Below are 576,716 nucleotides of genomic sequence, written 5' to 3' on the forward strand. Positions count from 1 at the left end.
ATACATTTGAGCTCCAGAGGGGTCTGGGAGGGATGGCAGCCATTGAAAGATGGAAGAAGATGTCGATAACAGCACTAAGGTGAAGTGAGGTAGCCTGAGCTCAGTTTTCAGTTACTGGTGACACTGAAAAGCTGCTAATAAGCTAAAGGGAGGGAGAAAACAGGGATAACGAGAAAGGAGGAAGATGAGAGCCAGTGTGCACCATAATGCCATTTAGGAACTTGGTGCTGGAATAGAGGGGCTCTGTTTTGTTAGCCTCTGCTAACTGAGAACTGAGCTCAGGCTGCCTCACTTCACCTTAGTGTTGTAATCTACATCTTCTTCCATCTTTTCATGGCTGCCATCCCTCCCAGACCCCTCTGGAGCTCAAATGTATTCCTGTAGGTCTTTGACGTGTTTACACTTATCGCCTATCAATTTATTCTGTTTCCTCTTCCTGTATCATATCTAGGTATCAGCACATCATGACCTTCCTGTCTTCCCGAGTCCCACTTTTATCTTGGGAGACCCCACCCACATACGCGGTGAAGACAATGATTATGACTCTCACCCTCCTCAAGTTCAGCATCATTGCTTCTATTTCCTCTTTCTCCAAGCCCACATGCATGCCCAGATTACCTCTCTATCCAAGCTCTCAAGTCCTCCAGTGCATGCTGCCTTTATGTTTTCCCTTCTGGTTCCCCTGTTCCTTCACTCCACCATCTGCAATCTCATCACGATTGTTCTGTACGTAATCAAGGCCAGAGTCTGGGCCTCAGCAAGGAGATGCTCATTTCTAGAGAGTCTCCCTGCCACCACTGACTTCCTGTGTTCAGCTTCTTCCACTTGCCCTGGGTTTTCCCTCACTCAGTTTTGTGGGGCTCTAAAGCTGTCTGTCTTCAGAAAAGATGTTTATTTCCTAGGTTCAGGGTCTTATGGAACTTTGGATCTTGAGTACGGAAATAAAAAGAGGACAAACATACTCTGGTAACTGAAGTTTTCAAACAGAACAGTGTTGTCATGGAACAGAACATAGGGATGGAAGAATAACAGTGATACTACTTCCTAGTGCATGAATAGGTTTCTTACCATCCCCTGAGGTTTCTATCCTGTTGTCTCTGTCCTGTCTACTGGTTTTAGGAGTAGCATTCTTTCCTTTGACTAGATGGAAAACTTCAGCAACCACGCTTACAATGTGACCGCTATCCATCTAGTTTAGAAGGAGGAGCTGTCATGAAAGCACAGAGTTCTGGTGTCCTAGGCTTATGCTTTGGTACCATTTTGTTGGTATTAAACACCCAAGTGTATTCCAAGGGAGGAAAATGACTAGTTAGTAAGGTATGAATGAAAACCTAAGGTTCCATGACCCAGAAAACTCTGCCCTTGGGAATCATGTGCAAGGGACATCATGATTTTCTCCTGCTCATGAACCAGCCTAAAGTTTAAGCAAGGGCACGATTAGCAAAATACCAGCTCTAATTTTAGAAGGGATAAGACGGGGAACAGGCAGGGATGTGAAGTTTAATCAAAGTGCTATCATTTCAAGATGTTAATGAGCCAGTTATCAGGCCCCTGGCAGGTCTGGCACATCTGACCTCATTATCTGGGGAGGCACACGGTGTTGGAGCCGGGCTTCTGGTCACCAGACAGGTGATCCCGAGCCATGCCTGCTGAAAGCCTGTTGGAAACAGAATTCCAGGATTCAAGCTGAGCCAAGAAACCCTCTACACACTCTAAATAGCATGCGATAATGACTTCTATCAGTCCAGAACAGCACCTGCTTTTTCTCTGGCCATTATGTTTGTGTGTCCAGAGGCTGTAGTAAGTGTATCATTATACAGTAGACATGATATTTATCCTGCCTTTGCTCTAAAAAGTTTATTTTGTTAAGAATTTCATAGCCGGGCGATGGTGGTGCACGCCTTTAATCCCAGCACTCGGGAGGCAGAGGTAGGCGGATCTCTGTGAGTTCGAGACCAGCCTGGTCTACAAAAGCTAGTTCCAGGACAGGCTCCAAAGCCACAGAGAAACCCTGTCTCGAAAAACCAAAAAAAAAAAAAAAAGAATTTCATATACAAGTTTATATCATTTCCACCCCTCCAACTCCTCTTATGCTCTCCCCTGCTCCCCATTAAATCTATGAATATATATATATATATATATATATATATATATATATTAACACAGACTACTGTTTTGCTTATTTATGTAGTGTTGTCCATGTGTGCACGTGTTTAGGACTGACCACTTGGCATTGGATAACCTATCAGTTGTCAGTATTCAACTCTGGTGTAAAGAGATTCCTCCTCTTCAGAAGTATTGATTGCCTGATTGCCTGTAGCTCTTCACCTATGGGTTGGATATCAAAAGGTTCTAGGTGATTCTACTCTCTCTGATTTCTGAGTTGTCCCTGGCCTTTGGGAAGCTCAGTCTTTTCCTCAGAATGGCTTCAGTGAGGGTAGGCGGTATTTCGTGGACAAGGAGAGTCAATGGAGACCCGAGAGACCAGAATGCAAGTGTGGTACAGGCTCTTAGTACAGTGCTCCCTCTTGTGGCTGTCTGCTTGGCATTGCCACACCCTTAATATAGAAGACCACAATTTTGGGAGTGTATCTGCCACTTAGTAGAAAGGTATACATTTCTAAGAATTCTTGAAGATACTCATAGATCTGATTTTAGAAACAAGCATCATTCTTTTCGAACAAAGCACTGGTAATTAGAGAGGCCTGTGACATTAAGAGCACCTCCTTTCAAACTTTGATCAAGTCAAGCAATTTCATCTTCAAGTAGGATAATTATTCAAAGGTCTCCAATTACCATTGCCCTTCTCTGTTTAAGAATGTCATTGTTAGTAATGTGGAAATCTTTCCCCAAGTTAGACCTTCCTTCTGTAAGCACAAAGACATGCCGGAAACATTTGCTTCAGCTCTGTGTTTTCTTTGGCTAGCACCCTTCACCAATCTGAGATTTTTAAACAACCACAAGTCATTATTTATCTGTCTAGGAGTCTGGGCCACTATAGGCCATTAAAAGGAAGACCCTGTCGCATGCTTCACACAGTAAGTGTTCAGGCGGTTCAGTGGCCACTACAGGTGCTGGGTCTGGTAGACTCCGGGAGTGGACTGCAAACTGAATTAAAAGATCTCTTTCAGGAAATTCACAAAAGCTGCTGTGATAGGGATTTTATAGAAGAGGTCTCCCAGTGGCTGCTGCCAAGACCACCATTGGCACCAGAACGTGGAACACCAAACGATTGGCATTAAACATGATCTCTGGACAGCTACCCTTGGTGCTGGCCCTGTGGGATCCCAGCAACTGCTGCTGGGCAAAGTTTGACTCAGCTATCCCCTGTTAACACAACAGAGCCCAGTGACTCCACAAGAAAGCTCCATGAAGAAAAAGAGCTGGGAATCCATAAGAGAAGAGCAAGATAGGTAAGTTCAGCATGGAGTACAGTCTGGGCCAGCAGCAGGAAGACAATACTGTGGCTTGGTGAAGAGACCCAGCAGCACCTGGGAGTGATGTCATTGTCTTCCCAGGTCAGTGCAGTATCCCAGTCCTGTCCCTCCTTTCCCCCTCCTTTACAGTTCTATACATTTTCCTTTTCATTTCCCTCTTTGACTGTGATGTTTCCTTTAACACCACATCTTCCAAAACCCCGAGCCTGGCCCAATTTATGATATTTTAATATATCACTTTACTTCCCTCTTTTTAGCCTATTATTAACCAAGATTTGGAAATCTCCTCCTCGTAGTTTCCTTTGCTTCTTATTCCCACCCTTACATACGCTGTTCTCCTCCCCTCCCATCTACCAACAGAAGTAGACTGCAGACAGAACGGTGCCTGGAATACCAGTCTAACAGGAGAAAACACAGGCATAACTTCATTATAACCCAGTCTCTATGAACACCGTGAACACCTCCACTAAAGGAAGACAGGCTACCCAAATGAAAAGAACAACAATGAAAATCTTTTTTTTCTTCCGTAAGCATTTATTAATGTAAAATAGGAGACCAGGCATCTTACAGCTCACTTACAGATTTTTTCTTCATGAAGTATTGGTTCATGTAAAGAGAAATCAAATTAAAACTAGAAGTAAGAGAAACTAATCCTTGTAAAATGATGGTATCATTTGGGAAGATTTAGGTTATGAGAATTTACATCCATACACAGTTCCAATTCCAATACTCTGCTTTATGTGGAAGATTACAGCTGTGAATTCTTTTTTTTTCTTTTTTTTTATTGCAAAAAGAAGAAAAAAAAACATAAACAAAAAACAAGTTTCCACCTCCTCCCAGCCTCCCATTTCCCTTCCCCTCCTCCCACAATTCTCCCCCTCCTCCCACCCTTCTCCCCCTCCTCCCACCCTTCTCCCCCTCCCCCCACTCCTCTCCCCCTCCCTCTCCAGTCCACAGAGCAGTCCTGGTTCCCTGCCCTGTGTTAAGTCCTAGGTCCTCCCCCCTCCGTCCATATCTAGGAAGGTGAACATCCAAACTGGCTAGGCTCCCACAAAGCCAGCACATTAAGTAGGATCAAAACCCCCTGCCATTGTCCTTGGTGTCTCATCAGCCCACATTGTTCGACATGTTCAGAGAGTCCGGTTTTATCCCATGCTTTTTCGGTCACAGTCCAGCTCGCCTTGGTGAGCTCCCCGTAGATCAGCTCCACTGTCTCAGTGGGTGGATGCACGCCTCGTGGTCCCGAATTCTTTGCTCATGTTCTCCCTCCTTCTGCTCCTCTTTGGGACCTTGGGAGCTCAGTCCAGTGCTCCTGTGTGGGTCTCTGTCTCTATCTCTATCCATCAACAGATGAAGATTCTATGATGATATGCAAGATATTCGTCAGTATTGCTCTAGGATAGGGTCATTTCAGGTTCCCAATCCTCAGCTGCCCAAGGAACTAACTGGGAACCTCATCTTGGGCACTAGGGAGCCCCTCTAGGGTCAAGTCTCTTGCCCACCCTAAAGTGGCTCCCTTAACTAACACGCAAATTAATAAGATCAGAAATGAAAAGGGGGACATAACCACAGACACAGAGGAAATTCAGAGAGTCATTAGATATTACTACAAAAGCCTGTATGCCACAAAACTGGAAAATGTAAAAGAAATGGACGCTTTTTTAGATAAATACCATTTACCAAAACTAAACCAGGACCAGGTGAACAATCTAAACAGACCTGTAAGTCGCGAAGAATTAGAAGCTGTTATCAAAAACCTCCCTACCAAAAAAAGCCCAGGACCAGATGGTTTCAATGCAGAATTCTACCAGAACTTCCAAGAAGACCTAATACCTATACTCCTTAATGTATTTCACAATATAGAAACAGAAGGGTCATTACCAAATTCCTTTTATGAAGCCACAATTACTCTGATACCAAAACCACTCAAAGACTCAACCAGGAAAGAGAACTACAGGCCAATCTCACTCATGAATATCGACGCAAAAATCCTCAACAAAATACTGGCAAATCGAATCCAAGAACACATCCGAAAAATTATCCATTATGATCAAGTAGGCTTCATTCCTCAGATGCAGGGCTGGTTCAACATACGAAAATCTATCAATGTAATCCAGCATATAAATAAACTGAAAGAAAAAAACCATATGATCGTTTCATTAGATGCTGAAAAAGCATTTGACAAAATTCAACATCCATTTATGTTAAAAGTCTTGGAGAGATTAGGGATACAAGGGTCATACCTAAATATAATAAAAGCTATATACAGCAAGCCGACAGCTAACATCAAATTAAACGGAGAGAAACTCAAAGCCATCCCACTTAACTCAGGAACACGGCAAGGCTGTCCACTCTCGCCATACCTCTTCAATATAGTGCTTGAAGTTCTAGCAATAGCAATAAGACAACATAATGGGATCAAGGGGATTCGAATTGGAAAGGAAGAAGTTAAACTTTCGTTATTTGCAGATGATATGATAGTGTACATAAGTGACCCCCAAAACTCCACCAAAGAACTTATACAGCTGATAAACAGCTTTAGTAATGTGGCAGGATACAAGATCAACTCCAAAAAATCAGTCGCCCTCTTATACACAAAGGATATGGAAGCAGAGAGGGAAATCAGAGAAGCTTCACCATTCACGATAGCCACAAACAGCATAAAATATCTTGGGGTAAATCTAACCAAGGAAGTGAAAGATCTTTTTGACAAGAACTTTAAGGCATTGAAGAAAGAAATTGAAGAGGATACCAAAAAATGGATGGACCTCCCTTGCTCTTGGATTGGGAGGATCAACATAGTAAAAATGGCAATTCTACCAAAGGCAATCTATAGATTCAATGCAATCCCCATCAAGATCCCATCAAAATTCTTCACAGATCTGGAGAAGACAATAATCAACTTTATATGGAAAAACAAAAAACCCAGGATAGCCAAAACAATCCTATACAATAAAGGATCTTCTGGAGGCATTACCATCCCTGACTTCAAACTCTATTACAGAGCTACAGTAATGAAAACAGTGTGGTACTGGCATAAAAACAGAGAAGTCGACCAATGGAATCGTATAGAAGATCCGGATTTTATCCCACAAACCTATGAACACCTCATTTTCGATAAAGGAGCTAAAAGTATACAATGGAAGAAAGAAAGCATCTTCAACAAATGGTGCTGGCACAACTGGATGTCAACCTGTAGAAGAATGAAAATAGACCCATATCTCTCACCGTGCACAAAACTCAAGTCCAAATGGATTAAAGAACAATGAAAATCTTAACCAACATTTTAACCCTAAATGGGCAGATCTTAGTGCAAAACCACAAGTAACATGAAAACCCAAGACTACTTGTCTCTATCAAAAATTACTAATTTCATAGTTATGACCCCCATGAGAATGACTCTCTCTCTCTCTCTCTCTCTCTCTCTCTCTCTATATATATATATATATATATATATATATATATATATATATATAATACATACCCATATTTAAAAACTTCAGAGAGAACATGAACACTTAAGAGAACACAAGCAAACAGCTCAATGAAATAGGGAGGTCAATTCAGGAAATGAAATTAGAATTCAATAACGATATAGAAGTACTAATGAAAACTGAACTGGAATAAGGTAGGAGTGAGAAACACAATCGGTCAAGTAAAAAGCTGGGTGGAAAATTTCATCGCTGGAATGGATTAGGAGGAAGACATCAAATACCAGGTTACTGATGCCTTTTGTGTATGTGGACTGCCAGCTTTCCTCTGTGGAAATCCTATTTTCATCATTCTGAAGTGGGAGCCCATCCTCTGTTCTTTCGGTTCAAAGCCCCAAGTGGTTTTTGCTTTTTAGGCTGTTCTGGCAAATGCTGTCATTAGGCCCTGGCCATCCCTTTTTTCGTAGCTCTTTAGGAGTGCGAGTTAGAGTCAGCTCTTTTCCAAGTCAAACTGAAGCTGAACCCACATTTAAATAAGACTCCCGGGGATCCACAGACACATTATTCTCGAAGCAGCTTTGTTTGGGGCTATTTTAATGTTTTAAAAATGGAATATGAAATGCTCACACAGATTTTCCGTTCACCTGTCAAATACTTTTGGTGATGCATAAGCCCAACTTTTGGTTAGCATTCAATAATAAGTAAACAAGCACATAACTTCTGTAGCCTGAAAAGTCTCACACAGCAAAGAAGCGAGGTGGTAGGACCTAGGACAGTGATCCTAAAATTCAGGCATTTTGGAATGACCTCAGGGACAGGCTTATAAACTCTTAAATGCCAAGACTACATTCCAGTCACACTAAATTAGAATTCTGAGAATGAGACCTAGCACCAATACTTATTAACAGCACCCTACCCCCAAATCCCATCATCACCCCCCAACACTCCATCCCCGAAACTAGATGATGCCAATGGAATTTGATTGCATAGATGGGTCAAAGAGAACAGATCAGTAAGGTTGTTGGAGGTCCTTCTGTATTTGTGTTGCTTTCATTGGTTATTAAAGAAACTGCCTTGATAGGGCGGAACTTGGGTAGGCGGGGAAGACAGAACAGAATGCTGGAAAAAAGGACAGTGTGACAAGACGCCATGGTTCTCCTGCCCGAGACAGATGCTGGTTAGACTCATGCAGATAAGCCACAGTCAAGTGGCAATACACATTAATGGAGATGGGTTAAACTAATATGTGAGAATTAGCCAATAAGAGACTAGAGATAATGGGCCAGACAGTTCTTTAATTAATACAATTTCTGTGTGGTTATTTTGGGTGTAAGCTAGCTGAGCGGCGGGACGCAGCCCGTTACCTCCTTACTACATATGGTGGAGAATTAGCCAAGAGTTGCAGGTGAGTGGACAGAAAAGATGACCGCGGGAGGTGGCTCTGTAGGTAAAAGCACCTGCCGTGCCTTGGCAGAACCCATGTAAAGGTGGGGGAAAACAACCAAGTGCTGAAAAAGTGTCCTTCAACCCACGCTGCCCTACACTAATAATCATCAGGAGCAGCAGAAGCATTGCCACATTAGCCAGGTTTCTGCTCCTTTAGCAAAATAGCCGTGAGACGGCGCTTACAAAAACAGCGCGGCTCAGTTTGGGAGCTTCTGGTTCGTGTTCATTTGGTTCTGTTGCTTTTAGGCAGGTGTCAGTCACACACAAGCGGGAGTATACAGCAGGGAAAATCACTCACTTCTTGACTTGGAAACAGAAGAAAGGAGATCAGAGAGTCCACAATCCCCTTCAAAGGCAGCTCCCACCGTCCTAGTACCTCCCGCAGTCCAGCTTCTCTCTGCCATCATCTCACGGTAGCACCATCCTGGGGCCACGCCTTTAAAAGGGCTTTTAGGGGAAAATCCAAGCTCTTAATTTTAGCAATTATTTTTAAAGTTGCATTAAACTCTATGCCAACAGGCCTCTAAAAGTTTTATCCTGGCCTCCACCTAGGATGTTGTTGTCTGGATCCTATGCTCTCTTGGCAATGGGGGTTTTATTGCTTTGTTTATCTTTAGTTTGTGGTGCATATGATCAAGTTTAAAGGCTGTGCCTGCAGAGTGGAGCTTGCTCCACCACTCAGTAGCAGCCCCAACCGGTGCTTCATTTCTTGTTGCTAGTAATTTCTCGTGTTAATGAGCAACAGTTCCAAGTTTAGATTTTGTTATTACTGTTGTTGGAATCTATACAGGTAAAGACTAAGGTGAATGTTTCCTCATGCATTTAATGTGTAAACTGTCTGTCATGTCCTTAGTACTTTTTCCACTGTGGGAAGTCACTGGCCAATTTGGGTCATCAACAGACTCTCATCCTATCCCCATTCCGACAGCTCCCAGATAGATTGGTCATGTATTCCATAGGGATAGGCTCCAGATTGGTCATGAATTCCATAGGGATAGGCTCTCTTTCCCCCAGCAATTGGTTGTCATAGATACCTGATATTAAACTCCATCTGTTGTCTCTTTTGCACAGATAGAACATTATTGCTGAATATATTTAAAAAGTAACTCCTCAGAAAAAGCAATTAGTAACAAAATGAGTCGGCATGGATTTTGTTTCAAGACTCAAATCAAATTGTGAATTTCTTTCAATAGAATCATTGCCAATTTTTGTGTTTGTCAGGAGTATTTCAGTCCCTACTTAGTGGCAAGTGTTTGTTGTTAATCATATTGTTTTGTTACAGAAATTCAAGAGTCTTTGTTTCAGTGGTGTTGATCTTTCTTTTATGCTCCCCTCCCTCCTCCCCCCCCCCCCCCCGCCCCTGTGTCCCTTGCCCATTTCCCTCTTGGGTTGTTTGTCTCCTGGTTTATCAGGACTATTATGGTGAGAATATTATACGAACTTTCCTTTGTTCTATTTCAATTTTGTTTAATGGTATTTTTGTTTCTTTTGAGACAGGGCTCCCTATGCTGTCCAGGCTGCCTTGAGCTTGCTTATACAGTCCAGACCATTCTTGTAGAAATCCCCCGCCTCAGCTTCTCTAGTGCTGCGGTTTGTATGACCACCGCATCCACCTGTTTCCAGGTTTTCTTTTACATTACGTTGTTAAAATTTTTTGCACTTCAAATTTCCAAACAGTGACTTATGTCTATCTTTTTCCTTTCAGTTAAGTTTTATTTGTAAAGGTCTTTATTGACCAGGGGCAGTGAAAATAGTCATCCCTTTTCCTGTTATTTGCTTTTGCTTTTACTTTTCAGACTTAGAACAGTGCTCCTGCAGTGACAGGTTTTACAGTCCTTTTCCCATCTGCCTTCTCTGTATACGGTTAAGGCAGTGCTCCTGTGCCTTCTACAGTAGCAACCGTGGGCTTGGAGGCAGCCCTGCAGGTGTATAAGTGTTTCCTGTTTACTGCTAAGGAAAAGCACTTGCCTGCTTTACTAAAATCTTTAATGAATTCAAATAGTTTTATTGATTTTTCTCAGATTGAGTAATTATCTCCTCACACAATTTATAAGCAATCGGGATGTCATATCCTTATATTAAATCATTTTGTTACTTAGTTCAGTTCCTTTTTTTCTTTGTGTGGACCCAGGTCTATAAAACATGTCAAAATAGCCATCTAGACAAGGATGCTCATCTCTGCTTTTTAAATCCATGCCTCTGATGCTTTACAGGTATATATATTGTTGTCCATTGATTTATTTATTTTGTGATCTTAAGGTAGTAATTCTATTTCTTGTTACCTTTTTTTAAAACACAAAACAGGCATAGACATTAGTATTTAACTATTCAATTTAGAATGCATAAGAGAAATTAAAACTATATTTTCTCATATTTCACTAACGTATACAATGCATTAGTAGATTTCTTAAGCATTTGTATTTTAATATATAAACAATTAAATTTTAAATACATTTTGAGTTTATTTTTCTGTGATTTATCCTTATACATGAAAAATTTACGTATATTATTTTTCATATTCAAAATCGAGATCAATTCCAGTAGTTCACTATGTGTGAACTAGTCTACTAGCTTTGTGATGTAGTAGATGACCATCATTTCATCTGTATCAGATGGTGTGGAAACTCGTGATGCTGTGATAATCTGAAAGGCGTTCATTGGAACTTAAACATCGCGTGGAAGCTTCAAAGAGGTAGTCCTCGAGAGCATCGTTCCTCATGCCTTCTCATTGGTCAGTTCAGCCTTTCTGTGTCTTGACACAACATTGACAATTTACCCTTTCCAAGAGATATCTTGCCTCATCATGATCCTGAAATGGTTAGGATGAGACTCTGCCTGGTGAGCTTCTAGAACTGCAAAATCCCACACTGGTGCAGGCTGTATTGCCAGTGTTCTCATCCTGCGTTTTTCTTCCTTTTAGAAGAAAAAGGAAAACATTTATTTATACTTCTATATTTTGTTGCTAAAAATGAGCCATATTTATTTACCAACTACCTTATAATGTTTAGGATTCCACAGTTTCGAATCAACTCTTGTTTCATCTTTATCTTTTTACGCTAGCAGAATTACCTCCTGCCATCACTCATAACTGTAGAATTTCTCAGGATATTTTGGCATGTGAATGTCTTACAATAGATATCGATATAAAGGATATCCTGGTAAATTTCCCTTTTGGAGCAGTCTAAATGTGATTTGATTCAGGAGACTTGACTTCTGTATTACCAAGGCAATGGCATGATTGTTTTCACTTGTTCATGAATAATTTTCACAAAGAGAAATATATAATTTTTACAGCCTGTTTTCCTGTATTCCAGGAGGCCTTACATTTTCTTTCTTATAAACCTTATGTACACACTATTAATTTATTTAATACATTTGTTGTTTTCATCATTTTTGTTATTATATAAACAAAACTTACCCCTAAGACATCTCTTGGTTTTCTTGTCACACTGTTAATGTATTAATTCTGTACCTGGCTATGTTATTCAATTCTCTTACTATTAACAAGGTTATTCTTTTCTTGGATTTGTGGGATGGATTACAATTAGGTTATAAGGAAATGATGATTCTTTCTAGAATTTGAATTTTTTCTGTAATTTAAAATGTTTTTGAAACACAATTTCATTTTGGCTGGCTGGCCTCAAAGTCACTCTGTAGATCAGACTCACCTGGAATGCACCTGCCTGCTTCTACCTCCTCAGCTCTGGAACCAAAGGTGTGCATTGCCATGCCTGGCTTTCTCCTTTCTCTTCTCTAGTATTGTTTGTATTTGACCTGTTTTCCTGGGACCTCAACACCCACAGTGATGTGGAGCAGGAATGGAGCACTGATGAACCTTCTTATTCCTGATACTATGAGAATTCTTCTAGTGTTGCCCTGCTTAGCCTATAGAGGGCTCGTGGATTAAGGCAGCTTATGTTTTTAATTTACGAGTATTTTCATGGGGCGCGCAAAGGAGACTCAGTTATAGTTAATTCACAGCAGTTTAGTCTACAGACCTGATGAATGTAAATACATAGACTGCTTTCCTCCTGATATATAGGCTGGTTTGATTTCAGAGTACGGTTTTTAAAAACTTTTTTTTTTTTTTTTGGCATGAGGAAAAGGGATAATGTAAGTACAGGCATATTTCACAAAATACAAACCATTTGGCCAAGGAAGAAGGTTTCTGCTATATCTAGTATAAAGTCTCATGTGATGTCACCAAGATGAACTGCGATGCTAGCTGAGAAAGGCCTCTTCCATTTCTAAGCGGCTGATTTAACAGTGCCGTCCAGCCCATATCCACGCTGGCTCTCATATCTGCCTTGAACAGATGATTGTTACTGACAGAGGCATTTATTTGAATTTAGAGCTCATGCTCCAGTCGTTAGTCAATCCATACCAGCCAATTCCCTACTCTCTTCATCCCCATAAGCCGGTAAAGCAGAAGACATCCTTCCTAGTGTTGGGGCAACACCTGTCGTATTTTAGTTGACCATGGTGTTCTGAATAATCAGATAGTCTATATATAGGAATCCTATTTCCTTCCCATTTCCCTTATGTAGGAGTGAGAATCTAGACTGCAGCCTTCCTTGGATTAGGGATCTGCAATGCACTCACCCTCCCAAGCCTTCTTTTTAAAGGGAGTGAGAGTGAAATCGCTTCCTAGTGAGAGGGAACAGGTTGCAGGAGCGTTGTACCCTGTTCCTCCTGCTCAGGACTGTCCACTGGTCCTGGCTGCTTACGACCAAGTTCCATTTCCTTGGGTTTAAACAGATTCTGAAAAAGATACCCAGTAACCTTGAGATTTCTTGAGGGCTCAGAGAGTAACCACTGACTCCACATTGCAACCAAGAATTGAACCCACAGCTTGTTATAAAAACAAAAAGACCTCAAATTACTCAGCCCATCAAAAGCACAGAAGGGCTGCTAGATGTACACTTGCTACCGCCTAGCCCACTGCCCCTTGCAGTAAAGAAAGAAACTTTTCTGTTAAACACTCACACACACACACACACTTACACATACACACATGCACACACACTTGCACACACACACACACACATACACACATGCACACAAACCAACTTAAATTTTAGACCCTGAACATTATCTGTATAGTATAGTATCCAAATAAGTTTTTTTTAAAAAAAAAAAGGAAAAAGGGAAAAAGAATAAAAAGAGAAAAGTTAGCAAATTCTACCTTTGTTGGGGCACAGGCTACTGTATAGTTTCATACGGTGTCAAACATTAGATTTAGTTGACTGTTTGCAGTCGTGAAATCTGCCTTTTGTTTTGGCACCAAGGCAACACAGTCCACAACTCAGGGAGCTCTGCAGATCCTAATGTGCTTTTGTATCTCGGCCAGGGTGAGTTTTATAAATGAGAATAAACACCAGTCATCTGCTTAGAATTCCCTAATGTAAACCTCCCGACCCTGTGGGTTCCTGCAGCCTCCTATCTGGGATGTCCAGGGCAGTGGCTGGGGCTAAATATGTGGATTGTGTTTATGGTGCAGTACATGGTTTCCAAAATGCAATCCTCGGAGTATCTACCTCCCTTTGGCTAGGAGCCGTCCTTTATCTTCTTAAAGAGACACCCCAAAGTATTTTTCAGCTCATCTAATGACATTTTGATGTGACAGCCAAGAGCTGATCAACCAGGACCAGAATTCCAAAGGGCCTCCCAAGGGTTGGAAGATAAACATCTTCTGTTGGTAGAATCTGTTACATAAAATGTTAACTTTAAATAGTAATTATAACTAAGCCAAATAGTTTCTAGCCCCAGAGAGAACAGTATGTGTATCGAGAAGACTGTATGGGCCAGTTGGGGGAAAGGTATGTGGTTCGACTTCTCCCTAATAAGGAAGTATTCGGGTCGTTTTGGTGAGGTAAAGAGTGGTTCAGAAGCCACATGAGGTGATATGGCCAAGCTGATGGGTGAGTTAGGGGCAGAAGTCACTGACATGAAACCAGAGCCTGCCTTTTTTTCCCTCCCTGCCCCTGCAGTCTCTGCACCATGGTAGTGGTGTCGGGAGCTGTTCTGTTTGTGGCATAGGGATCCATCTGCATGTCCGTTGACCTCGGAAATTAAGAGTGACTTCTGTGCTCTGTTCTTGTAACTAAGAATTTGAACGTTATACCTTCAGGCTTCCTCTGACTTAAGAGACCCATTTTTGTAGGGGAAAAAAAAAAACCCTTCTGCTTTCATTATTTTTTTTTAATGACCACAAATGGCACGTTAAATTCTCTAAGTCATTTGGGTTCTCAGATTTCTGCTGTAAGTGAACGGCTTCATAATTTTCTGAACGTGAGGACAAGGGAAGGATGGCCACTTACTACCAGGGATGGTGCCTATTTAAGAGATGGCTAGCGTTTTTCTCTTCTTGTTCAGTTAAATGACATCTCTAGCCTTTTATTTCACCCGCCAATTGCAAATGATCAGAAAATGACTCTGTGAACTTTCGACAAGAAACACAACAGTTTAAGTGCATCTGACTCGGAAGCGCTCCAATTCCTATGAAGTAGCCTTTAAACCATTTAATCAAATCATAGCCTCACCAGCCGCGGCCCCAGCCAGCGTGGTGCCTGTGCATCTGCTGCACCGAGACTATTTTACATTCTGTAAAGGCAAGTGTCCTTGCTGAGCATTCGGAAGATAGTGGCTGAGTTGTGCAGCCTTCCTTCCTTCCACCATCGATTCTTGCCCCGCCCCCTGCCACAAAGCCCTGCTGGTGAAGAGATAGCCACCCTCCTCGAGGTCATCAGGGTCACTCTGTCTCCCTGACTGACGGATATCACTAAGTCACCCCTTTGTCTTCACGTCTTCAGCGTACACAGACTCCATTTCCGCTCAATTTTCCATTTTACTCTTCCCTTTGATGTCTGAAGGTTGCTATTTACCTTCGGAGTTCCTGGATAAGCAGCGCCTCTTGCCTCTGAGGCTCTTGAAGCACCTGCCAAAGATGTAAACAATCCCCAGGACCTGTAAGTTCTGCCTAGCAGAGATGAGTTCACGTCTGCAAGCTCATCTTGTGTGTCAGAATGTTGGCTCAGTCTTGTAATATGTATTCATCTCTATTTATCGCATGCTCCATTGAGCTATGAGGCGCTAGGAAACAGAAGCTTCCTCAGCCTTGAATCTATATCATAGGTATTGAATAAATGTTTGAATGGTTATTGGAGAAGGGAATGTCACTTCTTACTGTTCATAAGATAGAGGATAGAGGCCTCATTCTCTGACACTAACTGATGGCAATCTGACAAAAGCATTCACTCACTTGCTCGTGCCTCTGAACACCAAGCTGTCTTAACCGTCTGGTTCACCTTTTCCCTTGCTTTGGCCTCAGGTTATGTCATTCTAGCTCTGTTCTACTGTTTTGGTTAATCATGGCTGTCAACTTGATTGAACCTGGACGTAACTAACAGAGATGTTCTCTGAGTGGATACGTGCAGGTATTTCCTGGAGAGATTAACCGAGGGGGAAGACCCTCCTCTAGGGTGGCCATCATCTGGTGCCCAAGTATAAGAAGGTTTGCGGGGGGGGGGGGGGACCAGACATCTGTTGGTTTTAGTCTTTGTGAGTACATCCATCTTGTTGCTGCCACTGAAAGCTGACTGGACTGCCACTCTCCAGAAACCTTCCAGGCCTTCAGCACCAGCCTTGTGTCCTCCTGAGCAGTTCCTGGGGTTCTCAGCCTCTGCAGAGTGCAGAGAGCAATTGTCAGACTCCCCAGTATGCGTTGTGTAAGTTGATCTTATAAACCCAGTGACTGTCCGCGAACTGGCTTGTGGAAGATTTCTCCACAATCAGAAATAAAATTAACCATTGTATTCCAGATGAGAGTTCAGGTCCAGAGAGGCCCCTGGCCTGTCAGCATTCACTCATGTGCTATCTGGCCTACTTATCAAACTTCCACGTGGTGAATTCTAACTTCCTATTTTGACCTCCATAGCAGTTTTCAATGTGGGACTGATTGCATGGGGCAATTTTTGATTAGAATATGGATCTTATAGGTCTATAAGAAATCAGGCTGAGCAAGCCATGGTGCACAAGCCAGTAGGTAATACTGCTTCATGGCGTCTGCACCAGCTCCTGCCTCCAGGTCCTTGCCCTGCTTAAGTTCTTACCCTCCCTGCGTTTGATATAAATTGTTACATGGAACAAGGAGTGAAATAAACCTTTTCCTCCCCAAGCTGACTTGGTCATGGTGTTTCAGCCTAGCAATGGTAACCCTAACTAAGACAAATATGTGCCAGGATAGTGAGGGTATTTCTGTGAAAGTCCTAACCATGTTTTGGGGTGGATTGTAGAAGTCTTTGGAACTTTGGCTAGAAAAGTCATCTTTGATGATGGATATCTGACCTGTGAAGTTTCAGAAGGAAGAAAGGACTCTACTGGGCCATTTGAGTGAAGAACCTGTGGTGTCTGGTCAGCTGGAGCTAGAAAACTGGATGTGATTAACAAGAGACCAAAGCCGCTAACATTAGACCTGTGCTTTGCTGTTGGGACTGAAGAATCAGCTGTCAGTGAAAAGAGACCTGTGCCATTAGGGTGAAGTCTTCTGAGAAGGGTTTCCTCAGCCAGCACACAGAAGCTGTCTTGTCCCAGAAGCAGGCAAGGTTGTTCCTTCTATTGGCAGCCAAATCTGGTATTGTAAGAGTCATCCAGGTGGTATTGGCTTTGCGGGCATGGAGGGATTATGACGAGAAGCTGAGGGTTGACACCGTGAGGCAGGGCTAGAGTCCCTGAAGAGAGCCCAAGAGAAGCTACTGGTGAAAGCACAACCCAGTTGCCGAAGAAGACCCCAACACACCAGCAAAGCATAGGTCTCACTTTAGTGCTTCTGGTCTCTTGTTAATCACATCCAATTCTCCAGCCCCAGCTGACCTGCCACCACACATTCGTCACACAAATGGCCCAGTAGAGTTTTTATTTCCCTCTGAAACTTCACAAGCACACCAGCAGCAGAGGAGTGGAGTCAGACCAAGCCTAGGAGGAAAGCTCTGTGTGTTGCAGAGGGTGGAGCCAGAGAAGGGACCCAAGCTCTTTGGAGGGAGAGTGTGAGTGCATCCCAGACCTTGGGCATCGAGTTATTTATATTGGAGTTTAATTTTGCTTTGCTTTGGTTGTGACTGCATCCTGGTTCATCTCTCTTGAAGTAAGAAGATGTTTAATTTATTTTTGATTTTTATAGAAGCCCACAGTTGAGAGACTTTGAATCTTAGTAGACTTTGAATTTTTTAAAGAGACCAGATATTATAAAGAGACTGAATTTTTAAGTCTCTGAATTTTTAAAGGTTGTGGGGATTGTAAAATATTTTATATTGTGTTATCTTTATGAAAGTGTGTTCTTGGGGATGAACAAAAGAGGAAAGGTTGTGGTTTAACGGTGATGTGCTTGTGTTAAAGCTGAAAAGATCAGTGGTGCTGGCTGGCTTTATTTCATCTTAGCATGGGCTAGAGTCATCGCCTCTCCATGGCCTCTGCATCAGCTCCTGCCTCTAGGTTCCTGCCCTTTTCTGAGCTCCTATTCTGGCTTCCTTCAATGACGAACAGTCATGTATAGCTAAAAGAACCTTTTCCTTCCCACGTTGTGTGGGTCACAATTTTTCATCACTCACAGCTAGTAGTAACTCTAACTTGGGCAGTTTCCAAAATACGTATCTATCAGTCAGGACAAAGGCAAGAAAATAGAAACAAGTAAAGAGTCGGAAGCCACTAAGTTACTTTTCACTCAATTAAAGTTTGTGGTAGTTATGGCTGTCACTAGAGTGGCAATAAGATGCTTCTTCCTGTGACCATTCATTCAAGTTGGCATGGGGTTCTGCCCTGTTCAAAACACAGCTTGCAGCCTCGCCATTGGAGTGATGTCTAACTTAGGAAGCGGAAGAGAGGAAAAACAACAAACAAACAAGAGCAAAGCATTGCCGCAGCGTGCAGATCTGTTCAAGGGTTTTTAGGGTTATGGCAATCAGTAGAGTGACCAGTGGGACCTAATGTTCCTTAAATTATAGGACAGTTAGTATAGAAAACCTCGACACTCAGGAAAACTCAAAGTCTTGGGCAGACTAGGACAACAGGTCACGTCCACAGATGTGGCATATCTCACATCTACTAGTTATCCATCACACAGTCACAAGAGACTATAAGAAATTCTGAGAAATATGGTCCACATATTGTCATACAAATCGTATTGGTAAATTGTTATGTGCTGTTTGTATTTGTTGAGAGCTGAGTGAGCACAACTCAGGCGCCCCCCCCCCCCAGCCTCAGGTATGTTTATCTCACATGTCTTCTGAGGCCCTTTAGACTCTCCTATCTTGCCCGTCTTAAAATGTAATTATATGCTGTGAATATAAACACAGCAATACAGTCAGGGTGACAAGAGGCCCACAAATCCACAGTTATCTACGAGGATGGCTGTACTTCAGCCACACAAGATCCTGAAGAGTTTCTTTTCTGAATGTTGTTGGATTTTCCTACTTTCCTATGCCCAGCTTCATTTCTCTTGCCTAATTTAACTCACTGCCTTTCCTAGGTTGCTAGAATAGATACATGGCTTATGTTCTGTCTCCTGTATTACTCTCTCTAATCAGATCTGATATTTTAGCCAGTGACCGGTGGTATAAATCTGGCATATTTTACTGTGCCCGTTTAAATCTCTGAGCATATTCCCACAGCACATTTGGAAAGTCATCTGCCAACATGTATGTTCTCTTTTTATTGCACGGAACTATCTTTAGAAAGCAGCAACTGCATTTTGACAAACACCTTGTATTAGGCAGGGTGCTCTATCGCAACTAACTGATGCTCTGTGTGTGTGTGTGTGTGTGTGTGCGCGTGCGCACGCATGGGTATGTGCATGTGCGTGTGAGTGTGTGTGTAATGAAGGGATTCCCTAGCTTGGCTTACACATTAAAGGATAGCTCTTCCATTAGTGGTCATTTGTACACTGGAAAAGGTGAAACCCAGATTCTCAACCTAGAAGACGGGAAATCCCAGCAGTCCCAGCCTTGACAGCCTAGCCCCTTGAAAAGCGTGACGGAGAATTCATGGAGACAGTTCCAAGAAGCTGGAGTTTGGTGTGAGCAGGCAGCAGCAGCAAAAGATGCACACACTCCAGAAGGGGCTTACAGGCACTGCAAGTTGCTTTCCAGTATGCTCTGACTTCCGGTTTTATCTAAGCTACCAGCTTACTAGAAGTCGCTGGCCACATACAGGGCAGGCCATCCCTTTATTAGTTACTGGCCCATGTGTCACTCCTCTCAGGAAGTCAACCCACCTTTCCCCTGTAACTTGTGTTTCACCTGTCTGAGACATCTCTCAATACGGACAAGTTGACAGCCAAGACCATTAGATCCCCCTTGTTCCTGAACATGAGTGTGTGAGCCACTTTGTCGATGCAGTAACAGCAAATCAGGGTAAAACACCTCCGGGCCATGGCTTTTAAGAAAGAAGTATGGTTTGCACACTGACATCTCACGCATTCTCCTTGGGAACAGATGGGGCTCTTCAAGAAGGAAGAAACCCAAGCTCTTGAGTTTCCTTGAGGTAGAGAGCTGCCCATGAATCAGGCAAGGGAGCTTCAAACTGTTGTATGATCTGAGAGTGAGTTTCTCTTGCGTTTGGGTCAATATCTATGCTGTGGCCTAACTGTTCAAGCAGTTTTGCTATCTTTAGGCTAGAATGTACCACAGATGATGAAGTCCCGTGGGGTCCTCAGCCTCATGCGTGTCTTTGTCCACAGGCTCCAGAGCTGTCCTGCAATGACTTCACACCCTTCCCTCACTATGCAGCAAAGAGCTTAACCTCTTGTGTCTCCATTTTACCTTTAGTAAAGGGATATAATCTTTGTCAAGAGTTATGAAAGTCTGAAGCTTCAGTCTACTAGTGAGATTGCTTGCCCAATTCACAGGTGCAGAACGAAGCCAGGAGGCTCCTGGTTCATACAAGAGAGCATCAGACAGTGTCAACTTCCAGCTTTCCTCGGCTCTTCTAGTCCTCCAGCATCTCCAGGGTGAAGCAGCCAGGTACATCCTGTGGACAGTGAGTTTTGCATCACCGCTGGTAAACTCTGAGGTCAGGCTTTCTATCTTCTTTCACGTGGGCTATGAGCAAATACACATAAACTTTGCTCCATCAGGAAACATTATTTTTCCAATAGGCAGAAAACAAGTTTGCCCTCTGCTCAAGAAAAGGCAGAATCTTTGTAAAGGTTGCTTATAATCCCAACGTCCTTGAGAAAAGAACCTGGAATGTGCAGAAATTTAAGATGACTGTGGAGAGATGTCTCCCAACAACGTTGCCTATGGCGTTGGATTGCTGTGAGGACAAACCTGTCACATTTCGTGGTGACTTACAATAGTGTCTGGCATGTAAACTTCAAGAAATGAACCATTGTCCCTATACAATCTGTCTTAGTTAGGGTTTCTATTGCTGTGATACTACATCATGACCAAAAGGCACGTTGGGCAGGAAAGTGTTTATTTGGTTTGCACTTCAATATCCCTGTTCATCATCAAAGTCTCAGGGTAAGAACTCAAACAGAACAGGAATCTGGAGTCAGGAATTAATGCAGAGGCCATGAAAGGGTGCTGCTTACTGGCTTGCTCCCCATGACTTGCTTAGCCTTTCTTATAGAACCCAGAACCACTAGTCCAGGGATGGCCTCACTCACAGTGGTCTGGGCCCTTCTCCATTTATTACTAGTTAAGAAAATGCTCTGTAGGTTGGCCCACAGCCTGAACTTATGAGGCATTTTCTCAGTTAAGATTTTCCCTCTTAGATACCCATCATTTGTGTCATGTTGACATAAATCTAGCCAGCACAACCAAACCCTTGTCAACTTGACACACAAACACTTTGCTGTTAAGTCACAATCTTTCTTTTGTTGTTCATTCCCAAGATCTCACATTAAAAACACATATAACTTTAAAGGTCCCACAGTCTTTGCAAAATCAAACACACTAAAATTTCAGTCTCTTTAAAATATACAATCTCTTTAAACACCCAAAATCTCTTTTGAAAGTTCAAAGTCTTTCATCTGTGGGTTTATGTAAAAATTAAAATTAAATTAAATACATTCTCACTTCAAGAGGGAAAAACTGGCACACAACCACCATGTGAACTAAGCAAAACCGAACTCCAAACAGTGTAAATACAGAATGTTCAATGTCTGGGATCTACTTATGATCTTCTGGGCTCCTTCAAATAACTCCCCAGATTTCAACTCTGCTGTCTCTTTTTAATCGCTGCTACTTCTTATCTCCAACTAGCCAGCCTCAATTGTTCCAGTAATGCAAAGTTTCCACTTCACTTGCATCAGTCTCCTGACTCTTTGGCCCAGCTGACCAGAAAGACAGAATCTTATTTCAAAATAGCAAATGTCCCTGATACCATCTTTAAACTTCCCTGAAACAAGCCATGACTCCATCCTCTCCTCCGCTCTCAACATTCTCACCTTCCAAGTTCCAACAAAACATTTTGATGTGGGAGTCCCCTCTGTGTGCTGTGATAACCATTAATGAATAAAGAAACTGCTTTGTACCTATAGCAAGGCAGATCTTAGGTAGGCAGGGAAAGGTAGGATGAATGCTAGGAGAAAGAAGGGCAGAGTCAGAGAGAAGCCATGGAGCCCCCAGAGTCAGACATGCCGAAACTTTAGCTGGTAAACCACAGCCACGTGGTGATACACAGATTAATAGAAATGGGTTAAATTCATATGTAAGAGTTAGTCAATAAGAAGCTAGAGCTAATGGGCCAAGCAGTGATTTAAATAATATAGTTTCTGTGTATTATTTTGGGGATAAGCTAGCCAGGTGGCTGGGAACCAGCAAGTGACCTCCTGGCTTCGTTCTGCACCTGTGAATTGGGCAAGCAATCTCACTAGTAGACTGAAGCTTCAGACTTTCATAACTCTTGACAAAGATTATATCCCTTTACTAAATCACTAACTAAGAAAATGCTCTACAGGCTGACTCACATCCAGATCTTATGAAGGCATTTTCTAAACTGAGGTTTTCTTCTTTCATGACTATAGTTTGTGTCAAGTAGACATAAATCTAGCCCCTACATAGTCCAGCTCCCGCCTCCTTCTTTATGTTAGCCTTGCTAGATTACTTTCATCTCCTCAAATTTCATGTCTTTTGCCTCTGGTTCTCCAAACTGATCAGTGTCTAGAAGGCTTGGCCCTCTCTCATACTTATCTTGTTCCGGGTTCTCTACTTTTGGTCCTAACCCATGAACCTGAGTACTCCTGCTATGTGGTACCCATCGTTCACCTACTCTACTTCCTTCTTTGACAAGACTTGGCGCCCCCTAGTGGTGACATTTGTTAAAGTGCCTCCAGGGATCCTGAAATGTGAGCTCTGGGAGTGTAGATAACACGTGAGGTCATGGGTGGCCATTCTGGTTATCTCAAGGGACAGCTCGCCTCTAGTGACCAATGCAGCAGGTGTCTGCAGATTCATTTACTTGATCCCAACTCTAACGGTGTCCACATTTCATGTGCATCTTTTAAACATTTCAAAGCACAGAAAGACAGTCCGAACACTGCTTGAATCAAGAGAGGTCAGTGGGTTAATCAGCTAAGGTCTGTGGATGAAATTACACAGGATAGGGGTGGCTAATGACTAATCCTGATATAGGGACATCGAATTGAAGGCTACTGCCATGGATTGTCTCCTGAGAATAAGCCCAACCTGCACTTTATTCAGACTCCAGGCTCATCAACCTCTTTCTTTCCACATATATCTCTAGAACTATTTTACTAGTAAGTTATATCCTGTCTTTGAACCCATCCTTCTCTGCTCTGATTTGGGACTCTGCACCTCACATCTGCTCCAGGGGGGGGGGGGCAAGCACTGGAGAAAGCCCACAGGAAAGGGCGTGGGAAGGAACTTGCTCCATCTTGCAGCTTTCTGCCTTTGTCTGATTACTCCCATCCCTTCTTTGCTCAGCGCTTCATTCCCGTAGTAGCATTTGAATCAGATTCTGGTCTTTTCAATGCCCACAGGAAAGGTGTTTTCTCATGCGCTTGGACACCAGCCCCAGAAGTGGACAGGCGATGCCTGTGTCGGAGTGTGGAGACACCCGATGCCAGGGTCTCTTCCTCTGAATGCAAAGCCAGTACACTACTGTTCCTGCATCCTGCTACTCAAAGCCAGAGCATTGCTTGAGTCTAGCTTTCACCAGGCCTCAGGCAGTAGATGTTAGAACATTCCCACGCCTTTGGCCTTCCCAGTTAACTTGATAATAATACTTGTCTCTGGGAATCACCGCTGTGCTTTCTACCCCTTTATATAGGGGCAGAAATAAGGCTGTTATAAGGGACTTTTTTTTTTCTCTCCTGAAATGTAAGTCTTACTTTTGCTTGAAGTGCTCTGGCAGATATCCATGCTCAGAGCTGTGCTATTCTTATTAGCTCAGGGTAGAGATGACCAAAATGTTCAAGAGTTGAATAAATGAAATGTGGTATAGCTACAGAGCAGGATATTAGTTAATCTTGAAAAGGAACAAAAATCTAGTCCATACTGCAGCACAGAAGAACTCAGAGACCATTGTACCAACCACGTCATGGTGGGTGTGAGAATGGGGAGTTACTGCTGAATGAACAATTACTCTTTGGCGTGATGGAAACTTTGGCAATTCGCTGTGGTTGTTCCATAATATGAATATGGGGAACGTAATGTAATGGTGCACCTAACATGGGGAACATAGTGACTTGATACACATCTCACCTCTTGATGGAGAGATAGCTCAGTGATGAGAGATAGCACATACTCTTCTTGCAGAGCACCTGAGTTCGGTTCCCGGCATCCACACCAGGCAGTTCATAACTACCTATAACTCAAGTTCTGGAAGGATCTGATGCCGCTGGTCTCTAAAGGCATCTGTGCTAATGCAACCCTCCTACCACACACATATACACATGACACATACCCATATTTGAAAAAAAATCTAGAGTTTGGTGTGGATATTCTTCTCCTCCTCTTTTTTCTCTCCTCCTTTGTATTTTTTTGAGACAGGATCCCACTGTCTAGCACAGTCTAAACCTTGAGCTTGTGACCTTCTGGCTGGAATTACAGGCATGTATGCACCACTGTGCCTGGCTAACATGGTTGTTTTCTTTTTTAAATCAATTTCTGATTTGTGATGGTCATCCATATGGCATTTCTCTCTCTCTCTCTCTCTCTCTCTCTCTCTCTCTCTCTCTCTCTCTTTTTGGTTTTTCTAGACAGGGTTTCTCTGTGGCTTTGGAGCCTGTCCTAGAACTAGCTTGGCATTTCTCTTTTTATTCCACTGATAAAATCCAGAAATTAAGGGCTAAAACATGCCACTACTGTACAATCAGGACATAAAAGAAGAATTCAGGTGGAATATGTCTGAAACACTACTCTGTTTTAGAGGACTCACTCGTCTTTACATTGTAGTAATAAGAGCGGCGGGCTATGTTCCTGGCACCCGGCCACCTGCACGGCTAGCTTTATACCCGAAATAATTACATGGAAACTGTATTCTTTTAAACACTGCCTGGCCCATTAGTTCCAGCCTCTTATTGGCTAGCTCTTACATATTGATCTAACCCATTTTTAATACTCTGTGTAGCACCACGAGCTGGCTTACCAGGAAAGATCTTAACCTGCGTCTGTCTGGAGTGGGAGAATCATGGCAACTCCCCAACTCAGCTTTTTTCTCCCAGCATTCTGTTCTGTTTACTCCGCCTATCTAAATTCTACCCTATCAGAGCCAAGCAGTTTTCTTTATTAATTAACCAATAAAAACAACAGATAAATACAAGACCCACCTCCGTCATTACACGGAAGATTTGGGATGACAGATTATCCCAACAATCATGATTGGTGAAGGGTAATTGGGGCAAAAGTACATTCTTAAAAGTCCAGAAATTCCCCCACCCCGTTATGATTAGTTCTCTTCCCAATGCACTAGTTCAGTGACGGAATCTTCAGGGACAGAAAGGCTGTCTTCACTCTGTTTCCCTTGAGGCATGAGCACTGGTCAGATATTTGGCCTAAGAGTAAAACAACATGAACAAATATGAGGTCTGCTTGCTACTGTCCTTTCCTTGGTGAGGCGTATGACAGTATGGCAGCTCGCTATCAGGTGGCTCTGAGTAATCTTTCTTATAGCTCTTTCTAATCTCCGTTTCCCCAGCTCACAGAAAACTCATTTTCTCAGTCAAGTTCAATACTAAGATAATTGAATTGACTGTGTAATCTTTAATTAAAACCATCTTCATAGAGTTCACTTATAAATGTTATGGTTTAAATAGTGACAGAGTGAGGTGGTACTTTTAAATGACTATTGTAGTTAATATTGCCCTAAAGAAAACATGTGTCTAGGTCATTTGAAAAGGAAAATACAGTCACAAACCACGGGGTAGGGTGGAGAGAAGGAGAGAGAGAGAATATTTCTCATTTGACTGCTAAGGCAGAAGTTAATCAATAGCTAATCAGTAAGTGAGTTCTGAGGATATTACTTTCTGAGTCTTTCAGGCCTAGACTCCTAGTGACTCAGGACACACGGAGTGACAAGAACAGCACAAAGGAAGCCAAAAGCACCTTCAGCCTCACATTCCCAGCCTTCCTCCAGGCTCTGCTAAGGATGTCATAGCCGTTGGTGGACAACTTGTAACTACGAAGTCTCGCATGACTGACAGGGAAGGGGTAGGCAAGCAGCTCACAGGGGACTGACGACTTAGCATGTGCAAAGTCTTGGGTTTACTGCTCAGCATCTCAGAAAGCAAACAAAAGATGACAGAGCAGAAGAGCTAATTCCTTGTCTTCTAGCCTTCTAGACTCAGCAGCAGGTACGAGAGCCCATCCAGTATGGGAAGGTATAAGGAGGAAGCAGGGTAGGGCTGAGGTAGTTTGACCAAGCAGTGTCTATAATGTCTGGATGGACAGGGGTCTTGGACCTGGAGCCAAAATTCAGATGCCCATTGGCTGGTGGCAAAATCCTGGGAAGTCCCATGACTTTCTTGTGTCTTTCTTTCTCTTTGCACAAAAGGGATAACAAATACATGCTTCAGGTGACTATCCAGTTACTTACCTAAGAACAGTGTCTATTTAATACTAAGATTTGGTGGTTTTGACAGGTTTAATATACTCTTCTATAAGTTCATACTTTCAGGGACTAATGCTGAAGATGGGCATACATTGTCTCACAGAAAAATGGAAAAGAGGAAAGCTGGGGTGTCTGAGGGAAGGAACAAAATATTCTACCTTGGAATGTGGCTAGTAACAGTCATTTAACATGCCAGGATCCAGCCCATCTGCAGACTCTAATTTCCCGTTTTAAGCCCTTAAGGAAACTGCTCTGATGCTAAGCTATGGGTAGAGTAGGTGAGGGTAGATGTTGTGGCTTAAGACAGATATTTGTACTGTGCCTGTGGAAGCATTGAAATAGCACAGGGTAGACAGGGGTTACATGATGTTACATAACAAACTTACCTGGTGAGAGGCAATGCATGCATGTCTACTCACCCCAGAAAGGGAGGGTAGGCCTTCTTGCTTTAATTAAACCTTTAACATGGGGGCTTGCCTGTTGGGGTTTCTGTCCTACCCAGTTCCCACATTTGTAAAGTGGGAACTTTACAAGGAAAATCACACAGAGAGGTCTACATAAGTTATAAACTGATTGGCCCATTAGCTCAGGACTGCAGAAAGAGCTTCCTTCTTCCCAGAATACTCCTGTTCTCATTGCCCCGCCTCTACTTCCTGTCTGGTTGTCCCGCCTATACTTATGACTTATATTATGACTTAATTTAACCCATTATTCTTATCTATGTTAGCCACATGGCTCAGTACATTTTTCAGCAGGGCAGGTTATATCCTGCTTCTTCCGTGTCTGGACAGGACTGCAGAAAGAGCTTCCTTCTTCCCAGAATACTCCTGTTCTCATTGCCCTGCCTCTACTTCCTGTCTGGTTGTCCTGCCTATACTTCCTGCCTGGCTACTAGCCAATCAGCATTTATTTAAAACATAATTGACAGAATGCAAAATTGTCCCGCACCATAAACCTTTCTGGAAATACCTCCATAGACATACCCAATGTGTGCTTGTTTGGGAATTCTCAGTCTATTCAAACTGTTCAAGCTGGCTCTCACTACAGGGTCTTCATCTTTATGGAAATCCTCCTTTGAATTCCACCACCCTCCTTCAGCTTTCAGCATGTCTTTCCATGCCTTCGGGAAGCATTTTGTCTTCTATAGCCCCTTGTAAACCTTCTTTCACCAGGTCTGCAGCCTTCTTCTGTTCCATACAATACCCTGCTTGGAATGCTATCTCTATTTCATCTGCGAACTCCAGCCTCTATCAAAATGTATCTGGTTGCAGCCCATATTCTCAGCTAGACAGTTTAAGAAACAGTGCATTGAGGTCTAGGCATGTGCTGTTCATGGAACAGTCATCTAGGATGTACATTTTTTTTGTACTTATGCGTACTAACTCAAAATGAAGTGAACAACAGTGCATTAAAATGCTTTTCTCTTGGGATATCTGTCTTTTATTCGTATTTAACACAAAGGAACAATAGGGAGTTTAGTTATTAGAAATGATCTATATGTATTTGAATTTGCAACTTTGGGAAACCCAAGTCATATACATATGAGCAATTGCAAAGTATAATGTCCACATATATATTCTAGGAATTTGATTCAAGAAACAGAACAAATACTAGATGGATATTTTATTGTTCTAGTTCTAGTTGGATAAAAAGGTATTATAAAGATCAGAAATTATTTATGAAGCCTCAGACTTAGGGCTACTGAATATTATTGTATATTAACAGAATGGTTAGATTTTTGTGATAAATTTATATAACATAAAATTTTAATAATAACTATGCAATTTTATAAGTTTTTGATATAATTTACATATACAATATAATTTTGTTCATTTTCAAGTTCATAATTTAGTAGCATTAAATAAAATAATACCATGATATTTACTACCCATGACTTAATTTCTGTAAAGCTATATGCTTGAATATATTACAATTGGGTACATCATCTCCTTGGAGCATTTATCTACTGGGTGAGACAAAGAGATGTGATATAATAGCTCTAGTATTTTAAGCCAGCTGACTTTATTTCAATTCTTCTTCTCCCTTGGCAGTCCTTTCCATCTTCACTGTGTTGCTATAATGGTCAAAATAGTTTAAAGAAATAGAAATAATCAATTTATCAAGGGTGAAATAAACAGAAATTTGTTAAAGACGATAAATAAAAAGAAGCCACATGCTGGATTAGCACAAAAGAAACCATTCTAAGAACTTTATAAGCATGTTAGAGAAGGGCTTCCAATATTGTTTTGATTCTGTAAGAGCAAGGAAATAAGGGCAAGGAAATAAGAGCTGTTACCAGATTCTCAGTACTGTGACCATGGCATAAAAACAAAAACATATTATCAATAGCACAGCCTTTTGTGATATTAAAATGAATATAAAAGTTGTCCTGTGGTTGGTAATTGAGTGGATACTGTGTGCTCTAGCGAGCATCCGTCTATACAATCAGTTCAGTAGTGTATCTTTACACAGCATCTTATTAACAACCTTCAACACAAACTACCTGTATTGTCTAAAAGTTGAGTTCAGTAAAAGTAATATGTTTTATGTGCTCAGTAAGCTGCTAACTCTTTCTAAACCAGAAAAAGATGGGAGGGTCTTGAGTGAACTAAATCTTAATCTCCATAGATAGTTTAAGATAGCCAGGAAGACCTGCCACAACCTTGTGTTGAACACTTGCATCAAAACAACTATCTATAAGTAGTATGTGTCAGTGTGCACAGCTATGTGTGATAGCATGTTGGCATGATGGGAGTACCACTTGTATGGATGAAGACAAACTTCCTCTGTAGAAGTTCTGGTCAGATAAATGGAAAGCACAGTGTTGTGAAATATCTTCCACTTCAATGTTGGTATTAAGCAAAAGTTAAAGGAGAACTAGATCACATGATTTTTTTTAAGGATGTTCTTTACCCAATCTATCACGAAGCAATTTTTTCCAACCCTTCATCTCAACATAACCGACATTATGGTTTAGGTTCTATTTTAAACCAGCAAAAATAACCAGTGTATTTGTGGAATGAAGATTAGTTAACCCATTTGTCATGAGTTTGAATGCTGTTTATGTTTGAGTGTGAGGAAATCTTTCACAGTGAGAGTACCATGTGATAGGAACCTATGGAGAAGTTGTGAGTTGGGAAAGCTTGTCATTCCTTTGTACATACCTTAGCTAAGTGTCCATTCATCCATTCACTCATTCAGTCAGTCAGTCTTACATGAGGCACAGATGCTTTTTTAGCATGTTTAATGGTAGTATATTAGTCACTACAGCTAGTGACCACATCTTGCCACTGCTCAGTCAATAGCTAGGAAAGTATTTCCCTGTATCATCAGCTCCTTCCTGTGTAGCTGTGATGGTTAATCTTTATTGTCCACTTGACATCATTTGGGATATCCCAGAAGCCACACCTCTGTGCATATCTGTGAAGGTGATATCAGAGGGTTATCTCAGGAAAGAATGTACTGACACCCTGAATGTACTGACAGCAGCCCAGGGGCTGGGGTTTTGAGGTGAACCAAAGGGGAAAAGGGGGAAAAGAGAGCTGCAAACCGGCATTCCTCTCCTTTCTCTCTCTCTCTCTCTCTCTCTCTCTCTCTCTCTCTCTCTCTCTTTCTCTTTACTTCCTAATTGTAGACACATTGTGACCAGCTGCCAGGCCTTCCCTATGATGACTAACTATAACCCCTCAATTGTGAGCCAAACCAAACTCATCCTTAAGAAGCTTTTGTACAGCTCAATAAAAATCAATAAAACAAATTTAAAAATAAAACAAAAAAGAAGCTTTTGTCATAGAAACACAGAAATTAGGTAATAAAAAACTGTCTTTACCTTGAGGCTTGTGGTTTTATGAACCCAATTCTTGAGTCTTTTTTTTTTTTGACTTCTGAGGTAACCAGTATTTTTTCTAATAATATACTTAATTTTATTTTGTTATTATGTGTGTGGATATGCACATTATGGGTGTGTAGCGTTTTTATGCCACGATACACATGTAGACAACAGAGGACAATTTTACAGAGTTGATATTGTTTCCTTTCACCTTCATGTGGGTTCTGAAGATTCGACTTGGTTCACCAGGCTTGCTCATCAAACACCTCTTTGTTCTGGACCCTCTTTATAGACATTTTTCTTTTCATTTTTGTCTTTTTCCTTTTCAGTAATTCATTCTCTCTCTCTCTCTCTCTCTCTCTCTCTCTCTCTCTCTCTCTCTCATCATTAGAATCATGATGATATGGCCCATAATGGATTATTACTTCTGAAATGAAAAGTTGGAGAAAAAGTCACTTTATGTATGCTCAGTTTTCTCTTAGAAAATGATATGGAGGTCAGTGATGGTGCAGGGTTTATCATGAAATCAGACATCCCTATTGTGCCTAACCACAACACCCTGGACAAAAAAGTTAGATGGAATGTTTAGTTGGCTATTAGATCATTAATTTAGAGAACTTAATAAAATTAGGTAGCTTCTACTCTGAAGCTAGCTTGAGAGTTCTCTCTCTGTAGAGCTCATTGAAATGAAGCAAATAATCAAGAATCAGAGTTTATATTAAAAAATGTCCTTGAGAGCCTCTGGCAGAGAAACTCTTTTCCAGAATACTATGGTATTGACTTCACACCTAGTAAAGAGGATAATCTTTGAGTAGGGACAAGATATTAATAATTATATCTAGATTATTGACTTTAAACTGTATTGCTAGAAGATTTAGCCTTCTAAATTGAGCTTGGATCTGAGCTAATAAGTACTTACTGATTTGCAAATATGGCTTTTGGCTGCATCATTCAAATCTAGGGCTCCATATTTACTTGTGTTGCCTCTAGGTTGGTATATGCCTCCTCTCTTGTTTTTATGAAGACTTTGTCACTGGGCTTAGGCTTTTCCCAGGTAAGCCAGAAGAAGGACCTGATTTTGAGATCCTTTACTTTTTTTTTTTAAATACTGTTTTCAAAGGACATCACATTCACAAGTTCCAGGTGGATACATCTTAGAGAATCCACTGCTCACCCACTGCAGTGTCATTTGGTTTAGGTGGAACCTGGTGTCTACTGGCTCACATGCTGACTGAGCGCTGACAGAACTAGCTGTTGTAAGGGGAGGCTGCTTGTTTGTTTCTCAGCCACCCGGCAGCTCAGACCTGAACTAATCACACAGAAACTATATTATTTAAATCACTGCTTGGCCTATTAGCTCTAACTTCTTATTGGAGAACTCTTACTTATAATTTAGCCTCATTTCTATTAATCTGTGTATCGCCATGTGGCTGTGGCTTACCGGCTAAATTTCCGGCATCTGTCTCCGTCAGGGCTACATGGCTTCTCTCTTAATTCTACCTCCTTTCTCCCAGCATTCAGTTTAGTTTTCCTTGCCTACTTAAGTTCTGCCCTATCAACAGGTCAAGGCAGTTTCTTTATTAACCAATGGTATTCACAGCATACAGAGGGGAATCCCACATCAGTTAGCTGGTTGCTTGGATTGAATTTCATAGCCTGGAAGCACCCTCTTTTTTGTTCCAGTTTTAAATGTCTAGTTCAAAAGAAACCCCATTCCCCAAATTCCAAAAGATAGATAGGAAAATGACTATCTGTAGTGCCTATTAGCATAGCAGCATATGTTTTCCAGGCTCATCCATTTCACAGGTACTTGTTGCATATGTGAAAATCCATGTAGCATCAGAGCACTTTTAACCTCCTCCCCTACTGTAAACTTCCCCAGCTCATGGGCTCCCACCAGCCAGCTACTCATTTTCCTTATAACCCTGCTATTTTGGCTATGCTCTCTCAGTGCCCTGTTCCCTCAGTGTGTGTGTGTGTGTGTGTGTGTGTGTGTGTGTGTGTGTGATCTGTCTGTCTGTCTCCTCTTCCTTCTCCACTCTCCCGTGATCTCCCTCTCTCTATCTTCCCCACACACTCTGTGTACTTGTTTCTCTAATGGCCACATTTAGACTTCTGGCCATGTTCAATCAATTTTCTCTCTCTGCTCTGGACTCTTTCCGATGCCTCTAGCTATTTTCTCATATTTACAATAAAAACTTCCCCCTTAACTATACTATGGAGCAGCAGCCATGTCATCAGTTTATATAATTATTTGTGGCTGAATTATTAGTAAGTTTTCAGTTTTCATTCAACAGTAATATACAGCAAGCCAACACCAAACATCAAACAAAATGGAGAGAAACTCCCAGCGATCCCACTGAAATCAGGAACAAGACAAGGTTGTCCACTCTTTCCATAGCTATTCAATATAGTTCTTGAGGTCCTAGCTAGAGTAATAAGACACCAAAAGGAGACCAAGGGGATACAAATTGGAAAAGAAGTCAAACTCTTACTGTTTGATGATGATATGATAGTTTACATAAGCAACCCCAAAAATTCTACCAAGGAACTTTTACAATTAATAAACACTTTCAGTAATGTAGCAGGATACAAGACTAACTCAAAAAAATCTGTAGCCCTCCTTTACACTGATGATAAATGGTCTGAGAAAGAAATCAGAGAAACATCAACTTTTACAATGCCAACAAATAACATAAAATATCTCAGAATAACTCTAACCAAGCAATGTTGTGGAAGACTTGTATAACAAGAATTTTAAATCTTTGAAGAAAGAAATTGAAGACACCAGAAAATGTAAAGATTTCACATGCTCTTGGGTAGGTAGAAATAACATAGTAAAAATGACAATCTTACCAAAAGCAATCTACAGATTCAATGCAATGTCCATCAAAATCCCAGCAAAATTCTTCACAGACTTTGAAAGAATGGTACTCAATTTCATATGGAAAAGCAAAAGATCCAGGATAGCCAAAACAATTCTGTACAATAAAAGAACTTCTAGAGGCATCACAATCCCTGACTTCAAACTTTACTACAGAGCTACAGTACTGAAAACAGTTTGGTATTGGCATAAAAACAGACAGGAAGACCAATGGAACCGAACTGAAGACCTGGATATTAATCCACACACCTACAAACACCTGATTTTTGACAAAGAAGCAAAAAATATAAAATGGAAAAAAGAAAGCATATTTAACAAATGATGCTGGCATAACTAGATATCAACAAGTAGAAGAATGAAAATAGAACCTTATCTATCACCATGAACAAAACTCAAGTCCAAACGGATCAAAGACCTCAGCATAAAGCCAGCTACACTGAACCTCATAGAAGGAAAGTGGGAAGTACACTTGAATGCAGTGGCACAGGGAACCACTTCCTAAATATAACCCCAGCAGCATAGACACTGAGAGAAACAATTAATAAATGGGACCTCCTGAAACTGAAAAGCAAAGGACATGGTCAACAAGGCAAAATTGGCAGCCTACAGAATGGGAAAAGATCTTCACAAACCCCACATCAGACAGAGGTCTGATCTTCAAAGTATATAAAGAATTCAAGAAATTGGTCATCAAAAGAACAAATAATCCAATAAAAAAAGGAGTACGGACCTAAACAGAGAATTCCCATCAGAGGAATCTAAAATGGCTGAAAGACAGTTAAGGAAATGCTCAATATCCTCAGCCATCAGAGAAGTGCAAATTAAAACAACTCTGAGATTCCATCTTACACCTGTAAGAATGATCAATATCAAAAATACTGATGACAGCTTATGCTGGAGAGGTTGTGGGGAAAAGGGAACACTCCTGCATTGCTGGTGGGAGTGCAAGCTTATACAGCCCCTTTGGATGACAGTGTGGTGATCTCTCAGAAAATTAGGAAACAACCTTCCTCAAGACCCAGAAATACCACTTTTGGGTATATACCCAAAGGATATTCAATTGTACCACAAGTGCATGTGCTCAACTATGTTCATAACAGCATTGTTTGTCATATCCAGAACCTGGAAACAGCCTAAATGCCCCTCAACTGAAAATGGATAAGGAAAATGTAATACATTTACACAATGAACTACTGCACAGCAGAAAAAAATAATAATATCTTGAAATTTGCAGGCAAATGGATGGATCTAGAAAACATCATATTGAGTGAGGTAACCCAGACCCAGAAAGACAATTATCATATGTACTCACTCATAATTGTTTTTTAAACATAAAGCAAAGACAACCAGTTTACAAATCACAATCCCAGAGAACATAGGCAACAATGAGGACTCTAAGAGAGACATACATGGATCTAATCTACATGGGAAGTAGAAAAAGATAAAATCTCCAGAGTAAATTGAGAGCATGGGAACCATGGGAAAGGGCTGAAGGGGAGGGGAGAAGCCAGGTGGGAAGCAGAGAAAAATGTAGAGCTCAATAAAATCAAGGAAAAAAAAGAAAGAAATACATATAGATGCAGAGACACACATTTGCATACAGAGAAATTCTATAAAAACACAACACTGGAAACTATAATATATACTCAAAAACCCTAAAAAAGTAATGCCAGGAAACGCATTATGAGACAAGGAACCTCTAATTTACCATTGAGTTTGTTTTATGTTAACCTTTTACTGCTGGGCATGGTGTCTATCCTTAAGGGTGGATTGTGTATATCCAGTGAGACAATGGGAGAACACCAATATTTCCTTTGCAAGTGATCATTGGAGATAGCTTCTAAGTTATGGATGGAGATTGTGTTCATTTCCACTCTCACTGGAGCCCATGTGACCCACGTAGCAACTGTGCATGCTGCCATAGTATGTGTGCATTCGTGTGTGTCAGCCCTGATGTGTTTAGGTGTCTTAGTCAGGGTCTTTATTGCTGTGACAAAACATCGTGACCAAAGCAGCTTGGGAAGGGAAGGGTTTATTTGGTTAACACTTCACAGCACTGTTCATCATCAAAGAAGTCGGGACAGGAACTCAAACAGCACAGGAACCCAAAGGCAGGAGCTGATGCAGAGGCTGTGGAGGGTTGCTTGCTGGCTTGCTTCCCATGGTTTTCTGAGCTTACTTTCTTATAGAACACAGGACCATAAGCCCAGGGATGGCTCCACCCACCATGGGCTAGACTCTTTCCCACCAATCATTAATTAAGAAAATACCCTACAAGCTTGCCTATAGTTTGATCTTATGGAGGCATTTTCTCAATTGATGATCTCTCCTCTCATCATGATGGCTCTAGCTGTGTCAAGATAACATAACACTAGCCAGGACAGAAGGCCTTGTTTCCTTGGTGTCTTCTGTAACATGAGGGTGTGCTTTGTTGGGGTTTCTGTCCTGCCTAGTTCCCGCAACTGTTTAGCCCCAAAGAAAATCACACAGCAGTCTCCATAAGATTATAAACCAATTGGCCCATTAGCTCGGGCTTTTTATTAGCTCTTGTAGCTTATATTAACCCATTATCCTTATCTATGTTAGGCACCTGGCTCAGTACCTTTTTCAGCGGGGCAGATCACTTCCTGCTTCTTCAGTGGTCTGGGCAGGACTGGGAGGAATGGGCTTCCTTCTTCCCAGAATTCTCCTGTTCTCATTGCACCACCTCCACTTTTTGCCTATACTTTTTGTCAGGCTACCGACCAATCAGTGTTTATTTAAAACATAATTGACAGATATAGAATTGTTCTCCCATACCAGTCCTCCATCTCCTCTGGCTCTTATAATTTTTCGGGTCCTCTTCTTCAGGGTTTCCTGAATACTGAGGGGATGGATTTGATGGAGACATTCCATTTAGGACTGAGTGTTCCAAGGTCTTTTATTCTCTGCACATTGTCCCGCTGTGGGTCCTGTATTTGTTCTTATCTGCTGCAGGAGGAAGCTCCTCTGATGGTGGCTGAGCAAGACACTGATCTATGAGTGCAACTTGCTTGGTTCAGATCTTAAGGAAAGTGAGTGGCTGCTGTAGACTTTCCATTAGAGAGCCAGGGGAAGATGGAGACCAGGACGATGGTATGGTCAGAGCAGTGATTTAGATGCTGAGTAGAGAATGGTTCAGAAGGAGGCTGAGTGTTCAGGTGAAAGACATAGTGAGCCAAATCAGAATCAAGGAGTGCAGCTTGAGGAAATGGGAACAAACTTGGTGACATCTGTGGAGGTAAATATACCTTGCCTGGTTGTAGAATGAAGAAACAAACATCACTATCCATTTAAAGTCCCTGGCATGTTTGACTAGAAAGTCTGAAAAAGACTCCATCCAAACACTTTCCTGAATAAAAATATTTATTAAGTATTTATTTTTATAATTGCTGTTGGGATGTTACTGAAATAGAAGTTGCCTTTTCTGACCCCATGTAAATAGAACTTGAAATAAAAATGAGATTCCCAGCACAGGATCTATATTTATGGGCAGAGCTTTCTAACTGACACAGCTGTTTATCTTCCTGCCTAGGGGCAGAGGCTGGGAAAAGCTCAATGTCAGAGCCACAGAAAACAGTGTGCTCATTTCCCCCCCTGCTTTGGGATCATTTATGTTGCGATGGGAGTTCTGCACCATGCTGGCAGTATCTTGGCATTAATGATGGCTTCCCACGTGGAGTCTGGGAATCAGTTCTGGGGTCTGAGCCAGTGAAAAACCTCAGCACTGCATGAAGCAGAGGTTCAGACTTGTAGTCCCAGGGCTCAGGAAGCTGAGGCAGCAGGACCATGAGGCTAGGGCCAAGGAGGACTACATAATGAGACTTTGCTAAAAAGAACAAACAAGTCCAAAGCAAAAACAACATGAGGTGGGGGGAAGGAGAGAAACTGGTTAAAGGCACAGACAGCTTTTGGTGGTTGAATGCTGTATTTGAATATGAAGTATATGTGTTGGCACTTGGATTCTTTATTCACAAGTAGGGAGAATGTTGACCTAGGATTTAGGATGCCAGTAGAACCCTTGCTACAATCTCTGACATATTCTGCGGTGTGTGTCTTCTCATTTCATCTGCAAGATAACATTGTCAATCTGACAATCTGTAATCTTTGCCATATGAGGAGCCCATGTTCAGGAATGTTAGTAACTTCCCCCATGTAGAGAGATGGGTTGTCTGCCTGTGTGCCTAACCGGTTATGACCCTGAATCCTAAAGACGGGAATGCTAGTGCCTAAAGGTTGCTTGTCCCTACCATCCTCTCAGGCTCAGTTAATCCTGTTGACTATGGGGATGACCACTGTTACGTCGGGCAGGTGTCTGCCGAGAATCTCTTTGCACATGCTGCTCACTCTGTTTATGGTCTCTTCTGTATTTTGTCTGTCTGATCTTTTCCCCTCACGCTGCTAAGTCAAAGTATACACTTCCCATGTCAGGTTCCATCACCACCCTCTACCTTCCCATTTCATTCCTTCCAAAAACCAAGTGTATTTTAGGGGTTAGAGAGATGGCTCAGCAGTTCCGAGCACCAGCTGCTCTTCCAAAGGACCTGGGTTTGGTTCCCAGCACCCAGACAGTGGCTCACAACTGTCTCTAATTCTAGTTCTAGGGAATCAGCGCCTTTTTCAGGGCTCCACCTGCACCAGTCACACACACACACAGTCCACGGACATACCTGCAAGCAAAACACACATGCACATACAATGTTTTTCAAAAATTATTAAAATTTTAAAAATTATGTGCCAAAGAATATGTGTGGAGGTCAGAAGACAACTTTTGGGAATTGATTCTATCTTTTCCCCATGTGGGTCCTGGGGATCAAATAGGTTGCCAGGTTTGGCTGGCAAGCACCTTTGCCCACTGAGCCATCTTGTTGGCTCATCACCGATTTTTTTCATAGTACTATTTCTATGAAGTTTCTTTTGTTATTTTTAATCTTACTCCACTAGAGCATAAAGCCTTGTCTCCATCCCAAGGATATTTCAGTTATTGATCAGTGCTTGGTATACAGTAGTTGATCAGCAATTGATTGTGGAATGAAATCTTACTTCTTCACAGGGGTCCTCTTTCGTTGTCAAGTCTAAGGCAGCTACTTTTCCACAGATCACAGTTGGCTATCAGCAGCTTTCATTTTCCTCATCTTTGTTCTCCGTTTGGGGGAGGGATCTGTGGGTGTGATTTGATCTACACTTTGGACTTAACCCTCCTTTATTTGCCAGTGGGGAGACGGGGCAGCCAATGGGTTGTAGAGGGAGATTTGTAGACTTGATGAGGTTTTAAGCTCACCTTGATTGTCCACAGAGCGGTACAGGAAGGTGCTGCAGTTGGTTGCTGAGGTCACAGTGCTGGGAAATCAAGGTAATTGTTGGAAAAGGCAGGCCGAACACTAGCTTGGGAGGCAGGGGAGTGGCCAGAGTGAGGAATAACTCTAAAGAGAAAAAATCGTGTGCTTTTATTTCTAGAGACTCACCTGTCAGGCCTTCAGTTCCTGCTGCTGATTCAAATATTTGCACTCTACGTTATCCCCTAAAGGCTGCTGAATGACAGATTTTAATAGAAATTATGAAAAGTCTTTGATCTGTTTAGTATCCCCAAGCCAAGGTCATTTACATATTGTGTGTCTTCCTAGCTCAATGGTCCTCAACCTGTGGGTTGCAAATCCTTTGGGGGTCGAAGGACCCTTTCGCAGGAGTCACATATCCGATATCCTGCAGACCAGATATTTACATCGGGAAATATTCATAACAGCAGCTAAACTACAGCTATGAAGTGGCAACTAAATAATTTCATGGTTGGGGATCACCACCACACAAGGAACTTGTTAAAGGGTCACTACATTAGGAAGGTTGAGAAGCACGGTACTAGCTGGTGTGAATCGCAAAGTCTATATAAGATTTCCTGCCCCCAATATCTCCCTTAAGTCCTAGGCTACTGCCTGGAATCCATTGTATGGACTGTAGGAATGAAGAAGAAATTGTAGGAACTGAGCCTTAATACTTAACTGTCTCATTTGAAAGCCTCAGCCAGTCCCCTAAGTTTGAATTCCATCTATTAAACTCATTTTATTGTGGACCAGCCACGTGTCAGGAACTATTATAGATCCCAGTACTGAAGACCCAAGAATGAGGAGGACACAGTCCCTGCGGACACATTGTCGTGTAAGGCAGCTTTATCCACCCGTTCACAAAAATAAAGATTGTTTAAATGTGAGAGAGTGTCACGAACAAACTAGAACAGGATAATAGACGAGTGTCAATATGTTAAGGACAAAGAAGGACGTCCATCTGTGGATTCAGTACACGGCATGACCTGTGCGCGCACCCCAGGCTGATGGCTCCGAGGGCCGTGAGCAGGAACGGGCTCGGGTGTCAGTGAAGAGTTAATGAGGAGAAAAGGAGACAAATGCAGCTGCTGAGGAAGGCAGGACCCAGGTCTGGTGGGGCTCGAGAGCCATGGCGAGGCATGTGAATTTTATCCTAATACTGAAAAGGGACACCGCGGGCTTTGTTTAGTGAAATGACAGGGTGTAATTTACGTTTTTTCAAAGATCGCTCTGTAGAGAGTGGCAAGGACAGGGGCAGCTGTGGAGAGTGTGTAGGAGGCAGTTGAGGATGGAGGGGAAGGTGGCATAAAAAGCAGGCAGAAGCATCTGCGGTCAGAGTCAGGATCAGAACCAGTCATCTTCTGGAGGAGAGAATGTGGAGGCCGAGGCAAAGAACGTGTCCAGGGCAAATCTCGAGCATTTGGCCCAAGTCGCCGGGTCTATCGTGGTGCTAGGAAGTGAGACGGGGAGGACTGGAAGGAAGGCAGGGTTTGGGGGGTCGTGAGTTACATTTTGGATGTGTTTATTTGAGAAACTTGTTAGATGTTCAGGTCTGACACACTGAACAGGTGGAGAGATTTATGCTGGCGACTCCTAAGTGTGAGGCACCGACATGAAGCTGGTGTGTGAGTTAGCAGGAATGGGTGTGGACACAATAGAGAGATGAACCGAGGACAGAGACGTGAATTAGCTCTATCGTTTCGTCATGGAAGCAAAAGAAGAATCCACCATGGATATAAAAAGGGGTGCCATGGCAGGACAACGGGAGAAAGGTGTTCTCTAAGCTTCAGAAGAGTTCAAACAAAGAGGGGTGTTCATCTGTGCCACAGGCTCCAGAGAAGGTAAGAAGAGAGAGGGACAGAAATAATCACAGAGAGCGTCAGAAACAACACAAGAGGTGTATTAGAGGAGCTGCAGGCAGGCATGGAGCCCCTAGGAGAACTGGGGGACACAGCACCAGGCCTCACCTTTCTATCTGTTAGCAGAGCAAGTTGATATGTCTCTTGACTGACGACCCACTGTTTCTGTCAATTCTTCATAGAGAAGAATTTGCCTGTTACCCCTTTCTTTATCAGTGATGAGCCGTAAATGCATAGGTTTCTTATGTTGGCTGGTTTAATAGGACTAATTTTCTACTTGGACATAGTTAAGTATGTGCTCTTCCTACATTAAAAGCAGCAACAGAACAAATCAAAACCCAAAATATGTCCTCAAAGGTTTTGTTAACATAACCACTTTTTAAAAGTTTCCATGAGACATTTTGTGCTGCTGTGAACTTAAATGTCTTTGAAGATGGACACACCGGATTTGGGTCCTGGCCTCCTCACTGCCTGCATGTGTAACTTTGACCATTTTGTGAAACTCACTGATGCTTCCACTAACTCTTCAATAAAACGACTCTCACTGTAAGACTCCTCTTGTGCTTTGAGGGTTAAATGATACAGTTTGTCTAATAGTCAGACCAACGGTGTGCACAGAGACTAAAGGATGCTAACTCTAGCTGCAACTACACAGTTGCCAAGAATCTTAAAGATTCTATTAGCTGATGCTGGTGACATGGCTCAGCCAGTAAAGTGCTTGCCACTGAAGCCAGAAAACCTGGAGTTCAGCCCCGAGAATCCATATAAAGGTGGAAGGAGAGAACTGAATCTACCGCGATGTCCTCTGAGTTCCACACACAGCCGGTGGCAAAAATGCCCCTCCCTAAGCATCATAAAAACACAACTGGAGCTTAGAAGTGTGCTTAGTCTGGGGGATCTCCTGGCCAAGGACAGTTCTGAGACCCTTCACACTCTGCATTGGGTCAGTAGAGCCAAGGGAGTTTCCTTTCTGCAGGTTCCTCCAGAGAGAGTCGGCCCAGGACAAAACAGTATCCTGTGTTTTCCCTTTCTTTCTTCACTGATTGGTTGGTTACTACCTTCTCCCTAAGTATCTCTTATCCTACAGGCTTAGAAGCAGCCCCAACCCCTTTACTGGGAAGCTCTGCATCCAGCTTGTAGATGCTGGTGTCTGGCTGAGGAATGCATGGTTCTGGATGATTCTGTTATCTGTAGAATGTTGCCATTGGCGCTATAGATTCGGGTTCTGAAGGCTAACCAGTTCCCCTGCTAGTTAAAAGCTCAGGTCTCTAGCTTTCGCATTTTTTTGTCTATGCTTACATTACAATGAGAAGTGGATTTAATTGGTGTTTAGAAATTAGGATTAATTTTTTAAAACTTTTTATCGATTCTTTGTGGATTTCACATCTTGCAACCTGATCCCACTCACCTCCCTGCCCCCTTGCTTCTTCCCTCTGCCTTTGCAACCTCCCCACAAAGCAAAACTTAAAAGTTATAAAATAAAAAACAAAAACAACAAACAAAAAATATTCTCGAGGAACTGGTAGTATGGGGCAGTGAGTCTACAGTATACCCTTTAGTGCACACATCCTTACTTGTGAATGTGCATTGCAATGAGCCATTGGGCATGAGAAGGGAAGAACTGGCCCTGCCCCTCAGCAAGTGCCACAAAACAGTAGAATTGGCCGTGGTGGAGTGACACCTTACAGGCCCAAGTGTGTAAAGTGGAGAACTGTCTGTGCTCCTTGCTATCTGCTGCACTGGGTGAGCTAGCCAGGGCAGTACTGGAGACTTCACCCCGGTGGTGGAGGTGAGGAAAAGCTGGCATGCTGACCTACCCAACTGCCACCCAGACCCAGAACTAGGACTACAATGTAGCACACCCCAACACCCACCTCATCTGGGAATTGCTAGCGTGTGTGATCAGATCAGACCTGCAGATCCAAAGGTGCAGGATCTCCATGGCACAGGGCAACACTAGGTTGTCCAGGAGGAGTCCCAGTGAGGGCCCAGCACCGATGGTATGGCAGAAGTTAGCATTATTAACCGAAGTGCCATCATTCTTCCCCTACGACTGCTAAATTTCCCACATTAAGTTGCCTGCTATCCTTGACAATCTTCCCTTTTAATTAAAAAGGAGCCTCATAGGCAAAATCTTGAGAACATAAAGCTGTTATGTGATCCACTCAACCATTTGTATGCATGTGTGACCTATTTAGCTTTTAAAATCCCATTTAATGCCAAAAACTACATTAGAAAATTCAAACAGAAGCTCACAGGGAGCCCCATAATAAGACTGGTTTGATTATGGGAGTGATTAGGCCATTTCCTCTCTCTCTAGTAATTTCATTTAGAACAGTAGTCCCTTGAAGAACAAGTAGATGTTTTTATTGCTTTTCTAGTTTGCCGGGAAACTGGCGCGCGGCCAACCATCTGTAAAACTGCAATTATTACTGTTACTTAAAATTTATTGAACCTCTTCAGGTACCATGGGAGTAGTTTCTGCCTGCAGAGACATGATCCAGGGAGGCAAGAAGAGACAACCCACCCCTTTCACAAACTAGGTATTATCACCCCATGCTACAGTCTGAAGCTTGAAGTCCTAGATTTAGTATTTGTGTGTGCTATTTGGAAAATGTTAAGTGAAGAGGAGTTCGAGTCCATTATCTATTTTTTTTTTTTTTGCCTCTGGGAATTGACCTTTTTCCCTATGGAGCATGAGTTTATTTCCACACACACACTCATTCATCATTCCACACTTCTCGAAGTGTATGGGTGTGTCAGTCTCTGCTGTAATTTGCTTCTGAATAAGGCCAGCAAAGCATCCTTCTTTAAGCTCACACTAGAACAGCAGAACAGCAGTGATGCTATTGGTGTTGTTGCCCCTGAGATGCTACTCCTGACTATAGATACCTGAATAGTCAAATGGGAGCCCAGACTAGAGGTGCTCTCCAGGATCCCACTAGAGAAAACAGGGTTTGCTTTCAGAATCAATAGTAAGGGTTATCTATAATGGTAGTAAAATCTTTTACCATTGTTTTGGATCCCTATTCACAGAAATGAAATGGTCGTTGATCTCTTGAACTTCCAGCAGCCATGCTTACTCACAGGAGACCTACACAAGAGTGGGAACACTAAAGAGGACTCAGGAAACTCAGAAATAGCTTACCCCGGTGAGCAGGTGGGCAGCTTTGTCCTCTTTTTCTGACTCAGTGCTATCTAGTGGCAGGAAGACGTGGCTATATGCTGCGCTGCCAGCTTGCAGAGGTAGGGATGAACCAGCTTGTCTTAAAGACAGTGTGACTATATTCACAGATTGATTGCCACAGACCAGATCTACCCTTGTTATCTATGTATAGCAATCAATGTCTGCCTTCGTATTGAAAGGGTTAGTGGATGATATAATGAATCATGTGCTCAACCTACTTAATACGTTTTTGTAGATCATACATCTGTAGGTGAGACTTTTAACTTGCACTGTCAGCTTGAGGCAGTGAGTTCAGGATGGTTGCTTTTCAGTATGTAAAATAGTATTTGTCTTTCCTGTCGTGAAATGATCCTTTAGTTTGTGGGACTGCCCCAGCTCTATTGCTAACACTCAATGAACAAGCTCATTTTCATGCTTTTACAGACTTTTTTCTTGTCCACCCCAGCCTTTTGTCCATCAAGGTGGATGGTGCTAATATTGATTGTAGTCTGTTCCATGAGACCGGCTCCCTCTGATCATAATTGGCCTTGTTAATCATTATGCTATCATGTTTGGAGGGGACTTGAGTGAAACTCCGTGTCGGTCGTCTTGAGTCTCAGTGCTGGCCACCTGGAAGTGCCAGCGCTTTCCAGCTGCAATAGATTTTTTTTTTTTAAATCCTTCATAGATGGACCCTAGAAAACCCTTTGGTTGTAGAAACGAGAAAAAGGGAAGGATATCACAAACAAAAAGAAGGAAGACGTGTGATTGGTATGCACAATTAAGAAGGTATGATATAAATACAAAGCACTATTTGAAAGGGAAAGAATCCTGTTGTTTCTTACCTCAACTCCGAGCCTAAAGGTCTTTAAATATTAATATTTGTTTTCCTAGGAGCAGGAACTTGAGTGGACAGGTTGATTTTTTGCAATTCCAGGAATGAGAAATTTATCAGAGAAAAAAGGCAACATTTTTTAATAGAATTGCTTATGTTTATGCTTTGCATTTATGGTTTTGAAAGTAGATTCTAGTCAAATAAGATGGATAAATGGCTTCTACATGCCAGGTGTTTTGCTGGGCACTGAGCAGATTAGCTGGATCTGTGTTAGACTTTTATATCACATTTTATAGCTCATTTTCTTGTGAGGCATAAAGACAATCTAATCAATGACAGCTGGCCTGTGAATTTTAGTGTTACTTTGCTTGTTTATTTTGTTTTCCTTCTCTTGAATGGCTATGAAATTCTGATGCTGCCTTGTTTTGCTATTGCAGGAGCACCCAAGTAGGTAGGAAATTAGGTTCTTTCTCTTATAAAAATGACAACTGATTGGGCATAGAACACAACACACACATTAATTGTCGATGGTGATTTGGATCCAGTCTTTTGAAACTGCTGGACATTGGGACACAGGACTGGGCTGAAGTTCAACTTTGTTTCATTGTTGATCAAGGAACTTCCTAAATAAAATGAAATAGTTGTCAAAGAAAGCTCTACAAGGAAAGGTATTTTTGAAGCAAATTCTTTATTGTGCTAACTACCTGTTGCTAGCCTTCACTTTGCAAGGTGTTTTACAAAGCACTTGGTGCAGGGTTGTCCCTCTTTGCTGAAAAAAAAATCAGTCTATAAATACTTTGAATCTACAGCCATCCTGGTTTATCTATTTTTGAAGGTCTGGTTGTGAACGTAAGTGTACAAACAGGACAAATGCATAGACTCTTTGCTCTGGACTGGAAGGCTGAAAGCAGTTAGCTGGGGAGAAGTGGTGTTGGTTCTCTCTAAGTTCTGAGCAGGAATCGTGGCACTCTCTGCTTCATGACTGTCCTGGTCTGGAAGAATACTCATGGTTAGGTCTGCTGCTGTGCCCAGGGCAGTGCCCAGAACTTTCCTCTTTATAAGAAACCATTTCTCAGGAATAGCTTTCCATTATCCTGAATGAGTTTCACATGTGGACTTGGAAATTGTATCTCAACAACCTTTTTTTATTTTAGCATCCTAAGGCAAATTACAAATGTATTTAATTCGACTTCTTGAAACTATGGTTCAGAGACTATGACATACCTAATTTGGAGCTATTTTCTCTCTGGTTTCTATTTTGACGTGTGCTGGGTTCGCTGCTGTTGTTGCTATTTTGAACATCTCAAGGGAGCTGCTGTCATGGTTGTCATAGTGCAGACAAACACACAAGAGATCCAGAAGCATGGTGCTTTCAGAAAGCATTTATTTTATTTGAAAACATTGTACAGGTGTTACACTGCCACAGCCAGTCCATGGGGGAGCATGCAAATAGAAAATGTGGATTGCTTGTTCAGCTTCCCAGTGTAAAGTTCTTTTTCCTTTTTGTTCATATTTTGGTTCATATTTTCCCTTGTAGTGTCAGGATTCGTGTGCTTCATGATGTGGTGTGAAGATAAGACTCCTACCCATGGGGTAAACTCTGTACTGATAACTAGCTGGGGAGTACTAAATAGTTACAAATCAAAAAGAAATCCCAAACAAACAATACTACAAGCTCGTCCAAAGGTTAATAGCACAAGTTAGCAATACCTAAACTAAACATTGAAACGTTTTGATGGGACACAGTGGTGCAAAGTTATCCATTGCTTGGTCTACCTGGATATGTATTTGAAGCTGTGGGGAGATCCGACCAAGGCAAGCTCTGCCCCCAGTCAAGTTTCCAGTGAGGAAGTGAATGCCACCGCTCATCTCGGGCAAGGTTGAAGAGAGCTGTGGTTTGTCCCTCGTCAACAATCATACAAAGGACTGTTCTCATTTATCGAAGAGAGAAGAGTGGTGGATTAGGACGATGAATTTCTTCCTGGTTGTCTACTGAGGTTACAGAATCCCAGAAACTAAAACGGCTACAGTTAATGTTACCCTATTCCCACTTCCCACCCCACTCTCAAACCACCAATGTTTTCATACTGAAAACATGGTTCTTTGAAACCTTTTGTCTTTTTTCCCTTAAGAATCAGTTCGGATCTTGGACAGCCAAAGTTAACAGCTTTATAAATGGATTTAAACAACCATGGGTGAAGTAACCCAGTGGCGTGAATGTCTGATCACAAGGACATCCAATGACAAAAAGTACACAGTGAATTCATCTTGATAGTCACACTTGGTTTCTGTACACTGGAGTCAATAAAAACATCCTAAAAATGGTCCAAACGGCAACCTTCAGCCATCAATTAATTGCAAACCTTTTCAAACTTTAAAAATGTTCCTAGCCCGCTGAATGGACTTGGAAACAATTTCAGCCACTTGTTTCTCATAAGAGTTTACCGAGTGTCTACAAATTAGAGCCATAAAAATGAATCAAAGAGACAAAGACATTTGGCTTAAAATAAATACTAAAAATGCAACAAATCAAGTAAATTATGCAAAACAAAGGAATGTAAACACAAAAATAGAAGCACAGTCTTTAGAGGTCTTCGGATCTGAATGGACAAAGTATTCAGAGAAAGGTATTTAATTGGTTTAAACGGCAGCAGAGAGAAGATGCTGGCAAAGTTGTAGGATGTGATGTGTAACTTTAGCCCAAGCCTTTCTCCCGATGCCTACCCCATCCCAGTAAAAAAAAAAAAAAAATTGTTTCCATGGGGTAATCTGACATGAAATGTACATATCAGAAAACAACTTTTCTTCCTTTCTCCAAGGTCAGGACTAAACAATACTTTAAAAGAAAAGCTATATGGTTCAATGAAAAACATTTTTTTTAAAACTGAGTTACAGTTCTCAAGTGCATTGATTACTTTGTATATGTGTTGTTCTTATGAGATTTATCAAAGGGGACCATGATGACTCTTCACAGAAGTCGGATAAAACAGCTTGGGAGCTTCTGCCTGTGATGTTCAGGCCTTGTTCAGGCCTTACTTTGTATTCTATTCTTACTTTATGAGATTCCCCCCCCACTAGGTTTTTATTATTTTTTGCTTGATTGATTAAAATATATTGACTTGAATTGTCTCAAATTTCATGAACATTTATAAAAGCCCATAACTCCATCAAGGATCCTCCTGAACTGGAGTCAGCCAGGCTACAGAGTGAGCGCTTCCACACTGACACATGGAACCTATTCTGAATTATAGAGGTTGATGGTGGTTCTCAATGTCCTGTGGTGGGGTCAGGAGAGATATTCTTGAGACAACAGAGCTGATTAGACTAGCGATGTGTCAAACTTTATTGGGATGCTGTTGCATCATCTGTGTATGACTGCTTATCCATATACTCTGCTATGAGAGGGGTATCAAATGTGACCAAAATGCCAGACTTTTCAATGGTAACATCTTTACCACTAGTAAGGGACCAGAACATGAAATAGAAACAAGGATTGTTCCTTGCTCTAAGAGGTGGCATAAGCAGTGATGCCCCACAATAAAGATAATGTCTGTCCATGTTGACATACTGCCAGAAAGGTACTATGTAACTAAGAGGGCAGAGGCCATGGCTTTCCCAGTACTTTGGTTAATTTCCATGACATCATTAAGAAAAAAAATTAAAACAGAAACCAATGTTTGAGGAGAGAGATACACGGAAGGCCAGAAGAAATTTTAAAACATCCACCCCCTAAACATCAATGGTTTTATTTAGAGGGTTTCCTGTAAGCCACAAAAATGGGAGAATTTTTACCCTGTAGTCACAGGGCTTGATCAGATGAATCTCCTGGCAGAAAAGAAAGCCAATGGCCTGGAGTAAGCAGAAAATGAAATATAAAAAGGCTAAAATGTTTGTTTAATATCTATTCCTAGAATAGAGAATTACATGGTCAGTTTCCCCTCCCCACAAAGGTCATAGCACAAAATCCTTATTGAGCAGGCAATCCAACAGATGACAGAGGAAACCATTAGCCACAAGGTCACCAGGATGAGGGAACTTCTGAGGGGGTAGAGATTCTGTGGCATGCATCACTCATATAGTCTGTGCAAAAACAAAACAAAAGGTATGATTCTTAAAAAGTGGCTTGCCATAGAAAAGAGGGATGTAGGCTGATTACGCGAGGGTCTGGCAAGAATTCCCATCAGGAATACAAAACCTCCTTCTGAAAGTCGGTGTAATAACAGTAACAACGATAATAAAAATCATAGTAACAATAATACTTGCTCTTGATTCAAAAAATTTCACAGTAATTAATGCAAGGGTGGGGGCTGGGTCAGGATACACACTATCAAAGCCTCTTTCTGAGCCAGGTGGATTGAAGACTGTGTCCCCAGTGGTCATTCGCTGGTTTCCTTTTACAAAAGGAAGATTAGCTACCTTGCAGTCCACCTGTGAAACTGCACCTACTAAATACCTTTCTCTATGTACAATACAGAGATGATGAGCGAACACGTGGCCTCTTACTTGTCCTCAGTGGGCAGGGCAGGCCTCACCCTAGGCCACACGTACGTGGGGCTCTTCTTCTGTCTCCTGGCCCAGGCTGGTATAGGTGACTGAAGGCTCCACCTGAGCCGTGCTGGGTAAGTCCACAACAGGTCCCGAAGGGTTACGGAACTGCTTGTACACTCGGGGGTCCTGGGCTATGTACGTGGAGGTGGAGGAGTAGAGCACTAGCCCGATGAGGATGGTGAAGAAGGACAGGAGGTAAAGTCCTGAAAACTAAAGCAGAACAGAAAGGTGACTGAGTAGCAAAACTTAGCCACTGACGGGTTAATGACGTCTGGGCGGGGAGAAGCAACCTCCTGCAGGAACCGGCAACTTGATGAGGTCCTTTTGATGGAAAGCGAAAGCCCTCCTAAACTGGCTTTGTCTTATTGATTCCCTTTGTCTCTTCCTAGGTGCTGTGGCTAATGAGAGGAGCATTTAGCTAATTGTCCCTGAAATGCCCATCTGAGAACCTGAATTGCTTGGGAAGGGTAGTTAAGCACAAATTAGGATATATCAAATTCAAAGCAAAAATTCTCCAATATCACTCTGTAAAGGCTCTGTTGTCTGTGGCCTCATTAAACCCAGAAGAGATATAGGTATTTCATTTCAGGGCATAATGAAGCTACAAGCGGGGAAGCCCTCACTGACAGCTGTGGCAGGGCACTCCGTTTCACCGTTATCCAAGGCAGACTTGATTTCACTCCCCTGTACGACCTGTTATTGACTTCAGTAACTATCACTGCAAAATTAGATTATCCTTGAACAGAGAGAAACAGTAAAATGTGGCATCCCTGCCCTACTCATCAAAAAGCAAACCAAATAGGCCTGTATGGACTATGTTCTTTCTCAACAATTTTCTTGATACTTTAGAGGGTTTTTCATTTTAACTTTGTTTGTTTTGTTGCTTTGGGGTGTGTGAGAGTGTGTGTGTGTGTGTGTGTGTGTGTGTGTGCATGCATGAATGCATGCATGTGTCTGTGTGTGTCTCTGTGTGTGTGTGTGTTGGAAGAGTGGTTGGTAAAGGTTTATAATGTCAAGAATACTTTTGAAAAATTATGACCTTGGACCTTCATGAGGAGCTTCATTGGGAAGTTTATCAGAGGAGAATAAGGTCAAAGGGCGAGTGTTGCCAGGTTTCTTGTTTCGCTCTGTTACCCCCGTTCACTTTTACCCTTTATTCAGTCATTCACTCACCCCTTCATGATTTCTTACAATAGTTCCTGTGCCTGAAACATGCAGTTGTGTACTAGGGAAATAGAAATTGAAAAACAAAAATCCCCACAAAAGCCTGGCTCTTTCCCAACAAGAATGTACTAGTCCCTGAAGAAACAGAAGTATAGAGAGCACAAAGCAACACAATACAACTAGGAGATGCCAGACCTCACTTCAGTCAGTTGCCATCAACCATGTCTTGGCCACTGTGGTGGTTTGAATGAGAATGGCCACCATAGGCTCTTGTATTTGAATACCCGAGTTTGGGAAGGATTAGGAGGTGTGGGCTTCTTGGAGGAAGTGTGTCACTTCAATCAGGACCATTTCCAGTTAGCTCTCTCTGCTTCGTGGTTGTTGTCTAAGGTGTGGGAGTTCCCAGCTACAGCTTCAGAGCCACGCCCGCCTGCCTGATGCCATGCTTTCTGCCATCATGATCATGGACTCGTTCCTTACAATGGTAAGTCCCAAATAAATGCTTTCTCTTTTACATTGCCTTGATCATGGTGTCTTATCACATCAATGGAAAAGTAACTAAGGCACCATATTCTCCATCCATTACAGAAGAGGTCTATTTTAGGTTTAACGTGTTTACTTTTTATACTCATACTCTAGAATTAGCAACTAGTAAACAGACAAAGATGCAGTGAAGCTACAAGTGCAGAGGATAGGAAGGTGCTCCAGGGAGTTGGGAGAAGCTACATGGTGATTATAAGCCAGCTAAAAGGATGCTGCTTCAGCAATAGAAGAGACAATTTTGACGATGATATACAGAAAAAAAATTGCCCCAGTGGCTAAACGTCTTTCAGAGTGTGCTTTCTTTCCACCCTTCTCTTTCTGCAGGGCCAAGGAGGCTAAGACTAAAGGCTAGTTTCTGATTTTCTTTCTACAGCACTCCTCACTCTGTTCCCCAGTCCCCTCATTTTTTCACATTCAGGCCAGATGGTAACACTTTGGAATGGGGATTTATATACTAAACTCAACTTGGAGCAGATCCACTTAATTAACTTGAAATAATTAATTAGGGTTTCCTTAATGAAAATAAATGGGCCTTGTTCTTTGAGTCACAGTTTTGGTTTTTTTTTTTTTTTTTTTTTGGAGTCAGGGAAAGATGAGTATCACAGCGCTAGTCCTCATGACCTCAGAAAGCCTGCTCATCTCTGCACTCACCTCCTGAACCCTAGGTCCAAGAATCTCATCCTCCAGCTGGCCCTTAGTGCATCGAAAGGCTTTGTTTCTAACATTATCATCATTTTGAATATTTTATGAATGACTTTTGCTACTCTGCTCATGTATTTTTGTTTCATAGCCTTAGATAACTATTGCCATTGCTGTACATGAAAATAGGGAGACCAGCAATGGGACTTTGTGGTTACTGGTACCTTCTAGCCCTCAAACCAGATTTAAGTCTTAGCTCTACTCCTTACTAGCTGTAAGTCTTGACAAATTTCTTGTACTTTTCAGTTTCATGCTTCCGCATCAATCAATGCCTGTAACTCTAAAAATCGTATTAAACAGGTAAAACAGTTGGGATAGCCACCTTGCCACAGACACACGATTCATATTGGTGTTGTTGCCACTGGTGTAGCTGTATCATTTATAAGGATCAGGTGTCTCCTGGATGTAAAATGATAAGACCGAGCCATAAATCTAAAGCAGGGCCTAGCTTCTGAATGACAGCACATAGTGTATTTCCAGTTCACTTCCATCCAATCCATACAGAACTCACTCTATTTTTTTTTCAAAAGATGGATAGGATGGAACTCCATATAACAGGATCATGGTGGAAGTCGTCCAAGAGGTTTTATTAATAGATGGTAGAGTTTTCATTTCCCCGTAAGGGAACAGCCAGGCAAGCATTGGGATTAATCAGGATAAATACTGGATGTCACAAATAGTGACAGAAATGTTTAACATATTTTTTTACAAGGCAAGATGTGTCATTCCCTCCTGTCTTTTTAGCCTCATAGAAAAAGAATAAGAATTTGGATATAGGTATGTAATGGGCTAACCTATAGCTCTGGACAGCACATTTATGGAACATTTACTTCAAGAACCTAATCAGGCAAACAAAGCTTCCCTGTGGTTTAGAGTGCCTAACTTACTGACTGCAACCTGTATATACTTTCTGCTCCACAAGCAAACAGCAAACTTTCTCGGACCCTGAGAGGCTAAGAGTATTCCACACTACGAACAGGCACATATCAGGCAGAGGCTTGTTTCCATTGAGAAAGGGCTGCCGGAGGGTACTCTGTGGTCATCTCCTTAGCCAGTGGAGGCCTTTAGATCATCCTGTATGTTGTGTGATAGGACAGACGGCCAGTATTTTATCTGTCAAGTCACTTAAAGAGGCCAAGGACAAGGCCTGTGTCAGCACTGGTGTCCCCAAAGGCTGTTTCTGTCTTGATGGCTCTTTGTTTTTGAAAAGGTCTGGAAAACTCTGGGTGTGGTGAGAATATCTCTGTATTGTTCAATGCAAGTCCTCGTGATGGAATAGCCAGCATGGCTAGTTCTGAGCCTCTTCAGCTGGGCATTAAACTCAGATTCTAGAGAGCAACCATATGATTGTATTTAGTTAATGTTCCAATCAGAACATTGCTAAAGGCAGACCAAATTTCCACTTTAGTTTTGGCATCAGACGTGTGTAAGTTGAATTTTAATAAACCTACAAATTCGATAGCCTTCAACCTACATAAATATAAAGATTTTAAAATTCCAGAGTACATTGATAAATATAGCAGGGTTTCTGAAGGAAGTTGGTAAGTTATCAGTTTCCACCATGAAATTCTGCAAATGAGAAGAGTTGGGATAATTAAAGAAAGTTTGTATTCTAAAAAAGAGGGAGGGAGAAGGGGAGCGAAGAGAGGTAGGAGGGAGAAATTGAGAATGAGAAATGGGAAGAAAAGGGTGATAAGAAAATTGTAAAGAAAGAACAAATGAAAAGATGATGATACAGAAAATAGCCCACAGCTTCCTAGGTGAAAGAGAAGACGAAACCATGGTCACAGGTAAGCCTGGTGATTATAGGCAACCCTGAGGACAAGACTCACCCACCATCCTAACCACAGGAAAGTCACGGTTATTGCCAGTCTTTAACCAGTGTCCTTTGGTTTAAATTCCACTGACAGTGACTTTTGAGGTTTAGCAGCGCAGTACTATAAAGAAATCTGTTCCATCTCTCCTGTATCTCAAAGGGCTGTTGTCAGTTACCCTCCTGAGGAGGGGACCTGCTGTTTGAAATTACTTTGGGGCTTGAAAAAAAAAGTGACAACCTCAAGTCACGTAGTTAGGGTCTACCCTGCAGCCATGTCTGGAAGGTTTACAGCAGTTCTGGGAGGCTGTTGTATAGGAGAGCAGCCTGATAGAGATTCCCAAAAGAAGATGAAGCGGCAGGGAACTGGGACTCTGAAGGGTACACTGACAGCGGCCTCACTCTCTAAGGGTGAACTCTTAGAGGGGACATAGCCCTACCAAGCATAGGTTACTATGGTGACTAAGGGCTGTGAACTGTGTCGTCTTGGAAACTGCCTCCCTGACACAGGTGATTTGTGGCTGAGTGGGACCTAGAACTCTAAGCCCAGATCCAGCAGACTGTTCCTCTCTTAGAGAGTTTGTTGCTGAGCAGGATTTGAAAGCACTGAGACCAGCAGGTGGAGAGTTGGTTTTCCTCAGCGTTCTTCCTTCAAGGAGGAACTCGGTGTTCTGTTTTCTCATCTCTCTGATGTACTTTAACTTGGATATTTGACAGCCCTGAGTGTCCAGCCCCCCAGGGTGTGGGTGCGGGAAGACACTGCAAGTCACAGAGCTCACTAAGATCCGCAGTAGCTCCTCAAACATCAGAAAGTGTCTAAATGAATGACTCCGACAACTAAGTTTTAGCAGCCCAGTTTCAGCTCACATACTGCATCAATTTACAGAGTGGGAACAGACAGGGGACACTCTCTCCCTCAGACTGGCAGATTCCAGTATTTGAGGATACAAACATAAGCACCTCAAATTATAAGAACACTTTTTCTTCTTACTATCATTTTTAGTATTTTTGAATTTAATCTTTAAAAATACTATGCTTAAATGTTTTGTCCTCGTCCCACTCTTACTAAATTCCATCTATGCAGTTTTTCATTTTGTATGTTGATAGTTTACAATTTCTTGATCCTTTCTCTTTCTCTTCCTTGTGTTCCTTCCTATTCATCTATTTCTCTTTCTTTATTTGAACTTGTTTTATTTTTATTTGTATGACACACTTATTATTATTATTATCTTTTTAATTTTTAACTTCTTACTTTTAGGTTATTTTTGTCACTTTCTATTCTAATATTCTGGGTGGTTTATTAGCTTTCTTCGATTTATTTTTATGGGGGCTAGAGAAACAGCTCAGTGGTTAAGAGCACTTGCTCTTGCAGAGGATCTGGGTTCAGTTCCCAGCCCGTACATGGTGGCTGATCCAGTTCCAGGGGACGTGACAGTCTCTTCTGACCTCTTCATGCACCAGACACATATGGGTTGCACAAACATACATGTGAGAAACACATTCATAAATGTAAATAAGATAAACCATTAAAAAGAAATTATTTTTGCTACATTTACCGAAAAATATACACATAATCTACTTTGTGGTATTGCTGTTACAAGAGTTTATTAGCTCCTCACTGAGCAGTGCTGGGTGGTGGGGCCTCAGGAGAAAGCTGCTCTCTGGGAAAATCCACATACAAATCCAGATAAGACACAAGACACAATAGGCACAGATGTTATGACATGGAACACAAGAACGGTGAGAAAGCCAGGCCACAATAGACTCCAAACTTCATCATCTGTAATAACTGTATGCAAATGGATTAATATCATCACAATGCTGAGCATAAAACTTAAGAGTCTGCTTTTAAAGATGGCCGGACAAGGAATCAAGAAGATGAATGAAGGAAATAAGCCAATCAAAAACCGAGATGAAGGATTCAGAAATTTGAACAAGGAATTCCAAGTGAAAATTGAGATTCAAGGGAAAATGAAAAGTTTTGAAATAAGAAGTTCAATAGATCAAGCAAACTAGTGAAAAGCATCATGAATAGACGGGGCCAGGTAGGGGAACAATAACAGGCATAGAAAACAAGAGGACCTGCAATCATATAGCAACAAAGAAAAAGATCCTGACAACAATATTTAAATATTCAAGACCTGATAAAGAGACCAAACCTGCAAATCTGTGAGGCAGAAAAAGGAAGCTAAGGTGCAAAGAAGCATGGATAACACATCCTAAAAACCTGAAGCCGAAGCGACAGGGAGTGAAAGAGACAACCAAGCGTGAGAGACGCTCAGAGCCCCGAATACACAAGACTAGAATATTGTCTTCCCCAGTGCCGTTGCGGTTAACGCGGTAAGAACACAGAAGAAAGAACACTGGAGGTTACAAGAGAGGAGTGTCAGGTTATTTATAAAGAAAATCTAAGTGACAATGAACCACGCAGGCAGAGAGCATAGACTGATATAACTTAAATTCTAAAAGTAAATGCTATTTCTCTTAACCATACCTTAGACCATGAAGCAAATCTTAGTAAAATAAAATAATTATCTTACATTATCTTATATTGGAATCAACCTAACAATCAACAGTAGGAGAAATTACAGATAAAGCAGACATGTGGAAGTTTGAATACACACACATATTACACACACACACACACACACACACACACACACACACAAACACGGGGAGGGGGAGAGAGAGGCAAATACTGGCAAAGGTTTGTATTTTGGGGAAAAGAACTCTCATTCATCGTCAGTGGGGATATAACTTAGTACAGTCTCTATGAAAATAAATGCAGAGAACTCTTATGAAATCAAAACTAGAATTACTGCATGGCCTAGCTATATATTCATCTCTGTATTTCACACCTATGGAATATTATTCAGCCTTAAAATAACAGAAAAGTCATGTAATTTCCAGAAAAATGGGTAGAATTGGAGGTTTTCATGTTAAGACAATAAGCTGGACTCAGATAAACAGTACACATTTTCTATTGTATTAGGAATTCAGACCTTAAAAAGATGCAGAAGTAGAAGGGGAGCAATTGGGAAGATGAGGTGGTCTAGTGAGATGGGGGAAAGAGAGAGTAGTGAAATGTGTAGTATAATATACGTTGTGTGTGTGTGTGTGTGTGTGTGTGTGTGTGTGTGTGAAAATGTCATAATGAGTCAGGCATGGTTGTGCCCTCCTTCAATCCCAGAATCAGGAAGCAGAGGCAGAGGTACAGTCCCAGCCAGCCTGTCTAAGTTGTGAGTTCTCAGACAGCCAGGACTACATAGTGAGACCCTGCCTGAAACAAAACAACAAAATCCCTACATCAAATCCCAAATAAAGCATAGTGAAATACACTGCTGTATACATTCTACACTGATTACATTCAACAGACAGCACATCCCTGGCAAGATATGAGGAAGGGGGAAATTGCTTCAGGGGCAGCTGTGCTTCCGATGCTTGTCTAGAAAATCAGCAGAGGTCCCCAGAGCAGAACATGGGCAGTGCTCAGAGGGGAATAAAGTGTAAGAGACTGCTTTAGAATCCGCATTTCCTAAGTGCATGACAGCTTTCATATTCAAGATGATTATTACTCATGAGGAAAGAAGGGGGATTGGAAAATAATACTGAGGTCCCTTGGGAAAAGGGAGAAGATGGAAGCAAGACTTAAGAGTAGAGCACTGGATACATATGAGGAACCACAGAAGAGCAGGAAGAGGAGGAGGATGACAAGGAAGGGGCAGGGCTGGGGATATAGCTCACTTGCTCCGTGCTTGTCTAGGGTGCTTGAAGCCCTGGGTTCAAAAGCTAGAAATGCATAAGGGATGTGGTGAGAAACACTTCTAACCAAAGTCTGCTTTGGATACACAGTGAGTATGAAGCCAGGCTAGGATACAGCCTGTTCGTCCCAGCAGCCCAGAACCAAAATAATCCCAGAGAAACTGTATTAATTAAATCACTGCTTGGCCCATTAGCTCTAGCTTCTTATTGGCTAACTCTTACATATTAATTTAATCCATTTCTATTAATCTGTGCATCACCACAAGGTCGTGGCCTACCAGCAAAGTTTGAGCACATCTGTCTCCAGTGGCGGCTCCATGGTGTCTCTAACTCTGCCTTCCTTCTCCCATGCTATAGGCCAAGCCAGTTCTGTATTCATTAACCAATAAAAGCAACACATAGAAAGAAGGACTTCCTACATTACAGGCATCCTGTTTTAACTGATTCAGATGATGAAGGCACAAGAGAGATTTACATCTCACATAGAGATCAAAGAAGCACAGAATTTAATGTACTTGGAATGAGGGAGACAAATCAGGTTACAATTTTAAAGAAGGAAAAGGTATTTAAAATTTCTTAATAGCTAAGAGGGAAGGAGACAGTAGGACTGGATAAAAACATTATTTGCCTTTCTTTTATCCAAATTAAACCAACATATCTTTGATCTACGTTCTCCCTCTCTCTCTCTCTCTCTCTCTCTCTCTCTCTCTCTCTCTCTCTCTCTCACACACACACACACACACACACGCACACGCACACACACACACACACACACACACACACACACCTGGTATCCCTACTGCAGATCTGATGAGATCTGCCTGCCTTTGAGAGGAGAGTATCCTGCCTCAGTGCTGCTTCCAGTCTCTAGGTACTCCCCAGGCTGTCTACAGAAAAGCAGAAGGAGGGACTCCCAAGCATCTTAAACCATGGCTCAAGGATAATGTTAAAGTTCAAATGGCAGGCTGCCCTTTTGAAGTTCTGGTTGATCTGAGCATGCTGTCCGAGGAAGCATGCCTATCAAACCATGTAAAAAGACTGTGCAAAAATGAAATCAGTGATATTTATTAATCTTAGGTATGCCCTTTGGTGCCTTTACCTATGTGGTGGATATGTGAGTACAATAATGAAATACTTTCTAGTGGCTGCCCAGTTCACTCTTTTAAAAGGATGCTCATATCCCCATATTTTTTAACATCTAAGAGGGTAACATTTGGGAACCTGCTTGCTTAACAGATGCTTCAGAAAGCAGCACTACCATGAATAAGAAGAACAATAAATGCCACAGACCGGCCAATCCCAAGGAGATGCACTATGTCAGTGTGAATTCAAAAACTTCTGATAAGCATTTCCATTTAGATAAGATGACCTGCTAAATTGTTTGCTTCTACCTCCCAACCAAAGTTTCCCCTCCTTCCCCTCCATCCAATTCCTCCCTTCCACTTCCCTTCTACCACCCCTGCCCCCATCCACTCATCCTCCACTATTTCTCTTCAGGTAGGAACAGGCCTCCATGAATATCAGTCAAGGTATATCAAGTTTCAGTGAGACTAGGCTCCTCCTCTTCTTTAAAGGCTGGATGAGACAATCCAGTAGGAGGGATGGGTTTTAGAAGCAGGTATCAGAGTCAGAGACAGCCCTGCTCTCAGGGTTAGGGGTCTCCTAAGAAGACCACATTACACAACTGTAACTTATATGCAGATTGCCGAGGCCAGTCCTTTGCAAGTTCCCTGGTATGAGCCCAGGTTAGTTGCTTCTGTAGGTTTTCTTGTGGCGTCCTTGACACTACTGGGTCCTACAATCCTTCTCCCCCCTCTTCTGCAGCATCCCCCGAGATCCCCCTAATGTTGGGCTGTGGGTCTCTGCATCTGTATCTATCAGTTACTGAATGAAGCCTCTCGGGTGACAGTTAGGCTAGACTTCCAATGCAGGTATTGGGATACCAACACAGCCACAAATCCTTCAACCTACAATTTGTCCTGCTTACAAGGTGTGCTGGGGTACCAACAAGCAATGGGCTCAGATGAAGACCAGTACCCTGAGAGGAAGTTCACCCCTGAGGGCCAAAACCCAGAGGTGGGATATCCCAGAGACCTAGGATAGAACCAAGTATGACTGGAGAAACACAGTCAATGCAATGATTCCTGATGATATTCTGCTATTCTCATGTGTTGACTTGCTCACTTTAACAGGCAGTTACAAAAAGAATTTGAGAAGAGGCTGTGACGGGGAGGGATGCCAGGGAAGGAGTTGAAATTGGAAGAAGGAAAATTGGAAATAAAATAAACATAGTATATCCATGTATGAAATTCTTAAAAAAATGGTTCATGAATCATGAAAACATAGATTTCCCATTAGCCTAGATGGGGAGGAGCTCATTCTGTTCCACCCCTAGATGAGTAGCTATTGGAAGACAATGACCATAGGGGAGAAAGAATATGTTTTCTTGGGTATATGACCACTGGTTGGTTGGCATGCTTCAAAAGATAATATCACATACATTTTCTATGCACATATGGGCATATATATAATATACATATAAATATATAATTAGATATAAAAAATAAAAGGAAGATAAGATCAAGTTGAGAGGGGGGTTGAGGTGACTAAAGGAAATTAGAGGAAGGGATGTAGGAAGTTGGTGTGACCAAAATACATTGGACAGAAGAAAAAAATTCTCAAACAGTAAATACAAATATTATTTTAAAAGACGTCCCTGGTCTGGCAGCATCTTCTATGACTAAGATGGCAGACAGAAGTAAATCTTCACCAGTGTTTGAATATATTGTGTTCTTTTTTATGGGCACATGTCTAATTTTGAAGAACTAGTAGTTGAAATGGTTTTCAATATATTTATATAAAGTTATTTAAGAAGAAAGTTGAGGGCAGCAGTGAGATGGCTTAGTGTAGGAGCTTGCTACTACCTGTGAAGACCCATGTCTAATCTCTGGAACCCACATGGTGGAAGAGAGAACTGATTCCTGAAAGTTGTCCTCTGCTCTCAGGACAGGTGCTGTGGCATGTGCACCCCCCAAAATAAGTTAATGTAAGAATTTTAAAGCAGAGGATGATAGCTAATTTGGTCTTGAGTATCAGAGTCGAATAAAGACATTTCAAGGACTAAGACAAAATGCCAATGAAAACTGTGACTCATTAGTTGGATGTGATGGTGTTCTAGTGATGGCCACCTCAAGGGGAGTCTTTGTCAGTTGAGCCCCTACTTTACACAGAGATTTTAGGAGGACACCTTGTAACAGTGTTCACTTGAAAGGGAAATAGTCAACCTACTGTATGTCCTGGGGTTGAGGGGGAAGTTGGCTCAATAACAGGAGTCACTCTGCAGTCTTGTGTTTCTCAGTGGCCCCAGGGGGCCACACATTTAGCCTCAAGGGACAGTTGTTGGGTACAGAGCCGTGAGAGACTGGTGGCCGGTTCTGGGAGTGCTCAGAGCTATGACCTTCTTGTGATCCTCTGAGGGAAGGCTCTGCCTGCACTTGACCTCTACACACTGGTCCGTGCCAATTGCTAGTCGAGCCAAGGAGGCCAGACAGGCCTGGCTCCAGAGACACACTAACACAAACACACTGATGTGGGACTGCCTAGTCTTGTCTGTGAACTAAACTAACACAACCATTTTTGTTATTATTCAGCCTATTAAAAATATTAAAGTTGGACTTCTGGGTTTACTAAATGAAAATAAATGATCTGACAAGAGACAAGCATTTTGTCAAGTACTTTACAACTGCCCAAGTGGCAGCCTATTGCTGTCTCAGCTTACTTCCCCTCTTTCCTTTCTCTCACTTTTTGTGGGAAAAACAAAAGAACCGACTCTTGCTCCTTCAATGTTGCAACAACTTCTTTCTTCTATAAATACCTTGAAAGATACCAAATGAGGACACTGTACACCCTCTTCTGACAGGCGCCAAAATCAGTTGTTTCTAGACACAATGAACACTTCCCCCTAATGCCTTCAAGCATTCTTTTTCTGGATAATTCAAAACTCAAATTCCTGCTAATATTATCAGCTTAGAAACGAAAAGACCAAGTACGTACGTTAGAATGTCAAACGGCTTGTCTATTCAAATTGGAAAACGAAGGTGTTATTATGATTTACTATTCAGAAAGTTATTTATTCTCTGGGAATCAACTGTATTGTTGGAGTGCAGCGACCACGGGTTCCTAGTCTGTCTCCATGCCTAACATCGTCACCCACAGTAAGTCTTTGTCAGGACCGCAGCTCCCATTTGGTTTATGAGGCCTTCTGTTTGGTTTGCAAAACCAATTCATTTGGTATTAGAGTTTGTGCAGCCAGTCCCTATAAAGTTGCTTTACAGGCAAATATCCTCCCCTGTGGATAATTTCACACATGAGTGCTGCAATAGAGAGCTAAAAATGGATTTCTGCCATTATCTTTTATATGACGAACAGACATTTCCACTTGGCCTGAGGAATTGATAGAAAGCCTTGCTCATGGAGATTTCCATTTCCTAGAGTTCGTTAAAAAAGACTGTAGTAGTCAAGGGGTTTACTCTGTGAGAACGTGTCATTACAGGCTCAGTTTCAACCAAGGGAACTCGATGGCTCATTTGCATCACCATCCCGTGAGCCCTTCTTATTATCATGATAGAGTCAAGATGGGATCACATGTATTTGAGAGATGCACTGAGCAGGGGCCATCATACCACTGGAGTTCTTGTGTCATAACACATCTCTTTCCCTCAGCCCAACGAAAGATGTACCTTGCAAGGGCTGGGATAATTTAGGAGGGGACTAAATGTGGAAACTGATAAAGGCTATTTTGTTCATATGTGTGTTGTAGGTCATGCATCCCAAAGATCAACTGTCCCATTTCAGTGCAATCAAGGGATCGACACAGAAGTACCACTACTTACTACTGGACCAGGTGATACACAGGCATAAGATTTAGTTCCAGGAGAAACAATCTAAATGTTCCTCAGCTGAAGAATGGATAAGGAAAATGTGGTACATTTACACAGTGGAGAACTACACACAAAAAAAAGACATCTTGAAATTTGCAGGCAAATGGATGGATCTAGAAAACATCATATTGAGTGAGGTAACCCAGACCCAGAAAGACAAATATCATATGTAATCACTCTTAAGTGGCTTTTAGACATAAAGCAAGAACAAACCAGCCTACAATTCACAATCCCAGAGAATTCAAACAACAATGAGGACCCTAAGAGAGACATACATAGATCTAATCTACATGGGAAGTAGAAAGAGACAAGATCTCCTGAGTAAATTGGGAGCATGAGAACTTTGGGAGAAGGTGGAAGAGGAGGGGAGAGGAAGGGAGGGGAGCAGAGAAACATATAGCTCAATTAAATCAATTAAAAAAATATTTAATTCCAGGAGAAGCAAGCTCTGCTCAGGAAGTAGAACAATGATTACATTGAACTAGAAATTGAGATTGTCACATTGCCACTTTGGACTCCTCCTGCTTTTGAGTCAACAGGAAAAGAAGGAAGTTGTCTAGCCCAGAGATTAATCCTGATTGCTGTGAGAAACCTGAACAGAAAGGTAAGGAGGCGTTCTTCTGGGATACAGATCACTGCGGATGCCTCCTTCATCATGTGATTAAAGACAATGAAAAAACTGCAGCAATCCTATCTAGGCAAAACTCCAGTCACTCAGAACCTTCCGGAACGATAGTTTGAGTCATGTGGAAGTTAAAGATGATGACTTACAAAGGAACAACGCAGGCACAGAAGCTGGAGAGGAACAGATTCTCAAGCAGAACCATAGGACAGTGCATAGCTCCCTTAAACCAGTTTAGATTCCTGGCATCCAAACTGTGAGAGAATACATTTCTGCTGCTTTAAACCACCGTATTTGTGGTGGTCTAGTCCAGTGACTGTATGAAATGAAGAGGGTTGGTAATTAGTCATTCACTCAATTACTGAGTGTTAACTATTACCTAAGACCCCAAATGCTTCCTACCTACCCATCTGTTCAATGAACACAGCTGAACTCAATAAACACAATGCTTGGACTATGGTGATAAGCAGAGTGGATCACGGAGTATTTATATTTTACTCCAAATGCAATGAGAAAGAAGGATCACTAGATGCTTAGCAGAAAAGCATAGTCTAATTTGTAGTTGAAAGGGATCACTCTGGCTGTTGGTGGAAGATGAACAATAGAAAGGTTGAACTGGGAGGAGGGTATATGGTCTAGATGAGGGGTGTCTTTGCGACTCATGGTGGTAGGAGAAGAAGAAAATCCATCTTAGAGGAAGGCAGATGAAATATGGAAAATGAAAATGAGACAAGTTAATACTGAATCTCAGTTAGCAAAGAAGACTGTTTATAGGAAATACAATTCTGTGTCTGAGCATGTGCGTGCATACAGTCACACATGAGGGCCAGAGGAAAACTTTAGCTGTCATTATGTAGGAGCTATTCCCATTTATTTATTTGTTTGTTTGTTTGAGACGGGGTCTCTCACTGTCCTAGAACCCATCAAGTAGGCTAGGCTGGCGGGCCAATGAGTTCTGTCTCTCCCTGTCTCCCTGCCAATGCTAAGATTACAAGGGCATATCAGCACTTCTGGCCTTTATGACATAGGTTCTTTGAATTGAACTCAGGTCTTCCTGCTTAAAAAGTAAGAACATTACTGATGGAGCTACCTATGTAGACCAAGTGTGATTCTTTAGAGCATTTGCACAGTGTATTTATTCTCATATATATTCTCATATATGTATATATATATATATATACACACACACACACATATATATTCTCCTATATGTTATCTCTTTAATCATTGAGGATTTATATTTGTCTTCTATATTGCTAATCTAAGCTATGTGTTATTCAGGGTATAATTCCTACTAATAATTTCCCCTTAAAGTTCTTTCATTATTGAATTCATCTCTTTCCAGTAGACTGAAAATGTCCTAGGAAAATGGCATTCAGAAGAGTACAACAAAGGTTTCAAGGTTAGCCATGCAAACCTTAGCAAACAAAACTGCAGTCAACTTCTCCCAAAATATTCCTTGCATACATCTCATTTAGTTGGGGGAAGGAAAGTCCTTTGGAGGAGCACAGATTAACATAAGCATCCTGATGCTGAGGGAATGGGACACACTGCCAGGTTTAGCAGTGACATAGAACTTGGTGCCTGCAGACCCCAACCCTTGGCTGGAGTCTGTTCTTATTCATCTTCTCGACATTAGCTGCTTAGTGAACTGTACTACAACGTCATTTTTCTTTATTCTCCATGCTTAAGTCTGTAGGCTCATACACGCTGCTGTTGAAGCACGGGAGGACTCAGCTTTCATTTAACATCTCTATGTATGAATTATTGATGAGCATGGAAGCTGTTCTCTCTCAACTTAAAGAAATGAGCAATGATGTAGAGGTGTGATGATGGCTGAAGGAACAGAACTCTCGACAAAGTGACATATACATAGCTTCCTCCAGTCACACTGCGATTCTTTATTCCTCCTCTTTCCTGTGTTTGCTAATAGCAAGAAGGATAGAAGAATGAAATAATTTATGAGTAGAGGAAATTTGATGTGGAGCTGTCAAGGAACAAATTATAATATGGTCTTAACAAAAATTTTATTTCTAAATGGCAGTTTGTTTTCTGAAACATAGATGCTACCTACTAAACAATCCTCAATATCTATTTTAAAATTCAGAATATAGGTATGTGCATGGTCTGGGCATCAGTTCTGGGTGCAGAAGTTTGGTTATTTCAATAGAATTTTATATGTCATAACTACTGAATTACATAGAAATGTATAATTTTTGAAATTTCTTGAGTACCGCCATAATGTAAAACACCGAATATTACATTTAAAATTAAACTTTGAAACAATTACAAAATAGAATTAGTTAATTTTTTAGACTAAAGTTCAAATGGAATTTTGTGTTCCTCTACTACTAGTATTATATATTTTTCTCCAATAGTCTGTAAATATCTTCTAAATTTAACATCCATGAACCAATATATACATAACCATTTCTCTGATCCTCTCTCTCTCTCTCTCTCTCTCTCTCTCTCTCTCTCTCTCTCTTTCTCTCATTTTTGAAGAGATGGGAATGACAAAGTATCATAAAAGACATGTAATGGAGAAAGGACATTTATTGTCAAATTAACAATGCGAATAGTTCTCTCCTTTTCTAGACAAGCTAGTGTGTGCATATGATTATTGCCTGATATTACAGCTCCTGGGTTGCACCAGAAGTATGACAGCAGTTTGGAATGCTCTCCCAGTCTCTCCTTTTTCTGGTTGCACCAACAGCTCACTATTTGGCATAAGATATGACTTTAGTGTTTTTTTCTTCCTGTCTTAGTTCAGGGTGGCTGGCTCATACTGGTTTTCCCTCAATCCTTTACATAAAATAAAACTCAAAATTGACTTAGTTGAAGTCATCCTACTTCATCCTTAGATGCCACCAAGAGCTCCACTACAGGACAGTCACTCTATGTTCTCCGAAATGGGCGAAAATAACTCCAATTAGTGTAGGAAAAGGTCTGCACATAAAAATGTGGCATTTTATGCATTTTTCTTTTTTTTAAATTTTAGAGATGTTATTAAGAACACATTTTTCAAGGGAAATACTTAGGTCCTGATGCTAAAGGCATGTACCATTTCATTTACTCCCCCAAAGCATCCTTTAAAATGAGTATTATCAACAGCCCATTTTTCCAATGGATAAGTGAACACTAAGAGAAATAACTCTGCTCAAGGCTGTTACAACAGCACCAAATCACAAAGTTTTCTCTTTGCTTCTGCATTTTGAAATGGAATCTCCCCATGTAACTGCACTGCTCTCAACCCCTGCACTCTTCCTTCTCCCCCTGCTTCCCAAGTACTGGGCTTGCAGACACCTGTCGCCATAGAGACTCTTACCCAGAGGTCTTTGCTCTAATGCAGAAAAGTCTGTGATCTGGATGGGAAACCTTGTCTTTCACTGACTAAACTGACATTTAGCATTTATGAAAACATTAATGAAAGTCACGTGCTACATCTTCCTCAACAATATTTGAGATGTTTCACCAGTATAATGGTGATATGTTCATATCACGGAGCTCCTCAAATATTGCTGCTTCTCATTACCGCTTTGAAATTACAACCATTATTGGGCCTCTCTCTAGATCTTGTGGTTCATATATTACTATACTATCACATTTAAAAATATTTTGGCTATCTTCAAAAAAAACAATGTGTATATATATGTATGTGTATAGAGAGCTGTTGCCTATAAACAAACAAACAAATAAATAAATAAAGGCAGTATTTTGATAGCTTTAATAAGTTGGTTTTGTAGACCTATTCATCTTATTTATGAATCTTCAAAGCATTGTGAAGAGCAGTCTTTGGGCATCATTAGAATGCCAGATGGATCCACTGTGGGAAATAGAAGATTCCCAGTAGGTCATAGAGCTGGAACTTACTACTAGGCTCAGGCTTGTGTTTGCCATTCTGGCTGAGCTTGCTCTTTGTTCATGTTTTGGTGGACAGCCTTGCAGATGTATGCAGATGGACACAGACATATGCTTGCTTGCACATCTACATGGGTAAGGCTGCAAAACGAAGTTGCTTCTGAGTAAAGAGTTCAGAAGGAAGCAGGACCATATAATTCATCCGTGCTTCAGTGAAAAGCCAACCAAAAAAATCGAAAGCAACTGAACAAGGACAGGAATAAAACTGAATACCATATACCTGGACAAGAAGTAGTTAATGGAGATCTAGAGGATTCCAGCATGAGACATCACTGTTGCAAAGCTAGGATTCACTGTGGAAAGTGCTCAGGGAAGGAAGTGCTGGCTCGCTTTGGTACTTGCAGGTCTCTCCATTGTGAAGGGACTTGATGGAGTAGCAATTATGCAAACTGAGGGGACGTGAAGGAGCATCTCCCAAAAGGGAAACACTTCAGCACCTTTCTCTGTGTCTTGGGACGGCATGTGGTCTCAGAGGCTTCATTCACTGGGCTCTGAGGGAAACTGGGATGGCAGCTCAAGAGACAAAGGGGTTATCCTCTAAAAATGAGGCAGGCCATAAGTCATAGCTTTGTTTTAGACTTTATGTTGGAGCCAGTCTTTGTTATCTTAGTATAAACGATGCTATGGTTTCTGTGAACTTGTCTCACTAATATTCTAGGCCATGGGGGATAAATCTTTACAGGTTTGCTGTGCAAGTCAGGCATCTCAGTATAAGGGAGACATCTCAGTATAGGGCCAGACATGCACTGTGATGATGAACACACCCACTGCATCCTCTCAGGAGACAACCAGGGCTGTTTATTCTCTGCTGTGCCCAATGCAAACGCAAGCTTTTCCTTTGAGTCAATCTATGGCATCTCTAACTTGGCCATTTTCCCTCACAGTTTGTTATTGTGCTGCAAGTTTCAAATGTCTTTGTGACATGGAGCTTATAATAGACTTACGTAGAAGGAGTTTTGACCTCTCTCTGTCATTCTGGGAATGCTTTACAATTTGTACCCAAGTTTTCTATTCCTTCAAGAATATTTGGCAAATGGAAATGAATTTTTTTTTACTAAATCTATTTTCTTTTCCTCTTACATAAATGGGTTGACTACATTTTCAACCTTGCTGTGGCTATGTGATTGAGTTCTGACCAATAGAATGGGAAGGAGGTTAAAGACACTTGGTATTCGTTGCCTGACAGGTCACCAGTATGTCTCACGAAGACACCCACTGAAGGTCTAGCTCGGATATCAATAAACTTCTTATACCTAGTAAATATTTTTATTTTATCTTATTACTTTGTGTATATGGGTGTTTTGTCTGCAAACATGTTTCTTCACCACATGTATGCAATGTCCCCAGAAGCCAGAAGAAGGCAATGGATCCCCTGGGGCTGGAGTCACAGACAGTTAGGAGCTGCCCTGTGGATGCTGGGAATTAAATCTGGATCCTCTGGAAGAGCAGTTAGTGCTCTTGACTTCTGAGCCATTTTCCAGTCCCTACCTAGGAAATAAAATCAACATGGCCATTGCACACAAAGCAACGTGGTTCACGTATGAAGAGGCCATGTCTGTGCCTTAGTAGAACTTTCTTTATAAGAGCAGGAGTGTGACGTACAAGTCACTTTTGATCCTTGCCCTAGAGGGTGGCAGATAATAAATGAAACCTGGGCACCTGAGTGTTGAAATAATAAGCAGCGGGCTACGTTCCTGGCACCCGGCCGCCCACACGGCTAGCTTTACACCCGAAATAATTACACGGAAACTGTATTCTTTTAAACACTGCCTGGCCCATTAGTTCCAGCCTCTTATTGGCTAGCTCTTACATATTGACCTAATCCATTTCTAATAATTTGTGTAGCCCATGAGGTGGCTTATCAGGGAAGATCTTAACCTCTGGCTGTGTCGGGAGTGAGAATCATGGCGACTGCCTGACTCAGCTTCTTTCTCCCAGCATTCTGTTCTGTTTACTCTACCCACCTAAGGGTTGGCCTATCAAATGGGCCTAGGCAGTTTCTTTATTAATAATAAATCACTCCCACATCACCTGAGAGCCTGTATGGGAGCAGTCAACAGCACTCACCCCAACTCATCGCAGAAGGAAGAGTCTCAGAACACGATAAGCTGAGGCCTAGTGGGCACAGGGAAGCCAAGTTAAAATGTTGGATCATTCTATGTGGTGATTGATGCCTTTGGCCTAGGAAATGAATTAATGAATTTCTTTAATTCTCTACATACCTGACACAGTCGTAATGTACCTAAGACAGTCATTAAAAGCTAAGAATTAACTTTTAAATCTCATGCTCTCAATTTATGTCTGAACATGATGAACTTAAAATCCCCTACTTTTTACTCTCCCTCCCTCTCCGAGAGAGAAGGGAGAAGGGGAGGGTTGGGGAGAGCTTGGGGGAGTGAGATGGTTGAGATGGAAGACGGATGGATATGGGAGCAGGGAAGAAGATATCTTAATTAAGGGAGCCATTTTGGGGTTGGCAAGAGACTTGGCGCTAGAGGGGTTCCCAGGTGTTCACGGGGATGTCCCTAGCTAGGACCCTGGGCAGTGGTGGAGAGGGTGCCTGAACTGGCCTTGTCCCATAGTCAGACTGGTGACTATCTTGAATAGAACCTTCGTCCAGCGACAGATGGAGATAGAGACAGAGACCCACATGGGAGCACTGGACTGAGCTCCCAAGGTCCAGTTGAAGAGCAGAAGGAGGGAGAATATGAGTAAGGAAGTCAGGACCATGAGGGGTTGGTCCATCCACTGAGACAGTATGCCTGATCTAATGGGAGCTCACCAAAGCAAGCTGGACTGGGACTGAGCGAGCATGGGATCAAACTGGACCCTCTGAATGTGGCTGACAATTGAGGCAGACTGAGGAGCCAATGATTTGTCTCTACTGCATGTACTGGCTTTTTGGGATCCTATTCTATTTGGATGCACACCTTCCTAGACCTGGATGGAGGGGGGAGGACCTTGGACTTCCCACAGGGCAGGGTACCCTGCTCTCCCTTAGGACTGGAGGGGGAGGGGGGAGGATGAGTGAGGGAGCCGGAGGGAAATGGGAGGAGGGGAGGGAGTGGAAATCTTGAATGGTATTATTTATAAAGCAATAAAAAAGTAAAAAAGTGGCAAGGTTGTTCATTTAAAAAAAACAAAATGAAACAGAATGGAATGCATATGAGAGAGGGTATTTTTATACATATAATGTGTATAACTGCCCTGATGTTTACCAGTTGCCATGGGAAGAATCTGTGTGCCCTGACTTCTAAAGACAGGCACATTACTGAAATCGCTCATTGCCACAGAGGATCAACAGGACTACACAGCTCAGGATTTTGACCTACGTCTAATGAAAGATTCCACTCTTAATGAAAGGGTCCCACTGCAAACTATCTGGCATGGGCACTTAGACGCCAAAGGCATTTGAAATTGCTGGCCAATTCAAGTTTCTGGGGTTTGGAATCTCATCTTTTGCATCCATCTGCCTGGTGATTTTTAGTGCTTCTGTCAACTTTGTTTGCAAATAAGGTGGCGAATCACAAAGCAACAACTGCACATAGCGGGCCCAGGATAAATATTTATGGGATGAAGTTATTTTAAATTTAACACATGATAATACATCATTAAAATGAATCACGCCCGCATTATTAAATTTCACGTGCCAGATTTCTTACGATGACAGTGAAACTGGAAGGGAAGGTGACATGTGGGCTGTGACACCAGTGATAGGGGAGAGAATCAGGGCATCACAGAGCTCCAGTTCTGACCTTGAGGGATCTAACCTCGGGTGTTAGCATAAGTGGTCATTGAGACTCTTTTTCTGATTTCTTTATAACTCCTGGAGATAATAGGATATGTCATCTCATACAAGGTTTAGACAGAAATATTCTGCATGGTTCCTAATGCAAAGAAATGAAATTCTGTGGCACGGACATTCATCACTTTACACCAAACAGCTGAGGTCACTTTCTTGGATACATTTTTTAGTGACTATTTGGACGGTAAAAGCATTTGATGCAAGAATAAAGTTTTATAGAGACCTTATGATCGTAAGATACTGCTCTTCAAGTAGGGTGCCGTAGCTCCCTGATGCTCTGGTGACCTAAGTGGAGTGTTCTGTGGGGACCAGAAGAGAGTTCACGGTGTTAACTTTTCCCCATCGTTTTCTAGATTGTGTTATCCAAACTATGACGTCAGTTCCTCCTTAAGAAATGCCTCTAAATGTTAATCATTGTAGCGGTTCTGTGGCACAGTGAAAAAGCCATGAAATGGTTATAGCAGATATGTGGAAGTTAGTCCCTGGTTTAAATGCCAGACAGGAAGAAATATTCCCCGCATCCAATATTGGCCACTATTTTACTGAAGGATGTTCCACACATTTCATTTTATTTTAGCAACCTTCAAGTGCTGTTTGTGTTTCTGGATTACTCATAAAAATCTATTGCACCAAAGAAAATATGCAAAAAGCACAGTTGAAATGTCTGTTGGAATATGTCTATGCTTTTGTTGTTGGTTTTGGGTTTTGAAGACAGGGTTTCTTTGTGTAGCTCTGGCTGTCCCGGAATTAGCTCTGTAGTCCAGGTTGGGCTCAAACTCATAGAGATCCCCTGTGTCTGTTTCTGGAATGCTGGGATTAAAGGCTCATGCTACTATTGCCTAGCTTATAGTTTTATGAGTGAGAGGTCACATTTGGCTTTTCAAACATGAGATGAGTTAGCAAGAACTCAGAGCAAATTTTTAAGAGTTGCATCTAGTTATACAATTTTAAAATCAATAGTACAAGACAATAGAATGAGACGGGGATTGCTAAGCCTGAGTTATACGTTTAATCTTCGAAGCCTATGGTCTCCAGTCACTGCTGAGCAGCAATTTCTTCCAACTTACTCTTCTGAGATCTACATATGGCGAATCTCATCCTCTTGAAATCTAGAGACGATAAGTATCCACCACAAAGAATTTAAAGAGTAAATGCAAACCACACTTTACATCCAAAATCCTCTGACTTTGGCCACATCTTAACGTTCAGCTATTCAATTCCTTTTGCACACAGAGGACATGAAAGGAGTTCTTGAACTCCACTTTATTTTCTCCCCACATGAATTACTGATTTCATTATTAAAACCACATATTATCAGGACATTGGGATGCCTTTGAGAAATTCTACCACCAGAGTACAGGCGACTGAGGGAGAATGGTCATTGTCCAGACATGGTTTCTGGACAGGGCATCATCACGCCCCAGCTGGCCTGACCTGCAGCCAGGGCATTCTGGTTATCTCCTGTGACTATTAATAGTCCCCCTGTGTAGCCAGAACATTGTGTTCCTCAATGATGAGATCTTTGAATAACATGTTACTTAACCTGTCAAAAAGGGCTCTGCCGATGGCATTAAATTAAGGATTTGGTGATGGGGAGATTATCATGGGTTATTGGGTAAGCTTACTATAATCCAATGGTCCCTAATATATTGGAAAGCAGGACTAATAAGTTTTGAAGGTACTATATCCTGACTTGGAAGATGGAGGAAGGGGCCAGAAGACAAGGGAAATATAGTAAGTCTTTAAAAGCTGGATAGGAAGTGGGGTTCTCCCCCAAAGCCTCCCAGAAGCAACAGAGTGACCAAAATGTGACTATTACTGAGCGATCTGACTTCCCGAACTACATGTTAAGCCCCCGGTCAGCCACTGGGGTTGTGGGACGTTATCAAAGCAGCAAGTCTCCATTTGTAAATCTAATCTTTATACAAAACACACAAAGTCTGTAAGATGACACTCTGACCTTGAAAAGCCAAGACTATCAAACTGAAAAGTTTCTATGCTAGTCTCTCCTTGGATTTGGTTTTAGGGGCTCCTGAAGCTGAGTAAGGCTCTTTCCTCAGCCTTTCCATAGGTCGCTGCAGATTTACTATTCTGGATTCAATATCGCTGTCAGAAAATAAAGAACAGAAGCTCAGAGCCACTTTCCAAAGTCATAAACGTGGAGATTGCATGAGCCCCATTCTATCCAGATAGTCTCATTTAGAATCAAGACACTTGCTTTCCAGGACGAGGGCTGTATTGTCCAGTCAGCACTAAGACAGAGATGCTTCTGCCAGCTAAAGGGAGGGAGAAAGAATGGATTTCTCCCCCTGGGAGTACAGAGTAAGGAAGAGCGAATAATGAATGCTGGGCAGGAGAGCCTCATTTAGTCATTTAATTCTGTGTGGGTAAGCAACATTTTTGAGAAAGTCGCCTTTCCACTCAACTTACAGTTGCTCATAACCATACCAGAAGGAGGCATAAACACATCACGGTAAAGCTAGAGGAAAAACTGGAACTGCAGGCTGCAGTAAAACCTAGAGATCCCGGCCACTGTTCTAGTCTCCAGCACTGAAGCAGGAGGCCCTCTACATTCCTGCACTCACATCCTTGTCCTGTCTCCCGCAGTGACAAAAATCTTCCGCAATTTCACATTCGGAATGATGACTTCCTGACAGAGCGACTAGTTAGCAGTAATTTTTTTATTGGCGCCACTTGGTCCTAGCTCTTTGCTTGTATGTCTGAACCAGGGGTTTAACTACAGGCGAATAGTAGAGGGCACTGCCAGGTTCTCACACATTCGATGCATAGAATTCCCGGATCAGGGAAACTGGAGATTGTACGGCAGGATCCTGAAGACTCTTCACATAAAGCCATAGTTGAGAATGACCAGCTTGCACCTACTCTTCATAGTTACAACATCCTCACCTGAACATTGCTTCCTTAGTTGTGGCTGTCAACTATTCCTCTAGAGCAAAAAGAAGAAAGCAATTTGAAGCTACTAGGAGGAGCCTCGGGGAAGGAACCCATAGAATATAGAAAGCATTCAGAGAAGACTCAGCAGCTCAGCACAATAGTGGGATTCCTTGATTTCTTCCACAATTAAATAACAATAGACACATTTGATGTCATCAAAAGTATATTTAGAAAACTTTTGTTCTTCAGATGCTATGTGGAAAAAAGCGAACAAACGACAACCACCAAAAGGGGGAAGCATTTGCAAGCCGTCTACCTGATATGAGTCTCGTGTCCAGAGTACGCCAGGAACTATTGACTTTCAATAATGAAAACAGAAATAATGCAAGATGTACAAGAAGGTCATGGAATCTGGCTCCATTGGTAAAGTGCTTGATGCCCTTGCATGCATGAAGGCCTGGGTTCAATACCTGGCACCTGCTGTGATGGCACACACATGTAATCCCAGCTTGTGGGAGATAGACACAGGAGGGTCAGAAGGTTAAAGTTACCTTCAACTACACGGTAACTTCGTGGTCAGTCTGGGGTACACAGCAACATATTTCAAGGTAGATAAACTGATAGACACACAGAGACAGACAGATGAAATACAAATAAACAAGAGACTTAAATACATATTTTTCTAAAATAGATGTATAAAAATATAACCAGCTTTTTCTTCCAATGTCTCCATAGAACTTATAAATTAATACTTTATTGCCACGACTTTTTTCAATTTTATAAAATTTACTAATGTTTTTACTTTGAATTTAAGTTGCTCAAATTCAGAAAGCACTGGACTCATGGAGAAGCTGACTATTTAGCTAAAGCTTCCTAAATATATTCCCAGATTCTGATTTTGAGGTTTTAGTGGGTGGCTGATGAATCTGCATTTTATTCTTTCAAGAACATCATGTTGAAGCTGGGCGATGGTGGCGCACGCCTTTAATCCCAGCACTCGGGAGGCAGAGGCAGGCGGATCTCTGGGATTTCGAGACCAGACTGGTCTATAGAGCTAGTTCCAGGACAGGCTCCAAAGCCACAGAGAAACCCTGTCTCGAAAAAAACAAACAAACAAACAAACAAAAAAAAAGAACATCATGTTGAGGGATGCTGGTAGCTGGATTGGCTCTGGACTGTCTAAAACATGACCTTGGCCCTCACTCATAGCAATGACTTTAATCACCCTTCCTAAAGAGATGATGAGATTCTTCCTGTTTAGGAGCCAATGAAGTTGTTAACTAATAATTAGAGTTTCAATTACAAGGTTAACTGATAAAAACTGAGTTCATGCTAAGGAGTGGACCAGATCAGGATACTTTAAGGGAGAAAGCTAGTCTCTCTGCCATAGTGATGAGACCATGGCCAAGGGGTCCCCAAGACTCTAGAAAATAATTGAGGTTTTGAGGGAGCCTGGTCCTCCCAGCACTGTATCAGGGGCAACCTGAGTGGAAGACAATTTTACCCCTATGAGGACTTGGGTGAGCTCAGGACACAGAAATTGCAGGATTTGGACAAAATGAGTTAAAAAAACAAATATGGCCCAGCTTTGGGAAGCTTCTTTCAGCTGTCAGTTTGATGCTATATGGGGCAAAAGACCCAATGCAAAGTAAAGACTCACAGAAAACTAAGGAGATGTTAGCCAAAGAAAGAAAGCTTCCTGTTAGAAAATGAGTAGACTCTGCACACTAGCGCCCAGCGAGGTGACTAAAGTAATGGTAATGCTTGCTTGAAATCTGAAGAAGACAGTCTTAATGAGAGAGAGAAGGGGCGAGAGAGAGGGAGTGAGAGGGGGAAGGAAGGGAGGGGGGAGGGAGGAAGGGAGAGAGGGAGAGAAAGAGAAAGAGAGGGAGAGAGCGGGGGAGAGAGAGAGCAACGGTTGTGTAAATTAGTTTGATTGTGGTAAGACTTTCACAAAATATGTGTCCTGAAGTATCTTGTTCTATGTTGTGAAGAGACACCATGCCCACGGCAACTCTTATAAAGGAAAACATTTAACTGGGGTGACTTACAGTTTCAGAGGTTCAGTCCATTGTTGTGGTGGAATGTGGGTGTCATGCACTCAGACATAGTGCTGGGGAAGTAGCTGAGAAATCTACATCTTGACTCACAGAAAATAGGAAGTGAATAGTTACACTGGGTTTAGCTTTAGCATAGAAGCCCACCCCTATGGTGACATACTTCTTTCAACAAGGCCACACCGACTCCAACAAAGCCATAACTCCTAATAGCGCCACTGCCTTTGGGGGCCATTTTCTTTCAAACCCCACCACATATGCTTTAAATAAATACAATTTGAATTTGTCGTTTACATTTGGGGAAAACCATAGCATATAGGAGACTACTTGATTGCATGGTCTTTTGGATGTCTCTGGCCCTCTCATCGACTGGCCTGGTCTGTGTTCTCCTCTCTGTTTTGAGTAGGACTTTAGCCTCTTTCTACAATAATTCTCATTATTCACTTCAGCTTTGCCTCTTGTCTCCAGAACCAGCACTTCCTAGTTTATCATTTCTCTAAGAACCCCGCCCCCCCTCAAGCCAAGCCCAGTGTCACATGGTTGAAGGAGCTTTGTCTGCTCACATGACCCTACACCCTCTGTACTTGTGATACCCTCTGATGCACTTGACTAGCAGCGTCTAGGGGCTTCCTTTGCCGCCTTTTCTCCTTTCCCATGTCCTGCTTTGGATATTTGTGACTGGCCATTCTACACTTGGTCATACTGTGTCAAATCCCCATCAATCCTTATCTTCTAGAATTAATGAATAAATACAAAGTGGGCCTCTTCACACGTGCAGATGTGTGTAGGGTCTTTGCTGTGCTTTGAATGAGAACTGTCCCCCAGAGGCATATGTATTTGAAGACTCGGCCCCCAGTTGGTGCTTTATGAAACCATGAGGAGGTAGCACCTTGTTGGAGAAAGTATATTACTGGGATGGGTTTTGAGGGTTTGCTAAACTGGTCCCATTTTCTGTTTCTCTCTGTGTCTTTTGTGTGTGATGGAATGAGATCATTGTGCTTCCTGAATGGCAAGCCAGCCTCATGTTCCTGCTGCCAGGCCTGCCCTCACATGAATGGACTGGTTTCCCTCTGAACTGTGAGCCAAAACAAACCTTTTATTTCCCCAAAGTTACTTTTTATCAGCTTGTTTTCTGACAGCAGAAATGTGACCAATACAATCTCGCCTTTGAAGAGACGGCCATCTTTGTGTGTGTGTGTGTGGGGGGGGGGGATTTCTTCTTTTTCCCAGGGTTGATACCTTGACTGAAATGCTTGACACAAATCTTTTCTTTCTTCTACCAAACTCCAGTATTTTAGTCATGATACTTTTTTGAGGGAACACAACAGCCTCTTCCATTCATGTTTGCTATAGAACATCTGCCACTCAGAGAACTGTGGGGATTGTGCCACTTCCCCAAAGAGCTTCAGCAAAATCTCTTTTGTAGCTGCAGCTTGGGAATTGAATATAAAATACAAACTTTCTAATCTTAGGTTGGAAAGCATAGCTTCTATGCTGAGTTGTTCCCCATTATTAAAGAGCTATTGCTTACCTTTTGTTGTCTTATTGTCCTCAGTCACTGGTCGGTCTCTCAGGACAAAATGCTGCCTTTATTTTGAGTTAAAATAAGCATATCCAAATCATGAGATCTCCACCCAGAGGTGAAGTCCCACTCTCCACATGCAATCAGAACCCCACACACCAAATCTCAGGCCATATCCGCCATTACTTGATATCCTTATAACTGTCATTGTCACAAAGAGGTTACCATACCTTGTAGTGGAAGAGAAAGAGTCCACAGAACAGGCTGTACAGATCTGCTGTGAGCAGAGAAAGGTTGACGGAGGTGGCGCTCGTTTTCTTTATGACGACTGGCATAAAGCTGTAGAGACCAAACATGCAGGCACTAAAGCCAACATAGAGAAGTCCTGGGGAGCAAAGAGAAGACAGTGTCAGGGTCTCTGCAAGGCACCTTTAGCATCAGGGGTTGGAGAATAAGGGATGGAGTACTGTGTCCATGACTGACTGTAGGTAGCTTTTTTGCTTTTACTACACCGTGTGGTGTTTAATATTGGCTGGTATATAGATAAAACACAAAATGGGACCTTAAAATTTGTATTTGCAAAATGCATGCTCTTCTTCTTCTTCACATGTAGCTGACACCATGCTCTTTCCAGAAAAGCTTTGTGTGGTAATATGCAGAAGCTTCCAACGTCTACCCCAATTCACTACAGCTAGTGTCAGTTTTAGACTACTCCCACCTCGCCCGTGTGTGTGTGTGTGTGTGTGTGTGTGTGTGTGTGTGTATGTATGTGCTCACACGCTCGTGTGCATGCACCTGCCTGAGGAGGTCAGAAGAAAGCATAAGACTCCCTAAAGCTAGAGTTGAAGCCCATTGTGAGTCTCCCCAGTATGGGTGAAGAGAACCAAACTTAGGTCCCCTACAAAAACAGCAAAGTTGTCTTTGCTGCTGAGACATCTCTCATGCCTTGTTCATGTATTTCAAAACATTTTTAACCTCTTAGGTTTTATTTGCAAAACATGAATGAAATATACTATGTACTGCTCTCAATAGTAAACTCCAGTTACTGAAATTAGAGATCCGAACTTGGACTCCCAAGCTGAAGTCTTAAACTATGTCTTTGGGCAGACAATGGGATTGTTTTGAATATATGAAATCTTTTCATTTCTTTTGAATGAATGAATTCTGCTCCTCTCCACCTCCAAAGGAATTCAGTGTCATCTTTCTGCCAACTTTTCTAGGCTTCCATGGACTCCAGACACACCACTGTTAATACGAATTCTGTGAATATAAGGCTTCAATTGTGTATAGCAGGGTTCTATAGGTAATTGTAGGCTCCATCATTTTCCCAACATTGAGGTGATACATATACATAAAAGTAATGCTTGTTTCTTTGTTTGTTCTCTGAAAGAATAAGACATGATACAATTCTATGGTTCTCTGAGAATTATAAGTAATTTCTCCAATGGAATCTCAGATTAAAGGTGGCTGGTGTACAATGTGAACACTTTGCTTCCTTTGAATCCTGGGAGTGCAGGGGAACTTGGGCACAACCAGATGCCCAGTTCCTGTGATTAAGATTGGTGATTCCTCCATTGTTTTACTCCTAGGAAAGATCCTAAAGGGTGCAGAGTTTATTCTAGCTTTGTGATCCTAAAGAAAGCAACATGCTACATCCAGTACATATAAAAATCATTGTGACCATTAAGCAAACAGTACAACAGCCCCATCTAGTGTGGTGGACATGCCCTCCACACCAAGAGGAATAAGATCCCTACTTCTGGGTTCAGTAATCTAGGAGACCGTACTGCTTGTATACTTTCTGCCGAAGTACTAGTGGGCGGTGTGTGACTCTGCATCAGAAAACTTAATTCCATGAAATAGTCCATTTCCTTTGAGTTTCGTTATTTATAGATTATTTTCCTTTAACCAGCTTACAAAAATACAACAAATACTGGACAATCTGTGACTAATACATAAAATGACTGAGAATTAATTCAGTATTCCTTAAGAATCTGCTATTAACAGACTAGAAACAAGTTCTATCCTTAAATTATTCTACTGAAGATAATCAAATTTGGGTAGAAGATAGTCCAGACACACCAGAGCCTTTTCCTCCCTCCCTCCCTCCCTCCCTCCCTCCCTCCCTCCCTCCCTCCCTCTCTTCTTCCCTCCGTCCCACCCTCCTTTCCCCCTTCCCTTCCTTCCTGTCTATGTGTCTTGGGTATCATTGATTTAGCTCATAGGCTGACTGTGTTAACAAGTTCTAGAATCCTGGTAAAACATATATGGCCAGTGACTTGTGGGTTCTGATGCTTTGCATCCACTCTCTTTTTCCACTAACTCTCCTCTGCGAATCTAGCATGCCATGGATCCTCTGATTTGGGCTAGGAATCAATCAAAATGGGGGACAGACAAGAAGCTTAGCACTCCTCACAGTTATAGAATGAAAAAATTGACCAGGGTTTGTCTCAGCTAAGTCTGCTCTGCCAAGGTGGCCTTTACTTTGGATGTGAGAACTAGGAGGAGATTAAAGGAGACAGAGATGTCTACCTGAAAAGATTCTCAAGGAGGGTAAAGTTATGGTTTATTCTAGGGTCTTCCAGAGGCCAGAATGACTGAATCATAATAACGAGGTAGAGCAATTAGGGAGGCTGTAAACTATGCAGAACTTCGTGTGTCTTCGAAAGAGATTTCTAATTGCAAGAGGGATCTCCTGAGCAGTTTGCACCAGTGATGAAACACAATCGGATCTGCATTTTTAAAAGATGACTTTTGCTACTCTTTGTAGGAGGAACGGAATGGGACAGCATGGGAAGAGAGTTGCAAGGACAGAGGCATCTGTGTCCAGCAGCAAAGGCCCGTGGCTCACTTAAGGAGCAAAGGGGAAGTAGCTGGGTCTGTGAATACTGAGCCAACATGTTGATGGCTTGAAGGTAAAGAGTGAGGGAGGGGAAAGGAGAGCATCAAGGAAATGACTGACTCTGTACTGTAGCAAAGGGGTGAACTGTGGTGCCATTTACTTAGATGAAGAGCAATGAGAGGATGGGTTTGGAAGAGAGACAACGCTTGAATGTGTTGGTTTAGGCAATTACTTCCCATTCGTATGGATCTGTCTAGTCAAGCGCTGGATGTGTCGTGGCAGGCTCAGAGAAGAGGCAGGACTTTAAAAGCCACAATTGCTGACTGACGTAGAGTAGGAGCACACCTATAAAACAAACCATCCCCTAGGAATCTTGGCCAACTCAGGATGGTCCCAGGTTAAACATTCTCTGTGGATTTTGTAAAGCTGTTGAAGTCAGGTGTGGGTAAAATACAACATCATAGCTGACTGTTTCTGCTAAGCCAGCAAGGGCTTTTGCATGTGGATACCCTCTTTGGTGAGTCGAGCACAGCCAGTCAGATGAACACACAATTAGACAGAGGAGGGATGAAGGACTGCCACATCTTGCCCATCTCCTGTTCTGAGGTAGACATTAGGTAGTTAATGGACATCAGCAGTTCATCTCAAGGCTCAATTTGCTGTCCAAGGAGAGTTTCCAATCAATATACATGCTCAAACAAGTGAACTAATTTTGTCTAGCGAATACATAATGATCGCAGCAAGTGCACTTATAGACAGAGCATGTATATAACCATTTCTTATTTGAAAGGCATTTTCTCACAGAGTTTAGGGTGTGGTTTCTCTTGTCTTCATGCGCTGAAGAGACTTAAGGTAGAGACACTGAATATAACACTACTAGATAATCCTGATGGGGTCTTTACTATGTGTCTTGGGTGGTGTACGCATTAGCCAACCTAAAAAGCAATGCAATAGAATTTCTGTCTATACTGTAGATGGGAAATGGACTTATTGATTATGTTGCTGAAGAAACCCAGCCCAAACCAGACTGAGCAGAGGAAATTTAAGGAAACACCTACTATAAACACCTTTGAATGGGTGACAGGGAAGCTGGGATGGAGAGGCAACTAAAGAGTAGAAATAGCTATAAATTATACCCCATAATGTAGAGAAACAAAGGCAGAAGTTGTACTAACTAGGGGAGTACCACAGAGGAAGACCACAATGGATTCAGCTGTTTCTGGAGACCTGACCACAAAGAGTATGGAATAAGGAAAAACACCACTTTCTTTTTTCATCTCATCTTCCTCTATTTCCTCTCACTGACCAAACCTGCCCAGCCTGGGAAGGATCATTCGTATGTGCAGATCAGGGGGTGGAGAAGATATTGCTCTGTAAGAAACAGGCCAAGGGCCTCTTCCTCAGCTTTCATGGGCAGTCTGAGTTCTGGGTACATGCCACTAATGTCCTTTGCTGAGTTGTTCTGAAGATAAAGGGAGAAGGGACAGCCTGTGGACATATTACTATTTCATTTTGCATATGTGTATACATATGTGTGCATAGTGTTTGTCTGTTTGTGCTACATGTATTCTATCTCCATCTCCTTTTCCTTTTCATCTGTCTTCTGTTTGTATAGATTAGACAAGACATTTTTATTAATAAAAGCAAGATAATGATTTCTCAGAATATATGTATTATGTCAAACATATCAAAAGCATTGGCTATGTGGATCTGCTAAGACAATAAGGCAAAGCAAATTTATTCTATCACAGGAAACTCAAAACTTGGTCAAGTCAACTCAGAAATGCAGGCATAAATTTTAACCTAGTACATACATTCTGTTGTGTGCCTCTGTGTACAAATCTCTCTCTCTCTCCCTCTCTCTCTCTCTCTCTCTCTCTCTCTCTCTCTCTCTCTCTCTCTGTGTGTATCGAAGATTAATATCAAGTATCTTCTCAATCACTCTCCAATTGATTTTTTGAGACAGGAAGTCTTGAGAAACTCAGAGCTGCCCAGTTTAAGTAGGCTATATGGGCAGTAAGGCCCCAGGATCCTCTGTCTCCCCAGTGTTGAGATTACAGACACACTCCACCATGACTGGCTTTCCCCCTGCGTTCTGGGGATCTGACTTCAGGTCCTCATACTTTTCAGCCGTCTTTTTGCCTACTGAGCCATCTCCCACAGCATCCTCAATGCTTGCTGAAGGAACCTTCGGAAGTTTCCTGCTGGGTGACCACATGAGCCCATTGCCAGGTGGGGTAACAAACCAGTCCTCAGCTATCACATCAGAAGTGAAAAGGTACCTCCATGGAAGCAAACCCATTTCTCTTGACTCCCAGAGCATCCTTTCTTCCACATCTGACTTCACATCAGTTTGCATTTGCTCATACGCTCATGAACACAAAACTGCACATGAGTTAAAGGGAATATTTAAGTTGTTTACCAGAGTTCTGGCTGTGAGCCTAACGCTCCTGCTCTGGGGGAGGACAGTTTGACTGTATTAAGTCCTATGTTTTACTCGAGTTTACTGATTAGATAATCACAAGCAATCTTTCTGCTCAGTAGAGTAACACAAAGGGATAAAAACAATGATAACCATTATTGTCTTGCTTTTAATCTCTCTATCTTGAAATTAGTCCACACACTGTATAAAAACAATGATCCATTAAAAATAATCTTCATATCCAGAAAATAAAAAATCACTTATCTTTCTGCTTACACCATAGGGAAAAAATGCTCTCTGCATTGATAACCTAGGAGTTGCCCCAGAGATTCTGTGAGGTATATAAGAGTTGTAGGTAGAGGGAGAGACCTCACTGATAAATGAGGATAGTCTTGGATTCTGAGCCTCCCATCCTCCCATGTGTTACTGGGAACTGATCTTAGGTCCTTGAGACCTAAGGCAAGGCCCTACCCATCACCTATTATATTCCAGCCATGCTAGGATTCTGTTCTCTTAATCAGAGTGATAGGTGCCCTTCTCCAGGACATAGCCATGAAGGGCAAGGCTCTTGATTCACTCATGGCTGACCTCCTGAAGTATGTGGGGAGTGGGGATATAGGAGGATGCTGAACTTCCTCAGCGTCTCTCAGATCCTTTGGTCCATGAATTTCAATGGCTGCTTTGCCATTTCTCAGTTGCTCAGAAGACAGCGCAACATCATCTCAAGCCTCTGCTCTTGTCTCTACTGTTTCCCTTTGGGTCTGATGATTACAACAGAGACCCATCTTTTCCACTGCCATTCACTCACCTGCTCATTTAGTGACCATTGGTTTCCTGAGTGTCACATGCCTACCGCTAAGCTAGACAACCAGACCCTGTCCTGTAGCCCATCAGAGTAAGCCAACAGGAATAAAGGCGACTGTGGTATAAAATAACCAATTCAAGCAAACAAGTGCTTCAGAAAGGGGGGAAATGAATACTCGATCCTATATCGAGGCCATGTTGGCTTCATTTCCTACCAGGAGTTAATTTAATGGCCCTGTGATATGTACCTTTTACACCATCTTTATCATCTTGAGCTGCAGGGGCCTGACATCTTAATGGCAATATGAGCGCTCAGGCTAACACTACCTTGTGACGGCGCATTTAACTAACACTGAATTATAACTGAGTCTCGGCGGACATGCACAGGACATCTACATAATTAGAGGACAAATTCCTTTTGATTACTGCCATTACCATCAATATCGAATTAATTTATCCTCACAGACCACTGTGGGTGAAGCGCTGTGAAGGATGAGCCGCGGTTAAGAGGCCTGGCTTTAAAAGTCACAGAGGCACACGCGTCTGGTCCCTGCAGCTGGTTTCGTTGCCAGCTGCCCGCTTCGCTTCCCTCTCTCTCCTCTCTATTGATTTTCATTTAATCATAACGTTCCCTATCCGTACTTGAGAAACAAACCAGTGGAGGATTCTGAAACACACATGGTTAGCCCTTGTTTGGAGGCGTGGAGCTAACTAACCTAGTAGGTCATACAGACATCTGTCACTCGGTCAGCCACCAGGGGGCATAGTACTGGTAGTAAGCCAGTTCTGGAGGCTTGTAAACTGGGGGTGGATAAAGTGGTCCAGGGATCTACCTGTCACTGGTGTCTTTCTCAGTGGAAGGAAAATATACTGGAGATGTCACGTATACCAAAGCCATCGATACTGGAGGTGGGGGACAGCACCTGTATCCCCGCCCCCCAACTCTGATTGATATTTACACTGCACACATATTTCAAGAACTACCCTACCTGGCCTAAACCAGGGATTCTCAACCTTCCTAATGCCAAAACCCTTTAATAAAGTTTCACATGTTGTAGCGACCCCAAACATAAACTTATTTTGTTGCTACTTCATAACTGTAATTTTGCTACTGTTATGAATTGTAATGTGAATATTTGACATAGGACTCCCCCAAAGGGGCCTTGACCCAAAGGCTAAGAACCTCTGGCCTAAACTCAAGCCATGCTCACTGCTGGTATCTGTTGCTTCAAGACAGACTGTATGAGTGAATTAAGGGGCATTTCTTCCTAGGGCTTGCAGAATGGTTATCCAGTTATCCATGAGAGTATCACCATAGATCTGAAAGCCTTACCCTATTTTTTTTTTTTAGAAGAAAATGAGTTTAGAAAGAGGCAGAATAGAAGATGCCCTGGATGTCCGTGGAGCAGTCAAATGCCTGTCCAGTAATTCCAAGGCCCGTTAGAGATCATTTAACAATTTCTTTAGTATAAGTGCTTCCTTCTGAAAAGGTTTGGGGAAACCGGGAATGCCCATTATGCAACTTCTTTTCAAGACTTTTTGCTGAGTTCAGTTTCCCCCTTCCCCAAAGTGCTGGTTTTTAATGTTCACATCGATTCTGTATTTCTTGGCTGGAGCAAATTGCTCTCATTTCTGTGCCACGACTGCCTTGGGCTTTTCTTTTCTGCTTGGTCTTTAACCTAATAACACACTTTTGTGTCTCCCATAAAACACCTTGACAGTGTTAACTGGCAGAAGCTCAGGCAGGGAACTAGGTGATTCAGGAAATCCAGCCTCTTATTGTGTGAAGGGCTTCCCAACACGGCAAGGTGATTTTATTTTCTTTGGTCCCCCGTCGTTCTAAATCCCTTCCTTGTCTGCCTCATCCATCCCTTCTCACACAACTTTTCAAATGCATTTCTCAGATTTAATAATAAAACCATAATTTTAAATGAGTCGATCCCTACCTATTTGCCAATCCCAGGGCACCTTTAGCAACTCCTTGTGTTCCATGATGGCTCTGCAGAGACAAAGGAAATGAGCAAGATGATCACACACATGGTTTCTTTTGTCTGTCATGTACCATATCTACATAAATATTAGTGCGGCCAATTGAACTTCAAAATTAAATTGGCCTCTGCAGTGGCAGCCTGTGGTCTCCCCTGAAAAGTCTTGCGAGGTGTGACCAGCAGAAATGAGGGTCTGGGGGAGTTGAAACCACACTGTCCTCAAGCAAACAGGCTTCTAGGATTTAGATTCTTTTTGTTCATGAGCTTTTTGGTGAGGTAAATGGCAAGGCTCAGACAACTCTATGCTTAGAGGCTTAATCATTTTGCCCACTGAGCATCCAATAGAACAGTGATTCTCAGAGTTACATGCATCCCATAACCATCTGGAGGGTGTTCATCCACTGTGTCTGAAACTTCCTCCCGAGACCTTCAATTCAGGTGACCTTGGAGGGGCCAGCCAGGTGCTTTGCAGATGAGTAGTTCTCGGGTGCCAGCAGCGTAGCAGCGTTGCTGGTCCAAGGACTGAACTGGAGCAGGAGGGGAGGGTGGCCCCACTTGGACCACTCTTCTAGCAAGGGTTTGGGTTCAGTGCACCTCAGCTTATCTAATTCACCTACCAAAGCTCCATTAGCAATGACAGACTGTAACCAAGCAATAGAGCTGCAGTTCTCTGTTCATATATTTTGGATGCAAGAATACTAATAATAATGCATAAAATGAGCCATCTATAAAATGTCAGCCATCAGTAGTTTACTTAATAATCCTTTTTTTTTCACCTCACAAAGATCAATCAGTAAATTTGGGAGCTTTAAAATGCCATCACAGTTTCTAAATAACCCCCAAATAAACCCACGCTTTTCCCATTTCTATGTGCCCCCTGGAGAGTTTGCATTATTTCAGGACACTTAGATTTTGAGGAATGTGCTGGAAACGTCCCATATGTACAGTATTTCAGGTGATGCCAAAGTATTTTCCTCAAGTAATTTCTGACAACAAATCCATACCATTGCAGAAAGTTTTGTTTTGTAGAATGAAATTTCATGGAATATCAGCTGAAACTAGACGGCTTTTCATGTGAGTTGAAATGTGTGCTCTTTACTGGTAGGAAATGATGCTTAATTTACAACAAATTCTCAGGAACTAGATAATGCATTAAGGAGTGACTTGTGCTTCAGTTTTGGTATTATTGACAAAGTGGTGCATTTGACTTTTTGGCATTTAGTAAATCTCAATGTTCTATCCCTATCTTTTTAAGGAAAAGAAAATGCTAGATTCTGATTCATGAATTTGAAATTCTTGCAAACTCATTGGCAATAAAAATGCCTATAAAAGGGGAATTTTAATATTTTTAAATGTTTTTCATTTTATTTTATGTATATGGGTGTTTTGCCAGCATGTATGTCTCTGCACCACACACATGCCTGGTATCTAAGGAGACCAGAAGAGGATACACTGAGACTGGAGTTAACGGATGGTTGTGAGCCTTCAAATGGATGCTGAGAATCAAGCCTGAGTCTCCTGGAAGAGATGCCAGTGCTTTTAACTGCTGAGCCAGCTCTCACATAAAAGGCAGTTTTAAAGTAGACACTTCCTAGCAGCTGTCACTAAAAAACAAAACCTATCCTTTTTGATGACATTTGGGCTTTGCTTATACTGTCTCTATGAATTATAACCCACTCCTTGCTAAAATGTATACTTCTCGTTCTTCAAAATCATCTTCAAAATATGTTAAATGTTTTATAATAATTTCTAATGCACTTACTTAGTTTGGAAATAGTAAGGATATAGTTTGTAGACTGAATAAAATCTTTGTGCAGGAGATTGATGATTGCTTTTCTGCCTTGGGTTTTACACTCTGAAGGCAAAAACTGTAAAAATAAAACCCACTCGTTATAGCCTTTATGCGTTCTGTTGTTTTTACTCACAATTGAATTCCACTGAAAAATGCACCAAAGAGACCAATCATTCCCAGGAACTCCACTCTGCTCAGGGTTCGGATGATGGATTCTTCCCAGACGTTAGAGATGCCGTACAGCGTGGCTCCTCCCAAGACCAGGAGGTCCCCTACCAGCTTATTTTCCCCTAGGAAACAAAGAAAGCAGATGGAGTCTCAGAAAAATCTTAACAAGAATCTGGAGCCAGAAAACTGTGTTTCTCTTGTCTGTTTTCTTCCAACACTTTTATAAGAAGCCCAGTAACTTCTAACTGAAATCAAGTAAAGGTTTTAAAAATATGCTTTCTAGACATGCTGAGATATAAAAAGCTACCTAGATATCTTAGTGGAACTGGAAGTTTTCCCAAAGAATGAAGTTTTTCTCAGTTCAGTTCTCTCCAGAGCGCATACCTCTGTCTAAGGATGTGTCTGCACATACGTGCTAATACGCACATGTATTATTTTTGTTTAAGGGCATTTTCCAACTGTTTGAGGGATCTGTCATAAACCCAATGAAGTCACTTTCTACCCGCTTCAACGGATAGAGAGGAGGTATAACAGCAGTCAATCCTATTTTTTTTATACCATTGATGAGCTGTGTACACACTTAGACAAGGAGAATGACAGGATTCATGAAACTTCAACTTCTCTGACACAGCTTCGCATATAATTCACATAATATTAATATTTTCTCTTTTTCAAACAAAAACCACAGTTTTTTCAAACTCAGTTTGGACTGGTTGTCATTTATGTCCAATTTTTAATTGATTTTTATTGAGCTATACATTTTTTCTCTGCTCCCCTCTCTGCTTCTCCCCTCCCCCTTTCAACCCTCTCTCAAGGTCCCCATGCTTCCAATATACTCAGAGATTTTGTCTTTTTCTGCTTCCCATGTAGATTAGATCTATGTATGTCTCTCTTAGGGTCTTCATTGTTGTCTAAGTTCTCTGGGATTGTGATTTGTGGGCTGGTTTTCTTTATTTAATAAATTCCTTACTCTATAATTGAGCGAACTCTTCCCACTTCAGGTAGTGTGGATGGAAGCCATGGAAAGAGAGAATAAAAACCAACAGTAGGAGCAACCTCCCTGATGGAGTCTCTCTACTGGCTTCTGGTTTAGGGTATCAGGTGCCACACAGCTGTCAGCTCGGCAGACACACAGAGGTGAAGAATGGGAAGGTTGTCCACTATGACGGCACTAAGGAAGAGAAAAACCTCTGAAATCTTTGAATTCTGAGACTCTCTGAACAACCCTAAAACTGTGGAAGAAAGCAGCCACTATCTTTGGAGAGCGTGGAACATTCTCTAGGTACTGGATTCACATGAACCAAAGCAGGGCTTCCACGGACTTCTGTATTTGGTTACCTCAGGCTATAATCTCTCTGCAAATGGCATCACCCTTTCTTAAGCAACTTCCCTCTCCTGGGCGGGGCTGGGGGGAGAGCGGAAGAGACCCTAAAAGACAACAGCTTGCTGGAGTTACTCTCAAGGCAATGAAGCGATGTGATTCTGGAAGGGCGATGAGACTTCCTTGAGTCCACGAGGAGCTACCATTGCTATTCAGCAGATGAGCAGAAAACGTAAAGGAGGCCCTAGTGAGGAAATCAAACCTGGGGGAAGGAGCCCTGGGTACCTCTGTTCGAGAAATGAAGGTTGTCTTTATCGAGAAATCTTCAGCAACTGATTCATTTTTAAGTGTCAGCTACTGAAGCATGAAAATCTTTGAATGTGACATAGTCAATACCCCAAATTCTAAAGCACATTCTAAAGTCACTCTTCATTCAGGAAATATTTCAGACTCTTGTAATGACATGAAGTCACTGTTATGAATACCAATTATTGTTGTACTAGTTAAATATAGAAGGGCTTCTGAATAGAACTCTTAGTTAATACAATTAATTTTATATGAATGGATTCCTGAAAATGAAGTCATAGTGAACTATCCAAATAAGAAATAGAGGAACATCAGTCTATCTTTTAAAAGTCCTAAAAAGTGGACACTGGTTTTTGGTGAGTAGTCTTGTAGAGTTATTTATCTTTTAAGATTTATTTTGATTCATGTGCACACACGGTTGTCGTATCTCCAGTAGCTGGCATTACAAGCAGTTGTAAGATGCCAGATGTGAGTGCTGGAAATGAGATCAGGTCCTCTAGAAGGGCAACAAGTACTCTTAGCTGCAGAGTCCCTCGAACCCATTCTTTGCCATTCCAGGCTAGTCTGTAGGCTGACCTCCTAAAGGAAATGTAGTTATCAGTATCTTCATTTATTCGGTGATAAATTTTGGTAATAATATAATTCAAACACAACTTCAAGTTCATAAATATTTTCAAAGTTACCACTGACAAAATATTACACAGCATTTATTATTATAATTCTATTTATTAGTTTTAAAGTTACTTTAAAGTGGATATATGTGCGTATAGCGTGGGCTACAGTTTGGACTTAGATGCCCCTGAAAGCCCACCTGTGAAGGCTTGGTTCCCAGTACATGGTACTCTTGACAAGAAGTGGAACTATTATGAGGTAGTAGGATGACAAAAGAAGTTGTCTTTTGGAGGATGGTCCTAAAGAGGACATTGACACCCAGTCTGTCCTCTCATTCTCTCTCTGTTCCTTGCATGCCATGAATGAAACAGCCCCTTTCTGCTATACCCCTCCACCATGATGTGCTATGCTACACTTTTCTAAATTCCCACAGTGTCAAAATTAACTATCTGACCGAAAATATCTTGACCCCTCATATGGCAATGTTTTGAATTGTCATAGCTTTCAATTCGGGTAGAGCTGGGTAAACCACACCTGTCATGAACTACAGGGTCTTCCTTTATGTTATTTTCTCTTTTTATTGTTGTAAGAATAAAATAGTACACAAAATGTTTAGCATACCGTGTCACACGGCTTGTTCATAAATGATGTTTCTAAAGGGCTAATCTTCATTTTGTTTGAATAGTTCTCTGTCTGCATGGGTGGGATACTTCTCACTCTATATTGCTCAGGGATTCTAGTCAACCTTTCATAATTGTTTTTCAAGAATTAGTTTTCCGGCCAGGTAGTTTCCGGCGTGATGGTGCACGCCCTTAATCGCAGCACTCGGGAGGCAGAGGCAAAGGCATAGATGGTCTTTCAGAGAGACCTGTGACGCAGATGGGAAGCTAAATGGTGAAAAGAGAGTTTTCATATTAGGTCTACTGCTATTATTGACCAACTTGGAAAAGAACTCTACTTTTGAAGACCTTAATGGTATACGAAGTTCGTATGGTGGGTGACTAGCCATGCCCGTGACAGGCACACCATGGGTGTCAAAGTGAGGCCTCTCATAGCAGGAGCTTGGGCGCCTTCCTTGACCCCTGTCTGCAGTAGGCAAATAAGATGGGTGTGTTTCACCAGCACCACTCGTTCTGGGCTTGGACCTATTTTTTACATGCAGTTCCTGATATCATCTGAGAAGGTTCCTTCACCCAGACTCAAATCCAGGAGGAGTTCCTGGTGTGCAGAAGAGGAAACATGCCAACAAAGAATATTAAAACAATTAACGATAATGAGGCCAAAGTAATTGTGAGTGGGCTAAAATCACCATGTTTGGGGATAGAACTGTTGAAATCTTAAGCTAAGAGGAAACAAGACTTAAGCAATATAATAAAAAAAAAAGTCAGACATTCTCTTTTCCTTGGAAAGCTCTTGATGTGATTGTCAGAATTTATGTGAGTTGAACGATTCATTAAAGTTCTTGTGAGTATCCAAAATATTACAGAAAAGCCTGGTGATCTTGGCTGATTAATGCAATTGAGCCCACTGTACTATAAAGACAGAAATAAGAGGGACAATTTTAGCAATAACGCAGACAAATTTTAAACTTATATTGATTTCAAAAGCAATGTGATTTTTAAAAAATAGCTTATATAATAGTTGAGATTTCTGCAAAATGGAATGCTTTATTGAGATAGAGTACGTGTATCCAAAGAGCTCTTGGATTTCATATTTGCACTGGGCTGAAGGCCTTGGTCTATTTGCTTGGGCACCATTTCAGCAGCACAAAGGATGCTCTGCAGTCATCAGATGTAATTCTGGTTAAACAGGTGCTTTGTATGTCACAAAAGCTAACGCTGTGAGCCTCAAGCGGGTCCACTGGGACTGTTGCAGCATGTTTGAGCCATGTCTTCATTTCAGTTACAACAGCAAGTGACCACTTAACGAAAGGCTCTCAAAATGGATTTGTAGTCTTTTTCTTAACTTGTAATGTTTTCCTACCACTTCAGAGCCAGAAAACATTAGTGTATGCCATCTAATAAATCAGTTCAAAGTTCACTTGCTCTTGGAGTCTAAAATACTTGGAGTTACCGGAACAGCTGGCTTGGTTGTCTATGGAATAACATGACTGGAATGAGTGGCTAGGGTCAACAGCCAAATTTCTTCTAAATAAAGGCATATACTTCTGTTTCATCTGTGTTTAAACAGTGCCAAGAAAGCTTAGAAACTGTAGCCAAACTGTGACATTATATCACACAGAATGCTATCTACGGAGTTCTGAAAAGATTCCTATCAAGACCACTCACTGTCTACGAAGCACTCCATCAGACCGCCTGTAAGCTATCTCCCAATGGTCTACGGAACAAGGGTTCACAAGGGAGAACTGGGGAGACAATGGGTTTATATTTCTAAGCCATCTGCTGAGGTAGGGATTTCTAACCTTCCAGTTGCAGGTCCAGGAGAATGAGAATGTTCCCTGTTTATTCTCGTTTGTAGCTTTAGTTGTTAGCAATGTGGAGGGAAGAAAACCTGCCTTAAAGGCGGGGAGCCCAGGAGTCTAGCCTCTCCCATCTCAGCGCTGTAATCTTGGATAACTTGTTTGGCTCCTCCAGAACCTGATGTTCACTTAGGTCAAATATAAAGGAGGTTGAAGAAGGTCCTTAACTTTTGTTACAAACTTCTCTGATGCAATGTATGTGACATCGTCCCAGAAATTTCGTACAGCCTTGTCTCATAAAGCAAACTGCCCCAATTTGAATACTCATTTCCCTATCTAACATTTTCAAAGAAAGGACGGTTGCAAGAGCTTTCAAGGTAAGCACTTTCTATTCCACTTCTGGTGACAGCAAAGGGACAGGGAGGAGGCTGTGCCGTTCTTTTCTCTTCTAAAACTCTTTCTGTAGCACAAAGATTTGAAATCTATTGACAAAGGCCTTCCAGAAACTACTGGGATCAGGGTTCCCCCAGAATATTCACAAGAATCTGATGACTTAATCACAAAACTCTGTCTGAGAAGTCTTTAAGCAAGCTGTGATCAATATAACAGCTTGTCCCTTCAAAATAAACCCATAAAAATCAATGTAAGAGATGGTATTTCCATCCTCTAGAAACGACACATTCTTCTCTGGTCTTCAGATTGTAAATACCCATTCTCTGGCTTGTAAACCAACCATCATCCAGTAGGTAGGAAGTTAAGTGTTTCTCGGACCAGACAGAGCTGGGGCTGGGTGGGGAGGAATGGGAAAGGCTTTGTAACTAAGTTTCTGATTGACTTGTCAACACTACCTTTAACTAGCCGTTCTAAGCCAACAGCTCTGACATTCAAAACTTCCTTCACAGAGACGGTGACATCATTTTTAAAAACTAGGTGAACATCTCTGAATTTTATATCCTACATTCATCCAGGATATATGTATCAAGGACCTTATATTAGCTACTATTTTAGGAGCGGGGCAAAAACATGAACAACATGAACTCTGCCACAGAACAACCCAGTTCCTAGGAGTCCTATCCCTTGACATTCCTGGTATCCCTGGGGTCCTCCTTGCAGATATGAGTGACCTGGTGACCACCCCAAGACTCACCTGCTCCCTGATGCCTTCCCACGAGCACGTCAGCTCCCACCATGCAGCCCATCCCCAGGATGCAGACCACGATGCCGATGAAATGCACAGCCTTGTACCGGATCAGCAGGAAGAACCAGGAGAGCAAAATCACCACCGGGATCACAAAACAGTCCAGGAGCTATTGGGAGCATTAAAGGAAAGAACAGCAAAGGGTTCAGGGATGCTAGGACAAAAAAAAAAAAAAGCCCCACTCTGTCGGAAAGTCCTTCGCTGAACAGCCTTCGTTAGAGGCAGAGCAGAAGCAGTGAAAGCTCCCTCAGCCCTAGACACAAGATAGCTTTGTGTCTCACTTAACCACAGACATCCTCCTGAGACTCGAGGAAGGGGAAGACGACAAATGAATTAGCCTGGATGGGGGTGAAAGCTTCCCTGCCCACTCTGTGTCGTTTCGCTGCCCATTTTCTTCAGAGCCCTGAAAATGCTCCTAGGAACACCTGGGCTATGGGGAGGCTACCTTGAGCCATTTGACATGGTTCCACCACTTCAGGAGTAGCTATGGGAATGAAAGGTGTGGTCAAAGAGTTTTTTTTTTTCAAATTCATAGAACCTAGAAAATGTGTACTTACTTTTTTCAGGCAATTATTGGCCTTCTAATACTGAAAAGTCTTTAATAGTTGTTGTTTCATTTTTAATATCACCATACATATTGGCCTGACAAATAGTGTGGCCTGAGTCCCTGAGAGCTGGTGCAACTGACCTTGGTAAGGTAGAGAGAGAACACGGGGACATGAAGGGAATGAGAAGAGTCCCGTGCAGGGAATCGGAGCCCTTGCTCTATGGCACTGGACTGTCCAGTACTCAGGAGGCCTCTAGTTCTTACTAGAAAGGCAACAACCCCTTCAAACCTCCTTGGTTATCAGCACAAGGCTCAGAGTTAATGCAGAGGGAAGCATCTTGTAGTTGGGCACAATGCATCATATCTGCAATCCAAGTACTGGGGAAACTGAGGCAAGCAAATCATGAGTATGGGGCCAACCTGAGCTAGAGTGTGCCCTTGTCTGTAAAAACAGAAGAAAGGACTGAAGATATAGCTCAAGTGGTATATTGCCTGTCCAGCAGGCACAAAGCCCTGGGTTCAAGCCACAGCACAGCATGAAACAGGACCATGGTCGTGTGTGCTTCTGAATCCAGAGGAAGAAGTCATGCTTGGATACATACTGTATTGGAGGCCAGCCTGGACTACATGAGGTCTTGCCTCAACAATACCAAAATCGGCTTAATAAAAGTATATGTAAAAACTGAAGTACAGGCCGGGCAGTGGTGGCACATGCCTTTAATCCCGGCACTCGGGAGGCAGAGGCAGGCGGATCTCTGGGGGTTCGAGGCCAGCCTGGTCTACAAGAGCTAGTTCCGGGATGGGCACCAAAGCTACAGAGAAACCCTGTCTCGAAAAACTAAAAAAAAAAAAAAAAAAGAAAAAACTGAAGTACAACAACATATTTTAAAATATGACTCCCCCAAAGGCTGTTTATAAACCTTCAAATGCTTTAGGCTCCCTGGGCTTGGATCTGTCCCTATCACTTTGATAAATCTACTGAAAGTCATCGCCCAATGTTGGGTACCTCCACTAGGCAAACCAATATCCCACAGAACTTATGTGTTCCGAATCAAAGGTTTGTGATTTACCATGCTGCTTGTACAAATCCTTGCTAGAATCCTAAGCATTGGCTTTGATCCTGCAGCTGCCAGCACAAGGAGGGGATCCCTAATACTCCTCCATTCGCACTGCCTACCTCTCAATGATCACTACAATCTGATCTGTCTTTTCCATCTTGTAAATGTCTGGATTCCATATTCATGCCACCCTCTGCCACTCGTACTATCAAGACTGAACCAGCGTCCTCTCCTACTGGGACAGAGCCCTTCCTGCTAGCCCCAGAGCCTTCACTCCTGGAGGCTCCCCCCTTCTGAAATGCTTTGCTCTAATTCTTGAACTTCCTGTCTCGCTTATTTTTTTTAGCATGTATTTTATATGCTACCTCCTCAAGAAAGCCTCTCAGATCTGAAGATGAAGTCGGGTCCCACTTGACAGCTTCCTTGCACCTTTTTCTCCTTCGTAGCTCCCATTGCAACCCTACTTAGTCAATATATTTTTGGCACAATGTCGAGCTTATTCACTTGCCTGTTTTTAGCATGCAGAATGCTGCCAGGCTCATGAGAAGTACCCAATAATAGCTACTGAACAAGAACGTAGATTTCTGATGATCTGGAGCGTCGAAATCCAGCCTCTGAGATCAGTAAGGTCTGGGAAAGGTTTGGGTATTCACATGGTATCTCTGAATGTCAACCTAGTCAACTGGGAGCATAAACAGCGCTAAGACTCCTTGCTCCCCCCAAAGATGTGTGTGATGTGAACAAACTCTCATGCATCTCTATGGATTGGGCTTCTTTCTTGCCAGATGACCAAGGTACTCAGAGTATTCAGTCACCTTCAGGGTTGCTGAAAGATGACGGAGTCACAGTGAGAAAGTACCATGTGCATGTCACACCAGGAAGTATTGTGAGGACAGAGGTCTAGTCTCAGGGGCACAGTACCCCTGGAGGGCTCTACAGAAGCCACAGCAGCTGGTGGGATTGCTTTTCAGCAGCCCAGAGTGGATCCCTTGCACAGTTAAATTAACAATGTAAGTTAATGATCTGTCTGATGTGGTTATATGCGCTATGTTCGATTTTACAACTGGCTTCAGATGCCATGTAATGAAATTTTAGTTTGCCAGTGAAAATTATTCTCTACACATAACACAGCCGTTGTTTCATTTTACAAATTAAAACTTATTGGATTAAGTTGAAATATTTCATTACATGCCATACAGTTGGGATTGCATCTGACTGGCAAGAATCTTTCTGCAGAGCTAACGGCTTCCCTTCCTCGATCATTGAGGCCAGACCAGCAGCAGCACATCATCCAGCCTTTGAAAAGCGCTTTTTGGTCTCTCAGCATCACTGGAAACACTAGAGCTCTTGGTGAGCCCTGGGCCTGTTGCTTTTTGGTTTGGGAATGAAAACCCTTGCTTGTAAGCATTAGCTGGTCCCAAGGAAGGAGAGTGTTTAGAAAGAAGAAAAGGGAAACAAGCATGTTATCAAGCCAGGGCTCATAAAATGCTTGTTCAAGAGAAATTTGGTGCTCAGTATGGAGTAGGGCTTGGTAAATGATGCTTGAATAGTAGGCACATCCCTGACTTCCGGAAGGAACATTAGAGATAATTCAGGCCATTACTGGCATTTGGAGTCCGGTGTCAATTCTTCATTTGGCGAGACTGTCTCTTCTCTCTGAAGAAAGCCAGTACTACTGGCCTCACCCTTAAAGCAGGCCTACAGCTCTACCAATGAACGCCCCTGCGTGGTATCATCTCCCCAGTGCAGAATCTCCAAGATTCATTGAAAGTCCTGCACTCACAAGTCCCAAGAGAGTGATACGCAGAAGGCCATACAATTTCTGGTCTCCACAGTGGCAATGACTAATGACACTTTTGAACAGTATTTCAGTGGCAATCAATGACAACCACATTGAGTTGCTACTACTGAGGTCTCAACATGGTGTCTATCACTACGGGGGAGAAGCTCTTTGGCAGCTGGTATTAGTAAATCAGTTATTAGCTTTTAGTGACCTCCCTCCCTCCCTCTTTCTTTCTTTCTTTCTTTCTGGCCTCCAACTTAACTTCTTATCAAAGACTGCTCAGATCATAAAAGAGAGAGACAATTTACTGGCTGTCCACTACAGAGAATGTTAAACAAGAAAATGTGAGCAAACTCACCTTCAGTTCTATGACTAAACAGTTTATAAGAATTAAATCTCAAAAGGAATGTTTTTCATATCCCTTACATATCTTAGAGAGATTTGGGTTCCTTGTAATTATTGCTCACCCTGAAAGCTTGGAGAGGCAGGTAACAAGATCAAACTTGCTTTTGCTTAAACTGAGCCAGATTTAAACCAAAGTCCTCAAAGGATTAAAGATGCATGCTTCTTCCCTTGGTTTCTAAGACCAATAAGTGTTCCATAATTTTTAAATATAAAAAGCATGGTCTAGAGGAAAATAATTTTAAATTGTCAGCAACTATGACCAAACAGAAAGAGGGAAGGTTTCTTTAACCAAAACAATTATTTTAACAAGAAATGCAAAACTAAGAGTCCAGCAGGGAAACAGATCTTCCCTGTCGAACATTCAACATGATGGGCTTCTCTTCATGCTGAACTGGTTCTCATGGCCTCGGTCATAACTGGAGGGTTTTAGAGATACTAAACGTAGCCCCCTGGCGGGGCAGAGGAGATTAGCTTTAAGCCCATTTCTCAATGGAAGATTAAAATCCCAGTACCAAAAGATAAATAACCATTATTTTACGACCACATCATACTCTGAAACATCTCAAAGAATACAGGATCTGGGCATGATGGCAAAAGTCTATATTAGAGCACTTGGGAGACAGACGCAGAGGCATCATGAGTTCCAGGCTAGTCTTGACACAGAGGAAGACCTAGCTCAGAAAACAAAACAACCCAAACAAAGGGGGAAAAATGTAAATACTATGAAAATCGGCCATTGCTCTTGGATTTACATACAGCTTCCCCTCTTAAGGATTTAAACTAATTCACTCCCCTTAAAGTCTCATTCCAGAGGGATTTGGAACCTCTTACCTGACTTTGTTGATGGACAGCAGTAGGATGATTCTTACAAGCCATGATGACAGCACTGGGGATGTTTTTGCACCTACAGCTTTCACATTTACTGAGGGTTTCCTGGTTCTCACTTACAATTTGGAAAGAGCCCTTTAAAGGAGAAATGGCTGGCCTCAATTTTTTTTTTTTTTAAGTAAGGAAACCGGTTCCAAAAGTAGAGCCAATTAGTGTTAGAATTGGGCCTAAAATACTAGTTTCTAGACCCTGAGGTCAGAATTCAAACGCAACTTACAGAAGTTAGAGGTCTGTGTTGACGATGTTTTGATGATGACAGATTGTTTGTGCGTGTGTGTGTGTGTGGTATGGTGGTGTGTGTGTGTGTGTGTGTGTGTGTGTGGTGTGTTGCAGCAGAATTTATACCTTTCCTCTCTTTTTCATTTCCACCAATTTCTGACTTTCTTGCCACTGCATTCTTGCCTGTAGTCTTTAATCATACTTGGTTATATAGCCATGCACCGCCCCAACACAGATACACACCTCTCTCTGTGTCTCTGTCTCTCTCTGTCTCTCTGTCTCTCTCTGTCTCTCTGTCTCTCTCTCTCTCTCTCTCTCACACACACACACACACACACACACACACACAGCATCCATCTCTTCCTGTTGGCATCTACTCAGGTTTTTCTCTCTGTTTATGCTACCTCTACTTGCCTGTGTTTCATAGACCACCTCCTCATGGTCTACTTCAGATTCCTACATTTCTGAGAGTAGATGCTACATGGATGAGAGTTGATGGAGGAAGGTCATTGGTTAATTAAATAAGAAACTGCTTGCCCTGATAGGTTAGAACATAGGTAGGTGGAGTAAACAGAACAGAATGCTGGGAGGAAGAGGAAGTGAGCTCAGAGACACCATGCTCACCTCTCCCGGGCAGACTCACGCGATGAAGCAAGCCGCCAGGTCAGACATGCTGAATCTTTTCCGGTAAGACTGGTGCTACACAGTTTATTAGAAATGGGTTGATCGGGATATCAGAATTAGCCAGTAAGGGCTAGAGCTAATGGGCCAAGCAGTGTTTAAAAGAATACAGTGTCCGTATAATTATTTCGGGGCATAAACTAGCAGGCGGCCGGGGTGCTGGGGAAGCAGCCCCGCCGCTCCTACTACTACAGAGAGTGGGGACCCGGCTTCTCCTACAATCATACGAGATATTTAAGGCCCTTGCCAGGTAAATGCTAGAACACTGCAGACCCAGAGTGGTAGTGTAGGAAGAGCCAAAAGAAGCAGGAGAGCAAGTCTGATACTCTAGTGGTGCTTTGGCCGTATTCCTGTAGAATCAGAGTGCCAGCTGGTCCGTCAGCCTGGTGAGCTCTAAGAGGAAAGTCCTAGCTGCCCAAGAGATCCCTGAGCTCTATCCTTCCTCTGCTTCCAAGGTTCTTCCTGTTACGTGTCCTCCAGCACCACAGTTCCATTGCATTCCTGGGCAAGCCCACTGCACAGCCATAGGTAGCCTCCCCACGTACCCATGCACACATGGATCCAAAATCCTCACTCTTGTCTGCGGCTCTGATACTGTGTACATTTTCTTTTCATTTTTCTAACTAAGAGAGTTCTTGTTTTCTCCAATATTTGTTTATGTAGAGTGAGGTCTATTGTAGGATTCCCTGGAAACACACCAGCCATGCCAGCCAGAGAAGCAGGTAGGGAAACTGAAGATCCTCACCTCTCCCCACTTTCCTCCAAATCTAAATCCCCGGTTCTATAACAGACTATCTGCTGTGGTCTCTCCTCACTTTCTGTCCCATTTCTAGGGCACTAAGCAGACCTTTGTGGAAACCCTGCTTTCCATTCTCCTGTAGGCCCTCCCAGCCCCCACTCCAGCCCATACCTATTTTTAAGTATTAGCTTCTTATTCTTAGACACACATTTACCAAATGACCACACCAATCAGAATTCCAGAAGAATTCCCTACCTGGTAACACACAGCCACCACATTCTCCTAAAAACCAGAAAGGACATCAGAAACTAAGGAATAAAACACCACCCAACAACAGATATCAACATCTAGAATTGCAATCTTTCCAAACCTAGATGCCTAGATGTCAAAATAAAAACACAATCAATAACTGCCAGGACAATATATCTCCACTAAAGCCCAGAAACTATGCCAGTAGGCTCTGAGAATGGCAACACAGCTGAGCAACTAACCTAAAATAGCCTTTATGAATATCATAGTGGTCCTTAAAGAGGAAATAAACAGATTCCTTAAAGAAATCTATGAAAACACAAAGAGTGAAAGGAAATGAACAAAACAGTTCAAGACCTGAAAATGGAAATAGAATCAATAAAAAAACACAAACTGACGGAAATCTGGAAATGAAAATTTTAGGAAGTTGAGCCACAACCTCAGAGGCAATCCTCATTTGCAGGATGTAAGAGATAAAAAGAGAATCTTAGACATTGGAGACTTAATAAAAAAAAAAATGGATACCTCAATCAAAGAAAAATGTTAAATCAAAAAAGAAAAAGACAACATAAAATCCAGGACACTATTAAAATACCAAATCCAAGAACAATAGGATTAGACAAAGGAGAATAAACTCAGGATAAACTCTCTTCATTAAAATCATAGAAGAAAATTTCCTTAGCCTAAAGAAGAAGATGTTAATCAAGGTACAAGAAGCATACAGAACGCAAAACAGACTGGACCAGAAAAAAATCCCATCAGCACATAATAATCAAAACACTAAAGGCAGAGAAAAAAGAAAGAATGAATATTAAAATCTGCAAGGGAAAAAGATAAAGTAACATAAAGATAGGCCAAATTAAAACAATGCCGAAATCAATCCTAAATAATCAAAAAGCTGTTGGAGTTATCACTCTACCTGACCTCAAACTGTACTATAGAGCTATGGTAATAGAAACAGGATGGTATTGGCACAACACAGCCATATCGATCAATTGGAATTGAATTGAAGATACAGACATAAATCTAAACTGTATTACAGAGCTATGGTAATAGAAACAGGATGGTATTGGCACAGCCCAGCCACATTGATCAATTGGAATTGAATTGAAGATACAGCACACCTTTGGACACCTGATTTTTGATAAAGAAACCAGAAATACATACTGGAAAAAAGACACCATCTTTGACAAATGTTGCTGGCCAGACTGGACAACAGCCTGTAGAAGAATCCCCTTAGATCTATCCTTATCACACTGCACAAAACTCAACTCCAAACAGGTCAAAGACCTCAACATAAAACCAGATTTATTGGATCTGATAGAAGGGAAAGTGAGAAATTCCCTTGAACTCATTGGTGCAGGAAGAGACTTTCCGAACAGGACACCATTAGCATAGACACAAATATCAACAATCAATAAATAAATAGTATGAATAAATGAAACAGAAAAGCTTCCATAGGCAAAAGACAATGTCATTCAGACAGAGCAGATGCCTATAGAATGCAGAAAATTTTTTTTTTACCAACTACACATGGGATAGAGAGCTAATATCCAAAATATACAACAAACTTGAAAAACTAGATATTACAAAAAAAAACACAACTAACCAAATTTAAAGATGGGGTATAGATCTAAATAGAAAATTCTCAAGAGGAAACACAAATGGCTGAGAAATACTTAAAAGAAACCTTCAGCATCTACAGTCATCAGGGAAATACAAATCAAAACTACTTTGGGATTACGCCAGTCAGAACAGTCAAAATCCATAAAACAAGTGACAAATTTGGGCAAAGACGTGGAGTAAGGGGAACACTCACCTATTGTTGGTGGAAGTGCAAACTCACAGGGACTTTAGGATAAACATTGTGATGGTTTCTCAGGAAGATGGGAATCTACTTATCTCATAATCCTGCTATATCCCTCTTGGACATGTAACTAAAGGATGTTTCACCCTATTACAGAGTCACTTGCTCAGCCATGTTCATTGCTGCCCTATTCTTAATAGTCAGAAACTGGAAACAGCCTAGATTCCCCAAGAGAAGAACTGATAGAGGAAATGTGGTACACTTACGCAATGCAATGTTACTCAACTGTTAAAATAATGACCTTCACAGGTAAATGAATGGGTCTAGGAAAAAAAAACTGGAGTAAGGTAACCTAGACCCAGAAAAACAAATATAATGTATACTCACTTATATGTGGATATTAGCTGTTGTTGAGTCAATGATAACCAAGCTACAATCCATAGAGCCACAGAAGTTATATACGGAGTCAGGGACTGGGGAGGGGGAGCAGATAGATCTCCACAGAGAAATAAAAGAGAATAGATAGTTCTGAATGAAATGGGTGACTGGAGGGGGAGGGTCAAGTGGGAAGAAGAAAGAAAAGCAGTTAGAGGATATGGACTAGAGGATATGGGGAGAGAATTAGGGGGCACTTGAGGGTAGTATGGAAACCTAATGCAGTAGAAGCTTTCTCAAATATACAAAAACTGTTGAGGTACAATCACCAAATAATGGAGGTGACAAAGCCCCAACTGAACACCTCATCACCAAATGAAGCTTCTAATACCAGGTGCAGGTTGCATTTAATTGAGCTGTCAGTCAAAGGGGTCCCAAGGGAACCCCCAAATAACCCATGTTGTTGACAGAACTATAGTATAGGTTGTTCTCCCTATGCTGACAGCAAGGCTCCAGTGCTGAAGACAACACCTACACATCTCTTTGAACATGGAGAAGCCAAGCTGTTGCCTACATAGAGCCTTCTCCCTTGTGGTTTAGCGTCTTGGTTACAGGAAGGTAGTCTGCTTGCTACTAAAAGAGAAGTGTGAACACCAGCCCATTCACAAAGCTGCTTGATCTGCAATGGTGTCCTGCTGCCAAGATAGGCCCATGCAAGGGTAACACAAAGTTTGTGGGAGTAAACCACCAATATGTGATTTGACTTAATGACTGTTTCACGTGATGGAACCCATACTCTGACACTGTTACTGCTTGGTGGACATGGATCTGAGATTAGACATCCCAGACACTTAGGATAAAACCAAATACTACTGTTCTAAAACACAAAACAAACAAACAAACAAACAAAAAATAGCAATAAAATGACTCCTAATGACACTCTGCTATACTCAAATTTAGTTTCCTCCAAGGGAGTCTCACTGGGAAAACAAACTATTCTTTTTTTTTTTTTCTCAGCACGGTCACTGTGAGGCTTTATTTCCATGATTCATGAGAAACACTTAGCACAGCCGATAACATGCGATAGACCTGCACATTATGCTAATCATGAAGAAAAATCACACCTGATTTCTCTCCAGACTAAGAAACCCTTAATTGTCTTCTTCCAGGTGTTGCCATAGTGCTGTGGTGTAAATACACTCATGGATTAAGAAAGCCCTGTGGGAATGCAGACAGCCATCCCAATAGTAACATCTAAGAACATATTTGCTCCTCTGGCAGCCACATCACAAGAAATTCACATAATTCTGTCAAGACAGATCCTTCCAGGCTTCATGTCCTCGAAGTCACCCTCGGACATTTCCACAGAGCCTAGTCTCTCTCGTTCCCAGCTGGTTTGGAAGACCAATTTCCAGCAAGAAAAGTGGTAATTCTTTTATTCACAGTCAAGTTTACCTTGGTGCCACCCACACCTTTGCCTTCCAATTATTTTTTTATGTTTTTTTTTAAATTTATTTATTTATTAAGGATTTCTGCCTCCTCCCTGCCACCGCCTCCCATTTCCCTCCCCCTCCCCCGAACAAGTCCCTCTCCCTCCTCAGCCTTAAGAGCAAACAGGGTTCCCTGACCTGTGGGAAGTCCAAGGACCGCCCACCTCCATCCAGGTTTAGTAAGGTGAGCATCCAAACTGCCTAGGCTCCTCCAAAGCCAGTACATGCAGTAGGATCAAAAACCCATTGCCATTGTTCTTGAGTTCTCAGTAGTCCTCATTGTCCGCTATGTTCAGCAAGTCCGGTTTTATTCCAGTTTTTTTCAGACCCAGGCCACCTGGCCTTGGTGAGTTCCTGATAGAACATCCCCATTGTCTCAGTGTGTGGGTGTACCCCTCGCGGTCCTGAGTTCCTTGCTCGTGCTCCCTCTCCTTCTGCTCCTGATTTGGACCTTGAGATTTCTGTCCGGTGCTCCAATGTGGGTCTCTGTCTCTGTCTCCTTTCATCGCCTGATGAAGGTTAATATTCAGGAGGATGCCTATATGTTTGTCTTTGGATTCACCTTCTTATTTAGCTTCTCTGAGCGAATTATAAGCTCAATGTCCTTTATTTATGGCTAGAAACCAAATATGAGTGAGCACATCCCATGTTCCTCTTTTTGGGTCTGGCTTACCTCACTCAGGATAGTGTTTTCTATTTCCATCCACTAGTACGCAAAATTCAAGAAGTCCTTCTTTTTTACAGCTGAGTAATACTCTAATATGTATATATTCCATACTTTCTTCATCCATTCTTCCATTGAAGGGCATCTAGGTTGTTTCCAGGTTCTGGCTATTACAAACAATGCTGCTATGAACATAGTTGAGCATATACTTTTGTTGTATGATAGGGCCTCTCTTGGGTATATACCCAAGAGTGGTATTGCTGGGTCCAGGGGTAGGTTGGTCCCAAATTTCCTGAGAAACTGCCACACTGCTTTCCAGAGTAGTTGCACAAGTTTGCATTCCCATCAGCAATGGATGAGTGTACCCCTTTCTCCACAACTTCTCCAACAAATGCTATCATTGGTGTTTTTTATTTTAGCCATTCTGACGGGTGTTAGATGGTATCTTAAAGTTGTCTTGATTTGCATTTCCCTGTTCGCTAAGGAAGTTGAGCATGACCTTAAGTGTCTTTTGGCCATTTGAAGTTCTTCTATTGAGAATTTTCTGTTCAGCTCAGTGCCCCATTTTATAATTGGGTTGATTTGCCTTTTGCGGTCTAGTTTCTTGAGTTCTTTATATATTTTGGAGATCAGACCTTTGTCTGTTGCAGGGTTGGTGAAGATCTTCTCCCAGTCAGTGGGTTGCCTTTTTGTCTTAGTGACAGTGTCCTTTGCTTTACAGAAGCTTCTCAGTCTCAGGAGGTCCCATTTATTCAATGAGGCCCTTAATGTCTGTGCTGCTGGGGTTATACGTAGGAAGTGGTCTTCTGTGCCCATGTGTTGTAGAGTACTTCCCACTTTCTCTTCTAACAGGTTCAGTGTGTTCGGACTGATATTGAGGTCTTTAATCCATTTGGATTTGAGTTTTGTGCATGGTGATAGATATGGATCTATTTTCATTCTTCTACAGATTGACGTCCAGTTTTGCCAACACAATTTGTTGAAGATGCTCTTTTTTTTTCCATTGTATACTTTTAGCTCCTTTATCAAAAATGAGGTGTTCATAGGTTTGTGGGTTAAAGTCAGGGTCTTCTATTCGATTCCATTGGTCGACTTCTCTGTTTTTATGCCAATACCACACTGTTTTCAATACTGTAGCTCTGTAATAGAGTTTGAAGTCAGGGATGGTAATGCCTCCAGAAGATCCTTTATTGTATAATATTGTTTTGGCTATCCTGGGTTTTTTGTTTTTCCATATAAAGTTGATTATTGTCTTCTCCAGATCTGTGATGAATTTTGATGGGATTTTGGTGGGGATTGCATTGAATCTATAGATTGCTTTTGGTAGAATTGCCATTTTTACTATGTTGATCCTCCCAATCCAAGAGCAAGGGAGGTCCTTCCATTTTCTGGTGTCCTCTTCAATTTCTTTCTTCAAAGACTTAAAGTTCTTGTCAAATAGATCTTTCACTTCCTTGGTCAGAGTTACCCCAAGATATTTTATGCTATTTGTGGCTATCATGAAAGGTGATGCTTCTCTGATTTCCCTCTCTGCTTTCTTATCCTTAGTGTATAGGAAGGCAACTGATTTTTTGGAGTTGATCTTGTATCCTGCCACATTACTAAAGCTGTTTATCAGCTGTAGGAGTTCTTTGGTAGAGTTTTTGGGGTCGCTTATGTATATTATCATATCATCTGCAAATAACGAAAGCTTAACTTCTTCCTTTCCAATACTAATCCCCTTGATCCCCTTATGTTGTCTTATTGCTATTGCTAGAACTTCAAGCACTATATTGAAGAGGTATGGAGAGAGTGGACATCCTTGTCGTGTTCCTGATTTTAGTGGGATGGCTTTGAGTTTTTCTCTGGTTAATTTAATGTTAGCTGTCGGCTTGCTGTAAATAGCTTTTATTATATTTAGGAATGACCCTTGTATCCCTAATCTCTCCAAGACCTTTATCATAAAGGGGTAAAGCAAACTATTCTTAAGAGTAGACTGCATGTCCAGCAATAGATGGCCAATAGAAACTGAACTCAATGGCATCTTTGGAGGTTTCTTTTCTCATAATATGTCTGGGCTCCCCCCTTCTTTATTCTACCTTGTATTTTAGTTTTATTTTTGCTTTTATTTTACTTTGTTTGTATTTTTATTCTCTCTTTTTATACTATATGTCCTTTGTGTATATATTGTGGTTTCCAGTTTAGTGTTTTTATGGCATTTTGGGTGTGTAATAGGGATTTACCTTGCACCTCTGGGTGGCAACCAAGTGTAATAGTGATAACCTATAATACAACATTTTATTTTTATAAGAATGAGTAACTTTGACTAGAAACATGAAGAAAGGCTACAAAGATTCATTTCTTAAATTTAGGAAATAGTTTTTTTCTAAAGAGATCAAATTTAAATTCAACCCATTTCAAAGAATTACTTTAATCATTAAAAATGATCAGCTAACACTATATCTAGTATGTTACTGTATTTTGTACTGTCTGTCATGGATGCTTTGAAAATGGATGAAGATGATCAGAAAATCTGAGAAAATAAGCTGGGGAGCTTTCCCTGCAACATAGCGGACAATGAGGAATACTGAGAATTCAAGAACAATTGCAGTGGGTTTTTGATCCTACTGCACGTACTGGCTTTGTGGGAGCCTAGGCAGTTTGAATGCTCACCTTAGGAGACCTGGATAGAGGTGGGCAGTCCTTGGGCTTCCCACAGGTCAGGGAACCCTGATTGCTCTTCGAGCAGATGAGGGGGGGGGACTTGATCGGGGGAGGGGGAGGGAAATGGGAAGCGGTTGTGGGGACGAGGCAGAAATCCTTAATAAATAAATAAATTTAAAAAAAAAAAGAACAGACATTTGAGGAAATCTTCTACTCCTAAAGGCTTGGCATGGCTTATTCTTCAACCTCGTGGCATTTCCATTCTGGTGAAATGTACATTCAGGAACTGTGTTTTGTGTCTAAAATGCTACCAGTACAATTCTCTTTTTTGCTGTTCAATGCCTGTGGTCTCAATCACTGATTTCTTTGTTCTAGGACCTAGTCTTGAAAGAATAATAATTTGATCCCATTGGAATTGCCATTTTCTAAGTCATATTGATTGGATATTGTCAGTCACCTAAAAGATCTAAGCCAGCAAATGGAGATCAGGCCACCAACAGTAACATTAGTCTAAGCTGGAGAAGGCAGTATTGCCTCCCATCTCCCACTACAACTTAACTTCTTGGAAGTTTGCATACAGATATCTTGCAAGACATTCATCAGTTCCCAGACCCTATCAGGACTCCTTCAATCAAGGGACCATCTTAACCGGTGCCTAGAGTCAGCAGCAATAAAGCACACTGAAGATTGTATTCCTTCCCTTTTTGTTTTAAAGCCTTGGAATCCCCAATGGTGGTAAAGTCCCCTATTAGCTTGGTGATGTGGATTTTAGAGGTGGCATGGGGCTGAGCAGGCATGGAATGGAGAGAGACAGCTCTGGCAACCTTTGGAAGGGATTGGAATCCAGCTTTCATGGTGGTAATAAGGTGAGAAGAACACCATCTTCACACTCCTTCTGCATTGCGCTCGATTCAGGAAATATACATGTCCACAGAACAGCCAGTTTCTTTATCAAGGACCATATTTTATAATACTAGGCATAAAGGTCTCCAGGAGAAGAAAATCAGAATCTGTAAGAATAAAATGTTAACAATGATAACCTTTGAATGTGAAGATATGACTGAATCTTTATAGTCCCATGGCTCAAATCCCCTGTGGTTTCTAAATTTCCTCTGAGCATATGACACTCTCAAAATATAGAAAGCAGAATGCAATGAAAGCGTAAGACTCTCTCTGTCTCAGGGGGAGCTGAGAGTTTATAGAAAGAAAACAAAACAAGACCTAAGGGCTCCTGTTTTAGCAGAGATTAATTAGGTGACCTCATCCCTCTGTCAAATCCTCTCTCTGCTGGAAAGAGACTCCTCCAGCAGCCTTCTGCTCCTCATTAGCGCTCCCCTCCGGCTAGTCACAGGGCAGGGGCTCCCCTCACCTGCCCGGCTGTCAGATGCTCCACCTGAGGCAGCCGTGGGTGATTCCAGGGAAAACAGTAACTCTGCATGCTTCCCTCCCTGCTTCTAATTGGTCATTCTCCCTGGTTTCTGAAAGTGACATGCAATTTAAATTCCTCTCCAGTGGGTACAACAGGAGCATCAGCAGGGACGAGTCTTTAAACAGGCAGACTGCAGAAACACAGAGCTGATGAAGTTCCCTTCCATCTGACAGTCCTGATGAAGAAGAGACTGTGATTTGGAAAGTGCATATTCACATAGTACCGACAACCATTTGCATTCTCTGGCCTGAATAGTTATTCCTCCTGCAGACATTTGAAAAGGCAGCCAGGAGTTCATCAGGAGGCAACAGCACAAAATCACTGGCCGCTGTTACACAGTTACACCAGACTTTTGTCTCACCAGGCTCCTATATTCAAACCATTCTCTCCCAATCCCCATACCTTAGGCCTTAATGTTTGTATTTTATTGTCTTTAAATACTTGTGCTGCTGAAGCCCTGCTCCTACAACATTGCCAACAAGAGATAGAAACAACTGAGAGGTGCTTGCCACAGATGGCCGCTTTCCAGGCAATGTCCCTTCAGTGATGTGGCGAAGTTCTCACACTACTTTCCCTTTTGGTTATCAATGGGACAAACAAACATGTCAATTGCCCATCACCTGAGGTCCCTTATTCAAGTGTCCTGTTTAGACACTTTTGCTTTACGTTTTGGGTTTCAGTTGGTGAGGGAACCTGGGGTGGGGGGAAGGGACACTGCCAGGCACAGAAAATCTGGGACAAGAGCCTAGAAATCTAGGTGACCAGAGGAGAAAGATAATTAGACACAGGGCTTTTAGTCTTCTTGCAGAACACTTGCCCGCGGCAGAAGAGAGCCTTCCCGGAGGACTCAGCTCCACATTTCTTCTGGTTGAGCATCTCAGGACCAGCAAAAAGCTCTGATTACCAGCAAACAGAGTTCACAGGGAAAAGCCCAGAACTCCTGTTCCCTGGGCACTCGGAGACTGGTGCCATGACTGGTCGCTAGCTCCCCATTTTACAGATGAAGAATAGATCACAGATGCTCCAGCTGCCTCACACACTCTCTCTTGTTCTCACAAAACAGGCCATGCCTCCCCACAGCCCCACCTCTCTCTTCAGGTGCATAGTGGCAAAGAACAGCCAAACTCCCGTGGCCCTGCAGTATCCTCCAGCAAATTCCAGCAAGTCCAGGCTCCTCTTGACCACACCCACAGCAACTGTGAGTCATAACTTTATTTTCTTACTTATTGCCTTCCTTCTTCTGTGACTCCTAGCATGGAGGCTAGGTCACAAGATATGGAAAGCCCACATGAATGCGTAAGACCAAGTAATCCCCAAATCCCCTTTGCCCGTCAGGACCAGAGACACTCTTTCCTCAAGACCCCAGCATTGCTGTCTATGGAACAACGCTGTAACTCTATTAATAAATCTCTTTGAAGACAAATTACTTCCGTACTGTGCATTGAATTTATATCTTCTACAATTAATCTCACAATCACATAGTAACCAGCCTGTCAGAGGTTCCCACCTGCCATTTCCTTATACAAATGGAAGGGTTTTTGGTTTGTTTGCTTGCTTTTAAATCAAGCTCCAGGAAGAGGCGCAGTTGTATGTATTCAGCCCTAAAAAAGGTTATTGAGTTCGTCTGAAGAGCAGTCTGGAGGGCTTTCTCTCCCATGGAAAGGGGGCAACAAAGTTGACAGTCATCACTGGTTGAGAGGTTTTTTTTTTTTTTTTTTTTGCATTTTTATCTTTGAAGTGTGGGGCATAAGATAATGCCACAAGAAGCAGAATGATTCCAATGGTGTTTCTGCCCGAGTGTATTTCTGAGGAAGTCTTGCTTTAAGTAAGTCGGGCCCTAACTTGTGTGTTTTTTCTTATTTATAGAATTCATGAACATGAGAACATTAGCGATAACATTAAAGCAAGTACACATTTCAAAGCACATATTGAAGGAAATGAAAGTTTTCTGATAAAATATTAATTCTGCATTAATTTTGCATCACTTTTGATGCCTTGCAGCATTAAAACTGCACAGCAGGGAGAACCACTTTCCAAGGCTGGGGGAGAGCATCTTGTACTTTGGGGGTTTCTATTTCTGGCATCCCTATCTAGGTGTTGGGTTTTTTTTTAAGACAAAATATGGTTTCCCCTTTCTCATACTAGCCATTTGTTCATTCAGCAGATGATTACAGAAGGCCTTCCATGTGCACACAAGCTTGCTTTCCCTCTCTGTGGACTTTCCAGGCACCGAGGGTCAGCCTGTCATACTCTGGAACACTCGGTCCCTCCCTCCTGGCCCTGGAGCCTGACTCTAGCTGATGTTCTCTGTCCCCCTGGTCTCTCCCCCTTCCCACTGGGGAGCTTTCTTGAATAACTGGTTCATCTTGGCCTTATCCATCCCTTTTCTCCTTCCCTTCCTGCCTCTCTCCTTCTCTCCTTCTCTTCCTTTCTCCTTATATAACAAGCTGGAAGTAGCCAAGGTCCTTGAATGGCTCCTACCTCTACATCCTAGTGCTAGGATTACAGGCGTACCCAGTTTTATGCTGTACTGAGGATCAAACCAGGACTTGCTGCAGGTTAGGCTAGCCCTCTACCAACTGAGCTACATCCCCAGCCCCCAGACTTAATCCTTTTTACTTCTTCTAATTTTTAATTGTTTGATAGTCTTACACAGTTGTATAACAAATTTTGTCATTTTCACCCCTCATCCCCTCCTACACCCTTCCCTGTCATCCACTGTTACCCTTCTCACTTCTTCCCAATGAACCCTGTCTTTTCCATCTTTGTTGTTCTTCTTCATTGTGTGTGACCACTGAGCTTAATTAGATTTACTTGTTCAAGCTGGATAGGAAGTCACTTAATGGAACACGGACAACGGATCTATGGTTGTAGCACTGAAGAATGTGACACCATTCCTAAAGGTGTGTTATTGCAAAGGGTCTGTCTGGAAGTGGCGACGACTCATGGGCTCCTTCTTTTTTATCCATAATGCAATGCTGGTAGCCCCAGTCTTGTCTTATGCAGGTAGACACTACTGGAATGAGTTCACGATGCAATGGCTACATCATGTCCAGGTGAAATCTCTTCATTGGATATTTTATCTCCCCTTCCTCAGCTCTTACATTCTTGCCAATCCTTATTTAATGATGTCCCTGAACCTTGGAGGGGTTGTTAGAGTTGTCCCAACTGGGACCAAGCATGCCACCATCACTTATTCTGAATACTTTGGCCAGTTATACATTAACCAACGGCTGTTGCAGTAAGAAGCATCTCAGATGAAGTCTAAAGGCGAATCTTTGGAGGGCAGTTTGGTCAAACAATAATGGTAAGTTCTCTTCTAGAACCTGTGACTTCTCCAGTCTGTGGGCAGTTAGCCACTGGTCTTAGTATTAACGGGAGATTGCTGTGTAGGTCGTTTATCCTTCCCTCTTCACAGGCAGACTGTGAACATTGATCTGAAGTCACAGTTTCTGGTGTTTGGTCTCATCCATTCCTCTAGCAGTCCCTCAGGGACAGGTCCCTTCATCACAGCCATCAAAGTAGAATTGCATGGCTGCCCTGGACTCTTACTCTAACAACCCAACAGCACTCTTTCCTTGAGTTCTTTCTTCTCTTGCTTTATCTGACTTTTCTCACAGCTACCCATCCTACCATCTTCTCCTTTCTTCTGTGTTTGGTGAAGACATCAGTTTTTCTTTTATTTCCCTTGAGACAGGGTTTCACTGTGTAGCTCTGGCTGTCCTGGAACTCATTCTGTAGACCAGGCTGACCTTGAACTCACAGAGATCCTCTTATCTCTGCCTCCAAAGTGCTAGGATCAAAGATGTGTACCACCACCACCTGGCCACATATTGTAATTTTGGTCCATCTTTATGGGTGTCTGTAGATTCACTCCTTGGCACTTATTTCTATACTCTTTCAGACTTCCAGCGTCAATTTCAGTCATTGTCTCCATGTTTCTAACATCCTCTCACTGCAATCTGTTTCTCCTTCCCTCAAGCCAGCAATATTGCTTGAAGAATACACTCCATGTTTTAACCCAGCAGATGCATGTTACCCCTCATCTTATCTTACTCAGAGCAGCATCTAACATTCCTTCCTTCTTGGTGCTCTTAACCAGGCTTTCTTTGTTCCCTGCCCTCAATTCACTCCTTTGGTCATCTTTTAGGGAATGCTTGCTGAGGGACTCTTTATCCAGTCATCTCCCAGTGTCTTCTCATTACACTATGTTTACACTGAGGGATTCCACCCACTGTGCTACCTGGAAAGCAACTGTACGTTGATGATCTGCAGATTTCTTCAATCTTGGGTCTGGATTCTGCTGCTGGATCCATCCTATCAGACCTATTGCTGATCTGGTGTGAATGGGCCAAACCCCTGTAGCTCAGCTACCTCCAACCCAAACCTATGCCATTGTCTACAGATTGTTTCTCTCTCTCTCTGTGATTCTTTTCTTGGTAAATGGAACTAGTAGAACTCAAATATGCAGGTGGCATTTAGGACTTTTGTCCTGAAGTACGTCCTCAACTAACCTTCAATGTTCTTATTTTCTGGTTCCCTCATTGGGAACCTCAGACTACTTCCTCCTAGGGTTTGTCATGCTCTAGGGTTCGGTTTTAAGTTTTCTTTTCTTTTCTAGTCTTATTCCATTATGCTGTTGTCAGATCATGACCTTCAGAGCCATCTGTTTAAGAATAGCATTCACTCTCATAATTCCAGACCTCTCAGCTGAATTTAGTAGACATACATTCAACCATCCTGACCAAGCTTGCTGGAAGCTTAAATACAGAGCCAGAGCAGAATTCTTATTCTGTGATGTATCTTCTTTACCTGTTTTTCTTTTCTTTTTTTTTTCTTTTCCAATTTCATCTTATAACACTAACGCTCACCTGGAGATGTGGGCCAAAAACTAAGGCATCATTCTTCACCCTTTTATTTTTCTTTCCAGGTCTTTCCAACACTCATTTACATGTTCATAAAACCCTGTTGGATTTGTGTCCTGTCACCTCTAGCTACCTCCAGTTAGTTCCAAGCTTAGAGTCATCATCTTCCTTTAGTAGGGCTGCTAACTGCCCCAATGTGTGCACTCTTACCCTCTCCTGGCGACTTTTCAACAGCAGCAATGGTTCACTAACAATTGAGAGCAAATCTATTCACCTTCCCTTGGCTTGCAGAGCCTCCTATTGCCTGCCCCTAATGTCCTCTCTGTTTATTCTCCTGCCACTGGCCACTTCCCTGATTAAATATGCCATGCTCCAGATCTCCACCATTCTCTTCTCTTGACTTAGACCTTTCTTTCCTGACCTTTGCATATTTTACTCTGTCATATTCTGGCAGGGCGGGGGGAGGAGGGAGGAGAAATTTTTTAAAAAGTATACTTTTAAAAGGAGGCTTCAGGAGATCAGAATAATCTTATCCAGGCTCTGTCTCCAGTACTCATGGAAAGATGTATCATATATTTGATAAATATCAGCTGGATGAATGTATGGGCAAAGCTTAGAGTATGAATTGAGCTTTCTTCACTCACACAGAAGTTTGGTCTTGCCTTTTTAGCCACTTAAATGTCTTCAGAATCGCTTTTGTTTCATCCTGTTCCTCCTTTTATTTCAAACCATAAAAGTGATCTTGTAAAGTGAAAACCACATTCGTTTATCCTTTACGCTTAGAAACCATGAATACAATGCAAACTCCCTGATGTGCCTTATAAATTTCTTCATGATTTGTCCCTAGCCATTTCCACATATTCTGTTTCCTCTTTCAGAGACTCCATGGTGTGTCAGTTATACACGACAATATGTTGCAGAGTTTCTTTTGTACATTATGTTCATAACTGGTAACACTAAATTATGTACTTAAAAATTGACAAAAGGATAGAACCTTGTTGGAGTACATTACTGGCTGGTTAGAGGTCAAGTCTGCCATAGCCTGGCAGCTTTCTCTAGGCTCAGAAACATGGAAAAGTCCCTCCCTTTCCAGAAAGTCTTCTTGCTGTCTACCTGCCTTATCTGGAGAATATCTGGGTCTTCAGGACTGATCTTATCTAAACCAGACACCTGTCTCTAAACTAGATGCCTGATTCATCTTTGACTTGAACTTTGGCACAGATTTGAAGCACAATTAATAAAAACTCAGAGAGAAAAATTGGGGTTCAACCTGAAGATCCAAACAGCAAAGCAGCCAGCCATTGGCTCTTACCTTGACCTCAGTCTGAAATGACAATTCTGCCTCCAGGGATCTCAGAATGAGACTGTGACTAAGAGCTGTCTCCTCCCATTTTATAATCCTCTCGAGAGCAGGGATTAAAGGTGTGCACCATTGGGATTAAAGGCATGTACACTGTCAGGTTTCTATGGCAGCTAGTGGGACTACTGGGATTAAAGGTGAGTGCTACCACTGCCCGGTAAGTAAGGCTGACCAGTGGGGTTGTTTTACTCTCTGATCTTCAGGTAAGTTTTATTTATTAAAATACAAATGAAACACCACTACACATATTCTAGAAGACAAGTGCCAGGAGCTCTGCTATTGGACCCCACTGCCACATACTGCCTTGTGACAGGAACATGCCACATAATGTGAATTAAGGTTTGTCCCCAGGTTCCCCAAGGCTACATATTCCTTATTCTCTGAAATAAAGTTGAGCTGATTCACCAGAATCAGTCTCCTGGAGGTCTCCCTCCATCCATGTTCTTGGGTTATATACAAAGCTTTCTGTTGCCCCTTTTGGCTCTTTCTCCTCTCGGACTAATGGCTGATAAACCAACAGGGAAAGAGGAACCCTACAGGATACGTGTTAGGTGTTCTTACACAAAACATCACAACTCATGTTGAAGGGTGTTTAGTTCTTTAACATGCCACAGTCTTTCTGGCCTCGTTTATTTATACAAGTTCTTTCCTTACCTGGAACCCTCACGTTTCTTTTCCACCTTTTTCATTGTGTTCTCACACTGAAATTTCAAATTCACTCTAGTCCATACTTCCTCGAGGAATCCCTGTTTAAGTTCCCAAGTCTAGATTAAGTGCCTTGAAGCGAAATCTCACATATCTTTAGAATATATACTTATGCTAAAATACAATTACCTCCCTTAAAGGCAGGAGTTTCTCTTTGGTTTTGTTTTATTTTGTTGCTTTTTTTTGGTGGTGGGGGGGGATAGGGTTTCTTTGTGTAGCTTTGGAGACTGTCCTTGAACTAGCTCTGTAGACCAGGTTAGCCTTGAACTCACGTAGATCTGCCTACCTCTGCCTCTTGAATGCTGGGATTAGAGGTATGTGCCACCACTGCCCAGCAAGGACGAGCATTTCTATCTTGTACTCAGGCCTTTCATTTTTTTGAAAGAGATTTATTTTTGTTGTATGTGCGTATGAGTTTTGCCTACATGTGTGTATGTGCACCATGCACATGCCTGGTGTCCACCTAGCCAGAAAAGAATGTTGGATTCCTCAAAACTTAAGCTAAGGAGATATTATGTGGACTCTGGGAACTGAACCAGGGTCCTCTGAAAGAATAGCGGGTGTTCTTAACCCTTGAGCCATCTCTCCAGACCCTTTGGTACCTAACAACAAAAATCGTGCTTGGCACAGTATGACCCCACAGGTATTTTGCTAATTTGCTTAATAATACTTATGGAATATGAACCACAGGCCAGACACTGCCCTTAGAGATCCAGTATCAATATAATACAGCTCCCTACCCTTATGTGTTTTCCCATGTAGGAAAAGACAGACAAGAATATATGTAGTATGTCAAAGGTGACATCTTTGGAGAAAAAGGATACAGAAGAGAAGGTGAAGGAGTGGAATAAACTCCATTTTGAGAAAGAACTTTACTTTAGACAGGACCTAACTAGGGGGTGAATGCAGTCTAGCAAAGCCATATACATTCCCAAGAAACTGTGCCTGTCATGGTCAAAGTGACCCACCAGGGTACCCAAACAACATCTGTGTATATCTGCTTGCTTCAAATGTCCTTGTAGGTACCTGATTAACCATTGTCTTGACTGTTCTGAAATTCCCCTATGCCTCAACCAACAAATTCAAGAGTTGTATACTTTCACCCAATCCTAAAGTGCCAAAGCTTGGGCCACCCTGATTGCAGCTTTCCCCTTTAAGAACCTGTTATCCTGAGAGCGTGGGGCCATTCTCCCCTACCTGCTACTGCAGTGTGTTGGAAGTAGCACTTGTATGGGTCCTGGGAAGCTTGGCAGATAGTAGCTATTAAATGAACAGCTAACAAAGGGAGCAATGATTGAGTTCTTTGTTTCTGTTATCAAAGAAACCAGGATGGCAGGGAGCAGTCTACTGAGTTGACTTAAACCACGAAGCATTAAAGGTAAGGTCTCTGTGGAAGCCCTGGTTCCTGTCATTGTTCTTAGTCCCAGATGTTGCCACAACTTGCAATCTTCTCACAGAGCTCCTAACAGCTGGCCCAGAAGATGCCCAGTCACACACTGACTTGACATTCAATAGTTCTTTAGTTAGAAAATGCCCAAAGGATAAGGAGGAAAGGAAGGACAGAGACAAAGATAACGCCTGCCACCATGGCAGACATTGGTGTTTCTGTGAATTCTCATTGTATGACACTCTAACTTTCAAGTTGTTTCAAGTCTATACATTTGGGGCTGGAGAGTTGGCTTGGAGGTGAAAAGCAGGAGCTGTTCTTCCAGATGACCCAGGTTCAGTTCCCAGCACCCACATGACAGCTAACAACTGTCGGTATCTCCTGTCCCAAGAACTCTGGCACCCTCACATAGACATACTTGAACACAAAATAAAAATAAATAAATTTTTTAAAAAGATTATACATTTCATGCATAAAGCAGGTCATAAATTTTTAGAGGCTCTTGAACAAATGCATGTCCTCAAATATATTGTTGAAGGAAACAGGCTACAGAGGTCTTCTTCTTCTCCTCCTTCTTCTTCCTTCACAAGAATGAAATGATTCATTATAGGCCAATGTTGGGTAGTGATCAACTCACAATGAATGCTCTGTAGATGGAAGCAATCAAGACTTGAAAGAATCGGATACGTATCTGTTGGGCAGACAGTCCTGAGGAAATTAATATCTTTTCAACTACAAAGAAGGAACAGTTTTTGCATAGGATTTCTTTCTCAAAAAGGCACAGAGAGCTCACAAGTGCATCCATGGAAGGGCCTACAAAGGTTAGAATTTGCTGAAATGGTTTGTGTTGCCAACTTGATAGCATCTAAAGTCACTTGTGAGAAGTCTCTGAGCCAGAAATTCCCAATGTGAGGGTCACAACCCATTTGAATGAACCTTCCACAGGGGTCACCTAAGACCATTGGAAAACACAGATATTTACATCACGATTTATAACAGTAGCAAAATTATTGTTGTGAAGTAACAATGAAAATGATTTTTTGTTTGGGGCTCACCACAACATGCAGAATTGTATTAAAGGGTTGAGAACTACTGCTCTAGACATATCTGTGAGTAATTATGTTGAATGGGTTCACTAAGAAGGGACTGACTCATCATAAGGGGGGAGCTTGGGCTTGGGTCCTTAAGCAAATGGGAAGGAGCACATACTGAACACAGACATTCATATCGGTTTCCTGACTGTAGACACAATATGAGGAACTTCTTCAAGCTCCTGCCAACTTAGCTTCCCGGCCATGAGGGCACATACTCCTGGACCATATGAACAAAGAAATCCATCCTTCTTTAAGATGCTTTTGTCAAGGTGTTTTACCACAGCAACAGAAAAAGTAACTAAGATATTTGCCTTGGGCTGGTATCTTAGCTCACTCCGTTGCTACTATAAAACACCATGGACTGGGTGCCTCTAACAATACAGACTTTCCCACAATTATGGAGGCTGCAAAATAAAGACATCTTCAGACTTGATATTTGGTCGCCTCCTAGCTCATAGATGGTGTGTGTGTGTGTGTGTGTGTGTGTGTGTGTGTGTGTGTGTGGTGTATTATTCTCACATGTTGGAAAGGCTTCAGAAAGCCAGTAGGGTATATTTCATTCCACTGTTAAGAATTCTACATAACTTAATCACATTCCAAAGAACCAATCTCTACACATCATAATTTCAGGGTCAGGATTTCATTGTGGAAATGGAAAGTGGAGACAAACACGCAGTAGTAGACAAGAAAAGGTTAAAAATCATCTCCAATTATTTGGGTATTTTTATTAATACTACAATAAATTACCACAAAGTTATTGCCTTGGACAAGTACAGCTTCCTCTTTTTAGTCCTGAGATCAGAGGTAGAGAAGGCATCCTGTGGACTCTAGTAGGGGCTTCTCCTTCTCAGTTCCTAGAGTTTGTCTCCATTCCTGGGCTTGTTATCGCTTATTCCCTCCCCAAAGGCAGAAGTGTAGAATTTTTGAATCTTTCTGATGCTCTGACGTCAGCTTCCGTTGCCTTATTTGCTCCCCTGGCTCCCTCTCTGTCTTCCAAGGATATTTGCAATTACATTGGGGTCACTCAGATAATTCAGGATAATCTCACGATTTCAATATCATTAGTTTAATCACAACTCTGAATCTATTTTGCCATTTAACGTAACACATTTGCATGTTGTGGAGATTAAACCAGCATTTTTGAAAGGACATTATTCTGCCTACACTCCGGCTATGTTCGTGCATAATGAGAGGTGTATTGAAAATAATGAGAAATTTCCTTTAAGGGAAAGAGAAAATTGCCAATTCTGGAGGAGGCTGTGCAGGTGTTTACAGACCTAATCTCCTGTAATGCACTGGAATTCATCCATCTGAGCATGGTTGTCACTCACAACAGTCAGTCTGGAAGGTCATGGCTGTATTTTAATGTAGTGCTCTTCCTCAAACCGTGCAACTTCTGACCTTGCCTTCGGAATGTTCATCAATGGAAGCAATTGCTCATTCTTTGAAGGAGGCTTATTTAGAAAAATACAAAATGTTGGATTAAGCTATGTAATACTCTCTGGGTCTATGGGGGTGGTGGATAAAGAAACCTACATGCCTTCAAATTGTCAAAGAAAGAGATCTCAGAGGAGAAATTCTGAAAGCATTTGAAGAGTGGCCACCAGAACATTGTATCAGGTTGAGAAAATGAGTATTTTACAGAATAATAGTGCTGTGATTGTACAAACTTTGCTTTATTAATCACTTTGTATTTCTATAAAGTAAAACATGGTTAGCACTTCAAGAACATGTCTTTAAGCAAAAGTAAAGAGAATTCTTATATGGGAAGTGGTTTCTAATGAAATCACTGGGGAACTGCTTATTTCTTATTTTATTGGAAGCCATGTATTATAAACTAGCTCTTTAAAGTTCATCGTCTCTTCATTGTATATTGCCTAAGTAGAGCTTCATAAATAACCCCAAACTAGATCATTGGCTTCAAAAGTCCTTAATCACTGTATTTGACAGAACAGTCTTTAATATTTTTTTCTTTATCTTATCAGTTAATATAGTGTTTCAAGAACCCAAAATGAATTATGAGAAATTATCAGGTTGTTTTTAGAATTTTTCTCAGAGAAAGGCAGGGAGGATGGTTTGGAATAAAACAGTTCTAACCTTCTACCAAGTGATTTGTCCTTTACAGACATCATTGAAATAACAAATGAACACATTCTGCCTATGAGTCTATGAGTACACTTTGATTGGCAAGATCTCAGAATGGAACTAACTCAACACTCTGAATTTATTTCCTACAAATCAGAGATTTTAGCTGAGTCCTCCAATTGCCTTCCAGAGCACAGTTTAAAATTTTATTTACTGGGCAATTAAGTGACTTTAGTGTTGAATACCATCCCCCCACTTTCTCTCTCCCCCAACTCTTTTCCTCTTGCCTCTCTTTCCTCCCATATAATTATATCCCAGAGCTGCTCACTAAGCTTATATATACTTACTTACTTAAGTGAATGAAACACTGGCTTAAAGGGTCCATTTTGTGCCTCTGTCCACTCATAATTTTCCAGTTCTGTTCTGTAGGTGGCAGTCATGTCTGGAAGGAGAATGTAAATGTAGTCCATGGTTCCAGGCTGATCTGCCTAAGGAGGCCTTGGAGAATTCCAAGCCTGAACTTTCTTGGTCTTTCTGTTTGTCTGGTTTTCCCTTCCCAGCAAACATTCCAAGCTAGTTGATTTGGCCTCTTGCTTTGAGGATTTAAATGGAGAACCGTGTTTGTGGTATTATTCTGGTTTAGAGAAGTGTCTTGCTTGCCACACACTCTACACAAGACACACATCTCAGGAAGCAAGTATGAGCTGTGTCCACAGTACAAAATAAATCCCCACTTCTAAAATTACCCCAATGCATTTTCTGGTGTGTACAAAAATCTAATTATTGACAAAATGTGTTTGAAAACATTGTTTCAGGACAATGACTACTGCAGCCAAGCAGTTCCCTTGTACTCCTGAAAAGGTCTTGATTTTGCATGACGAGCACTGGTATTCCAGAGTCCATGGGTTTAGAGACTGGTACTAAAAAATGTAAGACTTCAAGCAGGATATTGTCACATGTGCCCAGACAATTCCCCATGATTTCTTCACTTTACAAACCAGAATATATTGGAAGGATTTTGTTCGTATAAAAACCATTTTATTCACCTTCAGGAGATCCCGTTCCGTCCGACCCCCATTGGCTGGCAAATGGTTTCATTTATCACGGCAAAACAAGTTGGAGGTGGGTTGGCTAACCTCCTTCTGGACTTCACGTAGGTCTTTCTCTTCGATGGCTTTTTGCTTAGCTGTGTAAGTCATTACTTTCCTTAAAATTTCTGTCCCAGTGTAGAAAAGAGAATGGGAGTATTTGGAAAACACATGCCCCCTTAAATTTGGTGGAAGAAAAGAACACAGGAAGTAGAAATAATTTAAACAAAAGGAGCTGATGTATATTATGCAACGACTGGCAGTTCCAACCATAAGAATTTCAAAGTATTCTAAGACTAACGGAAGTCCTGCGTAGGTGCTATAAGAAAGTGCGCATGCAAGAAGGGCAAGGAACTTCGGTACAGAGGGAGGCAGAGACTGCCTTAGAAACTTGTGGCAGGATAATAAACAATAAAATATATTATTGGTGGTTGCATTATTTTATCCTTGGGGCTAGTGGAGAAACACTAAATAAAATATTATACTCGCATGCTTGATCACATCAGGGGAAGGATTTAGATTCTCAATTATAAGTAGGACAACAGTGAGAGGGAGGGAGGAGAAGCGGGAGAGGTGGAGAGGATATGCACATACGGGCATTTCCCTTATTTATAAGCCGCCTATGTGCATCAGTGGAGCTGGAAATCAGCATTGGCCTGCTTCATTGTCAGGTTATTGTCAATAAATCCTACTCAAATGCCACCCCTGGAGTCCTCCCTGTCACGCACAGAGTCAGTCACTCCTTTTTTATTCCAGGCCGTTTTGTGGATAGCTCTTTTATACCAACTCATCATGCTTCATATTGTTTTCCAGTAAAATATAGACACATTGAAAAAAGTTAAAGCATGCACTGTTGAACCATGCACCCCTAAAACGGAATCATAGGGAAAATGTGACGGGATTCTTTACAGAAAAGAGAGGATACTGATTAACTTTGAAAACACAAAATGTGTCCTTTTTTGGCCTTCTTTATCAGTGAAAGATGTAGAAAGTCAGATTCGCAGAGACAGATTCTAAACCTATACTTTTCTCTTCAACAAAGATTGCCACTTCCTCCCTCTAGAGATAGGAGGCCTGGTGTTCCTAGAAGTGGAAGGATGGAAGAGAAAGAATCCCCCTCCCGAGAAGGGTAAGTCATGTATTTGTCTTTCTCACCTATGACTCCAAGGGTGTTAGTTCTCAAACGTGGGGACAAACAGCTAACTGAGGTGCCTATGAACAAATCAAAGCTGATGCCAGCTACCAGGCTATCCTAGCATCCTTCAGTTCCTACTTCTTGTTAGCATAGGGTCTCTCTTGCTAGCATACGTTGCTCTCTACCCTGAACTTTTCCAGGCCAGTGACTGGAGTGGGTTGCCCTTCCCCTAGTTGCTTTTCTCTATATAATCCAGCCATGTAGGCTACACTAGTTCTTTTTGGCCCTTTTATCTCGTGGCCTCTTGGCCCCAGGCACTTTTCTTGGGTGCTCCTCTCTAGCTCTCCCTACCCCTGTCTTCATGACTTGGTTTAGTCTGCCAGCCATGTTCAGCCTGGGCTCTTCCTTCTGCCTGCTTTCTCCCTTATATCTACAATAAAAAAAAAAAAAACATCTCCATACTTTATGAGTAGCCATGTCCTCCTCCTTTCATTTCATTTCTTTTATTCAAACGGCAAGCAAAGGAAGCTGAGACCTACATGTCCAGTGTTGCTGTTTCATTTACTGAAGTCTCAGAGTGGGGGGAAAGAATGTTAGATGGTTTGGGAGAAAATAGAAAGTAAAGCTGTTAAGTCTCAAACCCGCTACAAATGTCCAAGATGCCTATTTAACATATCAAAGCAGACCAGGCTGCCAGGTTCTCCCAGCATCCCTAAGTCCCTACCTATTACAGAGTATGGCTGGCAAACCCCGCCCCCTACCCTGAACTCTCCATTCCATGTTGCAAACCTGGGACAAACAGCTGAGCTACCTATTTGACACAAGTGTCATTTTCCTTTAACTTGGTGTCATACCCAGAGGAGGACACCATAGAAAACAACTGGAGGGGAGTCTAGTTGGCAGGCACTGTAATTCCCAGCGTCATATATGTATGGTGGGAAACCATGGACCAGGCTGGAGAGATCATTTCAGGGAGCAGCAGAGGCCAGCTGTGGTGGTTTGAATAGGAATGGGCCCCATAAGATCACATAAGGATGCACTGTGGGACCATGCACCCCTAAAACTGAGTCATAGGGAAAATGCGAAGAGACCCTTTACAGAAAAGAAAGGGTACTGAATAACTTTGAAAACACAAAACTTGCCCTTTTTTGGCCTTCTTTATCAGCGGAAGATATAGGAAGTCAGATTCATGGAGACAGGAAAGATACTTTGACTGCTTGGTCTCTAGGGAGTGGCACTATTAGGAGGTGTGCCTTGATGGGGAAGGTGTAGCCTTGTTGGAAGAAGTGTACCACTAGGGCATGGCCTTCGGGCTTTCAAATACTCAAGCCAAGCCCAGTATGTCTTATGCTGCCTGTCAATCAAGTTAGGGAATTCTCCAGTTCTTCTCCAGCACCGTGTCTGCCTGTGTGCTCCCATGCTTCCCACCACGATTATAATGGATTAAATCTCTGAAATGTAAGCCACCCCGATTAAATGTTCTCCCTTATAAGAGTTGCCACAGTCATGGCGTCACTTCACAGCAAAGAAACCCTAAGAAAACAGCAGAACCTGAATAGAGCAAAATCCCTTCACCCAGTGCCACAACCACTAGAGACCCACAAACCATCTCAGCCATGAATATGCAGGGTGCAGATATGAAAGGCTGAACTGCCCAAAGAGAGTTTTGAACTTGGGAGCAGATTGGTGGATTGTACTTTGACCCAGTCTTTTCTCTCCAGACACTGCTAGTTGACCTGGTAGCGAATATTTGGCAGAAGATTTGCTATCAACAAATCAATAACAGAATATAATGAAGGGGCAGTTAATCTGAACATATAAGTGTAGTGCATGAATCTATATATATGCTATGCTTGCCACATGTGAACATCTAGACATGTAGAAATTGTAAAACTTACCTGTATATCCAGAGAGCTTAGTTGAACAGCTAAAATATGGCTAACACCTTACAAATGTATTCAAAAGAAGTGGCTGGACTTAGTGATGCTAAAACCAAGAGGGGACATTCAGGCTGCCTTACTCAAGGGCTGGAAATGCATCCTTTCATAGCCAACTCACTGAACTGTCTAATACATTTTAGCATCTATCCTGGACATTTTACCATCTATGAATAAAGCCAAAAGAAATAAATCTGCACTTATTCAAGCACCAGGAATGTATCAGTGCTTTCTGTGGACCAGATGCGTGCATCCTACCTTCAAAGGCCTTACGTACTCAATTAGAAGAGGAAATTAAAAGGGCTAGGTTAGGCACAGGGCACACCAAGACCAAGTTCTCAGCACAAGGAGATTTGTTTGACAAAATGGAAAAAAGGGCAGAGAATAAGAAACAAAGATGGGAAAGAGAGGATGAGAAAGAAGGGAAAAGGATATTTGCCCCTGAGGGACACAGGACTGCCTCTTGATAAAGAGGAGACAGGCATGGCCCTTAGCCAAATGACAATTCATAAGGGAAAAGGGGAACCCCATGTTAGGATAAAGTGTATAATTTTAATTGGACATGTTAATTAGGGAAGCCAAAGGGGACTTTTGATTGCTGTTCTTCAATACTTTGATAGCTGGACCTTGGTAGTCAGCCACAGGAGGAAGAAATGGCTAAATAAAAGAATCGACCTTGGTGGCTAGCTTTAGGAATGTAATCTAATGGTTAGCAAGGCAGAGGGAATAGGAGAAGAGGAAGGCCTGATAGAGCCATGTTTGCCATGCTTGTGCCTAGAAGAGCCCTTCAGGGCTATGTAAATAAACAACTACCATTAAAAGCGGAAAGAGAATACTGCGATAAGAAAAGAAGATGGAGGGATGAACAAAGAATCCAGGCTGGATTAAAGGCATGGCAGTTCGGCAGTTCCACAGTCAAGGGGGAAGGAGGGAGAACGGTGGGTGTTCCTGGTACCTCCAGAGGCTCTCTCGGTTGCTGTCACCTCCATCTGGACCATTAGCCCAGCAGCCCTAGTCAACAACTATGAGCTTTCTCCTACAGCTTGGATTGAATAGTTCTGTTGACAATTCTGAGGCAGATCTGCTGCAAGCCCAGTGACAGAGCTGCTGGGAAATGAGGCTGCTGTGTGCTCTTCAGATGGGTGGGGTTGAGAGCAATTAAGGGACCCAGGCAGGTACCCAGACTGAGGAACCATATGTTGACGTTGCTGTTCCTTCTAACACAGGACTAGGACTGCTCACAGAAGAAACCTGAAAAATCCAGAACATCGTTCTCCCTTTGGGGGTAAGAAATGTTTCTATTCTTAAAAGCTTTGCCTTACATAGATTGACAACGTCTCTTGAGTAATTACTAAATTTCCACACAGCTGAAGTAGGGACCGGTAGAGACATCAAGGTTAACCAAGAGGTCATAGCATTAGAAGCTGACTTTGTAATCATAAACCAGAGTCCACAGGTCTGGATTCTAATGTATGTCGTTGTGCTTACTCTGGGCTCATCCGCAAAGATAGACATTCAAGTTAGCTCCAGGCAAAACGTTAGTGAGTGATGTGCCTTTTTCTCATGTACAAGGCGGGGAGCATTTTCCTCCTGTGTACCCACGGAGCTGTGCGAGCCCTCTGATCACCTCACTGACTGTCTTGAATTCTTTGTTGCTGTTACTGTCTGTTATCTCATGACAGGACTCATGTCTGATTAGTAGCTGTATCCTCTAGGTCAAAGCTGGGGCTTTTGTAATCAGCGAAGGAATATCTATCCCCGCGGCTTCAGCGTCAGCCTGCCGAGAAGGTACAAACCCGCTGGTCTCTCCCTGTGTCGGATGCTCTCTAATTCACTGTTTACTGGAAAGTCAGAAAGTGTGGTCCCTGAAAGCCCCAGGGCTGAGGAAAGGGATGCGGTACACTGTGGTTCTCATATGCTTTCCGTAGCTTGCGGGATTAGTGTCAGGGTTGGCACCACACTGCACTCCGGGGAGCTGCCGTTTGTTCTGCCATGCTCATCTCAGGAAGGAAAACAATCAGAGCTGAAGGCATCCCCCCGTTTTTTATCCTCAAATAAAGAGAGAAGCTGTGCAATACGCACTGTGGGAAGAAGGGCGTCGGTGTCAGAGATCCAGGGCTCTGGGCAAAGGCACTGGAAATGACTCTGATTTGGGTTTATTTTAATTACCAAGCTCTCAGGTTTGAAGAGACCTGTTCTTGCACTCGGGTTTAATCGGCTTGCTTTTCAGTACTATATGGCTGAGAAAGAGGAATAATCTTTGGGCAAGAAGTCATAAAGCTGGTATTTCTACTGAAATGGTTCATATAGCACAGCCATAAAAATAGCATAGCTGTTAAATGTACCCAAATGTCATTGCTAATCTGTCTCAGAGTCACAGCTACAACCTATTCATTCTTTGGAAGTCCAGAGATAAAAACCCACAAATGTGTCTTTAGAATGAAAATCCTTATAAATCCAGCATGAGGGTCTTAGTAGTTACTATTTCTCCACTTACTTTCTGTTAAAGAAAGCAGTGGGGTTTCTTCCCTTCAGTGTTCTCTTTTATTATAAATTTCCCACATAGAAGGCCTTTTCCCCCCCAGAACACTGTTACTGTTTCTTTATTTTTCAATTATATTAGCAAAGTTTTAAAATTCTTTCCTGAATGTTGCACATGATTGGTCACTAGAGAAATACAAATTAATAGTGCAATAAAATACTACTCTATACCTTTTAAAGTTTAAAAAAAGGTACCAGCAATTGCTGAGGCAAATAGAAGCTAGATTTCTCTTTGATTACTGGTGGGAATATGTGTTGGTACAGCCAGCCCTCTGGAAACTAGTTTAATGTGTTCTGATCTAAAGACGCTTTGAGCATATGGGCTAGCAATGGCAGATTCAAGCATTTATCTTAGAGGAGTGAATATTTCAATAGTGCAAAGAAGACTCGGGGATATTTATCATAGCTTTTGTTACTCAGTTTTACAGCTGAAAACAACACAAATTTCCTTGAGTTCAACAAAATGGTATTTTCATACCATAGACCACAAATCTACCACGTGAAAGAGGAAGAAACTTTTAGTGTTGTGCATGTGATATGGTATGGATTGATTACTGCTACTATTTAGATGGATTGAAGGACAACGTGCTGATTGGAAAAAATCTCAACAGATCAAGTGCTGTGTGGTTCCATTTAATATACTATGTTCCCGCAGAGAAAACGTACAGAAGAAGAACACATTTGTGATTACTGGCTGATGGGGTAGGACTAGCTAGGATCAGTGTGATCTCTGACGGGTAGACATGGGGAATGCTTTAGTCTTTATGAAACTGATCTGTGTTCTGATGTGGTTGTGATTACATGAATCTGTGCCTAAGAGCCTTCTGTTTCTGTTTCCATTTCTCTCTGTCCCCCACTGTCACAGTGTGTGTGTGTGTGTGTGTGTGTGTGTGTCTGCCTGTCTGTCTGTCTGTCTCTGTCTCTCTCTATCACACACACAGTTAAGGTAAAACACACAAAAATACAATAATGTCTGTAGTCTAGATAATAATATTATAACTCAGTCAATATCCTGTTTTTGACATTATGTTAAGTCATTGAAAATGTCACTATCAGGAAAGCTGTTATGCAGTGTTCAAAGGCTGCTATGCTTCTGAAATTTCCTTCATGTTTATAATCATTTAAGAATATACTTGTCTTCTGGGGCTCCACATATCAATTGTGACATTTAACCATGAGCTTTGTGGATAAACAGAAAGGGATCTAGGAAGGAGTCACTCTTCCTATCTCTTCATTCTACGCAGGTTTTGAAGAGGATGAGAAAACCAGAGCATCCCTGGCAATCACTAATGAAGACTCATCACCCAGTAGGCTTGGGTTGAATCTTATTATTCATCTGTTCAAAAGCCTCCAGGGCTCTCTGTTACCTACAAGAGGAAGTTGCCATCCTCCTTCTCTCATTGAAGATCCACAACATAGTCCAGACTTAACTTTTACTTTGTCATTCTCCATTTCTTGTGAAAATCTACACCACAACTAAAGTCATCTTTGAACATCAAAAAATGTCACACATTAGTGTCAACCTAACACATTTGATGGCTTCCTCTGGGGCCAGCCTGAAGAACGGAACCTTTGGCCCGGCCACTAATCCCCATCTCTTCCTCCGGCTGGCTCCTAAAACTGTTCTTTTCCTTTCTTGTCTGACCACAGAAGCCTTGTCCTCCTACCATATGGCCTTGAATTTGACACACTCTTTGTTGGGCCCTACTCCCTTCCAGTTCATATGCTACATTTACATCTCAGTTCCATTGCCGATTTTCAGAAAAAATAAAATCTTCCCCCATTCATTTCAGTAGGGACATTTTCACAAACGTTCCAACTGAACCATGTTAATCTTTCCTGGAATACAAATATTTTATTATAATCATATTTTTAGTGGTTTGATGAAATGCTGCCTTTCTTGAGAATATGGATCTCATATACATAATAAATATTAAGAACACACACACATATATTAAGAAAAGCTAGTATAGATTTATTACAGAAAAGTGAGAACTCCCAAGAGTAGTATGAGCTCCAAGGGAGGAATAGCTACAAATTGTATGTTCTTTCACGTGTTTGAATCATCTAATACAATGCTTCAAACCCAGAAGAATTCAGAAATTATGTTTGATGTAACTGTATGAATAGAATAGGAATAATTGCTTTTCAGATATTGCTCCTGGGTTTTCAGCCCCAGGCTTCTACCCAGCTATTGATTTCTTGTACAGAGTCATAGCCATGTTCCATTCTTAAACACTTTATCCATTCTCATAGACCCCGCCCCCAGCCCAGGGATAGACATATTGTCTCCTTTCCAATAGCCATCCTCCCTGCCATCTTCAGACACAGTAGCACTCGGACATCTGCTCACTGACCGTGCTCAGCGTTACTCTCAGCACACCGCAGCTCTTCTCCCTTTTACCAGCCACAAACTCCTGGAAGGCAGGACACACTCATATCTCCCTCCATCATCTGCAATGGCTGCCACATATTTCAGGGGCTTAGTAATTCTCTTATTGATTACCACGACTAACACATATAGTGTATACTCAGTTGATATTTACAGAAACATCATTATTGGTCTTCATTATTACCCTCACCAATTCACAATGAGCAAACAGAATTAAATTAGTAAGAGTCAGCACAGCCCTGGTTCCTGAAGCAAATGTCTTCTGTCCTGACCATATTTTTTTTATTATTTAATATGTTTATTTGCAGTGAGTGGAAAAATGACTGTAGAACTATCAAACTCAACTTGTTTTTTTATGTTCCCTTTTTCCTTGCCCAGTAAATTCTAACAAAGGCCATTTGATTTTCACTGGAATTTTTGTTTTCCTCCTAGATTATTTGAAAAAACTATTTCCTAGAGTGCAATATTAATTAGTGTGCTGCTAAGCTAACTTGAGAAAGGTAACTGGGTATCTAGGTGCATTAGTGATGGTGAAGAATCACGTCAATTGTTTTGTTTGTGTGTTTGTTTTTAATCAACTTCACATAAACACAGGCAATCTGGGAAGAGGCACCGCCAATGGAGAAAATTCTTCCAAAAGATTGACCTGTGAGCAATCCTGTAGGGACATTTTCTTGATTAATAACAACTATGGAGGGCCCAGCCCACTGTGGGCAGTACAACCTCTGAGTAGGCGCTAAGGGTTGTATAAGAAAGCAGGCTGAGCAAGTCATGGGGGAGCAAGACAGTAAGCAGCACCCTTCCATGACCTCTGCTTCAGCCCTGCCTCTAGGATCCTGCTTAAGTCTCTGCCACTGTTTCCCTCAGTGACAGACAGTGATTGAGACCTGTAAGCCAAATAAATTATATCCTCTCCAGATTTTGGATCAAGTAACTTTCCCACCTAGCAACAGAAAACAAATCAAAATAGTGTATCACAAAAGTTGACCTAGATCTCTGAGGTCCAGTGAAGCAGTGTTGGGGATTAATTGTTACTGTTTCTGGACAAAGAAAAACTTTTTTTTAAAAATGAGAAAAAATGTAAATCTTAAAAAAACTAATAATTGGCTGTGACTTTTGAAGGTTAAACACAAAAAGAAAAGGAAAAAAGAAGCATCAAGTGTAATTTCCTAAAGAAACACCTCCTTATTTTCTCTATACCATTTATAAACTTTGATTCTGGTTCATGGTCATGGTTCAGTCAAAAAGCCAGTGTTCCACTATTTCTGTGTGTCTATACCTTCATAGATATTCCAGTGGTCTCTAAATTTAGTAAGGGAACTTTTGGGAATTCCTGTGCCACTGAATGCTAGAGATTGGTGCAATTTAATTAACCTCCTTAAAAATATTGATTATCCAGTATGGGTTGGATTTCTTCCAGGAACTAGAGCATCAAAGGTATAAAAGAAATTGTGTTTGCAGTTAAAGATCTTGAGTTTAGCGAATTAAATGGAGATACATACATGAAGTTATTTTTAGGAGAGAGACTGTGAAAATGGAGCATGAGCAGTGTACCATGGGAGCATAGGAGCCAGAGGAATCCTTCCCATTGTGGGACTTATAGAACGGAGGTAGGCACTAAGTTAGGTACAAGAACACTGCAGCTGCTCCTCCTGCACCCATCTGTCTCACAAATGTGTAACAGAGAATAACTGGGTGAGATTGATCCAGTCCCAACTTGGATGGAGTGCTATCCAACTAAAACTGTTAGTAGCAGTAGCATTAAGAAGCATTTGTCTGTCTATTTGCCACATCTAAGTCAATTAGTTCTCAATATTCCAATATTCTCCTAGCTACTTGTATTATCCAATCAGAGTAGATGTCTAGACTTTTATTCATTGGTTATGGGTAAAGGTTTCCTTTTTGTTTTTGTTTTTGTGTGTGTGTTTCACTGGTCATGATTAAAGAAGTATGTGGCTCTGACTGATACTGGCAGAGATCTACCTTATGACCATGACCAGGTTCTGCATAGGATAAGCCAGAAGGCACAGAAGAGGGGAGAGATAAAAAGATCTTCAGCACTGATGACATCATTAAGACATTTGACTGACTATGCTGAAGAGTTCTCTTTCTCTAGGTACTCTAATTATAAGATCCAATACATTTCTATACCATTAAAGATGGTTTTCATTGCACTTTCAATTACTATATGATTTGAAAACATCCTGAATCTGGAAAGAATTTTACAGTGAGATAGATATTAATAGCTAGAAGATGGAGGGATAAATATATTTCAAATAATACAAAAGGCTTGACCAAAGGTATTTAAAAACTGCTGTGTGTGTGTGTGTGTGTGTGTTGGTGTGTTGGGTAAGGTGTGTTCAAAGAAGGTTTTTTATATGAAGCAACTGCAGTAGAAGACAGCCTACTCTTATATCTTATTTCTAATTGAAAAAGACTAGACAAAAAAAGACGTTGTTCCTAACTGAAAAAGGCAAAGAAAAGCAGTACTCAGGGAAGAGTTGAGTGTTGTTTATCCAGTGACAACATGTACTGAATACCCAATGTCACATTTGCAGAGAACATCGCCAATGAATTTTTATCTCCATTATTAAAATAAAAATAGTTTTTATTGAAAACAAAGAAAAGATTTTTAAAATGGAATTCATAATAAAGCAGCCATTTCCTAAGGCCTATATCATTTATATACACTATGTATATGCCCATTGTTAGTACTGCTAGTGTAGAACTAAAGGGTTTTCCATTTTAAAGCCACAATGATCACGTTAAAGGAAAGACGGGTGCTTATTTATTCTCTAGTTAGAGCTTTCAACTTGCCTTTTTGAAATTTGGTGATATTTGTTAAAAATCAGTGCCAATGTAAATGGGAAATCTTATAACCATATTTTTATTAGATGTATATATTTATAAATGCAAATGTATGCATGATTTCTAACTTATTCTAACAAGTCACAATTCCTTTTTTGAAGGCAGCCTAAAATCTTTTTTTTTTTTTTTTTTTTTTTAGTTTTTCGAGACAGGGTTTTTCTGTAGCTTTGGAGCCTGTCCTGGCACTAGCTCTTGTAGACCAGGCTGGCCTCAAACTCACAGAGATCCGCCTGCCTCTGCCTCCCGAGTGCTGGGATTAAAGGCGTGCGCCACCACCGCCCGGCGGCAGCCTAAAATCTTACAAAGAACTTAGGATGTGAGCGCATCCAGACATATTTTAACCAAAATAAATAGTATATATTGTGCATGGAGCATTTTGGAAAGTATTTTTCATTCTGCAGAGGGAATGGCAAGAAGGAAAATGTGAAAGTAGGAAATTCAATTTCCAGATGCATGAGCACCTGGATAAAAGAAGGTTCCCAAGAAAGCAAAGATGCCATAGAGATAATTTTATCAAGGACAGCACTAAAGAATGGGTACATGACCTTTGGGTCTTCTCCATCTGGAGATTAACTTGTCCCTTCCAATGTCAGTCTAAAAGCCACAGGATTCTAAAGGCGAAATGAAGAGGGATTGTTCAAGTTCTCTCTATGGGTTCACTTCTTGCTTCAGTGTGCATTGCCACTGGAATTCAGCCTACAAATGCTCCCAGAACACAAGCTGTGTGTGGAAATCGGCTTGGGCCAGATATATCAGTCAGTACAATTCTTGCTTCGAAACCACGAGGTCCTGAGTTTGATCTCCACATGTAAAAATCAGGGTTGAAAAGGGTGACATATTAGTTTATAATCCCAGTGGCTGGAGATTCCCAGTGGCAGAGACAGGGAGATTCCTTGAGCTTGCTACGCAGTCAGCGTAACTTGCCAGGCAAGTCCAGGGCAAAGAGAGAACAGTAAGTGATGCCTGAGAAACGACACCCAAGGTTGTCACCAGACCTCTGCATTACATGCACACATGCATGTGTTTACGTGTATGTAAGAAGAATAAACATGTGGACATGCTCCTGGAAAATGTTGACTACTTTTATTTTAAGCTGTCTACTATTGCTTGTATATTTGTGTCTTCCAAAACTCATGTAGATGCTAAATCGCTATGGCAAGAGTACATAAAGATCAAGAGCTATTAAGAGGAGATTAGGCTACTGGCATGCTCCAGTCTCTGGTGAGATCAGAATCATTATCCAATGGGGTTTGACCCACCTCTGACGGTTGTCCTTGTTTTTGCTCTTTAATACTGAATTTCCCTGCCTCCAGCACAGAAATCCAATAATTGTACACATTATAAACTATCCACTCTTCAGCATTCTATCATAACCACAAAAGTGGACCAAGAAATCTTCTTTGAAATTCACATGGAATTAGGAATGCGATCAAATAAAATGAAATAAGGTTTAACTCACTTCTCACCCAGTCTGTGTTGTACATATTTACTTAGGTACTTTGTGTATTTATTTATGTACTCAAGTCATTGTAACTCCAAGACAAATTAAAATGATGACCAGAATCAAATCTCAGCTCGTGCTCATCAGTGAACAACGTTTTGTGTTTTTCTTAGAATTTTAGGATAGCTGTGAAACCAATAATATTTCTGCACAAGGAAAAATGAAGGTGAAACAAATAGAATCAAACTACTTTGAGTAGTAAGAAAAATGAGTAACAATAATAAAAATAGATTAAGCTGGTATTTGTGTTTGTGTTAGCTGTGTATGAGTACATCTGTGTGAGAGGATGGAGAGAGACAGACAGACAGACATACAGATAGACACATATACAGTAGCTTTCTTCATAATAAAACATTTTAAGAATTTTATTTTTATTCCTTCAGGGAGAAACCATATTCTTTCAGAGTTCATAAGCAATGCATTTTCTACAAAGCTAAAAGAAAAGATTGCTAAGTAGCTTGTTTACTTAATCAAAGTCTATTAACATTCCAAAAAAGTTAAGTTGTGATGAAATCAGATTTATTTTTATACTTATTAATAATTCTCCTGCTGACACAAGATTAGTTGGCAGCATTCAAATCCATGAATTACTTTTTGCATTGTAAATGATTATTTTGGTATATTTAGAACAAAGAGGAACAGGCTGTCCTGATTTAGGAAAAATTAATGACATAAATGAAGTTCAATTTTAGTTTTTAAAGTATCTACCTTAAGACCCAATTATACCACTCTTAGTCGTATACCCAAAGGATGCTTCATCCTACCATGAGGACTCTTGCTCAACTATGTTCCTTGTGATTTTATTCATAATGGACAGAAGCTGGAAAAAAAAACAGATGTTCCTCAACTAAAGAATGGGTAAAGAAAATGTGGTACATTGAGTATTACTCAACTGTTTTTTAAATTTACTTATTATTGATTATGTATACAATATTCTGTACTGCATGTATGCCTGCCCACCAGAAGAGGGCACCAGATCTCATAGATGGTTTTGAGCCACCGTGTGGTTGCCGGGAATTGAACTCAGGACCTCTGAAAGAGGAGCCAGTGCTCTTAACCTCTGAGCCATCTTAACCTTCAGCCCCTATTCAACTGTTTAAAGGGAAAGTGATATCATGAAACTTGCAGGCCAATGAATGAGATTCGAAAAAAATAAACTCGAGTGAGGTAACCCAGACCCAGAAAAACAAGCATATGTTTTCACTTATAAGAGGATATTAGCTACAATCCACAGACCCAGGAAGATTAGGTAAAGGGGAGGGTTCCAGGGAGAAAGCATGAATTTCCCTGGGAAGGGGCAATAGAGTAGATTTTGCAGGTGGACTGGGGACAGGTGAGGATGAGAACAGGAGACATCAGGTGTGGGGGGAGATGGAGGAAGAAAGGGCAGCGAGAGACCATTGGAACTGGGGAGCACTTGCGAGATAGTGTGGAAACCTAGTGCAATAGAAGTTTTCTTGATTCTATGAGGATGACCCTAACAAGGACTTTTAGTAATGGAAGATAGAGTCTGAACTGGCTATTTACAGGCAGGTTAAGGCTTCAATGCTGGGATTGGGTTACACACTGGTTGAATTTTTGGCTGAGATGGTACTACTAAGATCCCTAAACAACCCAGGCTGATGCAAGGACAGAAGGTTGCTCTCTGAAAATTTACAATGGGCCCCACTGCCAAAAACAACATCCACATAGCTCATTGAATAATGTAGAGGCATCAAGCTGGTGCTCGCTTGAAACTTTCACCCCTACATTCTAGTCTCTTTGGCAGGAGAAGGTACTCTGCAGGCTACAGAAAGTGAAACCTGGACACCAATCCAACCACAAAATCCTCTAGCTATAATCTGTCCTGCCTACAAGATGTGCTGGGGCAGTAGTGGCATAGAACTTTGGGAATGGCCAATTGAGGACTATAACAAGAGAAGGAGCCAATGGCCCTGGATGGCCAGGAACAGGAGACTGGATAGTCCAGAAACCTAGAAGAGAACCAAATATGACTGGAAAAAATCAATGAAGGGATTCCTAATAATATTCTTCTGTACTTATAGATGAGTGCCTTGTCCAGTCATCATCACACAGGTTTCCTCCTGCACCAAATGAGAGCAGATGCAGAGTCCCACAGCCAGACATTATGCAGAGTCTATAATTAGAGTTCTCCATCGGGTTCCTTCCCTTGGAGTTAAGGGAATCCTTCTGAAGAGTGGTAAGAAAGACTTGGAGCCAGAGGAGTTGAAGACACTAGGGGAATATGCCCAACCGAATCAATGAAGCAGGGCTCACATGGGCTCACAGAGACGGAAGAAGCAAGCACAGGGCCTGCATCGATCTGCGAAAGGTCCTATCTGTGTGTTATGGCTGTTAGCTTGGTGTTTATGAGGGACTCCTACAATGAGAAGGCTGTATCTCTGGTTCTTTTGCCTACTCTTGAGACTTTTTCCCTCCTATTGGGTTGCTTTGTCCAACCATGATATGAGGACTTTTGCTTTGTCTTAGTATGTCTTGTTTTGTGCTGCTTGGCTGTAATCTCTCAGGGATCTGCTCTCTTTTGAAGGGGAAATAGAAGAGGGAGTGGATCTGGGAAGAGAAAAGTAGTGGGGAAGCTAGAAGGAGTGGAAGGAGTGAAAACTGTGGTTGGGAATGTATTGTATGACAGAAGAATTTATTTTCAACTAAAAAAATATATTCAAATTAAAAAGTAAAATAGAAAATAAAACCTCATGTAGTATATATATTTCCAACAAATTAAACTCAACGTGCACTGTGTCTGGAGAGTTGCAAGGAGAGAAACCATCTTACCTGGACACTGGTCAGGGTCGTGTACTGGTAAGCCTTGACCACCAGGTAATTAGCTTCCAGGTCTATGAGTCCCAGGATCATGTACTTCCACCATCTTCGTCGTAAAATTGCCAAGAGGTTTTCTTCTCCTGTGGTAAAAAGTAAAAAAAAAAAAAAAATAGGGCTTAAGTTCTTGACATATTACATATTTAGAATTCTAACATGCTGTTGTATTATATACCCATATGTGCATTTTTATCAGAAATTTACCCAATATTTAGTGGCTTAATCTATCAAAGACTCACATACTTTACTTAGGAAATTGTCTTCATGGTCACTTTTGGGTCTTCAAATTAGTTTCTACACCAGGGTGAGACTGGGTAGGTCATTGCTCACTATGGCATATTGACTCTCTCTCTTTCTCTGTGTGTGTGTGTGTGTGTGTGTGTGTGTGTGTGTGTGTGTGAAAGAATAGCTGTGCCATGAGAAAAGTGAAAGGAAAAATGTTCAAGAAAGGGTACATTGCACAAAAAACTCAGGACATTACAAATAATGCTGCTATGAACATAGTTGAGCACACGTCCTTATGGTATGCTTGAGGATCCTTTGAATATACACCCAAAAGTGGTATTGCTGGGTCTTGAGGTAGGTTGCTTCCTAATTTTCAGCCCCTCTGTCCGAATTTGGGTTGGTGAAGATCTTTTCCCATTCTGTAGGCTGCCATTTTTCTTGTTGACCATGTTCTTTGCTTTACAGAAACTTTTCAGCTTTTGGAGGTCCCATTTATTAATTATTGCTCTCAGTGTCTGTGCTACTGGGGTTATATTTAGGAAATGGTCTCCTGTGCCAATGCATTCAAGTGTACTTCCCACTTTCTCTTCTGTGAGGTTTAGTGTGGTTGGTTTTATGTTGAGGTCTTTGATTCATTGGACTTGAGTTTTGTGCATGGCAATAGATATGGATCTATTTTTATTCTTCTACATGTTGATATCCAGTTATGCCAGCACCATTTGCTGAATATGTTTTTTTCCCAGTTTGTATCTTTTGCTTCTTAATCAAAAATCAGGTGTCTGTAGGTGTGTTGATTGATATCCAGGTCTCCAATTAACTTCTATTGGTCATCCTGTCTATTTTTATGCCAATACCAGACTGTTTTCAGTACTATATCTCTGTAGTAGAGTTTGAAGTCAGGGATTGTTATGTCTCCACAAGTTTCTTTATTGTACAGGATTGTTTGGGCTACCCTTTGTTTTTGTGCTTTTTCATATGAGGTTGAGTATTGCCAGAACCTGGAAACAACCAAAATGCCCTTCAATCAAAGAATGGATAAAGAAAATGTGGTACATTTATACAATGGAGTACTACACAGCAGATAAAATAATAACATCTGAAATTTGCAGGCAAGTGAATGGATCTAGAAAACATCATATTGATTGGGGTAACCTAGACCCAGAAAGACAAATATTTTATATACTCACTTACAAGTGGCTTTTAGACATAAAGCGAAGAAAAACAAGCCTATAGTCCACAACCCTAGAGAACCTAGACGACAACGGACCCTGAGAGAGACAATCATGGATCTAATCTACATGGAAAGTAGGAAAAGACACGATCTCCTGAGTAAATTGGAAGTATGAGGATCATGGGGGAGGGCAGAAAGAGAAAGGGGAGTGTGAAAGAGGAGTGGAGAAAAATAGGTAGCTCAATAAAAACAATAAAAAAAGGAAAAAAGGGGAAACTGTAATCAGAATATGTTGTATAATAAAAGTCTATTTTTAATAAAAGAGAACTTTATTAAAAACACAAAACTCAGACCATCCTAAATTTCAAGACTGTGTTAGAACAGACCAAAAGAAAAGCATCTCATTAGAAGCAGTTTGTATGTGTAGTAAGACTTTAAGATGGCATCCAAAAGATTCTTCTGTTTGAATGCCCACATCTAATCTAGATCTGTGTAAAGGATGTGTAGAGAGAAAGCTTCAGGTTGGAAAAAAAAAATCACCACCTGACCCTTCTCTCAGTGCTGCCAACAATTTCATCACCTTGTATGACATTCATAGAACCTGGACAGACTTTAGATATCTTCAATCTTATTGTCATATGTATTTCAAGCTGAAATAAATATTATTTCTAAAAATGACCCAATGATAATTACATACAAATATTTGTGGCCAGCTTGTGAAGTCTTCACAGACAACAATGAATATTTAGACATTCTGATTGAATAGTGATGTATATATATGACTCAGTATTGTTTGATAAATTATTCCAATACATAGATATTTAAAACAAAGTATGTTTATTGTGTTCTAGTTTCAAAGAATCTGGGTGCAGCTTAACTGAATGATTATGATTCAAGACTTTGTTCCCCCACCCACACAACCCCCAGCAACCAGGTAGTAGCAACCTCTCTCACCAAATATCCCCCACCCCAGCCTCTGAACCACAACGGGCCCCAACCGTACCTGGACCAACAGGTGAGTGTCTGAGATTCCAGCTGGAGAGCCCTGCTCTTTAAACCCTAACTCCCATTCCTCCCACAACCATGGCAACACCAGCGATCAGGTAGCAGCACTCTCTCTTGCCAACCATCCTCCACCTCTCGACCAAGGACCACAGACCCCACTGGCCCCAACTGTACCTGGAGGAACAGCACCAATGACAACTGAGGCCACAGGCCCCAAATACATCAGGAGGAAGAGTGACCACCTGAACTACAGGCTCCACCCATACTGATTGGAGAAAAAGATGGGTAGATGGCCATGTAAGAATGCATCCAACGACATAAAGAACAATATGGTGCCACCAGAAACTAGTGGTTCTCCATCAGTAAGACTTGAACAGTCCAACATAGAAAGAAAACAGAAGAAAATGACCTTAAAAACAACTTTCTGAAGACAATGAAGGCTCTTAAAGAAGAAATGAAAAATTCCCGTAATGAAACAGAGGAAAGATTTAAGAGTTCAGTAAGTTCCAGGCAGACTGCCAGCCAGGGACTCAGTCTCATCTGAAGGATTGATGAGGAGGGGGTCTCTGGCTGTTGGAAGCTCTTTGACCGTTACCAGAGGAGACTGAAAGTGGAACCAGCCCAAGAGAGGAAAGTGTGTCATAGCCAACAAAGCTGAAAGGAGTTGGAGATCTGAAGAGCACTTTGACACGGGACATGGAAACACAGAGTTTGAATTTGTCCTGCTGGCTTTTGGTCTTGCTTTGATTCAGTATTTCTTCACTATGCTCCCTTCCCTTCATTTTGGAATAGTAACGTATATCCTGTGCCACTGTGTGTTGGGAGCATGTAATTTGTTTAGTATTTTTATGGGGGTTATAGTAAAGAAATTGCCTTGAGTCTCAGAAGAGACATTGAACTTTGAAACAGTCTTAGATTATGGGGACTTTTGAAGTTGAACTAAACGCACTTGGCATTATGATAGAACTGCAAACCTAGAGGGGCTGAGGATGAGATGTGGTGGTTTTAATGAGATGGACATGCCAGCTGATGAGCTATGAGGGAAGGATTAGGGGATGTGGTTTTGTTAGGGGAGGTGAGTCATATTTCTCTTTCTTTCTGCTGTTGCAAGTGGGTTAGGATGTAAAGCTCTCGGGTGCTACTTCAGCAACATGCTGCCTACATGATGCCACACTCCCTGTCATGACAATAATGGATGAAACCTCTGTTAGAGTTATTCTTGGCCGTCAACTTGACTATGTCTGGAATTAACTAAAACCTGAATGGGCGAGCATAACTATGAGGCATTTTTCATTATTAAATCATTTGAAGTGGAGAGACCTAATCTGGATTTTTGAGGTGGGAAAATAAACATTTAGTCCAGTTCTTTTGAGGTAGGAAGATCCATCTTAAATCTGGACCAAACCTTCTGCCACCAGCCTATATAAAGGAATGAAGGAAACTTGCTCTCCTTACCAGCTTGCTCTCACCCTCCCTGCCAAGTGCAACTATAAAGTCATGGGTCACTGTCACTGGCATTAAAGCCTACTTCTTTGGGATTCCAGCATTTACTGAAGACCTGCTAAGATATCCAGCCTTATGGACTGAAAAACTACTGGACTCTTGGATCTCCCATTCAAAGGCAGCCAGTGTTAGATTAGTTAAACCACAGACTATAAGCCATTCTAATAAAAAAATCTAAAACTAAAAGCAATCCTCCAATCAATACTTTCTTTTATAGGAGTCGCCTTGGTCATGGTGACTCTTCAGAGCAATAGAAACCCCAAATAAGTACTGTTCCCTAGTGTCCCAAAAAAGTACCAGTATACACCTCTTTTTTTAAAAAAAATTATTTTTATCAAGCTATATATTTTCTCCGCTCCCTCTCATTTCTCTTCCCCCTTCTACCCTCTCCCCTCCCATTCTACCTTCTCCCATGATCCCCATGCTCCCAATTTACTCAGGAGATCTTGTCTTTTCCTACTTCCCATGTAAGATTAGATCCATGTATGTCTCTCTTAGGATCCTCTTTGTTTTCTAGGTTCTCTGGGATTGTGAATTATAGGATGTTTTATCTTTATGTCTAAAAGCCACTTATGAGTGAGTAGATATGATATTTTTCTTTCTGGGTCCGGGTTACCTCACTCAATATGATGTTTTCTACATTTATCCATTTGCCTGCAAATTTCAAGATGTCATTATTTTTTTCTGCTGTGTAATACTCCATTGTGTAAATATATATATATATCATGTTTCCCTTATCCATTATTTGGTCAGGGGCATTTAGGTTGTTTCCTGGTTCTGGCTATTACAAACAATGCTTCTATGAACATAGGTGAGCACATGCCCTTGTGGTATGCTTGAGAATTTTTTGGGTATATACCCAAAAGTGGTATTGCTGGGTCTTGATGAAGGTTGCTTCCTAATTTTCTGAGTAATCATCATACTGATATCCAAATGGGCTGTACCAGCTTGCAATTCCACCAGCAATGCAGGAGTATTCCCTTTATCCCACATCCTCTCCAACACAATTTATCAGTGATTTTGACCTTAGCCCTTCTTACAGGTGTAGGATGGAATCTTGGCTGTTTTGATTTGCATTTCTCTGATGGCTAAGGATGTTGAGCATTTCCTTTAAGTGTCTTTCAGCCATTTTAGATTCATGTGTTGAGAGTTCTTTGTTTAGGTCTATACCCCATTTTTCATTGGATTATTTGTTCTTTTGATGACCAATTTCCTGAGTTCTTTGTATATTTTGGAAATCATTCCTCTGTCCAATGTGGGGTTGGTTAAGATCTTTTCCCATTCTGTAGGTTGCCATTTTGTCCTGCTTACTGTGTCCTTTGCTTTACAGAAGCTTCTCAGTTTCATATGATATGATAGTTTACATAAGTAACAATAAAAATTGTATCAAGGAATTTCTACAACTCAAAAACACCTTAAGTAATGTAGCCAGATACAAGATTATCTAAAAAAAAATCAGTAGCCCTCCTTTACACAGATGATAAATGGGCTGAGAAAGAAATCAGAGAAATATCACCCTTCATAATAGCCATAAATAACATAAAATATCTTGGAGTAACTTTAATCAAACAAGTGGAAAACCTGTATGACAAGAACTTTAAATCCTTGAAGAAAGAAATTGAAGAAGACACCAGAAAACGGAAAGATTTCCCATGCTCTTGGGTAGATCCAATTAACATAGTAAAATAGCAATCTTACCAAAAGCAATCTACAGATTTAATATAATACCCAACAAAATTCTTCACAAATCTCTAAAGAACAATACTAAACTTCATATGAAAAGGCAACAAAGAAACAAACAGGATAGCCAAAACAATCCCGTGCAATAAAAGAACTTCCGGAGGCATCACATTACCTGATTTCAAACTCTGCTACAGAGTTACAGCCTGGTATTGGCATAAAACCAGACAGGAGGGCCAGTGGAACTGATTCAAAGATCTGGATATCAATCCATATATCAATAAACACTTAATTTTTGACAAAGAAGCAAAAAATATAAAAGGAAATAAAGCATATTCAACAAATGGTGCTGGAATAACTGGATATCAACATGTCAAAGAATGAAAATAGATCCATATCCATCATCATGCACAAAACTCAAGTCGAAATGGATCAAAGATCTCAATATAAAACCAACCACACTGAAACTCACAGAAGAGAAAGTGATAAGTACACTTGAACGCATTGGCACAGGAGACCACTTCCTAAATGTAACTTCAGCAGCACAGACACTGAGAGAAACATCTAAAACACGGGACCTCCTGAGACATCATACACTTCTCACAGGACTGCTGCCGCTCTTACTTCTGCTCCTTGGGTTTGGACTCTGTGATGTGCTCTGTGAGGAAACGTACTTCTGCCACTTGCATTGCTTATCTGTTTCTTACCTTTATTACAAGTTATTCACAATTAGAACAAACTGGCATTGTCTTGGTCTTTAACTCCAGGATCCAAAAGTCCACGACAAGTAGTCAGTAAATAATATATAAATAAAGTTTATATTTAGTCATCTCAGAAAGGTGAAATAACACTGGAATTGAGTTAGTTCAAATACATCCACTACATTCTGGCTCCTACCACGGAGAGAGCTTTCTAGTTGAAACTATGACACTGACAAAGCTAATTTGTTGAGTATTTGACACATAATACATAAGATAGAGGCCATAAAATTGTTAATGGTGTATTTAACCTCAAAGCAGCCATTCTAAAGTCACAGGTCATTGTCCCTGCTATTTTACATGATGAAGGATTGCCAAATCAGAGTCTACAAGCCACATCTCAACACACATTGCTGGAATACTAGGTTATAGCGATGTGACTTGGCTCACTAACCAAGAACATACCCAAAATCATCATTATATGGGCTCAGACAAAGGATAGGTTGCCTTGCTGGTCTGCTGATAACAACTTCAAGGAAATACACACCATGGAATATTTCCACGGTGTTTCATTTGATGACTCTGTAAACACTCAAAAAACATGATTAGCAGAATTATTCAGGATGAATACTACTTCTTATCCAGGAAGGAGACTATTTTGTTTAAAAAGGAGTACCTGACTCACACTGCAGTACAGTAGATAATTAAAGCTTTAAAGTAATGACAATATATTTTTGGAATCCCTGTGCTAAAGGTCCCTCTGAAACTCATGAAAGAGAGAAATCCATGAGAATATAATACCCTTATAGTTGATGAATGTGAATGCTTTGAAATTACCTCTAGATTTTATTTTTATTAACTGTAAAGGGTAATAAAACCTATGAACAATGAATAGAATCTTTGGGATTGCAGTTTGGTATTTAAATATAGTCTATTTTTCTAATGTTTCACTATCTGTATGGTTAGATACAAATAAAAACACTGGATAAGAAAGTATTAATGTACTCTCCATCTTGGTTTAACAAATGTTAACATTTTGTGATGTTTGCTTCAGGTCTTTTTTGAGAAATTATTGTAGAAGAAATTGAAATCCACCTTCTACCCCTGCCATATTCTATTTGTGAACAATGATTGTATGGGACTTTCCTGAACACTGCCAAGATTCTGGATATTTTAAGAAGGTTCCCCACATCAAATTTTAAAACTAATGCCGGATGGGAGGGTAGTCTTGAAAACACTACAGCTTTCTAATTGTTTGATTAGTTTAAATTTAGGAAGTTAGCTGAAGAGGAGATGGTGTCAAGGCTGTGCTTGTAAGCCTTTTCAGTAGTAGCTTGTCTTCCAACAGAATGAAATATTATCCACCCCTATGCAAAATCTTGAATGCATACGAGATGCATTCCCCATATAACAAGGTCCTGTAAACCCCCAGACTTGGAAATCAGGAGCAGAAGGAGAGAGAGCACGAGCAAGGAACTCAGGACCATGAGGGGTGCACCCACACACTGAGACAATGGGGATGTTCTACTGGGAACTCACCAAGACCAGCTGGCCTGGGTCTGGAAAAGCCTGGGATAAAACCGGACTCTCTGAACATAACGGACAATGAGGACTACTGAGAACTCAAGAACAATGGCACTGGGTTTCTGATCCTACTGCACGTACTGGCTTTGTGGGAGCCTAGGCAGTTTGGATGCTCAACTTACTAGACCTGGATGGAGGTGGGGGGTTCCTTGGACTTCCCACAGGACAGGGAACCCTGATTGCTTTTCGGGCTGAGGGGGGGGGGGATTTAATTAGGGGAGGGGGAGGGAAATGGGAGGCGGTGGCTGGGAAGAGACAGAAATCTTTAATAAATAAATAAATTAATTAAAAAAATAAATAAATAAAAGTACACATTCACACACACACACACACACACACACACACACACACACCTCCTTGTGAAACAATAAAAGTGTTTCTCTGTAGAAAAAGTGTCAAAATTCTGTGGTTATCCCTCAAGTTGCTGTCATCGTGAAGACACCACTTCCAGTCTGAACTTTGCTCACTAGCGAACATCTTTAATGGTAGGTCTGCCGGGGAAAAGTGGGTGGTAGATGCTTTGATTTGAAATTATGGAGAGCAATCATAATGAAACTCTGTATTAATATAAATCTCTCGATTTTCCCGGGGCAAGCCTGCTGAGAGGAAAATGTATTTGTCCTCTTTAATGACAAGACTATTTCCCTTTACTTCATCCCATTTCGTGAAAAGTGCCCCGATTTGCCTTCTGGAACTATCCTGTAATTGACTCCGATGCCTCACGACATTAGGCAGATGAATCTGTCAGTTTTGTGAATTTAGTTTTGAACAAAGAGCTATGTAGCAGCTAACGACACATGATGTAAGGGGAAGAGGCCAAAGCAGGCTTGCCTCTGGATGCCTGCCACTTGCTGAGGAGATCCAAAAGACAACATGACAGAAGGTGCCAGCCTGAGCTCTTGAGGGCTGACCTTGAGCTCTGACACGAGAGCAGCTGTCATGGCGGACACATAAGTTAGGCCTAACATGGGAAATTAAAAGGCTAAAGTAGCAGTGGGCCAGATGCCTAGGAAATCAGGAAGCTGGCTGGCATGCTCTCAGTACCCAGCCTCTTATCTCCAATCTCACATGCCAAGTAGATACCCAGCAAGGCTACTTTTGTTAACTGTCATTTGTTTTCCACTGACTACGACTGTCAGGTAGTCTGTCAGCAGCACCGCACTTCTTGCTTCTATTTGCCTGACACTTTAAAGTCTAGGTTAAAAGCTTGGAGTCAGAGACCTCTGTGAAAACACGGGCTGCCACTTACCAGGCAGAGTCACCTTGAAACACGGTGCTCATTTATAAAACGAAGCAAAAACCACTTACTTGAAAATGTTTCCTAAAGGATTAAGTGGGAAATGCACATAGAGCCAGCTTTGAGTTAATACTGGGGAGGTGATAGCTTTGTTATTAACAGTGCCGTGAGGAAAATATTTTCAGATCAGAAAATTGGATTTAGAAGAAGTTGGGTATTTTTTTCCAAGGTCTGTTCTGATATTTTTTTTATTATAAAGTATTTACTACTCTAGAAATGGTACATTGTCTACATGGAAAATTTAATAAAAACAAGTCAGAAGTGTTTCATATTATTTTTTCCTGAAATTAACTTCAGATAAAAGAAAAGGCATTTTTTGAGCAATGTAATAATAGAGTATCCTCTCTCTCTCTCTCTCTCTCTCTCTCTCTCTCTCTCTCGTATTTCCAACTGAAAATATTGAAGAGTGTATTTATAGAACTCAATTTTCCCCATTATATCAACCTATTGTCAGTAAATATCATAGCATCCAGATTAACATCTTCAAATACAGTTTTCACTAAAAGAAACAATGACCTTTGGAGAAATGGCTGAATATAGACATGGGTGAGGAAATGTAATACATGAGCCGAGTCTAGAATATCTTGTCACACAGAGGAAAAGGGAGCATTCTAAATCTAGAGTTTTATCAAAAGGATTCTGGGGCCAACTGGAAGAAGCTTTCCAGTGGAAATAACCAGATTGGCAAAAATGCATGAAATTTGATAAATTCATGAGTTTTGATGAATTAAAAAAACACCAGAAACCACTGCAAGCTCCACCTGAGAGATACAGAAAGCACCAACAAAAATAAGACCTGGTTGTTATTGGGAAAAGTTGGTTAAATCAAGTCAGGATTCTGAAAATTGGGAGACAGAGTAAAACAATCAAATCCTATCCCCTCTTTTCTCCAGAATTATGTGTGACTCCACCAAGGAGTAACTAAACAGTGGGTGAGAAATTGTGTTATAATTTATTTTTAAAAAATGGTGCAAAGAGAAGTCATGCCATGCAACAGGGCTCATATGACTGGTTTATTGGAAGAGAAAGGAGAAGGGACAAAAAAGGGAACAGAGAAAGGGGTACAGAACGGGGCAGAGAGGGGGAGCAGAGAGAGAGGGGTCGGGGTCAAGGGTGGTGGAAGAGAGAGAGACAGAGATAAACAGACTGGGAGTAGGCAAGGCCCACCTTTTATAAGGGAACGAACCAAATGTGCACAGGGGATGCTCTTAATGGCTGCAATTGAGGCTGTATCCTGTCAGGACCCCAAGGGCGGGCCAAACAAATGCCTGAAAAATAACAGATTGTCTTTATGATAATATCCTACCTTACTCATAACAAATGAGTAAAAAGTAAGATGGGTAGAATGTCATAGTTTGGTATTTCCTTTATGAGAAAGTGGGGATAAGCCTTGGCCTTAGCAGTTGAGAGAAACAACCAGACTCTGTGTGTCTTGTTTTTTGACAAGAACAAAACACCACCTACACCCTGCTGTACACGTCTTTAAATTTGAACAACTATCTGCACTGAGGCACCACTTCAGGAGACAGGGTTAGAGAAACATGTTAAAGCACACAAAGAAGATCCAATCGGCAAAATCCAGACATTTCCTAGCCTTTCTTTTTTTTTTAATTTATTTATTTATTAAGGATTTCTGCCTCCTCCCTGCCACCGCCTCCCATTTCCCTCCCCCTCCCCCGATCAAGTCCCCCTCCCTCATCTGCTCGAAGAGCAATCAGGGTTCCCTGACCTGTGGGAAGCCCAAGGACCGCCCACCTCCTTCCAGGTCTAGTTAGGTGAGCATCCAAACTGCCTAGGCTCCCCCAAAGCCAGTACATAGCCTTTCTACTTTATGTTTGCATATTAACTGAAAGCATGTTAGAAATTTAGGGTACTGCTGGGTGGTGGTGACACACACCCTTAATCCCAGCACTTGGGTGGCAGAAGAAGGTGGATCTCTGTAAGTTTGAGGCCAGCCTGGTCTACAGAGTGAGTTCCAGGACAGCTAGGGCTACAAAAAGAAACCCTGCCTCAAAAAAAAACATAGATGATAGATAGATAGACAAACAGATAGAGATAGATAATAGATAGATAGATAGATAGATAGATAGATAGATAGACAGACAGATAAATCAAAATGGAATACAGAGTCCCATTCCCACCCAAACCAATTGATTGAAATATGTGTCTTTCTCAAATCAGCATGGGGATCTGTTTATAAGACTATGTGAAAGGAACTGAAGAGCTGGGCAGTGGTGACGAACACCTTTAATCCCAGCACTCGGGAGGCAGAGGCAGGCGGATCTCTATGAGTTCCAGATCAGCCTGATCTACAAGAGCTAGTTCCAGGACAGGCTCCATAGCTACAGAGAAACCCTGTCTCAAAAAAACCTAAATAAATAAAAAAAAGAAAAGAAAAGAAATTGGCCATATTGGGCAAAAGTTTTTCTGCAAAAGCACTGCATTAAAATAAAAGAGATAGGTAGAAAGAATCTAAGGAAACTATCTACCACCTGAAATATGTGGTCATTGTTTGCATCCTAACACAAATAACTTAAAATATATATATTTGTGAGACAACAGAAAGTTTGAACTCTCACAGGCTGTTTGGAAACTGTTGGTATTTCAGTGTGACTGTGGCATTACTGTACTGTTGTTCTGACATGAGCATCTTTCAGAAAGACACACTGAAACAGTTACAGATGCAGAGCATGCAGCCTGAAACTGCACTCATCAGTTTTGTGCTGAGAGTAAGGATAAGGTTAGCTTAGTCATCGGTTGAATTTGTTACAGTTGAAATATTGCTGACGATGTTCTATAGAATATTCTCTCTCCCTTTCAACTATTGTAAATTTTTATAATAAGCAAGTTGCAGAAGAAAGAAGAGACTGCCATTCCCAAGAGAAGCTTCTGCCAACAGCGGAGAACTGGACGGAATATGAATATCAACAGTGACTTTGCTTTGGTTTTTGTAGACCTCACTCCTTATTGTGGCCTTGAATTATGGGAGGCACTACACATTTCTAACAGCTAGAAAATGCAGAGCTGTCCATGCCCTTGTTTTAGTCTTGGAGGTCAGGAGGAAAATTTGACAACTCCTCTGGCACAGGTCTTGACAAGCTCTTAATAGCTAAGAACCTCGTGTTCCTTTCCTACCCCCTGTCTTTTGTGGTGGTGGCGTGCCCTTGTGCTGATGGGAAGTAGTGTCTTGTCCTTGCTGCCTGCTTTACAGCGTCTGTCTACAGTGACCGCAGAAGCCCTTGTAGGGAATTCTTTGTGCCGTGCAGTTTCTATAGTAGCTACCAGAGATCCAGCATCCTGCCCTCCCAGTGGCTGGCTCTGCTATCTTAAGGCAGGATACTGGAAAGATAGAAGCAGCTGAACAAGGTGGCATCTAGCTTGGTGAGAAGATATTCATGGTTCAAAATGTGACTGTCTATAATGAAAGAGGAAAGGATAGCAAGAAATAAGCTTGTAGCCCAAGAAAAGCCTCCTACAGCAAACATGTTGTTTATCTATCACAGGGAACAGCACAATGATGTTACAAGCCCTAATCATACACACAGACATTTAACAATGATGAAATATTATGGAAGTGAGAACAAAAAGAAGTAAGACATTTTAAACTTTTATAATATTAGGGATTCCATTGTCTATAAAATTACATAAATATTTGCATATTTTGTGATTATATCATAATTTTGTCACATTCTCCCCCAGCTTAGTCTAGACTGCTCCTTAAACTAAAGGGCTTTTGAAAGTGTCTATTTCTGGGCTCCATCTCAGACAGGTCTGGGCTGGGACTCAAGAATCTGTAGTATTTTTGAAAGCCTCTTAGAGATTATGATGCTACTTGTATTTGATTACATTTTGGCAGTCTGGTTTTAGCTAATAAACAATCTGGACATGTTTCTCTCTCAGACATTTCCTCTGGAGTGTGCTAATTGCTGGCTGGTTATTGGAAGCTACTAACAAGGTAACTTTTGGTATAGGAATCTGTGCGGTCCCTGTTCTAAGGTTGTCGGAGTCCTCAAGGTATGTGACTGAGGCTATTCACAAAGTCATTATGGGAATCTTTTCTTCAATCCCTGAATTTTTGGAGAAATTTCCTCCAAACTTGGATCATAGATGTTTTTTATAAAGTCTTATAGTCCTTATGTATTGGTCTATTGATTTGGAGACCTACTCATACCCTTTCTTAAACTGTAAAAATATTTTGGTATATGACTTCTGTGAGGAATAGTTGTGAAATTAGTGAAGAGACACCAATAACAAACTCTGATTTATGATCCCTTCCTGTTGCACACTTATAGAAAAACATTATTATTGTTTACTTAACAAACATTTACTGACTCTATTACAAACAAGTTGTCAGATATAAACCACATAGGCAAACCTCATTGAAGCCAAAATCTCTATATCTGTTAGCTTCTACTATATTTTTACATATAGCAATTGAGGGGTATTTTTATCCTCCCCCAATCTGTTCATTTATTTATTATTTATCACTGTGGCACAGATTCTGCATGTGTGTGTTGTCAGGATTCTGCATGTGTGTACTGTCAATGTCTACCTGTTGAAACTTGATAATGAGCCGTGCTAGATTTCAGAGAAGAGCATGCCTTTTGAAAGGTCCCTTTTACATTATGAGGATGTTTTTAATTCTAAAATAAAGCCCAACAAATAAAATCACTTACAATCCATACTAATTGCCATTCTAAAAGCATGAGATTCTTTTCTCAGGTATGTATCTATTGATAACATAAAAATATCTAGAAATTGAAACGTAAGTATCTTTGGAGGTTAATTGTACCTGATATGTTACAGATGGCTGGTAAATTAACAATATCCAAGGACTGCTAATAGCTCACCAGTACAGTTCCTAGACTCAGGTTTAGTGTGGACAAGCACTGGTATGAGATGCACTTTTGGGAATCTAAATAGACTCAAATGTGTCCTCTCATTCATCAGCTTTTAAAATGATATTACATTTGTCCATGTATTTCTTTGTACATAAAAATAGATTGGGAGCTTACATGCCTTTAGATTCCCAATTAGTAGTCAGGGCATGAAGAAAGGGAGTCTCACAGGCTAAATTTGGGATTCTTAATATGCAGAAGGGAGACAGTTCACATTATTCTCCATAGCACTTCCACCATCCTTTTGTGGTCTCTTCACTTCTCTCTTGCGTCTAATTCAAAGACCCAGCTTGAATTTTATACTCAAACACCCACACTTATCAAACCCAGGCTGTTTTTAGATATGACTTCAATGAAAAGAATAGATTGGGTTTTGTTTGTTTGTTTGAAGAGTATGGCTGGAAAGTTATAGGCATTCATCTAGCTGAGAAATGACACCTAGCTGTGACATTGCAAACTCCTTAGTAATACACTTGACCTGGATATATTTAGTGACATCATGACATTCAGAGGGCTTCATTCCTCTTGCCTGGTGTACATGCCTACAAACACATTTGATAGTCCCTTCATTCTTCTTGCTTATGGTGACTTAACCATGGTCTGGTGTAACGAGTCTAGATCCCTCCCCAAAACACCTTCTACCTCAAAATAAAGATTGGACCATCTACCCAGTCTGTGGCTCTGCCATCTGTACCATGTCATCTGCCCTTGAATCTCTAACTTAAGCAGAGAAAAATTAGACTTCCCTTTTGATGGATCCATGATGCCGTATGTGGCTGGCATTGGCAAGTAAACTGATAGATAAATAATATATTGAGAAGGTTACATTTCCAGGAAAGGAAAATACTAAAATGACCCTGTAGCATTCATTAGAGTTTAAATTAAGGCTTGTGGGGATGTCATTGCTATATTTTTAAACCTGAGGTCGGAGGAGAAAGAAACAGAAGGGCACAGTGTCAGCCAGGGGTGATTCAAGGGTTGAGTGTCGATGAGGAATGATATTTTTTCAACATTATTGTTTTCTCTATGATAACAAATACATCATATAAAAGCTATCATTTGTGCGTTAAGGGTACACTTCAGTGACATTAAGTATATTTGCACTGCTGTTCAAGCATCACCACCATTGAGCTCCAGAACTTTTCGTCATTTTATCCTAAAGCTTAGTACCTATTGAACAACAGCCCGTTCTACCACCTTCAGCCACAGGACTCAACGAATCTGACTATTCTAGGCACCTAACCTGAGTGGAAGCAAACATTATCTGTTCTCTTGTATCTGACTCATTTAATTTTTCATGTTTCCAGGTTCATTATGCTGTTCGTGATGTATCAGAATTCCATTCATTTTTAAAGGTGATATTCCACTCTATGCATGTGCTACATTCTGGTTATATATTCACCCACTGATAGACACTTGGGCTGTTTCCACCTTTGGGTATTATGAATAATGCTACTTATTCAATTGTCTCTTTGAAAGCCTATTTTCACTGTCTTATAAGGTATACATAAGAATAAAAATTGAGGTGATAGTGGGTGGAGATATGGCATGACTGTTGAGATTGCTTGTTATCTTTCCAGAAGCCCTGAGTCAGTTTCTAACACCACATTTGATATCTTACAAGTGTCTCTAATTCCAACTCCAGGGAACTCTGCACATACATGGCACACACACACACACACACACACACACACACACACACACACACACAATAAATAGTCATGTAAAGAATGGAGCTCATGGGAGATCTTTTCCCAGTTGGCTTGGCTCTTCTTTGGCTTCTCATTGGCTTTTTCAAATGGCCAGAGCACTGGATAGTACATGAAAAGTCTATCTGAGTCACTTCGGAATCTGACTCAAAGCCACCGTGTGTGAAAAAGTTAGATATGGGAGCAGATCTTACCTAGTCTTATGTTAGTACTTTATCAGAAACCTGAAGACCTGCTCTTTGGGGGATAAACTGAGTTCTGCAATATGCCCACTGTGAGTATTAGATGTGGTGCATCACTATAAGTGCTGCTGCTTTGCATTCTGAGTTTTTGGATTCTTCAATTAAAGCGGTACCTGAAATAAATATCTTCCTGACAGTTAATACATGCCATCAATTTTTATGATGTGAGCTTGCCTCTAAATAAATCATCATTGAATATTCTGACAACTCAGTTCAGGCATTTATTTCCTGAATAGCCTTGCTCTTTAGACTTAGATGAATGTAAAAGTTCTCTGTTAATTTCCCTCCAAACTCCAGTGAAAAGCCGACAAAGCATCATACTTTTACGGAAAAAGAGCTATGGTGTGAAAGACGCTTGACGCTTGCTCTCACCTGTCAAATGAACTTCACTCTTAAGTGACAACCAAATTTTTTTGCTGGGGGAGTGATGGATCACTTCCTTTCTTCACATTCAGAAGCGGCTGTATTCACTTGATTAAGGAAATGAAACGCTGCCTCTGTCCATGGTAGCTGCCAAATATATTTAGATATGAGCAGCTGAAATCTCACAGTCATCAGATAGAAACATGCCTACTAGGGTAAACAGGTCACTCTGTGCTAACAGAAGTATTAGCTGCATCACACAGTTGTGTGTGCTAGCGACACAACTCAAGATGACTCACCTCCCTCAGTCTGTAATGTCTCCATTTCGGTCATTTCCCCTTATAGGAGAAGCTTATTAACAGGCCTCCTATTGTGACAGGAATTCACAGGAAAAAACTCATGACTTGTACCTTTATGGCTCACCATTGTCTTGTGTCTGTTGCCTAGCAACAAGACCACCTTATCTTACAGGCATTTTTTTTATGTGTACCTTAAACCACTTCTTAGGCTTTGTTTTATTTTTAAAAACTTTCAGAAATTCTTTTACCCATGTTCAATTATATTTTTCTCTCTCTTTAGATATAGGAAGGAAATGAATATGACTTTCAGCTCCTTTGTGCTTCATCTGTCTACCTCAGTGCCTCGCAGAGTCCTGCCAAACAAAGAAACCCTCAGATAGCAGAACATGTCCGACAGCAAAGAACACTGTGGTCGCCAGCTTCTTTCTGCGATATAGGAGCTCGTACCATGAAGTCCACTTTGCTCATATTAAGGATATGCATGACTGAACCAGGAGTCAGACTAGGATTTTTACCCCTTCCTGATATGGAGGAGAAGGTTTCTAGAGAAAGGGCTCAAGCCATGTAGTTTTGATGAAAGATACAGAAGTAATGCCTGATGCTTATCATGCTTTTTAAGAGATCAGAAATGAAAGGCTAAAGCTTACTTATAAAATGGGCCAAGTGTGTCTTTGATTCTCTATGCTCCGGCTCCCCTCTCTGTTTTTGTCATTCCCCCATCCCCCAGTTTGCTGCCCTTTTTGTCTCCTTGTAATTGCTTGGCTGTTTTGGACCTGATTTCCTCCGAAAAGAAACCATGAAGAGGAGAAAGGTGCTAAGTGCAGTCAAAGGCCCGATGCAAACCGAGAGAATAAATGCAGTAAGTTCTAGACTGTCCTCTGAGGGAGGGGCTGGCAAAGCCCTGGCCTTGCCTCCACTTTCACCTCCAGTATTAGTTAGCTGGGTCCACTGCACATTCAAAGCCCTGTTAATGATCCAGAGGTTGCAAGCACATGCAGTGCATCCAACAGTCAGTCCAGAGCCTCGGTTAATCCACACACATCAAATACGTTTCTATGTGTGTATAAGATTGTGCAGGTCTTTTTGAAAAATCCCTTAGCAATAGTCTTGAAATTCTGCTCATTTGATCTCAATCCCACATTATTTCCCTTCCTTTTACTGACAAACTTGGCTTTTCTCTACAAATAAAGCAAAGTAGACTTTTTGTTGTTGTTGCTTTTATTTGTGGGTTTTTTTTTTTTTGAGTCATGGTTTCTCTGTGTAATCGTCCTGGCTGTCCTGGAACTTGCTTTGTAGACCAGGTTAGCATCAAACTCACTAAGATGTGCCTGCCTCTGCCTCCAAGGGTGGGATTATAGGCATGTGCCACCACCACCATCCAGTGCAAACTTTATTTTAAATTATGTCCCTTCTTTTAAGACTGGCCTACTCTTCCTTCTCTAATCGAAACAGAGATGTGGTCCTTCAGCATCTCAGAGGCAGCATTCAGCGGCCTTCGTCACTTTCCATTCCTGCTGTAGCCATCTGCAATCTTCTGCATATTCCCTGCTATAGCCACTAAGAGTTGCTGGTGGCATCTGCAATGGAGACACCCTGAGTAATAATGGTGAATCTCCAGCTCATGCTAAGTAGAATTCCCCACTTCACTTGTGAGTGATTATAAAGGTACTCAGCTTCAGTGAGTACTCAACCAATAACAATATATACCAGGTGAAACATTTGCTTTGTCCTATGTATTACTTTTTGTAATAACCACATCAACCCCCGCCAAAACAAAAGACTAACATAGGAGACCTTTTTAAAATGATTTTATATCATAAGCTTATTAATATTTCTGCAATGTTACATGCTCAGACTCACAAATACTTTTCCCCAATGGGAACTTTCATGTCCTGAAATTACAAGGTCTTGGTGAGTAGAAGAGTCATGTAATATAATTTTTGTCCCTTCCTATGGTGCCAGATACAGTATCATACACATAAGAGCAAGTGAGGCAATCAAGGAAGAATGAATGGATAAATCAAGCATCTTGCAAGATAGGTTGTAGCAAAATTGAAAAGAACGCTTTGATTTTGAAAAAGGTGAAAAATACAGGGCTAGTTGGCTGTGTCAGTGCTTCACCAACAGAGCCTTGGTCATTTAAATTTTTCCAAAGTCATTTGAAAGAGCAAAGTGAAATTTCAAAACTTCTATGTGAAGTTCAAGTCTTCACTTTCCTTCACTTCCAGTATTTTCTTCCACTCTCATAAGCTATGAGAAGAAACTTTCGAATTGGCTCTCAAGCCATTTTTGTCTTATACATATTTACACACAAATATGTTTATTATGCCTCTCCACATATAGTGTGTTTTGGTAAGGGTTTTATGAAGTTTATAGTGTTGCTACCATGCTCTAGATATACATCACTTTGTAATTTGGGTCCTTTCCACTCACCATTGTTTGTGAGTTATCTATGTTATATGCAAATAAATTTGGCTCATTTTAAAACATATGCAGCATGGCATGATACATTTTCGTTATCTATTCTTCCCATCCCCAAATGCACAGGTTATTTTCATTCTTCTATCATAAACAATACCACAATAAATATGTCTTGTGGCTTGCGTAAAACTTGCCAGTATACAAACTTATTGGCTTATAGAGTATTTACATTTTTCATATTCCTAGCTACAACCAAACAACTCCCTAAAGTGCCTGTACAAATTTACAGTTTACCAGTGGCAGAGAAATTCCCTTCTCTCCATTCTTGCAAGCACACACTAAACACATTCTCTAAAGAGGGTAGTCTATTATCCGTTTGGTGTTTGATGACTAAGGCAATCAAATCCAACAATCCTAAAATAAATGCTAGTATGCTGCTAATAATTAGAATACGCTGTCACTGTTGATTCTGGTTCTCTGATATTAATATTGAAGAGTGGATTCTAATTAAGAGTTACAGAAAAGACTTCGAGTTGAGAAGCAATCACTTTAGCAGGACAGGAATGGATTGTTATGCATTGCTGAGTTTAAAACAGTGCCCAGATACATTCCAACTTGCTTTAACTTGTTCCAGCAGGTTTATAATAAGTGTGATAGAATATTCTGCCTTTAAGCCATCTTTTTCAATATTTTTGGTTTTAACTTTTTATAGACAAAATCTAGGTTAGATATGCATTGCTTCCTAATGAGAATGGTGTTCAAATATTAGGAGGTTTCCCAAAATTAATTTGTATCTATAACTCTAAGAAAATGAGATACACTGTTGTCCTAAATGATTTTGAACAAGGACACCAAGAGAATGTGCTAACTCTATGATGATTTCAACATGAAGCCTTTCACAATTGGAATCAACATTTAAGTTGGTTGTAATTTTGAAAGAAAACTGCTGAGGGGTAAGAAGTTAGGTTTGATGAAATTCAGAGAGCCTGGTTTAGGGAACACCAATGTAGCAAACATAAGCTATTGATAGCTTTTTATGGTAGTTCACAACCATAACCCAGCACCCAAGAGTCAGAGGCTGAAGGGTGGAGAGTTTAAGTTCAAATCCTGGAAGGTCAAGGTCAGTTGGGATGTTCTGGGCAAAGAAACTTAAGGAGATTCGAGCTGGTGACAGAGACCCCACTCTCTCTTTAGCCTTCCTATACATTGTCTTATGGAACCTCTTTCCTTTCCTATATAAGCTCCTCATGCCCCCAAATTCCCCCCCAAAAGAACTTTAAAGTTGACAGCCCCTCTTTTCAACATGACGATCCTTGAATAAACCTGAATCCTTTGTACCAGCCCTCACTCCTTAATATTGGCTTTTGAGTGCTTAGCAGCCCCAGACATTATTCCAGTAATAGTTAGCTCTAAATTTAATTATAAGGAATAATAATCACCCAGAGAGGCAATAACTAAACTGCCAACTTTTCCTAGCCCATCAAACTCCTCCAGGCAGAGGAGCTCCTGCAAATGGGCACGCATTTGCATAATTAAGCTCCCTTTGTTCTTCCTCTTGCTTCAGTTAAGCATTTTGGGGAACCACCTTCACTGTCTCTGCAGACCACTAAGGTGATGCGCGATGATTTTCCCACCATCACTGTCTCTGCAGACCACCAAGGTGATGCGTGATGGTTTTCCCTCCATCGCCATCTCTCAAGACCACTAAAGTTATAGGTGACAGTTTTTATTTGAAACAGCAACAGTGCAGATCAAACCTGGTGAAGGTAGAATCAGAAATGGACTCTCTTTCTTTTGGTCAAGTACATTGTCTTGGAAGGAGTAAGAGAGAGGAGTCTTGGGAAATAAACGTTGAGTAGTTAAGATTTTATTTGTGAAAAGTGGACAAGACTTTGCTAGATTCCCGCTGCCCTTCAGACACACAGATCCTCAGAGACTTAAAGTGACTGTGCTACCATAATGGGCAGGGGTCAACATTCTAAAACTACTATAAAACATGTGAAATATTATTTTTTTTAAAGTGGGAAAAACAGATTTAGGTTCTAAGAGTCGACAGACTTAGTTTTTTACATTTTAGACATTCACACATTGCCCAATTATAGAGAAGAACTTCACTGCATCTTTTAAAATATTTAGCTTTGGAGGAGGGAGTGTATTTGTTTTGGTTTTGAAGTAGGGTTTTGGTAAATAGTTTAGGCTAGTCTGGAACTTGATATCTTCCTGCTTTGGCCTTCTGAATGCTGGGGTTGTGGGCATGGACCACCACAGGCAGGAACAGTTGCTTTAAAAGATACCTTGAGAAAGACAATGTAAAAATGTCTGTAATGAAATATGAAGTGTACAAAAAGCAGGTGTGAACACCATAAATACAACATCAAAATATTATCAGAGGTGTTTGTGGTTTGATGGCAGCACAAGGGGTAATTTTATATTTAATTGCATGCATTTTCTGATACTTTTCTAATAAGCATGGATTATTTTATAATTAGATGGCACTTTTGGGTATATTTAAAAATCTGTATGCTCCAAGCAAAAAAAAAAAAAAAAGGGGGGGGGTACTTTAAAATAAATTTTTCCTCACAGAAATTTGAGGAATTTCTCTTCACATTTTAAAAGATTTACAAAGAAACCTGAGAATGATTTAACTCATAATACCAAGCAAATGTCTTGGTCAAAGGAAATTGCAGAGTTATTTGTCATGATTTTACGAGCATTGTCACACTCTATGGTTGGTTCTCATTTCATTAGCAGGTATTCCTGAATTAGAAAGATAAAAAATGATTTCCCAGGGTTACCTATGACTGGAAAATAAAGAACCAGAGATCTCACGACAGCAGAGGGCACTGACAGAGCATTGGCGGGAGCGAGTTCAGAAACGAAAGCCAGTTCTACATGGAGGGAATGGATGGAGGGAACCACCGTATCAGAGGGTGGAGTGTATGACGTGGCGGGGGGGGGGAGGATTGGGAGAGATCAAATGTTTCCTTTCATGTGTCTAGTTTCTTTTTCTAAGGAACACATTGTCCCTCTGCAGCAGCCACATGTTCCCTCCTAGGGAAGAGCCATAACCCCAATCCTCAAAAGGAAGGGGTTGCTTTATTTTATGTATTATATCAGATCAGATCATATAATATTATATTATAGTATAGTATATTGTGTATTATTTTAAACTTTGTCTAAATGGTATACAATGTAATTACTGTGCCTGAGGCTGGTCTTGAATTTATAATCCTTCAGCTGCAGTATCCTGAGTTCTAGGACAAGAGATGTCAGCCTGGCTCTGTTATCTGTCTGTATTTCTTTCTTTGATTCTTTCCTTTTTTGACACAAGTCCTTATGTACCCCCAGATTCTCCTTAAATTCACTATATAGTCGAGAATAACTTTGAACTTCTGATCCTGCTGCCTTCCCTTTATGAGTTGTTGTAATTTAAGAAACACCACAAAGAGAAGGCACGCCATGCAACAAGGCTCACACAGGAGTTTTATTGGAAGAGGAGAGAGAAGGGGGCAGAGAGGTGGACAGAGACCAGTCCCTGGGGACAAGAGTGGTGGAAGAAAAAGAGATATGGGGAAAGAAAAAAAGAGAGGGAGAGAGAGAAAAAAGAGAAAGAGGGAAAGAGGGAGAGAAAGAGACAGGAGGTAGGCAGGCCTGCCTTTTAAAGGGGAAGGTAGTGAATCTGCACAGAAGGAGCTCTTAGTGGCTGCAGCTGAGCATGTAACCTATCAAGACCCCAAGGTCAGCCCAGTAGAGATGTCTGAATACTATAACTATTGGGATTACCACACCAGTTTTATGGGTGTTGGATCCAGGGCTTTATATATGAAAGGCAAACACTCTACCAGCTAGGCATGTTTGTGCACACAAGTGAGCAAACCTGTGTGTGCGCACGTGCATGAAGAAAATATTGGATGTCTTAACTTTGTCACATTATTATTATGAGACAGAGTCCTTCACTGAACTTGGAACTCACCGATTGGTCAAACTGGCCCTGTTGTGCCCAGCTGTTTACATGAGTGCTACGAATCCAAACTCAGGTTCTTATCCTAGATCAGCAAGCATCTAACCCACTGAGTATTGCCCCAGTCATAGATAAAACATCTAAAGAGTAACAGTATTGTTCCTAACAATAAGAAATAGTTTAGCATTCATCATCACCAGGAGAAGTGTCAGAGTCTTGAATGAATATATATATGCTCATTTTAGTAGATAGCACGCAACGGTTTTCCCAAATGTAATACTAACCTATATTCTCACCAGTAGAGCATCAGTATGAGAGGGTTAGCTAGAGCCACCACCATACTTTGGAAAACTTCTCTGTTTTGGTTGAATTGTGGCAATCCCTGTGACTACAGCAATTTGTGTTCCAGAACTAAAGTTACTTTTTCTGTAGGTTCTTAGTTTTCTTGCCCTGTTGACCTCAAGTAATAGTGCCAGGAAAGATGACTGTCCATCACTTAAAGGTTTTTAATTGGCTACTCCCTGATTAACCTAGCAACAGACAGCCATGAGCCAGAAAAGGAAACTTGTCAATCTCCCTCTCAAACCCTTTCTCTGAAACCTATAAGAGTCCCAATCCACATGGGCCTGAGCTTTCCTCAGGGACCCCGCTGTGCTGTTGTCTGGCTGTGGTATTGACAACTCTTCTAATAGATATATTATAGAAAAGAACATTCTGTCTCCATGTCCTCTTGAGCCCCAAAGATGAAACTTTTTACCTGTCACCCACATCCTCAACAGTGTATAATCCCCCCTTTCTCTCTTTTTCAGTCTCTCTCACTCCTCCCCCCTTCCACCGGCCCCATTTTTCCATGTTGACTTAGCTAGCTCCAACCTGACAGTGATCCTCCCTCAATTTCCCAAGAGCTGGTATTACAAGCATATGCCACTACATCTGGCAACACATATTTCTGTCATTTATATTTTGGTCGTTCTGTCAAAGATCTACTTATTTTACATGTGGAAATCTATGTGGATGTACATTTCTATGGATGGATATATGTGTGCAATCCATTTATTGTTGTGGTAGTGAGATCTGAACCCAGGGCTGAAAACACACTTGGCAAGCACCTACCCAGCTCTTTAAAAGAAATTCTTTGTAATCGTTGAGACAGGACTTCACTAAGCTATCCCGGATGGCCATGAAATTACTCTGCAGCTCAGACAGAGCTTGAACTTGTGGTTCTCCCTGCCTCCGTCCCAGGACAGCTGGGATTAGAGGTTTCCATGCCTAGCTTATTGCCCTTTTAACTTGTGATTTTCTACTGGACAATGGAATAGCTATTCAGACACCTGATGTGAAAAGTCCATTCAAGACTTCTGCCCATTTTGGGAAGAGATAAAGTTTTTCTTAGAAGTTACAAAAAGTCTTGGAAGAGTCTTCATTATTCAAAGCCTCTTTCTCCCTGGCTGTCTCGGGATGAACCCTGAGTGATTCCCTCCTTCACCAGCTAATCCATTCCTACCGGACAGCATTGCACATAGCTTCAGCTTACCATTCTTTAAGTACGCTCCAGGCAGTAGCTGTCTACTGATTGAAAATTATTTCTAGTAGAATCTAATTTTTTCTATGTGGATACTGACTTTCATGTTATACTACTTTCATGCCCATTTACAAATTTCTGCCAACATTCTATATCAACTCAAAATATGAGAGGCATTGAGTCTCTTTAGAGCTAGTTATGGTATTTTATTGGTTCCTTCATTAATTAATGAAATATATAAAATCTTTGATGTCCGCTCTTTAAAATTCTACAGGAGTCAGGATTTGATACACAGATTTCATAAATAAATTATGATAACTATGTAACAAAAGGTTATGCAGCTTTAAAAATTCCTACAAAGGAAACTATATGGACAGAATGTTTTATAGAGCTAAGTACCCAACATCTCTTTGCTTTGTAGGGACATGTAAATATAAACACAGAGAGCATAGGCTCCCGTCTTAATTTAATTAACATTACTCTTGCTGTAATATAACACCAGGACTACAGCAATATGGCGAGGAAGGGGTTTAGTTTATCTGTACTTCCAGGTAACCATTGGTCATCCAGGAAAGCCAAGGCAGGAGGTCATCCAGGAAAGCCAAAGCAAGAAGTCAAGGCAGGAACCAGGAGGCACGAACTGAGGCAGAAGCCATGGAGGAGCTCTGCCAAGGACTTGCTTTTGCTCAACCCACTTTCTTATAGAACTCAGGACCACCAACCTAAGGGTATCCTCACCCACAGTGGGATAGGCCCTCGACATCTATCTCTAGTTAAGAAAATGCCCCATAGGCTTTCCTGCCTACAGCCTGATCATATGGAGGTATCTTTTAAATTAAGGTTCCCTACTCTGAGATGACTTTGGCCTATATCAAATTAACATAAAACTAGTCAGGGCAGTTCCCAAAGAACATTGGATGGCCCAGCCCTCTTTGCCTCTTTGACAGCTCCGGGCTAAGAAAAAATTGGCTGGAACAGCTCACGCCTTGTGTCCCCCCTCCTAAAGCAAGGTATACTACGATGCTGTAATGGCTACATTTGGAATCAACTAAAACCCAAGCTTCTTGGAACTGATGTGTGGGATATTCTTAATCAAATTATGTGAAACAGGAAGAGCCACCCTAAATCTGGGCCATGCCTTCTGAGGGCAGCCCACATAAAAGGACATAGAAGAAGGAAGCTTTGCTCTTGGCCTGCTTACCCTCATTCTCACTGGCAAGTTCATCTTTCCTTTTGTGGCCAGAATTAAATCCAGATTCTGCAGGATTCCAATGTAGACATAAACCCAGTAGATCTCTAGGAATCCTCCAGGATTCCAGCACTACACTGGGACCACAGAGACATCCACCCTTGGGGACCAAACAACTGCTGGATTTTCAGCCTTTCTCCTGTGAGACTGTCATGGTTGGACTACCTGGACCACAATCAGTAAGTTACTCTAACAAATCCCATGTACGTGTATTAAATTATATGTATATGTACACACACATATGTTATATTATGTTCCTTTGGGAACCCTGGCTAACACAAATGTTTTGTCTTAGCATTAGGAATGTTCCATATCCTTGGAGATCTCATAATAGGCATCCCTCATGAGACCTAAAATACTTCAAGTGTCCCTCAGGTTTGTCACAAGTGGGACATTGCAGTGAAGACTACTCTGATACTGGGCAGCTTTCTCATGCCTTGGGTACCAGTTTTTATGGGCTTAAGCTTCTACAGCTTTGATGACGGACTATGAGAGTGTTCAGTCTTATCAGCCATGTAGTCTGGCAGCTAAGTTTGTGCAAAACTTCCTGCCAGATCCAAGAAACTTAGTAATAATTGACATGGTGTTTAGAGTCACCTCTAGAATGGATAACGCTGGAAAATGTTCCCATCTTGTGGGCTGATACCAGAGAATGAGAAAGAAAGAGAGGGAGAAAGGGAAGAGGGGAAAGAGGGAGGGAGAGAGAAGAGGTAGAGACAGAGAGAAGGGGGAGGGGGAAAGAAAGGGGAGAGTGACAGTGATGAGGGAGAGGGGGAAGAACATAAACAAGTTTCCTTGTGTTTCTATTTCAGTGTTACGAGGGACTGTCTCTGGGAATGAAAGTAAGTGTAAATTCTCTACACTTCAATGTACTTTCTCATTTTTCTAAAATAGAGTTACTAAGAAAATCATTGAAAGCAATAATATTGTCTTGTACTAATACGTTGGCATATTTTGAAAACACAATCCCTTGTGTGGAAGTCATGTCTCGAGAGCCTCCATCTCTGTTTTTTGGCCCCTCATGAATAACAAGTCATTAGGGTTTCAGCTTAAAGAAAAAAAATTACTTCTGGTCAATTTACCAGCTCATGAGATCTGAACAAAGTCATGTCTCTGTGCATTAAGTAAAGAGATATAAAAAGAAACTAGAGTATTTTTGAACACTGTTATAATCCTTCAGTTCAAAATCTGAGTTTTTTTCTAATCTAGCATATTCTAAAAACAAACCAAACATGTGTGTCTTTACAGATTGCTTGATTGAAGCTCAAGATGAGCTAAGTGTTTACAGGAGAAGATTAAACTGTCACTGCTTTCCTACAGATGGGATGCCTGCAAGGCAATAGAATATTCCAGAGGAAAGCTCTCTAGAGAGACACTGTCTATGTTGTAAGAATTGCTCATAATAGAAGAAACCTGCCTTCTCTCTGTAAAATTTCATCGCTGCAAACAACAGATCTCTGCGCACCAAAAGTCCTCCATTAAAGCAACATTTGTCTGTGTGGGTATGTTTCTTAGTGGGGTGCCTTCACAAAGCCACTGCCAGGCAAGCCTAGCTCTCCCAGTGCAGAACCAGCTGTTTCAGACTCCATCAGATAGGAAGTAGGATCTTTTTCTGTGTTCTTCCCTCTGAAGGCAGAAACTTAAAGTCTTAAAAAAAAATTCAACCCTAAATTGTTACATGGGTAATTGGAAGGGCCGAGTATGGTTTGGGTAAAGGCCCCTCTACTCACCCAACCCCCAAGGAACAGGAGATAAATTCCAACATATAAGTTCTACATTCCCTGAGTCCTCTTTCCCTCTGGGAATGTTATCCTGGAGTCAGATTTTGCGTATAACTCATTGTTTGATGTACTAATAGTGTAAGCTTACTCACACTAATAATCATAGTGAGTAATAGAGTGAATACTTATGAGTTATTATTTATAGGCAATTACATTGGTATAGATTCATGTATATTAATACAAAGTTAAATTATATTGAATATTGTATGTGTACATGCTTCTACCTCTGCTTAAAACATTTTTATATGTTTACCATATTGCAATGTACATTTCTACCTCTGATCAAGATACTTATACATTGTTTATATTTTGAGGGCATTGTCCTCATTTATTGCACAGTTGTTTATTGTCTTAGTCTTTAAGCTATATAGGTATTAAGAATTATAGATAGTCATCTATGTTTGTCATACTTAGTTATGACTAAGTATATATATTAGTTAGACTAATCAAGTTCTTTAGATACACAGAGATTATTTTCTGCATAGATAGATAATCTTCAACCACTTCAAAGAGCTATAAAAAATGGCATTTAAATAACTTAGGGTTCTATTGAAGTGAGACACGATTGCTCCTGGCAGCAGCGATCTATTTCCGAGAGAATATTGACCACTGAAGATGATTTTACCATTTGTATCTTCTTGCAGTTACAGTTCACATATACAGGAAAGGTCAGAGAACCATCTTGATTGATTTGGAGATAAAAAGAGTGAAGGAATGCTAGAAGGAAGGAAAGAGGAAGGAAGAGAGAAAAATGGAAAAGACTGAAAGAGAAAGAAGTTGAAAAGAAAAGCAAAGCCATGAGCAGTGAAGAAGTGAGGATGGGTTTAACCGAGTCAGTTACCAGGCAAAATAACCATATACATAGCACTTTCCCTTATTGTATATGGGTAAGAAATACAAGATTTTTCTGTGCCAGGCCCCAAACTTGGGGCCTCAGACATGACAGCTTAATTGCTCTGCCAGTGATCTACATGAACCCTGAGCCTCAACATGATGCTTTGGTATATAGTGAGCACTTAATGATCAAGCATATTAATATAAACATCATTTCACAATCTCTTTTTCCTTTTCAGTGTGGTAAGAATACCTAAAATCTAAGTCACTTAACAAATTTCCAGTGTATATTATTTTTAAAAATATAGCCCTCCACCTCTTCATTTGTCCTGTGTGGCACTGAGAGCAGAAGTATGTAACACAGTCTGCCCTTTTGTCCAATCAACTTTACTTGTAAATATTCATGGCAATGAGTGTTGGAGAGAGAGGAAAGATGGAGGATCAAAGAAGGTGTTTTTGTTTTGCCTTTTTATTGCTGTTTTTGTTCTTTTGGGCTTTTTGCCTTCCTTTTTGTTTTTGTTTGCTTGGTTTGGTGTGATTTTTTAAAAATACTGAATGCTGAGAGAAAGGAAGTAAAGTCAAAGAGATGCTATAGAGCCACCACCAGAGACAGACATGCTGAAACTTTGCTGGTAAGCCACTGCCACCTGTTGATACAGAGATTAATGGAGATGGGTTAAACTAATATGTAACAGTTAGCCAATAAGAATGGGGAAAGCAGTGATTTAATTAATACAGTTTCCATGTGGTTATTTTGGGAGTCTGGGCAGCAGGGAAATGAACAAGTGGCCTCCTTAATACAAATTGGTGCCCACTTAATTTAAATCCACTTAAAAGCCTGAGAGAGCTTGGGAAGTTATTCTAGACAGAGAAGAATAGAGTTATGCATGGCTTCTTGGTAGCAGCACTTTCTCAGGTGAACTCTGCTTGCTAGAGGCAAGCGCTCTCATTTAAGAAAGGCTTCCTGAATCAGCTTTAGCTGCAAAACCTTGCAGTTCTTTTAAGAGGTCATGCCAGGAAACACTTAAATGGTGTTGATGAAAAGAGAGCTATATACTTTTTGGTGGCAGTGGTAGGATTATAGGCAGGGTGACCAGGCAGAAAGTAAAGGCATGGCAATGAGAATTATGGGAAGAGGAAATCTCAGTCTGCAGTTGTCATCCAGACACAGAGGAAGCCAGACACAGTAAGCAAGATGTGACTGCCTCGCCAAAAATGGTACCAAGCCATGTAACTAACACAGACAAGAATAACGGGTAATATAAGATATAAGAAATAGTTAATAAGAAGCCTGAGCTAATAGGCCAATCAGTTTATGACTAATATAGACCTCTGTGCATTTCTTTGGGACTAAATAACTGCAGGACCTGGTGGGACAAAAACCTCTGACAACAGGGTGTTGCTGCTGGGGTGCAGGGATGCTATGGGTGACTTTGAGGTAAGTAGAATTGGGGTACATAATGTGAAATTCCCAAAGATTCGATAAAGAAATTCTGTTAAATATTAAAATCAAAAGCCTACACTCCTCATACATTAGCTCTCAAGACTTTTCCATCATAGTGGAGGACCATCGATGGCCTAAATTAGCTTTGACTTTCTCTCTGGCTTGTTAATTTCTGAATTACTTTTTAAATTTTAATTTAAAAATCTTTTTGAGGGTTTCATACTTGAATACCATATTTATATCATTTCCACCCTTCTTTCTCCAACCTCCTATGCCTCTTAGAATTCCCACTACTCCTCAAATTCATGATATCTTCTTTAATTATTTTTACATATGCATATATAAATGAATATAGCCTTCTGAGTTTCTTTAGTATTGTTCATGTGTATGGGTGTGTGTGAGAGTCTCTTTAGTGCTGTTCCTGTGTGTGTTTGGGGATGACCACTTGGGTCTTGATAATCTATCAGGAAGCTCATCCCCAAAGAAGACCAACTGTCCCTCCTTCCAAAGAGACAATTACCTGTAGCTCTTTATTTAGGATTGAGTTTTGTGAGATTTTCCACAATCATATTAATTACTGTTGTCACTGTGCAGGTCTTGTTTAGGCAGCCATAATTTTGAAAGTTCGTGGTACAGTTTCCCAGTAATATATGGAAAGCACAATCTTTAACAGAAGTCCTGGTCCTCTTGCTCTTACAATCTTTCTGTGTCTTTGCCCTTAATGTTCTCCAAGCCTTACTACAGGGGCTGTACTGTAGCTGTACCAACTGGGGCTGGGCACCCTGGTCACTTGTTCTCTGTGTTTTGATCAGTTGTGGATTTCTCTAATGATCTCTTATTGCTACAAAATGAAGCTTCTTTATGAGGGGTAAAAAGTACATTTAACCTGTGGGTACAAGAATAAATATTCAGATTTCAGTTAGATATTATACTGATTCAGGAACATGGCAGTACTGGGATCTCCTATAGGGTCCATGATTTCACCAGCCATGGGTAGTTGGCTAAGTTTCTAGGATGAGGCATGAATCACCTCCTATTGAGTTGGCCTTGAGTCCAACTAAACTAATGTTGGTTATCACCAAGCTGCAGAAACCACTACTGCACCTTTAGAATATCTTTCTGTAATGATCGCTTTTATTTGTAATGTCACAGCCTGGTAGACTTACAGATTATTTTTCTCCCTTCGTAGCTTTCATAGCACCTTCCAGGACAATGAAACTTAGTCCCCATGGAAGTGATTTAATTTCTTCATGTCCTGTGTCCAAAACTTGTGACATCTTCAGCAATAAGCAACTCTCAGAGGCAACCAAGGGCAACAGCATAGCTGATACGATTTGGGAGTTTCTTCAACTCCCCTGACAATACAGAGGGAGGTTTTTCACATCTGGCACAGAGGTGCTTTTATTTATTTATTTATTTTATTAAATTTATAGTTCTTGAGAAAAAACATTATCACCCCAGGGAGCATGTGTTGTGTGTGTATGTGTTTGCATACATACTTGTATATTATATATACATTTTAAGTAACATAATATAACACCTCCTTCTGGCTTTTTCAAACATCACTAGTGTTATTTATCACTCCTCTCTCCCTCTCCTTCTATGTTGTCATCCCATCCCTGTTCTTAGTTAAATTCCCTTACCCTGTTTTCCCATTTCCCCCTCATGTACCCATTTCCTAGTAGCCTCCTTTCTAGAGTTCCTTCTCTTCACCACTTCCACCATGATCACTTGTGTGAACTAAAGTTTCTTGAAAATCCTACTCCATGTTGAAGATCTGTATGATTGGTGGGTTGAAGCTTCTGCAGTTGTAAAATACTGGAAGTATGAACAATTGACTGAGAGCTGAAATTCTGAGTTTCCTTCAGTTCCCTTAAAATCCATCTATCACTGACCTCTGGATCTGACCTACAGTCCCTTGATTACCAAGCAAAGTGTCTGAGTCTTCACCAATGTATCTGATAAATGCATTGATTCATGAGTTTCTGTGTCCCCAGTCAGTGGTCAAATTTTGTGCTTCAGGACAAATGATCTCATATCCCCTTTGGAATGAGATGTGTGTGGCATAAACAGTTTGAGGATGAAATATCCTCCACAGGCTCATGGGTGCCAGCTGCACAAATTATTTCTGGGGTAAAACAAACTTTAGGAGAAGTAATCTAGCTGGGTAAAGTATGTATGTCTTTGTTGATTACATGCAGTCCTTAGCCTCTTTCCCTCTCTGCTCTCTGCCTACAATGAAGTGAACTGCCCTACTTTAAAGTTCTGCTGTCATGATGTTTTCCCTTACCATGGGCTCAGGATCAGCAGACTCAAGGATGATGGACCAAAATTACTGCAACCATGAGCAGAGATAGCTCTTCCTGCTTTTAAATGGTCTCATTGTGTTATTTGATCACATCAATGAGAAAACTGATCACAATTTTTCCCCTCAGTTTATTTTAAATTTCAGCATCATAAACCAACATAAATATCTTACAGTGATAACTGAAAGCACATTCTCATGCCAGCAGTAAGTGATTTTCTTACAATAATAAGATTATATATCATGATCAGCCCAGGCTAATAGTAAACCAGCCAATGAGATGACCAAGCTGTCTGTGTAAACCCCATTGAACTTTGCCTTTATTCCTTTTCAGTATAAATTTCTGTGATGTGGGATTCCCCTCTGTATGCTGAGAAAACCCTTGGTGAATAAAGAAACTGGCTTGCATGATAGGGTAGAACAGAGGTAGTCATGGAAAACTAACCTGAATGCTGGGAGAAAGAAGAGTGGAGTCAAGGGATAAACCATGTAGCCCTACCAGAGACAGACGCTGGAACTTTAGCCGGTAAGCCACAGCCACGTGGAGATACACAGATTAATAGAAACGGGTTAAATAAGAAGCTAAAGCTAATGGGCCAAGCAGTGGTTTAAATAATATAGTTTCTGTGTGGTTATTTTGGGGCTGAGCAGCCAGGAACCAACAAGTGGCCTTCCTCCAACACTGCTGGTAACTTAGTTCTGTCTTTCCCATACAGCTGTATTCAAAACAAACTCTTTTTCTACTTAATCACCAATTTATAATTTTTCTTCATTTTAATTTTTGAGGCTAATGACTGACACTGCTGTGTTGGACACTACCCTCCTGGATGGGTCTCTGGATGGTACTGCCATAATAGGCCTATATAAAGATAACTGTGCACTCTTTGTTCTACCTCTTCCCATTCCTTGTACCCCTTTCTACTTTGTGTTGCTGTTTTACATTTTCCTTCTTCCTCCTTTTAAAAAGACTCCACTTACAAGTGTCATCAGGTAGTATTTTCCAGACTTTGACTTATGAATAATATCCATTTTGTAAGTATTGATAATGTCAGGTTATAATACATACCCAAATTAATCAAACCAATACTGGCCCAGAAACATATATAAACACAATGAAACAGAACTGGGAGCCAAGAAGTAACCCAAGTATATATGGTCAAGTAATACTGACAAGGGTGCCCAAGAGACACAATGAGAAAAATTCTGTTCTATTAATGATGTTGGAAAACCTGAATATATACAAAAGAATAAGATTAGACCCTTTATCCCCCACACAAAATCAATTCCAGTGGATTAAAGAAATAAATATAAGACAGACACTGACAAACTCGTAGAAGAGGATAGAAAGGCAAAGTCCCTTAGCCTTTGGAATGAGTTTTCAGATAACAACAACAGGTGTAGGAAGGTAACTAAAATCCTACACGTTGGACAAGTGTGCCAAACTGTATACCAAAAGAAAAAAATCAGCAAAATTGATTATAAGAAAGCATTTGTGTACCATATAAAGGGTAAATATCCAAAATAAATGTGGACCTCACTCTATTCAGTAGCAAAATAATGATTAAAAACTGAGACAAGTTCCTGAACACGTATTTCAACCATAAAAATGAAAAATTACCCTAGTGGGTGAACGAAAAGGCGTTTGGCATTGCCAGTCACCAGGGACGTGCACATCAGAGCCGAAGAGATCAGTTCATAGCTGGAATAGCTCCTTAGGTTAGAAAGCTGCCACCCAAATAAAACAACACAAGCAGCAACCACTCCTAGAAATGCTGAGGAAAAGCACAGCTGTTGAAAGCAATGTTAACCGGTAACACTTTTAGGGTGGTTCCTCAACAAATTAAGAAGAAGCAAAAACACCTACCAAACCACCCACCAATGTTTCTTCACCTTCGTCGACAAGGAAGGAAATGATCTCTTCATACATGTACACGTGCACTCTGTTCCTCATTGCGTCAGTCACAACACGCAAGAGCTAGAAGTAACCTGTGTCCAGCACTAATGAATGGATAAATAACTACCCCCTAGAGTGAGGGGGGAGGGAGGTATTTATATGATGTGGGAGTGTCATATATCAATCTGTTGATTTCATTGGTTAAGCAATAAAGAAACTGCTTGGCCCTGATAGGTTAAAACATAGATGGGAGGAGTAAACAGAACAGAATACTGGGAGGAAGAGGAAGTGAGCTCAAAGAGAGACGCCATGCTCCCCTCTCCCGGGCGGACTCGAGAGCTCTGCTCTCTGAGGCACATGCGATGAAGTTCAGACCCAGCATGGACATAGGCTAGAATCTTTCCCGGTAAGACTGATGCTACACAGATTATTAGAAATGGGCTAGTCCAGGTGTGAGAGTTAACCGAGAAGAGGTTAGATATAATGGGTCAAGCAGTGTTTAAAAGAATACAATTTGGGTGTTGTTATTTCGGGGCATAAGCTAGCCAGGCGGCTGGGGTGCTGGGGACACAGCCCCGCCGCTCCTATTACTACATTTATAGATGTGTTATTTAATTTTTTTAAAAAAGTTTTTCATATTCCATGGAGCTACCAATGTTTCCACATTTTAAGGGACTTCAAGAAGAGGTGTAGTTTTTTTATTCTGTCATATTTGCGGAGCAGGGGGTAGATTTCAGCAAAAGAATGATTTGAAAGACAGCAGAAACATGATGCTATAAAAAGCTTTTTTGGAGGGGGGCAGAAAATGTCAATCTTAGAATAGAGCTGAACATTTTGTAGGGGTCTGTGAGTTGGGGAGTCCCGTCAGATTTGAGTGTTCCTGGGGCATTACTCAAGAGAACGGCACAATGAAGCAATCAGAATGAGCAGTGAGTTCTTTGGAGAGAGCTGACTGAGTGCTCCATGACTTGACCCAATGTGAATTAAACACACTGTGTAGTGTTCACAGAGGAGCCAGCCAATAGGAACTCAAGCTGTTATTCTTGAAGCTCTTGTGTCTGGCATCTGCGAGGAACAGTGAGTGGCCTAACTCTCTTCCCATGCGAGGAGCAGACCCATGATTCATAAACGAGAAGTCAGAAGAGCTTCCCCCTTGCCTGTAACCAAAGCTATTTTTAACTCCCAGTCAAGAAAATCCTGCTTTCTGGCTCAGGCACCTTTTACATTAATATGCTTCCTAAAATTGAAATGACTCATTAAAATCTGTACTCTGAGGGGGCTGGTGGCTTGGTTCGCACATTTCTAAGAGAGGCGGTTCATCTGGAAACTTCTGGAAAACTCTCTTCAGCCTCCCACACCCTGGATAACTAGAGGAAACCTAACTACTGAGCTGTCAAGAAAAAAACCCAAACAGAGTGAGGTGTAAATTTTGTTATCGTCAGAGAAAGCAAGTTCTGACCTGAGAGTAATTGGGAAGAGCAGAAAAAGCAGGAAAAATCAACTGTGTTTGTAATTTCTTTTCCACACACAGAGCAGAAGACTGCTTTCATGATGTGATCACAATTTCAAGCCCCCTACCCCAACCCACTTTTAGGGTATATTGGGGAAGAGGGCAGGACATTTTTGTCAGCCTCCTCAAGGATGCTAATGGGGAAAGGAGTGGAAAGGAAACCTGGCTCTCAACACTGAGGACTTCCTTTAACAGAAAGGCAATCCCAGCTTATGCTTTTCAGTGGAGGGGAAGAGCAGAGAGAGGTAAGATTTGCACGCTGGCCTTGTGCAGGGGGTGGTGACATGTACTGTCTCATTTCACAGTCTGACTCAGACAGGAAGCATGGGGAGCGAACAATCTTGACCTGTGCACCCCTGAAGAAAAGAAGATCTTTTCAGAAGGCTGCTGGTTGAGATGGAATGTGACATAGTAAGGGGCAGGAATGACGGGATTGATGCCGGAAATGGGTAGTCTCTGGGAATGACTGGTGATAGAAGTCTCTGCCCACTCAGACCTAAGAATACATAGTCCATGCCCTGGTAAGCAGGTTTGGTTTGAGCTCTCTGGAAAACCTATTATATAGCTTTAGAAGTTCACCAGTCAGGAAGAATCAAGCCTCTGTTTGGGTGATGCAAACAGATCTGAGCTCATCACATATCCAGGGAATGGATTACTTGATTTAGACAGTCACATGCTGCACAGCTTAATGTTGGTTTTGTTTGTTTGTTTTGGTGTGTGCATGTGTGTGTCTCCCCAGACAGAGACCCATGCCTACTGCTTATGGTCAAGAATTTAGTTTTCCTGCTACAACTTCCATGATGCTAGGACCACAGGTAGGTACCCGTGTTAACTTCATCTTGCTCACTGTTAAGTTTCTGGAAATGAGCTTGATACCTAACAAACCAAAGCAGTCAAGTAAACAAATCCTTTTGAATCAACGTCATGAGCAGCGAACCAATGCATATTTATTATTTGAAACGTGGGCAGATTCATTCCCAGTAAATTTGCCCAAAATTAAATACTTGTTTTATCTAAGAAACAGTTCCTTTTTTTTTCTTTTTTCTTTTTTTTTTTTTTTTTTTGGTTTTTCGAGACAGCGTTTCTCTGTGGCTTTGGAGCCTGTCCTGGAACTAGCTCTGTAGACCAGGCTGGTCTCGAACTCACAGAGATCCGCCTGCCTCTGCCTCCCGAGTGCTGGGATTAAAGGCGTGCACCACCATCGCCCGGTTTAACAGTTTCTTTTTTAATGTGGAGATTGGAAAGTGAGTGGGGAAGACAGTGATTTACATGGCAAAGGAGGAATAAATAATTTTTAAACGCAGATGTGACACTATGAAGGATAAGGGAACCTAAAGCAAATTCCACAGTGGTATCTATGCTAAGGTGAGCTCTGAAAAATAATTGGGAGTTGAACAAGACAGGCTCTGCCCTGCTTGATTCTACTCATAAAGAACACACAGTGCCCCTTCTGTGCCACACTCTGTGCTAGGTGGGGTACAAGGAACTCAGGTTTTTCCCCTCTCTTGGTGCTGACATCCTGAAAGGGGTGGTTGGCATTAAACAGGCCACAGAGGAAACTCCAGATCCAGCAGGGCACTTATTGTGACATGTGTGTACACACACACACATATGTGATGAATATATGGATAGAAGAGGAAACTGTAGACATGGCTCCACAGAGAAGTTGAGTAGGTCATGTGCATATGTCCCTGACTAGAGGCCACCAAGAATAAAACTTGTATGACTCAATCATACATGTTGCAAGGATATGCCAGAATAAAGTCTTTATGAAGATAAATCTATTGTGTGTGGTGGGGGATAGGATTCAACAAAGAGTTGCGTGAAAATGAAGTACCATTTTTTGGAAGGATAATTTGAATCTATTCACGCGAGACGATTGTGGTGGTTTGAATAAGAATGACCCCCATTGGCTCCTAGGTTTGAACACATGGTCATTGGGAGTGGCACTACTTGGAAGGGATTAGGACAAGTTGCTTGTAGAGGGAGTTGTGACCTTATTGGAAGTTTGTCATTGGGTGTTGGCTTTGCGGTTTTTAATGCTCAGACTAGGCCTGGTGTCTGTCTGTCTCTCTCATTCCGCTGCCTGCTGAAATGTGGAAGTCTCAGCTACCTGTCTGGCATCATGTTTGCCTATGTGCCATTCTGCTTCCCACCGTGATGATAATGGACTAAACCTCTGAATGTAAGCCACCCGCAATTAAATGCTTTCTTCTTATAAGAGTTCCTGTGGTCATGGTATCTCTTCACAGCAATAGAACACTGACTAAAACAACAATGCATATCAAATTTTTATAAGTGTGTTAGAAACACTTTAGACACAGGAGCTTAGGCAGACCAGTATTCACAGATGTATGTGCCTTCCAGACAAATAACACACAGAGGCTGAGCCAATGGAAGAATGCAAGTGACACCTAAGAGTCAGACCCGGCTCATGGTCTGGGTTACTGTTGTTCGTCTCACAGATCCACTATTTCAAGTCTGGTTTTCAAGAAACTCTGGAAATCTATATTTTGAACTGAAAATGCCCTCATTTTAAAAGTGCTTCCAACTAATCAGGATTTATATAAACATTGTACAGGTCAAATACAACGATATCTATAGTTCAGAAATGGCTTGAAGACTGCCAGTTTCCCACATCCATGCTAAAATATCATATGTATATATAATATTTTATATATAATATAGGAGACTATGTATATTATATTGGAGGATATATATATATATATATATATATATATATATATATATATATAGTTAGTTAGTTAGTTAGTTAGTCAGTCCCAGCCACTTAGTCCCAAAATAATCATACAGAAACTGTATTAATTAAATCACTGTTTGGTCCATTAGTCTAGCTTCTTATTGGCTAACTCTTACATATTAATTTAATCCATTTCTATTAATCTGTATATTACCACGTGGCTGTGGCTTACTGGGTAAAAAGTTCCCAGCGTCTGTCTCTGGTGGGGCTACATGGCTTCTGTCTGATTCCGCTTCCTTTCTCCCAGCATTCAGTTTAGTTTTTACCATCTACCTCTATTCCCTGTGCAGGCCCAAGACAGTTTCTTTATTAACCAATGGTATTCACAGTGTACAGAGGGGAATCCCACATCATATATATTATTTATTGACAAAATGGATAATCATAGAATCTGAAGCTATAAGGAATGAATGCCTCTCACAGGAAACAGCAGCAGTATTAAAATTGCTGTATGGGAAAGGGCACTAGGTACATTGTTTGGTTTTCCTGATCATTTTGTGGCTAGTGACTCTTTTGAGACTTTCTCCTTCTTCTCTATTTCCCCTCTGCTTACTCTTAATTCAAGCTTGTGCCAGCTTTGTTTTAGAGTCTCGGGAACTCAGGCAAGGCCAGTAGCAAAGGAGCCCACTAATCTTTCTGGCTTTTATTTTCCCCAAGCCTGAGACTATAGAAGTCATTTGCAGAAGTAAAGGAAGAAGTATTTTCCAGTGTAGGCATTCCAAGAGAGCCGAGGGACAAAATCGCACTTACTCCCGCCCCAGCCAAGAGAGAATTACTACCAAGGCATGGTAACCCAGGCCCATGCTCCTAACTAATCCAAAGCCAAAAACAAGGCCTTCTGGACAGTTTACTAAGAACCTACAGCAGAATAAAATGCAAAAAGCTAGCTGGAAATGTAACTGAATGATAGAGTGCTTGCTTAGCATGTGTGAGGCCCAAAGTTCAAGCCCACACTGCCAAAGGTAAAAAAGTGTGATTCTGGGGAGCGTGCACCCTGGCTCTGTACCTCTTGTTAATGTTGGAGCTATGGCATCCAAGCAGAGGGCTCTGAAGGCAGCTTTCCAAAGTATATCTGTACCCCAAACATGGCATCAGACAGGACGCTGGGTAGTCTCCTGACTACTAGAGCTTGTGACCATGACCGTAAAACCTTTGCCTCATCCCCGACAAAGTAAGAGTTCTTGGAAGATAGGCAGAAAACAAGAACCCAACATATGACTAAGGTGACGTTTTTCTCTAAGCAGCAGCTAACGTTACAAATGGAATCAGAGTTAATGTAAAGAATCCTGTCTCTTCCTCCACTTGTAGCTTGAAATTGAAACCTGCCATGGTTTTTACTCAGAGTCCCCATGTTTTCATACAAAGTTCTTACAGAATCCTTCCTTTTAACACATATATGTACAGCTGTAAAAGGAGACTGCACATTCATTTCCCAGCCTCCCTGACTCGAATAATCACACAGAAACTATATTAAGTACAACACTGTTTGGCCTATTAGCTCAGACTTCTTCTTAACTAACTCTTGCATCTTAAATTAATCCATTTCTATTAATCTGTGTATCACCACAAGGGTGTAGCCTACTGGTAAGTTTCCAGCTATATGACATTTCTCTCTGACTCCATCTACTCTCTATATATATGTTCAAATTTTCTGCCTGACTTTACTTTGCTAAGTCATTGGCTGAAACAGCTTTATTTCTCAACCAATAAAAGCAACACATATACAGGACATCCCACATTGTATGGCATATGTTTCCCCCACATGTCTATAACCTAATCTTGAAATATTCCAACTATGTTTCTTTGTGGTACTTCTCTGTAGACATTTAGGTGAATGCTTGGCAGGGAGAAGCAGGAGAGAGAAGCTGGGACTTCTTTGGCCATGTCATAGACTCTGAGTACTGGGCTAAACCTAGAATGTTTCTCTCCTTCAGTGATTAGAGAGACTCTACTAAGGCCCAGGGATTAGATACCCTGGTACAAGATTTCTGGGAGTCCCCCTTTCTGCATGGTGGAGCCACCTCATTGTCTAGAGACAGCTGAGAACCTCTCCATAATTCCTTCTAGATATGTGCACAGCACAACAGCTGGGCGTGTGTGACCATCATACGCAGTCCTCACTAATATTATGCTACAACTTGTGTTCTCTGACCTGTTGTTTTGTTTTGCTTTGTTTTTTGAATACCAGACTCAAAAAAGAGCTAGAAATACATAAATCACAAGGATTGGTCCTTGGGGTGAGCTGTGTATTGGTACACTAGTAATCCAACAGAAATGTTTGTGGAAAAGATCCTGTTCTGTAGGTAGAGATGGAGAGAAATTTACTGCTGATTCCGACAGACAATGAATTTGAAGGAGAGTCAAAGATTAGCAAGTATTGCGTTATAAGGAGGAAACCAAAATCCAAACCAAAACAAAGAAAATTATGGCAGGAAGAATGCTGGGTTTGTGGAAATTTGCAACCACATCTGCTAATATTAAATTAACTTCAGCCACAGACACTAAGCCTATCTAGATAGCATCTCTAGCCGGGCCATCTCTTCTGTAATGAACCAGTTATGCATTCAGAACCACAGAGCTTACTAGGGAGATACATGCTTTAAATTCCAAGTATATCTTTTGAAAAAAAAAGGAATTTTTTGTTTTTTATTTTTGTTGTTGTTGTTCTTTATGACCACTGTTGAACAGTAATTGACAATGTCTAATGCTGTCATTTCATGAGTTCTCTTCAAGTTTACTCTGAGATCCTGTATGTGTCTTAAGAGTATTTTCCTACAAATCAAAACAACTCTGAGATTCCATATTACACCTGTAAGAATGGCCAAGATCAAGAACACTGATGACAACTTATGCTGGAGAGGATATGGGATAAAGGGAACACTCTTGCATTGCTGGTGGGAATGCAAGCTGGTACAGCCCCTTTGGATATCAATATGGCAATTTCTCAGAAAAAAAAAAACCAACCTTCCTTAAGACTCAGCAATACCATTTTGGGTATATATCGTAGCACAATGACATGTGCTCAACTATGTTCATAGTAGCACTGTTTGTCATAGACAGAACCTGGAAACAACCTAAATGCCCCCGCCTACCAAAGAATGGATAAGGAAAATGTGGTACATTTACGCAATGGAATACTACACAACAGAAAAAAATGACATCTTGAAATTTGTAGGCAAATGGATGGATCTAGAAAACATCATATTGAGTGAGGTAACCCGGATCCAGAAAGACAATTATTATATCATATGTACTCACTCATACGTGGTTTTAAACATAAAGCAAAGAAAACCAGACTACAAATCACAATCCTAGAGAACCTAGACAACAATGAGGACCCTAACAGATATATACATGGATCTAACCTACATGGGAAGTAGAAAAAGTCAAGATCTCCAGAGTAAATTGGGAGCGTGGGGACCATGGGAGAGGGTTGAAGGGGAGGCGAGAGGCAGGGAGGGGAGCAGAGAAAAATGTAGAGCTCAATTAAAATCTATTTTAAAAAGAGTATTTCCCTGTTGTTGACGATGACTTTCAACCATGGAGGCAGAATTCACCTCTAACTTTAGTTCTGGACTGGCATTTCAGCTTAAACCGTGACAGTGAAAGACAAATATGCCATCCAATTATGGGTCTCCCATGATGGATTTCAAGCAAGCCACCCAATCACAGGTCTTCTGTGATGGATTTCAAGCATGCCACCCAGCTACAAATCTTCCATGGTGGATTTCAAAATCACTGAGGAAACTTCAGAAAATTAAGGTCTCCATGACGAATAAAATCTCAAGATGTCTGAAGCCATCGTGGCCAATCGCAGCAATCTGCATCACACAATGTTTTTATTTTAAAAACACATTTTGAAAAATGCATTTGAAATTTAGAACCAGGCCAGATCAAAGAGAAATTGCTCGAAGGTGAGCATTTCCAAGACATAATCGAGGGCATGTAACATGAAACATAAAGCCGCGAGCATGGAAATCACTGTGGCTCCTTAAGTTCTACTATAATGGCCTTTCATTGTTAAGTTAGTCAGAAAAACTATCATCAAAGTTATTTTACAATATGTGTCTTTGATAAGTTTACAAAAGTCTATGAATGCTTTTGTGCATAGTGAATACAGCATATATAAGGACAATAATATCAGTTTTAAACAATGAATAATATAGAACACTCACGTGCTTTTGTCTATTGAGCAGCTTTGAATTGTTTTTCATCCTTGGGCTTCTTGATGCCTTCCTTGCATTTATATCATAGTCTACTAAATTTTTAAAGCCCAAAGGATGAATAACAAAGGAGTAATGAAGCAAATGTACAGAAAATTTAATTTAAAAAAAGATATAATAAAAAGCATCACTCCAGTCAAAAGTTATTTCCTTAAAAGTTAAAATGCGCAAGGTCATTTTGCAGTATATTTTGATCAACTAGTCATTGAATCTCACCCTAAATATGTACCATTTAGGTGTACCAATTTTTATTTTAGGCATTTTGGATCTAGTTGGCGAGGTCCCTACAGGCAACTAGGTTAACTAAACTTTTAGTTAGTAATACCTTTACTAGGTAATGATTTAGTTGTAAATATTTGTCAAATGGACTTGTAGAAGCTGGCTTTTGTTTAAAAATTTTCAAGTGTCTTTTCCCTACTCTTTTATTTTCAATTATTTTTCTAAAACATATTTCTATTATTGAGCATACATTTATAATATGTATACATCTATAATCTTAAAAAGTCATTCTGGTCAGGTGGTGGTGGTGTGCTCCCTTTGTTCTGGCACTTGGGAGGCAGAGGCAGGTTGATCTCTGTGCATTCGAGACCTATCTCGTCTACTGAGAGAGAGTTCCAGGAGAGCTAGCATTACACAGAGAAACCTGTCTCAAAAAGCAAAACAAAACAAAAAAAAGACAAAGTTTGTTCTGGGCCGGTGAGGTGGCTCAGTGTGTGAATGCACTTGCATTAAATCTGTATTTGGTTCCCAGGTCCCATAAGAGGGAAGGAGAGCACATGTTCCTGCAACACGTTGTCTGACTACCACATGCAGGCTATGGCATGTGTGTAGCCACACACACACCTACATACACACCCACACACCCACATACACCACACCAGACAAATGTGTTTTTAAATAAAGATTTCCTCTGATGGTGCTCTAATGGGAAAGGGTTACGGATTTATGTTACTTGTGATTTCTGATCCATCTCTACTTGTGATGTCATTTCAGGCTTCTCAGATTCATGCACCATTTCTTCCATGCTGTACACTTTGCTGTCTTTTGAATTTATTGAATATTCCTCCTATTTTTCATGTCCTTCTCTCTAATACTATTTTCTTTTTTAAAAAATACTTATATTTTTAAACTACCGAAGCCAATTAGTGCTGCCCATATGACATGGGTGTGGACATGCACTGGGGCCCTTATGCATTCTATTTTTATTCTTTCAGTAGGATCTTAAGAAATACAATGTTCTAATGTCTAAAGTTAGTTTTTCTTCTATTCTAAATCAATACAAGAAACTTGGAACATTTTATTTTCAACCACACTGTTTTCTGATTTATGTGCTATTGTTGTCTCTCTCTCTCTCTCTCCCTTCCTTCCTTTCTCTCTTTTTTTCTTCAAACTAAAACCTCCGAAGAAAGTATTTTTCTGCTTTACACAATTAATATTTTTTATAGCATTGCCTTCTCTTTGGGTCATATTCTTTGCTTAGCTTTCTTCTTCCATTGTAGATCTTACTAGGCCCATTTTTTATCTTTTTGATGCATGGGCTTTGAATTTCTGAGTCCTCCAGTAGCAAACTCTGTTCTAATTTGTCAGGAACTATCCAAAGTGTACCTTCTTTTCAAAACTCACATGTAACAGCAAGTTTTTTGTGCTTACTATGTTAGCTCTGAACATTACCACTCTTCATCAAATTCTTCATCAAATTTTACTCTTGGCATGTAGTCGTCCTCTTCTTCCATCTTGCTGTCTTAGATTTGGTGGTCTGCAGGTGGTCTACCATGCATCTAGACTTAGTTTTACTTTTGTTTTCGGGCTTGTTATTCACTGGACTTTTAGAATTGAGGGATTTGAGTATTTTGTTAATTCTGGAAAATGTGTTCCCATCTCTTTAATCTCTTTCTAGAAACATATTTATGCTGCATAGTCTCATCTACCATGTCTATAAACAGCTACTTCATATTTTTGCCATTACTTTATTGTGAGGCAAACTTTAAAGTATTTGTGAGAAATCACCTTGTTTACTAATGTTCTCTTCTGTGAACACTGCTGTTTAACCACTGATGGCTAGCTAACTTCAGCCATTGCTTTCCATTTCTAGGGATGGTCATTGTTTTCTGTTTAGTTTTTCCTTGGACCTGCCTGATAAATGTTTGATGGCCTCTTCCTTTGTCATATGAGAACCCTTTTTTTATTCTGTTTTTGCTCAACATTTTTACTTTAAATCTCCCATATGACAGTTCCAATATCCGTAATCTTTTTCAGATCTGCTTCAGTGACTTATTATTATGCAGGGTTTTACTCATGGTGCTTCCACACTTGGTTTACCATTAAAAACAAAAGCTAAGCAGCTCAATTCCTAATTCTCACAGCTGGTCTATAGGGATTCTTTGATATCTAAGTTTAGCGTACACCCTCCAGCAGATATATAATGGTTTATGCCAAATACCCAGGGAAACTGCAGTTTCCAGCTTCAGGAATTTTAGCTCGTGGTTTTTAATTCACATAAATAATGCATTTACTAGCTCCAAATATGCACACATGCAAGTTTATGGTCAGAAACTCACAGAGGAGAATTCTTTCTATTGATTGATTCTAGTCAGATCAAATGGGTACATACTCCTTTAGGACAACATTTATTCTTGTTTATTACTAGGGGATAGGGTTGTTTCCCTCTGGAGTTCTATATTTACTATAGTGGCTGATTCTATGTGACTAACTTGTGCTCTAGGCCTTTACTTCTGAATAAACAACGTTAATGACTATTAAAACCCAAGTTCTAGACCATGGTGAGCAGTCAGCTGCCATGTACCTCAAGGTAAAAGACAAGTATGAGCAGCCAGCCACCACTGATTAACATCATGTACCAGGTAGGAGGGCTCTATTGAACAAGGTTTCTCAGAACACTTATCATATAGTATATCTATAAAAATGACAAAAATCTTAGAATACTCTGATTGTTAGTTTAATGCCCCAATATGACTAGGCTTAGAGATGCCAATAGCTGATAAAATAGTTTCATAGTGTGTCAGGAAGGGTACTTCTAGAAGAAAGTAGGATTTTAAATTAGAAGCTGAGTAATGAGGATGGCTCTCACAATGTGAGAGGGCGCCGTCCCATCAAGTGAGAGATCATAGGATACAGAAGCAGATAAGACACCTCTTTCTCCTAGAGTAAGTATAGTCATCCTCTTTTGCCTCCTGCTTCTGGCTCTTGGACCTTCAGACTCTGGGACTTATACCAAAAATTCCCTTTATGCTGTTTTCTGGCTTTGCACCATTGGTTTTTCTGGTTTGGCAGCTTGCAGATGCTGAAGGAGCTTCACAGTCCTCAGAGTTGTGAGTCAATTTCTCATTCTAAACACAGACTTTCTTAGCGACTCAGTTTTCTCTGGGGAGTGTTGACAAATACAGAAGGAAGACATTGGCTCTGGACCACAAAATTTTAATCTACCTCTGGTTATAGGAAGAGGTATATAAAGATAGAACTCAGAAAATAATTAGACCGATCTTCACAAGAGAGATGAATCAATTTATTCATGTCCGCTCTACACGCAAAAATCTTCATTAATTTTGCTTAAGTATGGACACAGCCTTTTGGTTATGGCCTTTGTGGAAATACCCCTGTAAAGAGAATGTTCCAAACGGCTTTGCTGTTACCTAAGCTGGGTTGTGAGAGAATGAGCTGCAAAACCTCCGTGGCTGAATCTGATTATCTATCTATCAGGAACCTGGATATTTAGTGTACAAATCTGCTCTCAGATGGACTAAAGTAACCTGGGGAAAGATAAGAGAGTTATCATTGAGATAAATCTCCTATCTGTCCAGAGACCATCTGGATTTCTTTGCAGATATTGTCAGTCTCCTCTGGTTGACTCTGGCTAAGAGCAGAGTTTCTCCTCACATTCAGTGAGTGGAACAAACTCCCCCATATCCAAGTTGAATGGGTAAAACGTGTCTGTGTTCTCTTCATATAAGGTCTCTTAAACTACTTACAATTCACATCTCATTAAAAGTAAAGGGTAGCTAAAAAGGTATCATTAGAAAGACAAACTATGGTAAAATTTGCTTGGAATGTTAAACATAACATTTACCAAAAACAAGTGCTTAAATAGGATGGTCAGTTGAACTGTATCCAAATTAAAAAGCTATGAGAACTTTCTAAAAACAGCTATCAGAACACGGGATCTCTCACAGATGGGCTAGTAGCTGTGCCCTAAACACAAGGTACTCTAACAGGAGAGATAGGTGGAGGAAGACATGAGAACAACCATTTTAGGGAGAAAACTGGGGCAAAAAAATGTTGTCGCCTTCAGGGAGTGGCCCAAATCTGCAGTTGCCGAGACAGAAAATGTCAATATGTTGTAATGTAGATTTCCCCAGGAATATGGACCAAAGATACTTGGAGTGTGGGTGAGAGGCTAACTAACTAGCTGTGGTTTTGGCTTCTAGTAGACAGATGAGTTGGAAGATTGGGAAATCTGCTGAAGCAGAACATCAAAATCCTTACAGAACTGAGCAAATACTTCAGCATCCTCCTCACCCCAATACTGTGAAAAAGGGATGTCTAACTTGTGAGACAGAAAACAAAGAAGAATGAGAGATGCCTTAAAATCTGGCCCTTGACTTAAGCATTTCCACCCCACCAGAGACTAATGATTGTACATACTGCTTCCTCACACAGAAACCAGGAAAACCACTCCTATGTAGGAGCTATTCAGAGTTCATGCGAGAATCCAAACTGACTTGGAAACTATAGTAGCAAATATTTAAGATCTCTATCTAGAACAACAAAGCTACAATGTAGTAATAAGGGGGTGGCGGCGGGGCTGCGTCCCCAACACCCCAGCCGCCTGCTCAGCTAGCTTATGCCCAAAATAACAACACACAAACTGTATTCATTTAAACACTGCTTGGCCCATTCTCTTCTAGGCTAATTCTCACATATTAATTTAGCCCATTTCTAATCATCTGTGTATGGCACCCCAAGGTGCGCTTACCAGGAAGATTCTAGCCTAGTCCATCCTGGGTCGGAGCTTCATCCCGGGAGCGGGGCATGGCATCTCTCTCAGGCGTCTGCTCCCGAGAGGAGAGCTGTGGAATCTGACCCCACTTCCTGTTCCTCCCAGCGTTCTGTTCTGTTTACTCCTCCCACCTATCCTCTAACCAATAAAATGGGCCAAGGCAGTTCCTTTATTAGCCAATGACCTTCCTCCATCACTACAATGGAGAAGAGTCTTCCTCAATTACAAATATTTATTATAACAATAAGACTAAGACATCTCTGTGATTTGTATTGACCTGTTAAGGAATAATGAGAAGAGGATAGTGGACAACAAAAAGGAGGCTGTCTGGCTTTTCAATGAAAATAAACAAAACAAAAAGACAGATCTGAGAGATTATTTTTTGAGATAGAACCTTGCTGTGTTGCCCAGGCGATGCTTGAACTTGTGGGTTCAAGCAATCCTCTTGCTTCAGCTTCTCCACTACCTGGTGAACACAGTCACATAACAATGGGCCTTATACAAGAGAAAAACTATTGAAGAACCTCAACCCATCCTTTTTTCCAAGGCTGTTCAGGATGAAACATCTAAGTGCTCTGTGCATCAGGGAGAGATTGCTGAAATGTAGCTAGGGTGCATAGGTTGGATGATCTAGTTTGCTTTTTTGATCATCCCATTGAAGAAGAAATTCCAAATATATCATGCCAGAGGTGACTAAAGTCTAGGGAGGCTTGCTCAGAGCCGAAGAAGTTCTATTGATTATTATATATTTAGCAGTATCTCATTTAGAGTCTTTAGAGTGTGTGAAGAGATGAAAGAGAGTCTGGAGGTGTGTAAAATAGCTATGATAGGCATAGGAGAATAGAAACCTTCGGGACAGATTTAAAGTCTGCAGTGGCCCTTAAAGAGGAAAAGATTTTGGTGATCTAAGAGGACATACAGTGACTTTGAGGGAAATGAAAGGTTACTAGGAAGAAATGAATTTAGAACACCAAGGAGGCCATTGTGGTCAGGTATGGTTTAGAAAATTAAAAGACAGAGAGTTAGTTGCTTGTGGAAAATTCTTTCCTGCATTCAGAATACAAGAATGTGTAAGGCATCAATTACCTTTTCATCTGGGAGTAATTAGGTACAGTTCTCGAGAGTGAAAACAGAATCATCACGTGCAAGTCTCAACTTTATAGCTAACGGTGTGTTTGGAAAGAGGAGAGAAGTGATCCTGTTCCTGCTCTAAAGAGCAGAGAGCAGACCCATCTTAAAGGGAAGCAGTCCCGGGAAGATGTTGAAAGGATGCTACTTGGAACAGACAGGAGGTGACTTCTGAGGAACTCGGCTTGGTTAGCTTAACAAAGAAAATGCACATATAAATTGTCTTCAAATAGTTTAATAACTTCCTCATAAAAACATTTTACTGTGTCACAGGGCTCAAATAAATATGAGCTAACGGGAACCATAATTTGATCCATTATAAGGAAAAAGTACAATGAGCAGAGCTAGCCCTGAAGGAAAGCCTTTCTACATATAGGGTCAAAATACTAAAACCTACTCTGAGATTCTGGCCCAGGTATTGTAGAAGAGAGACTCTTCATTTAAAATACACAACTCTTAACATCCTCACCAGTAACTTTTTAAAGTGTTTTCAATTTAAACTAGAACAATATTCCCCTTTTCTCCTCTGGCTCTGTTTACAATTCTATTATCAAATTTGGAATGAGAGCATGACTTCAATTGATGTGTTATTTTCTTTTTCTCGTTGTTGTAACAAAATGGCTGAAAAGCAGCAGCTTAAGGGAGGAAGGGGCTGTGTTGGTCTACAGTTCAAGAGCACACAGTCCATCATCATTGTGGTAGGGAAGGCAAGGTGGCAGGAGCAGGAGGCAGCGGGTCACATCACATCCACACAGGAGGCAGAGAGAGGACTCTTGGTGGCCACCATACTTCCTCCTCTTTGCAGAACCCCAGGTCATGAGGATGATTCCACCCATCATTTGGATGGGACTCTCGCCTTAACCACCCTAATCTGTGTGAGCTGTCACAGACATAGCTGGTGGCTTTCTTAATAAGTCCAGATTGTTTAACTGGCCACCAGTATTCACCAACATAGATGCTTTCTCAAGAGGAGATGAAACATTTGTTCACACTTCCTCCTTGACCTTCCCACATGACTTCTCATTCTGGGCCACAAAATTGCTGCTCTGAGCACACTACTTTTAAAGAACACCAGCCATGTTTGCTGGCATCCGACACATTATCTGTCCACAATCACAGTGATGTTTGTGAGGGAGAGGCTGATTGATAGAACTGAATTTGCAGAGTCATGGCTGGTGGCATAGTAGATTACAGCCCATTTAGAGATGGCAGGAAACCACATAAGACTTGGTGATTTCCTTTAGAATGCAAAGAACTATCATCTTGCCATTGTGGCATATTGATTAGAATACTTTGCTCTTCCAGGTGGCTATTTTTGAGTGAGGGAAAAAAATGATTGGATTTCTTACTGCCATTGCCTGTAAGTATTTTCTGTAACTAAGAAGTGTAGGCAAGTAACCTGAATGTTTTAATAAGCTTACTTTATAGTAAAAACGAATTGTCAAAATCAAATGTTGAAAGGCAAACATCTCTCTAGAATCAATCTGACCACGTCTAGACCCTTGCTTCACTCCTTCCTGCTAGTCTGTTCTAACATTATGATTCTAGTCTTCTTTTTTCTTAAAGGGACTTCCACAGTTGACAGACGTATGGCAGTTTTTATTTAATTCTCACCCTTTAGCCGCTTTTATTGCTTTCTTTTTCCATTGTTTCTGGTAAGAAGTATGTCGTCTCTCTTTATAATGATCTTTTTTCTTTTCTCTCAAGACTTTATTTGGTTAACCATGAGGTGACCAGGTATGATTTTTAAGCTTGCATTTCTCCTGGTTGGGTATGAACAAGCTTCTTAGGTCCATGTGACACTTTACAATAAATTTGAAAGTTCTCTTCTCCCATCTCTTCAAACATTTACTTTGCCCCCTGGTCTCCTTTTCTTTGAGTAGGACCAGTTGCATGCATGCTGGATCATTCCATGTCACCAGGCTCACACTGGAACATCCACTCTGCTGTGCTCTACAGTACTCTTATCTCATGGTTGGATACTGTGTGCTCATCTTTGAGTTCATAGTCGTTCCTCCACACAGTCATATACACCTCATTTCTTCTGCTGTGTTTTTTTCGAGATTATAATTTGATTACATTTCTTGCTTCCCTGTCCGTTCTCCAAGCCTTCCATATATCTCTCCCCACTCTCCCTCAAACTAACTCTCTCTCTCTCCTCTCTCTCTCTCTCTCTCTCTCTCTCTCTCTCTCTCTCTCTCTATCTCTCTCTCTCATTCGTCCCTCCCATTGATAAAGTGCCTCCATTTTTCATGAATGCTAGAATTCTCTTCTAAAACTGAGGTATGATACCTTTCTGACAATTCTAACATCTATGATACCTCCAAGTCAGTTTCTGAAGTTTCTGCTCTCTCTTGACCATAAGTTATGCTTTCTTATTTATTTATATATCTAGTCATTTTCTCTTTTATCTGGATATTTTATATTTTAAAAAGCTGTAGAAACAGGTATGCCCCTCTTCTTGTAATGAATGTCTTGAATGGGAACTGAATCAATATGTTCACTGAAAATGGGATTTCTTGCCATTTCAGTTTGACTTAGCTCCTCATTATTTTCATGGTTTTTTTTGTTTGCTTACTTGTTTGCTCTCCTAAGATATATTTTTATGTTTTGGGTGTGTGCATGCACGTGTGTGTGTGTGTGTGTGTGTGTGTGTGTGTGTATGCAAACTGTGAGCAGGGTCCCTCAAAGGCCAGAAGTGGCTATGCGATGGGAGCTGAAATTATAGGTGGTTGTGAACCAACCAGTGTGGGAGTTGGGAACTAAACGCCAAGTCCTCTGGAAGACCAGGAAGCACTCTTAACCACTGAGCCATCTTTCCAACCTGTTCTCAAGCCCCTGAAAGCACAATCAACAATTGTCTTTCTTCAGGCACAGAGTCTAAGCACTGCTAAAGTTTTGGAGATCTCTTTGCATTTTGCATCCCTATTTCTGAATTATTAATAGTAGCCTCTCCAGTTCAGCTGACTGTTGTCTCTGTTGCTAGAGAATTCTCCTTGCTCTTCAGTTTGTACCATGTTCCCTGTACCCATGGATATCTCTATCGCTGATTCTTCTGCAGTGGGTGTTTTGGCTTTTATAGTTTTGCACAAATAAGTTTCCTTTCACCCTTAGTTATCTTGCGTTGGGGCAGGGGGGGTGGTGCTATGGTTTTGTAGCTCAGCAGGCATGTTTTTGCTGTTAGACCACAGTGATGTTTGGGTCTTGGTGTATTAAACAGAAGCCACTAGGTCATTTTGAACAGTTAATTAACCTCTCTGGGCCTTAGTTTCTCCAACTGTACAAAAGCACAATATTATCATGGGGTAAAAGATGGTATAAGATGATATGTAAGCATTTCTTTCTGCTTTTGCCTCTGAACGCGCCTTTCAGGAGTCCACAGGGTGGGTGTAAACTCACACTAACTGTGCGTATTTCCTTCTCACCTCTTAAGTCCAGGTTCAACTGTGTGAACCAACATTTTTCCTGTTCCTCCAAAAGTCCTGCTTATTGTAGAATATACCAGATTTCTTCAGATACTTGGCTTAACTAAGATAATGCCCAACTCTAAAATATCATAGACTATCAAAGGCCATTACTCCTTATCATCATAAAAATATGTTTTAATAGAATCATCAGTTATAAATTCATAGAAGGTCACACAAAATGAGAAATACAGGCTAATAAATAATTTTATTTGACAGACTTTTCCATTTATTGAGTCAGGAAATTTGAATCACAGAAAGAAGGTGACTTGCTTAAGACGGGAACATAAACTGGAGACTGTTCTTGGCTGCTATTTTACTCTCGATCTCCTCCACAGTTCTCATCTAAGCTGTGGAAACAGGTATGCCCCTCTTCTTGTAATGAATGTCTTGGAAACTGTCTTTATGGCACGGCATTAGTTTTTGAAGATATGAGAGCAAGTATACCCAACTGGTCAGCATTTTTGGATTCACTGTAATAAAGGCACCCAATGAATGCAGAGATCATAGGCAAGTGGCTTGGTGTTGCAAAGACAGGCAGCATTTGACTGGAGGGGGGGCATAACTTTGGCTGATATTGACTGTTCCTGTGCCTTCCCACTCATTGTTCCCATACAACAATGGCGAGCTTCCTGTCTTGAATTCAAAATCCAAAATGCTACAGAGTGCCCAATGGTCCTCCCTCCTATTTTGCTTTCTAGGCTCTTTTTTTTTTTTGAATGAAGATTATGATGAAGCCCTCGCTCTACCGATTCAAGTGCTTAGGTTTACATGAGACCCTGAAGGATTATTACTGATGTCATTTATGTGATTACAGGCTGTGTTTACAGCAATAAAAAAAAAGCTAGGCTTGGGTAGTATTAAATGGCCCTACTAATTACACCACTATAAAAGGCTTATGGATGATATAAATTTCAGTGTTATTATGCAATTCTGTTGTCTGGCATTCTTCCAACGAAAGGTATCACAGGGCTCATTTGTTTTTCCTTCTTTGCCCCGACACACAAGGAAATGAAAGCAGGAGGCTGCACGACAGAGGACACGCAGCCATTGGAACGAGTACTTACAGCAAGAGCAGACTGTGAGAGGCCAATGCTGTTGCGTATTGTCAGGATTGAAAAGTTATTTCAGGATCACAGTAAGCATTTCGGTGAAATTAAGGAAGTGAGAATTAAGACTATGGCATTTGCCGGGCGGTAGTGGCACACGCCTTTAATCCCAGCACTCGGGAGGCAGAGGCAGGCAGATCTCTGGGAGTTCGAGGCCAGCCTAATCTACAAGAGCTAGTTCCAGGACAGGCACCAAAGCTACAGAGAAACCTTGTCTTAAAAAAAATAAATAAATAAATTAAAAAAAAATTGTGGCATTTTCCACCTTTCAGGATGACAATAAGTAATGATCCTGCCCAACAGGAAAAAAGGTATTTTCAGATACTATTGGCAGGCTTTGATTTGCTGCTGTCTTTTGGTGAGGACACGTAGGTTGGGGGGAATTTGATGGTATCTATCAATACTAGAATGTCCATTGACTCAGTCTTAACATTTTTTAGAAGTACAATCTACAATATACTCTCTCTCATGTATCCAAAGACTTACCTATAAGGAGTTTTCTTCTAAAGTAGATGGGGTATGGTGCTGACTGGATGGTTCAGTGGTTAAGAGAACTCATTGCATTTCCAGAGGATCAGAGTTCTGTTTCCAACATCCATATTGGGCTGCTCAAAACCGTTGGCAACTCCAGTTCCAGGTGATGATCTTATGTTATCTTATGCCCCCACTGCATACCGCACACATGGCATCTATACACTCTCACCTATCCCCCCCCACATCACACACACACACACACACACACACACGCACATGCACATGCACGCACACACACACACACACACACATCTCTCAAAAACTAGATGGGACAATTCAAACTTGGCAAGAATCTATATGACCACTAATTTGGGGCTTATCTATACTATTGCAGCAATTAACAATATACAGTAATGTGCATGTATTGAGGTGTACAATTTTCCAAGACATATTAATTAACACATGAGAAAAACCAAATTGCAAAGTAATTCGTTATTTTTGTTATTTCCAGCACTTGCATGAAAAACACACAGTAACTCTGCATATGGGTACAAATGCATAGAAAAATGTCATGGAAAACAAATAACAGTATTTTAGCAGAGATTTCCTTAGAATAAAGTGGTATTTATGTGCTCAATGGGGAGTACACTCAATTTTAACTGTATTTATGCCTTGTACTTGAAATGTTTATATTACACAAGTAATGTTTATACTTATGTGCTACCCCAAGTAACTTAAAAATAAAAATAAACAGTGGGTTCTAGCATTCTCTCATGGACTCTTAGCACTTCATGGGAGCTTCCTTGTATTTAGCAGTTTTGGTAGACTGGATATATGCTTTAGAAGTGGTGTCATAAAGAAATTTGTTTGTTATTGAGATTTATTATTAAAGTCTTTCATTCTTTTAATTCTTAAGTTAAATTGGATTTAACCAAACTTTAATGGAAGTTCCATATTAAGACATGGAAGACTTCTTTGAGTTTAGTACTAAGTCTCTCTGCAAAGTATAGTTGCAACAAAAGTTATTTCAAATAAAATTGGTACACCTGAAATATTAAATTTTATTTATTTGTTTACTTCTAAATCACAGTCATCTACTCCAGAAATCCAAGAAAATTTGGCTTATACATAAGAAAAGGCTATGATACTAAACATTAGCATGTTATCTCATTGGCCTCTTTTCCTGAAGTAGACAGGTTAATTAGGAAGCAGGATTAGCAACATCCACTACTTTGATCTTGAGATTTTTTCTTTTTTCTTTCTTTCTTTGTTTTTTTTTAATTCTTCTGAGAACTAAACAAACTAAAATAAAGACTCCATTTCCTTCCTAGAATGACAGAGAAGTGAAGTACAAATTAATTTCTCCAGATGGAGAAAACTCTTTATTAACCAATTCTTTCCCCAAAATGTTGGTTCAAATCCCGAGTTCAGTCAGAATCACAAAAAGGACTGATGGGCCACCCATTGTCTGACTTGCCCTTGAACTTTGGCCTAGAGTAGAAAAGAGTCTTAAGAGTGGGCTGACTGAGGTGCAAAAGCAACAGACATCAGAGACAGAAGCATCTAAGCAGTTGGTGGCGGCAGTTTAAGGACCATGGCTTGACATAGGGCAGAGCCAACGTGAACACAGCAAAGCAGCTGGAAAGGTTTCACATAGTGTTGGGCACACAGTGTAATCAGCAGATGTTAGTGAAATTTAACCAGAGACAACTTTGTACACCAGTAGATATAGTCTACAAACAAATTAAACTTGTATCTCCATGAAATGTGTTTTCTAAGTTAGCATGGTGAGTGAATTTAAATGTTTAACTGGGGAGGTGACATAGATATGCAAGGTCATGTGGTTGGAGATAACCTGGCTTGACAAAGATTTGTGAAGTCATGTCAGAGGTCTGGTTATAAACTAAAGGAATATAATAAGGGCATTTTCAAAGAAACCATAAACAATGCTGCAGTTAGTTGGATGTCCCTGTGAAGAGTTAGAAACATTGGTAACTGTGTACATTGTGGTGATGCGCCCAAGGGAACCTTTGGTATACGTTTCCAGAATACAACAAAGGATTCTGGTGACTGAGTGGCGTCTTCACTATTTGCTGAACAGAACGTGCTATGGACCAAGGAAATAAGGCACCCTGTCGATGCCAAAGCTGCTTCTTTCTGATCTGCTGGATATCCCAACAGTCGCCATGAATAGTTTAAACTGTCTGTTTTGTCAGGAGAAGGAAATACTGAGTCCAAGAACCCTGATATGCTCTTGGTCTTTGGTCATTTTAGTCCTATAATTTAGAATTACTAGAGCTTCTACTGTCTTATGAGGTTGTTAGAAATTTGGCAAGAGCTAAAACTGAACATGACCACAAGATCTTGGAGGTACTTGCCTCAGTCACTGGGGATGGCAAAGACATCTATCTTAAAGAGACTAAAATAACAATCAAGGGATATTTCCCTCTTTGTGAAGAGGTCACTTAAGTCAGGCAAGATAATATAAACCTTTGGTCCATATATAACCATTGGTAAGGGGAAAGTAGACCTGTAAAAGTATAGGAAGCCATCAATATACTTGAAAGTAACCAATGGACTGGCTTGTAGACATCCAGTGGATAAGAAGGCACGACAGATAAGTGAAGTAGAGCGGGTGGATGGTGATGTCTTTGTCGTATTCTCTAGGGAGATAGATGGGGCTCTGAGTAGCATAGGGACTTAAGAAGCAGATGACATTTTCTTAGAGTAAATTGGGGTCCTGTGAAAAGCACATTTGTATGTCAAGTAGAGGGCCAAGGAGAGATCACTGGGAAGCAATGCAGTGATTCCCACTTTAATAATTATTTTTATATTTTATGTGTGTGGGTACCTTGTCTGAAGTTAAATCTGTGTACCATATGTACATTAGTGCTCCATAGAGGCCAAAAGAGGGTGTCAGATTGCTAACACTAGAGTTACAGACCACTGCAAGATGACACTTGTGTGCTAGGGATCATAGTTGGGTGTCCTGGAAGGGCGTCCAGTGCACTTAAGCAGTGAGCTATCTCTCCAGCCTGGCAATGGATTGGTTCTAAGCATTTCTAATGAATTGTGCTCTGAATGATTGGGAAGGAGGAGGCCTCTGGGTGAATGGAGGAAAGACAGAAGGAAAGACAGGGTAGAAGCGAAGGCATTCGTAGTGGTGTTTGGAGGCGATAAGGAAAGGAAGCCCCTCCGATTTGGACTTGTGCATTCATAGGTGTCCTTCCTTGTCAGTCTTCTCTAGCCTGAGAGTTTGGAGGTACAGAAGAAGGGAGATGGCCTCTCCTCACCAGGGGCTCTCCAAACTGAGCAAACAGTGCCTGAAAGCATTCCCCCAAAGACTCGTCGAATAAATGAATCATGAAGGGAATAATGAATGAGTATCCATACGAATGAAGAAGAATGACTGAGTAGGTAAGAGAACCGAAATCTATATAGTAGAAATTTGAATGAGATATACACAGTTGGAAACTTCTGGAAAGTTCTGTTTAAAGGAAACATAGACAGAACGAACACTAAAAAACACTCCTGGGGAGGGGTCACAATCTTGCCTTGTACACCAGGATGACACCCTCAAGGGACACCACACTCAGGATGGGAACACATTAATCCAAGATTTTCCACTCAGTTATCACAGTTCATCAGCATAACCCGAAGTCAAAACAGTAGAACCCCAGCATTGTGGGTTCCTAAGTCTCCATATAGTAACTTGCAATTTGAACAGTGCCAAGACTTTGCCATTCATGTCACTTACATAAGCTATGCCCACACACCTCTTTATGAGAGGTTAGTGACCAAATTCCTGGGCTTTATTTTTAGTCTTTCTTTGCTTGCTCCTGGATGGGTCTGCCTTACTTTTTTTGCGAGTCTAATAAAAGTCTAAAATCAATAGCTGCCTTAAAGCTGTGCTATAATGGTTGTGAGTTTAACACTGCTCAGCTGGAAGTTTCGACCTCAGCCACCAAAGGCAAAGCTGAAACGTGCTTGGAGGTAGGGGGAAAGCAGCTTGCTGTTTCTCCTAATGCAAAGTCGGGGTCTTGGCGCTAAGGGCATATGCACCATCAAAGGAGGTCAAGGGAGGCCACTGGGCAGCTGTGCTTTGAATCTGGGAGGGGCCGGTGACTGTTCCATTGAGTTTGTCTGTGATGTCTCCCTAATAACATGGTTTCCCCTCTTCTCAGAGGATGACGGAGGTGGCCATTTTCCTAGGTATTTTAGCCCTAGTGCTTTGTGGTATCCTAGGGCATTTTGCAGCTCTTTTTCATCTTGGATTTTTATATCATATTTTCTTCCTTTTCACACAGATGTTAGTTTTGAACTCTGAAACAGAGTTAGTTATCTTGCCCTACCCTTCCCAAAGAAACAGCAAAATAATTTTTAAAAAAGAAAGAAAATGGTAGCATATACCCAGGAGTCTTAAGAATGAGTCCGTTGAAGGAAAGTTCTGGTCCTTGGAGTAAGCCTGTGTTACTGCTTGCATATTTATTACTGTGGTATTCACTGAAATGACCCTAAATGAGATAGGCTCCTTGCTATTCTAGTTTGTTAAGGGGAATGCGAGATTTTGATTATAAAACAATGACCTGGCTCTCCATGCTGGAATCCATTGAGGATTTCATGGTGACAGTGTCATTTGAAAGCATCTGCAGCCCTTGTCCCAAGAACTGGCCCTTTGTTGCCGGCATGCAGTCCCCTGGCTTTGACCAAATCACACTTCTTTTTCTTCAACTTCTCAAGTTGCCACGAGTCTTGGACAGCTGGGGAGTTTGATTTCCCAGCTGCTCTGGATCTGCTTCCATCTCTACATGAGCATTTGATGGACACAATTCACAGATGCATTCTGTGTGTGGAGGAAGAAAAGGAAATGGTCCAGCTGACCTTCGCACGTACTTTAGCATCAAGTGCTTACAACTTTTTACTGAGCAAAACACAGTGATGTCGAAAGGTCCTGTGAAGATGGGCCAAGAATGGAAGCTGGATTTCTTTTCCTTTGTCCAAGATTTCTAATGACGTTTCTGTGTCTGTCAAGGGAATGCAAATATTTTCTTTCGGTTTATGTCTATTTGAGTCAAGGTTATAGCTACCTGGGAAGGAAAAGACTAAAGATAGGAAACAAAGGAAATAAGAAGCACGCACAGAGATAAGAATGAGAAATTGGATGGAAAGGAGTTGTACCTCTGTATTTCAATGCACTACCCCAAAACTGAGAAGGTTGAGGCCATGCATGTAAGGTAATCCTAGTTTTCAAAGGAAGCTCTACCTATCTACAAACAAACAAAAACATCATGCCAATCTTAAGTCCTAAGGAAAGCTCTTTATTAAAAAAAAAAAAAAACACTCCCTGACCTCTAGTTCCTTCTGTGACTGTCTTCCCAGTCTCAGTGAATCGTGTAGATGCATCTCAGCTAAAAGACTAAGGACATCTCTGGATCTTCTGGACAAAGATGCTGGCTGCCTGCTTTGCCCTTGACTTGATCCACATAAGCAGAAAGACCTCATCTCTGCGCTGGTAGAGTGGTTGGAACATGTGCCTCTTTAGAATGGTCACACACTAGTACAACACATGAGTGACCTTCTCTTCACATGGGCCTCCACAGTGGGAAGAGAACACCTGGACTTTTTCCTCTTGGATTCCTTTAAAAATCACACCAGTAGCATCTTTGACATTCAAGGTCACATGAAAGAGACCATGCATGCAGGACTCCGGGTCAGATTCCCTGGAAATTTATTCAAATTAAAAGGTTTGTATATAAAATTCAAACTGATGGAATGCTGATCATGGTAATTCATGCCTATAACCCAGCATGTGGGAGGTTGAGACCAGCTTGGGCTACTGAGAGAGACTTGGTCTCAAAATCAAACAAGAAACTAACATTCCAAACTGATAGGGAAGAACATTAATTATTTATTAAGTAAATTTATGTATGTGTCATAAATGTCTTCTGTTTACCTCACATCTATAACACACCTTATTTAGTTCACATGAAACTAATGAGAAAATTCCCATTATTATTCCAACTTGTAAGTGAGGCAGTGCAGCCCTAAGGAGCTACAAACTCTACAATGGCCCTTGAATTTTTATTTAATTGAACTCAGGAATGTCTCAACCACAATTGTTTAAAGTAATATATTTTTTAGTTTTTAAATTATCAGCATATGTATATGTTTGTGTGTACCCATGAGTGTGAAGGCTCATGGAGGCCAGAGACATAAGATCTCTAGAGATACTCAGGAGAGAAACTAAATCAACTGAGTGGGTTGTACACCAAAAAAGTCATGAACGTTGAAAGGTTTCATAGGGAGAAGTAGCAGGATTGGAAAAGGGAATGGGAAGGAAGGACTAAAATTTATTATATAAAGGATGCAACAGTTTTAAAAGAGCATAGAAAAGATTCATTCACGAGAAGCTAAGGCAAACATTTCTCACCAATCGTCTAATAAGAAGAATGGGCATGTAGTGGCAATTTATGAAAATGCCATTCCGTGTAAATGGAATTGAACAAAAATGTGATTCTACTACTAATTAGAAAAACAATGCTTAGTTTATGTTAAGGGAAAAGGTTTTGAATCAAATAATCAAGGATGAACAATATAATACTTAATTCAGTCAAATGCACAAAAGGGCCTTTGTCTTTACTATCAAATATAGAACTATTGTAATTTCTTCTAAGGAAAACATACTACAAGAAACCTTAGAGAAAAAAAAGACATTCTTATAAACAACTAGGTAAGGAGGTAACAGTAAAATAAAGTGATGCCTGTGTTCTTGGAATTGTTAAGTAATAAAACAAAGCACGAGACGCAGCATAAGTTCCGAACACTTTCATATTTGGGATTATTTTCCTTATGTTTTTCTTCATATAGCTACTGACTCTGGCCCGCAGCAGAACCCCCATTTCTAAGTATTGCATTTAAATTTGTCTAGTTGAATGATCTTTCCCCAGCTCCTTGGAAGCCCCCAAAATAGAAACCAGTGAACAGGAACATTCACAAAGTGCACAGGCAGGGAATTCTGATCTGAAGATAATCACAATGCAATTCCAATCCTTGGAGGGGGAAAAATCATGTTCTCCTGCAGATCCCATGCAGCAGCTTGCAATAGTGCCTGCAAGAGTCCCAACCGCTGAGTCTTTGATTTAATGAAAACTTAGGGAAAGCAATTCAGCTCACTGCGGGGATGACTTTGTTCCTCCATTATGATTCTTTTTTAATGAGAAAGATGAGTGTAAGGATAAACTCTATTCCTCTGAATTTTTACACTAATTACATACAAAGCACTATTTTGGCAGAAGGGGACTTATCTGCTTCAGGCAATACAGTTATCATCTTGTAACCACCCTTCAATCTCCCACATGAACTCTGAAGCTCCGTGCCAGGAATGAGTATTGCTCTTCGCCAGCTCTCAGCATGGAAAGATGAATGCTTAAAGATTTCCCAAATTAACAGTCAACATGGGCTCCAGATATAACAGGGAGACAATCCCTTCCTGCAAGCTTAGATGCTGTTTGGAATGAAGAAATCAAAGGGGTATTCATTAATGAGGTATTTAGCATAGGGAATGCAGGAGGATGGGATAAATGAAGTGCGCGCGTGTGTGTGTGTGTGTGTGTGTGTGTGTGTGAATTTATATGAGGATGTATTAAAATAAGAATATGGTGTTGCATATTCTTCTCAATTTCTTTCGATCTGAAAGTCATTTATTGGTTCAATATTGAAGGCACTGTGTACAGTACCCTGTATTTGTGACTGTATACTGCAGCATAGATATAATGCTTAATAATGAGTGCTATAGGACACTTTATTTGCTGCACATTTATCCTGCATGCACTGTATATGCATAGAATGTGTGTATTTGGCACCATCTGATGCATAACTTGGAGCCTGATGGTCAAGATCCTTGGTATTCTAGAAGGATGCCACAGTGAAGGAAGGCACTTTCAAGGGCAGCTCCTGACATCAGTAACTGACCTAAAGAGCAGCCACGTACTGGAAACTCAACAATATATTATTCCAGCCAGGCAACCACAGTGTTGGAATGGACTGTTTTCTTTTTCCCATCAAATACAATAGAGGCACAATAAATCTTATCTCTTTAAGTGTATGGTTTGAAGAGTCTTGACAAATGTCTATACTTATATAATGCCTATCACAAATGAGATACAGAGAACAACGCCATTGAGACAAAGGTTCTCTTGGTGCCTTCTGCAGAATGCCTTCACTTTCAGTCTCTACCAACCATGAATCTACTTTCTGTCATTATTATTCTGTTCTCTCCAAATATGCAATTATCTGCTTGGAGTATAAATTTTGCATCTGGTTTCTTGCATGTAGCATAATGCTTTTAAAATTAGTCTATAGTGCCGAATGTATCAGCACCTTATTCTTTTTTATTAGAGAGTGTGTCTGGATTATATACATTTATTGCATTTTCCTATTATCTATTTGTTTATCTATTATTTTTTGTGTATGAGTGTGAGCACACGTGTGCTATGCTGTGTATATGAAGGGCAGAGTACAATCTGAAGGAGTTGGTTCTCTCCTTCTACCAGGGACAGAACCCAAGTCATGAGGCCTGTGTGGCAAGTGTCTTTACCCTGAACCAACTCTTTGGCAACCATAGCCATCACCACCCCTTCTTGGTTTTTTGTTTTTGTTTTTTTTTTTTTCTGCCAAGGCATATCACTATGTAGCTCTGACAAGCATGTTAATCATTATTTAGCCTAAAGTGGCCTTAAATTTTTGACAGTCTTCTTGTTGTAGCGTCATGAATACCGGGATCCCTGGTGTACACCAATACAAGCAGCTTTCCATAGATGAGTGGGCATTCATTCCAGTTGTTTACAGGTTTTTAAAGCACATATAAACAAAGCAATGTTTGCATACAGTTTTGTATGTCAATATTATGTTTTCATTTTTCTTGGAAGAGAATTACTGTTGGATCATAGAGGAACTACAAGTTTAACTTTATAATAATAACAACCCAAGCTGCATTTGAAAGTAGTGTGGCCAATTTGCACTTCCACCAGCATGACACAGGAGCTGTGTACGTTGACAAGCAGCTTTGCTAGCAGTGGCTTCTGACTCTTCTGTGTGATTTTTCTTTGTCAGTTTCCTAACGTGATGTGTCTGCTTTCTGGACAGAAGCCTGTTTTGTCCTTCTCCGTGGCAATGTTAAGTTTCTCTCAAGGAGCATCCACGAGGACTCATCTCAGAAGCCCCTCAAGTGCAATCTTTCTATACTATAGTGACTGCAGCTCTCCAATCACACTTAAGAAGTAAAAATAAATGTGGCCTGACAAGGAGGAGGCATGGAAGTTCGCCAAGTAATTTCCCACAAGGGAGATTTTAAGAGAGCCCAATAAAAATCACCCCAGTAGTCTTAGGAAATTGATGGTGCTAGTTTCCCCATGGCTCCCAGGGGACCTATGATTCCATATTTACATTTGCCAAGTGCTCTCTTCCCCTGCCAACCTTCTAGCAGTCCTTCCCCTTCAGCTCTTCAGTGGAGGAACTGGGAACAGATGGTGCATAGAGGGATTCCTTGGTCTTCTGCTCTGAGGGAAAACCTGGATTTGGGGTTAATTAATTTTACTGCTTTGAGTTGGGATTTTGACTACCTGTGGTAAACACTAAACATATTCTAATTTAGGCAAGGACAGAGAATCCCAAATGTAGAATAGTGCCACAACCCGAGAGAGAGGGAGAGCGAGAGAGTGAGAGAGAGAGAGAGAGAGAAAGAACCCCAGCACGATGCTGTCAAGTTGTCAAGACTTCCTTATAAGCAAGAATCCTATTTTTTAAGATGAACTTCTACATTATTTTTTCTAACTGCATGACTATTTTAAGTCTTGCTTATGAGTGTTATATTGCACTATTTGAGACTTATTTCATTGTCACGCTCACACAAAGCAAGACATGATAGAAAATATGTGAAAGTCTATCTTCAGGAATGAGATGCTTACCGACTTGCTTTAGCTGGAAGATTGTTTTTTATTCAAAGTTAGAAGAGCTTAATGAGATTCTTTTCAATGAAAAAGCAACCCTTGTAAGACCTGTCACCAGGAATCCTGAAGGGATACTCCAGGGTCTATACAGTGGCTAACACTTCTGATTCTATTTGTACTTCCATATCCTTCTCCACGCCATGACTGAAGGAAGAACACAAGCTCCCAACGTGTTCCTGTTTCTCCCTAAGCACACTGCCTTCACTTCACTTTCTTTATTTCCCTTAATTAAACACAAATACAGAAAAATGGTAGTAAATAAAATGACTTCATCTGTTACACGGGACGTGCTGAAAGTAGTTCTGGCAAATCGTTAAAATCGGTAAGAGATGATTGTGGCAAAAAAAAATTGATTATATTTTCTTGTTAAGAAAAGTATCCCGTGTCATTTTTAATTTCAAAAGCTGGTCATATTTCTTGCTTCGACAAAAGCAAGAATTCAATCTTAGTTGAACTTTAGCCTGTCCTCCTTTGGTTGTATAGTATTTGCATTTTCTTTGTGTCTCTTGGTTTTTTTAATTTCAGCTAGTATTATCTGAAATTAGTTTTGAAAAGACAAAGGATGTAGAGATGAAGCAGAGTCTTCATGTATTTCTTAGGCAGATCATCAGGTCTGAAGCCTCACTTGCTTTCTTAGTTACAGCCTTAAGGGTCTTGCTTTCCAGGTTTTTTATGGGCACATTTCACTTCCCAAATACTTCTTGGTTGAAGTAACAGTACGTCCCATTTTGCTTTACTTCTTTAACTGGACACATCAGAGCAAGCCACAGTTGTGAAGTTCACTTCTTTCTGTGGGATCTATCACTGGAGGGATTTGCTTGGAACTGTAGTCAGAGTCTCCGTTTTAGAACCAACTGACAAAAGCATATCTTCAGCCTTTCAGGTCACGCTTAGAACTTGTTCAGCAAGACGCACTATTTTGGAAGACAACACAACCCACATTTTCCCAGGAATTAGTTAATGCCCAAGGGCACGTTCACAACTACCTTTACTGGAGCCTACACTGGAACCTGCTACCTCCTTATCTTTTAGGCATTTATCTAGTACAATTTTTTTAATTAATTATTTATTAAAGATTTCTGCCTCCTCCCTGCCGCCGCCTCCCATTTCCCTCCCCCTCCCTTGGTCAAGTCCCCCTCCCTCGTCAACCCAAAGAGCAATCAGGGTTCCTTGCCCTGTGGGAAGTCCAAGGACCACCCATCTCCATCCAGGTCTAGTAAGGTGAGCATCCAAACTGCCTAGGCTCCCCCAAAGCCAGTTACGTGCAGTAGGATCAAAAACCCATTGCCATTGTTCTTGAGTTCTCAGTAATCCTCATTGTCCGCTATGTTCAGCGAGTCTGGTTTTATCCCATGCTTTTTCAGACCCTGGCCAGCTGGCCTTGGTGAGTTCCCAATAGAACATCCTCATTGTCTCAGTGTGTGGGTGCACCCCTCGCGGTCCTGAGTTCCTTGCTCGTCTAATACAAATTTGAGAGGGAGAATTTACCCTAACCTTGCAGTCAGAATTTTGGCAAGGTTACTTAAAGTGATGTCACCCTTAAATACTCTCAGAGGGTTTCAGATATGACAATCATAAGTTTTAGAAGCTGTATGAGTGCACTGACAGAGAGCTGTTTAAAACTAAGTAAATAAAATACAATCAGGAAACTGCTTGCTGTCAAGTGCTCTAAGGCATACACGTATCATTAATATGGAGGCTCAACTAGATACTATTTGTGCTAGGAGAGATGGAATGGTCAGCACTTGATCCTACCTGCAGATTGTGGGAACACTGAGAAAGAGCCTGGTTGTAAAAGACTCCCTTACATACAGGCTTTCTATCTCTTCTCTTGCACACTCTCTCCTAATCTTGAGGTTCCTAAACACAGAGGTTATGTTTCCAGAACATCCAAATGACTCAGTATATACAAACTTAATGCAATTACTATGTTGATTTCCAGATGTTAGCTTAATATCAGCCTATTAAAACTCTATAGATGAAATTTAAAATAAACATTATGAATAAACACCAAATACAGACACACAAGCAAGTTCAGTGCTCATCTAGGGGCGTGGGAGAAATCTCCAGAGAGAGCTCTGAACTGAGGGAACTGACTCTCTCCTGAGAAGACAGGTTTTCCTCGGCCCTTTTTAGTCTTTCCTTCTAAAGGGCCTCCAGGTTTCTGTCCCATCTTCACCTTCTTTGTTCCTCTGCCTTGTCCGCACTGATGTTCCTCCCATAGTCTAGAAGACTCCTCTTCTGACCACTCGCTATCACTATACCATACACCTCACGCCAGTTTCGTGTTCAGGGCTTTCAAATTCAAGCAACATGAATGTCTCCTTTTGTTCTAAAGGGTCTCCTATCTCTCCTGCTGCCTCCTCTTAACTTCACAAGAAGAAGCAAGGGGCCCCTCCCAGTCCCAATCTGTCACAGCTTCACCTTTTCCTACCTCCCATCCTTGAGCAGCGTTCTTGGTTGTCTCGCATCTAAAATTTTGGATGATACTTATTTCCTTGGGTTGAGGAGTAAGAAGGAATATCAAATACACTGTAGCTGGCATGTTACAAAGGTTCTGTAGATGGTATTATTAATATTATTAACACTGAATCTTTTTATACATTCAGTTTTCTAGTTTCTACTTATAACTGTTATAATCATTATTTCTGATTTTTAATATGCGTATTTGTCACAGATATAGACTTTTACTAAATCTCTGGACTCTTAGAAAATAAAATAATATAGACAAGAACTCAAAGAGGAGAAACAATTTATGATATCAAAAGATCACAAAAGATGAATTCACCATTTTCACATGAAAAATTTTTTCAGCATTAGGCTATTGCAAAATTGTTCCCAATTTAATCCCATTATTCTTAATTATAATCCTTATACTAGGTTAAATAATACGATTCTTTTTAATGTTGATTCAAGCTCACATCAAATGAGTTTTTACATTCCTCCCTTATCTTTCCTTTTCTGATACATTCCCACAGTTTCTCAGAAATGAGTTACTAATTGTATGCCTCCCCCATTGCTTCACTTCCTGGAGTCTTTTCCTGGCTTGAAGCACCATTCAAGAAACAGTAGGATAACTGTTGGGCAACACACTTATATCATTCAAATTCATCAGCTTCCGACTCACACAGAGGAAACATAGCTGAGATTTAGTGTCTGTAACTTTTATAGGCTGACAGTTTACTCTTAAAACTAGTTACAGCTATTGATATTAAAACAGAAAAAAAAATCCAGAAACTTTGACTTAGGGAAAGCAAAGTAAATTAGGTTCTAATGTATATTCAACATTGAAAAGACAATTGAGTACTAGTGCAGTAATTTCTTTTGTGTGTGTGTGTGTGTGTGTGTAAGAGGTTATGTATGTGCTTGTGTGGGTATGTTCACACATATATAGGTATGCTTGCATGTGTTTGTGTGTATGTGTGTGTAAAAGGTAATGTATGTACTTGTATGGGAGTGTTCACACACACATATGTAGGCATACATGTGTGTGTTTATGTAATTCCCACAGACTAACATCAGGGGCCATGCTCAATTACTCTCCAACTTATTTTATGACACAGTGTTTTGCCATATCTAAAGATAATTCTGCTCAGTCAGCTGTCCAGTGAGCTCCAGGGATTTGCCTTTCCAGTTGTGCTATTCAGATGCATGCTGCTATGTCCAGAATTTTAGGGAGGTTCTGAGAATCTGAACTCAGGATCTCATACATGCAAAGCAGGCCCTTTAGCAATCACACCACCCCACTTCAGCTACCTTTGATCTATTGTCTTCTAAGATGAAGTCTGCTATTAGCTAAGTCAGTATAACATTCTAGACCAAAATCCAAATAAAGACAAGTAAAAACAAAATATTGATTTTTATTGAGCTCTATATTTTTTTGCTCCCCTCCTTGCCTCTCCCCTCCCCTTCAACCTTCTCCCAAGGTACCTATGCTCCCAATTTACTCAGACGATCTTGTCATTTTCTACTACCCATGTAGGTGATGTTTTAATAAAATTTTCAAAAAAGGACTTTTAAAACTGTTATAGTCCAGAAAATGGGAAGATCTCCCATGCTCTTGGGTAGGTAGAATTAACATAGTAAAAATGGCAATATTTCCAGAAGCAATCTACATATTCAAAGCAATGCTCATCAAATCCCAGCAAAATTCTTCACAGACCTCTAAAGAACAATACTCAACTTTATATGAAAAAGCAAAAAAAAAAAAAAAAAAAAAAAAAAAAAAAACAGGACAGACAAAACAATCCTGTGCAATAAAGGAATTTCTGGAGGCATCACAATCCACGAGTTTAAATTCTACTACAGAGCTACAGTACTGAAAACAGCCTGAACTGGCATAAAAACAGGCAGGAAAACCATTGGAACCAAACTGAGGACCCAAATATCAAATATCAATCCACACACTATGAACACTGGATCTTTGACAAAAAAGCAAAAAAAATATATATAAATTGGAAAAAAGAAAGCATATTCAACAAATGGTACTGGCATAACTGGATATCAACATGTAGAAAAATGAAAATAGAACCATATCTATCACCATGTACATAACATAAGTCCAAATGGATCAAAGACCTCAATATAAAGACACCTCATAGAAGAGAAAGTGAGAAGTACCTTTGAATGCATTGGCACAGGAGACCACTTCTTAAATATAACCCCAGTAGCACAGACACCAAGAGAAACAGTTAATAAATGGGACATCCTGAAACAGAGAAGCTTCTGTAAAGCAAAGGACATGGTCAAAAGGATAAAACAACAGCCTACAGAATGGGAAAAGATCTTCACCAACCTCACATCGGAGAGAGGACTGATCTCCAAAATATACAAAGAACTCAGGAAATTGGTCATTAAAAGAATAAATAATCCTATAAAAAGTGGAGTACAGACCTCAACAAAGAACTTTCAACAGATGAGTCTAAAATGGTTGAGAGACACTTAAGTAAATGCTCAACATCCTTAGCCATGAGAGAAATGCAAATCAAAACAACTCTGAGATTTCATCTTACACCTGTCAAAATGGCCAAGATCAAAAGCACTGTTAATACCCTATGCTGGAGAAGATGTGGAATAAAGGGAACACTCCTCCATTGCTGGTGGGAGTGCAAACTGGTATAGCCCCTTTGGATATCAGTATGGCAATTTCTCAGAAAATTAGAAAACAACCTACCTCAAGACCCAACAATACCACTTTCAGGTGTATACCCAAAGGATGCTCAAGCATACCATAAGGATATGTGCTCAACTATGTTCATAGCAGCATTATTTGTCATAGCCAAAATGTGGAAATAACCAAAATGCCTCTTGACCTATAAATGGATAAAAAAAATGTACATTTCCACAGTGGAAAAAATGTGGTCAAATGGATGGATCTAGAAAATATCATATTGAATGAGGTAACCCAGACCCAGAAAGACAAATATCATATATACTCACTAATAAGTGGCTTTAAGACATAAAGCAAAGAAAAAACAGACTACAATCCACAATCCTGGAGAACCAAGACAACAATGAGGACGCTAAGAGAGACATACATGAATCTAATCTACATGGGAAGTAGAAAAAGGCACAATGTCCTGAGTAAACTTGAAGCACGGGGACCATGAAAGAAGGTAAAAGGAGAGGGGGGAGGAAGGGAGGAGAGCAGAGAAAATTATATAGCTCAATAAAAACAATTAAAAAGAAGAGGCAGATCAATTGCACAAAATTTGGATATTGAAAATTCACGTTACTGTCATTGCAGACACTGCAGATTCTTCTCATATATTTTTTGAGATTAAAGATTGCAATCTCCAAAAAAACCCGATATATTTAGCGATATACATGCTGTTGTTTGTTATTAAAGTATATGATTACTTTCAAACCTATTAGTGATTATTCTTCAATGGACCCTAGTCAACAGCTACAATTTAAGAGGAAATTTTTGGCTTTCTGTGGGACTGTCAATAAAAGGATTTTGTCAAGTTTGATAGTATACTCATAGTGCTCTGAACACCCTCTAGGATGCACCCCCTCCCAAGTAATTTTTATTAGACCTCCTCTTTTAAAATGTATTTTCTTATACTGACTCTTGAAAAACTTGTTTTTATTGCCTTATTATTCTAAGTATAAAATAGGACCACAATTGGCCATTTTTGAGAATTTCCTTTTCTTTTATTCCTCTTGCATTGTTACACGAGTTGTTTTTATTAGTATTTATGTGACTTTCCTAAAGAACATATATTTGTCTGCAGTTCCCTTAGACAGCTCAGGACTAGCATCTTTAGAAGAGTTGCAGTGGGCCTGATCCAGGTTTTAGGGGCTACTCTATTTAGATTCATTGCGAGGAACAAAAGCCTTAAAAGGAATTCAAATTGTGAGTAGCTGTACTTTTCTCCAATTCATATATCTCCTACTTTTTGCTGAATTTACACAATGTATGCTTCTTTGTGATATATTCCCTCATTTTCTTTGCAGTGTTACTACAAAATGACAGAATGAGTTCTGGGGATATGAATCATCTTGCTGGTGCTACTAGTGATGAAATGATATCTAGTCAAGGCTCATGTTCTTCTACATGGTTGTAAAAGTCCTTTTCCTGGGCTCAGGGACAGCTTACCTTGTCTGACGGCTAGGGTAGTGGTATAGACCAAGAAGAGGAGGATGTAGTTGAGAAAGCTCTGGAAGACTGGGGTGTTGGCATGAAAATCTTCTGCCAGGTACTTGCTGGTCAAGCCGATTCCACAAACAAGAAGGGATAATACTTGGCCCAAAGCCACAGAGATTAGCATCTCCCTGAGAAATGAAGAGAAATATAGAGGTGTCAGCAGGAAGTTCATGCAAACAACAGTAGTTAATTCCATTGATAATTCCTAGCAGGCACTGAGTTAAGGGCAGTGAGTACTACCTATTGTAACCATTGAAGCGATGCTTGGGGGACTGTGCAGTTATTAGTGAGGCTTCGTAGAGATGGAAACTAATGCTTAACATGCTTAATTAATCTGCCCACAGAACACATAGTGAGGATAAAGCAAAACCTGGTTATGAGATCAAGCCTCTGCATGGGAACCTGGCTCCATTCCAACCACTGTACTCCAGAGGCTGTTGTGCAAGGGCTATCATCTTGATGCTTTCCACAGTATTGTGCCCTAATGATGCTGGGTGCATGCCCAACCCTGGCAAACAGGAAGCATATTCCAACATCATCTGTGTGTACAATAAAACAATAAAGAAAGATTCGTTGCTTTACAGATCAAGCTCCGGACTCAAGAAACTCTGGGATGGAATGATTAAACAAGCCTCTGGAAATCCAGCAGGACCACTTCTTGTGTCCTCCTAGCCTCCGGAACTCTGCCCTAAGAAGCTTTAATACGCATTGGGTCTTTATCCCTTGCTTTTCAAGTTACAACTGCCTGTATATTAAAACAATTATTCCTGAAATAGACTCAGGACTGCTGTAGCATAATAATTATGCAAATATTTTCATTGCAGTTTTCATAGGCAATGCTCTTGTAGACTTCTGAAGTGGGGACTGGAGCAAGAGTCAGAGTGTTCAGTTTCCATGGAAATGAAATGCCCACACAAGCTTTGTAGTCATCACACACACACACACAAACACACACAAACACACACACACACACACACACACGTGCACGCACAAAAAGCCTCTGGAAGCAGGAGGCAGAGTTTGCTCTGAAAGTCTCTTTTGATCTTTCTGGTTTATTTGTAGAAACAGCAATATAATATAAGGAAGCAGTAGTATAAACACAAAGACTATGTCAAACACAGGTTGATTTTTGTTTTGTTTTGTCTTCTGGGTCTATTTCTCCTTTTTTGGAAGCTGAGGCTGATCTTGCCTTGCTTTGAACACTCGAGTACAGAGGAGGTGAAGCCATGGGCCTGCTGGGCCTAGCCTTTGAGAAGTTTTGCAGCAATTCATGTTTTCCTCTGAGGAGACAGCTTCCCAGTAAGACGCCTGAGGTGTCCTGCTCAATACTGAGAGACACCTGGGAAATAAAGGGAGAAATCCAGGCAGCCTTTGTGTCAAACAGAATGGGGGTTTGGGCGTCTCCTGCCACCAACATACTAAGCTAGCCTACACAAAAGAGAAGAGAGGAGCCATCCCTAGAGGCTGCGGTTCAAGGAAGAGAGTTATGAGAACAAAATGGTGTTGCTTTGGGGCACGTGGCTTTCCAAGGGTTATATGGCAACTGGAATGACATTCTTAGTGTTCTCTCTCCAGTGGCCTCTGGGCCATTAATGCCTGCTTCTCCAGTCCCATAGCATTTCTGCATGAAGCCAGAGTTCCCGACTCTTGGAGCTACTAATATTTCAACAGTGAACAGCGATCTTCTTCTCTCATATTCCTTTACAGGTTATCATTTGCAGAATGTGCATCATGCCTTCTCCAGCCTGGCCCCTAGTCATCCTCTCAACATTTGGCTCTTTTGCCACTTGTTTTGCGAGGCCTTACTACTCTCTTTCCCTCAGGACACACCTCTTTTCTTACTTTTCTCTCATTGCGTTGTAGTTACTGTTTGCTTGTTTGTTTAGCCTCTTTGCCTTCATCTGACTATGGTTTTTCTGTTTCCTGTACCTACAGTCAGAGGATTGGGAGATGGAAGGATTAAAAGACATGCAAGACAAAGTATAATCAGAGCTGACTGTATAGGAATCTCAGGGCTTTTGTTTCTTAAAGATCAACTGGGTTGAGGATGTGGGATATGGTAGATCACTTACTTAGCATGGGCAAGGTCCTGAGCTGAGCCCTTGATGCTATGAAAGAAACAATACACCCTTCCCCCTCACCAACAGAAGAAAAAGAAAACTGTAAGGAAGAATTCAAATAAACTCAAACATTTGTAAATGTAATTTTTAAAAAATTAGGAGATGAAGTAATAGGCTTAATTATGATACCACAATACACACTTTGTTTTTGTTGGCCCTGTCCCCCACTCTGCTCCCCCATGTTCCTGTTCCACATATCCCCTCCTCCAACACATTTTGTTCCCATACCACTTGTGTTTCATCTGTCCTCTCCTTCCAGCCCCAATCCTTTCTTAGGATCCCCCCAACAGCCCCTTTTCTAGTTTCATAATCTGCAGCCCCCCAAACATTTATAAATATATAAAATTAAAATCTAGGATATGCACGTGAAAGAAATGGAATACTTGTTTCCTATGTCTGAGATACTTTGATTAAGAGACTACTTTCCAGTTCCATCCATTTCACTGTAAGTGTTCCGATCTTATTTCTATTTAAGTACAACGGTTTCTTGCCCATTTGTCTGTTGATACAAATCTAGGCTTGTTCCATTTCTTAGCTACTGTGCATAGAACAATAGTAAATATGCATGTGCAAAAAAAATGGATGTGTAGTAGGAGTTCTCTGGGTGTATGCACATGAGTGTTATAGCAGAGTCAGATGGCAATTCTATTCTTTTTTGTTGTTTTTGAGATTTGTCTGTTCTGATTTCTGTAGGGATTGTACTTGTTCACATTTCCCCCAGCAGTGAAAAGGGATTTCTCTTTCCCCATATCCTCACAGAACTTGGTAGTATTCTTGATGTTGGTCACTCTCACAGTGGTGAGATAGAATCTCAAAGCTGTAATACTTGGTGTTTTCCAGATGGCGAGGGGGCTGAACACCTTTTTAAAACTTTTAGTGACTGATTGTGCTGCTGCAGCTTCTTCAGCTGCCTCCTCCTCTTCCTCCTTCTCTTGCACCTCTTCTACTTCATCCTCTTCTTTTTTCTTCTGCCTTCTCTTCCTGATAGTTCTTCTTTGATAGAGCTTAACAAATCCCAGAAAGGCCTCAAACCCATTATGTTGTCAGGAATGACCTTTAATTACTGATCCTCCTGAATTTAGGTATGCCAACATATCAAGGGTTTTTTGTTTGTTTGTTTCTGCAGGGCTGAGAGTCTAACTTGCTGTATCATGCAAACTCAACAAGTGCTCTTCCAAATGAGCTACATTCTAGCTTTGTATTTCATTTTTAGAGAACATTCTGCTGAGTTCCTTGCCACATTTATTGACTGGAAAATTTTAGCAGTTCTTTATTATTTTATGTGTCAGCCTCTGTCTGAAATATTGCTGTTAAAGATTTTCTCACATTCGGAAGCCTGTCTCTTTATTCTGTTAATAGTTTCCTTTGTTGGATGGAATGACTTTAATTTCATGTAATCCTACCTGTCAATACATGGCTTGGGAACCTAGGGTACAGAGAGTTTCTTGGGTGAGATCATTAATTGTGACTACATGGGTAGAAAGTGGTGAGAAATAAAAGATGTTGTCTTTAAAGGCTTCTTTGAAGGTGTTTGAGCTAATCACCATGTAGCACAACACTAATCATAGTAGATAAATAATTAATTTGCAGTAGATTGGTAGTAATCTTATGATTGGCCATTCTTAATCATTTGCCTAATAATGCCCACACTAAAGTAGAAGAGATATAGACAAAGTTACAGCTAGTGTATTAAATGGATGTTTCTGTTGCTGAGTGTGGCCTAGAAAGTGCAACATATTGAGTGTACATTCTTGCTGGAGAAGTCTAAAACAATATATGACCTACTTAAATTATGACAATCATGTTTAAAACCTTGGTAGCATCATAAACCAAGCCACACATCTACAGAATACTTAAATAAGAAAATAGAATTTTAACCAATCATGTGACTGACTGCATACAACATCTTATAAAATAGCCTTTTATGTGCTATATTAAGACATGTAAAATGAGTAAGATATAGTTTGTCATTGAGAGGCCATTAAGTCAAACTTCTGACACTGGATTTCCAAGAAGCTTAGTTAAAAAAAAATAAAGAAATAGAAAATAAAGGGAAATATGTCTAATAAATCATATTTTAAAAGCACTGGGATTATTTTATACAATTTCCTTTAATCCTCAGAGAATCTTAAACAGCAAATGTTGCTATTGTGTCTTTTGCTAAATAAGGACCTAAACCACAGAGAGGCAAAAGACCAGCCCAAGGTCAAAGAGGTACTTTTTTTTTTTTTAATTTAGGTACTGTAAAGACATTAGGTAGAAGCTAGGTGATATCATTCCAAAACCTAACTTCTGAATTACTATGCAGGGCTACCATTAGCTGTCCAAAATATTCTCTGTTCTCAGAGACTGTGTGGGGCCCAGACTTGCCTAGCAGACTGCTTTTCAGAAACCTACTGGAAACAGTAAACACAAAAGCCATAGCTAGTCAGACTGACTGACAACAGCTTTTCCCCCAAGGTACCTGCAATGTGTGCCTCTCAACAAGAAGTCAACACAAGCCTGTCCTTGTTTCCTTATCAGAACAAGGCTGCAGACCCACCGTGTTGAGCTATTCTTTTAATTAACTGTCATGTCTTTCAGCCTTGATGTTGTGACTGGATTGAGAATACAAATTATAATTTTATAGGGCATGCTAATAAACATGGTGTGGATCAGGAAAAAGTGCAAGGAGTATCCTACCAGATCAGTTCCTGAGTCCTTTCTTGACTAAAGGAGCTAGATGTCACCTGCATGCTTGTGTGACTTAGTAGAGACATCAAAATAAAGTAAATATAAAACCCCCAAAAACCTAACTGCTGGTATCCTACTAACTCCAGCCTCTGCTCTGCCATTTTGTCTCCATCAAACTCTTTGCTCTCCTCTGGCACAGGATGAATGCATATGGTGACATGTCATATGGAAATCTGTCTTTTCCAACACAAAGGATCCCCTGAGTTGGTTACTGTAGTTCAATACCTTTCATGTTTTTTTTTTTTCTTGAGTACCCTTGCTCTGTGGGTACTTTACGTAACTCTTCAAGACCAAAACATACAAAGTTGTCTTGAAAGTCTCTCATTGGCCATTCCTGATCCCCAAGGCCGGGACAAGTGTCTTCAGGTGAGTGTTCCTATTTCTACTTATGCTGACTGTATTGTATAGCTCATGAGCTCCCAAGAAGAAAGGCATGAATGACCTTTAACAATTCCCATGTTCTGTTCCTAAAGTCTGATGACTGCTAGACAGAAGAAAATAGATACTCAACAAGGAATGCATGCATGTCTGAGGGAGCTAGGGTCTGTGTATGGGAAGGGCAGAAGACTGCCATGGTGGTGTCTTATCCTCACAAGAAAATTTACCAGAATGAGACAGAAAACATCCTTGTTTTTACTGTAACCCATCTGCCAGTTAGAAACTGAGACTAATAAGCTATTTTCTACTGCATTTCTGAGCAAGCCCAGAAAGGTGCTATCTTGCAAAAAAATGCCAAAATTGGTGCTGGGTGCAATTTTGCACAACGGGCTCTTGGTTATTCATGTCGTACATAGAATAGCACAGCAGATGCATTCTAACGGAAGATACATAGTTCCTATAATTTTAGTAGCAGAAATGGAGAGGAGGCTATGATACACATTTTCATTGTCTTTGTTTGTGCATTTAAAAGGACATCTCATCCACTTTAAATTCAGACGAACTAGACAATGAAAAATGCATGAGTCTCAGGAAAAAAAATGGTGCTGCTGGGAGCTGAATACCTGTTAGAACAGAGCTTGTACTCATAAATACTGACATGTCCATTATCAGCACCACTGTGTTGTGTTAAAGAAACAGAATTTAGGATGGGGGGGTACGCTTCTGTTACAAATTAAACATTCTAAACAATAGAATTAAAAATAAAGCATACATTGTATCCCATTTCTTCTAATCATAATTAAAAGGTATAGATAATGTCAACACAATGTTATATAATTATATTGCTCTGTAATTTTTGCCGTGAGAGTGGAATAATTATGCCATCATCATGAATTAGAGCAAATCAACCTTCCTGTGGAGGTGTCTTCATTCTGATAATGAGTCTCAGGCAAGCCTCAAGAGATTTGTGTTAGTACAAGCATTCAGAGATGCAAATATATAAAGAATATTTAAGTATATGTTTGCGTAAAAACGATGCCACTTGAATGTGGAAGAAACATTTTCTACTATGTTTTTTGGTAAGATTCGTGTTGGTAAACCATTGACTCCAAGAAGCTCTGTCCTAAGTAGTTTTGACTATATTCAAGATTAGTAGACTTTTATATAAGGTGATTATTAGACCAAGTACAAATGCAATGCTGAGATGTTTAACTCTGACTGGGGTTTCTTCTTTTCAAATCTTAATTCCTGGGCTTGATCCATTCACTGGCTCAGTGGCATCATTTTGAATTGGATTTGCCATTAACTAGAAGAAATCAAGTAAGGCACCAGAAGGCCTTCCTGTCATATATCTATAGCATCCTAAGTAAGGGAGATATCTAAACGTTAGCGCGACAAGACAAGTCACAGATGCGCATGGATGTTTCATGCATTGTGTTCACTGAAAAGAAGAGAAAGCTCAAGGAGAGAGCTGGAACTTTATGGCTCTGTCAGCTCCCCGTTACATGTAAGCACCACAGTTTTTGCTATCTTTCACTGTGCACTTGGGGTGCTCCATGTAAAATAAGGATATATGACTGACCTGTGTGTATAGTACCTTTTCTACAAATGTCAGATTTCTTTTGGTTTTCACTTATCTGCAGAGTCCATGACCACTCAGTCCAGCTCCGGTGGTATCTACAGTGAACATCTCTACATGGACCACACTCAGTGTTATGTGGGCCCAACTCAGTGGCCCTGAGCCTCAGGCTCCTCCTGTGTACCGTACACCTTCTTCTCTGCAAGTGCTCAGCCTGCTGGGAGGGCTGGGCCTCTGCGGCAACCAGCTTGCTACACACTCGTGAATAAGCAGACAGCAAAAAGGAATTAGTGCATTTGAACAATGCATATTCTTCCTTCTTCGTGCATGCAAGCTATGTGGAGTCTCTGGAGATGGCTACATTTTAATGCTCTCAAAGGTTTATTTTACCCTTTATTGTGTCTCATTACTGTTCTATGCAAATGCACTGTTAATAATCAAGCCGAACACACACCTCTGCCTGCTTTCTGGGGGAACTTAGTTAGGCTAAACTATTAAGCTTTACATTTTCTTCTATTCCATAAAACTGTCTTACTTTTAAAAAGTACCTGTATGTGTATACCAACCATTGACATTTATATCTTTAACGCTAAAATAATCAGGCCACTGAATAAATCCTTTGGTGGCTGCTGGGTTACAACAAATATCTATGACTTTATTATTTGCTAGTTTTGCTGTGATCCACGGAAAAATAGACAAGTCTGTAGATTTATCAAGGCCCACTGGATACAGACTAGGAGGAATGAATCTATTACTCTATCTCCAGATGTTTAGAGAGGCAAATAAATATGTAAGACAGAGAACATAAAGTACTTATGGACTCAAGAAAATCTCTCAAGTAAATCTCAAAACATGCCAGAAGCTATTAGAATAATTTTAGTGTTTAAAATTGGATGATACTATTATGAAAGCATTTTTATGGAGAACAAATATTAGAGTCTTTTTTCTAATGGTAAAGGCTTGGTTTGGTTCTGGGAAATTGGCACATCATTGCCAAGAGAGGAATGCCATGCTTGCTTAAAGGCAGAGGCAGACATGAAATCTCTTGGCTGGCCAATACGAAGTTATCATAAGAGAAACTCAGTTACTGAAAATTCACAATCATTTATCTCACCAGTTAGTCCACATGAAGAGAGCAGGAAGCAACTAAGAAATGCTGATAATAGAGTAAAAGTCTTCCTCAGGGAAGAGTACACCAATTGGTTAGTCAATACCAGTTGGTTTTCCAATATCAAATGATCAGCCCTGAAAGCATATACTTATAAGTAACATTAAATGGACTGAACAGATTATATTTGTATATATACACACAATAAGAACACAGACATGAATGGTGTGTGTATGAGTGTAACAACTGAAAAAATAATTAATGAATTTGGAAGAGCACAAAGTGGTGGGGTTCATGGAAGGCTTGGGATGGAGAAAAGGCAAAAGGGAAGGGGGAAGCTGTAATTATCATGTAAACAAATAACTCGAAAAGGAAAAGAACACAATCATTATGAAAGGAATAAGAGGAGAGAAGTGAAGAAAGCAGTCTCACAGACTAAACAGTGATGTCGTGGTCAATTTGCATCTCAAAATTGGCCCACCTTAGTTTTTACTGCTGTTCCCTGCAAAAGAAATGGTACTTTCTCTTCACATATAAGGTGATAATAACAGTTTCTTCTTAGACTTTAGCAGAGCATCTGATATTCCCTTGGAACTGTACATTACCACTTTGAAGACAACTGACTCAGAAAATAAATTTTATTTGCTCTCTTGGGAGGTATGACACGGTCTTCTAAAGACTTGTACGGTGCAGTAAAATGAGAAAATGCTTTGAAACTGAACAAATCTGGATTTAGAGATTGATCATGTCTCTAAGACTTATTCCACTCATCTTTAAAATGCAGATGTTGTAATAGGAGCGGCAGGGCTGCGTCCCTGGCACCCGGCCACCCACCCGGCTAGCTTTACCCAAGATAACTACACAGAAATTGTAATCTTTTAAACATTGCTTGGCCCATTAGTTTCAGCCTCTTATTGGCTAGCTCTTACATATTGATCTAACCCATTTTTAATATTTTGTGTAGCACCACGAGCTGGCTTACCAGGAAAGATCTTAACCTGTGTCTGTCTGGACTAGGAGAATCATGGCGACTCACTGACTCGGCTTCTTTCTCCCAGCATTCTGTTCTGTCTACTCCGCCTACCTAATTTTCTGTCCTATCAGAGGCCAAGCAGTTTCTTTATTACTTAACCAATAAAACAACAGATAGAAAGATGACCCTCCTCCATCATGCAGATAGTAACATCTATTTCCAAAGGTCATCATTGAGACTTAACAAGGTAGTTCATGTGAACTGCCTCCTATAATATTTGACTTTTGGGGAATAGCCAGTATAATGGTTCTCCTAACATTAAGTCTTTTTATAAGTACTAGTCCATCGATTACTCTCTATATGATTGGTCTGGTACTTTCAGAACAAATTAATAAATGTTTTCACTAATTCAGAAAGCCTTTGGCATTATTGTCTTTCAGAAAGTCAGAAATGATAGCGGGGCTGGGGGCTGGGGGGAGGATATGGACTACTTAATAGGTTCCCAACAGGAACTTCTGACCAGTTCCCACACTTGCTAACATCTTCTTGGAGAGGCACTGTAACCTTTTAGGATGGCTGTGTTACAGATTACTTTATGCATTTTAAATGATTTTGACATTTTTCATTTCAAAATGCTTTTAGCTTTGCATTTTGAATTGCGTTAGTGAACCCTGGGGCCAAAAGGCAAACAATTTAACTTTGAAATCCACTGAATGAACAAAAACAGACTGCCTCACTGTGTCCTAACATAAAAACCAATGTCAGATTTCACCATTTTATTTCACTTGTAACACATTCTTACCCCTGACGCATGAGGAAATTGTATTCGTCTAAGTGCCAAGCTTCTCCATACACAGTGTCAACCCTCTTGAAAAGTGCGTAATCAACAGAGATCATAGCTTATGGCTATGCAGGGACTGTGGCTAACTAGAGGAGTCTTTCCTCACTTTGGAACACAAAACACCTGACTTTTGTTCCCAACAAAGGACATAGGAAAGTAAACATTTTTCTTCTTTTTTTGCCTCAAAAGATGATTTTAATGCCCTGCTTTAATGATAAGACAATAAAGGAGTGACTTTTATTTAAACTTCCATTGACAGAGTACCTTAAAAAAACTCCTCAAAATTATGTCAAATTTATTTTTTATAGCATGGACTAAGAAAAATATGTTGTAGAGGAAAATATCTCCCATAGAAATAAAAATTGGGTATTTATTATAATTATTATAATTACTGGGAAGAAACTGATGTATTGAAATTTCTTTAGCAGGGATAAATCTAATAAAGACAGGGAATTGGATTATTTTTACCCCAGGTTCAAGTTGCAGAGATGAAAGACAAATCGAAGTGATAAAATGAAGTGTGAGACCCCAAAGGCTCTCAGCTGCCTCTACAATGGAAGAGAACACAAGGTAAGACCAATGGAAGCCACTCTGAAGGAGAATGCTGTAGAGGACATGTAAAGACTAAAGCTAGAGGAAGTTTATGAGAGCACACAAAGACATTAAAGTTAAATGGATGGCTATTAAAAGACAGCTCGGGGCTCTTCATGTGATATACAGTGTTCAACTTTTTAAAAAGCTATCAAGACTAAGACTGAAAAAACATCAGGTGAAACAAAAGAAATAGTGGTGCCACAAGCCAGGGATGTAGCAGTGACATCTATTGGGATTACCTTTTCCCCTGAGACTGTGTCCCATGGAATATTCTTATAGGAGGAGCCACTGCTAAGGTTACAACTGAAGACCAGGGTTAGACCCTCACCTACTGGAAACCACTGACTCTTCAATGAGGGCTCCTGTGTGTGTGTGTGTGTGTGTGTGTGTGTGTGTGTGTGTGTGTGTACATATATTAATCATTTTCCTACTAGAAGTCATTGAAAAATTACCAACTAACATAATGAGAAGTACTCTGACATACTCAGCATCACCAAAACCTGTCTCCAGAATGGAAAAGGATGAGCCATTGTTGCCTCCTAACCAACCTTGCTTTAGTCTGTTAGAATTTAACAGAGGTCTTTTAGGGGAAGCAATTGCTAAAGGTTTTTTTTTTTTGACTGAAATAATTTATAAACTGTCTTGAAATGGATAAAATGTTTATTTTTTTTACATGGGAAGTAGAAAAAGACAAGATCTCCTGAGTAAATTGGGACCTTAGGGGAGGGTTGAAGGGGAGAGGAGAGTCAGGGAGGGGAACAGAGAAAAATGTAGAGCTCAATAAAAATCAATTAAAAATAATCTCAAATATTAAAAAAGTTTATGTTTCCCCAGAATTCATATATTGCAACCCTGACTATGCAATAATATTAGAAGGTGGACCTTTTGAAAATGAGTGGGTCAAAAAGGCAAAACACTAATGAATGAAGCTCAATTATTCTAAAAACAATCTGAGGGCTCTTAAAGCATATGAGTGTGGGAGAATTGTCTGTATTCTGTCAATCATGTTTTAAATAAACACTGATTGGCCAGTCAGGAAGTATAGGTGGGAAAACCAGACAGGAGGTAGAAATGATGCAATGAGTACAAGAGAATTCTAGGAAGGAGGAAGTTGAAGTTGATTCCTCCCAGTCCTGCACAGACCACCGAGGAAGCAGGATGTGACCTGCCAGCTGAAAAAAATACCGGGCCATATGGCAAAAAATAGATCAGAATAATGGGTTAATATAAGCTACAAGAGCTAATAAGTAGCCTGAGCTAATAGTCCAATCAGCTTTATAACTTATAGAGATCTCTGTGTGATTTTCTTTGGGGCTTGCTGGCTGTGGGGTACTGGGTAGGACAGAAACCCCAAGAAGAAAGCCAGCCATCATGTTACATATGAGGTACAGTAGCAGTGTGCACCCGGCCAAGAGATCTCTTCATCAGAACTCAACCATACTAACATCTTGATCTTAAACTTCTATCTTCCAGAACTATGAGAAACAAATTTCTGTTGTGTATAAACCATCTGACCTATGGTTCTTTGTCATAGTATCTTAAACCAAGACATGCATTTACTTTCTTTACTCTTATGTCAAGATTGGTAATTCAAAGTCATTTCAAATGTTTTATATACTCCATTTAGCACATATGTGCCACCTGTAAAGTCTATAACAATGTTTCCAACCTGTCCAAGAGCACATCCACTGTACAAGGTTATCTTCTATGCATTAGGTGACTGCTCACCATTTTGACCATGGCTGGGGTGATTACCTACTGGAAACCCTTAACAAGACTGAACCTGTGGCATTCCTTTATAGAAGGAGAAGGTAAAGGGGGCCATCAGGCCTTCTTCTGAGATGTCAGCCACTCCTTTGGTCCCACTCACACCCTCCCAGTGACAGGTCATTTTGCCTCTATGGCATGTGATCTCTAGAGTGTATAATGGGTAGGAGGTTAATTGGAGAAGGACCCCATCTATTCTGTTTTGGAGGGGTCATCCTTCTTGCTGGGGTGGGGTCTTTCTGTGACATAGTTGTCTGGCAAACATCCCCATTCCTCTTACCCATGATCCTACAAGTAAGCCAAATAAACTCATTGGTTCATCAACCTAGATTTGGATGGAATCACTTGCCTGGCCTGTCATTGTTGCCCTATCTAGAGTGAGTAGTTTTTCGTGTCTCCCCAGGAAAAGTTACCTCCATGAAGATAGAACAAAATAATGAAAAAAAATGTCAAATTTTGTCTTTCAGATGATAAATAAACATGGCCTCATTGAAGGTCTTAAAATGGCAGTAAAGGGAAATTAAATAAGAGCTAAAGCAAATGCTACAATTTAACTTTAATTATTTTATTTTTCTTTTCTTTCTTGCATTTTTTTTGATAAGGTATATTTTCTACTTTTCTTCTTTCACTACTCCCACTTAATGCTTCTTAAGGTACAATAGCTGCCACAATGCATCTGTGAGTTAAGAACAGCAGACAGACAGTGCCCTTACACCTCTGAACTGAAAGGATACCATGTACAGTTACCACCTTAACTGTGAGTAACTTCAGATTAAGAAAACTCAAGGGAACAAGTTGTGACAGTTTCTGTTGTAACCCCAGAACTTGAGAAGTTAAAGCAGAAGGATTCAGAGTTTAAGGCAAACATCCCCTATATGACAAGTAGAAGGTCAACTTGGGCTACATGAGACCATGTCTCAAAAATCATGACTGGAGCAAAGAAATAAAATCTAGAGAAAAGACAAGGTTTTCTTATTTGGTCTCTGAAATCACAGTAACACAGAGTGTTGGAAAAGGCTCTTCCACATCGGTAGGATTCATACCAATTAACTCAAAAGTGGCCCTGTGTTTTCCTGGAAGACGATCAAGGCTAACATCCTCACAATGGCATTTATATAGTGCTCATGTGGCCTTTGAAGATCACCTTCACCACAACCAATCACAAGTGAAGACCATGTGTCTACTGGACAAAAAGAGGCATTCCTAGTCATTTAGTATTTTGAACAATCTCCAAAGAAAAAGAATTCTAACACTCCATTCTTGGTCCCTTTGATTCCTAAACTTTTCATCATGACTTTGAAAATGATGTAAATTGGATCTGAATACCATTCCTTTTTCTTTATTGATCCATTTTTGTCTGTGTGTCTGAGGGATAAGCAAGGGAAGGAAGAGAAAGCATCCCTCGGAAAGTAAAAGTGAACTGATATGAAATATCTCTCATAAGAGCACACATTTCCCAGGATATGAAATTCAAATGAGCAGTGTGTGACATGCATAAAGATGAGCACATTTTTGTCTCCCATAGCGCTCCTGAGAACCAGTTAGTTTATGCATGAAATGGATTGTTTGGGATCGAATAGTGTGGGGCCAAAGAACTCCTCTGCATCTTTAAAATAAAATTGCAAATTAAATGAATCAAGGTGCAACATGTAAAATGATGTATGCATTCTGCTGAATTTAATTGGATTCTAATTAAATTACTTGGAGCAAGATGAATTAGATTGTTTTTAAAGCGCATTTCAGATAAACTTAATGAAGTTCTGTAAGTGAAGAAGGTAGAATGAGCTTTGTTTAATAACTTGGCTGCTGGTATATTACCTTGCCATGACTAAGAGGTCAGGCTGACCTTGGGTCATTTCTTCCTTCAGGGAGACAGATATCATATTAACTTCAGAAAAACTGGCAGAAAAGAGAATTGGCCATACCTTACATTGATAGTAACATAACCTACTTAGATATTTAGGGATGGGTTTGTGCCTATACATGTTTTTCTTTAAAAATTTTGAGTTCCCTGCTTTTGAAATCATTTCTAAGAAGTAAACTGGGTCTAAGATGAATGTTCCCGGAAGGGTGCTCTTCTTATTTCTAGAATTCCCCATAGGAGATTATGTCAGAGGGAAGGAGGCTATACTAACAGCAGGAGAGCATGGATAGTACACAGTTGGGAGAAGTCCTCAAACTATGATGGCTTTGCCAGGAGGAGGCACCTAGATTAATCCCTTCATGCCACTCAGGAGGCTACAGATGTGTAGGAGAATGCTCTGATGGACCATCTAGGGCAGTTGTGTTCAAGCATCATGGTTCCCAGCCTGTACAGATTCTTTTGCCCAAGGGAGGCACAAAGCCTACAGAGCTTTAATTCTAAGGGACGGTTTGGGCTTAGAGAATATGCACCCTGCTAGTGTACAGGATTCACGCACTACACATGAGACTCTGGTTTGTTTGCTCTAGAAGAGTAGGCAGGATTAGAAATAATGGATAAAAGGGTTTAGGATGAATTTCCCCAGAGGAGGGGAGGGGAGGTGTTGTAGGAGCTGCGGGCCTCTTCCCACAGCCCAGCTCCCAGCCACCTGGCTAGCTTATGCCCTGAAATAACAACACACAAACTGTATTCATTTAAACACTGCCTGGCCCATTTCTATTAATGTGTGTAACACCGAGGTGCGCTTACTGAGAAGATTCTAGCCTACATCCATCCTGGGTCAGAGCTTCATCGTGTCTGCCCGGGAGAGGGGAGCATGGCGTCTGAGCTCACTTCCTCTTCCTCCCAGCATTCTGTTCTTTTTACTCCACCCACCTATGTTCTAACCTATCAGGGCCAAGCAGTTTCTTTATTAATTAACCAATGACCTTCCTCCATCAGGGAAGGGAGGAGGGGGAAGGGAAGACAGAGGAAGAGAGGGAAGGGGAAGAAAAGGGAGGAGAGGGGATGGGAATGGAAGGGAAGGGAGGAGAGAGGAGGAAGCCTTTTCTTTCTCCTAATAGCTCAAGATTTCTTCTGATTGCAGAATCAAAACAGTTTGGATTCAGGTTTGATTGGTTTTGTTAAATTTTGTAGAGCAAAATATCTCTGTACTTCCACTGTTGCAACGTTTATTTTCATTCTGCTTTGTAAGTCATTCATAAGTGAAGAGCCTTGCTTCTTTAAGAACAAAAGTGCCTGGTTGTTTTCTAATCCCTTTGCAAATGCTCATCATTTTATTATGGACAAAGGCTATAGTTCTTTTGGTTGGAGTCAAGGAGGAGTAAAGTCAGAGGAAGAGAGGAAAGAGGCAGAGAGGAAACGTCTAGAGATAAAAGAAACTTAACTGAAGTGAAAAAGATGAATAATAAATAACAAGGGATCATATGTAATAATATCAGGGAAAAGAGAACTGTTTTTATGACAAACATTCATTTTTCCAAAACATCATAGCCATGTGACTAAGGGCCTACATAATTTCTGATCCTACTGCACGCACTGGCTTTGTGGGAGCCTAGGCAGTTTGGATGCTCAACTTACTAGACCTGGATGGAGGTGGGGGTTCCTTGGACTTCCCACAGGACAGGGAACCCTGATTGCTTTTCGGGCTGAGGGGGGGGGGGGACTTAATTGGGGGAGGGGGAGGGAAATGGGACGCGGTGGCGGGGAAGAGACAGAAATCTTTAATAAATAAATAAATTAAAAAAAAAAGTTACCTGGCCACTAATGCATTGGTAGGGTCTCACGTACATTCTTGATACATAGCCAGTCCAAGAAAGACAGGATGGCAAGCCCTTTATAGAGCAGAACAGGGGACTACTCTGATACATATTTCATAAATGTTTCTTTTAGTGTACTTTTCTACACTCCCAGTTCTCTCTGAGATACATTAGGAAGAGATAAGAGACACCACTTTTCTTATGATCTTGGCCTTTCATGTTTGGCAAATAAACCTTTGGTTTACTTAACAGCACCAGAATGCATCCTTTGCTGTTTTCCATTTTAGTTTTATGAAAATATTTACTAAAGTGCACCACTGGCAGGGACTGGGGAGATAGCTTAGTGGGTGTGCTCGGTCATTTTGTGTCAACTTGACCCACGTTGGAGTCTTCTGGGAAGAGGGAACTTCAGTTGAGAAAATGCCCCCCCCCCACCAGATTGAGCTGTAGGCAAGGCCTGAGGGGAATTTTCTTGATTGATGGCTAATCTGGGAAGGTCCAGCTCACTATAGGCAGTGGAGTCCCTTGGCAGTTGGTCCAGGGGTATATAAAAAAGTAAACTGAGTGAGCAATCTTGGAAGAGTGAGCCTGTAAGCAGTATTGCTCAATAGCATCTGCTTCAATTCCTGTTTCCAGGTTCCTGTCTTGTGTTCTACCCTGAATTCCCTGGATGATGGACTACTACAACTGTAAGCTGAAATAAAGCCCTACTCCCCAAGTTTTTCTTTATCACGATGTTCCATTACAGAAGCAGAACAAATGAATCCAGCAGGTAAAACACCTGCCATGAAAGCGTATATAATACAGTTTAGAAACCCAGCACCCTATTTCTGCAGGCAGGGGTCCCCAGCATAAGCTGGATAGGTAGAGAGGCTAAACCAGTGATCTCTGGGTCCAAGGCAGAAACCCTGTACAATATACAGTCAGGAAGCAATCAAGAAAGATAGCATCAGCAACCTCACTTTGCACATGCATCTGCACACACATGTGCACTCATGCACATGAACATATAGACATCACAAACATGCTCCCACACAATACACGCTCACCACATAAACATATACACAGCCATAAACCTATGCACCCAAGCCCATAAACATACACCATATACTTACACTCATGTACACCACACACATAAGCAGCATACCATGCACATCCATGCATACATATGACTACAGGTAAGCATTTAAAAATTTTTTTAAAGTGGAGAGGTAGAAGCAGATAGGTTATGCGAGTTGGCTTTCTGTTTCTACTATGACAACACCTGGTATAGTCAACTCAAGAAGAAAAAACATTTGTTTAGTCTTATGTTCCAGAAATACCAGGTTATGATCAATTGACCCCTTTTCTTCGGCCCACAGAGAAGCAAAGCTTCATGCAGATACACATGAAAGAACAGACACATTTATCTCATGGCTATGAAGTCAAGAGGAGAAGGAAAAAAGAAGGTGGAGTCACACTATCTCTGCTGCAAGCAAAAACATTTATGACCTAAAAAACTCTCACCAGACCCTAACTTCCAAATACCTACCAATAGCACCTTCATGGAGCCGAAGACTCAACACAGGGAACTTAAGGATCTAAACCATAGCATGGGGTTATGAAGAAGAGATGGGGTATTATCCTCTACTTCTACAAATGTTCCTTTGCGATATAAAAATTATGTCCCAACTCTGATAACATTAGAAACCAATGGAAATAAAAATGCTTATTCCTACCAAGGCATGCACATTAGCATAGAATCTTAAAAATCACAAATCGAGACAACTGCACAAACACGGAGGTATTTTAACTGATCTATGTTCATTATTTCAGCACAATGGGAACAATTGTATGTTCACATCACTTCAAAGATGAATGATATACACCATACACATACACTCACATATACCACACACACACACATATGCATAGAACATTGTGCTCAATAAAGATAGACTAAATGCAAGACAAGGATTGAGAAGTTACTGAATTCTTTACAAATGCTCTAAGGTAGATGAAGGCTTTTACTAGCAACAGAAAGGTTACCCCTGACTCTTACACTGTGATCAACTTAGAGCAGTGGGGAGGAGATCCTACAAGTAAATGGGAAAGAGAGTGTGGGTGAGACTCTCCATGAGACTTCATTGTCAATAACCACACTATCAAAATGATAGCAATAATCTAACTGCCTATGACCTTTCACATCTTGGGCTTCCCCTGAGTTCTGTACACAGAATGGTAATGTGGGCTACGTTGAGGGAATATCAGGTAGACGTAATAATCTAGTTCCTAGGCTTATGAAAAAGGTCTGAGTAAGGACTTTTCTATAGGCATCTGGCAGAAGAAAACAACACTTTGCACTTCCTTTCTTTCCTTTACAGAAAGACCTGGAGGGCATCTGGTGATGGAAATATATTGGCAAGAGTATGAATTTTGGATGTTATATATTTATTTGGGGGGGGGGGAGACCAGAATCACCTAAATGTGTTGTTCAAATTTCAACCTCCCCTCACTTTACAAGCAATAGAGATCTTCTGAGAAATCAGAAGTCAGTGGGTGTTTAATCTGTGTATGCACAGACAGATGCCAAAATCCAACTGGACTGTAGAGCTGGAACTTCTGCCTAGCAGCCAAGTCAGATGAAGGACCTGGGCAAGGTCCCCACCTTCTCTCCCACCTCCACCTCATGTGGAAGGCTAGCATCAGTATCAAAATGATTCTGACAGCAGGCCTTTTATAACATTTAAATACTCTCTTTTATTTCATATGCATCTTTTAGTCAAACAAGAAACACAATGTTCCTCCATAGAAACAAAATGCAGAATCCAAGTAGCACTAAAGTTCATAAATGGTGACTTAGAGAAAACGTTATGATTGATGGAGAATGTAACTTGGAGACTACTTTGAAGTGACATAATGGTTATTAACTTCTTTTTTGCTAGCACATCAGTACTTATGAGTCAGAACTGAAAGTTAGGTGTCTTGACTTTTAGTACCTGGGAGTTTATGGGTCTGTGGTGTACTTCAACACTAAAGACAATAGTGAGACCAGGGTGCTTTCTCAGTACCCTGAAAGGTGTAATCCTACTTCAGAACTATAGCTAATGAAGAAGAGAATATAAGCTCACACAGAGGTGATGTCTTCATTGTGTCTCTCTACAGACAAGACTCCATCTACTAATAGTCTCAATACAAGGAGAAGATGAAGTAAACATTCCAATTGTAGTCTCAGGTTAAACATCATGGAAGAGGAAAGCTTGGGGGTTAGGATGAAGAGAAACAGGAAGAAAGGGACTGACCTGGGATTCATTTTTGCTGCACTATGGAAGGAAGGAACAACAAATCTCTAAAACTGCTTACTTCATTTCTAAGCCACTAGTGAGGCATATGAGCATTGGAAGCTTTTCTTACAAGTAGGAAATCGAATGGCGCACTAACCCCAGGACAACCTACCTACACGGTCATACTCAGACACCCAGGCAATCCCATCTAGCTTTCTGTGTGCTATTGACCACATCAAGTGACTTCCAAATCCACCTTTGGGTTGTATTAATTTAACTCTGCCTCCCTCACCACATTAGCATGGGGCTCAGCATTTCTCACAGACCAGCCTTCTTCAACTACGTGCTCTTATGAAAAGCTCATTTGTGAATCAACGTATTTCTCCTGACTCTCAGGCTCTGGAGCGTTGAGTCAGAGCTGAAATCAGCCATTGTTGCTAATCCGCTCTTGCCAACTGGACTTGACAGATGCAAGAGAAAGCGTTCCAAATTCAGTGAGGAATATTTCAGTCACTAATGAGAGATAACTCATGAGAAGAAGCAGCCACATGCCTTTGCTCCTTGAAGCAGACCTTTGCTCGTCATACTTGGTGTTTCTAAGTATCGACCATCCTCTTAAGCAATTCACCTTCCAACATGGCATAAAGTCCTGTCCTGCAATGGCAATTTCTCCTTCTCGTGATCCTGGGTGTGTCCTTCAGCTAACAGATCTTCACTAACTTCAGAGTTTATAAGGCTTTGAAATTCCAAGAATGATTTGTTTTATCTTATAAACAGTCAGAAAAGGACACATACAAACATACAAGACTCATACCAAGACTGCTTTGATGGTCTCAGAGATACTCGTGAAAGAAAGGTATATGGACATAAGGAACAAGCATTAACAAGAAGGGTCTCCATGGAGAGAAAGGCAACATTTGTAGAAAGCAGGGTGCCATGTCTTACCTTGTAACCACCCAGTACCAGGCACTGGGTGTTTATGTTGTGCCCACAGTTCTGAGGTCTTATACATGGAGATGGTGACAACCCAGGCTAAAGCAGGAATCCTACTTTACGTCTCTGTTGCTATGACGAAACACTGACCAAAAGCAATGCCAAATCAAGGACAGCCAAAGCAGGAACTATAGCAGCAGCCCAGAGGTAGGAACATAAGGCGAGACCACGGGGAAAAACTGCTTATTGGCTTGCTCATTCTGCCTTGTTATACAACCCAGGACCACATGCTCAGCGATGAGACTATCCACAATAGGCTAGACTCTATCCTACCAATCAGTAATCAGAAAATGCCCCCACATATGGCCACAGGCTGATCAAATGGAAACAACTCACCAATTAACATCTTCTCTTCCCAGATGTCTTTAGTTTGTGTCTCGTTGACACAGAGCTGACACGGCAGCAGGTGTTTCGAGCCACCCGAAAACTACCAAACCCCTTTGTTTGATTGTGTTAAAATTCTGGGCACTGAGAAGATGGTTCAGTGGGTGCAAGTTCACAAACCTGGCATCCTGAGTTCAGGTCCTCAGAACCTATGTGAAATTCAGACGCAGAGGGAAGTGTCTGGATTCCTGGCAGTCCTATAGTGAAGTGTTGGTCAGAGATGGGAGAATTCCTGAGCAGCTTACAGACAGGTCATCTAGCCTGGAGTGCGAAAAGCAGCCACAAACAAGGTATAAGGCAGGGATTGATAGCCAAGTTTGTCCACTGCTCTTCATACAGTGTGCACATCACACAATATACACACCACACACACATCGCACATTACACAGACTTCACACAAACATGTCACATACATATATTATACATACATGTCACACACACACACACCACACATACACCACACACACATACACTACATACACCCCCCCCACACACACACTTACTGGGTTGGTTGGTTTTGTCAACTCACACAAACCAAGAATAATTTGGGAAGAGGGAACATTAATTGAATAAATGCCTCTATCAGCTTGCCTATAGACAAGTTTGTGGGGTATTTTCTTGATTAGTGATTAATGTGGGATGGCCCAGCTTACTGTGGGAAAGTGCTCCTAGGATGTAAAAGAAAGTAGGATGACCAACTCAAAGGAAGCAAGCCAGTAAGCTGTGTTCCTCCATGGCTTCTGCTTCTGTTTTTTCCTTTTAGGTTTCTGCCCTGAGTTCCTGCCCTGACTTCCTTCGGTGATGAAGTGGAACCTGAGAGGTGTAAGAAGAAATGAAATCTTTCCTGCCCGCATTGATTTTGGTGGGTGGTTTGTCACAGAGGTGATAAACAAACACAAACACACACACATAAGAATAAATACTTTTAAAACTTTGTAACCATGAATATCAATACAAAGTGGTAGTCTAAATATGTATTGCAAAAAGGAAAAAAGAAAAATGCACAACTGTTTCTGGTTGGTATTTGAAAGTTGATGTCTGTAAAATTGCATGCAGAATGAAAATCAGGAAAAACCATCTCCTTCTCCGTAATTCTGAGCACTTGAATATTCCTTTACAGTAAAAATTGGCCTATTTTACTCTAACAATATGATTAACCTTTCTATAAACTTGTTCCTTGTGAGAATTCATTTTTTTCTATCCAGAAATGTTGCCATTTATACATCTAAACGAACTACTTTTATTGTATATAAATGGCAGGGGTTTTGTTGTTGGTTTTTTTGTTTTGTTTTGTTTCTTATATATCTACTAAATATAACTCTGCCTCTAAAATTGGAAAAAAACAGTTTCTGAAATTGAGGCAACAGTTTTCTGCTCATTCACAGAACCGAGAGAACATGCTTTTGCAGCTGGGTGTCATTCAATTCTCTTCTTTTCTTTTTGTGTTTTTCTTTCATCATCAGACAGATTCTGATGTGGACTCAAATCTTCCCCAGGATCCAAGGTCCTGTTGGTACTAGAAAAACCCTCAAGTGTATTGTAGACACCTCTTATTCTGCTAAAACCACATCACTTCTGGACCCACCCCTCCCAGAGAAACTGATTCATTTTTGGCACAACTTGTATCCAAGTGTACCTCAGGGAACCTTCTGGAACCATCCGTCTACCCCTTCCTTCCCTCCAGTAGAGAAAACACTTCAGTCCCACACTCCTCAGCCTTCCTTTCCAACCTCGTGTTTACCTTGAGAAGCAGCACACACCCACCTGGCCTCTGCTGCTCAAGAAAAAACTGAGATTCCAGTCAACGCCAAGGAGATCAAGGCAGTGTGAAAACACCAGTATGAGCAGGACACAAACACACAAGAAAACAATGGCTGTAGCCCTGGAACTTGACAAACCAGGACACATTTGAAGATGAAATCTTCCAGATATTGCCCAAATCATACCCTATTGTTCATAGGTGTTTGTTCAACACCTTGGAGCATCTAAGACATGTCAAACGACAAAAGAAAATAAAATGAATACTCAATCATCCTTGCTCGAGAAAAGTGAGTTATTTTGGCGATCCCAATTCTTGCAGAGACAATAACAATCATCATAACTAACACTCAGGTAGTACTCAGAAAGCGCCAAGCACTTGAAACGTTTTCCGTGAACGGACTCGACCCTCTTGTCATGTTTGTGTGGTGCTTAACCTTGATCTTGTCTGGACTGAAACTGTCCAAGGAGACAAATGAAGTGCCTTTCCCAGAGAGGATCAATTGACTTTAAAGGAGGACCCAGCGCAAATGTGGTCGGTACTGTCCTGTAGGCTGTGAACAATTTACCCCTGCTCCTCCGAGTTACTGTGAGGGAAACTGTTCCACACCATACCCTTGTCGTGATGGACCCCAAACTCTGAAACAGTTATTCAAAATAAATTCTTCCATCCTTAAACTATTTGTCTCGGTATTTTTCATACTGGATAATATGGCAGTTATTTTTACTTTTCTCATTTTGCAGATGAACAAGCAGAAACGCAAAGCAATTAGTAATTTGTATAAGGTCCACAGGAAAACCTCTGTATGTGTAAACACAGCTGATAGAAATCCAAACTCCGGCTGAAGGCCACAAAGGATTTCTTAGTTATAGCCCCCATCAATCAGTCCACACGCCCCACCTAACACAGACACATCAGTCAGGTGGGTTGCTTGTCCTACATCATCACTTTTCACACAGATTTGTTTGTATTTTACTTGTGTCATCTGTCTCCAGTGTGTGTCTGTGCACCACATACATGCGTGGTGCCTGGAGAGGCATTGGATCCCCTGGAACTGGGGTTACATACAGATTATTGTGAGCCCCCATGTGAGTACAGGGACCTGGACCTGTAACCTGTACAGGGCCATTCTGCCAGCCCCATGTCATTGCTTTAGTATTGTTTTCTGTCATACATTTTACTCTCGTGAGTCTTCACTCTTAGAATTTTTGTGTTCCTTGACTACAACATGATATGAGATGGGATGGGGTGAGGAAAGAGCTCGTTCTGAAAGTCCTTTGTTTGTCTGATTGTGTTTAGTAAAGTAACCACTAAATAGCAGCACCTGGTCTTTAAAGTATTCGCTAGCTGTTACGTCACCTACTGAGTCCTTAGAGAACAGCCTTGGAAGGTGGCTTGTGCCCCGATACTCTGAAAGGTTTTGAGGTTTCTTAACTAAAGACTGAAATGTTACATAATATTAATTATTTTTAGAAAAACACACTTAACACCTACCCCCAAAGGCCATTGGTTATAGCATTGCAATAATGGTTTGCCAACGAGCTGGTAAATGTTACCAATATATATTTTTAAGGATTTGGGTATACATGTATGGGGATAATTATATAATATAATATAATATAATCAAGGATGGAAAAGAGGGCACTTGCCTGTCTTGGATGTCAGAATGTAAAATTCAACGTCTGCACATGCTAACTTCGCTCTATGTATATTCACCAAGGTAGGAACAGAGACCAGAGGTTTAACTGGTGGGCAGTGCTGGCATACTCTTCTTGCCTTACTAGCCGCCCCATGAACTGAGCATCAGCATCGGTGTTGGCATTCTTCATTACAATCAGTCATCTCTTAGCTGAGAATTTAATGAGATCAAAAGATAGGAACTCTAGACTTTTATCATGGTTATTGTTCATAATAATAATTAGAAATGACCAAAATGTTGCTATGACTTGATGTTTCATTAACTCGTGGAGCTTAAAGATTAGAGAGTGATTTCATATTATTTGTCAAAAGTTATAAAGATAAATAAATGATTAACCCATAATATCAAACTAAAAACATTTCAGAAATTCTTTCTGGGCCTTAACTACAGGTAAGCATATTTTATGCACAATAACAGATCTTTTCCTCGTTTTTTTTCCTGCGTATCACATTATTGATACATAGGTCAACAAATCAATCAATGATTTTATTTTGCTGTTAAAGCTATTCTATTTCACTGAGTTAAATCATGAAGAACTTGGGAAATGTGACTGATGAAATCAAAACACTGTGTGTTTAGGGAAATGTGACCTTGAACTAACACATTATAATATGCATGATGGCTTATCACAGTCTTTTTACTTCCCATGGGGAATGTTTTATGATGATTAATTGGAAGGCTAAAATACTCTGAATTAGCTGCATGAAAAATTCCTGATTATCCAAAATAAAATATTTATAAAAATTTTACTTGGTCTTTCTTTGCTTTTATTGGCTTTAATTCTGCAACTTTGATTAAGATGATTTATAATCTCCAATCCCTTTCTGCAATCCAGCTCCAATCCTTTTAGATTATATCACAGTATAAATAGTTAAGAAATAATGGTGCCTCTAACATACTAAATAAAGGTAGGTCTCTGAATACAAAATTTCAGTCAAAAATCAGGGGCACTGCCATAAAGGGTATATGTTTCTGCAGTTCTGAACATTTGGCATGGTGTGATATGACAGGTTGTGTGCTATGTATTTTCAGTAATCCATCTCAAAGCCTAAAGTTGTATTCTTAGACGAGGACCGCCTCAAAGAACGCAATATTCCACAGTCAAGCAGAGTTTTTTTCACTAGATTCTGTGGTAGAAACTTTTCATTTTGCTGATGAAAATCATTAAAACTGGTACTTTCTAAATATCCCAGAGTAAAGTAAAAATAATACCCAAAATATATTGAAATTATAATATGTGGCAAGTATTTACAGAGCATGTTATAGTTACTCATTTAGTTTTCATGATATCCCTCTAAGTAAGGGATATCATTAATTTCCAGGTTATAGATGAGAAAGCAGCTAGAGAAATCCAACCCTTTACCCAAGGTTTCCAGCTAGGAAGATGTGGTGCTTTAAAAGAAAATGGCCCCCAAAGGGAGTGGCATTATGAGGAGACATGGCCTTGTTGGAGGAAGTGTGTCACTGGAGGGGTGGGCTTTGAGGTCTTTTTCTCAAGCTTCACTCAGAGTGACAGTCAGTGGACTTCCTGTTGCCAGCAAGATGTAGGACTCTCAGCTCCAGCACCATATCTGCCTGCATGCTGACTTGTTGTAAAGAGGGACTGCTTGTTCATCCTGGCTGCCCGGCTAGCTTAGCCCCACAATAACCACACAAAAAATTGTATTAATTAAATCAATGCTTGGCCCATTATCTCTAGCCTCTTATTGGATAACTCTCACATCTCGATTCAATCCATTTCTATCAATCTGTATATCGCCACATGGCAGTGACTTACCGGGAAAGATTCAGCATGTCTGTCTCTGGCGGCTCCAGGGTGTCTCTCTCCTACTCCACCTTTCTTCCTCCAAGCATTCAGTTCTGTCTTCCCCAGATACCTACGTTCTGCCCTATCAACTAGGCCAAGGCAGTTTCTTTATTCATTCACCAATGAAAGCAACACACAAACAGAAGGACCTCCTACACCACTTCCATGCTCCCTGCCATGATCATAATGAACTGAACCTCTGAAACTGCAAGTGAGCCACCCTCAATTGAATATTTTTTTAAATAAGAATTTCTGTGACCATGGTGTCTCTTCACAGAAAAAAAAAAAAGCTCAAGCTAAGAGACAAGATAAATCCTTCAAGTTTCCCATAATATAAAATTACTACTGAAGGCTATCTAAAGCTTTAAGATTTTGACTTCTAATGAATTTTGTAAATATATGGCATACTGTGTAGAGCTACACTGTTTTAAGGGTTGGGGAACTTAATGTGAAAGTCAAGGCAACTGGAAACCTAGCAAAGAGAAAAGGTTCTGAAACTCATCCAGTGTTCTCATATTCAGGGAGGAGCCTCCTAAAATAAAGAATTTCTGAATTATTGTTTGAACATCTACTTGATGCTGTCCTATGATTCATGGTAGATGGTAATTTAGCTGCACTATGTGTCAATCAATTTTAAGTAGGTAAAGACTGTTCCTTTGATTTCACTGACTTGGTATTCATTATATTCATAATTTTAAGTACTAAGGTAAGGACTTCATAGCTTTTATTTTCGTCTTCCTTTCATAATATGGGCCCAGTGTACTTGCAGCAAGTTCTGTTGATTCATTCTCAGCTGATGGGGGAGTGTCATATATCAATCTGTTCATTTCATTGGTTTAGTAATAAACAAACTGCTTGGGCTCATAGCTTAGAACATAGGTGGGTGGAGTAAACAGAACAGAATGCTGGGAGGAAGAGGAAGTGAGGTAAGACGCCTCAGACAGAGACACCATGCTCCGCTCTCCTGGGCAGACACCATTCAGCTCCGACCCAGGATGGACGTAGGCTAGAATCTTCCCGGTAAGCGCACCTTGGGGTGCAACACAGATGATTAGAAGTGGGCTAAATTAATATGTGAGAATTAGCCTAGAAGAGGCTAGATAGAAATGGACCAAGCGGTGTTTAAAAGAATACAGTTTCCATGTAATTATTTCGGGTAAAGCTAGCCGTGGGGGCGGCCGGGTGCCGGGGACGCAGCCCACCGCTCCTACTACAACACTCAGCCTCTTCCCAAACCATGCCGTTCCACACCACAATGCCAGTGCTCTGGTCCATGCTACCAGCTTCCTGATGCAGATTCCTCTAGCTCTGTCTACAATTCCTTTCAATTCATACGTGGCAGCTAAAGGGATCTTTAGGAAATGTAAAGCGTCTTGCTTATAATAATGTCTTTTGTTGGCATTCTACAGTTCTCCTTTCTCATTGGCTGAAGCCTTCCTGATGCCTGGATGGCACTTCCTGTCTTGCCCCCTCCACTGCTCTGGTGCTCAGTCTACAATGCTCTTTGTGCAACAATCCACATAGCTCCCCTTCGAGTTGCCTCATCTTGCCTTCAACATTACTGAAGACCTGCTATCTTTATGCTCTCAACCTACTTCCAGTATCTTCTCTAAGGTTCCTATCACAACCTAACACTGTGTGGTTTCTTCTGGACTGCATTGCTTCCTTACTCACTCTGAATCGTCCCAAAGAGACAAGTAACTCTCTAAGGTCAGGGGTCAGGCATCTGTTATTATTTCATCCACCCCCTGCCTCCATCTTTGCTCTCACATGAGAAAACGAATGATTATTTTCACAGGTCAAAGACAAACTATGGAAATACTAGCTAGGAAGTCAAGTGTGGTGAAATATGGCTTACTTGTTTACTGTCATCAAATACCCAAAGTCAAAGCACTGGAATTCTAAGATACAATTTCAGATGTATTCAATTGCAGCATTTATGTGGCAGGCATTTTTCTAAATGTTTGACTTAAACGAGTTCATCTAATCCTATCAGAAGCCTTAGAAGAGAATAAGATTAAATCCTTTTACTGATGAAACCTGAGGCCCCTCCAAAACTCCCTCTCAGGGAAGGGGGAGCTTTAAATGATAACTGTTCTGCCTTCCAGGGGTGGTTTCTAATGTACATGTTCTGAATAATATTTTTTCTGTGACATAGAATTGAATGTAGGGCCTCGTGCATGCTAAGTAAGTGCTTTACCACTGAACTACGGGCTCAGTCTCTGATTTAATTACCATGGACTACTACAAAATGTGCAAGTCATTCTGTATAGAGGCCAGGCTAACCTTCCCTGAAATATTTCATTTTTAGTATATGTGCTGCTGAGGCAAACACAGAATTCATTTTGTAAAAGATGTCTTGCCCGATGTCATTTTTGTTGGATTTGAAATTTTACTTATATAAATTGACAAATTGTATTTATACATACTCATGAATTACAAAATAATGTTTGATTTAATACACCTATTACCCTTGAAATCTGATATTTTTGGTGAGGAGAAAACCCAAAATGTATTTTCTGTGATACTGAAAAGTACACTATTTAATCCTTAGTTCTGTTTAACAAGAAGTATATTTGATTTCAAAAATTAAAACCAACCCTCTTCCTTCTACCCAGCGAATACTGTATCACTTTTAACTCTGCTAAGGTTTCCATGGGAAAACACTAGCATGAATATCTAGTGCCCTAGGAACTAAGCCAAATGGAACTAGGGGGAAAAAGAATAGCAATTATCCATGGGCAGTAGCCCAAGAGCCACTCCAGGATCCTGGGACTTGCCAGTCCTTCTCCCTTTCTAATCTGGCAAGCTGACAATGGGCATTAATGATATTAAGAAGGTCATGTGTTAAATATGCTTTCTCTCCCAAATCTCATCAACTCACAGGTGTCATCTGGCTTGGCTTGTTTCAACCCGAGTGGACTGGCAAAGGCCCTGTCTTGGACTCAAGCAAAGACAGAACCAGCATGGGGTCTCATACACAAGACTGTCTGCCCACTGTGTATCTGGGAAATTTCTCATACTTCATCATTGCTAACAAAGAAGAAAATTTCTGGGCTAGGAATGATGCTGGCTCCCCCAAAAAGAACCAGGAGTCTCGAGATATTCTCCGAAAGATGCAGGGACAATGAAAGGTTAGTGTTTGCTCTTTCTAAAGCATTCTTAAAGGTATAATTTACTCATTTTTACCTTTTAGAAAAATTTCACAGAATAACTATGTCTCACTATAAAAACAGCACACTGACAATATATGCCCAAAGACCCATAAAGGAGGACTAAAAAATTTTTGCTACTTTGTGTATGTAATTGGTAATTTTTCTCAAGTAATTGTGTAGTTAACCTAGCATAAAGGGGTAGGTGAGAGAGCCTTGCATCCTATCAATAAATTTTAGCTTGTACCATTGAATCAAGAGTCCAAACAAAATCTTGAGGACTGAATGTTGTAAGCACCGTTTTCTTCCTGTTTTCTATAACTAACTGGGTTGTGGATTTTTCTAAAGACAGGCATGTGCCATAAGCAGCGACCTATAGATCTAATTATCTTAAGCTATAAATGGTGGAGACAGTTTCATGAGATGTGGGATTATTAGAAATTAAGCATTTCTTTGGCCTATGACTCCGGCCAGTGATTGAGTACTGCTTCATTATAATACGCTGTTCACTCCTTTCGGTACCATCTATTTTGCATATTGTGAAAAATAGTGAAATGTAGAAAAAATAGGCCAAAGAAGAGCATTTATACTTGCAACTACTAGCCACTTTTTACCATTTATGTTTTTAGTTATATACTAACAGCACATGGATTTTTCTGGACTGTTCTGAATATACAATTTGAGTAGGTGTGCTTGATTCCTACTCAAGTACGGTAAACAGGTTTTGAGACTTTTATGAGATTTCAGGTGTTAATGAAAGGTGACCTAAAACATCACTTGAAATCAGTCAGGTGACCTGGGCCAGGCTCAGTGACAACACTGGAGCAGAGACTTCAGTGAAATGGAAGAAACGAAAGAATATGGAGATACTCCATCTTGCACTTTTACTGTGCTATGATTTCCATCTTGTTTCCATCTTGTTGTTTTCTTTCAAAAGAGCGTGGGGTGAAAGGGCCTCATCCCAGAGAGAAGTCTCTTAGACGACTCCAAACATGGACAGCACAATCTAGAGAAAGGACTGTCACCAGCAGCTTCATTATTTTAGCTTGTAAGCTAAGTCATTCAACATTAGCAACCTTGGCTTTTGAGATCATTCGGTAATTATACACTAATGTAAAAACACGAGATTCTGAGAGATTGAGTGACCTCAAAAATCAAATAGTTGAACCTCTTTATTTTAGAACTAAAAAAAAAAAACAAAATTGAAAGAGACTAGATGAATAATTCAAGGGCACAACTTGCAAGTGGCAATGTTAGGCCAGGCTCCAGGTACCCTATCTGGTAGTTCAGACGCTGTCTCTCAGTATACCCCCGAGTTTGGGGGATTTGAGAGCAAAAGAAATACCTTGAGACCACAAATTCTTCAGGAGATAAATTCTACTTAAAAGTCATCTCTTTTCTAAGAGTTGTGAATCTTCTCAAGATTCAGTTACAGAAGTCCATTTGCTGTGTGTCTAGGACCAACCATTTTCTGACGACCACTTCCCAAAAGACAATGGCACACTTGGCCAACAATCCTGAGCCCTCTGAACAGCTTTCTTGGGGTCATATTACTCAGCTGATCTAAGCAGAAATGCCACAGAACTTCCATTTGACATAGAGTTTCTTGAACTTCTCACCATGGGTATAAAAGCAGACAGCAACTTGTTTCAGAGAACAGTTGTTCTTTTGACAAGAGATAGGAGCTTCCTGTAGGCTCTTTGCATCAGTTCAGAAGTGTTTTCCACCATAAACCTGAGGCTCTTTGGTAAGGATAACCAAGGACTATACAGATGCACAAGTCTAAACAAGATAATTTCCAAAGCATTATCACGTAAACTAGCAAGGCCTAGAAAGAGGTCATCACTCTTTCTTATTATTTATTAATGGTATTAATTCATAAATACTCTATCTATTTTTGTGAATGATCTATCTGCATGGTAACTATATGCTATTATTGGGTATTGAATTAGAGGATGGGTCTTTTAACACCTATCAAATATAGGTAGGTAATTTCTACTCAATGATCTTTAGGTGTTGGAGTTAAAATCAAGGGTAACTTTGGGTTGAACTTGCCTATTAATATACACAAAATAATATAATTTTCCTTTAAATCTAGGTAATTGCTGTCACGCTCCACTTTAATTGAACCTGAGACACAGCCAAACAAATATTTTGCACAGGGTTTTAACATTAGTTTACATATAGGTATTTATTATATAGGTATTTATTATACAACATAAATGGAACACCATGCAAGCTTTAAAAAAAGTAAAGGGTCTCTTGAGAATAAGGCATCAAGACTATTCAAACAGCCAAATACCCATCCTCTCTTCACTAGAAGTGAAAGTTGATTTTTTTTTTTTTACCCTTTAACTATTAGACCATTTGCTGCTGCCAGCTAGCTGCTAATTTCCTCTCTATTGGGGATATCTGCCTCTATCTCACTTTTAGCCCACAGCCTTGAAGTTTTACTAGTTGATAAATGCTCCAAATTTTTTCAGAGCTCTTCCCTGAGCCCTGTTCATCACGGAGTCTCTATTAGGTGTTGGTTATTCTTAAAGCCAGCCTTTAGTTATCCAGATGCCAATTAGTCGGAGTCTGAAATGAGACACATTCTGCTTTTTCCCCTTTTCTTCTCTGCCGCCTGCCTTTTGGCCACAGTACAGCTTGTTAGCTCTGTCATGAATGGAGGTGGGGCAGAGGTAGAGATAAATGCCTAGAGACCTGAAGAAGCCCATTTTGTTAGAAGGGAGCTCTGGCTGCAAGTTTACCAAGATTAGATACCAAAAACGCACAATAAAAGGAAACTTCATCGTGTCTATCTCATTCCCAAGTTCTCTCAGATTCCCATTGCTGGAGTTACAATGGAAGCTGCCAGCATGGCCATTGGCACTTTATTCTATGGCAGGAAAGCCCATTCAATGTATGGTTTGCTTGGTGTTGAACCTTTTCTTACCAACAGGTATGGGGAAGTCAGCTTTCCTGGAAATTAAGGCAGCATGTTGTAAGTTTACCTAGCTAACAGTGGAGTTACCATTTCCAGTGTATTTCCAGTCCTTTTTTTTTTCTTGAATTAAAAAATTAGGGCTACAGGAGAAATCAAGCAACAAAGATGCTTTTATATAAGACATGCAAAAATGCTGTGCCAAATTTTCCTTTAAGATAGATTTTCATTATTCTACATCTATGGAGATACAAAAATAAAATACCACTGATATCTAGGAATACAATTTTGATTCATTTTAATTAGTTGTTCACATTTTTCTAAGGGTAGCTTTCCATTTTAAAGAAAATATAATTTTGAAGAAAGAAGTCTCTTCCTCATGGGACTTGATGGTAATATTTGATTATGAAAGGCAGGGGCTACTGTTCAAACACAGTGTGTATGAAGCATGAATCCGAAAGTTCTGTGATTCTGGCATTAAGTCATTTGATATTAGAATATTTCAGAATATAGAGATCTGAGAACTGAATTTTCCTTCCTATCTACCATATTCTGTAGTTGATATGCCTAAAAGTTTCCCTTCAATGGAGAAAAAGACAAAAGAGAAAGACCTTGGGAAAGCATTTAAAATGAATGTAGACATAAAGAGGAATTTGGTACCTTTGAAGGGGCTGCTAAACGGTATAATGAATCTCTACGGGAAGAATAGGACTGTCTTTGAAGATAAACATTTTCATGAATAACTTGAATGTGATTATGTGTGAGAGGCTGCTTGGTTGAGTTGTTCTTTCAAGAGATCTTTATACCGTGGGAAAGAACAAAGCTGAAAACAGTGTTGGAATCTTTGCTCTGCAACTGGTAAACAATATATACAACCTTTATAAAACTGAATATTCTTAGGCGCAAACTTATGAAGGAAGGTGATGATGCCCAAATGGCTTCATCAAGATTAAAGGTAGAACCAAGTAAGAAGTGCTTCTAATGCTATCTAGATCCGTGTGTGCTTTTAGGAGGTGTGTGATTTATAATAAGGTTCCTTTCGACTTTCTAAAACTAGAGGAGTGCACCAGATATTCTAATTTGTCTCTCTAACTCCTCTGAGCATCTAATAAAAATGAAGTGGTAAACATCCCTTAAGCTGTGCTATCATCATGCATGAGCAGAGAGATACAAGAAACAAGTGATAAGTCAGATTTGCCTAGCCCTTGGCTTTTCTAAAACTTATAACCATGAAAGTTTTTCTTTTCTTTCCTCTTTGAGAATTTTGTTTTTGTTTTACTTTCTCATTAATAAAGCTCACATAAAATTCACCATCTTAGCTAGCCAATTATAAAATCTGATGTCCATTTGCAATATTATGGAACTCTCATTACCCCACCACGGACACTGGAAACTCCATCCTGGAAATCAAATCTAGCTAGCTGCCTGTGCTGACTATAACTCCCCTGCCTCCAGTCCTTTATAAAGCAGTTTCCTGGGATTACACAGGTAAAAATGATGGACTGAGAGGAGTGAGAACTACTGACATTTGTTTAGACAAGATGATGAGTTCCCTTGGGAAGATTTGGGTGGCTAAACAATGCTATTGAAGTAATTCCATCACCTTATTAGATACAAGTATTAGCAAATTTTTATTATATTGTGGTGTCCCATGCTGAGAGATTTAGTATGGTATGAAAATGAAAATGAAACTGTGTCATTTTCTTCCTTCCTGTCCATGTGTTTTGGGACTGTATATAACCTGTCATTGCTATGGTCCTCCTGATCAGCCAGGTCTGGGATAATGGCCCTTGGGTACTTAAGAACACAGGTGTGGCACACTCAAGCAATTGCTATAGTACCGTCTCCTTGAAGGAGTTCCATACAGCAAACAGGAACTGAAGTTTGGCTTTATGGAAGGAGACACTCTCCTTCCTGTGGCTCTTTTACCTTGCTGACCTCATCTTACTAGGTTTTGACCAACCATCTCTTGTTGGCTTTCTCACTGTCTAGGCCTCTGACGATTCCGTTGTTACAAATTTCTTTTCATTGCTATAAGATTTTCTTATTTTATCTAGCACTTTTAACAAAGGAATTTGAGATCACATAAAATGCAAGGAAAATGTATTTCTGGTAGGATTGTTAAAAGCTTAAACTAAAAAGAGAATTAAAGGACAGAGGAAGAAAACTCAATTGTTCTGCCAGAAATGGAATCATTTAGCTTCTGCAGTTGACATTTGAGATTAACACTGAGAGTCTTAGTAGCCAAGACAAAGGGCTGTTTTCACAACAACCATTTAAGAATCCTACTAAATTAATTCCACTTGTATTATCACCATGTGGAATCGTCCTACGGCTTTCTGATCCTCTCTTGAGACTTCGATTTAACCAATCATCTTCAATCATAAAATTTTCTCCAATAGTGTTTATTATTAAAGCTTACCACGCTTGTGGGGTGGGTCTTTCTCCTGTCTTGAATTTATGTTAAGAAAAGGTGAGAAAGCCACATAAGCAGAAAGCACAAACCAGTCAACCCATATTTATACAGTCTGAATTGTGTCAACACAAGGTTGGATAAGCTTGAGATAATGTGTTCAAATCCTTCCCTTCTCAGCTTCCCTGGACAGTTAGTTAGATCATATACACATGATCATCCTATTTTAAACATGAGAAGCTGATTATGCTCCTTTTTCTAGCATAAGAAATAATAATTATGGGGCAACATTTACCTGATTTCCAATCAGTTTGTTCTTTGAGATCTATATTCACATAGATCCCTTAATACATCCTACCCCAGCTTAAGCGTGAGGGTCATTTTTCATTGTGCTAAAGTAATTTACATTAGCAAACACAAATGTTTATGTTTCTCCTTTAGTACAACATAGTCCATGTCTGGACTCCCTAGGGAAAAAAGTCAGAGAAGAATCACAGCTATGCCCAGATTTAAAAAATCAAAAACCTAGGAAATAGTGGTAGCTTCCATTGACTTGACATCTTATTAAGGGCATCATTAGTCCAGTATGCACAGATACACCATTGGCCACAAGGGAAGAGAGGCTCATTAGCTCCTGCCTGGTCCCTCTCTGAATTGAGTTCTACTTTGTTTATCCAGCACATTTGTTACTTCCACATATACAAAAGTGTTGGGAAAATCCAGAGACTTACTTACCTATTTTGAAAATTAGTCAATTTAAACCAGGCATGGTTGCACACCTTTAATCCCATCACTTAAGGCAGAGGCAAGATTTCTACACAGTGAGTTCCACTGAAACTAAGACTACATAGGGAGACCTATGTAGTTTTTTAAATGTTTTTTAAATTAAGAAAGAAAATAAGCCAATTTAAAAAGTCAAAGGACTTGAAAGTCACTTCATAAAATATATAAATAGGCAAGACACATACAAAGAGGGAGTGTATCACCAACCATTGGAGAAATGCAAATTCAAAAGATGGCACTCTACAGTAGACGTTCTAAAGAGGAATTGTCACAGAGGGTCAGGAAGGACTCAGAGCAACTGGAAGCCTCATTCATGGCAGATGGGAACGCAAAATAAAGCAGGCACTTAGGAAAACCTTGTAAAATTAAGCATGCATTTCCCATGCAAAGTGGCAATTTTGACTCAGATACTTCACCCCTGTTTCCACACAGATGTCGTTCTTTATAGATGTGGAGCTTGTCCTAGAACTCACTCTTATAAACCAGGGTGGCCTTGAATTCGCAGAGATCTGCCTGCCTCTGCCTTTCAAGTGCTGGGATTAAAGGTGTGTGCTACCATCACCTGGCTCAAACTGCACTTTATAAAGATAAATTCATTATATATGGATAATGTTTGAGTATGTTTTTTTTTCCCTTAACTATCTCTCTGACTCATTCTCTTTAATACAGGGTGATATAATTGACATCAAATGATTGAGCCTTGTTACCATGGAAATAACTTGGATAATCTCAGAAGTCCCTTCTGTGGTTGTGTTCATGAAACACACCATTTCTTTCTCCTTCTATTTACATTCTGAAGATACACTTGCTGCAGGGTCCATTCCTAGCATCTTCCCTCTGTCTTATAAACAACAAACACATTGTCACTAGAGGAGTAAGTTACTCTCCATAAATTAATATCCCATCACTAAAAAGTTAAATTAGCATTCTTCATCAGAATCTTTTGAAAAATCTCTACCCGCATAAAGACGATAATGCTTAGAATCAACTGTGCAAACAGACTGTTCGAGCAAGAAAGAAAAAAAACCAGCACCATCATTAATCCACTGCAGGTTTGAAAATGGTATGAGCCTCGGGTATCAGAATTAGGGTCAGTTGCTGAAGCTACAGGGTTTGCATATGTCCAAAGATGAGCCCTGAAATGAGAATGGGCCTCCTTGTGAATTAGCCACTTTCATTCAAATAGTGATGCAGAGGTTAGGTACACAGTAGTATAAGGTCACGGATGTTATTGCAGCACCAGCAAAAGGTGAGACTGTCTGGCTCCCCCAAAGCCTCACTCAGTGCTGACATAGGAGTATTCAGTTAAATTATTAACAACCTTCTCATTTGCAGTTTCAGCAGCCATTGGTGAGGCTGCACAGTGGCCACAGTGGATTTGGGTTGGGTAAGTCTGAGAAGTTGGCCACCACAAACCAACAAGCCAAGTTCAGGGAGAAAACTTAACAGAAGAGATTAATTTACCGCAAGAAAATGCTGTTATAGAGGAGGAATGTTACAGATAATGACAAGGCACAGTATCTCTTACGAGCATAAGAGATACTCCTGAATTTGCTCACTATAAACAAATGTCAAATATTTGAGAAGGGTTAACCTGATTTAAACATTGCACAGTGAACATATGTGTTTTAGAACATCACATACTATTTAATCAATAGGAACAATTGATTGTTGTGCTTTTACATTAGTTAAAAAAATAAGTCTACAGGCTGGAGAGAGGCTCAGCATTTAAGAGGACATATTGATTCTGCATAGAACTTATGTTCTGTTCTCAAAACAGACATGGTGATTCATAACCATCTGTAACTTCAACTAAATTCCATGTGTACGAGGAATATACATGATGCATACACGTGTGTAGGCAAAAACACAACAAATCTAAAATTCTTAATTAAAAAATTTAATCAATCTTAACACTAGATGCTACAGTAGTATATTCCTGTAATCCCAGCACACAGAAGGTGGACGAAGGAGGATCAGAAGTTCAAGACTGGCCTCTGCTACATGATCCTCTGTTTCAAAAACAATTAATTAGGAAATAATTTATAATGTTAAAAAAAAGGAAAAATAGTGCCGCTGTAAGCATGGCAATATCTCCGGGTCCTGACAAATCTCTGCCCATCTCTTTTAAGATGAGTTTTGAAGATAACAGGACAGAAGCCTATTGGAAAGGGAAACAGAAGGGATGGGGAGGAAGGAAATACCAGGATGCTTGTGTGTGAAGTCATGCCAGCTGGTAGTTTTCTACCAGCAAAGTGTGAAGAAAAGTCTTCCAAAGAAGAGACGATCAACTGAGAGTTTCAGACGCATGGTGCAGAATGAGTGGGCCAGAGGCCGTTTGGATAGCCACAAAGTGTAGCCACAAGAATGCCATGAATTTGACAGAGTAGTCACGTGTCTTGCACCTCCCCTAGAAGGTCAGAAATAAATCAGGCAAATTATGGGGTTATCAAGAAACCAGGCCCTACGGAAATTCCAAGGAATACACACAGTTAAAAATCTCAGCAATACTGGAGAAGGTACCTTAACTATCCTTCTCCTGAAATCAGATTGATGACTACCTTAATTATCATCATAGAACTTTCACCCAGTAACTGATAGAATCAGATGCAGAGATCCACAGCTAAGCATTGGGCCAAACTTCTGGAGTCCAGGAACAGAGAGAGAAGAGCGATAATATGAGCAAAGGGGCCAAGACCATGATGGAGATACCCACAGAAACAGCTGACCCGAGTAAGTGGAAGCTCACTGACTCTGGACTGACAGCTGGGGAACCTGCATAAGACCAAACTAGTTGTGTAGCTTGGGTTTGTTTGGGGACAGTTTGTGGGACCCACTAGCAGTGGAACCAGTATTTATCCCCGGTTCATGAGCTGACTCTTTAGAGCCTGTTCCCCATGGAGGGATACCCTGCTCAGTCTAGATACAGGGGGAGGGCCTTGGTCCTACCTCAATTGATGTGACAGACTTTGTTGACTCTGCATAGGAGGCCTTACCCTCTCTGAGAAGTGGATGGGGGTGGGGGAGAAGGTGGGGGTAGCAGAAGGATGGGAAGGAAAGGAAACTGGGATTGGCATGTAAAATAAGATTGTTTAAAATGAAAGGAAGGGAGGGAGGGAGGGAGGGAGGGAGGGAGGGAGGGAGGAAGAAAAGAAGGAAGGAAGAAAGGAAGGAAGGAAGGAAGGAAGAAAAGAAGGAAGGAAGAAAAGAAGGAAGGAAGGAGAAATCAGGCAACCTACAGCCTAAGGTGAGGAGTAGACTTTACTCCACTATAGACAAAATAGAGAAATCCATGGAGCTGCATTGAAGCTGTATTTATAGGATCTGCAGAGTCTATAAGGAGTTGATGATGGAGGTGAAACAAGATGCTGAAGGGCTGTGGTGAAGAAGGAATTCAAGGACAATCTCAACATTGATGATTCTTCTGAAGGTTCAAAAGTATATAAATTCAAAAGGTGCAAATAAGTGTTTGCACCAGACATGATGTTACTTAACTGTGGCAATAATTCGGGAATGGTTTTGTAATTTTCAGATTAGGAAAATGAGGCTTAGGCACAGTGAATACTTCTGGTAGATTGCAGGGTTTGGTGAGGCCGGAGTGTGAACCAAGTGTTTTAATAACAAACAGTTCCAGTCTGCCTCTTGTCCCTCTACTGTCTGGTCAATTGTTAGTGTCTCCTGTTCTCTGCATAGTGCTTGGCTTCTGGGGCATTTGGCAATGTCAGCCAGCTTAAGGTGAATGCTTACTAAATGGAATACAAATGAATTAGGTGAGATCTAGCAAAGCTCTAGAAAGGAAAACTGTTGAGATCTAAACTAGGATGGAATTACACACTTTGAGTAACAGTAACAGCTCATCTGTTAAGGGTTTGGCTCACAACCAAAAATATAAAAGTTGTTGCTCTTTTATAATAGAATAACCATCACATGTAGACATTTGCTATTCTTCAATATTTTATATGTTTTTTCTAAAATTGTACTATTTTATCCAAAACAAAACTTCTTTTCTTTCTAGTTAAAAAAAAATCATGATAGGGTAGTGCATATCTCTAATTCCAGTACTGGGTAGATGGTAGAGGCATGAGGGATGCAAGCTCAAAGTCAGCCTGGGCCATGTAGTGAGACTCTATTTTAGAAAGGAAAAAGGTCTTCAGAGAACAGCAAAGCCATGGTTTAGTAGAGTTTAATGTATTTATCCCTTGCATTTAGAATGAGTCGGGAGCTAATAAACTTCTTTAATAATATAAATTGTCAAGCCTTTCATTTTGGTGTGTATTGTTTATTCTGTGGCTTAAATGTTAATAAGTGTGACTGGAATTCAATTACAGTAATAGTTATTACATTCAGTCAATACATATTTAATAATCTCTGGAAAAGGACTTTATTTTTATAAATGCTCCTGGGCCTTTATTTAGCACAAAGTTGTAAATAATAAGCACACAGGCATTTGTTCTATAACACCATGATCTGCAAAATGAGTTAAGGAAATGTTCTTAAAGTCTGCAAGTATGGCCAGTTTGGAGATAATCAACTTCCAGACTACTGGCCTCCATAAGCTTTTTTCCTAACTGGATCTGCTGGCAAGCTGGTGACTTAGAAGCTCTCCTCTCAACTCCGGCTGAAATTTTCTTCACCCACACCATCCTCACAATAGACAGAGCCCTTGGCCAGAAGGGCTCAGCACAGTACAAAAAGAGAACAGCTTGAAATACTCAATTAAAGCATGAAGTACAACTCCATTGCACATTCAAATGTTTTCAAAAAGGAAGCAAAACGACCATGTTTACCTCCAATCAATCCTTTGCCTCTAGTCAATCCATGGGAAGTCTTCAAATAAAAACAAAACCCATGTTGAGGATGTGTTAAGGTCTGGTGTTTTCATTCAGCCCTTGAAGAAACATTTAAGTTAACTTCTTAACATCAATACCTTTACTAACTGCAAGAACTAAATGATTACCAGGTGTGATGAATTACATACAAATTTTTTTTTCAGTTGAACATAGTATGCCATTTTGTCAACCATTCTCTGTTCTGCCTCACAGTTTGTAAATCATATTAAGGTACTGGGATGGCACAGTATTGGGGAAAAAGCATGAGAAGGAAATTTGAGAGATGAGGTTAAAAACCATTTGAGTTGTCAAATAGTGCTGTATATGGCAAGCTTAAAATGTGTAATGTGAAGGACAAGGAATCCTGTTAGTCATTTGTAATGTCTCTAAACCATGCCATCCTATGCAAGGCCTGGTGGCAAATTTCTAACTAAGCAATTGATGTCAAAAATTGTACGGAAAATAAAATACCGTAGTTATGGGCGTTTTCTTTTTTTTTTATTGAAAAAAAAATTTCCGCCTCCTCCCCGCCTCCCATTTCCCTCCCCCTCCTCCCATTCCTCTCCCCCTGCCCCCACTCCTCTCCCCCTCCCTCTCCAGTCTGAAGAGCAGTCAGGGTTCCCTGCCCTGTGGAAAGTCCAAAGTCCTCCCCCCTCCATCCTCTAGAATAAAATGAATGACGATTCTTAAAACCACCATTCTGCTCTGGTTCCCCCAGTGTGTCCACTCTTGTAACTGGCAGTTCTGCTACTTTTCCTCCTCTTTCCTTTGACGAGGACTCAGGACACAACCACTGTCTGTTCAGTACACTGTCCTCCTGCCCTGTGTCTGTGGTACCTGCTTTTCCTCTTCACATCATCCCTTATTTTGTCCCTGAAGATAGAAGACAGCTAACTTTGATATACCCCAAGCCTACATCATTCTTCCTTCGAGACTGTGGCAATATCCTCAATGAGGAATTACGGATAGACCTAAAGCTGAGGGACTCAACTGGACCAGTCACAAGGTTTGAAACACAGTTATAGTTCTGAACAATAGATAATAACTTTGATGGCAATGTTCAAGGTCAAGGCTAGCCTTTTTCAATGGCACATACACTATAATTCTGTTTCACCAAAGCAAGGTTAACATGAGATGCTGCTTCTCTGGATACTTGGCGCTTTTCACAGGGGCTGCCTATCAGACAGTTTCCATATCAGATATTTATATTATAATTCATAATAATATCCAAATTATAGAAAATTATGAAGTGAAAAGAATAATTTTATAGTTGGGAGTCACCACAACATGAGGAGCTGTATTAAAAGGTCACAGCATTAGGAAGGTTGAGAACCACTCAGTGTTCTACCACTTTAGTGGTTAAAATTTTCCTTCCCCATAATGACGCTCACAGTGAGCAGCAATTATAAAGAAACACACTCTGAATCACACACCCACCCTTGATTAGAAGACAATGGCAAAGCCCCTGCCTGAAGAAGGAACAACTTCTAAAGACTATTAGTTCCTATTTTATATTGATGCTAAACAGTACAGGCAATAAAGCCAACTGGTTGATGTTCATCATTGTCTAAGGCAAAAGCTAGAGTTCCCAAAACAGAATGCAAAGCTAAAAGTCATCTGATAACTCCACGAATCAGTTTGGGAGCAACGGTCCAAAGCTTCTTGAACAAAAAACCTCTTTAACAAGTGACTTCTTCTATCCCAGCCTTTGCTACAGAATGAGACAAGTTCTATGTTTCCCAAGCACTTGCTTGAGTTTCATTTCCATTGCGGTGATAACATATTCTTACTAAAAGCTCATAGATAAGGAAAAATTTATTTAGATACCAGTTCCAGGTTCTAGTCTATCACCTCCCAGAGGTCAACATAAGGACTCAATCAGAGAGCGATATGATACTAACAAAAGCAAAGAAAATCAACACATCTTGTTTGGCTGCGGCTTCTGTTCAGCTAGCTTCTGCCGTTTGAACAGAGTTCAGTTCCCAGCTATGAAGTGCACTGCCAACATTCAGGTTATGTCTTCCTACCTCAATTAACAATCAAGGCAATTCCCCTAGCCCCGCCTACAAACCAACCTGATCTAGACACTGCCTCAATCGACACTCCCTTCCCAGTGATTGTAAGTTGTGTCAAGTTGTCAGTTAAAACCAACCAGCACGCCATACTGCCTCCTTAAATACTGTCACTGCCTACATTTAATGAAAACACCAAAGAGTTCAAATCAATTGTCTCCTCACATCGCTTGCGATTCCAATCCAAATTAACAAATTGGCCCTTTCCCAAACCCAAGCACTAGAATAAGAACGAGAAGCTGTACGTTAAATACTTCAAATGGTGAACAAGAGGACAGGAATGAAAGCTAGAAGCACTGAGTAAAAGGCAGTTTGGGAGTGACGAGAGGAACATGGTACAGGAAATGCTGAAAATAAAAGGCCAGGGGAATACACAGGCAGTAAATCACATGGTAGCTAAAATAATCCAGTAATACGGGCCAGATGATGAACTGAAAATACGTGTGTGTGTGTGTGTGTGTGTGTGTGTGTGTGTGTGTGAAAAATGCAGCTTTTATAAAGAGAAAAGGTAACATATAGTGGTTAATTGTTGGGGCTCTGGAATCTGATGGAGTTAAGCTGTAGCTTGAACTCTGACACTTTAACTTGGCTATGCTCTGCACTTTCTCCCGGGCTCAATTTCTTCATCAGTACAATAGGGGTAATACCAGCATTCATCAGCTATGACAGTGAAATGACAGAATTCATACAAAAGGGCTTGAATTAGTCAGCTAATGGTAGCATTTTGCCATATCATGCAATTTTCTACATTAGGTAATAGACAAACAGGCCACTAAGTGTTGTAGATCTATCATCCAATAGGTGACAGAGGGTGGCATTGCAAATACATTAGCAATTGTAGTGCAGAATGGAAGACAGAAAATAATCCTTTGGTCTCAGCTTTCGAAGTTGCCCGGACTACAGGTATGTCCCACCAAGCCTGCTGATATCCCAGAAGTAGGGTGTGAGCCACATACACAGACGCACACTGCTGCCTGCAAAAGTCTAAGTAATTCTTTTCAGGGGTGGTGAGATTCTTGACTTTAAAAAGAATTTGTAGATGGGCCAGTTTGAAGCAGAGTGGGGTTTCTTAGGAAGACAGTTGATAGAGATAGACACTGGGGAGCTTATAAAAATTACCCCGGGAAGAATGAGGCACACACATACACACACACACACACACACACACACACACACACACACACACACACATATATATATATATATATATATATATAAATGCAGGGGTGAAGGCTTCCCAAGGGAGAGTCAAACTTTTGTGTCTTAGAGCAATGGTATGTGTGATACTGGTGGCCCTTAACTTACATCTCAGAGAAAAGCAAACAAAGGAACGAACGAACAAATAAAAAAATCTCTTTTTTAATAAATGAAACTGTAGGGTAGCTCCAGAGGTGTCTTGCCTGCAGTCTGGAAGAATAAAACCATGTGTACAAAGGATTGCAAGTGTGGTGGGGGCAGTTAAGACATGACTCTTGTTGCAAATGGAGTCTTTAAATAAGATTTCTAGAAAAATTGCAGATTTGCAGATGGGGAAGAAGAAAAGTCGTGTGTGTGTGTGTGTGTGTCTGTGTGTGTGTGTGTGTGTGTGTGCGTGTGTGTGTGTGTGTTCACCCCATGAGTTTGGTCTACTGTTATTTTAGTACTTTAATTGAAACATCACTGTATAGAAGGAATGTTGTCAGGACTGGAGAGATGGCTCAGAGGTTATCAGAGGTTAAGAGCACTGGCTGCACTTCCAGGGTTTATGAGTCCACTTCCCAGCAACCACATGATGGCTCACAACCATCTATATTAAGATCCAGTGCCCTTTTCTGGAGTGTAGTGCAGGCATACATGCAGGCAGAACACTGTATACATAATGACTAAATAAATCTTTTTTTTTTTAAAAAAAAAAGAATGCTTTCTGTATTTAGGCAGTCATCACACATCACAGCAAGCTTTGGCAATTGTACTGGAAGTCTTGACTCAGCTCCAGTGTGAAGATTCCCTTTCCCTCTTATATCACCATGATTTCCCATGTGTTTCTGCTTTGCCTCAGTTTGACAATATACTGTAAAAATAAGTAAACTTGAACAAAATTATAAAATGATATTATAAAATTATAAAATGATTTTAACTATATAGACAATCTGTTGAGGGAGGTCAGAACCACTACCAATAAATGTAAAAAATAAAATCTAAAAAGAAGTTAAAGAAACTAAGTCTCTAGCTAGAAAGATGATCTGAAAGGTTATATTAAGAATTTTCCTTTCTCTAAAGTAAGCTTTGTATGAAATTAATAGAACTATTCTAGTCTTATTGGTGGTACAGTGGTCCATGTGTGTCTGCGTATGGATATGAGCATCTGCATGCAGATACCTACAGGTACCAAAAGAGGACTTCAGATCTCCTAGAACTGGAGATTATTTTCTCGAGCAGTTATAGGTTCACAATAAGATCATGCAAAGCTGCAGAAATGGTTCAGTATCACTACTCCTACATACATGCTCAGCCTCCCCCACTGCCACATCCACTGGAGTGACACATGTATTTCACTGGTGGGCCACACCCACACATCATTATTCCCAGGAGTCCATAGTTTATTTAGAGTTCCCACTGGGAGCTGAAGCTTAGCATCTTTTCTTGGCATTTAACCATCTGTGTTTTTATGTGTAAAATGGGTTCCTAGCAGGCAGTGCAGAGACAGAGGCTTCCTTTGGTATTCATTCTTTTGAGTTTGGGTTTCCTTTTGATTTTTGCTGTGAACTGAACCCTGCAGGGCCTTGTGTATGCTATGTAAGTGTCCTACCACTAAACTACAGCCTCGGGTTAATCTCTACTTTTCAATCAGACTATTTAGACCATTTACATTTACGGTCCTTAACAAGTACTGGTGATATTCTTAACTCCTATCGTTTCTAACATTTCAATTTGTAACCTTAAACTGATTTTTATTTTGTTTAGTCTTTGTAATCTGTATTCAAAGATTATAGATTTCATTATGACTCTGACACTTTCTATATATGTGCACACACACACACGCACACACACATATTACTTGGCTCACAGTGTGTCTCCCTCCTCTAAATCTTTTTTCCCATCTTACTGGTCCCCTCCCTCCCTTCTGCCTCTATGTCTCTTTTTTGCTGTTAACTGAACATTTTATTTGATTCTATCTTTCCTTTAAAAAATACATTGATTAGGGGCTGGATAGATGGTTCAGTGGTTAAGAGGATTGCCCGCCCTTCCAAAGGTCCTGAGTTCAATTCCCAGCAACCACATGGTGGCTCACAACCATCTGTAATGAGGTCTGGTGCCCTCTTCTGACCTTCAGGCATATACATAGACAGAACGTTGTATACATAATAAATAAATATTTTTAAAAAATACATTGATTATATTTCTTGAAAATATGTTTACTTGTTTCTCTAAACTTTGCAGTATATATCTGGGACTACTCCAAACCCATTTTACATTTATTATTTCATTGGTTTTCTCAGAAGGTTTTAATGCCTCAGAAATGTAGTCATCTTTCATCCAACAAACACCAAATGCTTATTCTGCATGTATTTCTGGTGCTGTTTTGTGTGGGAGGATGGGGAGGAGTGAGGATGGATCATTTGACTTTAGGTAGGCTACTTCTACAGAGGGACAAGGTAACTCAGATAACTGCATTCTACCACATAACTCATCTCGGGTTTAGCTCAACTTTAGTCTTTGATTTTCTACCAGTAAATGCTTCTATGTTGCCTAAGATCTGCAGTTCTAAATGATAAATGTTGAAGGTCTAACATAATGTCTATATTCAAAGGAAGCTGAATGTGGGTTTTATCTAGAGAGAAGTTGGCACTTTCTGTTGAGAAGTTGTCAGATACAGTTTATTGGTGGCTGATGAAATCCTCAGTTAGAAAACAGGATTCCTATGAAATTATCAATGACTCTGCTCTGCCTTCTGCATCAGTACAGAAAGGAGTCTCCTAAGCTAGCCTGTCTTCCCTTGGGTATACAGTTTCAGGAAGTAGAGACCCATAGAAGCCCTCTATGGCTGCAACAATTTCTTCATTCCCAAGCCCCTCACCCTGCCCCTATAAAGGATCACAGCCAGCTTTCTTCCCTGGGAGAGGGGCTGCCCCTTGATATGTCTGCTGATAAACAGTCCCATCTATCAAAGGTCAGCCCCTGATCCTTTCTGCCCTCTTCCACTTTACACTGCCTCAGAAATCTAACAAGGAACCTTGGGCAACACCTGGGCACCTCTGTCATGGGAAAGAAAAAGGGTTTCAAGGTAGTAAAGCAAACAGTGTCATAGATGCTGGCCAGGCTTTGGGAATTCTGTGAATTGGGAATTCAGTCCCGGAGTAGCACCATTCCTGACCATCCACACCATAGCTAGTGGCCTGGCAGAATCATAAGCCTTTGAATAACTGAATTTCTCTACTTTCCACGTGTGCTGACCTCTTTTTCCTGAGAAGACAAACTTTATAAATCCCATTGCTTAAAAGGGTCCAATGCTGTTTTCGAGCTCTGCTTAGCGCTTTTCTCTGACACTCTTATTTCCTCCACTAGGATTCTTTAATAATGATGAAATTGTTTTTACATGTGGAGACCATTCTAAATTACCCGTTCCTCAGACACTCTGCTTTATTAACTTCCCCTATATGTTCTCTCTTTTTTTTTTCTTGAAGCTGTTATAATTTACTCAAGAAATTTCAAAGGAGCATAGGCACAGAGGACTTTAGGATGATTCAAGACAAAGAAATGCAATAAGTCCTGTAATTTAATCTTATGAGAAGTCTAATTTTCCCAGTGTGAGAAAATAATACGCCCATAATATGTCACCGAAATATAAGAAGCTAAACTCATTCTTCTATCTACAGTTTGCTAAGAAAAAAAATTGAATGGGTAGTAATTGATTGATAGTTTTCAGCATGGAGAAAGCATGTTAGAAATGGGCTCCAGCAATTTCCCAGCCCTCTCTCTGGTAATAACATGGTACTACAGCAGAGGAGGGATTCTAGGGAAATGAGTGCCCCTGAGCAAAGACTTCCCAGCAATTTCCTTCCCTTTGCTCATACATCCAAGCTATTTCTAACTGTGCATGTGTAAAACTATCTGCACACAAAGGGCTCTTAATATTACTGATTTTTTGAGGGTCATTGTTTTAAAGAGTTTTCTGGCTTTTCCCACCATGGGAAACTATGGATAAACAGGCTGATTGTCTGAGGGCCAAAAAGAGGAACAAATCAGCATTTTAAAAATTCCTCAGTGACTCAGATTTACTGAAAAGTTGTTTAGGCACTGGGGTCAGCATGGTGACAGTAATCCGTAAGCCTTGACCAAGAGAAAACCTCCCTACTTTGTGGTTTAAAGACAAAAAGTTTATGGAACTAATACATGTTCATGATTAAATTTCAAGTTCCAATGAGTTATTAAACCAGCCTGGAAAAACAATGGATTCTTTGTTTTTGGCAGTGGCATAATTTTTATGAATCAAATATTTGAGTTCTACAGAATTACAATGAATACCAGACAGAAACTGTCTTTCTCCAAATAATGATGTTGATTGTAGCCCCTTGATTTTCTACCACTCATTCTTTCCTGAATAGTTCAGAAAGCATTACAAGCCGCACACCTAAGGGCAGGATCGAATGTTCCCATTGTGTTAGAGACCTGTGGGAACAAGGCGCTGCAGCAATCTCCTTTTGATAAAGCTGTAGGCAAGTCAGAATCCAAAGCAGTCTGAGTGAAGGCTTAGAGATATGTTGGAGCCTCGAAAGGTCTAAACTTCTTCCTTGATTTTTAACACTGTTCATATTACTGTTTCCATTGACTGGTCCTGCACAAATAATTCTAATCACACACACACGCATGCACGCACGCACTTATGTATTATAGGCTTCTGAGGCTGCCTTACAATCCAGGTCTAAAAAATGGTCAAGCATTTGATGAAAGCAGCTTTATATGCAGAAAAACTGGTTGAATCTTACCCTGTTAAATCTAGAATTCAACAGATAATAGACACTGTATCCAACATTGACAGGTTATGTGTTAATTTTTCTAGCTTCATTGAGCAAATGAATAAAATATTCCCTGATGTGTATTATTACAAGGTCTGCCAGCATTCCATTTGCGGATGAAAGCTATGAAAAGTGGGTATTTTTGCATGTGCTCTAGGTCCCTCCCAGCTCCCCATGCAGCCTGAAGACAAGGGAGTAAAAGGGTTTATAAGAAGAGATCATGGGATGTGGAACTGGAAAGAAGAAAATAAAGCAAGAACTGATCAAAGTTGTTAGAAAGAAGACATTATTGCTATGTTTTCCTTTTTCCTCGGAGAAGGCATAGACTTTAACAACTTTCTGTATTTAGAGGAAAGAGTTAGGATTTTATCCCTCCAATTATTCCTTTAAAAAAGCATTTCTTCTATCCAGGTCTCGTAAGGTGAGCATTCAAACTGCCTAGGCTCCCACAATAGAGGTGGGCAGTCCTTGGGCTTCCCACAGGTCAGGGAACCCTGATTGCTCTTCGAGCAGATGAGGGGGGGGGGGGGACTTGATCGGGGGAGGGGGAGGGAAATGGGAAGCGGATGTGGGGACGAGGCAGAAATCCTTAATAAATAAATAAATTAAAAAAAAAAAAGCATTTCTTGCTGGGTATGCTGGTGTTGGAATCCTACAGTATCTGTAATTTCAGCACTGGGGAGGCTGAATCAAGAGGACTGTGAGTTTAGAATCATCTTGGCCTACCTGGTGAGTTCTAGGCCAGCCAAGGCTACATGGCAAGATGGTATCTCAAAACAAACAAGAGCAACAAAAATGAATGGATAAATATATGAATAATGAACGAGAATATCGAGCATCTACTATATATTAGACATTATTCTAAATACCAGAGAAGAGCAACAAAACATAGATCCCCATTCTTTACTAACTGTTCAATCTATGTGGGGAAAGAATAAATAAATGACAAACACCTTAACATTAAAATAACATTTTTCAGTTTTGTTGGAAGGTAGAACTTCCTTTTCATTTGGGAATACACGATGGCTAGACAATGCCTTCATGAGAACTGTGACATTTCAGTGAAGGCTAAATTGATAAGAAGAGACCTGTTTTAGTTTGAATGCCAAATGTCCCATAAAGGTATTAAAGACATGTCTCAGTAGCAATGCTATTGAGTAGGAAGACACTGGAAGCTCAGAGGTGAGGCCTCATGGGTGCACTCATGGAAGTCTGTATATTAACTCCTTGGCTTCCTTTCATGGTGTGCAGTATGCCCCACCATGCCTCTTGCCATTGCCATCTGACACCTATACACTAAGATCCAATAGAGTGACTCTACCCTATCATGGGGCAGAATATAGGAAACTATAAGTTCAAATATACCTTTTCACTTTACACGTTGATTATCCTAGGTATTTTTTTTTAATAGAGACTAAGAACTGACTTAACAAGAGCCAACCATAAAACTAAAGGGAACTTGGCAGTTAGAATACCCACTGACCAGGAGCAAGTGTAAAGTAAGAATGAAAGTACAATATAAAAATCCATGTTCATCCAATGGACACATTGGAAATACACAGAGAGAAAACTCAGAGTTACTTGTATAAGTCTTGGTAGAAAGTAGCTCCTGCAATCTATGGTAAAAACATATGTTAATAAAAGATATGTGGTGGTTACTAAAAACATCAAAGAACGGTCATGGTGTGAGTGGCAGAGAAGAAGCGAGCTTGTAGAAGCCTAGAGATGATGCAACAACATCCCGAACTAGACAAGTGCAGGATTCCAGGATGAGAGAAGATCAAGAAAGGCCTAATAAGTAGATGGCAGAACTGGGGTTCAAGGTGTTGAGCTTCCAGGTGGACACTAAACTCAGCATTAGATCCTCCTTTGACACAAAGACAGATTGTGAAGCAGTTGCCAACAACTTCAATGCATGAACAAGGCTGGGCAATAAGTAAGCAAGGAGGAGGAAGAAAGAACTCATAAACTACGTGCTGGAAGAGGAAGGGGCTTACTATAGCTCACTGTGAGGACACAACAGTGTCAGGCACCAGAGACAGAAGGTCAAACTCTGCTGCTGTGTGAGTGGACAAAGCTCTGTCTTCAGGAAAGCGCCCAGCAGAGGAGAGGAGGACATTGGGCTTGGGCTGTGGAGACTGAGTTAAAGAGCTCCCTTGCAGGGCATCCTGGGAATCAGAAGGAGGGAGAAGAGGGCCCGATGTGAGAAAAGAATGTTTACAGCATCATCCTGTGGTAGGGACAAGAAGGTCGGACTTGGAGAGAAGTGTTCATCCTGGAAGGTTTAGAGAAGAAGGGAATAGTAGCTTTAGCCTCAAGGGGATGTCTGGCAAAAGGATGTAGGACTCTAAGGGTGGGGTGGCTCAGGTCAGGTCGGCAGCTTCTTTTTCAGGAGAAATACTGAGATTTTACCGAGTAGATTTATAAATAAATATTCTCTTTATTTAAAGTACTTTATTTATTTATTAGAAAAAAATGATACCTATGGTTACCCCTTTTCCCTTTCCCTTCTTCTTATTGTAGTGCCTTAGGTAGAACAACGCAACACAAACCACAAAAGTAGTGTTTGTAAATCACACAAAATTCCGAGTAAAACAAAGAAGCTATTGTCTGATATTTATGGAGCGCTTACCACGTATCTGGCACTGTGCTTCGTGCATTGTCTAAAACTCACAAGAATTCTTTAAGGACAGCAGTACTTACATTGTTTTGTGGGGCGGGGGATGCTGCAACAGACAATAGAGGAAGTTCTATAATTGGCATAGGATTTGCTAATAAATGATGGAGCCGAGATGTTACCTCAGTATGATTCTAATTGCTGTGCTGGTATCCCATCCTGCCTCTGAATCGTGCTAGGTGTACAATAGGATGTCTAAATATCCCAATGGAGGATAAGTGCCAAACGATAGAAAAGAAGGAAGAATGGAAGGCAGAAGCAAGAAAGGTTAGGGAATGGATGACAGGAAAGAGGGAGGAAAGGAGGTATAGGGATGAAAAGAGCAGACATACCTGTAATCTGGTATGCTTGTGAACCCTCCTTAAAGGGTTCCTAATGGAATACGCAGCACTTCACGGCTGACTAAAAATGCCTACTGGTAAAATACAGTAATCAGTTTGCAGACTTTGAGGTGGTATCAGTTAAAAATAACTGCCAGCAGACTTGAATTGATGGAAAAACTAAATCTTTACACGGAAAAGGCACGTCAAGGATGCCAGAAGAATTGCTGGAGCTGGGACAAGCTGTACTCAACTACGGAACAAACCAGACCTGTGGGGTGGCAATGCAGCCACAGGTCTCCATCTTAGCTGGCAATGTGAAGGGAACAAAAGGTGGGGGGAGCCTAGCACCCCTGCTGTTCCTGGGTCAGCGTGTTTGACTAGCAGATTAAATGTGCCCTCTCAGACACAACAGGCCTGAGCATAGAACACGGTGGCTTAGACCTGGATGCTCAGAATCGCGGCATATGTAACTGTTCCGACCTACACGCACAGTGCTGACATGGCCTTCTGCTTAGGCAGGTAGTGGGAGCAGACTGCGGGACTGTGGGAAGAAAATGCTCTCAGGTCCATGGATCCCTGAAGCAGCAGGCAATAAAATGAAAATTCATGAGACAGGTTAGGCATGTCAGTTTTTGAGGCTGAGGATGACCTCCTGCCTGTTTCCACCTTCCACTAGGATTCCAGGAACTTGACATTCCTGATATTCTCCTTGGGAAGGAGGATCCTGCCTGTCCAGGGGGCTGCAAAAGTGTTGACTTCATCTCCAAAATAGGTTTGGGAGTCAGACCTCCTGGTCACTCAATTTTATAGACATGGAAGCTGAGGACTGAGGATGAGATAATGTGCCCGAAATGTTAAGTACGGTGTATATGGAGGCCTGAGCATATCCAAGCCCTGATGCGCTCACTCCCATGGCTTCCTGCCATCTATCCAGGAAGCCTTGTCAGGAAGTGGTCTGTGCTGGCTAGTCTTAGGTCAACTTGACACACAAACTAAAAGTATCTGAGAGGAAAGAAACTTAATAGAGAAAATGCCCCCATAAGATCTGGCTGTAAGTGATTGGTGGAGGATGGCCCAACCCATTGTGGGTGGTTCACTTCCTGGGCTGATGGTCCTGAGTTCTATAAGAAGGAGGCTGAGCATGCCATGGGGAGCAAGGCAGTAAGCAGCATCCCTTCATGGCCTCTGCATAAGCTCCTGCTTCCAGGACCCTGCCCTGTGTGAGTTCCTGTCTTCCTTCCTGTCCAGTACAAAGCTTTGCCTCTGGCTGTTATGAACAGACCTTTTCTGAGAACTTGGAACAGGAAGAATTCATCCTCAAGGATCAGAAATGAGCTAGCCAGGTGCCATGGAGGTGGCTTCCTCTACACCTGAAGCCACTGTTTGGGGCTGAAGTGATGGGATCAAGACATGAAAGCATCCATCACTCAGTGTCCGTGGGTTATGTGTCTTGTGTGAGTTGTGTGTGTGTGTGTGTGTGTGTGTGTGTGTTGTGTGTTGTGGGTTGTTGTCATGGGTTATGTGCACATGAGTACAGGTGCCCCATAAGGCAAAAGCTATTGAGCTCCTCAGAACTGGACCAAGGGAGGTTGTGAGTCACCTGATGTAGGTCCTCTGGGAGAATAGCAGGTGCTCTCCAGACTCCACAGACATTTTTAATCCCTTGTTGCGCATGGCTGTCCCACAAATCACAGCTGCCTGCTGTATTCATGTAGTAACAAACCCTTCATCCTTTCTTCCACCTTCCTTCATTCCTCCCTTCCTCCCGACTCGGCAGCTCTCCTTTGGACGTTTCTTACTAAATAGCCCAGGCTGACCTCGCAGACTCAAGACCCTCCTGCCTGAATGCTGGAGTTCTTTTGGATTGGAAACGGGAATCACCATGTCAAACATTAGTCTCTTTTTTCTTTCTTTTTAAACTTTTGGTCTTTTTGATTTTGGTTTAAATATGGAGAAATAGAGTAACAGCTCCCTTTGTCGCACATGGTTGTCATGTTCGGGTTAGTGTTGCTGAAATCAGCAGTTTGAGGTCTGACCTGATGGGGTGAGTCACTGAAGCAGTTCAGAGCCGGCCCTACCTGTCATCAAACCCCACCTCTACCAAACCTGCAGGGAACATATGAAGAGCAAGCAGGCCTGCCCGGGACAAGGCAGAGCCAATCAACCTTGCCAACTGCCAGATTAGGTCCTTGGGCCAAATTGAACAATCCTTCATTTTCCCTCCTTTGTGCTGGAGATTCTGATGAAACTCACCAGGCTGGAGGGGCTTCAGCTGCAGCTGCAGCATAAGAGGAGGTCCTCTACTCTGAGTGAGTCAGAAACACAAGTATATAACACATGGGTTGCTCTCAGAGCCAGCCCCTTAAAATTAGAGTCTCCATCCATGCAGGGCCTGCCTCCCTCTGTGTTCGCCCAGCCTGTCTTTACACCTCTTTGCTCTTTTCTCATTTGTTTGCTCTTATTTGGAAAGACATGCATTAACGGCACGCATGCGGGATTTTCACGGAAGATTGCCTCTTGTGATGTTTTTACCCTCCCCTGCCCCTCTACCCACCCCTCATTATTTTTCATACTAGAAGTCCTTTGGAATTAGAGCCACATTCTCTCCTTCCACGTTATTTTCAAGTACATCAGAGTAGTCTTTGGTTCCTAGACAGCTATTCTTTTCAGAGGCCAGACTTAATTAACTGAAATATTTTCTCATTTGCATCTGAACTAAAACCCATTCACATATACTGTGATTTACATATTGAGTGTGGAAAACCTTTACCAGGCAAAGTCCTGAGGGTCTCCGTTCACACTGTAGATACTCTCCCATCCAGTAGATACCCCTCAGTATGGCAGGGCTACCTTCCTACCCACTGCATGGATAAATGAGCCCCCACAGTGCAGAACTCTCCAGCTTCCTGATTTAAACACTCGACCTCGGCCTCCAGGGTTACCTATCCTGGCTTTTTGCATCTTTGCTGCAATTCCCGGGGAAATTTTTCCCTTGCCTGTGAGAGGGAGACTATCGCCTGGCCCAAAAATAGAGCTGCTGACCTAAATGATGTCATACATTCACATCTGAACAGCCTTCTAGTTCCGCCACTTCTCGGGCTCTGCTTTTGTGTAACAAAGAATTTAGCTGGCCTTTGTCTGAAGTTCCTGGGAGAGTCTTTCAACCTTTGGGATTCCCTGGGCCAATAGAGACTAGAGACAAGTCTTACTACTCAAAATGGAGCCCTGGGGCTGTGGGTGATGGTCTGTGTTAACAGGGTGACTCCAGATGGGGGCACAACACCCCAGAAACAGCAAATGGGATTAGGAGACTGGACTTCGCAGCCCGTATCAACCGTACCTCCAGGGAGCATCGGGGAGAGCCTGAGTTCATCCGCTGCAGGTGAATCAATGCAACAAACCGATACAGATAGTAGTAAATAAACCCAGAGTTTCAGAGCTCGGGTGAGCTGCCCTAGCTGGCAACACTCTCAGGAGTGATACACTTTGATCCTGAGAGGATGATGTGTCCATGAGGAGAATGGAAGCATAAGAACACTTTCTTGAGTCTTCTAAGTTGTTGAAGGGAATTATGGGAAACTGAGAGGCTCTACAGGGCTCCAAATTAAGAGCCAGCTGGCCTTCTGAAGCTGGTACAGGAAGTAAGAACAGTCTGGGGCGGAGGGGTGGGGAGGTGGGAAGAGCTTTAACCTTCAGTTTGATTAGCAATGGGTAATTTTCTGAGTAATTAAATTTCTCGTTGTTGCGGTACACACCCCAGCAAAACAGAGGAGTGTAGGATGATTTTCCTCTGGGCTCAGAGGTTTTAGTCTTCCACGTGGTAAAGCAAAGCAGCTCACCCCGGGTGGCCAGGCATGGACAAAGAGGTGGAGTAGGGGCACCTATGTATGCTGGCAGGTTTTCCTGCCAGGTGCTCCAGCCTGTGCAGGGGAGGTCTTCCCCACTTTTCTCCACTTTACTAATCCTCTCTGGAATTATCCTCACTGACACTCCTAGGGGGAACCTCATTAACCCCTTAGGTGCATCTCCATCCAATCAAGGCAACAATCAGGATTTATCATCACAATGATTTATGGGGCTTAAAACTTTGGGTAATTCTGCCAAGAGGCATGCAGGTCAGGATAAACACATGCCGGTCTGACATAGGATTACACACAAGCCTAGGGCTCAGTGCTGGCTTGCCTTGTTCAAACCCTGAACCTACAGATTGATGACTTGGGGCAAGGTTTTTAAGCTCTCTATGCTTCAGATGCTTCATTTATGAAAAGAAGATAGTAGTAGTAATAATAATAGCTATCCCAAAGGGCCGTTGTGAGGAAATACATTACATACAAGTATTTGCAAAAGTTATTTGTTTCATACAAATGAACACAAATTTTCTAATAAAATAGCCAAAAAGTACATGGCAGAAGTATCTTTTATCTCAACTTTACTACAGTATCTAACCATATCTCTTAGACATTTAGTCAAGGGCTATGGTGATATTTTGTTTGTGCTGTAACAAATAAAGCTTGCCTGAAGATCGGAGTGCAGAACTAGCCACTAGTTAGCTATAGAGGCCAGGCCATGGAGGCACACACCTATAATTCCAGCACTAGGGAGGCAGAGACAGACAGATCTCTGTGTGTTCAAGGCCACCCTGGTTTACATGAGATTAATCCACTCTAAAAGAGAAACAGAGCCAGGTGGTGGTGGCTCACACCTTTAATCCCCGTACTTGGGAGTCACATGTCTTTAATTCCAGAACTAGAAAGGTGGAGCAGGAAGGGATACGGCTGGGCTGAGAGAGGAATATAAAGTGGGAAGAGACAGGAGCTCAGGATTCAGTCTGAGGACTTGTAGAGACAGGTTACCCCATTCGGTCCGAGGATTTTGTAGAAGTAAGAGCTAGTATCTGGCTGCCCTGCTTCTCTAATCTTTCAGCTTTTACCCCAATATTTGACTCCATGTTTTTATTATTAAGACCAATTAGAATTCACACAACAGTGGCTGATTCTACTGCAGTTTTTAGAGCACAGGAAGTCAATAATGAATGTCTACCTGTGGTGGTTTGGATAAGATGTCCCCCATAGTCCTGGGCATCTGAGGACTCCGTCCTTAGTTGGACGGAGTCCTCAGTTGGTATGCCTGTTTGGGAAGGTTTAGGAGGAGGAAGTGTGTCACTGCAGGTAGGTTTTGACTTAAAGATTTACACCATTCTGAGTTAAGTTCTCTGCTTCCTGTATGTGTTTGACGATATGAGCTCTCAGCTGTTCCAGCTACTACTACCTGCTTCCTTGGCACCTACTACCATGCTTCCCTGCAAGGAGAGCAATATAGTCTTAGGCCTCTGGAATTGCATGCCCCAAATAAACACTTCCTTCTCTAAGTAGCCTTGGTCATGCTGTTTTATCCCAGCCATAGAAAAGTAGCTAAGACATCAACCAAATCACTGATGTATGACTGTGAACCACAGCGCTGCATGGAACATTCACTCCCAGAGGTTATACAAGAAGATATTCAGGATGATCTCAGAGGGGCTCCTGGCCAGTGAGATGTGGACACAAAGCCCAGCTTCACATTAAAGGGAGTAATAGTGGAATCTGAGCCCCATACAGATGACGATGAACCAGGAACAGATTCGGGTTGGGACAAATCACATTTCCATACAGTAGTGAGTACATGAACTTTTATAATCACAGCAAAGAAAGACATAAATCAAGGTCTTTTCCAAACACATTGGTGGAAACATCAGGGAGGCAGGTTATGGCAGAACAGGGAAAATCTACTATGAGTTTGAAATATTATCTGATAATATGCTCAGCTTTTGATTGGTAGGAACTAGCTGTCTTTTAAGTAACTATATTCCAAAGGTTTTATCAGGTGGTTGAAAAGATGTCAAGTCAGATAGAATTGGGCACTGAGGAGCTGCTAAAGAGACTAAAGAGTCACAGATAATTTGGTCCTGGATTTGCAACATTCTCCACAATTGCGAAGCTCTTTTCAGTCAATTTACCTTGTAGAATCTTGAACAAAGGTGCTAAACATGGCCTCGATTTTCTTTTCTTTTTTTCTTGGAACTTGAGTCACAAGGACATTTTTAGTTCCGAGTCCCTCCCTTCAGCTATTTTGTCACCAAGACTCCATTTACATTGTTACAGAACTGCATAAGCTGTTTGTGATCGTGATGGGTGGCACACAGCTGTTATCCCAACACTTAGCAGTTGGCGGAAGATCAAAAGTTCAAGTCCAGTTTGAGCTATACAGCAAGACCCTAAAAAAAAAACAACAAAACAAACAAATGAACCACAAGGTCTAGAGACATAGATTAGTGATAGACTAAAATGCCCTTTTGACTCAAGTTCCAAGAAAAGAAAAGAAAAAATAGAGTTGTATGTTGTCAAGACCCTGGGTTTAATCTCCAGAGCAAGAAAAGGAGAAGGGAGGGAGGGGAAAGAAAGGGAGGGATGGTGAGAGAGGCAGAAACAGAGATGAGGGGAGGGGGAGGAGAGAAGAGGAAGAGGAAAAGGAGGTAGGGTAGATAAATGACAGCACTTCCAAAGAGACAGCTGTAACCTTCAAGTAAAGGAATTCTGGAGGAGGAGAGGAGGGAAAGGGAGGAAGAGGAGGAGCACAGGTAGAGAGAAAGAGTCAACCTAATGTGTATTGTCTTCTGCTTATCTCTCTACTAATTGATAGTTGTAGCATTTAAATCAATAGCTTTCAAAGCAAATTCTCCCAAGTGACAGCATCAGTCACCGGCTCAGACACCCTGCGAGGGGGTTCTGCAGTCTGTTTTAATAAGCCTGCATTCGGAGACTCTGCTTCACCATTTAGGAAGCACTGGGCTCCTTGAGTGTGTCATACCAAGTATGGTTGCGTTTGACCAGAAAGCCTTGGTCAGCTCTGCGGTTCTGATGGGCTTACAGGCATCCTGCTGATGGCTCATACATTCCTCCAGGGTATGCAGCCTGATTCCCTCTGAGGCCTCCTCCACAAAATACCCTAGCAGAAGAAATTCTCCTGAGCCTGCTTTTGCCCTTGGATCCAGGGACAACCTTCAATGCCATTCATCATTCACAGTTCTAAGATTATAGGAGCCAGGTATCTCAAAGAAGGAGCCAAACACAGCACTGAGAAAATGAAGGGGCCCAAGGAATGAGGGTTAAAAAAACAGCATACTTTTTCATCTCTTCTTGTGTGCTCTTAAAGAAAATGTACAGGGCCAGAGATATGGCACAGAGGTCAAGAAGTCACACCCCTCTTCCAGTGGCCCGGGGTTCACTTCCCAGTATCCATACTTGGAGGCTCACAACTACTTGTAACTCCAGCTCCAAGGGATCCTACTCCCTCTTCTGAACTCCATGGTATCCTGTACTCAGGTACATATACCGAACATATTCACATTCACATAATTTCTAAACAGTGACAATTTTAAAAAGGAAGAAATGAGTGAATGTTAAATGTAGTAGGAGCTGCGGCGGGCTGCGGCCCGGCTCCAGCTAGTTTTACCCAAAATAACAACACACAAATTATATTCTTTTAAACACTGCTTGGCCCATTAGCTCTAGCCTCTTATTGGCTAATTCTCACATCTTTCTAATAATCTGTGTAGCACCACGAGGTGGTGTCTTACCAGGAAGGATTCAGCATGTCTGACCTTGTGGCTGGCCCCATGGCATCTGGCTCCAAGCCTTCTTCCTCCCAGCATTCTGTTCTGCTTACTCTGCCTACCTAATTTTCTGCCCTATTAAAGGGCCAAGGCAGTTTCTTTATTAACCAATGAAAGTAACACAAGTAACACATAGACAGATGACTCTCCTCCATCAGTTAAAAATTTGATTCCATGCACATCAATAGTATCCTTTGTCCTGGGCATTGTAAAAAAATATTTCACATTCAACCATTTTAGTTAAGGACGTGTTGTGACATTGCCACTGAGTTATCAAATGAAGGCACACAGGGAAGGACTAGGTACCTGCTCTTCCCTAGAAAGCCTTTTGAGGAGGGAGCTCAGATACAAAAAGACTAAGGTTAAATACCAGGCAATGCAGGGGTCAGAGGAGGAGGCAAAAGGTCACTGAAGACACACAGAACAGGCAGCCAACAGAAGAGCTGGGAGTCTCCCCATGTGGGGTCATTCTACCATATCCACTGCTGCACAATGCAGGTTTTCTGACTCAAGAAACCATGGCCATTGTGTTGGCATACAGAAGGCTTCCTATTAAATAACTCTTACATCTTAAATTAACCCATTTCTATTATTTTATGTTTTACCACAAGGCTTGTGGTTTGTTACTTCTTTGTTACCTCTTGCTTCTTAGGTGGCTACATGGTGTCTGCCTCCTTTGGTAGCTACATGGAGTCTTTCTGACTCTGCCTACTCTCTCTCTCTCTCTCTCTCTCTCTCTCTCTCTCTCTCTCTCCATATATATCTTCCAGCCTGGCTATGTTATGCCCTGATATAGGCTGAAGCAGGTTCTTTATTAATCAATGGTAATAAAACATACTCATAGGATACAAAGGAGAATTCCACATCACCATTGGAAACTATAAAGAGTGCAAACAGCAAGAATTCTCACATTGGGATTCCCCACCTACCACACACAGTGAGGTGTCCTTTATTTTAATTATCACCGCAGTCTGAGCCCAAGTTGTCTTAACTGTGAAAAGATGGCAGTCATCTGACTTTGTCTGTTTCATGATGTTATTACAAAAGTTTAAACATGTGTGTGTGCACACACACATATACCATTTACAACCAGCTTGAAGTAATTCCATGAACCCCATTGATCCATCTGTTAAAACTATCATAAGATATAATAGATGCTCAGTACGAATTCATTGCGCGCACTGGTGACCTCTTGCACCAACACTGAAGAGTATATGTGCACTTTCTTCTACTAATGCTGTTTCAAAGCATGATGCATGGGAGATTATATATATATATATATATATATACAGAGATAAGTATACACCCCTGGGTCACAAGTAATTGGAAATATTTTTAAAAGAAAGAGGAAAGGCTTTAATATTCAGACCTAGACTTAGGAAAACCACAAATGAAGCAGAGATGTTTTAAAGGAATGGGTGACCTTCCCAACTGGGACCCTTTACTACTGCCTGACGTCAGGAGAAAGCTGCAAAGCATCCACAGTGCAGTGTGGCTGGGGCATTGACAAAATGGAGTTGGGTATAACATTAGCGGGGGGGCCTGTTTGTTGTTGGGGTTTTTGTCCCACCCAATACCCCACAACTGTTTAGCCCCCCAAAAATCACACAGAGGTCTCCATAAATTATAAGCTGATTGGCCCATTAGCTCTAGCCTCTCATTGGCTAACTCTCACATCTTGATTAACCCATTTTTCTGATCTATGTTAGCCATGTGGCTCAGTACCCTTTTTCAGTGGGGCAGATCACATCCTGCTGCTTCGGTGGTCTGGGCAGATATGGAAGGAATCAACTTCCTCCTTCCCAGAATTCTCCTGTTCTCATTATATCATTTCTGCTTCCTGTCTGGTTTTTCTGCCTGTATTTCCTGCCTGGCTAATCAGCATTTATTTATAACATGATTGACAGAATACAGACAATTCTCCCACACCAACTGGGGAGACCTGAGAGCAGGTGCAGAGAGAGATGAGAGACCATGGAGAGGGGAGGAGACTTGTGAGTCACTTTCAGGCTATGGCCTTAATCTAGGAAAATTGGAAGCAGTTATATGGATTTTATTTTATGGATTTATTTTTGTTTTAGTGAGCATAAAAAACAATGGCTTCATGGCATTTTCACATATATATATATTATTGTGGTTTGTTTATAGATTTGGCTTTTCAAAAGATCACTCAGGGGGACAGGGAAGATGGTTCAATTAGTAAAACGCCTCCTACACAAACACGAGGACCTCAGTTCAGTGTCCCAGCACCCAGGCAGAAGCTAGTCAAGCGCATGCCTAGACTCCTAGCACTGAGATGGTAAAGACAGCAGGAACCTTGGGACTTCAGGCAAGAAAACACTGCTAAAATCAAGGAGCTCCCAGCTCAATGAGAGAGAGACCCTGGCTCAAAAGCTAACATGAAGAGCAATAGTGAAGACACTTGACATCAAACACTGACTTTTACACTCATGTACACAAACACACACACAAACACGCACACACATGCAGGCACACACATATACACACACATGCACACGCTAAGTCAAGAAAGGAACAAATGGGGCTATTTTCAAACAACAGTGAGAAACCACTGAAACAGATTTAAAAGGGAGGAAAAGGCCAAGCAACCAAGGGAGAAATTTTTTTGATATCAAGCAGAGGCATAGAAGATATAGAAGAGGGGTCAAACCCAGTAAATGCTGGAGACAGAACTGGTAAAATGTCATGACCAGGGCTTCCTGGAATGAAAGAGTAAATAAATCTCCTGCTGGAGCCAGGTCAGGGAATATCAACTTAGGAGAAAAAAGAAAGCAGATTTAGGGCAAGAGATAGTAATATCATGAATAGCAGAATAGGTTTTCTGTCATGGTTCTACGTTTTCAGTTATGTTATCTCATGACTACAGTTAGGCAGGGTGTGAATAAATGGTCCCAAAGCAAGGTGACATAGCATCCTCTTTAGCACACCGAAATTCCTCAGTGTCAAGTCTGAGAATGAGGAAGACAGGAGACAAAGTGTGATCCTTGGCAGTTGGTTGACAAGCTTTTGAAACATAATGAAAGCACAACCATTGTACACTTGAATGCTGTGCTACAACAATACATGGTGACAAGTAGTTGCTCAGTGTGTGTCCAGCTAGACCTGAATGCCCAATTGCTAGACACTCAGCTGAGACACTATGGCCATTTATTTATAGCCTGGCTTTTTCCAAGAAAGATCAGGGGTGGTTTGTCTACAAGGGTTTATTTTATAGGTTGTTTTCTTTTGTATAAATTACATTCATGGTCTTTTATCATGCCCACACAAAAGGAGGTGGGGACAGCTATGGAAGACAAAGTTCAAAGGCCAAATTCTACTGAAGCTTACCTATTGCTGTCTGTATTCCCCAAATGTTCTAGTGCTTTCTTACTTTTATTTATTCAGCCTCGATCAGAAACCTGCTTGATTGAACTCACAGAGTAAGACCAGACTGAAAATTTAGGTCAATCAGTAGGAGCCCAGCCCTTCGTTAATATTGATCTTTCCACTTCCCCGTGTGTGAGAAAGTGTAGAACAGCCCAAGGTGATGCCTTTCGTGTGGACACCAATCTTACATTGCTTCTCTATCAAACTTTGTAACTTGGAAGTCCTGATCTGGGACTATGTACTCTATTAGTAATGATGAAGCCTTGTCCTCAGCTTAGAGAAAGACTGGAACTGTTGATGTGACCTACCTAGTCCACCTTCTGCCACTGCTGACTCCTCTACTGCTTTTCTGCTCCAAGTCCTCTTTTATCCGCTAGCTGCTTCTTCTCAACCCCACCTCCATGTTCACACTACTTCAGCCTCCCATAGGTATAATTTCAGCTTCCAGTTGTGTGCTGGTTTAGCTGAAAATGGCTATATGGGCTCATATATTTGAATGATTAGCCACCAGGAAGTGGAAAGCTTTGATAAGATTTGGACGATTAGCAGGCAAGGCCTTATTAGAGGAAGTGTGTCACCGGGGATGGGCTTTGAGGTTTCAAAAGCCCATGTCGCCCCCCCCCCCCCGGCTGCTTCTGTGCTGACTGTGGATTGGGATGCTGAAAACCCAGCTACTTCTCCAGCAACATGTCTGCTTCTGCACTGCCATGATCAGCATCATGTTGATGAACGAAACCTCTAAAACTGTAAGCAATCCCCCAGTGAAATGCTTTTATAAACTCTTCTATCTTACAAAAGTTGCCTTGATCTGGGTGTCTCTTCCCAGCAACAGAGCAGTGACTGGGACTATTTGTGAGCCTGTTTTCTATGTCTGATGTAGTTGGTGAACCTTAGGCTATCAGTTACTTTCCTAGCTGTTATGATGGAATGACAAAGCAACTGAAGGGAGGAAGGATGTCGTTTGGGTTATAGCTTGAAGGGACATAGTCCGTCAGAGTGGGAAAGACTTGGTGGCAGGAGTGTGAGGTCATGTTGCATCTGCAATCCAGAAGCAAAGAACAAGGAATACTGGCAATGCATTTACTTCTCCTTTTTATTCAGTGTGGGGCCTGAGTCCATGGGTGGTCCCATCCTCATTCAAGGCCAATCGCTCAAATTTCTCTGGCAACGCCCTCAAAATCTTTCCCAGAGGTTTCCTTGGTAATTCTAAATCTAGCCAAGATGAGATGAAGACAAACCACCAACTCTATGATACAGTCTTTCTGCCCTTCCTGCCTCTAAGCACACCATAGACACACATCATCTCTCTCTCTTTTCCTCTTGCCCTAGATCTGAGTCTTGCCAACTTTTCCACCACGCACTACCCCATTTTAACCAACTTCAGACCAGCGTTCCACCTCCACTCCAATTAGGGCCTTCCATCTGTTTTCCCTAGACACCTGGGTTTACTTCCTGTGGTCTTCCTCCTTCCACTTAGGTTTTCAACAGTTCAATTTCAGTATAACACTCTGAAGGATGTATTAAGAAATTTCCTCAGTCCTGTTCCTGTCTAGAATCTATTAAAGCCTGCTACTGATTTCCCACAGAATTAGACCCAACTCTTTAGTTTCCATGATTCTTTGCTTACGCACCAGGCTCTAATCTTAGGTGCCTTCTTATTGTTTGTCAATCATGAGAAAACATCATCTCTGACCTTTCCCATGCACGGGTCCTTCTGATGGCTAGTATCTTCCCCCTAAGTCTCTTCTCAAATGTTATCTTTTAGAGAGGCCTCTCTGGTTATTTTAAATTAAAATCACTTCCCATCAATTTACCCTTATCTCCAAAATAGGTCTTACTGCTGTGTAAATTGTTATATACCATTTACTTGTTAGGTACTCATCAGTTTCTCTATACCAGTGGTTCTCAACATGTGGGTCAAGACCTTTTGGGGGAATCACATACCAGATATCCTGCATGTCATATGTTTATATTACAATTCATAAACGGAGCAACATCACAGCGAGTAATAGTAATGAAAAGAATGTTATGGTTGGGGTCACCACGATATGAGAAACTGTATTGAAGGGCTGGTTTTAGCATTAGGAAGGTTGAGAAGCACTGCTCTATACTGTGACATAAGCTTAGTGAGGGTGGGAACCTTATGTGCTATACCTTTTCCAGACTGTAGCAGACACGTGTTGGGCACACAGAATTCATCTCTACTAAGTAAATAACAATACTCAGAGATTTTACTTCAAGCATCCTGAGCAGTTTAACGGGACGCACTATGAGTTTACAAACACCAAAAATCTTCCAAATTGGATGTCTTTCCTTAAAGTATTAAAATCTACTAATAGTTGCCTGAGAGAGATGCAGCCCTTGCCAGGGTTTCCTCAATTATCTTGCCATCTCCAGGCTCTAAATCCCCATTCTCACTTTCACATAGAATTAGTTCATATTGCTCAAAGGCATGCAGCACCAGATATATTTGAAGGCACTCCAACTGATCAATCTGTTTCTAAGACATTAACAGCTGCTGTTTTAATCATTTATGGGACCATTACAGCTTTTCAGCTTGGAGTCAAGAACTAAGGCATTGTTTTTTTTTTTTTTTGTTTTTGTTTTTGTTTCATGAAATTGGCTCATGAAGAAAAGGACTTTCCTTCCAATTTTGCAAAGTCAGGTTGGAGGCTGATGGCTATCCAAAAAAGCAACCTGGGATGTCCCTAAACCCATGGTGGCAGAGTAGCCTTTTACTGGCAATACAAGCTTGAAACTGAATCCACAAGCCTCCAAGTTATCTATTACATTGTAAAAATACCTAGGCAACTTTATGTAGGTTGTTGATGCTGTCATTTTAGCTTAGAGAATCTGCATTAGTTGACTATCAGTGTCAACCTCTATCTTTGAACTGGGCACCCTGTATAGAGAATACCACCAAGTTGAGCAAAAGAAAATAGAAATGAATAGCCCTATTTTATGGCCCAAAAGGACTTTGGAGGTGATGGAGACATAATTCCATTGGCAAAGGGCCCAGAGATGTTGAATGACTGTCTAAACTTCTGGCACAAGCTCTTCTGTTTCTTAGGCTTTGGGACAGAGAAGGCTGAGCCTGTCATGGAAACTTTATGAGTTCCAGTGATTTATAAAATAGAAAATCCTCAGGCAGTACCGCAAAGGGGAACTCTTAACTCTCTTCCTCACTACTCTGGCCATCCCTCCTGGGTTTCCCAGTCTCAGTAGAAGGAACAATAACCATTCAATGCTTAGATGAGATCCAGGCTCTCTCTTACTTTCCCCATCTTTCCCATACCACTTGCTTCCAGTTTATCAAAGGCTCTCCAATCACATCTCCAGTGCCATTGTCTTGTCCTTGACACCATCATTATTCCTTGTATTGCTGTAGGAGATTGTGAAGTGACTTCTCTGGTTCTAGTTTTAGCCCACAATGGTATACATGCTACTTCATTTTCATGGACTTCACTATTCCACAGGATGCCTTAAGTAAGAAAAGAATGGTGTCCATTCAGGGTAAATGCAGCCCTATCATACAGAGCTTGACAAACGAAGAAGGCCTTTATGCTAATTAGAAAAGGTCTTTCCCTTCTCCACTCTCTCCACTTTGTGTCAGGGTACAGGGTTTGATAAGGCTTAATTAGTTTGGTGTCAGCCTCACGATTCCTGTGGTTGAATATCTTCTCTCGGTTTATACCCTGAAACAACACTTGCCTTCCCATTCCTGTGCCTTCCATTGTCACCTTCTTTTCAGTCACCTTACTCTTTTTATGTCTAAAGAAATATTCATGATGGTGATGCTCAGTATTTCTCATAAGCCAGAATGAATGGATGATTCCCTCTGCGACTGGAACATAAGGAGAAAGGCTGTGAGATAAACTAAAAGCAAGGCTTCTCTGTTGCCAGACTCAATGTCTCTTTCAAATGGACTGCGTTGTAGGATACCACTTTGATGGCCACGGTCAGATGACAACATTGCAAAGCTGGAATGTGAGGAATCCTCCATGACCTGCTTTGCTTATTGCTTTTTCCTGCAGGGGCCCAGGGAGAGGACTGTGCAAGGTCCATCACTTCTCTTCATTGGGGGGCTAGGAAATAAGTGTGGGAGAAACAACGAGTAAAACAATGAATCAAAAGGCAATCCACCAAGAATACTGACTGTGAAATTAGCGCTTAGAATAAATAATGCCATGAAAAATATATGAAAAATGTACATTTTAATTTGAATACTTTAAATACTATTACAAAGAAAATTACCAAAAAAATAGGCTAGTGATTATACTAACATTATCAATGATTTGTTTGTATAGTCCTTTTAAGAATATATGTAACTGTAGAATTCAGTTTAAATGTTTATTGCTTTGATAGTCATTTTAAGCCCACACAATTTAAACCAATCCAATACTTGCTGAGTGGTTTCCGGTTGCAAAACAAATGCTTGGTGCTTTAGGGTAAATAAGATGAGTATGATGACAAAGAATGTCTACCAGGTGTTCATTGTCTCCTAGAAGTAAGAAAGGCTGGAAAAATAACAGCAGGAACATGAAGCGCATTTGTCTCATGATTCAAATTTGCCTCTCTTTTGTTCTGTGATAAATCACTGAACAAAAGCAACTTGGAAGAGAAAACTGTTTGTTTGGTTTATAGGTTAAAATCCATCCTCCGTGAGGAATACCAAGGCAAGAACTCAAGGCAGGAACTGAAGTGGCTACTCAAGAGAAATTCTGCTTACTGAATTAATTCCTCTGGTTTACCTAGTTATCTTTCTTCTACAGCCCAGGCTCTTGGGCCACAGTGGGCTGTGCCCTTCTATATATCAATTAGCAATCAAGAAATTATCTCTCAGAAAATCCCACAGGTCAATCTGATGGACACAAATCCTCAGTTGAGATTTCCAGGCATAAAGTTGATAAATGATGCTAACTAGGACAGTCACCCTTCAGACAAATTATGATATCAGTTGAGGCCCAGGAAATCATGGTGGCCTCTGAGTTGAGTTTGCAGGATGAGGACCATTTTGATAGATGGTTGTAGGGTAGAGAAGAGAAGGGCATGTGCCTGGGCTGTTTTCCAGATGCATAGACAGAACTCACTGCTGGGATATCGGGCTGAGGCAGCTAAGAAATTTACCACTTGCTGGCATTTTACCTCTGAAAGGTAAAGAAAGAGGCCAAACAACGGCAAAAATCCCTCCACAACTGGTACTTAGCTTATTAGATGCTTACCGTGCTCATCATACACGCTAGACAGAAGTCAGTGCTGGGCTTCACTAAATATGCGGAAAAGAACACTCAAGCAATGAAAAAGTAAATCTGCCAGAGACAGGCTAATGAGAAGCAGAGTAAGACAAAGGCCACAGTGAACTTGGAGCCAACAACCAAAGCTTCTCAAAGCGGCAATGATGGTCAAGGTCACACCAAGCTGTGGCCCAGGCTGTGCCAAAGCTCCAGAACTCCCTAACGACAGCTACAAGGAGAACCTCGGGTTATTCCGCTTCTGTCTTTGTCACTGAGATGATGCAGAATAAAAAGACAGGAATGAGCCCTGGCCAGAGAGAACTGACATTCCAGGGAGGCGAAGGATTACAAAGAGCACCCGCTCCTCTGGGTGAGTTCAAGAAGACTGACCTCAACAAGTCACATCTCAAGGTTCCAGCATAACTCACAAGTGGGCAACGGAGCAGCTGACATCTACCTTCAGAAGAGTACAGAAAATGCAAGAGGCAGACAAGACAGAAGGTGGCATAAGCTGGTCCGATTTTCACAAAAGTGGGGGGGAGGACTTTTTAAGTCAGAAATGGACGTTTGACAGCAGTCCCGAAGGAATGCCTTAAATAGGAACCTGTCAGCATTTAAGGGGGGAGATTAGAAGTCAAAATGAAGACATAATGAAAACATATATAGAACTGGGGCTGAAGAAATGGCTCAGCAGTTAAGAGCACTAACTGCTCATCCAGAGAAACCAAGTTCAATTTTCAAAACCTACAGGGAAGCCAGGTCCAGAGGATTCAGTACCCTCTTTGGCCTCCATGGGCACAAGGCCATGTGATGCACAAACACCATGCAGGCAAACACATAGACACATAATATAATAAAATAAAATTCAAAAATTTATAGACCTGTAGAATAGCGGAACAGGGAGGGTCTCTCAGACAACACAGGCCCTAAGTCCATCAAAATGCTGAACTTTGTGATTGACCCATGTCCCATGATGAGACATGTTACTTTGCAAGACTGCTCATTAGCATAATCCTCTATTAGACATAATCTAATTAATTCATTTTGGGTAAATTGTAAATCTATGTTTTATTGTTGGCATGTCAGATCCTGAGAATAGGTGCTAACGATCGCATGAACAGCTAATCTACAGCTGGACAAAGTGAGCAAAATTAACAAAACGGTCTGGGAAAAGGGTGCTTTTCATTTTAGTTTATACCAGGAAGACACCAGGTTTGGCGGTTTGAATGAGAAGGGACCACAGACTCATGTGTTTGAATGCTTGGTCTGCAGTTGATGGAGCTGTTGGGAAAAGACTAGGAGGTATGCCCTTGTTGGAGGAGGTGTGCCACTGCGGGTGGGCTTTGAGTTTTCAAAACCTCTTGCCATTCCCAGGGATTTATTTCTGTGTGTTTCTCTCCTTGTCCCATGGTTGTTATCTCAATATGTAAACTCTCAGTTACTGCTCCCTTGCCACGCCTGCCTGCCTGCCTGCCTGCCTGCCTGCTGCTGTACTCCTTACCACGGTGGTCATGGACTAACCCTCAGAAACTGTAAGCAAACCCCCAATGAAGTGTTTTCTTTTAGAAATTGCCTTGGTTTTTGTCACAGCAATAGAATAGTAACCAAGACACCAGGCAACATGGTTTAAACTGGAGCTGATAAACCAGCTATGAATGTCACCTCAGTTCAGGTACTAACAGCTGGAGAAAGGAATGAGCTCTCCGATGTCCCTGTCACTCTCTTTACTTCAGACCCCAGGCCTAAATTTCTCTTAAATCATCTGCCAATAGCTTAGTAATGCAGTCCCTGAAGTTCAGCCTTCCATCACCACCAAAGCCAGAGCAGGATCATGTGTCTTCGGTGCACCATGTATTTATGAGTATACTACAAAAGTGTCCCTTGGAAGCACATCACATGCTACATTTTGTACTAATTATTCTGTACCTGCCTTTAGATCGTCAGCACACACACACACACACACACACACACACACACACACTTTCTTTGTTCTGACCAAAAGTACCACCGGTGTATTTTGTCAAATACCTTGATAGCTCACTTTCTCTTTTGTATTTGGTCCAGGGTTAAAATGGGTCTTCCCACTGCAACTAACCTACACCAGAAAAGCTCTCACAGATGAGCCTAGAAGAACTGGGCTCTAATCTAATCTAATCGAATCTAATCTAATCTAGATAATATAGCAAGACAAGACAAGCAGCTTATTTTCTAGGAAATTCTAGATCCAGCCAAGCTGACAATCAGGGTCAACCAATGCTATACTAGGCACTGAGAAGGTACTCAGGTTTTTGCCCAAAACACTGGAAGAAACTGGCCTCTCTTTGACCCCAAACTCCTCCTCCTCAGTATGAACTACATGCCCTGGCTCCTTCTACTGTGTGCACCCGGTTAAAACATTCTTTTCTTTAACTGTCCATCAAAGAGAAGCTGCACTCTCTGAGACAGCTACACCAGAAAATGTTTTAAATCCATCACCTTGCATGTAAGGCCTCTTTCTTTCTCCCAGTGGGTTCAGGTACTCTTCTCTTAGGGTAAAATTCTCCAACCTGCTTTGGGGTGACCCCAGCCAAAAGTCAGGCCACTCACACTTCCTCAATTACTAAGTAAAATATTACAGGCCAATATTGTACTGGAGTTATTTTATATTTCATTTTACACATTAACAAGTAGAGACGAGAGAATTTTAAAGAGAACCTTCATCTGGTTTAGAAATGTCTATGAATATGTATATATTCCATACTTTCTTCATCCATTCTTCCGTTGAAGGGCATCTAGGTTGTTTCCAGGTTCTGGCTATTACAAACAATGCTGCTATGAACATAGTTGAGCATATACTTTTGTTGTATGATATGGCCTCTCTTGGGTATATTCCCAAGAGTGGTATTGCTGGATCCGGGGGGTAGGTTGATCCCGAATTTCCTGAGAAACTGCCACACTGCTTTCCAGAGTGGTTGCACATGTTTGCATTCCCACCAGCAATGGGTGAGTGTACCCCTTTCTCCACAACCTCTCCAGCAAAGGCTATCCTTGGTGTTTTTTATTTTAGCCATTCTGACAGGTGTAAGATGGTATCTTAAAGTTGTCTTGAATTTCATTTCCCTGATCGCTAAGGAAGTTGAGCATGACCTTAAGTGTCTTTTGGCCATTTGAAGTTCTTCTGTTGAGAATTCTCTGTTCAGCTCAGTGCCCCATTTTATAATTGGGTTGATTAGCCTTTTACAGTCTAGTTTCTTGAGTTCTTTATATATTTTGGAGATCAGACCTTTGTCAGTTGCGGGGTTGGTGAAGATCTTCTCCCAGTAAGAGGGTTGCCTAGATGCCCTTCAACGGAAGAATGGATGAAGAAAGTATGGAATATATACATATTAGAGTATTACTCAGCAGTAAAAAACAAGGACTTCTTGAATTTTGCATACAAATGGATGGAAATAGAAAACACTATCCTGAGTGAGGTAAGCCAGACCCAAAAAGAGGAACATGGGATGTACTCACTCATTTGGTTTCTAGCCATAAATAAAGGACATTGAGCTCATAATTCATGTTTCTAGAGAAGCTAAATAAGAAGGTGAATCCAAAGACAAACACATAGGCATCCTCCTGAATATTAACCTTCATCAGGCGATGAAAGGAGACAAAGACAGAGACCCACATTGGAGCACCGGACAGAAATCTCAAATCAGGAGCAGAAAGAGAGGGAGCACGAGCAAGGAACTCAGGACCGCGAGGGGTGCACCCACACACTGAGACAATGGGGATGTTCTACTGGGAACTCACCAAGGCCAGCTGGCCTGGGTCTGAAAAAGCATGGGATAAATCCGGACTAGCTGAACATAGCGGACAATGAGGACTACTGAGAACTCAAGAACAATGGCAGTGGGTTTTTGATCCTACTGCACGTACTGGCTTTGTTGGAGCCTAGGCAGTTGGATGCTCACCTTACTAGACCTGGATAGAGGTGGGCGGTCCTTGGACTTCCCACAGATCAGGGAACCCTGATTGCTCTTCGAGCAGATGAGGGAGGGGGATTTGATTGGGGGAGGGGGAGGGAAATGGGAGGCGGTAGTGGGGAGGAGGCAGAAATCCTTAATAAATAAATAAATTTTTAAAAAAATTAAATTAAATTAAAAAAATATAAAAAGAAATGTCTGTGAATATGTGAAGGACACTTACAAGAAATCCCACACTAGCTCAGATTTGAGTATAATAGAGGGTCATTTCTTTAGGGGTAGAATCGCAGATCACAATCCTCTGCTGGAATGGGGAACAGCAACTGAATCCCGCAGCTGGAAAAGATGCCAGATGCATGCTTTATATCAGCATAAATAGTATAAAAGGCCACACCCAAGTGGACTGGTAACTTAAAGGCTACTGGCAGTAGGAGTTCCTATAGCACCTTGCCCTTTTGCTTGAATAAGAGAGTTCTAAGCCTAATACAAAATTATATACAATAAGAACAAATATATCAAGCAAGAAACATGTGATAAATGTTTTAATAATTATTTTACTCAAATGAGTTTAAGTCTTGTATATTAAATAACTTTGCCAAGTCATGGGAGGAAAGTAACTACAACTATCTAGTCTTCAACACCATCTAAGATCCGAGAAGAGAAATAATATAACTTGAGTATGCAGGAAGTGTAATCAAGCAACTTTTAATTTTTTTGTGATTCTGATATTTATTTATTTATTAAAAATTTCCACCTCATCCGCTCCTCCCATTTCCCTCCCTCCTCCCTCTCCAGTCCTAAGAGAAGTCAGGGTACCATGCCCTGTGGGAAGTCCAAAGCCCTCCCCTCTCCATCCAGGTCTAGGAAGGTGTGCATCCAGACTAGGCTCCCAAAAAGCCAGTACATGCAGTAGAATCAAATTCCAGTGCCATTATCATTGGCTTCTCAGTCAGTCCCCATTGTCAGCCAAATTCAGAGAGTCCGGTTTGATCACATGATTGTTCAGTCCCAGTCCAGCTGGATTTGGTGTACTCCCATTAGATCAGGCACTCTGTCTCAGTGGGTGGACGCACCCCTCGCGGTCCTGACTTCCTTGCTCATGTTTTTCCTACTTCTGCTCTTCAACTGAACCTTGGGAGCTCAGTCTAGTGCTCCAATGTGGGTCTCTGTCTCTATCTCCAGCCATCGTTGGATGAAGGTTCTATGGTGATAGTCAAGATATTCATCAGTGTGGCTATGGGACAAGGCCAGTTCAGGCACCCTCTCCTCTGCTGCCCAAGGACCCAGCTAAGGACTTTAAAATGTGCAACAAATGACAGAGACAATTGGCTACCTGGGTAACCACCCAAAGTCTCATTTTTAATGTTGGAGCAATCAACTTTGGCTAAGGCCCAGAGTAACTGACAGACCATTTTTAGAGGCAAGAAATATTTTAAAACCATCTTACTCTGTCTTGGCAAGATTTGACCGTCTTTTTTTTTCTTTTATTCTACTTGTCCTGTCTGAACAACATGCATTTTGTCAGTGGTCGATGCATGCACAGTTCCTTGCCCAAAAGCCAGCTTTGCCAAGAAGAAAACAAGCTCCAAGTAGAGTGTCTTTAGTGCTCAACATTTTCTCAGAAATAGATTGGTCCTGCCAGGAGCAATTGTGTCTCACTTTAATACAACCCTAAGTTATTTAAATGCCATATTCTACAACTCTTTGAAGTGGCTGAAGATTGCCTATCTACGTAGAATACAGTTTCTATGCATCTAAAGAACCTGATTAGTCGAACTATAAGTATGACAAACATAGATGACTATTGATCTGTAATTCTTAATACCAATATAATTTAAAGACTAAGACTTTATATTAGAACATTATACAATAAACAAATGTGCAACAAATGAAGACAATGACCTCAAAATGTAAACAATGTATAAGTATATTGATCAGAGGTAGAAATGTACATTGTAATATTGATGGGGGACAATGGTCTGTATCCTGTCAATTATATTTTAAATAAACATTGATTGGCCAGTAGCTAGGCAGGAAGTATAGATGGGACAATCAGACAGGAATTAGAGATGGGGCAAGGAGAACAGTAGAATTCTGGGAAGAGGATGCAGTCCTGACCCAGCCACAGAAAAAGCAATATGTGACTGCCTCACCAAAAAAGGTACCGAGCCACGTGGCTAACATAGACATGAATAATGGGCTAATATAAATTATAAGAGTTAATAAAAAGCCTGAGCTAACGGACCAATTAGTTTATAAATAATGTAGACCTTTGTGTGATTTCTTTGGGACTTAATGATTGCAGGAACCAGGCAGGACAGAAAACCTTGGACTATATAATGTGATGAATATATCTTAAAATTGTATCAGTATACAAAAATGTTTTAAGCAGAGGTAGAAGCATGCATTCGTAAAATATGAAAAAATAACTTTGCCTAGATATACAAATATTGTAGATGAAAATAAGAACATAATACAAATATGTAGATATAAAAAAAGCTCAAATAGAAATTGACATCCTTAAAGTTTCTATTCCAGTTTAATAAGAAAAAACCAGTTAGGTTGGAGGAATGGGTGATTTATACTGTCAGATTCCTCCATTTAATTTAGGGGCTTTAGTAAAATCATGGGTTAGCAAGGGAGAAAGAGAAGAAAAAGACTGGGGGGTCAAGGACTGGGACTTTGAATACAAACAAAACTGGACTGGAATCCTGGTGCCAGAACTAAATAGCCATGCAACTCAGCAAGTTACTTAGATTCTGTATCATATACAAAAACAAGGCAGTCAAAGCATTTATGTCTTCCAGATGCTGTCAGAGGTAGGCAAAATGAACAGGAAAGACTTAGAACGGTGTTGGTCACACAGTTACTGTTCCATTATGTGCCAAGTGAAAAAAGAAAGCGGAATGGTGGGGGCCCAAAATTTCATTCCACTAACCTAAATACAAATAGTTAAAACTTGAAAACAGAAAAAACAGTTTGCCTTAGCGAAGCTGAGAAAAATGTCTTTCATAACATGAAGAGGCAATAATAATCTCCTTTAAACCATGCTAATTAGTGATAGCTAAATTGCAAATTATTGTTCATCTGAATCCAAACGTTATGTACAACATATACTGCCCAATACCCATCAGAATCCATCATGGAACACTTTTAAAGGGCACATTATACAATGCTGAACGAAACTCTAAATTATTTTTTGACCTTGACTTTATAATAATGTCATAAAGGCATCACTGGAGCCAGGGAAAAGAATTCCTTTAATTACTAGCTTTCAATATCTGGGAGGAAGTACTTCAGGGGTGACTTTAATGAATTTTGAATTACACATTTTTAGCTTAACATTTCCTCATTACTTCTTTCCTTATTAAGCACCACTAAACAGGTTTTGGGACACTGTAGGCGGTTCATGTCCAAGGTCATAATCTCACTGTACAGAGACATTTGCATATGCATACATGAGGGCCAGAAAGTCTTAATTACTTTTCCATGTGGGTCAGCACACTTCTCTTAGAAAGGTTTATAATAAGCCCATTTTTAAAAATAGTGGTCTACACGTTCATTTACTGTCCCAATGCAGGCAGCTAACACTAAAAGGTGTGATAAAATGTAACTCCATTTCAGTCACACATCCTTCCCACTGGCCATTAAAAACAGCCAGGAAAAAAATCTTGTGTTCCCACCCCAGAATGGCATGATGCATGCCTCCCTGCTGACCGCAGCCTTTGATGACTGCTGGAATTTTAGGCTGACACAGCTAACTATTTGCTTTGTTTTTTAGAGAACATTTTTTTTCCTCCACTTATTAGTTCTCCCCGTTTTCCGTAGGGAGCAACTATGCTCTACCTTCAGTAGTCCAGGTAGACATGCAGTGTCCCCCAAACCAAGGGGAGTCACATAGGCTAATGAGTCCCTATTTCATCTGAACAAATGCAGGGAAAGAAAGGGGACTCAAGCAGGGCTAATCGGTACTTCCCCTTGGCATTTAGACTGGAGACTACCAGGGAGGCAGCTGCTTTGTGGCATTGCTTAGAGGGAAGCATTTGATGTGGTCATCTTTTTTCCTGCCATTTGAGGAGGCTGCTCAGAGAGGAGGACAATTGGACAAGAAAAGCAGCTGAGAGCCAAAGGGATAACAAGACGGAGAACTGACAAGAGTTTCTGAATTTGAGTCTCCGGATGCAGCTGCGCTTGAAACTTTCCGCCTTGGGCTTTAAGTTCAAATGCAAAACCAACACTTATGTTCATAAAAGATGCTAAAACATAGTTTTGTGAGGAAAAGACTGGCATGCCAGATTTATCAGTCTTTCTTTCACTTCTTTAGGGCTCTAGTCCTAACAGAGATGAACCCCAAGCTTATTTATCCTATACCCTTCTAAAATTAATCTCCATGCCTGTAAATTTCAGTCATACCTATGACTTGAATTTCATAGTAACGGTATGGACAGTGTAATTTAAGACAGCATTTTTGGGCAGCCTTAAAACAAGACTTTATTCGTCTCTGTAAACATCGATATGGTTCAGTGCTTCTTACCTGAGACAAATAGCACCTATTCAGTTGTCACAGATATTACAGTTGCGAAGAGCTGAGTCCTGATGAAACATCTGCAAAGCTCAGGGATTGAGTCTCCAACATAGAAAGCATTGTAGTGGTATACACACACACACACACACACACACACACACACACACACACACGCACCTGTGGCTTGGGAATTCCCTAATTTAGACAGATATCTGGCCTGAAAGGCCCTAGTTTGTCTGATTGTCAGAAGCATGGGCAATCCTTAAAAGCAGACCCAAGGGAAAGCATCATGAAGACTTTGATTTAATGAATCTTTAAAAGTTCTTATAGATTCCCAAATGATACTCTTGAGCAGTCAAGTGTAAGAACTCCGAATTAAACGATGAGGCAAGCTGCCTTCTGTGAATCAATATTTCCAGTCACTTTGCAGAATCAGAAGAAAAAGTCTGAGAGAAACGTGGCCTAAGTTGTCATGATATTTAGAAGGCTGAACACTGACCCAAATCTGCTTTCAAAACGACATGCATGGAACATGGTCCAAGCAGGCTGAACGGACCAGGCCAAGACAGACAAGAATAAGCCCAGTGTTTCCAAGGAGAACACAACACACAGGTTAGTAAACAGTTCCCAACTGCAGTGCCGGGTTTTATCATCCTGGCCATTTTCTTTTGAACACAAATATTGCTTGACAATTTCATGTTTTGACCTAAATGCATTTTTAGAGAATACTTTGTCTATCATTAAAAATTTCGGGCCCTGTAGGGTTAAGTCCCGCCCCTTAGGGGGCGTGTTCGCCTCGGGCTAATGTCTGCCTATAAATTTGGCGAGCATGCTCCAAGCTGTCTCTTCTGCTTTCCTGGTCTCCGCGGGAACGGTGGTTCTGTAAGTCTATTTCTACATTAAAAATATATATATTCTTACAATCTGTCTGCATTCGTTTACGCCGCTACATTTTGGCATCCAACGTCGGGCTATTTTGCCCCCGACTCAAGCGGGTAGCCTGCTAGCTAACACAGCACCCTCCCGGGTGCTGTTTTTCAGTTCGTGACTCCGGCCCCAGTGCCTAGTCCTAGACATACTCGGCAACACAGGCCCATTCTGCCTGCCTTGGCTAAGTTTTGCAGCGGAACCCCACTGCCTGAATTAGCAAAAGCTCAAGTACCTGCGGTTTTGCAACAAAAGCTGCCACAGCATCAGATTTGGTCTGATATAAAGTGACTTGGCCGGGCAGTGGTAGCGCACGCTTTTGATACCAGCACTTGGGAAGCAGAGGCAGGCGGATCTCTGTGAGTTCGAGGCCAGCCTGGTCTACAAGAGCTAGTTCTAGGACAGGCTCCAAAAACACAGAAACCACCACTGGCAGGAACCGATCATTGCAGGTAAAAAATTTTTCTTTTATAAATAAAATGTCTGAATACATTACTGTTCAAGAATTTAACAGTTTTTTTAATTGTACCATGTGGGAGATTTTACAAGAGGTGTCTATCACCCCACATCTATGGATCCTTCTGGGATTCGTAGTTTTCATTGGCACCAAATGGTTTGATAATAGAAATATGATAAAGTCTTTACGAGACGAATCCAGGATTCTTAAGGCAGAGATTGAACGCTTAAAAACAATTGAGAATGATAACAATCTTCTCAAGAATCAGTTTGAAGTTCTCCAGGCTGATAACAATCTTCTCAAGAATCAGTTTGAAGTTCTCCAGGCTGATAACAATCTTCTCAAGAATCAGTTTGAAGTTCTCCAGACTGATAACAATCTTTTCGAGAATCAGTTTGAAGTTCTCCAGGCTGATAACAATCTTCTCAAGAATCAGTTTGAAGTTCTCCAGGCTGATGTTAAGGAGAAATTCATTACTATGGAAGAGGGAACAGCTGATTTGGACAATAAGATTCAGTCCCTTTCTGTAGGAAATGAAACATTAACTGAGAGAATCAAAACTGCTGAATGTGACAATCGGATTTTGTCTAAAGCTTATGACAGATTGACGGAAAGATTGTCAATACAAGAAGGCATGGTTTATGCCATAAAAATTATGTCCAAAGATGAGATGTTATCTCTAATGGACAAACTTCATACTTTAGAATCCTCAGTGAAGGCTTTGGAACATAATTCTGGACAGGAAATTCAGACATTGCAGAAGGCAATGGTGAATAGAATTGAAAAGATTGAGGAATTTCTAAATTCTGATGAAGAAGAGCAAAGGGTAGAAAGGCAAATTTTAACTACATCTGTGGGTAAGTCTCTCCGGGACAATTTCCACAAAGCTCTACCTACAGCTCTACCTGCCTTTCCAGTAATAACAACAGAGAAGGTGATTGGTTCCAAAAACCCTAGGGTCATCAAGGAGGATACATGGGAGCCTGTCCGTATGAATGACCTCAAGGAAATTAAACAGGCTGTTATGACTTTTGGGATGCAAGCCTCTTTTGTTAAAGAGATGCTAAGATCTTGGGCCACGACAAGCAGAGCAACCCCCTCGGACTGGCTCCAGCTGAGCTCTGCGGTACTTGAGAGTGGACCGCAATTGAAATGGAAATGCTTATTCAGGCAAGAGGCTAGACTCTTAGAACAGCAGGAAAAAGCGAAGAGAATTGACATTTCCCTAGATCAAATTCTAGGTGAAGGGCCCTTTTCCGATCCTCAGGAACAAGCTAATTTGGATGAAAACACACACTCCATGTGTACTACAGCAGCCTTAAGGGCTTGGGACAGGGTACAAGACCCAGGACAGAGAATGGAATCGTTTGTCATAGTTAAACAGGGTCAGAGAGAACCCTTTAGTGACTTTTTACAAAGATTAACTAAGGCTGTACAAATAGGGATATCTGACCCAGAAGCAAGACGTATAATGATTGAGTCTTTGGCTTATGAAAATGCAAATGTGGAATGCAAAAGGATTTTGGGGCCTTTAAAGCTCAGATCAGCGCCTTTGGAAGAATGGGTCTTGCATACACTCAATGTTGATACATTTGATTATGGCACTGAAGCATGGGTAGAAGAAGCAATTTCCAATGGTAAAAGGAGACACCAGAATACCAAATGTTTTAATTGTGGCAAAATGGGTCATATGAAAAGGAATTGTAGACAACGGATTTTCAGAAATAATAATAATAATAATGCATCTTTCAGAAATAATCATAATAATGCATCTTCTAGAAATAACAGAAATAGGAGGACTCAGCCTTCAGGTTTATGTAGAAGATGTGGAAAAGGCAGACATTGGACGAATGAATGCAGGTCTACAAGAGATAGACAAGGCAACCTGATACAGTCAGGAAACATGAGAGGGGGGGCCTCACAGGCCCCCATGGCAAACATGGTTTAGTCATATCCAGTTTCTGCAGAGAACGTGCCTCATCAGGACAATTAGGAAGCCCCATGCCTACTGTTACAAGCAATAATGATCAGAAAGATAAGTTACGTGTGTTTTGGCAAACTTCTATAAATGATCAAAGACCTAAACTGAGAGTGTGTGTAAATGGCATTTTTATTACTGGCCTGCTGGACACAGGTGCTGATGTAAGTATCATTACCCCAGAATCTTGGCATCCGTATTGGCCTCTTCAGAATGTAAATGTTCAGCTCCTGGGAATTGGAACCCTATCTCGAGTGAGGCAGAGCACGAGATGGGTTAAATGTATAGGGCCAGAGGGACAAATAGGAAAATTAAAGCCATATGTAGCCAATATCGCAATGAATTTATGGGGTCGTGAACTATTACAACAATGGAATAATGAAATTAACATTCCTGCTAAATCTAGAGGCTATATTTCTGAGAATAATATTAAAAGATATTACAAACAGAGAAAACCAGCCATTCGGGCTGTACAAGAACAAGCAATTGATGTCCCTTCAGAGATACCAGCAGCCTTGCCTCTAAAATGGTTGACTGAGAAACCAATATGGACAAAGCAATGGCCTTTAGCTGAGGAAAAGTTACAGGCTTTAGAACAGCTGGTACAAGAACAATTAGATGCTGGACATATAGAGGAATCTACAAGCCCTTGGAATTCTCCTGTATTTGTGGTTAAGAAAAAATCAGGTAAATTGAGAATGGTGACAGATCTCAGGGCCATCAACAAGGTTATTCAACCTATGGGCCCTCTGCAATCTGGAATTCCTTTGCCCTCTTTATTACCAAAAGGATGGCCTCTCATAGTTATTGATTTAAAGGATTGTTTTTTCACTATACCTTTGCAAAAAGAAGAAAGAGAAAAATTTGCCTTCACAGTGCCTACTTATAACAATTCTCAACCTTCGAGGAGGTACCACTGGACCGTTCTCCCCCAGGGTATGTTAAATAGCCCCTCCCTGTGCCAATATTTTGTGAACCAACCATTGCAAATAATACGCAAGAAATTTCCCAAATCTATAGTATACCATTACATGAACGACATCTTGTTATCCGATTCAAACATGGATACCTTGAACAGACTGTTTGAAGAAATAAAGATACTTTTACCTAAATGGGGATTGCAAATCGCTCCTGAAAAGATTCAGAAGGGAGATTCTGTTAATTATTTAGGTTATAAAATAGGTTTGCAAAAAATTAAGACACAAAAAGCACAAATTAGGAGAGATCGCCTACGGACTCTTAATGACTTTCAAAGACTGTTAGGAGACATTTCCAGTCTACGACCAGCTATTGGAATAACACCTGATCTAATAATTCATTTGAACAAAACCTTGGATGGTGATAAAGATTTAAACAGTCCCAGAGAATTAACAGCTGAAGCAGAAAAGGAACTGACAATGATTGAGGAAAAATTACAACAGGCACATGTGGACAGGGTGAATTCAGAGCTCGATTGTATTCTCGTCATACTACCATCAAAAATTTCTCCTACAGGAATTTTAATGCAGAGAGATGATATTATTTTGGAGTGGATCTTTTTACCACATAAACCAAGTAAGAAACTGAAAACTTATGTGGAAAAAGTCTCTGAGTTAATTATAAAAGGCAAGCTGAGACTTCGTCAACTAGCAGGCATAGACCCAGCAGAAATTATAGTGCCTTTCACTGCTGATGAACTAAAGAAATTATGGGAAGATAATGAACCATGGCAAAGAGCTTGTGCTAATTTTTTGGGAGACATTAATAACAACTATCCAAAAAGCAAGCGGCTTAACTTCATAAAGAGAACTTCTTGGATTCTTCCTCGAATCGTCCGTGATGCTCCAATAACTGGAGCCCGTACATTCTATACTGATGCCAATAAATCAGGGAAGGCAGGTTACAAATCAGAAGACTTGGATAAGGTGGAACAAAGTCCGTATAATTCTGTCCAGAAGGCGGAATTATATGCCATTCTTATGGTGTTAAGGAATTTTAAAGAACCTATTAATATAGTTACAGATTCACAATACGCAGAAAGAGTTATTTTACATATTGAAACTGCTGAATTTATACCTGATGATACTGAACTAACCTCATTGTTCCTCCAGGTTCAAGATTTGATCAGGAACAGGCTTTGCCCTATGTACATAACACACATTCGATCCCATATGGGTCTGCCAGGTCCTCTAGCACAAGGTAATGCAGAAATTGATCAATTATTGATTGGTAGTGTGCTACAAGCCTCTGAATTTCATAAGAAACATCATGTTAATAGCAAAGGTTTGAAGAAAGAGTTTTCAATTACATGGCAACAAGCTAAGGAGATTATAAAGAAATGCCCTACTTGCTCTTTCTATAACCAAACGCCACTGCCTGCAGGGGCTAATCCAAAGGGCACCCAAAGGAATGAAATCTGGCAGATGGATGTGTTCCACTTTGCAGAATTTGGCAAATTAAAATATGTTCATCACACCATTGACACTTATTCAGGCTTTCAGTGGGCAACTGCTTTAAGTTCAGAAAAAGCTGATTCAATAATCACTCATTTATTAGAAGTCATGGCTATCATGGGTATACCTACACAAATAAAAACGGACAATGGTCCTGCTTATGTTTCTAGGAAAATAAAACGGTTTTTTGATTATTGCAATATCAAGCATGTTACAGGTATACCATACAATCCTACAGGTCAAGCAGTCATAGAAAGATCAAATCGAACTATAAAAGATATGTTGAACAAACAGAAAGGGGTGGAAAACACCCCCAGAAATAGGCTACATAATGCTTTGTTAACCTTGAATTTTCTCAACGCTAATGAGAAGGGAACAACGGCTGCAGAAAGACATTGGATAATGGAAAAGTCTACTGAACTAAATCAACCAGTTTATTTCAAGGATGTGCTGACCTCACAATGGAAGCCAGGATATGTGCTACGTTGGGGAAGGGGTTTTGCTCTTATCTCCACAGGTGAGGAAAAATTGTGGATACCATCAAAATTAATAAAGGTTCGGTTTGAAGAAGAGAAGCCACTTGGAAAAGATAAATAACAATTCTTTCATAAGGATGGCGAACATACTGATGGTAAGAAATACAGATAGGTTGGAGGCAGGGTTCTTTTCTTATCTCCACAGGAAAATACTCATCTTCAAAGAAATTGAGGGACCCTGAATATTTAATTACTGATGGATGGACACATTTTGTAAGTATTAATTTTTATTTATATGTCTTATTAAACATTTCTTTATAAATATATAGAGCTGGTTTTGAAGTTGGACTCTGGCTCAGTCCCTCTCCAATTCCAAGCCTGTTAGTAAGAGAAAAACCCAGAGTTTCTGGAGTTTCTGTCTCATGTCAAGAGCCATGATATGGGACAGAAAGAAATATGAGTTTAGAAAACATCTTTGCTTTTCTTCATATCTATCATACTTTTCATTGAATATATCTATCATGCCTTTCATTGAATATATATATATATGTATGTCTATATATGTCTATATGATTAATGTTTAAGTTTTTCACAATGAACAATGAGTTTTTCCTGAAGTGACATTTGAAGCTTCCAGGAAGAAGATGGGGCCCCACAACAACAACTCTACCTGGTTGATATGACATCATGATACTGTTAGCGCTACTACAAGACCTGTTTTGGATACCAGCTGCACAAGACGATCCCAACTTGGTTAGCTGAAATGGTGCACATCTGGCCAGACCTCCACAAAATACTCAGAGACTATTTGCAATTTTAAAAGACATTGATCTTGAAATTTAACCATCATTTTACTTTCACAGGATCCCCCAGAAAGAACGTTGCCCCCATGACAGCTGGAAGTAATTCTAGAGGACGACGTCCCCTCTCCCAGTAAGTTTACCCCTGGGTTTAGGGACATCATTTAGGGGTTGGGAGGTTGGGGGAGGAATTTTATAAGCTCAGGGATCATTTTGAAGAAGAAAAAAGAGGGAATGATGGGATAATAGATTTATAATTGTGAGTTACTGCTTTTAGACAAATATATTGGTATAGATTCCTGTATATTGATACAAAGTTAAATTATATTGACTATTGTATGCATGCATGTTTCTATCTCTGTTTAAAACATTTTTATGTATTGACATATATTGTATTGAAATATATATTGTATATATTTACCATATTGCAATGTACATTTCTACCTCTGATTAAGATACTTATATAATGTTTGTGTATTGATATATATTTGCCATATTGCAATGTATATTTGTACAGTGTTTATATTTGGAGGTCATTATCCTCATTTGTTACACAGTTGTTTATTGTCTTAGTCTTTAAGTTAGATAGATATTGAGAATTATATAGATAAATAGTCATCTAAGTTTGTCATTTATAATCAGACTAATCAGGTTCTTTAGATATATAGAGATTATACTCAGTATAGATAGATAATCTTCAACCTCTTCAAAGAGCTGTAGAAAATGGCCTTTAATCTAACTCAGAGTTTTGTGATAGTGAGACACAATTGCTCCTGGCAACACCGCTCTATTCCCGAGAGAATGTTGAGCACCAAAGACACTCCACCTGGAGCCTTTCTATTTTGGCAGAACTGGCCTTTGGGCAAAGAAATGCCCATACTGCAACCACTGACACAGATACAGAGCATGCATCAATGGATAAAACAGGACTGTCATATCCTGCCAAGACAGGGTAAGATAGTTTTGAAAAGTTCCTTGCCTTTAATAATGGTATGTCAGTTATGTTAGGCCTTAGCCAAAATTGGTTGACTCAACATTGCAAAGGAGACTTTGGGTGATTGCCCAGGTAGTCAGTTGTCTCTGTCAATTGTTGCACATTTTGGATATATCTCGTTTGTTGAGTAGTGTTTATTCCCTTCTCAGATCTTTGACTGAGTTGAAGATTATATAATTGTAGTTGCTCTTTACATTATTTGGACTCCTTGAGATAGAATGTTTAGCAAAGCTTTTGTTCTCAATATTGTCTGTTATATTTATTATTTGTTGTTATTGTATGTAGTTGTATTTGGTTTAGTTCTGTCTTATTTAGACAAAAAGGGGAGATGAAGGGATAAGTCCCGCCCCTTAAGGGGCGTGTTCGCCTTGGGCTAATGTCTGCCTATAAATTTGGCGAGCATGCTCCGAGCTGTCTCTTCTGCTTTCCTGGTCTCCGAGGGAACGGTGGTTCTGTAAGTCTATTTCTACATTAAAAATATATATATTCTTACAATTTGTCTGCATTCGTTTATGCCACTACAGGGCCCACCATGAAACCAGACCACACACTGATAAATGAAAGCAGAGGAAGAGGATTAAAGAGAAGATTCTTTTGGAAGCTCTGGACTTCTGAAATGAGCCATTAGAATGGGGTTGAAGAAGAGACTTTGGCTCAGGCTGCAGATATGGTTCTGTTGGTAGAGTGTTTACCTAGCATCCATAAAATCCTGGATTAAATCTCCAGCACCAATGAACCGGATACAGTCACACATCTTGTAGTCTCAACACTCCTGAGAGCTGAAAGCAGAAAGACCAGAAAGTCATATTTGGCCACACAGCAAATTCAAGGCCAGTTTGGGATACAGGGGACCCTGTGCTGGGAAAAACAAACAACCTTAGCTCACCAACTTCTCAGCTGTAACAAGGTCTCTGCTCCAAATGTAAACCAGAGTACACAATAAGGAGGGAAGCAAGGACAGAAGTAGGTCTAGGAGCTAGAATTTGCAGGCAAGCATTGACAAAGAAAGTAGGGGGCACTTATATGATGGAAGCGAGTCTGCTGACTTCCCCATTAGAGCTTCCTCTGCATAGAATTCACAGCCTTCCCTTCTTATTCTCCAGACTGAAGGCTGTGGAAATGCCACTCGTGATAGCTTATGTTTCCGTTCATGGTGATGATTAATTGTGGCTCCATAGTCAACTAGGAACCCGAGAGCATCAGTGAGGAATCCCACTGCCTTCTCAATCACTACTCAATCAGTTCAGAAGCCTGCATAGCTACAAACACCATGGTTTTATTTCAAACCTGGATTAGACTTCAATTGCCCAATTAAGGTTACACCAAAGCATTAGAAATCAGTAATCAAACAAAATAGTAGTCGGAACCTGTATAGCTAAAGAAAAACAAAAGCCAGCCAATTTGTCATCCCTAACTTTCTTAGGCTATTTTAATATGTGTATTGAAGGTTGACCCACAATGTTAATGACCTGACAATCTCCTCCATATCTGAAAACAAAACTGTACATGTGTGTACTAATAAGAGCACACACCTGAAGCCTCTCTCCAGAGCCTCTCAAGCCCAGATTGGCTCTTCTTACTGTCCACAGAGGTGTGTGTTCATAAACCAAAACTCATGTAGTAGGGTAGAAAATGGAAGCCAAAAGGAGAAAGCAACCAAAAATGGGCCAAATAAGTCTTATTAATATGCTTACTAATATGCTAGAGGCAGTCATTTCAACATATTACTCCAGTTTTTTCTTATCTTGAAATTCCCCACTTACTGAATTGATGATGTTCTTAATATAGAAACTATGGTATTATCTAAGAAGTAAAAAGGTCGATTTCAACTTTGTATCTCAAGCTTTTCTTAATGATCAGACCCAACTTTGTAGAAGACAACAGGTATTAGAAACTTTAATCACTTTTTACATAGTAAAAGCAAAATGGAGATATGGGTGTGTTTTTTGGTAAGCCTCCTCCTAAAAGGCAAAATGTATATAGAATAAAAAAAAAAATCCCTGACAACAAGAATAGGAAATAGAATGGAGGATGAGGACAAGTATGTGAGGGGAGAAGAGATGTGAGCGACTTGGCGCATCCACTCCTAGGGGAAAACAAACAGAAAGCTTGCACAGAGTCACAGGGAATGATAAATTGTTCTTCTGTTAAGAAAATATCTCAGCAATGCTTAAGTACTCTCATTCGGCCAGCATCAAGAGCGCATGAGAGACGACTGAGAAAAATATGTTGCCAAATGGATGCAAAGGCAACATCACAATGTGATGCCCACATCACTGTGTCCTGCCCACTTCAGTCAAGAAAGGCTTGAACAGCTGCCAGGCCCTAGGTCTTTAAGAGCTACAAAATATCATTGACACAAAGAGCAATTCTCCTTTTGTACAGACGGTTGAAGGAAGTGAAACCAGAGACTTAACTAGATTCTCATACACGAATATTCACAGCAGCAATATCACAGTAGCCAGGAAGCAGAAACCGCCAAGCCCAATAGATGTACCAAATGTGCTAAATGCATACAAATGAGTAGTATCCACTCAGAAGAAGGAATGAAAGTTTCAGAACATGCTACATGGATGGATCTTTAAAAAACAGTATTTTAAGTACAGACATAAAAGAATGAATATTGAGGATTCACTTATATGAGATACCTAGTCAAATTCAGAGGGATAGAAAGTAAAATTTAGGTTAAGCGAGCTAAGAAGAAAGGCAAGTGGGGAATAATGAGTATAGCATTTGTATTTAGGACAGAGATAAAATTCTGGAAATAGTAATGACAGTTGCATATTGATTGAATATACTTAATGTTGATGGATTTTATATTTAAATGTGGCTAAATGGTAAACTTTACGGTAAGTATATTTTATTATACACACATACACACAAATATTTTGTAAAGTTTACTGTGGTGACCTTAGAAAAGAAACAGGGAACTATGAAATGTCCAAAAGTCATAGCAGGGACAACGGAGATCAACAGTAGATACTCACAAAACATGCCAAAAGTCAAGCTCCAACCAGCATGGATCAGAACATCTATTGTTCAGGTAGGCTCATGGACATTTTCACAGAAGCCAATGAGGATTCCAAACAAGTCACCAGGGAGAGAAGCACAGCCGGCATCTCCCCATCAAGATACACCAATATGTAAAAGCACGCAAGCTTCCTCCTGTGCTTGTATTGATGTCACCTGGAGGTGAAGCAGACCGGGCCCAATCTCTGAGTGGGATACTCCCAAGTGACAAGCTTTTAACTAGAATGGAATAATCGTATAAATCAAATTGTAATCTGCCACCATAGGAATAAAGTCGTAAGGGATCGGATAAGATAAGCTGTACACAGTTTTTTAAAATTTCTTTCCTATGCAAGTGCCTGTCTCCTGGTGAACTCTGTGTGACGATAAAGCTTGTAGTGCAGTGTGTAACAGGTATGTGTTGTTATTGTCTTCTTTTACTATTCCAACACATTAAATTGTTTAAACACTTTCTGCAATCTTAAACCAGCCTCTTTCTAAATTGCTAAATCCCATTCATTCTTTTTTATTAGCGAACTGCGAATTTTTCCATCTCTCTTATTTTAAATGCATTCAGTTTGAACTGTCTTTACCTTGGGACACACTGTTTTACATTCTTTTACGTGGAAATATGGAGAATGTGAAATCTGAGTATTTCTCTCATCCATGAATTTTAAAAAACGGTCCACCATCTGGGTCATGACTTTGAGGTTACATCAATAAAATGAGAACCATAAAAAACAAACAACAACAAAAACCGGGCTTCATTACCATCTGACATTAGGTTTTACTCTCAAGAGACAGAACTTAAATTGACTATCAATGACAAGCCTAACTCTCTCCAGTGAAAAACTTCTTGAACTAGGAATTTAAAACACAGCCAGACTGGAAGGAAAATAGTCTAAGTGGTGCATTTATGGCTGGACTGTAGTTTCCTGTGATTTCAGAGCGTCTCCTGGAATTCTTTACTGCTTAGTACCATTTATTTATGTCTCATATGAAGGTTATCCTGTCACAGGAAGTCTCGAGGTCATCTGCATACTCATCATGTTGGCACTTCTTCAAAGCAAACTGTTCTCTTTTTCTTTTCTTTTTTTTTGGGGGGGGAGGTGGAGGGCTCGAGACTGGGTTTCTCTATAGCTTTGGAGTCTGTCTAGGCTGATCCCAAACTCACAGACATCTCCCTGCATCTGCCTCCTGAGTGCTGGGATTAAAGGTGTGTGCCACCAACGTCCAGCCTGTTCTTCATTCTTTCAGACAGGAGTCTCTCCACATGGCCCAGGGCAGCTTCCCACTTTCTTCCTGCCTCGGCCTCCTGGGTACTGGGATTACTGAAGTGTCCCATTGTACCTGAATCACAGAACCACCTCAGCCCTCAATCTACTGTCTAGCGTTTTGAGATCATATGTCAGCTTGTTGAAGTTGAGTGCTAGATGCCAGTTTCCATCTGTCAAGAATACAGTAAAATCCACAGAAGACAGTCCAAAGTAAAACAATGGTGGAGGGGAATTGTTAAAATAAAACCAAAGCGGAATTCTATCCATTTCATTTCCAGCAAACAAACATACATACTTCATATTGTTTAGGTTCTAAAGGGCATTTCCTTATCCCTTTTATAATCCAATCACACATTAATACCTGGCATTGTTCTTGCCAAGCTGACACGGGAACACTACAGCACATTGTTGTCCATGTGTTCTGTGTTGATATTCTTTGCTTCTGGATGTTCCTCTCCACCCACAAGCACTGGAGGAGGAAACAACCTTTGCAGAGACTCTCTTCAGAACCTGACACTGAGGCAGGACATCTCTGGCCTCTGACACTGAGGCGGGCTATCCCTCTGACACTGAGATGGGCTATCTCTGGTCTCTGACACTGAGGTGGGCTATCTATGACCTCTGACACTGAGGCGGGACATCTCTGGCCTCTGACACTGAGGTAGACTATCTCTGGCCTCTGACACTGAGGTAGACTATCTCTGGCCTCTGACACTGAGGTAGACTATCTCTGGCCTCTGACACTGAGGCAGGGCATCTCTGGCCTCTGACACTGAGGTAGACTATCTCTAGCCTCTGACACTGAGGTAGACTATCTCTGGCCTCTGACACTGAGGTGAGCTATCTCTGGCCTCTGACACTGAGGTGGGCTATCTATGACCTCTGACACTGAGGCGGGGCATCTCTGGCCTCTGACACTGAGGTAGACTATCTCTGGCCTCTGACACTGAGGTAGACTATCTCTGGCCTCTGACACTGAGGTAGACTATCTCTGGCCTCTGACACTGAGGCGGGGCATCTCTGGCCTCTGACACTGAGGTAGACTATCTCTGGCCTCTGACACTGAGGTAGACTATCTCTGGCCTCTGACACTGAGGTAGACTATCTCTGGCCTCTGACACTGAGGCGGGACATCTCTGGCCTCTGACACTGAGGTAGACTATCTCTGGCCTCTGACACTGAGGCGGGACATCTCTGGCCTCTGACACTGAGGCGGGCTATCTATGACCTCTGACACTGAGGTGGGCTATCTCTGGCCTCTGACACTGAGGTGGGCTATCTCTGGCCTCTGACACTGAGCTGGGCTATCTCTGGCCTCTGACACTGAGGCGGGCTATCTATGGCCTCTGACACTGAGGTGGGCTATCTCTGGTCTCTGGCACTGAGGCGGGCCTTGTCTTGCCTCTGAAACACTCTGTACTGAGCAGTCCTGAGGGTTTATCTTGTTAGTATCTTCTATTCACAATGAAGAATGTGTCACTGGTGTATGAATACTCAAGGTTGGATGTATGTCCGCTAAAGATTATTTATCAATTCTTGACAATGTCAAGTTTTAATACTGCCTTTTTTAAAAAAAAGGTAGAATTTGAGAACAGAGATACAAGTGGATGAGAGGAATGAGGTTTGAGAAGTTATTTTAAGATAAACTTAAAATATAGTTGCATAAAAACAGACAATACACATTTCAGAAATAAAAGAGCGCTGGCTTTACATTGTAATAAGTATGACAAGACCTATAAGCCTGCTGTAATTAAACCATGAAAGAATTCTTACCTATAAAGCTGTATATATAATTGCATATGTAATTTATTACATAATAAAACAGAATTTTCTATTCCTGGTGAGAATATGAGATACTTAACAATGTTGGAAATAACAGCTAGATAAAGTTTTTTTATATTTCTTTAGATGAAAAGTAAGTTCTTAGCATATTAAATATTTAAGTATAAACATTAGGCATAAAATATCTAAAGAAAATATAGAAAATAATATAACTTTTTGTTGGAAATAGTTTTTCAACATTATACAAAAAAGCACAACATTCAAGCAACTATAGGGTCCAAACATTGACCTTACTCAAGGTATTACCGGACTAGAGCAAACAATGCTGGGTCTTCCAACAGATTCATAGGAACGTTTTTAGTGGGAAGATGACAGATGACCCTGGGCCTCCATGTTAAAGAGATAATAATGGGGGAACAGTATATAGACATGAAGATAGTGGCACCATTTTAGGGGTTCAGTGTTAACTGATCTTTCACATTTAAAAAAAGTACATTTTAGCTGTTGTCTTGAACTTTTAAAGCCTGTATGGTTTGGATATGGTTAGTAGTCTGGGACCCACAGTTTGAATATGGATGGTAGACTGGGATCTACGGTTTGAATATGGCTGGTAGACTGGGATCTACGGTTTGAATGTGGTTGATAGACTGGGATCTACGGTTTGAATGTGGCTGGTAGACTGGGATCTACGGTTTGAATGTGGTTGATAGACTGGGATCTACGGTTTGAATGTGGTTGATAGACTGGGATCTACGGTTTGAATGTGGTTGATAGACTGGGATCTACGGTTTGAATGTGGTTGATAGACTGGGATCTACGGTTTGAATGTGGTTGATAGACTGGGATCTACGGTTTGAGTATGGATGGTAAAGTAGGATCTACAGCTTGGATGTAGCTGGTTAGAGAAACAGGCATCTTATCTGACAGCTTAAACACTCTAGAGAGGTTAGTGGATTCTAAGGGCTCTAATCTAGTTGATGGTTGTAGGAGAAACTGCCAGCCAGTCTACCCAAGCCACAGTCACCCTGCCCAAACCAGCCCACATGAGCATGTGCAGCAGGCACTTCCTCCCTGAGCCAACCTAAGGCCTGCAGCTATACTCAGAGACCGCTGACAAGGCAGCGGAGCCAGCCACCTGAGCTAATGGGACCTGAGAAAGGGGTATGTAGGCAGGCCCAACCTCCGTAATAAATGAGTCTGCAGTGTTCTCAAAAGATGGTTAAGACCTTGATGGAGTCATAATAATATTCATTAATGGGAAGTGGGGGAAAGTATGAAGTGGGAGCCTCTTGAAGGAAATAAATTACCAGAGGGAAATCTCCCCCTCCCCCCCCTCTGTCTCTCTGTCTCTCTCTGTCTCTCTCTCTATCTCTGTCTCTCTCTCTGTCTGTCTCTCTGTCTCTCTCTCTGTCTCTCTCTCTGTCTCTCTCTCTGTCTCTCTCTCTCTCTCTCTCTCTCTCTCTCTCTATGTCCTGTCCACTATGAGAAAGCAAAGAAGTAAAGAATCTTTCCTACCACATGCTCCCACCATCATGATGTTTGGTACAAGTGTATGGACTGATCCCTCTGAAACCATGATTCAAAATAAATCTTCCTTCCTTAACTTGTGTCAGGCATTTGATCACAATAACAACAAATCTATCACAACCATATGTTGGTAGAGACTGCTCATTCATTTCCCAGCTGCCCATACCTGAAATAATCACACAGAAACTGAGTTAATTAAAACACTGCTTGGCCTATTAGCTTTTGCATATTTCTAGCTAGTTCTTATATCTTAAAATAACCCATTTCTATTAATCTGTGTATCGCCATGTGGTTGTGGACTACTGGCAAGGTTTTTTTCAGTGTCCAGTGTATGTCACATGCAGTAGCTACATGGCGTCTCTTTGACTGCGCCTAGTCTTACTGTATTCTGCCCTGTCATAGGCCCAAACAGCCTCTTTATTCACCAATGAGAATAAAAGATATTCACAACATACACAAAGGAATCCCACATCAACCACATAGTACGGAAGAATGTAGACCATTCGATGCAACTTGCTTTACCATGGAGGAATATATGAACAAACAAACAATACAATATTCCTATTCTCTTGTACATGAAAAAGTTATAACTCTTTTATAAAAAAAGAGTATGAAAAAGTTTATGAAAAAGTGTATACTATTACTTATCGTAACATCTGTATTCACTGAACACCACAAACAGCTCCAAAGTGTAATCATGTTGTTTACAAGATTAAGCACTGCATCAACATAAGAGGGTGTTTTTCAACTCAAAGACAGACATACCAAAATACAAACATTGCTTTAAATATTGTATTGGCGGGGTCTTTCCTGCTGTTTATGAATTAATTACAATATTTGCCATCTTACTCTTCACATTAAACTCAGTAAACTTAGGTTTACAGTTGTTAAAAATTATAGAAGAAAAAGTGTGACTACAGAAGTATCAGATGGACTATTTAATAATGCTAAAAGCTCACAACACAGAATTAATAAGAGGTTTTCTTTTGGAAATAACACTAGCTCCCATTTTTTATGTAGATTGAAGCTTTTATTGTAGTGTTATTCATGTAAAAGCACTGAAGAAAGTGAAACCTTGATGTATAATTGCATAATTAGAAGTAAGAAGTGTTCTGAGCCCATTTATATTCTAACCAATGTAGACAAGATCCCAACTGTAGGTTCAAGAAGAACTCAAAAGTGAGTAACTTAATTAGTTTAAAGTTCCCAAAGTCTCAGCAAGCAAACACACATTCTAAGACAGAGAATCCCTTTACCCACACTGCATTCATTAAAATGATACCAGACCCAGAACAGAGCTGTGTGAACAACACACTGGAAAGCCATTCTCAACACTTGATAGAAGGGTCGGGGTACAGAGCCTCCAAGTACCCACGTTTTCAATTTGTGAGCCTCAAAGTCTCTTGATAACTGCCAGATCAGTTCCCTTCATACTAGGCTAAATTATTGGAGCCTCAAACATACTATTTTAGCCCTGAGGTTTTTGAACTGAGGGCTAGAGAGTGTTGAATAACCTTACCACCAACAACGGCAAGTATTCAAGCAATCCATGGGGCAAAGTTTTGATGTGCTTTGGAGGAGGGGAGGCATAGACCCAGGGTTACAGAGAAGCCCTGGCAGTCATCAGGCCTCAGGAACACAACCCAGTGGCACTTCTGCCCAGCAATACAACAGCATCACACTGCAAAACTCCATCTTCTCACTGCCAGCACCACGTGATAGAGGGAGATAGCTCTCAACAAATCTGAATGAAGCACAAAAGCCTCATATGATGTAAGGCTTTACACTGGGCCCAGAAAGGACACAGTGTTAGTCTGTAATAGATGTGGGAGTAGAATGCAAGTTTCCTAACTTTTGGTGCAATGCTATTGACTTCCTGTTGACTGTAATTGTGCAGTGAATGACAAACCCAATGTCTAAACTAAAGCTAAACTAATCAGACCTGTAAATTTGGCAGGAAGTACTTTCATCGTTGACATCAGGTTTCTCTGGATTTGCTGAATCAGAACAATAAATATTGACCATATTTCTTTCCCTAAATTTCAATTATTTTGTGGCACTTGTATACTCATTTAAAATATGTAGAGCCATTTGACAAACAAGAGAAGTCAGTAGAGAGTAAATGACATTCGAAAATATACTATACAGCTACATGTAAAATATATATTAGTCATCATTTGAACAATAAAAGAAGAAAATGCTCTGAAATATTGGCATTGAGAAATAATATTAACATGTATCCTTTCAATTATAGTACATAAAGTTTCACTTAAACTCACCTGAATAGTAGGTTATATAGTTAAACCTGATGAATTTTATAACTGTTTTACTCGTTTTATTTAAATGTATAGGTACTGGTGTGTTCACTCATTAATTCTTACGATACCATACTTGGGCTATGACTTCCTTAGTGTAATAAGACTAAATGCTTACAGAGGGCATACCATCTTCCAATAGCATATTACACTATTGAATGCATCCCTCATTCCATCACTATCCCTTATGAGGGACTTGGGACATGTAAGCTCATTTCATAGATGAGCAAAAAACTTTAGTGAACTTCAGCAACTATAGCATATACGGTAATACACTCACTATATTGGGAGTCCAGGAGACAATGATAAGAAGTCTTCATCTCCCATAACAAGAAGTTAAGATAACATCTTAAAATTTGTCAAAAAAGGCAATAACAAGAAGTATGCTATAACAATTTAAGACATAAGTTAAGATGGAGGCGTTCATGTTGGCAGGTGGGCAGTGGCTGAATAGGAGGGAATATGGAGTATAATATTAACAAGACAAATGAGTGCATGTGTTCAATATATTTGCATACACATATCCTTTTCTACAAGGCAGGTAGAGTTCCTGTGCCTAATTCCTATGCAAGAAGGTTGAATTTACCATCGTTTTTCTTCAGCTTCTTTAAGTAAGATTTATGTTCTCATACCTTCTGTGCCACAGAAGTAACATAAATGTCACTTGAAAATAAAACTCGCTTGCTAAGATTTAGTGTACATTGCTATTTCCTTGAAATTTTGGTTTTTCTCTCCATCTGAAAGTAAATGCAATTTGCATTTTTTCATTCTCTGTTAGAGTTCCTTAACTATCGCTGCATAATATATTAGGTACCAATTAAGTTACCTTTAATTGAATGAAATTCCTGCATAAATGATCTCACTTGCTATGTACTGGAAGTCTCTGTTCTTTCAGACACAAAAGACTGAGTCTATTTATAAGTGCTCAACATGAAGCAAACTGTACTTTCTCAATCATTTAGAACTGATAAATAAATATAATTATTCCTCCTGCAGAGAATACTTTAATAACTAAATATTAGCTAGAGAAGCCAGTGGAGAGGCTTGCTAATCACTTGACAATCTTCTTCCTTAGTTATGTGTGTTTCTCCTAAAACTGTTAAGGTTGACTGCCAAGCTGCAGCTTCCAGAAAACAGCTCTTGACAGCCTATGGAACTGTAGTAGAACATCTTTCCTCTCCATGCTAGAGCCTAGACATTTTCTAGGCCCTAGAATCAAGGGGGAAAGAGCCAACTCAAGAGATACTAGAGAAGGAATCTGGCCTCTGCCTGTCTGACTCAAATCAACTTAATCTTCAGGGGAAAGGAACCAGAAGCATTGCTCAGTCCGTGGCAGACTTTAGAGATGATTTGAAGACTTCAAACTTGATCTGAATTTAACTTCACCTTGACAGAATGGAGGAATTGTCCCCCAAAAGAGACCAGCAGAAGAGTTGTGTCTTGTGTACACTGGGTGGTTAATGTCTACCCATTAGCACTAAGTGACTTCAAGTAAATACAACAAATGATTACGAGTAAACATATGACTCACACCAGCTGTACCTGGAATGATGACTAACAGTTTTAATAAAGGGACACAATTCTCCATCATTGTTTTTACAACTCCTTTTTAACTGTCTCAGTCCAGTACAGGAACCTAAAATTGATTATTTAATATTTAATAATTCTCATTCCAGTATATCCAGGGCTTTGCTATAGACTATGTGTCTATTGTTAATAGAATATTTTTCTTTTAATGTCTGTACTTTTAAATTCAAATGCTGTCCAGAAATCAGCTAAGAGAAATGGCGGGATTTGTTTTCTGTTCACACAATGGTATCTGTATGGATTCCTTTCCAACTAAACTCTGTAGTAGAAAATTTAAAAGGTGGTTGTTTTAATTAATGACAAGCTTGCCAAATGGCTCTAAGATTTGGACAAGATGCTACATGGGGAACACCTAACACATTGGGCACTTAGGGGATAAGGAAGATACCCAGTGGAGAATTTCCCCTCATATATAGCTAGCTTTCTCCAATCAGCCTGGCGGGGGGGGGGGGGGGGTACAATGGGGGAAAAACTCCCTAAAATAAATGTCATGCTCACCTTCCCTTCTGCTCAGAAATGGCAGACGTAATTGCTAGTAGAAGTTTCCAGTAGCAAAGATAGGCTTAGAAGGAAGGATTGTTTGTCCTGCTCGGCCTGCAGGCAGTGAGAGAGGAAGGCTGCCTCAGATCTCCCTTTGCTTCTCCTCTCCAGAGGGAATAAATGGGTTTCCTCTTGCAGGCATTCACCCGTCCAGGACCTGCTGTGGCCACTGCTCTGTGCTTATTCTCTGAGACAGCTGATGTCTGACAGCAGCTTGACTGGGTGAAGGGGCACCGAGAGGACTGGGCAAGTTTTGTTTATGAGAGGGATTTCGGGGATGTTTCTTAAGGAGATTGACCTGTGAGTCAGCAGGGTGGCTAGGGAGGATGTGTGCGCCTGAGCAGAACAGAGCCAAGCTGAACTGGTTCACCAGTCACTCCCCCTCACCTCTCCCCCACCACTGAGCTGCAGCATCCTCCTTCTGCTGCCCTCGGACATCAGAACTCAGGTTCTTGAGGATTTAGACTCTGTCTAGGAATTGTGCCAGCCACTCCCTGATGCTGAGCTTTTCACGCTTGGAGTTCGCCACAGTACCAGCTTTTCTACATTGCCAGCTTGTGGGTTTTTTATAGGGCCTTTATCCTCCGTAATCACATGAGCCAACTCCCCTGATAAATCTCATTTCACATACTCATTTTGTTAGTTCTGTCTATCTGAAGAATCCTAGATTTAAAAGTATGGAAACACCAAAATCTGAAATTAAAAAAAAAATTAAGAACATTTGAAGATTAAAAAATGATTTCTCAATGTTTCAATTTTTGTTGTTTTATGTGATTTCATATGCATTGGGCATGTGTCTACGTGCAATTGTGTGGGTGCACATGTGTATATGGGGGCCAGGGGACAGCCTCAGCGGTTACTCCTCAAGTACCTTACACCTTTTCAAGAGACAGGATCTCTCACTAGCATGGCATACCTACAAGACTCAGATGTTGGCCAGGAGCCCCAGGACTTGCTTGCCTTCCTCCTCCCAAGGTCGGCATTACAAGCATGCACAACCCTGACTTTTTAATGTGAGTTCTAGGGATTGAATTTGAGTCCTTTTACTTGCAAAGCACTTTAGCAATTTAGTTATTTCCTTAGCCCTGATTCTCATTGTTATCCTCTCTCCATTCTCTCTCCTTGTCGAGAAAATTTCTAAATGCCCATTTGCCACCCAAAGCCATCTTCTACCTCTGAACTTCAGGGTCCCTCGGACCTTAAACCCAACATTAGTTTTTTGCTGTCTATGGTGTGCATGTGGGGGGGGAGGGGTATGTGTGCATGCATGAACTTGCCTGTGTTCTATAAATTACACAGCACAATTGTGTCTAGTTACAGGACATCTACAGATACTCAAATACACGTGTTTATGCCCCTTTATACAGAATCCTGCCTTATCTGCATATAATCTGCACAGTCCGTCTATGTACTTTAAGTCATCTCTACATTACCTACAGCACCTAATGCAATGCAAATCCTATGGAAATAGTTGTTGTGTTGTTTGAGACTGACAGGAGAAACAACTTTATATGCTTAATACAGATAAACTTTCGTTTTTCAAATGTTTTCAATCTGTAGTTGGTTGAATCTGTGATATGTGCAACCTTTGACTGTGTACAATGTGGATAGTTTATAGAGATGGTATTTTATAACAGAGAGGCTACTGATGACTATAGTGGTCATCTTCAGTATCTGGCTCTGGCCATTACATGGCAATTTTCCTACTCCTTTTTGGGATGTATTAGGGAATATAAGTATTTGAAGCCAAAGTTGGAGGCTGTAACTCTGGACTACATTTTCCTTCAGAGTAATATTATCCTTACTGATTAGAACAAGAAGGTAGACGAAGCTGAGACATGCTTCCGGCTGCCCTTCCATGCTGGCTGGCCCTTACAGCCTTTGCTGACTGTTTTTGCTAGAAGAAACCTGATTGGTCTCTCAATAGTGAATTGCATGCTTTTTATAGTCCATTTCCAACCCACCCCTCAAAATGTGATCTCACCAGATTGGCATCATGTGTGAGCTGATAAGAAATATCAATTACAGCTCCTCACCTCTGAATCAGAAACCTGAGCAGAGAGACCAAACAAGTCCAAAGAGCCACTAATTACTCAGTAACTAGAATCCAGGCTACACATTAAAACCACATAAAAACCTTTTAAAAATGCTAGTGCTTGAATAATACCCCCAAACATCATGACTGAATTATCCTGACAGGTATGCAGAATTTGTTTTTTAAAAAGCAAAAGAAGAGATGACTCAGTTGGTCAAGGCATTTGTTGCCAAGCCTGATGAACTAGTTCAATCCCTGGGCCCCATAGTAGAGAAAGGGAATTGACTTCTACCAATTGACTTGAACCATCCACATATGTGCTGTGGTGTGTGTGTGTATGTGTGTCTCTGTGTGCATGAATGTGCATGTATATGTTTATGCACGTGTATGTGTATGTACATGTCTGTCTGTATGCATGCATGCATGCCTGTGTGAGTGTGTGTGCATAAATGTGCATGTGTGTATGTGTGCATGCAAGCATGCCTATGTGTGTGTTCATGAATGTGTGTGTGTATGTTTGTGCATGTGTGGTGTATGTACATGTCTGTCTGTATGCATGCATGCCTGTGTGGGCTGTGTGCATGAATGTGCATGTGTATGTTTGTGTATGTGTGCATGCATGAATGCATGCCTATGTGTGTGTTCAAGAATGTGCATGTGTAAGCATGTGTGCTTGTCTGTGTGCATACATGCATGCCTGTGCATGTGCATGAGCACACATGCACATATGTGCATACACATAATAAATAAATGAAAAAAGAGGGAAAAAGAAGAGATTAAAGGCAGAGTCAAGCCTGAGAGCCTCATCCGATAGAGCGTGGTTCCATTCTGCTTGCGAGCTAAGGGCTTAGACTTGGACATAAGCTGTAACCAGATGGTGCAGTAGGAGAAATAAACAGAGGAGGAATGGAGATTTCTGGAAATTTTTCTTTCATTTAAAAAGGGACCACAAACAATTAATTTTTCCTTCAGTCTTTGCACATTATTGTTAAGGGCTTACAGCCAGAGGGGAGGTCCCAAATCTAGATTCTCAAATCATTTCTCCGATGAAACAAATAACCCCAAAATAATTGTAATCCACCTTCTCTAGCGACACAATAGAATGTATGTTGTTTAGACACTGTGGGTTGGGACACAGGTGAACAAAACAAACTAACCATTATATTATCATTAGTCTAGATTTATTATGCATTGCATCTAATTTTGGATTTTAGATATAAAAGTTATTTTTGATATCTCCAGACTCTAAAATGTAAGAATAAATCTTAAAAACTGTGCCAACTAATTAGTGCAGTTGCTTCTTTTGTTTTGTTTTAGGTTTTTTGTTTGTTTGTGTTTTTTACTCTTTGGGTACCCGCCACTCAACTCCCAAATAAATACACAGAGACTTATCCTTACCTATGAATGTCTAGCTTTAGCTTGGCTTCTTTCTAGCTAGACTTTCTAACTTAAATTGTCTCATTTCTCTCCAGCTTTTCTCACTTAAATTATCCCATTTCTCTTTAACTATGGTTTGCCTCTGGGCTTTTTACCTTTTTTATTCTATGTATTTTTCTTTCCTTCGGACTCCGAGGCTAGCTGTGTAGTTGGGTGGCTGGCCCCTGTGACCTCTTCTCTTCTTTTCCTCACTCCTCACTCTCCTCACTAGATTTCTCCTTCTATTATTTTCTCTCTCTGTCAGACCCACCTATTCTTCCTCCTGCCTACCTGTTGCTCTTTATTAAACCAATCAGGTATTTTAAGCAGACAAAGTAACACAACTTTACAGAATTAAACAAATGCAACATAAAAGAATGCAGCACATCTTTGCATCATTAAATGGATACTCCACAACATAAACAAATATAACATGTCTTAAGCTAGTATTCCACAACAAATTGGAGGATTTGAAAGCATTCTAATAGGCCTAGTTCAATAATTCAGTAGCTTTTCTGTTTCAAGTCATATAATTTTATGTTGCTGGTAAAATTAAGGTTAATTATTCTTAAATGATGCAAAATTCTATATTTTCTGGAATTATTCTATAATTTTAGCATATGTTGGAAAAAATTATTTTGCTGTATTTTCAGGTTTTGGATCTTGTTTAAAAGTCTTTTTTAAGTTATTTGGAGCATACATTTCTCCATTGACACATAAATGAAATGATTGAGAATGTTTTTGTTTCTTTGCTTGTTGATTTTTTTTTTGGTGTGTGGGCACTGAGCAGATTTTTTCCCCGTATTTTATTGTTGTTATTATTCTGGTTTGTTTCATTTTGTTTTGTTTTAGTTGTAAACCTATTTTCTGAAATCTGGCTGCCAAAATTCAAACCCTTTAAGTAGTATTAATATACCAGTTCAAGAAATCTCCCTGGCTAGCCTCTCATTCATTTGTTTATTTTGATTTTATAACTATCTCAGTAGTAGAAGTCAAAGAACTTATTCTTCCTTCCCTCTTTTAGTCACATCTCCCAATCAGCTCTCCTGTATACACATGAATGCTTCATGATCCTCTTTCCTCTGACCTAATCTTTCCACCTTTCTATTAGGATCTTCTTGCCCTTTGGCAAGCAAGTGCAAGTCCGCCCATCACCTGAAAGGTCTTTGGATCTGCGTCTTCTCTCAAGTCTCTGAACACTCCCCTGCTAAGCTTCTAGAAAGAAATGTGAATGGCCCTGTTGTCCGAAGTGTGTACCTGGAACAGCACACAACACAGCAACATAACATGATATGAGAGCCAGATCCTAGCCCCCAGAACTGGTGATGGTGTTATGTCACATAGCAGATTAGACTTTGTCACCAAGGAAAGCCAGCACAGGGGCCAGAAGGCAGGGAGCAGAGCTGATGGAGGAACACTGCTTACTGGTTTGCTTCCCCTGCTTGTTCTCAGGCTACTTTCTTGTATAATTCAAGTCCACCTTCTTACAGATGGCACAACGCACAATGAACTGAGCCCTCTCACATCAGTCATCAGAGAAAGAAAATGGCCCACAGCCAGTCTGACGAAGACCATTTCTCCACTGAGATTTCTTCTTCCTAGGTTTGTCAGCATGACAACCAGGATCAGCCACTACAAGTTCACAGAGATCTGCCTGACTCTGACTCCCAAGTCAAAAGTCAAAAACGAAAGCACTTAAATCCCAAGTGCTGGGATTAAAGGCATGCGTCACCACTGCCCATTTAGCAAAGTACTTTCCTAAAGTTAAGTTACAAAGATATTATTTTCAGCATCTGTGATCATTTGGATATTTCTCAAATGGTGCTTCTTCAAAGAAAATTCAGAAATGCCATCTACATTTTCATGTACTAAAACCTCATTTTAAGAAGCACTAAGGATGGATTAACCCACTAAATCCTAAGGATGATATCACTACCACTATTCTATATGATAGAACTAAAAATAAATCTAAGTTGTTTAACTGCTTTATTTTGGACTATAAGCAAAGTGTTTGAACAGAGATAAAAGATTATATTATAAAAGAATGAAACATTCAGTTATGCAAGAGATTATTTATCTACTTTCAAAATAATGCAAATATGAATAATCCAAGTGACTAATTTTGCAAATCAAATATATATTTAATAGAAGGGGATCTTCACCTAATTTTTAATTTAACAGCATTTATCTGCAGTATAATAATGAAGCCCCATTCAGTCTAATTATCTGAAAAATTTTCAGCTATGTTTTACTAATCTTCCTGCAAATAACAAGTTCAGTCTTTCTTCAATATGAGTACTTTCATTTTTGACTTTCTACTACCTATCCAGAACATTGTTTTTGTTGTGGATAACCCAAGATTTGGGGAACACAGTGCAGAATAAATCTATCAACCACCAATCATCAGAAGAGGAGCGGTGTCTAAAGAAAATGAAGACAATGGATATTTCAGCCCAGTAACCTGTATGTCTTAGTTTTTATAGAAAGTAGGTTATAGATTATTGAAAAAGGACTTCATAGTCTTAGGTTACTGTCCTGTACTAACATATCTGAAGGCAGACTGTTTTCTTTCTTGGATTATCTAAGGTGTTCAGTGTGATCACATTCAACATGAATCTAAGACATCTGAGACGCAGAATTTGACTCCTATCCCTCTGTATCTTATTACAAATCTCCTAAATAAAATTTTAAAAAAAAAGAGCATGCAGTCATTTAAGATTCTCCCACATGGCAAAGGCAGCTGTTTAGGTATCTGTGTTGGTCTTCCTCAGCAACTCCTTCTCAAATTGCTGAGATTAGCTGTGTGATCATTCTCTTGTCCATTAATTGGGGACATAACCTTCCATTGGTTTTTTTGTGCCTTGAGTAATTCAGTTATCACATCTGCGTGGAGTAACCAGTAAGCCTAAGATACTAAGGAGGATAAATACATATTGAAGATAGCAATTTTTAGCATTTGCAAAGAGAAAAATGCACAACTACAAGACATAAAACATTAAGTTCCATCAGGTGATATAAAGCTTTGGACACAAATTCAGAATTTTATTATTAATTCAAATAATATTAGGCCTGCTGTACAAAAAGGCTGCTTGTTCATTTCCTGGCTGCCCAGACTCCCGAAACAATCACACAGAAACCATATTATTTGAATACTGTTTGGCCAATAGCTTAAGCATATTTCTGGCTAACTCATATCTTAAATTAACCCATCTCCATTAATCTGTGTATAGCCATGAGGCTGTGGCTTACCGGGTAAAGTTTAGGCATCTGTCTCCAGCAGGGCTACATGGTTTCTTATCGACTCTGCCTTCTTTCTCCCAGCATTCAGTTTAGTTTCCCCCCACTAGCTCTACTCTGCCCTTTCACAGGCCAAGGCAGATTCTTTGCTTATTAACCAATCGTATTCACAGCATACAGATGGGAATCCCATATCATAGGCCTAAAATTTCTAGGCACTGAAGTTCTCTAGCAGAATGCAAGGAATCCTGAGACATCCTTACAGAGGTGTTCTCTGTGCAAGTATTATGATTTTCAAAGTCTAGTTAGGTTCATTAACACTTGACTTCCAATTCCTTCACTCAGACACCTGCACAAAAAACCAGGTCTATTAAGTAGCCAGTTATACATACAATGGGATGTCTGAGCAACTCTAGGGGTCTTGATCAATGTGCTGACTCTTTTTTTAAAAAAATATTTATTTATTTATTATGTATACAATATTCTCTCTGTGTGTATGCCTGCAGGCCAGAAGAGGGCACCAGACCCCATTACAGATGGCTGTGAGCCACCATGTGGTTGCTGGGAATTGAACTCAGGACTTTTGGAAGAGCAGGCAATGCTCTTAACCTCTGAGCCATCTCTCCAGCCCCCAATGTGCTGACTCTTATAGGACTCATTTAGAGCTTAAGAACTGCTAATATAATATATTATATCAGGTTGTGAAACAAAAGCAATTCCCAAAACTTCAACAATCTATAAATTAGCATGATCATATCTCAACCTGGTGGCATGCTATAACTCCAACTAGGAGAAACCGAGGCAGAAGAAACACATGGATACAGAGAAAGTTGCATCCCCGTTAACTTAGTAAGAGCCTGTTTCATGGGGGCTGGAGAGATGGCTTAGTGTTGAAATAGGAGCGGCGGGGCTGCGTGCCCAGCACCCGGCCGCCCCTACGGCTAGCTTTACCCGAAATAATAACACGGAAATTGTATTCTTTTAAACACCGCTTGGCCCATTTCTATCTAGCTTCTTCTAGGCTAACTCTCGCACCTGGACTAGCCCATTTCCAATAATCTGCTGTAGCCCACGAGCTGGCTTACCAGGAATGATCTTAACCTGCATCTGCCAGGTGTGGGAGAACCATGGTGACTCCTTCACTCAGCTTCTTTCTCCCAGCATTCTGTTCTGTTTACTCCTCCCACCTATGTTTTAACCTATCAGGGCCAAAGCAGTTTCTTTATTGCTTAACCAATGAAATCAACAGATTGATATATGACACTCCCACATCAGCTTAGTGGTTAAGAGCACTGGCTGCTCTTCCAGAGGACTTGTGCTCAATTCCCAGCACCCACATGGCAACTAACAACTGTCTGTAAGTCTAGTTTCCAGGCATCTGACATCATTATATAGACATTCATGCAGGCAAAACACCAATGCACATAAAATATAAAAATAAATAAAATTTAGAAAGAACCTGTTTCAATAAAAAATACAAGGAGGGCTGAGAGCACAGTTCAGTCCTAGAATGCTTGCCTGGTATGTATTAAAATCTAGATTCAATATCCAGCACTGAGTGAAAAAAAAGAAGAAGAAAACAAAAGAAAATCATAAAATCAAGACAATCTAAACATACAAAGAAGCTCTGGGTTTGATTTTCCTACCCACATAGAGATTTTCTTGGCATGATTGATCAGTTCACTTTCTATGTATACATTATGTATGTGTATATTTATTGCAGTATTTCTTTTTTAAGTTGATACTAAATTTTCAACATAATTGTCAGAAAACCATCCAAGGTTCTTTGAAGCAGATGTTAAGAGCACCACTGGTCAAATCTATCAGGGTGAAATCAGCAGTATGGGAAACAGCAGACTGATTCCCTGTCCTGGTGGAGGCTCTCTGTGCAGTGGTCACTGGAGAGAAGAATGACTTCACTGTGTGCCCAGTAGTACACAAAGCTTTGACATGGGATTGGGGATGGGGATGCCTTTTGACCCATCAATGAATTTTGAAACAGCCTTTTATAAAATGAGTGATTAAGAAGTATATCAATAAAAATACACAAAAATGCATACTTTGCTACACAATTTCTTTCAGCTAAATTTTGGTGACATGGCAAGTTCTTTCCTCTGTGATGTCTTAGAGGGACTGACGGGTTGGAGACCTTGGCTGACATGGAAAGAGAATACACAAAACTTCTCTGTAGTTAAGATTTTCCTTTCTATTTGAGATCGTCTATAAGGGTGTCATGAATCTTACTTCATTGCAAACTGAGTGAAAAACAAATTAGAATGCATCTGCAGACAAGTGATGACGAATTACACACAAAAATTTATGAGAAAATACGTTAAACCAAAAAAAAAATGTATAAACATTTTCTCCAAAGTCAGTTTTCTTTCCTTCTCAAGGATGGACCACATTTCTCCAGCCCATGAAAGTTGTTGTATGAAAGAGAGTTGTTCTCTTTCACTCCACAAACATGAGACAAGGGGGAACTGGGTGAAATATAGAAGGTAAATAAAATGCCTTAAAAACAAGTACTCCTCTCCCTTAAAAACAAATTACAGCTTCCTCTATTTTTATTTGATTTTTTTTGTTGATTAAGAAAAGCTTCAAGTATTTATGAGACTTCTTACTTTTTCTTTTAACTTAATATCCAGTCATTTTCACATTACAACCAATCAAATTTTTCCTTAATTAAAACCAAGAGTTTATGCCATTCTAGTAAAGTTTTACCTTCAAAGCCTTATATGCTATAGAACTACTATGTCTTAATTTCTTATACTTTTAATGCATTCAAAAAAATCTCTGATTTTGTTATTATAAAACCAAAAACAATTTCAAAGTTTCTTGGAATTTATTAGCCTTGTGTTTTAAAGTGACACACTGTGACCATCTTAATGCAGTCAGTTTAGCTTTAGGGAATTAAGGTGAAATAAATGACAACTTAAAAGTCTATTTAGGTTCATCTCTTTTTAGATTTCAAAGCAAGAAACACAAAATGGGAAAAATCATAGCCAGTTAGCTCTTTGTTTTAATTTGTAACATGTTCTGGGGGAGTTTCTGGTGCCGTCCCTAAAAAGAAATCGCCTCTGCGAGCAGCCATGGATAGGAAGTTCAACCGTGAGAAACCTTCCTGGCCTGGGATGGTAGCAGGAGCAGCCATCCTGGTTACAGGAGCTTGAGGCTGAGACTCACTAGTTCACGACCCGCCTGTATTACATCACACTGAGTTTGAAGTCATTCTTTGACATTTATGGAGACCTGGCTCAAAATAACAAACAAAAATAAAAAGGCTGTGGGTGTAGCTAAGCTACCACTGCATTCAGTGCTGACCTAATATGGGTAAGACCCTCGGCCAATTACCCAAAGCACAAAGCAAAGCAAACAGAACAGCATTATGACCATTGTATGCACTTCAGCAAGTAGCACTCAAAACGCTGAAGCAGGAGGATCATGAATTTGAGGGAAGCCTGAACTACACAGAACATCTCAGACATGTAGGCCAGTGTGTTTAGATCCAGCATCAAACAATCAAAACAAAACAGTAGAATATGAATATAGCTACAATCCAATTATAAATGATGTTACAATATGAAGACCCAAATCATATACTTAAGGAACAGCATATAAAAATAAAATAACCACATATATATATATATATATATATATATATATATATATATAAGTGTGCATATGGGTCTATGCATACGCACATCCTCTCTATCTACTCTGTGTCTAACTGGTCTAATGAGAACTGTCTCATGTCTTGTTTTTTATGATAGCATTTGTTTGAAGCTGTCAAGCAAGCAATCTTTAGGAGTTCATTCTTGTTTTCTAATTCAGAAAAAGAAGCAAAATTAATCAAGAGAAAGCAATTTTAGAGAGACAGGAATTGGGGCCAAACAGGTTGTACAATCTATTTCCTCTAAAAATAACCAACAGAAGGTCTGGCAGCCTGCCTTGGTATCAGCAGCTTCCCTTCATTAAATCTAATTGCTGTGTGGAGGCCATTTCAATTGGTGCATGTGAAAAGCAATTTCATGTTCACGATGGTGGCCTCCAGCCTCTCTAGGGAATGAATGGTCTGTTCTGCTCCTTTTATGTGCTCCGCAGGATGGGAAGATGCTTGGACACATTACTATCTGTCCTGTGATTGTCACTCGTCCTGAACTGGTCAGTAAGTTTATAGAGAAGTCATTGTGTTTGGGATTCTAAGACACAAAAGAAAGGAAAAGGAAATGAATGGTTGAGTCGGCAGTGTAGGAGCTCGGGCTTCAAGGACCACACTGTGTTTTCCACCTGGTTTTGTCTCTTAATCTAATGCAACAAAAGACAAACTATTCAGTTCCCCTGGGCTTCACGGAGCACTGCCTACAACCACCTCAGAATTAAGTGAATGAGCTCATGTTAGTTACCATTGTATCTGTCTTTTTCAACGTTCTCAATTCAAGTTGGCAAAATAATACAGAATTGCATCCTATTTCACAGAATTTGGGCTTTCTGCAGTTCATTCATTCATCAACTACAATTACCTGTTTGTGTCCCTTAATTCTCTCTTATTTATAAAGGATGCAATATCTTACCACAGGAGCTTAACATCTGGGGGTCTATAAATGTTTTATAGTAAATTTAGAAGACAGCTGACAATAACCACAGCAAATAATAATTCATTATACGTGGGTGAGTCCATTTAGAAAGCTCCGTATCTACAATCATACTATATCAAAGCATAATGTTTTGTAGGCTAGATACTCTAATAATTATTATCATTGGTCAAGTGCCCACTAGCTGGCAGGCACTTTATGATGTCTCTTTTTTATTCAGTGCTGGTCTTTAACCCAGGGAATCGTGCATGTTAGACAAGTCCTCTGAGCTACGTTCTGGCCCTGTAATTCCCATACAATTATCCTCAAAATTAAGGTAATCACACAGATGTCATTTCCCATTTATGGAAGCAAACAGGTAAAATCATCCAGCGACTAGGAGAAAAAGAGCATATAAAAGCTCAAATCTGATGCTAAAATACATGTTTTCCATGTTTGTCCTCTTGCTTTTTTTTTTTTATTCTAAGTGTTTTTCCACATCATGTATCCTGATCCCATTCATTCCCCAGCCGTTCAAATCTGCCCTCCACCCCTGCACACCCCCCTATAAAACAAAATTCAACAGAAAAAAAATGGAAGAAAATAAAATGAGGAAAAAAAGGGAAGGGTCGGGAGGTGGTGGGTACACACTTTTAATACCAGCATTTGGGAGGCAGAGGCAGGTGGATCTCTGTGAGTTCAAGGCCAGCCTGATCTACAAGAGCTAGTTCCAAGACAGGCCCCAAAGCTACAGAGAAGCCCTGTCTCAAAAAGACAAAAAAAAAGAGAGAGAAATAAAGAAAAAAGAAAGGAAGGAAGGAAGGAAGAGAAAGAAAGAAAGAAAGAAAGAAAGAAAGAAAGAAAAAGAAAGAAAGCAAGCAGAAGGAATTAAAATAAAAATTGTGTCATGGGAGCTGCAGTGCAACCCAAGTCAAGCCGTAAACCCCTTTGTTCATACATCTCTACTTGTAACTGTTCATCTTGAAGAGTCATTAGACAATTTTCAGGCCCCTGATGTTCACTTCACATTCAATTCTGAGCCTCCACTGGGGCTCTTCATGGACATTCCACGCACCCTGTGTTGTGGAGATCCTGCAACTTTGGATCTGTGGGTCAGGCCCCTTCACATACTCCAGTAGGTCATAAGTGGGGTGGATATTGGGGCAGGCCAGCTCATATCTCTGGGTCTGGGCCTGGACAGCTGTACGGGTGGTCTGCCAGATGGGAAATGGGGACAGCTCTTGCATGGTTGAAATTTCAGGGCTGGTTCACCTACACCTCACTAAGAGTGTTGGCTCTATTGCGTTGCCCTGGCTGGTGCGGTCAGGGATGGCTCTCTCAAAATTATGATCAGAGAGCCAGCTCTCCTATCTGCCCCAGGCATTGATATGCTGGGGGTGGGGGACAAATCTCCTCTGTCCATGCCACCACAGGGCCGATGGGTAATGGGGACAGCTGTCCCATGATCATGATCTCAGGGCCGCTTGGCCCACACCTGTGCTAACGGTGCAGCTCTGCGGTGCTGCTCTGGCAGTGTGCAGGGCCTGCTCTCCTGAGTGTGGCAGCTGGTGTTGATCAGGGACAGTTCTCCCATTCTTATGACCACAGGGGCCTTTGATTCTTACCATTTAATTTCCCTTTAGCCAGATACCAGTATCTGACCTCCTACAACTGAAGGCTGAGTTTCAGAATACAAGCTACATGGTGATATTAACAACATTTATTTTAATATCCAACCATTCTCATGCTTTATCAACACATTCCATGTTATAAAATGAAGCATTTCTTCTCTCATCTTTCTGAAACAACAGTGCCCTTTGGTCAGAAGAAAGCTTTCAGTCAGAGGCCTCTGTAGCAGTACATTTACCAAAACAAGATTCTATGTGTTGAGTATGTTTAGAAGTGTAGACTTCTCTGTTTGCCTCAAACTGTGTCCACGGTACAATGCTGAGCTTCACTTCCAGGTGAAGTTTTCTCGGTCGGCACATGAATTTCCATGCCCCCCCCCCCCCCCGCGCTCATTTGTTAGCAATCATGACATCACAGGAGGAGGACATCACAGGCTTTCCGTACCTGGGTTGCTATGATAACCACCTGCGACAGACGTCTGGACTGAGCAAGACACACTGTTATTGTAGCCCACCACTGCTTTTTACTGCATCGTAATCCAGTTAGCCTGAGTGGCATCTTTGAACATACGCAAATTAGCGTTTTCCTTAGGTTTCCAATCGGGCATTTAAAAGAATAACTTCCTTTGAAAAAGACAAGATCTCCTGAGTAAATCGGGAGCATGGGGACCATGGGAGAGGGTTGAAGGGGAGGGGAGAGGCAGAGAGGGGAGCAGAGGAAAATGTAGAGCTCAATAAAAATCAATAAAAAAAGAAAAATGAAAAAGAATAACTTCCTGAGAAAGATAATATTTTCATAGCACTTTCTCACAGTTTATAGGTGATAGCAAGCCATGACATAATTTACTTTTTTTAAGATGTATTTGCCCACCATTCTACTACCCAGGAATAAATTAGGTGAGGGTAAGAGGTTGTGGTTGAACTAATATAAATGATTCTCTGTTCAAAATAATATTATGTAACACTTAATTTTCTTATAAATTAGTTCAGTGTTCGCAAAAAGAGTAGCTAAGATTTCCATTTTCCTGCAGATTATTTGAATATGTATTAGACATTTCTACCGGACATGGTGATTAAATATTGTGGTGCTTGACTTACCACATCCTGAATAGCTAATTAAATTAGTCAGAGTGATGAGCTGCAACAAAACCATCCCTCTGTGCTGACTTTGTGACATCCTTTATTATCAGAGAAAAAAAAGTTTAAAGTCCCACAAATAATTTCAGTGAGAAATGAAATATTTTGTTATATCTTGTAAAGGTTATGAATTGCCTCTTACTATTGACAGCCAGTTTCTCCACAATCTATGGCCTGAAGTTGAGGCTTTCATTATATTTTTCATTGCACTGAAACTAAATTAAAGCTGATCTTATTATAGAGAAAGAATTGCATTCTATTTCAGGAACTTTTTCTTTTCAATTACACCTTGTAATATCAGAGACCAGTAGAAAAACAGCCAAGTGCAGCTTTATTAGAAAAACATGATTATCAGGACAAATAGCACTTTTAATAAGGTTCTTAGCACTTTATAATAGAAACGCCCACTTATGGGGCTGGAGAAATAGCCCAGTGGTGAAGCACACTTGCTGCTCTTGCTGAAGACCCAAGTTCAGTTCCCAGCACTCATGTTAGGTGGCTCACAGCAGCCTGTAGTCACCTCCAGTGGATCCAAGGTTCTCCTATGGCCAAAGTGGGTACGATATTTACCTGTCCATAGTTACAACAATGTATACAAAAATACATGTAATTAAAAACAAAAATATATCTGTCTTAAAAAGAGAAACACATACTTATCATGATGCTGCTTTGGAAAAAAACAATGGCATGATGAGTTATGCATTCTTTAATTAAGCACCTTCAACTTTAATTATATATGCCCATCTTGTTCCATGAGAATCTCTAGGTGATACACAGAAACGCATACAGAGCAATAGAATTTTCCAAAGGAATAAAAGGGTATGATGTCTGAAAAACAGATGCTTGGAAACAAGACAAGATTAGAAATTTTGATCTTAGGCTATGAAAAAAAAAAACCCAGTTCCTTGGGTTGCTGGTTTATGCGGGTAATTTTTAATAGTCCAGCCTGAACTGTTGGAAGAGCGCAAGCTGACTCTGGAGCTGTAAATATACTGGATTTGTTGCCATATTACAGAAAAATAGCAAAAGTGGAATATGAACCTTCACACACTCACATATATCCATGCACTGCGTGTATAAAAAAATATCTGTGCCAATACATCACACGTATTTTTAAAATATGACAAATATATAAAATATATGGAATAATTAAAGTTGTATTTCTTTCGACATCTCCGTGCTCAGCACAGCGTTCCTGTACCAGCCTGCCCCTCTATGACAGCAAAGAGTACTGGTGCTCTCTGTCCTAAACAGAGGCACACACCTACTGACACACAGCCAGGAGTGCTGATGCCCTCAGTCCTTAAACAAAGGCACACCGCCTACTGACACACAAGCTCATCTCTCGCCCACCTCAAACATCTCGGAGTTCTTTGGATCTGCATGCTTCTATGCGTTTAGCAAAGGAGGGTGTCTTCTACAAATATCCTCATTTGAAATGACAGATATTCATGTCCCAAATGTCTTTCCTTTTCTGGTGCCCCACTGTCCCCATTTCTCAATGGTTTTCCCATGACGAGTTCCTGTGTTTGTTTTCTAACAAAGCATTGCACACAGCCACTGGACTCCATTCACGCGCTATTTTTCCCATAGGTTTTTTTGATACATCAAGATATTACTTTCTCCTCGGCAACCTCCAGGTGTATTTCAAAGACACATTCGCTGAAATGCATAAGACAAACTCTAGTTAGCAGATATCAAATTAGGAAGGGCGGAATGCTTCAGTTAACTCCACTTTTCTAAAGGCTCATTTATGTTAGTCCATGAGATTCCACCATATAACTCATCTGCAAGAATGCTGTAGTGGTTGATGCTAAGCTTAGAATTCCCCTAATGTTCTATCTTTCTATCTGGAACCATTAAAAGAAATCTCAAGTGTCGGGGAACGTGTGTGTCTGTCCAAGAAGGATGTCATATCCAGACAGCTCTTCCACCTGATGTCGTTATGACAGCTCACATTAAGGCATCTGAACAGAGAGCTGGAACATCTGTAGCAGCACAGTGGCTTACCGGCGCAGTAAATATTAATCAAATTACCTCCGAGCTTAATTTAATTTGTCCCTGTTAAATGGCTGGTGTGATAGGCAACTTGAAAGCCAGCCTTCTCGTCAGGCTGCAGTTACAATGTACACAGGGCAGAGGCAGTGACTCCGTAGGCCAATTTTCTCCTCCCCACCTTATCTATATGAAGAGAACTAAACTGGGACCAGAACACGTCCCCCCATGGATTCTTGTTTGTTTGTTCTCTTTAAACAGCGACTAATACCTACAAACAAAGAAAAGTAAGTTCTCTTGTTCGTTATCACTGATAAACAAGATTTAACAATCAAAATGAGAAACTGTTTTTAACAACTTGTCCTTCATTTTCAAAATGTAAAGCAGGTACAACACAAAGTCCACTTCCTTTCTATCTGGACATTAGCTACCAAGATAATGACTATAGCGCTCAAGGAAATTCCTACAGGAAGTCTTTATATGAAGCAAATCATTTTTTCTCTTTCTCACTTGAATACACACCCTGTTCTTGGGTTCAGTGAACTATATTATCCGGCATCAACTTCACCATAAATTGTGACAGTTATTTTGTCTGCATGAGTGTGTATGACCAGAGAAACTGACTGGAGCCATTACCAACTGACTTGGTTCTGACTGAATATTCAAAGTTTCGAAGTGCTAACCCAAATGTAGAGAAACAAATAAGCAAGCAAACAAACAAACAACAACAACAAAAAAAAAACCTGCCTTTTTTCTAGGAATCTGTGCTCAGCTGAATTCAAATATCCAACTGTCTTTTCTTAGTGTTTTTTTTTTTCATCCGAAGTATTAAATGTTGTGAAACTATCCTTGCTTTTGAGATGCCTATCAATCTGTTCATTCTAAATCTGGATTTATTTATTGGAAGAAACCATGATAATTAATCTTTAATGGAAGTAAAAAATAGCAATATTGTGATGGTTAGCTTTAATGTCAACTTAACTCAAACTAGGGTCTTCTGGGAAGAAAGTATTGATGAGGAGCTGTCTGTATTGGTTGATAGAGGAAGACCCAGCCCACTGTGAGTGGCATCATTCCTTAGGCAGGGTGTCCCAATCAACCTATGAGAGAATTTAATTGAGTGCCAGCAGACAAGCCAATGGGAATGATTCATTCATTCTCTCTCTGATCTTGATTGTGAACATGACCAGTTCTTTCAAATTCCTTCAGCTCTAACTTCCATTCATGATGGATGTAACAACTGACCGAGTTACATGAGAAATTAGGATTTATCTTGAAAGAGTGAATGTCAAGATAATCCCAAGGATAAACTTGATGAGAAGAATTGGGCCATCTCTGAAGAAAGGTCACATCAACTTCATCTCCTCTGGAAACCACAGAAGTGGTCCTTCATGGTTCTCTCTGCACTGCTGACTCCTGTCTGTGAACCAAAGTTCAGCTGAAGTTTGAATGGTGAAGCAAACCTGACTCTTATTCAGTGCTTTCCAGCATATTTGGTTTGTCCTGGTGCCAATCAGTGACTAAAGAATGACTTCCTCCAGAGGCCTTCTTGTCTATAATTTTTAACTCACACTTGTCTCTGCTTTGCCTCTGTCTTTGCCTGTCGATCTCGTTCTCATCAAACCTTGACCACCTGCTGCTCTAGATCAGACTTCTGCTGATCCCAAGCTTTGTTACACAGATGGCAATGTTTCCAACAACTTATAGGATAGAAGACCCCACCAAATATTTTACAAAATAAGCAAATATTGTTATGATTTGTTGGGAGCATAACATGAAGGTCCTTGTGCCCACAGAACTCCAGAGAAATAGGGACTGTTAAGCACACAGGACTGTCTTTCAATGAAAGCAATGAGAAACCTGTTCTTCCATCCAGAAAGCTGTGAATTAGAAGTTATTAACAGTCTGGTGATTTGCATTATCTATTGAACCAGGCCATATCAATCTCTTACAATAAAGACCGGGGAAGGCTAGGAATCTAAACAGCCCTTATAGGTAGAGGCTCCCCCAATCTCCTACAACCAGGGCCAAAGGTGGCTGATAGCCCCAATATGCTATCTGTATGAGCAGGACCAGGCCAGACCCTAAAGTCTTTTATCTAGTACAGGTAGTGTATCTCTCAAACCCATTTCCTTGAAAGAAATGACATGCACCCGAAGTTGAGTTTCAGTATAATTATGCTTCCTTGTGCAATGGGAAACACAAGGAAACTTTTTCCAGATTATACTGGGCTTAAATACATTGGGAATAAGCTACCTGTTATTAGATTGCCTAAAGTCTGATCCAGGCTGACAAAGTCAATTTGTACCAGGATCTTATCACTTCGTGTGGTTCATTTCTCTGTATGACACCTGCAGGAAACCCCTTAATGGTTTATGTTAAGTTGCTATATAAGTGCAATAAAATCAAGATAATTTACCACATTGAGATTACATTTCTCCTAAAATGAAATATTCCCTATTAGTTCATGTGAAAACCCATCATAATGACTTTCAGAGATCTCAGTTGTCAAAGAAGCATTTCTTCCTGAGGTTCACTATGCTACCAAAAGCAAGTTCCGTTCCTTAAACCAAATCTAACTAAATTTAAGACCACCAAACATTGGACTGGAAGGATAGCTTAACAGCTAAGAGCACTTGCTGCTCTTGCAGAATACATGAATTCATTTCCAAGCAACCACACGACAGCTCACAACCATCTGTAACTCCAGTTCTAGGAGATCTGGTGCCCTCTTCTGATCTCTGAGGACACTTTTGAACATGGTGCACAAACATACATGCATACACACATAAATAAATAAATAAATCTTAAAAACTTAAAACCACCAATTTTTTTCTTTTAAATACCTGAACTATAAGTTTCTAATCAATGAGTCATTGATTAACCAAACAGAGCTCTGCTAAGGAGCTCCATGATTTAATTGTTTAAACACAACCATTCCCAGGAATGCTTTTATCCATTCAAAATTGAAAGTAGAATCTAACGGCAAATATTCAGAAGCTGATAAGTATAGTCTAGTAGCATTTAGACTAGCTATTAATTCCTGTTCTCTGTGCTTGAACATGCTCCTCAACGGTTGGAAAGAACAGGAAACGAAACTCATACAATCCAACCAGAAGCAGGCTTCTCTCATCAGTTGAAGAGAAAATATTTCCCCGAATGTCAAACCTGCTACCTTTCCATCAGCTCTAACGCAGGAGGGTAAAACAGTGTCAGAGAAAAAAAATGAGGTAACGTGAAATGTGAAATACCGGAGACACATGGGGACACATTGGTCAAAATGACATCTATTCAGTGCAAGACTTTTAAAGAAAATTTCTTTCTTGGATCCCAGTCTGTGTAACTGAGCCAAATACAGAGAATTATATTCCCAGATGGAAAAGTCCCTTCATGTATTATCCCAAAATAAGACATTTCAACCAGTCATTCAAAAAGCATTCCTCAAGGATTCAGAAATTGCATTGTGATATATGGCTAAAACAGTATTCTTTTTATTTTCATCCATGCAATGAACAGGCATTCAGAGAAGAGGATTCTATTATACCATCCCAACACAGCAAAATAATTTCTGTTCCCAGGGCTTGCTGTCTCTGAAAGCCCCATTGTTTTAAAAAGCGCTTCTGTCCAAAGCCTTGCTCCTTGCTAGCCAATTTGCAAAGTTCTGATGATCACAAAGAATCAAGAATTCAAAAGATTTACTACAATGTCCATGAAAGAAAGGATAAATATCTTCAGCCCTAGTAATTACCAAACAGTACACATTCCAATAAGAGTAAAAGACTACTTGTTCTATTTTAAAATAGAATAAAATGGTGCATCAGTGGTATAATGATGTTGATAATGATAACAATGTTATAACTAGGCTTTCTTCCTTTGAAACATATACGGCATATGTATGTATGTATGTGTGTATGTGTGTATGTATGTGTGTATCCAGATCATAAAACTGTTCTTGCTCATTGATGTACTCATTACAAAATTTATCCTTAAAACTTCTTCAGTCAAAAATAAATAATATGAACATAAAGATGTTTATCTTAAATACCTATAACACAATAAAAAACCACATAAAATGAACATTTACATAAAATTCGGAGGGTCTGTCCAAAAGGGTGTCCTTCAGACAGACATTTAAAACTATGAATATAAACACTGTAAGGGACATAAGAGCAGTGAATCCTGCAGTCCCGGATTCTGAGTGGAAAAGGCAGGAGGATTATGCGTCCCAGACTAGCCTTGACAAAAAACCACAAGGGAAGTGCTACCCATAGAATAGTAAGTAGAAAATCAGTGTTAAATTGGATGTTCACTATAATTATAATTGGTGAAGTAAACATATGGATAGGAGCAAAAACTGGAAGTAAAATATTGTCAAATATAATTAAGTATGTAGCAATAATTAAGATGCAGGGGATTCACTCAATGACCCCAAATATCAATGTTGTCATATTTTTACAAATGAATATTTTGAGGATAAGAAAAATTATTGTATATTACTGTATTTCTTCAACATCAGAGTTAAGGGTTTAAAAGCTAAGGCTGTATTTTATTCGTCTCTGTGATGACCTGAGTCCCAGCCTAGGTTCTTAGAGAGGTTTAATTAATATATCTACTTTTTAAACAATGCAGTGGATTGCTAGTCTTTTCAATTCTGACGCTCCTAGGGAGAAGGAAAGGCATGTATTCTCTCTTTGGAATGAGAGGAAGCCAAAAAATTTCATAACTGGGTTTCTATTCCCTAAAATTTCTGGAATTAGCAACATTTCAGTTTGTTTGAACTGCCTGAAAGAAATCTTTTGTTTGAATGTTCCCTAATCAGATATAATTTCTTTGCAAAATGAAGTTACTGCACAATATTGATGCACATAATATCAATGCCCGTTTATGTGACTCTGTCTGACCAGTCCAGAACACTATCACCATTCATGGGCACCGCTGCGACACAGTGATGACTTAGAAGAGTCAATCTGAGAGAATGACATTTGAGCACCAGCATCCATTCTGGAACAAACAAACAAACAAAATACTCAAATATTCTGGGACATGCTAAGAGCCTCTTTCTTTGCACCAGCTAGACTTGGTAATTCAGTCATACCTCTGAACTCTTGACATTAACCTTGTATGACTCTATTTTCTTCCACCTATGATCTGTTCCTTACCCACACTGTGAATTGCTAGGCAGAGTATTTTATCTTTACTTGCATTTCAAGCCCATTGCAATGGTTTGGTACTAACCATCCCCCACAGTCTAGATATGAAGACTTGTTTCCCAGTGCGGCAGTACTGAAAGATATCGCAGATCTCTAGGAAGTGGGCCCTGAGTGAGGCTTATATCCCTGAGGGCATGCATATTCTTGAGAGGAAAAGCAAAAGCAGACACAGTTTCTCAGCCCCAACACTCTCACCTTGAGTTCAAGACAGTGTTTGCCCCCAGAGGCTCCTGCTAGGATGTGCAGCCCTCATCAGAAGCTGAACCATTAGGGCTATCCAGTCATACACTTTAACCTCCAAATCTGCCAAATAAATACCTTTGCTTCATGGCTTCTGGTATATCCATGAGCACCGCGTGTTAAAATACGTGATCAGAAAATTACTCAATTATTCCGTGACATCCTGAGCAACAGCCAAGGTCAAAACTGTCAATAAGGATTAGCTTTACAGTAAGTACACTGTGAGAAACAATAGCAGTGAACCAAAGAACAAAAGGAAACATATTGTGAGCTTACTTTAAAGGAAATTAAAAAACGTGTCTCTAAGACAAATGGATTTAGGGTAATTCGCAAGGTACAATTCTAAAAGACACTAAGAAGTCCAGAAAATTAAGGAAGTAACTTTGAAGTATAATTTTAATGTAGCATGCACAAATTCTTAAGATAAACACTTCAATGAAACCTGGAGTTTTTCTATAACTTTATTTGATGGATGGGAAGAAATATGTAGTCATCTTTAAAGTCACACTCTAGAGGACAGACGGTTCATGAGTGGTCGGTAGTCAAGCTGTTGACTCCACCCCTAGCGCCATACATATACACAGCAGCTGGAAGCCACCTGTCTTTTGTCCTGTCTTCATGTCTCTCTGTGAAAGCTCAACTGCTAAGGTCCGGTGAAAACTGTGCTCAGCCTGAAGTAGTCCTGCATTTCCAGCCACTGACGCTCCTAACCCCGAAGGTCACATTAGTGTGATCCACAATAAAATCTGGCCTGATCTGGCTTTACCTTTTTTCAAATATTAATTTTTTAGTTGGCAACGAAGTATTGTGATTCATTATAACAATTTCATATAAATAAATATATATATACACACAAAAGTTGATTATGCATACACATGCACACACACACACACATGCATATATACTTTGTTCTTTTTGATCCCTCACTAATTCACTCTCCCCGACCCCTGCTGGTCACCGGATGGATTCATTACATCATCCCATTTCATTCTCCCTTTTCCTTTTGGCCTCTGCCTCCATCTTGGTACTGTCATGCCCTACCCCTCTGACTTCCTTTCATGTCTCCTGCTCCTTCCCTCATCTCTCTGGTAGGGAAGTTCCAGGCCCATTTCCTCCAGTCTATTAATCTTCCTGTTTACTCCACCTAATACCCTCGTTGTTTACTCCACCTAATACCCTCGTTCTCTTTACTCTTGCTTTGCCTGAATAACTCTTTTCATTTTTTTATCTTGTTTTATTTTTGACACAACACCTTGCTATGAACCTAGACTTTCTGATGTCAAACTGAAGATTATCCTGCCTGTTTCTCCTGAACTCTAGGATTACCAGTGTACACTACTATACCTGGCTTTGCCTAGAGACTTCCTGTTCTTGTTTAACTCTTATGATTCTAACAATTCTTCTCTAGCCTTATGCATCTCGCTTATAAAGCTAGTGCACCTTTCCCAGTCAGGTATCATTCTTTAATTATTTCTTTGGTATAGCACAGTTCCTGGTTAATTTGGTGTTTGTTTGTTTTCTTTTCTCCTAAGTTGTGAGTAGGGGCAGATGTCTTCTTTTTATTGCTATTATTTCCAGTGTCAGTTGTACTTTCTGATTGTCACAGTAAACTGAAGGTCAGGGTACTGAAGTAGGGAAACTTCTATTAATGGAAGACCGATGTTGTGAGAAAAATCACTACACACAGTAGTTAATAAAGACCAGAGTAAGGGAACAATGTTTCAGTTCAGAGAAGTAAAGCTTTGTTTCCAAGGAAATGCAGCATTGAGTTTGTCCAACCAACTTTTCTTTTTATCAAGATAGTTACATAGATAACTCTTAAAAATTCATTTCTATTTTTAAAAAAATCACCCAAATATTCCAAATAAAGCTTAATGTCCTAGAAACACAGTGATGGTGGCCATCCTACCAGGGCTAAAAGTCAATAGAGAAGGCACCAAGTATGTGAGACAAATGTACTAGCTGTCATGTCTACAAATGTAATTCCCCTTTGTATCTGGAGATGATATGATAACTGTTTTATACCAAGCACTTGTAAAGGAAAGAGCAATAGAATAAATATTGTCACATCTTACCCAACATGTCTACAAACAGAACTCCCAAACACTCCTCTGAATAAATGTGGGCCATAGCACAGAATGTTCCAGCAACTAAACACACACATACACACACACACACACACACACACACACACACACACGTACACACGCACACTCATGCTCCAAAGCTTTTCATTGTCCTGCATTCAGCTAAAAAAAAAAAAATCCTGTGTGATAATTAGTAGAATCCTTGGGAAATGTTCTTTTAGACTAAAAATATCCAGAAAACACTTCTTAGCCTCCAGACTTCCTTTAGTTATGAATTTTCCACTCACTCTCAGCTAGCTGTTCTTAAATAGATAAACTTCCTTGTGACCAAAAAAATGTCAACCAAAAGTATCTTTCAATGTCCAAACTTCTGTTTTGGAAACCATTTCATGACACAACTAAAAATGTGAATAATCTAAGACTAACTTTTACCAGGTACAGTTGGACTGCTGGTCATATTTGGCTTATCTTCCCCTATATAGTTTAGGCTTGAGTGTACTCAGCAAAACCTGGACAATGATCTGCCTTTGCTTAGGAGCCAGGTGCCTACCAACCAACAGTAACTTCGTTCTCTACCTTCTTGTTACTGTATCCAGAAAATGTGGATAAGTATGGCTACCCTTTTGAAGTTGTTGTTATTTGAGAAAATAAACAAACAAAAACAGAATAATTCTTGTAGGACATGTAATATCATCGCTGCCTAGTTGATCAGGGTGTCAAAAGATCTACAAATATTTCTTTTTTTTTTTTTGACCCTTGCAGATTCTTATAAAAATTCGACTTAGTTGTCCCTATAAGGCCAAGAATGTTTCCCACAAATGAGATTTCCAACTTTCTCTTAAGAAGCAAAGGTGAGTCACGTCTGCCATTGGTCCTCTGTCCTTCCCACTGCTGAGTGCATGCAAGCAGGGAGGGCGGGAGGGGAAAGAACCATTGGAAATAAAGGCAGACAGCTAGAGCAGACGCATGGCTCATACTGTAGGTCCAGCATTATAGTGACGGAGTTGGAAAGCCATCATGGGTGAACACGGTGAGTTCAGGCCAGACATAGCTACGTACTGAATTCCTGGCCAGCCTGGACTGTCTCAAAAAAACCAAATGAAAGAAAGACAAATAGTTATTGTAGGTCAGTGCCCTGTGATAAACATTTAGATTCAGAGAAAACATCCACCCAGAGACTGGACCCCAGACTATGCTCTGAGACTCCTCCTGCCCCTGAACACTATGTATCTAGTGAACTTGATCTTAGACATCCACTGTGCTGTATTTGTGCCTACCAGTCTAGGAATATGATCTTAATGGTTCTCTCCTTTCCAGTTGCAACGTATGTCTAACTCCTTTTTTGTTTGTTTGTTTCATTTTTTTTTTCTGAGACAGGGTTTCTCTGTGTAACAGTACTAGCTGTCCTGGAACTAGTTCTGTAGACCAGGCTGGCCTCAAACTCACAGAGATCTGCCTGCCTCTACCTCCCGAGTGCTGGGATTAAAGGTATAGCCACCACCGCCTTGCTCTAACTCCTTTCTTATTTCTTTTCTCTTTATTCCTTTCTTTCTTTTTGAGACAAAAAGGTCTCTGTAGGCAGAGGCTGCTCATTTATTTCCCAACTTCCCAGACCTGAATAATCACACAGAAACTGTATTAATTACAACACTGCTTGGCCTATTATCCCAGACTTCTTATTAACTAACTCTTACATCTTAAATTAACCCATTTCTATTATTCTGTATATTGCCACTTAGCTTTGGCTTACCTGGTAAGGTTCTGTCATTTGTCTCCTTCAGCAGCTACATGACTCTGCCTACCCTCTCTACTCTCTCTGACTCTCTATCTCTGTTTGGATTTCCCACCTGGCATTACTCTACTAAACCATTGGCCAAAGCAGTTTTATTCATTAACCAATATAAGCAACACATATACAGAAGGACATCCCACATCAGGTCTCACTGTGACATCTAGGCTGGCTTCAAACTTCCCCAATGACGCTATTACCACAGACTCCTCAGTATCGGTGTCTAATTTCAAACATCTCTGCATTATGAAGAACGAAGCCTTTGTTGGAGGATGGAGGACAAGATGGCAGAGCATGGCTGCAATAGTTTGTCTTCTTCCTTCTTTCCTCCCTCCCTTCCTTCCTTCATTTTGATTGCATTCCCTATGTATCCCTGGCTGGCCTTCAGGTCACCGTGTGGACCAGACTGGCCTTAAACTCTTAGGGGTCCAGCTGACTCTGCTTCCCAAGTGCTGGAATTAAAGGTATGTCCCACCATGTCTGATGACTTCACAGGTTCTGACACCATAAGACAAGCTATTCAAAGATAAATTTGCCAAGCAAAGAGAAATTTCAGAAATTTTACATTTTACCTTTAGGGGGAAATAGTATAACAAAATATTTAACTTGTACCTGAAAAAAACATCTCACAGGAGTCTTCTAGTGTTTATTTGGAATATACATCATACCATCATATGGTTAACAGATTGCACATATTATACTATATAATATAATTACTGCCAGAAGGGACTTCAGTAGCTTCCATTATATATATTCTCTCATTCTCTCTCCCATTTCCTAAATTAGAAGGATGATGTCTGGCAAAGATGAAGTTGAATTCAGACTCTTGATCAAGAGCTAAGAAAGAAAGCGGGCAACTTGCAAAGAATATGGAGTTGAACTGCATCTGGGAGAATGGTCTGGGCAGAAGCAGAAAGATCTAAGTGTAGCCACGAAAGACAGTTCAAAACCCAGGACTGACCAACTCTAACCCACTTCGGTAAGTAGTCAGTATTTGGACTCTTCAGCTGTGTGCCTAGATCACTGAGGCTCACTGACACCTGTGCATGGATATGTTCAGGGACTCAGGGAGAAACAGTAACTTAGACCTGGGACCTAAGTGACTTGCTACAAACTCGCTCCTAAACCTGGCCCCAGATTTGTCCCTGGGAAGGATTTCAAGCACACAAGGAGATTAATGAATTCAGAAAAAATAGGAGGAAATGCAGAAGGAGGGAAGTAGGAGAGCCATCAGGAGGAAAGGGCAAGGACTGAGGCGAGGCTAGGCTGCAGGAGGTGTCACCAGGAAAAGAGCCCAACACCACCTATATTTCCCCCACAGGAGCAAGGTGGAGATAAAGAGAATAGAGACTGAGCTGAAGGAGACAAAGCCTTTTAGCCACTCCTTTTGTGGCTGATCAAGCTCTTTCTTCACACCCCAGCAGGTGTTACTGAGGGTACTGGCAGGGAACATTTTGGCATCTTAAAGTGCCACCAGATCACCACACTGCAGTCAATTAAGAGGGCATTTCTGCCCTCCTCTGTGAGTGATAAGCACAGACTAAATGAGCCTCCCCCTGAACAGACAATAGAGGGAATCAGGTTCCTCTAAAATGCCCGATCTAAAATCAATTCAAGAAGGAGCTGCAAAGGGAGAAAGAGATTTTTCTCTCTTGTAAACGTGAGCAAAGGATTTTTAGCTTCTTACACTGCCTGTCAAGAAGAGTTGGCAAATGGCAGAAAGTTAAATATCCTAAAAGTGCTTTAAGTGCAAGTATTTGAAGCACTTTGAGAATTAGAAGACTGGGCAAGAGGAAGTGTGACTAACACTGTGTGCTACAAAAATTCCCAGTGAATTATAAAAACAGAAAAATCGATATTCTTCTGCTCATCCGTGAAATGTTTATTAACATTTACTCTTGCAGATACAGCTGGAGATCTCTGGTAAGAGTCAAAAATAAGACACGTTAGGTCCCTTCCTCCCCCTTGTACCTGGAACATTAAAAATGTCCCATTTACATACCCCAAATGCTATCCTCACAATGCCATCTGTGCACGAACTGCAGAGTTTTTATCATGCAGGTCTTTCACATGGGGTAAGCTCGGTTAGAGTTACCCCAAGGAATGTTAGATTATTTGTGGCTATTGGGAAGGGTGTTGTTTCCCCAGTTTCTTTCTTAGTCCATTTGTTATGGGCTATTGATTTTTGTGAGCTAATTTTGTACCCAGCCTCTCTGCTGAAAGTGTTTATCAGCTGCAGGAGTTTCCTGATGGGCTTTTTGGGGTCCCTTACGTATACTACCATATCATCTGCAGATAACAATACTTTAACTTCTTTCCTTCAAGTTCACATGCCTGTGATCTCCTTCACTTGTCTTATTGCTCTAACTAAGACTTCAAGTATTATATTGAATAGGCATGGTAAGAGTGGACAACCTTGTCTTGTTCCTGATTTTAGTGTAAGTGGTTTGAATTTTTCTTCTTTTAAGTTGATGTTGGCTATGGGCTTGCTGTAAACTGTTGAAGTATGCCCCTTAAGGGTGCTTCATCCTATCTCAGAGACAATTGCTCATTGTTGCTGTATTCATAATAACCAGAAATTGGAAACAACCAAGATGTCCCTCAATAGAAGAACAGATACAGAAAATATGGTACATTTTCACAATGGAGCAAACTCAGCTGTTTACAAAAATGGCATTATTATTGAATGTGTAGGCAAATGGAAAGAACTAGAATAAAAAACATCTTGAGAGAAGTATCCCAGACCCAGAATGGCAAGTATGTTCAGTGCCTTGCTCACACATCCTCAGAGAAGTTTCATCTTCCACAGATGGGAACAAATGCAGAGACTCACAACCAGATATGCAGAGAATGAGAGACCTTGGGACATTCAGCCCTAAGTAGGTTGTCTCCATCAAATCCCTCCCCTCAGAGCTCAGAAAACCCCAAGGAAGAGGAGGAAGAAAGAGTTAAGAGCTAGAGGGAATGGAAAACACCAAGAAAACAAGACCCCCTAAATGAAGAGCAAATGTCACATGAGCTCCAGACCGAAGCAGCACAGCATGTATACATTACAGATTCCAGTCTAGTGATTTCATGAGATTCCCGAGTGTGCAACCAAGTGAATCTCGGATTCTTATGCCTTCCCTTGGGCTCTTTTCCTTCTGTTTGCTTTCTTGTCCAACTTCACTGTGACAGTTTTGTTTTATCATATATATATATAAATATATATATATATATATTTTAAATGAACGAATGGAAACCTGCCCACTAGGGTAAAGGTCAACAAGTGAACTGTCACTTATGCTGCTGGAACTAGGGAAAATGAGTTATTGCCAGTGAATTGAACCTGGGTAGACCAATCCTGCCAGTGCAAGCCTCATGGTCAGGAGCAGTTGACACACATGTAATAAACTCCACAGTTATTCTGCGTGCTTTTATTTGGTTACAGTTTAGTGTTGTTTTGTTTGCTTGTTTATTTGCTTTTCTTTTGTTTTCTTGGTTGGGGGGGGTTACTGTATTGGGTTTTTGCTTGTTTTTTGAAAAAGAACTTAAAGTTGATTGGGGTGGCAGGATCTGGAAAATCTTGGAGAAGGGAAGAAAATGATTAAAATATATTTAATATTACAAATTATTTGAAATAGATATTAAAATGAGTTGCAGAGTTAGTGTAAGAAAAATACAAAGTCCTCCTCAGTACTCTCCCCTAGAGATGGGTTTCTTCTAAGATGTTTTTCCTAGCTCACAGAGAAAGCGAGGAGGCACTGAACGAGATCACTTACTGCTCTGCGAACACACAGGCTGTAAGGAACTGGCAGCCTTCTTAGGAGACAAAATCCTTCCTCTTAAAACTCTACTCATGTAATCTTTATCCTATATTTACTGAACACCTGCTATGATTTTAATATCCTCTCCAAAGCCCATGGTGAAATTTAGTCACCATTTGATAGTATTAAAAAGTGAGCCCACCAAGAGATTAGGTCCTAAGGGTCACTACCCCACAAATGGATTCATGCTGCTACTCAGGAGTAGATATATATTGTGAAAGTGAGTTTGTTCTTGTTCCTTCTCTTTCTCTCTCTCCTCTCTCTCTCTCCCTCTCTCCCTTCATTCTCACATCCACTTACTCTTTCACCATGGTCATGTTAGGCAATAGGGAGGGCCTCACAAGAAACTAGGCCAAACAATAAACCAAATTAATTTCTATTCTTATAATGTACCCAGTGTGTGATGGAGTATTACAGCAATATAAAATGAATTAAGTCAGCTCCTGCTAGGGACAAAACATAAGCACGCTGCTAAAGAGTATATGGAAAAGTGAAATGCATGATTTTGCACTTTTCTGCGGGAAATATTCAGCTTAGTCAGCTAAGCCACCCTTGTATACCGGATGCTCAGGACACTGGACACACTTTACCAGCTGCTGAGAACCCACTGAGTTATAAACTCAACGGGTGGACTAAGAGTCTGAGTGTAGTGAGGGAACTTCCATCAAAACACATGCAACAGGGAACTGATTTTCCTTCCTTTGACCGTGATCTTCTTCCTCTGTCTTCTGCTTTAGGGAAAATGGTTACCACGCACCTGAGCAGCCCGACGAACATTTTCTTTCTCCATGTGATTCACACCCAGTTGTTCACGTGTTGGTTGTTTTCTAGGGCTGAATCATTTGTTAAGTCCAGCACTTCTCTTCATTCCTCCTGTCATCCTAAATTCACTTCCCCAGCATCCATTCATCTTAGCCAACACATCTTCTCTTTATCTTCACTATCTGCATGCACTGTCTTTCTAACTGGTAGTCATCGATATTTCTTTTCCCTTCACTGCAGGACAATTTCCTCAGAGTTGACATGGTCCATCTTGGAGGAAGTTTTTTAAAATAAAGTATTCTTCCTAAGGAAGTGAAGATTCTATCCTGGAGGCAAGACACTTAAAATCAGGAAGGAAAGAACTCAAAAGTTCCAGGAAGTCCCTGAAACTGACTAGATACACTAGGCCTTCCCCTCTCCAGGTTTATACAGCCTGTAAGAACTGCTAAGAAACACCATGAGACAATCTAAGCTAAGAGGCTCAAACCAGCCAAGCCGCCAGAAGACAGAAACCAGCCTAGCTGCCTAGAAAAGGCTTGGACCAGTGGATCTGCCAGAAAGAGGCATTCTCCGTCCTGTCAAGATGCCTGTAAACTCTGCACTGAGATCTAGGGTTCTGGCTGTTATGAGCCGTCAGCTATGGTGATACCTTCACCTTTAGTCTTTTCTGATCCTGTAAGTCACCTCTCACCCCTATGCCTGCACATGACTCTAATAGAACTCATCGGCTCCCCAAGTGGACTTTGGTAGTATCTTTAATCTGAACTATTGTTGGTTCTATATGTTGGGTGAGTGAACATTTGCTCACATCTCCCCAGAACAACATCGTATGACATCTTTCTAAAGTCAAACTCCTTGTCAAAGTGCGAAAAGCCCCGCTCAACCTCTGAAACTCAATCCCCAAATTTCAGATGTGCTTCCGGCAACTTCTATAAATGCCAAGGTTTAGCATCTTCCCTGATTCAAATCTAGCACCTGGGATGGCCTTCCTCAGCCCCCCAGCACAGCATTCTCCTGTACATCTTTTGAAACACTGCTTTCTCCCCACTGCAACGCTGTGCTGCCAAAGAGCATGCCTCAATTTTGCTTTGTCTTAACATCTGCTCAAATGTTTGACTACTTAAGAGTAGTTTAACCATTGTTCTTCAATAGTAAATAATGGGATTTTGAGAGGCAAAGACAATGACTTCTCTTCATATCTCTAATACTTAGCACAGTGCCAGTACAAGGGAAAATCCCAGTGTGTGCTTGAGTTTCTAAGAATGTGTGAGTGAGTGTGTGGACCAGGAAAACAATACCTAGTACCAGAACAGTTAGGAATGAACATTGGCTTTAAAATTCACTTTTAAAAATGAGATAGAAAGCTGGGCGGTGGTGGCACATGTCTTATATCCCAGCACACAAGCAGATGGGTCTCTGTGAGTTCAAGGCCAACCTGGTCTACAAGAGCTAGTTTCAGGGAAGGCTCCAAAGCTACAGAGAAATCCTGTCTCGAAAAACAAAACAAAACAAAGCAAGCAAACAAACAACAACAACAAAAAAAAAAGAGCAAGGCTAGGAAAGGGCCAGGAAGACAGATCAGTGATAGAAAGCCTGCCTAGCATGCACAACTCTCCCCACTCAGCCTTCCTTCTGTTTTCCTGACAGCCCAAGCTTGTATGTGCTTTAGGGCATTTTTCCTGCTTTACTTCCAAGAGTCTTGAAGAGTCATTAACATTGAGTCAAAAATATGGCTTGTTCAACAAGGCCTTTCCCATGATCCTTAGCCTACCCTCTATCTCTTAATGCAGCTTGATTTCTGTAAACCAGTTTCTACTGGAAAATTTCAATTACTTATCTACTTGATTTTGGTTGCAATGTCTTCTGATCCCCACACTATCACTACGTCTTCACTACTTAGAAGACTGTTTGGCATTCACTAAGTATTATCCAAATGACTAAAATGTTAGAAGAGTCTAGAATCAAGGTTGACAGACAGAAAAAGACTCTGAACTTAAATGAAACAGAGGGGCTAAAGTGTATTACTGCATATGTTTTCAGGGAGGCAAGATTACGAAATACAGTTATCTCAAAGACATTTTGAAGTTATCTTGAAAAAGTCTTAAACACAGGAAGACACTGGGAAAGGGCTCTCCTTTATAAAAGTCTCTCCTTGAGTGGGCCCTGCATCCCATTTGGGCAGCACACTAGAGTTAACCTTGTTAGGGGCCGCAGTGGAGCCAACTCTGAGCTCATGAGAGCAGAGCAGAGAGCTGACCCCCTCCTTCTAAGCCCCCTAGAGCAATTGGGTGAGAGGGCTCTGCACTTTGCCAGAGTAAAACAGCAGAGCTGGCCTTAGTGCTGTGAGTGTGGGTGACCTGGGTCTGAGAACTTTGGAGCAGAACTGTCGCCACTCCTTGCTGCAGGCTGCATTGAACAAGCTAGCAGAAGCAGTGCCGGGGAGCTTGCCTGGGTAGTGACAATGAGGGAAAGCCAGTGGCTGACCAGCCCAGCTACCACCAGGTCTAGCACCAGGGCTATAAGTTGGCCCACCCTAACATCCACCGAATCTATGAACTGTTGGAGTATGTGAAGGGGCCGAACCTACAGATCCAAAACAGCAGGATCTCCATGACATCGGACAGCGACAGGATATCCAAAAGGAACCCCAGTGAGAACCCATTATTTTGGTGTAGCGGAAACTAGGGGCCTCAAGCCAGACCAACAACTTGAAGCAATGAACATTTGTAAGTAAAAATGAACGGACTAAAGCGTAAACTGTGTGACTCAACAGGGCCACACCACAGCTTCCAGGACAAGATTCTTCTATTTCTCCCCCCACCCTCCCCCTCATTTGTATGTTTGTTTGGTTGGTTGGTTTTGTTTTTGGTTTTTCTTTTAAATTTGTTTTTATTTTGGGGGGAGGTTGTCAAGAGCAGAAGGCAGACTCATAGAGAGATAAGTAGGATCGGAATGCATGATAAAAAAAAATCCGCGCCGGGCGGTGGTGGTGCACGCCTTTGATACCAGCACTCGGGAGGCAGAGGCAGGCGGATCTCTGTGAGTTCGAGGCCAGCCTGGTCTACAAGAGCTAGTTCCAGGACAGGAACCAAAAGCTACGGAGAAACCCTGTCTCGAAAAAAAAAAAAATCCGCAAACAATCAAGAAAAGTTAAAAAAAATTAAAAACTCTCTCCATTGTAAAACTTGCAAATTTTAATCAGTTTGTTAAAAAGTTACATTTGAATAGCCAGTTTGTTTACTTCCAGCAGTATAAGCACCATCAGCTCTTATAAATTTCACATAAATTGTACCATTCATTGTTTTCTTGACTTAGCTATTAAGATAGTTAATAACAGCAACCAGTAAGATTTATGAGCTCTAGAGTCCCCTTGGAAATGGGCCTCTGGACATTCTTGCAGCAGAATTACCTTGATTGGGTTAACTGAGATGAGAAAACCTACTACTGGGGGTTGCACCATTCTTTAGGCTGTAAACAAGGAAAAAATTGGGAATTCATCTCCCTGTTCCTCCTGATTGGAAAAGTGACAGGATCAGCTGTCTCAAGCTCTCACTGTTCTGAGTTCCATAGCATGGGCTGTCCCATCACACAGACCTTGGGGCTTCTCAGAATCCATAACTGTGAGCTGGTTTCTAGGTCCACCTATGTCTTGTTGGTCTGTTTCTCTGGAGAACTCTGGCCATTCCCTCTTTATCCCGTGCCAGTCCCTCCTTCAAGCGTTCTATGAGCCACACAAACCCATGACATCACATGAACTCAACAGTAACAGAAGCAATGGGATGGTTTTGTTGTTTGTTTTTCTGTATTGGCGTAAATAAATGCAATGCAGATACTAAAGAATATTCACACTTTAATGATAAACTTACAGAACCGAAGTTCCCGCGTGGCACAGGAGGTAGGAAGGAAAAAGGGCCGAGCCTCCTCTCCGCGCGCCCATTTATTGGCAGGCATTCGCCCTAGGCAAACCCCGCCCCCTAAAGGGGCTGTCTTAACCCTACATTTTTCAAGACAGGGTTTCTCTGTGTAACAGCCCTGGCTATCCTGGGACTCCCTTTGTAGAATACAATCTCAAATTCACAGAGACCCACCTGCCTCTACCTCCCCAGTGCTGGGATTCAATGTGTGAACTAGGAGCCAAAATTATCTTTCTCTTCCTTTTAGCCATGTTTCCCAAGGTACTTTATCACAAAAAGAAAAAGTAACTAAGATAGTGTTAGCAACTATCAAAACACTGGGCATTCCTGCACCTAGTACATCTTATAATTCTTCCTTTTTTCCTTCCTTACTTCCTTCCTTCCTTTCTTTTTTTTTCTGAGTCAGTGTTTATCTGTGTAGCTTTGACTGTACTGGAACTTGTTCCGTAGACCAAGCTGGTCCCAAACTCATAGAGATCCACTACTTCCGCCTCCCAAATGCTGGTATTAAAGGCATTTGTCAACACTATCCTACTCTAATAAGACTTTCTAAAACCAGGGTAGACTTTTCCACATTTAACAAATAATTCTGTCCCTGCATCAAAATAAATGGAATTTAAAATAGGTCTACCTTGTTAAATTTGATAAAACAAATATTAATAAACAAATGCAAATGGTTTGTTTTTTTAGAAAACATTAGTGAGTTTTAGAATTTTAGGTTGGAAAAATGTAATAGCCTTCACATTCCAGACACAGGGACTATGATTTCGGGACATGTACTTATATGAATATGTGTGGTACATACAATAATTACATTAATCCTCCGAATGAAGATTGAATAAACTTAGATATGGATCTCACTTTGGCATATAACATATAAAATGATCAAGTTAAATCTATAATATTCACTGTTTGTCCAATGCTGGATGTGTAAGTTTCTATCCTATGCAGACATTTAGAGAAATCAATTTGACAGTGTAATCATTATATCTGTGCTGATAACATATATTCAAATAATTCAAGAGATACAAAGAGCACTCTTGGTACCCCATCACAGTCTTGTTATTTATGGAAGTAACTGTGTCAGACATTTCACCATTGTGAGAAAATACTAGAGAGAATGAAGAAGCAAAGGTTTGTTTGGCTCCATTTTGGAAGCTTTGGTGCTACATGGCAGAGGCTGTAGAGAAACAGAAGTTCATCTCATGGCATCCATGATGCAAAGAGAATGCACATGCCTGTGGCTTTCTCCCAAGGGCATTCAGTCTACAAAAGGGTGCTGCACTCATTTGAGGTGTGGGTCTTCTCTTGATTATCTCTTTGGGAATGGCCTCATAGACACAAGTATAAATGTGCTTTAAAAATATCCAAGGTGTTTCCCAATGTGATCAAGCTTGGATCCTGGACTCACTGCATTTATTGCCTGCAGCCTCCCTCACATTCCACGGTTTTTGCAACTCCGACATCTCAGGATCTCCACTGCAACTTAGGCTTCCGTCTCACCACTGCATGCCCGTTCAGGAACTGAAGACAAGGGTGTGAGCCAGGAGCTACGGATAAGGGTGTGAGCTAGAAACTACAGCCAAGGGTGTGAGCCAAACACTAAGAACCAAGGTATGAACTAGGAGCTGTGGACAACAGTGTGAACTAGGAGCTCTGGGCAATGGTGTGAACTAGGAGCTATGAACAAGGGTGTAAGCTAGGAGCTAGGAACAAGGGTGTAAGCTAGGAGCTATGCACAAAGGTGTGATCTAGGAGCTAGGGACAAAGGTGTGAACTCTGTCCAACATTTCAGGCCAGCCTTGGAAGGATCGGTGGAAGCCTCTATCACTTTTCAATTATTACATTCTCTACAACTACAAAAACGAGCACCGTGGTGTCAACAACTGCCGCTAGTTCAAATGGTAGTGGGATTGCCGTGAATCGTGGCTGCGTCAGTTCTTCAATGTTAATATAATTTCTCTACAACCACCTCTCTCTCTCTCTCCCTCTCTCTCTCTCTCTCTCTCTCTCTCTCTCTCGATTGCCTATAAATTCTTGGAAAAGTAATAACAAGGAGCATACTATCTAGAGCAGTGGTTCTCAACCCTCCTAACACTGTGACCCTTGAATACAGTTCATCATGTTGTGGTGACCCCAACCATAGTATTATTTTCATTGCTGCTTCATAACCGTAATTTTACTGCTGTTTTGAATCATAATGTAAATAGCTGATATGCAGTGTGGTCTTAAGCAATTCTTGTGAAAGAGTCATGACCCCTGGCTTGAAAACCACTGATCTAGAGACTCTGAACAGTAGGAATACTAAGGAAGCAGTCAGATATCAGGGGAGATCCTCAGCAGGGGGAATGCTGTCCTGGCTGAGCTTTTTTTTCTTTGCCCTGAGGTGATTCTCAATCACAGAACACTGGTAGGCAGTTAAGATGTAAAACCACCAGAGGAGTCCCTGCAGCCATTGAGTAAGGGAGAAATCCCTAAGGGTGAAGATGCAGGATGGAAACTCCTGATGGGAAAGTGGGGAAAGGGAAAAGGAACAGAAAGAAAGGGGCTTAGGAGAAGTGAAGTTAAACCTGTGATGGTTAACCTTGACCTGACTAATGCAATCTCATGAAATGAAATAGGTATCGGCTTCTCAAGGGAGAGTCTCCCCAAGCTAATCTTATTTAATCTCTTCAGAAAACTGAAGAGCAGGAAATAATGCTCAGTGAGTTTCAGAAAGCCAGTGTAACACAACCCCAAAACCTAAGGTCACAAACAATACCTTAGTAAAACTGACAACCAACAGAAACATGGCTCCGCGAAGACTACTCATCCCGGAAACGAGGTCTCGGGTCATATCTAAATGATGTTAGCTAATGAATGGCCCCGGGGAACTGACTGTAATGCTGCCCTGGGTGATGTAGATACAGGGAGCCCATGGATATATTTTAGAGATGCTTACTCTATAGAAATAAACTATAACCTGCAGGCCAAAGCCAACCAGAGTTAGATTTTGATGTTGTTGCAGCCTAAGAACAGGTTTTACTCTTACAAAGTGCTTGGAAAACTAACAAGCAACTAGGAAAAAGAGATAATGATCACACATGGCCCATAAAGCCTAGGATATTTACTGTCTGGCCTTTCCATGAAAAGTTGGCTAATCTTGATAGAGTGAGAAGGCTTTGCTGTTGCTGTTGTTGTTTTAATTTTATTTTTTCAACAGTCCTTTTTTTTATTTTACATACCAGCTCCCTCTCCCTCCCCTCCTACTGCTCACCCCAACTTTTCTTCATTCCACTCTGCCCCCATCCACTCCTCAGAGAGGGTAAGGCTTCCCACGTAGAGTCAACAAAGTCTGTCACATCACTTGAGGCAGGACCAAGGCCCTCCCCCAGTATCTAGGCTGAGCAAGTTACCCCTCCATAGGAAATGGGTCCCAAAGAGTCAGTTCATGCACTAGGGATAAATACAGTTCCACAGCCAGTGGCCACACAAACTGCCTATGCCACATAATTGTCACACATATTCAGAAGACTTAGTTCAGTCCTATGCAGCTTCCCCAGCTGTCAGTCTGGAGTCAGTGAGTTCCCACTAGCTTGGGTCAGCTGTTTCTGTGGGTTTCCCCGTCATTGTCATATTATTTGCTCATATTATCGCTCCTTCCTCTCTATGACCGGACTCCAGGAGCTCAGCCCAATGCTTAGCTGTGGATTTCTGCATCTATTTCCATCATTGAGGTAGACATCAATCTGATTACAGGGCAAGGGCAGTTCAGGCACCCTCTCCACTACTGCCCATAATGACTTCCTCTATTAAGATATCTCTTTCCTTGCTCTCCCTCTCTGACCCTCCCCTAACTCCAACTTCTCAATCCCTCAGGTTTTCCTCCTCACTCCTCTTCTCCCCTATGCACTCCCCTCCTACCCTCCACCCTCCCCTCCATGTTCCCAGTTTACTCAGGAGATTTTGTCTATTTTCCCTTCCCAGCGGGATCCATATATGTCTCTCTTATGGACCTCCTTGTTTCCTGGCTTCTCTGGGGTTATAGACTGATGGCTGGTTACCCTTTGCTTTATGTCTAACATCCACTTATGAGTCAGTACACACCATGCTTGTCTTTCTGGATCTAGAAAGAGTAATAAGTTTTTAACAGCCATTTATAATTCTTTTGTCAGGAGGACTCTGCCCACTAAGTCTCTGGCTAGCATCTTTACGCTTTTCCAGTTAGTTCCTGTCTCCTACTGATGGATCCACTCATACGGTAAATTCACAGCAAGGCCCAATTGCCTGTCATTCATGTTATACCATTATATCTGCAATATAACAACAAGCAAGATGTGCATCTTTGACTTCGAAGCCCTCCCAGGTTACAACAGAGAGCTAAATGTTTGCTGGGTGACAATGCCAGTCATTTTGGAGAAATCTTACCAGTATAACAGTGATGAGATGAGCCCTGAATGCCTTTCCCATCACCTTACAGCTGTGCTGATCCTATCCTAGGCTTGATACTCCCTTACATGTGAGATGTTTCCCTTTGTAATTTAGTGAATAACAATACCGCTCAGGAAAAGGACTTTCAAAATGAAATGAATGAATGGAGAAGCAAATGAGGTATGGCAGTGACCCTGAGCATCTGTAGTTCAGTGCTTTAGATTCCCTGGTCCCCTCAAAGCGAAGCTTCTTCAGTCTCATATTTAAAAAAAAAACTAAGGCACTTGAGCACTAACAGAAGATAATGCCTAAGAGGTTTTATTAATGCATCCAAAAATAACTCCCTATGTTAAAGTTAGTGTAAAAATCTCCAAATCCAAAGGCTATGAATCTTAATGGGTGAAAGGGTATTACCTAACATTTACTTAGCCACTGACAATTATTTGAGTTCTAAATCCAAAGGGGTATAAAAAGAGACTACAAAAAGCAGTCAAGGACAGTATTAATATTAATAAAAGAAATAAAATGTTCAACAAAATGCAAATGATGTTATTCTTCTGGGTGATGTGCTCGTAATGTATTTATTTCATGGAGTAGAAAATGTAGGTGGGGGAAGACTATCCAGAAAGAACAGTCATGTAAAATGTGAGATTATCATATTCATAAGGCAACATGGCAGCTGAAAGAATATTAGAATGACTTGTCCGTGGAGAAAAGAAGCTACCAGGAGAGAAACAGGAACAGCAGCACACCATCAGCAAGCCTCAGACTCCAAGACTGGGGTCAGGTAAGAAAAGCACCAAACTCAAGAGTGTCCTGGCAGGGAAGAGATTCTGAAGTTGCTCAAGACCTAAGGAATGTAGGGTAAGATACTGACTCGGCCCACAGAGGTGTTTAATGAGACCCCGAGAGCCAGTAGTTTTTCTGTCTTGTCAAGCAACATGGTGACAAGTCATAAAGGAAAGAAAACTCTTTAGGTTTTGAAAACACACACAGCACCCTTCCTGGTAGGTTCTACTGCACTGCGCTCATGTGTGACAGTAGAATCAGGCTAAAAGCGAAACAACCAACCTTGTCTGTAAGATGTGAATTTCCCTAAAAGCTGGGCAGGGGAGGAAAGGGTTGTGGGGGGTACTTTATGCTAAGGCCTCTAGATGGCCCACCTGTTTGTACATATACATTTACCACTCTCCCTCATCTGTCTCAACCCAAGCACACTCTGACATATATAGGTGATTAATTAAAGTTTTCCAAGTCAATATATTTGATAAGTTAATACAAAATTGGCCAATGGTCCATTGTGTTTTATGTCCTTTTAGCTACAATCTAATCCTGTTCTTACCTTTTCTTGTGTCCTCTTTCCTTTTTTCCTCCTTAAAAAAAAAAAATCAGCACCTTTAAACATATCTTGCCACACTGGCAATTGTCAAGGTCCACAGGAAGGTGGCAACCAACAGCTGTCTGTAATTAGACTTAAGGCCCACATGGCAAAAGGGAAGCCATTCCAGCACTGGAAAAGCAGCTAGCTTCCTGGAGCTAGTGCCATCATGGACTTTAGAAAAGAATCTACTACTACCACTTTGCTAGACTAGCATAATTCCTAACTACATTCTAAACCTTCTCCTTAAACCCACACACAAAAAAAGTGTGGCTACCACCAATTATCTAGGAAGCCTCTCTTTACAGCAAATGGAGATGATCACACACACACACACACACACACACACAAAAGGGTAGAACTGAACAAAATGCAGAGATCAATGGATCCTGGAAAACCTAACCCAATAGTTACATCTACATCACAGTCGCTGCACCTGTGGCTCAGGGCACATCTCTGAAGAGGGACCAGAAAGATTGTAAGAAGCAGGATACCAGGAAGTCTGCTGTGAAACAGTCTCTCATGGAAAGGGCTGCATAAACAAGACTGAAACAAGGGCAGTATCAATGGCCACGTTAACACAGAAGGGGAAACTTTACAAGGTCCTTCCAGTAGACAAAGAGCCAAAGGACTGCTGGGAGAAAGACAATTAGCCTCTCCCAGGGATGAACCCTCTTCTTGGATGTCCAACACAGTGGTCAGCCCTGAAACCATGATACAGAGAGAGATAGAGAGACAGAGATAGAAAGACAGAGAGAGACAGAGAGAGAGAGACAGAGAGAGAGAGAGAGAGACAGAGAGAGAAGGAAGGAGGGAGGGAGGGAAGCTCAAATAATGAAGTTTATTAAGTAACAGTAAGCCTTTTTAAAGACTGAGTGTTTCCTATATATTATCAAGAAAAAATTACTGCTTCTTACAGAAATTTATTTCCCAATGAAAACAGGACATGAAAAGACTCTCAACTCTTAAAGGTAACAGATTATTTCCTAAAATAAAAACATGAAGAAAACCTCAAGTGGAGAAGATCTGTCAATCACTGGGGATCGCTGACTTCATAAATCATAGTGAAAAGGATCCTAGTCAGAGAGACAGATATTCATCCAGTCCGTGTCTGATTGTTTGTCAAGGAACTGGCTTTCACCTCCTGCCCTCCTCTCTGTCCTCAAAGACGATACTCTTCCTTGACTGTTCCTAAACTCCTGGATGGACTTCATTGACTCTTTCCTTTTTCAGAGACCACTAGCCAATTTATAGCAGGTTCGTCTTGTTGTATTGTCTCTCCAAAGCCACACAGAAGCACTTTGCTTTTGCAGAATGGGTCAGAGCAGAAACCACTGTGCTCAAAACTCCTCCTGGGTTAATGAGTCATTCACTATGAATAAATAGTTAAAAGAAGCAATGAAAGATGTTCAACCACTATTGCTGATGGAAAACAACAAAGCCCAAGCCTTCCCTGCACAATCACAAGTCAATTCCTCAATGCGAGGAGTGCCATACTGTTCAAAAACTGCTTAAAATACACACACACACACCTCTGAATATTCCTGTTACCACTCTGTAGCCAACTATCTTGTCCTGTAAGTGAGTGAGGCATCTGCAGTCTTGGCAACTTTGACATAGGGAAGTGTGGCTTATTTTCTTACCTCTGTTAAGTCTCTAGTATATCACCCTTACTTAATCAGTCTTAAAACTGACTCTTTTCTAGGTATCACATTCCTCTACATAAGCCATCTCCATGAAATGTCTATAATGCTCATCACAACACCCTTAGCATGATGGACAAACTTTACCGACATAGGTAAATTGCTCTCTTCCCTCACTGGAAAGTCACCTTCAAGAAGACAGTCTATAAATTAAACAAGAGAAGAAACTGGAAAGATGGTTCAGTGGGTAAAAGTGCCTGCTGTCTCACTTGAAGGCCTGTGTCTGATTCCAGGAATACACAAGGTAGAAGGAGAAAAATAATTGTATAATTTGTCTTCTGACCTCCACACATGCTACATGACACAGGCATATACGCACACAAAATAAATGATAGATAGATAGATAGATAGATAGATAGATAGATAGATAGATAGATAGATAGATGATAAATGAAGACACATAAACTAGGAAGTAGGAAATGTCAGACAGGTCTTATTTTTAGAAATTAGTTAATTCCCATTAACATGGTAGAAGCTGTTGGGCCTTAAAAATTGAAGTATTTTAAATCAAGTCAGCAACTTTGCTATGGTTCTGTAAATAGAATACTGAATCATGCAACATTCACTAATTGCTGTCAGAGAATCCAAATCAGGAAAGACTGATAAGAGGCAGTCTCCTTTTTTCCCTCACACCGTCCATTCATGCCCCCCACTTCCCGCCACACACAAACACACACTGTTAAAATCACTGGAGGCAGATGTAGCTATCCTCTCTGGATCTTCCCTCTGCTTGACCTTTTCTTTCCAAATCTATAGGATTTCAGGCCCCTCCAGATATGTCTCCATCTGTTTACCTTCAGTTATTTCCAATCTATCCTTTTGGTTTTGGTCTTTAACTAGATATGCTTTCAAAGGACAAATATGGCTTTCTTTTTATCTGCCATTTGTCTGTCCTTTCAGAGACCCATCTGGTGTTCTTTCCCTCCACTTCTATAAAGATTTCATGGTTTTACCTCAAGTCTGAAACTATATTTCCAATGGACATTGTAGGACCAGTTGCTGTCCTTCTCAGAAAAACATTATTTTACAATCCACATTCTTCGATATTTTCAGCTAGGTTTTTAATGCCAACCCTTCCATATCTACCATTCAACATACTCCAAAGAGGAGGGGAGCATGAGGTTCCATCCCTTACTATGGAGCTACAGGCATTAACTATACTCCAGTGGACGGCCACATCATTGAGAGGAAATGAAAGACACGAGTTTGATTCTGAAACCAAAAGAGTCACTAGGAAACAAAGTTGGATGGCTATGGGAGGAGATATGGATCTGTGACCAAGGTCCAGGTGAATATGATCAAAATATATTATGTGGCATTTTCAAAGAATTAGGGGAAAAATAAAATTGTTGGAGAGAGTTGTGGCTCTGACAATGTCTCAAAGAAATCTCAGTCATGTTGATTTTCAGGAGGCAAGAGGAAAACAAGCACAAAGAGAAGACAGACAGCGGCAACTTCCCCTTCCAGAGCTTGTCTCCCAGTTAATAGAGTAACAGCGACTTTTCACTACATGACTTAATAAGACAGAACAGGGAAAGATATAAAAAACAATACAACAGCCAGATATATGTTGTTGGGTTTTCTTTTACTCTTGCCCCACATTGCAATGTCAAAATGTTGTTGTTAGGTTTTTTTTACTCTTTACTCTTTGGGGGCCTGCCACCCAGCACCCAAATAAATACACATGGAAGCTTCTTCTTACTTACGAAAGCCCACCCTTAGTGTGACTTCTTGCCAGCTTTTCTTAACTTAAATTATTCCATCTGCTTTTTGCTACTGGGCTTTTATCATTATCCTATACACCTTTCTTTTCTTCTTTCTTGGTGGCTTGTTGTGTGGCTAGGCAACTGGACCTTAGCATCCTCCTCTCTCTCGTTCCTCCTTTCTCCTTCCAGATTTCTCTTATTTCTTTCCTCTGCCTTTAGCCCTGCCTATCCCTCTCTGTCCTTGATATTGGCCATTCAGATCTTTATTAGATCATGAAGTATTTTAGACAAGCAAAGAATCACAGCTTCCAGAGCTAAAAAATGCAGAATCAACAAAAGCAGCACATTGTTAAACGAATGTTCCAGATCATAAATGAATGTTAACCTGATGTGGGATTTCCCTCTGTATGCTGTGAATATGTTTTATTACCATAGGTTAATAAAGAACCTTCTTTGGGCCTATGGCAGGGCAGAATAGAGCAATGCAGGAATTCCAAGTAGAGATGGAGGAGAAAAGAAGGCAGAATCAGAGAAATGCCATGTAGCTGCTAAAGGAGAAAAACACCCACCCCATAACCTTAGCAGGAAACTACAAGCCTCATGGTAAAATACAAAATAATAGCAATGGGTTAATTTAAGATGTAAGAGTTACTTAATAAGAAGCCTAAGCTATTGGTCATGCAGTACTATAATTGATATAGTTTCTGTGTGATTGTTTCAGGTTCGGGTGACTGGGAAATGAATGAGCAGCCTTTGTCTATATTACACACCTTAAAATAGTATTCTACAACAGATATATTTTGGATTTTGTATTGAATATGAAGCTTAAGAATCTATCAAAAGTTAAAAATACCATTACTGCATATTAAACAAGGTTAGTTTAAAATATACCCAAGCTTAATGTATTTCCTAAACTAAATAGCATATAACTTCTAGAAGACAAGAAATCTCAATAGTTTGGGGTGGGCCAATGGGTTTTGTAGAAAGGACACAAAAAAGTATAAAACACGGGGTAAGGATGTAGGCTGGCTTAACCTTGTGCAAGGCTTATTTTAAAATGTGAATAGGTAAGACTGCTATAGAAAACAAAGTGATAACCTCTTACAAATTTAAAGAAAAATGACTTAGCAATTAAACCCCTAGGTATTTATTAGAGTTAGGGAGAGAATGTGCCCATGTAAACAGGGCTGAGTTCACACATCTGCTGAAAGTCAGAAACAATCTAAATGTCTATCAAACACTAAGTGGATAAAGAAAGAAAATGGACTGTTTTCTGCACAAAAGGAGTTAATTATAGTGCAAGTGTTGATAAGGTTGAATCTTTAAGCATTAGACTAAGTGAAAGGAGCCAGATACAAAAGCCGGCACACCATATGGCTCTATTTGCATGGTTGCTAGAAAAGGCAAAGACAAAAATCAGGTCAATGGTTGCCAAGGGTTGTCAATGAAAAAGGCATTAACTATAAAGGAGACTAGAAAAGTTTTTGGAATGAAAGAAATGTGCTATTTATACATCTGAGAGTATCTGCCAAAACACATTGAATTTTACACTAACATGGTAAATTTTATTTTATATATACATATATATTCCTCAAAAAAATGTGCCTCTGTGTGGGCAAGAAGAGAGGTCAGCTTGACTGGGATCACTGCTTCCTTGAGGTGAAGAATTATACGTTGTGTGTTTACACTGTAGCTTGTATGATGGGAAAAAGCATTCTGACATCAGAATGTCTATGAGAATGTTGACATCATCACTCGTGGTGCTCAGTTTAATCCTTCACTTTGGTAATATCCTCGTTCTGAACCCCAAGAGTTGTTCTAACTTTACTGTAGAAGTTTTTATTCCTCTTTTGTTTGCAGCAGGAAGCTTCTAGATTTAGTTTTAACATTGTTTCTGTTAATCAAAGCACATAGCAGTGTGTCACTAAACAGGGACTGAGAACATTTTTGGCATCAAAGTGGATGAGGGTGGAAGTTAACAAGGATTGGGAGTTAAAAATGAAAGAATTCTTTTGTCTTGATGCTGAAACAAGTCTTGACAAAACACAGAAAATTTGTTGCAATCACAAAAATTTGGTCTGTTTGAATACTTTAATGACTTGAATTTTCTTTGAAGATAATAGATTTGCTTTAAAATATAAGACATGTCCTGGTGTCTTTTAGCATACTGCCATATTTGTTTTAAAATTATTAAAATATACATTAGTTCAACTGATTTTCCAAAAATCAAAGCTGAAATGCACTGAACAAAGTAAATTATATATATATATATATATATATATATATATATATATACCAAAATTACCATAGGAATGTATCGATGAATCTATAATGATGTTGGATTTCCCTCTGTATGCTATGAATATGTTTTATTACCATTGGTTAATAAAGAAACTGCTTTGGCATATACCAGGGCAGAATATAGCCAGGCTGGAAAAGATATATATAGAGAGAGTAGGTAGAGTCAAAGGGACACCTTGTGGCTACCTGAGGAGACAGACACCGGAGTCTTACCAGTAAGCCACCTCCTTGTGCTGATACATAGATTTATAGAAATTGGTTAATTCAAGATGTAAGAACTACCTAGAAATACACCGGAATCATTGGCTGAACAGTATTGTAATTAATATAGCTTCTGTGTGATTATTTGGGTCTGAGCAGCCAGGAAATGAACGCACAGCCTCATATGAACTCCTACACTATAAAGGCATGGATATGTGACTGAATGACTAAATAGATGTTGGGGGAAAATACACATATCTGCCATGGAATTCTAAAGAATTCCATGAATATGAAAATATGCCCCTCCCTTAAGGCAGGAACATCACTCCTTACTCCATTGTGTGTTATTAGTGGAGAATTATTTCTAAAGCATGCAATACAAGATGAAGGGGTAGTAGTGAAAATCTGAGGAGTGCTTCTTGGCCATATGGTCAGAGTTAACATCACTGACGATGAGTCTGGCTCACAGAATAAAGGCAGTCTTCCTTTGCTAGTACAATCCTAAGAAACTACAAACCTAAGAGCCCAGTGTTCCTCTAAGTGCCCAAAATTGTCACACCAGGAGGAGGTTAGGGGGAAATAGAAAGACACGACTGTGCATGACATGTGACCTCAGATAGAACTCTGGGGCAGAAAAAGAAACAAAATAGAAAAAACAAAGTCTGAATGAAGGGTGGCATTTAGTTAAAAATGTCTCCTTACTGGTTCATTAATTATAGCATATTCAAGTACTGCGTTAACAATAGGGGAGTCTGGGTGGGATGTACTGCAAAATCTGTACTATCTTTGCAATTCTCATTCTCATTCAATTCTCCAGCCCCACCCCCAAAGCATTCGACATGCTAGGCAAGCACTCTGCCCTTGAGTTCTGAACTGTATCCCAAGCTCAGTTTTTCCAACTTAAAACTGCCCAATATGTAAACTTTATTTTTACAAATTAAACGGTAAAACATTCTGAATCCCAATTTTTTTTCTCATTACATCATATCATGTTGGAGAAACTGTCGGCCAGCCTACCCAAGCTGCAGCTGCCCTGCCCAAACCAGTCCGCAGGAGCATGGGAGACAGGTACTTCCTCTCTGCACCAACCTAAGGCCTGCTGCTACATCCAGAGACTGTTGACAAAGGGACACCAGACCAGAAATGTCAATGAGGGAAGGACAATACAGCAGAGTCGGCTGCCTGCACCAATGTGACCTTGGGAGGAAGTATAAGATGCCTGTGCATACCCCCAATAAAGGAGTCAGCCTTTGTTACCCACCTGACTTCCGAAGTCTTCATCATTAACTCCGCACCTTCTTGCCCCCTCCCTCAAGGGGTGTCTGTGCAGGGTAGCTCAGGGAAGCACGGGTCATTGAAAATGTACTAGTTTAGTTTGAGTTAATTACAGCAGAGGCATGATAAGTGAATCTACTACTCTTTTGCTAAATGGATGCAAGTATCAGGCTGCTCTCCAATTATGTACCTCTCTACCGACAGATCACTGAAGCTGTTAGTCGTCTTCGAAGAAGCTTCTGCGTGCAGAGGACAGCGGCTGACACAAAAGTTTACAGCTGTTCAAAGTGCAGAGAATAAGTTTCTGTGGCGTGCTCAGCCATCATGGAATAGTTGAACCACATGCCCCGCCCCCTTCATCACAGAAGAGTGGACAGGAAGTGAGAACCAGAGCAGAACATCCGCATTCTCTCGGCCCAGTGCCCGCCCAGATGTCAGCACATTCCCACTGCCACAAACCAACAGAGCCTACCCACCGTGATGAGCCCTAAAGGAAAATTTCCTCTCGCAATTCGTTTCTTCAAAAACAAGAAGCTGTTTTTCAGGATGGGCTAGAAACAAGGATGTGTGGATGCAGCAGGAATGGTCCCTGAACCCTTACAACTCGTCCCTGACAAGCTGACTGGGCTTGGACAAGTCTAACTCTGGTCTCAAGAGTTTTCACTTATAAAATGAAAAGATTATAACTGACAGACACACAAGTCTAAATTCATTTCAGCATTAAGGTCTGAAGTCTGAATACAATTACTTCTAGTGCCCGATTCCTTGGTATGCCAAAAGTTACTCTAAGGTAAAATCTTTTAAATTAATGGGAATTTTTGATTCTTCCATAGAAATTGAGCTACAGAAGATACGACTCGTGGGGTAAATAGAGCTAACTCAATCTTATCTGAAAATTTGTTTCTTATTCTCGTTGCTCTGAAAATGGTCTTCAAAAAGCTACCAACACAAAGAAATCGACATTTGGCTAGATTGAAGGAAATAGAGGGTTTTGGGAATACTGTGCTTAAGACGATAGTTCTAATATTAGTATCACTAGGACACTCCCACAGCTTCTGCAGAGTGACATCATGATATAGTGCTTGAGGCCAGAGACATCAAGTTTCCCATTTAAATTGGCACAGATGAATAGTGGGGGTCAGCCCTTACATAGATCATGCTTCCGATCCCTTTCCGCACCTGGGGCTTCTTCTGCATTCATCATCTTCGTTATCTTAGCTATTTATATGTGTGACTGAAGAAAGGGAAGAAGGAAAAAGATACCGAAGAACTACCCAAAGTCACACTCAGAGATTGCTTTCTGCTCAGTTCTCAGATGGTTTGCCGTTGCCAGGTCAGTAGCATGAGCACATGTCAGGGGAAGTCACCCGGGATCCCACCATCAAGAAGGCTCTCAGTTTGCCTTAATTCTTTATTGCCACTGTGTTGAACTCTTTCCTGATCTTTGAGTCAGGGGACTCACCATTTTTATTTTGCATTGTCCCCAGAAACTTGATCAGTTATGTTCACTGTCTCTGGAGAGACTGTATTTTGATCTTCAGAAATTGTTAACTAAAATGTATCCTTACATTAAGCAAAGAAATTATACAGAGCGCCTTCTAAATAGTAGGCTACATGCACATCATTCTCTCTCTCTCTCTCTCTCTCTCTCTCTCTCTCTCTCTCTCCCCCAATTTACATTATGTTTAATGTATATGGGTGTTCTGTCTGCATATATGTCTGTGTACCATATGTGTGCCTTGTGCTAGTAGAGGCCAGAAGAAGGCATCAAATCACCCAAATAGAGATAGTCGTGAGCCACCAGGTGAGTTCTGGGAAGCAAACCTGGATTCCCTATAGGAGTAGCCAATGTCTTAACTATTTCCAGCATCCACGGGTCACTCGCATCCATAACTTCTAGTCTCTAGCAAGTGCTCAATTTAAGCCCTCACTTCCAATCTTCTGCCAACTCCCTTTTCAACAACAGATGCTTCTCCAGTATTCTCATGTTGATGAATATCATCACTTTCCTACTTGCTAAACCAAAATCTTATCTACACAAATTAATTTCCAGTCATTGTCATCTTAATAGGGTTGGGGCTGTCTATACTTGTTCATCCTCTTTGGTTACCTTCATTGACACTTTCCAGTTTCTTCTCTCAGATTAGGTTACTGTAGTGGCTAATATTGATTATCAATTTGACAAGATCTAGAATCACTTAGCAAACAAGCCTGCAAGTACACCTGTGATGGATTATTTACATTTTTATTAGACTTGGGTCATGCCTGCAAGAGATTATCATGACTAACCAAATTGAGATGAGGAGACTTACCCTAAGAGTACTTCCCCTGGGCTTGTGTCCAAAGCTTCATAAAATAGAGAAAGAGAGCTAAGCACCCACATTTATTTCCCTCCACTTCCTGGCTATCAGTGCCAGGCCAACAGCTCCCTCAGGATCCTGAAGCCATGACTTGCATCCCATGATGGATTGTACCTTCCAACAGAGCAAAATAAACACACATCCCTTCTTCCTTCCTTCTTTCATTCCTTCCTTCCTTCTTTCCTTCCTTCCTTCTTTCCTTCCTCCCTTCCATCCTTCCACCTTTCTATCCTTCCTTCCTGAAGTTGCTTTTGTTATTTTTCCATAGCAACAGGAAAAGTAACTGAAACTCTTCTGAGTGCTCTGATTAGTCCTAGTGCTTCCTGTCTACATTTTTTCTTTCCCTCTACATCCATTTGATGCTTTTAGTCATAAGGCTCTATAATAAAAATCTGACCATGTTCTAATGCCACAAATCTTTCGTATTCCAATATGGTTTTAGCAATCCTGCCCTAACCCAACCCACCATTTCTGAGCCAGCTTTATGACTTACTTGGATCAATTAAATGTGACAGGGGTTGATGCTGGGTAGGGTTTAAACTCACCACTTTAGAGATCTAGACAACTTTTTCTTCCTCCCACTCTTCCTCTCTCCCTCCTTTATTTTTTTCTCTCACCTGCTTCTCCCCCTCTTTGCTGCTCAGATCACAGTTTGGACCAAAATTAACACATGAGCTTCAATACTCAGTTCCTCTGGGATCACCACTTATCTCAAAGTATCTCTTTGTTGTCTTTTCCCTCAGTCTGTGTCTAGGACCCAGTAGCAATCCTTCTGTTCTACTAGTCTCCAGGCCCTTGTCTTGTACCCTCAAAACATTTTAGTTTTGAATTCAAATTCATCCTCATAACAAACTTCCTTTTGTGCCTATAGAAGTATATGTGAGTTCCTACTTCCCATTTCCTCCAGTCAATATACCGGTTAATTTTAAAGGCCTTCCACAATACTTCTCCCCTCAAGTCTATCCTAATGTAATTCCCAGTACTCACCTGGACAAGTTCTTCATCACACGAGTCCCTGGGCTTCACCCTTCCACCCCATCAAGCACTCAAATTCTAAATGTTTGCTTTGTGATATTTTCATTATTTTCCAATCATTTAGTATACTTTTGGAAGCTGGATACCATGCCAAACCTCCATCAGATAAACTTATCACACTTGGCACTTAACGAGCAGTCAATCCAACATATGAACCAGCTGACCGTGTGCAGGTGTCACACAACCTGTACTGCGTATAGGATGGGGTCGATGTTTAATGTTAGTCCTTTATAATAGGTGCAAAATTCCACGTCCCAACTACATCTCAAAGAAATGGAGCAGCAATATAAGTACCATAACAAGTCTTTAAAAGAAAGAAATAACATATCTGTTTTCACTACATCTTAAAATGTAACAGGTTCCGGACTTTGCAATTGTTTCAAATGCTGTGGTATTTGTGTAATGCTTTAAAACAAAAATACTCATGGGGAGGGGAATAGGTGAATTTTTCTATTGTGATAAAGGGCACAGCACAAATGGGATGAGAGTATTATTTTTTAAAAAATGCCAAACACAAATAGTAATTTAATCGAATATCACTGTAGTCCAACTATTATATAAAAATAGACCTACATTTTCCCACTAACATTGCCTGAGGGGTTCAGTCTGAAATGGGGTAAGGACAGAAGGTCAGGATGATCTAATGCATTACATATGCTGAAACGGAGTGTAAGCTACTGGAAGCAAACATATAAGGGTTATGTATCCCTAAACACTAACAGCAAATATGTGAATTATTTCCAGGTTTCTCTGTCTCTCTTCCCACTTCTCCAATTTTCAAGGACTCACCAAGAACATGTCATCGTGTGGAGGGCGCCAATTTTCTTCTGATGGTGGTAACAGAACACATTTATGCAAAGTAGAAAAAATCCTTTAACTTGTTTCAAATATTGATATATATACTAACTTATTCTTTTTTAATTAAAAGCATTTTATACAATCGATTCTACCATATCCCCCTCTTCCAACTTCTCCCATTTCCACTACAACTTTTCTATCTAATTAACTTTTCCTATCTATCTCTATCTATCTATCTATCTATCTATCTATTTCTATCTCTATCTACCTGTCTATCTCTCTCTACTTTGTCTTATTCTCTTCAAAAAACAAAAACAAACCAAGAAACAGAAACCTGTTAAGAACAAAAATAAAAACACACCACTTAGCTCCCAGTGACATACTGTTATCAAAGATCAGTGCCTCGTTCAGCTGGCATCACAAAAGCTTCTTGCTGTAGATGGGAATTAGCACAGAGACCCCCAACTGAGCAATCTGCAGAGTGAGAGATTATGGCACACTCAGTCCTCTAAAGCCCTCCCTTCAAAACTAGTGGATTGATATGGAGGAAGAAGCAGAAGGAGTGTAAAAGTCAGAGGTTATAGATGATTCCAAGGAAAATGTCTTCCAGACACAACAGGATTAAGACATACATGAACTCCCAGAAACTATGGCAGTAGACATAAAACCTGCATAGATTCAAGCTGTATGGTGTCCCAGCACTGAGAGGACGATGTAGACATGGAGCCTCACCCCTAAACAATAAGCTATTTGAAATTGCTAGCTGCTGGCACCGAGAAACTTGGTCTTCTCCATTGGAGTGTCTATCATTGAGTATATCAACAAAACCCAGGGCAGGCCCTATGCCCAAGAGTGATTAAGCAACACAAAACAAATCCAATGTTATTCTTGTGAACTTTTTGTTTAATTTTGTTTTGACTTTTTTTTGGCTTTGATTTTGTTATTCTTCTTTATAGCTATACAGTAGATGTATTCAATAACCACACTCAAATAAACTTCATTATTTGGTCTGGAAAATAACATAGCAAGCAAAACACAGTGCATATATAGATAAAATATGAACTTAAAATATTTTTCCACATTCAGTATATTAATTTTGATATCAATCAGTATTTGTTCAAATCCATTACTGGAAGCAATATGACTTAGCTTGTCATTTTGGAAGCTGTTATAAATGTACACCTGCAAAGTTTAAAACCATTGCTTTTCAGGGCAAGGCGAAAGATGTGTGGAAACAATAGCTCCTGTGGTTTTTGAGCAAACCCATTCAATAGAGTGCTCATTTTATTTCAGATTGTTTAAGTCCATGGAAACAGTCCATCAAGAACTATTGCCACAAAGCAAAGGAGTTCCATCATGACATGTAAATTGTAGTGTCCTCAAAGCTGTTCAGTTGACAGACAATGAAGGTTAGTCTATCCAGTGTGCCTAGAAGGCTCTCACGATGTGAATGTGGAGAATGTTCTCTTTCAGTTCACCAGCTCTGTGGGACCAGCAGTAGAACATAGGACTTCCGGTAGTGTGTTTCTTATCACTAAATATGAAATGTCCCTATACCATCTCATTTCTAGACTCCTGTGATGGCTTCTGTCTTAGTTTGGGTTTTTATTGCTGTGAGGAGATTCCATGACAATGGCAACTCTTATAAAGAAAACATTTAATTGAGGGGGTCTTACTTACAGCTTCAGAGGTTCAGTCAATTATCATCATGGTAGGGAACATGGCGGCATGCAATCAGAGGTGGTGCTGGAGCTGAGACTGATACATCTTGCAGGTATCAGGAAGTCAGCTGACACACGATGATATACTGGGCAGTATCCTGAGTATATGAAACCTCAAAGCCCACTCCCACAGTGCCACACTTTCTCCAGTAAGACCACATCCACTCCAACAAAACCATACCTCCTAATAGTGCCACTCCTTATGGGGCTACGGGGGTCAATTACATTCAAGCTGCCACAGTTCCCAAATGCAAGACTTTTCTCTTTCATAGGAAAATATATTTAACATATTCCTATAAGAAGCTTCAATAATAGCAGTAATAAAAAAGATAAAAATGTGTATAATTGTCAATATGCAGAAAGCTTTGGTATTATTTAATGAAACAAACATTTACTCTCACAATAACCCTATAAAGTAGGAATTATTCTGACCATTTCCAGGTGGTAAGGGATGTTCAGAGAAATCAGGGGCTTGTGCAGCTGCTAAGTGCTGTAGTTATAGGTTGGATACTCTTTGCACATAAAGAGCCCATGTTCTGATAATGACTACTCTGAGACACCATATGAACTGTGGCTGTGCCACTTTGGGCAAATGCTAGAGGACTTTAAATCGTGAACGTTAAAGCAATGATAAGCCTCGTTGATTTTATGCATGTTAAAAACTTGGTCTTACATCAAACTGCCATTCACTCTTCTATGAAAAGTGCTCACTGCAATCCAATCCCTCTCTTATGATGATCTTAGAAAACAAAATTAAAAGGGAACTTAACGGGGAGCACTCTATTTAATGAGAGGAGCTTACATAAGAGCTCAGAAATAATACCCCAGAGCTATTTAATACAAGAGCCACAAAAGATCCACCACAGATGAATGACAGAAACATAATGAGAGTGAGCTCACTCCATTGCCAAGCCGCTATTATGTAGAAGAGCCCGCTCTACTCGAAGCCGAGCTTTGCGACCCACTAAGTCTCACTGTCAGTAGAAACTGAAGACTGGTGCCTAGAGGGCATGTGGGCCTACTGTGAGTTCCAGGGCATTTTATTAGTTAATCACACAGACAGTACTATGCTAAGCATCCCTCAAAAGTCTACAATAAGAAGCTGTATTTTTACCTTGGTTCACTTAGGACTCTGAAACAGAAGAAGAAAGAAGAAAGAGGAATAAGAAGAAGCAGAAGGAGGAGGAGGAGAAGAAGAAGAAAAGGAAGAGGAAGGGAAAGGAAGAAAAGGGAGGAGGAAAAGAAGAAGAGGAAGAGGAAAAAGAAATACATTGGTTCTCCTCTCTCTCATCTTTCCCTCCCCGCAACTCTCTTGGTTTTTCGAGACAAGGTTTCTCTGTGTGACAAGAACTAGGGAACACGCTAACCGATTGGTTTCTAGCCATAAATAAGGGTCACGGAGTCTACAATTGGTGAACCTAAAGAAGCTAAGTAAGAAGTTGAACCAAAGGAAAAACATATAGTTATCCTCTTGGCTATGGGAAGTAGACAAAATTGCCGGGGAGAAAATTGGGATCTTGGGGGTGGGGTGGGATGGGGGTAAGGGGAGATGGGGAGAGAAAAGGGAGAAGGGGAGGATGGGGGGAACTTGGGGGAAAAGGAAGATTGGGATAAAGGAAGGTATGATAGGGGAGCACGGAAGCACAATTCTTAGTTAAGGGAGCCACCTTAGGGTTGGCAAGAGACTTGAACCTAGAGTGGCTCCCAGGAACCCAAGCCGAGGTCCCCAGTTAGTTCCTTGGGCAGCTGAGGATAGGGAACCGGAAATGACCCTAGCCTATAGCAATACTGACGAATATCTTGCATATCATCATAGAACCTTCATCTGGTGATGGATGGAGATAGAGACAGAGACCCACACTGGAGCACTGGACTGAGCTCCCAAGGTCCCAATGAGGAGCAGAAGGAGGGAGAACATGAGCAAAGAAGTCGGGACCACGAGGGGTGCACCCACCCATTGAGACAGTGGAGCTGATCTACTGGGAGCTCACCAAGGCCAGCTGGACTGTGACTGAAAAAGCATGGGATAAAACTGGACTCTCTGAACATGGCAAACAATGAGGGCTGATGAGAAGCCAAGGACAATGGCACGGGGTTTTAATCCTACTTAATGTGCTGGCTTTGTGGGAGCCTAGCCAGTTTGGATGTTCACCTTCCTAGATATGGACAGAGGGGGGAGGACCTAGGACTTACCACAGGGCAGGGAACCCTGACTGCTCTTTGGACTGGAGAGGGAGGGGGAGAGGAGTGGGAGGAGGGGGAGAAGGGTGGGAGGAGGGGGAGAAGGGTGGGAGGAGGGGGAGGGAAATGGGAGGCTGGGAGGAGGTGGAAACTTGTTTTTTTTTTCTTCCTTTTCTCAATAAAAAAAAAGAAAAAATAAATAAAGATTTCAAACAGAAAAAAAAAAAGAACTAGGGAACTAACTAGTTTTTGTAGACCAGGCTGGCCGTGAACTCACAGCTATCTGCCTGCCTCTGCCTCCCCAATGTTGAGATTAAAGGCGTGTACCACCACTGCCTAGCCATTGGTTCCTTTCTTGAGAATTGAACACCATGCAAATACTCCCAGATTAGGATGTGCTTCTTCATTATTCCCACACTGCATACAACACCCTGCTTGTGGCTTCCCTCCAGACTCATGGCTATTCTCTGGGGTTTACTACTAATGTGGTCACTGAACATACTCTGTGCCTACCTAGGGACAATATGTATGCAGAATTGCACCAGTTTATATGCATTCTAGAGTCTATACAAGATAACTGGGTCCATTTTCCCTCATCTCCATTGGCTCTTGAAACAAGTGTCTTTTCGGATCTATTCCTAGGACATAAAAAACAAGGGATTTCAGAGATTCCTACACTTCAGGCAAGCCTGTGTCAGTACTCAGCCATGTGTTAATCAGTCTTGGAACTTGACAGGGGGACTGGATATGGAGGCACTCATTGTTATTGGTGGAGCAAGTGGGGATCTGGGGTCAGTAGACATTATACGGGCATGCTGTAAAGGGAGGAAAGTACCCATTAAGGGTAGCCCATGCCTGCAATCTCAGTACTCAGAGCCTTGGGTAAGATTGCTGCAAGTAGATTAGTATTAAAAAACAACATCTCCTGAGTAAATTGGGAGCATGAGGACCTTGTGAGAGGGTTGACCAGGAGGGGAGAGGCAGGGAGAGGGACAGAGGAAAATGAGGAGCTCAACAAAAATCAAAAAAAAAAAAAGAAGAAGAAGAAGAAGAGAGAATGGATCGCTCCTTTCTTTACCTCGTTCTAATTAGGATTCAAAAAAAAAAAAGATTGCTGCAAGTTTGAAGCCAGCTTGGGCTATAAGTGAGTTCAAGCTAGCCTAGGATGGAAAGATTCTGCCTCCTCCCAACAAGAAAACCCAAATGCTTCAGGAATAAGAAGTAGCCAGGACACCAGCAAGGAATCATATTCTGACTGATAAAGCATTAAGCAAAGGAAGGACCAGGCAGGGGACAGGTATCTCCTGCACACAGTAGCCTGGAACTAGGGTCATTCTCCAGAACATGCTCTTCAACAAAGAATATTTGCAACTTGGCCCTAAAAGGTTGATCTAAGAAAGTAGGGTGTGTCCAAAGTAAGAACTTGCAGAGAGACCAAGCTCAAGCTATCTTCCCCTCTCCCACTCTTGCAGATGAACCAGCTTAGAAAAATAATATTTCTAAATGGATAAGGTACTCACAAAATTCCACTTTCTTAGCCTTTCTTTAAGTTAGTTATTATTTCTACAGGAAATAATGGTATATGTTTTCAAAAATATTTCCTATATCTATCATGAAACAGTAAATATTCAATGTGCTGTTTATTCTACAGATTAAAATATACACATACCCCAGAATAAAACTTAGTAGATGCCATAACTGTGAAAATATTCAATCAAGATAGAAGGACGGGAGAGACGGTCCTGGTGGTAAAAGCATGAGGACCTGAGTTTGACCCTCAGAACCCAGGAGAAAAGCTAGGTTTGGTGACTTACACCTGTATTGACGGCAGGGACAAGAGAGGAGTTGGAGACATGTTGGCCCCTGGGCAGTTAGTATAGGCTATTTGGCAGAGTGCCAAACCAATAAGAAATCCTTTTGTCAAACAAAAGACAGAAGGTACCTGAGGAATTAGACACCTCAGTTTGTCCTTTCACCTCCATATGCATGGTAAACAGTGCAACCACTCTTGTATGAACACACACTTGTATGCACAATCAGGCATATGCAAACATGTGCGCACACATGACACAGACAACTGGACACCTGCTTCAGGGACTGCCTGATTCCTTTTGGTTGGCTTAAAAACATCCTTTGGGAGAAACTATGCTTATGTTCTAAAGACCTGAGTTCCGAAAAATGCAGCAAACTGATTCCAAAGCTAAGATGTGGAAGTTAGTTGGGGCACTATGGATTATCTAGAAGCAAGACCCATTAAACAAGAATATTGGAGAAAGAAGGCATTCTTTGGAAATCAGTATATTTCAAAAAGCTGTTGTGATTATTCATATTTGATAAGTTATTTTTTAAGTCAGCTCAAGAAAATTGGATGAGTTTTGTTAATTATCTTCCAAGATGATATATACAAATCCATTGGGCAAATAGCAGTGCTTCTTAGCAGTTTGTGGTACCCTGAGAGGCTTCAGCTATTTCTCAGAAAAGTGTTAAACACAATTACTTGCTAGGAAAATTCTTGCCCTAAAGAAATTTTCACTCTGGCGGAGAATGGTGGGGTAATGGGTGGAGAAAGTATCCTAAAATAATTTAGAATTATGATATAATTCTTTCTTGATGGAAAATAAAGACTTTTGTGTAGATTGACTCTTAAAGGTTGAATTCAGAATATAAAAACTCAAATTTAAAAGCTGCGAGATTAGAAAACTACTCCTATGAAAACATGGAGGGAGGCGAGCAGGGGCAGGACCCAGGAGAGAAATGAAAAGGATGAGGGACAGAAGAGCATGGAGAGGGGCAGCAGACACAAGTCCACTCTGATGTTGGCTCCTTTTGCCAGCCAGAACTGCAGCATGCCTAGTTCCCAACCTGCATGTGCCTGTCAGGACAAGCCCCTACAGAGGACAGTGGCACTAAGGTTCTGAGAAGGCCTTCTGGATTGTTCATAGTCTCTGTGCACTGAAACTGCAACACTGTATGCTTGATCTATGGTGTGTGTGCACCCATCCCCACTTTTGCTTCCTACAGATTCGTGTCCCTGATTCCAAGAGGACAACAGCAGCTTTGATCGTGAGCGCTTAGCTGAAGCTCTAACTTCTGCTCCAGAAGTCCTAGCCCACGAGAAAAGTGACACTGCTTTCTGACATGAACGCCTCCCATACAAGGAAGGCACCGGGGGTCAACTTGGTTTAAGGAAGTTGCATAAGAAGGGACAAGTGTGAGTTTGAGTCTCAGATCTGAATTCTATGATCTCCTCCCAGCACTTGGTTTCTGTTTACCAAGTCTCACCTTCCATGTGCCCTTTGCCTTTGAGCAGATGCCAGCAGCTTTTATGGATTTCTGCCCTCTCATGATGTCTCATAGACTATTAGAAGCCCAGCTTAATTCTCAGGAAGAACTCTTCCTCATCTTCTCCAGTCCCTAAGGACAGTGCTCTCTGAATCTGGAGAGCCCTGTGCACTTTTCTGGATCCCCATAACAATGGATCCCATGCACCAAGTGTTCACTGTGACTGGGTGCTTTAGCTACAGTGTTTTATGCTGCCCTGATTATGTGCCTTTAAGGGATGTATTAGCGTGACCATTTGACATGGGAGAAAAATGAAGCTTGGACCAACCAATTTTCTTAAACCTTAGTGAACTTGGCTAGTAAACCTCAGTCCAAGCCTGAGCCTGACTCAAATGCTGGTCTTTTCTTCACTGTGAAGCAATCACAGACTTAGATTATTCTGTAATGCTTCTGTACATCTGCATCACTCTTATTCTGGATTTGGATAACAGCCAGCACAGGATGAAGCATACTTCCGGTGCCTAATTAAACTATTTGGACTCACAATGTATCGAATGCCTACACATTCTCACTATGGAAGTAGAAAAACAAGCTAATGTCCTTCAACTTCACTTTGACCCACATGAATTAGATGGGTTTTCCATAGAGCCAAAACACCAAGCTATAACTAAAGAATGACAAAATAATAAAATGAGTCTATTCAATGAGGGGAAATATCAGTCAAGGAGGCTTGTTAGACATCACATAAATCAAAAGCAGTTTCCATAACCTTTTCCTATTGTAAGCAACTATTCTAGCCTGGTTTCCTGGCTGCATTTCTTCTATTCGTGAGCCTGGCTTCACAAAAGGCGTAGTGGGTCCTGAATGGGAGATGTGTGCTTTCTTATTACAGAAGAAAACAAGCAAAAAAAAAATATGTGAATTAAAGATGCTTTAGTAAAGTCTCTATTGATTTGGCTGGATTGAAAATATTGTGGTTTCCCTTGGTGCAGAATTGTGTCCTCTGGGGGAAATTTAAGCAACATAGAAATGATGAGATCTCACCCCATCTGACCTTGTGATTCTCACACTGCAGATCAATGTTTAAAGGCTACTGTCCAGCCTCCAAAAATCCCCCAAGAATGTCATATACACAGAAAGCTGGCACCCGGACAGGCTTCAAGGTCCCCACATGGGCCTTGGAGTGAGCTCATCACATCAGCTAAAAATCCAGTCTTTGTTCCCAGTGTCACATCTTGCCTTAGGAGGAGACAACTTTCCCACAATCACATCCATTCATGAGGCCAGTGCACTGGGGTCCACACTGAACAGCTCTTCATTGAGCTGAAGTAAACGGGGAAATAGCTGCCATGTTTTCCTTGTGATGCTATTAATATTTAAGCACCGTTCTCTAGAAGCCGGGGCATAAGAGCCCAAGACTAAGAGAACTCTGACCTATTCTCATGATTCCTGTTACAGTAATGAACAAATTCCTCAAAAAGACAAGCTGCTCACATCCATTCATATGCCAAGTAGCCATCAAAGAAGGCTCGTGTTGGTGGAAGATGATGCTTGGCGAATCGGCAGCAATGGCTGTGGATGACATAGGGAGTCTGTCTATAAGCAGGGTGTTTCGTGGTTTGTCACAGTAGCCCTGATTTCCATGTTCATGGCAGAATGGGTTATCAACAATACAGCTCTAGCTTCAGCACTCCCCTGCATCTCTCCATCCCTGTCCAATTATAGAAGGCAAATACAGACGAGCTATTCCCACCTCAAGAAGGTTAAGACACTTTTCTAGGATCTATTTAGCAAATTACCAAGTGTGAACCAGGGCAGACACAGCAAGACCTTTCAGGAACACTGGGCCCACATGCCAAGCATCGCATGGCATGTGGCACCTCAGCCCTGGCTTCCCAGTCGGGAAGGAACTCTGCGAATGAGCACTGGAGAAACGACTTAGTCTTTTCTGCTGCTTTCCTGCCACTTTCACCAGGAAAACTCTCATGCTTGGGCATCCAGATAGCCTTTCTCCAATTTAGTTTGCTTCGCTTGCTTTCTCCTGCCTATTTTCTCTGCATGCCATCAACTGAGACAGCCCCAATTCCAGGAAGCAGAACTAAGTGACAACAGGTGAGTTCATTGAAAGGAAAGAGAACATCATAAAACTGGTTAAATAAATAAACACAGCCTTCCCTGTCTTTTTTCTCCCCTCTCTCTTTTCCACCTGTTTCTTTTTCCTTTCCACCTTGGCTACCCATGTTCCAAGTAACAGGACACCTCTTCTGATTATTCTGAAGCATCATGACAATTGTCTCGGAACATTTCCTTCTAGATTCCCTTCTTTCCCTTAAAAGTGCATACACAGTAAGCCTGTTGTTAAAAACACTCTTCATATTTCTTAAATTACTCTCATTCTGAGAGTTCAAAGCATCTTTCCTTTCATTTTTGGTTGTCTTATAAGAAATGGAGAAGAATACATATGTTTCATTTATCTTGTCCCTTCAGCCCAGAGTTTCTGTCTCTGTCTCATAACTGTTCAGTCACAGTACTATTGACCTTTGGGAGCAGACAATTCTGTGCAGTGTGGAGTTGTCCTGTGTGCTGATGTATGTTTTGAAGCATCCCTGGTTTCTTCTACTAAATGCTAGTAACTACCCCCTCCATCTCTCCCAGCCCCCAGGGCTCCAGGCAGTGCCAAATGTCACCTGGTGTCACTGGTCAACTACCACATTCTGGTTGAGTTCAATGAGAAGTTCCGTCTGGAGTTGGGTTGCTCCCCTACTTCAGGACCCAAGTATGTTTGTCAGGTCCCATCCAAAACTCCCTGTCCTGAGACAGATTAGTCCCCAACTCTGTTACAGGAAGAAAGAAAAACAGCAGACAGTTAAGAACATTAAAAACATTGTGTCCTTGAGAACAATTAGAAGGTTAAAATTGCCTGCGATGGGAACAGGAGACAGAAAGATAAGCCATAGGAAGCTCTACCATAGAGCGAAAGCTCAAACAGGAACTCCAGCTCCCTGGTCAGTTTGTGCTGTGTTTGGGAGCTCCCAATGATGATGTCAGGTGAAGCTCTCTCTGCTCATTTTTTCTTTTCCTTGGAAACCTCACCCAAAGTGAACACTCGGCTCTGCCTGGACGTCTCTCACTAGGGAACTCCAGCTGGCAGCCTGGCCAGGCTTTCTCAGTCAATGTCTGGTGGGTGTTTGTCATCTCCTGATTGGGTTATATTTACTGTTGTTTGCTGTCTCAGGTGTGCTACTCTGTTTCTGCTGGTTGCCAGGAGTCCCTGTTGCTTCTCTCTATCTCTACTTGCTATTTATTCCTTTATTTTTGTTTACTATATACATCATGAGTTCATTCAAAACCTAAAGCCCAGATATCATAGATCATTCTGTAGATGATCCAGAACACCTAGTTGGGACAAAAGCTCAGCCAGTTGAGGGACATTTGTTTACATCATACTCCTAGTGTTCTGTGGGTATGAGTTGGAAAGGGGTGGTAATTCAGGTTTTTGTAGTGAAATCCTTGAGGCCAGGATAAAGCTGTAGATGAGTGATGTGTGAGATTATTTTCCTTGATAACTTCACATTGATCTTAAGAAAAATGTGAAAAGGCAACATATTGGTTAAAGGAATTTCCATTTCCTAGAAGAAAAATAAAAGGCCCCAAACCATAATAAAAGCACCAAAGAGTAATATAATATTTTAAATAATACAAGAGAACTTAGCCTAACAGAACAATTTTTTGGCATCTTCTATTGACATGGTCTAATGAAATGGTAACAAACAAAAACCACTAAGAAGCAGAGTTCATTCTTAACATAACCTGACTTTTATTTTCCCCTGTGCTTGTCTTTGCCACAAGAATATGTGTTAGCTTTGCTCTGCAAATACAGCAAAGTTTTCCACAAACAATGTGTCCTTGTGGTACATTAATACTGTAGAACTAATTGTCACATCTTACTAAGGAAACAAATGGAAAAACCTATTGCATTGCTGTTCTGAAATGATGCTAGCTAACAGGAGGCATTTAAACAGAAGTGTTTGCAGCAAACGTCATCAAACTAGATTCTTAGGTGCAGAAGAGACTTCTCAAAGACATAAAGGAAATTTTATCATCTCAGATTTCAACATTAAACTCTAGATATGAAACTTCTCCATGCTAGCAAAATGAAATTTCACTAAGGACTTTTTCTGTCAATTCCCATCTATGAGAGTATATTAGCTTTAAAAGAAGCTAAAGAACAATAACACAGGTGTTCATGGTTTCCATCTTCAGGGGTCACCTGTAAAATAGAGAGCCAATACTTCCAAGTCATTGCTTTCTGGGCATTGCAAATTTCCTTGCATGTGTATCTAACAACAAAAATCTATTCTTTGGAAAACTATGTCCCTAACACCAGGAAATTTTCCCCTTCAGTAGCTACAAGTAGAATATAACTCTAACTGACAATATGGTTGGATTAATTTGTACTTAAAATGTTTTAAACAGATGAGAATAAAATTTATACTAAAGCACAGAGTTGTCATTTGAAAGTCATTTTACTGAGTAGATAATTATAAGCACACTAGAAAATGGTAAGAAAGGACAAAAGAATAGAGGGTGTTAAAGTATTTTATAAAATTGTCGTCAAAAGATGATTGGACTCGTAGGATTCAAATTGCGGTCTTACCTCTAATTAGCTCTGTGACCCTGGGCCAAATGGCCCAATCACATTAGCACAGAGTGCAGAAAGAACTGAAGAGTGGAGCCATGACTTCTCCTTTCTTTCTTTTTCTCTGTTCTCCCCCAAAATGGTTCTGCTATGCTTTCCTTATATTTTAAAAAAGAGGAGATGATGTAATGATCTGAACCAAATGGGACACTGAGCTATCACCACTAATCACCTCCAATGATCCTGATTTCTTGAGGGTTGATAATTTTACTATATGGAAAATATCCCCATTCCCAATGGCTGTAGAGATTTGCATTGGTATGGATCTTGATTTATTGATACAAACTTGAGGTCAATTTTGTTATACTGTGTATATGTGTATTTCTGCTCTTGATTGTGTTTATGCAGCTCATTTAAAAATGTAATGTATAATTAAGATAAGAAACTAGAGCTAATGGGCCAAGCAGTGATTTAATTTATACAGTTTCTGTGTATTATTTTGGGGCTAAGCAGCCAGGAGCCAACAAGCAGCCCTTTCCCTACAACAAATTGTCATGCCAACATGGTAGACTAAATCCATGTAAAATCTGAGAAAGTTTAAAAATCCTAGACACAAAAGAACAGAGTTAAGCATAGTTTGGTAGCAGCATTTTTTTTGAGTGGGTTCTGTTTGCCAGAAGCAAGCAGAGGCATGGCTCCTTTAAGAGAGGTTTTCCTGATTTAGCGGTAGCAGGAAAAAATGCTGCGCTGTTTTAAAATGCTGACTTTCTGGGCTGTGCTACCAGCGTGAACTCTGACGAGGTCTGGCTATAAAGCATTTAAATGGCTTTTGTGAGCAGACTGCTACAACTTGCTTAATGGCAACATAGATTGGCTGTGTGCCTAAAAATGGGGCTGTGAGCATGGATCTCAGAGGCAGAAAGCAGCTCTGTCAACCTGGGCTGGGTGAGGCAAGCAGGCACTGCCATATTTCTCTTAACAATGGTGCCAATTAAGTTCATTAAAAAGGTTTAGCATTTTAAGAAGCACTTCTAGCCAGAAAATAATTACAGATACACAATAAAGACAAATTCAAATGAAAAAGACCTCTGAATGAGACACAGTGTGTTTAAACTTGAACATAGTCTTGGGATAGAGAGAAGATAAAGAGTATAGAGAGCTATAAAAAGAAGTAAATGGTTTATAAAAAATGAAAGAGACAGAGTACAGAAAGTCATAGATTAAAGGAGTAAAAATAATAAAATAAATATTAAAAAGTAATAGAGTAAAAACAAGCCATGAATAAATTAAATACGCACAAAGAGTCTGGATTATGCATATTATTGTGATCTCTTTTAATTTTTTGACTGTGAAGAAGCTAAGTACAAGAGACATTTCATTGCATAGGCTGCTAAGCTAAGCCAGCATGTATATTATAAAGGTATCTTGACTTCAGAATTTAGGTCTAAGGATATGCTGGTTTGGAAAAGAGTTTCTCCTTTTGTTTCCACAGAGAATGGGAACCTGTGGATTGCTTTCAGACTAATGTGGTTTTATGGTTCAAGATCCCCCCAAAGGTCACCTTGAACACTCCTCAAAAATTACTTCACCAAATAAACAGCAGGAAGCAGTTTGGATAGACCTATACCCATATTCCCAAATATAGTCTAAAAATGTTTATTTACATTCTACAGGGGATATGTCTAGAGATTTGCATTGACATGGATCTTGGTTTATTGAAAAATTTAAGGTCAATGTTGTTATATTGTGTATATATATATTTCTGATCATGATTAAGGTAATGTGCTTGTGCAGCTCATTTAAAAATGTAATGTATAATTAAGAAATATAGGTTAATAGATAGTCATCTATAATAGTCAAACTTAGAGTCAAGTTAGATTTTCTAGATATATAGAGATGTATTTCAGATGGATAGGCATTCTTCAAACCTTTCAAAGACTACATAATATGGCATTTAAAATGTTTTAAGAATTTAGAAGTTATCATAACAATGTGACACATCTGCTCATGGCAGCACGAATTACTTCTAGAGGAAGACGGTCATTGAACAGGCAACTTATGGAGTTGGTTAGCCATTTGGGCAAAATTATGCTCTTGCCTGAACTGCTTAGTGAACTGGACATGCAAGACCCACAAAGAAATGACTGCTGAACTTGCCTAAAGGTGAGATGATCCTGCTACATGAAAGAGTCTGCCAGACATTCTACAGGACACAAAAGAAAGTTAGTGACAAACTGCCAATATAGGTAAGCCTATATTTTAAATTTCCTACATCATGGAAAAGTATCCTGGATACTATGGGCATGAAGGCTGAATATGGATGCCGCAATGGTACAAAACAACTTTGAGTGACTGTCCAGGCAGCAAGATGTCTCTGTCAAGTCTAGGTTTTGGAAGTTGCTTACAATGCACCTCTTGTTTACCTAGGTAATATTATATCCTTCTGGAGTCATTGATGGAGTTGAAAAATAGTTAGTTTACCTTAGATATGAGAAAGGATAGAGCAGATATAAATATTATAACTGTAGTTCTTGCTTGATACCTGTATTGTTATATGTAATTTTACTATGTTAAAGTTAAAACAGAAAAGGGGAGACAATGTGGGATTTCCCTCTGTATTCTGTGATTACCATTCATTAATAAAGAAAACTGCTTTGAACCTATATTAGGGAAGAACTTAGTTAGGCATGGAAAGAGAGGCTGAATGCTGGGAAAAAGAAGGGCAGAGTCAGAGAGAAGTCACATAGCCCGCCAGAGCCAGATGGAACTTTCGCCGGTAAGCCACAGCCACGTGGCGATATACAGATTGATAGAAATGGGTTAAATTAATATGTAAGAGTTAGCCAATAAGAAACTAGAGCTAATGAGCCAAGCAGTGATTTAATTAATACAGTTTTTGTGTGATTATTTCGGGACTAAGCTGCTGGGAACCAACAAGCAACCTCTTTACTACACCAGATTCCCTTGATACTCTCTAAGTTCTCTACTCCTCATCCTTGAAGTCAGAAGCTGTGCACCTTGCAAGATCCCAGACCCAAGCACAGTGCCTGCATACAACTAACTGGTACCCAGAAAATATCTGCAGAGAACATTAGCAATTCAACTCATGGGAAAAAATAAAATGCAATGTTTGAGCTGTTGGTTGTCAGTTGACTCTTTGTGCGGGAAGTGGTAAGTGGTGCTCAGGGTGGTACATAAGTGTAAGGACAACAAATATTTCTAAAGGTTATCATAATATGAAGCTCTCCATGTGGTATGTTCAATAATTACAGCAGCACCATCTGAAATTCCTCAAATGGGCCTTTAATTTCTAATAACAGGAAGACAAACAAGAGTGGAAGAGCCAGATTCTAAGCAAAGCACAAAGGAACCAAGCCCAGAGGGAGTTGGGGCTGTGGAAGCAAAATATTAAAGATTGTTATTCCCTGAAGCAATAGACAGACTTCTTAAACTGAGCCTGTCGCCATCTGTGGTTGTCAGTGACCATCTGCTTAGGTTTAATCTGGTCTGCCACTAGCATCAAATATAAGTTTAGACTCCGTTCTCTATAATTCCAGAAAATCTCCTCTTAGTCTATGCAGAATGATGAGCTAACTTTCATTCTTGACCATCTTGGAGAGAATATTAAGTTCTTCTTATGGTCAGGACCAAAGTTCATCCATCTCAACATCTGATAAGTTGTGACAGTCAGGTCCCACTGTTTGTAGTGAATCTGTCTCCCAGGCCAGATTCCACTTTGCTTGCAAATGTCAAAGTTGCAATTAGATATCCAAACACATCAGTGATAGGCATAGACATGGAGGCAGAATTCTCAGATACAAACAACTTCTATCACAACCCTCTTCCCTTGAGTGCAGACAAAACCAATGCAATGAAATAGTCACGGCCTTAACTGGATAACCATTTCAGAAAGTTCAATTAGGGCTAGAATGGGAGATATATCCTGTATCAAAGGATAATAATCCATAATTATCTATAAGAAGACAAAGGTCTGTGTGATGTTAGAGCCTATGGAGATTACAGGAACCAGAGTGGGCCTCTTGAAGCCATAGGTGGCCCTGACTGGCAGCTAACAAAACAACAAGATGCAAGTCTTACAAGCAAACAAGTTCTCCAAATGACAATAGTACCCAACCCCATGAAACAGAGCTGAGGTCCCAGCTAGCCCATCACTAGACTTCTAAGCCATAGAAATGTAAGGTAAGAAATTAATTCTTGTGTAAAACTGTTAAATCTGTGGTCATAAGTTTTAATATAGTTGAAGAATCATGAGTGCATTATTAAATTATGTATACAAGTGGACTCTAGTATGATAGGACCATCTCTTGATACTTGGAGTTACATGTTGTATGGAAACTTGAGCCACCACATAACTAACGTTATGGCACATTCCCTGTAAAGAGAAAGTTAAAACCAAAGTCATAAAATAGCTTGGTAGCATTGGAAAGGCAAAATAGAAGATATATGGATTCCAGTGTACAAGACACAGAAAAGCAGTTTCAGTAATAGGAAATGCAAGATCCTGTTGAGTGTTCCTCACACTTTTCAGAGTTATATGTCAGCCTTGGCTTCCCTGGGGTTTCATCACAGCCCATATGCTTGTCAATAGTGTGCATGTGTCAGGATCATGCACACAGAAGTCCTCTAAAAACCTGGGTGAATACATTCCTCCATGCTTTACCTCCTCTTCACTTTGTCACTACTGTCCCCTAGTCACATGTCAAATCCCTATGTCATCTTCTCTGGAAGCTCTTCTCGGATTCACAGGTAGAACTAAACACATTTGTCCTTACTGTATTCAATCTCGTGCATGAGGATAACCATTTCCTTCAGGATGTTGAATTTGTATGTGCTTTATTTTTCTCCACCCAAGACTGCACCACCACTGTTTGAGAACACAAGCCACTTCTGGGACTACTAGCTTGTATATAAGAGACATAAGTCTGTGTTAGGAGGATTTTAACTCAGTTTCCTTGAATTTTTAGTTGACGACAGAGCAGAATCTAGTACAGCTAGAATTTTGTTTTCTAAACCAATGGTTAGCATATTGTATTAGAAGTGATGGTTCAGTCAATGACCAACACAGACACAATTGAGCCTAGTATATTCACTTATTGTTAAAACTCCCTGTGATAAAATAGAAACTCTAGGTTTCTATTTTATGGGCTCTAAAATTTTTGCTACTATTACTTCTATAAGAATATTTAGAGAGATCACTCTGTTTTGGGATTCAAAATGAACAAAAGCAAACACTTCTAAACAGGATTCTCCACGCAGCTGAATTATCCTGTTTAATCACCAACTTTCAGGAAAAGGGAAGGGCATCGACAGTGTGCAGGTGCCCTCTGCACCTTGCCCAGATGGCTCACCCTGTTTGTAAATCCCTGCACCTGCAGAGAAACAGCTAACTAGCAGTAATAGCTCAGTGATGTGCTTGGGTAAATTGCCTTCCCATGCATTTTGCATTTTCCTCTCATGCTATCCCTGTAAAGCAGCCACGCATCACTGTTCATGAGCATGGATGAAGAGGCAGGAGGAGAATGAGTCTCAAAGCTCTGCTCTCTTCTCCGCTCTCTCTGGGGAGCAGTGAGCTGTTTCTCTCTCTGACCTTTGTTGTTCTTATCTCTCTCTGCCTACCAGGACTGGCCTGGGTTCTATGAGATCTGAAGCTCCATATGGTGCTGAGCGCCCTCTTAAAGAAGAATGCAAACTGTAGACATGAAAGGAGAGGTGGGGGGGGGGGGTAGCTTAGGCTTAACACTTATTAACTCACACGATCTTCATCACTTCATGTAGTTATTCTTTCCCAACTGAGAAAACTTAGTTTTGATTTAGGTACACTACTCCTCTTTTCTCCTCCCATCACTCTCTCTCTCTTCCTCCCTTTCTCTTTCTCTTCCTTCTTTCACCTCCCTCTTTGTGTGTGTGTGTGTTTGTGTGTGTGTGTGTGTGTGTATGTGTGTGTGTGTGCACGTGTTTGCAGAAAGATGGAGGCCAGAGAACAATCCTGTCATTCCTCACTCACCAACCACCTTGCTTTCTGAGACAGTGCCTCTCATTAGACTGGAGATTACTAAGCAAGCCAAGGGACCTGCCTGTCTCCACATCCCCAGCTGTAGGATGACAAGTGTGTACCACTGCAGCAGACTGTTTATGGGGGGTCTGGGTACCTATTAATGTCATTCTGCTTCCAAGGCTCTTTACTGACTGACCTATAACCTCAGTACTACAGTTCCTCATTTTATGATGGTCCATCAGCAAAAACATGGCATATTCTTAGCTTGTGACCAAAACTGTCTCTTGAGAGGCATAACAGTGACCATTCCTATCCAGGACAATCCACAGCGGGGCAAAGCCTGTTTGGTTCCCCAGCCTTTTCTATGAGACCTGACTGAAGACCATAGCCTGTAGGTTACTGTGAAGCAAGGAGGTGCATGAAGTCAGAGCCTCTATATCTGGGCTTATTCCCTGCAGAATGCTTTCAGGATAGCTATGCAGTTGCCTATCAAGAAATTTAAGGAACTATTCTTTAATATTATAGGATTGTTAGGAGAGTTATCTTAACCGGTTCAGTCAACCCTATGCCCAAAGAACACATGGACTTAGTCAAGAAACTTCCAGGGAAACTCAGAGGCAGAGCAATGAGAGATAATGTATTCTAAATCATTGACAGCAAGGTTCCATGGATGTTGTATAATTAAACGTCTTTGGGTGTGACTTAAGGCAATAAATCCATGTAAACTCTTTTCCTTCTAAATGAACCAGTAATACACCACAAATATGCCGTTCAGTTTCCTGAGGAGAAACTGATATTGTGTGAAGAAATAAGAATATTGCATGACTATTCATAAGGATGAGAGAATGAATGAACAAGTCATTGGGAACGTATGTAAAGCTGAAACAATATATTACATTTGGAGTTGTATAAATGACAGTCAATGTATTTTAACTCTCCGAAGCTAATTTTGAGGTTTTTATTATCTCTTCTGGTTTTTCTTATAAACAGTTTATAATATAGGAAATATCACATCATAGGGAAGGATAAACTTTTTATGCATGATCTGCCATTGTCTCTCTTAGAGGTAGTTATTTGGGAAAGAATTCAATGTGTCCTTTGAAAACTATTATTTAAGACAGAAGGATATTTCTCCTACCCAGTGCAATCGAGCAAGCATTTGCTTCTGCAAGGGTCTGATGCCCTTAAGCTCTAAGTGTGTACCTAAAACATGTTTTTGAGGCTTTCACTTTGACAAGCAAATGTGGAGCTTCTATACTTACTTTCATGATGGTATTTCAGAAATAAAAACACACTGAATAGACATTCATATCTTCTGAATTATGTAAGTAAAAATAAACATGAAAACATTAAATTTGCACCGTGGTCTCCGTGTTGTTTCCTCATCCATGGGGAATCCTGGCTTCAGGGAGACGGGAAATGGTTTTAGGGAAGTCCCTTTCCTGAGAGTTTAATTCACTTAGAATTTAGTCAATAGGAATTGATCACTCTACCAAGTACGTAGTTTATACATCTTCAAATGAAGAATGTGCTGATGATTAATGATACAGTAAAATTCGTCTACTTTATTAAAATGTACAAATAAAATCTATTTGGTTATTTTTAAGCAGACCTTTGCATAGTCCTCATTGTGAATGTGGAAAATATAAGTACGCCTACTGATTCTTCCATTCAGTATGTGTTTATTTAGCATTTACCTCTATCAACTCCTAGGCAGTGGGCATGTAAGACAGCATCTTCCCGGCCCTTCACTGAACTCAACTTCGAATGGAATTCACAAAGGTTATCAGTGATATTTACCTAAACACTGAGATATTTTTATCTAAATTATCTTTCATATAGGAAAAATATATATCTAGAATTTGCTTTCAGGTTTATATTAGTGGTAGAAAACAGAAGAAGTAAAATTTAATAAAAAATAAGGCATGAAAAAAATAAATAAATAAAATAAGGCATGAGTATTAAAGTTAGTCAATAAAGATAGCTATCTTCTAAACAATAAACTCTATAACACTGCTAGCTTCCTCACAGTGGGATACAAACCAAAAAAGATAATATGGGAAAGGCAGAATTGGTACCCAGGAGACTATTATAGGAGGTGAGGAGTCCTAAGGTACTCATCCTTAGATGTATTCCAGAATACAGATGTTACAAAAGGATGCTTTCAGAACAGGATCTTTACTACGATGTCAAATGCATAAATAGTAAGGCATTGCTGTTCATTTCATAATAACACGTTAACTAAAATTAATTCTTTTGCCTAAAAACTAAAAGAAAATTAAGGAAGTTGCCTCTGTGTAGAAGCTACATAAAACAATGTGCATTAAACCTCGGCTTTACTTTCTTGTGTGGAAATCCCAGAGAATTCTGAGGAACTTTGACTTGCCAAGCTGTTTCATTTTGTCAGTGAACAAGCATCTCTTCCTCCATGGAATTTTTTTATTTTACCTTTAATTTTTTTTCAATAATAGGGCCTAGCCTCTACCTTGTTCAAAATCTTCCTGTTCCAGTCTTCTGGGTGCTGGTACTACAGGCATGTATCACCACTCTTAGCTATATGGTTCACTTGGCTGATTTTTATAAATGAAATGGGATCATTTTAGAGACATCCTGGATTCTAATCCTGGGGTCAAAATTGACAGCATCAAGGGTATCATAAGTGTCATGCTTCCTCTAGCTTCAGTTTCTTTGCTTATATCACAAACAAATACACATACAGCCATCTCCTAGGCTCTAGTATTTAACTAGTCATAAACAACACGTGCGAGGACTTCACAAGCAACGAAAGGACACCTCCAGGTTGTTCATATCCTAATCCCCGGAACACGTGATGTGTGATTTGGCATAGCAAATGGGATTTTACAGATCTAAATAAAGCTATTGATCTGGGGAGATGATCCTGGATTATCAAAGTGGATCCTGTATAATCACACCAGCTGCTGACAGATTTGTCTCTGGTTATCAAAAATGAACTAGGGTTGAAAGCCAGAAGGCTGAATGAGGCTCCAGTAAGGTGGATACTCCTGGTTGAGAAATGGAGCTGACCACAGGATGATGTCCACACGTGGTTACTAGTTTCTAAAAGAGGCCCCTGGCTGACAGCCAATGGACATCTTAGTCCTATGATTACTAGGAATTGAATTCTGCCAACAACTTGAATAAGCCCTGAAGTTGATTCACCCAAGAGCGTCAACAGGTAAGATTTTGATGTCTGCCTTGTGCAAAGCAAGAAGCACTCAGATTTCTATGCTATAGAACTATACTAACGTGTGTGTGTGTGTGTGTGTGTGTGTTTAATAAGCATGCCAAATCCATTTCCCACTCCCTCCCCTCCTCCTGCTTCCTCCACATTCTCCCCAACCTCCATCCCACCACCCCCATCCACTTCTCAGAGAGGGTCAGGCTTCCCATGTGGAGTCAACAAAGTCTAGCACATTGCTTTGAGGCAGGGCCAGGGCCCTCCCCCCCATACCTAGGATGAGAAAGATATCCCTCCAGAAAGAATGGATTCTAAAAAGCCAGAACAAGCAGTATGGATAAATCTTTGTCTTACTACCAGTGGCCCACAGTCTGCCCCAGCCATACAACTTCACCCACATTCAGAGGACATAGTTTGGTCCTATGCTGGTTCCCTTGCTGTCAGGCCAGAGTTAAAAGGCTTCCATTAGCTTAGGTAAGCTGTTTCGGTGGGTATCCCCATCATGGTCTTGATCTCTTTGCTCATATTCTCACTCCTTCCTCTCTTTGACTGGACTTTGGGAGATCAGCCCAGTGCTCCACTGTGAATCTTTGCATCTGCTTCCATCAGGTGCTGGACGTAGTTTCTATGGTGACATTTAAGATAGTCATCAACTTGACAGGGTAAGGCCAGTTCAGGAACTCTCTCCACTACTGCTTAGGGTCTTAGCTGGAGTCATTCTTGTGGATTCCTGGGAATTTCTTTAGTGCCAGGTTTTTTATTAGCCCCATAATGGCTCCCTCAATCAAGATATTGCTTTCCTTATTCTCCTTCTTTGTCCTTCCCCATCTTGACCATCCTGCTCCCTCTAGTTCTCCTCCCCACTCCACTTTCCCCCTCCTTCTCCCCTTTTGCCTTACCTTCTTCCGCTACCCCCATGTGTGTTGTTTTAAGACACAGTTTCTGGTGACTTCTTATGATGGTGATAGAAAATTAACACTTTGAGGCCTGAATGGGGCTGAGCTCCAAGCCTCTGGCAATGCCATTGTTACAGTTCATGTAGACTGTGGAATATGTTTCTATTAAACCAACAGGAAATCAGCTAAAGACGAACAGAAAGAGGACAAAGTACTATGCTCAGAATACTAGACTTTTCTTCAGGATAGGATCTAAATTAATCTATAATCATTAACAAAAAATAAAACTGAGTTTTCTCTAAGAAAATAATAAAGTTCTTAAAGTTGTCCTTGAATTGCATGGCAGGATACGTGACAGACTCTTCCTCCTTCGTTGCTGTGTCTATAGGATGTGGCTAAGGGCAGCTGTCAATGCAGATATGCTAATTGGATGCATGTATGACCACTTAGGACTACAAATGAGAGCCACTGTTAATGCTTTTCATTGAAATGGCACTCCTGAAACATCTATTTGAAAGAATGCTGTAATTTAAAAAGCTCCCAACACACTTTGGCAAAACTTATGTGGAACATGTGGTTAAGAGTAAACATGACTACAGGAAGCCATATGTCTAAGCAGTGGTCTGGGAGTGGAGCTACAGAAGGAAGATGCTGCTGCTGTCGAGGCTCCAGAAGAATTCAATGCATGTTGGCTGAGCCCCAGCTCCAGCCAGGCATGCAGGAGGACAGAGAATGCATATTTCTGTAGATTGGCTCACTGGGCTGATGGGTTGCTGGCACTTGTCTCCCAGGGCAGTTGAAACTTCTGAGGCTGACTGGGCAGGAAGAGAGAGCCTGCAGATCCCCTGTGATAAACAGGGTCCTCAGCTTTCTTTGCATGAATGGCTGCATTATGTGCAGATGTTCAGTGCACTTCCACAAGCTTTTATGGAAGAATAAGTGGCATCATTATGGTGTGATCTGACCAGAAATGAAGCATGGCCCAATGCCATCTGCAAAATTCCTATCTTTCTGATAGAGACTGTAGAGGGTGAAGCTAATGGGACTAAAATCCTCTTCCAGAGAAACCAATGGCTGTTGGAAAGGCTATCAATTAATCTCAGAATAAGAAATTGAATTTCTCTCTGCACCATTCTAGCTTTAACAATCTCTCACTCTAGACTCTCTTTACAGCATTTAAAAACAGCCACAAGCCATTCCATTAAAAATCTCTCTCACAGAAAAATCGAGTTGCATAGAAAAATGTTTCTGATGTCCACAAAAGTCAGCATTTTCTCTTAGTTAGAGGGGCATACTGGGTACAGAGCAATCACATTTCCTAACTTGATTTCTCTAGGACCAAGATCTTTATACAAGCCTAGATGAGGAGACAAAGGATAAAATTTTTATTTATCAACTCAACTGATAATTGGAGAAGAAAAGTAAAGAGGAACTGGATGCAATGAAAGGGAACAGGGAGAGACGATATATACCAAAGCACACTTGGAAAGGTTTTCCCCATTCTGGTACACAGAGGGTTTGGGTATTAAAGGAGGACACAGGAACCAGGGAGATGGCTCAGCCAATGAAAATGTTTGCTGTGCAAGTTGGATGATCTGAGTTCAATTCCTGGAACTCACAGAAAAAAGGCAGATGTAGTGGCATCTTTAGTCTCAGCATTCATATGGGTGCTGTCTTAGGGTTTCTACTGCTGTGAAGAGACACCCCTACCTGGCAATTTTTATCAAAGTAAAACATTTAATTGGGGTGGCTTACAAATTTTCAGAGGTTTAGTCCATTATCAGCATGGTGGAGAGCATAGTGACATACAGGCAGACATGGTGCTGGAGAAGGAGCTGCTACATGTTGATATGCAGGCAACAAGAAGTAGACTGACTCACGGGAGTGGCTTGAACATAGACCTCAGAATCCACCCCCACAGTGACACACTTCCTCCAACAAGGCTATACCTACACCAGCAAAGTCACACGTCCTGATAGTGCCACTCCACTGGGGGCCATATTTTTCTTTCAGACCACCACAGGTGAGGCAAAGACAAAAGATTCAGCTAGCTTAGAGTCTACAGTGCAACAGAAACAAAATGGATGGAACATCAACAGGCTGGAGCCAAGCATGACGACACACACCTTCAGTCACTCACCCAGCACTCACTCCTGAGGCAGAGGCAAGTGGATCTCTGTGAACTTGAGGCCAACCTAGTCCGTAGAGTGAGTTCCTGACCAGCCAAGGCTACACAGAGTGACCCTGTCTCAAAATAACAAAGTATAAGGCAAGAATTGACTCCTGATAGTTACCTTTGATCTCCAAACAAACAACAGTGACGTGGGCGCACACACACGCACACACACACACACACAATCAAACATCAATCAACTGATGACCCTTGACCAACTTCAAAGAGCATCTTTTTTAATTCCCCAAATTCAAGGATTAGGCAAACACACTGATGTCAAATGAAAACAAATAGCAACACATATAACACAGAAAGCAGAGACTTCAGGAGTTAAAGGGGAAAATGAATGTCTAAAAACTAAAAGAAAATCTTGAGTTTCAAATTTCAGGATAGTGAAGGGCTTTGTATGCAACAAATTACGTCAAAAAATCTATTGATAATATGTAGTTTATATTGCCTTAATTCATTATTATATAAGCAACAAAATTAAAAGGCAAATAAAAAAGAGACAAATTGTTTCCCATGGGGGGGGGGTATTTTCTTAGTAGAGGGATGATGCTTACAAAACTTTTGGAAGTATGAGAGAAATGTTTGATAAAGATAAACAAACAAAAATTGGAAAATGGCAAGTAATGACAGGAAAAATTCATCCTGCTGTTAGCTAATCAGCATAAAGTTAAATAAGATACATTTAAACTACTTTTCCATGATAGGAAAAAAGGGTTTATTCTTTTGAAAATAGATAACACGACTGTGGATAATCAAAGTTCCCAGACCGCCCCACTACAGCACATAGAAACTCGATCCCACCAGCACAAACAAAAGCCAGAATGGATTAAAGGACGTTATGCGGTAAGGGTCTCATGTAACCGTACTTAAGTTCATGAAGCTAAAACCTCAGAAACTCTCGCCCATGCCTGTGGTTCTACGTTGAAAATGTCTTCAAATATCTCTTAATGGCAACAGCAAAACAGTTCTATGATGCTGCTAAGTCAAAAGTTAAGATTAAAAGCTTCGTGTTAAACTGAATATGGTGGCATATACTTTTAATCCCAGCACTCAGGAGGCTGAGGCAGGCAGAACATTGTGAGTTAGTTCCAAGTCAGCTTGGACTAAGCAGCAAGTTCAGGCCAACTACAGATACCCAATGAGATGCTGTCTCAAAACAAAGGTGTGTTTGTATTAAGTACTCAAAATTCATTAGAATATTTTGTCTAGATAATAGAGTTCTAGAAGTAGCCACCCACTCTATGAGTAATGATTACCTCTCAGTCTTGGAAATGAGAGCTTGGTTTAGATTCCCTCAGCAGGTCTAGGGCACTCAGAGAACAGAAGCAATAAGAAAACAATTTTCTAGAATTTTCATTATTAAAGGACAAAAATCATTGGGTCCATTATCATATGCAAATAAGAATGCCACTGTACATTTACATTTACTATATGGTTAGTTTCTTTTCTCTTTTAAGATCTTATTTTGTGTCTTATGGATGTAGGGACGTGTGTGTCACATTATACCTCTGGAGGTCAGAGGATAACTTTGGAGACAGTTCTTTTCTTCCATCATGTGGATCCCAACGCTCAAGCGTGGGTTCTCAGACTTGGTGGCAAGGATCCTACCTGCTGAGGCATCTCACTGGCTCCACGTTAGAGTTCATTTTGAGGTAATGAATGTGGGTTGAAGACACTGTGTTATTCGAGTCTCTGCTCAGTGCTTCGGAAAACCTTGACCTATCCAAAACACAAGTAGTTCTTCTTCTGCATATTTTCCTTCATAATCAGTCATTTCTGCAATTAGACTGTCCATTTAGCTTCCTAATAAAATTGAGAGCCACTGAAATGCTCGTTTTATGAATTTACACCTTATTTTAAGGCACAAACACTCTCCATCTGCACAAACTGGACAAATTTACAGAAGAACCCACCAAAGGAGAGGTGGCCACTCCACAACAAGGGCAATCTACTCAGACACACAGCTACACTTACAGAGAGTCCAGCCCATCCATTACGTCTTCTGCATCCATAACCCTAACTTCTAATGTAGCACAGGAACCAAGAACAAGTCTTAAAATGACACAGCTATCTTGTTAGCTTTCCACATACCTTCTGAAACCTAACATAGGGCTCAGCACACAGGAGGCACATGGTCCAAAGAACATGTGGATGTCTGCCCTTCCTCCGTATCCATGCATTACACGTGAGTGTAATTCACAAACAAGAGTGACCACAGTAAACAAGTGCACACTATTTTCTACATCATCACTATCTAAATAACACAACATAATTATTTTCACAGTGTTTACATTTTATTAGGTTTTATAAGTAATCTAGAGGTGTGTAAAGTATAGGAGACGGTGTGTGTGGATTAGATACAAACGCCACACCATATTACATACAGAACTTGAATCCCTAATCATTTAGGCATTCTCAGGAGTCTGGGGTACTGTGGGGTATACATGAAATCACTCTGCAAAATGCAAATGTGTAAGAAGCCAGGAATGAATGGGTTGTCTTGAGCTGCACTATTTAGTACAATAGAATATTTTAATATTTTATACATTATCTCTAAGATTGCTTCTCCAGTCATCAAATAACCTAGAAGGGATTTTGCCAGTAGATGATGCAGAGAAGAGGTTCTACTGGTAGAGGGAGGCAGGAGAGGCAAATGGTGCAAACTCAGTCGAAATGTGTTTCTAAGAGAACTCATATGTCTCAGGGGCTTCCAAAGAAGCAGTAGTTTCTTCATCTATGGGTGTGATTATTTTCTAGAGAAAATAACTTCAATTCCAACACTGAAGATTCTGAATTCCCACAGAAAACGTCAATAAAAGTAGCACGGGATTAAGGCGCTTAACCTGATGGATTTTAAATTCCTTTAAACATGAGAATATAGCCAGGGAAAGCCCCAGCGACAAGGGAGCATCCAAACAGGCTAGGCTCCCACAAAGCCAGTTCATGCAGTAGGATCAAAACCCAGTGCCATTGTTCTTGGCTTCTCATCAGCCCTCATTGTCCGCCATGTTCAGAGAGTCCGGTTTTATCCCATGCTTATTCAGTCCCAGTCCAGCTGGCCTTGGTGAGTTCCCAATAGATCAGCCCCACTGAAAAAGGGGCACAAGCAGTGGGAGGAAAGACAGGAGACATGAAGGGGAACGTGGGAAAAGTGGGGGGTCTTTACTAGAAGAGGTGTAAGGAAGAGCCACACCGCAGGAAACCAAGGGAGGACTGATAAATATCACTGAAGGTTATTAGGAGAGTCATATTTTACATTTACTAAAATGACATATAATACATACAAGTATATGTGTATGCCTTCGTATATAGCTTAAATGAAGTTACACAAATTGTGTGTAATTTTTAAATGATTTAGATACCCTTAATGTGGAAGTCATTCACTTAGCCAATTTTAAATCCAGGGAAACACAAAACTGTCCACCTCCCTTTTGAATCAGATATTTGGACAGAAAGAAATGTCTGAATTTAGGTGCTCCCTTGTATGGTGATATACTAAATTGCATTCAGCTCAGCTATCAAGAAAAGAAAGGGAAGCGAACAAAAGAGCTAGCAAAATGGAAAAAATATTGTCATTGTCTGACCAAAAGAACGTGATGCGTCTATGAGAGCTTGTTACAAAATCACGTTAGAGGCTTCTGTCTACTTTCCTCCCCTTCTCTTTTCTTAAAGCGATCAAAGCCGGTGGGTGTTATTACCATTTGCTGTTCTACTGTAACCCACCTAAAACTTGGAGATTATAACCCATATAGCCTGAACTAATACATATACTCACTGAAAAGACGAGTTAAAGTCAACGTAAAGGACTTGTTTGTTCCCAGGGTGTGAATGACTAACCTTAAACACTGTGCTTCGGATCTTTAAGTGCTTTAATTAGTAAAAGGGCAAATCATTTGTAAGTGGAGAAATTGCCATCTAATTTCCCTTTTAACCCCTTCACCATAAGTTAAGAAGGATCCAGAGTGTCCTAAAATTAAGTTCCTGATATCAAAATGAAAATCAGACCAAACACTGCTTGGAGAAGGATGTCTCATCTCCAGATGTGATACTTCATATGCCAAAGAGCCCCCAGGTGCCCGACAGGTCTCAGGTGGAAATCACTCCCCTCACTACTGAGTCTTTCTGAAGCCGTGGCCTACCTGCATGACAGTGCACAGTCTGCCCTTTGGGGGATGCACAGAACGTATTCAGTTCAGGAAGGCACTAGAGACTGAGGCTTGTTCTCAGACACATGCTAGAAGAGCTATGCAAGTGATCAGGGACTGTGTATTAGCTAATGTGCTGAGCCTTACAGAGGTGGCCTCTGCGAAGTCTAGGACATGAAATTCCAATGTTTTCCTGGGTACCACCAACATCCCTACAGCTCTCATTAAAACCAGTGTTTTGAAATGCTACAACTCCAGAAATTCAAAAAGCAGAATTTTTATTTTGATAAGTATATGCAACATGAAGTTTATCATTTTAACAGCTTTTAAGACCGTAATTCAATATCATTAAGTGTGTCCACATAACTGAGTAACAATTTCCACTATCTATCTTCCACCCTAGATTGAATCTCTGTACCCATTAAACAACAGATCTTCCTGTTGGTTCTAAAATAGAACTTGGATAATAAATACTAGGAACCTAATTTTCTCCATGCTATGAAGACCTTACATTTCTCTTCTTCAAAGGAAACATTTTGTGCTAACACATTCCTCAATATCACAAAAGAAATCTAATACTGATCAAAGTTGATCAATATTAGTAGCAAGGGTCACCTTCCAAACCAGGCCTCTCTCCAAAGGAAGCTCATCTCAGTCAAGGAAGGGGGCCAGAACTGCTTAAGTCTGTTCATTAACTCTGTGCAAACTCTGGTGTGAGGCTGTTGCTGAATTAGGACTTTCTTCTGCTTTAAAAAGAATATTTTATAGCTTAGAGAAAGCCTTACAGTTTTTAATTGCATTGACTTAGGAAGTTGCCAGGATGCTGGTATTCTCTTGATCCAGGAAGGCCTGCTGCTGTGACAGAAAGAAAGGACGGCAAGCAGAGAATCCACCGTCCTCCCTGCTACCCGAGGATAAAACAGCACAGTAGCTCAGGGTAATCCGAACACAGAGCAGTCATCGCTTTATATCTACACCTAGTGCTGTCCCCTGCACTTTGCTAAAGACTTGTGACTTGACAGTGAGTGACATCCACAGTTCCACAGATATCCTGAGGACTGATGTGTATCTACCCTGTGGCTCCCAGAGCTGAGTGGAGGGACAGAGGTTGAAGGCTCTCCTCTCTGGGTCCTGAATATAGAACCCCAAAACCTCTAAAATGATAACTCACTTCTTCAGCTTTAGAAAACACGCTTCCTAAACTGTAAAATTTTATGAACCCTTATTAGGAGAACTTGTCAGTTATCTAACTAATACATTTTGGAGAAAGTCCCTGCCATATGGAGATTCACAATCTTAATCTTCATGTTCCTGGGGTGGAATGGCACTTTGCTAACCATGGGGTTTGTACATGTAGGGCAAGATCCTCACTGAAGTATCAACTTGTCTTTCTTGTTCCTAGGTGCATTCCCTTTTTCTTCCATCCTCTTCCCACCCAGTTTCTAAGCAAATCATAGCAGGCTTTGTGCTACCCGGCTTAAATAGCTGGACAAGCTCAAATTCAAAAGCTCTGGTAAAACCCTAAGTTCATTAAGAACCTGAAGGAAGAGGGATGAGAAAGGGAATAGGGAGAAAGGAGAAGGGTGAGAGAGGAGAAAAGGGGGGGGGGGTAAAGAAAAGAAGTCTAGGGCAGCACGACTTGGAAGAAAGAGGGAGAAGAGAGCCCAAGTATATCACTTGATACCAAAGCTATTAGAGAGTCCCATTACTTAAGGCTGTATGGCTTCATCCAGGCATGGACAGCTGTGGACAGTCCGGAGAGGGTCTGCATGTGCACAGCCATCTGATTTATGACAAAAGTGATATTTCAGGTCTGGGAATGGTGAACTGAAGAAGGAACGGAGCATGAGGACCAGGTCTGGCACATTAACCTGACCAAGATGATCAGTTTCTCCCCATCCCAGCACTTCGTAGAGACGTCATTCCTCTGTTCCTCTAACCACTGAAGCAAAATCCCTCCACTCTTCGTTGTATCACTCAGCTGCCTGTCACATGCTTAGATATCAACCAGGACTGGGAACCAAGTTCAGGCTCTAGAAAGAACTCCAGGGATAGCAAAAATCCACTTCCAGGAGAAATGGTGCCTCAGAAACACCAGACAATTTCTGTCTTCCTTAAGAAGCGAAGTCAGTGTAGGAATTCCTCATCTTTCAAAACTCTCCAGAGTGAAAAGATAAGAATGTTCCCTAGTAAAATGGAAAAACAAGCATGCTGTACAGGGTTAGGGTCAGCCACGCAGAGGGAAACTGCCCACAGGTACCCATGAGCAGCTGTGATCAGAACATGGTTTGGGCACAGACCAGTCATCAGCCAACTTTTCAAACATTCCAGTTCAAGCAACCATGCATACCAGAGGGAGTATTAGTGTCTGCAGAAAATAAACAGAAGAAAGATAAACTCAAAACTACAATCCTGCCAGGAATGTGGCCTTTAGTCCCAGCACTTGGAAGACAGACAGAGGCAGGTATGAGATTGAGGCCAGCCTGGTCTACATAAGGAGTGCCAGAATAACCAAGAGTAGATAGTGAGACCCTGTATTAGAAAGAAAAAAAACCTACAATTTCAGCAAGATTTTCTGAGTAAAGCCAGTAGGCAAGTGGCTTTTTCACTTTAGGTATGACGTGACCATTGGGACTATCAGGAAGGAGAGCTTTCCCTTCCTGAGACTTACCCAGCCTGCTACTTTGTTTTCCTAAGGACTTCCTTCTCAGCATCTCTGGCTCTGGTAGCATATTAAATGCTAGGACTGTATCCTTACCCAGAACTAACTGGCCCTGGCTGGCCACCTGACCAAAAAAAAAAAAAGCCAAATGGATTCTCACTGCCAGGATTGGGATCTGGGATATGGTTTGGCCCCTAGTAAGCAGTAGAAAGGCCATGTTCTAATGCGTGAAGGGAGAGACGGCAGAGCCAGGTATGCAGAAACAAGTCTAAAAGAATCTGAACCAAGAGACAAACTGGCCTGAGAGAGCTGGAAAGAGACCACAGCTGCCACATGTCCACAGCCTCCTTGTCCTTTGTATCACCCAATCCCATCAATGCCTATGGATCCAGTGAGGTCCCCAGGACCATAACTCTGTGTACAACACTGTTGCCCCTCTTTTTTCAAGCTAAAGCTATTTTTCTGGATCCTAACAGTAAGGTATCCAACCTAAGTAGACGTGCATTCACTTTTCCACAAATGTAAAAGCAAATTAAGAAAGTGAGAATTTTTATGTGCCGCCTTCGTTCTTAACTTGTTGAAAGATGTGTAAGTAGAAATCCATACAAGCAAATGTTGTAAAGAGCAAGAGTTTATGGTATCTTAGAGAACTGTTTTGAGGTAGTGATGTGTATGCATCTACACATTTGCATACACCTGCAGGTGCCTCAGGTTGAAGTCAGGTCCCTTTCTCAGTCTCTCTCCATCTTACTGTTTGAAAGAAGGTTTCTCACTAAGCCAGGAACTCATGAATTCAGCTAGCCAGTGAGCTGCAGGATCCTCGTCTCCTCATCCCCACCCCCCACTCCACTCCCAGTGCCTGGATTAGAGGCACACTGCAGCATCCAGTTTTCATACAGGGATAATCGGGATCACACTAGATCCTCACACGTGTGCAGCAAGCGCTTACAGACGGAGCCACCTCCAGAGTCTTAGAAGATCCTTAAATAGCAGAGGGAGCATATGACTTACCAGATGTTCACAGAGACAGTGCCACGAGTTAACTACAGGTATTGGATGGTCTCAGATGCTCGTATAGGCTGGTTCATGAGCATCTGCAGATGCTGCACTTGAAGTGTACAGCACAATGAGTTTTGAAATGTGGCAAACAACTCTGCATAAAAGTTAAATTATAAGCTTGTATAGTTTTCCTCAAGTATATTATCTCCCTGTGAGCCTGTTACAAGTGAATTGTGAGTTATCTAATGCTTGTATTAGATACAGGCTAAGTATTGCCATGAGAGCAGAAGGGTCTAAATGATTACAATTGCTATTCGATTTTAAAAGCTCAAGTTATAGAGTCTTGCTTACTTTTCATGTTTCTATGACTAAATTCCACCGACAACAGCGACTTGAGGAAGAAAAGGTAGAGTTGTTGACTTGTTTAGCTTGCAGTTCAGTTATGGTCTATTACTGCAGGGAATGGCGTCAGATGAAGCGTGATCCTCATTAGTCTTAATCAATAAAGACAAGTAGTAAGATATTGGGGTCAAAACCTGGAAGAGCAGAGAACCAGAAGCAACTGCCAGTTGCTTCCTATCTGTCTCCTTCCTCAGTTCAAAAGGGGCCAAGATTCTGTCTACACCCAACTTTATCACTTCCCAACTCCACCTCCCGATGTGCTGGGATCAAGGGCATGAGCCACAAGTGCTGGCATTGAAGGTATGAGCCTCCCAAGTGCTGGGATTAAAGGCATGTGCCGTGACTGTCTGGCTTCTGGGGTTAACCAGTAGCCAGTTCTGCCCTCCTCCAGGCAAGCCTTTTCAGAGCACAAACAAAATAGCATACAATAGCATACAAAAACTCTAACTAAATATACTTAGAAAATTGAAATGAAGCCGAATGTGATGGTGGTGTAATAACTAAAAGATAAGTAGGAAATTAAGGCAGTTGGTCACATCACACCTGCCAAGAAGCATACAATAACAAATACTTATGCACAGCTCACTTTCTCCTTTTTATATAGTCCTGGACCCAAGCACAGGGAATGGTGCCACCCACAATGGGCACTTCGATTAACCTAACCAAGACAATCCTCCACGGGTATTACTGAAGGCCCACCTCCCAGGATATTCTAGATCTCATTAAGTTGACATCTGTGATCATCACACACAGACACTAAACTCCAAACTCTTATCTACTTGAGATATTATTCTACAGAACCTCAATTTCTCTTTTAAATTCCAGCCTGTATTACACACAAGTTATTTGTTCAGCATTTACTCTAGAACCTTCATCCCTGATGTATTGGGAAATAATGACAGAAGGAAAGATACCACATTATGCTTTTATTCTCACATAGAGCCAAGAAGTAAGTCAACGTCATGGTTTGATAGAGTCTAATACAAAAGGTTTAGTCAAGTACATAGTTTGGAAATAAAAGAATTAAGCCCGTGTTCCCTGTGTAATAATGTAGTGAAGAATGGGAGGATTAAGAATCTATGCAAAGATAGCTATTGGGGAAATGGCCTGCGTTGTTAGTCAATAATAAAAAAAATGCAACTTAGCATGTGACAAAGGACCTGATACCTACATAGCACACAGACATTAGCTACTTTTCTATTCTGTCATTCCCTAGTCATTTCCGTCTGGCCAATTCATCTCCTTCTTAAGCCATGATTCTCTCGGCGGCAAGAGAAGAACAATGGACGCACGCACAGCTAGTGCAGTGCAGAGGATTACACACACTGACAGCAGTAAGAAGAGAACAATAGATGCATGCAGTACATAGTGCAGTGCAGAGGATTACAGACACTGACAGCGGTAGGAAGAGAACAATAGACACATGTACAGCTAGTGCAGTGCACAGGATTACACACACTGACATCTCTAAAGCATGCATTGAGGAGGGATGTTGGCAAAGACAGAGTAAACACTGTAGGTCTGCAGCAACTACTTATCTTTAAGCAGCTATAGGTAATACAGAAAGAAACAGGCATGGCTACAATCCTCTGATACTACACTTCTGGAGACTCAAGTTTGAATTTTGCAAGTTTTTCTGTCACAAAACAACTCTTTCTGGCTTTTTTTTTTTTTACAATATACAAATGTGAAAGTGATTCTTGGCTTGAAAGCCACACAAGAACAGGTAGTGAGCCTGCCCTGTGGCAAATCCAGAACACAGCACCAGCATTGCCACCAACAATAACGAAGAACAGCAGGGATTGTACGTAGTGCCGTGAAGAATAAGTCATTTTCTAAGCTAAATGCTTTGTTACTTTGATTCCACAGTTTAAATTGCCATTAATGGAATTTGAGGGTGGAAATCTGTGAGGTTATAGAATATACCTTTCAGAGAGCTCAAGGAGGAGGAGAGAGGACTCTCATGCCACAGTAGCCTCCATCTTCAGCCAGGCCAATCCTGACAGTAGCTTAGAGAGCAGCTGTAAATGCACCCTCATGTCTAACGTTTAAAAGGGTTGTGTCCCAGAAGAGTCACAACAAAAAGGAAAGATCAACAAAGATTTTAGTTTAAAAAGACCAATGACTTGAGCATTTCTGCTTCACTTTCTTTCCTACAAATGGGTTTTTATTATCTTATCTTTAAAGATATTTCTGTAATTCACCAATGAGATGAGAATGTTGGAAGTTTTTCAGGCCAGGAAAAAAAAGTTCTTTGATTTTCTAAAAGCATGGGATGGGTTTACCCCAGCTTCCAAATTTTGAAAGAGTGAACTGGGCAATTCTCTATGGAGAGATGACTTGTTCAGCCTAAGTACAGGATGTTGGGGGGGGGGGGGCGGCATTAGTCCTACCTAAGCGAGATGATGAGACAGAATTAGTTGACTTCTCAGAGGAGGCCTTAACCTCTCTGAGGGGCAGTGTTGAGGGAAGAAGGAAAGCTGGAGGAGAGGAGAGAGGGGGAACTGCGATTGGTATGTAGTTAACTAAGTAATTAATTTTAAAGAGTGAACTAGCCAATCAATGGATGGGAGGAAATCCACTTTTAAATTTCTCAGGTTGAATAAACACATTTTACATCTACAATTCAGAGCTAACAATTTTCATCCATAGCAAACCACACACCAGTTCCCACACACATAAGAGGATGATTTGGGTTGACTTTTCAGGTCTCAGAATCATCAATCACCAGTCTGGTATAGATGGTTCTTATGTTCCAGGGAAAGACAGTGATAACCGTGTACAAGTACAGTGAATGGCAAATTATACTCTTCTTACTCTTGACCAAGTCTCTAGTCTAAACCAGTTCAGATCAATGAACAGAATCAAGAAAAGGAGGGAGATGAGAACATTGCAAGGTGTTGGTGCTACTTCTGTTACTAAGGTATTAATCAGTGGATAATGCTGGCTAGTGAAGATCAGTGAGAGAATCCAATGATGTGAAAAGGTCAACAAATATATTTGGAGAGTCTCCCAGGAGTCTTCTCATTACAGTTTGGATCTGAGTGTCCCCCAAAGCTCATGTGTCCAAGTATTGGTCCCAATGCACCAATGTTTCAAGGTGGGGCTTTGGAGAGCTGACTGAATCGTAAAAGCTCTAGTACTATTTGAGAATCAATCCATTGGTAGGTTCATCATTTGATGGGTCAATGGGAGGTAATGGAATCAGAACATAGGACCTAACTGAAGAGAGGGCCATTCACTGAGGTACTATCTTTTCCCATTTTCTTCCTCTCTCTCCTCCCCTCTTTTTCACCCAATGTGAGATTAGTCACATCACCCTAACACACTCTCCTTACCATAATGCTCTGTCTCACCTGGGGAGGTAGATAAGGAGACAAATGATATTCTGAAATCATGAACCAAAACAAATCATCTGTCCTTTAAGAATTTCTCTCAGGTACTTTGTCATAGCAGTAGAAACAAGCCCAGTTGTTGAGTCGGGTTGGTTAACTTTCGGTGTTTTTACAGAAGTATAGAATTTTTGGAACAAATTCAGAAGAAAAGCATATAAGATGTTGTTTCGGTTCCATGTGCATCTTCCCTAAGTTTCAGTCCTGGAGCCATAACCACCCCCTTTGCGCAGGCATGTATTAACCGCTTCCCTGTGAGAACTTCTCACTGACAAGATTTGCACGCTTCTGCCATGTGGAAGCACCTACCAGCTGGAGAGGAGGATATGGTAAAGTGTGAGCTCTTAGAAGGTTCCCTTTGCCTGTGGGGGAAGAACAATCTTCTCTGAAATCATAGAAGTTTGGGGGTCTTCTCGAAGATGAGGGTTTCAAGGCTATCCCAAATCCTTATTAAATACTGACTTGTTGGTCTTCTGTCCTACATTTCTTTTGCATTTTAATAGTTTTCAGAGAGACATGTCATTCTAGAAAGGCAAGCTAATAACAAGTCTGACAGCAAACTGCCAAGCAGACTCAAAATTACTTCCTTTTCTTTAAATGATTTGTCTAAAGAGATGAATCACATCAGGATAAAAGGAGCTCTAAACGGTATAATATATTTACAGGGAAAAAAAGGCAGAAGTTTTAAATCAATAAATATATTTTAACATAAGTTCTAGGGCGACAGATTCCGAGATTGTCATGAATCACAGATTAAATGTAAACCTGATATTTTATTAACCTCTTAAAAACATGCAGCTGGGTCCTGAGAGTTAGGATGATGTCATGCCTAGCATGTCCATCCTAACATCTGTAGCCTTAGCATCCATGAGAAGGCAGAGCAAAGCACTGCAAAAGGCAAAGTGTAAACAATGCCAATAACTACTCTAAAGGCAGGTGCAATACAAGGATACTGTGGGTGTTGCTATGCAAAATTATTTTTCATGCTTTTATACTTCCTAGAATTTAAACTTGTATTTAATTCTACTATCTAATTCTATTAATTTAATTCTGTTGAGAATTTATACATAGATATTGTATTTACATCATTTCTACCCCTCCCTCTTTTCCACCTCCTTTTGTGTCCCCTATAACTGTGTCTCAAGTCCATGTAATTATCATTGTAACACACAAACACAGACACATATAAAACCAATGATTATTTAGTATTGTTCTTATATACACGTTTAGGACTGACAACTGATGTTAGATAACCTACTGGGGGGGGGGGTGTCAACATCCCTGGAGAGGAAAGTGGATCTCCTCTTAGCAATCATCTATAGCTCTTCAAATAGGAGTGGGACCTTGTGGATTTTTTTCCTGTCTGCAATGACATGTCAAAACTTGTATTATCATTGTATGGGTCTTGTATAAGCAGCTATATTGTTGAGATTTCATGGGTGTGGCTTCTTTGTCATCTCTAAAAGATACTCTCCGCACCAGGTTCCCAATCCTCCGGCTCTCACAGTCTTTCCTCTCCCTTCTGTACAATGTCCCCTGAGCTTTAGAGGTAGGGAGTGTGTCTCACATGGACCAAATGCTGGCCACCCTGTGGATTCTTATTCTGTACATTTTGAGCAGATATAGATCTCTGCTATAGTCCCTGTCTGCTCCAAAATGAAGCTTCTTTGATGAGAGATAAGAGCTACATTCCTGTGTGGGTGTAATAATAAGTATTTAGAATACAGTAGTTTTTTAAATGCTGAATGTAGACTCTACAAATAAACCCTAACTATCACCAGCTCATGTAACTTATGTTCATCACTGCTAAGTTAATACCCTGGATGCCTGGAAGTGGTGCTATGGAAAGACATCTAAACAAGTAGCTACCAATGTTCTAATGAGAGTTAAAAGAAAATCAGCCCTGCCTGCTCACATTTCTCCCTCAGGTATCATCGCTACCCGAGCAGAAGCCCTCCCACCCAGTGGTTCTCCCCCTCCCCCCCCCCAGTCCTCTCTCCCTATAAACCTTTCCATATTAAATGATCAAGAGGTACTACTCTCAGTTTCACAAACCTTACTCCCTGGATGATTTTCTCCAGGTCCACATTTTCAACCAGCATCAATGTTTGTGTAACGACTTTATCTACATCTCCAGCACCATCTTGGTCTGCCCTCCGGTTCAGAATACCCAGTTTCAATAATCGCACCTTCCTCCTCTAGCCCATGGCCAAATATTTTAACTTATTCTTGTCATCCTAAATTTCCAACCAAAAACAGAAACTCAGCTATTGATCTGTCCTTTCCCCCAACTTGGCCTCCATTTATGTTACACATTTTTATCATAAGGCCAATAACTGTTCCAGCTTGCATTCTGGGCTTTATCTCCAAAATTCAAAGCCAATGATCTAACTCAGAGTTTCTGGCTGCTGCTATAACATAAACTTTTTAAATCATTTTTTAAGCATCTTGGGCTAACAAGGTGTCTCAGTGGGTAAAGACACTTGTGTTGCAAACCTGAGGGTGTAGGTTCTATCCTCAGAACACATGTTAAAGTTGAAGGAGAAGTTGGGCAGTGGTGGTGCATGCCTTTAGTCCCAGCGCTCGGGAGGCAGACTCAAGTAGACCTTTGAGTTCAAAGCTAGCCTGGTCTCCAGAGTGAGTTCCAGGACAGCCAGGGCTACACAGAAAAACCCTGTCGACCCTGTCTTTAAAAAAAGAAAAGAAAAGAAAAAAGCAGAAGAGAGAGCTGACTCACAAATTGTCCTCTGACCTCTACATGTGAGAATGGGTGCCCAGATACACGTGATGCATGATGCACACATAGAAATAATTAGTACAAGATGTTTTAGAGGACCTTCATTCCAGAGACCCTCCTTCCCTTTCATCCAGGTATACCACCAGTGTCACCAAATGGTTGGCACACAATTCTTCGCCGTACACTCTTAGGTGCCCCCTTATATACTCTGTGCATTTCTAGACAGTCTTTCCTATTCCATATTCTGTTAACTTTTTCAATTATGTATCTCTCTTTAAAAATTCATCTCCCTTTGGGACACAGATTTCACCAGCCCTATAGCTAGACTCTTTATTGACCCAACGACCAATGCCTTGGCTGGACTTAGGAAATACTAACAATATTCTGATGGAGGAAGGTCATTGGCTAATAAAGGCACTGCCCTGGCCCATTTTATTGGTTAGAGGATAGGTGGGAGGAGAAAACAGGACAGAACACTGGGAGGAAGAGGAAGTGAGGTCGGAGTCTCCACAGCTTTCCTCTCAGGAGCAGACGCCTGAGAGAGACGCCATGACCCGCTCCCGGCATGAAGACCCAGGATGGACTAGGCTAGAATCTTCCCGGTAAGACCGGTTCTCACAGATTATTAGAGATGGGTTGATCGGGATGTGAGAATTAGCCAGTAAGGGCTAGGGCTAAAGGGCCAAGCAGTGATTAAAAGAATACAGTGTCTGTGTAATTATTTTGGGCATAAGCTAGCTGAGCGGGCGGCTGGGGTGCTGGGGGAGCGGCCCCGCCGCCCTTATTACTTCATATGGCACCCACGTGGACAACTGCTTCCACATAAAGCCTGAGACAGCTTGGGAAATAATTCTAGAACAAAATGAAAGCATTGTGCCTGGTTTCTTGGTAGCAGCAATTTCTCGGTTCTACTCTGCCTGCTAGAGGCAAGCAAGCGCCTCATCTAAGAGAGGCTTCCTGACTCAGCTTTAGCTGCAAAGCCTGCAGCTCATTAAGAGGTCCTGCCACGAAACACTTAAATGGTGTTGACGAAAAGCTGAACACATGCTTTTCGGTTTTCAGCAGCAGCAGGAAAAAAGCTGCGCCGTTTAAAAATGCCAGCTTTCTGGGCTGTCCTGCCAGGACAAACTCTGACTCTTTTACACAGGCGGTTTGTGCGGTTTGCAAGCAAAGGCTGCTGAAGCTCGCTTGCTGGCTACAGCCAGTACCTCAGCCATGAGGCTGGAAAGCTAAGGAATGGGCTGGATCCAGACGGCAAAGCCACGCCTTTAATCCTACTGATATTGCTTGGTAAATGAAAGACTCTTGTGGTCAGAAAAAGAGAGAGATACAGTAAAGAGAGATTCAAAGACAAAGAAAATTTCTAAATGGTTTACAGTGTGTTAAAAATATATGCAGACTAAAAGTTGAAGTTCTTGAAGTAAAAAACAAAAAAAGGAAGAGAGTTGTTATGTGTGTTAGCACACGCCTTTAATCCCAGTGCCTAGAAGGCAGAGGCAGGCAGATCTCTGTGAGTTCAAGGTGTAGTAGTGTACACCTTTAATCCCGAATGCCTGGGAGGCAGAGACAGGCGGATCTCTGAGAGTTCAAAGACAGCCTGGTCTACAGAGTTACTTCAGGTCAAAGACACAGAGAACCTGTCTCAAAAAGCAAAGAGTTAAAAGTAAAAATAAACAAAATAGAGGTTAAAACAAAGCTGTACAAAGATGGAAAATAGACAGAGAATTTTGACACTGTATGCTATTATGCTCTCTTTGAATTATTTGAATGCTGAGGAAGGAGCAACAGCTGCTAAAAGATATTTGTTTATAAATGCTGAACTAATCCAACATAGATATTTTGAATTTGTATCTAAGGATATGATACTTTGGAAAGGAGTTTCTTATTTTGTTTTCACAGAGGATGAGACGCTGTTCATTTCTTCTATTCCGATTTGGTATGATGGACCACGCCCTCCTGAAGGGTTGGTGTGTACGCCTTCAAAAAATTGCTTCGCTCAACTGCCAACTGAGATGAAACTAGCACACAGGTTATACCATGAAAGACCTAATTAACGACGCCCCCATTCAGCAGGAAGCAGTTTGGAGAGAAAAAACTGCGCCCATGTTCCCAAATATGGTTTATAAACGTTCTTTTACATTTAAAGGGGGATATGATATAGATATGAATAATTTACATTAGTATAGATTTTGCTTTATTGATAGAGATTAAAGGTCAATTTTGTTATATATATAAGTGTTTCTGATTTTGATTAAGGTATTGTGATTTCATTTAAATATGTACTATATAATTAAGAAATATAGGTTGTTAATGGATAATCATCGATAATAGTAAAGCTTGTAGTCATGTTAGTTAGATTTTCTAGATATATAGAGATATATTTTAGATAGACATTCTTCATGTCTTTCAAAGATTACAGAATAGGACATTTAATGTTTTAATAACTTAGGACTTTTCATGACAATGAGACACTCTGCTCCTGGCAGCACCAATCTACTTCAAGAGGAAGATGGGCATCGAAGAGGCTCGTTATGGAGTTTGATAGCCATTTGGGCAAGAAACTGCTCTTGCCTGGACTATTGCATAAACTGGACACAGAGAACCCGCAGAGAGAGGACTACTGAACTTGCCTAAGGTGAGATGATCTTTCGGGGTTCCTGATTCATGAAAGAGTCTGCAAGACATTCTGCAGGACACAACAGATAGTGACTGAACTGACTTTGAATTTTCCTGCTTTATGGAAATGTCTGCTGGATACCATGGGCCTGAAGGCTGAAGATGGATGCCCCAACGATACAGAGGAACTTTGGGTGACTGTCCAGGCAGCGAGATGTCTCTGTCATTTCTAGAGTTTTAAAAGTTGCTTTTTTCTTGTTTGCTTAGGTAGTAGTGTATCTTTCTGGAGTCTTTGATGGAGTTAAGAATAGTTAGTTATAGTTATAGTTTTCCTTAGTTATGATAAAGATTATTGTAACTTTTACTTGATAACTGTTTTGTTATATGTAATTTTGCTATGTTAAAGCCTTTTTTTTTTTGTTTAAACCGAAAAAGGGGAAATGATGGAGGAAGGTCATTGGCTAATAAAGGCACTGCCCTGGCCCATTTTATTGGTTAGAGGATAGGTGGGAGGAGAAAACAGGACAGAACACTGGGAGGAAGAGGAAGTGAGGTCGGAGTCTCCACAGCTTTCCTCTCAGGAGCAGACGCCTGAGAGAGACGCCATGACCCGCTCCCGGCATGAAGACCCAGGATGGACTAGGCTAGAATCTTCCCGGTAAGACCGGTTCTCACAGATTATTAGAGATGGGTTGATCGGGATGTGAGAATTAGCCAGTAAGGGCTAGGGCTAAAGGGCCAAGCAGTGATTAAAAGAATACAGTGTCTGTGTAATTATTTTGGGCATAAGCTAGCCGGGCAGGCGGCCGGGGGTGCTGAGAACGCAGCCACCGCTGCCCTAATTATTACAATATTCTAATAAATAAATGAATGGAGGCATAAATTCCTTTCTGTTCAATTTCAGTCCTTTTCCAAACTACATTGCATTTCATAAATTACAATGGCTTCGATTGCTGTTCACGATTGTTGAAGTAGGCATTGAAACACATACATCCAGTGCTGGACCTGGATGCTCACCCAAGTTCTTCTGCATCTACAATGTCACTAAGCATCAGAGATGAGAATAATTAGGTCTTCCTTGGGGTGATCACGGGCATCTGTAGTCACCTCCATCATCCACGTTTATCTGATGACACACTTAGACTCACGGGCCCCACCTGGGGCCTTGTAGACCCTCCAGCCCACCTGAGCACCAGCACCTTGGTGAGGAGGTCTAGTCCTGTGGGCCTCTGGAGATTTTTTTCATATGTTGTTTCTCAATCAAACAGATGTTACGAATGCAACACAAAGAGGCCGATGCTTCTCACTGCAATCCTACACTTGAGGCTTTGGACAATTGTGCCAAGCAGTTGGATTCATGGCTACCAGACACACCAAAAAAAAAAAAAAAAAAACAGAAATCCATCCATTGATCAAGAAAGACATGGATGCCCTAACCCCTGCCCTCAGGTAGAAGGGAGTCCAAGGTTGCACTATTAGCAACATGAAGCCATTGTGAAGGGAAGAGAACTTAGGGTAATTTTTGCTGGCAAGGCTAAAGAAACATGAATCAAATGTCTTCCCTGAAATGTACTAAAAATTCACTCACGCTAGGAACCAGAAGACTTCCCTCAGGAAGACACATCAGCTGGATCTGATGGAGACAGAAGACAATGACAGGAAGAGTCCTGGGAGAGCCCAGTGGAGACAGAGCTAGGCTTTCTCTGCTTTCTCCTGCTAAGAGGCCTCTCATTCAACCTTGGGCTAAGCGCCGCAGAAAAGAATAGGAAGACACGGTAATAGAATTCTAATGCCACTGTGCTTTAAAAGGGTGCTATAAGCAAGATTTTCTCCTTTTGATGTAAGGCTGGGCACAGCGGGATCAGAAACACACCAGGATGCTGATGACTTGTGAACAAGCTGTGTTAGTGAAAGAAAAAGAGCTATTAATACTTCCTCGCCTGGATGGAGTGAAATTGACTTCCGTCCAGGGAGAAGGAGAATCTGGGGAAAGCACCAGCCCTTCCACCGCCTGTGCTGGCATGCTAGACCCACATTAAAATCCTCTTAACTTCCTAGAGGCCAGAAGCGAATACTGCTCTCATGGGGAAATCTTCCAGCGGAAAAATGGAGGGTTAAGGCTTTTACGGGCTGTACAATGACAATCACCACCTTTGGCGTTTATGAGTTGGCTTTAATCCAGGAGGTGATGTGTTTTAGGAATGTCCAGGGCATCTCTAGGCTGGTTTCCCTGTTCATTCAAAATGGCAAAGTCTTCAATATTAGATTTAAGATTGGGCAAAAGTCATGAAAATAGAAATTCACAGAAATGGAAATAAAAAATGACTGACTGAGCTTAGAAAGCTTCCAATATCCGCAGCCATATTGTGTGACACTCTGTATAACACTATAACCAAGCAACTTAGCTAGTACTGGGGGAAATTAAAACATTGAACACTAAATGTGGGTAGCTGGAGACTGTCAGTAATCTGTTATTTTATAAGTTGGTAAAAAAGACCTTTCTAGAAAGTGGTTGTTAAACAGTCTATGTCAAAAGCCTTAAGAATAGATCATGCTTGTCATCATGGAATAATTCTACTCATGGAAATCTGTTCTAAGAAAGTCATTAGATCTATTTTTTAAAAATTATGATCAAAGACAATTGTCACATCATTATTTATAGCAAAGAGTATATAAATATTCATTAATAGGAGAATAACTAAAAAGAAATAATGGACCATCACTACATTTAAAATAATGTAAATGACCCACTGAAAATCATGGTATTTCTTTACGTTTTACAAACTACCTCACAAAACTTCATTTGTATATCAAAGTATAGCGCACATGCAACTGTATATAAAAAACATACAACGAAATGCACCAAAATATCAACATGAGCTGTGGTTTTAGGATAATTACAGTTTATCTTTAAATATTTTCCAGAATTTTCTGAGTTTTCTACAATATATGCATTATATTTCCAACCATGGGAGGAAATAGCAGAATTATCTCTAACTAGTGAGGAATTTTTCATTAGAGCAAAATGGAAACATCGATTGATATGAGATTGTGCATAAAGATATTAGAAGATATTAACTTCCTTGGTATTTATTTTAATGTCTATATTTACAGATGTACCAGGTGTGCTTCTGTCATTAAACTATTCTTCCCTCGATATATAATCAGAATATACAATAGTTATACCGAATAAGGAAAATAAATAAAATCTTTGTTCCTTACTTCACTTATTCTCTTAAAACCTTAGTCTGCAACATAATCCAAAGCAACTATTTGATATCTGATTTCTTTAAAACCTAAAATTTGTTAAAGTTGAAACTTTTTTTTTACAAAGAAAATACACCTAAGTCTTCTTCAAGCCAAGTTTTCAAGTTTGACCTGGAAGATTAAAGATTTGAGTAAATTGTTGCCACTTGAGACATCAATGTGAATTAGCGCCCTCTTGTGAGCATGGGACAGAACTTTCAAGTATATATTATTTAGAGGGGAAAGACTTTGGTGTGTTCACCGTGAGAGAAACGCATGTTGATGCTCACTGGACAGAGAAGTACACACTACTCAAGGAAAACTCATCCGGGGATTTCTGATCACTGCGGTTTTCAATGAGCATTTTGTGGAGAGTGGCTGGGGTGCAGCTTGTTTAAAAACGTGTATGCCCTCTCATTGTGCGTCACTCATATAGCAGGGTTATCAAAGTGAAACACAGGACAGTCTCATGAGGCTCTTGCATTCTGCTGGGCTCAGACACAAGGTTCGTTGTTTCCATTAAAAATTCAGATTTTCTTAAATGAGAGAAGATGCTGCTTTTCAGATTCTTAATATAAAAAATCATAAATCATTTTTCAAAACGTAAAAAATAACAAAAAAAAAAAGGTTAAGCCAGTAAGAAAATCGAAAAAGATACCATGTAGGATGTGGCCGGGAATGGCCTCAGCACAGCAGGAGCAAGGGTAAGGAGGACAGAGGGGACTCCCTTAGCCATAGATCCCATTACCTAAAAGACAGAACCCAAATCCCCACCATTTGGGCTCCTTTATTGCATCTTCCTATAGTCAGGTTCTACATGACTAGCGAGCTGAGACAATTCATTCTGACGCTTCTGAGAACACTATGTAAGAAGAAAAGAATAATGTTTTAGGACCCTGCACTGCACTGTGGTCACCCGGCCATGCCTTTTGTGGGCTGCTCTCAGCCAATCCCATCTCAAAGAACTTCCATTAGAATGAGACAGCACACTGTCTGCAGGCACTTGTTATGCAAGAAGCTCTAACCAGATTTTCTTTCTTTCTTTCTTTGTCTTTTTATATTTACTTACTTAGGCAAACAGCTTCAACAACCTCCAACTCCTTTCCATGTTCTCATTAATCTTAGGAATTGACTCTGTAAGAGTAAAGTGAATGAGTAACTTTGGAGATGAGTTTCAGTCAACTTGTTTCTCGGCATCAGAGGAAAACTGTAAACGCTTCCATCTGCTCATCTCGTTAGTGCTGGTAAGCAGAGGACTGCAAAGTTCTGAGACATTGAATTCCTAATGGATATAACTTGGGCCCGCAGCTCTTGAATTCCGAGGACCTTTGGGAGTCCCCAAGACTCCTTCAGGAGGTACTAACCAACAACACCCCAACCACACCAATTCATTATAGCCTTTTTTTCACTCTTCTTCTCCTCAAAGTACACAAAGAAGATACTGTGACAAATTTAGCCAAATCAAATAGTGAATTGTCCACCTCCTGTTAATGCAGGCATGAAAGAAGTTTCCAGAAGCATCAAGCAGTGGCACGGTTCTCAGTTATTTTTGTTTTGGAAAGCACAATTATTTTTCATCAAGCTGTGATATTTACGTTAACCTGAAATGGGTTTACATTTATAATTTTAGTAACTGCATAAATATTTTTAAGCTTTTCTGTTTTAATTCCTAATATGATGAATAAGAATTGATGTGACATATGTAAGCAGAAACTCTTTACATCCTCAATAACTCTCAAAAATATAAATAGACTCGAGCTCAAAATTCTTGAGAACAGCTGTCACAGACTTCTGGGTTTTGTTGTTGTTGTGTTTTATTACATTTTAAAATTTATTTATATGTGCATGTGTGTATATGTGGTGTGTGTGTGATGTGTGTATTTGCATGTGCATGTGTGTGTGCATGTCTATGTGACGACAATCAAGCATCACAGTACAAATGTGAAGGCTATAAGGCAAGTTGGGGGAGTCTGTTTTCTCTTTCCACCATGTGGGTTCCAAGGATCAAGCTTATTGTCAGACTTGGTGACACGTCCCTCTACCTACTGAGCCATCCTACCAGTCCCAGACCCGTTTTGACTCAGAATTAAAATCTACGTTCCTCTTTTTGGTCTTTCCCAGGCTAAGTGACCAGAAGATTGCTCTGCTCAAGTTAGAAAACGTTATTGTTTGACCTTGATGCTCCAAGTCTAAACTGAATTCCATTTGGTGCAAACTGCATCACAGTGAATTCTTTAATATCACTTGTTTTGTACAAACTGACAAGGTGCCTGTCATGTGCAAAGAGAGAAATTTGTTGAGTTGCTAGTTTGGAGGGATGAAGCTATCTTTTCAGCCTGAAAAATAAATTCATCTACCCCTAAAGAATAACAAAATCTCACTTTCATTACGTGTTCCACGTGTGGGACACTGTGCTTATTGGTACAACTATCATGTTACCTTCCGTCTTACAGATAAGGGAACTGGGGTACAGAGCTAATGTAAACTTGGCCACTGATGAGTGGCCAAGACATAACTCAGACCATAGAATCTCTGCACTCTGAACTGATGCTAAGGACCTGGGTATAACAGATGTTCTGCACACAGTAGCACAAACCCCAAAGCAGTGTGAAGACTTGACCACAGATTGCTGACTGTAAGACAATATAACTTTAAATTTGGCATTTCTTCCTGGAATCCATAGATGAAACTGGAAATTTAGAATGATAGGAATTTTTGTTGCCCTTAAGTTACTTCACATTATAAAAGTTGTAGAGAGAGGTCTAACATTTGCAATGTTGTCTTGTGACTATAAGGTGTCCCCTCTAAAAGAGTCATGTGTTGAAGACTTGGTTCCCAGATGGAGCTGCTGCTGCTGAGAGGTGAGTAAACCATGAGAGTAGTGGCCCTGGCACTGGATTAATCTAGTCATTAATTCATAACTGAACAGATTAAAACAGAGAGACCAATTGAAGGATGCTGGTTGCTCAGGGAAGCAATTCATACCCTGTTTCTCTTAGTCTCTCTGCTTCCTGGCTGCCAAGAGGTGAGCTAGTAACTTTCCTCCACCATCCCCTTCTGCCATGTTTCTCCTTTGCCCCTAAAAGCAATTGAGCCAGTGGACCCTATAATGAAGCTTTTAAAGTCATGAAACACAATAACTATTTCCCACTTTTCAATTATTTATGTCAGGTATTTGCCAAAATGATTAACTCAACCAGTAAATAGGAAAATATGCTTTTCAAATATAAATCAAACCTCAACTTTGAACTGTGGAAAGATATCCAGAATATACCCTACCCCAAGTTATGCGTCCATAGTCACTGACTCTTTCTTAAGGTACATTATCATGTAATAATATTTTGCACACTGTAAAAATGTGTCTTTGCCAAGGTGCCTTCTGATTGACTTAATAAAAAACTGATTAGTCAATAGCTAGGCAGGAGGTATTGGTGGAACTTAAAAACCGAGAAGAAAGTCAGAGTTGACAGATGGATGCAGGAAGAGCAAGACATAAAGGGGGAGAAGTAAAAGGCACAAGTCACATGGCAATGTGTAGATGAATAGAAATGGGTTAATTTATGTTATAGGAGCTAGTGGGGCAAGCCTAAGTCAAAGGCCAAACTTTCATAATTAATAAGTCTCACAAATAAGTCTATTCGTGAGCTGGTGGACCAAAGAGAAAGCCACCATATGTAGCAGAAAAGGGAGGAAACAGGCCTAAATTATAAGTCAAGTTTTCATAATTATTAAGATGTCTTCACATATCTCCCTTCCTCCCTCCCTCCTTCTCTCTCTCTCTCTCTCTCTCTCTCTCTCTCTCTCTCTCTCTCTCGTGACCTGGTGGCCCAAAGAAAAATGTACCTACAGTATATAAATAAAACAGCTGTATTAAAGTCCAAACCCCAAGTTCATTTCATAATGAGGAAGCATTTTGAAACATAGATTTTAAAGAAGTTAGTAAAAGCCAGTCCTATGGATAGACCCTACTCCAATAAGACTGGGGTCATTTTAGCAGAGATATAGCAGACACTCAAAAAGGCTCTGTAGGGACACAGGGGAAGGATGGGAGGCCTCAGAACATACCACACCTGCCATGCTTTGGTTGCGGTTGCCTGGCCTCCAAAGATGTGGGAGAATTAGCTCCTGCTGTTGATAAGTCTCTCGGCTTATGAGAATTTGCTATGAAAGTACTGATGCCCACTTCAGCTTACCACTCCCACCACATATATTCCTGAAAGTTCTAGATTCAACTTGCAAAATCATCCTTGGACACTGGTTAAATTATCATGTCCAGATGCTTGCCTGAGAAGAAAAACAGAAGTTACTCTATCTGTATGAGGGAGAGCTACGAACAATTGGTGTTCAGCATCCACTGTCCTCATGGGCTCATGAGGAAAGGGCGCTGATGGAGAAAAGGGACTAATGTACAAAGTACAAATAGAAATTCAAGAGCCTGCATGTCTCTTCTCTTCTAGTGTGTTGTCAGGGGATGGTAGATTCAGCTAAGCTGCTTCATGGGCTGCTGTTGGAAACAACAAAGCTACACAGCTGGCAGGTGAGGAGATGTGGCTAATATTAGTGGTTCCCACCAGCGTCACAAGTCTGAAGAGCTCCTTGGAGAGACTGTAGCTTAAGGATTCACAAGGAGAGCATTACAGGGGAACCTGTAAACAGTACTTTTAACTTCAAGCATGGTCACAGATGAAACAGAACACTTCACCTAACTAGGTGTTGTGTTCAACCACAAGCAAATTCAGCCCCACATATTAAGTAAGTCACAAAATTCAGACACAGTCACTAATTCTGCTTGAGGTTTTCTTTGTTAGTACTGAGGGATTGAATTCAAAGCCTACATCACACTGGGCAAGGAAGGACCATAGCAGGGAGCTATTTCCAAAACCCAGAAATACTAAAAATGTATGAACTTCCTGAAAATAAACAATATTGTCCTTGCAGACTAGTGGGTGAGACAGAGTATTCATTTTAATGCTGTGTAATCTAGCTACCAGTTAAAAATAAATAAATAAATAAATAAATAAAGTAAAAAAAAGAATAATCAAAACAGCTTTTTGTAAAGAATTTTGAATTCCTGATGTAGGCATAAACAATTTTCTGACAAAATAACAGGATTAAGATCTTTTGAAAACCAATTACTCAATGACCCAGATGGCTGCCCATCTCAGTCTAATGATTGCCCAGCAGATGTTCTTTTTCTGTTTGTTTCATTTATAAAGTATTTATACATATAAATAAATGTTTTAACTGGCAAAAAAGCCAGTTAGGATAAGTTCATTAAAAGCTATTTGCAGATACATATTAAATTCTAAAACACACACGCTCTCTCTCTGTCTGTCTCTCTTTATGTGTCTGTCTCTCCTTGTTGTACCCACATACACACACACATACACACACACACACACATACATACACACACATACATACATACACACACACACACACACACACACACAAACTTACTCATACTAAACTTTCTGGAATCCATCTTAAAGGTATGGCATGATTAGCAATGTGCACAGACTTACACATAAAATATGTTTAATAGCTATGTATGACTTAGAAAAGAAAAATGTCTCAAAAGTTAAAGATGCTTGGGTCATGAAATTGCAGGTAGCTTCTATTATTTTTAATCTTTGTTACATTTCAAACATTCCAGAATTACTTTATATGGCCTGAATGATCTGACAAAAATATATAAATGGCTTTTGTTGTTTTTAATTTTTTTCACAAGACTGATCATGTTATTCCTGATGGAGAGGAAATAGTACTTAGTACTGCATCAGAAGCCTGAAGAGTTCTTCCTCTAGGGACCTCCATTCAGGTAAAGACCAGTTCTTGATTGCCACCAGAAAGAGACTCAAGAGGAGTCCAAAGGAACCGACGTTAGAAAGTTTATTAACTAGAGCGAGCATAACGGTATTTAAAGGCAAACACTTAAAGGAAGCACATAAGAACAGGACAGTCAATATCTCCAAGACATGGACCTGGTCTGCTCAAGAAACAGCAGCCCTTATAATGGCTAGAAATGAGCCTGTGGTTTTCTATGCTGTGTTGTCCAAAGGCTATAGTACAACAGACTTCAAGACTAAAGGAAGTTTGAAAACTGAGTTGAAATTTTAAGTAAAAACACATGAGTTGGCTTCTATATTTCTCGCACCTTAAAGAGCTGTCATGTGTTGATGTATCCATTGAAAGATGGTAAGATCAGGGAGTTCACTATGAGACTGTGTCTCCTGGTAATGTCAGAAGCTATACTTGTAAAGTGTCCCAAACATGACTGTCCAAATATGAAGTGAATGAAGACAATAAAACCAACAGACATACCAAAGTGGAGGTGAGACAGGAATAGGTCTCAACCCCACACCAAGTACTACATGCAACTAAGAAATGCTGAAATGGAGAGAAATCGTCTCCCCTAGAGAAGAGCACACCAATTGGATATCCAATTACATAAACAGAAGTAACATTAGGCAGACAAAGAGGTTATATTTAGGAATATATACATATATGCATTCCTATACATATATGCATGCAACATGCAACAGTTAATAAAAAAAAAGGGCCAGTAATTTGAAAGAGAGTAAGAAGGAGTGGGGGGGGAGGAAAAATGTAGAAGGAAGAAACGTAATTATAGTATAATCTCAAAAATAAAAAAGTAAAGCAAAAAGGAAGGAAGGAAGGAAGGAAGGAAGGGAGAAAGGTAAGCCAAAAACTGAAAAAAAAAAATGAAAGTTAAGGCTACAGACTTTCTGGCCCTGAGCAAATACAGTTCATTAGATGGGGTGCCCTTGTCTGAGACGTCTTTTAAGAAATAGGCATTACCTCTGCAAACAATTGCAACATTTATCAGCTGCATTAAAGTTTCTTGAACTTCAGAAAGACAAACCTGATGCCAGGATGAGGGAGCCTTTTTCTTCTTGTGTCTCTTTAACTGTTTCTTTCTTTTTATCCACATCCATGTCACTGGGGTTCTGACCATAATGGATCTCAGAAATCTCCTCCTAGGCTCCACCTGACCTTTGGGAAAGTGAAGCTAGAAACAAGGAGCATATTTTTGTCTAAACAGATCAATTGTTTCGGCTTGGAGGTGAAACTTTGCAAACCCACGAGGAACGCATTGTGAACATGTGAAATTTTGCGTGACAAATTTTCTTCAGAAAGCATCACCTCTCTTGCTTTATTTCTTCCAGCTGAAATCCAGCCATCCAGACTAAGAGACACTTGGGAGAGACACTCTTATTGAAATTGTGAAATAACTTCAACTAGTAATAGCAAAACACACAGGGGTGGGGAGGGAGAGAGATTCACCATTTTCTGGGTTTGATAAGAAACGGAACTCAGGACCGCGAGGGGTGCACCCATACACCGAGACAGTGAGGATGTTCTATCGGAAACTCACCAAGGCCAGCTGGCCTGGATCTGAAAGCCTGGGATAAAACCGGACTCACTGAACATAGCGGACAATGAGGACTACTGAGAACTCAAGAACAAAGGCAATGGGTTTTTGATCCTACTGCACGTAACTGGCTTTGTGGGAGCCTAGGCAGTTTGGATGCTCACCTTACTAGACCTGGATGGAGGTGGGCGGTCCTTGGACTTCCCACAGTTCAGGGAACCCTGATTGCTCTTAGAGCAGATGAGGGAGAGGGACTTGATCGGGGGAGGGGGAGGGAAATGGGAGGCGGTGGTGGGGAGGAGGCAGAAATAAATAAATTAATTAAAAAAAAGAAAAGAAACTCATAAAAAACAATAATCCTCTAACTCCTTTCTGAGCAAAACGGGTAGTTGATGAACTTACACAACAGAGAAAATGAAAGAATAGCTATATATCATCAATAAACAGAGTAATTCCCCAGACCTGTATATGCTTCAGAATCATGAAGAGGCTCCCTATACACAGGTCTTTGCACATCAATCACATACTGGATCAGAATCTTGGGAATCCGGGGACAGTGAGCTTAGTGAGAACCCTAGCTGTCTGCAGACTATAGACCATATTTCCCAAAAGGTTTTTATCAATACAAAGGGTTGACTATTAAGTTTTCCAAACTACTACTAATAGCTAGATCAGCAGCAACTTCAATCTCACTGGGTTTATAAAAATGAATAGTACATCTCACTTGTCACTTCAAGCCATAATTTTCATTTGGAAACACAGAAGTATTGAGAGAGTTCTGGCACACACACACACACATACCAACCTCACAAACAAGCCTTTGCCTCTATGGTTATCTCTACACCCTTACTTCAGCTCTGCTTCATGCAAAAGAGATCTGATCATTGAATGTCTTCCTGTCTCTTCCATTAATTCTGAAATTAAATAAACGCAGTACTCTGAGAAAATAGTAATGATATCTTCTTCAGTCTTTATAGTATTTTATTAAACACACACATACACACCACGTGCACACACACACCCTTCTCTGGGTTCTTACCATAACTAAGAATTTAAAGATTTTATTTAAAAAAAGAAGCATTTTTGAAATGAAGACAAATGCTGGTTTCTTGATTATCTCCCCAAGCTACCTACTCTTGACTCTTTTTTTTTCTTTGCATGGGCTTAAGAAAACATTCATTTTGGTAATGGCATCCACCAAAGAGGGGGTTCATGAAGGAAATATTAATAATTCATTCATCTAGTAATATGGTTTGAATGAATTTTCCCTCAATGGCTTGTTTATATAAGTGAAGAGTATAGAATTCACAAATTGACAAAATTCAGCAATTAGGTGTGCAAACAAGACTAAACAAGAATAAAAAGATACACTTTTGGAGTTGAATAAAAATTATCTTAAAGTGTTGTTTTTTTAAAAAAAAAAGAAAAAGAAAAGCATTTTATAAGCTATAATATGAATGAGAACATAAATCTAGTATGAATTGTTTAAGAACTTCTGTGTGACTAATATGCAATGCCATAACAATTTAGGTAGATAAAAATTCATTAAAAGTACTCTCTTTTGTGGGGTATTTTTATTTGTTTTTGTCTTGGCTTGGGGATTATGGAGACTTGGGGTTATATGTTTGTTTGAGACAAGGTCTTACTGTGTAACTCTATCAGGACTAGAACTCACTATGTAGACCAAACTGTCCTTGAACTGACTGAGCTCTGCCTGCCTCAGCCTCCTGAGTATAAGGATTAAACTCTTGAGACACTATGCCCGGATAATGGACTGTTTTCACTGCAGAATCTTAAAGGATATGATGAGGATTCTTTTTAGTCTTGAAGTAGGCTATTGGTGTTTCCATTCTTTCCTGTGATGTCTTCTCTGCTGACCTGTGATTGTCTCCAATATTTCATAGTTAAATTTCTCCTTCATTCTTGTCTGCTGCTTCTGCCATTTGAGATACAAAATGCCATTTGGTATGTTTCATTATTTTCCAACATTTTGGTGTTGTAGACAAAGTAAACGTATTAAAAACGCTTGGTATCTGCTATTTCTGTTTCCAGTGAACAATTTTCGGTGGGATTTTTGTGTCATCTCAAAATTGAGAGAGAAATTGAATTGTGAAAATCAAATTGAGACAACCTCCTTCCATTTTTATATTGAATTCCTGATGTCTAATGTCTCAGAATGGGACTATATTTGGAGACACTGCTTTTAAAGACTCAATTAAATTAAACTAAGACCATTAGAATGGTCCTAACCAATAAGACTGGAGGCCTTATAAGAAGAAAACTGAACTTAGTACAAAAAGGGAAAATTATGTAAAGAGACAAAAGAGGATGGTCATTTGCACACATGCACGCACACACACACACACACACACACACACAATGGGGGACTTAGGAAAAGTCAGCTGCAGTCAGGTGTGGAGGTACATACTGGTGTCCCATCACTTGGAGAGGTGAAGGTAGGTGGGTCATGAAGATTACAAAGATTAAGAAGCTAGAACATAGAGAACATAATCAATAACAGAAAATAAAACATCATGTGCATGCCTGACTCAAGGATCAACAACTACGGGTCCTGGAAACTATGAAAAGAACCTTAGGACTTGGTTGAAGAGCTTCCAAACTGCAAAATAAAGTCATCATCTGTAACAATGCTGAGAGCGTTTGAATTAGCAGTTAATTGCTTCTTTGGAAAATTGTTTTCATATCATTAAATATCCCTCTTTTCTCAAAAATTGTGTAGCACATAGGGATTGTTTCAAGAAACAGAGTATTAATTTACCCTTAGAATGTGCATTTTTAAAGTCACAACTTTTGATGAGATATGATACCTTGGAGTCAAATTAATTATCACATTACTACCAAGATTCCCCAAAAGTGGTATCCAAGCAAAACCACTGGAAAGTATTATGGGTTGTAAGAATCTGTTTTGTGCCAGACTCACAATGTCAAGAACTTCACATGTATTATTTCAGGAATCCTCACTGCTGTCCTGTGAGGTAAACTCTTTTATATTCCTCGATGTGTTTGGGACAGCTAATGAGTAGATTATTAAATATTCTGGAATTTTTCAGGCCACAACTCTCTGGAATTTGGAACTACAGAAGGGGAAGTAATTACACCATGGAAACTGGAAAATGTGACCAATCAAGGCTCTCAGCTCCCCTAACCCAGCTGACTGCTGGGCAAGTCACAGCCTGAGGAAAGCGGCTTAGAGATGTTAAGATGTTTGTGCTGTTCGTGGAGCTGAAAGTAGGGAGACTAGGATTGAGCCCACGTGACCGGGTTCTACAAGAATGCACTCTTCACACAAGGATCAGTTGCTCTGCATTACGGAGACAGGGAGACCGGAGACCGTTGGAGTAGCCTTTCCCAGTGCGAGCACCCCAGCTGACCCAGAGTCATGGCTGCATTTTTCAGCCCTGAATGGGGCAGCCTTTCACAATGAGAGAACTCCAGCTGATCTAGAGTTATGCTGCCTGCATTTTTTTAAATGCTTCTCCTCCCACCCATTACACTCCGGTGACAATTTCTTCTTTGGTCCTTGGGAAAACCCTTGTCTAGCAGCTGATGAGAGCCGGCAGGCCTTCCAGAGAAAGTCCAGCTTTTGTCAGAGTTAGAGGCACGGTGGGCTATAGCGTCCCTGCACTGTTGCCCTTTTCTTCCAAGCTTTGTTTGTCAGAGAAGAGCAGCATCTGCTCTCCGGGCAGGCAGATGATTATACAGGACCCCACAGGCTCACATCGAAGAAGACCGCATCCTAAAACTGTCTGTGTGTTTGTGCGCACATGATGGTGTTCAAGAACCTACTTTTTTTTTTAAATTTATTTATTTATTAAGGATTTCTGCCTCGTCCCCACAACCGCTTCCCATTTCCCTCCCCCTCCCCTGATCAAGTCCCCCTCCCTCATCTGCTCGAAGAGCAATCAGGGTTCCCTGACCTGTCTACTTTTTTTAAAGCAAGGAAGAGGTCGTTTCAAAAGGCAGGAAGCATGAGGAAAACTCCACAGAAACAATGGGACTCTTCAACAAGCAGAGAGGGAAAACATGAATAACTCATTACCTTATAGAATATCCCCCTTAAGGTCTGCCTTAATATACTGTGGGAATATTTTGTGAGCCACGTTGCTTCTCCCTTCTTACACAGCAGTAGAGATTGGCCACTGAGACTCAGCACAGGGAAGAGAGGTACTGCCTATCTCATCGTTTGGATGTACTTACAGCCAAGATTGCCACTGCACTGGTCTTGAATTCTAGAGAAATATTATCTCTCAAATACATTAGACCTCTAAATAGAAACTGAGTGACTCGGTGTGTTGTATAGGAGTTAGTAAATACTCAGGTTGTAGAAACATAACCATTTGCAATAGTATCATCAGACACAGGTCCTCTTGTGCACATGTGTAACACATGAGTAACAGATATCTGTTCTGTGTGTAGATTGTGTTCCACAATCATGACCTCTTCCTCCAGTCAAGACATTCCTCCATATATTTCTATCTCTCACCTATAAAGCTAGACATTACTAGCTAGACAAAAAATGCACATGGGGTTATTGATTTAGTTGTATTGAATTAGAATTCTAGAAAATGAAATGTGTCACACCTTACTACAATCAATACTGACTTTTTGTTTTTCAGGGGGTTACTAGGAAATATTAAAACTACATATGTTGGATTCATATACTTAGCACAAGACTTTAGGTTAAAGAACGGTGGAATCAAGAAATAAAAAAGCTGCCGGGCGGTGGTGGCGCACGCCTTTAATCCCAGCACTCGGGAGGCAGAGGCAGGCGGATCTCTGTGAGTTCGAGGCCAGCCTGGTCTACAAGAGCTAGTTCCAGGACAGGAACCAAAAGCTACGGAGAAACCCTGTCTCGAAAAATCAAAAAAAAAAAAAAGAAAGAAATAAAAAAGCTGTAGTCAAGTCCCTTGAGAAGCATCATGACAGTGCTTTGTGTCAGCTGAGACGGGACAATCAGACAAGGAAGAGAGAAGAGGGCAGTCAGAAAGCTGCAGAGCTGGAGGCTGAGTTCTTCCTACTGTCAGTCTTTTGTCGGGACTGCCTGGGAGTCAGCTAAGAAGGGATAAGCCACAAGTGTTGCATGTAGTTGTATTGAGTGTTAGCATCATGTAGAGATGATCCAATCCTTGATCTTAGTATCTTTGCCTGCAGTCACAATGGCCTTCTGAATACTTTCTCTGATAAAACAGAAAGAAACTGTCCTCAGGATTATTACATCTTTTAGGGATTCCATGTCTGTCTATTCCCAGAAAGTCAGATGGTGTAGGACAATTCTATATTCTGTCAATTATGTTTTAAATAAACATTGATTGGCCATTAGCCAGGCAGTATGTATAGGAAGTAGAGGTGGGGCAAAGAGAACAGGAGAATTCTGGGAAGAAGGAAGCTCCCTCAGCAGTCCTGCCCAGAAAACAGAAGAAGCAGGATGTGACCTGCCCTGCTGAAAAAGGTACTGAGCCACGTGGCTAACATAGATAAGAATAATGGGTTAATATAAGTGATAGGAGCTAATAAGAAGCCTGAGCTAATGGGCCAATCAGTTTATATCTAATGTAGACTTCTGTGTGATTCTTTAGGGCTAAACGGCTGTGGGAACTGGGCAGGAAAGATACCCCAACAAGCTGGCCCATCATGTTACAGTCAGATCTCTCATTTCATTTGAAGTCATGGAGTTTCTTCTAGAAGTTCCTAGTAGAGATGACCAACAGAGTATTGAGAACAGATAAAAAAGAAAACGCACTAGATCAAAGACAAGTGACTCTGGGAAGGCTGACCTGTGGGATCAGGCTTTCACTTCCTAAGTTCGTCAATCAAACCAAAGAACGGTTTCTAAGTGATAGGGCCTGGTCAACGAAGCAACACAAATTTAAATTAACACTCAAACTTTCCTAAAATAAACTCCAAAATATACCTCATAGCCACTTACTTTCTCCGGGCCCTTTTGATCACCTTGCCTTTCTCTTCCATGCCTGTATTAATAATTTGTCCATTGTCCATCAAGCATAGTTGAGATATACAACTTTTCTTTCTTCATCCACAGCCCTCCCTGTTCAAGGGAGCTATGCTAGCTAGCTGTGTTGTCTTCCAGGTCCTCTTCCCATCTACCAATGCTCATATCAACATAAATCTATTCTACTTTAGGTGTATTGTGTTTGGAATAAAATAATGATATAATCAGATGCTTATCATCATACAAAATTCATCACAACTTGCTAAATTATATGTTTCCCTCTGATTCTTTAAAGTGACCTAACCTATAATATACATAGTCTAATCAGCAAACTACCATGGTAGGAAGCAATGTTCAGTAATGATATGAATGTTAAATACAAAGATTTTACACAAATACAAAAATTCAAAAATTCTGTACTTGTGGGGTTCAAATACATTATGGATTATCTGAACTATAATGAAGGTAAAGGCAGAGTGTGAATTCACCCACCAGTGTGGGAGGAAGTTGAGATTATAATACTGTGATCCTATGTAAACCATCTGTCCTCAAGGTAGGCAGCAAGCTCTTGGGCCTGCCTAACCTTAGCACCTCATTGGCGCCTTGTATGCTATCAGAGCTTAGGAATCATCCATGGGACTGAATCAAATTGTCTCCAAAAGGCAACATGATTATGCTAGAAATTATGTGAATTTGTTCTCAAACATCCCGAATTTGATTTCTGTATCATAAATTCTTCACTATGTACTCAAATATCTCAAGTCAAAACTTCGTTCTCTGTTAAAAATAAAAACAATTATATGCAACTCTCATCTATTCAAAATATTGATGAGATTAACTGACTGCTCATCATACAGAAGGAAATCAAAATCAATTGTTTCAATGTATAAGTACTTGTTATACAATTAGAAATGTCAGGTATATACATACTTTGAAACTATGGTATAGGACATGTCTTTGGTTCAACAGAGTAGTCTCAACTGTACAGCAACGAGAAACTTTTCAAATGCTACTGTACTTGTGTGTGTGTGTGTGTGTGTGTGTGTGTGTGTGTAAATGTCAGAATGTATGAGGCCCAAGAGGTAAACACTCCATGTTTTCTGCAATTAATCTCTACCTTATTATATGAGACATGGTCTCTCACTGAACCTGGAGGTCACTTATTTCACTAGACTGGCTAGCCAGTGAGCCCCTGACCAGTATTGGAATTACAGGAACATTCTGCCATGTCCAGATTTCCAGCGTGTATATTAGCATCAAGTCCAGATTCTAATGGCGCAAAGCAAGCACTTTACCAACCAAGCGACCTTCCCAAGCCCCTCTGCTTTGTATTCTATTTACTGTTTAGAAAAAACTTGAGGTGAGTTCTATTTTACCTTTTCAATTGTGTACAAATATATTTTATTTTTCCTGCATCTCAGCTTATAGCAAGATGTATCTATTTCGGGATGCTAGAATTGTTTGCCTCTCGCTGAATACAACATGCTGAAACTTGGATGGAATTTTGTTGTTGCTGATGCTGCTGTAGAACTCTCCTGAACATTGGGAAACTTTGTTTCTGGCCCTCTGCATGGAGATTTGATTGCTGAAGCGTGAAAAGCCTCTTGTTGCATACAAGTTTCACTTAGAAGATCTAGACCCAGGGAATAGCATTTGGTACAGTATAATTAAACACCAGAGGGCACCGCTCCCAACACAGCCCTAATAAAAGAACAGAGTCTGCTTGAGTCTCCTCCACATCCAATTCCCTTTCCTACTCATAGCTTTGCTGTGACCATCTCAGGCCCGTAGAATATCAGGAAAAAAGCAAACACGAGAGTTACACCATGTATAATGTCATCCTCTATACATTAGACCATGGGAGAGTCTCATAAAGCACCACAAATATCCCCCATTCTTTTGATGAAAACAATCACTGCACAGGGAAACTAAATGATTCTCCCATGACCATGGGTCATGCAGGAGAGACTGCTGAATATACTCCAAAGAGCTGGCCTCTAGGCTCTACTCTCTGAGCAACTCACTAAACCACTTCAGACTGAAATGGCATAGGAACAGAAAAACAATAAGGGGGGATTGGGGAGGTTCTGGGAGAGTTCTATCAGGTGGATGCGTTCTTATTAGTCTTTCTCTGAGGTGTCTTTAAGGTAAAAGTAGTGACTGTTCACAAACCGAAGCACAAAATGTTACTCTTCAAATTACAAAGAGATCCATTCCCACAAAGTACCACTATACATACCACATACATACACATGCACACACACACACACACACACACACGCACGCACGCACGCACGCAGCACAAATTCTAATTGGTCTTAACAATAAAAACCTGGGTCAGATAAAAAGGGGTGAAAGTTGAAAGATCGGAGAAGCAGAGTAGCCAGGCATTAGTTCTTATTCTACTGAGTCCTCGGACTAAATGGGGGCAATTCCATCCCTAGGATTCTCAGCCAGAATGCATCCTGTCTCCTCCCACCTTATATTCCTCTCCCACCCAGTCATATCCCTTCCTGTACCCACCTCCCTAGTGCCAGGATTAAAGGCACATGACTCCCAAGTACTGGGACTGAAGGTGTGAGCCACCACTACCTGACTCTGATTCTCTTTTAGACTGTATCAATCTTGTGTAGCCTAGGGTGGTCTTGAACTCACAGAGATCCTTCTGCTTGTAACTCCCAAGTGCTAGGATAAAGGTCTGTGCCACCACTGCCTGGCCTCTATGGCTAACTAATGGCTAGCTCAGCACTCTTATTGTCAGGCAAACTATATGTATATAGGTTTATATTTAGCAAATAAATATATACATATATATGCATAAATCTTTTTAATTTCTCAATAAATATTCCAAAAGAATAATAGATTCTGGCACAAAGCTATTTTTCAAGCGGTCTATCAGTCTCATGAACTAAAATTCTAGCTCATTCAGGTGCTCGGGAGAGCCTATTTTGAAAGAAAGATATTCAATACCATGACAATGGTTTACCCTTTGATGGTTTTTTTCTTTTAATTTTGGTGGCTTTCTCCAAAGCACACAGCCTTAGTATTGTATGGAACAAGGCTCGCTAGCCTTTGAAAACTTAAAGGGATAAAGGCTTTTCTATAAGAAATGAGGAGTGGCCAAAAAAAAAAAGAAAGAAAGAAAGAAAGAAAGAAAGAAAGAAAGAAAGAAAGAAATTAGATTCTTGTAATCCTAAAACAGTCACAGGGAAGGTTGAAGTCTCACAGGGAAGGTTAAAGCCGTCCTTTCTTTGAGTAGATGTTCTTTTTTGCTAGAGAAGAGTGGACAAGATGCTGGATGCACAGGCAGAATCACTAGTCATTCAGAGAACCCGAATGGTCAGCGAATGATAAGTGTCTCACCAAAGAAAACATCCTCCCAGGCCAGGAGGGAAGGCATCATTCAGGTCAGAACATCGCTCCCCAGACAACACGGATGAAAGGCATCCTGCTTCACCTTCTTCATTTTCTCGGGTTTCATTTCAATGGGAAGAACTACGGCACAGATTTGGCCTTGTAGTTCAACGTTTCCGTAAAGAAATTACTGAGTCTGAGCACAGGATTCCCTTCCTTTTCTGAGAACTGCTGAAACCCTAACCTTCCATAATCCCAGCTCAAATCCTAACGGGCCACCAGTAGCTCAGTGACATCTGGTGAGTCCTGAAATTTCCCAATAAAAGATTAAAAGCTTCCCTTGTAGGTGTTTTCAAATGGTCTCTGCAAGTCCCCCCACCAGCCAGCAGCTGGTTCAGACGGCAGAGTTGGGCAGTAGCCCACTACGGAGGCACGGATGCACTTAGACAAAGAAACAGTCATGCTTCCAACCTCGAGTTTTATCAATGAACTGACTAGATTCCAGGCACTGTCCCCATGTTGCCTGGTAAAGAAGCACTCATTGAAGGCTTAATCACAGTTTCCCATACACAATGGAAAGGCCAGCATCCCCCTCTGCACACGGCATCCCAACAACACATCAAAAGACGGCACCATCGCTCTGCATTGCCCTGTATCCATTTTCTCCAACTGCACTAGGGCAAAAGGACCAGGGCTTAACTCATCCCTTGGGAAAGCCTAATGCCCACAGTGCCCCTACAGTCGACTGCCCGGCAGGGTGCTACCATCCTGCCAGTCAGTAACTGCAGACAATGAGCTTGAGAAGCTTCATGCTATTTGCCAAGGAAGGATTCTGCCCTGACCAAGCCAATGGCTGGCTGTTTGTGAACTAAAAAACAGGCGTTGAAACGGGGTATCAACACACATGTAGAAAGGATACATAATAGTGGATAACAGCTCCAATGCAAGGTACCTGTTGTTAAAGCAACATGTACACAATCTCCAAAGTGGACCCCCCACACTGGCCGGACCACAGACGCCTCACACCATTTACGTCATGGATCACTATTGCACTGGTCAGTGATTCTCCATGGCTATACAATGGCCACACATGTGTTCAGTCCTTTATTCTAGGACACACTAATGCTGGGCTCTATTACCTTAGACCATCTCAGGCATGATCCAGTGCCTGAACTGTTTATGTACACACAAAAGGGGGTATGGGATCAGTACAGGAATGCATGAGACAGTGTGATTGACACCAGACTGAAGCAAAATAATACTCGAGTCCTAACATAGTCTGATGTGGGATTCCCCTCTGTATGCTGTGAATATCATTGGTTACTAAAACTGTCTTAGGCCTGCCCAGAACAGAATATAGGTAGGTGGGGAAAACTAAACTGAATGCTGGGAGAAAGAAGGCAGAGTTAGGAGAAGCCATGTAGCCCCGCTGGAGACAGACGCCAGGACTTTACCCGGTAAGCCACAGTCTCATGGCAATACATAGCTTAATGGAGATGTGTTAATTCAAGATGTAAGTTAGCCACTTAAGCTACTGGTCAAACAGTGATTTACATAATACAGCTTCTGTGTGATTATTTCAGGAGTCTGGGCAGCCTCCTACTACGACAGTCCACACTGTTTTCTCATTTCCAGTTCCCACCTCCTTGAGTCTCTTTCCCTTATCTAGTCCCTAGTGAAGCAGGGGGCAAGGGGAGTCCCTAGTGAAGCAGGAAGGAGGTAAATTTCCTGATAGAGCAATAGGAACCTGGAAATATCACCCTTGATTGTTGACTGGAGTATCAAATGATCGCTCAAGAGCCAAAGAAGCAGTGAAATCTTGAAATCAGATAGCATAAGATTTTGCTGCGGAAGAAGTTCTAGCAAACTTCTGCCAAGCAGTCTGTCAGCTGCTCGGGATGTGCAGTCCCCTGGGGTGGGTCAAGTCAAGCTCCACAAATGAATCCATTTCTCAAGCCAGTTGTTAGGTCATACATTGGACGGTGGGTTCCATGTGTAGCTTTGGAACCCACCATCTACAGTTTGGGGAACACATACATATTATAAACATACTTCAAGCATCTATCGGTGCTTGCAAATCCTAACAAGCACTTCTTCTGGAGAGAACAAATTTTAAAACTCTTCAAAATACAGACCTTATAAATCTCAAGATATAAAACAGCACTGAGATTTTATAATATATGAAGTGGCACAAATATCATCTTCAAGTCATAGTCAACCAAATGGTTTAAAATGTATCAGCTAGAAGAAAGAATTTTTCTCATGTCGGGATTCCAAAGTAAAGTATTATCTCCCAGGTGATACTTGGAACAGGCTAAGAGTGGATTGTGAGGTTTAATTTAATATTTAAAACTGGTGGAGTGTTCAAAATAAATTATAGATGAGTTATCTAACATTTTCAAAGAATTAAAGCATATTTAACATTCCACAGTTTATACTGAGTATATTTTAATATTCAATGAACATGAAAATCTTGGGGTCATTGCTCTATTTCTTTTGTATCAAACCACTAGCTTTCTGTCCCTGAAATCTCAGCTTTGGATTAGGTATGACCAAACGTATGAATGAAAAATCCATCATTTGGAAATTTTGGGTTTGGAGTGAAAACATCTAACTGAGAGAGTAATTTCTGACAAGTCACTGCTTTTGAACTTGAAAATGTTGCAGAGCTAGTTTGGGTAGCATAATGCTGGTGGCATTTTAGAAGAAAATGTCCCCCACAAGAACCATGTTCTAACAAAAACCTCAGCACTAAGCACGAGAAAGCATCTTTTTAATGGTTTGTCAGGGTAATCCAGGTGACTCTCAAAACAACAGAGATTATTGATGTAGCTTTTGGTGCTGAAGGCACTGCATCCTCAGGACACAGGACTCAAAGTTTCAAGCTGGTTCTGACCTGAAAATGGCTTTCCTATGGTCTAGCTCCCATGGTTCCAGAAACTATTATGCAAGCTGCAAAGGGAGGGAAGCTATTACAGCCCTCCCCAGCTGCAACATCTATAAAACATGAGAATTGCCGGCAGGACAAGATGTTCATAAAGGTGCTGTAAGTGGCACTGGTGTGGCAATGCCAGCCAACAGCTGTCTAATTGGACTTAAGGCCCATGCAACAGGAGGGAAATCATGCCTGGGACTAGAAACCTAGCGGGGGGTTAGTGGTGTCATGGATCTTAGAAAAGAATCTACTCATGCCACCTTGCTAGTTCAGTGTAATTCCTTATTATCCTCTAAATCTTAGCCTTGTACCCACAGATAAGTGTAGCCACCACCCTTTCGCTAGGAAGCCTCTCTTAACAACAAATGGAGACCATCCCAGAAAACCATAACAGGAGGCAATGCAGAAAATAACGGGTTGTGGAAAGCCAAGCCAAAAGGTACATCTACATCACCACTCATGCGTCTGTGATTCAGGGAACATCACAGAAAAGGAGGTGGGAAATTGTTAGCGACAAATACCCAAAAGCCTGCTGTGAAACAGTCTCTTCTGAAAATGGCTGCATCAACAGCCATGCTAACATGGAAAGTGGAAACTTTCTTGGGGTCCCACCATTAGACAAATAACTATAGAAAACAAACAACTGTGGGGAGGGAGAAGTAGAATCAGCCTCTCCCAGGGAGAAACACACTTTCTGTTTATCAGGTTAACCCTGAAAACATGCACACAAACACCAAAGACGGATTCAACTAATTACACACACACAAATATGCAAATATATGTGTGTATACACATACATATACAAAGAATAATAATCAAAGAAAAAGAGACTATCAACTTGAGAGTGGGGAAAGGCATGAGAAGGGTTTGAAGGAGGATGACTCAGAGGAAATAATGTAATTCTATTTCAATTAAAAACATATTTTTAAAATTATTATCAATGATAAGTGAACTTAGCTGTTTCTAAAGTCAAAGACATCTAAAATATTGAGTGTATTCCATATACATACAATAAACAAGAAAATGGGAGAAAAATATAGAAACCAAACTCGTTGGTTGCTCAGTCACCATATTTACCTTGTTTAGCACTGATGGTTGTCTAAATGACTCTCTCCTGTTTATAATCTATGGTGACGCCAAAACCTGTGTAGCACACTAATATTCGAATACAGCTCAAGCCTGAGAAAATACAGATGGTTTTTATTATCTGGGGTTATTCCTGTGTTATTATTACTCATAGCACTTATGGCTATACTTTGAAATCTGTAGATCTGAGGATCTTCACATATAGATACCCAGGAGATGTCAAGACCACATGTCCTATAATATTTATTGGCCAGCACTGCACTGAATTGTTGGCCTCTACCTGCAAAACAATCCAGGCTTTAGCAATAAATTGTCTGCTTTCTACTAACTAAGAAAATGGCAGGTCACCCACCTCCTCCTACACCTTCTCATGAGGTCTTACTGGAGCTGGAAATGTCCTCCTACATCCAGACTAAGTGAGATTCCACAAATATTAGTAAACTCTGAAACATTCATATAGATTTCCAATGCCTGCCTTCCTGGCTTGCTAGTCTAGTCCCTAGCCTATATCTAGATGAAAAACATCAAAAACTTTTGTATTTGGTGAGGTTTTTGATGATAGGTCTGAATGAACTATATATGATTCAGACAAGCTTTATGCTTGTGCATACAAATATATTTTCATATAAAGCATGTTTATACATGTCTAGGAAACACATCCATAAAGATGAAAGCACACATCTTCCAGTAATAACTTACCAACGCTAAGGTTGTCACATGACAACTATGTCCAAAAGATTCAACTCTCCATAGTAGCAAACCAGCAAGTGTAATTTCCCTCTGAATTTTAGAATAGACGGGACTTTTAGCTTCTACTTCTATCCTTTGCTTGATAGAGCCTGCCTTGAAAGGAACCCCAGTGAAGGAATAAAGTAGCATTACTGCTGCCAGTTGGAAGGCAGAATGAAGAGAAATAAAAGTTAAATGGCATCTACTTTCTCCTCGGGTTTAGCAGAGTCTCATCCTGAGTGAATAAATGCCCGTAGTGGGTATCGTTATGCAGGTTGCTGTCCAGCGCAGCCTGCAAAGCTGGTCAGCAAGGGAAAAGTCTTCCCCCACTTCCAGCTCACTTCTCTCCACACTCACCAGAGCATTTCCGGTTAGAACTGGTTTAGGCGTGAAGGTTCTGGGTGACATTTAACTCACGATATCATTTTTTTTTTCTTGAAAATCAGAACGTAGATGACTTCAATGAGTTCAATAACCAATCTTCAAGTTTCCCCTCCAGTTAGCTCCCCCTTTAATTGTAGGAGGCTAAAGATTATTAACCACAGGGTCGTTATCGACAGGCAGAATAGGATTTTCTGTTTTGAAGGATGATTAATCCAAAGACCCAATCAATCCTCTCCTGGCAAACTTTCTGATTTGTCTTTTGCAGGTTTCTTTCCTTTGTAATTAAGCAGATTCTGCCCTGAGTTTGATGAACTCCACAGGGTAGGGAAGTATTAACAACTGCTCCTGAGAGTTCAGCCTCTGAACTGCATCAGAGGTAGCCAGATGGATTTAAGGACAAAGCCAAGGGAGGGGTTACAGAGAGGGAATTAATCATCCAAAGTTGATTAAAGTCAGGTGATTAAAGAAAATAAAAAAAAATCCTCAAATTATTAGTGTTCTTGCTATTAGTGCTCTGAGAGAGACAGGCTACAAAAAGAACTGATATTTGCAAAGTAGAAAAAGCACAGAGCAAAGTTGATTGAACATTTCAATTAAAAGCAAAGACACAACGTGAGCCTTCTCAACAACACCCACCAACGTTCCATCTGAAATAAGTCATGGCCAATCTGAGGAGAGTCAGACAAACTGTCTCTTCCCTAGCCCCTTCACCCCTCTTACACACAGGACTGAGCAAAAGACTCCGTCTATCGGAATGCACATCACATCACTGAAGCTATTGTCCTGTCGAGGCGGGAGGGAGGTGCTTCATTCATTAGAGCTGCAGCAGATGGCGGCTCTGCAGAAGGACACAGCGTGAGGCTGGCCACCGGCTGGCAAGCATGGTCCAAGTAACATTCCCGCCCAGCTGCTCTGTGAGGCTCCTTTCAGAAGCTCTGCATTCCACAGGCAGGCGCTCCATGGGGAATCCCTGGGGCTTCATGTTTTAGGCACTGCCCGTGGCAATCAGGGCCAAGCCCCATTTTCATGTCCCTTGACTTCCTCTCCCACCCTCCCTGCTTGCACCTAGATTTTTCGACCAGGATTAGGATTCTGGCAAAAAGAGCATTCCTATGGGGTCTTTGAACAGTGGCTTATGTCTGAACAGGGGTCTTTTCCAGGTCTCTTACCCTGGGCACATTCCTTGGCCTACATTATACAAAGCAGCAAGCTGTTGAGCGCTCACAGTTCTTTCAAAGAAGCCAGGAATGAAAAAGAAAGAAAAGAAATCGCAGCATGCCTTCAAACTTGCAGAAACATCGTCTTTCGCTTTTTAGCTACTTTTGTGTTTCCTTCAGAGTATGTTTAAGATAACAATATTCCTCACTTCTTCCATTGCCTTCAGTTCTACTAAATGAGTTCCATCTTAGTAGATTTTATAAATTTCATTTTCTCAGTTTTTATTTTTATCATACATTCGTTGATGGTTTCATACTGATCCCAGTGGTTTCAGATCATGTTCACTCCTGCCTCCCCATCTGTTAAATCTTGATAAAATACAATCACGAGTTTGTTTGAAGTAGATATTGTCTATCCCTAGAACAGTTTTAGTCCGGACAGTTAGAATGATGTGTGGCTCTTTCCACCTTAAACTCAGTAAACGGTCATTCACTCATTGGATTATGACCATCTCACCCCACCCATTTTCCCCCCTTTTTTGCTTGTTTCCTTTTTTGTTTTTTGTTTTGTTTTTCTGCCTGAGAAAGAACAGACTGCTCCTTTCCTTTTAGACTCTAAACTATTTTATTTAAATTTTATATGTGTAGGTATTTTGCCTGCATGCACATCTGTGCACCATGGGAGTGTCTGGGATCTGCAAAGGCCACAATAGGGTAGAGGTTCCTGGCACTGGAGTTACAGATGGTCATGAGACACCATGTGGGTGCTGAGAATCGAACCTCAGTCCTCTGGAAAGCCAGCTGGTGCTTTTAACTGCTGTGTCTGCTCTACCAGCACCTCAGCAGGTCCAAGAAAGCACCACATGTTTCCATGGAGCCTGAACCATGGTGAGGCAACCCAGGTACTCCAGGTTGCAGGCAGTACCCCAGCTTTCCCAGGTCCCCTCAAGGTTCCAGTTCCCCTAGATCTGCAGGAAGTAGTCTTAAGAATTTGATGTCCTCATTCCCTTAACCTGCCACCCCTAACTTCTCACCTTTTTACTTTTTTCTTTTTTGTTGTTGTTTGTTGTTTTTGTTTTTCAAGACAGAGTTTCTCTGTAGCTTTGGAGCTTGTCCTGGAACTAGCTCTTGTAGACCAGGCTGGCCTCAAACTCAGAAATTCACCTGTCTCTGCCTCCCGAGTTCTGGAATTAAAGGTATGCACTGCCACTGCCCAGCTTCATCACCTTTTTAATAAACAAAAAGAAAGGGATGTCAGCATTCAGACATGCCTGAACCACCCCTGGAGACCAAATAGAGTCCCTCATTCCAGTGTGCATGCACTTGCCCTGACATGCTGCGTGGTCTCTGTGCACATGCGCTGTGCCCTTCCCTTTAAAAAGGCAGAACCTTGCCTGTTCCCTCTCTTCTATTTCTTCTTCCTCTTTCTCCCACACTTCTCTCTCTCTCTCTCTCTCTCTCTCTCTCTCTCTCTTCCATCTCTCTCTTTCTCATCCCATGAGACCACTCCTCTCTCCCCTCACTCTCTTGCCCTACCCCAATAAAAACTTTCCACATGAGCTCTGTCTGCGTAGAGTGTCTATCTCTCACCTGCCATGGGGCTCCTTGGACAGGCCAAGGTCCCTCTCACGCCATATTATAACAATCTCTCCAACCTGGTACTGAACTTTATCTCTAAATCTTTCAACCTTACCCCAAATCTCTAGCTCTCTTATTCTGTTTTGGGAGGACTCTGGACTGTGGATGAACCCAATAGAACATCTTCTCTTTCATAGATAGCATTCATACTTTCCGAGAAATTCCTTATGAAGAGAAATATTTCCATTGAAGTCTAAAACTAGAACATTTAGACAGAAATAAATAATAAATTAATTCACTCATGTATGCATGTCCGTGGATTTTTCTTTTACTTTGGACATATTTTATAATATATTCTTTCGGTTTATGCTAAATAATGGGGGGGGTAAATACTTCCACCTCCTATGTGAGGCTTTGACTACTTGAAGTTCCCTTATTTATCAACATTAATGTCTCAACACCTGCTTTATTCTGTGTCTTAACTGCAAGTTGGGAAATTATAATTTCAACACTGCACATTTTCAAATTAAAGGTTTTAATCATGTTTACTGTAAAGCTTCAAAAGTTGTTTTAGATGGCTTCTTTATCGTCGCCAGAGCAGCTGCACCTTGGAAATCTTATAATTTACTTAGATTTGTTGTTACCTGAGACAGGAATATTTTAACCAAGTCAATGGCCAGGGTCACTTGGATCCCTCCCTGAAGAGTGCGCCTCCTTGACAGCAGATGTCTTTGTATGACAAGGATCTTACAAGGCATCTGCCGTGCGGTGATTGGTAAACAGTGCTCAGTTAACATTCAAAACTAGAAGCTGCCGCTCTTATTGTTGTGGACTAGAGGGGCAGTAGAACAGAGTGCACATAGCCCAGGCTCTAGATTCCAGTCAATTAGAAACTGAACCTCAACACAATGGCACTCCATGTTCTAGGTTATTATTTAATCTCACTGGGCATCCAAATGCTAAAGGTTGGAAGAAGGCCGAGAAATTCTGATTCATCCACACCTGCTAAATCTCCTGGCTAAATATGCAGCTTCCATTACTACACTGCAAGTCACATCCCAACTCCTTGCTAATTAAGGGTGTGAGCAAGCTTGAAGAACACATTTCTGCGGGCTTATCAAATCATCCCCAGGCACAAATAACCTCCAGAAGAACGAGACTGGAGTGTAGACATAGAGAAAGGAAAGGGGTAACATGGAGTCCAATGTGACTGAAGGGCTGCAGATGGCGCTTATATCACAGATAGAAATGTAATGCCAAGTATTATCCAAAACAAAGCATATGAGACTCTACCTGAGGAGGGTAGACTCCACACCTTCCACATAACACCAAAGATGATGCAGTATCAAGGGCAAGGATCCTATTATCCCCCCAGAGGAACATACGTTGCTGAAGATGAAGGATGCAAAGCTCCTGTATCTACTCGCTGATGCACCAGCTTCCTGGACCCATGCCATCCACACTGCCATTCACAACCCTGTCGGAAGAACCTGACAGTGATAGTTAGGAAACCAAGAGCCTCGGGGACACAAGTGGACAGGTGGTGTTTTCAAATCTTAGCCAACTCAAAGGTGATAATTACATGAGGGAAATGAGCACTTGAGGTGTGAGCAATCAGTTCCATGAATGTTTTTGAGACAGAAAGATTGTGGTGTGTGTGTGCTCTTATTCATAAACACTGGGATGGTCAGTTACTGGAAGGGGTTCTTAGGGCATCTCCCACAATCCAGGCTTTGGTGGAAGGCGTGCCAACCTAATAAAGTGACTCTAAATTAATATTTGTAGAATGAAAACAAAAAAAAGAGCTAATACAATTTAAAGTCTTGTTAAATCTGATCTGATGGGGGACAGATAATATGCTAGGGAGAATAATTAATAGCATGGATGAAGGTTTGTATAACAGTTCCAAAAAGAAAACAATGGGGATGATGATAGAGCTCATGTGGCATCAAATGTGCTTATTACTGTACTGCAGCTCTATGTGGCCAAGGGGTAGAGCCACACACTCTTTATATACAACTGCAAAGAAGATTTTAATACTCTATCACTTCTAAGGTTGTTTAAAACTTCAATGGGCTAATAAACAAATAGACTGTCTGGTACAAAACAACCTAGACTGCGTGGCCCTTGTTAAGCTTCCCAGTTTTATCCCCAATACACTTACTAAACTCTGGACTATTCTCTCGTGCTAATTTCCACATTAAGATAGCGTCTGATTTCTTGGGATGCCCTTTGTCCCCTGCTCCCTGGAAAAGTTGTATTGGCCCCTCAAGACCAAGCTTAAATGTTATCTCATGTGCAAAAGGTATCAGTTCTTACCAGGAAGTTGGCTACTCTCTCCTTGAGTTTCCTTACAGAGTCTCTCAACACCCATCTCCACAATAGCACATAGTCTACTGTATTATAATTACCCATTCTCACTAACGTAGGAATTATTTAAGTAAAGAGTGGTATCCCAACACCAAAAACAAAGCTGGATATCGAATGGGTTCTAAAAAAATGTTGGTTAAATAAATGAATGACAGTCCTGATGGCAAATTGAGAACTGGAATGACTGTTCTTACCCCCAGTAAAGGAAGAAAAGACTGAAAAGCAAAAGAAAGCAACACCTTCCCCACTTATGCAAAACCAATTTAAAAAGCAAGGGAGTCGAACTTATAATAAAATGGAGCACTATTTATCTCCAATCTAAGATATCATGGATTAAACTATTTTTCTATCAAATTAAATCCAAAGCATTAAACATTAGAATTGGTAAGTGTTTGATACAAAAAGTAGAAAAATGAAAATGCTACTTCTTCTTCATTTCCTGCCCTATCCATTTATCTCTGCTAGTTAATATGGTTAAGATTACTATAGCCAAAAACCTGCCATTTTAAAATATTTTTCTAGTTACTTTTTCACATTCATTTATTGTCCTTTGTTCCATAATTCAAATAAATCTTGGAAAATAAACTAAAAGTAGACACAATGCTTATTTATCTTACCCCAGGCCTGGAGGGATGGCTCAGCCATTATAAAGTCTGGGCTCACAACCAAAAATTATCTTACCCCAAAGCTGTTGACAAATAACTCTACTGATGACAACTTCTTCACTTTGTCTCCTTTAACGCTGGAGTGACTGAGGGCTTAGTCCTTGGTCCTCTTCTTCCCTTTGTCATATTCAACTCCTTGGAGATTACATCCAGTTCCAGTTTTAAATATCAGTTATGATTCTCAGATGTGCATGCTTAGAGAGGCCTCTGTCCTGCCCCAGACTCCTCTGTTCAGCTGTCTATGCAACAGCTGGACATGAATAACTGAATACATAATCTGCAAAACAACACTCAACTACTGACCTTTCTCCAGTCCCTGATCAGGGTGTCCTTCCCCATACCTGATTGGATTGCAATTTTCTTTTAATAGCTGTCCTCTCATATCCCAGACCCAGGGAGCCTGGCTCTACCTTCAACATAGATCCACAATATCACCACTGTGTCACCCCTGGATGGCTGATGTCGCTTTTAAAAAAACTACCCCCTACCCCCTATCATTGGACCCTTGCTCACCTAAGACCATCTCTTCTCATCACCACAGCAGCGTGTCCTTTACAATAGATCTCCTAGGAAACAGGCAGCACTCTCCCACTCCTGAAAATATGCACTTGGCTTTCATTCTCTTGAGGACCACAGGCAAAGTTCTTACAATGGTCTCAAAGCTGTAGTCCTACTATCTGCTCCCCTCAATTCTAGAATCTTCTCTCATTACGCAGTCTTCCCTGACCCTGTTGGCTTCCTGCTCTTTCTTGAACACCCATGACTTAATGTCATAAATGTTATGTTTACTTTTCCCGCTGTCTAGGAACACAGACCTTCATGCCCAACTCTTCCCACTGTCAGGGAAGCTCTTCCATAAATGCACAAACAGCACCTGTGTTGGTTGGGTTTTTTTCTTTATTCTTAAAACACAACCAAAACTGGCACCCCCACCACACAGGCTGAGATTGTGGGCATAGACCTCCATGCCCAACTTCTTCACATCTTCACTCAAAATCCTCTTCTCCGGCTTTCCCTAACCACACCACTCCAAATTTTATTACCCTTTCTATGTCTTAAATCACCCATCCAATTCAAGTTTTCACCTTAGGTGTGAGTGTATCACAACATAACCCAGTCCAAGCCTTTCCCACCCATGAAACAACAGCATTAATCCATCTAGATAGAAAAGGTGTTTGAAATAATTACTCTTCCGGATTCCATCTCTCAAGACTATTGCACTGAAGACCAAATTTCAAGACACAAGATTTGGGAAGCATCTATTTTCTGTGTGGATGTAAGTTCCACAAAAGTAGTTTTACCACTTTGTTTACTAGCATTTCATCAAAACCTAAAATTAAGTTCGACACGGAGTAGACACTCAACAATACTCATTCACTGGATTACTGAGCCAGTTAAAGAAAGTTTTCCCACTTCCAGGATTTGTCTTTATCAAATAAATAGTATTATTAGTCTATAGTTGTTTTTAAAAAAAAGACAAAAAGAAGAAAGAAAGAGAAAAAGGGAGAAATAGGAGATAGGAAGGGAGGAAAGAAGGAAGAAAGGAAGAAGAAAGGAAGGAAGGAACAATTCTCACTGGTTTAAATCCACTACCAAGCGATCTACATAATCTCAGTGTCCCCCCAAAAAATCAAGCACCCCGTGTATGTGTGTGTATATTTATGTGTTTGTGTGTATACATGTATACGCAGGTACATGCATAAATGGTATATAGAGAACAAATTCAATGCCGAATATTTTCCTCTATCATTTTCCCTTGTTGCTTTTTTCTTAATAAATTTTGTTCTTTGACATTTTCATACATGTATATAATGTGTTTAGATTACTCCCCTAAAACACACATGCACACGCATACACACACACTTTTGCTTTTGATAAAAAATAAACTCTTTAACTTATTCATTTATGAAACATAGTAAATGCAGCCAGTAAATATATTTTCCCTTAAACTATTTTTTTAAATGATATTTTCTCTTATAGCACACCTCATAGTCAAAGAGATCATGTATATAGAAATGTGACACTAAGCCCTTCAAATGTTCTGACAAGTTAAAGGGTGATCGCTGTTTGTGGAGTGCTGGACACTTGCACCCATTCATAAAAGCTACCTGTGCTCACATTATCCCAAAGCAAGTTGTATCTTTCAATCAGCCACACTGTGGCTATATTTACATCATAGAGAGTACCAGTGACCAGCTAGCTGCCAGACTGGACAGTCTCATCATAAAGGAGGCTGTAAAATTAGAGAACTATTTAATAACGCTAAGCCACAGATCTCAGATTGCAACCCAGGCCAACCCAAAGCACTAACTCTCAATTCATTTTCAGGTTCCCATCCAGTTGAAAGGTATTTAACATAAGCCAAGGTTCAGTGTGTTTCAGAGCTTCCTAGTACAATCATCACAGTATTAACCAATGCTCCCTCTCCACCCTTCAGTCCCACCCTCTTTCATATTTACCAGTTTTGAAAGAGCATCACTGACTGAACCTGGAACTCGCCTAGCTGGCCATGAATTCACCTGTTGACACACTCCACGCCTACTCCAGTACCGCTGTAGTCGTGTACTGCAGCCACCAGCTTTCTACATGGGAGCTGGTGATCTAAGTTTAGATCTCATGCTGGAAGCAAACAATGAGCTGTCGTCTCAGCCCTCATTCAACAAATGTTGTTCTACAGGCATTCATCCCTATCTCGTCAGCGATGTCTCAAAGCATACGGTTTTCAGTTATCCATTAACGGTTTTCTTCCGGGCCAAAGCACTCAAAAGAACTTGTCACCTCAAGCAGATATTTGTAGTTGGTTGTTTTTTTTTTTTTTTTTTACTATTTGGCTATTTAAAGGATCTACCACCCAGCTCCCACGTAAATCACATGGACGCTAATTCTTTTTTGTGAATACCCAGTCTTAGCTTGGATTTTTTTTTTAAGTCTTCAATATTTTGTTATTTTTTTATTTTGTTTATTTTTTTATTGAGCTCTACATTTTTCTCTGCTCCCCTCCCTGCCTCTCCCCTCCCCTTCAACCCTCCCCCAAGGTCCCCATGCTCCCAATTTACTCAGGAGATCTTGTCTTTTTCTACATCCTGTGTAGATTAGATCTGTGTATGTCTCTCTTAGGGTCCTCATTGTTGTCTAAGTTCTCTGGGATTGTGACAAGCTTGGCTTATTTCTAGCCAGGTTTCCTTTTTTTATTATTGATTTTTATTGAGCTCCACATTTTTTTCTTCTCCCCTCCCTGCCAGATTTCCTTAGCTAGTTATCCCATTTACCTTTGGCCTCTGGGCTTTTATCTTTATTCTATATGCCTTTCTTTACTTATTATTCTGTGACTTATTCTGTGGCATCATTAAAATAAATGTTCCACATCATAAACAAATGTGACACATCTTATAATAATATTCCACAACAGATATTATATGATTTTTCCACACCTTGGTCAGAGCAAAGTGGAGGTTCAATCACGGACTTAAGAGGACTGGGTAGAGTGTCATGGAGCCTAAGTTCTGATCCGAGCTATACCGGGAAAGGGTTCTATGAGCAGAGACATCAGTCTCTCAAAATCTCACCTAACTCAGTTTGAATAAAAAAACACAAAATCAGCAATTCTCTCAACTTAGAGTTGTCGTGGAAATCATATTTGGATAGCAACATGCAGATTGTTTTCATAACCATTTTACTTATTTTTATAACATTGTATTAATAGAGTAATTTTAAGCCCAGACTTTTTAGAGTCTGCACAAACACATTTAAACTATCCTCTTCTCCAACTAAATCCTCAGCATTTTCCAACAGTCTCAAAAGCAAGTCTGGACTCGGGATTCTGTGTGAGGAGAATAGAGGGAAATAGGTGTAAATGGGCAACCACCCAGTTCGTTTCCCTTTCATTATCACGCCAAAGTCTGATGTAAAACCCAAACACAAAGGGAGAATAAGGGCTTGGGACCTTCAATCCTAAGACAACAACCTGAGCTCCTGTCAACATTTTGCAGTTCATGGGAAAACACTCACCATTCTAACACCAGTCCCGTTCTTAAGATCCTAGTGTGTCCTCTGAAGTTTCCACCTTCAGGTTTCTTAAGGTCCATCTTTAAAAGTTCATTCTAGGGAACCACAATACTGGACAACGTACTCTTTTTTCCAGTGCTAAAAATATCCCTGTAAAGTGAAAGACAACCCTTGCAAGTATCTAGAAGAGACAAGCTTTCCATTATAATCTTGCTTGTAGACACATGACTACTCAAACAAGCATGACAATGAACAGAGGAAAGTCTCGCTAAGCTTGCAATACTGGGTCCTGGAAACATGTCTTTACCTGTAGGTTGAAAAACTACAAACAGGGGTCACTTTAAAAGCCTCCCCAAAAATAATCATCATGAACCATTAACTTTCACCTTGCAGAAAAGTTGTGAATATAATAGTTATGTGTGTGGGCATGTGTATATATATATATAAAATGGTTACGAAAACAACATATATATATATGGATAGATGAACAGCTTTCCTTAAATATGTCCATACAAATTTGTAAAACAGTGAATGAACCCTGATAGGATTCATTGCGAGGATTAAGCACTACAATATTAGTAGCAAATATGGAGGAAACACCTCCAAACAAGAAACGTAGTTCCTGTTGAGGTAAATCCTCGGGTAGTGTGTGTGGTAGTAGATTCTTGGGTAGTGTGTGTGGTAGTAGACCCTTGGGCAGTGTGTGTTGTAGTAGATCCTTGGGTAGTGTGTGTGGTAGTAGATCCTTGGGCAGTGTGTGTTGTAGTAGATCCTTGGGTAGTGTGTGTGGTAGTAGACCCTTGGGCACTGTGTGTTGTAGTAGATCCTTGGGTTGTATGTGTTGCAGTAGATCCTTGGGTTGTATGTGTTGTAGTAGAACCTTGGGTAGTGTGTGTGGTAGTAGATCCTTTGGTAGTGTGTGTGGTAGTAGATCCTTGGGTAGTGTGTGTGGTAGTAGAGTCTTGGGCAGTGTGTGTTGTAGTAGATCCTTGGGTTGTATGTGTTGTAGTAGAACCTTGGGTAGTGTGTGTGGTAGTAGATCCTTGGGTTGTGTGTGTTGTAGTAGATCCTAGGGTTGTATGTGTTGTAGTAGATCCTTGGGTAGTGTGTGTGGTAGTAGACTCTTGGGCAGTGTGTGTTGTAGTAGATCCTTGGGTAGTGTGTGTGGTAGTAGATCCTTGGGTTGTATGTGTTGTAGTAGATCCTTGGGTAGTGTGTGTTGTAGTAGATCCTTGGGTAGTGTGTGTGGTAGTAGATCCTTTGGTAGTGTGTGTGGTAGTAGATCCTTGGGTAGTGTGTGTGGTAGTAGACTCTTGGGCAGTGTGTGTTGTAGTAGATCCTTGGGTTGTATGTGTTGTAGTAGATCCTTGGGTAGTGTGTGTTGTAGTAGATCCTTGGGTAGTGTATGTGGTAGTAGATCCTTGGGTAGTGTGTGTGGTAGTAGATCCTTGGGTAGTGTGTGTGGTAGTAGATCCTTGGGTAGTGTGTGTGGTAGTAGATCCTTGGGTAGTGTGTGTGGTAGTAGATCCTTGGGTAGTGTGTGTTGTAGTAGATCCTTGGGTAGTGTGTGTGGTAGTAGATCCTTGGGTAGTGTGTGTGGTAGTAGATCCTTGGGTAGTGTGTATCGTAGTAGACCCTTGGGTAGTGTGTGTTGTAGTAGATCCTTGGGTAGTGTGTGTTGTAGTAGATCCTTGGGTTGTATGTGTTGTAGTAGATCCTTGGGTAGTGTGTGTTGTAGTAGATCCTTGGGTAGTGTGTGTGGTAGTAGATCCTTGGGTAGTGTGTGTGGTAGTAGATCCTTGGGTAGTGTGTGTGGTAGTAGATCCTTGGGTAGTGTGTGTGTTAATAGACCCTTGGGTAGTGTGTGTGGTAGTAGATCCTTGGGTAGTGTGTGTGTTAATAGACCCTTGGGTAGTGTGTGTTGTAGTAGATCCTTGGGTTGTATGTGTTGTAGTAGATCCTTGGGTAGTGTGTGTGGTAGTAGATCCTTGTGTAGTGTGTGTTGTAGTAGACCCTTGGGTAGTGTGTGTTGTAGTAGATCCTTGGGTAGTGTGTGTTGTAGTAGATCCTTGGGTAGTGTGTGTTGTAGTAGATCCTTGGGTTGTATGTGTTGTAGTAGATCCTTGGGTAGTGTGTGTTGTAGTAGATCCTTGGGTAGTGTGTGTTGTAGTAGATCCTTGGGTAGTGTGTGTTGTAGTAGACCCTTGGGTAGTGTGTGTGGTAGTAGATCCTTGGGTAGTGTGTGTTGTAGTAGATCCTTGGGTAGTGTGTGTTGTAGTAGACCCTTGGGTAGTGTCTATTGTAGTAGACCCTTGGGTGGTATCTATTGCAGTAGATTCTTCCCCATGCTGACAACTCCATCTACTGTTAGTATACCCTAACTGAGTGTGAGAAGAAGCATGAGAGAGTGGCTTGTGCAATTACTAAACAGCCCGTGAATGAAAAAAGTACTGGTGATCAGAGGCTTGCATCTTTCCTGGGTTCTGCAGAGGGCAATTGCCCCACCCTGCCTGCCAAGTGACAATCCTCTTGCATCTTGTTGGAGACAGATCCAGCAAAAATGTTGCAAGAATCCAGACCATTTGGAACATACTAAAAGCATTTGGAGTTCAGCATAACTTAAGCCAAAGGTAAGAATGACTTCACGCTGAAAGAAGAGTCACATTTTAAAAGTGCTTACAAATTACCTTTAAAATTGGAATCCTGTAAAGTTTCGCTAAATTTCCCTTGTTTGTATGCAGGCATTTTCTTCCTAGAACAGATGCATCCATAAGGGCGGCAGTAAAGTAAGTTGGAACAAATCAACAAATACTTAAAATGTGTTTGCCTTTACAATGTGTTATGTGTGTGTATGTGTGCCTCTGTGCATGTGCATGTTGAAAGAGGTAAATCTCAAAACAAACAAAACATGGAATTTTTTTTCAGAAAATAAAATCAACTAACTATGCTAGCCACCCTTCCATCACTATTATAAATCTCCATATCCACTTATAAAGAAAAAAAGTTTATTTGAGGAGGATCCAGGTCATGGTGTGCCAGCCCTGTTGTTTCTGCAGCTATGCCAAGGCATCACATCCTGGCTGTGTCAAGAGGCAGAGAAAAAAAAAAAAACCTTACACCTGTGGTCAAGAAGCAAAAGAGGAAGGAAGAACACAAGTCCCCACTATGTCCTATGTTCCCCACAACCCAAAACTTCCCACCCAGCCCCACCTCTTACATGCCCCACCCCTTTCTGATAGCTCCACTCTAGCGTCCAAGTCTTTGCCACACTCCCCTTCAGGGACAAGCTATAGCATTAGCTCTTTGGTCAGAATAAATTTACACATGGGCTTTCATTCCCCATGTGGTGAACTGTTTCAGCTACTAAACATTCACCTGTTACAACATAATCTTGAATTATCTGAACTCAACAACAGAATTTATACTAGCTGGTGACAGAGGGACCTCAGGAATGATTCACAGTTTCCTTACACTAAGTTTCTTTTCATAACCTTACTAATGATGTTTTAAACTACCCCTTGGTATATACAAATGGCATAAAGTAAACAAAGCAATGATAAATACAAGATCGGGACTAAGTTCAATTGTAGACATAATTCTCCATAATGATCTATGTTTTGATATTGCACAGCAACAACAAATATAAAACAATGGAGGTATCAATGTAATTAAACTATCTTCTGATGACCCCTTACTCTGTTTTGCAAGATAAATGACAGTTGAGCACACCGGTTCTGAAGGTACTTGCAGAAGGAGACTTCACAACTCCGTGAAAAGACTAGTCTACAGGTGTGAAGGGATATTCCCATGCATGTGCTACAGTCAGAGTTTGTACTGCCATTGACTGATGCAAAGTTAGAAAGACAATCTTTAATTCAGACTTGTGTTTATCAGGGCACATGACAGAAGGGAAAGGGAGCACAACCAAAGGCAGACAGAATGTCAGAAAGCGATATGAAGCTAAAGCAACTACTTCAAGCACCAGCAAAAATCAATTTTTACATATACCAAAGTTCAAAAACACTCTGGACCTTCAAAAATGGAAAGTTTTTACTTCATGATGAGTTTGGTCAAAAGTCTTCATGCTCAGTGCAATAATCAAATGGAAAGATTTATCCTTCATAGAACTTCTATAATAAATCCTTTGGCAAGGATTTGGACCCCTGCAAGCTGATTTCAATCATTTCTTATTTATGCTGCTGATATATGACTGAAGCATATAGTACACAACACAATCACACACCAATAAGCAATGTTCATACATTCAATAAGTAACATTAGTTCAACCTCTTCAATTTTCTCTGATATTAAATTTTCACCAACTTTTTTTTAACACAGTGAAAGTTAGATGAAAAATGTTATTAGCACATCCAACACTAACAAGAATTCTGCTCATGCATAGAGATGACTATGTCACTTGCCTGGAATCCAACCTAAAAGCTATGTCTTCAGTGGAAATCTTAGCAATATATGTATTCTTTTAAAAACTACAGTTATATTTAAATTGGATTAGAAATCAGAAAATAAATTACAGTTACCTCCACAGCTCTAACCTCAGCATGTGGTATCAAGCAGCAATAACGATCTACCAAACAAACTAGCTAAAGGTGCACATACTTTCAAACAGAATTTGAAATAAAGTTTAGTATATTTTCGAAATAGAATCTGTAAAAATCCGCTCCAAAGTGGATCAATCATGAAATCAGTACAACGGAGAGGAAAAGTTTTCTTGGGGGCACTTGACTATTGATTGTATCACAACAGAAAGAATTCAAACCAGACCAATGCATTGACAAAGAATAAATTGTGTAGCAAGATAAATTGATCATAGTATTTCATATGGCTCTCCTATGAAATGAAAACGATCACTTGTTATTTTATGTGAAAGTGAATGTATTACTCATATGAATAAGTAATACAAAATGTAAGTCACAACCACTACAGCTTTACATGGAACCCTAATAACAGCTATAGCTTCAAAACCATCTTGAAAAACTTAGAAATAACCTGTAAAACAGACTTAAAATTTTACTTATGCCAACACTTGGCTACTTAAATATGATAAAACAACAACTTTAGTGACAGAAGGTATAATCATAAACCTTATTATACACGCCACAAAATTAAATAAGATATTTAATCATTGTTTTAAAAATAGCTAGAATATATATGATACAAGAAAATTAATTTCAGGAATATAACGACAGTTATAAAGAAACCACAACTAGTGGTTCTGTGCAGAGAGGTTGCTTCCAGAAAGGAATAAAAGCAACCAATGTCATTAACTATTAAAATTTTGGGGAGCCAGGAAGATGACTTAGCAGTTAAGAGCACTGGCTGCTCTTCCAAAAGACCTGGGTTTGTTTCCCAAAACTCACATTGTGGCTCACATCCTTCTGAAAGTCCAGTCTCAGGAGATCCAAGATCCTCTTCTGGCACGAATGGGCATCAAGCATATCAGGTATCACACATGTGATGCACCAACATACATGCAGGCAAAACACTCATACAGATGGAAGGAAGGAAGGAAGGAAGGAAGGAAGGAAGGAAGGAAGGATTTTAGCTAAAATAAAAAAGTGTGTCTAGCCGGGTAGTGGTGGCGCACGCCTTTAATCCCAGCACTCGGGAGGCAGAGGCAGGCGGATCTCTGTGAGTTCGAGGCCAGCCTGGTCTACAAGAGCTAATTCCAGGACAGGAACCAAAAAGCTATGGAGAAACCCTGTCTCGAAAAATCAAAAAAAAAAAAAGTGTGTCTATGTTTGTGCATGGAGGTGTGTATGTATATGCATTGGGTGCATTATATAAGTGTGTGTGTGTGTGTGTGTGTGTGTGTGTGTGTGTGTACGTGTGTGTTTGGGTGTATTTGCACATGTGCCACAGTGCACATGAAGATCAGAGGTCAACTCTGGAAAGTCAGTTCTCTGCAAACATTTTGTGGAATCCAGGAATCTAACTTAGACCATCATCAGGCCTCGGTGCAACGGCCTTTACCTGCTGAGCCCTTTTGGCAGCCCTGAAATTTTAAATTCTTCCATGAGGTCATGAACATTCTCAAAATCAATACCTCCTGTGGTAAAACGATGTTGATCTCTAGACTGCATGTTCAAAAACTTATTCACCCCCTTTCTTTTTTATACTATCTAACTCATAGTGCTTATATACTTTATATTCTGCAATTTTAACAGAATCAGTCCCACATCCCAGAACGGCAGAGTGGAGCTGCTGTCAGTAAGACTCACGGTTAAGTCCTGACTAGTCCATCGCGCATGAGTGGCTGATGTGATGTTGCACAAGCGACTCAAGGTGGTTTTGAGAGAACTGAGCAATGACGTTATGAAATGCGCATCACCAGCTTCTGTTTTCCATCATGATTGTCATTCTTAAGATCTAGAGAAGAAGGCAATGCTGGAAATACTACAAATATTCAAATACCAGGTGACTGGTACCCAAATGGTGATAAGATCTTGTAGAAAGAAATCTACAGTTGACTCCTGAGTGACCAGCAATTTGATGAGTCTTGGTAGAGATTTATCTCTAATTCCAGATTGAATGGGAAACAGGGGAGCCTGTTTTTATTCTAAACAAGGAATATAGTTATGGTGTTTAAATATAGGGTTAAATCTTCAGTGGTACTTGAACGACTTGCTCCATGAAATAGATTTGTTTCTTAGTCAAAAATTCACCTAATGCAATTAGTCAGTAATTTCAAAGGCAAGAATGCTATATGAAGAAGGAAATAAAAGGAAATGGCTTATGGGGAAGTGGGTGTGTCCCAGGCAGAGGAGCCACTTACAATCCTACGATTATTCGTTTAATTGAAGGGTCTCTGTTGTGGAGGTTGTTATGTTTTTCCTGTTGTAATTGATTGGCCTTGACTTCTGGGTTCCTTCAGAATTATTATTCCTACTCCATGAGCCTTTCTGCCTTCATTATTGACAAAAAAGAACAAATAAAAACCACTAAGGCTTTACCTTGAATGCAAACAGCATGATCAGATGAATTGGTTTCTCGGTATTCTATAACAGTGGAAAATTTCTCCAACATGTTTTCTCATCTGAAGCATGAAAGACTAAAAAGAATTGATTCTACACACACATTTTACTCAAGAGGTCTTAGAGTTTTCATCTTTGCTCTGGGGAACACTTACTTCAATGTGGGATTTGTAAATCAGAAAAGTACATTTAGATTCTTAACACCAGATGTAAACAGCATAGCTGATATGTGGACCCTTGGTCATAAAACATCAAAGGAGAGATAATGTGATTAAAAATCCGTTTGTTTGTTGTATTTTTAATGAAAATATAATTATATCATTTCCCTCTCCCTCTCCTTCCAACTCTTTCTATTCTCCCCCTCCCCATCCCCTCCCAAATGTGGCCTCTTTTTCTTTATCATTGTATAGCTTACTCATTGTTACTTGTACAACCTGCTGAGTCTGTTTAGTTCTCCTTGTATCAGAATCAGATCTAATGCCCTGCCTTCAGGTCAGGGAGCGCTGTTTCATTACAAATGGAATTGTCGTTATTGTGTTGAATAAAAAAATTTCAGATCCTTGACATGATCTAAAAACATGTATTTGCCCATGTCTCTGCTGTAGGATGTTTATGTTGAATCTAAATCTTGGTTATTGTGGACAATGTTACTCAACAAAGAAGTGAAGATAGCCTTTAAGAAAATGTATGTAGAGGTTTCCTGTAGCTATATATACCCAGAAGTAGGATTGTTGCTTCTTAATTTCTATGAGCCCCTTCTACATTTTGTTGGAGTTTGAATTTTAAAAGCCCCCTTAGGTTCATGTGTTACTTTTGACAGCCCTGCCCCTCCCTACTCATAGTGATATTCTAGGAGGCTGTGGAACCTCTTGGAGAAAGGTGTAGATTACAAGGGTCAGGTCTGTGGAGGCTCTCCACTTGTCCCTGGCTCAAGTTGCTCTCTGTTTCCTGGCCTTCCATAATGGCTGCAGCTTCCACCTCCAGATCCAGATACCAAGGAAGGGACCACAGCAACACACCTTCCCCTCTGTGACAGACTAAAGTCTTCTGGCATTCTGAGTCAAAGAGACCTCTCAGGCATCCTGTCAAATGAACACAAATGGAACTGATACATACCTCAAACACTCAGTAAAGCTGGTTAAATAAATAGCCACACTGGCTAGGTATATATAAAATGTTCTAGTTAACTTTGGAGATTAAAAAAAAAAAAACTTCCAACAACACTTCAACAGGAAGAGCCCTGGTGCTTAATGAAGGCTGCGCATGCTCTTGTGCTCTTGTCAGCCCTGCCTAGTGAGGAAACTGGCCAAGAGCCACAAAACTCAGGAGAGACCTACTAGCTCGCATGTGTTTCTCTTCTCCGTCCTACACACATTTTTTTAAGCTTTTAAATATTTATTTTTAATTATGTGCTGGTATGAGTGTATGTGCATGTGTGTACAGGTGTCCTCAGAAGCCAGATTCATCTGTTCACCTGGAACTCAAATTGTAGGCGGTTGTGAGCCATCCAGTGGATGCTGGGAACTGGGTCAGTCCTCTGCAAGAGCAGTACACACTCATAACTACTCAGCCGTCTCTCCAGCCCCCTTGTCTCATTTTGAAACATAAAATAGTTTCTCCCATACTTCCTCCATGTCCACTAACAGGTGGTTAGACTGTGATGGCTGAATGCTAACACTTCCATCATCAAGGAACAGATTGACTTAAAAGAGCATCCACTGAATGGTCCTGGCCTGTCACTAACATTTGTCCATTCTCCCTTTTGTCCTTTGCTGACCCAGGAGGATGCAGGACCTGAATACAAATGTGTAAAGTCCTTCTTCCCATCCCACCATAGAATATTGATCCAATGACCTGTGTCAACTCTATGCATGAGGTTCTTCTTCTCTGGGATGATTTTAAAGGAGAAGTTTTCCTAATCATGTGCTTGGGATGTAGCTTAGTTTGTAGAGCAGTTGCCTATCATGGGCTCAATCCCCTGCATTTCACGAAGCCCTGGGTTAAATTCCTATACAACACAAACTTGGCTAGCTAGCACACACCTCTGGTCCCAGAGTCATGGGGGTGGGGCACAGGAGAAGAAAAGAAAAAGGACAAGAAGTTCAGGATCATCCTTGACTACTTAGCCAGGTCAGAAGCAACATGGGATACATAAGGCCTTGTTTTAAAACAGCAATTAAAATAATAATATTACTATTAATAAAACAGAACCAGGAGGCAATATGAACATAGGCACAACTTCCAAATAATGAATCATCTCTTCCATCTCATTTTCTTTCACAAATGGCATGTGAGGGTGTTTCTGTTATGTGTCCAGATTTACTCCCCTGGGATCAATTCTTTTTGTTTATTTTGTTCTTTTTTGATTAAAATTCTTTTCATTTATTTTACAGACTGACCACAGTTTCCCTTCTCTCCTCTCCTCCTGTATCCTCCCCCACCTCCCTTCTACCTCTCCAATCCATTCCCCCTCCATCTCCATTCAGAAATGGCCAGGCCTCCCACTGGACTCAACAAAGCAAGGCTTATCAAGTTGAGGTAGGACCAAACTCCTCCCCCTGCAACAAGGTTGGGCAAAGCAACCCAGCTTTGGGACTGGGATCCAAAAAGCCAGCTCAAGCACAAGGGACAGGCCCTGATCTCACTGCTAGGAGTCCCACAAACAGACCACGATAAACAACTGTCACACACATGCAGAGTGTGTGTCCCATGCAAGTTACCTAGCTGTTGATCCAGAGTCATTATAAGTGTATTTTCCTCAGGATACTATTGAGGTAAAGGTAGTTTTGATTCCAATTTATATAAATTTTTGACAAACATTAGTGAATGTCAAAAAAATTGTAGATGAACTGAATCTTGTAGAAGACAAAAATCCAGAATGCCAATATCATCTTAGCATAACTCTAAGAAGAAGTCATGAGATCCAGAATGCCCATAAAATCATAGCATAATTCTAATAAAGATGCCAAGGTCTAGAATTCCCATATCATCTTAAAATATTTCTAATAAAGATAGCAATGATCAGAATGTCTATATTACCTTAGTATATTTCTAATAAAAAATACCAAGGCTCAGAATGCCCATATGATCTTAGCAACTACCTAGAAATAGGTGGGGAAACTATGTACAGTCTGTTCTGGGGCTGAAATGAGACGGGCCAGCCTGACACAAAGATCTAACTGATGCTTGTTCTTATGGTTCCAACTTGCATTCACTGGTTTGCATGAGACCAAAGGTCTTCTTGGAAAACAGTTGATTATCACTCCATGAAGTCCAAACATACACAAGCACAGCTGACAAAACTGGGGAAGGAAAAAGCAAAGATAAGAACATTCAGGGACAGCAGGAGAAACGCGTGGGTGATTGTAAGCAAAGAAAAATCCATTTGAGCACTAAAGTTGACCATTCCGACAAGAAGCAGGCCTGAGGGGAGGGTCGGGAGAGAGAACAGTCCGCTAAGCTGTGATGTTGAATATGGTGCAAACAAACAAACAAAAAGGACTTACGTGCAAGCTAAAGCCATCACACTCAGCTCCCCCCGTTTGAACCCAAGGAGCTTCAGGACTTTCTTAGCTGGGCATTCCGAGGAGGAAACATCCTCCTTTCCATTTCTCAAGAGTTTGCATAGTAGAGTTGCTAGTAGAGTAGTTTATTGGAATCCCAGGTGTCTGGCAGGGAGTGGGGGTTGAAGCTTCAGTGAGGCAAATGCCACAATAGGAGGCCAGGTCTGGTGGGTGGCGGGCTCCACATAGCATGGACAAGGCCAGGCCAGGAGGATTCCTGCTCTATAGGGATATGTGAGGCAGAGTGAGAGAGGGGCAGAACAGACTAGAACTTCGTACAGAACTCAGATTCGGAACACTGATATGAATCACTACGGCCAATACCACCTATGGTGGCAGCCTTGAGCAAACCATAAGACTTAATTTTTTTTAATCAATCCTATGAAATTTGTTGAGCTCACTTATTGTGAGATTTATTTCTGTTTATGAGGTTCTGAAGATAACAAATCCAGCAAAGGAAAAGTGAAACTTGAATTTCAACAATCAACAATGATCCCACCAAAGGAAGACAGAAAAGTAAAGGGGGAATCTTGAGACACGTGGTTCTCTATAAAGACTTCTTAGACCAAGGACAGTTTCCACTGACTTTAACTTAATTCTCTGTTGTTTTAGGCAGTAAATCATTGGATTAATCTCAAAATCTGGCTCAGTCACCCCTCCCAGCCACCCCCAGCATCCCAGAAGGAAATTTTGTCTCCAAAAGTGAGAGCTGCCTGGCAGCGTCTACCACCCTACCAGCTCCGGATTCACCAGAAATAGGATGGTGACGAAGGTAGTTACCTGGTAGTGTAACTCCCTACCAGTTCCGGATCCATGAAAAATCAGATGGTGATGAAGGTAGGTCCAACTGACTTCTATAGGGAATTTCCCAACATTTGATTTCTAAGTCTGGACAGTTTACAGCAGCAAAATTAGAAATCGGGATCTCCTTACTTTGGCCCAATGTACTCATCCCTTATCTGGATGGGTACTTTCACAACTTAAATCCAATTATCAAGTAATCCCTCTGTGTTCTACAGCAAAGATCTAAGGAGTTTTTTTTTTTAGCAGTTTTGAGCTAGAGGCCTGCTGTTCACAATATTTCTTGTTTTATTATCTATTTATTCAAATAGAAAATAGAGAAAGCAGAATTATTTCCCTTAAATAAATGTTTGATTGTGATGCCTTAGATTGGAAATGAATTTTTAATGGCTAATAATGATGTTAAATTGATGAGTAATTTGTTTTGAAGAGATGAACTTTAAAACAGCTGTTCATTGTACCATGAGGAAAAGACCTAGACGTAAGGCATAGATACACAAACATTGCCATACGGCCCCTACACTATAGATTCAAATGTTTTGTTATGCATCCTACCTTCCTTATTTTTATGAGAATGAGCATATACACGGAAAGAATAATTAGCATCTTTGAAATAAGTATTATTTCTCTATGAGAATATAATAGAATGATTAATTTGGGAAAAGACAACTATTAAGTCAGATACCATCTCCTTTAATTATTTGAAACCCACAGACAATTAAAAACATGAATCTTTTCCTTGTGCTCAACGTGAATAAGACATCTACTACCTTATAGGACCTTTACGATTATTAAATGCTACAATGAACCAGAAAATATTTGCGAATTCATGGTTATGAAGGACACATGTTAGCAGGTAAAACACACAATCACAAACATATAATTAATAAGATATTTTGAGTAAGTATATATGCAATATTTAGAATCTTTCTACTGATTTGCCTTTATTGTTTTGAATTGCATGTGGCTATGCGTGTCTGCATGTGGCAAGCCCATGTGATTGCTGGTGTCCTTGTGGCCGGAGGCATCAGATCCCCTGGGACTGGACTTGCAGACCTGTTGTGGAAGCTGGAGTACTAGGAACAAACATGGGTCCTCTGGCATAGCAGCAGGTGCTCTTTCACAACTGAGCCATCTCTTCATCCCTCTGAATTTATTCTTACAGATGCCTTCATAAGCAGTTAATAAAGGGTTCTGTATAAACTTCATCATGAAATCTGCATCTGAACTATTTAGTCTTGAAAAATTTGGAAACACTAAAACTTCTTAAGAACATTTTTCCCTAATTAGAATAATAAAAAATAAGATTAAAATGACACACACTAAGCCTTTACTCCTATCTACTCCCACTTCAATTTTTTAAAAGAAGACAAAAAAATCTGTCTGCAGATAAAAAGAAATAAAACAGTACAACAGAGATTTAAAAATTGAACTGTAGAATTAATTGATGGGCAGAAATTTAAATTTTCAGAAACAAGAAGACGAGCACGACCATACAGATCAGAAAAACATAAGCAATGTTACATCAAAATTTTTGTTAGAAAGAAGAAAGCAACCTTAGGACAATGGTCAAGACTCAGAGGAGGCAAAATAGCAGGAAGGGGTCCCATGCAGAGGTCCCAATCAATAGTTCAGTATTTCCACCCTGTCACTTCCTACAATCCTACTACCTACAGCAGTAAATGCTGGTGTGGACTTTGGTGTCTATAAGGACACAGCCTGGAGAGACACTTAGATTGGCAGCATCCCAAATAAACAGAAGCCTCCCATGTTAACAAAAAAGATGTTTGAATACTACTCATCAAAGAACATCCACCTCGTCTTCCCTAGCAAAACCATAGTACCCTGGAACAGAATTCACAGGTTAAGTGAGGAATCTCAAGTATGAAAACATACACACACGACATTCATCAATTATTTCAAGAAAACCAAACCATGAACAATGCCACTGAAGTCAGTGACAAGAACCTAGGTTATGGTTTGCTAGCTGGCATGGTTCTTCTGGGTTTTTTAGTTCTGTAATCCTCAACTACAAACACCTGAAAAAACAGGCAGTAGAACCAACAGGTGACAACCTTCAGCAAGTAGATTCTTGATATTCGTTACTTGTAGGGTCCATCTTTGAGGATCAGTCTACTGACTAAAATGTATTCCTAATCTCCAAATCAATATTCCTAGTACTTTTGTGATCACTGATAAGTCACACAACAGTGGCGAAGCCTGAACCAGCTGGTGTGCACATCCCCAGCTGAGGTCAGTCACAGCAACACTCTGCCTTCTGGTTCCAACACTCACCTTAGGCCAGTGTCTTTTCTGCGCTCTGCTTTGTATGGTCTTCCTCTCACTTTTGCCCTTTATTCAGAATGATCACTAGCGCAGCACTGCAAATCTGTCTAGCGTCCTAAATGCCAGGAAGTTGTGATGTGAGTTGTGGAGATAATGTGTTAGACAGGCTTTCTTCAAGCATGGTATAAAATATTGTTGACTGTGAAAATACTTTCTGTGGATCAATTATATATACTACAAAAGCTATCTTTGACAGAAACACACATTCTTATAGATATTGAATTGATCTCTTGATGAAAATCTTATGACCTGAGGTTAATACGTGCCTACTTCTGTATTTTCCCTAAAATCAATGGTTTGGTATTTGCAACTCACCCGCCATGGCAATCTCAAGGACTATAAAACTACTGCAAATAGTGAATTCCAAATGGATATCACCATATAGATGAGAAAGACAACTGAAAGAAAGATCCAGCTGTATGAAAGAGAAATAGTCCAAGAAAATCATTTATGTTTGAAGAAGTTTATAAATCAATAGACACACCAAATAGCAAAATAGACATTAATGGTAGAATAAATCATCAAGTCATATGAAGTCAGATTGATCCCAAAGGCACAGTAAAGAGACAAAAAGAAGCAATCTATATGTAAGGACATTTGAGGGGGGATGCTCAATGCTCCCAGAGAGAAAATTCTGTTTCCTACAAATATTCAAAAATCATTTTAATCTCTGGCTTTCTTGAGGTAACACTGAATGATAAAAGAAAAATGAAGCAGTACTTTTATATTCCAGATTGAAACAATTTAAGCCTAAACCTTATATTTAGCCAAACTAATATTCAAGGGTAAGCAACTGTTTCTAACACAAGGATTTTGGAAGACTATGATTCATATTTATACTCCAGAAGACTTACTTAGGCCCTTCAGGAAAACAAAGAAGAATAGTAATAAATTCACAAGGATAACCTGAGATGCAAAATCAATCATTATTAAGTACTATACTGATAATTGTTGAGACATATATCTAGGTTTTGCAGATTTCTTTGGTCAACATTTACACTTTTAAAATATAAGTGGAAAAGTATTATAGGCATAGTGAGTAGTAAAAGGAAGAACATTAGGAAAAATAAATAAATGAATAAATAAAAATAAAAACAACCATTACTGTTGCCTCTTTCAGTGTCACATCTCCCTGTCTGAGACAAAGAAGCTTTTGAAAACCCTATCCTTAACAGGCTCAAGAAGAACCCTCAGTGAGGCCAGCAGGGGAACGAGAAGCTGGGAAACTTAATGACTTACAAGGAAATTTTTATCTAAGGTTGAAAGTCACAGCCCTTAATGTCTCTTTTCAAATGTCAGAGAAGTCGTTAGGAAGACCACTTGTAATTCTTGATTGCCAGTTTGGTGTTCACTCATTTTATCATCCAAGTTACTACAAATAATGCGAAAATAGTCATGATCCCATCCTGCACTGAAAATGTTGACATACCTTACCAAAGCAAAGCCTGCCTCAAAATGAGTCCATTTGAGAACAGGGACACAGAAAGAGAAGCCACTCACCAAATAGGGAAGCAGGCTACCATATTGAATCCGCATGTCCCAAGGATCCCCGCAAGCCCATACTTCTGTATATTTATCCTAAACCATGGAAACTACAATTTTCATATGAATCAGTCTAGAAGCTTTTCTCACTCAGCAGTCACCTACTTTAAGATACATTTAAGGACTGTGTGATTTCCTAAATAACATGACCCCCTGGTCTATCAGAAACAGCTCTGTTCTAGGCTGGTGCAGGAAACACGCCTAGAAACAGGTTTCACCCTGAATCCACCCAAAATGCTGAGGTGTTTTGGGCCTCCCACCAACAACACTGGGTTTGCATCAGATGATGAAGGCAATGTACCCAAGGGCTTGGTCGTTGCCTCTAAGTTAGATAAGCTGTTATTCCATGAGGATTTCATACAGGATAGTAGATACTGTACTGTCTAAATGCTCAACCATTAGTAGAAGTAAGAGGAGTATGAGTTTCAGAATAAAACAGATTCCGCTTGAATCTCAATTTTAACTTAAATGACTGCTGTGAACCCAGTTTTCTCATCTGCTTAGCTGGAGCTGAAAAGGTCTACACATTAAGTAAGTGATGATCTGTAGAAGGCCACTTTGTAGATTCGATATGATGTAATGTACGGTGCCCAACACTGATAGCTGCAAGAAGTAATTCAATCCCATCCTACCCACTGGCAGCGTTGTTAGTAGACACTATAAACTGTCAGGGACAATATTGGCAACTGAATCACTCTGTAGTGATGGATATTTCAAAAGTGCATTTGGACATTAAGCTGGGCAATTGGTGTCCAGTATTCACGGAGACTAAATAGAATCGAACCTAGTCTGAAGCATTAGAGTTAGTGTAATTGGTCTTGAATGTCCCTCCTCTGTAGTTCCAATTGTGCTATGCATGGTTAGAAGCTCTGGGAAGTAACTAAAATACTGAAAAAAATAAGAAATTCTTTCTATGTGTGGATTTTTCTAACACAAAGGAATACTGAGAGCAAGACATATGCCATTTGATCTGACAAAGAGTAGTCATTACCATGAGATAAACGGAAGACTTTCTCACTGTGGAATTTGTGTATAGGTTCCTTGAAAGTATTAACATGAATGGTCTCTGTGTTCGAAAGATCAATTGTGTTAAACTATGATGCTAAACTCTGCATCTTAGCAAATCAAATGTGAAAATTTCCTATTTTGACAGCTGTTTTGTTTTAGAGTATCAGAAGTCATTTAAATTAAATCATTAATTATGATATTTTGTGCTTTTCTATTATCTATGTATTGTATTTGAGAGAGAGAGAGACAGAGAGAGAGAACCACAACTAAGTGTGCAAGTCTGAGAACGACTTGTAGGAGTCAGTTCTCTCTTTAATTATGTATGTTCCAGACATTGAACTTAGGCTGTCAGGTGCCTTTGGCAGGAAGTACCTCACCCACCAAGTCATCTCCCCAGCCCTCCTAATGTTTTATAGCCATATCTTAAACAAAATAATAAATCACAGATTTTATAACTGAGAAGTGAGTAATACACGGTAATTTGAACGAGAATCTCCTCCATAGTCTCTGCCGTTTGGACACTTGGTCCCCATTTGGCAGCTCTGTTTGAGGAGGATGAGGCGCTGCAGCCTTGCTGAAGGAAGTATGTCGCTGGTGGCTATAGTGGCATTTCACTTGTATTTTAATAAGTAAAGCTTGCCTAAAGATCAGAAAAGTAAAACAGTCACATTGGCCAGCCTTACAGACTAGGCAGTGGTAACACAAACCTTTAAACCCAGTAGCCACACTAGTTGCCATAGAAACCAGGTGGTGCATGCCTTTAATCCCAGAACAAGAGAAGATTGTAAAATAGGAGACAGCTCTCAGACACAGTCTTATTCTGAGATTCCTGGAGGCAGGACAGCCATTTTAGACTGAGGTCAAGGTAAGAGCCAGTGACTAACCGCTTTGCTTTTCTGCCCTTCAGGTAGAGCCCCAATATCTCTCTTTGGGTTTTTATTAATCATACTTCAGGTGGCATTCTTCTTGCTTTCAGTTGTGGTTTGATGATGCTAGTGTTTAACTTCCTTCTCCGGCTGGACACCTGCTACTTCCTGCTGTACCTATCTGCATGATGGGCTCTTATCTCTAGTCAATCAAAACTCAAAATAAACTCTTTCTTCCAGAGGCTGCCTTGTCATGGTGTTCTATCACAGCGATAGAAAGGTAACTAATATAGATGGTATCCCAAGCAACTTTGCACCTATTGATACCAAAACCTATTTTACAAGTGAATCATAAAATTATCTTCCAAACAATGAGGTAAACCAACAAATGAATTATTGAGGCTTTCTGTGGCACAATTAATTCCATCTAAAATCTATATCCTTGGTGGTTATCAGACATTCTCTCATCAAAACTTCCCTTCCCAATACAATCTTGGAATATCTCCTTCATATGAGTCTCTGAGTTTGCCCTTCCTAACAGCAGCTTTACCCTATTAACCTGTTTCTATTAGCCTTTCCATAAGAAATATTTTCAGTCAAGAAGTGTTGCTGGGATGGCCGCTGGGTCATTCCTGGCTGCTCAGTCCCTAAATAAACACACAGAAACTATGTTATTTAAAAAACTGTTTAGCCCATTATCTAGCTTCTTATTGGCTAACTCTTACATCTTAATTTAACCCATCTCCATTAATTTGTGACCACAGGTCATGGCCTATCAGCAAATTTTCAGCACATCTGTTTTCAGCAGCAACTCCATGGCTTCTCCTGACTCTGCCCCCTTTCTCCCAGCATTCTGTTTAGTTTTCCCTGCCTATCTACCCTATCAGGCCAAACCAGTTTCTTTATTAACCAATGGTATTCACAGCATGCAGAGGAGAATCCCGCATCAAAGAAGGGCTCTGTGTCCCAGCCATGTTGACCTGTGGGCACAGACTGACCTTCTAAAGATTGGAAGTTGAGCGTTAAAAGTTTAAAAGGTGGATCCCAGCCTAGGCTCCAAACAGCAACTGCTCCCTACAGTTTACATTTCTAAAATCCCCTAAAGCAGCTCCTCCATTTTCAACCCTTTCCCTGGGGTTTATGAATTTTTCCCACAGTGGCCTGCTTAGTGTCCCAGCAGACCTCTATTCAAGAGACAACCTTCAAAAACAATCCTTGCTTTTGTTACCATAATTGATCTCAAATCAGTGGTCAGTTCCACTGCATTTTGAAAGAAGGCACAGACCAGGACAAGCAGAAGAGCCACCAGCAAAGCTCCAGGCTCTCACAGAAAGGGCGCTGACAAATGACAGTTGGAATGTAGAATATTCCTAAAGTGACAGACCGCACCACAGCCAAGCGTTTGCTGCTGTTTGTTACCACAAGAGCCCCCTGTCCACTGCAGTGACCGCCAGACTGCTGCTTAGCTTCTAGAATGCTCCAGAGACAAGAGGAGAAGGCTTTCAGAGCACAATAGCACTTTTCTTTATTCTTCCCATGCAAAAGAAAAGGGGGAAAATCCCTTTTTTCTGTAAGTCTTCATAAGCCAAGGTTCCGACTAGTGTTCCGGGAAACTTACATGGATTTATACTCTTTTTGGAAGGTGATAATTGCTATGGCAACAATTACATCATAGGACATCTATGCTTACTCAGGAATAATGTGAGGATAGTATACATTCTTTCAAAAATGCTTAAGAATAATGGGAACCCCTTATATATGATGTTGTTTTAAAGATGATTTGCCATCCTGAAACACTTCAATTTGGAATGCTTCATAGAGCCTACTTTTATTGGGAAAAAAGCAGGAAGAAAAATCTAAATATTGAATACATCATGAAGAAATGATTTAATGTGTAAGTACGCAATAACTCCTGACAACACGTATATGTCCAAAAGACAGTATGAGTGAAAATTGAAAGAAATTAATATTAATTAGCACTCATAAAAGTTCATATGCCATTGGCAACTTATCTCAGTTATGCATCATGCTCATTTTACCAGCATCAATATAAGTCTTTGTGCACATTCAAGCTATAAAGAATAAAAAGCAGAAGACCAAAGTTACCAAGTTAGTCCTTAGAACAGTAGCTTTTAACTTGTGGGTCACGACTTTTCTGGGAATCACATGTCATATATCCTGCACATCTGATATTTACATTGTGATTCATAACAGTAGCAAAATTACAGTTATGAAGTATCAATAAAAATAATTTTATGGTTGGGGTCACAACAACATGAGGAACAGTATTGAAGAGTTGAAATATTAGGAAGGTTGAGAACCATTGCCTTAGAGCTTTGATACTTTAATGATACCAGGGTGGGATGGAGCCATTGGTCCAGCAGACACATGGTGGCTCACAACCATCTGTAACTCCAGTTCTAGAAGATCCAATGTCCTCTTCTGGCCTCCAATACAGTGAACATACTTACATCCAGTACATTCAGGTTCATATATGTATGTCAATACTAAAGAATTATTATTGTCGATTTTCTAAGCAGTGCCTTCGAGATGCTCAGCAAAGACACCAACAGAATCAAAGAGCAAGGGTTGGCTATGGGTAAACTGCTGGCTTCTGAAATTCTCACCACGTCAGTGTAGGAGTCTCTCAGATCAAATAAGATTCTTTTTTTTATTAAGTAGATTTTAAAGGGTTTTTGTAGCGGCGTAAATGAATGCAGACAGATTGTAAAAAAATATACACAGCTTTAATGGTGAAATTAGACTTACAGCACCACGGTTCCGTGGAGAACAGGAAACAGAAGAAGGGCCAGCTGCGCACAAGCCCGGCAGATTTATAGGTAAACATTCGCCTGAGGCGGACACACCCCCTAAGGCTGGGCTTAACCCTATAGGTTTTGTCTTATATATTTTTAAGGATTTATCTTTATTTGCATGTATGTGTGTACACTATGAGTTCTTGGTGTGTGGTGTGTGTGTGTGTGTGTGTGTGTGTGTGTGTATACCATGAGTTCTCAGAAGCCAGAAGACCATGTTGGATCTCCTGGAGCTAGAGCTACAGGAATTTGTGAGTCACCTGATGTGAGTGCTGGGAAGCAAATTCAGGTCCTCAGCAAGTGCAGCGAACACTTTCTTAGCCACCTCTCTAGCCCCAGAAGAGAGTCTTTAAAAGGCAGGACTGGTGTTGAATGCCTAATATCTCAGAGCTGGATTGGGGTTGAGGAAGGAGGATTGCCATGAGTAGGAAGCCAGCCTGGGCTATAAAGTAAGTACCAGGCAAACCATGATTACAAAGTAAGGCCCTCTCTCGTCCTCTCCCCACCCGCTCTGCTGAAATGAGATTGCATTTGCCAGAAGCCTCCAGGAAAATGTGAACTGGTTTTAAGCTAATCCCAGTTCTGGAGCTCCAACATGGTCTTGTCATTTCCCAAAAGCTGACATGAATCAGCCTTCATGACATTATATCAGAAATTTAATATTTAGAGACCAAGGACTTGAACATCATGGCATTCCCAGAAGAAAATGTCAATGTCTGAAATTCAGTTCATTCACTATTTTCATCTTGGATTTACTAGAAAGTCTATATGTAAACACACACACACATTGGTAGTGATCATAGAGTCAGAAAAAAGATCCTCTTCCTTGCCATATTCCCAGGAACTGTGTGATGGGTAAGATTATAGACTTCCATAACAAACTTAAGAGTTCAAATCTCTAGTACTTACTTTATTATCTTAATCTTTGTGTGCTTTAGTTTTCCTCTTTGGAAAATAGAGATAATAACAGTTGAAAAAGATGAAAGGTACATCTGCTTCTGATACTAGAATCAACAAAAAATAGAAATTCTTTCACTTAGCTCCGGGGGAAGGAGTCCAAGACCAAGGCTTCATCAGATTCCATAAGGAGAGAATGTGAGAACTGTTTTTTGCTTCCAAAATGTCAACTTCATGACTATCTTCACATAAAGAGAAAGCAAAGGGGACAAATAGCAGAGAGGGAAGGCCTGGTAGCTCTCTTGCACAAGTGTATTATCCATCCCAGTGATGAGAGTGGAGCCCCCACGGCCAAATCACTTTGCAAAGACAACCTAATTTTAAAGGGACAGAGACAGAAACATACAAACTGTAGCTCTGTGCTAGGTAACAAGACTGAAACATGATGTAGTATTTTCCCATCTGGAGACATATCTTTATCTATAGTTGAAAAAAAAAAGGAGAAGCCAAATGTCAGGTCCATGCCTATAATCCTAGCATTCAGGAGTCAGAAAATGGAGACTTGTAACTTGGAAGCCCTGTTAGGCTACATAGGACCGTCTCAAAATACTAAACACTGGGAATGCAACTTGATGGCAGAATATTTGTCTAGTATACACAAGACCCTAGGTTTGGTTCCCAACGCTCTAATCAATCAGTCAGACAACAGAAACAAGTAGCAACAATCACCAGATGAAGTGCCTTCCTGGTATTGCATGAGAAGGACTAGAGACTTCTCTGTGAGTCTTCCAGTCCTACTGTCTCTAGAAGTTCATAACAAATTCTAAGAAAGCCAGACACATTCTACTCTACCTTCCTCTGCCTCACACAATCAGTTAAACCCATATGCAGAGTGGAGGAAGATCTATGAGTGGTTGAATGCATTTTGAATACGAATATTACCAAAGAGCATGAAGTGACGGAGCAGTAAGAGAATAAACGTGACACAGTTTCTACCATGAGACGACCATGAGCATAGAGAGAAGCGGGCCATGTTCACAGTAAAAATAGATGGAGCAAATTGAACACTGTCTTTGGGGAATCATCAAGATGAGTCAGCGGCAGCTCTGTCATGCCTGGAACTGGCATCTTTAGGCAACCTCCTCCCACACAGTAAGATCTTCATTTCTTGTAACAGCTTTCATGAGATACATATTAATGTGATTTTAACAAAAACAAAAAGAAGCAACCTGTTTTCTAAAAGACAATAGCAGCAAGAAAAATCTAAGTTCTGATATATAATAGAAGCACAATTTTAAACAAAACTAAAGCAAGTCCTTGCTTAGTTTAAGTAGGTCCTGATAAAATCCCAGTGTCAAACTCAACCAAACAACATTAATAGATTAATAATTACAATAGATAATGTTTTAAGTCCTAAACAGTGGGCTAAGGGTTATAATATGCCCTCGTGGTAGCTCTTTGGGGTAGACACTAGTACAATCCTCACTTCATATGTGAGGGTATAGACCTAAAAGATCAGAGAGTAAAAGGAGTGTCTGACCCTGAACCAGCACCCTTGACCCTGCCCTGTGAACAGGCCTGCAGAGAATTACGCTGGAGGATGTTAAGTACTACTTAATACAATGGATTATTTCACTCTATGACTCAGATTCATTTGCTTCCTCTAAAACACTTTCCTCTCACCCATGGTGATAGAAATCTATGCCAGGAATTGTAGGGAGTCAGCAAAAGAAAACTGGCTTCTCTCTGCCCCACTCTGGTAGCCCACACTCTGGTAGGAATGTAACTCAACATAAGCAATTGTATTTCCAGATCGTTTTGATCAGAAGGATAGAATAGGGTAGGGTAGGGTAGGGTAGGGTAGGGTAGGGTAGGATAGGATAGAATAGGATAGGATAGGATAGGATAGGATAGGACAGGACAGGAACATTAGCTGTGATAGGAACATAAGCTGCCTTAAGACAGCTTTTGCTCTTTAAGCACCTACTGGGAAGCTAATTTAATGTTGAGGATTAGGGAAAAAGTCCTCTGAGGTCCTATGCTTTGAGTCAGAGAAAAAAAAAAACACTTCTAAATCTATATTTAAATTCTAAATAATTTATGGCTATCCTTTCAAACAGCCTACATTACCAAAAGCAGTATTCCTATAAAAATGGTTTCATTTCTAATCATCGGAGAAATGTGGAACTGTCATACCCAAGATCAGTCATAGGTGGATTCATTATAAAAATTTCCCTTCCAGAGGGGGTGTCTGCACAGAATGGCAAAGAGTGTAAGGGAAGCAATAGTATTACATCACACCCCCACACACACACTCCATCTGTTTAGCATGCCTTCCACTGTGATGTCCTGGCTTCTGGATTTCAAATTTTTGAAACTAAACTTAGACGTGAGCCCATGTAGTAACAAACATAACACTACATGTCTTAGACCTAGGACTAGCACATAATTCAAACGAGGCCAAAGTCATTTGCTAGAATTGCACTAGGGCTGTAGAAGAACAAACCCTTCGCAATATACTTGTTGAATACTGCCTTCTTCACAGAGTGCTCCCCTGTGAAATCCTATTAAGAGGAAATAAGTAGAGTCAAGATGTACAACAACTGGGTCCTTTTAGTTTTTCAATCCATTCACCTTGAATGTCTGGAAAACAAGATTCAGTCAATGAGTGGCATGGTTTCTCTCTCAAGCTTGAGCGAAGCTTCTATCATAAGGAGAAAATACAATGGTAATAAATTAATGTCTACTCTGTACAATGCTATCTAAAATTATTGGCATAGAACCAAATAGGTTCAACTTCTGGACACACCATTCAAGATCTATGGAAGTCTGGCCTGTTTAGCAGACCTCTCTGCCTGAGAATTTTCATCTTTAAAATGAAAAATGAAGGTTTGAGAAGATCGAAGGAGATAGCACATGCTAAGGTTTTAGAAGTGACTGATAAATGCATGGTAATTCCACACAATCTAGAGTTGGCATTGTTATTACTATTACTGTCATTGTGCAGCTTAATTTTATGTGTCAGTGTAGCTCTAGGCCTTGGTACCCCATTGTTTGGTCAAACAACCCTTAGAGGAAAACTTGCTATGAAGGTATTGCATGGATATGACTAACATTTAAAATTAATTGACTTGAACAGATTACCTTAATAATGTAGTTGGGTCTGATTCAATCATTGAAGACATTAAGAGCCCAAATTTTAACTTAGAAATTGTGCTTGAGTTCCAGCATGCAGATTGAATATAAACCACAAATGCAGACTTGTTAGCCCCAACCAACAAAACAACCCAGCTTTTAAAACTATATCTGTGCACACGTGTGTACATGTGTATGTACGTATATATATATATATCCATGTCTTCATATGTTACCTTCATAAAATGTATGTCATTTATATATGCATAAATGGATAAGTAAATCCTGCTAATTCTGTTTATCTGGAGAACCCTAACTAATATGAACATCATAACTATGTAGCTTTACTCCAACTTCTTTACAGGACAGATCAGAACATGATCCATTACTGCAGACCATGTGAAGCACAACTGAAGTAGGCCATAGTATGTCCGATTGATTTCTAGAACCATTCTTCAGGAACCTAGAAATGTCCAAGCTGTCATCACCCAAATCCCAAGACCAACATTTCACACTGGACCATAGGAGCAGTGAAGAAGCTAATGCCTCTAACGTGTTTCCAGCTTCTATCCTAAATCGAATACATGGTTTGTCTTCATTGGAAATAATCATTCTGGTGGAAGAGATCTCATCTCGAAGCTGTAGGAATCATGATATTGTCTACGGACCATATATTTTCTCTCCTTTTTTTTTGTTTCAAAACACTAAGTTGCTGTGCTTGCATCCATTGATCTGAAGATTTATTTGTTTATAAGCAATGCACAAAGAAAACCGATCAGCCCTTCTGTAACTAATAGGTATTGGCAGCTAAAATTATATTCCTAGGCTCTGGGTATAGGAATTGATTCACGCTGAGGAATCCAAAAGCTGCCCATTATTGCCAAGGATGCAGAGAAATTTCTTCCACGTGCAGCCAAGAGCAGCGTTTTTCAGCCATCTTCTTCCTCCACTCACACACAAAACATGACTTCTCTTTTCACTTTTGTTTCTCACCCATTTACGATGAGGCCAGGCTCTGTGCTAAGCACTTCGATTTTTTCTTAATTACTCTTCCCCACAACCCCCTGGTTTACTTGGAAAGCACTCACAAAGCAGCATGCTTCTGGAATGGAAGTGATGAGCATTACATACTCGAGACGAAATGGGAGCAGAAGGAAAACCTGCCAAAGCTTTATGAAATCTGCAACATCTGCTCACTAAAAATAGCTTAGACAGCCCCAGGAAAGAATCCATGCTTTTCCTTCAAACCGGGGCCTAAGAAATCTGTTTCCATGAATCGGTTCACCAGCTATCGATTAGCTTCTCTCATTAGTCTGTCTAATGGCTGCAATAGAAAAAACAAAAGCTGCCTTGCAGGCAGTAAATGGAGGGGACTCTACCCAACAAGTGTCTGTTCCCCAGGCAGAAATCCTGACCCATCTCACCATCTCGTGTGCATCCAACCATTCACTCGTACAGTATTGTTGACTGCCATATCTACCATCTGGCAGGCACTACTGCAGGTGATGTGAAAATAAGTCAACAAATAAAAAAGACAAATGTCCTGCATCCATCTAGGGTTTCCAGGTGCATCTCTGCTGAATGTTCACACTACAGTGAAATCTTAGCACTCTTGGAAGCCCCTTCTCCCAGCATCTCTCTGATATACAACTTTTCAACCTGTCCTGGAAGTCAACGGCCATTCTTGTGCTCCCAAAATAGGCACATCTTCTATTGGCCACGTTCTCCTCTTATTTATACTTCTCCTTTGGGGAATGAAGGTTAGAAATGTGTTGCCAATACAGTAATTCCAAGTCCCGCTTCCAAACAAAACCTGATGGCACTGCAGTTAACACTTGTCTCAACATTTTCCAAATGAATCTCGACTCCCAGATTATGAAAGAAGACGGAAGCTCTTCTATCTTTATTCTTGGGCCTCTTCCAAAGCTGTATATTACTCTCCAGAACATTAATAATTATAACGGCTAATGTATTTCAGGCCTGGTGCCAAGAATTATAACTATCTTGCTTAATCCCTTTCAATCTCCTTATGAGGTAGGTGTTCTTACTCTAATTTCACAGATGATGAAACAAAAGTGTTAGAAAGTTTAAGGTAATTTGCTCAGAGTCAGAAGGTTGCTACACTAAGCAAAATCAAACGCTTACCACCACCAGACCTGGCTCGTGGGACTTTGTCTCATGTGGCAATTACAAACAAAGAGGAAAGGAGTTAAGAGGCCATTGGAGCTTTGCATTTCTCTTCTGAAACTGTTGCCTACCTGCAATGCTTGCAATCGGCCTTGCTCTGCTAAAGCCCGCTGTTTAAGCTGCAGACACCTAGATCTTGTTAACACATCAGCTCTCTATATAGAGACCCCAGCATGGCTCAATATTCTTATGGCAAAGAACACACAACAAAAGTAAAGTCCTCAAGCATGGGTGATGCCTACTGAACCTATTTTTATTTTCCTGAGTGGAACAAGATGTCATGTCTCAAGTTTCTGACGTGTTTTTTCTACATAAAACACTATTTCATGTCACCTTCAACAACGCCCACTCACTCACAAAACATACTCCTCCACTTATTCTGCCCGTGTCTTCTTCAGCCTATAGTTTTAAGTCACCGGATGCTTTCCTCAGCCTTTTTATTTGATGTTTTCTTGGATTTCTTTTGTATTGTCTGAATTCTTTGATGTACCCATGGCTTGTACCAGCCACACACAAAGAAAGGAGAGAATAAATGCTTATCAAATGAATAAATGGATGAGATAGAAAGGGCCTTTGCCCAATATTCCAATAGTCTCCATCTACCTTTCTAAATTCAGACCAGCTCAAGATTCTCTTAGATGCTATAAACTAGAATGGGTATCTATGGCGTCTCCTAGTCACAAGAATCTACCCAGAGTGGAACATCTTGGGCAAACCAGCCATCTACGGAACAGACTGAATCAAACCATCCACATCATCACTCTGCTCCTGTTCTTTCTTTGACTAGGGCATCCAGACTGAAGGGAAAGGAAAGGCTTGAATGATACCCAACGAAGGTCTTCAGAAGCAAGGACAAGTGAAAGAGGTACCACAGCTGGCGATGCTTACAGCTCAACGCTAAATAGATCCTACTCATGTTCTATCGGGAATTCACCAAGGCCAGCTGGCCTGGGTCTGAAAAAGCATGGGATAAACCGGACTTGCTGAACATAGCGGACAATGAGGAATACTGAGAACTCAAAAACAATGGCAATGGGTTTTTGATCCTACTGCACGTACTGGCTTTGGGGGAGCCTACGCAGTTTGGATGCTCACCTTACTAAACCTGGATGGAGGTGGGCGGTCCTTGGACTTCCCACAGGTCAGGGAACCCTGATTGCTCTTCGAGCTGATGAGGGAGAGGGACTTGATCGGTGGAGGGGGAGGGAAATGGGAGGCGGTGGAGGGGAGGAGGCAGAAATCCTTAATAAATAAATAAATTTAAAAAAAATAAATAAATAGATCCTACTCAATTGGTCTTGGTACCTGTGAGTCCAGCACTCCGGAGGCAGGAGAATTGCTAGATTGAGCCCAATCTAGACCATATAAGAAAATCCTGAAATAAATAGTCAAATAACATTTTAGGTCTCAACTCAAATTAGCTTTAAAGAGATACTTATTATCCCACATACTGAAAGCCAAGGCACAGGGCAAGCTTCAAGTGTGCGGCATGATAGCCAAGGCACTTAACTTCTCTCTACCCCTCTATCCTTAACATCAGCGACATCCTAAAATGCCTTTGCGCTTCTTCCACAGGCATGAGGTGGCTGCCTATAACAGCAAGTAGCAGGAGACCTGTCTCTATTCCTCTATCATGAGAAACAAGATAAGATCCCTTCAATATGTTCAGGTCAGCCTGAGACCTCACCTATCCCAAGACCAAGGGCAATTTCTTGGCCAAGGAGTTTGTGGAATATTTGGCTTTTATCGGCCATCTCAAGTGAAATGAATGTATTGGATAGGAAAACGGGCAAGACATTTTTAGGTAATAACCTGTCTAATACCAGTATTAGCGGGGAAAGAACACACTGATTTGCTCCTAGCACAGCTATGCTCCCCTCCCGAGATGGTTCCTGAAACGTCACATGTAAACACTTCATAATTCTATGAATACACGGCTGTATTTCTTCTTGCTGACGCCAGCTTCTCAAGTTAATCATCGTCCTCTGCAGACGATGCGCCCGTGCTGAGTCAGCACCCGGCGTTTACAGGCATACTGCGTACATCAGCTATCGGACGGAACTGCTTTGTTCCGTCCTCTCCACAGGCAATACAAATGACATCAGTGTTTAAGCCAAATGACTTCATAACTCTTTTTGAAACAGAGAGAGTCTTTCTAATAATATAAAGCAAAGACCGTCACTCTGTACTGGATGAAAACCTCCTGCTTTGGTGACATAACAACGTCTGGAACGAGGAAAAGAAAAGTGGCTGCTGAGAGCCACCATTGGGCACTGCTCTGGTGCCCAAAATGTTAAAGTTGACAAGGTTACTTGAGCTGTTGTCATCTCAGTTCACCCAATCCACAGCTTATGACACAATTCCTTAAACGGCGGGTCACAGCTGCACTGCAGGTTATGACTGAATACGGAAGTCCTGAACAGACTGGAAACAAAGAGGTTTCTTCATAGGCAATGGCTAAATATTAACTCACAACCAAATGCTGCGGCGGGATTTCAATTGTATTTTAATAAATAAAGACTGCCTGAAGATCTGAGAGTAAAACAGTCCTGCTGGTCAGCCTTACAGACCATGTTATGGTAACACACACCTTTAATCCCAGGAGCCACACTAGTTGCCATAGAAATAGGGTGGTGCATGCCTTTAATCCCAGTGGTGTGTGCCTTTAATTGCAGTCCTTAAAAGGAATATAAGACAGGGGAAACAGTTCTTAACGCACAGTCTCATTTTGAGATTGCTGGAGTCAGGACATTTTCAGACTGAGGTCAAGGTAAGAGCCAGTGGCTAGCTGTTTTGCTTTTTGAGTCTTCAGGTTAAACCCCAGTTTCTCTCTCTGAGTTTTCATTAATCGTGTTTCAAAATGCATAATGAACCAGGTGCTTCTGGAAGCTCTTACCAGTGTTGCATCCAGCAACTTCACTGTGGTATTGGTTCTGAACGCACAAATGTGTGCTTTGAAATGTGCACGCTGTCACACCTTGAAGCACCAACCATCACAGCCTGAAAAAGACTGGCTCATATTCAAGACTATTGGAGAGTATGAATTGCAATATTTTTAAATTATTTCCTTTATTTTTGAGTTAATGATATAATTACATTGTTCACACACTTCCCTTTCCTCCCATATATATATACCTCCTTGCTCTCTTTCAAAGTCATGACCTCTTTTTTTACTAATTGTTGATATGTATGTATGTGTAAAATATATATATAACATAATATACATATATATATATATCACATTTATGCACACACACACCATTGTTGGGGATAGGGGTTGAGGAGCAATAGAACTGCAATATTTTCATTGGACAAAATTTCTGATCTGCTCTTAAGTAAAGATATTGGTTTAATTATGAATAACTAAGTTTTAATATTTTCCCCCATAGTTCCACAGAGTGCAAGTAGCAAATTAGAATGCCTTTAGAACGTATGGTTATAATATCTGAATTTTAAAATTGGTGTTCGAGTTGTAATTGGGGTTGCATACAAAACAGTTCAGTGGATTTGGGATTGGAATTGGGACAGAATTTCCCACAATTTCTGAAGTATTGCTAAACATACTTCTACCATTTTTTGCTATGTATTTATGTGGAGCAATGCTCTCAGCATTAGTGATGTAAAATCAAAACATGAATCAATTTGATGATGCTCTATGGCCTTCAGCATCAAATAATTATCCAAGATTTAATTCTCTATGTAAGAATAAGCAAGTGCATCCATCTCATTAGTATGTAAATTTGCTTTCATCTTTAACAAATGTAAAAATTACATGTCTATCAAAGAATTGTTTTTAAAATACATTTTTGTGATTTATTATGAGTAGGGTTTGATTGTATACCTACTTTATATATCTATAAATCTGGGTCTCATAAAAATTTTCTCAACTACAAAGCGGTTGCTAGCAGAAGAAATTTAAGAACCTACCTAACATGTTGAAAGCCCAGTACCCTGGTCCATTAAAACCTTTCTGCCTGTTTATATGCATACTTTCCATAATTGCTGTTTTCTCTGAAAATATAGAGAGCAACATGATACTGTAATAAGAGCAATGTCATACCCTTAGCTACAAAATCTAATATCACATGAGACTTTTCTCGTGTCGTTCTGGAAGATATATTCTCAAGTTGCAGCTAACTTTGGATCTATGAAAGGTTTTCTTACATAAGAAATAATTGAGCCCATTTGCCAGTATTTGAGTTGAAAGCAATCAATTTTCTAAAATGAGAACAAGCAGGCTTATACATTTTTTGGCATGATAGCACCCAGCTTTAACTAGAGAAACCATGTATGCCATTAACAGTGGAAAATAACAGAAAACACCGAGAGAAGCAGAAGTATTTTAATTTTCAAAAGACAAGAAAGTTACCTGGAAAACATTAAAATCATTCAACCTGGGGGCTGGAGAGATGGCTCAGTGGTTAGGAGCACCAGCTGCTCTTTCAGAGGTCCTGAGTTCAATTCCCAGGAACCATATGGTGGTTCACAACCATCTGTAATGAGATCTGGCACCTTCTTCTGGTGTGCAGGCATACATGGAGGCAGAATGTTGTATACATAATAAATAAATAAATCTTTTTAAAAAATTATTCAGCCTGCTACCCTCAAAGGAAAAAACAGAGAAGGTTTAAAGTCAAACCACTGTAGTCAGAGAAGTCGAGGAAACAATCTACACAGTGACCATTTTATAGGTTAGGTCTTACAGTTAGTCAGAGCTAGCACGTTGGTAATTCCACACTCAATATTTTTATTTTCATAGATGCAGTTCCAAAATACAAATAATACACACTGAAAATAAAATATTCTTTTAGAACTAATTCTGAACTTGCCCCAGGGTGTGAGGGAGGAGATTTAGTTGTTAGCATCAAATAAGAAGGACGAATTACTTTACTTAGAAAACCACCTATCTGCCTATGAGTGTGGACCCATGGGAGAGACAGAAAAAGCAAAGCAAGACACAGAAAGAGACGCTGACCTATTACAAGTAATATCTAGAAGGTATTATTGGGAAGTAATATATAGCATATGGTTTATACATAAAACTTTAATATCCCCAGAAATATTCAGAAGGGAAAAGTAGGAGACAAAAAGGGAGGGGTGGAGAGCTAGTTAGTAAGGTACATGTGTACCCGAGTCCAATCCCCGGGATTGTGTTAGAAAGCCAGACATCACAGTGAGCACCAGGAATCACACAGCTACTGAGGTGAGGACAGAAAGACCCCTGAGCCTAGCTGGTATTCATAGAGATAGTGTGTCTCAAAAAAGGAGTGGGGGGGACCTAGTCTAAGTGGGGAGGGAGGAGACTAACCAAAAAGGAGGGTAAGTAAGGAGAGATAAAAAAATACTACTGGTGTTCAAAAAGTCCATAGGGAAACATTATTTTAGATGCTTACTTAAAATATATACATAATATGTGTGTGTAATTTTTAAAATTATATATTTTAATGTATATAAACTATAAAACATATATGTGTATATATACAAATTTTAAACATTGTTATATCCCATGGGATGATAATGCTCCCTCAAGAGCAAAAGATTACCTAACAAAATCCCAACACCAGGCACAGGAGACCTCCCTTCAAGTTGTTGATCAGGCATCCAAGAGACTCCCACAATATAGACTACTGTTATTTCTCTTGGATGCCTCCCAGAGCTTGAAAGTAAGATCCTGTTACTAGACTTCATACCCTTTGGAAACAGGACTTAGACAATGGAGCTGGAACTGACCTAGAAGCCTCCTCTATAAAGACTCTTACAGTGTCTTACTCTTCCAGGGGAGAAAAGGAGCCAGTAGTCCTCTCCAGCTGTAATGTTTATTAAACCATAGCAATGACTGGCCTGGCAAGATGTTCTAATGGTGCAGTAGTGGCACTTATATCTTGGGGGTAACCAACAGATGCATAACTGGACATAAAATCTGCTCGAGAGTATGGGATTCGTGTCTGGTACTGCAAACCCAGCAACTATTAATGGCTGGAGAAGTCACAGACCACAGAGAACAACATAAACGGCCATCTTCCTGAAACAACGTAACTTCTAACTGTATTCTAAGTATTTATCCCTATTCCCACAGTACTTACAGCTCTAGCCCTTATCAAAGAAGTTTCATTTTGCAACAGATGGAGCCTTTTCCAGAGGCTCAACTGGTTGAAATGTAGAGACTAAGTAGTCACAGTGTTCCTCAACCAGCTTGCTGCATTTCCAGGGCAACCCCTACACCTAAGAGCTCAGGGAGCAGCAGGGAAGAAGGGGGTGGAAAGATTCTGAGGACCAGGTGCCTGCTTCGAGATATGTCTCTTTCAGACATGACCATCAGCTGCACTTGTGAAATCTCAACACTGTAGTTGCCTGCACACGGCCAGCCTGGTAAAATCACCACTTGGCATGCCCACACGGATGGGAGATTTCACAAGGCCCTAGACCTAGATGAAGAGCCTCAGGCTCTTGAGAGTCTTCTCCTGGGATGAGTCCCCTGATAGGTGTCCAGGTCCTTAAAAACATGCACATATGATATATTAAAAGATAGGTCATGACGTGGAGAGGGAACGAGGGACATGGAAGAGTCAGAGGGCTAGAAATGGTGTAAATATACTATTCACATGTGTCATTATTAAAATCGTTAAGTGAAAATGAGGCGGAGAAAACTGAGGAAGACAGCTAACATTGACCTCTGTCCTACACGCACACAACATGTACACACACCCACAGAAAGGTTATGATACTATTGCTTGATAGTTTCCACTTACGTTCCTCATCCGGGAATTCATATTTTCAGAGATGATATGGCCCTAGATTTTATGGTAAAATCTGGGGGCAGCAGTTAAGGGTGGCTTGTAATGCCTTATCCAATCTCCATAAGGAGATGACTCACTGTTTAAACAGTCTCGGTACATGCCAAATTCTTGCCATGCAGACACTACTTCAAGACACCTTCACTGGCCTCTTTTTTTCTGGTGGGTGATCGAACCCCCTTCCTATCCCGGGATGCCAGAGTATCCCTTGGCAAAATAACCAAAGCTTGTGTTTTCCCCAAGAGTTCACTGGATGGTGGCATTTGGTTGCTTCACGACATGCTACTGACTCAACCCACAACTAAAGCTGACTTGCAGCCTTAAACCGGTTCAGCTTACACAATGCAACTCGCCAGGCTTGGCAGTTTGCGAGGGCAAAGAGCCCATCCTGTGAGGCTACAAACGTCCTTCCTTCTCATGGCACCCGCACACTGTCCAGAACCCACCATCGCCCTGGAATCTTGCATGGCCAAACTCCCATGCCCTGGCCGCAGGTCCCCACGGAGTCCGCAGCCCTAGCCCGCCCACGGGATGCTCTGCCAGGGAGGACTGCGAAGCTGAGAGCAGCTCAGAGAACACAGTGTTTCCCGGCCCGCAGCGGCCTCCACGCGGGGACAGAGACTGCAGCCAGCCAGGGCACCTCACAAAGAGCTGCAGTGATCGCCCCGCATCTGGGCTTCCCTCATTAGCATATTAAAGCGGCTCGGTCCCTTCCCCTCAGAGCCTGCTCTGTCTTGGCAGCCCACTCCTTTTAGGCTTTCCCTCAGTGGGAAACCCGCTGGGTTCAAGAGGTACTAACCCCTTCCTGAAGCCTGTCAAAACCCTGCTGGGCAAACCAGAAGCCTTACCAAAGCCCCAGCTCCAAGAGCAGGCAGTGTACCGTATGCCTGGTGCCACATGAAAGAATCCCGGGAGGGGCATTTTTTTTTCAAAAGGAAGAAAAAATGTATTTGCCAAAAGAAATGATGATGATGATGATGATGATGATGATGATGATGATGATAACTGACATAAACAAACTAGTGCCTTATGTATAAGTAGGTGCTTTCAGACTGACAACGCGCCAACGGAGCCCAGCTATGACTGTGTGTGCCGAAGGGGTCAGGTCGGCATGTTGCGCAGCCTTGGTGGCAGAGCAGAGCTTTGGGAACTCAGGCACTCCTTTTAATTCTGAGACCAGGATAATCAGTGTGGAGTACTTGGCAGCTTTCCAAGCCTTCTCCATAGTGTTATTTCATTTTAAAATCCCAAACAGCCAATGGGAAATGGGCCAGAAGGATTTTAACTGGTTTACCACTGAGGAAAATTGAAGGTCCCACAAGTTTTCACTTGCCTGAGGGAAAAGACATCTCCTTCTCAGGGGGACACAGTGGTCCAGGCGCCAACATTCGAATGACCACATAAAATCCTTTATTTTCCTCTTCTCTCTCACTCCCAAATTTTAAAAACAGGATTTCCCCCTATTGAGGTCCCTTAGCACCCCCACTTCACACCGGAATCCACTTGGGTTAACTCTTGGGAGGCAGATTCTAAACAATAGTGCTTTCCTCAGGCCTACTGCCACCCCCACTCCCGCCCACACACACATCATCCCAGCCCCAAATGTCACATTTACACATAACATTTTCGTTTGTTTCCTCTCTCCCTCTCCCTCTTCTCTCTGCACAAACACCCCCCAAGCCCTTCCCCCCAGCACCTGGCACCTTCCATTCACAACTGAAATCTTTGCCTTGGAGTTCCCCAGCAGAGAAGCCACCTGACAGACACTGCCTTTCATTCCCACCATGAAACCTACCAAATGAGCTATTCCCAGTGCGTGCATTCCCACTACAGGCTTGAGCCTTGGAGAGGCTAGCCCTCATGGGCCTTCTGGAGACTCTTTTCAGCCCCCATGCCCCTCCCTATCGTCCATGCAATTTCCTTCTCCAGCAGTCATTGCCACACACAGACCCATCTAGACCAGCCTGGCCTCCAACTCCCAGAGATCCATCTGTCTCTCCCTCCCCAGTGCTGGGGTGAAAGGTGTGGGCCACCAGCGCCTTGCTGAGTGTCTCTCCTTCTAAAGGCAAAACTTCTCAACAGTTCTACTCTGTCACCTCTACCCAACCATTCCAACCAACTTTCTGTCAGCACTGGTCTTTTGATCCTACACTGTCATAGCCTGTGGTAGTGTGAATAAAAATGGCCTCTGGAGGAAGTGGCACTATTAGGAGGTGTGGCCTTGTTGGAATGGGTGTGGCTTTACTGGAGTAGGTGTGACTTTGTTGTTGGAAGGTGTCACTGGAGGCAGGGAGTGCTTTGAGGTCTCAGATGCTCATGCCAGGCCCAGTGTGGATCTCTCTCTCTCTCTCTCTCTCTCTCTCTCTCTCTCTCTCTCTCTTCCTGCTGTCTTCAATTCTTCAATCCAGATGTAGAACTCTTGCTACTTCTCCAGCACCATGTCTGCCTGCATGCCTCCATGCTTCGAGCCATGATGATAATGGACAAACCTCTGAAACTGTAAGCCAGCTCCAGTTAAATGCTTTCCTTTGTAAGCAGTGGTGTCTCCTCACAGCAATAGAAACCCTCACTAAGACACAAGCCCCGAGGTCTTCTCCGTTGTCAAACCATTTGTCACGCCTCTGCCTGTCTCTATGGACTCTCATCACAAAGGATGCCCTACTGCCATCCTCTGGAAATGCCCTCACCTGGCATCAGGGCACCATCCTCCCCTGGTCCACTTCCTACTTCTGACTCTTCCTCTCACCTTGGCTGGGTCCTCTTTTTAACTCTGAAAGTTGGCATTCTCTCCTGACCATGCTCAGGAGCCCTCTCTACCTCTTTCTACATATCATCTCCAGTAAGACCTGGCTAGGATTCCTAGATCCAAAATTCCAAATCCTCACTTCTACGCAGAATTTCAGCTCTCACTTGGCATTCCCAGCAGACATCCCTAACTCAACTTGGAATAAGTAAACTCTGGTTTCCTCTCCATAAGCATGTTCTTCCACCTGTCTTTCTCTGCTGTCAAGATGGCACTGTGTCAAGATGGCACTGTCCCCACCGCAATGTTTGAATCCCCAAAGCCTGCACTTTTTAGGTATTCCTTTCCCTGAGTTACCCTGAAAAAAAAATCATTCTGCCAACTCAAAGGCTTCACTGCCTAAAGCAAATCATTCCAAAAGTTTTACTTCTCCCCATCTCCATTGCCCCTGCCCAGCTCAGCTCCCAGCATGCCTTTCTTCCACAGCATATCCTTCCCCTGCAATGTGTTCTCCAACAGCAGCCTACATGACTTTGTAAAACTTGACCCACCACCCAATCTCTTTCAATCTGTCACTTGCTCATTCCACTTAAAAATGGTATTACCTGTTCCTCTAGTCTTTCTCTCACTAGCCCACTTCTGGTACTGAAGTCTTCTTTTCTTTTAGTTCATTACTTGTTTATCTCATTAAATCTACCTAGAATGTCCTTCCTTCTGTGCCTCCAGTAGCTAGTTTCTTTGGTCATTCTGATTAGAATCCCTGTCACCGGAGTAAGACCTGTATGGACCACCCATGCTAAAGCTCCATTACCCTCTTGTTATGCCACCCTCACCCTGCTTCAATCTGTGCTTAGTATTAGCATTCCTGGGTATCATTCGGATGTGGTTGTTTATGAATGGCTCCATCTGCTTGAGGTTAGCCTACTTATGAGTAGAGTCCTTTGATGCTTTGTTCCCTGAAAAACATCTAATGGATAGATCTTGCCTCTTGTTTGATTTAGCAATTACTTGATGAATGGCTGAATGGCCTCTCCCGGGTGCTCCCCGGAACTTGAAGTGAAGTGGTATCAAGGATCTCAGCCCAGATGTGGGCCTCCAAGCAACCCTGACCCATCTTCTGCTATTTGGTCCCTACCTCAAGGTTCCTGAAAAGGTAGTACTCTCCACTTACACCCCGCTCTACAGAAATGAGGAGCTGTTCTCTACCCCTTCTCACTTCCAGATAGTTTCCAGTGCAGTGGTTCTCAACCTTCCTAATGCTGCAACCCTTTCATATAGCTCTTCATGTTGTGGTGACCCCCAACCATAAAGTTATCTCATTGCTACTTCATCACTGTAATTCTGCTACTGTTCTGAATCATAATGTAAATATTTGAAATGCAGGATATCTCATGTGGGCCAAGACCCAAGGGTTGCAAACTGCCGTTCCGGGCAGTAATGAGGCTTTCAGGCAGGAACCCCAACTATTCTTCAAGCCCTTTGTCTAAGCCCTTGATGCTTAATGGCTCAATTGTCAGTTTACTCTATTACCTGCATGCCTGCCTTGGTGACAAAATACTCAGCTGTACAGCACGTGAGAAGGAAAAACTTGTATTGGTCATGGTTTCAGAGGCTTTACTGTACGATCACACGGCAGTGCATTATGGTGGGGGTACCAGTACAGAAAAAGCTGCTTACCTAGTGACAGGAGAGAAACAAAGAGAAAGGGAGAGGGGAACTTTGTTGAAACATCTTGTTTAAAGACATGCCTCCACAGACCTGCCTTCCTTCTACCAACCTCCACTCGCTCTCAATGCTGTTGAATAAGCCTTTTGTACATGAACTCTGAGGAACGTTTGAAAGCCAAATGATAATACTTTGCATGACCAGATAATATGTGCAGATTCACAGGGCAGGACTGGGGCATGCCTGGTGAGCCCAGTGTGAGGATCTCCACTCGCTCATGATTAGACATACTTCTAGATACCAGACTCACTGTTGCTCCCAGCTAGATAGCCAGCAGGGATCTGGGCCTCTAAGACTTTCCTCTGCAAAATTGCAGTTGTTTCCTACTCGGTGCAGACGATGCATTTGTAAAGGACAATAAAAATTGATTATAGGAAAAGCGAAATGGCAAAAAAATAGATCCGAGACAACGTCTACACATTTTAGAACAAAACAGAAAAATGCTTTATCAAACGGCTGCGGGATGCTTTCTGTTGATTTCTATCCTTACTATGGTTTGGGGCCAGCATTATTCCATAGACAATGCTCTTTGCAGGAGGTGTTCTGACTGCTTCCCTGGCTCCCTCAGCTCTTGGACTCATCCTTAGCAAGCACATCTCTCCCCTGCAGTAGCTTTTCAAATCAAGTGTGAGTAAGAGGGCGGTGAACACTCACTGAGATCCAGCCATGGTGGGCACCTCCTTACCACCTCCCTTAGTCCAGAGTCTGCCCTTCTCTCCATCCCAGCTGCCTCCAGGCCATAGAGATGTCCATCTCCTTCTGCCCCGATTAGGTGCATCATTCTCCTAACTGGACCCCAACTCCGGTCCCTTCCCTGTCCTCTGACCTTGTAATTGTGCTGAGAATATCATGTTGAAACATGTTTCTGAGCCTGTTTCTCTACTCAATGACATAATGGTGGTGACATCATCATCATCAATAAAGTGACGTCTTACTACTAACTTAGCATCTTAAGCTTTTTGTATCTGTGCCTCACCCAACAGTTCTAGTTCCAGCTCACTCCCATGCCCTTTATTCTTCTCATCCTGTGCTATCTTCAAACAGGAAACTCTGTACCTTTCCCCAGTCATCAGCCTCCACATACAAATCATCCTTTCTCTCTCCCTGCTCGCACACATGGTCCTACCCTTCTTATTTTTTAATGCCAAGGGAAAATACCATCCCTAGGTTCTCTTGCTTTGTGCCCAGCCTGGCATTGTTTCCCTCTGCTGTGGTCTTACAAAGCACTTAGCAAGGTGACCACCACAACCAGTTGAAAAGCACATAGCATGGCCGGGCATTGGGGGGGCGCATGCCTTTAATCCCAGCACTCAGGAGGCAGAGGCAGGCAGATCTCTGTGAGTTCAAGGCCAGCTTGATCTACAAAAACTAGTTCCTTGTCTTGAAAAACCAAAATACATAAAAGAAAACATGTAATATAATGAAGGTTCTGTGGTATGTTTTATCCATAAAACATAAGAACTGGAGCCACCATCTAAATGAATGCTGATTTTTAGCTCAAGTAGTCTCACTGAATTTCATCATGCTAGGTACCAAAGTATCTAGTCCTTCCACCCACTGATCCTTGTGGTCTTGTCATATCTGTACTCTCTCCTATCTGCAACACACAAATACATGCCAAGCCTATGCAATGTCAGCACACTAATATTTTCAGAAAACCCTAGCTGTTGTTTGGGAGTTTTGTTTGTTTGTTTGTTTGTTTTAGACAATGTCTAGTTATGTACCCAGGATCTACATAGCTTGGAACTCGCTGTACAGCCAGGGCTAGCCTCTGATTCAGGATTCTCCTGCCTCCGTGTCAGTGGTAGGATTACAGGCATGTGCCACCACATCCAGATAGAAAACTCCTTTTTCTTGAGTTACATAGCAATGGCCTTGATCATTCAACAGCAGGATAGGTTTCAACCTGGATCTTTTTTTTTCCTAAAATGGTAAAGTCACATGAACACTAACAGCTGATTCTCATTCTTGTTGTGTTTATTTTTAAGTCCTAAATGAAACAGAAACAAGAGAGACCTTCAGTCTGGGATCAATAGTATGCATGCAGGTGACTGTGTTGGTGGTCTTCCTGATAGCCTTAAAAATCTAATTTTGTTTAGATAGCCTTAAAAATCTACTTTTGAGCTTTTCTTTCGCACGACCCAGCACCCCCAGCACCCCTCTCCAACCCTGCCCTGCTGTATGCTAGGACCAGTGCTCAACTTTAGTTTTAAGCTCCTAAACTAAGGCGACCCACCCAGAGCGGTGAGTGCCTGCCTACCGGGCAGGCCTCAGGGTCCCCTGTAAGGGAGCCGGGCACCTTCAGCTCCGGCGCCAGGCTTCCTGCGCGCTCCTGGATACCCCCCCCCCCACTTGCTCCATTCATCGGGTTGTCCCTGGATCATTGGGCTACCAGCGGCCCTGTTTAGTTGCTGAGGAATCCCATCAGGACGGAACCTTCATCTGGTGATGGATGGAGATAGAGACAGAGACCCACACTGGAGCACTGGACTGAGCTCCCAAAGTCCCAATGAGGAGCAGAAGGAGGGAGAACATGAGCAAAGAAGTCGGGACCACGAGGGATGCACCCACCCACTGAGACAGTGGAGCTGATTTATTGAGAGCTCACCAAGACCGGCTGGACTGTGACTGAAAAAGCATGGGATAAAACTGGACTCTCTGAACATGGCGAACAATGAGGGCTGATGAGACGCAAAGGACAATGGCACGGGGGTTTGATCCTATGTAATGTGATGGCTTTGTGGGAGCCCAGCCAGTTTGGATGTTCACCTTCCTAGATATGGACGGAGGTGGGAGGTCCTAGGTCTTACCACAGGGCAGAAAACCCTGACTGCTCTTTGGACTGGAGAGGGAGGGGGAAAGGAGTGGGGGGAGGGGGAGAAGGGTGGGAGGAGGGGGCGTAGGGGGGGAGGAGGGGGAGGGAAATGGGAGGCTGGGAGGAGGTGGGAACTTGTTTTTTTTTTCTCCTTTTCTCAATAAAAAAAGAAAAATAAATAAATAAAATCTACTTTTGAGGGGCTGGAGAGCTTGCTCAATGGTTAACAGCACTTGCAGTTCTTGCAAAAGACCCCAATTCGATTCCTAGCACCCAGTTGGTGACTCACAACAGTCTGAAACTCCAATTCCAGGGGATCCTGCACCCTTTTCCAGTCTCAACGGGAATTTAAATGGTGCACATGCATACACAGAACACCCAAACACATAAATATTTAAAAATAACCAAATAAATTTAAAATCTATATTTGACAAATGATGTCTACATTGAAATGTTGTAGGTTTCTACTTTGTTTAAATTGCCTCCCTGGTAGACTACGTTAATAACGGATATTTCTTCGATGACCTAGAGCCCACTGTAGTCTGTTAGGTATGTGGTTCACCACTGATTTCCATCAAAGTCCTGTACACAGTGGGACCAAATAAGTGCTCATTACATGAGACATTGATAGGATAAATGAGTCAGTGAACACCAGAAGACTTAATCATAGATGGAAGACACTGTGCTATCCCAGAGGCAAGGATGACAACTTCCAGCTTGTCACTCAAACCCTGAGTAGAACAAGTAGGAGTGGATAGTCTTGGTTTTGGTTTTGGTTTGTTTGTTTGTTTGTTTGTTTGTTTGATCTAGGAAGGGTCTTCAAGAGGCATCAAAGTAGGTCAAGGGGCTTGCTGCCAAGACTGACAACCTGAATTAGATTCTGAGAGCCACATGCTGAGAGCAGAGAACTGATTGGCCCCCCAACTGTCCTCTGACCAACACACATGCACCGTGGGATCCACACTCCCTCGCCCCATCTGACGAAAGAAAATAATAACATAAAACAGGCTGTGTACTCCATGGTAGTAGTTTCACCTAATTAACCTCCCTGGAACACAATAGGAATTATGGTGTCAGAACTTGCAAAATAATATTTAAAGTATTTTGTATAATCATGCACTGGTAAATATGTTTGAAAGTTAAAAATTTAAATTTGACACAAAAGATTAAATTATTAAATAATAGTATACAAACAAATGGCACCCATGTAAACACTGATGAAACAAGGCTTTTTTTTTCTTTTTTTTTTTTAAAGTCTATCTAACTTTATTTCATGTGCAGCAGTGTGAAGGTATCATGTCCCCTGGAACTGAAGTTATAGACAATTGTGAGCTGCCATGTGAGTGCTGGGAATTAAACCTGAGTCCTCTGGAAGAACAACCGGTGTTCTTAATTACTGAGTCATATCTTCAGTCCCCCAAAATGAGGCATTTTCATAAGAAAATATTTTTAAGTATATTTATTTTTACTCTCCTTGATATTTTCTTTAAATTTTCTTAGCATTCACGTAGTCCCTGCATAAGTTCAAAATGTCTGACAGGAAGGTTAATATGAATTACATATTTGTCCTGGTTAGTTTTTGTGACTCAACTTCAGAGTCACTTGGTAAGAAGGAACTTCAACTGAGGAAGTGCCAAGATCAGACAGGCCCATGAATACCTCTGTGGGGTATTGTCTTGATTGTTAATTGATGCAGGAGGACCCAGCCCACTGTGGGCAATATCATCCCTATGTAGGTACTCCCAGACTGTATAAGAAAACTAACTGAATACAAGTGAGTAAATGGGACAGAAAACCAGAAAACAGAGTGCTGTGGGACAAGGGTCTGTATCCTGTCGATTATATTTTAAATAAACGCTGATTGGCCAGTAGCCAGACAGAAAGTAGATGGGGGGACAGCTAGACAGGAAGTAGAGATGTGTCAAGGAGAATGGAGATGTCTGGGAGAGGGTACAGTCCTGACCCAGCCACAGAAGAAGCAAGATGTGACTGCCTTGCTGAAAAAGGTACCGAGCCACGTGGCTAACATAGACAAGAATAATGGACTAATGCAAGTTATAGGAGTTAATAAGAAGCCTGGGCTAATGGGCCAATCAGTTTATAACTAATGTAGAGCTCTGTGTGATTTCTTTGCGACTTAATGATTGCGGGAACTGGGCAGGACAGAAATCCTGTCAACAACACAGTTCCTTCATGGTCTCTGTCTCAGGTTCTGCTTAAGTCCCTGCCGTGACTTCTCTCAATGATGGATTGTGCCCTGGAAGGGTAAACCAAATAAACCCTTTCCTCCCCTAAGCTGCCTTTGCTCAAACTGGCTTATCTGGCAACAGAAAGCAAGCGCCTCAGCATCCAACAACTTATATATGTACATGGCTCAGGATCTAGGCATGTGGAAGCGCCCAGTAGAGAATTAGGTAAGACAATTCAGACAGTAGATTGTAACATTACACTCTCAATAGCAATACATGTGCCAAGTCTGAGGCCTTCTGCTCCAAAAATACTGTTTTATGTACCTTCTAGTACATAGTAATTGCTAGAATAATTGAATATGTACTTATGTGTTCATTTGACAGTCAAGAAACATATCAAAGATTTATAGATTGTTTTGCATATGCCAAGTGGAGTTTAACTTCTTAGCCATGCTCCTTTAGATGTACAATTTAAAAAATGTGTTTGAACAGTGTACAAGAAATGTTCATTAGCCTGAACTCAACACAAAATTGCTCAACTAAATTTTAAAGGTGAGACTTTCAGATTCTGCATTTTATTCTTATGGTAAATAATGACCTACTCTAAGAGCAGCAGTTGCATTAAGCAACTCTTGATGTGGGAGAGTCTTCTGTTTTGTGTTGCTTTCATTGGTTAAATAAAGAGACTGCCTTGGCCCTTTAATAGGACAGAAAATTAGGTAGCGGAGTAGACTAAACAGAATGCTGAAAGAAAGAAGCCGAGTCAGGAAGTTGCCATAGCTCTTTTCTCCGAGATGGAAGCAGGCTAGAATTCTTTCCGGTAAGCCACAACCTCGTGGTGCTACACAGATTATTAGATATGGGTTAATCAAGATGTGAGAGTTAGCCAGTAAGAGGCTAGAGCTAATGGGCCAGGAAGTATTTAAAAGAATACAGTTTCTGGCCGGGCGGTGGTGGCGCACGCCTTTAATCCCAGCACTCGGGAGGCAGAGGCAGGCGGATCTCTGTGAGTTCGAGACCAGCCTGGTCTACAAGAGCTAGTTCCAGGACAGGCTCCAAAACCACATAGAAACCCTGTCTCCAAAAAAAACCAAAAAAAAAAAAAAATACAGTTTCTGTGTAATCATTTCGGGTAAAGCTAGCCGGTGTGGGAGCCGGGTGGCGGGAACACAGCCCGCAGCTCCATCAACAAACTCTGGAGTTACCTGGATGGCCAGCTCAGTCACCTGTAGCATCTACACCTGCAGCAGTGAATTGTGAGCTTGGGTATCTGTTTGGATGATCTACGGAGTTACCAGATTTTGATGAAGTGACCAGTCAAAGAACAGTTATGCAAACGCATGAGTATCTGATTATGCATTAATTACTTGGACAAAAATGCATCATATTTACCAAGGTGAGCCAAATATTCCCTGACTGACCATTCGCCCAATTGCAGTGCCTAATACAAAAGTGCATCATATTTACCAACATAAGCCAAATATTCCTTGACTGACTATTTGCCCAATTGCAGTGCCTAATACAAAAGTCCTAGAAGATCATTTTAAAAGTTAATTTGTCCTTTTCCTTGAAAATAGTGCATCCTTCAGACACCCTTTATTTACTACTGATTCTACAAATGTTTGTTTTTAACTACCTGATTGGAATAATTTTGTCTAATATCCTCATTATGAGTTGATCTTCCCCTTTTGTTTTTGATATCTGTAAGAAGCAACAGCTTGAGGTAGAAGCTCACCAACAATCTTTTAACGAAAGCCTCCCAACTTCATAAGAAAGGATCATCTGCATTATACCATGTCTTCATGCTGGATCTAACCCCCTGTTTGCGCAAAGCCTTATTTCTCAGCAACCCTTCCATCGGTTAATAATGTTCTGTTTGCCTTGTGACACAGAAAGATTGTGTGTTCACATTGACCCCTCTTACATCATCACTTCCCAGGTTTGGCATGGGTTTCATGAAGCTCTCTATCAATTTTCCTGCCTTAATGTTCTTTGGTTTACAACTTTTCAAAAGCAGCCAAAACTTGAAAGCTAGTAAAACAAATCTAAGTTGAAAAGCAGTTCAAAATGAACGGATGACTGAAGACACTAGCGTTTTCATCAAATGATTAAACACCTCTACTACAAGATTCAAAGCCGAGATAGCTTCATCACCCCACACAACCCAGCGGCTGTTTTATTGAGGAAAAAAATGGATCAAAAACTAGAAGCTCATGATGTCCAAGTAGGAAAAGTTCAATAAAAGCTTATATGTACAAAGCACTCATTTTGAGGGACATTTTATTAACTAATCATTTCAGAGGGAATTAATTCTTTGGCACTTTAATATATAACTAGTGCCTACTCCTGGATGTTTTAAAGAAATCAACTTGGTCAGCAATTCCTATGGAACGGCTATCAACCGTTGCCCTTGAAGCATTTTCTTTTTGCTGTATCTTGCTTGTCTCTGACAGGATAACAAATACTGCTGTTCTATAAAAACAAAAAATAAGTGAAGAACAGTTTGCCCACAATTTTCCTTATCTTTAAAATTAAAAACAATCATTACTCCAGAATTTGTAGCATCTTTTATTTCTTGCACCCCATCTCAAAAGTAATTTTGGGTAGAGACACATACTATTAATTGGTTTTAAAAAATGATCCAGCACTTCCTCTTTCCCTAAAGTCTTATATAATATGATATTTTAATTGCTATTCAGAAGGAGACTAGACCATCAGTGAGATGCCCTAATTCTCACATATAGAATACAGCAATCTAGCTCTGTGGGTGTTTAAAGTCGATAGATGGTGCTCCACTAAAGCAAGAAATTCATACACAATTCTGCAAGGTGTTCACATTCTATTTTCATTCTAAGATTTCTGAGAGCATGAAGCATTAGTTAAGTATTAATTTGTATCTTAACTTTTTTTTAACTGTCCCTGAGTGGACAGGGTATAGACAGACAATTGATACGTTTGCATCCCCTTCCCTGGTTGACAGTAACTGACCAAGAACAGACAGTTTACCAGGCATGCCTATCATACAGTTTGATGCTCCCCACCCTTCCCCAGCCTCTCTCTCAGAAATATTCCCAAGGATATGGTTAGAGCTGCTCCCTAGTCAGGAAACAAAGAGACTGCTCCCCCAGCTCACAGAAACAGACTGCTGCCAACTCTATATATTAATGTCAAGTATTGGACAGGTATAGCTTACGTCGATCAGAGATTGTGGATTTGAACTGGATATCTCTCTCTTTCTCTCTCTCTGTCTCTCTCTCTCTCTCTCTCTCTCTCTTTCTCTCTGTCTGTCTCTCTCCCTTTCTCTCTCTCTCTGGAGCTAAGTTGCTGCATGCCTGGGATAGCTGAAAAGGAACCACTAACAACACTGTGTGACTAGGCCACGTGGGTGAAGGGGGCAGAAGTGAAGGGAGAGGCGCGCAGGGGAAGAAGGCAAAGAAAGGAGAATGAGTACATCTTCAGATTTTAGTGAATAAAGATGCTTATGAACTGGCCCCAGTGAGCTGACTTCACAGCCATTGCACACCATGATGGTTCAACAAGAAGAGCTACATCTAAGACTGCCAGCCTCCACTGATCATGTTCTTTCCATGGGAAGGAGCCTGGTCTATCGGTAGCTTCTGCTAATCTTTCTGAAACAATCCTGGCACAAAAGACAAGTCCGTTAGGCAAACAAAATTATTCCATCACAATTTTTTAAATATTTTCTTATTTTTTAGTCTCCTTAAAGATATCCTTTTTCAAAAGAATAATGCGTCCTTACCTTAGATGAGGGAAACTTATCATAATATGAAAAATGAAATTTTTGAAGAGTTCAAGAGAAAAGCAAGGAATGATTTTTAAGTCTAAATGTTATAACCCTAGGGTTGCATTATATATATATATATATTTTTTTTTTTAAGATAAAGATGCCATCACCCAAATTAAGTCTCAGTTTCCCCTCTTTACACAGAAAGTAATGCCACTCAAGTCACAGATCGCATAGGGCTCAGTAAAAAGCCAAGTTCTCCCCCTGAAAGCCACTATGTTCTTTCCCTGCGTTGCTCTCATAGACTTGGCTTGGGCAACGGAACTGGGCTGAATACATGATACTTAGGACTTCCCTTCTCCAAATTTGTTTTTTTTCTCCAGTCTTATTCTCAAAATCCTGATATGATAGGGAGTTGAGACAAGTGTCACTAGCACATACTCTACAAATGAGGAGACCAAGACCGGAGAAATGACTCAGCCACAGCCTTGTGGCTAGGTAGAGGCAAAGGAATGATAACCCCCAAGTCCCTTCAAGCCTACCTCTGTGACTTTATCAATCTGGACATTAAGATTCATTATATATGCAGGACGGCGCTGTGACTTCAATGATACCTTAACAAATGAACTATTGCATTGGTGTTTTCTAACTAGATGAGAAAAATAATAATTTAATAATTAAGAATGTATTATGCTTAAAATACTGTCTATTTAAAAGGTGCCAAGTATTCATAGAGAACAAGGTACACACAGAATATGTATGAAGCCATCATCTTCCCTATTCTTTTGCTTTTCATCTTTTTAAATCACCTTTTAAGTGCGGTATTTGGGGATGTATTAACCAAAGCTAAACACGGCAAGGTAAAATTGGACTTTCTATTGTCAATTCAGGTCTCACTTAAGAGTGAAATTCTCACTTGATATTAGGCAGAAGTGTCTATAAATATGTTATTATAAGCATTAGATTTTAATAAGCAATTTTTGAATAGCATGCAAATAAAATAGAATACTGTCCAAATAAAAATATTTTTCAAATTATTTCTCTACATATATTTCTGCTCTCAGTAGAGCTTTATGACAAACAGCTCCATGTGAGCTCATCAGGGAATCTCCGCTACCCAAACTGTACCACACAGAAACCTGTATGAATAATGCGATTGGATGGGTTGTCCTGCCGAAGCACTGAAAAGCACACACACAGCTGGTTAGGTGAATTTTCCCTATCAGCTCATCAATCATTTTAAGTTAGTTAAGTGGCAAGAATCCCTTTCGCGTCACATTTGAGTGAGGGTACTATAGGAGATCCCACTTTCAAGAAAAAAAGAGTCCTTGTTCTAAAACATGTCTGTCCTTGATCACCCACTATGCAGATTCCAGCACTGAAGGCCAGGGCGCTCCTCTGGCTCAGCTTTGGAGCACAGTAACCAGGCACCTGCTTCTCACACCCTTCCCTCAATATTTTGCACTTTTGTTCTGGTCTGGTCCAGGCCTCTAGCCTCTTTCCTTGCTCCAAAGCCACCAAGTCTGCACAGCGACTCAAGCATCAAGCAGAAGTGTTTTCCCCTTCTGTCTGGGGATGAGGATGGAAGTGAGGGTGGGGGCCCTCACTACGACCCTATGCCCCTGGGGAGGGGAGTCAGTGCCACTAGGGCGGAGCGAAAAACAGCGCGAGGTTGATGACTTCCATGCCATCACCAGAACCCGGTGCCTTCCCGCCTCCGCCCAGGCCATGTTCGGGGGTCCCCAGAGCGCAAAGCTGGAAAAGAGTGGAAAGGGGAAGTGAAACAGCGTGCGGATGCGAGGTGTGAGTGTGGACACACACAGGGCAGCTGCAGGTAGAACAACCCCGCCTCTCCCCAACTCGCTCCCCGGACCTGCCTGCAGCCCCGCCACTCTGGGGATCCCGGCGCCAGGACAAAGCTGCCGCGGCCTCTCTGCGAGCGCAGGGACAGCTCGCCCTGGCTCACCGATCGCCCTCTGGCCGGGACCCTGTCCCAAAGGACCTCGGGGACGTCCGATCGAGCGAGGGGACCTTGGGCTGGGCGCCCGAAGCGCCTGTCCCTGGCGTCCCCGCTCGGCGCCTGTGCTCACCTGTTCAGCACTTTGCGGATCCTCTGGCGCATGCCAGCCCGGGAGGAGGCGGACAGGCTCCCGCCGCCGCTGCCTTCAGCTGGCAGGTTCTCGATGGTGGTCACCACATGGTTCGGCGGGGCCGGCGGTGGTGGCGGCTGCAGCTGGGGCTGCGGAGGCTCCGGGGGGATCATTGAGGCGGAGGCGGTGGCGGGCGGCTCTCAGAACGCTACCCGGCACATAGTGCGCGGGCTCCGGGCCCGGGAACACGTAGTAGAGAACCCGGCCAAGCAACCCCGGCCCGGGGAGGCGGTGCCGCCTGCGAAGCGACGAAGCGGGGAGGCACCCGCGGCTCCGGCCGCCGCCTCCCAGTGCAGTGCCCTCGGCTTGCTCCCCACTCCTGGTTGCACACCCTCGCTCCGGGCCGCCGCTTCTTCCCGCCCGGGCTCTTCCCGAGCCGCGACCCAAGTCCTGGCACACCCCGCCAAGTGCCTGCGAAGGGGGTCGGAGGGAACCCGGAGCCGCCGGGTCCACTGCAAGGACCGTGCAGAGAGAGGCACGGAGCTGCCAGGCTTCGCCTTCTGTCCCAGTGCCCAGGGCTTGTCCTGGAGATGGCAGTTGCGGTGGCGCTGCTTCAGCTGGTGCCGGCTTCGCTCAGAAAGCTGCCGTCTGTGTCTCACGGAGTGAGAGACCGAGAGTGAACCTGGAGCGCCGGGCGGGGGCGCCGCGCTGGCGGAGGGGGTCGGGGTGGGTGGGGGGCACTCGCTCTCTGCTGTCGCCAGAGGGCGCTCCGGCGGTGCCTTGGTGTCCCCAACCCTCCTCCTGGCGTCTAAAGAAGCCCTAGGTCTAGGGTGCTGTGACTGGCGGTGGGTGGTTTTGTCTTTGTCTTTAGGGCAGCACAGGAAGGATTCTCCCTCTCCTACTGGGGAGGACTCATCTTGCTTCTGCGGAGGCTCTGAGGAATCCAGCACCACCGGCCCCGGCCAGCGGTACGACGAGATCCGCTGTTGGTCCAGGTTACAGATCCAAATTGAACAACCGAAATATTACAACTACTCTCATCAAAATGGACCTGCAGGAAATGGGAAGAAAAACAGTTTGTCACCAAAAAAGGTATTCTGGGAATTGCGGAAAACAAACCAAGCTACCCCCAAAACATCTCCGTTTCGGCGATGGAGCGCGGAAAGGAAAGCCAGCGGACTCTAATGGCACTTCTGGAAATAACAGAGATGCTGGGCAATTTCTTAAATCCTGGGACAAGGCGACTCATGAGTTTTCCTGGGCGTTGTAAGAGTTAAATGAAGTAAACTACCCAGCAGGAGGGATCAGTGACTCCTTCTGGGTCCTTCCGCTGTCAAAGGGATAACTCTGTGTTAGCTACTGAAACCCCAGTCCTCAACAAGACCACTTTCTACAGAATGGGCTTTGTCCCAGGCATTCCTTATACCTATTGATCTGCATTTTAATCAGTAATTGACTCTGGAAATTTTTTCAAACGTCCCTTAGTCCAGATTTCCTGGGCAATCATCTTGCAATGAAAATGATACGCATTTAAGATTTTTCTCCACTTTACTGCAGAAGGGGAACTAATCACACTGAGTTCGTTTAACGGGTATATTTGCTCACACAAAAGCAAGTTGATACTGCCACTGAATCCAAATGCTCTGGAAACTACTGTTTAGGATGTTCAGAGTCAAATATAACATTCAAAAGTAGTAGACTAGATCGTTTCAAAAGAGGAAAGCGGGGGACAAAAAGAAGCCAGTCCCATTTATAATACTGGGGATTCTCTTCATTTTAAAAATGGGATGAGACAGAGCTCTGTGAGTTTGGGGCCAGGCTGGTCTACAAAGTTCCAAGACAGAACCGCACAGAAAAACCCTGTCTCAGGCAAAAGTGGATAAATAGACATGAAAAAAAAAACCCTCTCTAGTCTATATTTAAGCATCTGTCAAACCCAGTTTCTACATGAACCATCCCTAGGGTCCCTTTCTACTAAATTCCACCCAAATTGGAACAGTTGCCATTTTATAATTAGAACATCACCCCATGCTTCCTTAGAGACATTTCATTCTAGAATATTCACCCCAGATTCTCAGGACAGGTACAAGAATTACTACAAACAAGAACAAGGCTTGTAACCTTGTGAACATTAAAATTCCAATAGATTACAATGAATTTGCCCTTGGGGAACTACCAAATGTAACAGACATGAGTAAAATGCACTTCAGTTGGACCTGGCAGCAAATCTCGGTGGGAACATCTCTATTAAAACAGCATTTATGGTCATTTCAGGTGTCTTTCTTGAATAACTGGTTGCTTCAGTGCCCTCTTGCCTCTCACACTTGGCTTGTTTCCTTTTGAATGTGTTTGGCATATCACAGCTCAGTCCTGTGTCTGCATATATATCATTTCTCTAGACCAATTATTAAATCCTTATGTTCTAAATCTCCACTGAGCAGGAAGGGAGAAAGCAACAGTGGGCTAAGAGGTGATGCTGGCTGGTTTGTCAGCTCATCACAAGAGTTATCTGACAGGAGGAAACTTCAATTAAGAAATCGCCCCCATAAAATTGGGCAAGCAAGCCCATAGGGCATTTTCTTAAACAGTGATTTATGGGGGAAGGCTCAGCCAATGTAGTTGTGCTACCGCTCAGCTGGTGGTGCTGGGTTCTATAAGAAAGAAGACTGAGCAAGCCATGAGGAGTAAGCAAGTAAGCAGCACCCCTCCATGGCCTCTGTACCAACTTCTGCTTCCAGGCTCCTGACCTGTTTGAGTTCCTGCTCTGACTTCCTTCAGTAACAGACTACAATGCGGAAGTATAAGTCAAATAAACCCTTTCCTCCCCAACTTGCTTTTGGCCTTGGTGTTTCATCATAGCAATATTAACTGTAACTAGTTCAAGGTGTGAAACTCCACTCCTGTTGGTGAGACAAGACCTTGTATTATCTTATATCATAGTTGGGTAAAACGTCCCGGATTCTGTGTTCTACACTCAGCTCTTAAATAACCAAGTAGCATGTAAGAGAAGGGGAAACATATGTCAAAGGTGCAAATATCACAGCAGTAAGTTTGACATGAAATTAAACAGAAAAAATATGAAAACCCGTCTTCCCTCCTCCCTGCTGTGAGAGTGCTCTTGTCTCTGTCTCAAAATCTATTCTCCACGTCATCTTATTGAATTGGTGGAGGGGTGGGAATCAAATCTGACTCTCAATGGTGGCATATGGGTCCACAGCCACAGTGATCACCTTACAACTCCCTGCATAGTTAGTGGCCTGATCGTATTGCAAAATGTCCCTTCAGGTGGTTTCCCCCCTGTATTACTACATCACCTGAGTAGTTCTGAAGACACACATTAATTCTGTTGAATTCCTTAAGGAATCAGAAGTAGACGATCAACTCAACTGCACCTTTGTGTAGTGTTGTTCATTTTGAAATCATTTAACTCATGGAAGCATATGCGTAGTTTGGCTTAAGATCCAGACTTCAGAGCCACTAGGCATCTTGACCAGTTTGTTTAACATGAAGTCAATCTGTGCATTACAGTGAAGATAACATCAGAGTGGGTGTCCAAAAGCACCTGAGACCATCCCCAAGTTACTGAGAAGTTTCCTAGCTTACCCTTGTGAAGTAGCCATATATCTTCCTCTGTCATTTTCTTTTTTTAAAAAAAAATTATTCTATTTTTGTTTCACATCATGAACCTTGATCCCATTCATTCCCAGTCCCTTCGCATCTGCCCTCTGCACCTTCATGCCTCCTCCTCCCGCCATGAATAAAACAAACTGCAGGAGAAAACAAGAAAATAAAATGAGACAAATTTTAAAATGGGGAAGAAATGAAAAATCTCATGGAAGCTGCAGTGCAACCCAACAAGTCACACCATATACCCCTTAGTCCATACATCTGCTCATTGTTCATTGCAAGGAATCAGTGGTCTGGCTCCAAACTGCTGGTCCCCATGACATGTCAGATGCTGAACCCTGTCTAGGACTCCTCTTGGACATCCTGCTGCCAGGATGTACTGCAGAGATATGCAACTTTTGGCCTACGGGTCAAGTCATTTCAAGTGCTCCAGCAGATCATAGATGGGGCAGGCAACTCACAGCCCTGGGTCTGGGCCTGGGGAGCTGCAGTGTTGGTCTTCCAGATGGGAAATGGGGACAGCTCTCCCATGGTCACAGCTCGGGGTTGGCTCTACCACACCTGTTCTAACAGTGTTGGCTCAATTGTGCTGCCCTGACGAGTGCAGGGCCTGTTCCCCCAGGTTTTGCAGCTGGTGGGGATAAAGAATGGCTCTCCTGCTCTTATGAGCACAGGGCCAGCTCTCTCACATGCCTCAGGCGTTGATGGGGGGGGGTATCTCTCGCTATGCCCACGTCGCTATGCCCACATCGCTATGCCCACGTTGCTATGTGGCAGACGGGGGGGGGGGGGGGGAGGTCTCTCACACTCCCATCCTATGCTCTCATCAACAGAAATCTCTGCTATGCTGCCCAGACAAAGTTCTGAGCTTGCTTTCACATGTGTTGCAGCTGCTCAAGGGAGCTTCCCTCACCATTTCAGCCCACTCTCTTCCTCTCTCTCATCTCTTCAGATGTGCCTCTGTCTACTGAAACATTCTATGTCTGTCTGTCTGCCTCTCTCTCTCTCTCTCTCTCTCTCTCTCCCTCCCTCCCCTGCCCCTTTCTCTTCAGATGTGCCTCTGTCTACTGAAACATTCTATGTCTGTCTGTCTGCCTCTCTCTCTCTCTCTCTCTCTCTCTCTCTCCCTCCCTCCCTCCCTCCCTCCCCTGCCCCTTTCTCTTCAGATGTGCCTCTGTTCACAGGACCTGAAACATTCTGTGTCTATCTGCCTCTCTCTCTCTCTCTCTCTCTCTCTCTCTCTCTCTCTCTCTCTCTCCCATACCTTACCTCTGCTTACTCCAATACAGGCCTGCTGACTGGTGCTGCAGGGTTCCAGGTGGGCCCATGTTTTCTCTTCTGAGCCCTGGGTGAGCATCCCGAAGCCTGCATGTGGGTCACCCTGTCCCATTCAGGTCACACTGATGCAGGGCTAAGTTTCTTCATCACAAGGAGGTAATTATAGTGCCCCCCACCGGGCACAATAGGTAAGCTCCTGGTTGGTGCATTTTGCTGTCTTCTGTCCACCAGGCTGCATGGCATGGGGTCAGCACTTGACTGGAGGCCCGCTGTGGGTCAGGTTTAGAATCTCCTGCCTCTGCCTGGCTGTGTTGTGTTCATCACTGATACAGGCCTGAATTGGGCCTGTGGCTCCTGCTTGAATATTGGCCCACACATACCCAAGAGTCTAGGGTAGGTGTCATTTTCTTAATAACCTTCTTTCTCTCCTAAATCTGATTGAATATAACATACACGCAATTACACACACACACACACACACACACACACACACACACACACACTGTCATACTAAGTGTTTTATTGCTGTGAAGAGACACCATGACCAAGAAAACTATAAAATAAATCATTTAATTGGGTTGGTTCACAGTTTCAAAGGTTCAGTTAATGACCTTCATGACAAGGAAGATGGCAAACATGGTGCTGGACAAATAGCTGATATTTCTACATCCAAATCCTAAGGCAGCTGGAAGAGAGACACTGGGCATGGCTTGAACTTTTCAAACCTCAAAGCCTCCTCCCCTAGTGACACAATTCCTCTAACAAGGCCACAAGTGCTACAACGAGACCACACCTCCTAATCCTTCCAAGTAGAACCACTCTCTGATGACTAAGCATTCAGTATATATGAGCCTATGGGAATCATTCTTATTTAAACCATTCCTTGGCCCCCATAGGCTTCTAGCCATATCATAATGCAAAAATGAATTCAGTCCAAGTTCCCGTAGTCTATCACAATCTCAACATTGTTTAAAATTCCTAAGTTCAAAGTCCCTTATGAGACTCACAGCGATCTCTTAACTGTACCCCCTGTAACATGAGCGGGGCCTGTTTGTTGGAATTTTCTGTCCAGCCCAGTACCCCACAGCCGGCAAGCCCCAAAGAAAATCACACAGAGATCTCCATAAGTTATAAAACTGATTGGCCCATTAGCTCAGGCTACATATTAGCTCTTGTCGCTTATATTAACCCATTGTTCTTATCTATGCTAGCCACATGGTTCGGTACCTTTCTCAGCAGGGTAGCTAACATCTTGTTTCTTCAGAGTCTGGGCAGGAGTGGGAGAAATCAGCTTCCTCCGCTCTTAGAGCATGGTAGCATACAGACACACATGATGCTGGAGAAATAGCTGAGAGTTCTACATCTGAATACACAGGCAGCAGAAGAGGAGAGACACTGGACCTGGATTGACTTTTGAATCTCCATGACACATTCCTCCAACAAGGCCACACCTACTCCAAAAAGGCCACACCTACCCCAACAAGGCCACACCTCCAAATCCCTTTAATCTTTTCAAATAGTACCACTCCTTGATGATTAAACATCCAAATATATGAGCCTATGAAGACCATTCCTATTCAAACCATCATGCCCCCTCACATTCCCTTCCCAACTTCATGTCCTCTCATATAAATAGAAGATTTTCCTTTTCTCTTCAGGCTTATACAAGCCAATGAGCTATTGAAAATCAATGAGGAAGTCATTGCCTATTATACACCTTTCAACATTGTACTGTAAACATTAAATAGGCAAATCGCCTACCTTTACACCAGTAATAATTTCTCTTGTATTTTTAAGCTCTTTTTATCTTTGAAGAACATCTTCCTACTTTTCTAATAAATGCACAAAAATGTTAGGTTTGTGCTGCGAATGCTTTCCTTCTGTGGAACCAGTCTCATCTGCTTGACTCTGTTTAAGGATGGAAGGGAAACAACCTTCAAGGAGCTATCTCCTGAAAATATGCTGCCTACTGAAGTTAGGAAAACATCAGGAAAAATCAATAAGTTCCTTAAAAAGTAATACAGTTGACTTTTTATATGAACAGAAATTGCTCCTATAAACCCTGGCTATCTTGCACATTTTTGTTGTCTTACACATAAGAAATAACATTATTTACATAAGGAGGCTAGTAAAAATTCATTTTACTCCCATGGATTTTACACATCGTATTTCCTGACCTTGATAACAAAGACCTATGCAAGATTATATATTTGTTATTTTTAATATTCATTTCTTATTTTCATCAATTTCAAAATGTATATTACCATAAAAATTCCAAATTAATTTTAAGTCTGAATAACTTGCTTATGAGAAGGTTCTATAACTGATGAGAAAGGAGCCTAAGGCACAAGCAGTGTGACATCAGCAATGGGGGTCATCAAGAAAAGAGGGGAGCTGGTGTGAGAGCTGATACTACTTGACATGCCCTAGAGTCATGAAAGAGAAGCAGCTGGGCATGTCTGTGAGGGCTTGCATAGATTACTTTCATGGAAACCCTCCATCATGGTGAGCAGCATCGTTGCATGGGCTGAAGTCCCAGATTGCATAAAAAGGAAAAATCAAGCTGAGTGCCTAAGTTCACCATTCTCTGCCTTTTCACTACAGACAAAATACGCCTATCTCCCTTGAAGGCTTACTTCCATGGCTGTCTCATCATGATGCTCTCTACCCCTCAAACTCTAAACTGTCAACTGTAAGCCCTTCCTCCCCAAAGTTGCTCCTTAACAAGAATTTTTCCCAGCAACCAGGCAGGTAATGAGTATGGTTGGAAAACTGTTTGGTGAAGGAAATTAGCATGAAGTTTCATAAGTCAAACCAAATTGTTTTCATATACAGGATATGTGTGTGTGTGTGTGTGTGTGTGTGTGTGTGTGTATGAGTGTGTATTAGCCTGTATGTATTAATAAATTTTATCCTTGCTTTAAGATTTTTTCATTAGAAAATGTAAAGTAATTTCAAATATTTATTTTAGTTTGGTTTAGTTTTGGAAAACACTGAAAATTTTTCACACGTTTCATACCACTTTTTGTTTTTCTTCCCCTTGGTTTCCTGTGCATTCGCTAGTCTAGAGTGGCCAAAGTTTCCTCCAATTACAATAACTACGAGAGAAAAAGAAGCAGATGATCAAAAATTGGGTTGACATTATAAAGTTTATATTAAAAACTGTGTTTATTCCATGACAAATATTTAAGGACTTAGTACAAGTCAGATACTCTAAACCACAAAAATTACTAAGAAATATCCCTGCTGTCACACAATTTCAGTTTAGTGAACAAAACGTATCATCATATAACCAATGAAACTTACTTGCACTAAATGCTGCACTGAAAAGGTGAGGTAACACAAGGATAAAGGTAGAGACGCTTGCTTTGCGAGAAAGTCAAGGGAGGGAGGAGGCAGGAAGAGTTTCTCTGAGGATTCGATCTGGTGGAGAGGTGAGGAGCCAAGACCAGACAGACACTCTGAGGCAGAAGTAACCAAGTCAGCAGAGGCTTGACAAAGATACACACGTGTGTGGAGTATGGGTGTCAGCAGGTGGAACTAGAACAGACATTTACTTGGCAACTGTATTTCCCAGTTTGGCCATTTCTAAAACAAATGATACTTCTATTTATTTAACATAGTATTTAAATGGCTCTCTAAAACATAAATGCCTAGTTTAGTTTCATATTAAGCAGTAATATCCACGAAATCACACGTCTGAAGTGCTAATTGCGTGGTTCCAGTATCCATTAAAGAAAATAAATAGTACGATTGTACAAATGCTTGCACTAGCACCGCTTACAATTGTCTTTCATGCCCCCGGGGCCTCCACTCTGCTAGGAGGGGAGGAGAGCCTTCTAGCTTTTGTGGACTGTGGAGGAAGGTGGGGAAAGGCTTTCTCCTATGAGCACATTTGCTAATAAAACACTGGATTCCTGCCGGAAGCAAGCAGGTAATGATGAAAAACACTAACATAAGTGATCGGAGAGACACTTAACTCAGGAAGGCGAGAAGGAAGAGGGATCACATGATTGCACAGAAGGCAAAGCTTCTTGGTCACAGGACTCTAGTAGGGAAAACAAACACATGTTTCTAGGTTAGGAAATTTAGGGCTTGTCTATTTACTTGTTTTGGTTTTGATGCGCACTTGAAAAAAGCTATCAAGATAACTTCTAGTCATAATTAATGCTTTAAATTTAAATTTCCATTAACTCAGGTTAAGTAAACTTATGTTTCAATTCAGTAGTCACATTAGCCACATCCAAAGTACTCAACAGTCACATGACTAATGGTTACTGTATGGAACAGAGAAAACACAGGGCATGTTCATTACTGCAGAAAATTCCTTCTTTTCCATCTGTTTTTATATACAGTTACAAACAAAAATTAATTACATATATTTAAGACATATAGTATTGTACATTTTAAAAATATATACAGATTGCATAATAATTTCCACTGTCAAGCTAATTAACGTATCTAGCACCTCATGATTGTCATGGGTCTAGATTTTGGAAGTGTGTAAGAACCTTGTTCTCTGTGTAATTCTTGAGTAACATAAGATCACATTTATAAAATACAGTAAGATAATACAGCTACCATGCTGCACATTAGATAGCAAGTGTTATTCATCCCATATCATTAAAGCATTGTTCCTTTGAGTAGCATCTCCTCATTGAATAAAACTGTACTGGGAAAGCAGGATGTGAGGACCCAGCATCAACAAACTATATTGCTTTAAGGGGAAGATCCCCCAAATGAAGCCACACTAGGAACGTTTGAGTCACCACAACTAGAAGACGATGGCCTGATCAAAAAGGAATTACGATTTTCCATTACCAGGAAAAGACTGCTGTCCTATAAGAGCATTTGATGGTCATCTTGAGCTTGCTTGATCGGCAAGATGTAAAACACCACACAATGAGAGAAATTCTAAACCTTTCATGCTGTTTTCTGGAATTCCCTGGAGCAGCTTCTTCCAGAAGAAAATAACAAATCAGAAGGAAGGCTCCAAGGAAGAAGGCTCTAAGATCTACTGAAGGCTATGCATCCAAAACTCTGGGTTTCTACTGAGGGCCACCTATATCCCTTGACCAGGCTGCCTTCAAGCCCAGGACATCCCTACTATTCATCATAATTTAAGACTTCTCTCCTGGACACAATCTTCTCTAACTTTTCCTCTCAGCTCCTAGGATGTACTTTTATGTGTTTCTTGTTTCTATTGACTGTGACCGTGTGTTCACTTCTGAGCCTGAACCTTCCTGTCAGTAAGAATGGAATAATACCTGCAGAAAAGACTGAACTGAAAGACTGATGGTCTTACTCTGGGTCTTACTCTGGGCCTTAGTCAAGGTTGGTTGCTCCAATGTTGCAAATGAGACTTTGGGTGATTGCCCAAGTAACCTGTTGTCTCTGTCATCTACTGCACATTTTGGAAACTGCTTGATTGCACTTACTGCTTACTCAAGTAATACTATTTCCCTTCTCGGGTCTTTGATGGGGTTGAAGACTAGATAGTTGTAGTTACCGTCCTCTTATGATTTAACCAAGCCATTTCTAATACAAGACTTAGACTTCTTAGGATAGAATGATTATTGAAACTTTTAGCATACACTCCCTGCTTAATATTGTTTATGCTGGTTATAATTCTAGTTTTATACTTGATATCTGTTCTTATTATATACAGTTTTGTATCTTATTTAAACAAAAGGGGGAGGTGATGAGGAACCTCCTTCAGTCAACGACCTTTAAGAAGCTGGATAAGGTTGAGGCAAGGTTTTGGGGTACCAAAATGCCATAGTCGCACTCACTCACCCCTCTCTTTCCATGCTCCACACCTTGATGTTGGACCCCCATTCCTGTTCCATGAGTTTTCCCTTTTAATAAAGAAAAACCTTAGAATACCCTATTTGGAGTTAGCTTGGGATTATTTGACTCACGTACCCGCCATTTAACGCATTCTGCATCAAAAGACCATGGACATGCTTAGTAGAAACAGAAAATTCCAATAAATATCTGTAACATACATCACAGGACTGTCCCTATCTATCTCGTGGTTTTTACATAGCTCACAGAGCTGAGTGAAGCTCAATGTCCTCATCTGGGAAGCCTCGATCAATCAAAACCCAACAAATCCCTGTGAGGAGTGCTGGAATAGTTAAGCTTCTTAAAAAATAGGAGGTATGACTCTAAAATTGAAGGAACTTGAATGGAAACTGATGTGTCTCAAGGTCTGTCATTAGTGAGAATAATGACTCTTTCCATAAAACTTCAGACGGATGTTTAATATCATGCCAGTGACACATCTATCTTTGTAAACAATGGCAACGTGAGCACTGAGTGTGGCAGTGTGTTGCTCCTTCCTCAAGGGTCTGAAGGGGGTGGAGAGAAGCAGAGTTCCAATATGAGCAAATCAAGGGTCCGAACTCAAGATCAGGCCCTCAAACTAGAGAATCACGCAATTAACATGTACAAGAATGCGTGTACCTCTGTGTACGTGTGCATATGTGCACACATGTAAATGTGCATGTTCGGGGAGATGAGCACATGCTCATGTGAGGGCAGCATGTAGAAGCCAGAGGACGACCTTGGGTTTTGTGCCTCAGGTACCAGTCACCCTTTATTTTTGAAGCAGTGTCTCTCATTGGCCTGGAGCTCAGCGATTCAGGTAGGCTAGCTGGTCATCAAAGCCCAGCTGTTAGATTGCAAATGTTCTCTACAGACACAGCCTACAGAGGATACAGCCTAGGCTTCTTGACTGGGTTCTTTTCCCCCTCACAGCTATAGAAATAAGAGACAGAAATAAATCTGAGGCACAGCAGGTAGCAGCAGAGAAATCGCAAACACCACAGACAGAAACTGCATTTGAAAAAAAAAGTGTTTATGGGGGGGGGGAGTAAACACTAGCATAGCAAACCCACAGAGAAAAAGTCTCTCTGCAAGGCGTGGGAGAGGAGGGAGACTTGGAAAGTGAAAATCCAGTCTCTTCTTGAGGCCTGGGGCTTTTAAATCCTTTGAAGAGTCGCCCTTCCCTGCTTTATTTAGCCTTGGTCAGTCTGAAGACTGATAAGATGGTTGATTGATCTGCAACATGTATGGATTCCCTATCCAGCCTGGAACTTGTCCATCCAGTCTGTCAACAGGGGCCCAGGTGGCGAAAGGTTTTTATCTCAAGTCAGGAGGTTGAGGAAGAAGCTGGCCATCTTGGAAACTCTCGGTCTTTATTACCTATGCATGGCTCTTCTCTGTATCTGTCTGCTTTCGAGGGGGTCTGTCTGACTCCTGGTCCCTCGGCACCAAGCCTGGTCTTTTATTTTCCATGTGTCCTGGAAGTAAACTCCAGAGCCATCTCCCCAGCCCAGCGAGTACTATCACAATTCATGAGCCAACATTTATTTTTAACTAACAAACTTCTCAGCATCTAGCGTGTATATTCTTGTGTGTAGTCTTGTGTTTGCGAGAGCTTTGAGTGTTCTGAGGTGCTCTCTCTAATCACAGAACCAAAAGGGAGGCGTACACATCATGTCTAAGACTACTTAAAGATGCTACTTAAAGACGCTCCTCTGCTGATCTGCAAAATCTAAGAGGCATTTCCCTCAGTTTACTACAGACAAAACGAACTGTGAGAAGAGCCAGGGGAGCCCCGCATGATAACAGGGACTCAGACAACTTCACTACTCCCCACGGCTTAATCACTGGGTCAGACAAAAACCTCAGATCAGAAAACCAGGCAAGTTGCCATCTGCCTTGTAAGGGCTGCTTACAAGGGAAGCCGGAGACCCTCCTCCACTTTAGTCTCCCTTGAAACCTCTTTCCAATTGTCACAGGGAACTGCCCCCTAGGAAGCAAAGTGTGAGGAGGAAGGGAGGGGAGGAAGACAGAGAGGATAGGTGGAAGAGCCAAAGGCTACACCGGCCTGTTAGTTTCTGCCTCGCCAGCAGCAGCTGCCTCTGCCGCCATAGCAGTTACGTCATCACCTTTCACCAGGTGTCTTTCCATGGTCAGCAACGGGTGCACCCCTTAAAAGTGCCTGCCAGAGCACAGCTCGCTCTCCTGTCTCTCTTGCCTCTTACTCCTGTCTTTGCCTCCTCTTTCCTCTTTGCCTCTTTTTTCTCTCTTGTCTCTGCTTTCCTCTCTTGCCGCTCTTCTTCCTCATGTCTGTCTGTCTGCCTGCCTCTTTCTTGTCCCCACTCCAGCATGGCTTTTTGCTCTTCTCCTCCCCCAATAAATTTCTTGCACTAATTGCATTGTGGGATTTGCCTGGCAGCAGGGCCCGCAGAAAGGTACCCACTTCGCCTTTCTCTTTTATTTATCATTACAGAGCCACGTTTGTGTGTTTAGTTCTCACAGAGTTTTATAGTGAGGATGGCGGAAAGAGACCCAAGTTCTTGTACCTGCCACTTACTCGAAGTGTTTGAAACTGAGAAAGAATAAAAAACTACTGAAGAAAATCTGTTAGACATCTGAAACGAGGTACTTCTTCATAGCTTATCTCCCTGGACTTCTAAGATGAGTTCTTAACTACTGCCCAAGGGCAAGGATAATTGAGACAACAGTGACCAATAATATCCCTCTGTTGCCCAAGTCTGGTTTAGGACTGAACTCTCCTTAGAAGGTAACAGTTTTTTAAAAATTCAATTGCAGACAGATGGGTATTATTAGTTTTAGGCCACAGAAACCATATCTGAAGCAAGGGGCGGTATCTATTCACTAAACCAACTACAGAGATCTCAGAAGGACTGCAGGCCTCTCTCTCACCGTATGCTGGATTGGCTAGAGTCCTCGCGCCTTGATGGGAGTTCTCCTATCACAGATTTGCCCCATGCTTAGTACAAAGGCAACAAAGAGTGCATACCGGGTAAGCATGGGTACCCGGGCATCAATATGCCTCAAATATCTCACTCCTGCCCATCACTTTCTTCACAAAAGACTTGTGTAAGATAGACTTTCTCCCGAGTGGGACTTTACCAGTACCACAGGGTGTGGTCATCTTACCAAAGCGCCAGGATGCCTCCTCCTGTGGCGTCAAGTAGGTCGAAAACAAATAGGCTAACTATGTGACTGGAGAGGACAGCCTTGGTTAGGACAGTCTCATTAAGTATGGAAGAAGTTAATGCTCCATATGGACAGGAAGGTTGTAATCGCTAATATGTCATCATTTTTAAAATAATTAGGGTATTTTCTTTTTTAGAATAAAAAGCAAACTCCTTTAAAATGCTCTTCATTTCCCACCCAGAACTGAATAAATATATGTTAGGTGACAAGATAAAGGAGCCAATAAGATGCTGACTTACTGATTGTTATGAAAATCAGTTTGGAGTTTGAAGGTGTTCCTTGCAGTTTCGATATTGTGGGCAAACTCAGTGAAGAGAGAGTTGAAGAGGGAACATAAAGCAAAAAGTCATTTCTCTTTTTTCAATGACTTAAGTAAGTTTTTTTTTATCTTATTTCATGAGAGAGAGAGAGAGAGAGAGAGAGAGAGAGAGAGAGAGAGAGAGAGAGAACGCTTTTTCTCACATACAGACACGGCACTTGCTTTAGACTGTTCGAAAAGCACCACACAGAAGAGCAGACCCACTCTTAGAACTATGTAACTATTACTCTGCTACATTGTTTCCCCAAACTCAAGGCTGGAGCTTGGCTCTCTTAGAACATTTGCTCAGTATGCACAGCACCCTGGGTTCAATCCATAGCACTCTGTGATCCCAGTACCAGGGGCCAGGGGAAGAGAAAGGAAGATCAGAAGGCCTCGGAGGAAAAAAGAAATGAATTAAGATAAAAATGTCCCCACTAAAAACGCTTTGTGTTCATTAGCACACATTTGAGAATTATAGGATGAACCGAAGGATGGTGGGTGACCTCTGTTCTCTGAGAGAAACACGTACATGGAAGAACCAAAGGGACAACTGGAAAAAGGGACAATAAACATGCTTTACTCTTTTTGCTCTGTTAACTTAGTCTGTATCCTCAGCACATTAAAGTAGGCCTGTGTCGAGAACTGTGCACTCTAACCCATGAGCCAAGATGCTGTTGACCCACTGTTACCTCCGATGCCCGCAGGGAGCCCTGTAGAGGAGCAGGCGAACTAAAGTGTTCTTCTCTCATGGTGGCAGCCATTTTCTAATACACTGCTGTTGAAGTTTTCTAGAAGAGAAGAACTTCCGAACAGAGGCAAGTGGCACAGCACAAAGGTTCAGTCTTCCCAGTAAATGTAGTCATAAAGCTCTGGTAAATCCCCACAAAGCATCAGCACAGAGAGGGGGTCAATGTTTAACAGTTATAGCACTCCCAATAACAACCTCCATTAACATGAACCTAACTAGGTAGATGAGTCAACCTAACCATGACATAAATATTGGCTCAGTAGACTTCTTGGTCTTCAGCCAACATAACCAGACTCCTGGATGTACACTGCATTTTCGCTCTTAAGATATATCGTTGGAATACAGCCCCAATTGCTATAACTGGATGAAAATTGATAAAGTACAGTATGGAAGGCTCAGGAAACGTCACAGAAGAGGGGCAAACAGATTATAAGAGCCCAAGATCCAAGACTACTGCTGAAGCAGAGTTCCTTCGAGATAGGACAGGATTGTTGCTCTCATGAACTCTCAACAACATGGCTGCCTGCACCAAACTTGCAGAGGCCACACCAGTCAGCCCGCAAACATGAATGGAGGAGAATTGCACATGGTCCCACACCCACATGAAGAGCTACAGGCAAGTCGATGGCTGCTGTTCTGTGTTTTGGTTTTGTTTGTTTACTTGTGTGCAGAGACAAGTCCACAACCCTAAATGATCAACCATAAACACATGTACATAAAGACAACATTAATTGAACTCAATGGATTATATATTCGGTATCTTTATATAGTAATTATTATATGTTACATATAATAAATATGTAATATTTATTAGATAAATATTTGATATATTTATCTAATCCATCTTGGCTCATGGATTAGAGTGCAAGGTTCTTGACACAGGCCTACTCTTATGTACTGAGGATAAAGACTAAGTTAACAGAGCAAAAAGAGTAAAGCATGTTGATTGTCCCCTTTTCCAGTTGTCCTTTTGGTCCTTCCATGCACATCCTTCTCTCAGAGGACAGAGGTCACCCACTGCCCTTCAGTTCATTCTGTGTAGAGATAAAGAGATATTAGATATATAAATATAAAACAAAAATAAATGTTAAAAAAGATGGGTGCTTGGGAGGACACAGGAGGAAATGAGGGGGAATGATGGTACTGATAAAAATACAGTATCCTCGTGTATGGAATCCTCAAATTAAAAAATACTGCTTATAGTAAATAAATAATTTAATAAACATTAAGTTTAAAGAATATTATGGATAAATAACAAATACATTGCATATTGAGGTTCACAGATGTTTTTAAAAACAATAAATCTCCCACAAGATAGGCAAAGTCTTAATTAAAGATGTGATTTTTAAAAACTCCACAGGAAAAGACAATAAAGCCTGGGTATGGTGATGCACAGCTGTAATCCAGTACACAGAAGACCGAAGTAAGAAGATCATAAGTTTGAGGACAGCCTGGGATGTATAAGACCCTTTGAAAAACAAAGATGAGGAGGAGAAAGACACTAATAATTCAATGCATGACATTTGATTTTTTTAAAAAATTAAAATTCAATCCCAATGGTATACACCTGTAATCCCAGGCAGGAAAATCAGAGGAAAATTCAAGGTCATCCTCAACTACACACTAAGTTGGAAGCTAGCCTAGTGTACATGGGACCATTCTAAAACAGCAATAACAAACCTTAGCGAATTTAAGTTTAATAGGTAGCTTTTACAGATTACCAAGTATAGTGAACCCTCCGAATTTAATCAACATTAGACAATGTAATGAGAATGTCAGGGTTAAGGGAGGAAATTGATTAAGTGATTCATACATTACACTGGTAAATTATTTATAATGCATTTTGATGGGATCATCTCTTTTGCTTCAAGATAATCTCAGTAATGAAGTACCAGTCACGTTTCTACCTAAATCCTCAACCTGACAGCACTGGAGATGTCTAGTAAGAAGCCTGAAAAGGACTTTGGCTTGTTTTTAACTTCACTTGTTTTGGAGAAGGTTTTTTAATAAGGACTTGGGGGTATAATTCAGTAACGCGGTGGAGGCCTGAGCAGCATGCACAAGGCTCTAATTTTAAACTTAATGATACCTAACTTTATACAACTGACACTATCAGCAAGGCATCTGACACTGAGGCTATCTGGTTATATATTCTCAGTATTATCACATTATAGCTGTGATGGGATGGTGTTGGACACCTAACTGTAAAAAAAAAAAAAAAAAAAAAACACCTAAACGAAAGGGAAGAATTAATAAAATTCAATGAACGCATTTAAATATTTTTAAATCACTGGACCATTAAGGAAATGTTTGTTCCCATTTTGACATGTTCCATGTCAGTAGTTTTATTCAAGAGAAATCTTAACTTTGACCTACATCTCTAAATCAAAACAGATACGTTTTGAGTTGGAGGGACTACAGATGTTGTCGGTACAAACTCTAGTAAATATGGTGTCTGATAATCTTTGAGTAAAGAATAAGTTCTGAAATGCCAGTAATGTTTGTAATTATGAAGCAGTGTTCTGTTCCAGTAATATTGCAAGTTAAATATATTTTATATTATTCTACAATGAAGAGAAACGCACCCTGAATCTGTCAGGATTTTGTACCCGCCCACATCCATTTTATGTCACCATTCCAAGCCGTGTCAACCACAGTGGTGAATTCTGCAAGCTTTTAGAATTGAAGTCACTTTTGAAATGCAAAGTTATATATGAAAAGACTTTAAACTTTTCTGAAACTATCACAGTTCAGTGGAAAGACAAGAAAGGAAGTTGCAACAGCCTGGGCACTAACTCATGATGTGCTCTTTTCTGCTCTTCACTTCTTTAGCTCTTAATAGACCCAGTTCCTAATCAGTGCAAAGACGAATATACATATGAGTGCATGTACACACACACAAACACACACACACACACACACACACACACACACACACTATATACAGATGCTAGATAAACCAAAACATTAAAAACTGATTTTTACCAGGGCTCCCAAACAAGAAGAAAGGTCTATAAGAAACAAGAATAACTTTCAAATAAAAGCAGTTACAATGTTAAATGGCCTTGAGGCATGTCAGGAGACTTGAGTTAAGAGAATGGGACAACTTGCCAGAGAAAGGTTTATGCTGACACTGCAGGTTCTGTATCTAGTGTGTCACTGGAACTTAGCTCTCTCCTGGAAGAGAGGCAGCAGAAGAAGCTTCCAGTCCATGACACAGAGTAGAAACTGCTCACAGGCCCAAGACCCCATCTCCAGCCTGGCAACATTGAAAGATGAGTGGGGAAAGAATCTCCACTGGAAACCTTCAGCCAATTATTCCACACCTAGGACTTGGTTAAGCTTCTCATCATCTGAGTAAAGCTAGAACCAAGATAGAAATTAGTAAGCAGTGTAAGATGGGCTAAACAAAAGTTGTACATATATTTCCCAACCACATCCACAGAAAGGGCCTCAAACACCCCAGTACCATTGGAAACCTGCTTTTTGTCTTGCTTTCTACACCCCATTCTTCAAGAAAAGAGCCAGGGTTCCTTAAAGAATTGGCCACTTCTAGAACAAGAACAAGAAAAACATAAGATTATCATGGGGCATCCTATAGTACCAGAAAGTAGGAAAATACTTCAAATACAAAAGGAGAGCAGCGAGCTTATGGTGCATAGGAAACAACCTGAGGGCACTCACAATAGACAAATCCAGAATAAACAGATCAAAACTATACACAATGAAGCATTTGATTACAATCCAACACATGAAATAAGTCTACACTAATTTAAGTTTATGGAATAAATAAGTCAATAAAGGAAAGAGATGGATCGTCCATACAGAAGACTTCTAGACAATGAGCTCCAGCTGGTGAGGCTTAATCTTAAACCCCTCTGTTCATGGTGGAAGGCACTTAATGATTGCATGCAAAAGACATGGATGGAAAAAGAAGTGCAGGACCTTTGTGATGGAAATACCTGGCACATGGTCAATGTTGGCATCAACAGTGGTAGCCATTTGTTGCATGTGCCCTGAGTATGTTGTGAGGAGACATGACACTCTGTCTCTTTAAAATAATCTTATATGATCAATTTAATCATGAAGAGAACATCTGACTGATGGCTGAAGATGCCTTGGTTGGTAAGAACACTAACCGAACAAAAGCATGAGTTAAGATCACAGTACAGGTATAAAAAAACAGGCATGACCATGAGTGCCTGGAACTGTGAGGGACAAAGACAAGAGGATCACTGGGACTTGATGACTGCCCGGTTGGCTCCAAGTTCAGTCGGAGGCATTGCATTCAAAGAAGTAATGTGGGAAATGATAGAACAGGAAACTTGACATCCTTCTCTAGTGCATAGGGGTATGTAGGGGTATGCACCTACACACACACACACACACACACACACACACACACACACACACATACACGTGGACACACAGACCTGGCCACCAGCACATATCCCACACATACACACTGATCACTCATGTGCATACATGCAAAAACACACAGTCAAATAAACCCATAACACTGATCAGACAAATAGAGAATATCCTACACAATAACTAAAATGCATCAAAATTTTCAAAAAATGAGAAAATAATGAAAAATTGTCACAGACTAGAAAAAAACAAAAGAGATATATCCTTTTGGTATGTGGAAAGCAAATAGCATGAAGGACCTCAAAACTCAAGATTCAAAACCCCTCCGTGGGAAATGATTCTATCTCTGTAGTGTCTAGAATTCTAAAATAGATGGAAAAACTGCCCTTGAAAGAGAATTTAAAAGGGGAAAGTAAGGAGTTCCTTACACACAGGGAGTTTAAATAGGAAATTTTTATTAAAATAAAAATTTTAAATTAGCCTGATTAAAATATTCAGAGGGATTGGACAGATGGTTCACTGGTAAAGAACACTTGCTGAGCAAGCTCAGGCCTGAGCTCACAACCCAGCACTCAGGATTAAAAAGAGCCTGGGCATGGGGGTACATGCCTGTAACCCCTACACTGGGATGGAGGTGGGAGGATCTTACAAGCTGACTGCCAATGGCTGGTCAACTACAATGGTGAGCTTCAGATTCAGTAAGGAAATATTTCAGGAGAATAAGACAGAATACTTAGTCCTCCTCTGCCTTCTGTGTGTACATAGATAAAGAAATTCACAAACATACATGGGAACATACCCACACAACACGGGGGGAGGGGGGGACAGACAGACAGACAGACACATGCACCAAAAACAAAATCCAGAGACCAAAAAATATATGCTTATTTATAGTGTGTGTGCATATGTGTGATGTACATGTGTGTGAGTTTGAATGTGCTTGTGCCAGAACATACCTGTAGAAGTCAGAGGACAGCTCTAGGAAACTGGTTCTCTTTCCACCTTGTCTGCATAAGAGCTCTCTTCTGTCCGATGTGCTCCCAGCTGCCAGCCTTCAGCGTCCTGGCAAAGTCTCCTGTCTCCAGCTACCATCCTGCCTTAGGAGAACTAGGATTACAGGCACAGGTGACTCCATCGGGCCTTTTAAATAAACAAATAAATAAGTTCCAGGGATCAAACTCTTCAGGTTTGGATGTCAAGCACCACTGTGGAATATTTGTACACTTTAAAGATGTGTTGCTGTGATTGGTCTAATAAAGAGCTGAATGGCCAATACCGAGGCAGGAGAGATAAGCAGAATCTCCAGGGAGAGAGGGGAAGAGGAGGAGGAATCCAGGTGGGTGGATTATGCCAGAGATGCCAGAAGACACGGAACAAGTCAGACATACAGAAATGGAGAAAAGGTTTTTAAAAAAAGCCATGTGGCAGAACATAGATTAGAAGCAGATTAATTTAAGTTATACGAGCTATTTAGAAACAAGCCTGAACTAAGGGCCAACCTTTCATAATTAATAAGATGTCTCATTGTCATTATTTGGGAGTTGGCTGATGGGACAGGCAAAGAATCGTTACAAAGGACTTTTATTGCTGTACCATCTTGCCAGTCCCAAGAAAAAATAGACTTTTAACAATAACTGTATTGAACTTGTCAAGATGAAGAATAAATGAAAGATAAAGACCAGGCATTCAAAAAGAACTGAATTAGATGGTACATTCCATGTATTGAAAATACTGCACAAAGATGTTTTTAAAAACAAATATTTAAAAGATGTGGAGAAGAGCCTATCACCCAACTATTTCTCTCCTGGTCATATGCCCAGAGAACCCCATATTCCACCCCATGTTTATTGCTACCTTATTCACTAAAGCCAGGAAATGGAACCAGCTTAGCTGTGCATCAACAGGTGAATGGATAATGAAAATCCAGTGTGTGTGTGTGTGTGTGTGTGTGTGTGTGTGTGTGTGTGTAAATGGGATTTTAGTCGGCTCTTAAGAAAAAGTGAAATCACAAAATTTGCAAGAAAATGGATGAACTCAAAATATATAATATTAAGCAAGGCACCCAATCTTAGGAAGCAGGAAAACTGAATGCTCTCCATCATATGAGGTTCCTGGACTATAATATATACATGCATAAGTAAACAAATATAGATTCGGGTATAGTGTGACATCTAGAACGGAGAACAGGAAAAGGCAATTTTTGAAAAGCAAATGCTAATGACTTTGCATGTATAGGGTACTTTGTGAAAACTCTTTGAATGCTCTCTCGAGGTATAACACATTGTCAATGCAATGTCAGTCTCTAAATGAGCAGTGCCCGGCTGGAGAGATGTCTCAGCAGTTAAAAGCACTGGCTGCTCTTCTAGACAACCCAGGTGCAATTCCCAGCACCACAGGGCAGCTCTCAACTGTCTGTAATGCCAATTCTTGAGGACCTACAAACATCCAATGTCTGTTTAGAAAGTCAGGAAAGGGAATGCAGAAGAATTAAGGAGAGGTGACACTGAAGAAGATAAGGTAGGGAGATGCTGGACAATTAAAAACAAGAATCACTAATGAAAAAGAGTCCAAAGAAGCGACTGAAATTCACAAATACCACGTGTCCCATTTTGAGAGACTGCAGAATATACAAAATATAGGGAAAAAAAGCTCAAGATGTTTGGGTAAACAGCAATGACATTAACAGGGAAATTGTTTAAACAATAATAAGAGGAAGTAGTATACATTCGTTGATAATTAACTCGCAGTGCCAAAGCCAACCAAGTGTTTTTTTTTTTTTTTAAGACTATAGATGTGGGGGCTGGAGAGATGGCTCAGAGGTTGAGAGCACTGACTGCTCTTCCAGAGGTCCTTAGTTCAATTCCCGGAAACCACATGGTGGCTCACAGCCATCTATAATGAGATCTGGTGCCCTCTTCTGGCCTGCAGGCATACATGGAAGGAATGTTGTATACATAATAAATAAATCTTATAATAAAAAAAAGACTGTGGATGAAATAATATCAGATAAAATACTTAAGAATAAGAGTGACTTATCTATCAACTAGCATGTAAGTAAAGAGTGCACTTAGGTAGCAAACCAATGCTGAAGGACGAACCCAAGGATCCATTTTGTAAAGTGTGTTGCAGCCCTAAGATGAAAGCGATTGGCATGGGTGGGCAGTGGTCTGTGGGTTTCAAAAAGGAGATAGAACTAAAACATGAGGCAATATGGATGTTGGGGAGGGGGTGGCTTGAGAGATAAATCCATTTATATCTTTGTCTTATTTGGAAGAGGACGGAGAAGCAGATAAATCTAAGATCAGAAGGGCCGTAAGCACAGTGGTGACAGTAGCCAAGTTTGAGATCTGTGAGATCTGCTGTATAATTTGTTGATGATATAGAGCCTTAAGTAAGTTGCTCCATTTCTCTAAAACTCCCCTGTTACCAGAATAAATGTTTATCTCACCAGTTTGTGACAAAGTTGGAATAAATGAAAGGGAAATAAAAGTATAAAACTTTACAAGGATGTCATTAAAACTAAACAATTAATACTATTATTAAAACTCTAGATAGCTGAGGATAACCTTGAATTTCTGATCCTCCGACCTCTGCTCCCTGAGTGCTGGAATTACAAGCAGGCATCACTACACCCATTTATTTGTGCGCAAGGAATGGAACTCAGAATTTCATGCCTGTTGACCAAGCACTGCCTCCCTTAATGTTGCTGGCCTCCTGCTTTAGCCTTGCTTGCAAAAGACAGTGGTGAGCATTTAAATTCAGCAGGAAAGAGATTTCTGTGCATTTGGAGAGTCTTTTAACAAGCATCTTCACCAGCATACATGCTGAGGATGGCAGCCAAGAGTCTGGATGTGGGGAGCCAGCTGCCTGGCAAAGGGGGGCACAAATCTTCCCTCATAGTATTCTCTCGGCCAGAGAAGAAATGCAATATTTCTATTTCAGAATCCTGAGTGTGACTGTCCTCTCCCCATGCTGTCTTCTCTTTCCCAACCTACAGCTGTCCCGTGAGGAACCATATCATGAGGGAAACGAGGATCAAAAGGGTAGTGGGGTCTACAGGTACATCAGGTAGGCAAAGAATGGCCTCAATGAGTATCACTTTGAACCGGCAACAGGCACAGGCAGTAAGTAAGTAAGAAATGAAGAGTCTCAGAAATACAAATAGAGAAGGGTGTGGCAAGTGAACTGGCAAGGAAAACAGTCCTCATTCAAAGGTGGCCTGGGGGCAGAGGTCAAGAGGAAATAGCAGAATGCTCTGAAAATAAGCAAGCCAGTTGTCATAGACAGCCACTATTAGAATATGGGGCTGGAGAGATGATGCAGCAATTAAGAGCACCGGCTGCTCTTTCAAAGGACCCAAATTTGATTCCTACCACCCACATAGCAGCTCATAACCGTCTGCAACTCCAATCTCAGGGGATCCAGTACCCTCTTCAGGCCTCAGTGGATACCAGACACTTTATGGGGTAAACAGCCATACACATAAAAATAAATTAATTAAATTATTTTTTAAATAAATCTTTGGTTCTCTTCTTCCCCATAGTGGGCTCCTGGCATCAAACTTCAGTTTTCAGGCTTGATGGCGAATACCACCTCTTCAGCCTTAGGACTCCGCTCCTTCACAGCAGATGCAATGTGACCATCTGCCTTACCTCCCACAGCGTTGACGTCACTACCATGATCAACTATACCCTTGGACTGTGAACCGGAATAAACACTGCCTCCCTTAAAAAAGAAAGAAAGAAAGAAAGAAAGAAAGAAAGAAAGAAAAAAGCTAGGGGCAGGCTGCTCCACTCCCCCCACCATTGGATTCTGTAATCTACAAGTCCCACTCCACCCCACAAACCCAACCACCCATCGAGGCATCAAGGGCCCCAGGAGGCACAGGCGTTGCCTTCACTGATTGGAAGAAGAGATAGGTAGATAATGGTACAAGAATACATTCAACAACACAAAGAGCAATATGTAGAACCACTAGGTTCTACAACAGCAAGACCTGAACATCGCAATGCAGAAGAAGCAGAAGGAAACTTAAAAAAAAAAAAAAACTTTATAAAGATGATAAAGGCCCTTAAAGAAGAAATGAAAAATTCATTTAAAGAAAAAAAGAAAAAAATTGGAAGAAATCAATAAATCCCTTAAAGCCAAGAAAAACATCAAACAGGTAAAAGAAATAATTCAACTCAAAATTTAAAATAGAGAAAATAAAGAAAACATGATCTGGGAGAATTCTGGGAATGGAAAGTCTGGGTAAATGAAAAGGAATAACAGATGTAAACATAACCAACAGAATGCAAGAGATGGCAAGGACAATCTCAGGCACTGCAGATATGATAGAAGAAATAGATTCAATGGCCAACAAAATGATTAAAACTGACAAAGTCATAACACAAAAAATCCAGGACAACTGGAATGCCATGAAAAGACCAAACCTAAGAATAGTAGGGATAAAAGAGAAAGACAAATATTAGTTCAAAGGCACAGAAAATCTATTCAGCAAAATAACAGAAGAAAACTTTCCCAACCTAAAGAAGGAAATGCCTATGAAGATACAAGAAACTTACAGAACACCAAGTAGACTGGACCAAAAAAAATATTTATTTATTTATTTATTTAAAATTTCCATCTCCTCTCCTCCTCCCATTTCCCTCCCACTCCCCCCACTCCCTCTCCCCCTCCCTCTCCAGTCCTAAGAGTAGTCAGGGCTTCCTACCCTGTGGGAAGTCCAAGGTCCTCCCCGCTCCATCCAGGTCTAGGAAGGTGAGCATCCAAACAAGTTTCCCACAAGGCCAGTCCATGCAGTAGAATCAAAACTCAGTGCCATTGTCCTTGGCTTCATAGTCAGCCCTCATTGTCAGCCACATTCAGAGAGTCCGGTTTGATCACATGCTCCATCAGTCCCAGTCCAGCTGGCCTTGGTGAGCTCCCACTAGAATTAGGAATCAATCTACCTTGAGACCCAGCATTACCACTCTTGGGCACATACCCACAGGATGCTCAATCATACCACAAGGACACTTGCTTAACTATGTTCACAGCAGCTTTATTTATAATATCCAGAACCTGGAAACAACCTAGATGCTCCTCAACCAAAGGACGGATAAAGAAAATAGGGTACATTTACACAATGAAGTATAACTCAACTATAAAAAAACAATTACATCATGAAATTTGCAAGCAAATGGATGGAACTGGGTTACCTGAGTGAGGTAGCCCAGACTCAGAAAGACAAATATGGTATGTACTTGTAGAAGTTAGCTCAATTCAGGAAGTAACAAGGCTAACTAAGAGATAGAACAATTTCCTGTTTCAGAAAGAGATGTACAAACTCAACTGTGCCGCGAGGGAACCACACAGAGAGAGGGCACCTGGGCCATGCGCCATTTTTCTTCAGATCCCAGAAAGTCACACCCTAACTTGGTCATACCTCTTAAAGATAATTGATTGGCAAAGATTCCCCATCATGTACCCACTCATAAGTGGGTACTAGATGTAAAACAAAGGATAACCAGACTACACTTCACAGCTCCAGAGACCCTAGGTAGCAAGGAGGGTCCTAAGAGGGACACATGGAAAACCCTGGAAAGGGAAATTAGATGAGATCTCCTGGGTAAACTGAGGGCAGGGGGCAGTAGAGGGGAGGAAATGGAAGCTGAGAACATGAGGGAACGGGATAGTCAAGTTGGGGGAAGGATGGAGAGGCAGAGCAATGAAAGAGATATCTTAATAGAAGGAGCCATTATAGGGTTAGGGAGAAACCTGGTGATAGGGAAATTCCCAGGAATCCAGAAGGATAACCCTAGCTAAGACTCCTAGCAATAGTGGAGAGAGTGCCTGAACTGGCCTTCTGCTGTAATCAGATTGGTCACTACCCTAACTGTTATCATAGAACCTTCATCCTGTAACTGATAAAAGCAGATGCAGAGATCTAAACCCAAGCACCAGACTGAGTTCTGGAAGTCCAGTGGAAGAGAAGGAGAAGGGATTATGTGAGGAAGGATGGGTCAAGCTCATGACAGGGAAACCCGCAGAGACAGCTGACCAGGGCTCATCAGAGTTCATGGACTCTAGACCAACAGTTAGGGAATCTGCATGGAACTAAACTAGGCCTTACGCATGTGGGTACAGTTGTGTAACCTGGTCTGTTTGTGGGACTCTTGGTATTGGGACCAGAAATTGTCCCTGGTGAATGAACTGAATTTTCGGAGCCCGTTCCCTATGGTGGGATGCCTTGCTCAGTCTTTTAGCAGGAGGAAAAGGCTTGGTTCTGCCTCAACTTAATGTGGTCAGGCTTTGTTGACTCCTCCCTATGGGAGGCCTTACCCTTCCTGAGGAGTGGATGTCGGGTGGGTTAGGGTAAGGTAGGTGGGAGCAGGGGAAGGAGGGAGAACGGTAGTTGGTTTGTAAATTAAATAAAAAATTTAAAAGGAAATAAAAGCTGGTTCACATAAAATTATAATTAAATGATATTTAAAATGAAGGTAGAGAAGATATTTTCTGTCATAAAGAATTTTTAAAGGCTTCTATGCTGGTTACAAAAATGTTACTTAGCTGTAAGTTTTAGCCTATTAGAATTATCTGGACACTAAAATATTAAAGAAGAAAAAATTTGATGAAATTGGTTGATACACACACACACTAAAAGCAGTCTCTCTCATCAGTGACTCCTGTATCCACATCCTCAGGTGTGAATGTAAAACGTGGAATAAGCACAGAAATCAGGAAAGTAAGCAGGGACCATGGAGAAGAGAAGAACAGAGCAGGATAAAACAGCAATTTGAAGGGAATTGGGAAAGGGGGGGGGGGTTAACTGGGAGGGGGTTAACACAGAAGGAGAGGAAGAAGGGTAAATAACAGTAAGAGTGCCTGGAAAAGTCATAATGAATCATGTATTTACATAAAATTATATATAATATACATAGGTCTATGTATATACACATAGTCTAAATGAAAATTTCTCACTTGAGTTGACCATGCTACCCTCAAACACCACAGATTAACAAAAAACATAATATCAGACATGAGAAGCCCCCAGACAGTTGTTGGTTAGGGAAGTCCAAGAGACTCCAGAAATATACAGGTTGTTGCTGCTGCCCTTGGCCGCCTCCTGGAGGTGAAAGGTAAGCCCCTATTGCCGAATATACTATTCATTTCAACAGTGGACCCAGAGAATCAAAGTTGATCTGACCTGAAAGACTCCTTCCTGAGGGCTAACTTTCATGACACCAACCTTGCTATGCAAGCCACGGAGGGAGAGAAGTAACTGACAGTCCTACCTAGCTGTGCATAGCCAGTGAAACACCACATCGATCAGCTAGGAAAGATCGAAGGTTGCAAGAGTGGTGCACACACCTTAGCAGTAACTAGCATTGTCTCCAGTTGAACTTTGTGGCCACTCTCACCAGAGAAAAACTTTGCCTCGTGCTAGAAATCTAGCTCAGCACCTGAATCTAGTGAACTCATGGATCTCAGAGGAGAACATATAACCTCCACTGTGGTGGCACCAAAAACCATGTGTTTCTTTTTCCAGTGCGAACCTAAATAGCCTGTGGGAGTGGTCCTGACCATCCCTGGGGTGGGGGGGGGGTCAGGGCTTGGCAGGCTTCTTGGAGATAGAGTCCAGCCCAGGGCAACTCCCGGGGGTGGGGAGGGACTTGAGATGGAGTGTTCTGTTCTATTGGCTCTCCTTGGATACAGCAGTGTTTGGGGCCTGGGGTCTTACTTTCAATCAAACATCCCAGAGTCCTTGGATATAGAAACATTGCTTTTGACCAGACAGTATCCTAAAGATTTGTCCTAACACTTTCTACCTGGGATCACTAGGACCATGCCTGCCCTGGACTCAGGAAGGCAATTGCCACTCGCCTTTCTGTCTGCCTTTTCAGTCTCTCCAATCCCTTCCCCAGCCCTGTAGCAGACAGCTTTGCAGGGGTCTCTCCTTCCTCCCATATCCACTCTCTGGGGACTCTGCCAAAGCTTGTGTCAGACAAAGCATTCCCCGCTCCCACTTCCACCATCCCTTTGTATTAGCTGCCAACTAATACTCTCTAGCCCTCTACCAGGGATTCCCGATGCCAGCACCTGAGGTAGGGGAGGGGCTCAAGCAGGTAAATCTCACAGTCCATCCTGTCCTTTCTGATCTCTTCATTCCCACCCTTGGCCTCCAAACAACCTTCTTACAGATGTCCCTTCCTTCCACTTCCCCTCCATTCACTGGAGATTCTAAACCATGGTGCAGAACCAGGGTCCCCCTAGACTTCCATCCCTGTCTCTCCAGACAATCCATTGCCTTACTGAAACCGACTTACAGGGCCCTCTCAACTCCCCAGGGACCCCAACTCTCTATATAAACTGGGTCACCTTAGCTCTTTCCTGACCTCCCCTACCATAGCCTTTACCCCAGCTCATATCTATTCCTTTCTGTCATCCACTGACTTGCAGAAATACTCACTACAAGGCAATGCACAGTTGCCACATGTTCCTAAGATCCAGAAGGGGCAACAAAAAGCAAGGAACAGAACTCTCACTTGGCAAAAAGAAGACCAAATATTAATACTTGGAGTCACCTTAGGCATTCCAATCCCAGATGCCTATATACCAGCGTAAAAACACAATCAGTCACAGCCAGTAACCAGAACCCAGTAACCCTGCTAAAGCAGACCCTGAGAAATGTAATATAGCTAAAAACCCCAGACAAGGACTTCCAAATAGCAATTATAAATGTGTTCACAGTCTTTAAAGAAGATATGAATACTACAAGATATGAGCTGGCAGGAAGACATCCATAGCCAGTCTGATGCCAGGTGGCTCAGGGAGATGCAAGCCAACCACAGGTCAGCCTGGGTCCTTAAAACCCAGGCTTGCAAGAAAATGTCCATATCCCTGCCTGGTGCCTTGCAGCACCAAGTAGGAGCTTCCCATTATGATGAGCAAGTACGTGTGATGAGATGGGAGAGAAAGAGAAGTTGTTTAAGAAAAGCTGCCCTCCCTCTCTAGCAACTGCCACGTACCAATAGCTCCTCAGCCAGGGCTGAGACTTCGTACCCACCTCTCATGCTCTGTACTGATATTTTGTCTGTGCTGAACTTGTGCAGGTCTGTGTGTGCTGTCACAGCCACCGTGAGTGCATATGTGCAACTTCTCTGCTGTGTCTTCAAAACACTGTTTGCTTGTACAGGTTACACCACCTGTAACTCACAGTCTTGTCCTCCCTCTTCCTCAGTAGTCCTTGAGCCTTGGGAGGAAGGATGTGATGCAGATGTCCAACCTAGGGTTGAGCATTCCACGGTCTCCTGTTCTCTGTCCATTGACTAGTTACAGCTCTCTTTATTAATTGTCATCGACTGCAGGAAGAGGCTTCTCTGATTAGGGCTGGGAGATGCACTAGTCAAGGTACACAGCATAAGGCATCAAGAGTCATTTGTTACTGTGTCCCTTTGGCAAAATAGTAGTACATTGTCCCTTGAAGCCTATAACCTATGTAGACTCAGGTCATTACCTCCGCCTAAGACTTTTAAAGATTTATTTTTATTTAAGTATCAGTGTGAGTGTGTGCCACATACGTGAGGATGACTGAGGACAACAGGAAGGGCATCAGATCTCCTGGAGCTGGAGTAACAGTTGACTGTCAACCATCCAGTGTAGGTGCTAGGAACTGAACTTAGGTCCTCTGCAAGAAAAGGAATCCACTTTCAACTGATGAGCCATCTCTCTGGCTCCTCAGATTTCCTAATAATAAAGACTGATTAACTCAAAACTTCCCAGCATAAAGAATAGGGTTGTATATACACAGCTGCATTAAAAAACCAGTCTGGTCCTTGACCCTGTGTCATGGTTACTTTGTAACATTGTAAATTTAGAACAACTTCTTTTAATCTGGGTTAAGACTTTTTTTATTAATTTATTTATTTATTAAAGATTTCTGTCTCTTCCCCGCCACCGCCTCCCATTTCCCTCCCCCTCCCCCAATTAAGTCCCCCCCCCCCTCCTCAGCCCGAAAAGCAATCAGGGTTCCCTGTCCTGTGGGAAGTCCAAGGAACCCCCACCTCCATCCAATGGGTTAAGACATTTTAATTTTGTATTATCTGCAGAAATCTACTGTAGTAATCCCTGTCTCTCCAATTTTGCTTTCTGCAGTCTCATTTACCTACTGGTAACCATGTCCAAAACATTAAGTGAAAAATTCTAAAAATAACAATTCTCATTTTGGAGCCTTATGGGTAACATGATTTAAATTCTCATCATCGTGGCGGTTCCTAGCAGGAATGTTAATCATCACTTGTCTTGAGTGTCCAAACCACATATCACCACTTAGTCACTGGTCACTTTGTTGTTATTTTGGTTGTCAAGTTACTATCTTTATGCCTCCTTGTGTTTCATAGGCTCTGTGGTTTCAGGCATGAGCTACTGCCACCCATGCCCCTCAAGTAAAGCAGAACCACTGCATTTATCTCACTCCAGAGGAAGATTAAGTATTTAATTCAACCGGTACTTGCACTTACTGAGGCTTGCATATGCCTTAGCACTGCATACCCCTCACCCCAGAATGCAACAGGAGGGATCCTCCTCAGAAAGGAGAAAAAGGAAAGCCTGGTGAAGTTGCTCAGTGTTAGAGAGGTTACCTAGAACACACCAGGGTCATACCTTCTCCTGGAATATCCGGCAAATTCCATGCTTGCACACACCAGAGAACATGTGAAATTGAAAAGGAATTTTCACAGATTAGTAGATCTCAAGAACATGGATAAGCCAGAGCCATCCAAACATATCCAGTTTATAGTGTGTGGCCCCTCCAGTGTGCACACGATGATGCTGAAAATAATGGCAATAATAACACACGTATAGGAAAATGTGTCCGATATGTTTCTGCATTTGGCATTTGTTACAAATCCCACACAGTGGAGTTATTACTTGTATCCATCTTGTTTCATACTCCTTACATTAAGTCCCAGTTAATGAAAGTTTTCTGCCTGATGTAAGAAAATGCAATCTTGAGTCACGACCTGAAGGGACTATCTCTGTCACTTCTCTTCTGGTGAACACTTTGTCGCTGGCATTCAATTTCTTTTGCAACTTGAAAATATAACATCGGAGAATGTTATTTATGAGACAGGTGTTTCTGTTTTCTAAAATTCTATTTCTAGAAATCGATTCATGATCACCAGTTTCAGTGTCGATTTTGCAACCCTCCCCCCCCCACACACACACACAGTGGAGGAGATAGGGGGTTCCTGAGGAATGACTTCTTCATTTAGGTTGGCATTTGCTCCTGACAAGGTACAGCTGACATTTAGGATGAAGGAATAAAAGTTTTAATTGCGGCTGCATATTGCCTCACAAGGGAATCAGTCCACATTCAACATTCAACTTTGATCAGTAACTTTCCCCAAGTCGCTTTTGCTATTTAAAATAAATGTATAATGTAATGTAAAGAGGGTGATGTAGTTTAATCCCAGCACTTGGGAGGCAGAAGTAGGTGGATTCCTGTGGGTGTGAGGCCAACCTGGTCTACATAGTGAGTTCCAGGACAGTACAGCCTAGAGAGAGAGAGACTGTCTCAGAAAACCAAAAGAATTAAAATTGAAATAAATATATAATGTAAGAATAATAGGATTCTACTAGTGTCTGGAAACATAATGTTTATTTAATATTATGTAATATATATATATATATATATATATATATATATATATATATATATATATATATCCCGGTCTTAAACTTTGACTATAAAGTCGTTAAAACTCTGCTCAGCTGAGAATTTCCAACTCTATTATAGCATTCTTTTTCTGTCACCCCACTACTTCCTGTTCTATAAAACTCAGCTTTAGCAATACTGGTGTTCTCTAATTTTACTAAGTTAGAGCACTGAGACAATTATTTGAGGAGAAATTCTGACCAAGAACACACTTCAAATCCAGCTGCTATACCCAAAGAAATCCCACATTCATGTCTCTTTACCTTCTGAAATTTGTAGGTTTGCTGATATCACTTGCTCCTTTTACACTACCGAGAGAGTTTTGAGGTCATTTGCAGCAAATATGAAGCTATGTGAAATTTCAGTAGCACCACAGGCTCTATATTGCTGAGTCCACCATTGTTCCTGGCTTTGTAATTTTTTGAAGCACTGAGCAGTGGACAGATATAGTTGGCAGATGCATAGAGTTGGCTCTAAGGTACTGTCAGCAACAAAGGGATGAGTATCCATAACCAAATTCCATAGACAACACAACTCACACTTATTATATATGTCTATTATTGATACTCTAATAAGAGCTTTATGTCTGATTATCATCCTGATGATCTTATTAAATAGATATTATTGTTATGTTAAAGACTGACCTCTAGAAATATAATTTTTAAGTCACACTGCTTGAAGATGTTGAGCCAGCACCCATCAAGACACCGTTTGTCTCTGGAGTCTATCATAGTCCTACCACAATTAGTGTTACTCATTGTAAGTAGCCCTTCCACGGCAGCAAAAAACTATTCAGTAGTGTGTCTTTGAAGAGGTAATAACATGAGTATGATGAAGAAATACTTTGAGTGATAGTCAAATCTGCAGGAAACATAATCCCAGGGAACATAAACTTTAGAAATATTAGATTTTGTTTAGTACCTTCTGGGTAGACCAACAGTGGGCAGTTATCAGAAAACTGGTGTATAACTATTAAGGAAATTGAAGTTTGTTTGGTCTTAGAATGTGATGTAGACTAAGCTTTTTTGGTGTCTTAGGGTTCTATTGCTAGGAAGAGATACCTTTACCACAGCATCTCTTATGAAGGAAAATATTTAATTGGGGCTAACTACAGTTTCAGAGGGCTGCTCCATTATCATCATGGTGGGAAGCATGGAGAGATGCAGGCAGACATGGTGCTAGAGAAGGAACTGAGAGTTCTACATATAGATATGCAGGCAGCAGGTAAAGAAACCACATTAGGCCGTATTGAGCCATCTGAGACCTGCCTCTCATGAAAACCTTCCTCCAACAATGCCCCACACCTACTCCAACAAGGTCACGCCTTTCAATAGTTCTAGTCCCTATGAGTCGGTGGGGCCATTTTCATTGAAACTATCACATATAGTTTTTGAAAAGTTATACCAAAAAACAGTGTGTAAGAACAGATTTCATTTATTTAGTTATCCATTTTCATTGAGAGTCTACTATGAGTCAACAATTGTCTTGTGCATAAAAGAAGATGATGAAAACAGACAAAGTCATTGCCGGCATAAAGCTAAACTTTTAGGTAATGAGACTGATAATATACATGCAAGTAAAGAGTAATATACATTGTTATTGCTCTATCTAATTTTTGTGTCAACTTGACACAAGCTAGAGTCATCTAAGTGGGGGAAAGTAAGTCATACATCCTGGCCAGATCCAACCTAAGGGACGGGAATAAGTTTATTAATTCAGAAAAAACATAAGCAAGAAAGCTAGAGAGAATGTTTGTGGAGCCTCTGACCCAGAGGAGTCATTCAAAGGGGAAAAGATAAGAATTTGCATCTTCCAAATTTCTTACAGTTTTTTTTTTAAATTAAGGTAGTATTTAATTTCCCCAGACAAACCATATGTCTGTTTACAAGTAGATATTCAATTCATTTGTTTTTTCAGGCATAATAAAAATGTTCCTTTGCCATGAGACCTAAATCATGAAATTTTAATTATAACACAAAATTAGTCTTACAGGTTTAGTGTAAATGTCAGTTTATAATGATATGCATCTGTGGATTGTATACATATCTGTGTATATATAATTATACAGTCACATGAAGGAACGTGACATTTTCTTGTATGTGAATATTAGGCTTTATACTTTCAATGTGTGTGTTTCATTTAGAATACCTACAGAAGGTAGGTAACTGCTAAGGCACAGGAGTGGGGGATGAAAGGATCTTTCAAGGATGGAGATAGAAAATGTAGTGTTAAAAATGATAAAAAGGAAATGAGGGGGGAGTCTGGGACCTCCAAGGGAGAGACCAGAATCAGAGACCTCTGCAGGTCCAGGCGTGAGTCTGGGACCACAGAGGAAGTAGGCCTGAACCAGGACCTCTGCCAGTTAGGACGTGAATCTGGGACCTCCAATGAAGTAAACCAGAGTCATAGAACTTTGCAGGATCGGGTCCAAGACAGAAACCTCTGTGAGAGTGAAACCAGACTAGGGATGTTTACAGAAACAGGTCTGAGCCAGAGACCTAGGTCAGAGCAGGCCTGAGACAGTGAACGCCATAGGAGCAGGTACAAGGCAGCAACTGCTGAGGGAGCAAGCAGTAACCAGAGACCGCTGCAGGTCTGCGCATGAGTCTGGAACCTACAAAGGAGTAGGTCTGAGCCAAGACCTCTGTGGGTCTGGGCCAGAGTCTGGGACCACCGATGGAATAGGCCAGAATCAGAGACCTCTGCAGGTCCAGATGTGAGTCTGGGACCACTGAGGGAGTAGGCCAGAACCAGAGAACTCTAATATGGACAACCGTTTTTAACTTTGTTACAAAGTTGTATCATAAGAAAGGACCTTGCCCAGGGGCTCCAACACCCCTGGTCTCCTAGGGAACCTGCGTTCCTATGCACAAACGACACAGAGGCAAACACATATACATGCAAATAATTAAAAAGAAATCTTTTACAAAGTCACCTACAGTGATCATTCATGCCTCTAAAGTAGCAAGAACATGGGCTCACAAGTCATATAGAAAGTCAGACAAGATGGCACAGGCCCGTCAATTCAGTATCTGGGAAACTGGAGTAAAAAGAAAAATGACAAATTTGAGATCAGTGTAATGCTTTAGTAAGACCCTGTCTTAAGGACACTCTCCTTGGAATCCATGCTGGGCTCCCAGTTAGAACTAAACGTACAATTAGCAATTGTCAGAGCAGACACCAAAATTCTCAGATCGTGACTTTAAATAGGATAAACTAATGAGATGAGGTAATAGGATATCTTAATTCATGTAAACTTTACACAAAATGTATTGTAAAGTCATTAGAAAATTTCCAAAATAAACTATAAAACTCAGCAACAAAGTAATGTTCAGTAAATGCTCTGAACAGAAATGTATAATGTAAACATTAAGAAAGGACCTTGTAAAATAACCATCATGTTTTTGTCAAAATAATATTTCTGTAAGATGGAAGTATATGCATATTTTAATTGAGAAAGAAATATTGGTGGGCTAATGGAAATATGGATAGGAAAATGTCCTTGGGCAATTCAATTAACTCTTTAGGTTTAATTTCTTAGTTTTAAAATGGAAGCAATAGAAATACCTACTTCAAAATATGGTGTTTCGGTGATACAATATATGATATATAAAGGATGCACGTATCATAGTGGATAATAATGAATGTGAGATAAAAGTATTTTTACAGTCATAATACTAATCATTTTCTGATAACTGACAATTTACAGATTTAAAGCAACTTTTCACTTAGTAACTATTGTGTAGTAGTTTCATCTAAGAGAAAAACAATCCACTTTGGAGGGAAGCTTGTTAAGACACAAGGTGCTAGAAAGGAGACCAACAGGATGTTCTGAGGTTAGATGACACATTCTTTCCTGCAGGGAAGCTTAAGTTCAGGAGATAAACAATTCAAGGACTTCAGGAAGTCCATAAAACTTACCAGATACACCCTAAGCATAGATAAGCTGTAAAGACTGCTGAGAGACACTCTGACCTTTAGAAGAGACTAAGATGAGCCACACTGCCTGGAAGTAGAGACATCTGAGCTCCGTTGAAGAGGCTCAGAGCACGTGAGCTTAGAAAAACAGATGGTCTCCAACTCGAATTGTGTGATGTGCTTGTCCATCCTCCATAATCTGTCACCCATGCTGGAGTGGGATTTTGGTGATGCAACTGTGATTGAGTCGTTTGTGCTTTTGTAAGCACAAACGTCTATATCCCTGTTAAGTAGCCCAAATAAAACTTACTGGCTTACATACATACATACACACACACACACACACATACACACACACACACATCTTTAAGAAGCATTCCTGCAACATCTTAACTAAAACTTTACAAAAATAGCAGTCTAGAAAATGGGGTGTAAATATTATTGATGAAACTGTTGTTGTTTCTGAAAATAAGCAAATGAGTTCAGATAGCAGAGTACCTTATAGCTAATTTCTGAAGAATAGGGTCTTTTAGAAAACGCAAGTCTGCAAAGCTCTTTGGAATGTCCAAGCATTGGGTTTGAGAAGCCAGAAGAAAAGTCCAAAGACCCAGCTAGACTTGGATGTTGAATTGTCTGCTTCACCCACACCCCTTCAGATGATGCTTATAGCATCAAGTCAGAATGGCACTTAGCTGCAGATTGGTGTCCCTGACATTTTTTGCCAGAAGTCAGTCTCTCACTTCTCCCTCTCCCTCCCTTTCCTTTCCTCCTCCACTCCCCCTTCTTCTTATTCTTCCTCTTCCTCCTCCTAATTCCCCCTACCTCCTTTATTGCCCCCTCCAAACATCCCATTGCTCAAATAATATCTTTAGGTCATCTTTATGGTAGATTGATTGCTTGCAGCTCCTTGGCTGCTATTGACTAAAAAAAACAAAACAAATGATGATCTTTTATGTCTTTATAATTCTAGAAGGCAGAGTAAAGGGGCTGGAACAGAAATTGACAGAAATTGGGCCTAGTGTTAGCCATAGCTATAAAGCTCATATTCAAGTGGGAAGTCAATAAATTGCTTATGGTCTGGACAATTACACATAGCAAAAACTAAACTCAAGTACTTCTTGCGATATAAACAATCTTCTCTCACATAAAGTCTGAAAATGTGAAACATGGTAAGAATAGCCTCTGTTTTTCACTTCTTCCTACAGCATTCCCTTATTAAATTGCAGTTCCTCTCACTAAATAGGTGGAATCTGTCTTGTTTGCTTGTTTGTTTTTACTCTAGGAGGGTGTCATGGCTTGCTTTCATCAACAGAATGAGTCAGAGGCATTTTTAGGCATCCTCCGTTTCAGTCTGTAATGACTCTATCATTGCCCTGAAAAGGATGTGCCCAGCTTGTACGCCAGAGGATAGAAGGCACACCGACCGTAGCTGAGTCATAATACTTACCCGACTAGAACACAGCCTAGATAAGTCAACTCCCACTTGAGCCCAACAGGACAAGGGATCCCAGCAACAGATCAACTGAATCCCATGCAAGTGGCAAAAAAAATATCTATTTTGGTATTCAGACGCCCTTTATAGACATTTTAATTCCAATATTGCTGTAGCAATAGAAAACTGGCACAGAAAAAAGCAACATGGAAAAATATGAAAACCTAGAGGTATTTGAGAGCCTGGTTTCCCTTCACGTTACGGCTCCCATCTTAAAGGATAGTATGACATGCTAGTGCTAGCCATCACTTACAAATCCCCTCATAATAAAAATTAAAGAAATATTAATATTCATAAACCAAAACCAAGAATTTTCCTTATGAACTTTTAATGATCTATGAAATTCTTTTTACCAAAGGACAAAGGACTTTTTTAATATTCTCAGGAGAGTGTTCCAACTGTCTGAGTAATTCAGCCAGAATTGACAAGTACAAAAAAAAAAAAAAAGCACTCATTTTTTTTTCCTCTTTAATAGTCTTCAAGTACAATGACCAGTTCAACCTAGACTGAGAGAGTGGCTTTTAAAAGACAAAGGGAATGTGGTAAAAAGAGCCAGATGAAGGAAAGGGGTGGCCTCTGTACACATGTGTGAGCCATCTCTCCACTGCATGTGTGTGTGCACGCACACACACACACACGCGCAAGCAGGGTTGAAATTCTTTTCCTGCCAGCACCACCTGACCTTCTAGAACCTGCTCACCTTGCTTCCCAGAGCCCATCTTCCCAGGCCCTGCAGTGTGAACAGCAAGAAATGACTAGCCGTATGTACTGACACAGGATAGACACCTGAACGCAGTAAAATCACCCAGGTCTCCTTTCCTGAAATTTTGTAATTGAGATGCAACTCCACACACTAAAACTGAGGACCTGAAAGGATTACCGCCTGGACATTTGCTACAGTGTCTCTACCTGTCCAGCTACTAGAGGTCAGATTTCAGAGAGGATGGCAAATGAAATAGATGATGGAGAGATAAACAGAGAGACTGACTCTGTTTCTAGAGACTTTCCTACTCTACCACTCTCAGAGCCAGAGCAGACATCCCCTCGCCTCCTTTATCATGAAATCCCCCCTCAGCGAGTGTGTGAGAAACACTTGCTCCTTGGTGCTCCCAAACAGATTTTTTTATTTTTTTTTTATTTTTTTTTTCCAAATAGATTTTTTTAAACTCTACTCTATAATCACTGGAATTCTCCTTCCTACCCATTTTTCCACTCCTAGGACCTAGCAAATGACTTACCTAAGGCTAAAAACAAGTGAGTGCATAAATAGAAGAACAGATGTAAATTAACACAGTGAACATTGTCTGTGGGTCCAGGAAGGATTGTGTGCGTTTGGAGTCTAGCTCACCAAAGCAAAGCTGTAGATCTCAGTGTTGACAGGGTTAGAAACTATCTAGGAAAATAACTCTTGTCTTCAAAATGAAAGTAAGAAGTGATTACTAAGGGCTTCCTTTCCACCTCCATCCTAAGGAAAGGCAACCAGATCAGGTTAACAAGCCTCTCCATCTGATCTTCTGCATGTGCAACTTCATGACTGGCATCGGCAGGGAGATGCACAAAAGCAAAAAGAGAAACAACAGTCTAAATCACACACTCAAGCTCAGCAAGGGCAGGTCACACATGGGGAGGTGTCCTCATCACTCGCTGCATTCCGAGGGCTCCCGGTGAAAGGTACCCACAAGGTGAGGCAGCGGGGAAAGGTACTTGCTGCAAAGCCCAATGACCTGAGTTCAATCCCTGGGATTCACAAGGTGGAAGGAGAGAATGAGCTCCTGCATGTTCTCTGCACGGCCTGGTACCAGTGTACATGCTTGTGTGTGTGTGCGTGCACCATACACACAGAGTAAGCAAATGTAACAAAAAAAAGGTTTTTGGCAAGAACAAAGGACCAAAATGTAGGGCTGATGTAAAAACTTCCTGTACTTCTTTGACACATAAAAGTCAACAAACATAAAGGCAAAGCCATTGCCTCATTTCCCCATCAGAAGACATGGCCTGAAATAGAATACACAGCAATCATTCAATGGTCATTCATTTAGACTTGATGAATTTTTATGGTGTATGCCATGAAATAAGTGAAACGAACCTTTAGGGCTTAGTGTTGCATAGAGAAAGACTCCCTCATAAACAGCTACAAGATAGCTTACCATTAATAATTACATATGGAGTCAAAGTCCAAAGGAATTTGACAGTTAAGTAAACAAAACCAGATTCCTAACTTTCATTCCAGCACTGCTTTTATTCAAATAACATTGCCGTAAGAAAGAAAATAAAGACAGTTATCATGTTGACAATTGAATTACAAGAATAATTTTATGTTTTTTTTTGCTCTCGTCTAACGAATGTTCAAAGGCAACTGTAATAATCAGCTCTTCCCATGGCTGCAGTGGGGATATAAATGAAGTGAATAATTTATGCCATTCTCCCTCCACTCAAAGGATTCTCTGAGGCATTAGAAAAAAAATGACCCAGAAAGCAGAGTTGCATTGGTGTCAAAATGTCAATTATTATTCCCTGGATCGTTATGAAAGAATGGGGCTCAAACATGAACCAACTGTGTGTTTCTAATTTTGCACCCCAGAACCAAATGGGCTCATCCACCCTGTCTCATGCAGACCTGAAATCTATAGGCCTTTCCAGAGGGCAGAGCCTGCTTAGAATAACTTAACAGCATGAAGACGAATGTAAGAGCAAAAGTCTTTTGAAGCCCCACAGAGAAGGGCATAGAAGGCATGAGGCTACCTATGTCTGCTGTCCCCTCCCAACAGGTGACACTGGATGAAGGAAGGATGGAGAGCAAGCGTGAAGGCAAACAATACCGGCAACAGATGTGAAGCAGATTGAGACGTGCTGAGTGTTACGCCAGCTTATCTCCTCCGGTAAAGACGGAAACATCAGGAGATGAAAAGCAGTGGTTTTCTGCTCCCAAAAGCCAATCTGTTCTTTGCTAGTTGCTGACTTACACATTGTCATAATTTTCCTTCTAAAAATGTTTTGTTGTGGCCAATAATCCATTTTCTCAGGGGAACTATAAAGTTCCATGAGGGCAGGTAATGTGTCCATATTTTTTCACTGTATTTCCAACATTTAACACAAAGACTGGAATAGAGAAGATGCTTAAAGACCGTTCAGTAAGCGAGTATTAGCCATGAATAAAATCCCAGCATGATTCCTGAAAAGGCTGAGAGTCCATGTGTAGGAGGCACCACTGCTACCACAGGAAAACAAAATCTTTTCTCCCTTTATACGGGTCTGTTTGGATCTTATTCTCTCTGTGTCTATCCATATCTCTCCAACTCTGTCTTCATCTCTACTCCCCGACATGCGCGCGCGCGCACACACACACACAGACACACACACACACACACACACACACACACACACGCACGTTCACAGAGAGTAGTATTTCCAGGCCCAGCTAAAGAATGCTGGGTAGTGAGCCTGGCGGTGGTGGCGCACGCCTTTAATCCCAGCACTCGGGAGTCAGAGGCAGGCGGATCTCTGTGAGTTTGAGGCCAGCCTGGTCTAGTCTACAAGAGCTAGTTTCCAGGACAGGAACCAAAAACTACGGAGAAATCTTGTCTCGAAAAATCCAAAAAAAAAAAAAAAAAAAAAAAAAAGAATGCTGGGTAGTGAGAGGTGACAGAATCAGGGGCACAGAAGACGACATGGGGAAAATTTCAGCAAATAGTTCAAGAGAAAAATAGTTAAGAAACAGCTTCTTCCTACCTGTTCCCTTTATACAAACAGATTCTTTCTTAAAGCCACAACACTTGGTAATACTTTGGGAGCCAGCTAGGTGCATTCATTTAAGGTTAGAATAGATGGTGACCATTCAGTTGGGCAGTATAAAACTATCTGATGACCAACTTTGAGTCTCAGAGGTCTCAGCTCCCGTCCTGTGCCACCTATATGACCTGAGTTAAGTTGCTCTCTAGACTCTGGGAGATTTTGTCTGGAAAAGGGAGGAAATGAAGGCAGCCTCACAGAGCAGCCATGGGCATTGGAAAAGGTACCTCGAGCGCATGTAGAGAGGCGCCTACAAGGCTTTGCAAACTGCTGCCGAGTAACGAATTATCATCATTACTGTTGTGGGAAATGTCACTGCTGTTTAGCAGAATGGCAACGGCCTGCCTAATAGAAGATGCTTTGTTTCAAGTCTATTTATTACCCAGAAGCTAACAGCTGTGCCATAATGACGGCCTCATGCCCCCGTGGGATGCGAGCTGTATTATGAAGGAAGAGCTTGTCTCCTCGTTAAGCATATAAGGTGTGTTGTGAAGCAGAAAGTCACGTGTCAAGTGTCCCGTGGCAGATGATCGCTGCCTGCTATCATTTGTCATCCTGTCACATTTAAGTCAGGAAATATATATAAGCCCATAACAAGTTCATGTTATTATTTTAATCGCTTTTGACATTTTTTTTTCTCCTTTAAGACAACGGTTTTTATTGGATCCCTCTGGGGTTGGGTGCTGAGCATGGGACATCACCACTGCAGTGTGCTTCAATCTATCACCATTGAAATTAAAATTTCAAGTGGCTGCGGTTCTGAAGCGCATCGCCTCTGGTTTGCATAACACACAGTATATTCATTGTTGTGACTCACTTTGCATAAATCAATCTCATTAATATCTTATTCATCTTCTGGCTTTCCAGAGTCCTGAATCAAGTTAATTCTCTGAAGGAGGAAGTGTCAGCACTCAGGCAGCTAGGGAAATCTGCATAATTCTACTCCATCACTGTTCAATAAAATCTGTACTGCAGAAGGTCATGCGCTTTATTAGCGAATTCTAAGTCTGATGCCTCCTTATTTCTCAGGAAAGAAACAGCATAGGTTTCTGTCTATGTAGAATGGACACAGAATGGGAGGCTAGATGTTAAAGGCCGCCACTGGTCTCCCAAGCTGTGACAGTGACTCACAGCTCATCCCCTTCAAGGAAATTCTACTGGGAGATTCTCTTTGAAAAAGAAGAAAAGGAAAAGCATTGTCTTACTGAAACTCGCAGCGACGGACATTGATTCCGTCAACATCAAAGCGGTACCCGTGATCATGAGAGCGGTACCCACGCTGTCAAATGCAGAGGCACCGTGGAGAAGTGGGCAGCCGCACTCCCCGGTGACACGCAGAGGACTTCCGGGTGCAGGTGCAGACGAGCTCCACAGCTGGGTTTTCTGTGAGGTCTTCTTTTAAAAACAGTTCCTCGGAGCAAAAGGTGGGAATTACTAAAGAGGATGGAAGGCTCCCCGCTCCGATAGAGCCTCTTAGAAAGCTGATAATGGATTGACAGTCGAATACAAGGCTCCTGTCAGGACACTTCTCCTTAGTCTCAAGAAATAACGTATGCCTGTTTCATGGGATCTCGATAATATAATTGCTTCCTCTCGGTTAAATGTACTGCACATAACGCTTTTCTCTCTACATAGCAAGTACCTTGTGACTGTAACTCTGTCTTCTCCACAGCATTTCCCTACAAACAGGTCAAAGAATGAAATACGTCATTCTACTTGTGTGAAGATGATAGGAATGGAAAACAAACTGCTGTCTTTGCACTCCCTTCCTCTCCTCCTCATTTCTATCTTCTGCATCTATAGTGAGCCAGTGTGAGACTTGAGAACAGTGTCCTGTTGAAATCTTTTTGCTTTTATTGAAAACAGATTTATTTTATACCATATAATCTGATTATGTTTTCCCCTCCACCAACTCCTCCAAGATTCTTCCCAAACTCCTCTTCCATCCAGATCCACACCCTTTCTGTGCTTTCTGTGCATCTAAAGAATAATAATAGAATAAGATGAAATAAAAACCAACAGAAGGAAAAGAGCCAAAGAACATCCACAAGAAACACATACAGACGCAGAGACACATTCTTTCGCTCACACAGCACATTTGAAAAAACACAAAACCAGAAGCAAAGGATCTGTAAGAGAAAAATAAACAAACAAATAAATAAAAGCCCTAACAAAGCCTTATGAGACAGAAAAACCTGCAAAGATGGCACTGGGTTTGTTGTGTGTTGGCCATCTACTCCTGGTCAGGGCTATGGCCTTAGAGGGATTTGTATCCCCAGTGAGACTCTGTTGAAGAAAACTAATTTTTCAATGTGTGAGCAGTCATCAATAGAAGGTAGCTTCTGGGTTAGGGATGGGGCCTCTCAGGGATCCCATGTGGCACAGACATGTGCAGATCCTGCGCATGCTGCCAGAGTCTCTGTGAGTGCATATGTGTATTGGTGACAGTACTGCTGTGTCTGGAGGACCATGTTTCTTCAGTGCCCTTCTATCAACTCTAGCTCTCATCATCATTCCATCTCCTCCTCCACAGGGTTGCCTGAGTTTGAGGGGAGGGATTTATAGAGACACCCCATAAAGGACTAAGTGTTCTAAGGTCTTTCACTCTCTGCGCTTTGTCCAGCTGTGGTCTCTGTGCTTATTCTCGTCTACTGGGGTAGGAAGTTTCTTTAATGATGGCTGAGCAAGACACTAATTTATGAATATAGTGAAATGCCCTTAGGAGTCATGTAGTCGCCAGAGGGGAAAGATGTGAACTGCTAGCTGGAACCTTGCCAGTAGGCCATGAGCCTGGTGGTAAAATGTAAAATAATGAAAATGGGTTAATTCTAGATGTGAATTCTAAGAGCTAGTTAGCAATACGCTTAAGTGATTAGCCAAGCAGTGATTTAAATAATATAGTTTCTGAATGGTTATTTCAAGTCTGGGTAGCTGGGAACAAACAAGCAGCCACCTACAACATGTTGTATTTTCATTTTCATTCGATTCTAAAATGTTTTGAATTTCTTTCTTCATTTCTATCTTGGCCCCTTTTTCATTCAGTATCAAGTTGTTCAGTTTTCATGAGTTTGTAAGCTTTCTGTTTTTGGTATCCAGCTTTAAATCATGGTGATCAGATAGGGTACAGGGTGTTACTTCAGTTTTCTTGACTTCATTGAGACTTGCTTTGTATCCAACTATGTGATCACTTTTGGAGAAAGCTCCCTGCTGAGAAAAGTGTGTATTCTTTTGTCTTGTGGTAAAATGTTCTGTAAATATCTACTGCATCCATTTAGTTTATGATTTGATTCAGCTCCAGCATTTCTCCCTTTACTTTTTGTCAAATAACCCGTCTACTGGTGAGAGTGGGGTATTGAAGTCATCCACTATCACTTTGAGTGAGGGTCAATATGTGAGTTTAGCTACATCAGTGTTTCTTTTACGAACATGGGTGCCCTCATGTTTGGTGCATAGATGTTTAGAAGTGTGATATCCTCTTGCTGGATTTTTCCTTTGATGTGTATGTAGTGTCCGTGCTTATCGCTTCTGATAAGTTTTAGTTTGAAACCTATTTTGTCAGATATTAAAATGGCTACATCAGCTTGGTTCTTGGCTCCGTCATTTGGAATATCTTTTTCCATCCTTTTACCCTGAGATGATGTCTCTTCTTGACATTGCAGTGTGTTTCTTGAATGTAGCAGAAGCATAGATCCTGCTTTTATATCCAATCTGCTGGTCTGTGTCTTTTTACTGGGGAACTGATGTTGAGAGTTATCAATGGGCGTGGTTTGTTGATTCCTGAAATTTTGTTGATGTGTTGTGGGTTTTCCTCCCCTCTTCTTAATTTCTGGCTGCTTTGTTTATTCTTTATGCTCTCTTGGGTGTGATTAACCTCTTCAGGTTGAAGCTGGATTTATAAACGTATAATGCTTAAATTTTGTTCTATTGTGGAATGTTTTCTTTCTCCATCTATTGCTATTGAATGTTTTTCTGGGCATAGTACTCTGCGTGGCATCTGCGGTCTCTTATAATTTGTAGAATTATCAGCCCCTTATAGCTTTTAGAGTTTCCACTGAAAAGTCGGGTGTTGTTCTCTTAGGTCTGCCTTTACATGACGTGGTCTTTATTCCTTGCAACTTTTGATACTCTCTCTTTGCTCTGCATGTCCATTGTTTTAGTTATTGTGTGCCATGGGGAATTTCTTTTCTTTATCAGGCTATTTGGTATTCCATATGTTTTTATTCATTGATGGGCATTCCCTTCCTTAGGTTGGGGAAATTATCTTCTATGACTCTGTTGAAAATACTTATGAACTGGGTTTCTTCTCCTTCCTCTAGTCCTATTATTCTTAGCTTTGGTCTTTTCATGATGTCTCAGATTTCCTGGATGTTGATGCCTGAATTTTCTTTAGATTTGACATTTTTGGGGTAGCCAAGATATCCATATCTTCTATCTTGTCTTTAATGTTTAAGATTCTCTCTTCTGTCTCTTGCATTCTGTTAGTGGTTTTTGCCTCTGAGGTTCTTGATTGAATTTCTAAATTTTTCATTTCCAGTTTTGCCTCAGTTTGGGTTTTCTTTGTTGCTTTCATTTTGACTCTCATGCCTTGAAATATTTTCCACTATTTGTGCTTCATAGATTTCATGACTGAATTTATTTCTATCCTATTTAACATCCTCAATCATATTCATGTTAGCTATTTTGGAGTACTTGTCTTGTGTTTCATTTATATTGGTTTTCTCAGGGCCTACTCTAGTAGGGCTTTGAGTTCTAATGGAAACACATTGTCTTGGCTGTTATTGATTATGTTTTTATGCTGGCCTCTAGGCATCTGGGCTTTAGATAATTTAAATTCTAGATGTTGCTATCTGGTCTTGTCTTTATTTGGTGAATGTTCTGCTCCTAGATTTCTGTTGCCTTCTCTGGTTCCTTTTTAAACTTATTTATTTATTATTGATTTTATTGAGCTTTACATTTTTCTCTGCTCCCCTCCCTGCCTCCCCCCTCCCCTTCAACCCTCTCCCATGGTCCCCATGCTCCCAATTTACTCTGGAGATCTTGTCTTTTTCTACTTCCCATGTAGATTAGATCCATGTATGTCTCTCTTAGTGTCCTCATTGTTGTCTAGGTTCTCTGGGATTGTGATTTATAGGCTGGTTTATGTTTAAAAACCACCTCTGAGTGAGTACATATGATAATTGTCTTTCTGTGTCTGGGTTACCTCACTCAAAATGATGTTTTCTAGCTCCATCCATTTTTGCCTGCAAATTTCCAGATGTCATTATTTTTTTTCTTCTGTGTACTACTCCATTGTGTAAATGTATCACATTTTCTTATCCATTCTTTGGTCAAGGGGCATTTAGGGTGTTTCCAGGTTCTGGCTATAACAAACAAAGCTGCTATGAACATAATTGAGCAAATGTCCTTGTGTCACGATTGAGCATCCTTTGGATATATACCCAAAAGTGGTATTACTGGGTCTTGAGGAAGGTTGTTTCCTAATTTTCTGAGAAATTACCACACAGACATTCAAAGGGGCTATACCAGCTTGTACTCCCACCAGCAATGCAGGAGTGTTCCCTTTACCCCACAGCCTCTCCAGCATAAGTTGTCATCAGTGTTTTTGATCTTTGCCACTCTTACAGGTGTAAGATAGAATCTCAGAGTTGTTTTGATTTGAATTTCTCTGATGGCTAAGAATGTTGAACATTTCCTTAAGTGTCTTTCAACCATTTTAGATTACTCTGTTGAGAATTCTCTGTTTAGGTCTGTACTCCACTTTTTATTGGATTATTTATTCTTTTGATGACTAATTTCTTGAGTTCTTTGTATATTTTGGAGATCAGACCTCTGTCTGATGTGGGGTTAGTGAAGATCTTTTCCCATTCTGTAGGCTGCCGTTTTGTCTTGTTGACTGTGTCCTTTTCTTTACAAAAGCTTTTCTATTTCAGGAGGTCCTGTTTATTAATTGTTTCTCTCAGTATCTGTACTACTGGGGCTATATTCTCTGGCTCTTAAGAGAGTGTGTTGCCTGGTCTGGAATGCCTCTGAGAGCCTACCAGGTGTGGTCACTGGAGATCCAGGATAGAATGTGTTTCTAGGTATTAGAATGGATACTGTAGAATGGGAATATGCTGGATGTTTTGGGAGAGCAGGTGGTTGGTGGCTGCAAGGGTTCACAGAAGGGAAAGCAATCACCAGAATCTGTGTAGACCCCTAGGAATAGGGGAAAGGTGGAAGGGAAGCCACAGCAGATAGTCTGCTACAGAACTAGGGTAAGACTGGGGGATTGGAACTGGAGGAGAGGAAGGAGAATGACGATTGTCTGATTTCCTTGCCAGCCTGGCTGGTAGGTTCTCAGGGAAAGCCTGTAGAAGCTGAAGGCTGAGACGAAGGCATGGAGTGGTGAAGGAAGGCTGGAGAAGATCTGCATGATCTGCTGGGAATGTGGCAGAGAAAAAGAGGAGGTTGCAGTCAATTGTCTGCTACAAACCTGGGGGGTAAGACAAGGGGACTGGAATTGGAGGGGAGGAGGGAAAGCGAAGATCACCTACCTGATTCCCTTTCCAGTGTGGCAGGCAGGTTTCCAGAGAGTCTTATTGAAATATTTTAAATTTATGATAAACATATTCAGCCTTCATTCTGAGCACTAAAAACACCACATTAGACTCTTTTACTTACACATAAAGTTGTATCAAGTATGGGACTTCCATTTGTGTTCATGATGAAGTAGAAAGAAAGAAAGAAAGAAAGAAAGAAAGAAAGAAAGAAAGAGAAAGAAAGACAGGAAGGAAGGACATACAGGCTGCCTGGGGTGAACCACCCACAGAACTCTTCCCCAGCTGAGAACCTGTGAGCTGTGGCAATGACTATTGTGGTAAGATGGGCCCAAGGGTGTTATTGTGCTAGGAATGCTGGGGAATCAGCATTTCTGATTGAATGTCAGGTTCCTCCACAGGAGGAAACACAAGCCTGGCACTGTAAATCGGGCCAAGAATCCAGGGCGGGGGAACTCACAGGCTCCAAGAAGGAACCTACTACGATTATTCTGCTAAACGGACAAACTGCCCTCTCAATGCCTATCTCTACATCTATATATATTAGTGCAGCCCTCCGACCTCATCAAGGAAGGCTTACTGTGCAATGGAGATGGCTAATGGAGAAACTCGCAACTTGTCAAAGTGCAGAGAGTAAGTGCCAGTTGAGTGCTCAGCCACAAATGGTACCTCAGTATCAAGCACACACGCCAAAGGTTCAGGGAGCATCACAGAAAACAGGCGGGAAGAGTCAAACATCTGGACATGACAGAATTCTGTGAACATGGACTCAGAGCAGCTGTGGTTACCTGCACGAGATCAAGCCAGACAACACTCCAGCTTGAAAAGGGAAAAGACTCCTGCCTCCCCCCACCATGACTGAGGAGCCATGGAGAGTTGATTGTTTCTCGAGGGGAGGAACCACCTTTAAGGGTGTGGCTCCTGGTAGGGCCACTGTGCTCAAGTAGATGGCTCCACACTTAGGAGTATGAGGATGGCACAAATCGGACTCAAAGGTTTACTTGAAAAGAAAAAAAAAAGCACACAAAGTGATAGGGGCTAGGGAGGTGGGAAGGGATTTAAGTTAGGAGGAAGTGTAATATAAGTAAAAAATATTGCATAAAATTTTTACAACTCAATAGGAACATTTAATACACACACACACACGCACACACACACACACACACACACACACAATATATATAATGTTCCTATTATCTATTGAAAGGGAATTGGAATATATATTGAATTGGAACCCATCCTTATGACCTAATTTTACCTTCATTAATTTTTAAGGGTCATGTCTCCAAATACCATCACATTCTGGGATATTAGGGAGCCCCATGGGGTTCCTGTGCATGGTGGGAACACACAGAGTCTTTATACCAAGGAGAGCTGTTTCTTCATCATTCTGAGTCTCGGTTGACACTGTCACTGCTTTGACTGACAGATTATGACAGAGATGACATGGAAGGCATAGTCCTGATGGGGCCTGGCAGTGTGTTTTTAAAAGTGAAGTACTAAGCAAGAGAAAGGATGGAATAATTGGTAGAATCAAATTGGATAAATCTCAAAGTCTGTATGTTGAAAAGAAAGTCGGTTTTTTTTTTCACACGAATGAATATTATTCTGTGTATATTAAGGTAAAACACAGACAAACGTAGATAGAAATTAACACCATGATTGTCTCCTTTTGGGGAAAGAGAGCCTTGAACAGAAGGGGCCATTGAAAGAACTTCCAATGAATTGCAAATACGTGCAAGTTGATTGGCTACATGGATGATGTTTTCTATGACTTAGCAATCTATACATTTAAGGTCTATACATTCTACTGTATGCATTACTTTCCTACTGCCATGACAACAGAATAACTGGTTTAAAATAATGCGAGCTTATTATCTTAGGTTCCAAATGTCAGAAGTCTAAAATAGGTCACTCTGGGTTAAATCACTGGTGCCCAGAGTACTGATCCCTTTTGGAGCTGCTAAGGAAAATGAAGTTTTTGTTCTTTCTAGTTCCTAAGGATTCCCATAATTCTAGGAGTGGCTCATGTAGCCATTTTCTCTACAAAAGCAGTCTAAACCAGTCCAGTCTTCCTTATATGCACCACTCTGACACCAGTTCCCTATTTCTTATTTTAAAAAAAGAGAGAGAGAGAAAGAAAAAACAGCGCAATTACTGTGGACTCATCCAGACTCATCTACGTAATCCAAGGTAATTCTCTCTTTTTTTTTAAAGCCTCATTAATATGGCATCTTGACTCTTCTGTGACCTGAATCACCCTTGTCAAATACCAATAGTAGGTTCTATGGGTCAAGACAGAGGCATCTATGAGTGTCATTACTTTGTCTACCACATTTTATATTAATTTTACTTTTAAAAAGTGGTCTCAGAAGCTATTGATGCCTAATATCCATCAGTCACTTTCCTAGGTGCTTAAGTATGCAGTTATGCCTCTACTAGTGAGTTTTTCCCACTGGTTTTGTGGATTCAGGGAATTTGCATTACTATGATTAGAACAGTGTCTGACACATACAGGGCTCTTAATCAGAGAAAATTATTGAATGAATGAAAATGAATCAAACAATGGGTGTTACACTTTTGCTGATTCTATCGATAGAGTTGAATTCATTTGTTGGCAGAGCTTCGTGAAGGCAAAAGTCACAGAGGTTGAGACCTTATATTTGTAAGTAAAGAAGAGATCTGTTTTTCAGCCATTAAATGTCTGGTTTTGAACAGCGTCATCTTACATCAAGACCCAGAGGACAGAGTCACCCCTTGACAGAGTCAGCATTCTACTAGGAAAAGAAATCACTCAGTTGAGAAGAGGCCCTCGAGGATTTCATCCTGTTACTTATATTTTTATTCTTTATGAAGCTGGAATGCATCACTTCAAGCTAAATCATATGGTGTCAAAAAGAATACCGTCCAGGAGGTTTTATTTCCTTTTGTAATTATTTGTTTCTAAAAATTTATTAAAAAGTCAGCAACAGAAACTATTTGGTTATTTTTACCTGCATGCCTTTTCAAACAATTGCTTTTCAAACAATTGAAGTCTTAGTCTTTCTCATAACTTCACTCAAATATGAACACATAAAATCTTTGGGGGGAAAAAAGATGCTGCATTTGGCTATGTTGAGAAAAGAATGAACTTGTTGTTTCTCTCTGTTTTCCTTGTGAGATATTTGTGTTCCCTTAGGAAATAAATATAAAACAATATGTAAATATACCAATATTTTCTGACCTCCCTCTTGCTCTTGTGTGTGTTTTGAACATCGCAGCCAAGATCCTGTGTTTATTCATAACTGTACACATGAGGAAAAATAATTTACTCCACTGAACATCAAGGCAACTCTGATTGAAGGGAGTGTTATGGAGTGATCCTGGAAGAATTAGCACACAGGCATCTTCATTTCCAAAAATCTACTGGTCAGAGATATTTTATTTGAAAATAATTTTCTGTTTTAAGGTTTGAATGATCTGCTCCTCCATTCTAATATTACCTAAGACCACTTTTCCAGGTATGGTCTGGCTCCCTGGTCCCTGTTACAAAGAGACAGGAGAATAGCAAAACAGCCTGAGAATGCAAATGCTGTATGTTTGAGTGCAGCTGGACAATAAGCTTTCTCAGGACTATCTGGCACCTTCCCAAGAGCTAAGACTTAGTTACTGGTTGTCCTCTAATACAAAAATGCCTGAGATGAGAATGGCTAATTGGAAATCTCATCTGCGGGAGAGGTATCCTCCCTGAGATATTCTTCATCAGTCAGAGCCGACAGTGTTCAACCTCTCTAGTCTTTCCTTCCAGATGACGTGAATGCCCGCTCTGCTATTTAACCACTGCTTGCTGTTTTCTTGGTTTTCTTCCACTTGCCACATATTCAATAAATAAAGGAAAACCATGCCTATCTGTCTATACAGAACAAGTTCAATGTCAGCATAAATCATAGAAAAGACCACAGTCCACAAGTTCAATGCTTCCTAACTGGATGGTCTCCAAGTTCCAAAGAACAAGAAAGAAGTTGCTTCAATACTTCATGTTTTTATTAATTTACCACCTTTCCCTATTTTTTACTGCACTTTCAGCAATATTTTTACTGCATCATATCTTCAACCAATATGGGTTTTCCCTCTCCGTGCATTTACATAAATTTATGGGTGACTTTTCAACAAATGGGGAAAAACTCAAACATTTCCTATAAAATCAAGAGAGACATGGATACCCACTCTCGCCATTCTTATTCAATAAAGTACTTGAAGTTAAGCTAAAGCAATGAGATAATAAAAAGAAATAAAAGGGATATACATAGAGGAAGAGTCAGATTATCCCTAATTACAGAAAGCATGTTCCTATATATATATATGGCTTTAAAGATTCCACTAGAAGACTATAACTGATACATACTATCAGCAAAGTATCAAGATACATACTAAATCATTAACCTTCCTATATGCCAATAACAAACTTGCTTAGAGAGAAATGAGGAGAAAACTGTTTATGCTAGTTTCAAAAGCAAATAAAATTTGTAGGACTAAACCTAACCAAGAAGTGAAATACTGCTACACTGAAAATTTGAAGACCCTGAAAAAATAAATGAAAGAATATAGAAGATCTCCCATGCTCATAGCAGGTTTCGTGTTATGGAAATATCTATATGATTAAATACAGACAGATTTCATACAATCTCCATCAATAGCACTCTTCATAGAACTACAAAAAAAAATCTCTAAAACACATATGGAAGTAGAAAAGACCCTGAAGCAGAGGCAACTTTAAGAGAATAAACAATACTGCAGGTGCCCGTGATGTCAAATAAAGGTGTGGGTGTATAAGTCTGTGTGTGTGTGTGTGTGTGTGTGTGTGTGTGTGTGCGTGTGTGTGTGTGTGTGTGTGCGTGTGATAATTTAAGAAGAGATCATGATTTGAAAGGGATTGGGAGCACAGGAATTGAAACAGGGAGGACAGGGAATGTTATTTAAAGACAATACTCACATATGAAATTCCCAAAAATAAGAAATTTAAATTTGAAACATTCTAAAAGAAGGCTACAGATACATCAAAGTTGAAATGCTAATATTGGGACACATCATAGAAAAAAATAGAAATTGTATATAAACAACTTTGATGCACAATTAATTAAAAGACAGAAACTGGGATTCAACCTGAAGACCCAAAAAGCAAAGCAGTCAGTCACAGACTCTTACCTCGACCTCAGTCCAAAATGGTGATCCTGCCTCTAGGAATTCCAGAATGAGACTGTGTCTGAGAGCTGTCTCCTCGCATTTTATAATCCTCTCTAGGGCTGGGATTAAAGGCGTGCACCATTGGGATTAAACGCATGCACCACCCAGTTTCTATGGCAAATTAATGTGGCTACTGGGATTAAAGGTGGGTGTTGTTGATGCCTGATCTATAAGGCTGGCAAATGTGGCTGTTTTATTTTTCTGATCCTCAGGTAAGTTTTATTTACTTTATTTATTTAAAATACAAGTGAAATGCCTCTATACAACTTACTGGTCAAGGGAGAAATGATAGTCTTTCTAGTCAGTTCTGAACTTCACAACTTGGGCTGGGGAAGACCACTGATCTAAACCAGCTTCAGGATATTTAAGAAATAATATTAGGTCAAATAATAATCATCACTGTAAAATAATTATAAAAAAATCAACAAAATGTAAAATATAAAGAATTGTTCAGAAGCAGTCTTCATGTACCTTCTCAAAGTCCTGTGATAAATATGGGCCAAGGAACAAAATAATGAGACTCTGGCTAGGGTGGAAGAATAAAATATTTGGTGTTTCAGAGAAGAAAACATCTTTTTAGCGTAGAATGATAACTAACAATAAAAGGAAAGCTAGGAAATAAAGGACAAGCTACATATTATACAGAAAGCAAAAGAGGGGATCAAAGGGCAGCCTTGCAAAGAGATCATAATGCACTTTCTAAATTCTCTCCATGTTCCCTGAAAAAAACAGAGTAGTGGTGTGGTCACTCAGATTCCTCCAATGGTAATACCATTGCTTAGGTTCCGTCCCTCTTGACTTTCGCACATGAGTCCTCCTGATCCCTTTCTGCTACTTGGCTTTGCCCTCTCTGCCCCATCTCTGGTTACTCTCCTGTGGGGTTATCCTTGTTTGTCTCCCTGGCTTTCTTTTCATGCATATTTGTACAATCCCCTTGTATGGTCCTAGCACTGACTCTACTTGCCTTTCTTAATTGCTTCTGTGAATTCTACTTTTCTTTTTGATATTATAATACAATTATAAAATTTCCCCCATCCCTTTCTTCTATCCAAACATTCCCATATACCCTCCTTGCTCTTTCAAGTTCATGACCTCTTTTTTATTAGTAGTAATTACATACAGTGTATGCGTGTGTGTGTGCGCGCGCACGGGCACTCACGCACACGTGTTCCTAAATATAACCTGCTCAATCTGTACAATGTTACTTGCATAGCAAACTTTTAAACTTCAAAGAGACATAACCAGGTTCTACTTCTGAGGGACTGTACCATAATTATATGACAAAACTTATAATAAATGGGTTAAAGATGAAATAGCAGAGTATCTTTGGTTGTTGTTGAAAGAATTTAGCATAGCATCTTGAGCTCAGGATTCTCAATCTTAAAACGTGTGTTTAATATCATTTTTAGATTCCACTTTGGGAAAAGCTAGGCAGATTTTAAAGCAAATAGATCAAGAATAGCACACAAAATCACCATCACAGCGATACACTAAACCCAATCCTAACAAAAAAACAAACAAACAAAAAAACTAGAAATAAGACAGAGCTTTTTAAAACACTATCCTCAACCTGAGAGTTTAATTGTTGAATAACTGACCAGAAGTGGAAGATGTAATCTCCCAGACATCACAGCTGCCCATTTCAAGTTCGCCTTTGGAATCCATGCCCAGGAAAGCAGACAGGAGGCACTTTGGCTATGGGGCATGACCCCTTACTGACAACTAAGTGCAGCGGATGCAAACATGCAGCTCCACTGCAGAAAAGTGGAGCCTGGTTGCACGGGTCCTGTGTCAGACCTAATTCTTCAGAGAACTCTATGATATTATTTTCAGAAACTACACTTTACTATATTCAGTTCCAGAGAGAGAGAGAGAGATTTTCAATAGACAGGGATATTAACCTATTGTAGATAAATATCTCCATGACATGTTTTGCTGACTTCTCTCCAAAGTAAGCCTTGAATTTTCCACCCATTTGTTCCTTTCCTGCATTTCTCCAATTACTGTCTCATGCTACACAATGCAGACACCTTGTCCTGGTTAGTTTTGACACAAACTAGAGTCATTTGGGAAGCAAAAGTCCCAGGTTAGCAATTTTCATGGTTAAAATGGCCTGTGGGCACGTCTAGGAGCTATTTTCTTGATAAATAACTTATGTGGAAATGCCCAGTCCACTGTGGATAATGCTACTCTTGGGCAGTTAATCCTGGGTTACATAAGAAAGCCAACTGGGGGCTGAAAAATGGCTCAGTTGTTAAGAGCACCAGCTGCTCTCCCAGAGTCCCAGGTTCAATTGCAAGCACATACAAGGCAGTTCACAAGCATCTAAACTCCAGTCCCAAAGGATCTGATGTCCTTTCCTGGTCTCCGTGTGCACCAGGCACACATGTGGTGCACAGACATGCATGCAGGTAAGACAGAGAGAAACTGTGGAGGAGTGAGTCACCACGCTTCACTGAGAGAGAAGTAGGGGGGAGAAAGAGGAGAGAAAGCTTTCTAGCAAGCTTTTTTTCATGGTCTCCACCTGTCCTCCTGCTCTAACTCTTTTTGTTCCATGTTTCCAGCTGTTCATTCATTGGCCAGAAGATTCTCTTAACTTCTAAGTCTGAACATCCTGTTCTGTCTCCTTTCAGTCATTCCACACAGCGAGCATGAATAGATCAGAATGCCTAGGTTCTTACGAGTTCCTGCCCTTCCTTCCCTCAGTGACGGATTGTGATCAAAACATGTAAGCCAAACTGATCTTGGTCAGTGTCATTTTCTGGCATTCCCAGGAACTTTGTGTTATCACAGCATCAGAAAGAAAACTAAAGAAACAGAGTCAATAATGCCAAAACGGTACCTCCAGGAGTTCTTTTAAAAAAAAATGTAAAAAAAAAAACCCACACAGAGACTCAAAAACATTAACCCAATAATACCTTAGCAATGGCCAATGAATAAGAAAAAAAAATAAAATGCAAATAAGATTTCTCTGTTTTCTCAGGTGTTGTAACATACTGAAGATACCTTCCTCTTCCTAGCTTGGGAGCCAGTAACAAGGAAAATTAAGGGAATCTGCAAAGTTCATTGCTGGGAGAGTCAGAGCAACTATTAAACAGCCAATCAGATGCCCCATTCCTTCCTCACTTCACCAGGACAGTTTTTAGTGTCTCATGGTCCCCCGTTGTGATCATCTTGAGCCTTCTGTGATTCAGCTTCAGGGTGCAAAGACCGTGATATCTGCATTAAGCGAGTGTTTGAAGCCCTTTGCATGCACACGCTTCAACATGCTTTGCTCCTGAACTGAGTTTGTTGCGGGGAAGAGATGAAGCAGTTGAAGAAGCCTTCCTCCAGGTTGCAAGGTTCACAAAATGAATGCTGTACTATTCAAAGCAGGAACTACTAAAATCGCAAGCAGTGATTTGAGAATGGAATGCTTTTCATCTCCTCTCACCACTTGGTGGCCAAAATATATATAAGAAAGCAAGTCAGACTGAACTGTGCACACCTACAAACATACACAATCAGGCACAGACATGTACCATATGACACAGTCTTTCTCTCAAAGCACCCCCATTACAAAATAAATGTCTGCGCCTCTGAACTTAATACACAAGTATTCTAAGCTCCAGTGTGACAGGATTGGTAAATAGGGCCTCTGGGCCAGAACTGAGTTCATGAAGACTTTCCCTTCAAGATTATTTGAAGAGCACTGAAAGTGCTGGAGCTGCAGCTCAGCGGTAAAGAGCATCGGCTGCCCTTGCACTCTTCCACGTGTGTAGGCACAACTCAGAAGTCAGCTGTGTGCAAGCGATAGAAAGCCTCAACGACGCCGGGCGGTGGTGGCGCACACCTTTAATCCCAGCACTCGGGAGGCAGAGGCAGGCGGATCTCTGTGAGTTCGAAGCCAGCCTGGTCTACAAGAGCTAGTACCAGGACAGGCTCCAAAGCTACAGAGAAACCCTGTCTCGAAAAACCAAAAAAAAAAGAAAAAAGAAAAAGAAAAGAAAGAAAGCCTCAATGAAACCCAGCCATACCCACCTCACCATCCCTCTTTGCCACTCTGCAGATCTAAGAGAAATGGATTTAATGGTTTAAGCTACCCAGTCTTTGGTGTTGGGCTATCACATCAGCCCAAGCTGAACAAGATGACCCTTGACTCTGAGAAGCGTGCAGGAGAGGATTTCAACACACACATAATAATACGCTGAAGGCAGGGTGAATAAGCTTTGCCACCCTCTACTACACCCTCTATAAACCACTAAGATGCTGTCCCAGACCCATGCCCACAGCTCCAAACAGTATGTCAATCCACTGTGGTGCCTGCTAGTTATTTTCCGGCCTTTCCTGGGTCTTCTTTAAAGGACGAACATGTGCATTTGATGCTTTTGTGCTGGCGAGAACAATGTAAGAATGGAAAGAGTCACTCTGAGTCGCAACTTCAGAGGCATCCATCCATCACGGCAGAGGCAGCGGAGTAGACAAGGCAGTTCATATCCTGACACCCAAGAAGAAGGAAAGAGAAAGAGAGAGAATACAGAAAAGAACTGGGACAATTACAGCCCCTGGGAAACCACTCAGTGTCCCTCTGCCTCCAAGAGACCCACCTCATCCCTTTCACCAGCTCCCAACCTTTTCATCGGGTTATGAATCCAATCGATGGATCGGAGCACTCACTATCGACAGAGCCCTCCAGATGTGATCATCTCTGAAGATGCCCTAAGGGACACCCTTAGAGGTGTGCTTCACTTTTCTCCTAAGGATTTCTGTCAAGTTGACAGTTAGTATTCACGCCCACAATGCCTGCTCAGTCTTTTTAATCAGCCATGTGCTGACACTCTTTGATTTATAATGAGGCCACATCCTTATAAAGTCATCATACACTGAGTAATTTGAGATGCATTTAATTTGCCGACCTACCAAACTACAGAGCCCAACCTAGGCTGCTTTAAATGTGCTCAGAACATTTACATCACCTAACACAAAGGCTGTTTTGTGATGATGCTGAAAACCTCAAATAATTTGTTGGAAACTATACTTAAAATGAAAAATATGGAAATATGGTATGGTTTGGAATTTCATAAAGTCAAAAAGATATCAATAGTTCTGGGTAACATGGAAGATTAGAAATCTCTTCCATGTGATTCGGTGAGAGAAAATACCCAAGATAATATGATCTGTATTCCTATAGAAGACGGTGGTTGAAGTGAACTTACCAAACTAGGTGAGCTCCCTATGGGCTACCTGGCACCTGTGAGAACATGGCATCTGGCCACAACAAGAGGCCCGGCAAGGTCTGTGGGAATTGCCAGGAATTCTTCCCCTAGCCTTGCAGGAACAACTAAGCAGACCACCCAGGACTAGATACATCATTGGCAGTATGTATATTGGCTTATGTGGCAGCAGAAGACTTTGAAACACAAAGCAGAGCTTAGGTGAGGTCAGTAGTAATCACCAAGCAATGGATTGCCCTCTTCTATCCCACAAGACTTTGGAACTGCAGAGGAAGCACTTCCACACAGCTGAGAACAGAACAAGAACCACACACACCTCCTCTAAGAGCAGAGAGCAAAGGCTAAGCTGCAAACCCAGGAGGCTGAGGCAGTCCCAAAACACACACTAGTGCTATAATACTACAAGGTCACTGGGAGTCCACAGCAAGGACTCCCTCCCTGCCCCCATCACTCAATGTCATTGAACACAACCGACTTTCAATAAGAGAACTAAGAACAATCTTCAACTGAGTGAGGTTGTGTCCCAAAACTCAGTCTAAAAAGTAACTGGTCTAAATCTCACTGAACTAACACATATACCAAAATCTGGTATAATGGGTTTGAACTGGCCAGGAATGCCAGTTAAAAGGGAATGCCAGTACAATGATGCTAGGAATATAAACTGGTCCAGCCTCCAAGGAAATTGGAAATTGGAAACCAATAGGGATGTGCCTTTACATATGTCTCTTGTAACTCAGTTATAACACTCTCCAGTATTTACCCAAAAGACTTCAAGTCAACATAACACAGAGACACTTTTACGTCAATGTTTTCTGCAGCCCTGTTCACAATAGCTGAGTTATGGAACCAGCCTCAGTGTCCAACAACAGAGGGATGAATAAAGAAAATGTGAGTTGGATGCTCAATAGAAATTTGTTTAGCCATAGAGAAAAAGGAAATTGCATATGCAATCGGAGACAATCATATTAAGTGAATTAAATTAACCTCAGAAAGAATATTGTGTTTCCTCTCATTTCTACACTCCTAGACTTTGTAAATACATAAAATCATATATGTATGAATATGGGTGTGTTACAGTTGTGAAAGAAGGCGAAACTGTCAAGAGAAACGAGTGAACTTCTAAAAGAGGTAGAGTAATAAAAAGTGAAGGATAGCAGGGTGCGGGGTTTGGCCTAGGGTTTCCGTTGGCTGTGATAAAACGCCATGACTATACGCCACTGGGTAGGTCTTTCATCTTACAGCTTATAGCCCATTATCGAAGGAAGTCAGACAGGAACTCAGGGCAGAAATGTGGAGGCTTAAAATGAAGCAAAAGACATGAAGAGACTGCTCACTGGCTTGCTACTTGTGGCTTGCTCAGCCTGCTTTCTTGGAGCACTCAGAAGCACCAGCCCAGAGGTGGCACCACCCACAAAGGGCTGGACCCTCGCCCACCAATCACTAATTAACAAAATGCACTATAGGCTTGCCTACAGCCTACAACCCAATCTTAATAAAAGAATTTTCTCAATTGGGAGTGCCTTTTCCCAAATAACTCTAACTTGTGTCATGGTGATATAAAACTAACCAGTATAGGAAAGATATGCCCTAAGTACATTATTTATTTGTAATAAACAGCCTTGTATAATCCTTATAATAAAAATAAGTAGATAAAACCTACCTATGAGACAAATAAAATCATGCCAAGACATTTTAACTTGGGACCATCCATACCTTGAATGCGTATCATTTCTCTGGTGATGAATTATTTGCAACATTATTTATCCAAATAACAAGCCCTCTGGTGAAGATTTAGATAAATATTTTCAAACAGCTGCCTCTATGGTGTGTATTTCCTCTTTGACTTTAACGGTTAATAAACCATCTTTGAAAAAGCCCTAAAATGCATACAACAGTGACCTAAAGGCTGTGATTTTATTCAAGACTACCTTTAAATTAAAGCTGAAATCATAAATCTGCTGTTTCTAAAATCTGCACATTTAATTTTTAAAAAAGTCTGACATATAATATACATCATGGAATGTCCATAGTCCACTCTAGGCAGTTTGTCCTGGGAATGGGACACAAGCTAAATCTGATAAATGCTATCTTCTCTCAATGGTGCCACTGTATCCCTGGAAAAGTAGACAACAGTTGAACATAATATTAATTTCTGAACTAGAAGGCCTACATTTGAAGAAAGCCTGGCAGTGTTAGGTTAGACAACTTTTCTCCAACCCTAACTCAGGCATCAGTTTATGATGGCCAGGGGCTTTGAAGTGGTCTAAATTCAGGTCTCAGTGCCTCATGGTTTGCCATATGGCTTACCAGGTGAGACCACTCACAGTACCATTCTGGGCACCTACCTGGTGAGATGCTCAGTCCAACCAAGGACAGTATTTCCAATATATGTACAAGTAGTCCCTTTTTTATTACACACACAGCTTAAATGACCTATGTATATATGCTATAATCACTGCACTAACAGTCTATGATTATTGGGTAACAACTAGATATTGGTCAAATTTGACAGGACACTTTTCATTCAATAATGTGCAAATTAAAATTAAAGGGGCATTTTTTTATTTACAAGTATTTATTAAGAACTCACCATGTGTCAAAGAAAAGCATACTAAAAGAAAAAGGTCAAACACTCTGAAGGTTTTAAAATTCCAGTTTGATATAAGAGAAAAACAAATTATCTAACAACAAAATAAATGGTGCAAATCCATCAAATGAGCATGAGAATTCTTAGGGATGGAGCAGAAGGCATGCTGTCAGTGATGGTGCCCTCATAAGAGGGATGTTAAAAATTAACATGGAGCTGGTTCTTGACTTGTGAACTTCATTAACAATTTAAGAAATCCAACACTTCATTAATCAATTGATAATAATACTACTGAAATTGTCATCTCTGTCTTCATTTCCTTGAGATTCACATTTCTTTAATCGGTCATTACAATCATTGATGACAATTTCATCTTTCATAATGGCATAATTTTTACAACAAAATGACTCAATATTGGTCTTCTTACCGTCTCTTCTTTCTTTCTCTCTTTCTTTATTATTTTCTTATTTTTTTACATCCCTACTGCAGTTCCCCCCTTCTCCTTCCAGTTGCCCCCCAATCCACTCCTTTTCTGTTTCTATTAAGAAAAGTGAGAGTTTCCATGGATATTAACAAAACATGGCATCCAAGTTGCAGTAAGACTAAGGACCTCCCCCTGTATTAAGACTGGATGGAGCAACCCAATACGAGGGATAGGATCCCAAAAGCCAGCTAAAGAGTCAGAGACAGTATCTGCTCCCACTGTTAGGAATCACATAAGAAGATCAAAATATACAGCTGTAACTTATAAACACAGTGCCTAGATCAGTTCCATGTATGTGGTGCCATTTCAAATGTATTTTAATAAATAAAGACTGCCTGAAGATCTGAGAGTAAAACCGTCCCACTGGTCAGCCTTACAGACCAGATTATGGCAAGCATAACAAGTTGTTTATAAGAATTTCAGGGTCTGGGGGTCCACAGCCCCCAACAAGGTTTCCAGGTTCTGTTTGTTATAAATAAAGCTGTAATGAATATAACTTAGCAAGTGTCTTTGTGGTATGATAGGGTGTTCTTTGGGTATAAACCCAAGATTGGTATAGCTGGCTCTTGAGGTAGACTGATTCCCAAATTTCTGACCAATCTCCATATTGATCTCCATAGTGACTGGACCAGTGTGCACTCGCACCAGCAGTGGAGGAGAGCTCCCCTTGCTGCAGATCTTTGCACGAGCTGTCACTTGTGTTACTGACCTTAACCATTCTGACAGGTATAAGGTAGTGTCTCAGAGTCGTTTTGATTTGTATTTCCCTGATAACTGAGGATGATGAACACGTCTTTGTGCTTCTTGGCCATTTGAGATTTGTCTATTGAGAATTCTCTGTTTAGATCTATATCCCATTTTTTTAATTGGATTATTTAGTTTGTTGATGTCTAGTTTCTTAAGTTCTTTATATATTTTGGAAATCAGTCCTATGTCAGGTGTGGGGTTGGTGAAGATCTTTTCCCTTTTCCCATTCTGTAGGCTGCCATTTTTCCCTGTTGACAGTGTCCTTTGCCTTACAGAGTTTTCTGTTTCATGAGGTGCCATTTATTAATTGTCAGTCTTAGTGTCTACACTATTGGTGCTCTATTCAAGAAGTTGTCTCTTGTACCAGTGTGTTCAAGGCTAGTTAAAGGGACATATTTTGATGACTGACAATTTTTGTGTCCTCACTGAGCTATTAATAAACTCAATTCTTCAAGATTTGACAAAACTAAAGTTAAATTACTTTAAAGGATTAAGAATATTTCTCACTTTTAGCATTGTCTTAACTTGGAGTTTTTGATGTTTTATTATCTATGAGTAATTACACTTAAATGCTAGCGAATAATCCTAAAAGCACCAAGGTGCCTCAGCTGGTAAAGGCACTTGCTGCTCAATGACGTAATCCCAATAGCCTGAGTTCAATCCCTGGAATCCACTTAAAGGTAGAAGGAGAGAATTGTTCTATGACCTCCACATAGGTGTCATGGTATGCACACGCATCACACACACACACACACACACACACACACAAATAATTAATTTTTAACTATTAAAAGGACAACTAAATCTGTAGCAAAATTTAAGGTTTTATTTAGAAAACTACCCCAAGTCAAATTATATGGTAGTGGTAGTATTCATATGGTCTATTGCCATGAGCTGCCATTGCATTTGATCTATCCAAAAGAGCCAAAAATGATTGTGAGGAGAACTGAGTAAATAGTAGATGAAACGGAAGTAACACAAGTGAATCGTTAGTTTCTGCATTAGTCAGGGTTCTCTAGAGCAGTGGTTCTCGACCTTTCTAATACTGTGGCCTTTGAATACAATTCCTCATGTTGGGGTGACCCCCAACCATAAAATTATTTTGCTGCCACTTCATAACTATGATTTGCTACTGCTATGAATTGTATTGTAAACATTTGATATGCCAGATATCTCATATGTGACTCCCAAGAAGGGTCATGACCCCACAGGTTGAGAACCTCTGCTCTAGAGGAACAGCATTGGTAGAATGAATAGATACTATACAGGAGACTTATTAGACTAGCTCACACAATACTACCCGAGTAGCCAGACAGTGACTGTCCTCACACTGGAGACACTGAGAGCCCAGTAGCTGTTCACTCCATGAGGCTGAATGGCTCAATGGCCCCTACTTTGTGCTGTCAACCTGAAGGACTCCTAGAGAGCCATTGATCTTTGGCTCACACTGGAACACCAGAGAAGCTGAGTTTTTATATCAGCAAAGAGAGGCAGCAGAATAGGTGAGCTTTCCTGCTAGCCACAAGGCAAGCAAACAAAAAGCAAAGCTTTGGTCTCTGACTTCCTCTTCTCTGGGCTTCCACCAGAAGGAGCTGGTATCTTTAGGGTGGTCCTCCCCATTTTAATTAATGTGATCAAGATTATCTCTCATGCATGTACCCTGCAGCTTGTCTCTTGATTCCAGATCAAGATAACCAAGAGTCGCCCTCAAGATTACTTTCCTGAGTACATAGAATCCTTATTCTCTAAACTTCTGCCTGTATTGTTCTAGATAGTGTCCTAGTTACTTTGGTGACAACTTAACACAAGCTCGAGTCATCTGAATAAAGGGAACCTCAGCTAAGAAAATAACTCCATAAAGTCAGGCTGCAGGCATGCCTGTAGGCCATTTTCTTAGTTGATGATTGAAGTGTGAGAACCCAGTCTATTTTGGTTGGGGCCACCCCTGGGCTGGTAGTCCTGTGTTGGGACCATTTGGAGTCCTGGCCTCCAGCTGCTCTTCCCTGCTAGAAATCTTTACTTTCCTTCTGATTTGAGTTGCTGAAAGCTGTGTCAAAGTTGTTTACCAGCTCTGCTTCATGAGCACGTGTTGCCTTGGCCTTGAGGATCAGAGGATAAGGTTTTCACCTGTTGGCCCACTTGACTGTTGGGTATATAAGCCTCCATGGTGCTACTGAATAAAGGGCATCTTACCAGTGACTAGAGGTCCGTGTCTCTTTCTCTCTGTCTGTCTGTTATTGTGTTTCAACCTCCAGTCCCTTGCCGGAAGCTCAGGAACTGTATAGTAGCACATAGAGTGCAGACAGGCGTTGTGTGCGGTAGTCCTGGGTTTAAAAGAAAGCAGGCTGCAAGCCAAGGAGAGTAAGTGAGTAAGCAGAATCCCTCAAAGGCCTCTGCATCAGCTCCTGCCTCCAGGTTCCTGCTGTGCTTGAGTTTCTGCAGTGACTTCCCTCAGTGATGGGACATTACCAGGAAATGCAAGCGAAATAAACCCTTTCAGCCCCAATTGGCTTTTAGTCATGGTATTTCATCACAGCAATGGCAACACTGTGATCAATATCCCTGATCTTTTTGAAGCTCACTAGACAATAACAAAAAAAGAAACTACATCTTTACTCCCCAGATCCACAGGTTTCTTCTGGTATCTCTGCCCTCAAATTGACAACATGCGCTGATTACCCTCAGGTCATTTTATGATTTGGATCGGCTCCCTGCCCTGCAGAAGGTTCGCGGTTTGAAGGCTAGGTCCCCAGATGATGATGAGCCTGGAGAGTGGTCGCATCATGCTGACTTGAACCTAAGCAACATCTGTGGATTTATAATCTGACCATATTACTAGGAGGGGATGGAAACTAGGAGGTAAGGCCTAATTGGAGGGAGGGGTCACTGGGAGCATGGGCTTTGATCTCTCAGCTTGTCTTCTCTGTCTCTCTGCTTCCCGACCCTTGATAGGAACAGCTCTGAACGTCCACATAGTCACTGTCTGATCGTCTGCCTCATTGTGTCCTGGAACAACAGACAGAACTACAGAATCTGGGGACAGAATCTCTGAAATGATGAACCAAAATAAATCTTTCATTCCTTTAAGCTGCTTATATCAAGTATTTTGTCATAGCAAAGAAAAAATGACTAATACATACACAATGTTACATGGAGTGATAAAACTTGTGGTTGCTTCTAGAACCATTACGTTGTTTGGAGTCCACTGCCTAAAATAATGGGTAACAGTTATGCTTGAGGGTTTTGATATTCGATGTGTACAAGGCTTGGAGTTTTATAGATTACCCTTCATGCAACTGGTATTTAAAAACATTTTCTCAGGCTGGGCATGGAGGCAGAGACTTTAAACCCAGAACTTGGGAGACAGAAGTAGGTGGGTCTCTGTGCATTCAAAGCCAGCGTGGTATATAGTGAGCTTCAGATCATCCAGGGTTACACAGTAAGACCATTTAAATAAATAACAGATGGATGGATAGATAGATAGATAGATAGATAGATAGATAGATAGATAGAATCATATTCTAATCGCAATGAATGAATAAAATAGTTTTAAAGAATTAAAGGAAAACACACTCTTCTTCCGTGTGTATGGTGTCTGCTGCCCATCATGAAACTGCGGCAGAGGCATGGGATACTCAGTCGCCATTAGACTGCAAACCCTCTCTCAGATGTGAGCATTGTTCTCCTCTCTGTGCGACAAAATACGAAAGCAACGTCCAGAAAAGATCATTTTGCAAGGTGGTTGCTGTGCTTTGAATATTGTCCTCCCTAAATCTTACGCTGAAATTTAACAGCCACAGTAGCAGTGACAGATAAAACCTGGGAGAGATGACTAGACAACCTTCATGGGTAGAGCAGGTGCCATCATAAAGACCCGTTTGCCCCTGGCTGGTGTTCTCTTTCAACACCTGCCATTGGACGTTGCCAGACCTTACCAGATGCCTGTGTTGGATTTTGATGCTAGACTTCTTAGCTTCCAGAGATGTGAGCCAACCAACAGTGTTCTTTGTGAATTAGCCAGTATCAGATACTCTGCTGTAGACGCACAGAATGGATTAAGACAGTGGTCTACGTATGACTGTCGAAAGCTGGCTAAAGCCCTGTTTGAGACACAAACTTAAGAGGCAAAATCTCCTCCAGAGGTTTCTGGGGAAGCAGCCATTGTAGAAAGAGAGAACTAACCAATCCACTCAAACTGTTCATTCTTTCAAAGGCCAATATGGTACAGTGCATGAATAATTCATTAACTTCAGTTGCTTTTTTTAGGATTCATAAATTTGTCACAAATATAAAAAGCACTTTAAAACACACACGCACACACACTATGCACCTTCAGTTCATTCAAGTGTGTGCCTGTGTTCTCCACGATGGGAAATTAATATCTGTTCCATATTCAAAACTTCATCATATTCCCATAACAAAGTCATTGTACTGATTTACTCAATTACTTTCCTGGTACTAGAAAATAATATTTTCTTATTATTTCTATGACAAGAGAACAAATTCACAACAGAGAAAAACAAACTGGCAACATAAAAATAACAACACAATCTTGACCTTGTTTTTATATGGTTATTATTTAACTCAATTGCATATGGTGTAAAATTGATTGGTTTTAAATGGTGCGTAGATCATAACAAAGAAGAAATTACATGGCGTTAATACAGAAAGTAAGTGAGAAACTCTCCTTAAATTTCATGTTTTAAATTCTGCTTTGAATACTTGGAAGCCACCGACAGATTTTGAAGAAGAGACATTTGATTTTTCTAGGCGATAGGGAAAAAAAAAATCTCTGGCTTTCCTTTATCCATTGCAAGCATGCAGATTGAAATTGTGGGCAAAGAACTGAAAAGGAATTTTTATTAGCCAACACTGGAATTCACAAAGCAACAAAACAGACCAGAAATCTTTATCAAATGATGCTAAACAGTCGGTTTGGGGTGCAGTGTCCTGAAATACTGAATGGCATTTGCCTGTTCTGACAGATTTGTACAGGAACAGCGCCTCCTGCTGGCATTATCGTGAAATCCACCTTTAACATAGTTTCTGGATCCACTGATGGGTTTTTTCACCCTATTTAGAATAAAACAGAACTTTTCTTTTTTTAATTTTTTTTTATTTATTGTACACACCAACCACAGTTTCCCCTCCCTCCTCTACTTCAGTTTCCTCCCCCATCTTCTTTCTAACCCTCCCCCCATCCACTCCTCAGAAAGGGTAAGGCCTCCCATAGGGAGTCAACAAAGCCTGGCATATCAAGTTGAGACAGGACCAAGCTCCTCCGCACTGCATCAAGGCTGAGCAAGGCATCTATCCCACCACAGGGAATGGGTTCCAAAGAGCCAGTTCGTGTGCCAGGGACAAGGGGCCCCACAAACAGACCAAGATATACAACTATCACACACATGCAGAGGGCCTAGTTCGGTCCCATGCAGGCTCCCCAGCTGTCGATCCAGAGTCCATGAGCTTTCACAAGCTCAGATCAGCTGTCTCTGTGGGTTCCTCCATCATGATCTTGACCCCCCTTTGTTGATACAATCGCTCCTCCCTCTCTTCGACTCAACTCCCAGAGCTCAGCCCAGCACTTGGCTGTGGATCTATGCATCTGTTTCCATCAATTACTGGATGAAGGCTATCCGTTGACGATGAGGGTAGTCACCAATCTGATTACAGGAGAAGGCAGGCACCCTCTGCACTGTTGCTCAGAGTCTTAGCTGGAGTTATTATGCTCACATAATACTCAGCAAAAGAACCTGGCCTGTGGCAGACAATGTTTATGAGAGCATCTCTTATGTGTCTTCTACAGCTCTGTGCCAATTTCATTCTTACAGTAGCCTCATGGGGTGGGTTCTATTATTATTCCCATTTTTTTAAATGAGGGAAGCAACTCAGAGAACATAAATAACATACAAGATCAGAGAGTAGCCTGCGAACCAGGTGATCTAGCTCGCAGCCCGGATGTTCTTAAAGTCAGTGACTTTCTCTCAGCACTGCCTCCTAGAGCTGTTGTCAGTCCTTTCTGCAAATACCCTGTTTCCCATGAGCTCCTTCAGTGAAATCCTAAGTGAGCTCCATAACCTTTCTTCTTGAGAATAACCCTTCCAGTACCATCAAGGCAAAAGAACAGTTACTATTAGCCGGGCGGTGGTGGTATGTACTCGGAAGGCAGAGGCAGGGGGCAATCTCTGTGGGTTCAAGGCCAGCCTGGTCTACAGAGTGACTTCCAGGACAGCCAGAGCTACACAGGGAAATCCTGTCTAAATTTAAAAAAAAAAATGTTGCTACCCCAAGTCATCATCCCCAGCACCCAGTATCTTCAGGTGACAACTGTTGCAAGCTTCTCTTTGAGAGAAGGGTCTAAGTTGGCTGCTGCCCTGTGTTGTCTGTGGCTTTCTGCTGCTCCACCACTTGATGGTGTGGCTTGTCTCGAAGAGGTCTCTGAGCAGATTGAAAGGGAGAGTACGGTATTGAGAGATTTCCTTGTCTACAGTCTCCCAGCATTGTCTCACTTTGGTCACACTGATTAAACTGACCGCTGCCTGGGGAGAGCCCCTTGGGACTAGGGTCACACCCTGTAGAATCCTTTGTGGGTCGAGCCTTCTGATAGCCCCCTAAATCTCCCCTTTGTTGCTAATGCTCTGAAATCCATCGCCATAGACGATCATTCTTTCTGAGCTCTAGTCCAGGCACCCCCACTCTCGTGAGTCCCTTTTGAGGGTGGTCTGGCAGTGCTTGCTTCAGCCCACTGTCACTCTGCTTTCTTGTTGCCATGACAATACCTGACACAAAGAACTTAGGAAAGAAAATCTATCCTTTATCTCTGGCTTCAGAGAGGCTTTAGTCTGAAGGCCTCTGCCTGAACACCCTAAGTGTGTGGTGTGGTGGAGAGTGTGACAGCAGGAGCCCATGACAGAGTGGGTTCTTTATCGTGAAGAGGGAGCCAAGAAAGAGGAAAGGGCCGAGGACGAGCTTATAGCCTTCAAAGACACATCCACAGTGGCCTAATTCCTCCAGATATGCCCCACCTCCTAAAGTTCCAACCACCTTGCAAAATAGCACCACCAAGCATTCAACGTATAAGCCAGTGGGGGACATATTGTGTTCAAACTCTAAAACCCACCATAGAGAAAGTTAGTCCTTTGTCCTATGTCTGGCAAGACTATATTTTCTAAGACTCAGCCTGTACCCTGCAACACCAAATTGATTTCCATTTTTTCCTTTCCCACTACTTCCAATACCATGCTATCTGCACTGCAGAAGGCACAGACACAGAACTTTGCGTGGTCTCAAAGTCCTCACACTTCACTTACAGTCAGGAGCACACCCCTCACGCCCTCATATTGCCGCATAGCATAGTGTAGCATAGCATAGCACTGCACAGCACAGCACAGCACAGCACAGCACAGCATAGCTAGCATAGCGTAGCATAGCACAGCACAACATAGCATAGCATAGCACAGCACAGCATAGTGTAACATAACAATAGCCAAGCTCTGGAATGTCTGTCTACCTTTCCACTTTATCATAAGGTCTCTTTGAAAGAGCTGGAGTTACTGAAATCAAAGGACACCGCCAGATTCACATCCTTGATTACCTTTGGAATTCACAACTCCATGACTCCCGCTTAACCTGTCTGAGCCACCTGAATGTGTAGAAGTCACAGCTACGCTTAAGCTATGCAGTTGATTGGCAGGGAATGATGTCATAGCATTTTGGGTTAAAGCCTTGAAAAGCAGATGCTGAGATCCAAGGATCCAAGGAGTTTTGGATCAGCATGTGTGAACTAAAAAGGAAAGAAGCAGTATTGGGCAGAAGGAAAGGTCTTTAGGACAGGCTGTGGCAAGACCTCAGCAGCACCTGGGAGCACATATTGCCCATCAGACTGGATGCACATGGGGTCAAAAGACTTCAAAGTCTTAAGATCGCCATTATGGCCAGCCAGGCCACCAAGTGAGGCTGTCCTTGACAACCTGAGGCCTAGTCCGAGGCTTTCTGTGGACAGCAGGCCAAGCAAGTGCTCCATTTACGGGAGTCTGAGAGATGCAGTTCTGTCCGGCATCGAAGTGAATACTTAGGCTCTCTCCTCAGCTCCACTTGCGCCGGAGGGAACATGGAGCCCAGAAAGAAAGGAGCGGTTTTCCAGTTTATTCCTCTTGTTAGAATGCCCAGCTGGTTCACAAGATGTGAGCCTTATGAAATGTAGAGGGTGTCTGCAGTGAGATGTCTGTTCCTGGAGGCAAGGAGGAGACAAAGAGAATCCACAAACTTCTCTCAACACGGAGCTGCTGCCCTTCGCGGCAAACGGCAAGCGCCATCACAGTTGGCACACCACCATCCACATGCTTCTGCCTCTCACCTCCAGAACCGGAGAGGGACTCCCAAATCTCGTGTACTATTTGGATGGAAGCGACAAATATACCAACAGGATAAGCCAATTACCAGACACAGCTGTATCTTACATCCTTTTTGTTCTCTTCAATTCTATGTTTACAGAAACTGATTTAACAATAGAGCCAAATTATTTAACACCTATATGCAATTAAAAGACAAATTTTCACAGGTGCCTCACTGAACAATGTAAGCAGTTCTACGAATGATGTACTAGAATGCTGGTTTCTACAGATATTTGGGGGGGAAATTGTTAAAGACTATTCTGGGACAACTTCAAAGCAGTTAAAGCGTTGACTTAATTACAAGCGCTGCTCAAACAGAGGGCCAGGTGGAGATGGGGGCAGGTATTAAAAAAACAGCCTCAGGGACTCACTTTTCTGGCTCAAGAAAAGTCACAAAGCCCCCAAACTCTACTCTTCCATATGCTCGGTTGTGGCACTCCCATGCTGTGAGCATGGGAACACGCAGGCCGACCATTCTTCATCGTGGGCTATTTATGGGAAACCAAAGTGTATGCGATGCTGGCTGAGCAGGTGGATTTTAGAAAAATATTTCCCTAGCTGCTTTAACCCATGCGAAATTCAAAACTGAAGAAAGCAACATGATGCTAATTAAAGCTGCAGCTCAGACTTTGCCAAAACTGCTGCCTTTGATGAATGAGCCTTTCAAAGCCTCCCCAGCTCATGGAAGGTCTACCAGCCAGCATGCACCTCAAACAAACACTCTGTAATCAAAGTGCCTTATTCTGCCACTGAGAGGTAAGCCCCCACGTTACTTTAGAAAGAATAACTATAAAGATCACTATTTAACATTTCATTTTAAAAATCAAAGATATTGTAGAATGAAATCTGCAAAAGATGTATAACCACTCCAGATGTTGTGGATGGCTGGTGGCTAGAGCCCTGACTCTGTGAAATACGACTTGGCATTTCTGGGCAGAGCTCACAGAAGACCAGAGATTGAGCAAGCTGGGAAGACTGAATTATCAAGGAGCGCCACAGGAAGTGCAGACAAAATGGTGGGAAGCTCATTCTTTCTGGAGCTGAGTGTGTTCCCTTTCCTTTTAGAGCACAGGTCAGACGTGGGAAGCCCTGCTCATTTGCAGCAAAAGAACGCCCTTCAGACGGGTGGGATCGGAGGATCAATGACACACAGCAGCATTGACCTGTGTAAGTCGTGAGCTCTGGGGAAAAGCCTGCTGGCGCCTCTGCTCTTCTGCTTGCGTCCTTCTGCAAGAACAGCGCGGTAGCGGCTGCCAGGCTTGGCTTGCATTTCTGTTAGCCCGGATCCCTGATTATCCAGCCTCCTGGTGACCTTTTCTTACCCACGTGTAACCATCATCTCGAAGACAGGAGGATCACTCATGCCTCTTCTCATATTTTTCTACGTTTGTTTGACCAAAACTTTTACAGTGTTTTGGGCATTTAAACTTTAAGTAAATGGAATAGTACCATCTATATCACTCTCGGCAGTGCTTTTCTGTTAATCCAAAGTAACCTGGGATGGATTCTCCATAGTTCATCTTTTCTCTTCCTGGTGGATATTTGGGTAGTTTTAATTTTGCTCTTAAAACAATCGATACTAGCAGTGCCATACGTGGTTTCATGTCCCTTGAGCACAGGTTCAAAGGTTTTCAAGAATTTATACTTCAGAGGAAATCAGCAAATTTAATTATGTGCTATTACCATGTAAAAATGCTACCACCTGTGGAGTGCCTCTTCCCTGCAAGGACATACTTAAAGCTTTCACTGGGTCCCCACAGACCTTGGGATATACTTTAGAACAGGTCGTGCTACGGCATTAAGTATCTCTATGTATATTTTGCATGTTATTGTCATTTATACTTTGCCGATGAGGAAGCAGAGGTGTACTTATTTGAACTAGGGTCTGTTTAATGTCACAGATAGCAAAGGAGGAGGCTCCTTCTGGAGTCTGTGCTTTTAGATACTAAGCTTTCTTACCTCTTAGCTCCAAAGTCTACAGAGGAACTAAAGCCCATAGACCCCCAAGACCTGCCAAATGTATCCATTTTGGCCAATGTTAGATATAGATCCTTTCAACATCACTTTTATTTTTACTTTCCCAACTAGAAGCTGGGCTACATTTTATACATTCATTGGTCATTTAGATTTGTACTCCTGCTGTGACTGACTATTAAAATGGACCTTTTCATGTTTTTAAATTGGACCATTTCTTTTATTCTCATATATATATATATATATATATATATATATATATATATATATATAATACTAATTCTTTTGTGAATTTTATTTATTGTCTTTTTCAATCTCTTGGCTGTATTTGAACATATTAAATGCCTTTCAAAACAGTACTGTTCCTCGGTTTTCTATGATTCTTTTTTCTGTGTCTTGAGGTCTTAATGCTTATAAAGCTCTTCCCTGTACAGAGACTGGAAAGATGTTCAATTGTATTCTCTCTTAAGAGTTTTAAATGTATCTTTGCTGTTTAGTTCTTCGACCTGAAATTACTTTGAATTTATCTGGTGTGCTTCCACATCATGGTGCTACGTAGTAAGGACCACCCTTTCTCTGCTGAGTCCAGGTGAAATTGCTGTCATGGGCTTCCTGTTCATGAGGGATTTGGGAGTTTTGTAATTCCCCTTTGTACCAGTTCATTCCATTGACATTTCTGGTCATGTCTGAGGAAGGCGGAGCATCAACTCTGTTGCTGTCACTTCATAGCAAATCTTCAAATCTGAAGGCAAGCCTGTGCTCCCTTGCCTCCTTCAAAACTGCTTTTTTCCTCTTCGTACTTCATATGAGAAGCCTCTTGAACTCCAGCATAAGAATTTCAGGATCAGCCGGGCGGTGGTGGCGCACGCCTTTAATCCCAGCACTTGGGAGGCAGAGGCAGGCGGATCTCTGTGAGTTCGAGACCAGCCTGGTCTACAAGAGCTAGTTCCAGGACAGGCTCCAAAACCACAGAGAAACCCTGTCTCGAAAAACCAAAAAAAAAAAAAAAGAATTTCAGGATCAGTCTGTCATGTTCCATTGGGATTTTGCTGCATTTATAAGGTTTCCAAGGTTATTCTAGAAAGAATACAACATCAGTTCTTTGTATTTGCTAGCACAGTGTATCATTCTATGGCTAGGTGGTTTGTTTTAAAAAAAAAAAGTTAAGTCCTTCAGGTAGCATATTTTAGTATTCTGTATGGACAATTTGCACATATATCTAGATATATCCAAATATTATTGTGTTACTCTCAAGAGGGAATCTTTTTCTTTTTCTGTTTTTTCTCTGCTTATTTTGATGTGGTAATATAAGTGATTTTTGCATGTTTATCTTTTGTATAGCAAATTTGATGAACTACTGTACTTTGTCTAGTAATTTACTCTACAGCTAGGTTTCCTGGTGTGTTCTCTTTGGTTTTGGAAGATAAGCAGGGATAGAGTTAGTTAGATTTGAAGGGGATATCTCACCATTTGTCTGCAAGGTCATCTGTTTTTTAACACAACCACTGCGGTGAAATATTGTAGAAAATGGAGCCTTAACCTAACTTATAGTGCATTTCTGTTTTCTTTTTTTGCAGTAAATTGGCTGTGATTTCCAATAAAATATTTTTTAAATTTTATTTACCATATGCATGTGTGTACATGTGTGTGTTGTATGTTGGCATGGATGTGTGCACACATGTGCGGAGATTGAAGGGCAACTTTTGGAAGTCAGCATTCCTCTTCCCCTTTGGGCACCAGAGAATCAAGCTGAAACTCTCAGGCTGGCACAATGAGCATGTTGACCCCCTGCAGCATCCCACCCGCTCCAGGGGAATCTTAAACTTAGAAAAAGAGGGGAATATGCTCAAAATTGCTAGGCTTCTGTTAGATTAGCAGGTCAAATGACAGCACAAAAAAAAAAAATCTTAATCTGGTAAGAAAAGAGAACGCAGTCATCTAAACTTTGAAAGTGGTTTGGCTGACAATGAAGAGTGAAAGTTAACGTTTTTCTGTTGAGGTGACTTTCATTACCTCTTCAACTTGAAATGCTTAACAAAGCTCTCCACCAATATGTGAGTGGTAGGGCCACTGGAAGGAGCCACAGACCGCTTGGCACATCTCTATATATTTACCTCTGGAAACAAATGAGCAAACACCAAACTGCATTCAAAATGCAGCTGCTCTTGAGGTAGCGCAATGCTCATTGTTAGCATCACTGGTTATATTATTTGAATTTCCTCTATTCATATGGAGGATCATCTATACAAACATTGATTCCACATAGGATTTCTTTCCAATTTGGAAGAGTCCTCTCCTTGAACTGAGATGTAAGCCAAAGAAAGGGGAGACTAGTCCCTCGTCTTGTAGACATACAGTACAATACTTGTGTCTCCCTGAAATTCAAACTCATTAGTCATTAATTATAGAACAAACCATCAGTACTGTTATTTCAGTCTTTCAGATAGACAAATATTCATAAGGTAAAGAGCAGCCTAGGCTACAAAGTGAGCTGCACCCTAGCCAGAGCTACATAAGGAGTCTGCCTCAAAAAAACAAAGAAAGTGGGAGAAAGAGTTTGGTAGACAGGCTGGGCAGTGGGAGTGTCATATCAATCTGTTGTTTTCATTGGTTAATTAATAAAGAAACTGCTTGGCCTGATAGGTTAGAACATAGGTGGGTGGAGTAAACAGAACAGAATGCTGGGAGGAAGAGGAAGTGAGGTAAGACGCCTCAGACAGACGCCATGCTGCTCCTCTCCAGGGCAGACGCGATGGAGCAAGCAGCTAGGTCAGACATGCTGAATCTTTCCTGGTAAAACTGGTGCTACACAGATTACTAAATATGGGTTAAAGCAAGATATGAGAATTAGCCAGAAGAGGCTAGATATAATGGACCAGGCAGTGTTTAAAAGAATACAGTTTGTGTGTTGTTATTTCGGGGCATAAGCTAGCCAGGCGGCCAGGAGCTGGGTGGCAGGAACACGGCCCGCAGCTCCCTTCAACAGAATGGCGCCCAACGTGGGGCTGAGGGAAGCAGAAGCAGGCTGGTCTCTGTGAGTTCAAGGCCATCCTAGTCTAGAGAGTCAGTTCTAGGACACCCAGGGCCATGCAGAAAAATGCAGTCTCAGAAAACCGAGAGAGAGAGAGAGAGAGAGAGAGAGAAGGAAGGAGGAAAATAAGTTCACATAAACGTTCTAGAACATTTTAAATTTTAAAGCATTATCTTTTAATAAAACAATTCTATTTCTTTACTCATCTTCTGAAGAATACTCAAATCAGTACACAAGCATGGGTACTTCTAAGTTTTCTGTGGAATTATTTTAAATAGTTGTGATGTTTGGGGTTTTGTTTTCTAACCTCCTCGGACACCACATGACCATAGTACACTTACATCATGCAGGCAAAACATTCCTACACATAAAATTTTTAAAAATCTAGATTTTTTTTCAAAATATTAGGAGAAACTACATCTCTAAAGAATATACACAGACTTCTTCCTCTCATTATTCCCCAAGCCATACAGTACAACTGGTGACACCATATGGATGTTCTTCTGTGTGTTACAAGTAGCCTAGGGTGATTTAAGTTCTTCAGGAGGAATTCTGTAGGCCACGCGTAAATAATTCATTATTCATTATTCATTAAAAGCACCTGAGTATCCAGGGGTTATGGTAGCTGTGGGTCCTGGAATCACCATCGATACTGAGGGATGACTGGAGATGAGATAAGGCTCGGAGAGAAGTTCGTGAGATACAGTTTAAATGGCAAAGCAATTTATAGAACAGTATGTGATAAATATCTCACATAAGTATATCATAAATGCATAAGCAATTAGAAATATGTGCATTAAGTAGTTAGCAATGAATCTACGTGGGAGGATGAGCTATCCATTTGAGCATTAAACACATACTTTGACTTTTATGTCACAGAACATTTTATCACTTTATAATCAAAACACAACCAAGATACTCCATTTTAGATAGGGGTTGGCTCCAGTAGAAGTTTTACAATGGAATTAAATGATATTATATGTATGTTTAATAGAATAACACTGGCTTATAATAACATTTTATAAAGCATATTAAATATGTTATCATAGCAAAAACTTCAGAAATTCCCTCTACCCAGTCTTACTTCTAAAGCATGCTAGAGCTACAAACACATAGCAAGGTCTTTATGGAAGCAAAATAGAAGTCACTGGAACCTTTTACTAGAACCTGCTTCCTTTTCTCCTTGACCTTTTGGCTCCTTTATGGTTTCAAGTAAAGCTATGAATTTTTTTCACTGAAGAGTGACTTTCCTTGTGGATGGTAATGTCTAAGCTTATATTGTTAATCACTTGTATTTGAGATTTCTTTTTCCTGCTTCAATTAATTAGCCTTTAGGGCAAGCAAAACACATTTTGTGTGTCAAGCATCTAACAGATTTCATTGAGTTTTTGAAGAGCAGACTGGCAATGAAACACTATATAAAAACAAGCCAATATAAAGGCGAAGGAAACACAATAATCAGGACAATATTGTGGCTTTGCATGTTGATTGATTTGTTTTTTATAGAATCGGTTATTCGGTTTATGACAGCAAGCATAGCCTTGTCTATACTCAAACAGCAATTATGTACGTAAAATGGAGAAGGTTTCACTAAAGACATCTCTACTGCCACAATACACTTGTGAATAAGCCTGTTCATCAAAGACATACCAGGCTCAAGGCAGCCAGTTCTGAAAACCTCCCTTTGTGTCAAGTTAACTCAGAGACAGAACACATCTATCCCTGGAGCCTGACCCTTTTACTGTAGGCTAAGAGGCACAGCCCAGAATAGAGAATATAATGAATAGAACCTGAGAGTAATGTTTATCTAGATGTGGTCAACCTGACTTTGTATCAAATTGTCTTCTTAGACACTAATTAGGACACCAAACTGTATCCACACTGAACCATGGTTGTAAAGGAATAGCCACTCGATTTTAATCTGGCTTAATAAGAAGTCTGGAGTAGGTGCCTCTGGGCTGAGGCTAGCTCAATGATGTAAGTGCTTGGTGCACTGTCTAGACAGCTGCAGCTGCTTCAAGCATCATGACTTTAGTGCAAAACTCCAAAGCAGAAAGATGAGAAAGAACACAAAGAGATCCTTCTCCCCAACTGACTCTAGATTTGTTTTCTGCCAAAGATCTGTGAAGAGTGTTTATCAAATCTCCCAGGTGACTCCTTATGTTCCACCAGCCAGATCTCTAAACTAAGCTTGGCAAAGGAGAACAGCATTGCTGTGGTTGACTTAATTAATTTGTGATTCATCCCTTGAAACTGAGCAAGCCACAGTTTAAACAAAACAACATTCCATTAGCAAAGATATAGAGAAAGCAATCGGTGAGCACGCTGTCAGCAAGAAGTGAGATAGAAGAGTCCTGTATCATTGGATGAGGCAGCTCCTTAGCTGCCTGATGTTTAATCCACAAGTTCTTTCATAAGATACATTCCTAGTAGTGAGTAGTGGGAGTATAGCTCAATGGTAAAATACTTGCCTCAAAGATGTGAGGCCCTAGCCCCAATTCCCAGTGTGCAAGAAGCAAAGGAGTTAAAATGCATTCCTGGAGCTGTTGGCATATTCCCAGAAATGGGCATAGTTTCAGAGAAACGGTGTCAGAAAAATTGAACCTAAGCATGTTCACTACCTGCCATTTAACACTCTGAAATGGTGGTGACCACAGCAGCCTGTCATTAACAGAGTTATGGAAGAAGCTGACCACTGTATGTATGATATGTCTGCATAAACACAGCCAGAGCAGTGTGTTACCCACTGTGCTCTGCTCCTCCTCTCTCCCACACAAAAAGCAATCACTGTACCTGATAAAAACAAGCACCTATTTTCTCAGGCAGCCATAACACACTTTTGGGTTAGTGTGCGAGGGGAAGGTGTACCAGCCAGTGTCAGACTAGCCCGTTCCCTAGACTAGACAATCTTAGCTAAGTTTGATATACTAAGCCAATTCCTGCTATGTTCCTGCATGTTCTTTTTTAAAAAAAAATAGAGGCTGGTGAGGTGGCTCAGTGGTTAAGAGCACTGACTGCTCTTCCAGAGGACCTGGAGTTCAATTCCCAGCACCCACATGGCAGCTCACCACTGTCTGTAATTCTAGTTCCAGGGAACATGATACCTATGGCAAAATGCCAATGCACAAATTAAAATATATATACATGTATATAATAGGCAAAAATGTTACAAGTTTATGAATATAATAGCTTATTTATGTAATATTGAATGTTTACTTCATGCCAGTGACTAAGCTAAGTGATGTCCATGGACACAGAGATGCATGCACACACACACACACACACACACACACACACACACTCAAGTCTAATCTTAATGTTTTGCAAGAGTCTTGAGTCTTATGAGGTTGTTGCCTCTATATTACTTGATTCTGAAAAGAGAAAATTGTGACCATGTGAGGCTAGCCTGCCACTAGAGAAGCTTGCATTCACCCAAATCTGTCTGACTAGCAAGTGATGAAATGTCTCCCACGCTTGACTTTCTTGTATTGTCAATTGTGCAAATCAGAACGAGAAAAACAAGACCTAGGTGCCATGGCATCATCAGAATCATATACTTTAGAAGAGATGCTGTTAGGGGAAAATGCAGAGGGAAACAACCTTGCAATAACTTATCTCAACGCTCAGCTGCCAGGAATGGTAACTGGGATCTGGGACCTGGGATCTGCTTCTATCGCCCTCGCCTTCTAAGCTACCGTGTGTGAGTGTATCTCCAGCCACATTGACCAGGCTGATGTCCAGACTGGTGATGCCTGCTGAGATTTCTACTACCTAGATCAAAGCATCCAGTCTGAGGACCAGATGCCAAGTGTTAAGACCATTGAGGAAGGATATGACTCTTTCAACACCTTCTTCAGAGAGAATGGCACTGGCAAACATGTGCCCCAAGCAGTGTTTGTAGACCTGAAACTCAAAGTTATTGATGAAGTTCACACTGATACCTGCTACCAGCTCTTCATACCTGGAGCAGCTCATCAAGGAAGATGCTGCCAATAACTGTGCCTGTGGACACTACACCATCACCAAGGAGATCACTGACCTTGTCTTGGACCTAAATCACAAGCTCGTTGATTATACAGGTCGTCAGGGCTTCTTAGCTTTCCACAGCTTTCTTTGGTGGGGGAACTGGCTCTGGGTTCATTCCCCTGCTGAGAGACTGGCTCTGTTCGTTCTGTTGACTACAGAAAGAAGTCCATCATCAGGAAGTAGGAAGATAGACAAATATTTGTACTCTGCTAGCCTTGTTTCCAGGACAGAGCTAAGGAAATGGCACCACCCACTTTTAGTGTGGGATTTCCTTCTTCAAGTAACATAAGATCCCACAGGCCTGCACACAGGCTAAATAACCTCTTGCAGGTGCCCCTGGTTTGAGTGGGGAGTGTTGTGGGGAAGATTATTTCAAGGTGTGTAACTTTTGTTTATGCTGTACTGGTTAAACTCTACAAAGCTGTGATTCTTTGCCTGTCTAAAACACCTGATGGTCCTATGAAGAGCCAATAGCGAGGCAGGAGCAAGGACAGGCAGGGTTGGCAGGCAGAGAGTATAATTAGAAGGAAACATGAGGCACAACAAGGGAACAAGGAGAGGAGGACGTCAGTGGCCAGCTACCTAGTCAGTCACAGAGAAAGAAGGAAAGTAAGATATATAGAAGTAAAATGAAAGCCCAGAGGGAAAAGGTAGTCAGAATAATTTAAAATAAGAAAAGCTGGCAAGCCAAGCTAAGGCCAGACATTCATAACTAAGACTAAACCTCCATGTGTGATTTATTTGGGTGCTGAGTGACAGGCCCCTCAAAAAGCCAAAAAAGTAAAAACAACCGCAACAGGGTGTCTCCTAGGAGATTCTAGATTTTTTTTATGTTGACAATTAATATTAATGATTATAGTGTCATAAAAGGAAAGGAAGAAACCCTGGGGATGAAGGGATGAATGTTGTTTTTATGGCTATTGCCTTGATCGGTAGTTTTGAGGTGTGTGTGCACGTGTGTGTGTGTGTGTGTGTTTGTGTGTGTGACAATGATCATCAAGTTCCACACCTTAAATACATTCATTTATGGCCACCCATGCAATATCAGTCATGGGTTCCAGTAAAGGACATAGACAAATCTAGAGAGATATATGATAGATAGTAACAGAGACATTATTTAAGTATGTTTTATAAGTAATAAACACATATATTTATTTTAATTGAAAATAGATATTTTTTTCATACAATATATTATGATCATGACTTCCCCTCCCCCAGCTCTTCCCAGGTCCTCCCACCCCTCCACCCATCCAATGCCAAGCTTTCCTTCTTTCTCTCTTTAGAAAGAAAACAGGCAAATAAAAAACCAAACAAACAAGAATTTAAAAAAAAAACACACACACAAAAGAAGCACAAGGAATACACACAAAAACCCACAAAAACATAAATTAGAAACTATAATATACAATCAAAAGGCCAGTATGATTTTTTTAAAGTGCCCAAATAAAGCATTATTAGACCAAAAACAGCTACAAAAGTACTACTGAATTTGTTTTGTGTTGGCCATCTACCACTAGCCAAGTGGGCCACACTTAAGTGTGGTTTATGCACCCAGTGAGACTCCATAGGAGAAAATGAATTTTCCCTTTGCAAGTATGTGTCAGTTGGAGACAGCTTCTCGGTTAGGCATGGGAGCTCATGTCCACTCACCCTTTCAGCTCTGGGATGCCATCTGCCTTGGATCTGTGCAAGTCCCGTGCATGCTGCCACAGTCCCAACTCCTATGTGCCCCAGTCCTGTTGTGTCTGGAAGACACGATTTCCTTGGTGTCATCCATCCCCTCCAGCTCTTACGATCCTCCTGCTTCTTTTTCAGCATAGCTTCCGGCGCTCTGAGGGGAGGGGTTCAATAAAGCCACCCCATTTAGAAATGAATGTCACAACTCTCACCCTCTGCACATTGTCTAGCTGAGGCTGTGTTTGTTCCCATATACTTCAGGAAGAAGATTTTCTGACAATGGATGACCAAGGCACTGATCTATAGCAGAATGTCATGAGAAGACATTTTTTGCTATGTTCTTTAGCAGAACAATAATATTTGGCTTTTCAAAAAACCCACGGTATAACTAGTCTCAGGTCTGGGGGGACAAGATGGGTAAGGGAATAACGATGGTGATGATCGGAGGCAGAGGATGGATGGATAGATAGATAGATAGATAGATAGATAGATAGATAGATAGATAAATAGATAGATAGAGATAGGCAACTGCAAAGATAGATAATACACAGATAGACAGAAAGACAGAGAGAGATGATAGACAGACAGAGAGATAGTAGCAAATCATTAGCAATTGTTTAAGTGACTGTGTCAGAACATTCACTCAACTGTTCTGTCAAATATTTGGACTATTTGAGAGTCTTCATGATCGAAGTTGGGTAGAATGAAAAGGAAAATATCCATGCCTGTTGGATCCCTCTGATAAATTAATTCTCACCTATATTTTTGTTGGGTTTCCCTTGGGATTTCACTGTATTTGATCCATCTAGAGGACAGGCACGGTGGCTGGAACCACAAAGAGATCTTGTCCTGAGAGGCAAAGGCATCTTCTGGGAAGACCTCATATCAGACAAGACAGAAATAATAAAAAGTATAACATTCATAAATTCATAAAAACTCAGATTTGTGAAAAGTATATTACTTGCTATGGCTCACCTTTCACGAGCCTTCTGTGTGACTAATACTGAAGGAAAGTCTAAGCCATGGGAGCCAAACGTGACTTTCCCTTGTAGTAAATGTCTTTCAAGTAAAGGTTTGTTCCCTTTAAAGTAAATATTTGGCTTGAGGGATTTTTGTTCCCACCTCCACCTCTTCTTATCTCTTCTTCCCATGTATCAAAACATCAGAAGCAGTTCACACTATGTTTTGGCCTTCAGCAAAGAGATTTTTAGGCTGCATGCTGGGCTCCAAGGGCCTGAGGATTCTGTCCATGATGTTTCTCATCTCTTCTCACTGTTGGCATCCACCTGCTGTTCTTTAGTCCTTACTAAGTCTCCTTGTGGGCTGGCTGAGCTACTATTGTGCCATGCTGGTATCTGTCACTGAGAATACAGTAGTGCAAGTCACTGTGCTGGACCCGCTCTGATGCCCTTCACCTTGGCCTGAGGCCTCTTCTTGGTCACTCACTCCATTTCTCTGCATTTGTACTAGGAAGTGAAGCCGCTCTCTGTGAATTGATCTGCAGTATGAGATTGCAATGCTTGCCGCAGAGCCCACTGCTGCTCCTCTGCTTCCACGCTCATCTGAGGGTCTTAGGGCTGGAACAATAAGTCGTCACAAGCATTTCTGAAAGCAACAGAAATGCATTCTCTCACAGTCCTTGAGGCTACAAGTATAAAATCATCATATGCTACAATTAGTTCCTTCCAAAGTCTCCAAGGAAGAATTAGCTTGGGCTTTTCCTAAGTTTCTGGTAGCAACCAACAACTCTTATTATTCCTCAGATAAGGGCTACCTAACTCCATTTTCTGCTTGCACATTCACACAGCCCTTCTTCCCTCTCTAGGAGCCCTTTGATTTTATATGGACCCTTGTCTATAATGTCCTCCCCAGGTGAGATACAAAAAGCATTATCTTAAGTATGTCTGCAAAGACCCTCATTCCAAATATGGCCACATTCAGAAGTCCCACTGGACATCTCTTCAGGAGACTCCAATTAATCCACTATCACTTTGAATTCAGAGTATCTCTAGTCTTAGTATCTTCCAAGACTATGCAGGAGAGAGAAGAACAAGCTACCAATATTCTGACTCCTTTGGATCCCTCCGTGGGTTTCTGTGGTCTCTGTGAACCTTCCAAGGTGTAAAGCCAAGAGGCCTAGGAAATGCTACCTCCTGTCTCACTACTCATAGGATCAAAGCCAAAAAAAGAGAAGATAAAGTCTAGCGGGCACTTAATAAATATTCTCCATCATGATAATGCTAATTACCTTTGTACTGTGGTAATTATGTAAAATTAAATTTTGCTAATAAAATTATCTAACATGATACATCAAAAACAACCACTGGCAAGTTGTCAACAGATGTAACATTTCCAGTTTTATAGACCTACTGTTGATTCTTATATAGACTAAGCATAACTGAAATCAAGTTATAAGACATAAAATCTTGAAGTTTTTCATAAAAGCAAATATCACAATGGAAATCTGTTACTGAAGATCTGCATACTGTCCTCTGATCTTGGAATTAAACATGAACAAGAGGAATTCTTTCAGAAATGTCATAGTGTTCTGCCATTGGTGGGTTGTTGTTTCTTTTTTCTTTTTTGTAAGACCCACTGACTGATGTTGTTCCCTGGGAAAGAGGTTGACATTCACCTTTTTGACCTTTAGAAGAAAAGAAAAAAATCTCCACAGAAGGCTCTTCCAACCTAATTGTAGGATCTTGCTGGTGGCTGGTGTGAGCTTATTTCTTTTTTTTTTTTCTTTTTTCTTTTTTTGGATTTTCAAGACAGGGTTTCTCTGTAGCTTTTGGTTCCTGTCCTGGAACTAGCTCTTATAGACCAGGCTGGCCGCGAACTCACAGAGATCCGCTTGCCTCTGCCTCCCGAGTGCTGGGATTAAAGGCGTGTGCCACCACCGCCCAGCTCTGAGCTTATTTCTAACAGCCACTGTTGGATCTTCATACTCTCTTACCTACAGGGAGTCAGACACGCATAAATAGCCAATGAGAGTCTCCATGCACTGGGACCTGAGGAGAATTAGACATCCGCTATGATCATTGACACCAGCCCATGAAGTCAACCCTGAGAAATGATCCTTCCCCATCCCATAATGCATTACCTTCATGCCCAGTATTTCTCCAGACTGTTGTCTGTGCTGTGTTTATAGGAACGAGAATTATTCTGTTGTGGGTACTCTAAGACCATAGGTTTACTACATACTCTTTGGTAAAGCTCTGTCACCGAAACAAGGGTTCTCTTCTGTTCTCAGATTCTACAGTCATGAATCAGGTCCCTCTGCCTCCGCCTCCCCTCTTCATGTCCTCATCAAATATTTCACTGGAAATTTTTGGATAGGAAATTTTCATGTGGCCGTGAAAGAGCCCACTTTCCTCATATTGTGTGGCTCTATTTGAATCAAGTCCTGAGAGTCCTCTGCATGGTGCCCCTAAAATTGGAAAGATAAAGGATGGAGGATGCAGATGGCTTGGGAACCAGGTATGAAAGAGGTGTGTCTCACTTTTGTTCGTATTCCATAGGTTATCTTAGTTATAGTCTCCTATGACTACAGAGAAGTCTGAAAAGTGTCATCTGGCATGTTTCCAAGAGAAAACACCTTTTGGTGAACATCACAGCCGACCTTTCCGGGCAGCAAGTCATTGCCCCTCCAATTTAGTAAAACCAAGTCATTCTTCTCCCCTATCCCTGGGGTTAGAAATCTAGAAGACAAAAGCCCAGATAAGAGCCTTTACTCTCGGCTCTCCACCTCTTTCTCTTCAAGCAAGGAGTATATAATAGCTTCACGGCTGGCTTTGATATGTTATCCAGCTGTGCACCTCATTTACACGGTAGAATGTGCTTTGTAGAAAGGTAGGCTATTCTGGGAACATATAGGACCTTATAAATCTTAACAAGAACATGAAGAAAAGATAGTATGATTGAGGTGGATGATACATAGCAAGTATTGGGAGGTCAAAGCAGTTTAGGCCCATTTACAACAGAAGAACAATACTTCTTTGAAAAAAAAAAAGATCCTTAACAAATGTGAACCATTTTTATGATTTTTACCACATCATCTAATTGACCTGCCATTAAGTAATGTCAAATTATTCATTCTGTTCAGGATGCATTCTCATTAACAAACTCTACTCTATATGTGCCGGGCAGATGGTAGCCTTTTCCCCTTTTACTGCATTGTCCAGTTTTTAAAATACACAACATGGAAAATAGCAAGAGTTGAAATATAGCATCTTCATAGTTTCCTTTACAAATTCATGGGCAGCCCTGACGAACAACCTCAAATTCTTTGTCAAATGTCACGTGTGTCAGTGTTGATCACCATAGGTCGTTTTAGAAGAAGAACCTTTATAAACCAATGTTCTTTTCCTTCTAAACTTAGTTATTGAGCAACTATTATCAAACACTTGCCTTTTGTCTCATTCTTTTCAAATGAATGGGTCCTGGCCCGACTGTTGAATGAGGAAACGGTCAGAAAAAGGTCCCATAGGATGGAGACAAGCTGGCTGGACTGGGATGAGGTGGGGGCAAGATTAGGCCGACAATTAAGAGTCAGTATCTTGAGATGTTGGAGGAAGACATAGTGATGCACAGAGAAAAATAAGGTTGGAAAGACAGGAATGATGCAGAAGAATAAGGAACTTGGGGGTTATGAACCACTCCTGAGTTTGTGCAGAGAATGCACCCATGTGCCTTTATTTTTTAGATTATAAAATATTTCAAAAAACTTTCAGAATATGGAAAAGGGGAACTTCAATAGAAAATACTATTGGTTGAGCAATCTAATCTATAAATACAAAGAAACTATCTCTAATTTATAGTGGATATCTACATATGTATGTGTATATACCAGTACCATTTAAATCAGTTTATAAGAGACACACAAAGCCAATTAGTTAGCACAATAAAAAAATTTTAAGAGAAAAATTGATAAGAAGTAAAAGATGAATTAAATAGTAAATTTTGTGGAACTAGAGCATGGTGTTGTATAGAAGGGTGATAATGGCCTCTTGGAATTAGTTGTAATTGGATTTAAATCCAGCCTCCTTGCCCCCATTCTGTGATTATTAGTAAAATTTTATTAAATTTCCTGAAGTCTATCAAGTGTACTGAAAATGGTAAAAATGTCTTTATCACTTAATTGGGGTAGAATTAAATTAAGGAGCATATACTTATGTAAAGCACCTATTACATGATATATGAACAACAACTGTTACTTCTCTGTTGTTCCTTTATAAAAATAAAGAACATTCTTCTTTTGTGGGTGTTTATGAAAACATAAACTTAGGCTTAGTCATGAAAAAAAAGATAAGAATGGTCTAAGTTAGATAATAAGTTTAAGAAACTCCAGCAAGATTTATATGATGGTAAAAGTGTTGCTCTGTATTTCAATCATAACCAAAATCCAAATTATCATCAATAGTATGTTTGCAAATAATAAGATGTTCTGTATAATAGGCTAGAATCAAGAATTTAAGAAATTCTGAGTCATAGGTCCCAATGGGGAAGCAACTGCTATGGTTTACTAGATGGATGTGATGTGTCTGTCAAACTATCTTCTAGATGTGTGTGCATCTATCATAGGTCACCAGGGTTGTCAGTCTCAATTCCTTGACACACTTCATTTAACAAGAATTAGCCAGAATCAGAGCCAGAAAAGTTAAAAAGCAAGGTTAGTACATTTAGAGACTTTCCCAGAACTGTGAGATTTGATGGTTAAGTCTTTGTTTTCATTGTGACCAGTGGTGCTGCCTACATGCTGAGTTTTATAGCCTGAATGGTACTTTCATCATGGAGTCAGTTGTGATAAGGTCTGGGGGTCTACTAATGTCTGGGGGACTCTTTCACTTGAACTCCTGATCCTTCTGCCTCCACTTTCTAAAAGTGGGAATTATAGACATAAGTCACCATACCCAGCTTACATGATATTAGAATTGAACCTATGATTTCATACATGTGAGACATGCACTCTACCAACCAAACAACATCCCCAGACAGATGTAATCATTTCTAATACATGGGACAGAAGAATCATAAGAGAAATCACAATTAGAATGAGTGTACTTGGATCAAACTGAAAGAAGGGAACTCAAGAAGCTTTCCTGAAAGAAATAATGTATTATCTTAGTTTTTAAAGATAAGCAGGAACTGGGGGCTAGGAAGATTACTCACTCAGTAAACTGCCATTTCTGTGTGTGGGCCTGAGTACAGACTCTTAGCACCTCTCATTTGCATGAGAATGGCCCCCATAGGCTCTTATCTTTGAATACTTGACCCCCAGTTAAAGAAACTATTTGGGGAGGATTCAATGAAGCTGTAGCCTTGTTGAAAGGGGTGTGTCTTAAGTGTGGGCTTTGAGGTTTCAAAAGTCCATGCCAATCTCCATTAGCTCTCTCTGCCTCAGGGATGTGTCTCAAGACATAAGCTCTCAGCTCCTGGTTCAACACCATCTCTGCTGCCTACTTCCATACTCCAATGGTTCTGCCATGATAGTCATGAACTCTGAACCTCTGGAAATGTAAGCCCCAAATGAGCAGTTTCTTTTATAAAGTTGCGTTGACCATGGTTTCTTATCACAGCAATAGAAAAGTAATTAAGACAAAAGTTGGTACCAGGAAGTGGGCTAGTGCTGGGACAGACCTGATCCTTCTGCTTTGGGGAAAAAGCTAGAAGACTTTGGGGCTTTGGACTAGAAAATCAGTTGGACCCTATGATCAATGGTAGCTTAATGGGCCAGCCTCGTAGTATTGGCAGAGGTTTACTGTTCTGCCAGGGCCCACAGCCATTCAGTCCCAAAGAAACACACAAAAGTCTGCATTAATTATAAACTGGTTGGCTTTGTAGCTCAAGCTTTCTTATTAACTAATTCTTACATCTTAAATTAGCCCATAATTTTTGTCTGTGTTAGCCACATGGCTTGGTACCTTTTATCAGCAAATCATTCTCATCTTGTTTCCTCTTTGTCTGGGTGACGACTGCAGACTGAGCCTTTCCTCTTCCCAGAATTCTCTTGTTCTGGTTACTTCCTGCCTGGCTACTGGCCAATCAACATTTTATTAAACCAGTACAACTGACAAAACTTTACAGGGTATAAGACCATTGTCCCACAGCATCATAGAAGCCTGGAAGACAGCAGTGCTGAGAGCAATGTGGACTATGGAGGCTCAGCTCAAGAGGTTTTCAAAGGTAGAACAAAATTAGCAACTAGACTATAAACCATTTTTGATATATTTTGGCAAAGAATTTGTTGCTTTCTGCCCTTGTCCTAAGAATCTGCCTGATGCTAATTGAAAAAGAATGGATTAATTTCTTTGGCAGAGGAGATTTCACAACAGCCTAATATTGATTCCTTTGTGTAGTTATTAATATAGCTACTCTTATGCGGGTTTACAATAAAAAAACAAGTGTAGGTTGAATAGAAAAAGAGAGCACAAGGAAATTTAATGTTGGGAACAGCCTTGTACTGAAAATATGAAAAGTTTAAAGAAAGGCCAGTTCTGAAACAGAATAAAGGGAAGGGTGCTCTTAAAGCAAGATCCCACCAGCTATGCTTCCAATTTGTTAAAAGAGGAGGCCTGGGAATTTTCTGCTCCTAAAAAATGACAACAAAGGGAAACTTAGGCAATTATAATATAAGGAACCCACACTCCATTCCAAGTAGGTGGTAGGACTTGGCCACATTTTTCATGTAGTTCTGGCTCTAGAGTCATGAAAAGTCCGTATCATGAAAGATGCACAAGTAAAGAGGCTGTTGAACCTTCCTCGGTAGTCAAGGAGAGCCACTGAGGTGTGTGGAAGAAGAGTCCCTTCATAGAGGGCCAGAGAAGCTATTGTATGAAGTTGTGAAAGTGAAGCCTGGATTGCATTAGAGAACCCAAGATGTTGGAGATGCCAGAGACATGAGGCATCTGCCAAGGAGAGCTGCAGACAGGGAATGCTACCATCCCAAGAGGAAAAAAAAAATGTGTGGCCATCAGCAAAGCTGGAAAGACAAGCATTCTAAGCCCTTTGACATCAAACCTGGAGCTACAGGATTTGGAGTTTGCACTGCTGTGTTTCCATCCTGCTTTGGTTCAGCATTTCCTCATTATGGCCCCTTTCCTCTGTTTTGAAAAGATTTTCCAAATGGTATATTCTTTATATGTTGGGAGTTGACTATAATCTTTAGGAGGTTACAATTAAGAGATTGCCATTCATTTTGGAAGAGACTTTGGACTTTTAATCTGTGTTGAGACTGAAAAACCATGGGGATTTTGAAGTATTTTGTATTATGATATGTCCACGAGCTTATGGGGGCCAGGGAGTGAAGGATGGTGGTTTAAATGATGATGGCCACAATAGTCTTAAATGTTTGAATACGTGGTCTCCGTGTAACTGTTTGGGAAGGATTAAGAGGTGTGACCTTGTAGGAACAGGTGTGTCACTGGGGACAGGCTTTGAGGTTTCAAAAGTGCAGCTCATTCCAGCTAGCTCTCTCTGCCTCACTGTTATTTCTTAAGATGTAATCTTTCCAGCTATGTTCATTGCTCTTCTAGTCACAACATTTAGGAAATGGAAACAACCTAAATGCCCTCCAATTGCTGTATCGATAATAAAAATCTAATACAAATACACTATGAAACACACTATGCAGCTGTAAATAAAAATGGAATCATGAACTTTGCAGGTAGATGGATGGGACTAGAAAAGACCATATTCTGTGAGATAACCCAGATTTAGAAAGATAAATGTCACACATTCTCTCTGATCTTCAGATGTGAATACATGATTAAGTCTTCTTACAGTGTAGATTTCACAAAGTTCATCTTAGAGATATGGGGGAATAAGAGGCAGGAAACTGGTAAAGAGTGGTGAAGATTCTGATGATGATGGGAGGTGTGGCAGAAGCAGAATCAGAGCTATCCAGTAGAGACTGTAAGATACAGGTGCTCACCATGATGAATGTATTTTTATATTAATTTTTTAAATTTATTTTATATACTAACCATAACTTTCCCTCCCTCCTCTCCTCCTGTTCCCTCCCCCAACCTCTCTTCTACCTCCTTCCCTATCCACTCCTCAGAAAGAATAAGGCCTCACAAGGGAAGTCAAAGAAACAGGACATATCAAGGTGAGGCAGGACCAAGTTCCTATCCCCTGCATCAAGACTGAGCAAAGCATCCTACCACTGGGAATAGGTTCCAAAGAGCTAGTTGATGCACCAGGAACAGATCCTGGTCCCACTGCTAGGGGCCCCACAAACAGACCAAGCTACACAACTGTCTCCCACATTAGAGGGCCTAGGTAGGTCCCATGCAGGCTTCCTAACTATCAGTCTAGACTCTGTGAGCTCTCACGAGCTCGGGTCAGCTGTCAAGATGAATTTTTTTATAACTATCTTAAGACTAAGTATAAAAACAGAAGAGGAAGCTACTTGTCTTGATTTAGGAATAAGGTATTACCAGAAAAAATTCAGAAGAAAAACAAAGAAGCAAGAGATTGTCAGTGACTGTTACAAATAGCAGTACATGGTCTGTACTTTGAGTAAGAATTCAGCGTGGCAAACTTCTCATTATTCAAGATCCTTAGGAGGCTTGCTGATTATCTTAGTCCTCTCAAGTGCTCTCAATAGATGCCCTTTTAATCCCTATGGTCTCTGATTTTGATCTCAATTATGATGCAAATTATTTATCTTCTCCATTGTGGTATGTGTCACCGAATTCCTAATACTTGATTCTATTGACAATATTTTTTGACTCTTTTGAGGAAGTCACAAAAGCTTTCAGTGGGGCTGGAGAGATGGCTCAGAGGTTAAGAGCATTGCCTGCTCTTCCAAAGGTCCTGAGTTCAATTCCCGGCAACCACATGGTGGCTCACAACCATCTGTAATGAGGTCTGGTGCCCTTTTCTTGCCTGCAGACATACATGCAGACAGATTATTGTATACATAATAAATAAATAAATAAATATTTTTTTAAAAAAAAGCTTTCAGTGTAGCAGTTTTGGTTTACTTGTCAGTTCGTCATGTGTATCCGAAGAGTTGCACGTAGTTTTATTTGAACTTGAATCCCTTTAGGTGAGATGCAGTTCTGAGAGAACTGCAAGTATCATAGCAGAAAATCTCCAGGAAAAGGAGCCTAAGCTTGGCCCCAGCTCTGCCTACATAGAGAAACATCTAAGAGAAAGAATACTCTAAAGAAGAAACCAGGGCTTATGGAGTAAATTTTCATAGATTTCATTATGCAGCCATGACCAAAGACAAAGACAGATTTGAGTAAACACCACACACACACACACACACACACACACACGCACACACACACACACACACAGAGAGAGAGAGAGAGAGAGAGAGAGAGAGAGAGAGAGAGAAGCAAATGAAGAAAGACAGTAAGATCTTTGCTTTGCTGAAAATAGACATCAAAGTTCTGATGAACATGAAGAAAGATTAATAATTCAATTTTACCATATATTTTTAGCACATTTAGTAGAGTAATGTATTGTTTAATCAAGGTAAGGACATAAGGCAACTAGCAACTTCCAAAGTTTTTGACATGTAGGTTGGTGGGGTTTTGGTTTTGTGTTGCTGAGGATCAAGATAAGTGGGTGATATTGACAGCTAAGATACACCTGATCATGAGGATTGGAGACATGAGAAATGAGGAAACTGTAACAATTGTGTTTCAGTCTTCCGTACCACACAATCTCTAAATACTATGAAACACACAGTCGCTAACGCACAGATATCATTGCTAAGCATCATCAGTAAAGAAATGCATGAGAACCTTTTAACTCTTAGTAACCATTTGTTAGTTGATTACCCAACTGCGTCATTGTCACTTGCATTGAGGGCATAGAAAATAATGACAGAAAAGGCTGCATTAGCTTGTTTCCCACAGGAAATCCTCAATTACAGTTAACTAGAATGTAACACGAGACTGAGTCTGAATTAATTCAGGCAACAGCTAATGCACAATTTATTGAAAATAACTGATATGCCCAATTTGATGTCTACAGGCGTATTTGTTCTTTTTGTTTGTTGGGGTGCTGGACTTCCCTGATAAAGGTAATGATTGAGAGGGGGTGTCATTGATGCAGGATATGAAGGTTGGTAAACCTAAGAAACTCATTTTTTATGCAAGTTTAATGAGAAGCTGTGGGTGGGTTTTGAGAAGGGCCTAGTGTGATCAGACTACACGGTGGTTTCATTTTTGTTTATGTTTTTAAATGTATCACTTCTGCTACATAGAGGATGGACCAGGGTGGGGCTGTTGGAAGGAGAGCAAAGGTGAGAGAGAGATTGAGATAATTAGAAGAGGAAATCTACAGAATTACAGCAACAGGTAGGAAGAACAAGATATGAAAGGCACCATTCATTGGGTTCCTTTTATTTCAAATTTCAAATTTTAATATTTTCATCTCCTAAGCCCAATAAATATCATATTGTGATCCCTGAAACATCAAGTTATATAAGCAAAAGCTCTTTAACTAATCTTGTTCTTTTGTTTTGTTTTGTGTTGGTCTTTCATTTTTTTTGAGACAAAGTTTCCTCTGTGTAGCTTTGGAGCCTATACTGAAACTCACTCTGTAGACCAGGCTGGCCTCAAAGTCACAGAGAACTGCCTGCCTCTGCCTCCTGAGTGCTGGGATTGAAAGCATGCACTACCGCTACCCTGTAAACAGAGGCTATGTTCTCATTTCCTAACCACCCAGACCCAAATAATTTCATAAAAACTATATTAATTACAACACTGTTTGGCCTATTAGCTCAGGCTTCTTATTAAGTAACTCTTACATCTTAAATTAACCCATATCTATTAATCTGTGTATCACCACAAGGCTGTGATCTGCCAGTAAGGTTCTGGAGTTCTGGTGCCTTTCTCCTTTGGCAGCTACATGGCATCTCTTTGACTTTGCCTTCTTTCTTTCTATATCTCTTCCAGCTTGGCTATATTCTGCCTGCCATAGGTCAAAGTACCTTCTTTATTAACCAATGGTAATAAAACATATTCATAGCATAAAGAAGGGAATCCCACATCAGCACCCAGCTGTTCTAGTCTTCTTTTACAGTATTTCAGATAATGGAGAAATAACTAAAAAGGAATATTGTCTAGTGGAAGCATCAATAATCACTCTGGAACAAATTCTGCCTAACATGAATTAATAGGCTTTAATGGGATTCTTCAAACTACCAATTTAAATTAGCCAAACCAAGGTTTCTATCCATATAGTGATGAAGCATTTAAACAGTGATGTTGGTTTCCTCTCAGCTGTGTATCACCTTTGTGCTGTGTTGTACTGTTGTCATTGACCCCTACATGTGCTCAGCCAGCATCCCACCACTGAGCTACCTCCACATCCACACCTCGTTTTTATCACTTTATTTTGAGACAGAGCCTCACTGAGATGCTCAGCTGACCTTAAATTTGCAATTGTCTTGCCTCGGCCTCCCAAGGGCTGCAAGTGTATGCCACTGTACCCAGTTGAACTATTAAAGTGAATAAATGTTGATAAATATCAAACAGTTTCACTTAACTTACAAATATACACAAGTATATGAGAAATATTTACTTCATTTAAAAAAAGCATAAATTGATTCTTTGGAAATTTTATATCATACACCTCAATCCCACCCATTTCCCACTCCTGCAGTATCTGCTGTTGTAGCATCCCCCCAACAAAGGAAAACTAAACAAAGAAATAATATAAATAAAATACAAATAATGTCAATTAAACAACAGAAAACAAAAACAAAACAAAAAACAAGCAAACAAAAAAAAACCCACTTCCTTCCTTCATTTTTCCCACCTCTTCATCGCCTCTTTATTCATCTTTGGCACTGGGAGCTACTGTGTTATCATGCAGTAGACCCTTTTGTCCATACAGCTGTACTTGCAAATGTCCATTGTGCAATGTGTTGTTGGTCAGGCTCAAGGCCTCTGGCTTCTGGTACACCATCAGTACTGGACCCTCACCTAATCTCCTCTTGGATATTCTGCTGTTGCCCTGAGTCATGGAGATTCTGTGGCTATCACTCTGCAGGGCCAATCCCTTTATACACCAGTAGGTCATAGATGGGGTAGATGTTGGGGATTGTCAACTCAAAGCCCTGGATGTGTGTCTAGGTGGTACCTGAGTTAATCAGTCAGGGAAGCTGGAACCACTCCCATCATGGTGGGGCCAGCTCTCCTGTTAGGGGCGGGGCCAGCTATCCATGTCCAGGTCAGTGGAGTTCATTATCCCAGGGCCAGTAATAGGCAGGGCCAGCTCAACACATGGTTCACATGGGCCCCTGTGGTAACATGACAATTGAAATCAACACAGACCCCACCTGTGATAGGACTATGGTCCCAGACAGGACCATCAGCATCAGGTTGGTACCAGATGTCGCTATGGCCCCAGGTGACAGGCCAGACCCTGAACACATAACAGGAGCCACGGACCTCAACACCGACCCTGAGTGTGGTAGGGTTACAGCCCCAAGCACAGTCCTTGGCAGCAGCTCAGGCCAGTCAACACTATGGCTACTGGTGGCAATATAGGCTACTCAGATCGGCATGACCCCAGCCGCAGCATGTCCCTCAGTTCCCAACATGGCTACAGGTAATGACCCAAAACCCTGCCATCTGTGTGACCTTTGCTGGCGACATGGACCATGGACTCCAACACAGACACGACTATCGTAGGACCACGAACCCAGGCGTCGTCCTCAGCAGCAGGGCAGCCTGGATGTTGTTGTCATACCTAAGAGTTCCACAACAGCCCTGAATGGAGGATGACAAAAGTTTATTTATTTCAGGATAAACTCACAGTAAGGGATGCAATCACAATCTTCTGCGTGCACTAGGAACTGGAACCAAATCCAGCAGCAAAGAGGGCCAAGAAAGCTTTTTATCTACATTGATAGTACTTGAGACCACGCCCAAAGTAGGCTGGTGGTATCTTAAAGGCTATTGGTTGATGGAGTTCCACAGCAGGATGTCACCATGGCCCTGGGTGGCAGCAAGGCCCCTCAGATCGGGATGGCCCCTGTGGTGAAAAATATAGAAAAATGGAAGAGTTTTTAGTATGCTCAATAGACACGGAAGTCCTGATTTGGTTCTGATCACTCTAGAGGTAAATACACAGGGACAAACGGAGCCCATTTCATGAAGATGCGGTGTCAGTAGGAGAACTATCACAGGGTAACTGAGAAGCACGATGAATTCTGGTCCTTTTCTCTAGTTTTCCCTAGGTCTGACTGAGGAATTGTAGGACATGATGCTTGATAAATGTTCACATTCAGAAATGCTCACACAATTAAATTAATATCCACTACTTTATATACCTGTCTATTTTATGTTTGGTGGGTAGAAACATGAGAGCTATTCTCTTAGCATAATAAATACACAATAAATTACTAACCATTGTCATTGCTTTTAGGATACCCCTAGAGAGGCCCTCTCTCAGCCTTTGCCTTTGAAGGTCCTTATCATTCAAGTGTGAGGGAGAGTTTTGCCAGGGAAAGGAAGCTTTCAATCACAATGGCTTTCTTTTAGCACCTTGTAACATCTCGTGCTCTTTCAGACTACAGGTTTGTGCTGAAAAATTTCATGTCTGTGTAGAAGCTTCCTTACATGCTTTTTTTTTTTTTTTTTTTTTTTTTTTGCTTTTGTTGTTCTCAAAGAAGAGGGAACTCTTTTGTCCTGAATGTTTTATAGTTTGACTGTAATACAGCTCAGTGAAATGTTCTTTGGGGATTTTGAGCTCTGTCTAACTAAACATCCATGTATTCTCTTGAAAGAGAACACGAATAAATTAATCCCACACCAACTCAGAACTAAGAATAATAAGGGGCTTTTTATTTAAGGGGACTCACAGATCACAGTCCTCTTCATAAACGGGGAACAGGAACTGCATCCAGCATCCAGGTGTGAGAGAAGAGAAAGAGGGAGATGGTGCTGGATCATGCATCTTTTTGGTACCCATAGTCACACCCAACCTGGTCTAGCTTCTCAAAGGTCATTGGTTGAAGAAGGTTCCCCATCACCTCCCCCTTTTGTCTAAATAAGAGAGTTCCAAACCCAAAACAAAACTATATAGAATAAGAACAAATATCAAGTATAAAAATTAGAATTACAACCAGCATAAACAATATTAAGAAACAGATGCTAAAGGTTTTAATAATTATTTTATACCAAGGAGTCTAAGTCTTGTATTAGAAATGGCTTAGCTAAGTCATAAGAGAAAAGTAACTACAACTATCTAGTCTTTAACCCCATCAAAGACCTGAGAAGGGAGATATTACTTTAGTAGGCAGGAAGTGCAATCAAGCAACTTCCAAAATGTGTAATAAATGCCAGAGACAACTGGCCACCTGGGCAATCACCCCAAGTATCATTTGCAACATTGGAGCAACCAACTTTTGCTAAGGACTAACTGACAATTTTTAAAGGCAAGAAAGTTGTCTTACCCTGTCTTGGCAAGGTTTGGCAATCATTTTTTGTATCCTGCTTGTCCAGTCCTGATACCATGCATGTTGTCAATGGTTGAGGCATGGGCAGTTCCTTGCCCAAAAGCCAGTTTAGCCAAAAAGAAAACAAGTTCCAAGTGGAGTGTCTTTGGTGTTTAACATTCTCTCGGGAATAGATTGGTGCTGTCAGGAGCAATCGTGTCTCACGTCAACAGGGCCCTAAGTTATTTAAATGTCTTATTTTACCATTCTTTGAAATGGTTGAAGATTACCTAACTATGCAGAATTTAATCTCTATGTATCTAAAGAACCTGATTAGTCTAACTATAAGAATGATAAACATGGATGCCTATTGACTTATAATACTTAATACCTTAACTTAAAGACTAAGACTTTACATTAGAATATTAAACAATCTTTAAACAACTGTATAGCAAATGAGGACAATGATCTCAAAATGTAAATAATGTATAAGTATCCTGATCAGTGGTAGAAATGTACAGTGCAATATAATAAATATATCCTAAAATGTGTCAGTATACAAAGTGTTTTAAGTAGAGGTATGCATGCATACAATATGACAAAATAATTTTGTATACGTGTATAAATATTGTAAATATAAACAGGAGCATCTTCAAATAACAAATATAATTTGAATTTGTATCAGTATACAAGAATCTATATCAATGGAAGTAGTCTATAAATAATAACTCACAAGTATTCACTCTATTACTCACTATTATTATTAGTGTGACTAAGCTCTTACCTATTATCCTCAGTCGGTAGAGCATGAGATTCTTAATCTCAGAGTCGTGGGTTTGGGCCTCACATTGGGCAGCAGATGAAGGAGAATGTAAATAAATTAATCCCACACTAACTTAGAAATAAGTATAATAAGAAGTGTTTTATTTAAGGGGGACTCACAGATCACAGACCTCTCCATGAATGAAGAACAGGAACCAAATCTAGCATCCAGAAAGGGAGGGGAGGTTCACAAGTGCATACCTTTTTGTTATCCAAGACCACACCCAACCTGGTCCAGCCTCTCAAAGGCTATTGGCTAAAGGAGGTTCCCTATCATTTTCTCAAGCTTGGAAAGTTTGGGGATTTATTTCTTTAAATAAGCTTGATTATGTGTTTGATTTGTTCAGTTTCTATCCTTCCATTTGTTGTTCTGCTCTGAAAATCCTACAATGCAAATATTAGCTCTCTAAATGAAGCTTCGAGAATGTCAGATGTCTCCACACGGATCAGGGTGCAGCGTGCACCCAATACAAACTGGATTTCGTGGGCTACTAAAAAAAAGAAAAAGAGAATAAGAAGTTGTGAAGGGAATGGGAGGTAGGGATGAATCTGGGAGACAATACAGGGAAGAATGGGGCAAATATGATCAAAGTACATTGTACACATACATTAAATTCTCAAAGAATAAGAATATTATTCTTTATAAAAAAACTTCAAATTTTTTCTTAAGTTTCTTATTTTATCCTTTCACTTTTTAAATAATTTAATTTACTATCTACATTTTTCACAATATATATATATATATATATATATATATATATATATATATATATCATATATACTCTCATTGGCCCCTCCAACTTCCCTTGGGTTCCCCACACACGTTTCTCTAACATGTTCTCTCCTTTAATAACCCACTGAGCTCAATTAGTGCCACTCATATGCACATGGGTGTGGAGCATTGCAACCTGCCAGTGACCATGTCCCCAAAGAATAATGGCTCTCCTTCCCCCAACAGCCACCAATTCTTAATTTCTCAGCTAAGTTTCTGGCCTCATGAACATCTTCCTCATCCATATTGAAATTTTGACTGACAAAGAGCTTGCTAGGCTTCTTCATAGCAAGTTATTTTTACATTGTCAGGCATTTTATTAAGTCCCATCCATCTTAGTTAGGGGTTTTTTTTTCGGTTTTTTTTTTGGGGGGGGGGGGTATTGTTTTGTTTTGATTTTTGTTTTTCCAGACAGGGTTTTTCTGCAGTTTTGGAGCTTACTTAGGGTTTTATGGCTGTGAAGAAACACCATGACCACAGCAACTCTATAAAGGAAAACACCTAAGTGGGGCTAACATATAGATCTATAAGGTTTAGTCCAAGCATGGTGGTGTGCAGGCAGACATGGTGCTGGAGAATAAACTAAGAATTCTACATCTGAATTCCCAAGCAACAGGAAGAGAATGAATCACACTAGACCTGGCTTGAGCTTCTGAGACATCAAAGTCTGACTTTAGTGACAAACTTCATCCAACAAGGCCACACCTCCTAACAGTGACACTCCCTGTGAGCCTTTGGGGGCCATCCATTTTCATTCCAACCACCACACCATCTCTTTTGGATTAGATGCTGGTTTTACTGTGCTACTTTGGCGGGATCATGCTCCTCCAATGCTGTGTGGTCCTTCTAGACTTGGATAGGTCTGTGCATGTTTAAAGAAACCCTCATACCTTATGGACAGACATAAGTCTTGGTAAGTCTATAGGAGACAGGTACATCAACTCAAGGTGCCTGGTCTATCACACTAACAACTACTTCCCTTTCAGTGGTGAAAACTTCAAGGACTCCACATTGAGAACAAAAGCCAATGAAATGAGCAAAGGACAAGAGCTGAGAGTGGACATGAGGGCCAGCAATACATATGTGTTTGGTAATAGAGCCAACATGCAGTACTTAGGTGGCCACATAGGTTGGGTCTGGACAATATGTATGACCTTAGCTACCATGAGCATCTGCAGTGTAAATGGCGTAGAAGGACAGCAACAGGAGTTAGCATATGCTGGGACTGGTAACATACTTATGTTCTAGAGACCAGCTATAGATGCCTATATGCCAATAAGGCTGGGGTCAATTAGTTGTTTTTGTACAGAGTAGCTATGCTCACCCCCAAGAGCTGAAGGACCCACCATGGTAGCAGCTCGAAAGTTCAGAAGGGGAAAGGAGAAATACGGTGGCAGCTCTGGGAACTAAGAGTGTAAAAGGGCCCCACCCAGTGCCTAGAGGCCCTGGCAGGCAGACACCACTCTGATGAATGGTTATGTGATGGAGAAATGGAAGAGAAGTGGAGTGGTCCCTGCACTGTGCAGAAAGGCAGAACTGTGAAAACATTTACAACAGTGAGGAAGAGGCTGGCATGGGCGACCTAAGCTGCCACCTAGGGCCATGTGATGTCCTGGCCTGTGTTGCCACTAAGGGCCATGTCTGGGTCTGTGATGATCTCCGTGACCCATGTTACCACCAAAGCCCATGTGGATGCCTGGGTCTGGGCTGCCACTTGTAGCCATGCTGGTATCTAAGGGCCAACTGCAGCCAGGGCCATACCAATCTGAGTGGTCTGTACTGCCACCTAGGGCCATAGTGATATCTGGGCCCGGGCTGTGGTTGAGAGCCATGTCAGGAGCTGTGGTCCTGGGCAGTGGTCCTACCCCTTGGCAGCTACCTAACCAGGAGAGTTCCCTCCCCCACCAGAGAACTGGCATAGACATGGGAGAGCTGTCCCCAACCCTCGATGACCCTGGGAGAACTGCCCCCACCTTGCTGTCCACCATCAAAGGAGAGCTGACCCTGATCCTCACCTGAGGAGGGCTC

The 576,716-nt window shown here is 41.0% G+C and overlaps 1 protein-coding gene and 1 pseudogene across 1 annotated transcript; one reads left to right on the forward strand and one right to left on the reverse strand.

Annotated features, from left to right (window-relative positions):
• Positions 1-45,653: 45,653 nt before the first annotated feature.
• Positions 45,654-476,718, reverse strand: Slc35f1 (solute carrier family 35 member F1). Its single transcript, XM_041654208.1, has 8 exons — positions 476,538-476,718; positions 205,602-205,777; positions 135,181-135,308; positions 92,402-92,561; positions 86,562-86,718; positions 84,595-84,647; positions 76,811-76,965; positions 45,654-49,050 (listed from the first exon to the last, which is right to left on the reverse strand). The coding sequence occupies exons 1-8, from the start codon at positions 476,708-476,710 to the stop codon at positions 48,826-48,828; spliced, it is 1,227 nt and encodes a 408-aa protein (XP_041510142.1). The 5' UTR covers positions 476,711-476,718; the 3' UTR covers positions 45,654-48,825.
• A 41,283-nt stretch (positions 476,719-518,001) lies between these two features.
• On the forward strand, positions 518,002-556,160 carry LOC121449286 (annotated as a pseudogene).
• Positions 556,161-576,716: the final 20,556 nt, after the last annotated feature.

This window comes from Microtus oregoni, unplaced genomic scaffold (assembly GCF_018167655.1).
Source record: "Microtus oregoni isolate MIOR12 unplaced genomic scaffold, Mior012 000006F_ref0000085, whole genome shotgun sequence".
NCBI classification, from domain to species: Eukaryota; Metazoa; Chordata; class Mammalia; order Rodentia; family Cricetidae; genus Microtus; species Microtus oregoni.

Coding starts and splice junctions, on each gene's coding strand:
- Slc35f1 (XM_041654208.1), bottom strand. CDS start 476,710: ATGATCCCCCCGGAGCCTCCGCAGCCCCAGCTGCAGCCGCCACCACCG. Junction 92,562..135,180: donor CGACCCTGACCAGTGTCCAG/GTAAGATGGTTT, acceptor TGCTCCCAATAG/CTCCTGGACTGTTTTGTGAT. Junction 76,966..84,594: donor GCCCTGGGATTGGCAAATAG/GTAGGGATCGAC, acceptor TTTGCTCCCCAG/GACTTCTCTATGTTGGCTTT.